Source organism: Pipra filicauda, unplaced genomic scaffold (genome assembly GCF_003945595.2).
Source record: "Pipra filicauda isolate LSUMZ 115617 unplaced genomic scaffold, ASM394559v2 scaffold193_size2426894_pilon, whole genome shotgun sequence".
Taxonomy (NCBI): Eukaryota; Metazoa; Chordata; class Aves; order Passeriformes; family Pipridae; genus Pipra; species Pipra filicauda.
The window spans coordinates 1,016,927-1,544,925 of record NW_024104302.1 but is presented as its reverse complement, the minus strand read 5'-3'; the positions used below and the strand labels follow the sequence as shown (position 1 = coordinate 1,544,925).

General features: G+C 49.9%; 9 protein-coding genes across 15 annotated transcripts; 3 read left to right on the top strand and 6 right to left on the bottom strand.

The window, feature by feature from the left end:
• Positions 1–16,414: 16,414 nt before the first annotated feature.
• SOST (sclerostin) lies at positions 16,415–20,166 on the bottom strand. Its single transcript, XM_027745934.2, has 2 exons — positions 19,919–20,166; positions 16,415–17,376 (listed from the first exon to the last, which is right to left on the bottom strand). The coding sequence occupies exons 1-2, from the start codon at positions 20,139–20,141 to the stop codon at positions 16,955–16,957; spliced, it is 645 nt and encodes a 214-aa protein (XP_027601735.1). The 5' UTR covers positions 20,142–20,166; the 3' UTR covers positions 16,415–16,954.
• A 3,285-nt stretch (positions 20,167–23,451) lies between these two features.
• Positions 23,452–31,472, bottom strand: DUSP3 (dual specificity phosphatase 3). The gene is made up of 3 exons (XM_027747893.2): positions 31,242–31,472; positions 27,828–28,054; positions 23,452–25,143 (listed from the first exon to the last, which is right to left on the bottom strand). The coding sequence occupies exons 1-3, from the start codon at positions 31,457–31,459 to the stop codon at positions 24,938–24,940; spliced, it is 651 nt and encodes a 216-aa protein (XP_027603694.2). The 5' UTR covers positions 31,460–31,472; the 3' UTR covers positions 23,452–24,937.
• On the top strand, positions 31,057–36,928 carry LOC120323084 (ras-related protein Rab-18-B-like). The gene is made up of 7 exons (XM_039380402.1): positions 31,057–31,654; positions 32,116–32,171; positions 32,502–32,563; positions 34,329–34,401; positions 35,348–35,466; positions 36,222–36,288; positions 36,748–36,928. The coding sequence occupies exons 1-7, from the start codon at positions 31,590–31,592 to the stop codon at positions 36,921–36,923; spliced, it is 618 nt and encodes a 205-aa protein (XP_039236336.1). The 5' UTR covers positions 31,057–31,589; the 3' UTR covers positions 36,924–36,928.
• A 1,298-nt stretch (positions 36,929–38,226) lies between these two features.
• MPP3 (membrane palmitoylated protein 3) lies at positions 38,227–55,051 on the bottom strand. Of its 5 annotated transcripts, none has more exons than XM_027745619.2 (19): positions 54,957–55,051; positions 52,488–52,598; positions 51,979–52,097; positions 51,399–51,476; positions 51,187–51,267; positions 50,531–50,668; positions 49,507–49,600; positions 48,658–48,743; positions 47,708–47,782; positions 46,513–46,709; positions 45,532–45,596; positions 45,102–45,122; positions 44,508–44,549; positions 43,482–43,646; positions 42,701–42,781; positions 42,206–42,299; positions 41,354–41,462; positions 40,398–40,520; positions 38,227–39,525 (listed from the first exon to the last, which is right to left on the bottom strand). In XM_027745619.2, the coding sequence occupies exons 2-19, from the start codon at positions 52,510–52,512 to the stop codon at positions 39,343–39,345; spliced, it is 1,776 nt and encodes a 591-aa protein (XP_027601420.1). In that variant the 5' UTR covers positions 52,513–52,598; positions 54,957–55,051; the 3' UTR covers positions 38,227–39,342. The 5 variants fall into 5 exon arrangements, with proteins under 5 accessions (XP_027601420.1, XP_027601394.1, XP_027601430.1 ...); XM_027745593.2 differs by lacking the exon at positions 54,957–55,051 and adding an exon at positions 54,653–54,758; XM_027745629.2 differs by lacking the exon at positions 54,957–55,051 and adding an exon at positions 54,653–54,758 and having other exon boundaries at positions 38,227–39,522.
• LOC114000946 (G protein-activated inward rectifier potassium channel 1-like) lies at positions 54,633–64,966 on the top strand. 2 transcript variants are annotated; one of them, XM_027745766.2, is made up of 3 exons: positions 54,633–55,855; positions 59,302–59,382; positions 61,160–61,242. In XM_027745766.2, the coding sequence occupies exons 1-2, from the start codon at positions 55,205–55,207 to the stop codon at positions 59,314–59,316; spliced, it is 666 nt and encodes a 221-aa protein (XP_027601567.1). In that variant the 5' UTR covers positions 54,633–55,204; the 3' UTR covers positions 59,317–59,382; positions 61,160–61,242. The 2 variants fall into 2 exon arrangements, with proteins under 2 accessions (XP_027601567.1, XP_027601558.1); XM_027745757.2 differs by lacking the exon at positions 59,302–59,382 and adding an exon at positions 62,883–64,966 and having other exon boundaries at positions 54,806–55,855; positions 61,160–61,376.
• On the bottom strand, positions 64,818–71,835 carry FTSJ3 (FtsJ RNA 2'-O-methyltransferase 3). Its single transcript, XM_027745526.2, has 21 exons — positions 71,635–71,835; positions 71,452–71,557; positions 71,235–71,281; positions 70,985–71,064; positions 70,772–70,871; positions 70,295–70,489; positions 69,918–70,033; positions 69,220–69,324; positions 68,998–69,098; positions 68,838–68,918; positions 68,607–68,765; positions 68,183–68,318; positions 67,879–68,084; positions 67,640–67,763; positions 67,453–67,546; positions 66,997–67,147; positions 66,821–66,897; positions 66,639–66,741; positions 66,360–66,543; positions 66,177–66,271; positions 64,818–65,901 (listed from the first exon to the last, which is right to left on the bottom strand). Exons 1-21 carry the CDS (start codon positions 71,699–71,701, stop codon positions 65,712–65,714), a joined length of 2,517 nt encoding a protein of 838 aa, XP_027601327.1. The 5' UTR covers positions 71,702–71,835; the 3' UTR covers positions 64,818–65,711.
• A 345-nt stretch (positions 71,836–72,180) lies between these two features.
• On the top strand, positions 72,181–76,460 carry PSMC5 (proteasome 26S subunit, ATPase 5). Its single transcript, XM_027745814.2, has 12 exons — positions 72,181–72,258; positions 72,799–72,870; positions 73,474–73,543; positions 73,699–73,796; positions 74,113–74,169; positions 74,253–74,483; positions 74,562–74,688; positions 74,777–74,967; positions 75,048–75,146; positions 75,230–75,340; positions 75,411–75,497; positions 75,779–76,460. The coding sequence occupies exons 1-12, from the start codon at positions 72,220–72,222 to the stop codon at positions 75,830–75,832; spliced, it is 1,236 nt and encodes a 411-aa protein (XP_027601615.1). The 5' UTR covers positions 72,181–72,219; the 3' UTR covers positions 75,833–76,460.
• SMARCD2 (SWI/SNF related, matrix associated, actin dependent regulator of chromatin, subfamily d, member 2) lies at positions 75,984–91,706 on the bottom strand. Its single transcript, XM_027745713.2, has 13 exons — positions 91,669–91,706; positions 84,183–84,367; positions 81,952–81,994; positions 81,320–81,442; positions 80,801–80,920; positions 80,417–80,512; positions 79,393–79,494; positions 78,770–78,931; positions 78,456–78,553; positions 77,764–77,899; positions 77,540–77,662; positions 77,108–77,209; positions 75,984–77,032 (listed from the first exon to the last, which is right to left on the bottom strand). Exons 1-13 carry the CDS (start codon positions 91,693–91,695, stop codon positions 76,979–76,981), a joined length of 1,371 nt encoding a protein of 456 aa, XP_027601514.2. The 5' UTR covers positions 91,696–91,706; the 3' UTR covers positions 75,984–76,978.
• Positions 91,707–128,184: 36,478 nt separating this feature from the next.
• Positions 128,185–499,173, bottom strand: LOC114000920 (acid-sensing ion channel 2). Of its 2 annotated transcripts, none has more exons than XM_027745691.2 (11): positions 498,401–499,173; positions 165,812–165,962; positions 148,286–148,413; positions 136,128–136,278; positions 135,198–135,254; positions 134,554–134,707; positions 133,551–133,642; positions 131,556–131,635; positions 129,056–129,124; positions 128,698–128,869; positions 128,185–128,305 (listed from the first exon to the last, which is right to left on the bottom strand). In XM_027745691.2, the coding sequence occupies exons 1-10, from the start codon at positions 498,962–498,964 to the stop codon at positions 128,768–128,770; spliced, it is 1,548 nt and encodes a 515-aa protein (XP_027601492.1). In that variant the 5' UTR covers positions 498,965–499,173; the 3' UTR covers positions 128,185–128,305; positions 128,698–128,767. The 2 variants fall into 2 exon arrangements, with proteins under 2 accessions (XP_027601492.1, XP_027601500.2); XM_027745699.2 differs by lacking the exon at positions 498,401–499,173 and adding an exon at positions 205,347–205,901.
• Positions 499,174–527,999: the final 28,826 nt, after the last annotated feature.

Here is a 527,999-nt window from a genome sequence, read left to right as displayed (position 1 = left end):
ATTAGCAGGGAATCTCTTCTCAGTATCTGATGCCTAAATCATTCTCTAGAAAGAACTCTCCTAAATATTTAAATCTGTTGTTCTGTTGCATTAGATAACAAACATTAGAAAGTATTTCATCCTCACTGGCAGGAGGAAACCCCCCAGACTGCTTTTTTTCTGAAAGGTCAGGTTATAACGAAATTACAAATGCTGTAAATGTTCCAGGCACTGGCAGAATCTAAATCAGAGTCCAGAACTTTTTGGCAATGCAGAATATTTAATTTATATTCTCTCTGTGTGTGTTGTCATATGTACAGCACTTCACTCACACAGATTATTAGGGCTTTGTGTGAATTCAGCCTGAGTCTGTTGGTTGTCAGTCCTACCTTCAGTCTACAAAAAGGTCTAGTTAATTATTCAAACATTTATGTTCTTGCACATGTGCTTGCAGGGATGGAAGAGGAAGGAGGATTGTCCCTTAGTCTCTTGGCCACTTCAGTCAGGATCAGCTTTAGGCTCCCACTCAGACCAAAGTCTGTCTGCAGGGCCTGACTCAGCTTCCCAACGGAGCTCTCACTGTTATTCCTCCAGCCACAGATGTGGGAAAAGGAGAAGTTGTGCCCTTCTGAGACGTGGGAACCCTCAGATCCCGCAGAGCTCCAGCACCCTCAGCAGCTGCTGCTGTCACTTGGTGCCTCAGCAGGGGCCAGGGCACCTCTGCATCTTCCTGACACTTTATTCCTGAAAGAACAACAATCATCCCTTCTTGCTAAATCCCATTTGTCTCTTGAGGAGGCCACCTTTAACCTCTGTAAAGTCAACAACATCCCTTCAGTCAAGGACTGAAAAATTGGTAGGAAAAAAATGGCAGGGATGGGGATGAGCTTTTGTGGGGAACGCTCCTGGAACAACCTGAAGGCTGGGAAGTGGGGATTTGTCTCGGAGCTTTCTGCCAGTCCGTCCTGTGACTTCCCCAGGTCACCAGGAGACCCAGAGGAGGGCAGAGAGCTGGAGAAGGGCTGCCAAGGTCAGACCCAGCAAACACCTGTGAGGGAGAGGAGAAGGGGCTCCGACAGCAACGGGAGTTGGGAAGGAAATGCCGAGCCCAAAGATGGGCTCGGTGGGTCTATCAGTCATTTTAATAGTTTCCTCAGCCATTCTGAAGGTATAAAAGAACAGAAGTGTAAAGCTTAGGCTAATAGAGGCAGCCTACCTAGAAGGGAAAAATGATCTCCCACCAATGGAAGTTAAAGAGCCATGTGGTTAAAGAGCTCTATTAAAAGGCATTAGATATTGGACAAAATGTCAGGAAACGTCGACTTGCATTTTGCTCTAATGCCATATGACAAATTAGTCAAGCTTAAAAGGCCTGTATTTGCAGGAAATCAGTATTAGATTTTTGATAATTCGAGGGAGGGGATCTAGAGAGTGAGAAAGTCTTAATTTCTTCTCAAAAAAAAAAAAAAAAAAGAAAAAAGCAGCTATTTTGTAACAGTGATATCATGGTTGTATGGTATCTTTATCTCTCTCCTCCCTGAACTTCTAGGAAAAGGTTTTCAGCCAATTTTTAGGGAGCTTTAAAGCACATAAATTATATGTGATGCCAGGGAAATAATGTTAAGGAGAAGATGCCAAAGAACCAGCTTCTCAGTCTGAAATAGTATAATCTGAAGTTCTGTGAGTAAATAATGCTTTTAGCTCTGAAGAGTTTTACCTAAAGCATGGTACACCTACTGAGATTCAGTGTCTGACTTGCTCTGTAGATGGGGAGCTGGCATCACCACCACAAGAATTTCTAATTTAATGATAATATTACTCTTAGCACTAAGTCAATATTTCCGGTATTAATTAAATTTGATGGCTTCACAGGATTGAAAAAAAAAAAATAAATCCTGCTTCAAGTACAGGAAATCTCAAGAAGTGTTCAGAGATGCTTACATGATGATTTTTCTTAGGAAAGAGAGCAGTAGAAGCAAAAAGCAGAAGAAAGACAGGGCCAGGTTTAAGTTTGCAGTAATTAAAAATAAAATAGAAAAGGTGGTGCTGCTGTCACTGGAAATGGGAAATTTGACACAGTAAATTCTAGCATGGGTAGATGTGTACATGTATTTCTTGTACCTTGAATCTGTCCCCACCTAATTGGGATTTTCTCGTGCAAATTGTTTCAAACACTGTCTTCTAGTTTCTCTCTGCTATTAAGAAGGGAATATGAGAAAATAGGTAAATATATATATATGACAATTAATTGAGATTTAGCAATTACAGGAAGCAAAGTGTGTTCTGTTTTTCCAGTAGCTCTGTGCTAAGAGAGCAAAGATCTCCTTGCTTGTTTCTGCTCTTTCAGTTCTTTTTCTGGATTTCAGGCCCAGTGTCACGTAAAGATGAGGAATATCCTTTCCTTGAAAGGCTTTAAAAGCGAGCAGTGCCTCAGCTACAACATTAATCCTTAAGACAGGAAAGACCATCAGCCCAAAAATTTGATCAATCATCTTTTTTTACCCACTCTTGTCTTTATGTTGTGCTTGTGGTTGGGGCTGTTTCATGTCCTGAACAAGGCCCAAGGCAGCTGAAGCTTTCTACTAAATTGAGAATATTTCGTAAGATCAACAAAAGAACAGTTAAAGAGTTTGATGGTCGAATGGTTCGAAAAATACAAAATTAGCTCAGTTTTTGGCAGATTACAGAACTCATCTGTTGTTTTCATCAGATAACATGAAAGAAAGGGGAATCGTGGCATCCCCAAGGAACAGAGAGGAACAGAACATCCAGCCTTTTAAAGCCATTTTTTATGGATATCTACACTTAGACTTCAGTGCACGGTTCGTATATTTTGAGGCAGGGCAGAAGGCAACATTTTCATTTTGAGTCTTTGTTGTATTAAGAATCCCATGTGTTTCCAAATAAATATGTTTGTAGGATTATCTGACAGTTGATAAACTTTTAAATTTCTTCAGTGCTAAGACATCTGCAGTACTTTTCTTGAGACCACCCTTTGCTGCTGCACTTGTTATTGTCTCTACAAACTCTTTCACTGGAGCCAGTTGAACTAAAGACAATTACATGAAAGTTTTGGAAAAGCTTTTTACAAGAGTCAGATTTCATTCCTATGCTGAATAACCCTTATGGAAAATTATTTGCCCCCCTCCTTAAATTAAAAAAAAGTTTTCTCTGAGTTCTTATTATCTGGAATATAGTCACAGAATGTTTATTGTTTTGAAGAGATCAGTGTAAAATCTGGTTTTAAAGATGTCCTATGGAATCCTACCTAGTCATTAAAGTTTATCAGTTAACATTTCATTAGGGAATTCTGCTGAAACTGTAGAACACATTACAGCTGTTGTGTTCTGTTGTTCTACATCTTAGAACTGGAGCAACGATGACTTATTTCTGTTCAGTTTAAATCCCCTTTTCCCGTAAGTTCTGCTGCGAGGAAATTAATTGTTAGTGGTGGAACGTCTCCCTCTGTCGGTTCCTTTTAAAAAGCAATGCTAACTGCAGTTCGGAATTTTTGTGAGGACGCTTTGTTTTCACACCACGAGGGGGAGATCTCTACCTGCGATTCTGGATAAAGAAACCAGCGTAAAGTCGTAGGTTGAGTCGATGCCTCCGCTTAAAAATAAATAAATAAAATAGCGCAGCTAAAAGTATGCAGATACTTCATAGAAAGGCTCCATAATTCTTTCGGTTAACATTAAAAAATTGAAATAATTGAAAATAATAATAAATAATTAAAATTAATAATAAATAATTAAAAATAATAATATATAATTAAAAATAATAATAAATAATTAAAAATAATAATAAATAATTAAAACCAATAATAAATAATTAAAAATAATAATAAGTTTATGAACTGTAGCACCTGTGAGTGTGTGAATTTCCATGGAATTGTGCAGTCTGTTCCACGGCCCCACGGGCAGGGTTTGCTTGCACAACCTCCAGGCTGCAGTCGGGAGCTGAGAGCACGGTCCCAGCTCAGGGGCAAGGAAAATCCGAGAGGAATTCCTTCCCAGGAAAGAGCCCCACACCTGGGCACATAAAAGACTCAATAAATTCACAGCTGGAGCAGTTCTTTTAGGAAAGGTCAATGCTTTAGTGCACAGCCAACAAACCCAAACAAGTTCAGAAGCCCTGCATTACAGCTGGTGGTAAAGGAGGAGGGAAATCAGGGCTTCAACAGGACCCTTTGGGAGCACGAAAAATGAACTGTGAAGACTTGTTTTTGCAATAGGACAAGCACTGGAGCAGGGGCACGTTCTGACTCCTTGGCCTTTGGGTCCAGGGACAAGGTTCTCCACGGATTTGCTGAATTCCTCCTCCTCCTCTCCCTAGTTGTGAGCCCTTGCCTTGGGGGTGTTAGCACATTTGGGTTTATTTTATGTTTATAACTTAAACAATCCAGGCCCCTGCAGCAAATTATGAGTGTGTTTGCCAGATTGTTGTCTAGGACTAAGGGGAGAAGCCAGTTTTTTTTCTTGTCTTTGGGCTGTTGCTATTTTGGGAGAAATGTGTGTGAGGAACAGAATCCTGTGCTAGAAGGTGACTGTGACAGCCACTCCTGTGGTTTGTTGCTTGAAGACAGTGAGGCACCGTGGTTCCTGCTGTGACTCAGGATGTAACAGTTATGGTTTTAGGGAGAAGAAACTTGATTTTCACGTTTTCTTGAGTACTACATGTCTTGCTCGTTTTAGTTCCGTGCACGAAAATGAAAAAAAAAAAGGTGAAATGTTTCTAGTGGATGCCTTGTTTTTGTTTTTTTTAAGTGTCAAGCAACTGGATGCCCCAAAAGAGTGTAGATTTTAAGATCAGGGAGTAACTGCAGGAGATGGAGCAGAACAAGGGATGACCAAGGAGGGTTCATTGCAAACAGCCATTAAGGAGATGAATCAATATTAAACTTGACAAAGGATGGAAGATCCACCCCAGACTGGATAAACATTTAGTTCAAGGCAAATCATGATTTTCCAGGTTTCTAAGGCATCCTTTCCTGAAGTCTTACTCCAAGCAGGGACTCCCAGCCCAGGGCTCCCTCCACATCTCCCTGGCAGTTTTCTCAGCTGGAATAGCCTCTGTTGTTGCCATGACAGTGACTGCCAGGATCATAACACAAAGGTGAGGAGCCTCTAAGTTGAAGGAGGCCTCATGTAGGGTTTGATTGATAGAAAAAGTGGTTTTTAGCTTGGTAAGAAAGAGTGTGAGCAGCTCCTCCACTTGCCCCTTGCTGGGTTCCCAGGGCCTTAAGCCCTCTAGTAAATAAGGAAGTATTTGCCCAGAAGTTATGAGAACAGAAGCTGATCTAAAAAAAAAAAATAAAAACCAAACCCAAGAAATTCTTCTATTTATTTCTGAAGGACTCCAAATTAAAAAAAAAAAAAAAAAACCAAAACACAAAACCAAAAACCAACACAAACAAAAAAAAACCCCAATCAATCCATCAAAGTAAAAAAGCTAAAACTGTGGCAGAGAGAAGCTACTGATTCTTCCCCTAGGAAGTGTGTCCCATATTGTGAATAGCTGCAGCTGGGAGCAGATTTAAACACCCTGACACTTGGGTTTTGGAAGGGATATTTGTCTTTTGGCCAGCCACTCTGACTAGTCAACATCACTCTCACCAGAGAGAGCTGCAAGACTTCAGGTTGATGTCACAAAGTTGCTTCTTACCTGTGTTTTTAGGGGACTTTTTAAGATATAAAGTTATTGCACCCCTGCTCCCTGTAATTAAGAAATCTTCAGTTCCCTGTTGGTAGTAAAGAGACAAAATCTTTGACTGAATTTTTCATTACTATGATGTTCTAATTCTCGGATCTGCTGAACACGTGTATCAATCACAAATCAGAATGTGTTTGTGGGTCTAACATAATATTCCAATTGCCAGCTGGTGGAGTTCTTAGAGAGACCAAAAACAGGAGGCAAAATCACAGAATAAATACTTTTGTAATGATTTCTTTATGCTTGCTGGTGTTGTTTCAGGCCTGCAGGAATTTCTCAGTTAATTAGGTCAGTAAACTGTGGGGAAGAAGTGTGGAAAATACACCTGTGTTATCACAGACCCAGTTAGATTAGAAAAGGCCTCTGAGATCATCAAGTCCAACCTGTGACTGATCCCCACCTCTTCACCCAGCCCTGAGCACTGAGTGCCACATCCAGTCATCCCTTGAACACCTCCAGGGATGGGGACTCCAGCACCTCCAGGCAGTCCATTCCCATGTCTGATCACCCTTTCCATGAAGAAATTCTGCCTGATGTCCAAAGTAGACTTTCCCTGGTGCAGATTAAGACCATGTCCTCTTGTCCTGTCTCTGGTTGCCTGGGAGAAGATGCCAACCCCCACCTGGCTACAACCTCCTTTCAGGTAGAATGTGATTTATGCCCGTGATCAAACACATATTGAACAAACAGCTGGAGTTAAGTTATCAATATATTGTAATAATAGTTCCTCTTTTTATTTGATGCCAATCAGCCACCACGGTTTCTAGCCATGAATGACCCAAATAATACCATATAACATTTTGGGCTTGGGAACAAGTGTTGTTTCATTAGAAAATGTGAGGAATGGGGACTGACAGTGAAAAGTATTTTTCCACACTGGTTGAGTTACCACACAGCTGTAGGTGTCTGTGTGTTGCATCTATGGCTGGAACTGGATCTTCAAGAGCTCAACATGCAGTGATATTTTGCATTATCAAGTTGTCTGTTTTGCCAGAGGTCTGTGTCACTAGAAACTAAAAGCCATAGGAGACTTGGAGGCCTTAGATGTCTACTCTGTTCATTTCTGTGCTAACTGCAAGTAGGAAATGGCCAAAATTAAAACCAAACTGCCATTAAATTCACACCTTCAAGTTGTTCCCTTTAGAGAACAATGTAGGCTAGATCCAATTAGTAATTACCACTTATTTATTATGAACAAGTAGAATTCTAATTAGGCTTATTTGAGCCTCAGCTATTCCCTCAGATTGGATTAGCAGATAAGGTACTTCTTGTACTAGTAATTATGGTTTACCATGAAATTACTCTCCCCTCTCCCCCCAAAAAAGCATCCAATTAGCCACGACTGGAATTATATTTATCACAGGACCCTGTGGAGCAGAGACTTTGCAAATAAATACAAACAATTAGAAAACCACTCAGAGTGCTGTGCCAGCACAGTAATTAGTGTTTGAAAACAGGAATTTTTGCTGAAGCCAAGCTGGTGGGGTTGTCATGGAAGAGAAGCTGAAGTGTGTTCAGCAAGCACCTCTCCTGGTCCCCTCACCAGAGCTGGCCCAGCAGAAGGAGCAGTGCACAGACTGGAGTGTTCCACCAACATGATCCTGCAGCAAGGAGCAGACTTGGTGAATTCACCACTTTTCTGAGATGTCTCAGTGACCCCAGGGGAGGACAGGCAGGTGACCAAGTCAGACCAATACCAGGCTGGTGCAGTGTGTTTCAGACAACAAAAGGATAGGAAGCACAAACTGACTTTTTTCCCTTACCCAGACAATTTTTTGTTTATGGCATACCATGTCCTAAATTCCAATCACGAGCCTAAGGCAACTCTTTCTTTCCATTTCACTTAGATGTGATTTTTGATCTTGAAAGGACTTAACAATACAGCAATAAATGCAATTCAAAATAGACAGTAAAAGCTAGTAGATTCTGAATGGCTTCATAAATAATTAAGTTACAATTATTAATAAATATGCTTGCCATTAAAGGGAGAAAGACTGAGGAAGACAATAAATTCCCTTCACTAGACTTATAGAATGTATAATTCAAAATATGTTGACAAAGGCAAGCTGTCAGCATAATAATTTGCCTGCCTGCCTCTAAAATATGACATGATAATTCTTCCTATTTCAGTAAGAACAACCTACGATGCAGACAGCACAGAATAGAACATTTGTATCATAGTAACTCAAACTACCTGTTTAAGTTACACAAATGAAAAAAATAGACTTCAGCCCACACATTGTGGCCTGGCACAGAGTGGCATCCAAAGATGAATGTAGATGATGAGATTAATTTGTTGGGCCCTTACTTATCACCTAGAGGCTGAGGCTTCATATATTCTGAGGTCATTTCCTGATGCATGCCCAACGTGCTATTTCAGCTTGGCTCCAGCCAAACAGGGCAATTTACTGCAGCCAGAAGGGGCCAGAATTACCACATATCACATTATTAAAATGCTCTCATGGTTCAGCTATTTGACACCCGAGGGTTAGCTCTGCCATGGCTTTCTGCTTAGGGTGGCACGGGGAAGGTCTCTGCTGCTTTTTGCCCCTCTGACATTCTAAAGAAGAGACATTCACAAGCTCTGGTTGCAGGATTTTCTTGTTTGCACTTCCCTGTGTGCTGGTGTCTGTTTGACCATGTACAGTTTGTAAGAAGCAGATATTACCCAGTGCTCCAGCAGCTCTCCTGCCTGTAGGGTCACCCTCACATGGCAGCAGTGCAGGAGGCAGAGCTGGGACACTCCATATGGTCACACTGCCCTATTCCATGATTTATTTAATGTTTTCCTGATGAAACTCTGACCTGCATCATCTTAGTGGCTTTCACAGGTGCTTTAGTGAGCTGCAGCTTAACGTGCTGCTTTAAAGGTGGCCACCTCCTGTCAGGCAGGTTCTGGCAGTCCCTGCAGGAGTCCAGCACCTCCTGCTGCTCTTCAACAGCCAAAAGTGAGGCAGCTCCATCAGCCAACCAGACACACCTGCCAAACCAACCCAGAGATGCTCCATCGTTTGCCTTTAGCAGACACAGGAAGCTCTGTAGGCAGCCACAAATTAGCATGACAATTTGTCACAATGCAGTTTATTGTAAACAGAGTTCAGGGTTTTTTTGTTTGTTTGTTCTAATTTAAATAATAGTATCTGCAGGGCTCTTGTTCCCTGTGTACAGTGCCTGACATGTTGTGCCCCTGAAGATGGAGCACATCTAATGAACTGTTTATTTTTAGTTACCAAAAATGGATTGTGTTTGAAAGTCTGCTACTCATGCTACTACTCTAGCTGTGTCCACCTTCTCATTTCAGTTGGAATTGATTTTTTTTCCCGTTAAATGCTGCTAAGAATCAAAGCATTCACAGAGGAAGTTTTTTAGGCTTGAAACAAAATCACAAACAGTACCCAGAGGCATTCTGAGTATTCACATGATGAATGGTGCATCAAAGAAAGATGGACAATTTACATACACTGAGCTACTTAGTATCTAGCTTCGTGATATGAAAATAAGATATTGCTCTAATGACATTTGAAGTCAGTGAAAAAGCTTATATTGATGTCATTATCTGACTGTGGTGTTTCCACACTACCTCAAGGACCCGTTTCCATGCATGTCTTTGCTCCTGAAACACCCTTACTCGATATATATTTGAAATCTAGTAGTAAATATCTTATGGTGAACTCAACAGTCGAATTCTCTGCAACAATATCAACTGAGGCTGATTATCCCCCGGGCCTGCATGTGCCTGTGTTTTTGTTTTAGGTGATATAAATAGCTGCCCAGTCCTGAGAGCAAGATGCAAGTCTTTGAACTGCAGGAAGGACAACACGAGTGAGTGACAGCAGCAAAGCCGTGAGACTGGGTGAGCCAACTTTAATTTATTTGTACTCCATGCATATGGAAGGGTCCTCACCTCCTGTTTCAGTAATGATAAATGACAAGACGTCGACAGTTATTAATTAAACTGCCTGGCATAGCAATGTACATGATGATAAGAGCTAAGAAATGTGCAGCATTCCTTCTGCCCCATCATGAGAATGAGGCCCCTCCACTGTTCTCTGGCACAGCAGAGATTAGACTAAAGCATCAATATTCCACTGCAAGCTGGCTACCTAGTAACTGCCTGAACACAGGGCCCTAAAAATTGAAATCCTCTCTCATGCCATGTGTAGTAATTAAACTTCAGCATTCTTTCTGCAGGAAATGTTTCTCCTGTGTTGTTCCCACAGATTGTGCTACAACAACTGTTTTGGTCCCATGAACTATTAACCAATTATAAAGGGATTTTCTCAGTCTGCTTTTGCTGAAGATCAAAGACAAAATACTTACTCTTTTTCTTGCCATGTATTTTAATTTAGGATACCAAACATCAAACATACACAGAACTCAAGGCGTTGGGCAGTCAAACAGAATGGACTTAGTAACTCACACCCCATTTCAGCTTTTCTAATTTGACTTGCCAGTATTTCAGCTGCTTTTCTTCCTTAACAAATACATTGCCCCACAATTGCAATGATTTATCCTATTCTACCTTCATTTTTTTCAGACCTATGTCCTTTATGTGTGTGCTCCTTGGAGCTAATTCTGCCTGTATGCCACTCACTTACTCTGAGTTTTATATATACCAAATTTCTCAAATGTCAGTTTTCTAATGGAGCCTTGTTTTTATTTTTTAGAGTCCCTTTTGAATTTTATGTTGCATAAGAACAACCTGCTGAGCGAATTCAGTTAACTAATACAGATTTTTATTTGCATTTGCTGCATAAAATAGTAAATAAACTCTCTGCCTTGTAACCAACAGTACCTGCTGACTATATTTTACCATGTTTTGCTTTTAGTATAATTTATTTGTAACAGTTGCACGACGTCCATGACTGGAATGACTTTAAATGTTCCAGTTGGTTTTAGACCTTTCAAACTTGCCTATCTGACTGGAATTGTATTTAACTTATAACAGTGAGTTATAACTAACTTATAACAGTGAGTTATAACTATAACAGTAGAATCATAGATCATCATATAAGAATCATCCATAAAATAGATGTTTTGGGTTTGTTTTTTTTTTTTTTTTAAGTTTTCTGGACCAACCTCTCACCAGACTTGTGTGTAAGGTCTCCCTGGACAGCCAGTTTTCCCACTAAGAATATCCTATTCACTATTTCCTATCAGTGAACTGTGCTCCACTGAGCATTTGCTTTTATTAACGCTTTTCATTCCACAAAGTACATTTGTTCCACTGCAAATTCAACCCTCGTGACTGATTGTGAATTCTTGATGCCATATTAGAGATATTTACTCACAAAACTAGTCCTAGAAAAATGTATCTTTTAAAATGGGCCTATTTTTGACTCCTGGGAGGACTCCAGACACCTCTGAAAATTAACTTATTTGGAAGCCCATATTAATTGATGGTCAGGCTAAAATTCACATGCATTTTGTCAATTCATTGGAAGTCTATGCCATTTGTTTATCCTCTCCCTCCCCTCAATAATGACAACCTGATAGCACCACTTTTGTTTCTAGACATGCAGAAATTCAACAGGAGTGAGAAGTTTCTGGTTCTGAGAGCCACCCTTAATCTGAAGAACAATTTTAGAAGAAAACTATCACTTTTAAAACTAACTTCTCCTGCTAATTCGACTAGGAAAAAAAATAAGGCCCTGCAAATAGCAAAACCCTTCAAATGGGAGAGTAATTACCTTAAATTAAGCCTTATTTCTGGTTATAAAAAAACCCCAACAAAACAACAAACCAACAACCACTCAATTCTAAAAGCATGTTGGGCAGACTGGAAGCATTAGAGTTAAATACTGGCCAGTTTATAGTGAAAGGGGAAGGAAATAGCCAGGAGGAGGGAAGGAAGAAGAGATTAGAGAAATTGAGAGATGTAAATAGTCTCAGAGGAGCCACCATGTCCCAAGACCTCTCCTGAGGGAAGTTTTTACACCAAAGAATCTGGTAGCCTGAATGAAGAATGACATAACTTATTTATTTAGCCAGAGCTGAACTGTTTTCTTAATTGAAATAACCTCATGCCACAAACATTAAATTGTTGGCGAAGTGATAAGAATGTCTGTTTAATTTAGGGGCTTGATAACCATGGAATAAATACCCTTTTATTTCTTGGTTTGAGGCTATATTTAAATTGGCTGGAAAGCCACGAACAAGAAATCTTAAGGTTAATACTACAAACAGTCTGATGTGGGAGTCTTCAGTAGGGAGATGTGTGACTTTGGATTTGTAATTCAGTCAAGGAGTTAGTGCTACTTCCTCTTGAGATGAAAATTATGATTATTAGCCTTGTGGACACCAAGAATAGAACGACATTTTCACATCCTGGGTGCTGTACAAATTCACAATTTCAATCTAAAGTGCAAGTTCTGAAGTGTTGTGACAGCCCCACCTGTATCAGTTGGAATCTGAGCAGCCAATATGGGGCAAAAAAAGGGATTCACATCACACACTGCCCCACCTGAGATGGCTAAAGTGGCTGTGCTGTGAACTTCATCCCTGTGAACCAGTCAGCCCCTGGGAGAGGCAGGGTTGGGGTGGATTAAAGGCTTAGACACGAGTATTTAAGTACCCAAAATGCCCCCAAGCTGAGCAGTGTGGTTGATGCTCTGGAAGGGATGCCATCCAGAGGGACCTGGACAGGCCAGAGGGAAAAGCCTGTGTGAACATCATGAAGTTCAACAAGGCAAAGTGCAAGGTCCTGCCCCTGGGCCAGGGCAATCCCACACCTGGCAACGGGCTGGGCAGTGAGTGGGGTGTGAGCAGCCCTGCAGAGAAGGACTTGGGGATATCAGTGGATGGAAAATCTGAACATGACCCAGCTGGGAAGTCAATCCCATCCTGGGCTGCAGGAAAAGCAGCGTGAGCAGCAGGTCAAAGGAAGTGATTCTCCCCCTCTACTCCACTCTGTGAGACCCCCCCAGCAGGAGTGTTGTGTCCTGTTCTGGGGGCTCCTGGGAAAAGCCCAGACCTCCTTGAGGGGGTCCAGTGGAGCACCACAAAGATGATCAGGGGGCTGGAGCACCTCCCATGCAAGGACAGGCTGAAAGGGTTGGGGGCTGCTCAGCCTGGAGAAGAGAAGGCTCCAGAATTCCTCAGAGCAGTCTTCCAATACCTACCTGGGGCTGACAGGAAACAGGGGGAAGGCAGGAAACAGGGGGAAGGTCTTTGTGTCAGGGGTCTAGTGATAGGATGAGGGGCAATGGTCTTAAATGGGATGGGAAGAGGGTGGGCTTAGGTTAGATTTTAGGAAGAAATCTTTCCCTGTGAGGGTGGGGAGGTCCTGGCACAGGTTGCCCAGAGAAGCTGTGGCTGCCCCACCCCTGGAAGTGTCCAGTTTAGCCATATATTGTGATGTGGTAGAGATGGGATGTTTTGAAGATTCTCTTTGTGTCTGCTGTACTTTTATTTCAGAATTAGCAGGGTGTGTGCTGATGAGTTTTACCTCTACTCAGGTTTTACTGATTACTTTTATTACCCCGTTTTCAGAGCAAGGACTTGTCCTCTTAAAAAGAAAAGTGAAAGCTTTCAGGATTCAAAGAAATAGCTGGTTCATGAAACAGCATCAGAAATGGTTAATAAAGATAGAAGAATCATCATTGCATCCTTCCCTTTGGTCTTCAGGCACAGTATGTTTATTGTACTCTATAACATTCATTTGGGTATAAAAAAAATACAGCAAAGCATCATATTCCTAATTCAATGACGTGGCTACAAGGCATCATGAGGTTTGTCCATGAAACTCTGCAGCTTGATGTTACAGCTCTCCAACATTCGGTGTCAAAACTGTTCCCACAGTTCCGGGAACAGGAAAGAAATGTCAATCCCTGTGTATAGAACTGGGAAAAACTTGGTGCTGAGCTGTCCTTTGATGGCTCTAAGACTGAAAGGGGAGCAGCTGCACTGTTTTTTGTACACCTAAACAACATCAGCTGTGTTGCAAGTGCTGCAACTTGTACTGGCTTTATTTTAAATGTTATTTTAGAAATGGACTTTCTCTCCTTGCCTGTCAAGAGTAGTTCCAGATTATTCAAATTTCAGGTTACATCTGCACAGTATGTTCAATCCAAACTCAAGCTACATATAAATATGATAATTTAAGACTTTTGAGCCTGTTTATTATAGAGAAGATCTTCTGTGTGCCCATACGCTGCACTAATTTTGAGTGAAACAAGCTAATTATAAGTTGATGTCATATGGCTAAAAAAATAGGTGTTTATTCCCTCCATATTTCACAATGCTGACTTTCTCAACCACACTTGCAGAACACAACATAACGTATTTTCTTGGCTTAAGACCTCACAGTGTAAAGTTTTGTCCTTTGTTGTGCAATTTGTAATTAAGGAGTTGAACCTCACGCAAAATCTTTGGGATCTTGTGGACACCAGCAGGCTGTTTCTGCTGTCTGTAGGTTTATTTTTTTTTTTATTGAACGATAGTAGAATTGTATTTTCGCCAGAAAAAAACCAAATAAAGTAGGCACACTGACAATTTTAAGTCTCCTGATAACAAAAATTGCAGAAGTGGTGGTTGGAGGCGGCTGCTTCAGGAGCCTAATCATACATGCTGACTGCACTTCTCCTCCACTTTTATCCTGTGGTAAGAAACCAGTGAGAAGTCACTACAATCAGGATGGGGGTTGAGAGGAAATACAGCAGTAAAAGTGCCTCAGGACTCCCCGTCCCTTGGGATTCTTGTAAAAGCTTTTATAGCTTGGAAAGAACCAATCCTTGTGTTGGAAAGTCAGAAAAACTGCAAGATTCTGAGTGGCAGCTTAAGAGCAGGAAATGTTTGCACTTTTGGTAGACAAGAATGAGCGGGAGAACGTGTTTTTTGGGGGGGAAGAGGACACCTTTCAGGTGAAATATTTGGGAGAAAGACATTGCTGATTCACCTGAACTGCCTGAGAGCCAGGAGGAAGACTGAGATGGAGTAAGTCTCTGTCACTGGCTTATCACAGTCAACATTTTAAAACCAGTATTCCAGTATCTTTAGCTGCAGAACAGAGGAACTGAACTGCTTTTCTCACTTCAGCACTGCTTGCAGGTGTTCGTGCTGAATTCTGAAAATGAAGCCCCAAGTGTCAAATTCATGAAGTCAAAGACAAGTCTGGAAAATGATGTTGCAGGTATGACAAAGGTTTATATTAGGCTTTTATATGATGTAAACTATAGCAGTGAAAGGAAACCTTATATACTGCTTGTCTTGAAAAAGCTGTTCAGCTTTGCAGCTGTGTTGAAAGGTCTGCACACTATGTACAGTCCAAGCTGTTTCCCCTGACTTCACTGGAAAATGTTTCTTAAAGGATAAAGGAAAATGAGCACAGGTCTACAACATCAAATTGTAAAAATTTTCAACTCTTGCTTGGCAGCACTTGCAAAGGGATTCCACACTTGATTTTTCATTTTTTTTTTCCAATGAGAGGTATCTGAAGCAATCAGATTTCAATCAAGAAATCTTGATTGATAGTTCACAGATTTCTTGGGGGTTTTTTGTGGCTTTATCAGGTTGTGAACATATGAATCTGGAAATGTCACTGGGAGCAGGAGGGAAACTGAAATCAGGTAAGTTTTTCTTCCCCAGGGGAAGCAGAATACTCATCTGCCCAGGAAAACTTTTCCCATGAGAAACATCATCCACTGGAGCAAGAAGTTCCAGGATGGAGTTTCTTTAGAGATGTGTAGGTTATTAGAATTAAAGACCTTGACACTATCACAGAAATTGGAGTTGACACCCTGCCTGTTCTGTAAAATCACTGGCTTTGCAGCAAATCAGCTTTATAATGTAGCTGAAAATCAATGAGTCTTCCTACAATTAATCGTTGTTTCTACTTTATTAACAATGTATTTAAAATTAAAAATAACAGACTAATATTTTTAAAGCAGTGTTACTTCTCATTTTCTACAAGGAAAAACATTGCATAAATAACTTCTGGGAAAAAAAATAAATATGTAATTCACTCTCTTAAACAATACCTTGTCTCTCTAGGTTCTGGTCCCACATAAAATAATTGAAAAATCTATCAACACTGTAAATTGCCACAGTTTATATGATTTCAGCATATTCTACCAGATGTATACAGTATGTGACAACTCACTTTCTAATAGTATTCTTTAATGTAAAAACACAAACATTAGTCTGAGTGTTGAGAAGCTAAGTAAAGGAAAGTTGCTGCCAAACTAAAGACTTACCAAAGCTGCATATGCTAAAGACTTTTTCTAGAGGAATTCATGACTTCAAAATTAGCAGAGGCTCACTTTTAATGCAGAGCCACCACCGTGTGCCCAGAACTTGGCTTGCACAGTCTTAATGCTACAAAATATGTGGCCAGATAGTCCAAACTCTACAGAATAGAAAATGTAAATAGAGGTATCTAAGCTGATACTGAAGTCAAATGTGTTCTAGGAAATCAGGAATAATCAGTACCTTTTATGTTAAACTCTGCACATCTCTAGCTGTTTGCAGGACAAACATCAGTGAGGTTATCTGGTTTGAGAGGACCATGCATTTCATGAATCTGCTTCACCTAGTAGGATTTGTTGAATTGTTCCTAAACCAAGCCACTGTTTCTAAATCAAATATGGTTTTAGTTGCCAAATCTCAGCTTTGAATCTGCTGATCCTACAGTCTTTTGGGTAAAGGTATGAGACAGATTTGTCACGCTTTTACTTCTGTTTTGATTTTTGTGTTTTGGAGGAAACTCCTGCTATGTGAGGACATCTGACAGAATGTTCATTTCCCAACAATTTGACTTCAGTCACCATAACTACTGAAATTCCTGCTATACCTAACTTTCTACAGCTTATTCAGAGAGTGTGAACTCTCCTGATGCTTCCCTAATTGGATGCTTGTCCTGCATCACGGCACTTGTGTGGGAAAGGGATCTCAATGCTCTTTTCACTTGAAGTGAGTGGAATGATTTCTAGCAAAGCCTGATTGTCACCACAGCTGCTTCCCTTTCCTCTGCCTGCCTGCTCGGACAAGCCACACAACCTCTCGTGAATCTCCAACCTGCACCTCTCCTTTCACACTGAATTTAGAGGTTGCTACCTCCAGCTTGGTTTGCCTCATTTTCTTATCAGACCATAAGTGCTATAATCTGAAAGATTTTTTTTTTTGCCTATGTGAGCATTTGACCCAGCTTAGCAGAAGGAATTGGAACCTGCTGCAGTCAGAACGTCATGCTGTGGCCTCTGAGTGCCTTTGGACGGATTTTGCAAAGTATCCAGAGCTGCTAGTCTGTGTCACCCAGAGCCACCTCCTAATAAGCATTTTCTAACTCGTGCTGGTTAGATTTGCTGCTCCTGGCTCTGGACAGATGGGGCTTCTTGTTCTTCTGAGGCCTGGCATTGTCCTTCCCGAAGTCCTTCAGCTCCGACTGGTTGTGGTAGCGGGTGTAGCGCTTGCACTTGCAGGAGGTGACGGCTCGGAATTTGTAAGTCCGAGTCTCTTCCTCGGGGCAGGACATCTGGATGCGGTGGGTGCGGGTGTGGGCGGGGATGCAGCGATAATCCAGGGCGTTCTGCCGCCACCACTTCCCCCTGCCGATGGAGTTGGGGAGGAGGTGAGAGGGGACGCACTGGCCGGAGCAGACGAGCTCCTTGACGGGCTTGACACTGCGGCAGGACCCCTCCGTCACATAGCGGGTGGTTCTCATCTCCCTGCAGCTGAAGTCAGAAGCATCTGCAAGCAAGAAACACGTTAATTACTTCTCCATCTTTCGCGTTTCCACGGGAGATATCCCTCTCTGAGGTAGACGCGAGCTAAATGTCTTGAACAGAAAGGTTTTTGGGAGAAATGTTTCAGAACGCTCCCTTGTGCAGCTTCTGCTCTAATTGTGAGACCCTTGAACGACGCGGTACAAATTTATGAATGAAATCCTTCTCTTGCCACGAGGTGCATGCCCTGGCAGGGTTGTGCAGGGGGGGCAGTGGAGCTCCTGAAGTGCAGCCCCAGCAGCAGCCAACACTTCATGGGAAAATTTGATAGTTTTCTCCTGGTTTCATTTACCTGTGGGCAACCCCTTCCCCCACTGCTCTGGTTTAACTCGATTGACTTCAGATGCTGACTCCAGATTTAAACTCTTTTGCGACAAAGAAAGTGTTCCTTAAGTGAATTTTAGCTACCATAATCTGTTCCAGGTTAGAGAAATAGCAGGTAACAACAGCTTTAAGGAATCCCACTATTCAGACATCAGCTTTTCCAGGTTTACTGCTCTCTGGGATAATTCCACCTGTCCCACATGATTTCCTTCAGGCAGCTAGAGGCACCTTCTGGCTGATTAGGAACTATACAGTTTCCCTCCCCCCTTTTTCTCAATGGACAGCTACAGGCAAATGAAACATTAGTAAATACATGATTTTTTCAGCTTTAAGGACTTAGACAAACTTTCCAATTGTAGGAATGTAACTTTTTCCAAAAGTGCCTCTTTTTCCAAATGACATGCTTGGCTAATTGACCTGTTTGGAAGACACAGAATTTGATTTTTGAAAGCGTTTGTCAAATAACTTCATCTAGATGCACACATGTTAATGTTCTTCTCTTAGTCAAAAGGCCAGTTTTAACTCAGGAATGTTACTTGTGGTGAAAGCCTTCAAAGGTCAGCTCCCAGAGAGAAGGCTGTGTTTGTTAGGCCCATTCTCCTCACTGTACACAAGGTGCTTCCCTCCTTAGTTCAGCAAAAAAGAAGTCTGACCCTGAGTCATTAATGCTAGAACAGTATTTGGAGGAACATCTTAATTTTTGGTTTTCTTCTGAAGTACAGAAACAGGATTTTTGGTGCTCAGATTTATGTTTGTCAAAGAACAACTAGCAAGATTTTATTATTTAAAAGTTTGAGGGACTGCATTAATGAAATTAAACAATCCTTGCCAGCTTTGACAAAAATAGTGACAACTGAACTGCATGTCCATGTAGCCTAATAATCCCAAATTTACTAAGCATTGAAGAAAATTATGTCTGTCTGCAAAAAATAATGCTTTGAATCAGGTGTATTGCACCACCATAACACATAGACAGGAACAATTAAATATACAATTAAATATACAGGCATTTGCCTCAGCTATATAGGCTTATTTTCTGTGCATATATGTCCTGTCCTGTAAGTGTGCAGGTTCAACACAGTGCAAAATTATTCATGGGCTGATGCAACATCATCTGTTCCAGAAAGGTCAGGCCACTTTGGACCACAATTTTGATTCCTTGTGTTAAAGATGTTAAAATAAGTATGCAAGACCATTGTATATCTTGAATAACTGTCCAGTCTCCTTTACCCTTGATTTCTTTAGTATTTTTCTTTGAAAAATATACACATATAAGTGGGGCAGACTCCCATCAGTTGATGTCAGAGTAGTAAAAGGCTAAAAAATGAAGGTATTCAGATGTAACAACAAAACCAACCTGTGACCAGGTGGTTGGTGGGGCTGACTGTGAGAAACAAGGTGCTCCCCCTCTTAGGAATGTAAGAATCCTCTAAAGTCACACTCTCAAAAACATTACTCTCTCTTCTAAAATATTGTTAATACTATGGTTTTAAACACCTTCACTGACAGCTACAGTAGAAAATCACAATTGCCTTTCAGTTGCCCCCAGAAAAAGAAGGATAATTCAGATCTGCAGTGGAAAACTTTTTAAAACTACCTTTCTCAGCTTGGTGTTAGCTTCTCATCCTCTGTCTCTCCTCACAAAACATGTGTTTTGCATCACTGCCAAAGCTGGATGTTTGGTCAAATGTGACAACATATTATGAAGCATTTTTGGCTGCTGGAATCTTTTGGAAGATCTGGTTGTTAGCAAAAGACAGTGAACAGCACACTTCTCTCCTGGAGCTGAACACAACCTCCATGTGCCATTTTTGATGTGTGATCTCAGTCACAACTAGTGTGGGTCTTCCTAAATATTAAGAACTTGCATCTCCACTGTCAACCCACTCCCCCATCCTGACATTAAAGAGAGAAATTGTGATATTTCCTCACGATGCTTGAGAGCACAAATCACAGAGAAATGTTAAGTAACATCTACTACAGATAGACCATGTTGTCACCACTAAACTCCAAACTATTCCTTCTGACCTTTATATTCATACTTCTTCAACAGTAGATGTAAATCTTTATCACTTAAAGCATTTGGGCCACACCTAAAAGTTTTAATAAACAAACACATAAAAAGTACTCTTTCACGAATTTTCTCTTAGGGTCCAAAACAGTAATAATGATATTTTTCTTACCGTTAGGGTCTGGAGCTTGCTGTATGTGTCTTCCTCCATGTTTTGCCTGATTCATTGTGTTGTTGTTGTTGCTGAAAGTCTGCTCCATCGGTGTTTCTGTGTTCTCAGTGATTTCAGGAATGATTTCTGTAGCATCATTTTTAAACACCTGCCACCCTTCCACAGACCGAAATGCGATTTGTGCCAAGACCCAGACAGCGCACACAGCCCAAGAGATCTGCATGGTGGCAGCTCACAGATCAGCTTTTCAGCACCCTGACAGCTTCAGATCCAAGGCAAAGGCACATTATTCCCCTTTTTAAAATCCTTTTTAGAAGCAAGCCAGCCAATGACTATACGAAGTGGGAAGGGCCAGACCACAACTCATTCATCTCAGCTTTTGTCAGTGTGAAATAAAATGGGTGTGTGGGGGTGGGTTAGTGACAATATTCGACAACTCTTATGCAAAAACTTCTCATATTCACTTCATTTCTGTGCCTGGCAACAAATGGTGATTGACAAGACTTGGATGAATTGAAACCCAACAAGTCTTTTCTGCAGCTTTTTTTTCTAACAGTGTTATGATTAAAAACTGCTTGTTCCTCCATCCATGTCTGAATTTTTGGCTATTGTCTTTTCCAAAGGTTTTTCAGGCTTTTTACTTTTGCTCTTGCTATTCCTCCTCCCCTTGCTCGCTGTGTAAAGTAAGTAAATCTAGAAACTGTAGCTCAGTAGTTCTGCTTGTCAGTCTCTGCAGGGAAATGATTGGACTTGGGGTACCTTTTTTTCTCCCTTCCAAAACAAGGAGCTCTGCATTTTGTTTCACAAATATAGTGTAAGAAACAGGGAAGAGCTTCATTTCAATGTGAGAAGCTGTTTTGTTTAGTTTTTCCTAAAAATAGCTATTTGGAATACGTTTTTCAGAGTAAACAGCCAGGATGTTGTAAATCATACTTTTTGATGTGCTCTCTCTTACATTTTTAACACTTGGAAAAAATACCCAAAACAAACAGTGCATACTACTACTTCTGCTGATGTTCTATGCAAATGTTGAATACAGGACATTTGCTTATTTTAAACACAAGAACACGACCAGACTGATTTCCAGTCATGATACAACCAACAGAAAGAAAGAATTGATGACCTTATGTCTGGGGCATCTATGCCCAAGATGTATTCAGGTGTCATGTTTTAAAATCTCATCTGTGGCAGTCTTCCTTGTCTAAAAGAAATCATGCATTGTGTTACACACAACAATGTACCCTTACTGTTAGTTCCCCTTCCTTCTTTCCCATCTCAGAAATTACTCTGTTTTCATGGAGGAATACAACATACTGTTTTCTTTTTATAAGATTTTTTTCCTCCTCAGCCAGTTGGGATATCATTCTTTAATACAGACTGTTGTCAAGTAACTTGCCTCTGATATGCTGACAACAAAAACACCTCTGTATTATTATCACTGTGTTTAGCACAAATCCAGAACAGAGCCCCACAGCAGCAACTAGGACTAAAATTAACTGTACCCCAGCCCAAACCAGCCCACTCTGCTAAGAAGGAATCAGACACATTAGGGGAGCAGGTCCAAGGGGTGAACTGGCATCATGTCCTTTGCCTGAATCTGCTGCTGCTGCTTCCTGACTCAGGCATCTGTCCCAAAGTGCTTGCACTGCCAGGCTACAATGTAGGCAGGCACATCCAAATCAGCTTCTGAAATTGGTTCTGTCACTTCTAACTTCAGGTGCTCACTCTGTCCACACCTGGGCCAAAGGGGTTCTGTTCTGTATCCAGGCCCTAAGATGTTCAATTTAAGCTCATCTGTGGTCAGTGGCTCATATTTTACACACTGCCCAGGAATTTTGTACTTAAGAGTTAATGAAGTTAGAAAGGGGGAGTGAACATTTCTTGAAGTTATTTCAAACTTAGAATTATAGCATCCAAATGCAGGACTAGCAGCCACAATATGTTTTATTGTAATTCCATTTTGGGATGCTAAGCCTGTATTAGAACTGGACACTCTTTTCTCCTGCAACATGATTATGCTTGGTGCTGTGAGTGATGTGAGAATTAATTAATCTGCATAAAAGGCCTTGGAGATGAAAAGCACTGCGTGTAAGAACGCTGCAAGCTCTCTGAGTTGAAAAACAAATTTGTGTCAATATATCTTCCTCCTTCTCAGCAAAGAACAACAGCAGAAAGGATAGTAGCCCAGTTTTTACCATGATAAAGAACTTATTTGCTACTCAAACAGGTTTTTTTCTAAAATGCTGCTAAGACAGTCTTGCTCATGGAACTTTTATGTGTCTCATAAGAATTTTGCTGTGTCACATATCACAGTGTGAATACAACAGCCTGAATGCTGTTGTGTGATCTCATGCAAGCAGCCAAGAGTAAATGGAATCTTAGTATTCTCCCACCAGAGTCTGATAAATCATCCTGGTGGCTTGCCTTTTTCAGTGATAAGCACACACTGGATTCATACAATAGTATTGTTCAGGGACTCAGTGATGACTAGGGAAGAATAACAAGCCTATAGCTCCATCTGGTGAGTCAGCCAGCCAGCAACATGATCCATTAATGGAGCACTGCTCTGACATTCTAACTATTTTTAGCCTACTCTAAAAGCAGAGATAGAAATGGTTTCATTTCTGAGTTGCCTAGTTTAAAATAGGACATATTGTCTCAATTTGTAAAATCAATTTATAACATGGTCTTACTTATCCTTCTCCATCCTCATATTACAAAACATTTGTTCAATCAGTTTTATTATACTGAGACAAATGGGCCAGAGTCCCACTGAAGTTACCACTAAAGTGAGAGTGTTCTGTGAAGTAAAAGAGTATCTTGAATATAAAAACATTCCCCAATGTCTTGATTTGTTCTTGATACTGACAAGTACAAAAACATTGCCGTAAGGTGAACAGACTCAACATTAATAAACCATTCTGGCTTTAATCTGACAACTCCTATCTTCTTACAATTTATGGAAACTTCTAATGCCTAATGCCTAATGGTTTCTAATGCCTAATGGTTTCTTAGCTCTTTAATGGATTGGAACTTTGACTTCCAAGTAACAGGTAAAAGACAAAGTGACTGCACATGAATCTCCATTTTTTTCCCTTGCAGTGCAGACAGGTATTAAGAATACATGGTGTGAGACAAGACCAAAAAAAAATAAAAATCTATGCTCATAGTAAAAATTTTAAAAGGATAATTTATAAATAAGACTGCAGTAGGAAAAAGTCAGTATTGTAGAAAAGATAAGGTCAGTATTCTATTTCCCAAGCCACCCAGCATGAAATCAATAACTAGGAATTTTGAAGAAGCAATTAATTTAATCCTGATAAAAGGGGAGAAAGCAAACAGGTATGTAATTAGCCCATGGAACTGATTACTGTTTGTTATTACTGAACCATCCTGATTCAAAGCAAGCACTGAATACTGACTGACTGTAGAGGGGTGACAGGAAACATTATGTAGAGTTTTCCCCACAAAAGAGCAAAGGTTACTTGATTTGGCAGTTCCATCCTGTTCAAGGAAACAGAATAAGGCTGGTCTTCAAGCAGAACAATCACCTCTGGAGTTTAATTTCAATAAAGCTACACAGAACTTTCCCTTGCCACTCCCCCCTCCCCAGACCACACAACCCCAATAACCAGAAGTAAAACAACGTATGATCTTTGTGATTTTTGATTACTGAACTGAGTAGACAAAACTAGCTCTGGGGTTACATGTGGTACTAACACGAAGAGTGTTTCTGTTTCAAGTAGGGTTAAGATTTTTCAGTCTAGAACTACATTAAAGCACAGGTTAAAAGGGGAACACCCTGGTTTCTGTTAGTTTAACCAACAATTCCAAGTTTGCAGTGGGAGATCCTTTGCATTAATACAGTCCTGCAACTCACAGGTACATATTTAAACACTAAGTCAGGCACACTGTAAACAAAGCTCCCTCTCCCAACATTGCAATGACTCAGCTCCTCTGGATGCCAAACAGAATCCAGACGTCATTTATTTTAATAGAAAGTAAATATTTCCTATACAGTGTGGTACGTTACAATTCTCATTTCTGTTTAATGACGCCATGCAAGCAAGAAGTCAAGAGTATCCTTCTGTAAACTGCTTTGAAAGCACACCTGTGCTGCCCTGCTGGAAGTATGTGTGCTCATTCTATTCTATGTTGATAAACAGTGATAGTAAATAAGGAATAAAGACACTTTGAAAGCCATCACATTCTGATACTTAGGACTTTATCATACATCCAGTACAAGCACTTCTAAATACAAACATTTTTTCTTCCTTGCTCAAGTCTTTTCCTCAGCATTTGCTGTTGACATTTTTTCTAGTATGACTTCAAAACAAAAATAAAAGGGCATTTAATAACACACTATTTCGTGTCAATCACAACAGCAAGAGGTACAACTATTCTTGGAAAGCCCATCAAGAATGGGCTCTGAATGGCTTTACTATCACACACTGTGTATTGCATAAATCCACACTAAACACTGCATACACTTCATTTTACAAACCAGTGCATCTGTGCATAAATATATACACTTCTCCATTCCTTTCAGCTCCTACATTCAAACATCAGGCACCTCTGTGCACGAAAAAGAAGCTTTAGAAATTACAGTGCTTGTTTTAAGAGTGAGTGAAGAGACGTGTCGGGGCTTTCAGAAACTCGTGCCCTGGTGAGACACAAGACAAAGCTTAAATGAATCACACTCAGTGTCAATGCAAACCACATATGCTATGGAGTCTTCAGGGGCTCTGACATACATGTGAAGACAGCTGTTATCACTGGAGTTACCCCTCTAAAAACACCTCTTTATTGCAACACCTCCGAACGGTGACACAATTTCGTGCCACCTCCAAAGGCAGTCCCAGAGTTCCAGAACGACACTTCCACCGGCCGAGCAGGAATCCTGTCTCTCTTTAGCTTGGTGGCTGGGGTTTGGGGGGGCTCTCTAAAGCACCTAAGATGTCCTCTAAAGGTTTGAGAAACTTAAAAAAAAAAAAAGTGCTACGGCGCTCTCTCCCCGTCCTAGGGCTTCAGCTTGCCCTCCTTCAGCAGCCGCTCGTTGAGCTGGCAGAGCTGCCTCAGGAAGCCGTCGTTGGGGCCGATCTCCCGCTTCTGCCGGACGGTGCAGAGGGCAGTCTTGACGTCCATGTTCTGCCGGAGCATGAGGTAGGCGATGACCAGCGTGGGGGAGCGGCTGTAACCCTCCCGGCAGTGCACGAACACCTGTCCTGCAGGAACACGCGTTGGGATGGGGGTTATACCGCTGATAGGGTTTGAAGCTGGCTCCCTGCCAAGCCTCCAAACCTTACCACAAGAAGTCGTGTGTGTGTGTGTGTGTGTGTGTGTCCCCAAACCTCAGGGAGAAGAGGGAAAAAACAACCGAACGAGAGAGAGACAGCTAAAGCAATATATATAAATATATTTACACTTATGTTACAGTTATATACAATTGATATATGATGCCTTAAGCCCCTAATGTTTTTTATTTTTCTAGTATTTGTAAGCCTTTTAAGTTTTATAAGTAGATTTTAAAAGCAGTAACCCTTCCTCCCTTGTCCCTTTCCCTCTAGCACCCTTAGTCTACACATTTCTTAACCCTCTTACCCCATTCTATGCTCCCTATATCAATCCTACCCCCGAATACAGCAGAAATGTTTAGTCTTTTGTCAAGGCAAGGCCTAGATTGTTTGGAGAATGCTTGTATCTTGGTCTAAACCACAGAACATGGTCAAGAATTAGGTGACTATGTACCCTCTGTGCCCCGAAGAAGATGAAGACAGGATGAAGAGAGAGTCCTGAAATACACCCCAGACCCATTTTCAGGGGGTGGACCCGGGGCGGTCCAGAGTAAAGGCCACAGGGTGGACACATCTGGGATTGGATGGATGGTATTATAAAATGTAACATCTCAGGCACAGCGGGCGCGTCTTGTAACATCTTTTGCCTTGGCATAATAAACCCTTTCTTATCTCACCCCTAATTAACTGCTCTGAAGATTTTTTCTTAGTACCAGCCGAGCAGGCACCAATATATACACAATTTCACAAGGGAAAGGGAAGGGAAAAGGAACAAAACCAAAATAAAAAATATATATATATCCCAATCAGTAGCCCGAGATCTAGCAACTAAAAGAATTAGCAAAAGACTGTCTTACTACTCTCCTTGGGACAACAGAGAGTCGCTCTGGAACAGCCGCCGGCAACCTCCGTCTCCCAGGGTCGACAAGGCCTCACCAGGCCTCGCTCCCCAACACAACAGACTCAAAAGCAGGGAACCTGCACCTCCAAGCAGCCAGAAGGAAAAAGAGGGTGAAGGCCTCTCCTCCTTTCTTCTTATAGCCTGGCTTACGTAAAAATCTGGGCACTTCCTTGGCTACAAACTGGTCACCAAAGGAAGGCCTAGACCAAACTACCACAACCGGAACGGGTGCTCGAAAAGCAACGTGAAATAGCTGGGGTATAAAGCAAAATATGGAAATATATATAAGGAGTCCTTCTGCTGTGCCTTTTGCAACTGGATTTGTCTATCTCGTTCCACTGGTCAGATGATGTGACCAATCCATCTGTTCTAGAACAAGCAGCAGTCACAGGTATTGAGGTCATGTTGCTGAGAACAGGGCAGGGCACATCTCCAGGATGAAGGACCAACCACTGCCTCCCCAATATCTTGCTTTATGCTGAACCTGCCACCGGCTGCCGCGAGAGAGGAGCCCCAAAGAGGAGATACAAGGACTCCCTGAAACAACATCTCAGCCTTGGCCATATTGATCACCAGAACTGGTCTACTCTGGCCTCCAACTGGGAGGTCTGGAGACACACCACCTATAACGCTGCTGATGCCTTTGAGAACGCACACAGGGTCACCCTGGAGGAGAAAAGACAAGGCAGAAAGAATCGTGCCCTGCAGAATTTACCACCTAAGGAGTCTTTCTGCTGTGCCTTTTGCAACCAGACTTGTCTATCTCGTATCGGCCTTTTCAGCCACCAGCGTGCCCTCCCCAAATCTTCGTTCGTGGAGCCCGGTCATGAAAGCAAAATAATTTTAGTCCTTTTGCAGCTGGTGAGTTCCACCAAGCTGCATGTAAAATTTACTTCCACATCACAGCTCCAGTAACCCTTTGCCCATTTTAGAGAAAGAACTTCTAGAATTGTTGGGACTACTCATCCCTCCTTTTTCATGCTCAATCATGAAGCAAGTGTAGAAATAACTGGTATGTTGAAATAGTCAGATGATGACAAACACCATCTGTCCCACTGCACTATGTCCCAGGATTTCTGCTCTGGGGAAATACACTGTAGAGAAATGTGGCAATCAACAACATTGCAAATATAATCTTCAGGTTTCCTGCAATCCTATGAAATAAAGAGGCAATCAACACATAAAATAATATAATGACTTAATGTAATAAAACCTGCAAGGTGACAGTCCCTATCCTTACTGTACATTTAGAAAAAACCCACACAACAGGTTACGTGAATATTCTTCAGCAGTGCATTACTTGTATCACTTCTGCCCTTGAATTTTAAGATCTAGTGTCCTAAACCAACTTTTAGACACTGAACTTACTTTTTAAAATTATTTTTCACGTAATTTAACACTTCTAAGGAAAAATAAAAACATATTTTCCCAGATAGGCATTATTATAAGCTGCAGCAGCTGTTCACCTTTTCAAAGTCACCCCTACAGAGACAGACTTCCCTTTGCCACATACTGGAGACCTACATGTATGAACAGAAGACTAAGTTGTCTTTTTCTGTATCCTTGTGTCTTTGATCCAGGGCCTTGATCTGAACTCTTGCCAATGGCTGTTCTGCTGATAATCTGAGCAAAGAACCATTTTAAACAGCGAATTGCTAAGAAACACATGCAGTGCACAGAAAACAGGGCAGAAAGATATTTCAGTTTGCCTTACCATCCTTCTGGGCAAGTGCTTTCTCAATAAAATCAGCTGCCTCCTCAAAATAGCGACTGAGGTTAAATTCCTGTGTGTCGTTAGCTTTAATGCCATGGTATCTGATGCCTGTGCCTTCATAGAACTCTGCATTAGTGTTCACATGCATGAATGATTTCCCCTCTGCTGCATTCAGAACGTGGGTTATCCCCAGACGCTGCAGCCTCATGATGTTCTTGGCTATGAACCTGTGTGACAAAAAGCGTCAAGGAAAACCATTAGAATTTGGCAAATCATCTCAGTATTTATGATGCTTTTTCCGTTAACAGATATCAAATACATTGTGCCCAGAAGTGAATGAGCTGCAGATTAAAAATTACCAAAAATATTTAGAGCCACGGTCGCTACTCGTGCACGAGAGAACACTGCTTTCTTGGCTGACAACTGAGGAGAGCACACACGAAACTTAATCTGCTAGATCCTACTGCAGCATAAAATTGTAACTTTCTGAACATAAAATTCTCACCAAAGCGAGAAAATACTGGAGATGATAACACGAAGCCCAGGATACTAACTTCTAGGATTAAGCGTTACCCACGTAAGATAATTTAAAACCCACTCACATAAGATAATTTAAAACTCACTCACATAAGATAATTTAAAACCCAGTTATAAAAGGCCTCTATTCTCAGCTACCAGCGTTGCAGAACTTGGTAAGCAGTACTTGCTACACTGGCAGACAGTCCAGACAAAATGACATTTTAGGGGGCAGTTTTAAGCACAGTGAAATAGCACTAGATCCTCTCAGGCCACAGGAAGATAGAAGGTAACTGTGAGTAAATGTTACTGCACCTTCAAAGGTCAGGGTAGTCCTGTGCCCCTGTGCTATTCAACACCTTTGAAGTCATGCAAAGATCTAGCAAGGCTATCCAAAGGCCAGTAACATGGTGATATAATTCAGTCTTTGACACTCAATGTTTTCATCACAAATATTACAATGTTTAGTGTCTTAGCTGAAATCAGTATCTGAATGTACAAGAATCTAGATGAGTGATGTTTAAGATGCTTACTTTTAGGTCAGCTAAGCCCTTTCTAACTCCTCAGGTTTTCCAAATAATTGTAGCAAACCCACCAGCTTCCATTTAAAGGTGGCTAAAAGAGTGACCTACCCTATTAGTGAACAATTGAGCAGAATGCTACATAATAATCATGCCTTTCAGGGTTGATGATGACAATTAATTAGGTCCAATTAATGCCATAAGCTCTGATAAAAGCTCCAGGTTGTACAATGGCAAACAAATCCATCTGCTCAGTAACACAACTGACCATGCACAAATCTCTACTCGTGCCCTGGAATGCAATCTACAGTAAGAGGAGATAACCATTAAAATAATATGAGGAGACCACTGACTCCTTTTTGTCACAAAACCTACTACTTTTCATTTTGAATTTGGTTATTTCCATATGTCAGTCACAATATTTGCCTCCCATTCCTGGGAAGAAAAAAACCCAACACATATTTTTTATCACATTGTGTAGTCTCCCAGTAAAATCTAAGCCCACTGGTCGACATTAGCAGAATGTGACAGAAGGCTTTGGCTGAAAGATAACTCAGTTCTTACACACTTTGTGAGAGAGGTAGGCTAGAAAGACATAAATACCTTTACTGTTTATAAAAGCAGCTTTCAATATGTGTCTACTGGATGCAGAAACAGAAGTATTCTGGAAAATCTTCCTACAGCTCAAGTCATAAACTGCAAATACGAGTCTTAATATTAAGCTGAACTCCAGACAAGCCTTTATGCAGTATTATTTTGGACAAGTTTCTGTGAGATGGCAATGCACCTAAGGCTTTTGGCTGGACACGTAGGTATTCTGAAATTTTAAAATAAATACCCAAATTAGTTGGTTTATAGCTACACGAATCTCTGAGTGCATTCACTCATAATTTTCATGTAATTCAAGGCTATGAGAACATCTTGAGTGTTCCTTTGCTCCTGATGACTCTTCACCCCTTAAATTTCAGTGTAAGCAGATGAATCCTGATGCATGAGTGAAGCTTCTACATTTTCTGCTGTCTGTGCCAAGCAACTATGGCAATGAGCCAAATATTTGTAAGACTTCATTACCCAAACAAATGTTGACAGATTTTCCATCTGGCAGGACATCATCTGTGCCATGGTACAAGTATCAGTGTCTGGGGAATTCTGCTTGCAACACAAAAATCCTACAGTGCAAGGCCGAACCAAAAAGTGTTAATTCAACTGGGAGTTTCTACACTTACTAGGGTGAGTACATGGTTTAATTAATATTATATAGATCAGCATGTTTCTGATAGTCGTCAGGATCAATAGGAACTTCAATCCTGGAATCATGGAAGAATCTGGCAACACAGACTGCCCCCCCTGGAGGCAAACTCATTCCCAGTGAATGATTTTTGCAGATTTTATAGATTATTTTCTTACACAGCTAGAGGTGAAAAAGACTGTATTTGTATGCCATTTGTTTCTCCCTTTCCAAACAGTCCTTGGATCTCTCTCATCCTTAACATTTCATTCCAGCTGCATCATGTTCAATGTTGAAATGCTAGCTTCTCCAAATAGCTGAGAGATGCTAACATCAGCTTCATCTGGTTCCTGAAAAAAAATCACAGAATCTTGTCCATTCTCAACATGGAAGATTTAGAGTTCCTCATCCCACGAGTAACACTAGTAAGAGGTGTTTCTTTTGAACAGAGATGAATTATTTTACCAGGCACGAAACACAAGTCTTGGAGAACTATTCATCAGCAATTAAGGGAACATGAAGCTATAAACCAATGCCATATGGGATTATAACCAAACAGACCAAGTCTTTAATGGCAAAAATGCCAGCATATTAACATATTTTGTTTTACACTGTTATGTTCATGCAAAATTGTTTCCTCAGCAACACTTCCCTTACAGTCACTAAATTTAATATTAATTTCGGGAGAAGGCCTTCCATACTCCTTACAACACAGCTGCAGTTCTAGCACATTAAGAACAAAGAACAAGTTACCCACACACATTAAAGCAGACAGGAAAACTAAGGTTGGGCATTCATAACCAGGACGTTTTTACCAAACGGGATTTGGGAATTCAACAGGGTGCCGAACACTGTAGGAGATGCCATTTATGAGCAGTCCTAACGTTTGCTGTGTCAGTCACCAGGAGGAGCCCCAGACAGCGGACAGGCTGGGCTGGACAGGAGGACTGAGGCTGCCTGGGCTGGCGACCCGCGGCCGCACGGCCCGGGGCAGGCCGCGGAAGGCCCCGCAGAGATCCAGCAGATCCCACCCCGCAGCCTGGAACCGGCCCCGGCTCAAAGCGCCCTTCCCGGCCCGGCCCCGCCCGACACGGGCCCGGCCTCGCCCCTGCCGAGCCGCCCGCCCGGGCCCCGGCCCGGCGCACTCACGCGTTCCCCACGTGGATGCGCGGCACCACCTCGTTGCTGTGCGCGCTGGGCAGGCTGTAGCAGCCGCTGCCGTTGGCCAGGAGGTCGTTCAGCTCCTCCACCGAGATCTGGTACTCGGCCATGGCCGAGCCTCCTCCGCCGCCAGCCAGAGGCCCCCTTGGCGCAGAGGCTCCAGCCGGGCCCGCTCCCGCCCCGCCCGGCACCAGCCACCGCCTCATGGGCGGGGCCGCGGCAGCTGCTGCCGGGGCCGGGACGGGGCCCTGAGGGCGCCCGACGGCGGCGGCTCCGACCCCGACCTGAACCCGGCCTCGGCCCCGGCCCCGGCCCCGGCCCCGTGCGGTGCTGGGGATGGACCCCGCAGGCCTCACCCTGAAGCTGCTGCTGGTCGGAGACAGCGCCGTGGGCAAGTCCAGGTGCTGCCCCCGCGGTTGCCCCCGAGCTGAGCTGAGCTGAGCGCGGCTGAGCTGGGCTGAGCTGAGCTGGGCTGAGCTGAGCTGGTCTGAGCTGGGCTGAGCTGGGCTGAGCTGAGCTGGGCTGAGCTGGGCTGAGCTGAGCTGGGCTGAGCTGAGCTGAGCTGGGCTGAGCTGAGCTGAGCTGGGCTGAGCTGAGCTGAGCTGGTCTGAGCTGGGCTGAGCTGAGCTGGTCTGAGCTGGGCTGAGCTGAGCTGGGCTGAGCTGGGCTGAGCTGAGCTGGGCTGAGCTGAGCTGAGCTGAGCTGGGCTGAGCTGAGCTGGGCTGAGCTGAGCTGAGCTGGTCTGAGCTGGGCTGAGCTGAGCTGGTCTGAGCTGGGCTGAGCTGAGCTGAGCTGAGCTGAGCTGGGCTGAGCTGGGCTGGGCTGAGCTGGGCTGAACTCGCGGTTTCTTTCTCCCCCGCAGCCTCCTGCGGAGATTCACGGACGGCGCGTTTGAGCCGAGCCTGAAACCCACCATCGGTGAGTGCGGAGTCCGCCCGGCCGCGAGCCGGGGACGTTCGTGTTGGGATGCCGGGGACGTTCGTGTTGGGATGCCGGGGACGTTCCTGTTGGGATGCCGGGGACGTTCCTGTTGGGGTGCCGGGGACGTTCCTGTTGGGGTGCCGGGGACGTTCCTGTTGGGGTGCCGGGGACGTTCCTGTTGGGGTGCCGGGGATGTTCTTGTTGGGGTGCCGGGGACGTTCCTGTTGGGGTGCCACTGGCGAGAGGAAGGGTTGGGGAGCCGGGGTCGTGTGAACGCGGGAGGCGGCTGAGACAGCTCCTTCTAAGCCTTCCCTTCTTACGTCTCAGGTGTTGATTTTAGAGTGAAGAAGATGGTGGTGGACGGCCGTGCAGTACAGCTTGCCATATGGGTAGGTCTTCTTCCAGACAGGTAGGGATAGGTTTGTTCTCGACAGACTTGCAAAGCTGCTTTCTGTGTTTTTCTTTTCCCCCTGCCCCCTTTCTTCCTCCTCCTCCCTTGCTCAAGTCTTCTGCATGTCGAGATTTTATATTTATGATGCAATGCATGAAGAATGTCTCTCATGATCTTACAGCAGTAGTTGCGGACAATGTCCTTTCAAAACTTTTCTAAAAGTTTCATTGGTCAAGGTTCGGGACTTCTTTCAACTCTAGTAGAGACTTTGGCTGCTCTTTCCTGCAGTTACAGAACTGGGTCTCTCAAAGGCTCTGTGCAGCCTTTGAGATGGGATGGGAGGGTTCTATGACCCAGAAGCACACCTAGGATGCAAGTTGAGTAAACTGCAGAAAAGTGATGTTCTGGGGGATGAGTTGGGTGATCTCCTGTAGGGGTTGTGCAGCTATTCTGTGTATGCTACACCAGAAACGGTCCAGAGGCTTTATTTTGGTTAAAATCATGCACAAAAGTATACTTGGTCTTGAACTATTTAAAAGTTGGTTCAGATTTACTGCAAGACTTGAGTGTTTGTTCTTAACTTCCTGATGCTGTATTTCCAGCATCTGCAAACTGTGAAATCAAACTGCAGCTGTGGGGTCCGGATTATTTATAATATAAAGCACCACATTTATTCTTCTAAGTGGAATGAAAGAGCTCCAGAAAGGAGAGATTTTATGTGTCTGGCCACAGGTATTTGAGAAAGAAAACACCATTATTAATTAAGAAATTGAGACTGTTGGAAGCAGAGCACAAACGTGCTTTGGGCTGGGAGGGGGACAATGACACACCAGTCCGGTTGTACAGTGTTAAATAAAAACTTTAATGCATAAACAGTGTGTTGAAGTCAAAAAGAGGCTTCTGCTTTAGTGTCCATGTGTGTGTAGAAGCCTAAGATTATAATCTCTTTAGCAGCAATAATTTGAATGAAGTAAATATATTGCCAACTTTAGTTGTTTTTTTTTTTTTTTTAACAAAAAATAAATAAATTCCAATATAGGTGTTAGTCTATCAATTGTAAACTGTACCTAAAAGTAAATAAAATTTTTTTAAAAAAATCATATTTGTGTGATTTTTTTCCCCCTCCTTATTGTTTGTTCTGAGGGTTTTTTTGAGTTTCATATTGCACTTAGTAGCTCACTTATTCGAGAGAGTAAGTGTGACATAGTGCAGTAACGATTAAGTGAAACTACTGATTTTAAATTTCTTATCTGCTTAGATTCATAGCAGTCTTGAAGTAGTTCTTTCTAGCTGGATTCTTCTTCCCTGTGGTGTGGAGGAGCAAAGGGAGATATTTGGAATTACTGTGTCTCCTTTCCTGCAGTGTTTCTCACTAGAAAACCTGTTACTCCTCCCCTCATTCACTTCAGCTGGTTTTTAACTGATCAAGCCTAACTGCATGGCTGCTTGCCTTTTATGAATTTCTCTAGAGTCCCTTTGACTTTCTTATTGTCTCACTCATGTTTCAGGTGTCTGCTTATTGCTTTAACCTTCAATCAAATCCTCTCCATGCTTTTCTACCCCTCCTTAACCATTTTCTGTTGCTGCTGCCAATGTTTCCTGACAGCTTTGCTCATTCTCACCTCTTACAGTTCCATGTATCCTTAGTGGTCAGGAAAATTTTAAATTTGCTCATCTTGTGTAGTTTAAAATGCTTTTTTTTTTTGTTCTGAATGTATTTGATTTTGTGTGTTTGGTTTCTTCCCCCCCCATCCCCACTGTAGGACACGGCAGGACAGGAGCGCTTTAGGACACTGACTCCCAGTTATTACCGAGGAGCTCAAGGGGTTGTTTTAGGTACGAAGCATATGGAAGAAAAAAAAACATGATTACAAAAATTGTGGTCTTTGTTTACTCCTAAATGTGCATGCCCTTACAAAAGGAGGTTATCTGAGAGAATCGGAGGAATGCTTATATGTTTTTTGCAACATTTTTACTGCTCGTTACTGCTCAAACACAAAACCACTGGCAGGAAGTAGCACTGCTTAAAAATATTTTAAATTAAAAAACCAGAGATGTCACACTGTAAGGTGTTGAGTGGATGAATTATTAGCTTTGTAGTTATTACTTCAGTGATCTTCTGGTAATAAGGCAAACTGGGGGTTGTGTTGTGTTCTCTTCCCCATGACGTTTTTACTTTTTTTCCCCCCCAGAAACTATTGATTTGATTATGCTGACTTGAGGTTTGTACACAGGTAATGGATGGCCAGGCCCTTTCTGTGTGACAACAGCAATTAGAAAACAAAAGGACTCCTGATTTCAGGGTTTGTGAAGGCTGAACACCTTGCTGTACAAAATATTCTGACTGTGATTCAGCTTTTTAACCCTCAGTCGTTTACATGAATGCAGTTAAGAAGTTACCAGTGCCCAAAAGTTGTTTTTTACTCAGTCCATGTTTTTAGCAGCAGCACATGCATGTAGTTACACATGAAATGAGGTGACAAAACACCTATTTTAAAATATTCTGCATGGCCCAATGCAGAACTACCAATAGGCAGAAGATTTCATGGGTAAGTCTGATTTTCACTCACTGAGGTGCTTGTGTTCTGGAACCCATAGTGACTTTGGGTGAGCACAGCAGGGGTGTTCCAGCTCTGGGAAGAGGATATGGTTTATGTTTCTTTCTGTAATTCCCTAATACTGGTTTTTTTTTCAGGGCAGTAGTTAGGTAGTGTGGACTAAGTTCTAAGTGAACATTGTTCAAGACTTTACAGCTGTTAAGCATCTTTTCCTCTGTCATCAGTGTACGATGTTACAAGAAAAGACACTTTCACAGGACTAGAAAGCTGGCTGAAGGAGCTGGAAATCTATACCTCCAAAAGCAACACTGTGAAGATGTTGGTTGGCAATAAAACTGATAAGGTCAGTTTAGGAATGAATCCTTTTACATTATTCCCCAGATTGCTTACTCCTGATAGAGTATAAATGTGAGATAAAATGCAGTGACACATCTGTTGTGTGAGGAGGTGATATGCTCTGTAACTGAGATGGGCAGGCTCCACTTATGACATCATTATAAAAGCAGGTATTGTTAAAGATTTTAATGTGGCTGTGAGGTGCACTGGTTGCTGTTTGTTTCTGGGGTGTTCTGACATATTTAGGTGCCTGTTGCATGGTGAGATGCTTCACTCTTGCTTTACAAGAGGTTTTCAGTGTGACTATCCTGAATTAGGTTCTCTTCTGCCCCCTTCCAAATCTGCCCAGTTTCAGAACCTTTTTGGCTACTTGCCTACTGAGATCTCCTTTCTGGAGGTGTCCCTTGCTCCTGGTTGATTCAGAACACGGCAACACGGTCATTTCCTACTGATGTGGCACATGGTGTGATTCCTGGAGCTGTCCTGTGCAGGGCCAGGAGTTGGACATGGATGATCCTAGTGGGTCCCTTCCAACTCAAAGAGATCCTGATTTGATGTTGCTACTGTTCAATTTGACCCTGTAAGAGCTGGCCTAGCAGTAAGCTGCCTGTAGTGTGGGAAAATCTGCTTGATTACTACACATTGCAGACATTCTTTTTTCTTTTCAACAAAACCTCGCTTCTGCAGTGGTGCTTTTCCAGGTACTTCCTAAAAGGGGCAAGTGTAGCTTCTTTTAGCCATGTTCTTCATTTGTCTCTGCAGCCTGATCGTGAAGTAGAGAGGAAAGAAGGACTCCAGTTTGCTAGGAAACGTTCACTGCTTTTTATAGGTATGCACCTCTGTGACAAAACCTCCTCTATTTCTGTGTTTATCTTGGGATTGCTAAGCATGAACGAAGTGTACAATTGTATTTCAGGTTGATGGGTTGATCTGCCTTTTTTTTTAGCACCTGTTTATGGGGGTTCCTTTTGCTGCATTAGTTCATATGGATGGATGTAGGCTCCAACTTTTTGGGTGCTCTGCCTTGACTGCAACTAGAAGCACTTTTCTCTGAAACAATTTACTGCATATACTATATAGGCATGAATTTTATATTCTCTGGAAACTAGGAGAATGCATTTCTGTTTACCCTATTCAGCTTAAGTGTACCTTTAAGAGATAATGGAGAGGAAATTGGCTCATTAAAAAAAAAAATCACATCAGCTCGCTGGTCCCAAAATAACTTTTTTACAGAGTGGAAATATACTCCCTGCACATAAGGTAAAATATTTTTTCCCCCCTCCACCAGAGACCAGTGCCAAGACACAGGATGGAGTGCAACATGCCTTTGAGGAACTAGTCAGAAAGATCCTGCAGACCCCAAGTCTTTGGGATAAAAGCACAGAGAAACGGGGAGTCCAGCTAATGGAATCTTCAGCACAGCAGCATAAAAGTTCATGTGGTACATACTGTCCACTTTCTTAAATCTACAGGTGGCTGTTCTGCCTGAATGGAGGGGACCTGGAAAAAAAAAAGGGGGGGGGGGGGGGTTTCCAAGCACTAATCTGTGCCATGTTTGACCTGCCACCAGCTGTGCAGCTCCAAAACACAAACTGGGTAGCAAAATACATTTGTGTTCATTAACAAAATCCAATTTCTCCTTCCCTGATGCACAACTGCTATCTGCAGATATTTTTCTGGTAACTCTGAGATTTTTTCAGTATTCAATGAGAGTGCTGCTTAGAGTGTTGTGCTCTTGCTGTATGGCAGTCAACGTGGACTTTTTCTGGAATTCCTGCCTTAGCAGAAATAAGGGAGTATTCCAGTTTGGAATGCTGAAAAACTTCTCTTCCCTGGCATGGCATGGGAGTTTTAGGCACCCAAGTTCCCTTAAATGTAGTTAACAGTCAGGAGTTACCCTGAGCAGTGGACATAGTTTGCTGATTTAAAAAAGTCAGAATTGCTACCTGTCCCCAGACAGTGAGCTGACTTACTCCTTAATTTTAGGGTTGTCATGAAGATGTGTATCTATTAACATTTGGCAGGAAAATCCCCCACTTCCTGTGCAGTGCATTATTCCTACAGTACCTAATAGGTTACCCTATGCTGCTCTTAAATACTTTGTACCTGGGATCAGGGGTGAAATGGAGCCATCCTTTTGGACTGGGGGTCCTTTTTGCAGCCAGTGTGGTTCTCTGCAAACTCACATTCCTGTCCTCACTCAGCAACTGCAGGGCTCCAACTAAATTTAATAGAAAATGTGCTGGCTATGGAAGAAGTTCTGTTGCCAATCCCATTATGAATTTATCTTCTTACCTTTTACACCTATCTTGGTATTTTAAGTTTTTAGTTATTGTAACTTAAGGTGGACCTTGTATGTAACTTGCCTTGCTTCTCTTAATGCAAATAGTTTCTACTATTAGGCTATGTTTGACCATAAAACAAACATACAGCTTTATTTACTGCTAGTCATTCAAAATATTTTAAGATGTTAAGATGGCAACCTTGCTTTAAATAAATTCTGACCCTTAGTTTTCTTTAAATTAAATCTGTATCTTCTGAACATGTTTGTGTCTTGCAAACTATAAAAACCTGCTTGTAACCTGCAATATAGATCTAGGGTAAGATTAATCTGCTCACTTCATAATTTGAAATGCTGTTACTGAAACAGTTTTTAAAATATTACACTTATTTAAACATTACATGGTATACATTTGGAGAAGGTGGATATGTGTAGCTGTTCCATACAACTTCTTGAGCTAGAGGTGATGTAGATTCAGTGACACTGGTATGTAAATGTGCTTTTAATATGCATTGTTTAGTTCTGCTAAATGTCATGGAACAAGAATAACATCAGACTGTCAAGATGCAAGGAACAAGAGTGGTGCACCAAAAGGTCTTGTTTAAAGAGCACAGTACACAGGAAATATTAGAGCACAGCAGGCAAGCAAAACCAGGAACTAGTTACAGCTAACATGCACCTGTACAATACTGTCCCTCCACCCCCCAAATAATTACAGAGCACAGGTACTTCCAGAATCATCTCTGCATTTTCTCATTAAGACCTATCTAATAATATTGTATATTCAAGTCTCCTGAAATATATATACAAGGTCTTCTAACAGTTAAGATTTCTTCAGGCCAACTAGATGCTCTGGAAGCCTTTGCCAGATTTGGAGCAAAGGCAGCCATAAATGCTGCAGGGATGATGATTTCCACCTGTAGCTCAGCTACTTTGTCCTTCAGCCTCCTCCTTTTAGGAGTTGCTACATTGGTGTCAAGAGTGTATCCCATCAGGTAGCACTTCCAAAGGTGTCTTGTAGAAAACAGGCTGCTTAAATGTTGTATTTTAGAACCACGTGCAGTTACTTTCACATAGACTAAAAAAAGTGTCTGTTTTATCAGCTGGCTCATCATACAGGTGCACTCATGGGTTGTTTAAAATTTGTCCTGTGTCAGTAGGAAGAGACTGGGAAAGAGGGCAGAAGAAGTAGCTTGTTCCCAAAGACTACCTTATTCTAATTTTGTGGCTAGAGTTGTGGCCAAAGGACAAAAATTCCACCTGGTCAGTCAGTGTCTCAGCACTAAAATGCTTTAGAAGTGTGGGACCCTCTGTGAAACCTCACTGTACAAAATACACTATTTACAGCCTAAAGATCAGTAAAAGATTGGACTGACTGGTTTAGTCTGAGTATTCACTTTTAAATGACAGCTGCTATTCAAAATTTTGATTCAGGGAGGCAGTGTCAGCTTTTAACTTTGTTAGTTCTTCCTCATACAGTCTTTATATATTGCCTTTTAGACAGACCAGCAGTTTTGAAGTGAATTTGACATATTTCCCTTTTCTAATTCACTCATTTACAAGACATTTTTATACAATCTTTCCCTAAAACATGGTAACAAGCTATGACCTCACCCAGTTGACTGGCACCCAAAATGAATCCTTGTTTAGCTTCTCTAACACGGTTTTCAGCTGATTACATGCACTCTGGAGATCTTCTTTCACCAGTACAGTGTCAATTAAATGGCCATACTGCTCTTCAATGAATGCTGCTGAATTAAGAATTTCCTGCTGTTCTTCATCCTGCTGGTCAACACAAGATGATGGTATGAAATTACAGCATGTCTTTTTAATTACTAGCATTTTAAAGTATATTAGCACACACAGGTCATTACTTTGAAAGACAGTGAAACAAAAGCCATTAGGAAAAGGTGTGTAAGGTACTGCAACTGAGATTAAGGGGCTGTTTCAAAAAAATGCAAGAGGTCTTATGGAGTGGGGAAAAAAAAACATGTCACAGGAGGGGCATAAGATGGTGACACTGCATTTAGAGTTGCTGCCTAACCCTAAGATCTGGAAATCACACTCCTCAAAAGCTGAAAGGGAGTGCTGGATCCACTGGCCCCAAGTTCAGTAATTTTGAGGGCTTACACAAGAACTTACCAAGTGAACTAAAGTTCTGTAGTGTATAAATTCAAGTTCAGGTTACCCAAAGTAATACTGTAAAATCTGTTCAGATTTACCCATCACCAGTTTGCAGCTGATCCTTGTAAGACATGCACATACTGCATTTTGTGTGTACCCAATTAACACCAGAGTGGGTGTCACTTTGGAGTGACTACTGTTACCATTTGATGGGACTGCTCATCAGGAATGTAAAATGATTATCAGTTTATCTGAGCTCAGTAGCAACTTCCCCTCCTGCAGCCTCGATGATTACACAGGTCCACATGGAAGAGCAGCACGTGGCTTCATGTTACTTTAAAACTTGAGTATATAAAGAGTCAAAAATCACATTCTGAAGTTCCAGCTGAAAGGCAATATGTGCACAAGACCTTCTTAGAGCCCCACTCTGACATTCTTGCTGTCATGGAAGAGGAGCTCTTTCATGTCATAGAAGTGCTAGCCCAAATACTTCTTTCATGTGTAAAAAGAAGATTAAAAGTTAGAATACTTACCAGGGGGGCTGAGATTTCTTCTGACATGGGAGATTTTAGGACGTGTTTTTTCTTTTCTGAAATAAGAGGCTTCACAAAGATGACATAAGGCTTAAACTCAGGAGTCCTCAAATGCTTTACTGCCTGTGAACAGATGTTTTTTTTGTTATCATACTTCTTTTGTGGTATGTCAATGATCTACTCAAATTCCTTTCAACAGTTTCACCAGTACACACTGACACCCTGTGGTGTGAAGTCCTGTGTGCTATACATTTGACCTCAGTAATCTTTTGGTCTTCAAAAGAAAGGTTCATGTCAGTGTCCTGGCTGGAGTACAAGAGTATTTGGAGCATGGCCTTAACTACACACCTGCCTTACTATGCACTGTGATACCAAGGAGAAAGGACCTGGCAAAAAATACTGGGGAAAGTAGAAAAAAAAAATTGACTTCATGGGCAAGTTATGGTTTGCTTTGCTCAAGTGGTCAAACACCAGAAATTTTAAACCTGGAATTCACCTGAGGTAGTATTACAAGTCTTCTCCTAGCCCAGTTACAAGATCTGAATCAAAATTTCAAAGATTAACTCACAGCATGGAGGAATTAAGACCAGGTCTACTGGCACTGCTTAGGATGATTAGTAATGTGCTTCAGAGGCAAGAGAAACTAGAGTGGAAAAAACAACAATGCTCCAAATATTCTGTGTAGGACTTGAGCAGGTGAGGCCAGTGATGCACATGACCCCTCCAGCAAGGGAAAAGTCCCACAGTGAGAGCCACTAAAGTGACATCCAGGCTGTATTAACAGGACATCCAGGAACTGTCACCACTGCACTGCTTAGCTGGAGGCCAGGCCAGGAGACACAAGTTCATTGTTCTCTGGAGGGTAAGCAGCCACAACTGGTGAACAACACCAGTGACTTAGGCTGGCAGCATAATAAGCAATATTTGCATTCTTTAAAATAAGATGCAGAACTTACTTCAGGTACCACATCCACCAAACAAACCTTCTTCTTGGCCATCACAGACCGGATTGCCTCCAGGCTTGTACCATATAAATTTTCTTTGTATTCTCCATGTTCCACAAATCTAAAAAGTCAATACATTTTTAAATACCATCTCCAAAGAATATTTAACTTAGAACATTTGACAGCTGTTTGCTGAAGTCACAGTAGTCAAATGAGGAGGAGAAAGGCAGAAAATCAGGGACAGGTAGGAAAGGATTTCTTTTTCTCTCTCTTTTTTTTTTTCTTTCTGGTTGCTTTGTAGCAATAGTCTTCTTCCCATGTCACTAACAGCTAATCAGCACTACTGACAAAATGGGGAAGAAGAAAAGATGTTTTTCACAGAAAATAGAATAAAGCTAGTCAGGAAATGGGACTGCAATCCTTCCATCTTTTGGAAGACTCGTCAAAACTCTGAGGAAACACAATCTCCCAAGAAGTCCTTTGTAGCCACAGATTCACTCTATCATACACTTTAAAGCAGGCTTGTGAATAAAACTTGCTACCCATCACACTAAATGCAGAATCAGTATCTGTTACTCTCACTAGATTCAGTTCTGACCAATCACAACACTTATGATATGCAGGTTTAAATTCAAACTTAGGACCCTCCTCCTAGTCTTGTGTTATTCCTGATTTGCTTCTTACTAAATCTTTGAGTTTGCTCTGACAGTCCAGATGGAATCAAGAGCTTTTGACTTGGAAAGCAGAACCCTTCTAACACAGCTACTCCAACCTGACATCCCATTTTGGTGTCCACATCATGCAAGACTGAAGGAGGTATATTTTTAAATAGTCAATTGTACCAGTGTTTTAAAATTAACTCACTTGTTTTGCTGCACGTCTGTCTCGAATGATTGCTTAGACACAAAATTGTATTCTACTCCCTCCTTCTCATGACTTTTCTTTGACCTGGTTGTATCTAGAAGAGAATGGAAGCAAGACATGGGAGACATATCAGCCTTTGCAAACAATGTTTTCTTAACATACTAGTTTTTCACACCAGCTCTTTCTGCGAGCCACAGTCTGTTTTTTACAGACACTGAGAAAATGCAATCTGTTCACTTGGGAAAACACAATTCAAAAAAACACCCCACTGATCTGGCAGAATTCCAAAATGCACACGTGTAAAGTTACATAATGATTTATTCATCTATTAAGGGCAAATATAATATATTACAATGAGAAAAATAATTTTAACTCCTCCTAAAACATGCAACAGTCAGAACACAAATTATCATTCATCAGTGCAGCTGGCACTATATTTATTAGACAGCATTTAAGGAATAAATAAACACACACAAGTTAGTAAATTTTACTCACGTGGAACTGCAACCCCATACTCCTGTGGGTTCTCTGACACAACCTTCTGCTTGAGCTCACTTAATTTGGCCCCCAAGCAACCTAATAAAATAAAACTGATTGATTGATTTCTGTGTGGCATGGAATACTGCAGGGAATAAATGTATCAGCTTCACACAAAAAAGATGATTTGGGAATGTGCCTGAAGAAACCTGTCCATGAGAGGCCTCATGACCTGCTCCATCAGATTCTACTTTGGAGAACATCACCAGGAACAAACTGAATTCCTTGAGCAGCTGTTGGGACAAACATTTGGCAGACACCAAGTCAGAAAATCTGTAATCTTAGCACTCAAGTTCTATGGGATACCCTTGATTTCTAGGCCATCCTGGGAAACTTGCTTCTCACAAAGCTGATAAACCTACTGAATTAAAGTTGCATGCAAGATCTTGTTAGATAATTTTGACATTTACCTCTTCATCAATTGTTCCAATAGCTTAAGTGTACATGTTTGAGTGAGAATCAATGGAAGGTGAATCAGAGAAATGAGAAATAGTCCTGCATCATTATTTTTAGGAGGATTTGGTGAGTTTGATTGCTTTTTTTCAGTTGGTTGGTTTGTTTTTTAATGTAATTTGAAATAAAAGAGCAACCTCTGACCAAAACCAGAAAAAACCTTTTAAAAAACCCACCAGGACCCACCAAAAACCCAAACAAAACACTGAAAGAAAGCCTTTTGCAGTGCAGGTGATAAGGGAAGAAGGAGAAAGATGAAGAATTTTGCACCAGTTGTGCATCTTACCAATCAAAACCACCAGCCTCTGCTGTTCCCCAGGCTGCTGCTGATACTTTGTGACTTCTTCATATGTGAGGAACTCTGCTGCATCAGCCTGCTCTGCTTGCTTGCCTTCATTCACACTGTTCTCCTTCTCTTTTCGACTTAATCGAAAGCTCCTGCGTAAACCAGCTGGGCAGGAAAGCAAAAGAGATTTTCACACGTGTCTCCACTTATCCACATTTTCCAGCTCGTTCAGCTACAAGTTACTGGCTTGGAATGCAAGTTATTCCCACCAATTTTTTTTTTAATAATCAAATCAGTGCATATTTGCTAATATTATAGATGAGAATTTGCATATGATGTAGAAAACCAAGCACCCAAACTATATTAAAAACCTTCTCATATCACCTTCAGTTGGTTATGCCAAAGTCCAACTATGCCTCTTCACAGAGATAATCTAGTTTATGAATGTATGGGAAATTCACATTTTAATGTCAAACCATTAATATATAACATATAATACATAATAGATAATATTATTATATTTTATTTATATATTTATTTTTATTTGTATTTATGTACTACATTTATATATAAATATATATATAATTAACATTAAAATATATTATATTGTTAATATGTAATATATTATATATTATATATGTATAATACATATATTATGTAACTATATATTATATAGCATATATTTATTAATAATTAATTAATATACATTAATATATATTATATTTCATATATAATACATTATATATATAATATATTATATATATTATATATTGTATATGTTAGATATATAATATATTATATATATTATATATTGTATATGTTATATATATTATATATTAATATAATATATTATAAATTAATTAGATGTTACTTTGTGGTAATTTTGGGGGTTAAAAGTCAACATAGGCAAATTTTCACTTTTTAATGGGGAGGTGGGTTTTTTGGGTGGGTTTTTGTTCTTTTGTTTGTTTTGTTTTTATGCTGGGGGGGGTGAGGGGGAAGGGGAAAGGGATTTTGGTTTCTCACCTATGTACTGTCCATTGAAATATCCTTCACAGTCACAGTCCTCTGTAAATTAAAAAGCAAGGAGGTTGGGGGTAGGGCACAGAGAGGGATACCAGGAATATGAATCTCAAGAAGCATGTGCAATGTGGAAAAATACTACAGCATGCAGAGCTGAACACCAAATACCTGATATTTGGAAAGGCACAGTGACATATAAACTGCATGAGCCCACCACAGTTGCTTATAATGAAAATAATGCAGAAAACAGTCCAAATGAGCAATGAAGACAAATCACTTTGGACTGACAGAGGTGCCCTAGAATGCTGAACCCCAATATTTCTTTATTTTTTAAACATGCCAGATACAAAGACTGTATTTAACTCTTTCAAGCTCACTCAGAAACCTACAGAACGTGTATCAGAAGACACAAATCTTTTCTCTTGAATCAAGAGCAAATTTGGAAGTTATCATTACTTGAGTCATCAATCTGAATTAAATTAGTTTAAATAATAATTCATAAAGAAACTGTCCTAGGAACAATACATCTACTTTTCCCTTTGTTTAAGGGTGTAGCAAGTGTTTTAGAAAACACTTTGGATGTAGGAGAGGACCTACCTTTGTCAGAGGACTGATCATCTGTAGTTAGCATGAAAGGCAGAGTTGGAATGATATTAAAAGACAGACAAATAATTGAGCAAAATTAGAGAGAATGGAAAGGAAGGTTCTTCTGGTCTGATTGCTTAAAAGGCTTTTCTATCTTAAAAAAAAAACACAACTGAAGTAATAAACCCTTATCAACTGATTAAAGGATTTCTGGGCTGCAATTTAGTATTCTAAGCAGTTATCAGTTTAACTGTCTTGGGAACATCTGAGAAAAGGCTTAAGTAGCAATCCTCATTACAGTGAGTGTAATGGAAACTAATTTGAAAAAGCTTCATTTAAATCAGCAATGTTATTTTATAATTGGGTTGAGCATCTTCCCTCCTCTTTGTAGCAAAAGAAAACTAAGTACCAAAACATTACTGAAAGACCAGAACAGACTTACATAATGGTTTCTTCAGAGTTCTGGCATTCTGCAGAGTGCCTATTGTTCTTCTGTAAGTCAGTCGTCTGAATAGAAAATAACTGTATTTTAGATGTGTCAGCTCAGAATTACAGAGGGTTTATAGCATGTTATACACCTAGCATTGAAAATAAAGAACAAAACAGAGCTTTTCCTTTAAAATTTAAAATGTCTCTGATTCAACAATTTAAAGGGCTTTCTTTAAAACTGTGAGCTTTCATATAGCAGAGCCAAGTCCTCCACTAGAAACCTCATGGAAATTGTGGAGGCCAGAATAGAATCAGACCTGTTTTAATTCTCAGACCCCCCACCTCTGTAACACCTACAATTCAAAGAAAACACATCCAGTGATTTGCAGTAAGAATCACACAGTGAGACCACTGGCTTAAATCAGATTCCTTCTTAAATATAAGACTTAAATATCAGACTTCTGTACTGTAAAGACAAGAACTGAGGGGTATTTTTGCTTGAGAAGATACACATATCTTGCTGTGAAAGCAGAGAAGCTTCAAGCTCTAGAAGGTATCCCAGTCCAAGCTAAATACTCCCTGAGGAGCCAGAAGAGAGATCAGATACATTTTTTACTATTACTACATGCATAAATTCAAAATAGTTACAATAAATCAACATTTTCCCTCATACTGTGGATGTACAAGGCTGTGAAATACAGTCTCTCCATAAGGCAAGAGGGTTAAGAGACTGATATTCCACATCTCATTTCATAGGTTCATTTAGCAAGTGTTTCTGTTCTCATGCTACAAAGTGTTAAGTCAATAGCAAACTATCCAAAGCAAACTAGGAAGTTTATTCTATAAGAGAATAGAGCATTTTAGTGCTTTTCTCTAAGCATCTGTACTCATCCTGGCATGACCCTGCCCTTCATTTTCTGTCAAAAAAAAAAAAAAAAAAGGCATAAAAATCAATGTGTGAAAAAAAATAAATCTATCAGCTCTGCTGACAAACCTTTCTTGGAACTGCTTGGAGGGGATCAAGCCTGCCCTGAGGTTGGTATCTCCAACACGCTTGGCTTGCCACCATGTGGGATCATCTTGGCTCACAACTTCTAGGACGTGTCGCCTCTTAAATGGCAGCCCAGCCTCCTGGCAAGGGATGGCTTTGTCTTCTTTGGGGTTATAGCAGAAAAGTGCCCTCATAAATACCTTTAAAAGAAAGTAAAACATCATTTCTTCCTGTCCTATTTGGAATTTCAAGCTGCCTTCAAAAGGCTTTCCCCAGTGCTAACACTATACATACACTTCATCTCTCCTTCGAGCACAGCTGTATTATGACTTAACCACTCATGCAGTAAAATAAGCTTAACTTTCAAGCACATACACAGTCATTATATATTGGCATTGTGGAACATGAGACTCAAAAGATCAAAGCCCCAAGAAACACAGACCACAGCCTACATCAAGTAGAAAATGCAACAGAGAAATGGAGGAAAAAAAAGGGGAGAAAACAATAAAAATGGATTTACTGTCAAGTTGCCCAATTATGAAGACTGTCCCTAAAATGTTCCTTTAATACATCAAAATCTACTATTCACCTTTGGATTTGTATCTTAACACTACTCAACACATCACTTTAAAAAGTGACCTGTGGGCTTCAAAGAAAAATCTGGCAACCAAGAGCAGGGAAGCAGAAAGAGGCTGACAGAGGAATCTTGTAAGGGACCAGCTGAACAGGGATTCCCTCTCAAGGAGATGATCAAGTGGATCAAGTGCTTCAGATAAAGCACTTTGAGATGTGTGTTGAAGTTTGCTAATGGGGGGGTCACATGATGAATGCAGCTCTGGCAGTAGATAGGGCTAATCTGACTCAAGGGAATGGCAAAATGCCCAGAGATCATGGACAGACTGCAGCTGGGATGGTAAGAGAAGACTAGCAGGAACACCAATTTTAACTACATGAACAAAAAAAGAAGACACTAGATTTCAGAAATGCTATGACAGAACACGTGCCAAGATGATGAAGAGGAGAAAACTCATCCAAGTAGTTCTGTTCAATAAAAGAGCACTGCACAAGAAACCACTCCACTGGCTTTGTAGTTCAATTCTGTGTCTGTGACACTTCTCAGTGACACAGCAGGAATGTTGCATTTACAGAGATGCCAGAATGTATCAACAGGAAAATGTGTGCTTCAGCATTTCAGTACCTTGCTGTCTTTTAGACGATCTTCTTCTTTGATGGCTGGAATTATTTTTAACGTTATCGACCCCTGAGACTGAGCCTGAGAAACAGAGAAATGATTTTTACTTTTGAAAGCAGGACAAGGATACAGTGCAGACTATTCAAGCTCCAGTTAAGGAGCTAGCAGCTGTCTCTTCTTCTCAGAACAGTAACAGGCCAAGCTAATCCACTATTTTAACTTCATTACAGAGACAATCACGGTGTTCCATGAATCTTCCACAACAGTGTCTTACCCATGGAGACATCCACAGTAACTACTTGGCTAGAACATATTAAGATCTGCCTTAAAATTCCTTCATTTGCTTTTAGCAACTGCATTAATTTCTGGACTAGAGTTCACAGGGTGTTAAATACTTCTGTGGCTTTTAGTATGAGACTAACTTAAGTTTTTGCAGACTAAACATCAACAAAACAAACATCTACTTTTATTCTAGAAATCTTTGCTAGTAAATGTCAACTATTAGTTATAGTAAATTAAAAAGCACTTCTGGATGCATCAGAAATCTAGAATAGGTTTATCTGATCTATTTTAGATGCCTTATTTTGGATAAGATGAACTGTGTCCCAGAGAAGCCTGCTATTCTGCACAGACTAAAAAGGAAACACAGACAAACAGGAATGTACTTATAATTTGCAATTTGCTTGTCATAAACAAAGCACTAAAGGGACGTTCTTGACAGAGCAACATGTTAACTTTATATTTGTATCTTACTTGGTACCGATCCAGTTCGCAGAAGTTTCTGAAGTCAAAAGGAGAAGACTAATCCACTGGGAGAAGAAAAACTCTTAATGCAAAGACAAGCAGGGATTGCATCTTTTAGCTCTATATTTAAAACTCATGGTTAAATTTTATCATCTATTGTAATTACTAGATCACCCAACAGAAAAGATCTTGAAATGAAAATCAGTGCAGACCAAAATCTGACTTATTTCTTCCGGTCGTTTGTGAAGCACAGTAATACCATTGACTTCTCTTAGTTCATCTCCAACATGGACAAGACCTGAAAAGATGGCAAATAAATTAAAATAGGTCTACCACTCCTCTGATGTCCAGCCTAAGTCATTAGCATGTACCTGCTCTCCTCCCTCATCCAGCTTGATAGATTTAATACTATTGCCTTTGTTGGCAATGTGCCTCCAAGTCTCCTGCCCTTATTCCACATGGCATTTTTTTTCATGCAGCACAGTCTTAAAGGAGACCAGCATGCAGATAAACAACATGTGGCAAGATGCTCTGGAAAACCACTGCCTCTATTTCCATCAGCATTAAGAATATAAAATTGGAATAGCTGCATGAGGGTGATCAAAATCTTGTAAAGTCAGGAAACACACTGCTGACTGTAAAGGCAGGAATGACACGACAGATCAACACTAGAAAGAATGCTAGACTCATTTTTTTTAACAAGCCATGAAGAGACTCTACAAGTTTTAGGTTTGCTTATCCAGTTCAGTAAGAAATGTTGTACTTATTATAGCTACTGTTACCCAACATAAAAGAATTTCTCAGTAAAGCACACAGAAAACAACACATAACAACCGGAATAAACCAAAATTAAAAGTAAAAAACATTCTTTTCTTTCTTCTAGAGCTCGAGCCTACTCCTTCTATCTTTGTTTGCATTTTTTCCTAGCGGCCATTTCAGAAAAAAACCCCATGTAAGTAGATTAATAGATTACTGATGAAATACAGAAACGCCAAGTGCACGCTTAGGAAACCAGAAGTTTACAAATGCAATTTAAAATCCCCTTTCCTTCAGAAATTTACCACTGCTCATACCACTGCGATCAGCTGCACCACCTCTCATGATCCTTGCCACAACCACAGCTCCTGTGTGCTCATCTCTTCTGATGGTGGCTCCCTGAAATAAAACAACCCCCCCAACAAGAAACTGTAAGAAATTTGCTTAGAATACAGCAAGCAGTGAAATAACATGTGCACTACCTCATCTTTTAAACTGGAATTAATTTTTCAGTTGATTTTCTCTTTCTCCTTGACAGTTTTCACTGTTATTTAACTTTTGCCTGCCCATTAGGGGAAGGTACACACCCCTTCCTTTCTGTGGACTTTGCTGAGTGCTTACACTGCCTACATTATTGTGGTCATCAAGTCACTCAAGTGTGCAAAACAGGATTTGTTACAACAAACTTTCTCTTTGTCTTCTAATCTTTATACAATACAGGCAGCACTTTTACATATAAAAGCAACAAAAGCCAAATAATTAGATCTTTTTTTCCCCTTCCCCAAGCTCTGCTGGCAATATAAAGCTTTAATCAGCTTTAGCATGAATTAAGTCACTGCTCTCTTCTGCTACTGTCATATACAAAAAGTGTATTTATTCCCCAACACAACTGTTTTTTCTTAGGAAATCAATTCATCCACTTCCATTTGTACCTTGACAATATAATGTTTACACACACAGGTATCAAAACATACTCTTACCACATGTCACTGACTTTAATGCAACTGAATATATTAAGTCACTGAATGTTAGAATGAAAAGAATTAATACATATAATAAGCATAATCACTTCAACACATACAATTTCCTCAGAGACAGTGTTCCCTGGGTTAACTGGTGTTATAAACCCATGTCCATAAAGCATCCCAATGCAAAATTGTGAAGGTGAATTTACCAAAGTTTTCTTTTTATGTTACTTTACTGGCTTCAGAACACTCTCCTAGTTTTTGCTGGTTATTTGACAGCATCTTCAAGTGTCTCCTCTGTACTCACAATAACACTTTTGAACTACAGAGTTCTATGACTAGGAATGGGTTATCTAATATGTACCAAGGGTTCTTTATTTTTCACTAGCCGAACAATTTTCACTGATTCCTCATCAAAATCATCATCAAAGTTATCAGGCAGAGGTGGAAGGACTGGATCAAAGTTCTTCTGTGCTACAGTGTCATGTACTACAAGCATTGCCTGCATAAAGGAAATAAAAAATAGTAATGTAATGCAGCAATATTACAGCTCCCAGTTCTCATGTTTCCAATATTACAGCAAACTTAAATCTCCCCCTTTCCACCCTCACCACAAAACCTCCAAAAAAGATTCAACAACTACATCAGCCAGCAGGTAAACTATATACTGGTATATGTTCATACTTATAATAAATCCAGGCAACAACAAAGCTCAGCCTAAAAAAACCTGAGTGGACTATGAGAAGCAAAAAGGTTTCCTTTTCTATTCTGCTCCCTCAGAAAATATTAAGGAGGGGACAGAGGGAAGACAGCCTGATGCATTATGCAGGAAAGGCTGTGTCTTCTCAATTCCCTTTGCATCCCACAACCTGGGCAGGAAATCACAGTGGAACAGAACTACAGTTTGCAAGAGGTTTTTCCTTTCTCTTTGGGACACTTCAATAAAATTTTTCTGCTACAAAATGTTCCATTGCAATTGTGCAAAGGGATTTTGTTAAAGTCCCCAGTGTGGTTTTTTACCCTGAGATGAGGTGTTGACAGCAGCTGAAGTAGCTCTTTTTCTTCATTATTCACTGGTGCAGTCTGCAACTCTTCTATTACCTTCAAAATAAAAATTTGCAGGCCCAAAATTAAAGGAGTCCACCAAACAAGATCCAATTGCAAAGCTCTGATGTATTAGAAAAGCAGGCTTAAATAACAGGAAAAGCAGGAGACAGGAATTTTTGACTTACATCTTCAACTAATCCTGCTGCACTGTGTAAAACAGGAGTTGGACTCTGCCTTTCATAATGACGGAGTTTTTCATGAATCTGAAAAAGATTACTCAGAGACATTTCTACAGAAAGATTCAAAACTTCCTAAATATACCTACACCAGAATATTTTTCTATTTAAGGAATATAATTTTTCTGAGATGTGTCAGGAAAATAATCTCTCTTGGGGTTACTTTTTTTGTTTAGGAGTCTTCTAGTTTTCTTTTTACTCGTGATAGTTTCAGACAGCCAGAAAATCTGTAAGGACTTTAGCAGTGTAAGTAAAAAAAATGCAGCCACCTCAGACTACTTTTTAGTTACAGGGCACTGTATCTTCATTTTAGCAATCAGAGCAGAGATGTTTCTTCCTGAACAAAATATGTTAATTGTCAAATGTTCTTAATGTTTGTGCTTAAACACACATACTTTGGTTGGTACGGAATTCTTAAAAAAAAAGCAGTTTTGGCAAAGTAAATGGTTGATAAATCAAGAGAATAAGTTGATAAATACAGAGAATAAGTAAACTGTAAGGAAATGTACATACTTAAATAAACTTTTACCTTCATGAGGTAGCTGAGACTCCTTTCACTGAAGACATCCCTAAGGAATCCCATTTCCTCTTTATGATTTGAGTCAGGTCTTAGCTGAGATGTCAAAAGGGCCAAAGTTTCATGCAATCCTAAATTCAGATTCAGGACAGAACAAAAACATTGTACACAGCATTTCTCATGGGACCTTCTCCTGCAGACTCAACAGCTACTACACTTACTTGGGTACCACATTGGTGATTATCAAGTTTGCAGAGACTTGTGTTTATCTACCACTCATTTTGCAATGCTCCCTTCATAAGTGGCAAACACAGCTTAAGATATAACAATTATCATGTTAAGGCAAAAGCTACCAAAGCAATATATATTTTTTAAAAAAACATTACCTTACATTAACATGAAGTTTCCCCTTCATGTTAATTATTCTGTGTTCTAGAACAACTTGCCAATTTGAACTGATTTCCTGTGTGAAACACTAAGATTTCAGTCACTGTTCTGTTGAAAACATGCAGCTTAGTTACCTGAGTCTTCAGAAAGCACTGGCATGGCTTTGTTCTTAATCTTAGAGGCAAATGTTCAGCTTCAATCAACACAATTGTTTCTTCTTTCTGGACTGTGATTCAGAGGCAGTCCTGAAACGAGCAAACACAGCACCTAAGCTCAAGCATGTGAGAAAAATGGCAAGTAGGTAAAAATAGTGAATTCCTAGTACATCTTTCCCTCAAGTGTTCAGTTTAACCTAAATAGAGCAGAGTTCTGCAGTTATTCTTCTACACAAGTAAAACAATGAAAAATACCAGGTTATACAATAACCATATGGTATCTCAGACAAGGCTGATGCTAAAGAGAGCATCCCTCTAGAGAGGTAGTTTTCACAGGTCTAAGTAACTGTCTGGAAAGACAGAAGAGAATGGATGTTTAAAAGCCTTGATAAACATCAGATGCAGAAACAGAGAGAGCAGGCAGGAAGATGCCACATCACAAGATGTTCTGTGGCTTCCTAAAAGCACATCTCAAAGGAATGTATGTCCCCCTGGAATTCTGATGAACACCATACTACAATTCCATTAAAGCTAATAATAAGACTGTCACTCTATCAACCCTGGTCACAGCTACTAAGGATGTTTCAACAAGCAAGGCTACTTCTCCATTGCTCAGAAATTGCTTTAGATGCTTTTAGTGCAGATTTCTCTTGTCACTGAGAGCAAATGACTCCAGAGCAATTGTTTTTAAAAAAGGCAAAACTGAATTTATGCTTATAATTATCAGTCCAAGATGAAACACTGTATTCCAAGGCACTTAAAATCTTTTTCATGCTTACAAAAATTCATCAGACAAATATTTGCATTAAAAAAAACTGCCATAGCAGCACACATAAAGTATTACAAAGGAACGTGTGATACTCCAACTCTTTGCTAAATGCAATAAAGGATGTTCCTTGTGTTTCTACTCGCAGATAAATCTCTGATATTTTGATTGCAAGTTTGATGGTTTTCCAATTCAACATTTTTTAAAATAGCTTCCTTTTAAAATACCACAGTATTGCATGGCAAATTAGCATATACCTAGTCAGAATTTTCCAGATTCCTGAGTTACTCTACAACATACTGAAATGTTAAGCTCAACAGTCACCTCTGTTTTGCACCCTGTATTTTCTACCATACAATTAATTAGTCCAACTGGGTATCAAAACCTAAGTGAGTTTTCAAATGAACTGAGTGTTGAAATCTCACTCTGACGCTCTACATGGGGTCAAAGTAGGGGATTAAACAGAAGCATAATGTGATTTGGCATATCCCCATTACCTTGGAAAATAAACCTATTGTGGTTCACAGCTTAATACAACACAAAGCTTCTGTAATCCAGATTAATATCATCCAAAGCAGCAGATCCCATTTCAGAAAGCAGTTTAACATCTTGCCGGGAGAAGATCACCCCAGCGATAAGGTCAGACAATACACCTGTAGGAAACAGGGCCCGAGTACCGATGGCCATTACACAGGATTTCTCCTCGCGTCCAACTCTGAGTGAGACAAGTCTTTCGCTGGGTACTGCACCTACCGCAGCACTAAAAGAGCGGCTTCTCCCACGGCTGAGCGAGGCACGGAGAGGAGGGCACAGCGTTCCCGCTGGGCCCCGCGGGGCCGGGCTCTCCCTCCGCCGCCCCACCTCGGGGGCACGGCCCGTGCTGGGCGCTGCGGGGGCCCGGCGGACACCGGCGGGGCGGAGCGGGGCGAGGCCGGACCGGCACCCCGGGCAGGGCTCTGCCAGCCCGGAGAGAGCGTTCTTCGTGCGCTCCACCGAGCCCGGGCACCGAGGCTTGTGCGGCCGGACCCCTTCACGGCTCAACCGAGCGCGGGGCGAAGTTACGTCCCGGGCTTCCCGCACATCAGCAGCCACACGTTCCGTTCCCGACCTGCTTCCCAGCCCTGAGGCCGCGCTTGGCGAGCACCGCCCCAGCCGCACCTCCGCGGGGCCCCCGCCGGGTACGGCCCCGAGTCCCCGCGCTCGGCCCGAGCCCGCCGGGCAGACCCGGCGGTGCCGCGGGCTCCGGTCACGCCGGGCCCCGCACCTCGGAGGCGGCGCCGGGAGCCCGGCCCGACCCCGCCCGGCCGAACAATGGGGCCGCCTCTGCCGGCGCTGCCACCGCGCCCCGGGACCGGCGCTGCCGCCGGGCCGCCCTTACCTGCGGGTGCGGGCCTGTGCGGGGCCGGAGGCCGCTCCGGAGGCCTCAGAGCGGCTCCCGACACTCGCGTCCCCGCATCCCGGTGCGCACCCCGCTCATGCGCCCTCGGAGCCGCTCTACGCGCCGCCTCCCTCCCGCCCCCAACCTGCCCGCGGCCGGGAGGGCGGCCGGGCTGCGGTCGGAGGTGTGCGCAGCCCGCAGCGGCTCCCTCCGGGCCCCGCCGCCCTGACCGCCGGAGCTCTCGGGGCTGCGCCGGCCGCCCTCGCCGTTGTCCCCTCCCCGGGGCTTGGCGCGCCCGGCTCACCCCTCCGGCCGCTCGGCGTGTGCCCCGTCAGGCCGCGGCCGCTCCGCATCTTCCCCCGGTGCTGCCGGCGAGCGGGCAGCGCTGGCGGCTCCCGAGCCCCGCTCCGCCGGCATCCGGGTGCGCCCCGTGCCCCGGGCACCGGCGCCGCGCTCGGCGGCGGCTGCTGCGCGCAGGCGGCGGGGTCCGGCCGCCCCTCCCGCCCCGCCGCGTTCTCGCCGCGCCCGCGGAGCATCGCGGCGGCCCGCAGCATGTCGGCCGTGCGCAGGAAGTTCGGGGACGAGTACCAGGCCGTGGGCCCCGCTCGCTGCAGCGCCCGCAGGGAGCGGCAGCGCTTCGTGGACAAGAACGGGCGCTGCAACGTGCAGCACGGGAACCTGGGCGGCGAGAGCAGCCGCTACCTCTCCGACCTCTTCACCACGCTGGTGGACCTCAAGTGGCGCTGGAACCTGCTCATTTTCCTGCTGACCTACACGGTGGCGTGGCTGGTGATGGCCTCGATGTGGTGGGGCATCGCCTACCTGCGAGGTGACCTGCACCAGGCGCACGATGACACCTACAGCCCCTGCGTGGCCAACGTGTACAACTTCCCCTCCGCCTTCCTCTTCTTCATAGAGACCGAGGCCACCATCGGTTACGGGCACCGCTACATCACCGAGCGCTGCCCCGAGGGCATCGTGCTTTTCCTCTTCCAGTCGCTGCTGGGCTCCGTGGTCGATGCGTTCCTCATCGGCTGCATGTTCATCAAGATGTCCCAGCCCAAGAAGCGAGCCGAGACGCTCATGTTCAGCCGCGCCGCGGTCATCTCGCAGCGGGATGGGAGGCTCTGCCTCATGTTTCGTGTCGGCAACCTCCGCAACAGCCACATGGTGTCTGCCCAGATCCGCTGCAAGCTGATCAAGGTAAGGGCTGGCACGACAGCGGGTGGCACGGGGCACCCGGGTTCAAGTGGGCAGCGTGAGCCAAGTGCAGCGTTGTGTCCCTAGTGCAGCTGTCATGGGGCTTCCCCTGTGCAGCCCCTGCTGCTGCTGCTGGTGGGCTCTGCCCTGGCCCGGGGAGAGCTGCCCTGGCCCTCGGTGTGTGAGTGAGAGGGGCAGTGCGAAGGACTGTGAAGAAGTCGCAGTGGCTGGCCATAGGAGGAGCCATGGAAGAGCCAAGCTGGCACAGGGAAAAACAGCCTCATCAGAGACCTCCCAGGGGCATTCCGGTGGATTGTGAGGCTGGCAGAAGGATGGATGTGTCAGGATGCAGGATAGCTGCAGGAAGGGTACTGAGGCATGCTCCTTAGCAGGTGATGGCTGGAAAGAAAGAATTGATAAAGGACAAATATCAGCCTTGACCTCCTCTTCCCCTTGGGGAAACTTGGTGATCTTGAACTTGCAGAGCTTTATCCCAGTGTTCCAGCTAGTGACCTCCTAGCATTTCAGAGGGGTTGTACAGGTGCTTTAGTGGGAAGACCCTTTGATTGTCACCAGTACCTATTTAATAATCACTGACGATGGTTAACATAATTCAGAATGCAAGAAAACTGAAACTCAAAGATCATAACAAAACAAATAAATTATAAGGAGACAGTGGAATTTGGCAGGCACGAAGGTCTGGAAGATAAATCAGGTGGAGCTGAATGGAAGAAAAACACTGTATAGAATTGCTGAGGTGGAGCAACACAGCAGCTCTCAGCAGCTGTGTCTTGTCATGGGAGCACACCTGGGGAGGACTGTCAGAAATGGGATCCCAATGATAACATTAATTTCAGAATGTCGTCTCTGAGTGTTATAAATGTTCATACTCTATCTGGTAACCCACTCTTTGGAGCAACTGTCCTTTTTAATAATCTGCAGAAATAACCATGAAGCAGTAGGTGATTGGGCAATGGTAAATATGGAAGGCTGTTTTCCTTCTGTTCTGGGCAGAACACTTGACTGAGGTGTTAATTTTTCTTGGTGCAGAATACCATTTAAAATGGAGAATCCACTAAGATTCAAAAAAATGTTGGATATATATGGGAACAAGCTGTCAGGAGTTACACTAGAGCAATATTTGTAGGAATTGGAATGCCAGCTAAACCATGTTTTTTATTGCTCTCTAACTATTCAAAATTAGCAGAAAGCCTCCTCTCAAGCTGGAATGCAAGTCAAAGTGGAATAAAAGCAGTGTCATAGTTTTGTTTTTACAGTGATGGTAGCTCATTATAAATTCTTTTTGAAATAAGACACTGAATATACAAGGTGTGCTTTCTGCTGACAATCTGTTGCTACACAATGCTGATATGCAAATGATTGGGACAGAAAACTCAGGGACATTGATGGATCTGCTTGACCAATTTCTCTTAGGATAGCCAGCTTAGGATAGGCTAGGCAATGAATCAGTGAGCAGTTCTTGATTTTTTTTTTTTGTACAGTTGTCATGCCCATGACTTGTCTTAAAGCTGCTTTGCAACCTTTGGCAAATATAAGCTATGAACAGTGGAAAAATTAAAAGTGAATGTGCACCAGCTGCCCCCTCAGTCCTCACTGCAAGGTGTGGTATTAGTTCCTGTGACTTTCTGTAAATCCTCCTCGTTTTGTGAAAGTGCCTGTTGAACTGGACACATCATTCTAGCAGTCAACAGTGGCTGTTCAAGTGTCTTATCACACTTTTGTCCTTGACATAGGAGATCTTTTTAGTAGTGAGTGTAGTGTTTTGGTTGGACCAATGGAGCTCTTTACCCTTTGTAAAGAAAGTACACCAACCTGAGTCTGTCTGAATGGCATTTACTGGCAGTGTGATGTATGCCCTAAGATATTTAGGAGATTGCAGTGGTGCCACCACTGTCACCACACTGTGCTGGCTCTTCTTTGTGTCCAGGGACTGTGCAGCAGCACAGTGTAGTGATGTCGTGCAAAAGGCTGGAGCTCTTTTTAGGCTGGGTCGTGGTGAGTTTGGAGAACAGCTACAAAACTAACTGTGTGTGTCTCAGCAAAAACTTTTCCAGAAACCTGAGTCTTTCTAATTTACATTGAGTAGTGTAGAAGCAGGAAAAAGCAAAATCCTGGGGCGAGAAACAGTAAAAAGCTGTTTGAACTAGCTGCTGAAAACGCTGCAGTTTCAGATCCTGGTCTTTTCAGTGTCACAGTGAGCTTTATTTTTCTGCCTGTTGGTTTCTGGACCTTCCTCATGTGCCTCAGGCAGTATGGTGATCAGTATTGATTTTTTAAAACTTAATTACGCCAGCTATTCTTATCTTCTCTTGATGGGATTACAGGTGTGATTGATAAACATGATGGTGTTGGAGTGTAAAGTGCTCTGTGCAGTGTTTCAGATGGTGTAGGACGTTTTGATTCAGAAAGCTGAGGACTGTAAAATCATCGTAGCCTGTTTTCAACATGTGCTAACAACAGTATTAAAAATACTTCTTGCAAGCTGATAGTCCAAGTGTGGAGCTGAAGCCCAGATAGGTGAGATGATTCCTCTCAAATACCAGTACTGAAAATACCCTAGTACTGTTTGGCAAACGACCACATTCCATTTTAGCATTTTCCAGATTCCTGAGTTTCTCTACAACGTACTACAATATTAAGCTCGATGGTGCTGCATCTTTTGCATCCCAATTTTTTTATACTCCAATGCTTAATGAGTCCACCTGGGTATCAAAACATAATTATGCGAGTTCTCTAAGGAGTGATGTGACAGAGGGTTAATAAAAATAAAATTGCATCATGTCCAGTTAAAGGAGAATGTGCATAAACAACAGGGTTTAGAAAAGCAATAAGAATGAATACAGGATAGGAGTGAAGATTTGAAGGACATAAGGTGTTTGTTCACTAAAACAAAGTGATGATGCAGTGGAAGTGTGCCTGGTAATAAAAAACAAAACAAAGATCCAGTGGCAGAAAGTTAAAGACACGGGAGTCTTTTTTTTTTTTTTTTTTTTAGGTATGAAGCACTTAACCTTTGGAGAAATTCATCTAAACCTTTAGATTCTCTACCTCTGACCACATTTAAAATGCAAGCTGGGCCATTTCTAAGTAATTGTGCCCCTGTTCAAGCATTGTATTGATCTGTGAAATTTGCTTGGCTTTGTGTTATATGAGTCAAAATTAAGAATCACAAGTGTTCCTTCCAGACTTCTTGCTGACAGTTTATAGTCCTCTGCCTTGTTTTGTGATCCTTTGAGTAAAGCTGTGTATGTGCAACAAAGGTCACTGGCTGGGAGCCTGACATATTGGGGCTATTAAGCTCTCTTCATTCAGGTTAATTGCTTTTTTATTTAACAAAGTTTCTTTTAAAAATTCCCCATGGCCTGCATAAATCAATCCTGTGTGTAAGATACTGAATACCTCAAACACAACCTTTTGCTTTCTCCCAGATCTGTTACCTCTAATCATCCTCGCTGGATTTGTTTGCTTTTGAATGGATTTGATCGAAGACTCTTCCACAGAGAAAAATGGTTTGTAGATCAAACAAAGTTCTTAAGTCAGTCAGGCAGCAGTTTTTGTGCAAATACGCACATTTTTGTCTGGGTAGATGTATTTGATAAAACTTTGGGACAGTTTGAGGTTTCGGATGTTGGTTCTTGCAGCTCATGTCGAGCCTTGTTACCGTGGAGCAAAGATCATGCACAGCCAAGGAATTTGGGCACCCACGGAAGGAGCAGCAGCCAGGCAACAAAGCAGGGGTGTAGTTCTGCAGCTTGGTTCTGCAGATTGTCTCAGGAAAAGAGAAAAGACGTTTTAGCCATAGTTTGATTACACCTCTGCCCATAACAGGGACCGTCACCACCGGTATGTGTAGTGGTTTTGATCATTTTTATTTCATAGCATTGCCCTTTTTGTTTCCAATCACAACTAATTTGTGAGAATGCTTTTACGAGAAACCAGCTGATGTTTTCTCTGTCTTCATCAGTAGTGGAGAAACTGGCTCTTGTCCTCTTGTGTAAGGGAGAACTTGGTTATTTAGATAGGAATTTTTTATTTTCCTTAGCAGAAAAACAAACACACAGCACATAGATGAAATCGTGCATTGTATTTAATATTCTGGCAGCTTCCTAACTGGTTATGTAATCACCAGTAAATACCAGGCAGTTATAACATCAGCATTTTTAAGATACATGTGAAGTGGAAGGACAATATGAAGATACACTAGTTGCTTAGGGAGTGTTTTTAAAGACTAGTAAAATAATACTAATTGGATTTAAGTTGATGGCAGAACTGCTACCTTTGACTTGACCTCAAGGAATGGTGTTTCCAAGCAGTGGAACCCCAATACATTTGTCAATATGAATGCAACACCATTATTAAAATTATTTAGTAAATACAGAATAGTCTACCATTTATAATCAGTACTCGTCTTCTTAAAGAGTTAAGTGCTTTTTAATCAAATAATAAGCAGAAAGGATTTTAAAGAGGTTTTGTGTTGGCTGTGCAAAGCTTCTAATTTTAATGGGCAGTTTCCACCAGAGACCTTCAGAGACTGAGCTGAGGAGCTGCCTGGCCAACTGATGTCATTTTTAGTTATACCTTGAACACCAGGAAAATTTGGAGGGAACACTAAGGGGTGGAGGGAAGTTATCATATCAGTATTTTTATTGGACCCATGAAATGATGGGAAGACAAATGGGGCACTTAAGTTAATAATATTATAAGTTCCTTATTAAGGTCAGTTTAGAGTAGGTGGTACATGCAAATTGGCAAGGGATGACTGCATCATCAGCATCAATTCAGGTGGTTTTGTGGAAACATCACTTACCAGACATACTGTACCATTGCCATGTTTACCTTTGAGTTAATACATCATATACCATCTGCCAAACAAAAGTCAGTAAGATACAAAAATAATGAAACATGAATTCAAGCAACAGATTCAAATGTGCTCAGCTTGCAGATTTTCTTGATAACAGGACCTTTTGCTGCAGGATATTCCTGTTGAACATCCATTGCAAGGCATGTAGTGTGGCACATGACATTTTTGTTGAAGTATATACACATATATATAACTCATGGTAGAGTTTGTAGGTGGTGATGAATCCTAGGGCACAATAAGAAGAGTCAAAATGGTTCTTACACAGCAGCCTCGTAGTATTTAGCATTACTTGTATTCCATTATTAAGGCCCCAGAGCTAATATATGTAGATGATAATGTCATGGAAGAGGCAGGTTTAAACTTTATTGCACTGATGTCATGTTTTGCCTCACGTGGTGATTACTAAATCATCTTTTTATCTTTAGTCCAGACAGACACCGGAGGGAGAGTTTCTGCCACTAGACCAGTGTGAACTGGATGTTGGATTTGGAACTGGAGCCGACCAGCTGTTTTTAGTTTCCCCTTTAACCATCTGTCATGAAATTACCTCAGAGAGCCCCTTTTTCTGTCTCTCACAAAGATCACTGAGAAGTGAGCAATTTGAAATAGTTGTCATCCTCGAAGGAATCGTTGAGACTACGGGTAAGATTTAGAATAATACGCGTACTCTAGTTTTTAGTCTTTTCTTTTTTGTCCTGATATTTTTAGCAAGGCAGCTGTTAGTCCTGGATGCTTCAGAATATCCTGCCATATGCTGCAGAACTTCAGTGGCCTGTACCAGTGAATAGGAGACCTCTCTCCCCCACAGGGCTCTGCATTCCCGATTCCCAAAGTGGCCAGTACATCCAAGAAGAGACACAGGCTCCTGATTTAAGGACCACCACTCTGAAAGAACGTTGGACTTTAAAAGTTGCCAGTGCTGCAAAATCTCTTTTCTGTGTAGCTTGCATTAAATTGAATGCAGAATAAGGAGTCCAGTTTTACAGCACAAATACAGGCCTTGTCAGCCACAAAGATTGTGGGCACATATGGTTATCAACAAATATGGGCAGGGCTTTTTTTTTTTTTTCCCATTTGGGTGTGGTGTTGTCCAGGTGACAGCTGACTTTGTGGCCTTGTCTTTTGAGAACTTAATTGTTTTATGAATGCTGTGAAAACGTGTTCTAGTTATATAAGAAGCTCTGCATCAAGGATCTGTGCACGTTGTTGAAGTCCAAATCATCAGTATTCTGATCTTCCTCTGCCGCCTTCTGAGGATTTGTTAAGCTTTGGTTAATCAAAGTGCATTTTCATCCTTTCTGCATTTACAGTTGCATGGAAGACAGCTTCAGTGGCTCTGCACAGCTTTTGTCTTGACATACTATTTGGAGAAAAAGTAGCCTAGCCTATAGAAGGAATGGAATGTTACATTTTTCATTTAGCTTTAGCTCCCCACACACCTGATCCTCGCCAGAGAACTCTGGAAGCCTCTGCCAAGCAATAGTTCTTTCTCCCAAGGTGACTTCCAAGGAACAGTATTACAAACTCTCTCAAGACTGAGAGAATTGGGATTGTTCAGCCTGGAAAAGAGAAGCTCTGGGGTGACCTAATTGTGGCCTTCCAGTACCTGAAGAGAACTTACAGGAAAGATGGGGCAAGAGCATTTAAAGGACAAGGGAGAATGGGTTAAAATTGAAAGAGAGTAGGTTTAGATTAGATATTAGGGAAAAAGTCTTTACTTTGAGGGTGGCACAGGTTGCCCAGAGAAGCTGTGGCTGCCCCATCCCTGCAAGTGTTCAAGGCCAGGTTTGGATGGGGCTCTGAGCAACCTGGTCTAGTGGAAGGTGTCCCTGCCCATTCTAAGATTTTACAATACAAGCTGTAAGATTGTTGTTGCTGTCAAGCTAATTCTGTTTTAATTTTACATTCTGCTTTTGCTTGGTCTCTAGTCTGCAATATTTAATGCAATATTTGTGTAAAACTCTAGTCAGTGAACTAGAGGCACTCCACTGATGTCAGAAGATTGTCCAGGAAAAATCACCCTATTTTATAATCTATAACATTATTAGCTTACAGGCTACAATTGATTTTTAGCCTTGTATTTTTTGTTGTAGATGCCAGTCTGCTTGCTGACATTAGAATGCCATGCTTTTGTCTCTGTTCCCATAGGAATGACGTGTCAAGCTAGGACCTCGTATACAGAAGATGAAGTCCTTTGGGGTCACAGGTTCCTCCCTGTAATGTCTCTGGAAAATGGGTTTTTCCGTGTTGATTATTCTCAGTTTCATGCTACATTTGAAGTGCCCACTCCTCCTTACAGCGTTAAAGAGCAAGAAGAAAAGCTGTCCCTGTCATCTCCTTTCAGTAGTCCCGTTGATAATAACAAAACCAGAGGAGAACAGGTTTGTCTGCTTGACTGTGTTGATATTGCAGGAGAGAAGGACAAACTCCCTTTTAAACTTCAGAAGATTAGCTCGAGAAAGGAAAGCCTTCCACAAAGAGCCCTGAGAATGAGTTCCAGTAACACAGAGAAGACTTTCAGTACTGGAGATCTCTTGAAAATTCAAGAAATAAGTCCCAGCTCTGAGGGTGAAGACAGTGATGACAGGATGCAGCTGAAAGCCTCAAAAATAAGTGCTGAGGCTTTGACTCAGTCTACCAGTGATCTCGAGTTACACAAGATCTCTCCAAGTACAGGTGCTCTGGAGGTGAAATTGGAAGATAATTTACCTGCCAAACTTTGAAAAATGAACTCTGATTGCCTCTCTTAAGAGCTGAGGAAACAGGAGTTGCTGCTGATAAACTGCGTTTAACTGAGACTGCTGACCTGAGAAAGTTGTTTTACAGTAAAGTCATAATTTGGTTTTGCCACTTTCAGGAAGAATGATCCTTTTTGCATAATTGTTCTGTACAGATCCAATTTAGGTAGCATAATAGGACTTTGAGGGGGCAGTAAGATTAAACTGTCATGCCAAAGAGATCCCTGCCCTAGTGATGTTGATCAGCATGCTCACTGCAAATCTACATTGTCTTCCATGTATGCAGATGCTTTTTCATGAAGCAAGGATCAGATCTTTAAGTCACAGAGGGTGTAACACCAGCTGAAACGTGGTTTTGTGCAGCTCAGATCTCAGACTGTTCCTGAAGTATAAAACAACAGAACACAGGAAATATCTGTGATGCTGCTTGGTCACAGTCCAGTTCTCTCTGAGTGACCCCTTTGGAAAGTGGCCTTCCTGTGACACCTGGAGACTGCATCCCTCATCAGTGATCTCCTTCTGTGCTCCCAGTGTCTCATTCATTGCCAGTCAGGTAAAGGAAGCAGTTTGCAATAACCATTTGGGTCATTTGACTCACATGAACTCTCATAAACGTGTTCAGAACTAGACCTCGGCATTTGATTAGGTGGATCACATGTTGAATTTTAACAACCATATCACCAGTCACTGTGAAGGGAACCTGAGGTCAGTAGCTCAACTTAATGGTGTGTCTCATACTGCAACTAAATGAAATTTTAGTTTGAAGACATTGTAATCAAATAAAACCAAAATGCTCTATAATGGTCAGTCATTACACGTTCTCAGAGTTTTACTAATGAATGGTAGTGTCATGTTGATAATGTTTGTTACATTTGCCTTCTCCATTTGTGTGTGATTCTCAATAATTTTGTAGATTTGACATTTATTACTATTCAGCTCAGTCCACCTCAGCCTGTGAAAAAAGTTGGTTTTTTTTCCTGGTTGCTAGTGAGTAAGCATAATCCAAACTTGCTGTTTTGTAAACTGCAGTGTTCAGTAGCTCAGCATATAGGGTGTTTATCACCAAAGCACTAGCACAGCCCTCTCCAACAGAAGGATCAAATTCTACTCTTGTTACATGGACAGAATTCAATCAAATTTAAAAGGGGTGGCAGTGGCCACTTTGATTGGCAAGGCATTCCTTGATGGCAAAGTGATGTATCCAAGCTGGGAATGACTTGGTTTGCATAACTTGCTATTTCTTGCTTTGATCTGTCTACAGTGTGAAACTGGAAAATGGTATTTTATGCAGGGGTCAGATTTGCTCGTTGTTGTTTGTTTTCAACGTGAATTTCAATGTTATATATGTGCTGAAATCTGTATTTTCATTTATTAACTGTATTTGTATGGAGTACTTAGATGACAACGTGAAGTCTTAACTGATGATGAATCTCCCTACTCATCAGAACAGCCAGAGCTGGTGTGAAATAAAATTACATCCACCTTGGGTCTCAAGCAGTCTTTACTCCAACGTGCATGTTGACAACAGAGTCACCCCATCCTTGGGCACACCTCCCTCTGTTTTGAGGGGAGGAATGTCCAGATGCATTAGAGCAATGAGCTGCTGACCAGGGCAGTTTTCACTCATTTTGTGCCACCTTTGGGGGTGAGTAAAAACAGGGGGGTGGGGCAGTCCAGGGGGTGATGATGTCACTGGGACCACCCCAGTGTCACTGGGGAGAGCAATGACCTGGTGAAGGAGCAGGTGAGTGAGGAGTCAGGGGGGTTATGAGGGGTCCTTCCAAAAAAGGGAGGTTATAACCCAAAAATGCTTGAAAATACATGGGGATGTGTGTGTAGAAAACAGCCCTGCCCACACTGCTGTCACGCACTGGTCCCTGCTCCTTGCCCCACCCATTCCCTGCACCCACTGTCCTGCCCCCTCGGTGACAAATATGGCCCAGGGATGTCCCCCAGAGCCACAGCGTGTCTGGGGACAGCCAGGGCTGGTGTGGATGCTCCCGTGACCTCCACAGGGTGAATCTCAGCAGAGCCAGCAGGTGAGACTGGAGATGTGGCCAAATAAACCCTCCCTGCCCCAGGGGAGGGCAGGAGGCACTGTCACATCAAGGCACGGGCTAAGAGACTAAGAGCAGTGTGTGACCAAGTGCCAGCCCTGTCCCCAGGGCAGGGGACAGCGGTGGAGGACAGGAGCCAGCCCTGAGCAGAGTCCCTTGCCGGGGACAGAGCTGGTCCCACATCACTTGTGGCGCTTTTTCTTCTGTTCTTTGCGTTTCTGAGCCCTCACATCCTTCTTGAGGCGGCTGTCGACGACCTTGAACTGGCCCTTGACGCCGGGGGGGCGGCGCACACGGGGTCCTACCCCCTTCTTAGCCACCAGGTAGGTGACCTGTCGCTTCTCCTTGGCCAGCCCCGCCTTCTTGTAGATGCTGTGGGAGAAGGGTGAAAGGTCAGAGCAAGTCCCAGTGTCCAGCCCAACTCAGCTCCAGCAGTTTGGCTTTTGGCCCTAAAACCAGTATTAGGCCCCACCCGTCTCCTCTAGGCCCTGTGCCCAGGCTGGGCTGCCCCTCTTTGTTCTGCCACCCCAGATGCAGCCTGGCTGGGTGACACACAGAGCTGTCCCCACGCCATGGCTGCAGGGACACAGCATCACCAGCCAGCCCAGCACCACAGGAAGGAGCTGGATCTCAGCTTGGCCACTCACCGCCGCAGCTGGGCCACCTTCTCCCGCTCCGAGATGTCCACCGTGTCCACCACGGCCTCCGCCTTCTTCTTCATCTGCTCCATCTTCTTCAGCATCTGTGGGGACAGCGAGGGTGAGGGACAGGGCGGTCGGAGGAGGGAGGGAGCACCCGGGAGAGAGATTTGGCCCCACAGCCCCACTCACCCGCCGCTTCTTGCGGGCCTTGGCCTCCGCCACCTTCTTGATGGGGCGGGCATTGATCTCACGCCAGCGCTGCCGATAGGCCTCCACCGTCTGCCGGTCCACGGGCACCTGCTTGCGCCGGTGCTGCTTCTCCTCCTCCGTGAACCACTCGGGCAGCTCCCCCTCCTCCTCGTTGTAGGAGTACCTGGGGAGGCACTCGGGTGACAAGGGGTCCCCACCTCAGTTCACCTACCCCCTCCTGCTGCAGAACGACCCCCGCAGCCCCCACAGCTCCGGCACCTGTTGAAGGAGTCGTCGATGAGGTCCCGCCGGGCCTTTCTGGAGGTGGCGATGACGGAGCCGAGGGCCAGGCCCTCTGCGTCCAGGACACGGGCTCTTTTCACTGCAGGAGGGACACGTTAAAGCTTGGCCTGGCCCCGCCTCCTGTCCCTAAAGAGGGACCCACAGGGCCTCCCCCTCACCTGGGTTCTCAATGGGCACCACCTCAAAGCCACACGGCTCGACACGGCCCCGCTTCCCCCTCACTGCTGTTGGTGGCCTGTGGAGAGGAGCGTGGTCAGGGCTGGGGTCTTCCTCTCCCAGCTCACCAGGACTCTGGAGCAGGGGAGAACATCCTGACCCCCCTCCCAGCCCTCACCTCTCCTCGTCACTGCTGCTGTCATCGTCACTGCTCTGCTCATCCTGTGCTTCACCAGTGCCAGGTGCTGCATCTGTGGCTGGTGGGGGCTCGGCTGGAGCCTCCTCCTGCAGCACCTGCTTCTTCTTCTGCCCTTTCTTTGTTGCTTTGTCTGGGAATAGGAACCACTGGGTGAGAAAGGGCCAAGGGAGACCCCACTGCAGACCATTCCTCTAGAGATCCTGCTCATTAACACTGCACTAATGACAGGTCCTTAACAACACAGGCTGGGAACAGCCTCTGGCCTAGTGGAAGGTGTCCTTACCCATGGCAGGGGTTGGAACTGGATGACCTTTAAGGTTCTTCCAACCCAAACCATTCCATGAAACTGCTCAGGGCAGCATCCCCATCGTGGTTGGATCCAGAGCCCCAGACTGGGCTGTGGGACTGTCCCTCTGTGCCCCCCCAGTGATTCACCTCTCTGGGACTCGCGCTGTCTCTCAGCCAACATCTGGGCCTGCCCCAGCTCCAGGTCCTCATCTGCGTCATCCTCGATGCCAGCAAAGGCGTCCTGGGATGGGGAGCAGAGGGTCAGACACAGGGCAGCCCTGGGGAGCTGCTGGGGCCGAGGCTGCCCCACCATTTCTGTCCCAGTGGGACTCACCTTCCCAAACCACAGGCTGGTCTGTCGCTCCTCCAGCACTGACTTCTCCTCCAGGGGCACCAGCAGGGGATTCTCCTCTTCCTCCCCTTCTTCCTCTTCTTCTTCCTTCTGCTTAAACTTCGCCCTGTGACAAGGAGCAGCAGGATCAGTGCCCCCAGCCAGGACAGGGTGCCCACTGCCGGATCCTGGAGGTGCTCCAATGGCAGCTCCTGCTCCAGGGAGGCCTCTCCCATTCTCACCTCTTCCCACCCTGCTCCCGCCTCTCCCGCTCCAGCTTGCGCTGACGGGCCTCGATCTCCAGCAGCTCCTCTGGGTCCAGGTCACTGTCCAGGGACACATCATCCTCTTCTTCATGATCTGAGACATAAATGTCATCGTCCCCAGGGCCCATCTCCAGGAGGGTGTCTGCTGAGGCCATGTCCCCCCGGGACAACTCATCCAGCAGCTGCAACACAAGTCAGACAAGGCACAAGTCAGGCACTGTCCCAGCCCTGATGGCCCTGGGGAGCTCCCAGGGGAGGCCAGGCCTCCCCCACCACACACCGGGGTCCTGTGGATGCTCCGCAGGGAGAACATGCTGGTGTCACCATCGTCAGCGATGGACACACCAGGCAGGTCCATCTTCAGCTCCACACGCTCACGCTGCTTCCGCTGCTCCTTCAGGATCTTCTTCTTCTTTCTGAGAGAGGGGAAGGAATGAGGCCACACTGCCACACACACCCGAGAGGCTCATCCACTGCCACAGTGGTGCCACATGTCCCTCGGCAGCACTGGCACCCCCTGTGGAGGGTCCCCAACCCTGGGACAAAGGGGGCCCCCAGCTTCATCTGCTTGGAGGAGAAGAGCCCAAGGCCCCCAGACCCACAAACCACCCACTGTGAGAGGAACAGGCTCTGACAGTCCCACCTCTGTCTCCATGGCTGGAACCCCCCGTGCTCCCCATCTCTCCTCCCCGAGATCTTTTTACCTCTTCAACTCTGCCAGCTCCTTGGCCTTCATCTCTGCCAACGCCAGCTCCACCTCCTCCTCCTCCTTCTCCACCTCGTCAGCTGCAGCTTCTGGCACCATCTTCTTCACCTTCTTCTCCTCCTCCTCTCTGCCTTCCTCCTCCTCACCAGAGCTCAGGCTGCCAAAAGGAAGGAGCTCAGAGCAGCTGTGCTGGGCACAGACCCATCCCACCCCTGCTGTTTGCTCCTACTTGATATCCAGCTCCTTTGCCTGCTCCTTCAGCTTTTTGGCCAAAAACCGACGCAGCTTTGTCCTCCAGTTCAGCAGGGCTCTGTTGGGAGGGGGTAAACTGTTAGAGACCCCCCCTAGGCCCAGTTGGTGTGTCTGCCTGTCCCAGTCCCTCCCAGTACCTGAGCTCCTTGCGCCCCAGGACGCGGATGTCCTTGCAGCACTGGCGCAGCTCCTCCGTGGTGGAGCTGTGGTTCTCCAGCTCCCCGTCCCCCAGCGTGATCTGGGCAGGGCACAGAGACAGGGGTGTTAAACCCCAGCCTCCCCTCCATGAGCACAGGGGCACCTGGCTCCATCTTTTCATCCCTCTGTGCTCCAAGGTGCCCCTCGCTTCAGGCACGCACCTCATTGGCCTTGGAGAGGAAGTCCACGGGGTTGGGAGCCTTGAGGAAGTCCATGAGAGTGAAGCGGTGGTAGAGGGTTGTGTCCCCATCAGCATAACCTTCTGCCTGTGGGGGAAAAGGGGCTGTGGGGGGCCAGGGCAGGGCAGAACCGAGCAGGTGCCACCAGCCCTGAAGGATGGATGGTGTCACCTAACTCGTGTCTGGCTGCAGTGTCCACCTGAACGTGTCTAATGGGTGGATTTGATGACCTCAGAGGTGTTTTCCAACCACAGGGATTCTGTGAGTCCACATGAGTCCACCAGCCCCAACCCAGCAGCTCCACAGCATCTCCCAGTCCCACCCCAGACATGGAGAGCTGGCAGTCACAGAGGTTTGTGTCAGCTCCATGCCCAGCTGAGATCACCTGACACGGCCTTTACTGTCCTAAAGACATCTCATAGTCACAGAAACCCAGTGGCCAACTCTTGTAGGGAGTTTAACTGATGGGTTTAACTGTAGGATTTAATTGGCTCCTATCCAGCCTCACAACTTGTATCTCCATTTCCCCATTGCTGCACCAACTTCTAGGGCTGAAAACCTCCCCAAAACTGGTTCTCCCACCACTTTGCATCCCCAGATCTTTAATTTTCCTGATCAATTTTGCTCATTACAATCTCTTCAGCCCCAGCCCCATTTGTGTGTTTGGCCCTTGCTCATACCTTTGGTTTCTTCTTGCTGACCAGTTCACTGACAGACTTGGTCTGAACCTCCACCTCCTTGAAAGCATATTTTGGGTCAAAAAACTTGCTGTCGATTTTATCTGGAGCCTGATAACCTGGGATGGAGAAATCAGAGTCATCAGAGCCCTTCGTCCTGGGATGGAGGGATCAGAGCCCTTCCTCCTGAGATGGAGGAATCAGAGCCCTTCCTCCTGAGATGGAGGGATCAGAGCCCTTCCTCCTGAGATGGAGGAATCAGAGCCCTTCGTCCTGGGATGGAGGGAGCAGAGCCCTTCCTCCTGGGATGGAGGGATCAGAGCCATCAGCAGGTTCCCTCAGCCCCATCCCAGCAGCTGCAGGTCCCCCCAGGTGCTCACCCTGGCACACCACAAAGATCTCAGCAGACTCGTTGCGGGAGGCCTGGGGCTTGGTGGCCTGGACCTTCTGGAAGAACTGCTGGAAGATCCACAGGAGGGGTTGGTAGTCCCGGGAACGGAAAACCTTGGTGATGAACCAGCCGCCCTTGCAGAGGAACTCACAGGCCAGTTTCAGGGCCATGAGGGTCAGGTTGGCTGGAGCAGGAGAGAAGAGGGAGTGAGGGTGTGACCTTCTCTGTGAGGGTGGGGAGGCCCTGGCACAGGTTGCCCAGAGAAGCTGTGGCTGCCCCTGGATCCCTGGAAGTGTCCAAGGCCAGGTTGGATGGGGCTTGGAGCAACCTGGGCTAGTGGAAGGTGTTCCTGCCCGTGGCAGGGGGTGGGAAGTGGATGGTCTTTAATGTCCCTTCCAACCCAAACCATCCTGTGACCCTAAAAGCAGTCACTGTCCCCACACTAGTGCCCCCAGAGCAGCCCCACCTTGGGAGTAGGCGTCGTGCACCCAGCTGGCCCCCACGTTGGGTGCCCCATCGTTCAGCACCACGTCCACCTTCCACGTCTGCAGCTCCTTGCGCAGAGCCTGGGGGACAGGGACACTCAGAACCCCTCCTGGGACCTCCACCTGAGCAGGTGGGGGGGTCATGACCCCCCTGAGCCCCAGGGCAGCAGGGGACACTGGGGGCAGGGACACACCTGGCGGCACTTCTCGGTGGTGATGTCCTCCTGCAGTGTCACCACATTGGGGATGGGCTTGATGGGGACCAAATCCACTCCTGGGGTGATGAAAGACATCCCGGCCCCTCAAAACCAGGCTCCAGCCCATCCCACGTGGCTGCCCCACCCACCCTCTCCTCCTCCCAGGATCCCCAGTCCTTTCCCCGTCAGTTCCAGGGGTGGTGGTGGATGTCCCTGCCCCTCGTTCCTGCCAGATCCCACCACTCACCAATGATCAGGCTGGACACTGGCATGAATTTGGAAGCCACCTGAAGCCTGGGAAGAGAAGAGAGGAATGAAACCACCCAGGAGAGCCCCCAACCTTAGACTGTGCTGCTGGGGTTTGGGATTGAGGACAGAGACACAGTGACAGGGCACACACAGGACACTGTGACAGTGTCCCAGGGCAGCTGGTGGCACCAGGACACAGCCCCGACCCCACTCACCACCCGCCGGGGGCCGCACACAGATCCAGCAGAGCCCGGGCCTTCTGCAGGAACTGGAACTTCCGATTGAGCTGGAGTAGCTTGAAGGAGGAGCGGGAGCGGAACCCTGGGGGGTACCCGGGGGTTACTGGGGTGATAGGGGGCCGCACCCCCCCCACCCCCAGCGCCGGGCAGGCCCCTCACCCGTCTCCTTGGCCAGGTGGTAGAACTTGTCCCGCCGGCTCTTGCCCAGTTTGCTTTTCTTGCCCATGGCGGCGACGGAGGGGCCGCGCTGTCAGCGCCGGGCTTGGACCTGCGGGGAGAACGGGCTGCTGCCCCAGGACACCGACACGACCCTGATCCCGCTCCTGATCCCGCTCCTGATCCCTGTCCCGGTGCCGCCGCGTGCCCACAGCACCTTCCCGGCGTGCTCCGCGCCAACCGACAACTTCCGGTTGGTCCCTTTCTAGCCGCCATCTTGGGAGTGGCGCGCCCCCGCCGCCGCGGCCAGGCGGGCTGCCGAGGGTGAGAGAAGGGGAACGACAACGGGAGGCTCGTGGAACCATAATGTATCTCCTCGGAGGCGCGTCCACAACCCTTTCCGTTCCCTCCGGCGCCTTACAACACAGAGGAATCACCCCGGCCACGCCAAGATGGCGGCGCCCCGCATCCCGGAGGTGCGGGAGTGTGTGGATCCTGCGGCGCATCGGGAACAGGAAGTGACGCCATCGCGCCAAGCGCGCAGGGGTCGGGCGCGGAAGGCGGCGGGCTCCATCTTTGTTGGGGTCGATGCCGGCGGAGAAGATGGCGCTGGACGGGCCCGAGCAGGTGGGGTCGGGCCGGGCTGGGCCAGGGTTGTGGACGGGAAGGGGGCTCGGGGCGCTCCGTGCGGCCCCACGGCTCTGCTGCGGCCCGCTCTGCCTCAGGCCTGGCCGCGCCGTGACTCGGCGGGTCTCACCTCGGCCCCCCCGGGAGGGGTGCGGGACTGGGGTCGGGCGGGAATGGCAGGATTCTGAGAGTGGGGGAGAGAGAAGGGGGGGATCTGGGAGGGACCAGGGTGGGAATTGGGGACCAGGGGGCAGAGGATGGAGGGAAAGGGAAAAGGGGGACCCAGGATCCAGGTGGGGGGGAATTGGGGATCGGGGGTCAGAGAGGCGGAGGGAAAGGTATCCAGGGCCCAGGTCGACGGGGTCGGGAGGGGAATTGGGGACCGCGGGGATAGAGGATGGAGAAGAGGGAAAAGGGGACCCAGGATCCGACCTGGGAAGGTTGGGGGGGGGGAATTGAGGACTGAGGGGGCGGCACGGAGGCTGGCAGGGATACAGGTGGGTTTGGGAGTCAGTGTCACTGAGCTCTGCTCTCTCCCAGATGGAGATGGACGATGGGAAAGGTGGCTCGGGGCTGCGGCAGTACTACCTATCCAAGATCGAGGAGCTGCAGGTGAGCCCTGTCCTGCCTGGGGACGCCAGGGCTGTGTGGCCATGTCCCCACAGCTGCCCTGCCCTGGAGGGCACCCACGGCCTTCCCTGTGCTGCAGGAGCAGAAGGAAGCTCTTCCCCAGGGGGTGTCAGCAAGTAGGACCCACCCTGGGGGCTCTGGGGGGCACAGGATGAGTTTGTGCTCTGAGCTGAGAACTCTGAGTGAGGGGCTGCCCACCCTGCAGGGGGGCTTGGCTGTGTCCTGCTGGGAATGACTGTCCCTATCCAGGTCCCTGTCCCAAGTGACACAGGGCAGGGTGGGATTGGATATTAGGAAGAAATTGTCCCCTGTGAGGGTGGGGAAGCCCTGGCACAGGTTGCCCAGAGAAGCTGTGGCTGTCCCTGGATCTCTGGAAGTGTCCAAGACCAGGTTGGACGGGTCTTGGAGCAACCTGGGCTAGTGGGAGATGTTCCGGCCTATGGCAGGGACTGGAATGAGATGGTCTTTAAAATCCTTTCCAACCCAAACCATTCCATGATAATGGTGCCAGTGCTGGTGCCCACACTGGGTTTAGCTGAGCCCTGCCCAGCACCCCAAGGACTCAGCCAGGCTCTGCCCCCACAGCTCATCGTGAACGAGAAGAGCCAGAACCTGCGGCGGCTGCAGGCGCAGAGGAACGAGCTGAACGCCAAGGGTACGGCCTGCACCCTCCTCCTCCTCACCTGGGCTCTGGGCTGGGGGCTCTGGGCTGGGCTGGGGGTTGCTGTGCCCTCTGTGCTGCCCCTCTGCCCCAGGCAGGGGCTCAGGGGGGAAGCTGTGGCTGGTGCTGAGCTCTGTCCTTCCCCACAGTGCGGCTGCTGCGGGAGGAGCTGCAGCTGCTGCAGGAGCAGGGATCCTACGTGGGAGAGGTGGTGAGAGCCATGGACAAGAAGAAAGTGCTTGTCAAGGTATGAGGCTGAGGTGTCCTGAGGGTGGTCAGAGCTGGGGTGAGGGCTGAGAAACCCTGTGACGTCGTGAGGGTCACAGCGAGTGTGACATCTCAGAGATGTGGAGTGGGAGCTTTTTGTCTGGAGGAGCATGTTGGGGTGGCTCTGCTGGGCCCAGACCTTCCCCAGGCTGGTGAGAGGCAGGAGAGGCCGTAAGGTGTTTGGTGGTGGTTGAGCTCCTGGCTCCTTCTTCCTGTTCTGAGCAAGTGATGGATATTGGGCACAAGCCAGGGAACTTCCCAGAGAAATAACTCAAGGCGACATCTCTGCCTTCCAGGTGCACCCCGAGGGGAAGTTTGTGGTGGATGTGGACAAGAACATCGACATCAACGACGTGAGTGTTCTGGGGCCCTGGGAGAGGTCCTGACTGGTCCCCCAGGACTGGCAGGGACACTGATCCCCCCGGTGTCCCCACAGGTGACCCCCAACTGCCGCGTGGCCCTGCGGAACGACAGCTACACCCTGCACAAGATCTTGCCCAACAAGGTAGACCCGCTGGTGTCCCTGATGATGGTGGAGAAGGTCCCGGACTCCACGTATGAGATGATCGGGGGCCTGGACAAGCAGATCAAGGAGATCAAGGAAGTGATCGAGCTGCCCGTGAAGCACCCGGAGCTCTTTGAGGCGCTGGGCATCGCCCAGCCCAAGGCATGTGCTGCTGGGGGGTCCTGAAGGGGTGTCCCCATGTTCCCTTCGGGGTCTGATGTGTCTGTGTGGTCCTTTCAGGGGGTGCTGCTCTATGGCCCACCTGGCACAGGCAAGACCTTGCTGGCCAGGGCAGTGGCCCATCACACCGACTGCACCTTCATCCGCGTGTCGGGCTCTGAGCTGGTGCAGAAGTTCATTGGGGAAGGTAAGAGGTGGCCCTGGGGGGGACAGGTGACATCAGGGCCGTTCCCCTGGGTGGTCACAGTGCCAGGCTCAGCCCTGTGCCCCTGCAGGTGCCCGCATGGTGCGGGAGCTGTTCGTGATGGCCCGGGAACACGCGCCCTCCATCATCTTCATGGATGAGATCGACTCCATCGGCTCATCCCGCCTGGAGGGCGGCTCGGGCGGGGACAGCGAGGTGCAGCGCACCATGCTGGAGCTCCTCAACCAGCTCGATGGCTTCGAGGCCACCAAGAACATCAAGGTAGGAGGGTGCCACCCTGCCTGGGGACAGGGACGTGTCCTGCTGGCCCCACAGTGGTGACAGCTGCTGTCCCCGGGCAGGTGATCATGGCCACGAACCGCATCGACATCCTGGACTCGGCTCTGCTGCGCCCCGGCCGCATCGACAGGAAGATCGAGTTCCCCCCTCCCAACGAGGAGGTACGTGGAGGGTGAGGCTCCTCCCCAGCTCTCCCGGGTCCCTGCTGTCCCCATTCCCATGGCTCTAACCCCCACTGCTCCAGGCCCGCCTGGACATCCTCAAGATCCACTCCCGCAAAATGAACCTGACGCGGGGCATCAACCTGCGCAAGATCGCGGAGCTGATGCCAGGGGCGTCGGGCGCGGAGGTGAAGGTGAGCTGGGGGCACTGGGGGGCACCGGGGGTGGCACTGGGGAGCAGTGGGTGACATCCTGTCCCCCCAGGGCGTGTGCACGGAAGCAGGAATGTACGCGCTGAGGGAAAGGCGGGTGCACGTCACGCAGGAGGACTTTGAAATGGCCGTGGCCAAGGTAAGTGTGTGTGTGGGGGAGGCAAAACAGGGGGTGATGGTGGTTTTTGGTGGCACAGAGTGTCCTGTGCACTGTCTGCCGGGACTTGAGAGCTGCAGGGCTTGGAGGGGGTGGGCACTGGGGACACATAACAGTGTTGAGGGGGTTGTTTGATGTCAGTGATGTGGAAGAGGCTCCTGTGCCTTCCTGGTGCAGGGCTGAAGTTAAGTGTTTTGGGGGGCTGTTAGCACCCAGTTTGGGGGCTGTACACTGGAACCAACCCTTCTCCCATCCCCACCCAGGTGATGCAGAAGGACAGTGAGAAGAACATGTCCATCAAGAAGCTGTGGAAGTAACGGTGAGGCCAGAGCTGCTCCGTGTGTGGTGTCACTTGAATAAAGCGCAGCTGAGGCCAGGCCTGGGCACTGATTTGGGAACAGGGTGGGGGTCAGGACTCAACACAGACCCCCCCCCAGAGCTGCAGGACTCAACACACCCCCACAGAGCTGCTGCTAACTGGTTTTATTAGAAAATATCCAAAATAGAAAAAAAAAGGGTTACACAAGAGGCAGAGCAGGCACCCCTGAGCCTGGGAACACCCTGGGAATATGTAAACGCCCCCCTCCCCTCGGGAGCCTGCAGGTGGGGGGCCAAGGCACTTCAGGGGAACTGGCAGGGGGTGGCACCGTTCCTGTGGTCCCCTCCCTCCATCCCCAGTTATCTCCAGTTCTTGGTGCCCCTGTGACCCCACTGCCACCAGGCTCCTGTGGGCAGAGCTACCCCCTCTGCCCCCCAAGATGCATCACTAATTATGTAAAACAGGGAGGAGGAGTGGAGGAATGAACTGATTGTCAAACACTTCACCTAAACCCTTGGTTTGTGCCCTCTGAGCACACCCTGAGCCCCCTGCAGAGCCCAGGCCACGAGTGCAGGGAAGAGGAACTCAATATATTAATCAAATACAAACCCACTGTACAAAACGTTTCCTTTTTTTTTTTTTTTGTGTATGTGTTTTTTTTTTTTTATATAAAACCTGTTCACAAAAATAGTGCAAAACGTCGGGCACCGGCGGGGCCGGGGGGTGGGGCTGGCGTTTGGAATGACAAACTTTGGTTGAAGAGGGGCAGGGCTGGGCCTGCTGGGCTCAGGGAGGGGCTTGGCAGCACCTCCCCCTCGGCACAGGCAGCTCTTCCCAGCTCCCGGAGGTTTTTGGGCTCGGGAGGGGAGCGGGAGGGGCCGCGGGGGCTCTAAAGGAGGGGCGAGGGGCGCGATGCAAAGCAGGAGGAGGGGGCGTAACTGCGGGGCTTGGGGGGGACAGGGGATCCCCCTCTGCGCTCTGCCCGGGGCCAGAACTTCCCGGCCCAGTGGAGCCCAGGGGTGTGAGCGGATCCCAGTCCCTCCAGGCACGTCGGGTTTGTGCAAGTGCTGTTTGATTCCAGTAAGTACCGTCAGGCTCAGGCAGCAGCGAGAGAGGAGGAGCCCCCGAGCCCCCGCCCGCCCCTTTAGGTGAGGCGGATCCCGAGCACTTGTTCCAGTTCCTGCCGGCGCTGCTGGACCTGGAGGAGAGCAGGGCAGTCAGAGGGATCCCCCTCAGTGCCATCCCAACTCCCTCTGCACCCCCAGGAGCCCACCTTGGCAAAGATGTGTCTGCCCACAGCCTCCTGCGCCCAGGGCTGCTGGTAGAACTCCGCCCGCCGCTCCTCCTCGGGGTTCCCGATCACATCCGTGATGATCTGAGTGACACACGGGGTGGGAGGCACATGGAATGAGCACCAGGGATGGACCCAAACCTCCTCCCAGCCCCTCGCTCTGCCCAGCACCAGGGTTTGAGAATTATGGAATTGCTGAGGTTAGAAAAGACCTTTAAGATCATCAAGTTCAACCATCAACTCATAACTAAACCATGTTCCCAAGAGCCACATCCACACGTTGTTGAACACTTCCAGGGATGGTGACTCCATCACTGCCCTGGGCAGCCTGGGCCAGAGCTGGATAACCCTTTCCATGAAGAAATTTTTCCTAATATCCAACTTAACCCTCCCCTGGCAATACCTCCCCTTTACCTTTAGGTCCCTCCTCTGGGATTTGATCCATTCCTGGATGAAATCCTGTGGGTTGTTGCTGAAGCTCAGCATGAAATCCCTCTGTGTCTTCAGCTGGTTGATGGATTCGATGGTCTCATGAATCTGGGGAGAGAAGAGGGGTGAGAGGGAGCTGTGTCCCCCCAAACAAGACATCACCACGCTGCCCCCGGCTCTGCAGGGCTGTGCCCTGGCAGTGTCCCCACCTTGGCATCCAGGGAGGCGATTTCCTGCTGGTTGGTGGTGGAAGCCAGGAAGTTGCTCATCTGAGCCTTCAGGGGATCGTCCACCTCCACATCGATGTCGTAGCAGGCCGTCTTCTTCTGGTCATTGGGGTCCACACTGGGAGGACATGGGGTGTTGGGGGAGGGCCCTCCTCAGCCTCCACCCTGCTGTGGGGGTGCACTGACCCCCTGACTGCCCCAAGGAACCCCCACATTTGTTTGGCTGATTCTTCCCCTCGCAGGTGACTTGTGCTCACTGTTCCTTTGGGCTGGAGACCTCAGAAGCCTCCTGGCCCTCCCCTCCACAGAGCCTGGGGACGCTGCCCATCCCACTGCCCACGCCACAGAGCCCCCCATTCCCAAAGACATGCCCATCCCACTGCCCACCCCACAGAGTCCCCCTTTCCCAAAGACACGCCCATCCCACAGAGACCCCTATTCCTGGGGACACTCCCCACCTCATGGAGCTCCCCAGCCCCATGGACACCATCCAGCCCACTCCCCATCCCACAGAGGCCCCTATTCCCAGGAATACTGCCCATCCCACAGAACCCCCCAGGGATGCTGCCTGTCCCACTCCCCACCCCACGGAGCCCCCCCATTCCCAGAAACACTGCCCATCCCACCGCCCACCCCACAGAGCCCCCCAGCCCCGGGAATGCTGCCCATCCCACCTGATGGTGTGGTTGATGATGATGGGATCCGGGTGCTGCAGGAGCCCTGCCAGCTTCATGGGGATCTCGGAGAAGCGCATGCGGATGCAGTTGAAGATCTGGAGGGGCAAAGCAGAGCGTTTGCTGCCCATGGCAGGGCCTCCTGCCACCTGTCCGGGCAGGTGGGTGGGTCCCTAGCCCTGGTTTGAGTGTGGCAAGGTGATGGATGCAAACCAGAGCCTGGGCAGATTGGAGAGTCTGTGACAGCTGGAGAAGAGGCTTTTCCTGGCTGGAGGGGGTGGGAGGGGTGTTTTCCCCCATCCCAGGTGTGGTACCTGGCGGAAGTAGCGGTTGCAGTTGATGTACTCCTTCTCATGGCTGTCCTGCAGCTTGTTGTGCTTGATGTAGAGCCAGAGGGCCTGCATGATGCTGGCCCGGGTCTGGGTGTGCACCCCCAGCAGCCGGGCCAGGCGGGGGTCCAGCTTGTACTGGGGGGGCTGCAGGGACACACAGGGGCAGTCACAGAGTCACTGAGGTTGGAAAAGCCCTCCAAGATCACCCAGTCCAGCCCGTGAGCCACCCCCACCTTGTCACCCAGCCCAGAGCACCGAGTGCCACGTCCAGTCCTTCCTTGGACACCTCCAGGGATGGGGACTCCAAACCTCCCTGGGCAGCTCATCCCAATGTTTAACAACCCTTTGCATGAAGAAATTCCTTCTGATGCACAAAGAAGTGGGGGGTCTGTCTGGCACTTGGGAGGCCCCTCTGAGCAGGGAGTCCCACACAGCCCCTGTGTCACCACAAGCTGTGGGTCCGTCCCCAGAGCTCCCCGTGCTCCCAACCCTCATCCAAGCCCTGCCCCAGCCCATTCCCCGCCCTGGGCTGCCCCTCCCAGGTGAGCTGTGTTGGAGGGAGGGCAGCAGGTACTCCCAGCCCCTGTGAGGCCCCAGGACCATACCTGGTGATCCAACATGAGCAGCAGAGTGCACTTCACATTGACATCCCCGGGACGCTTCACCTGGAAGCCGTCGGTCTCCTGGGTCGTGGGCATCCGGTGCCACTGCGAGACCAAGGGGACACTGGTCAATCCAGGACCAGGACAGGCTTTGTGCCTGTAGAGCCAGTGCTCAGGCTCTGGGCAGGGGTCTAGCACAGGCAGACAGCCTGGAGCCCACCTCTGGCAGCTCCTGGGAGTCTCATCCCAGGGGGTGACACCCAGTCCAGCTGGATGTGCTCCAGCCCAGTGATGGATCAGCATTTTGGATGGGCTGGGGCAGTTCCAGCCCTGAGTGCTTGATGTCAAGGGCTCCAACAGCTCCTGGAGCCAGTGCAGGATCAATCCTGCCTCAGCCACTGCAGGGGATGCACATCAGAGCTGCTCACAACCCCACATGTGGAGGGGATTCCCATCACACCGAGCACCACCACAGAAATAAGTGTTTCCCACAGGAAAAACCACGAGCTGGGTGCAGGGCAAGCCTGCTCAGGAGCTCCAGGCAGGAGCAACCAAGGAAGGCCTGATCCCACTCACAGTGCTTCACCTCCCTGAGGACCTTCCAGCAAGGCTGACAGGTAAGAGGGCAGCCCCTTCTTCCCATGTGGCACCAGATGTGTGGATGAGCCTCCTGTGGCATTATCACCCTTGTAGGGCCTCCCTGTGCCAACCTGGGGGGCCCAGGGCTGCCTGAGCAGCCTCTGGAGCCATGTCCTCACTGCAGCCCCACAGCTCCTGGCTCTGGCCGCAGACTTTGCAGGGTGGGGGCCAGGAACCAGTACCAGGGAAGAAAATGCAGCCCTAAACTTGAGCCTGGAAAGCAGCGTGGGCCCCTGAAGAGGGTCTGGCACCCCCTGGCACACAGAAACACCCCTTGCACACCCCTCTCTTGCAGCAGGACATGCCCTGGGGTGGGGAGCTGAGCACCCAGAGGGGAAGCAGCAGGACCACCTCGTGTCTTCTGCTGGGATCACCCCTCGTGCCTCACCTCCACCAGATGGTTGTCTGGGCCATACAGCTCCTTGTCCAGCTCGATGACAAGGCTCTTGAAGAAGGAGGAGAATTTCCTCTTCTGCTTGCTGGGCTGCAAACAGAGCAGCAGAGACTCGTCTGACCCTCCCTAGCCAGGGAGGGCCCCAGCCCAAACCCACCTCCAGCCCCTGGAGCAGGGCTGTGTCCATCCCAGACGAGCTCTTGGCTCACAGCACCAGCCCTTCATCCTCCTGGATCCTTACAGACCAGCCCTCCTCCCACCACTTCATCCTCCTGGACACTTATGGATCAGCACTCCTCCCACCACTTCATCCCTCCTGGATCCTTATGGACCATCACTTCTCCTCCCTCTACCACTTCATCCCTCCTGGATCCTTACATCCTCCAGCAGTTTGCCCTCCACACGCAGCTCCCAGGAGGCCACACGCTCCCCCCCCTCTCCCTCTTCCTTGGCTGGGGTGAAAGTGTTGGAGATGTAAATCCTCAGCTTCCGCTTTTGCTGTGGAATGGGAAAACAGAGGGTGAGGGTGATTGGAGTGAGAGGGTGACTGCAGCACCCACTTCTACCTCTGCATGAGAGGAAATGGTCTCAAGTTGCACCAGGGGAGGTTTAGATTAAATTAGATTAATTATTACATTAAATATTAGGGAAATTTTATTCACAGAAAGGCTTGTAAAGCACTGGAACAGGCTGCCCAGGGCATTGGTAGAGTCACCACCCCTGGAACTGTCCAAAAACTCTGTGGACGTGGCACCTGGGGACATGGTTTAGTGGTGGTGCTGGGCTGATGGTTGGACTCGATGGTCTTAGAGGTTTTTTTCCATCTTTGATTCATGCTGTGATTCCATGATCCTGTGGTTTGCAGCCCCCACCCCCCCAGGCAGGGCTGCCACGCACCGTCAGGGGTTTCTTTATGGCCTCCTGGATCTCCATCCTCTTCCGAGCGATGGTTTGGTCCAGCTTGCGCTCGAAGGCCAGGAGGTCCATGTAGGCCTGGGACTCTGGGACCAGCTCCCGGATCTGTCACACAGAAATGGTCACTCTGGAGTGCTGGGCTGGGGCTGGATCCCCCCCACAGCCCCAGCAGCACAGCCAGTGCTGGGCTGACACGTCGAGGAGCCTTCAAGCAACAGGTCCAGCACAACAGCACCAAGTTCTTATTTTAAGCAAAGACTGCAGCTCTGCAAAGCTCTCCCCAGATCAGATCAGATCAGAGCCTGTCACAGGCACGAAATGAATTCCTGGATTGTCAAGAGGGACCTCCAGGAAAGGCTTAGGGTCCTCCTGAGGTCTCCACCCCAAGCCACTGCTGTTCCCTGCTTGCTCTAAGTCTTGCTTGTCCAACTTAACACACCCCAAACCCCTCCTGCCATCCCAGAGGAAGAGACAGAAATATTCCAGGTCAGTTTGGGACTGAACAGAAATGCCCAGTGGGCAGGAGGCAGCTCAGTAGATCCTCCTCTTGTGGGGACCCCATCACCCCCTTGCAGCAGCTCAGCTCCACGCCCCCATGCCAAGGCATCACTCACCCTCTGTGGCAGCACCTTGTCAGCCATCTTCCTCCTTTTCACCCTGCAAAAGCACAGAGACAGGCAAAACCCACAACCCTGCAGCACCCACAGGACATCCTGCTGCCTGCCCAGTGTGGGGATGGATATGGGGAAAAGGTTCTTCCCCCAGAGGGTGGTTGGCACTGAACAGGCTCCCCAGGGCAGTGGGCACGGCCCCAAGGCTGCCAGAGCTCCAGGAGGGTCTGGACAACGCTCTGAGGGACAGGGTGGGATTGTTGGGGTGTCTGTGCAGTCCTTGTGAGTCCCTTCCCACTCAGGATACTCCTGATGACTGTGGGAGAACGGTGTGGGATGTCAGAGCCTGTCACCAGGGAAGGAAATTCAGGCTTCAGTTTGCTTTGCTGCTGCAGGGCAGGAGCAAGGGGAGGTGGTAAAGGCAAAGCCATGGTTTCAGGACAGCCTTCCCGAGTTTTCTTTCTGGGAACAGCCATCACAATCTCCCAGGGCTACAAACCAAAGCCCACTGCCAGGAACTCACTTAATACCAGCTTAAAACAAACCAGCCTTACCACAGTGGGACCAAAATCCTGGCGGACAGAGGGAGCAAGGTGGGCTCCAGAGCCACAGCAGCTGCTCAGAGCCAGCTCAGCTCAGCCCAGCCTGCACACCCCAGGCTCCCACCAGCCTGAGCCCACCCTGATGCCCCCCTGAGCTCCTGCTCAGTGCCTGGACACAGCAGGGAACACTCTCCTCCTGCTGTGCTGCACAGGAGACAGGGCAGAGTCCAGCAGCACAGGGAAGTCCCGTTTCTCTGGCAGCAGGATAACCCACGTGGGAGTCGGTGCTGCCACCCCGAGGGGCCCAAGGTACAAGAGGCTGCCCCAGGAGGACATCTGGGAGGGTGGCCCCAACCAAGAGCGGGGTCAGAGCCCCTGCTGGAGCTCTGCCTGCCACACAAACACCTCCTGGCCACCCCCATTAGCAGCTGGCAGCTCCTAATCCCTGGATCTGCAGCCAGCCGGGAGCAAGGACACCCGGTCAGCCGGGCATGGCTGATCCCAGATCCCAGACCCCAGCCCTGGGGAATGGGGACACAGTATCTGGCTGCTGACGTCCCTGCTGGGGACAAGCTGCTCCCTGCCCTTAATCCCCAGCTCGCCCTGGAGCACCTTTGGGACGCACCAGCTGCTGTGGGTGCCCTGAGAGGGATCACGGAGCAGGGAATGGGACCTGAGCATCCATGAGCACCCAGGGATCCTGCCCTGAGGAACAGCTCCCAGTAATCAAGAAGCCCTCATGGAAAACGGGAACAGCAGAGGGATTAGTGGTGTTGTAAACAAGCAAGGAGCTGCTGGCACAATGCCCACAAAGAGTCCTGCCCAGACTGCAGCTCCTGGGAGCTTCCCTACAACCTCCAACCCCCCTGCTGTGCTTCCAGCCATGTCTGTGCCTGCCAGAGCCTGGACAGACCTCTGTGAGGAGGAGACAGACCCTGACAGGCACAAACACACACCATGAGGCTCTTTGGTTACTGGTGTGAGTCATCCTGGTCCCATCACCACCCCGTCCCCACAAAATATCCCATTGCCGAGCTCTGGCAGGTTCCCTGCTGCCTGTGGTGCCAGTCTGGGGGAAATCTCTGCAGCAGGGCAGGGAGCTGGGGGTCTGTGCATGACATGACAGTTGTCAGACACTTCAGTAGGGACCTAGAGAGGTTTGGGGATCCTAAAGACATCAAACTGAACACAGCCCTGGGCACTCTGTCTTAAATTAAATTCATCTTTTTATACCTCGGTATCTGCAGGGATATCTCACTAAATAAATACATGTTTCTGAAATAGGGCTCTCCTGTGCTCTGGAGAAAGTTTCACAGCAGATCTTCTTGTGACAGTGATTGGGGCTGGTTTTAACAACACAGCTCGTGGCTGCAGTTTGGATGTAAAGTAGCAAAACATGAGGGAAGACACAAACTGGATTCATTTGGAAGCAGTGATGCAGCATCCTTTCAGTATAGATTAGTTAGTCCTGGGAACATGCAAGGACAGATTGGATGGGGCTTGGAGCAGCCTGGGACAGTGGAAGGTGTCCCTGCCCGTGGCAGGGCGTGGAACTGGATGGGCTTTAAGGTCCCTCCCAACCCAAACCATTCCATGATTCCACAAAGTGCAACCAGGACCCAGCAGGACAACCCACCCTCCTCCTGCCTCCCGAGGGTGTCCTCCCTGGAGCAGAGTGTTCCAGCCCCTTACCCTCTCCTCTGGGTGGCCATGGGTGGCTGTGCCTGGGGGGTCAGCAGGCGCTTCCTGAAGGGATCCATCATGGATTGGGGCAGGCCAGGCCTCATCGGGGAGGCTGCTCCGTACGGGGGGGCTCCAGGGGGTCCCACCTGCAGCCCTGCCATGGGCATCCTGCCCCCGGGGGGCATCCCAGGGCGCTGTGGGAAGAGAGGAGGGTGTGAGTTAAACACTGCCCTGCACAGGCCTGACCTCGGCTGGGTCCTGCCAACCACCCACCCTCCACCCCCTTCCCCGGGAGAGATCCCCGAGGGTGTATCCTGCAAGGACAGGGCAGCGAGGAGGGAATGACAGCAGGAGCTGCAGCCTTTCCTTGCCGCAGGAAGAGCAGTGGGAAAGCAGAGGCAGGAGGAGCAGAAGCCACAGGGGAAGCGTGCCCTGCCAGCTGGCACAGGGCTGAAGCCACTCGTGGCCCGGAGCCACCAGACCTGCCCCACGAGGGCACTGACTGCAAAGCCTACTCAAAACACTTAAATGGGGGCCTAGAGAGGTTTGGGGATCCTAAAGACAGTCAAATACTTACTGAACACAGCCCTGGGCACCCTGTCCTAAATTAAATTAATCTTTTTATACCTCGGTATCTGCAGGGATATCTCACTAAATAAATACATGTTTCTGAAACAGGGCTCTCCTGTGCTCTGGAGAAAGTTTCACAGCAGATCTTCTTGTGACTAAGTGATTGGGGCTGGTTTTAACAACACAGCTCATGGCTGCAGTTTGGATGTAAAGTGGCAAAACATGAGGGAAGACACAAACTGGATTCATTTGGAAGCAGTGATGCAGCCCGGGGATGTTGTGGGTTGTGCCGTGGGTTCCTCTCCGGAAAGCAGCACGGGGAGGGGGGGGAAGCAGGGCAATCCCACTTCCTAACAGCAGGCAGGAAGAAAGCTGAGGGCTGGAGGAAGCAGCCAGCTCCATCTTTCCCCTTCCAGACAGGGAATTCAGGAGACACGACAATACCCAACCACTGCAAGGGTTCCCAGCCCTGGAGCACCCCCAGAGCAGTGGCTGGGCCTCACAGGTGCCACCAGGTTAACACCCACCACCCCACTGGGACCCTCAACAGTCGGTCACAGCACCCCATGACCCACCAGCTGCCCCTACGTGCTCCAGCCTGCTCCACCTGAGGGCTGAGCCAGCAGCTTCCCAGGATCCTTTGATCCTTGAGGCTGGGAGAGCCACCAAGCCAGCAGAGCAACATTTCTCCCCTGCCTAAGGCTCTTCGACGTGCCAGGACATCCCCTCAGCTTCTCTCCCCGTCCTGCCAGGGCACAGGACTGTGCTGTGAAGGGAGTTCGGGAAGCCACCTCCTTACCTGCACACGGGGATCAATTTTGGAGCACACCCTGGATGCAGGAGGGGGAGCGCGGGGGCACCGCCCTCACCGAGAGCTGCAGCCAAAACACACCCCCAGAAAACACACCCCAACCTCCCTGAAAAGCTGCTAAGCACAAAGCCAGGAGCCTGAGCTGCGCCACGGGCGCCTCTGCAAGCGGGGGATGCCGAAAAGAGCAGCGTGTTCCAGGCGGGAGCCGGGGCAGCAGCGGGGCCCCAGGATTAGTGCCGCACGTGGGAGCTCGAAAACACACGCACGGCACAGGCTGAGCCCGTTACACAACCAGACACGGCTCCACCGCCGCCCAGCCGCCTTTGAAGAGGCACCTCCAGAGCCGGGGCTGGCTGACCTGCCCTTGCTACAGGGCAGGAGCCTCCTCCTTCCTCCTCTCGGCTCCCAGATGTTCCCCTCTCCCCTCCGGATCAGCCACATTTGCGCAACTCCTCGTGACTGTGTCAGCATCACCCCGAGCCGGCCCCGGCCAGCAGCACCTTTTTTTTGCCAAAAACCACAAGGCAAGAACACAGTTTCGGCGGGTTTATCAAGAAATCCGTTGTGGCAGGGCTGGGAGGAGGGGCAGCCCCGAGCCCCACGCCCTTTGCAAGATGAAAAACCACAGTAAATATTGTTGTGCCACTTCAGCACGGAGGACTGTGTAACCCATAACAGTGCTGACTCACCTGCAAAGGCTTCTGGGGACTAGATAAACCGAGAGAAGCAGCTGGGAAACTTTTAATTTGAAATCTCTGGGCCCCAAGAGGAGCTCAGTGTAGTGCTGAGGCTGCAAACAGAACCTGCAGTTCCCCAGAGGAGGCAGATGGCTGGTAGGGAAACCCTTGCCCTGGGTGTTTTTCAAGCCCACACGTGATCAGTGCTAAAGGAAAACTGCTTGGAAGGCCAGAGAGGTTCCTGACATGACTACACAGACCCTTCCCTGCACATGGAATGCTGTTGGCAGCTTGCTTGGAGGTGGCATGGCCACAACCAGCTCCTGTTCTTCAGCCAGGGCAGCTCTTGTCATGCCTTGAGGTCTCTCCTATCTCCCTCTGCCACTCCATGGGTCACATTCTGATCTATCCCTCAACTGAGAGATTTGGAGGCTTGGCTGAAGTCAGCTGAGGGAGTCTTCGACAGCTCCATATCAGTGACAACACCTTCTGCAAGGTCTCCTGCATGTCCATCTGCTCTTTGGAGGGCCAGACTGCTCAGGTAAAACAATTCTGTTGGCAGGGAGAGGTTCACCACAAAGATGAACAGATCTGTCACACTTCAACTTTAACATCAACTCCAAAAGCACCTGAGAGCCATCAGCCACAGTTCAGCTGGCAGGAGAGCGAGTTCCAGCCCACCAGGGACCTGCATTTGATCGCTTGGACGAGCAATAAAATGGAGGGCAGAACCCTCCACGGGGATGTTTTTTTCTCTCAGTTTACCCTTAAGCTTTTCACATTTCTAACAGAGAAGCCTCTTGGCTCAATCAGTGACTGCACTTCTGTCCTGGGCAGTCTCAGCCTCTCACCTCCTGCCCAAAGGCTGCCAAGACCCATCTCACGCAAGCGCAGCCTTAAATCTCCAGCTAAGCCAGGAAGCAGCACCACAGCCCTGGGGGTGAAGCCTGTTTCCAGCCCCTTTTGGAAGCCCTGGAAATGAGCAGGATGCAGGAGGGCTTAAACTCAGGAAATGTCATTAAACCAGCTCAAACCAAGGAGTCCTCCCTCAGCTCATTTCTGCCGAACACCCCCCCGGGTCCCGCCTCGTCCCCTCCCCGCCAGCGGGGCGGACAAAGGGCAAACCGTGCAAGCTCAGCGCCGAGGAACAAGCTGGATCCCATCCAGCCTTCCCTGCGGAGCCTTTGGAAATGGACAGAAAACAGCTTGTTTCTGTTCCCTGCCAAAGCCCAAGGAACGGATGGGGCCGGCTGCGGTTTCGCGGTTCATCCCAGGTCAGTGCACGGGCCGCTCGCCTTTGGGGAGCTCTGCTCAGACTCAGCTTCAGCCCAATCCAACGGGAGGCTGGGAGGCTTCCTGATGGATGTTCGTTGGCATGATGGGAGCCTCTGTGCCTACCAGAGGCCCCTCCTTGAGGAAGGGCAGCTCAGAAATTAGGGGCTGGTAGCAGAGAAGCAATAAATCACAGGATGGGTCTGCAGGAGGAAGAATGAGCTCGAAGCAAAGCAGCAATTCTAAAAACAGCTCGAGAGCCTCTTCATCTTCCCTCCAAGGTCACGGCTCTTCCTGGCATCTCCACAGCGAGGGGGAAAGGCTCTTCCCAACACACGTCCTGTTCTGCTCCATCCAGAGACGTGTGATCCAACTTTGGACACACTAACAAGTCAGGGAATGGGAGCCCACATCCATCCTTGCCTGGGGCTCTGGGGGCAGAGCCCTGGCCAAGCAAGAGAGCTCTTCTTGCACATTCCTTCCCTCATGCCCAGGCAGCAGCACTTCCCATCAGGATTCAGAAACAAACCCTGTTCAAACAGGATTTGAGCTCCACATCAGGCTGGGCTCAAGGAGAGCTCGGCTGCCTAAAGCCACCACTCAACCTGGGGCTTTGCATGGATCGGGACAACTCAGCCCCCCAGCACACCCCAAAAGATGTTTCCCCTTCTTTGTTTGTCCTTATCTGTGAGCAAATGCCTCTGGGAAAGTGCCAGGAAGAGCCTGGGTTGGTGCTGGCAGGGATCTTGATCTGGGAGGTGGTGGTGCTATCAAGATGTCATTGCAGGCTGCAATCACTCCCTCAGCTCCCTGCTCCCAGCAAGCCCCAAAACTGCTCCCAAACTTCCCCATGTATCTTATCATGCTTGGAAAAGCTGTCAGGTTTGAATATAGGAGAAGCTTCAGGAGCCAGATCACTTATCAGCTAAAAACCATAGACAAGGAAGTAGTAAATCAGAGAGAAGGGCACAGCACCAGGAACAACCTCCCAGCAGATTGAGGACACGTGCTGGGAATGTCTCCAGCACCAGCAGAGCTCTCTGGGTCCAGACAAACCTGCTCATCCAAGGTCTCACACCTGGAGCTGTGGATGTCATGGGAATCCAGATCATAACACGGGCAGTAACAGCAGCAGGAACAAGGAACAAAGGTGTTGGGTTCCTCCCCAGAGCTGCTAACACAGCGTGAGGCACAGGGGAGGAGCAGGGATGGGTGCCTGGCACAAACCCCAGCAGTGCCAAACTGCCCAGGGAGCGGCTCCTGGGAAGGTCCTATGGAGGCAGAGGGGGTGAGGGCCTCCAGTTCTGAAGATGTTGTTGTTCCCCCAGAATTTCACTGTCAGGCAGTCTCTGCTCTGCCTTCCTCCCCCTTGCTCCACGAGGACACTGTTCATCTGCTTTGTATCATCGCTGAAACCAGCTCCAGGCTCGGGTTGTGATGAAACCTGCCTTGGAAACCCTCTCCCTTGGGAAGGGTGGGGTCATCCAGCACAAGCAGCATCCCAGCTTTCTGGATCAGCTCCAGCCCTGGCTGTTGTCTCCAGGCCCCCTTCAAGCCAATCCAAATGAGCAGGAACACTGTTCTTCTCTGCTCCCAAACAGGGTGGATTTCTCCCGTTCCACACTTCATCCTCTCCAATGTGTCCAGGCCTCCCCAGCTCTCACCTGGCTCCACACCAACAACCTACACTTCTCAGCTCCTCCATCCCACTGTCTCCATGTATTTCTCCACGAAGCACGACTCTGCTTTCCTTCCCGCTGCCACCTGCCCAGGGATGGGATCACTGAGCTGCTTCCAGGCTTAGGAGCTTCCTGGACTGCAGCAGCCTCCTGTCCCATGGAAACCAGGCTCTGCAAATATCAATGAAACCCCTTTACAGAGACACCTAATTTTGCCACCTCTGTGCACCAGTGAAGCATCAGCTTGGGGTCACTGTGAGGCCAGAGCACTGCCTTCCAAGGTCCCATCTCCACACAGACCCACACCGATCCCTGCCACAGTGTCAATCCCATAACTCGGGGAAAAACTCTCCTAACTCCAAAACTAGCACCTGAACAAACAGGATGGCTCCTTTCTCACTGAACTTAGTGGGACAGCACAACATGGATGCTGGGGCTCAGGCTCGGCATCTCTGCTGCCCCAGGGACAGGGATCAGGATGGGGGATCTGCCCACAGACCCACCACCACACAGCCTGACAGCTCAAGCTGATCACCCTCCTCTCCTTCCTGCTCCAGGCATGGCACCAGCACCTGGCTGCTCTGACACATCAGCTCCCAAAAGGAACTCCCAAAGGGAGTCATCCTCTAGGATTCCCCATTTGAGTCTCCAGTAAATCCCCAGCAGGCCCACAAGGATGTCAAAAGGACGAGCATATGTTTCATAATCCAGTGATTAGAGCCCCTAAGCCCTTGCTGGAGTGGATGGGGCCCGTTGTGTCTCCTGGTGCCCCAATAACGAAGCTCTTCATTAAGCCGGGACTAACAAAGCCCAGAAGTCCTCTGGGCACAGCAGGGATGGCCACGGGGAGGGGAGGGGTTGTTTTTCCCAGCCTAGGAGTTGCAAAACAAAGGACAGACCCTCCCAGATCATCTCCCTTCCCAGGCACAAGGATGCAGCTTGTGGCTGGACATGAGGCCACTCATCCCCAGCCCCGGGGCTGATGCCACGGGGAGGGATGCACGGGATGCATCACCCCGTGCTCCCAACACCTCCTGTGATCCCAGCCAGCAGCAGGGAGGGGGGAAAGCCAGCATATGCCAGCCTGTTTACCCGGCTGCTCCAGCCTGGCTCCAGCTTCCCAGCTGGATTTTGCAACCTGCCCCACGGAAGGTCAGGGCAGACCCAGCGCCCGCTCGCCTCTGCCTCGAGTTGCGGCCGTGGCTGAGCCAGCTCCATTCCCAACACCATTTTTTGGCGTTTTTTCAGGCTGCAGGAGGAAGTCGTTTCCTCATCCTGCATTAGCGAGCTGGAATTTCCCTCAGCTTGGGCTATTTATGAAGTTTTAATTAATGCAAATAAGGCGCAGCTCTGGAGGAGGCATCGGCGCCCATGAGAACGTGTTGTTGCACAACCACAACCGGGCTCCTCCATTTCCAGCCTGCCCGGAAAACTCAGCCTTACACCAGAAAACTAAGGACCAAAATAATCAGCACGAGCCTCAGAGTGAACCAACAAGCTGGGTGTGCAAGGGGGAGCAGGAGGGTATGTCAGGATATACTTCTTACTGTTGGAATATCACAGAAACATGGAATGGTTTGAGCGGGAAAGGACTTTAAAGATCATTCAGTCCCACCCCCTGCCACGGGCAGGGACACCTTCCACCAGCCCAGGTTGCTCCAAGCCCCGTCCAACCTGGCCTTGGACACTTCCAGAGATCCAGGGGCAACTACAGCTTCTCTGGGCAACCTGTGCCAGGGCCTCCCCACCCTCCCAGGGAAGGATTTCTTCCCAATATCCCATCTAACCCTGCCCTCTGCAGTGTGAAGCCATTCCCCCTTGTCCTGTCGCTCCAGGCCCTTGTAAACATTCCTCTTACTGCCTGAAAATACTTATAAGAGATGCTCAGGCTGGAAAACGAGCGATTTGTTTGCTTTTTGAGGGCTGCTCCCTGTTTTGCTTTCCCCCAACATTACCAAGCACCCGGTCTCCTCATCCACCGCTTCACCATCTCTTTTTCCTTCCCGAAGACCCACAGAGGATCCACAGAGGATGCCCACCTGCACCGCACACACCTCGTGGTTACCTGCACCTCTGCCAAGGACGCAGACAAAGTGTTCCAGGCGGTTCCCGGCCGTGGGATGGGGTGGGATGGGGTGGGGTGGCTGCGGACCCGGGCCGGGGCTCACGGTCCCAGCACCCCCGCCCCGGGGGGGTCCCCCCCGCTGCGTGTTGGGCACGGGCCCGGACAAACTTTTACCGGGGTTTGAGACTAAAAAGTGGGAGGGAATGACGAAGGAAGTGTCCCGAGTAAAACGCGCAGGAAAAGGGTCCCACCGGGGCTCCGGGCGGGGGTCCCGGGCCCTGCTCGGGGCGATGCCGCCCAGGCCCGGCCACGCTGCCCCGCCAAGGCCCCGCGGGCCGGCCCAGCACCGCCACCCTCCCCAGAGCCCCTCGGAGCCCCGTGGCCCCCCTCGCCCCGCCGCGGTGCCCCCCGGGCTCCTCACCTGGTACTGCGCGGCGGCCGGGCCCATGGCGCGGTACCCCGGGGCGGCGGCGGCGGCGGGCGCGGGGCTGGGGCCGCGCAGCAGGGCGGTGGCGGGCCCCGGGGCCGGCGGGGCGGCGGCGGGGGGCAGCGGGCTGAGCGGGAAGGCGCCGCGGCCGGACATGGCGGGGCCGGGCGGAGGGACCGGCGGGCACGGACGGGGAGGCCCCGGCGGCGGCTCCGCTGCGGCGGCGCCCCCGGAGCGAGTCAGCGCCAGGCGCCGCTGGCCCCGCCCCCGCACACCGGGACACGCCCACGGGGATCGCCCCGCCCCCGGAACCCCGCCCACTGCGAGCTCAGGCTCCGCCCACTGGGCGTGTGTGTGTGACGTGTATGTGTGTGTGTGACACATGTATGTGTGTGTGTGTGACATGTATGTGTGTGTGTGTGTGTGACGTGTGTGTGTGTGTGAGAGAGAGAGATATGTGTGTGTTTGTGTGTGTGTGTGACATGTATGTGTGTGTCTATGTGTGTGTGTGACATGCATTTGTGTGTGACATGCATGTGTGTGTGTGCGTGTGTGACATGTATGTGTGTGTGTGTGACACGTGTGTGTGTGTGAGACATGTATGTGTGTGTGTGTGAGACATGTATGTGTGTGTGAGACATGTATGTGTGTGTGTGTGACATATGTGTGTGTGTGTGAGAGAGACGTGTGTGTGTGTCTGTGTGTGTGTCTGTGTGTGTCTGTCTGTGTCTATGTGTGTGTAATGTCCATGTGTGTAATGTATGTGTGTGATGTGCATGTGTGTGTGATGTGCATGTGTGTAATGTACATGTATGTGAAATGTATGTGTGTGTGTGTAATGTATGTGTGTGTAATGTACATGTGTGTGTGATGTACATGTGTGTGATGTACATGTGTGTGTAATGTACACGTGTGTGATGTACATGTGTGTGTAATGTACGTGTGTGTAATGTACACGTGTGTGCAATGCATGTGTGTGTCTATAACGTGTGTGTAATATAACATACACGTGTATGTGTGTAATGTACATTTGTGTGATGTACATGTGTGTGTAATGTACATGTGTGTGTGTGGAATGTACAGCTCATCAGTGCAGGGCAGGCTCAGCCTCACTGGAGAGGTGCTTGTTCTCGGCTGTCTGCAAAACACAGGGAAACTTCGCCTCTGGATGAATAAACAGGAGCATCCTTTTCATATTTTTCAATTAAATCTCCCTTTTGAAGGTCACTGCAGTCCCTGGAGACAAATAAAATTGACAAGGAAAATGCAAATCCGTGCCTGTGGCTACTTTGTGCTTTGGGGATGGAAGAGGGGATTTTTAGTTTGTCACAGTAGCATTCCCAGGGAGGCAAAACTCTCCCAGATGGACAGGCTGGTGGAAGAGGAAAGCAGCAGGGACCAGTGTTGTTTGATGATGGCCTTGACCACGCCAAGGAAAGGCACAGAGCCCTGGGCTGGGGTGGTGCAGAGATCTCCAAACAAAGCTGTGCTCCAGAGGGAGGATCAAGGGAACAATGGGAGAGCAACCAGACACAGCCTGGACTTTGCAGATTCCACCAGTGTTAGGTTTTATTGGAGTGGTTGGTTTGGTGCCTTAGGTGTTCTCTCCATGACTTAAACCCCTCCCCAGGCACCAGGGGCTATTTTAAAGGGCCTGGAATCTCAGGACAAGGGGAATGGCTTCCCACTGCCAAAGGGTAGGGTTAGATGGGATATTGGGAAGGAATTGTTCCCTGTGAGGGTGGGGAGGCCCTGGCACAGGTTGCCCAGAGAAGTTGTGGCTGCCCCTGGATCCCTGGAAGTGTCCAAGGCCAAGTTGGATGGGGCTTGGAGCAACCTGGGCTAGTGGGAGGTGTCCCTGCCCATGCCAGGAGGTGGAATCGGATGAGCTTTAAGCTCTCTCCCAACCCAGAGCACTCCGTGACTCTGTGATTGCTGGTGGAGGTCTCTCAGCAGAGTGGAGGGTGAGCAGATGCCAAGCTCCCCCCAGGAAAGAAAGCCATAGCTTTGGGATCTCAGATGCAGGTGATGGGTTACCCTGGTACACCATGGGCAGCAAGACCTTTCTGTCCTGGCCCCTTTTGTCTGGGAGGAATCTTCATCCACATATAATTTTCAGAGGTGAACTCGCAATTTCGGGAGCTTGGCTCCTGCAAGGGAAGGACAGCTCTTTCCCCCAGGAAAGAAAACCTGCAGCCTCAGTGTGTCAGCTGCAGGTGAGGGACCTCCCCCTGTACTCCACGGGCACCAAGTCACCCCAAGTCACCCCTTATTTCCCAACCGTGGGTGATCTCCCTTGAGATCCATAGCACTGGGCAGTTAAAGCATTCAGCCTAATTTTTAAGAGGTTTTACCTCTTCAGAGATAAGGATCAAACTGGGGGTTGATACTATTGGAAAACTTTCTCCCCTCTTTCCAAAACCACTCAGGAGACCTTGGCACAAGCATCTCCCCGGGTTTAGCTCCTCTGTCAACCCTCGATGCTTGGGCACAAGAAAGGCATTGAAACACCGTCGCTGCTTTGGCACAAGAGGGCACTGAAACACCACCGTGATCCCGAGTTTCTGCAGGCAGAAAGTCCCTTGTACCCCTTCCTCCTGGCTCGGAGGGGCGAGCAGACACATCCAGAGGCTGCTGCCGCCCTGCACCCCGGCACACGTGTCCATCCTTTGCCCCTCTGTGACACTGCATGTCCTTAAACGAAGGGATGAGCAGAGCCAGCACCTCCTCCTGCAGGAGTAAACCTGTCATTTCTGCGGCTCAGGCCAGAAAGAACAACCAAATCCCTCAAGATCTGTCAGGTTTTTGGGGTCAAACACCAGCTCACTGCCTGCAAAGCAAAATCCCCTTAACCTACCGGGGTGGGAGCCGGTAGGAATCAGGAGTCAGCTGTGCTCTGCAAACCTGGAAGCTTTAAATTGATATTAATCTCATCAATGCAAATCATATTAGCTCTCTGGGCCTTTACCGATAGCAGTGCTGATTATTCCATATAAATCAAATTTACCGGCCTATAAACATTAGTACATCCCACAGACATATTCACCCTCATAAAAAAACATCAATTGCTGCCTCGCTGTATTAGTGGAAATAAATTACAGAACTTTATCTCCCTGCCATAATTATGGGCAAAGTCACATAAAAGAGACACTTAGAAGATGCTTCTGTGTCGAATGTTACAGAAGTTGCTGATGCTCTTCGGCTTCCTCAAACTGCTGTGAATTGTGTCTAATTGAGGGATTTGAAAACCTTCAATGACTAAGTGATAAAACTGTCGCTTTTGGAAGCCCTGAAACACTTGTGGGAGCAATTTCTGTGCAAATGGGGAGAAAAAAACACTGCTAATTAAGCACTGGGAGGCAGGATAGATCCCTTCACATTTTATTTTTTGTGATGGGTGAAGAGGAAAAAAGTGTCTGGTTGAGGGGAAAAAGAATTTGTGTTGTTCAGCTCCTCAAAAAGAAGACTGTGAGGTGGCTTTTTTTCAAATGGAATATCTCTGGAAGAGCTAAACATGCAGGGGAATAAAAGTACAAGAGGGAAATGGTGGCTGAGAGGGAATTGGGCTGAGAGAGAAATGAAGCTGGTGCTTTGAGCAGGGAGGTTCAACATGTGAGGAAGCATCTTAAGGAAAAGGCAGGTTTTCCTGTGGAGTCAGAATGGTTTGAGGTGCTTCATTCCCACATGACTTTTTTGGGAAAGGGGGGGATGGAGTGGCCTGTGGTGCTGAGAAGGTCTCAATGATTGAACACTGGATGTGCCTGTGAATCTGTGGCAGGAGGAATGAAGGGTAAGGTGGGGACTTGTTGGCTTCCCGGCTGGTTTCTCACCCAGTGAAGTCACACAGAGGGAGCTGCAGGTGGTCCTGACTCCATCTGTCCCTCCTGAGCAGGGAGGAGCCTCCCGACAGAGCCGACCTGCCTCACCTCTCTCTGCTTTCTCTCTTCTTGGATGTTCTCACTCCTCAGCCTGGGGGACATGTGGTGCCTGCACCCAGCTGGAAAGGGTTAGAGCAACTCTCCTGTTCTTCTGCATCTCTCAGTTCTGTTTGGCTTCTCCTCCAGGTCTGTCTCAAGTGCGTGGTGCTCCTGTTTCCATAGCAATGTGTCTCACCAGCTCACAGACTCCAGCACTCCTATCTCTCTGTCGTCCCTGCACAGGAGAGGAGCACTTATTGTCCCCTGCTCCTCGTGGCGGAGGGAGGCACTGGGATGGAAACCTCAAGTGGGGATCAAAAACCCCACTCAAAGCCTCAAAGGCTTGGTGTAATCACCCCGGGTGGTGGTCAAATGTCCAGGGCAGAGGTAGACATTGCTCAGCCCCTTGCTCAGCCCCACAGTGTGGTTTCTGGTGTGGCTCCACCACGGATGGTGCTCATGGCCTCATCTCTTTGTGCTCGGTGACAAGGAGTGATTAAGATGTTTAATAATTTGGATTTATTCTTTGTCTCTGTCTGAGGCTGTTCAAGGAGCAATAAAGTGACTCTGGTGTGATTATGGTTTGGTACAATCATCCAGGGCTGCTTCCCTTGGCAGTGCATCCGTGGGTGTGATAATATCTGCGAGGGCAGGATATGGCCCTGGGGTTACATTTTTGGTACCCAGGATGGGCTTATCTTGGGCATCTGGAAAACCCTCGTGGTGGCTCGCAGTGAATTTTGGATTTTCCTGTGATGTCTTAATGCTGGGTCTGCCCTTTGGCAGGGAAGTCTTGAAGAAAAAAGTGTGGAATCCTGCACTGCCACAGGGCATGTGGAGGCTGGTGGGGCTGGAGGGCAGCAGCTTCCCCTCCGAGGAGATGGGGAGCTCGGCTTTCCAGGAAAAATCAGAACCCAGTACTTGTAACCACGGAAAAACCCTCTGTGGATTGGAACTGTGTGAACGTGCAGAGGGGCTGAGCAGCAGCTCAGGGCAGGGGCTGAGCACCGAGGTACGGTGGATCCTTGATCCCTGTGCCAACGCTCCCCGGAGCACTCAGGGCCCCACCTCCAGCACGGACTAATCCCACGGTAGCTGGACGATACCTCAATCCTTCTGTTTAATCCGAGTTTTATGGGCAGGATGGGAAAAGCAGGAGCGGCCCCGTGGAGGGCTCTGTCAGGTCCCCTCTGCGGGTGGGCGCTGGTTTTAATGTCACGTCAACTCGGATTGATTTATTGCTGGTCTTTGTAAGTCGCCCTCTTAATGATCGTTCCAAGCTGAGCGAGTGTTAATTGCCCTGCTAATGACTCCTACAGATGTACGGGCTGCCTTCCCTTATCCCTGCAGCCAGGCAGGGAATCGCTTAAAGCCCAAAGGTCGGGAGTCAGAGAATCCTCTCCTCGGCTGGAACATCCCCGAGGGGCTGTTCCCACATCCCACCAGCTGCTGCTCCGTCCTGCTGCTGGGCTCGGATGCGGGGAGGGCTCTTCCCACGGGGTTGGAGCAGAGGGTGCACTTTCCTCCTAGAAAGTCCTGGCACAGGGATGCTCCTTGGAGCAACACGTGGAGGGGATGAGCCTGTTCCCTGCAATGTGAAAACTGCAAAGCTGAAAGAGGAACCAACGAGGGGGAGTCGGATCCCTGTGGATTTTATATATTTCAGGAAGGGCAGTGGTACAGGAGGAGGCTTTCCCAGGCATAGAATGGTTTGGGTTGGAAGGGATATTAAAGCCCAGCCAGTCCCACCCCCTGCAGGGACACCTTCCACTATCCCAGGCTGCTCCAAGCCCTTTCCAACCTGGCCTTGGACACTTCCAGGAACAGACCATGTAAATGTGCCTCACAGAAGGCTGATGGCTGTTTAATTGGACACCTTCACGTTACCTACATGTTGGATTCCAGTTTGGTTCATGACCAGAAGCGAGGCCAACCTGGGCTCACCAAAGCTGCAATTTCCATGCCAGGGCTGAGTCAAAACACTTTTCTGGCTGACCCTGGTGCTGTGGTGACTTGGGTTTCTCACCTACCAAAGTGAAAATCACCTTGGTGTGATAAGCAAGTGATAACTTGGCCATGGCAGCTCAAAAAAGCACCGTCTTTGCTGGCAGTTTGGCCACCCCTGAGATGAGGAGAACAAGCACAGCAGTGTCTTGTCTCCATCCCCAGATGGAGATACTGCAGCTTTGTGGAGAATGTTGGTTGGACAAAGAAGAGAGACCCAAATTATTGCCTTGTCCAAGAGGGAAGTGGGCAGTACTTGACCATTAGATGGTGAGTTTGGAAGTCGTGGGGGTTTCCTCTTCCTCTGGAGAACACGAAGAGGAGCTGGAATTACTGTGGGATGCACATTTAAGGGGCTGAGCACATAAATGCATGAGAAATCAGGCTCTTCTTTCCACTCTTCACAGAATATCTTGGTTTCTCTCTCTTTTTTCCACCCTCTTTGCTATAACTCTTGATTTTCTTATTATCTGCATAAAATGGTGATCCCCTTTTTAAACGCTGTCAGGTGATAGATGATGGCAATGTGTTCCCCAGGCCAAGTGTGTTGTGCTGTTATGAGTTTCCCTAATGAATTTTATTTAGCTGTTTCAATCCCTCTCTCCTGCTTGGGATCTCCTACAGCTGGGCAGAAATGCAGAGCTGGAGCTGCCCATCAGGCAGTGACACTCAAGGTGGTCCTGGGCACTTCTTCATCCCTTGACACAGCTCCAGCTCCACCAGCCTCAGCTTTAAAACATCCATAATTAACGCCTCTCTTAAAGACAAACAGTGTTCGGGAAGATTTATCATTTCTTCTCCTGTAATTACCTGTCAGAATTAAAATAATGGCCTTTTAGAAGGAATGGAGGGTTTTTTTCTCTAATTAATTAAGTATGTGGCTTGTCATGCAAAATCAAGGTCATCAAGATTGAGAAGAATACGACTGTCCCACCACTGCTGCTCTTCTCCCAGCCTTGCAGGAACCCTCAGGGGGAGATATTGGAGGAGAGTGCACAGGGTTTATTGAAGAATCTTGCTCCTAGTGGGCCCTAATGAGCCAAAATTGTATTTTTTATACATATTGTGTTTATACCTCAAATCGAGGGAAGGAATGTTAGATTGGATATTAGGAAGAAATTCTTCCCTGTGTGGGTGGTGAGGGACTGAAATAAATTTCTCAGAGAATCTGTGGCTTCCCCCTTCCCTGGAAGTGTCCAAGGCCAGTTTGGACGGGGTTGGAGCAACCTGGGGTAGTGGAAAGTGTCCCTGCCCATGGCAGGGGGGGAACTGGTTGGTCTTTAATGCCCTTTCCAGCCCAAACCATTCTGTTATTCACTGTTAGAGGCTTTTCAGCAAGGAAGGGGCAGCCAGGTGGGCCCTCAGTTTTGGGTGTCCTGTGTGTCACCTACACTGTGTCCTTAGTCCAAGTGGGCTGAACACCTCTTGTCCCTGCTGTGGGAGGTCAAGTTCCTCTTGGAGAAACAGATGGAAAGGGCTGGATTAAACTGAGGTGTCACAAAGGTGTGAACCGACCTCCAAATATCCCAATACTCCACGGGACACAAGGGAAGAGAAGGGATGTTTTTGGTATGGGAAGGATGAAGATCTTGTCCCATTCTCCTCCACCTACCGGAGGGAAGTGAAAATCCCTCCTCCTCCTCCTCCCAGTCTAGTAATTTACCTTCTTCGTGCATCCCAGAATTTTTAGCAGCCTGTTGCTTCCTGATCCAGACCTCTGGATCGCTGTGCTTTTGGATGCTGGTCTCCAGGGAGCTGGTGAGGTGGCTGTGCAGGCTTATTTCCCTCTGATAACAGACTCTATTAGCATGAAGTATTGCTTTCGGTGCCCAGGTGAAAAATGGGAGCTTTCTTCCTGAGAGGTGTCTACTGGGTTGGGATTACTCTGCCCATAAATAACCGAGACAGGCTCAATTCCAGCCGCTTTCCCAGCCCGTAATTGGAACACCATTAGAAATTATAAACATCTACTTTGTGCTATAAATGCACCTTTAAATGCATCTGAGTGTGGAATGGCACAGAATGGTTTCCAGGAGGAGAGCAGGGAGTCCTCTGACAGCTCCAGAGGAGCTGTGGAACGTCTCTTTGGGGGTTTTGGGGCAGAATATGAAAATGAGGGAATTGTGCTCTGTTTGTGGAGAAGCTCACAGCATCACAGGATCTCTGAGGTTGGAAAAGACCTCAAGTCCGACCTTTGACTGCTTGTCATAGGTTTACTTGTTCTAAAAAAAAAAAAACAAGCAGGGAATTTTTCTTTCCCCTGCCTCGCTGTGAAAGAGAGATGTTGAACGAGGGAGGGGAATTGAGTACCTGCAAGCACCTTGATGGAGGTGGGGATTTTCTGCAGAAAATGTGGGCTCTGAACTCAAAAGAACTATAAAATAACTTCTGAAAAGCCAGGACTTTCCTCCTGTCATTTGTTATTGGATTTTTATTCTTTTTGCCTGTTTTCATCCTGCTGAAATGTCAACTTGCCGTCAAAAAAATATTAATTTGATTTAAATTTTCAGTCATCCCTGCCTTGATTCATATTTTCAGCCATCCCTGCCTTTCTTTTAAGCTCTTCTCTGGAGATTTTCAAAAGGTGTGATAAGACTCAGGCAGAGGTGATGGGGGCAAATGGCTTGTGTCATCTCCTCTCCCTGTACGCAGTGACCTGAGGCTGACATTTATTTTAATGTATTATTGAGCTAATGATTTGCATAGGCAAGAGCCTTTCAGCCATCAATGGGTTTGATTTCTCTGGAAGCAGATCTCTGAAGGAGCTGGTGAACTTCTCCTGGCTGCTGCAGCTCTGCAGGTGCTCAAGGGCAATTTTTTGTGTGGTAACAGAGGGAGGGACCTGAATGTTCTGGGTGTGCGATGGCACAGGAGAAGACAAGAGAATCCAGGCTGGGATCATGGCCCCATGTGGGATATGGGACAGAAAACACACACATCTATAGGAAATGAAACCCCACACATCTGTAGGAAATTAAACCCCACACATCTATAGGAAATTAAACCCCACACATCTATAGGAAATGAAACCCCACACATCTATAGGAAATTAAACCCCACACATCTATAGGAAATTAGGTTCCATGCTGCTCTTCCGAATAGTGCTCGGGGCAAAGGCGGTTTGTGTCACAAAAAGAGGGGAATTTTAACAATTAATTGTAGTGCTTAATTATCTCCACAGGGGAAATAAGACTATTAAAGAGTGTTTGAATCCAGCAGAGAGAAGAGCAGGGCAAGCAATACTCGTGGTCCCAACAGGAGGTGTCACCTTGGAGCAGGAGATGGGCAGGACGAGGCTGCCAGAGGTGATGGTGGCTCGGGTGAGTCCCCAAGAGCCTCAGGGTGAGAGACAGAGCCATCAGGGGCTTTGCTGGGGACATCCTCCCTCTTCTTTTCCTCCAGCAACATCTGCTTGGGATGTTCCCATGGCCCACAGGAACTTTGGTCTGGGACACCAAGGCAGCTCTTATGGGAGGCCAGTGGGCACAGCCCCAAGGAGTGTTTGGACAACGCTCTCAGGGACAGGGCGGGATTATTGGGGTAGGGCAGGGCCAGGGGTTGGACTGGATGATTTTTGTGGGTCCTTTCCAACTCAGGATATTCCATGTTTCTATGAATTTCCAGCCCTTCTTGGCTTGAGGACCAAGCTGGAGCCTCCCTGCTGACATCCCCACTGTGGAGCTGATGCTCCCACCGAAGGGGCTGGTGGCAGAATTAATTATCTGAGAACTGCAAACACTGGGCACTGCTCATTTGCTTCTACTTGTGTATTAGTACTGTTTATTAATTAGATAATATATACAGGTTTATGTGAATCTCCCTTCAAATCCCAGAGAATTTGCTGGGCAAATATTAATAGCTATAAACACCAGGAGGATAACAGATCCACCAGCAGCTCAGGTTTATTAAGAATACATCATGCTAGACAAACTTAATTACATTTTTGATAGAATTGCTAAATTAGGCGTTGAAGCACAGGCAGTAGACGTTCATATATCTTGATTTTTAGTAAATTGTTCAACTCAAACAAGTGCAAACTACAAGAAAATGTCATGTGAACTGCAGGGACTCGGCTGTGGCCGTGGGAAGAGTGGGATCATCGCAGGAGCACAGGGATGAAAGGGGGTGGAGCACTGGAGCTGTTTGTCCTGGTGCTGAGATGCCTCGGTGAGCTGGGCTGTTCTGGGGGGGTTGGCTTCTCCTTCCACCCCCAAGCACACAAATGGGGGTGTCAGTGTTGCAGGGAGGGTTGGAAACGGGGAGGGGATGCCGGGCATGGTGGTCCAGGAGCGGGGCAGAGCTGGAGGAAAGCAGAGCCACAGCCTCAGCTCCTTCATCACACCCCAATCTCTGCTCTGTGTGAGCAGTGACAGGACCCAGGGAACGGCCCAGGGCTGTGGCAGGGGAGGTCTGAGAAAGTATCCAAGGAAATCTTTAACTCTGATTTGTAGCTCAGCCGTGATTTCCCACCCGCACAGGGGCCAGCAGTCGTCACTGTGGTCTCCTAAAGCAATTCCTCGAGGGCTGGAGGAGGGATTCTGGACACGGATCCAGGTGTGTTTGCAGTGTCCTGCTGTTTTATTTGCAGACTCAGAGCTCTGAGCTCTTAACCCACAGGTTGCCATCAACACCAGATGGGAGATCGATACTGAGTGAATAAAAAATGTGTGTTTGTCAGAAAGCAGATGAGGATTAATCCAGACAGGGCTGGCTCTGGATCACAGTCCCCGTGTAGCTGCAAATAAGATAAGAGGCTTTATTTGTGTTGCTATAAAGCAAAGAAACACCACAGATAAGAGGAACAAGAGGGAAAGCACTGCTGCCTCAGGGGCTTGCAATGTGGGATTAAAGTTTGGGCTGGAGCTTGCAAGAAGGGGGGAAAAACGCCATAAATTCAGGTGAGGCTGGAAAGAAAGGAGGGGTTAAGGAAAGATGGTTAAGTAGGGAGGGAGTGATGGGTGGGTGGCCATCACTGCTGGGGTGGGGGCTGGAGGGGGCCTGAATGAATGGACCAGGTTCTAAAATAGATTTATTTGTATATAATCTTATAATGATAATAATAATAATATAAGTGGTAGTAACAATAACCACCTGGGGTTGGAAACAAGGTGCTCCATGAGCAATATCAGCACAGAGAAGACCTCTGGGGTGTTTCTGCAGCATCCCCCCCTCTTCTCCAGCCCACGATCTGCCACGATTCGCTGATCCTTGTTCATTCCCTGACTCCCCGGGCACGGTGGGAATGTCAGGGCTCCGATTTAAGCTCTTTCATCTTCCCAAACCTGGGAAGGGACTGTACATCCAGCATTTAGTCACTAGAGGGAGGGATGCCCGCACGCACCGCTGGGTTCCCAGGCAGAGCCGGCGGCGTTTTAGGCGCCGTTATTTCCTCACCAATAATACACTTCACGCCCTTTTTGTAACAAAGATTAAAACTTTATTTCCCCCCCCAGTTAACTGTCGGTGTCTTGGGCAGCAGCAGCGACGCTGAAAATGCACAAATAGATGGTTAATTTGCGGGTTGACAAGGTTTTGCCAAATGGGAAGGCGAAGTGCCAGTATTTCTTGTGCAATTAAAACCCAAAGGATTGTGGCACTGCCCATTCCAAACTCCCCAGAAACCTTCTCCATCCCCAAACCACACTTGAGGTTCGTGGGGGAGCAGATCTTGGCAATATTTAGGGGTTAAACAGCTGAATTGGGTGTGCTGGGTTCCTGAATATTAGTGCTGATCTCTAACATCTCTTCAGGATTTTATTCTGGGGTGTTTACAGGTTTTATTCTCCCTCTCTGCCCAGTTTAACCAGTAAGACAGAGCATAAAGCTTTGTTTGGTGCCTTGCAAGAACAAGATGGCAGAGAAACAGCCAATTCCTATTTGGGTGAAGTCTTATTGAATTGGAAAACTTTTTGGCATCCTCTTGATCCTCCTCTGCTGCCTTTGCTTTAACCAACCACCTCCTCCCATCCCAGGACAGCTGACCCCATCCAGTGAGGAAAAGGAGAGGACTGGAAGTGAAAAGTAATAAGGTCCCAGGCACCAAAAAAGCCTAAAAATCGTCAAACCCCCTGATCTTGCAAATTTAACAAGAGCACATAAATTCACCCAACTCTCTCTGCTTTTGTTCCCACACAAATTGAAGACAGCAAGAGGAAGGGAAAAGCTTTGCTGCCCGCAGGACTTTGCTGCTCTTAAGCTTGGCTGTGTCAGCAGGATGGAGAGGGAGAAAAGGAATAAGTGAAGATGAGAAGCAGGAGAGTGTTTCAAGTGAGTTCTTCAGGTAAGTCTTGGGAGCAGTGAAACAGCCTCAGCACAATCCTGGCCATTGTGGACAAACGGGGGGGGAATTTTCCCTCAATTTTCCTCTACAAAAGAGCACAATTTCTTTGCAATTTGACCAAGCTTCCTGCACTTTCCCGTTGATCTGTGCCACTGCCCCAGAGCAGTGTGTGTATCTGCAGTGAATGATGGCAAATTACCGGGTGTGAGGCCGCTGCCTTCCCTTTCCTCAGCTCCAAACCCTCCCCAAAGCCACGTCCAAACAGCTCGCGGGGCTTCTGACAGGTAAATCACTCAGGATTACTCCAAATGTCATCCCTAACAGCTCCATGGCCTGGAGTATTTATTTTCTAATCAAAGTGAGAGGAGAAAATGCACTCTGGCCGCTTTTAAAAGCAAGCCAAATTTTAAATGAAGCTTTAATGGTGTAATTGCTAATTGATGGTGAGCAGGGAGGGCTGGAAAAGGCACTTGTAAAATGTGCTGCTCCACACTGGAGAAAATGTTTTGTGGTTTTTTGTGTGTGTGTTTTGGTGGGGGTTTTTTGTTTGTTTCTCTTTTTTTTCTCTTCCTCAAGGTTTTATTTGTTTTAGACTTTTGTGGTAAAGGAGAGAAATAACATGGGGATGTGGAGCTTGTTGGTATCCTTGGGGTGAAATCTCACCCCTGGGCAGGGGTGACCAGTCCCTGCTCACTCAGTTGGGGCTGTCTCTTCATGCTTCATCCTTATAACAATGAAAAATCACTGGAAGAGGATTTTGGATCCCTCTTTTCCTGCTGTGGGCCATAACCCCAGACAGTTTTGGGGACCTTTCTCTCTCTCTGACTTGCAGCTACTCATCAGCTCCCAGCTCTCCTGAACTGAGATTTCTACACAAAAAAGCCTTGATTTGAAGGAAATGCCCTTTTCTATAAAATTTTCAGACAAAACCACACTTTCCCTTGAAATCCCTGGACATCCTGAATCCAGGGGGCTGCAGGGCTGTGCTTTGTCCAGATTAAACCCTGGATTAAATGGAGGCACATAATGAGGGTATTTAACTGAGGAACTGGGCTGCAACAGGAGCCCTTGGGTGGGGAGTGGGATGGATGGAGGGATGGATGGGTGGGTGGATGGAGGGATGGATGGATGGGTGGATGGAGGAATTCAGGCACTTCCCAAGGGCAAGATGGTGCTTTCAGGAGTTGCTGCTGCACTGACTGAGAACTGAAGGAGCAAGAGTGTTGTCTGCTGATGGCTCCAAGCATTTCCAGGCTCTGGGAGAGCTGCAGATTGGGGCAACGTGGTAATGGAAGTGGAGACCTTCTTGATGCTACCAGTGCCTTGCATGGCTGAAGGGAAAGTTGTGATACTCCCTTTTCTTTAGGGCAGCAAAGCCTAAACACGGGGAGCTGGACCTGCAAAGTGTGGTGGGAAAGGGGAAAAAAATCCTCCTCCTCTCCACCATGAGGAGCTGGGCAGTGGGTCAGTTTGCTTGGAAGTCGTGCTGGGAGGAGAGGCAAAAGGCAGAGCTGGGCTGTCCTTGCAAGAAGGCTTCTCTCCCTGGTGCTGTTGGGTGCTCAGGAAGCATTCCAAGGATTTAATTAATTTTCTCTCATCAGCAACCTCAGTGCCAGCAAACACAGTCTGGAGCAGCGAGGAGAGTGTTGCCATTTCACAGCAGCAGCTCCCCCCAAGTTATGGTGGGAGTTACTTTGTCTTAGCAAAAATGAAATGTCAGGTGGCAACAGGGAAAAATATTCTTTTAATGCTGAGCAGTAACTTGGTTTGCAGAGTGCTGGGCTCTGGAGGGGATGGGGAAAGCTGGGACAGGGGCTACTGGGGCAGCACAAGATTAATTCAGGCTCCACATGAGGATTCATCCAGGATGTGTTGCCCCATCCATCACTGTCACACAGACAGCAGTGGATTGGGCTCAGAGGTCCCTGCTTTGCTCCTGGCCCTGCTCCATCCCAGCACGTGGTGACAGTGCTGGGGGGTCACAGGGGGCTGGTTCCCACCTGGCTGAGCTTTGGGTGGGAAACTCAGGAAGCAAAGGATGCCAAGTGCAGACCTGGGACAAATTCTGCCCAAACAGACCGAGGACAGTCTGACTTCATGGGAGACAACCCCGAGGGGCACCACAGACACCCTGAGTTGCCCCATGGCCTTAAGCTGAAGGAGGACAGGGTTAGATGGGATATTGGGAAGGAATTCCTCCCTGTGAGGGTTTGAGGGCTTGGCACAGGTTGCCCAGTGAAGCTGTGGCTGCCCCTGGATCCCTGGAAATGTCCAAGGCCAGGGTGGATAAATTTGGAGCAACCTGGGCTGGTGGAAGACATCCCTGCCCATGGAAGAGGGGTGGAATGAGATGATCTTTAAGCTCCCTTCCAACCCAAATCATTCCATGATTCTCTGTTGTCCCATCTGAGGCCATCCCACCATCCCCAGCACAGCAAACACTCAGCAAATACTCACACATAACTTGCCTCTTCCCAGACACTGTGTCTGAGCTTGGGAGCAATTTTTGGATGAGTAAGGACACTGCTGCCTGGATGTCTTATTTGCTAGGAATAATTCAGACAGCCATGGCCTTGCTGCTTTTTTTCCCTTTTGAATCATCAGGCTGGCATTGTAAGTAGCACACTTTCATTAAAGTTTAATTTCCCTGAAGAGTGCAATATTAATGAGAATAGGCTTAATACTGTCAATAGGAAACAGACCCAAACAGATAATTTGCTAATATAATGACTTGGGATTTTATCTGCTTCAAGCTCCATGGTTGCTCTTCTGCTGGGATCCAGTGCAGGTAATAACCATTGTCATCTCTGTTCAGTGAGAAGACTTAATGAATTTAGAGCTAAATCACCTCTTTGTACGTCCCCATCCTGAGAATTCCACAGACCCTGCTGCCCTGCCTTCTGTTTGCTTCATCCTGCACCCTTAGGTGGAGGGGGGACACCAGCCCTGCTTCTATTATTCTTTTTTATAGGCCCTCTTTAGGCACTGAAAGGGGCTCTCAGGTCTCTCCAGAGCATTTTCTTCTGCAGGTGAACACCCCCAGCTCTCCCAGCCTGGCTCCAGCCCTTGGAGGATCTCCATGTCCATGTTCCCTGAGATGGGAGGCCCAAGGCACACTCAGTGTTCACATGGATTTATGCAGTGATTGGAGCTGGTTTGGAGATGTATTTTCTTCCCTTGCAGGTAAATCCCTTCATTTCTCAGTGCAATCCTGCAGGGAGGGCATCATGGATGGATCAGCAGGACTCACAGAGGATGCTCTCCTGCCCTGCAGTCTGGGGTGTCTCCATCTGTCCATGCCCTGTTTCTCTTAGAGGTAAAATGATAAGAAGGAAGACTCTCTGGAGCACTGGCTTTCATTCCTGATGTGTTTGCCAGCACCTGGAGCATCCAACCTCTCCAATAATAACACTGATAACAGCAGCAACAGAGTCATTTCCAGACCACTTTTCCCTCAAAAGCCAGGACCAGTATTTACACCCAGCTCCAACAGGTCTGTGCAGTCAAAGCGTTGAAATTTCCCTGTCATGAAGCATTTCTGAGTAGCTTCCCCAGCTGTCCCTAGTAAATAAAAGCCTGTTTTTGTGTTGGAAGGGAATGCAGCTCTGGCTGAGCATATGGGCTGTGTTTGAGAGCTGGGAATGTGTTTGCTTGTGATTTAATAATACTGCGAGACATGACTGTACTTTCCTCCCAGTTACTGCCCTGCATGGCTTTGTTGTCAAGTGGATGATCTGGAAACACTGTTTTCCATGTAAAACCCAAAACATTCCACCTTTTATTCTCTCCCAGGTCTCCTACCATCCCTGCTTGCCAAGAAAACCTCCAGGACAGCTCGGCTGTGAACCGTGGGTCAGGTCCTGGGGCCAGGCTTGGGCTGGGAGCTCCAGGGTCATTGCCTACTCCTGCTCAGCTGGAGCAATGCCTGGAGCAAAGGATGCTCCATTTCTACTCACCCCTCTGACCCAGAGGGCTGACAAACCCTGTTTGCACATAAACCATATCAACCACACATTTCTTACCACGACGTGATCCTTTCCCAGGTGGAGTCGGATCCTCCAAGACTTCAATAAACCCTTAAAAGCATTTAATTAAAAAAGCATAAAGCCTGGGAGGATCAATCCAGCACTAATGACCTGCAGTGGTGCTTTGTGGAGCTTGTTCTCATTGACCTGTGAGGCAGCAAGGGACAACTGTGGGGCTTGAGGTCTCTAAATCAGCCTCGCTGGGGCTATTCCAGCCTGCAGGAGAAACAGGAGCTGTCTGGCTTTATTTGCACCCAGACATCTGATTAAAATTAACATTGCACTTAACTAACGCCGGGTTTGGAGGCCAAAAGAGGTGTGGGGCTACCAGCAAGTTGCCAGCTGGATTCTTCCCCCCAGCAGTGGGGCCACAGTGGAGTGTCGGGGTGGAGAACTTGGAAAACTGGAGGCTGTGTGTGAGAAAGGGCTCCCCTGGCTTTGGAGGAAAGCACAAACCCAGAGTTTTAAGACAGGGAAGTTTTTTTTTTTTCCTTTCTCAATCAAAAGTTTGATGGAAGAAAAACAAAGTGAAGGAGTTCAAAAACTTGCTGCTGAGGGCTGGAGGAGGGCTGGAGGAGGAGATAGTGGCTGTCACCAAACGTCTCCACAAAGAGCTGTGACGCCGTTCCCTGAGGAATCTTTTGAAAGACAGGAAAGCAGAGAAGAAACTGCTCCTTTTATTCCACTCCAAGCCCATCCCTTTGGTCTTGAGTTAGGGGAAAGCATATTTTTGTGTCCAGAGAGATGTGAGGAATGTTTGTGGATGTGTGTTGGAAGCAAAAGTCCTTCGTCCATCAGCAGGCAGGAAAAGGGAATTGGTGTAAACTGGACCTTGAAGGGACAGAGGGAGACGTGGGTGAGGGCACAGCTGCCATTTTAGACTGAATCCTTGGACAAAATGGAAGGCAAGGACATTTTCCAGAGGTGGAAATGGGAATGCTTTCCTTGGAGTGAGTGATCAAAGGTGGCAGAGGAAAGCAGCTGTTTTGGGCAGACATTCACATGTAATCAAATGTTTTGATTGCAAACTTGGCTGTGGCAGATTTCCAGCCACCACCCTGCAATCACAGAGGAAAACAGCTCCTCAGGGAGGAGAGAGGACAGAAGGGAGCGTGGGAGAGACCTGGACATGTCTCCCCACCATGACACGCCACAGACTCCTTGAGCTGGACCTTCCCAATCTGGGCTTCTGGGGGCATTTGCACCCTGGGCACATCCCTTCCTCAGGGCACCCAGTGTCTGTGGTCATGGTCCCTCAAGAGTTGGTGACACCATTCCCTGTCCTCCAGCAGCTTGGTTTTGGCTGAGTTATGCTCTGTTTCCTTGGATGTGCAGCAGCCTCGGAGCCGGAGATAAAACGCGTCCTTCCCGTCTCTGAGAGGGTAAATTATTGACACACTTAATCAGCATAACTCATCCCCAGCCACAATTCACGCTGGGGACAGAGACACAGCTGTTCCTGGAAAGCAGAGTGGCTCTGAATCCCGGATTTCCACGGACCAGGTCCCGCTGCAGCTCCGGAGCCACGACAGGGATGTCCCCACACGCTGCCCCATGTCCAGGTGGTTGCTGTCCCAGGGCTCTGCTCAACACTCAGCTGTGTCTGTGCTGGAGAAGGGGAGTTTGGACACCCCAGTGCAGGGGCTGGCAGTGCAATTAAAGAGGGGGCTCTGGAGAACGGGCAGGGAATGGGATTTGCCTGGAATCACCCAGCCTGCAGCCATGTGGGGCCGAAAGTCCTGGCTGGGAACGTGGTCTCCTGTTTCTCCAGCAGCCCAGGCTGCTCCTGCTGGCAGTGCCCAAATCCTGGCAGGATAGTTGCCATCATTGTAAACATTTCCTCTTTTAACTCTCCTCCCATCTTCACCTTGGTCCCTTAATATGATAGGAGTGGGGAGGGGACGATCCCACAATCCACACTGTTTGCAAACGAAGGAAAACGAGTCATTTTTAAGGATGGAGAAAACCCGTGGCCTCTTGTCTGGAGTGGTCAGGACACTCGGGGAGGAAAAGGAGGGACTGTGAAGCCTCTCACACTGGGGACAGGGCCCGGGGTTCTTACAAACAGGGAAGTTTGATCACCAGGGGTGGGAAACCAAGAGAGGTGCTGCACCATCAACAGGCCAGGCAGGAAGGAGGGCTCTGGGGCTCTGGTGGGCACTGCTCTCTGCTGGGTAAGTCCAAGAGGATCTCCCCTTCCCTGGCCAGACAGGGTGTTCCCAGCATCCTTCCTGCCCCTGGCAGAAGCAGAGGAGATTTCTGGTCCTCCTGTCCCAGGTGCAGCCCAAGGAGGCTGCTTGAGGCGGGTGCAGAGCAGGGGGGATCTGAGGGGTCATTCCTCACACTCATTCAACCCCTCCTCTAAGCTGCTGGCAAAAATTTGGGCTTCAGTTTGTCCCCAGAGAGCAACAACCCAGGTGGGAGCTCAGCCTGCACAGAGAAGGGGGTGGAGGTGTGCAAGGATGGGCAGGACAGACCACGTGTGACCCCGGGTGCACCACGAAGTGACAGCACACCCTCTGGATAACCAGCACATTCCCAAACCTTCCAGGTGCCTTTCAGTGAAAGCATCCTCTGCTCTCTGCAGCCAGGAGCTCAGCCCTGGGTGTCAACCTGGCTTAGGGAAACCACCCCCACAGAATTTAGCACGTTGGACACCTGCAGAGAAGGGCTTGTGAACCCCTGAGCACCAGCACCGGCTGATTCCAAAGAAGGGATCACTTGGGGAAAACATCACTTTCTTTTTTTTTTTTTTTTCTTTTCCAGGCAATTTGCAAGGAGGGAAGGCAGTGGGAATCCATCACACCACGGCTGCCACACTGTACATCCCATTTGCTCCCAGGCTTGAAGTCATCAGCATGTTTTACAGTGACACTGATTTTCAAACCATCCCTGGGGTTTGGTGGCTGCAGGAGCAGGTAAGGCAGGGACAGGGCTGGTTGAGCATCCTGAGTGTGTCTTGTAGCATCTATTTCCTCCCTGCTCCAGGGACACACAGGAATTGCACTCTCCCGTGGCCAAGAATTCTTGCTGAAGGCCTGTAACAGGCAGCAGCCCAGGCAGGATGTTTCTCCATCTCCTCTCATCTTCTCATCTCGCTCGTCCAAGCGGTTGTTGCTGTGGGCTCTCTCATCAAGAGGATTTCACTGGGTCTCAGATGATGTTGGATGTTTTAAAGCAGTTTATAAATCGAGCTTTTCCCAGAGGGGTGAGTCCTGCAGGAGCTGGAGGAGGCAGGTACCCGTGGGTGCACCTTACAGAGAGACAGGGAGATGAGAGAAGGGGCTTGGGCAGCCCATGCTCTGCCCATTTCTCTGGCACCCCCTTGGCCATGCCAAGGGGACCCACGTGCATGAGCCATGTCCTGATGGACAGGCAGGTTTTTGGGTGTCTTTCTGCCTTTCTGAACAGCTCACCTGAGCAGAGGACAGGCAGGCAGCCCCAGACACCCTGATCTCCACCATCCCACGGTCCCACCGTGCCAAAACCTGCGTGAAGGGAGCTGCAAGAAGACTGACACATCTCTAGAGGGACTACACCAGCCCCAGGAGCTCCTCCTGAGGCTCTGTGAGGATTGTCTTGCAGCAAATCCATGTGTGTGTTCTGCACCAACCTTCTCTCCAGCAGCCTCGTGCTTCCAGAGGGAAATGGAGATAGGACAGCACAAGCTGGAAAGCTCTGGAAGTGCTGAGCTGCTTGCAGGGGTTTGGGGGAGCAGGAAGGAGGAGGAGGAAGGTCTGTCTTAGTCTGTGTCTTGGGCTGTGAATCCCCCTCACCAGCAACGTGAGGCTGGGGGTGTCTCTGCTCCAAGTGCAAGAAACATCCCCTTCTTTGGGGAGGAAAGGAATTAGAGAGCATCTCCTGTGTGCAGGGCTGGGGAAGTGCCGTTCCTTGAGCTCAGTGAGGGGGCATTAGTCATGCCTTATTGCCTCTAAATCCTACAGCAGCACAAGTGTCTTCCTTTGGTATTTTAAATAAGGCTCAGCCTGATGGAGTGTTCCCAGCACAGTCTATCGACTCCCCCATTACCCAGCCAGCCTTCAAAGGATTAAGCTTTCATGTTGCTTCCTTCCCTGTGGTTGGTAAAGAGCAGCTCTGCCTCCCGTGGCCCCTGTTTGCAAAGTGCTGTTTTCGTGAAGGGCCCCCTGCAGAAAGGTCAGTGGGGAGAGCAAGGCCAGGCTTCCTCCCTCCCCGTGCTCCCTCTTCCTCCAGAGCCTGGGGAAGGCTCTGAGGATGGTGCAGCCTTGGTGCCCTGCCCAGAGATCTCACATCAGGGTTTGCTCTCCGGTCCCTGCTGTGTCATCTGGGCTGTGTGTGGGTGGATGATGCCCAGGCAAGGGATGGAGCTGCTGGAAGGGCTCTGATCCCCGGCTCTGGAAGGAAATAAAAAAAAAAGGAAAGGATGGTGGAGGAGGAGGATCACAGAATCACAGAATATGCTGAGTTGGAAGGGATCCACAAGGATCATCAGCTCTTAGACCTGCACAGGACTATCCCTAAGAGTCACAGCAGGATGGTTTCAACATCTGAAGCTCCAGTGCAGGAAAAGCCTTTGGCCTCTGGACCTGCCCCATCCTCTTAACTGGGACTGGGATGCCTTGGCAGCCAATGCTGGGACCCCCAAAATTCTTCCCAGCTTGTAGGTTCCCCAAGACCTTAATTTTGCCCCTCCTGTATTTTTCAGCCTTGAGGCTGGTGGGCCTTTTCCCTGCTCAAACACAGCTCTTTCATTCCCACTTAAATTATTGATGGAGATTCAGATCTACAACCTCCGTTCCAGCTTAACAACTCCATTTTGCTGGGGTTTATTACCAGGATCAATCAAATCAAACCCTGATGGCTTAAAAATGTGCTTCCTTCTCCCTCTCGTTGTTATTTGCTTGTTTATTATTAGGAAAGACAAGTTTGGGCTCCGGGAGATTTTGCTGGCAGTAAACAATGTCATTAAAAACAAATCAGGAGCCCTGGTTTTGCAGGGAGCCAACGTCCCCAGGACACCCTGAGCTCAGGTCCACCCATGTGGTGGCCAAGGGGTGGGGGACAGGTTTGTGGGTGGCACACCCAGGTGTTGTCCTACACCTGCTCCCTCCTGGTTTGTGGGTTTTTTTCCCAGATTTTTATATTTGATTCCCATCATCGCTGCCATAACGAGGCTCCTCCATCCTGGGGGTTGCAAGGTGAGGAGGTGGCTCGTGATTTGGGGTGGTCACTGTTGCCCAGGAGGCTTTGGGCCCCCTACTTTTTCCTGCTCCTAGACAGGCTGAGCTTCCCACATTTTGGACATCCAGGCTCTTCCCTTGGGGTTCATTCCTCCCTTCCCACAAGGGGCAATAGCAGGGCTGACCTCAGGGGGAGGGTGGGTGGGACATCCCCCCTTCATGTTTATAGGGGGGATCATGGTGACTTCAGGACTAAAGGGGTTGAGGGTGAAGTGTTGGAAGTTTGGAAAAAAACACTTCTTCTCCTGCAAGCTCCTTCCCAAAATCTGGTCCACCCAGGTCCTCATCCTGCTGTCACCACCCTGCTCCCACCCCCTTCCCAGGTCCAGCCTTTTGGGGGAGCAGAGGGGCCATTTCCTCTTCTGAGCATCATCTGGGGGGGCTTCACCCCTCTCTAAATCGGGCTTGGGCTTTGCAGCACTTGTGTTGTACAAATACAACCCTCTCCAAAATGAAGCCTGGGCAGAGCAGGGAGGAGAAACTCTGAGACCAGGGGTGGGGCTGCGTGTTCCCAAACCTGGGCCACCACACAGGAAGGGTTTCTCCAGGGCCAAAGTGATGGGACAATCCTGGTGCTCTCCACAACTGCCAGCCCCCAGTAAACAGATTGATGAGTGATGGGGAAGATAAATTGCTTGTTGTTGTTTTTTTTTTTTTAACTTATGCAGTGGAGGAGTTTATTTTTAAACCTGTCTGTGAGTGACGCCTGGTTTGATGTTCTAAATGAAAAGGATTTATTCTATTTGCACTGGGGCTTGGGAGAAGAGGGACTGAGCTGGGTTTAATTTATACATTTACATTTGCCTTGTCAGGACTGTGACAAGAGCAGGCAATGCAGAGCTGAGAAGTTCCCTCTGGTGATCCCAACAATGCAAATTATTTCCCTGGTTTTATCGAATGGTCTCCAGTTGCTGATCCCAGGTTGCCATTTGGGGCAAGTATGAATCATGTGGCCCTGGGAGAAGGTGGTAGAACCAGGGTTGGGCCACTCACAGGGGGCTCAGGGACTCCTGCAGCACTTTTCCACACCTGACCTAGAAGTCTGGGTTGCTCGTCTTCATGGATCCCATTCCCCACCTGGCTGGTCTTGCTTCCATCAGTTCTGCTTTGTAGTGTATCCCTCTGGATGGGCCAGGATAGGACCCAAGGACTGGGTCTACTATTCCATTGGGAATTTGCTGCACAGAGGGATTCACAGCCTTAGGAGCCTTTATGGTGTTCCTTAGGAAGGGTTTCTGGGGTTGGCCCTGGGGTAAACGAGAGGTGACAAATGACTTTGGCCACAGGTGGGTGACCTTCACTTCTCCTTGTGGGATCATTAGGGAACCCCTGCCCAGCAGATCCCAGCAGTGGGGTGGAGCCCTGCTGTGGTCTGGGCTGAGTGGAGGCCATAAAAGTCTGAATTACTCTGCCCAAAGCCTCTCTTAACAAGGATGGGAGCAGAAAAACGAGTCTTAGCCCAGGTAGAATGATGGAGGCCCTGGCGTGGAGGGAAACCATCCCTCAGCCCCACTGAGCTGTAAATCACTTGGGGTAATTATCAATTATTATAAGCAGAGCAACTCCCCTCTGGAAACGAATGGCTCGCCCTGGACAAGATTCATCTTCCCTAATGTGCTGCTTATTCCTGTTTCTGCAGCTTAAAGCTCCCTGGGCAAAGCCCCTTCCTGCTGGGAGGGGTGAGGAATGAAGGATGCTCTTCCCTGACTGCAGCACTTGGTGTCTGCTGCATCTGACCCCGGGTGGGGGGGACTTGTAGCTCTGGGGAAGGATCCCTTGTCCTTTCCATCTTTCTGTGCCTTGCCTTTCATGACTCTCTGCCTCTCCAGCCTTTGAGGATCTGTCTGACAGAGCTGGTGCTGGGCTCTGGCCCACCTTCCATGGTGCTTGATCCTTCTCCCCTTTCCCCTCTGGGTCCTTGCAAACACGTCCCTCTCCCAAGCACCAGCTGCCCTCACAAGCATTTCCCACTCCCACGTGGGAGTGGTTTACCACAAGCCAGCAGACACAAATGGGAAATAGTATTTTACATTTGGTTTAGCTACAAACTGGGAGCCCCTTTTGGGTTTTAAATGTTTTTCCTTGGCCCTGGAGCAGCATTTGCAAGGCTGTGTGTGAGGGGAGGGCCAGGAACCCTATCCAGGCAAAAAGGCACTTACTCTGCTTCTAAATATTTCATCTGTGACCCATGTGACAAACTGCTGCTTGTAAATACACCGATTATGCCTTATTTTGTCATACATAATTGAAACGCTGGATCCTGTATTCAGCAAACAAACATGTTCTTTACAAGGAGGTTTTTCCCTGAATCCTTTCAGCGCCTGTAGCAGCTCCTGTCCTCCTCAGGGTTGCTGGTGGATGGTTGCAGGGCCCCCTTTGGGGATGATTTTTCCATCTCCACAGCTGGAGAAGTCCCTGTTGGAGGTGGCTTAAGGGGTTCTCAAGGGTGTGTCCTTCTCCTAAGGTTCTTCTCCCACCTCTCCTGGTTTCTGCCTCCAAAACCAGGGCCTGGGGCTTCTCTTGTAGTTTTATTTTGGCAGATCAGCCCAACTGCACCAAGAACAGACCCGGCTCAGCTCTGACTCTGGATTTGCAACCGAGGCACCCCCACTGCCTGTGGCTGCTGCCTCATCCTGTGTCCACAGCTTTGCCATGGAAATCACAGAATCCCAGAGTCACTGAGTTGGAAAAGACCTCCCAGACCATCGAGTCCAACCTGTGACCAATCCCCACCTTGTCCCCCAGCCCAGAGCACTGAGTGCTATGTCCAGTTCTTCCTTGGACGTCTCCAGAGGTGGGGACTCCACCACTCCCCTGGGCAGCCCCTTCCAATGTTTAACAACCCTTTCCATTAAGGCAACTTCCCTGGCACAGCTAAAAACCATTTCCTATCATCCTGTCACTCGTTACCAAGAAGAAGAGCCCCGTCTCCACCTTGCTTAAACCTCCTGTCACGGGGTTGTAGAAGCTGACAAGGTCCCCTCTGAGCCTTGAAAATGGTCTGGAGAGTATCCAAGAAGAGCCAAATGGGCTCTCCCCACCTTGGTGTTCACCCAAACCTCTCTCACGTCCAGCTCAGCATCTCTGCTCACAGCCCCTGTCTCATCCTGCAGCCTGGACCTGCCTCCTGCCATCTCTTGGCCGTGGCTGATTTGTTTGGTCAGCTCAGCTCTCTCAGGGGCTCTGTCCCTGCCACAATATGCTCCCTGTCCCTCCCTGTCACTGGGTTGGTGCCTCTCCGGGCTCTGCGCCGCCCCCTCGACAGGAGCCTGTCAGGTCCGAGCTCATCAAACCTCCCTCCTGACAGACACACTGACACCTCCCAGCCAGGGAAGCTGCTCCAACAGGCTCTGTTGGGAGCTGGGCTGGGAGCTGCTCCCACCCTGGGGGCAGCTGAGTGTGGGGGTGGTGGGTGCCAGCTGGGGCTGGGAGACACCGACGTGCCTTTGCTCGCTGGCTGTGTTCCACTTTGCTCTTCTCCTGTCACATTTTCCTTTGGGACCTGGGGAGAAAAAAAGGGATTTTTGCTCTGCAAAGCTTTCTCTACTTTGCCTGTGGTTTTCCTGCTCTTTGCTGAGTCCCTGGGGTGGCTGTAGCTGCCAGCACTGGGAGTCTCCAAGGAAGGACATGGATGCTGGAGGGGACCCAGTGGGGGTTGCAACCAGACTGAGGCAAAGAGAAGATAAAGCACACAGTGGAAAAGACTTGAGCTGCTGCACATCCATCTCAGACATCTACCAAACATCTTATCCCTCCAGGCAGCCATCCCTGCCTTTCCCTTTGGGACACCTCCACAATCACACAGCACAAGCTGTTGGTGTCTGCAGTGGGGAAATGGAGGAGCAGCCTGGCTGGCACAGAAATGGGGGGGACAGCCAGGATGGCACAGAAATGGGGAGCAGCCAGGATGGTAGAGAAATAGGGAGCAGCCTGGATAGTATAGAAATGTGAGAGTAGCCTGGATAGTACAGAAATGAAGGAGCAGCCTGGATAGTATGGAAACTGGGAGCAACCTGGCTGGCACAGGAATGGGGGAGCAGCCTGGATTGTACAGAAATGAGGGAGCAGCCTGGATGGCAGAGAAATGGGGGAACAGCCTGGACAGTATAGAAACTGGGAGCAGCCTGGCTGGCACAGGAATGGGGGAGCAGCCTGGATGGCAGAGAAATGTGGGAGCAGCCTGGATAGTACAGAAATGGGGGAGCAGCCTGGCTGGCACAGGAATGGGGGAGCAGCCTGGATAGCAGAGAAATGGGGGAGCAGCCTGGATAGCACAGGAATGGGGGAGCAACCTGGCTGGCACAGAAATGGGGGAGCAGCCTGGATAGTGTAGAAATGGGGGAGCAGCCTGGATAGCACAGGAATGGGGGAGCAGCCTGGCTGGCACAGGAATGGGGGAGCAGCCTGTGCCCTGCAAGGACTGTGCTGGGTGGGGGTCATGGCACCATCGGAGCCCAGGAAAGCCCCTGGCCCAGCTGCCCTGGATGTATCACAGAGAGCCCAGCAGCCAAAAACCTCTTCAGCACATCCAGGCAAAGTGGTGTCAAGGCACAGCTGCCGAGGTCTGGGCAAGGCCAGAGGGAGAGATGGGGAACATTATTTAAAGTGACTGAAGGAGCAGCGAGGTTTTGCAGCAGGCAGAGGGTGAACCCGGGGACCTGCTGCCCTGGGGAAGCCAAAGTCAGGGACAGGCTACGTAAAATTAAGGAAACAAAAATGCTTGGAGGGCTAAGGAGGATTAGAGAGGGCAAAAATGAGAGTTGTGATTTGAGGAATCCCTCAAACCGGCGTCCTGAGAGAGGTCCCACCACACACAGGACCCACCAGCAGCTCTCACCCCAGAGCTCCGGGGCAAACCGAGGCTGAGGGTTCCAAGACATTGGTTCTTTCAGGATGCAGGTGGGATCAGCTGGATCCCCCCTATGCCAAACCTCCTCCCCAGAATTTCCCAGATGAAACACAGAGCTGCTGGCTCGTTCTGCTCCACGGCCAATGCACTGTGTGTGCTCCGGGCGTGCCGGTGGCACCTCGCTGCTTCTTGGCTTGGGGAAGAGCAGGAACCCTGCAGCGTGTCAATATTAGTCTTTTAAGGAGGCTGAGGAATGTTTCTGTATCTGGAATAACAATGCAGAGGCAGGGAAACACCCATAGAGGAGGAGGGGGGAAAACAGCAGCTTCTGAGAGTGTAAAACTTGAGTTGAATGTGAAACACGTTTAATATTCATGTGCTCAGACACAGCCAAAAAACCAGTGGCTGAAGCTCTCCAGAAATTTTCTGAGCCCTTGGACCATCAACAACTGTGGGATGGAGAAGGCAGCAAAACCTTCAGAAACCACCAGGCTGTGAGAAAAGCATCGTCACAAGCAGTTCCCGTAGGGCTGGGATTGGGCTTTGGCTCTTTCTGTCCAAAACGACACAGAACAAGGACAATCCTTCTGCCAAAAGCTCCAGCCTAATTGCCTCTAATTGCTGTCCTTGCTGGCAGGCTCTGAAGGGAGGGGTATGTTGAATGGACCATGGAAATGTTCTTTACAGTTTGTGATTACCCAGAGCGATAAAATGTTGGTTGTCTGAGCGTCCCATGGGATGGAGGAGCTTTGTTTATGCTGGAAAAGAAGGTGGAATGGAGGAGAGGTGGGTTTCTTTCCACCCTGGTCTGTGTGGTTGGTACAAGTCAATAATATCATTTTCTGCTCAGGTCTTACAGGTCTTCCATCCACCTGGCTTATGAAGAGAAAGGAGCGGGGAATGTAGCCCTTCCAATGCAGTTGGTCCCACAGCTAATTAAACACTTTATTAGAAAAATGTTAGAGAATATTCTCACTCTGACTTTATCTGGATACAGCTTGATCTTCTTTGATCTTTACTGGCTGCAAACTCTGGCTTGCAAACTCTGCTGGTGTCTAACATCTCTGTCTTCCCTGGACTACCTCTGCAAAGTTCACTTCTGTCCCTTGGTTTCCTGCTTGTTGATAACAAACCAGACCAATTTCAGCCCAACAAGGACTTAAATTTCCTACAGTCATAGACTGGTTTGGGTTGGAAGGGACCTTAAAGCTCATCCAGTTCCCACCCCCTGCCAAGGGCAGGGACACCTTTCACTATCCCAGGTTGCTCCAAGCCCTGTCCAACCTGGCCTTGGGCACTTAATTTTCACAGAGATTTTCCAAGATGTTTCTAGAACTTTGAATAAGAAAACTGCCATAGTGAAGCCCTTCCCATTGCAGTCAGGGCAGAGGATGAACTTTCTTTTACAAGTTTCTTTGCCCTTCCTGCCACTGGTAGGAAATGCCTCAGTGACTCTCAGGATGGAGGCTGCACTGCCAGACACCAGGAATTAGGCACAATGAAGGTCCCATCTCCCCTCAGAGTGAAAAACACCTTCAGTCAACTGCAACCACCACCAGTGTCCCCTCAAACTGGAACAGCCTGGGAACGGCTTCCCTGGGATACCAGGATGTCTGAACACAAGCTAAATCAATCTGAGTGAACACAGGGATGCACTTTTCACCTCAGTAATTAATTGCCTGGGAGGCAAAGCAGTGAAGAGGAGAACTGGGATCATTCAGGAAGCAATTAGAGACCGTCCTCAGGGAAGAATGATAGGGAAATTGATACGCCTTGATGGGACAAGTGGCCATTTCTAATTCCCAGTATCCCTCTATTTCTTTAAAGTGTGAGTAAACACCTTGGTTATGGGGCTCAGCATGTGCTGGAGCTGCTGCCTGTGACATTATCACACCAAAGCCAGCACTTTATGGCAGTGCAGCATCAGAAAACTGAGCCTGGAGGAGTGTGGTGCTTCACATGGCTCATGAGCAGCAGCATCTTGTGCCAGCAAAACGTCAGGACCCGGCAGAGCTTTGTCTGAACGTGGGTGAGACGACCTGGACAGATTTGGGCACGTGCCACCCCCCTGCCTGTGCCCTGCCATCTGTGCAAGCACCAGCTCTGAGCCCGAGCGCTGCCTGCCCACGAGTGCTGCCCACCCACGCCTCGCTGTCACCACTGCCCCTCCAAATGTCACCTGCAGGGTCCCCCCTGCCACCACTGCCCCTCCAAATGTCACCTGTCCAGGGTCCCCCCTGCCACCACTGCACCTCCAGATGTCACCTGCCCGGGGCAGTCCCTGCTGGACCTGCAAGATCTGCACCAGGAAGGGTTTATTCCCTGAGCAGGATGGGGGCCATGGGCTGGAGCTGAGTGTGCAGGCCCTGCTCACAGCTGGGGTGTGCAGAGAACCAGGGAATCACACACTGGTTTGGGTTGGAAGGGACATTAAAGATCATCCAGTTCCAATCCCACCCCCTGCCATGGCCAGGGACACCTTCCACTAGCCCAGGTTGCTCCAAGCCCCATCCAACCCAGAGCCCCTTCCAGGGCCTAAAGGGGCTCCAGGAGAGCTGGAGAGGGACTGGGGACAAGGGATGGAGGGACAGGACACAGGGAATGGCTTCCCACTGGAGGAGGGCAGGGATAGATGGGATATTGGGAAGGAATTCTTGGCTGGGAGGGTGGGGAGGCCCTGGCACAGGTTGCCCAGAGAAGCTGTGGCTGCCCCTGGATCCCTGGAAGTGTCCAAGGCCAGGTTGGACAGGGCTTGGAGCAATGTGAGATAGTGGAAGGTGTCCCTACCTGTGGCAGGGGGTGGAGATGGATGATCTTCAAAGTCCTTTCCAACCCAAACCATCCACAATTCTACGATTTTATGACAAAAACTCTCTCCAGGGAATCCTGGGATGCACACGGAGCATCGTGGGCTCCCAAGGAGATGCCAATCCCTGTCAGCCCCCATGAGGAGCTGCTTGCTCGTGAAGTTTGAAGTTGATTCTTTCTGACACAGAGTCGAGGAGGACTCTGAGAGCACAAATTAATAAAAGCAACATGCCAAGAGGAACCGTGAGCGTGGCAGTGACAGGAAGAGGCTCTTTGATGTTACCAGAGCAGGAGAGAAGGGAACAGAGGAGGACATTAAATAGATGAGAGAAGAGCTGAATTGGACTGGATGGGTACAATCAGGATCAAAACAAATTGAGATTTTTTTACAAGCAAAACCATACAGAAAATGAATTTCAGCAGTAAAGAATTAACAGGAGGAAACTTCAGCTTTCTGCAGACAAGCTGTGTATGATGTGCAGAGAGAATTTATGTCTCCTGAAAGATCTCCAGCAGTTTTGGAGGTGTTTAATAGGTGTTGCTGAGAGAGGGAAGGAATTGGAGCATCCAGAAAGGTGGCTGTTGGTTAGAGCTGGATAAAACCATCTCCAAAGTGGAAAGGAAAGAAAATGCTCAGTTTGAAGAGGTTCCTCTTGATAAAGGCTGGCTTAGAAATGGCAAAGAAATTAAAAAAGGGGCAGGTGGTAGGGCTGGTCCTACCAACTGCAAGGGAAGTGTTTCATTTCAACAAGGCATTTTATCTGGAGCTCAGGTTTGTATCATTTGTGCATGAAACAATTTAAAATCAAACAGGATGGGTTGGTTTGAAATTTTTTGAGTGGCCCCAATGGCAGAAAGCAGGAGGGCAAAGCTGGGATTGCTGCTCCTTCTGAAAGCACAAACACCACAAATTTTATGGTTTTGGAAAGGAGGCTCCAAAACTGGATTCACCCAGAAAACCCTGCAGAGACTCTGTTCCCTACCAACTCCCACGTTTCTCATCTCATAACCACAAAATCACAGAACTGAGGTTGCAAAAGACCTCTGACATCACCGAGCCCACCCTGTACCTGATCCCCACCTTGTCCCCCAGCCCAGAGCACTGAGTGCCACAGCCAGTCCTTCCTTGGACACCTCCAGGGATGGGGACTCCAAACCTCCCTGGGCAGCCCCTTCCAGTGCCTGACCACCCTTTCCAGGAAGAAATTCCTCCTGATGTCCAACCTGACCCTCCCCTGGCACAGCTGGAGGCCGTTCCCTCTCCTCCTGTCCCTTGTTCCCTGGGAGCAGAGCCCGACCCCCCCCCGGCTCCCCCCTCCTGTCAGGGGGTTGCAGAGCCAGAAGGTCCCCCCTGAGCCTCCTTTTCTCCAGGCTGAGCCCCCCCAGCTCCCTCAGCCCCTCCTGCTGCTCCAGCCCCTTCCCCAGCTCCCTTCCCTGGACACGCTCCAGCCCCTCCGTGTCTCGCTGTGCCGTGAGTCAGAGGAGGGAGGATGAGCAGGGAGCGCTGAGCCTGAGCTCGCTGCCAGCCTTGTCCGTCGTTCCCGTGCGTGTTCGGAGTCAGACGTGACGTGAGAGCGGCGCTGGCACTCGGAGCTGGCGCTTGGGCATCCTGCGAAGCGCTGCAGGGCTGGGTGTCATCGCCGCGCTATTCTGGGCTCTCCCTGGCACACGAACCCCGGCGGGAGGGATGTGACAGACACACATGTGCGCGGGGGGGGCTCTGGCGTTTTTCAAGGCTTGTCAGCTTGGGAGGGAATGTCGGGGATGCAACGGCTTTGTCACGGTCCTTATCAAACCCACCGCGGGGACTGGAGCAGGAGTGATGTGAGGAGAGGCTGAGGGAGCTGGGGGGGCTCAGCCTGGAGAAGAGGAGGCTCAGGGGAGACCTCCTCACTCTCTGCAACTCCCTGGCAGGAGGGGGGAGCCAGGTGGGGGTCGAGCTCTGCTGCCAGGAACCAGCAGTAGGACAAGAGGGCACAGTTTAAAGCCGTGCCAGGGGAGGTTCAGGTTGGATATCAGGAAGAAATTCTTTCCAGAGAGAGGGATCTGACATTGGAATGGGCTGCCCAGGGAGGGGGTGGAGTCCCCGTCCCTGGAGGTGTTTAAACCCAGACTGGATGTGGCATCAGTGCCATGTCTGGGTGACAAGGTGGTGTGTTGGACTCGATGATCTCAGAGGTCTTTTCCAATCCAGTTGATTCAGTGATTCTGTGATTCTGTGACCCTCTCCTCTGCTGTATCCATCAGCCAAACAGCACAACTCTGCATCCCAGGAGGGGCTGGTTTTGTCTTCCTGCTCATGGTGGAGGTTGGAATTAGCAGGTGAACTGTCTGGAGAGGGATGGTGATAAGAACAGCAGTGAGTGTGCCCAGGAGATGGTGCAGGGAGTGGCAGGAAGAGAGAAAAGCTACAACTTGCAGCTGAGACCCCTCAGAGAAGCTGCACACCAGTTCTTGATCTTTGATCACCACCTTTATTTTATTTTTTTTTTCCAATAAAAGGAACTCTTATTTCCAATAGGAAATGGGGTTTGGCACTGGCAGTGCAGTCTCCTTCCATCCCACCTTCTCTGCTGGTGCTATAGGTTTCTTTTCCAGGGCCAACCTCAAACACAGGACTGGTTTGGTTTCCTGAAAATTTTAAGGTCTCTCCCACTGCTGAAGAAGTGGCAGAGCTGCCACTTGGTCTCTGGATCCAGGAATGAAGCCACTGCCAACACTCTTGTTAAAGGGCTGTGGATGCACTTGAACATCACTTTATTGTCCTGTTACTCTTTTGAGCCAGTTAAAGAAATAAAGATGCAATCACAGAAACCCAGACTGGTTTGGGTTGGAAGGGACCTTGAGAATCATCCAGTTCCACCCCCTGCCATGGGCAGGGACACCTTCCACCAGCCCAGGTTGCTCCAAGCCCCGTCCAACCTGGCCTTGGACACTTGCAGGGATCCAGGGGCAGCCACAGCTTCTCTGGGCACCCTGTGCTAGAGGAGAACTTCTTCCCAATATCCCATCTAACCCTGCCCTCTGACAGTGGGAAGCCATTCCCCCTTGTCCTGTCCCTCCATCCCTTGTCCCCAGTCCCTCTCCAGCTCTCCTGGAGTCCCTTTAGGCCCTGGAAGGGGCTCTCAGCTCTCCCAGAGCCTTCTCTTCTCCAGGTGAACCCCCCCCAACTCTCCCAACCTGGCTCCAGAGCTGAGGGGCTCCAGCTCCTTGGCTTCCTTTGGACTCATCCCAGCAGGTTCACATCCTTCTTATGCTTGGGCTGTGCCTGTTTTCATCCCAGCAGAGCTGCCAACTTGGTTTCCCCTCTCCTGCCCGACGGGTGAGACTCACAGAACAGGCAGGAACTGAGTTATTTCTGAGAACCCACTGCCAAATTTTCTTGGAACTGGCTCGCAGATTTGAAAGCTGCCAGGGGTGATGAATGAGCAGACAAATGTGCTGACAACAAGCTCTCATGAGGCATTTCCTCTGGAGATGGGGTCAAAGCCATGCTTTGCAGCTTATAAAAAAACAAAGCACAGCTCCAACTCCTGCCTTCTTCCATGCATCCACCCAGGAGAGCACATCTCCTGGGAGATCTTGGTGGGGATGAGGTGCAGGAGAGGCAGGAGGCTGCTTATAGGGTTGAGGAACGTCCTCCAACATGTGGGTTTTGGGGACTGTGCTGCCAAGCCTGGGGAGCATCCCCTGATCTCAGCAGCTCCTCTCCAGGAGGGTGGGTGGGAGCAGAGGATTTGTGTGAGAATCGCAGTTTTCTTTGCACGTTTCCAGGCTTCCTCCTGAACATCTGAAGCTGTGAAACAAATGTCACCTTTCTCAGTCGGGAGGTGGGAGGATCAGGAAGAGAAAACAACACCCACTTCGGATTATTTCTTCTTTTAGAGAAAATTCTCCTGATTGTTTAAGGTAATCTCAGGAGCTGGGGGAGGTTTGCTGCTGGGTGTTGCTCTGGGAATACAGAGCAGGACTGAACATGGAATAATTTGAGGCGTGGAAGAGCTTCTGTCTGGTGACCACAGCACCAAAGTGTCTAAGCCCTCATGGGGTGATGAACCTTCTCATGAAGTTTCTCCTCACTTGATTCAGAGCTCCAAGATCTGAATATTTGATCTCTGGGATGTCAGGAAACGGGATGTGAGAGCATCAGGAGGTGGAGAAGAGCATCAGGAGGCACATTCCACAAGCCCAGGTTACTCCAAGCCCCGTCCAACCTGGCCTTGGACACTTCCAGGGATCCAGGGGCAGCCACAGCTTCTCTGGGCAACCTGTGCCAGGGCCCCACCACCCTCATCTCCAGGAAGAGAATGTCCCATCTGGATTTAAGGACTTCAGAGCTGAGGCACCGTCCACACCCCAGGCAGGCTCCTTCATTTGAATGCTTTTAGCTTCTCTTTGTCATGACCCCCTCCCTCCCTGTTCTGGCTCTGTCTGCCAGATTAAAGAACCCTTTATTAGAAACCTCTCCACGGAGAAATTTATAGACTGATGGAGCCACCTCTTCACCTTCCCTTTGTTTGACTAAATGACTTGAACTCTCGTGGCACTGGCAGGCAGCTCGCCAAGCCTCGTGTCCTTCCTTCAGCCCTTGGCTGAACCCTCTGAGATGTTCCAGAAACCTCCCAAGAGCTGCCTCCCGAAGGCAGCTCTGTGTTGCACGGCACTGGGATGTCCCCCAGGGACGTGTCCTGCCCTAGCACAGCTTGTGGCTGTCAGATTTGGGCTGTGTTACACTGACCACTGCAACGAGATGCCGTGTTTTGACTCCTCCGGCCCCTCTCCCTCCTCCCACCCCACCCCCTCTCCCCCCTGCTCCCCAAATAGAGGCTCTTCAGGCAGGAGAGGGCAGGAAGGCAGAGGGAAGAGGCTCTTCAATCAGCAGCTGTGTGAGAGTCTGTCTGAGAGCCGAGGTGACTCCAATCACCGCTCCCTCTCCCGGCTCCATGGATGCACCAGGAGATTCCATATCCTTTGGATTCTTGCTGTTATCATGGGATCAAAGAATCCCAGATTGGTTTGGGTTGGAAGAGACTTTAAAGCCCATCCAGTGCCAGCCCCTGCCATGGGCAGGGACACCTTCCACTAGCCCAGGTTGCTCCAAGCCATGTCCAGCCTGGCCTTGGACATTCCAGGGATCCAGGGGCAGCCACAGCTTCTCTGGGCAACCTGTGCCAGGGCCTCCCCACCCTCCCAGCCAACAATTCCTTCCCAATATCCCATCTATCCCTGCCCTCCTCCAGTGGGAAGGCATTCCCCCTTGTCCTATCAGTCCATGCCCTTGTAAGTAGTCTCTCTCCCTGTTTCTTGTTGGTTCCCTTCAGGCACTGGAAGGCCACAGTTAGGTCACCCTGAAGCCTCGTCTTCTCCAGCCTGAACAATCCCAGTTCTCTCAGCCTTTCCTCACAGGAGACGTTTATAAGATCTCTTTTCACTAAAGGGCTACCCCATGAACTTTGCAAAGCAGCCCAGGAACAGACATTTCTGGATTTTCCCAGTTTGGTGGCATCTCCTCCAGACTCAGCTGTCCAGTGGTACCAGTCACCTGCCAGGGATGGGCACTGTGGGCAGTGTCTCCCTGCTCACCCCCATCCATACCCTCACTCTGTCAGGGAGCTCCTCCTGCATTTGGGAGGCTGGATCCTGTAAAGTCCCTTGGACTCCAACCTGAACAAAGGTGGAGACACTCCTGCTCCTCAAGCACAATAAATGCAGCACAGAGGTCCCCCATGGATATCGGCCAAGTCCCTTTCCAGCCATTAAAAAGGGACAGACAGACCAGTCTGTACTGGGAACCCAGACCAGGCTGTCAACCAGCTGTCATGGACATGGCAAAGAGCCTGGAGATGTCTCAATGTGTCCCCTCAAGCCAGGCCTGGCACGAATTCCCTCCACTGGTCCAGAAGGCACTGCAGGGACCAGGCTGGCACAGGGGTTTGCCAACAGGAGACAGAGCTTGGCAGCTCCACAGCTTTGTGGCCAGGCTGTGGGTGAGCACTTGTTTCCAGCAGATGGGTGGCTGTGGGACATCCCGTGGATAATGAACACATGGCCAGCGTCCAGGTCTTGGGAGATACTGAAAACTGGTAACACAAAACGAGCTCTTCAGCAAGTCCTTTGGAGGATGTGCTCCTCAGGAGCAACCAGAGATGCCACCCACCCTCATGCCAACCCCTCTGTCCAAGTGATTTTCCTCTATAGCTGGAATTAGCAAAACTCTTCCCAGCACCCCTGAGCATCCTGTGGTGTCCCACCTCATCGAGCTCCAGCAGACTTCCAATGACTCAACCAAAATCTTTTAATGGAGATTTAATAAACTGCACAGTGGAAAATTTTCTATGCACGGAAATGACTCTTGGAGTAAACCCTTTGGAGGCCACACATCTCAGCACACATCCCTCAAGCCCTTCTCTGCCAGCTTGGAGAGGACTGGATTGAAACCTCTCTGCTGCTCCTTGATGTCTGAGAGGCCTCTTCTTGCTCGGGGAAGGTTTCTGGGTGTGTTCAATCCCACAAACCAGGTATTGTTTTTTTTTGACATTTTTGCCTAAGGGAGAAAACCACTTTTGCCTAAGGGAGGGAAATGCTGAGGGGCTGCAGAGTCCCTGGTGCTGCAGAGGGAGGCAGGGAGGAGGGGACTGCAGGCAAACAGCCCGTGGGATGTGTCCCTGTGGCTCTTTGCTGCCTCAGCTCATGTTTAATTGAAGGAGGACCCTGCTGAGTAGGGAAAAGCTTTGCAGCAGCCAGAGAGGATCTCCAGCCTGGCTGCTGGAGGAAAAGCCAAGAGCCATGTTCTTGGGAAAGCTGGGAGCACTGCTGGGGAGCCTGAGCTTGGGATGGACTCCAGGCTTTGGTGATGGAGCAGATTTGGGTGACTTGTGCTGGCCATGGCCATGGCATCACACCCACCCCATCGAGAGCTGTGTGAGGATGTGCTGGAAGGGGAAAAGGGCTGAGGAATGAGATGAGCTCCCACAATGGGCTTGTCCTGGTGCTGAGACTGCGCCAGGGGCTTCAGCTTTGAGGGTGGGGGGGGAGGGCAAGGCAGACATGACACAGCCTGGCCATTTCCACAAGACCAGCTTTAATATCAGTCATGAGAACGAGGAGAAAGCACAGAATCCATTAACGGGAAAAGTAATGAAAAAAAAAATATTTAAAAAATAATATAAAAAAAAATAATTAAAATAAACTAAAATAAAGCCCCCCCCCGCCCCGCCCTGTGCCCACCCACCACACACGGACTATCCAGGCACTGCAGACGGAGGAGCAGGACACAGCAGATCCACCGGGAGCCCCCGCTCCGGCCCCTCTCCAGGGATGCTCACCTTGGGGTGACGGTGGTGGCCCGGCCTCGGGAGGCCTGGCTTAGCTTAAGATTCATCACAGACTGACACGAAGGACAAGAACGTAAGAAGAATCCGAGAGCTGCGACTTTTTGTTTCTTTATTCTAATTTTCAGCCTACGACGTTAGTAATGGTGATTTCAGGGGATGGCTGGGCCATTTCCTTCTGGTAGTGAAAATCAGAGACTGCAAAGAGGAACAGAGCTTATAAAGACAGATAGGAATATGCTGCCATAAAAAGACCTGGCATGCAAGTGCTTTGTACATTTGGCAGTTTGTGGGGATGGCGGGGCTTCACTTTTGGGTTTGGTGGTGGTGGTGGTCTCTGCTTTGTACAGTTCAAAAATGAGCTGCTGCCTTCACATCTTGAAGACAAACCCCCCCACACAGGAAAGGACAACACGAGTCAAGTCCAAGGCGCCTCTCGCTTGGTTTTGGCAGAGTATATATATAATATATATATTTATATTATTTTAATGCATAGCGGTTTCTTCCTTTTTTTTTTTTTTAAATTTTTTATTTATTTATTTTTTATTTTTTTATTATTATCATTTTTTTTTTTTTCCCCCGTTGCAAACCTGAGCTGGGTCCCTGCTTTCCTGTGCAGTTTTCCTTCCTTGGGTGTTGGCCCTGTGGAGCAGTCAAGTGTCAGCAGGCGATCTCCTCCAGCGTTCCCAGCGTGGCCTGGAGCGGCACGTTCACAGTGTGGCTGATGGTTTCCGAATGGTTTGGCATGGGATCACAAGTGCTCTGCGGATGGGACAGCAGGGGACAGGGTTATCCCAGGGCTGCTGGATGCTCCCTGGCCCTCCCCGACCGCCGGCTCCTTCCTCAGGCCGAGCCACGGCAGCGTCAATCCTCTGGGAAACAACCGGAGCGTCCGCACGGAGCCGAGCGCGGGGGGGTCTCCTCTTGCCTCCCAGGGGGGCTCCTTACCACGTTTTCATCATGGCTCCCCTCCTCTTCCTCCTTCCCAAGTAGGTCTAATAATTTCTCCTTGATCAGCTGCGAAAGGAAGGAGGTTGGGTTACGGTGGGAAGGACGGGCAGGAGATCTGCGCTGCCCTCATCCAACGGCTCCGAGGGCACGGGGAATGGGATGGGTTTGGGGGATACTCTGCAAAGGATATGCAGAAGGAGACAGGGAGATGCTCCAAGGGCTGGAGCCTCTCAGCTCTGGAGCCAGGCTGGGAGAGCTGGGGGTGCTCACCTGGAGAAGAGAAGGATCCAGGGAGACCCCAGAGCCCCTTCCAGGGTCTAAAGAAGCTCCAGGAGAGCTGGAGAGGGACTGGGGACAAGGGATGGAGGGACAGGACACAGGGAATGGCTTCTCACTGCCAGAGGGCAGGGATAGATGGGATACTGAGAAGAAACTCCTTCCCTGTGAGGGTGGGGAGGCCCTGGCACAGGTTGCCCAGAGAAGCTGTGGCTGCCCCTGGATCCCTGGAATGTCCAAGGCCAGGTTGGACAGGGCTTGGAACAACCTGGGCTGGTGGAAGGTGTCCCTGCCCATGGCAGGGGGTGGCACTGGATGATCCTTAATGTCCCTTCCAACCCAAACCATTTGTGATTCCATGTTAAAGCCACCCCACGTGTCAAAACTGAATTCTTCACGTGGGAAAAAAAAAACAAAACAACCAACCCAAACTCCATTTTTGAAACCCATCTGGGGCTTTGTTGAAAGCTCCCAGCTCCCTGAGCTCCTTTTCCCTTCACAGCCACTTTATTTCCCTGGCAGCTGCTGCTGAGAATGAAATTTCAGGGGAGATCCCAGAAAGGTTGAAAAGTGAGTGTTTTTCTGGAAAACTTCCACTGGGGGAAAAGAGAAAAAAACCCAAGAAGCAAGCTAAAAACATGAAAAACTGGGTCAGTTCCTAAGGAAGGGAGGTGGATGCTGGCTGGTATTCAGGGCTGCTGGGGGGAATTCAGGACCTCCAGGAGCCCAGGAACATGACTCTGCCCCGGGGCAGGACCACGAGGAGGGTTTTGCCAAGTGAATGATACAAAAAAAGCACCTTTAGGGTCAATATTTCACCCACCTTTGGCTAATCCACCAGAAAAATAAGCTGTAGCTGTTTGCTGGAAATCTCAAGAGTTTCCAAATGCTTTGGCTGAAAATGGTTTTCAGTGTGCTTTTGAAACCCCCTCTTTGGGAAGCCCTGAGCAGATCAACTGTGTAAAATAGGCATTTTTAAGACATTTTTATTCTTTTTCTCCCTGTCTGGTGTGGGTGAAACGCCTGTGCCAGGTGACCATGAAGATGCCCCACGTAGGGAACAGCCAGGTGAACCTCCTGGTGCATCCCCAGGTGGGCAGAGGGAGCCTCTCCAAGGGGCCAGGGTGAGTCTTGGGCCATGTTTGCCCAAAAAGAAGAACAAAAGAAAAAAAAAACAGCAAAAGGAAACTATTTGACAAGTTTATAAGCAGATGTCAAATAAAGCAGTAAATCAGAGAAGAAAAATCCAAACTTTGCGAGGATTCTTATTAACTTCTTATGAAAAAAAAACAACAAGAAAGCTGGGAGTAGGGGATTTTAATGAAATATTTGTGCATTCAGCTGAGCTACAAACTGAGGCACAGAGTTTTTTTGCCATTATGAGCTTTATGCTTGTAATTTTCAATATATTTCAGTGCTGAATAATGCTGCCAAGTGCTGAGAGCTGCCCACAAGGGGCTGAGAGGGGGAGGGACTGTCTTAAGAAATAAAGTCAGCATCCCAACTTTAATAACATTAAGGGGTTTTTCAAGATGTCCCAGGGAGCTCACAGCTGCAATATCCCCTGGGATTAAAAATCCCTGGTCCCATCATGGTACAGGACAAGGACAGGGCTGTGGGAGAGCTGGACTGGGCAGGTGTGAGATATTGGATATGTGGGGGCAAGGCCCCAAATCCCTTGCTCTGAAACTCCCAGAGAACAAGAATATGAGCTGAATTAGGAGGAAAAACTTTCCCAGGGACAAGGACAAAGGTTCTTGAGCTGGGATGTACCAAATTTGCTGGGAACTCCTTTTCTCCATAAGTGTTTGCATCCTCCTTGTATGGCTTTAAACTGAAAGAGAGTAGGTTTAGATGGGATATGGGGAGCAAATCCTTTCCTGGGAGGCCCTGGCACAGGTTGCCCAGAGAAGCTGTGGCTGCCCCTGGATCCCTGGAAGTGTCCAAGGCCAGGTTGGACGGGGCTTGGAGCAACCTGGGCTGGTGGAAGGTGGCCCTGCCCGTGGCAGGGGGTGGCACTGGATGGGCCCAACCCAACCCAGGAACCTCCTCACCACACTTCACACTCACAACCCACTACTGTAGAGCCTTAATTACATGGTATTATTAATTAAAACTGATAATCCACGTGGGCAAACGGGGCATGGAGGCTCCAGCCTGGCACCAAGGCTGGCAAACCCAGAGCCTTCCAAGGACTCAGGTGACAGGACAAGGGCCTTACCTCGTATATATAATCGAAGAGCTCTAGGATGGTGAGGATGCTAGCACCGATAAACAGCCCCATCTGGCCTCCAATGTCACCTAGGAGAGACAACAACATTCCCAGAGCCTGTGACCACGGACCACAAGGAACCTCCCTTTAGCCAAGGGAACCCCAGCTGGTCCCCACCTTCCCCTGCCATGGGGGCCTTTCCTTGCAAAACGGGGAGGGGGCTCCTGGAAGCACCACCCAGGGAAACATCACCCAGGGAAACACCACCCAGGGGTGTCAGCTGGGGCTAAACAAGGTTGGGCTGGATGATCTTGGAAGTCTTTCAATGATTCCACAAGGGGAAACCACGCCCGTGTCTCTCTTCCAGGTCTTGCCCCGATTCAGAAAGGCTATCAGCATCCTTCTTGCCTTAGGGAAAGGTATTCCCACCTCCTTTAATCCCGAAGCCGTGGTGCTGCCACCCCTAAAAGAGTGGGGAGATGCACCCCCAGAAAGCCCAGCAGCTCCAAGGCCATGAACAGCATCCCAGGAAGGACCTCGTTGGCCACCAAAGCACTTTTCCTGCTAACGAGGCCATCAGCTGGGAGCCTAATGAGGATGCAGTGCCACACACTGGCATCCAAGGAAGCCATCTGCCAGTCAGACAGCAGGCTTCATCCCAGGAATCCCAACACCCAATTCCCAAACTGGGCGGGGGAAGGAGGAAGATGCTGGAGCAGAATTAGGTAATGTCCCCAGAGCCACCCAAAAAACCCAAACCTGCCAAAGGGAGGAAAGGGAGGCGGCCTGGGTTTTTTTTAGGGAAGCATCTCAAGGCTTGTGCTTGAGTCCCCCAGGGCTGAGGAGGAGGAACCACTGGGAAAGGAGGCTTCCAGGAATGTGCTGGGAAGACAAGTGCTGACATGAGCTGTGCTGCTCTGCCAAACCGTGGCTTCAGGGAGGACAAATCACATGGATTTTGCTCCAAAACACCCCTGGATCAGCTGCAGCCCAGAGCAAAGGCACCTGTGGGTGGAGGGGTGAAGGGATCTCTGCTGTGGGGGGTCCATGAGACAGAGAGGAAAGAGGGAGAGAAGAGTTTGGGGGCAAAGTGCTGGTTCCACAGGGGCTGAGGGCTGTGGGAAGAGGAGGCTCTGCCCAAAGCCCCGGTGTCCTGGCAAGGAGGGTCATGTGAGGTCCTACAAGTTAAGAGGTTTGTGTCAAAGAGGCTTCATCACCAGCCTCCTCATCCTCACTGGAACCCACAGCAGGGGCAGGAGGGCTCACACCACGTGCATTTGGCAGGGCCATGTGTGCAGGGGGGGCACCCCATGGGGCACTGCTTCCCTCAGTGTCCCCATCCTGGGGTGTCCAGAACCCAGGATGACCTTTCTAAGGTGCTGATCACTCCCTGCACTCCAGGGATCCAGGGATTTGGGATGGCACACAGGGAGGCTGCAAGGCTGAGTGTGGGCACAGACCATACTTGCTTCTCCTGACTGAACACCCCCAAACCCAGCGGGTCCCAAGCACCCAAACCTGTAGCTGGCACCCACAAAGCCTCAGTTTGAGGCTGAGCAACCCAACATCTCCTCCACCTCCTCCATCAGGCAAAGGCAAAGAGGGGTCTGGCTGGCCTGGCTGGGAAGGAGGATGGATTTGGAGCAGGGAAGAGGTGATGGGTAGATGGTTTTGAGCTGCCCTTCTCCACACACTGCCCTTCCAGCATATGGGGGGCACCACAGAGAGCACCCAGCGCCTGCTCAGCCCGGGATTCCCAAATAATGGGGTGCTGGGAGCAAGCAGGGATGAAGATGGAGCAGCTCTTCATGGACACAGACTGGATGTGGTCCCGGGGACATTCCTGGGATGGCTTGGTGGTGTAAGGGAAGTAAGAGATGGCCAGGAAGGTGTCGGGACCGTGCTGGGATTTTCCATGAGCTGTGCACCCACTTGGAGCATCCGTCTGTCCCACACACACACGGACTCCCACAGGCTCCTAACTGCCCCCTGACCCCCCCTTACCAAGTAAGGCTGCCACTTCATAGGCTTTCTTCTGCTCAATTGTCTCGTAGTTGAGTGCTTCAAAAAATATGTCCAGCACAAGAATATTCTCTCTGTGCAAAGAAGAAAACAGCATCAGCCCAGCAGCCACCAGTGCTTTGGGATAAGGGAAAAAAAAAACGGGACTTTGGGGCTTTATTCCTCTCCCTGTCCTGATTGTTTCTCTCTCTGGGATCCTCAGCAACCCACAGCACCTGGACCTCATGCAGACCAAGACCACAGGGCACCACCAGGGCTCTGGAAGCCTTAGGAGAGCTGGAAAATTTTTCCCCGAGATATCTCAGGATCTGAGCTCTGGATCTCACTTTGCTGATAACTCTTTACTTTAATGACAATTCCTCCCTGGGAGGGTGGGGAGGCCCTGGCACAGGTTGCCCAGAGAAGCTGTGGCTGCCCCTGGATCCCTGCAAGTGTCCAAGGCCAGGTTGGATGGGTTGGAGCAACCTGGGCTAGTGGAAGGTGTCCCTGCCCATGGCAGGGGCTGGCACTGGATGGGCTTTAAAGTCTCTTCCAACCCAAACCAATCTGGGATTCTTTGATTCCATGATAACAGTAAGAATCCAAAGGATATGGAATAACATGGAATAACTCTCACTGCCTACACAAGGCAATAAAATGCCCAGGACTGGAAGAAGCCCAAGTTCTCAGCCCAGAGTTAGGCAGAGAGCAGCCATACCTCCAACAGGGCCAGCAAGTCTGGGCTTCCCTGTCAAAGGAAGAGGAGTTTTTGCACTTTTTTTGGTGGGAATGGGCTTTGCTCACGAGGACAAGCCCAGGGAAGGAACACAGGTCATCTGGAGACACTTCTACTAAGAAGAAAGCAACCTACACCTCATTTCTTTCAGGGTTTGTCCCTTGTCCTCCCTGTGTTAGGGATGGATCAGCCAGGGCTGGTTTGAGCTAATGGGGCTTTACAGACACTTCCCCCATAAAGCAAAGGAGATCAGTTTTGGGCAACACTCACGAGATGTATTTTTCTGACTTATTGAACTTCTTCTCCAGGTACTTGGCCGAGGTCTTGCTGGGGATCTTGACCATGGAGAGCTCTTTGTTGTACCTGGTCAGGTTGCAGGGTGTCCTGCAGATGCAGTAGTTGCTGTCCTTCTCAGCAAGCAAACCTGCAGAAGGTCACAGGGTTACATCTCAAGGAGTCAGGGGCAGGGAGCAGATGTGGGAGCAGAGGTTGTTATGCTCTGCTCCAGAGGTCACTCCTGGGCATTTCTCTCCCAGTTCATCCCACTTCTCACCATCTTGGAGAGAGGCCTTTTGCTGGAGGCTACACCAGCATCTGCTTGGGGAACTAAATCCAGACTTTAAATGGGTCCCTTGATCTCAACCCCAAACCTAGAGGTGCTCCTGGGGTGCCCATGATCCCAAGGGTTTTGTGCTGATGGAACCCCACGCCCCAGGTAGAACCAGGAGTAAGTTTATCCCAGGGTGCACCCAGACCTTCCCAAAAAGTTGGGTCTCATCAAAACCCCTCTCTGGGTTGCAGCTGCTCCAGATCCCCCCGGTGCTGCCAGCCAGGAGGATCCAGGAGGATCCAGGATGCTGGAAGTGCCTCCAGCTGGGGCACCTGTGGCACCAGGGGTCCCTCGTGGTACTCACCGAGCGCGGGCTCCGCGCACTCCTTGTACTGCTCCGGGGTACAGAAGGGAGCATCCCCTGCAGGGAAAGGACATGTCCATCACATGGGGACCACCAGGCTCTCCCTGGGGACACAACGACCTCTCCCTTTAGCAAAGTGACCCTGGCTGGTCCCCACCTCTGCCTGCCACTGCGAAACGAGGAGGGGGCTGCTGGAAACATCACCCGGGGGTGTCAACTGGGGCTCAATAATTAATAAATTAATTAATAAAAACTTGGTGCTAATAACACCAAGGTCATGGGTTCAATCCCCTCCATGGGCCATTCACTCAAGAGTTGGACTCGATGATCCTTGTGAGTCCCTTCTGACTCAGAATATTCCACGACTCTGTAAATAAGGTTGGACTTGATGATCTTGGAGGTCTCTTCCAACCTTAATGATTCTATAAGAGGAAATCAAACCCAAGTCCCTCTGCCACTCCTTGTCCCCCTTTCAGGACATTCCAACAAGGCTACTGGCATCCATCTTTCCTTAGGGAAAGGTATTCCCACCTCCTTTAACCCGAGCTCCTACTGAATCACAGAATCACAGAATCAGCTGGGTTGGAAGGGACCTCTGAGATCATCAAGTTCCAACCCTTGCTCCAACCCCGCTGTGGTTCCCAGCCCATGGCACTGATCCCACATCCAGTCTGTCCTTAAACACCTCCAGGGATGGAGAATCCACCACTTCCCTGGGCAGCCCATTCCAATGGCTGAGCACCCTCTCTGCAAAGAAATTCTTCCTAATATCCAACCTAAACCTCCCTTGGCACAGCATATTCTGAGCTGGAAGGGACCTACGAGGATCATCGAGGGAATGGTCCCTACAGGGACCAAACCCACAACCTGGGCATTATTTGCACCATGTTCTACCCAATCTCTGGGGGTGTCCCAGCCCCCAGCACTGACCTGGCATGTGGACCATTTTGCAGTTGCAGTTCTCCACGATGTAGCGGGTCTCGCAGTCGATCCTGCAGGCCGTGATGCTGTAAACGGGAAAGAAGTCTAAGCCCATTTCCGACGAGCGACATTCACCCCACGGCGGAGGCAGGTACGTCAGCTGCAAGACAGGGAGGAGGAGGGGTGTCAGGGGGCACCGGGGACCCGGGCTGGGCTTGTGTGGCCAGGTTTTGGTGGCATAGAGGGAGCTACAGGGGGGGGCTGCTGTGAGAAGCTGCAGGAAGCTTCCCCCGTGTCCGACTGACCCGAGGCCAGCCGGCTGCAGGACGGACACGCCTCTGGCCAAGGCTGAGCCAATCTGGAATTGAGGGATAACACACTTAAGAAGGAAAAAAGAAATGTTATTGCACAGATGTGGTTGCAGCCAGAGTAGAGTGAGAATCTGTGAGGGGAACAGCTCTGCAGACCCCAAGGTCAGAGGAGAAGCAGGGGCAGGAGGTGCTCCGGGCTCTGGAGCTGAGATTCCCCTGCAGCCCCTAGTGAAGACCCTGCTGAGGCAGCTGTGCCCCTGCAGCCCAGGGAGGACCATGGGGGTGCAGAGATCCACCTGCAGCCTGTGGAGGAGCCCACGCTGCAGCAGGTGGATGCCTGAAGGAGGCTGTGAACTGTGGGAAGCCTGTACTGGAGCAGGGAAAGGACTCTGGCTCCTGTCCCTGAGCAGTGGCCGAACAAGGTGGGATGAACTGACCGTGTCCCCCATTCCCGTCTCTCTGCGCCCGGGAGGGAGGGAGGGGTGGGGGAAGGTGTTTTTAGGATTTATTTTACTCCTCATTATGCCCCTCTGATTGTGTTGCCGATAAATGGAATTACTATCCCCCAGCTGAGTGTTTTGCCCATGATGGCAATTGCTGAGTGATCTCTCCCTGTCCTTATCTCAGCTCAGGAACCTTTCCCTGTATTTTCTCTCCCCTGTCCAGCTGGGAAGGGCAGTGACAGAGTAGTTTTGGTGGGTGCCTGACATCCAACCAAAGCCAACCCACCACAGGACCAGCAGCGAGCACTGGGCACAGCAACTCCCTCCTCTTGCTCAGGGGAGCCCCCAGAGCACAGTTTTATGGTGTTTTTAAGGAGGGGACCGAGCAAGGGAAAGCCACAGCAGGACTTTGGCCAAGTGAGGATCTTTAGCAAGCTCTGCTGCAGAAGAAGCCTCCAAAGCTCCCTGCTCCCCACGGAGGGATGGTTGTGCCCAGTGTGGTGCTGCCATGGGAGGTGGTGCAGGGCAGCACTTTGCTGCCTCCTCAGAGAAGGCAGAGAAGTCAATCATGGCCCTTTCCAAACACCCACTCTCCCTGTGGACCCATATCCACAGTATCCACTCTCCTGGCACCCCATGAAGATGGGGAACATGTCCTCCTCTCCCTCATTTGCCCACACCTCAGAAGTTGCTGTGCTCTGGGCCAGAGCAATGCAAACCCTCTGCTGCTACTGCTTTATTTAAAACCACAAAGATACCACAAAACCTCCACAAAATCCCCCCCCAGAAACCTTCACTAGGAGTCCAGAACGTGCAGGAGGAAAAACAGTCTCTCTCTGGCCAATCTACCTTGTTCCTCTCCCGTCTGCAGCCTGGTAGCAGTCTCTGTTTCTCTTTATCTTTGCTCAATTCTCTGCACTCCTCTTGCTGGAGAGCAGAAAATAGCATCCCCCAGCCCTCCCTTGTGTTTGAAAGCAGAGGCCAATTTGCTGTGCTCTGCTCCAAACACGGAACGTTTTGTGCTGGCAAGGCACGTTGGCAGAACAAAAACATTCCTCCAGCAAATGTAGTAACATTAATCACGTCCTAAAATAAATAAGTAAACATATGTTGATGGACTGTGAGCCCGGGACCTGTGGCAAGGACTGGGTTGGTTTCTCCTGGAGACGTGTGGGAAAGGGAGGATAAAAGAGATGGTCCATGAAGTGGGGGCAGATCCTGCTGGATAAATAACAACCCCAGGAATCCTTCAGGCATGGACCTGGGATAACTGTGACAAATCCATCATGGGGGGAGCTGTTGGAGTCCTCCTTGAGACCTCCAGTGGGAGCAGAGCTCCAGGTCTCCAAAGCACCTGGGAGAAGATGTTCACCAGCTTGTGGTGCTGGTAAAGCTTCTCCTTTGACTTAGGAACCACCCAGGTGTTAAAAAAACAGAATGGGCTTAAACTGCAGCCAGGAAGAGGAAGATGAGATGTTGGGATGGACACATCCCATGGTGAGGACAGCAGGGGATGGGAACAGTCTGCCTTGGAGCAGCACAACACCTGGAAGCTACAAGAGAGTCAGGGGAAGATCCCAGGCTGGACAAGCTCCCAGCTCAGTCAAGCCAAAGTAATTCCTTCTCTAGGGGCAATTCTGCCCTGAACAGTTCCCATCCAGGAATCCAGAGTGGTTTGCTAATTCCAGCACTTTTGTTGCTGTGCCCATGGGCACTGTTCTGGTTCCCAGTTCCTAACAGAGCACAGAACCACGGAATGGTTTGGGTTGGAAGGGACATTAAGGACCATCCAGCCCCACCCCCTGCCATGGGCAGGGACACCTTCCACTAGCCCAGGTTGCTCCAAGCCCCCTCCAACCTGGCCTTGGACACTTCCAGGGATGGGGCCTCATTCCTCAAGTGCCAATGAGACAGAAAACTCTGCAGTTGATGTTCAGCCCCAGCAGATCTGCAAGGGCTGCTCAGCACCTCTAGCCCCTGGTCAGGATGCTGGGCAGGCCAGGGCTGGCATTGCCCCGTGGGCTGCTGGATGAGGGACATGAGAGTCTGGAGAAAAGGAGGCTCAGGGGGGACCTTATTTCCCTCTTCAACTCCCTGACAGGAGGGTGAGGCCAGGGGGGAGTCTGGCTCTGCTCCCAGGGAACAAGGGACAGGAGGAGAGGAAACAGCCTCAGGCTGTGTCAGGGAAGGTTCAGGTTGGATATCAGGGAAAATTTCTTGACTGAAAGAGTGGCCTGGCACTGACCAGGCTGCCCAAGGAGAGGGGGGGTCACCAGCCTTGAAGTGTTCAAAAAACAAGCGTCAGTTTGTGATATGTGGTTTAGTGGGCATGGCTGGGATTCTGTCAGAGGCTGATGATCTTGGAGGTCTTATTCCCATGATTCTGTTCTATGATTCTATGATTCTGTGATTCTGTTCTATGTTTCTATGAGCTCTGGCACTCCCAAAATCTGCTGCTCAAGCTGCTTTGAGAAGCAACAGCAACCAAGAGCTACTCAGCTGTCGGGAGCGACACGCGCCCGTCTCTGCTCGGCAGGTCCCGTCTGAGGAGCAGCCAACAGCCCTGTCAGGTGTGAGGATGCAGCAGGTGACGTGGGATCCCATCTGCAGGGACCAGCTGGGGCATTAAAGCAAAAAAAAGAAACCAATCCCCAGCAATTCCCCCTCTGAGAGACACGCCTGGCTCCGAACGAGGCGGTTCCGAGAGCCGGCAAAGCAGCACCTTGGAACGAAACCACCCCGAGCGTGTTTGTGACAATAGCAGAGGGTTGGCTGAAGGGATCTCTTCTCATTTGCTTTACACTTGTGATATAAAGGAGCACCAGATGCCATCGTTTAGTCATCGGCGGCGCAGAAAGGGGCCCATATGTTGCACGTTGTGTGATAAAGGAGAATAAATAACCGTGGGCTCAGATGGTATCAGCTCCTTTCCAAGCACAGCCACACACACAAATCTTTTAAGCCCTTTAAATTCCGTTCTGAGTGTCGGTGACGGGCTCAGCATGGGATGGAGGGGGGGCAGAGATTGAGCTTCCACATGTCCTCCCTCAGCCAGTGAACAAGGGACCTCACTGGAGGGAAAAAACACCTCAGTAGGGATGGGGATCTGCAGGGAATAGGGGAGCCCCATCTCCTACATCCTGCCTCAACATCTAGAGGTAGTTTCTTCTCAGGAAAGCTCCCTTTGCCTTCTCTAGGTGGTTTTGATGAACAGACATCAATGTACCAAGTCCTTGATGTGGCAACTCCTGTCCTGACCTTTTATTTCCAGCTGTCTTTGAAGGCAGCTGCTCAGTTCCTCTCTGGAGCCACAGCAGCAGGACCCTCAGGTAGCACTGACTGCCAGGAACCCTCTGAAATGCTGTTACCCTTCAAAAATCACAAAGTGGTTTGGGTTGAGAGGGACCTCAAAGCCCATCCAGTGCCACCCCCTGCCATGGGCAGGGACACCTTCCACCAGCCCAGGTTGCTCCAAATTTATCCAACCTGGCCTTGGACACTTGCAGGGATCCAGGGGCAGCCACAGCTTCTCCAGGCAACCTGTGCCAGGGCCTCCCCACCCTCCCAGCCACCAAAAGGTAAAAAAACCACATAAAAGCAGCAGGCAAGGCAGGGGTAAAGGCAGCGGGGACAGTTCCTGCCCTCAGCTCCTGCAGGATCTAATTCTGCTCGGCTGCCGTGGCAGCTTTCCAAGGGCACCTGCCCCTCCCCAGCACTGTGCTGGCTCATGCTCACAGAAACCCAGGCTCAGCCTCTAATTGAGGCTGACAGACCCACGTCCTCGCACTTTTGCAATCGTTAAGTCATTAATTAATGAATTAAATGCTTTTTAAACCCCCTTGATCCCGGCTCTCAGGGATTCCGAAAATCGGTTCCGAACCTGCCGAGAGGAAAAGGAACAAATTGGCTCGTCTCCTCGAAAGCAGGATGGATCCTGCTCGCCTGAAACGCAAGGAAAAGAGGAGATGCTCTTGGCAAAAGTGGAGGGGAAGCAGGTCAGGGTGAGGGGGGGTGATCAGCACAGCTCTGCCCTTTCCCTGGCCACGCTGCTGCCCTTGGCACGCTGCTCCTGGCACGGGGGCTCCTGGGAGCTGCCAGCATCTGTCTGCAGCCACAGAGCTCTGTCTGCAGCCACAGAGCTCTTCTCTTCAATTAATTTTAAGTGCTATCTCTGTGTTTTTTTTCTGCATGTTTAGTTTTATCTAATAGGGAAACGTGTGGAAATGAAGCGGAGATTTCCCAGCACAAGGCTGGGGCAGTTTTATGGAATTCCAGAATATCCCGAACTGGGAGGGACCTACAAGGACCATCCAGTCCAACTCCTGGCCCGGCACAGACACCCCAACAATCCCACCCTGTCTCTGAGAGTGCTGTCCAAACACTCCTGGAGCTCTGGCAGCCTCGGGGAGCCTTGGGGAGCCTTTTCAGTGCCCGACCACCCTCTGGGGGAAGAACCTTTCCCTGCCCCATTTGCAGCTGGGCTGTGCCATGAATCCAGCCTTGGGGACGTAGCCAGCATCAACTCTGCTCCACTCAGCCCTTCTCCTGCCTCCTCCACATGTGGGTCCCCACCTGACCCTAAGGAGGGATTCCAACCCCTCCCTGAACATCCCAAACCGCCGATGGGGAGCGTTCGCTCCAAATGAAATAATAACCAGGAAGCTCTGTTCTTTAATGAGACATCAAACATCATCAACTTAATAGAATTCCAATCCCAGGCAGCTTTAGCACTTGTAAAATGAGAAACCCAGTGCACACACGGCTCGCTGGCACCGGCTCCCAGTTAATGATGCTGGAAGTTCTCTATTTGCCATCTCCCTTTGCCAGTGTTCCTTCCCATTTGCTCTCTTCACACAAGCACTACAGAATTGACTTTTAAGGACAAGAGCTTAACCCTTCCAGGACCTGGAAGCTCCCCCTGAGCAGAGCTTGGGGATGTTACACAGCCCACGGGTTCCTGGGTGTTGGAGGTGAGTGGACACCAGAAGGAAAATGAGACTTTGGAGCTCCAGGATGCTCTGGGTCCCTGTTTCTTTGGAAATCATTTTGCAAATCAAACAGCAATACTGAAACCTCCTGCAGAGCCACAGAAAAGGCAAGGGCAGCCCCTTCTGAGCCTCGTCCTGGGTTTGCTCCCAGGACCTGCTGGGTGGCTGCTCCCAGCATTTACTGCACTGACCACCTACAACTCACTTCTGCTCCCCCCTAAACGAGCTGGACCTGTGGCTCATGTGCAAACTCAGTCTTAAATTCATTAGATAACAGGATTTGTAAGATAGGATTGTTGAGGATGGAAAATACCTCTGGGATCATCGAGTCCAACCATCCCCCAGCCCTGCCAAGGCCACCACTGACCCACGTCCCCAGGTGCCACATGGCTATTAAATCCCTCCAGGGGAGGTGACTCCACCACTGCCCTGTTCCAATAAATTCTGCCCTCTCCCTCCTGGTCACTCCCTTAGCAAATCCACAGGCAGCAAAGCTGTTTCCCCCCATTCTCCTGGACACCCTTGGCTGTATCTGTTGGACCACAGTGGCCAAACTCTTGCAGAGGTGCCCAATTTGGAGGCTGAAGTTCTCCTGTTCCTCAGTTTTCCATCTTCTTAAAAAGCCCTGTTACCCACATCCCACAGTGAAGGGTGACCAGGAGCATCCAAACCATTCCTTCACTCCCATCTCTGATGTCCCTTCTGACCTCCTCCCTCAGGGAGCCCTTCCCAATCTCTGCCCATTCAGATGCCCCATTCCCGGCCTCCCATCACTTCCCCCCCAAACCCATTTTCTTTTGTATCATTTCACAAACACCCTGATTCACTCCTGATGCCAATTTTCCAACCAAAACTCCACCACTGCCCTACAAACCCAACGTTTTCTTCCACCTGCTTCAAACTGCTCTCGTGCAATGAAGGTGTCTCTGGGGTTGGCCACTGCTGCTGGCCTGTCTGGCTTCTCATTGTTGAATTAATTCAGAATTTAATGATATGCTCAAGGGATTCAACTGGGACAGAGTGTGGGATTGAGGGAAACAGAAAGAAATCAGAGTGAATGTTTTTCCAGCAGGAGGTTTAAGACATCCTAGGAGGGCCTAGGAGGAGGTAGGAGAAGATGCTCTGAGCAAGGGCCAGGAAACAAAGAATCACAGAACCATGGAATCCTGGAATGGTCTGGGTTGGGAGGAACCTTGAGGATCATCCAGTGCCACCCCCTGCCATGGGCAGGGACACCTTCCACTAGCCCAGGTTATCCAACGTGGCCTTGGACACTTCCAGGGACCCAGGGGCAGCCACAGCTTCTCTGGGCAACCTGTGCCGGGGCCTCCCCACCCTGGTACCCCCTTATAACACAGAAATTGAGTTATTTAATTGCTCCTCATTTTCCAATCCCACTGCCTACGCCCTGAGTGGAAACAGGGGCTTCTGAGCCATCACTGCCAGACCCGAGTCCCATTTTCCTGCCTCTGTAATTACACTTTGGATGCTGCAGTTCCTGGTAGCTGCTGCTCTCTGTCCCGTGCAAGCGTTACGAGGGGATGAGTCTCCAAGGCCCACTAGAGCCCTATTAAACGATATTGCTCCATCTTTCCAACCTGTTGCTTAATTGAAGCCTCTTAAATTTTTACTGCCAAGTTGGCAGAAATTGCCATTTTCAGTGTGCTTTTCATCTCCTCTTAATGTGCTGTGCCCGTGGCGTGGTCGGGAGCAGCTGCTTGGGGAAGAACCATTATCTGATCCCAGCCCTTCTGGGAGAGGTTTGGGAGATGCCCCCCAAGATGCAGCTGCAAAAACCAGCCAGGAAAAGGGGAGCCAAAGGCAGCAGGAGTTTATTTTCCTCCGTGGGATCAGCCCTTAAAAATGTAATTTCCAGTTTGTCCATCCAGGCCTCGGTGCCGTGGTCTGGTGCAGGGGATGGGGGGATGTTGCAGCCTCCCCAAGCACAACAGAAGGTCTGGAGAGGGTTGTTACAACACCAGGTTGGCCCAAAAGAGCCAGGAAAGCAGGGAAAACTGAGGGGGATCCCTCCAAAGTGAGGAGCAGAGGGAACTGAAGGGCACTGCCCTGCTCTGGGGGATCCTGCCCTCCCTTGGGACCCGACTGGAGGGTGAGGGCACAGCATGTCCTGTGCCAGCTTCTGCACAGCTCCCATTCATGAGCAAACAACCCTCATTCATTAGTCTCAGCAATTGCCATGGAAACACGCCCCTGCATCCCGGAGCATCCCTGGCTCTGAGGCACAACAGGGACCATGGCTGAGACAGGGACTGTGGCCAGCTCACCCCAGGAGAAAGGGTGTGAACCCCCCAGACCAGCAGCTCTGGGCTCACACAGCCATGGAAACCACTCCAGCTCCTTTCCCTTGGCAGTCAGACACAGCCACAACCTGGAGGCTAATCCAGGGAGGAGGTTTTCCACCCTCCTCCCTCCAAACACTCTTGTTTTAATTGTGATCATCCATCATGTGCTGCCTCCTGAGTCATTTAGGGAGCTCAGTCCTGGCTCCCCCCAGACTTTAGTGTCAGATTTCAGAGAATCCCAGAATTATTTGGGTTTGAAGGGACCTTAAAGTCCATCCAGTGCCACCCCCTGCCATGGGGAGGGACACCTTCCACTAGCCCAGGTCGCTCCAAGCCCCATCCAACCTGGCCTTGGACACTTGCAGGGATCCAGGGGCAGCCACAGCTTCTTTGGGCAACCTGTGCCAGGGCCTCACTTTCCCCAGTGAATAATTTCTTTCTAATATCCAATCTAAACCTACTTCCTTGTCCTGTCACTACATACCCTTGTAAACAGTCTTTTTCCATGTTTCTCTAGGTTTCCTTCAGGTCCTGGAAAGCCACAATCAGGTCACTCCAAATCTTTTTCTTCTCCAGGCTGAACGATCCCAGTTCTCTCACAGCCAGAAAACATCTCCCCTCGGCCACGAGCCCACAGCAAACGAACAGCTTGGCCTAAATAACCCAACCACCACACTTTGTGGAGAAAACCTCCTGCTGGCATTGCCTTTTTGCAGGATTGCTTTGGCTGACTCAGCACTCCCAAGCCCAGACACGTGGGCAGCCCCTCTCAGGATGCTCTTAGAGCAGCTCAGCATTCCTGCATTAACCACCCGGCTCCCAAAAACTGGGAAATGTGTCTTAAAAAGCCTCTCTCCGCAGGAATCAAGAGGGCTCAGCCACTGCAGGAGGAGGAGAAAAGCTGATTTGGTTCCTTTTTTTTTTTTTTTCCAGACTGGCAGCTAATTTGAAAGGGAGATTTAATGGGATCACGCACCAGCCCAGCCCCAGAGCTGGCTCTGACAAGGGGCTTTGGGAAAGCTCTGGGTATAAAGAGCCAGGATTTATCACCCTGGGACCAAGATGCAAAGCCCTCGCTTGGTGCTAAGCAGCTGCACACCTGGAAAGGCAGGAAATCAGGAAGCAAAGCCCAGAAAATACTCTTATTTCCAGCCTGGGATGGGGATCCAAAGGGTAGATTTGAGGAATAGTCAGAAATAAAGCCATGAACCTCTAACCCAGCCATGAACAACCCCCTGCACCTTAAAGTCTGTCTGACACAGCTCCCACATCACACCAAGGCGAGTCTGCCCCAATCCACACCTATATTTTATTGCTGGAAATAGTGCTTATAACTAACAGAGGCTCCTCTGAGCTGGGAGATGGGAAACGACCTTCTCTTTGTCTTTATTTCTGTTCTTTTCCAGCTGGAGGATCATTTCTTTTATGTTTCACGGCGTAAAAGACACGTTTTAGGACCCCAATAACTGGCTGGACTTGGTCCCCAGGGTGAGGTTCCTGGGCTTTTCCATCTTTTGCTCTGGCTTATTGAAGGAGCAGCCTGTCCCAGGTGTTGAGATTTAGAGGGGAAAAACAGACTAAATCAGGGGTTTGAATAAAAGATGTGCACTGAGAGCCTCAGAAGGTGGGTGATTGCCCTGAGGGGTAATTAGAGGAGATAGTTTACATTGTAATGGTTGTAATTAGGCTAAAAAATGACTTTATGGAGAGGAGGGATTAGGGTAGGCAGCAATGCCTGGGGAGCTGAATATGAAGATCCCTCCAGCTCTCCTGGGGAAAGGCTTTGGAGCCCTCAGTACAATTAAATCAGTTCCAGAACCCCTGACTCCAAGCAGGAATGTGCCCTTCCCTCTCCCAGCATCAAAACTCTGGCAGAACCTGCAGAGGAAGGGACACACTCGAGCTAAAAGTCCCTCTAAATTGTTTTTCTTGTTATCTTCTACATCCCCCCTGCCTGGAAGAGGGGATTTGGGGAGGGATGGTTTTTTTTTCCCCTCTCAGGTTCTGTCCTCCTGATAAGAATTCTAATTTTTTAGCAGAAATAACAGAATAGTTCCATGCTGGCAATGGGGTGGGGAAGATTTACAGCAGCTGTCTTAAAGCCTCCAGCATTTACCTTATTTCTCTCTCAACACAAAGTCCTTGAGATCCTTCCTGCAGGCTCCAGCTCCCAGCCACGCTCCCAAATCCTGCTGGAACCGGGATGTTTAAGGAAGACAAATCTTTCCAATTACTGCTGGAACTGCCAGGTGGGTTTGACTCGAGGAGCTGCTGCCAAAACTCTTTGAGCACCAGGAGATTGCCCAGCACCACAAACCCCCTGCCCAGCCCTGTGTGCTGATGGGCAGTGCCCTCATCCATCACCAGCCTTGGCATCTCCCCTGCTGGCCTCTCTCCAGAGCTAAAGGGTCTCACTGAGGGGCTGCTGCTTCTGCTGGAGCTGGTTTTTTACAGCTGAAAAACACTCTCATGCTGAGGAAGGAAATGCAAGATCCCAGTGGAATTCTCTGCTCCGACAGTGACTTCCTCCCTCACCTTTGTTGACCCATTTGTCACCCCTGGGGTAACCCAGTGCCTGCCAGGTTCTGGTGTGGGAAGAGCTACACCTGGCAGTTTTAGGGAATTTAGGGAATTTTATCTGGCCCCTAATCCCAGGGCTGTATCCAGAACCCCCCACTCTGCACTGAGTACACCCACAGCACCTCCAGGCACAGGGATGACCCAGCACACTCATTCCCTGGCTGCTCTGGGAGGTGACCAAGATGCCAGAGGAGATGGATAAGGCATTCCATGCCTGGTAATTCCTGTCAGCAGTTCTGCTGCTAATTAATCATTATTCCACCCCTCCAGGTCCTTTGCCTCACAGTTTGCCCCACGGAAGCAATGCCAAAGGCTGCTGGGTCCCCCGGGGCAGCTCCCCCTCTGGAGCCAGGTGAGGACCCTGGGGATGCATGGAAGGGCTTGTGCCAAGGGAATGGCTGAGAAAAATGCCCACAATGGGTTTTCCAACCCATTTCTGCTTTGGCCTCCAGCAGCTGCTGCCTCAGCCCCCAAAGAACCCTTTGCCTTGCTGTTACTCAGGTGTTACACTCCCAAACAGAGCCCTGAGTGGTAATAAAGCTGCTCCTTTCCTCCAGACTTCCCACCAGATCAACAAATCCACAGCTCTCAGCTTTAATTGAGAAGTTTCCACCTGGCACTCGCCCACCTGGAGCCCAAACCACCCCGATCTCCTGGATGATGACACACAAGTGAGTCGTAAGGAAGGGGAGCAGAGCTGCATCCAGGAACCGCGGCATCTCCAGCTGTGTCCTGGTACCTGGTGGCCATGGAGAGAGGCCTGAATGATAAATCTGGTGGTTCACCTGCACCTTGCCTTGCTCTGAGCTGGAGTGAACAACTGCAGCCCTGATCCCCACGGAGGTTTAATCAGAGCAAACCCCCCAACAGCTCGTGTTCGCTCCCCTGCGCTTGATTTACGTCTCATTTGAGGGCGGATGCAGGAGGAGCAGGGAGGAAAACGAGAAAGGCAATGAGGCAGGGGGGCTGGAATGAAAGCACTAGGGGGGAAAACCTATTCCACTGGCCAGCTTCCCATATGCCTAATGAGGATTTGGGTTTAATGCTGCCACGTCACATCACATCCATCGCCACCACGCTGATGTGTCACCGCCGGGGCTCGGGGAGGGTGAAGCATCCTGAGCATCCCAGCACAGCTGATCATAAATAACGGGGCTATTTCCGTGTCACCTGAAAGGGTTTCACGCTGCTCCACGTCAGGAAACACTCTCCTCTTTTCTCTTTTGACATCCCTGTGGTGTGAGAGCTTTTTGGCAAAGAGCTCGGCGGGTTGGACGGGACCCAACGCACGGAGCGGCTGCCACGGCTGAGGGAAATTACAGGGGATGAGGTCCCTTCTGGGGCTCAAATGACAGGGATTGTGGGCAGTGCACTGCAAGTAATGCTGGAAAAGCTGCTCTCCTCCCAACCAGTTTTGGAAGCAAAGCACAAAACCAGCTGTTGGTGCTGAAGACGCCTCTCAAAGGGCATCGGTGCACAGAACAACCTCTCGTGTGGAACCACTGCAAGGATCTTGGTGTGGAAATGAAATTCAGGACTTACCCTTTGCTCCTGGGTGGCCACAAAGGTCTGGAATCCAGGGGCCACCCCAAAGCCCAGCTCCTGGACAAAGGGTGGCTCAGACTGGCTGTGGATCTGGACTTTGACTCCAGCCTCGAACGTTGTCTCCTCTGGAAAAAGAAGAAGAAGGAGAAGAAGAAGGGGGAGGTTAATGGGCTGTGGTGGGTGGGACAGTGTCCACCTGCATGGAAAATGGTATCTGGTAAATCCAGGATGCTCCAGAGCAGCAGATGAGCAGCTGGGAATGCTTCACCTGGATCATCAGACTTCTGGGCATGGAGGAAGGAAAGCCAGCAGCAGGGTTTGCTGTGAGCAGAGCACACCTGGGCCTGAGCCCAAATCACCTCTGCTGCCAGCTGGGACCAAGAACATCTCCAGGCTCCTGGTCCTTACATGCTGCTTATCCCAAGGGCTCATGTTCCCTGAACACTCAGGGTTTCTCCAGCTTGGTCTGAATTTGCAAACTAGAGGAAACAGGAGGTGACATCTCATTTCGAGCTGGTATTTGGTTATGGAACATATTCCAGCATCACTAAACCAAATAAACTCCTCCTCCCCCCAAACAGAGACATTCCTGCTCTCCAGAAGGTCTCCAATGCTGAGAGCACGGGTGCAACCTGTCTCTGCTGCCTCAGCCCTGACACAGCCTGATAATGTAGGTCATTAAATAACCTCCAAAATGTGCTAAATCCAAAGGAGCTGAAGTTGCTCCAAGCTGGACAAAGCCTTTGGCAGCACTTGGGCTCAGACACATCAGAGTTCCAGGTGAGGGGAGGTTTCCACATCCCAAATCTACACTGACCAGTGACTCCAGTCAGTCCCCCTCTTCCACTAGAGCTAAAACCAGCTCAAAAGAGACTTTCTGAAGCAGAATTAATGGGATGCAAATCAGCACTTTGGGCTCCTCTGACCACACAGGCAGAGCTGGGACATGTAACCCTTCTCCTTTTAGTGCTGCTGCTACGGACTCACATCCCAACAAACCTGAGGGAACACATGGGACTAAGGGGGGGGACACACTGATCTGCAAAGGAAGTTGTTAACAATGCATAATTTGACCTAAAATCCGAGTTACCCACTCTGTGAATCCATGCTGGTGGCCAGCAATGCCACCTCCACATCTAAAGAGCTTCTGTTTAAAGATGAATCATTCTTTACTTTCTTACTATTCCTTAGTGTTTTGCTACTATTTTCATTTCAATTTTTAACAGCACTGTATGAAATCCTAAATAGGCCTGGTACAAACTGGCACCAAGGAATCACAGCCACGGAGCTGCTGCAAAGACATGCAGGACACAAGAGCAGAAGACACCAGGCCATGGGATGATAGAGGGTAGAATAAGGTGGTACTGGATGACATGAGGTTTCCAGATCTCAGGAACTCCTCACTTGAGAGGATGTCACTCTGCTGCCTCAGTCAGGCAGCAAAGGGATCTGCTGCCTTCTCCCAAGAGAATCTTCCTCATAGGATCACAGAAGCACAGGAAAGGACCTCAAAGATCATCTCATTCCCAACCCCTGCCATGGGCAGGGACACCTCCCACCAGCCCAGGTGGCTCCAAGCCCTGTCCAACCTGGTCTTGGACACTTGCAGGGATCCAGGGGCAGCCACAGTTTCTCTGGGCAACCTGTGCCAGGGCCTCCCCACCCTCCCAGCCCAAAATTCCTTCCCAATATCCCACCCAAGCTCCCTCACCCTCCAACCCTGCGTTTGTCCCCCCAGGAAGGTCCCTTTTGGGGGTTTCCTCCCTGCCAACCCCTCCCAGTGCTGCCCCTCCAAAACACCCCTGCCCTGAGGGTCCAGGCCAGCTTCCCCCAAAATCTTTGGGGATGCAGAACATCCCCATCCAACCTCATCTTTGCTCAACATCTCCCTGGGCTCTGCAGCTGCCCAAGCCCCAGGTGAGCACAGACCACAGAGGGCTCAAACCCTCTCCCAAGCACCCCCAGCTCGCCCAATTTCAATTCCAATCCTGTTATTCCTCACTCCTACCCATCCTATCCTGGTGTTGATCCAATTCCAGCACTCGGGAGCAGATTCCATATGGTCCCCTCAGTAATTACCTGGCAAGTGGGACGAGAAAGCTCCAATTTAGTCTCATTTGTTGGGCAACGGGAATTGTTTTGGGAGAAACGTTTTCCATCCAAGCCTGTTCTGCCCATTTCTGCACCTGCCCTGGGTCTGTTCATCTCTGACTTCATTCCATGAATTCCCCACATTCCCCACGACCTGGACTGTGTGTCAGGTCCATCCATGGGTAAATCCCTGTAAATCCATCTCAACCAAACAAAATTACAACCTGCAGGGATCCAGAAGAGACTTAAAAGCCACAGGGTTTGTGATTTTAAACAGGAAATCCTGGCATGGAGCCAGTTGTACCCGTGGAAAGGGAGGGGAAGGTGTTTTCTACACCACAGAGGAAACTCTGGGTTTAAAACACACACAGTTATTAGTTTTCATCAGTGATCATAACAAGGAGAACAAAACAAACAGCTTTTTTTTTCAGAAGAGCTGCCAAAACCCAGGCAGAATTCATTGTTTTTCCTGCATGACACGCAGGAGAGGATGAAACCATAAACATGAAACCGGCTTTGAAAAACTGTTACTTCCCCTAAAAAATTCATTTTCTACAAAATAGCTGTTTTCCACTAAGAGAGAAAAATTAAAAGCCCAACTCTGACCCCCTCTGATGAAATCTGCCCAGATCAGGACTCAGGAGATGCACCAGAAATGTTTCCAAGCTCTGACCTGAGGCTGAGGAGCATTAGTGGGGGTGAAATATTTGCTGCAAGTGTAAGAAAAGGAAGGTCTCACGGGACCCAGAAGCACAAGAAAATCTGATTTGGGTGTCTTTAGCTCCTAAATAAATATCCCTGTGCAGAGCAAACCCCAAAAAGGCTCAGGGGCAAACCCTGCCTGTCATCCTGAGCCTGGAGAGGTGCAACCAGGGGTGAGAATGTCCCTGGGGACACGTGCCAGGCACGGTTTTGCTAATTTTGACAGTTTTAGCATCGTTTTGAATGGCTCCTCCTGGAGCCCTGGGGCTGAGCACCAGCCCACGCCGCCACTGCTCTTTCCTTCAGCCCATTTCTTGTAATCACCCATCAACGTGGCGAAAAATAACCCTGAGAACCCTTTGATTGGCTCAGATGGCAGAGAAACTAAAAATAAATTCCAATCACTCGGGGGCTGGTTTGTACCTTCAGAGTTTTTAACCTGATTTTGTCACGGTGGGAAGCCCCAACCACAGACCTTCACTCACGTCCAGTCCCACTCCTCAGAGCCTGTAAATTCAGTTTTCAGTCCGTCCCAGGTTGGGAACAGAGCAAAAGCTCCTCGATGGCTGCATTTTTCAATACATTAACCCCCATTACTGTGCACAGGGCAGCATTTCCCAACAAATCCCGAGCTGCTCTTTTCAACTGAAGGATTAGAGCAGCGTTAATTAAATTGGGGATTAATCCAGCATCTGCTTCAAACTGGCTGCAGAGTATTATACGGTGCAGAAAGCTCAGCCTTCTATTCCTGGTGGCTTTTCCATGACTTTTGTCAGGGTTTTCTGCTTGGAGCATCCCTTGAAAAGTCTTAACAAAGCTCCAGCTGACTGTGCACTCGGGTGCAGGGGACAAAGTTCATCTGTGAACATGCAAGAAGCTGCAATTAAAATCACAAGTGCTGCCAAGGGCACAGAGCTTCCCTCTCCCCCTGCCTTGTTATGTCCAAAAGGATCCACTTCTCCCTGGCAATTAACAATCTGAAGCTGTTCTTGGCACTCATTTATCGGGAAATGGAAGATCCAACCCGAGTCATGGGTTGTTTCTGGCTGGAGTTGTCTCCCCCCAGCTCTGCTGGCAGCACTGGCAGCTCCATGGAAGATGGTCCTGCTTGGAGAAAGCCAAAGCAGGTGCCACATGGCTCCATCTGAGTAAGGGAGATGGTATTTTCTCTGCTGATTCACATTGTGACTGGGTCAGAAGGTGGCCTGAAGGTTTATTATGGGTAATGAACCTTCTCCTGCAAAAAGCTGGGAAGTTTGGGTTCTGCCCACTCTTGTTGTCCTTGGCCTCAGTTTCCCCACCTGTAAAATGGGAGCAAAGTCCTACTTGACTCACTGGGCTGGAAGAGTCATTGAGGCCTCTGGTACACCCTGCAAAGGGCACCCAACCCCTCCGAGGTGCCCAGCCAGGGGACAGACAGTGCCCTCCAGGGGCTCAGGCAGCACCAAGTGCCACATCTGGAGGGAAACACAGATGTTCATCCCTGTGCCAGCTCCGTCACACCCATGAAGGGTCTGTTGAGGCCGCTGTTCCTTGTCTCCCCTGGGAAGGAAGGCCCTGGGAATGGGGGGTTGCCGTGGCAGCACAGACACGCCGGGAGATGTGGAGGTTCATCTCTGGTTTTACAGCATCCTTGGCTCAGGATTGTCATGGAAACAACAGCAGCAGAGCCAGAGCTCCCCCACCAGCCCCCCAGGGAGGGCTGGAATTCCTGGGACAGGGTCGAGCACCCCGAGCTGAGTTGTGCAAACCTCCCTGTTCCCACCGACCCAGGGAATCCCAAAATCCCTCCCATCCAGCTCAGCACGTGGGATCCTGACTGTGTGTCCTCAGACAACCCCCCAGGGCCTGTGCCTGGAGCTCAGCACCCCCTGAGCACGCTGGGCTCATCACACCAGTGATGAGGACCTGCAGGGAGCAGAGGATGTGCCTCGTGGTCCCAGGCCTGGGGGGAGGACTCACCTGCTCCTTCAATCCCACTGTATCCATGCAGAAATCTTAAAACAAACCCCTAACAGTCACATTTTTCCGAGATGAAGATTTACAGATGGGGGAAAAAAAGAAAAAATCAAATTGCCATGGAAACGTAGCTGGGAGAAAGCAGGACCTGCAAGGCTAAACGGGGAGTTAGGAAGAAACCAGTTTAACACTCCAGCAAAACCAGCTTCACTCCCCTGTGTGTGCTCTCATTCCCATGGGAAGGGTGTGTTTTACTTCACTTAAAGTGGTCTGGTAACAGGGGGAAGGGAAGCTGAAATGAGACTGTTCCCAAGGGGCTTTGGGAGGTCGGATCCCAGCTGAGGATCCCTGCAGCTTTCCCAGTTGGAAACCAGTCGCTCCAGATTTGTCCTGTGGGTGCTGCTGTTCCCAGGCTGTGCTCTGGGAGCAGCCAGAGACAAGGAATTCCCCCGTGGATGAAAATGAGGTGTCTAATACCAGAATTTCCCCAGGGATGGCAATGAGGTGTCTGCCACCGGAGTTTCCCCAGGGATGGAAAGGAGATGTCCACCCCTGGCTCTGGCAGCTGCCAGGGAAAAGGTGCTGTGTCCCACTTGGATACAGCAGGAATGGGAGTCCCAGTGGGGCTGTGCAGGGGGTGTGTGAGCCCAGCCCAGCTGCTCACTTGTATTTTAGGGAACAAATTTAGCCTGGAAAAAGGTGGCTCAGGGGGAATCTTCTCGCTCTCCCCCTGACAGGAGGGGGGAGCCGGGGGGGGTCGGGCTCTGCTCCCAGGGAACAAGGGACAGGAGGAGAGGGAACGACCTCAGGCTGTGCCACGGGAGGGTCAGGTTGGATATCAGGGAAAATTTCTCCACTGAAAGGGTTGTCAAACCCTGGAACAGGACACCCAGGGCAGTGGAGTCACCGTTCCTGGAAGTGCTGAGAACACTTCTGAGAACACAGTGCAGAGGTGGGAGCTGAGGACAGGGTTTAGTGGTGAACAGGGTGGTGCTGAATTAGAAGTCAGACCTGATGATCTTAGAGGGCTTTTCCAGCCTTAATGATCCCACGACAATAAATCCCCAAAGGCAGGACAGCACCTCCAAGCTGTTCCCCTTTCCAACCTCTGAGTGCACCAAGGAATGTTGTCTCCTCTCCTTGCCAGGCTCTCGTGGGTGCTGTGGGGACAGCCCTGGGGTCTCTGCTGCCCCTCGAGGGCTCCCTGCTGCTGACAGCACCAACACAGGCTCCAGGCAAGGCCTGTGCCCAGCTCTGGACACTTAAATTTCCTTCCAGGCTTCTCCTGAGAGATTCACCCCATCCCAGGGAGATGCTACAGCGAGAGGAGTCACGTCCGAGGTGTTGTGATTTCCCTCCACTGAGTCAAAGCAACTCCTTCATCTCCTCAAACAGCTCCAACAGGACCAGATAAACACACCTGAGACCCAGTGGGAAATTCAGGCAAGGAAACAATCCAGGTAGCCAGCCTCTCTCTCCCCAAACCCCTCCCCATGGCTGGGAATTCAAACCTTGCTGCTTTAAGGCACAACCAGCAACAGGGGCTTCATGTTCCACTGGTCCTTGGAATAATCAGAGTGGGCAAAATGAGGGCAGGGAACAGGTTCCTGCTGGACCAGCTCCTCTCTCTTGGAGGTGGGAAATGATGGGAGATGTCCCAAACATCACCCAAGGACAAGGTCACCTGGACAAGGTTGCCCAAGGCTGGACAAGCACAGGGATGTGGCTCCAGCACATCAGGGACTCCTCGAGGCTGCAGGAGGCTTTGATGGGGATGAAGAGCAGCACAAAAGCCCTGTGGGACAAACTCCACTGCAGCAAGTCATGTTGGTGTGAGAGGTTAAAGATTTATTTTGGGAAAACAAACTCAAAAGCCCCAGACCTCAAAGAGCTGTCAGCAGGAAAGGCCACCAGCTTGTGCTGAAGACAAGCGAGGCAGTGGAGAATCAATCCTTCCCCTTTATCTCCTGGGATACAGTCAGACTGTTTCAGAGGGTTCCTTTTTCCCTTTTTCTCTTTTTTTTTTTAATGAAAGGATACTTTGGAAACCTCGAGTCCTCTTATCTGAAAAGCACAGACAGACAGCCCAGCTCTGGGGGCTGCAGCAGGAGCAGGGAGAGCTCCTTCCCCACCTCAGCTCCCTCCCCAAGGGGAGGGGAGCACTGATGTCACCCAACTGGCACCACAAAATGACACCTCATTTGTTATTTCTTTGCTTCAGCGAGAAGGGAACGGCACGAAGAGAAAGGAGAAGGAAAAATGCCTTTTGCCAGCACAGCCTGCAAGAGGGAGACTGAAAGAGGGATTTGGGAAGGGCAGGAGATGGACCTGGTGTCCTTCTCTCTCTTCCCGTGGCCCAGAGGCTGGAAAACCCACAATAACATCTCTGCTGTCTAATCCCATGGGATGAGGGCACGGAGCTGATGGTTCATTTGGCACCACTGGAATTCAACCACTGAGTGTCCAAGGCCAGGTTGGATGGGGCTTGGAGCAACCTGGGCTGGTGGAAGGTGTCCCTGCCCAGGGCAGGGGGTGGAATGAGATGGGCTTTAAGGTCCCTTCCAACCCAACCCATTCCACGATTCTATGATTCCTCCAGTGTAAAAACTGGGATAATACAGACAGGATACAAACCCCAAACCACAAACTAACACTCCTGGATGTAAAGCAACACCTACACCAGGCTGGGCCCCGAAGCTTCCCTGCAGCAACTCAACACTTAAATCTCCCACCAAGCATTTATTTGGGTCTCTTCCACTTAATCCCCAGGTCTTGGGGATGGAAGAGGCAGGAGATGGGACATGACCAAGCTCCTGGACCACAAAGACAAGTCTGGAGTGGAGATTTCTCCTGCTCCCTCCCTCCCCAGCTCTGATCCATTACTCACCGAGGAACAGAAGGTGTTATAACAAACTACATTAAGCATATCTGCTATTTTTAGTTAAGCATATTGCATTTGCATACTAAATCTGAGGGGCCATATGTCTGAATGTATATTATTAAAAAGCTTCTTACATAATACACGGGGCAGGAGAAAGCAGCAGGACTCCAGGGCTGGAAAAGAGGTTTTTTCTGGCCGGCCAGAAGCCAGCAAATAAATATTTCAGCTCCTTGCTTCTCTCCTATTAAGCTTTAGCTTTAATCATTAAAGTGAGGGAACAAGTGTCTCGTAACCTGCTCTGCTGGAGGGGTCACAGCAGGGCAGGGCTGCTCCTGCTGCTTATGGAGCACAGAGGAGATAAACTCCCTTCCCACCTCAGCATCCTCTGGGAATCACGTGGGAGGACAGCCAAAAAATCAGGAGCCACCCCGGGATCTCCTCCATCCCTGGGAGCTGCTGCCAGAAACACAGAGTGGGGAAGGAGGAGATATTCCCTCCAGAGGGGAGGAATGTTCCCGGAATCCAGAGCCGGGGGTGCCAACTCCCCCCTCCCCGGGCACCCATCTGCCAGCTTTCTCCTCAGAGAGCTGCTGCCACCACAGGGACAGGAAGGATTCAAAATAAATAAAAATAAGGGAGGACAGGTTTTTAAAGGCACAGAAGCAGCTCCTGCCCGGCCCTCCCCCTCCAGGAGCCGCCGCTTCTCCTGGAACATCCTGAAATATTTAACGGTGGAAGAGCTGCTGCTAATTTTGGTTGGTAGAGGAGTCAGCTGGGAGCAGGTTTCCCAGGGCCAAGGATGGGTCATGGCACTGCTGCTGCCCCTTTTGGGTGGGTGGATGGAGGGATGGAAGGATGGGTGGACACACAGAGGGTACCAGGATGCCTCGGAGGCTGAGCCCAAATGTCCAGCCAGCTTTTGGTATTGATGAAAGGGAGATCATGGATTCACAGCTCTGGGAAAACCTGGATTAACGTGGAACAACCAGCCGGGAAAGGAAAGGGGTTGAGCAGCCACGTTTGAGGGGAAGTTGGAACCTGGAGATAAAAAGGTCAAGTATCTCAACCACACTGAAATCACCATCTAAGAGGCAGCTCAAAGAGCAGCTGCTTGGAACTGGGAAAATGGAGCAGCAAAACCTGTCAAATGTCCAAAGGGTTAAAGAATAAATGTCTGCTCTGAAGGGCAGATGAGACACTGGAGATGAATCGTCCCTGGCTCCTGGGATGGAGTACAACAAACTGCTGGGGAATGGTAAAAATGTGTCAATCTTCCCCTTGGGAACACGCTGGGATGAGAGCTGGGAGAGGGAGAAATGCATCTCAGTCAGGACATCATGGAAACAAACAGGGGGTTTTGCCATTTCCCCCCCCAGGAGCAGCTCTGACATCCCTTGGGATGTGGCTCCAGCCCAGAGCTGCTCCAGCCCCAGCCTGGAATTAGAGGGAGTCACATCCCTGTGACCTGCAGGTCGTGGAGGGAGAGGTGGGGGAAGTGATGGAGAGAGGCCACCAGTGGAACACTCTGGGAGAGGGAAGAGCAAACTGGGACTGTCAGCCTGGACTGGGGTCAGGCTTTGTGGTGGGTGCTGGAGTGTCACAGATAAATGAGTGTGGATATGGAAAAGGCCATCACTGGATGCACAACACCATGGAGAAAATGGGATCCTTCCCTGAAAGTGAGACTTCCAAGTGAACTGAAGGTCTCCTGGCCTGGATCAAAGGTGACCAGATCACAGGGAAAAGCAGAGCATGAATTCTATGCGTGAGAAAACGGCCTCTAATTGTGCCAGGGAAGGGTCAGGTTGGATATTAGGGAAAATTTCTTCCTGGAAAGGGTTGTCCAGCCCTGGCACAGCTGCCCAGGGCAGGGGTGGAGTCCCCATCCCTGGAGGGATTTAAAAGCCCTGTGCATGTGGCACTTGGGGACAGGGGGCAGTGGTGGCCTTGGCAGTGCTGGGGATGGTTGGACTGGATGATCTCAGAGGACTTCTCCAACCTGAACAATTCCATGATCCTGTGATTCTGTGCTACCTTTGGCCTCTCCCCATAAAGACAAGGACAGGTCCCTCCCAGCACGTTTTGGGATGAACACAGGGCTGTCCAACAGCAGAAACCTCTTCCACATCCCCACTTCCAAGCACACCTGCTTTGCTTCCCTCACACTGACCTTCCACTGGCAGAAAAGACACCTTTCTGTGCAAAAACACTTGAAAGAAGGCAATGGCAACCACTTCCCTTCCCTTCTCTGCTGCTCACTCTCCAAAATATCCGAGGAACTCCAACGTGGAGCATCATTTGTCACTGGGCCAAACGCTGCAGATGGCACTTCCTTCTCCTCAGCTTTCAAAGCCTCTCCTTAAATAGTAGTAGTGGAAGTAATAACCACAACAGAAATATTAAAACCCATCAACAAAACACAGGCACAGCCCTTTTGCTGCAGCTCCCGGGGGGGTTTGGTGGCCTCGGTGGTGGCACCAAGAGCAACTTGAGATAGCCCTGAAACGCTTGGGTTTCTGCCCAGGGAGTGGTGGCTCTGCTCTAAAATAGCTCAGTTTTTATTGCTCCATGGTTTTGTCTTATCCATCATTCCATAATAAAAGACCAGCTGAAGCTAATCAGGAGGGAGGCTGTTGATGCAGGATCCTGGGATGATGCTTCTGGAATACCAGAGGACACCGACCCAGGTGCCCCCCGTCTCCCTCCAGCTCCCCAGATCCCAGCTGCAGTTTGCAGATGGATTCAGGATCCTTCCCTCCATCTCAAACCATTCTTGTGGTGAATAATAAAAGCCTTTTTGCTGTTCCCTCCTCCCAGAGGGAGCAGCTTTTCCAGGGACACCCAGGGTTTGTTAATCAGCCGGGAAATGCTCCGGGCTCAGAAGAGCTGGAGAAAGTGAGTTACTCCCTCACAGACACCTTGCCTTGCTTTCCTTCTGGGTTGGTTTTCTTTTCCTGTTCCCTTTTATATCTTAATTGATCATGAAATTAAGAACCAGCCTTTCCAAGGCAAACAAGAGTTTCATCTGCAAAAAAAGCTGCCCCCAGGCAGCAGTAGGAGGGCCCTGCTCCTACCACCCCTGGGATGGGAATTGCAAAAGCTCTGAGAAGCCCTGGAGTCAGCACAGAGCACATGGACTTTTTGGGAGCATGTTCCTGCTTGGAAACGTGCTCAGGGCTCTGCAGGAATGTGTGGATGGGGTATCCATTGCCACAGCCCTCCATTCCTGCTGCTCTCCCTCATTCTCCCATTCCCAGGCCATGTCCTACTTATTTTATATTTACAGGTGAGTTTTATATTCATTATAATTATTCCACAAGCTGGGAAAGAAGCAGAGGCACAAACCTGTGTCTTTTTTTTCCCTTTTTCCCAAACTCTGGTGACTTCCTAGGGTGTAAATCCAAAACACCCCCTGGGATCCCACCAGGAGCTCGGGGGGTTCTCAGCCATGACCTGGGGGAGCTCAGGCTGCTTCTCCACTTCAGTTCAGACCTTTTGTAAGCAAAAAGAGGCCTGGAATCATGAAGAGCCACCACCAATCATCTTAAAATGCAGAAGTAGCTGACAGTGAGTGCTTGTGCCTCTCCACAGCTGGAAAACCAACTGCTCCAGGGGTTGGGTTCATTAATGCACCGAGCACAGAGGCTGCACAGCTGGAGAGCAACTGGGGGGGCTTTGGGGAAAGGGGGGACATGGGACCCTGGAGCTAAATCAGCTGTGTCTCCTCGCTGGCAGATCCTTGCAGGGAGATGCTGGATGGAGAAGGAACAGCCCCATCCTGGCAGCACAAGATGCTGCTCAGGTCTGTTTTGCCTGGCACGGAATCCCGGAGGGCAGGGGAAAAAAACCATAAATCAAAGAAACCATGGAAACGCTCCCAGTTTGTGCCTGAAGCAGTCAACTTCTACAGGATGAGTCTTCAGGGCTGGCAGCTTTGGCCTCCAGGCACCTGAGGTCATCCAGGCCTTCTCCAAACCCTCTGCAGGATCCCAGAAATTATCAGGGCTTTTGGGAGTAAGGAGGAGGAACAGCCCATTCCCAAGCCAAAAGCACCGTGGTGGTGCTGGTTGTGATGAGGGAATGTGGCTGATTTGTGCTGCAAATCCCTCTGAACCTGTGTTTTTGTTGAGGTAAATAACAGCAGTCCATAATACTCTGGGATTGTCTTCTAAGTGGATTGAAGCTCCAGCTTTATGGATTTCCTGCTCCTCCTTATGGCCATTTCACAGCATGTTTCTCCTCCCCCTCGTTTTTATTCCTTGTGTTATTTGATTAATTGCTATAAAATGTTCACCTTTATCCAACAATTCCTGAAACAAACACAGAACCCTTCACTTTATTTCTTATTTCCAGCCCTGTAGCCCAGTGATTTCCAGTTTTTACTGGGCTCCTGTCCCAGGTCACTGGATAATTCCTTGGGCCGCTCCAGAAAGATTACCCAGAAGTGTCTTCCCTTTCCAATCCCTGCTATAAATTACAGGGGGATTTTGCTGGATTTGATTGCATTTCTGCCTCTTTCCCTCCCAAGTGCAATAAAACCCCCTCAGCAGCCCCACAGCTCCCTGGGGCCTCATCCTGTGAGACAAAGATGGGAAACTGGAAAATTTGGGAGACTCTGGGCCATATGTGCAGGTTCCACCTACACTCCTCCTGAGTCTGTGGTTTGTTGTTTCCTCCTCTGTTCCCAGAAGGAGTTTTCCCTGGTATCATTTTTTTCCCCTCTTGTAAGATTTCTAGGGGGTTTTTTGTTTGTTTGCATCGTGATTCCCACCTGGAATATCACAGAATCCCAGGATGGTTTGGGTTGGAAGGGACCTCAAAGCCCATCCAGTGCCACCCCCTGCCATGGGCAGGGACACCTTCCACCAGCCCAGGTTGCTCCAAGCCCTGTCCAACCTGGCCTTGGACACTTCCAGATTTATACCTGGAACAGATCAGGTTTATTCCAGGAATATCTAAAGGTTTTCTTCAAAGCACAGAAGTGATGTGAAGATTTCAGCCACGATTATTTCCCCACCTCTCCCCACGTCTGGGAAGCTCAGGGGTTAAAATAAAACGCCGGAAAATTTCGGTTCTAGAAGCGCAAAAAAATTCCAAAGCTGCAGATTTCCTTCTCTTTTCCTTTGCATCATCACTTTTTTTTTTTTTCCCACTCCCCTCACGATTTTGACAGCCCTGACACAATATTTCTGCACGCCCGAGGACGGCAGGGCCGCCTGATGCCCCGACATCCACACACAGCCAAATTCCCCCTTTTCCTTTGCACTTGGAAATCCAGACTGGAGCCGTCTGTGTGCCCTGGCCCTTCCAAAATCAGGCTGCACAGACGTTTCACATGTTCAAACCACGGCTTTGCACGTGAAGATGAGCAAAAGGAATATTTTCCTCTCACAAGTCATTTGTCAGACGAGATATTTCAGCTTCCCAAGATATCAATGGATCCTTGGTTAAAGACTTCCTAGGATGACAATCCACTTCATTCTGTTTGCCCAGTCAGTGATAATTAAACCTCTTCTTGCATTACAAACCATATGCCAACGTGACATGGTGGCAGCAGCTCCAGCAGCAGCCCCATCCCAAGCTCCAAACCAATGTTTTCCTTCTTTGCTCCTTATTTGCATTGCAAAGAACCATTTAAAAAAGCAAGCTGAGATCCTGAGGCAGCAGTAAAAGGAGGATTTGGGGAGTCCATGCTCTGATTGTTTCCATGAAGGAAAAGGTGGTTTTGTGGCATCTCCAAATCCAGAGGAAAACCAAAGCAGCCTTGGGGTTAAATACAGGATCAGGTGCTGCTGTTTGAACTCAGTGTTGGTAAAAATCACCCCTGGAGCCAAAGGATTCACAGCTGCCCTGTGCCCACAGGGTCTGAGGGGCCTGGGTGAGGGAGGAAAGGTCCTATGGGGTGTCCTGGCCATGGGTGGGATGGAGAGGCAGGGCCTGGAGGGTTCTTTGGGTCGGTGTTTCCTCTGGGATAGAGCCTTGCAGGAAGCACAAGCCAAGGGCACCACCATGGACCAGAGAAATGAATGCTATTCCACGTGAAGACCCCCCTGTGGTGATGGAGGTTGGTCCACCTTTAGCATTTCTGGAGCCCTAATGGGGTGCAACACCAGGGCTGAGACAGCAGCTGGGTGGGGACAGCCCCAGAAAGCACTGGGAAAACTTGGACTAACATGGGACAGCCAGCTGGGAAAGGAAAGGGGTTGAGCAGCCACATTTGAGGGAAAGTTGGGAACTGCAGGAAAAAAAGGTCAGATGACTCAACCACACAAAAATCATTGTCTAAGAGGCAGCCAAAAGAGCAGCTGCTGGGCCCAGGATGGGCCCATCTACCGGGAAAATGGAGCAGCAAAACCAGTCTGGAAAACACCTGAGGAGTTAAAGATAAGGAGGGAATGGAGCAGGTCAGGTTTTAATCATGGAATGCTTTGGGGTGGAAGGAACCTTGAAGACCATCCAGTGCCACCCTCTGCCATGGGCAGGGACACCTTCCACCAGCCCAGGTTGCTCCAAGCCCTGTCCAACCTGGCCTTGGACACTTCCAGGGAATTAAAAACTCAACTCCTTCCACCCTGGAGGTTCCCCAGGGCTGGAGCTCCCCATGCCCACCTGCCTTTGGCACTGCAACGCCAACATCCCACCCCACATCCACCTTCATCCCCCTCCACAGCCAGGGTTGGGGTTCCCTGCTGAGAGCTCCGTGCCCTTGGCAAAGCCTTTCCTTAGAAAGCCAAGTTTGGGAAGTCCCAGTGGCAGCAGCTGAGGAGATTTAATTCCAAACACATTTACATTATTATGCAAATATTTGGAAATAATCAACTCCTTCACTTACCTACTAAGAGCTAAGTGTTTCCATGGGAACAGCAACTATTAACCACTATAGTTAATATTTTGGATTCTGGTGGTGTCCAGAGAGCTCCATGAAGATTGAAGACATCTTGTACAAGGCGCTGTACAAACGTGGGAGATGAAAAGTCTTTTGTTGAAAGGCAAAGATTAATGTTTTACAGGCTTCAAAGTCAAGTACCAGCTCTACCTGAGCCTGTAAGAACATGGCCAAGTTTCCTTGTAACGAGTCCAAGAGCTTCTCCTCCACCATCTGACCAATCCAGGCTCTGTTTTTATAGTTTTGCCTTGAATCTTGGAAAATTTCAACCCAGGTGAGAATCTCTCCCTGTGCCTCTAATCCTCAGTTTAGCACAAATTTCAGTGTAATATGTGTGAGATTAGCAGTGGGGAGGTCATGGGGGGCAGGACAATCAACAGAGGACATTGTTCCATTGTTCCCTTCCACGTGGGCTCAGATGCCAAGTCTGCACTCAAAAAGACCCTGAAAGCCACAAGACTTTTGACAGAACTGAAGGCACTTGGGGTTGGGTTTTTCCCCACCTCAGGTTTGAAGTCCAGGGCCATGGACAGGCCTCCTTTGCCACAGGCAGGGCTTGAAGGTTGTCCAAAGGGAGCAAGCAGAGCAGCAGCTGCCATCTCCCCTGGCCTCCAGGTGAGAGTGATGCTCACAGATGTGGAGGTACCAGACTGGAAGCCTCCGCCCACAAGACTTGGTTGATCCTCCTCCCTCATTGTTTTCTCTCCTAATTAATTTCTTCACTTGTTTGTTGCTTCTTTTTTGCCTCCTGTGTCATGAGGGGCTGATTTCCCCACCCGAGACTGAGCCACCTTTCCCAAAATCACAGTGGCAGGGAAGCACAGCTCTGAAGGCAGCACATTTCTGGGTGGGTTTCTCCTAAAGATTCTCCACAAGGCAGATCCTGGGGCTGTGGAGAACCTTCCTGTCCATGGAGAACCTCAGAGGGGTCCAATAAAAACCTCAGCTCTCGAGCCAGGCTGGGAGAGCTTGGGGGGTTCATCTGGAGAACAGAAGGATCCAGGGACATCTGATCCAGAGCCTAAAGGGGCTCCAGGAGAGCTGGAGAGGGACTTGGGACAAGGGATGGAGGGACAGGACACAGGGAATGGCTTCCCACTGGCAGAGGGCAGGGTTAGATGGGACATTGGGAAGGAATTCTTCCCTGTGTGGGTGGGGAGGCCCTGGCACAGGTTGCCCAGAGAAGCTGTGGCTGCCCCTGGATCCCTGCAAGTGTCCAAGGCCAGGTTGGATGGGTTGGAGCAACCTGGGCTGGTGGAAGGTGTCCCTGCCCATGGCAGGGGGTGGGATGGATGGTCTGTAAATTCCCTTCCAACCCAAACCAGTTTGTGATTCCATGATACAAAAACCCAACAAGGTTGAACACACAGAGCTCCAGGGCTGTCTGTCCACCCCTGGGACACCCCTGAGCCATCAGTGAGGTGCTTTCCTGCCCCCACGAGCTCCCCCAGGAAAACATCAGAGGTAGATGCTCTTCATCTTCCCCCTATGCACCGTGAACCTGTTTTACCTGTAAAGGGACAAGACTCCCAACCAGGGCACCAGAAATGATTATTCCAAAGGAGGGTTTCCTCCCCCTCCCCTGGGCCAGGTCAGGCTGACTTGGATCTCCAAACTGGAAGGCAAAGCTCCTGCTCTGAAAGCCTGAGCCAACCTGACCTGAGTGCCAGGACCACGGGAAGCTGCTGGAATCGGGAGAGTCAAACCCCACACAGATAAACTTTAAGTTTGGAATGACTCCAACCCCCTTCTCTGCTGCTGAGCTGGACTTTGAAAGGTGCTCGAGGGGCCTCATCTGTACAGGGTGACAGAGCAACGGTGACACGAGACCTGAAGTGATATTTACTCCTTTTCCTGATACCAAAAATAAACACAACCTCCTCCTCCTCCTCCTCCTGAACAACTCTCCCCACAAAGCTCTGCCTTGAGCTGCCAGACAAAATAGAGGCTGGCAATTTTTCCAGTGTTTTTTTATTTTTTTGGATGCTTTGTTTCAAATGTCAACAGTGGCTTCATGAGAACTGCAGCTGCCACTGCTGAGGAGCTGATAAGGTTTGCCCTGAACGGGTGGGTGGCTTTGGTGGCATGTGTCACACTCCAGGTTCATTGAAGGAACTGGCACCAGTTGTGCCAGCAAATTCCCACTGTGGCACCTGGGTTGGGATGGTGGGAACTGGGAACTAGGGAATTGGGACTTGGTTTTGTTTCTTCTGGAAGTTTTTATTGCACATTTTGTTGTTTATTCAGATTTTGTCAATAAAAAGCTCTTGTTTTTTTTTCTCCTTTTCCACATTTCTACCTGAAGTTTCTTAATTTCTAAGTTGTAATCTTGTTAAACTAAGACACCATCCCGACCCATGAGACCTGTGGGACAGTCCAAAGTTCCAACCTTCCTGTGCCAGGACCAGAGGGCTGCAGTGCAGCTCTCACAAGATGCTCAACCCAGTTTATTCCATCCATCCCAAATGCTCCCAGTCCAAAGAACCCAGTCCTTGACCCACCCAAGCAGCACTAACCCAGCAGAGACAACTATCAGGGCAACAAATGTTCCCAAATTCCAAGGAAGAGGAAAACACAGAGAGCAGCTGAAGGTCCACCTTGAACCTGGCCTCCAAAAAATGCTTTTCCAAGGAAGAGGGACGTGCTGGAGCCTCTGAAGGAGACACCACACCTCCTGCCACCCAAAAATGCCCATCCTTGTCCCAGGACAGGTGGTGACACTCCTGTTTGGCCTCCCAAACTTTGGTGCCAAGACACCCAAGCCCAGCACTCTCAGATGAGCTGAAATACAGAAATGCTGGTTCCAACTGGCAGCCACAGACACCAAGAAGAAAAGCAACTCCTTTCTGCACAGATTGAGCTCCTCTTGCTTTCAAGAGCTGGTTTAGACGCTGGGTGGGATGGGATGGGATGGGATGGGATGGGATGGGATGGGATGGGATGGGATGGGATGGGATGGGAAGGTCTTTCCAAAAAAACCACCGGAGGAAAAAGAAGGTCTTACCTGTTTCTCCCCAGATTGGCAAATATTCATCCTGCTGGATGTCCAGCATGATTTCCAGTCCATTGCCTGTCCCACCCTTCACTGTGGTGAGGAGAGGCCGCCCTTCTTCTCCTGAGTTGAACATGTAGCATTTCCCATACCTTGTAAACACCTGTGGGAAGAGAAAAACGATATAATACTTCCCCAATTTTCTAAATGCCTGCAAGGAGAGAAGAGAGAAATGACATAATATTCCCTGTATAATCAACCCCTGTTTCCACACCAGAGGGATGGGAAACAGCCATGGCTTGGAGGGAAATATCCCCAGAAAAATCCATCCTGGTTTAATCACTCAGTGCATCGTGTTCTCCTTCCAGATAAGAAAAGATGGAAGACAGGAAGGGAAAACTGTTTTAGAGCAAAGAACAAATGTCTTCAGCAGCTCGCTGGAGTCAGATCGTGTTAAATCTCTGAGAAACAAGCTGTGTTTGGGCAAAAAATAACCCAATTCCCTGGGTTTGTGTGAGGCCACCACTGCTGCACGTTCCTGCCTGCAGACACAGAGAGGGGATCACCCCAACAGGAGGAAACTTGAGCCCACGCTCACTCCATGCTCATCCAGCTGCTGAAAATCGACCCCTGCAGGCACAGCTCCCAGCCATGGGAATGATCCCTGTGCTCTCCTGACACAAACGACACAAGAATCCCTTAATTCCTCACTCCCACTCCTTGGCAAATTAAATTAGAGTTTAAAACAGTTGGGCAAATGAGGGAAGATCTCCTCCACTGGGACAGAGGGGGGTCCTGGGAGTCCCCAACACCTGGCACCAGGTGTTTTGTGTCCCTTGGGGTGTCCTGAGGGTCCCCAAACTTGGCACCATCACTTTTCCTCCTCTTTAGTCTCATTTTGGCCTGTTCCTTGAAAGAAACTCTGGGTAAAGCCCAGGTGGGGGCTCCCAGGCCACCACTGGTGACATCACCTTCCAAGTGGGGTGGATGTGGGTTTCCAAGGGATGGACACACAGGTTTCCAAGTGGGGTGGACATGAATTTCCAAGAGGGGGACACACAGGTTTCCAAGTGGGGTGGACACAAGGGTTTCCAAGTGGGAGGGACACCAGTTTCTGTGTGGGGTGGACATGGGTTTCCAAGTGGGGTGGACGTGAATTTCCAAGAGGGGGACACAGAAGTTTCCAAGTGGGGTGGACACAGGTTTCCAAGTGGGTTGGATATGGATTTTCAAGTGGGGGGACCTGGGTTCTCAAATGTGGTGGCTTTTGGTGGGGTAGCAGAGATGTGACATCTTTGATCACAGTGACACCAACCAGCTCATGCTCAGCCTTCCCCCAGCTGGGAGAACACACAGAAACCAAAGATTAAACCCCAAAAGGTCCCTCCTGACACCTGGCACTGCCAGAGCAGGGCACATCTAGACAGGCAGAACTTCTTCCTATAACACACAGGAGGACAAAATGTCCCAGAGCCATTTGGAAACCCCCCAGTCATCCCCCGTGGTGGCTTCTGCCAAAGGGAATGGGGAGTGTGAGTCACCTTCAAGTCCCAGCTCCACAAAGCCCAGTTTGTGAAACCAGTCAGCAACCAGCAAACACCAGTACTGGCTACTCTGAGCCCAGCACCAAGAGGACCCGGGCTCCAGGCTGTCATAAATCCCAACTAATGGGGTTGCTGAGCTCATGTGACCCCAAGATGAGTCATAAAACCAACCAGAAGCTGGAGTCATCAGCAATTTATTTCCCTCAAATATTGACACGGGTCTTATAACCACAGCGTTGAGAAGCAGGTGAAATGAAGAGAGACATTAAATGATAGTCAAGTCTAAATATGAAATGTTCGCGGGGGGGGGGGAAATGATGCCCTTTAAAAAAGATTTTATATCCAAATGAAAAAATCCCATTTTAATACTTGGCTGACCTATTAAACCATCCGAGCTGGAAAGATAAGCTGAACAGTGAGCCTGTGTTTGCAGCCAGGGCCCCCCTAAATGGGTTTTCCCAGATAAGCTTTGAAGGCAGGAGTCAAAAATTTCTAATTGGGGGGAGTTTCAAACACAGGAAGAATCAAAACTGGCTTAGTGGAAATCACGGGGAAACAGGGAAGCCTGGAATGAGAACAGGAAATGCTGGATAAGGATTTAAGAGCTGCTGTACCCGGTGTAGTCTTTTAGCCAAATAAATTCAGGCAATTTTATGGGCCCTTTTTTTATATGGCCCTTTGCAGCTGTAAAAATTCCTTTGTGTTTATCCAAGGAACACGATGGAACAGGACAGGGGCTGCAGGGTGTTCCTCACCCTCTCACCTTTGCTGGGAGTGATTATTTGGGAAGAGACAACATCTTTTTTTTTTCATGGGATCCTCTTGGTTTCAGGCTCCCTGATAACAGGGAAGGATTCGGAGCATTATCTGATCATCAGGATAAAACAGGGAGCTGTTTGAAAAGGGCAACATCAGTCTCTCCACTGTGATACACCTGAGACAGTAAACACGAGGCAAAGCAGGATGATTTAACCTCAGTTTATGTGTCTTCAGGGAAAACAGCACTTCCTTGCTGTTAGTGATGTTTAATCTTGCAATAAAAAGGTCCAGCACAAGCCAGAAACAAAAATACAGACAAGTACCCTGAGAATAGTCTATAAAAATACCTATTTTTTCTCTTTGATGGATCACAGCTCCTTTTGACAGCTCCTCTGAAAATCCCTGTTGGAGCACAAAGGTAAATAAGCTCTGAATCTATGAAATAGGATTTGATGGAATCATTGAGGTTGGAAAAGACCTTTAAGATCACCGAGTCCAACCTGTTAACTGACCACCACAGAGCCCTTCCCTAGCAAAGGGAAAGCCCTTCCTTAGATGATAAAGGGAAAAATGTGTATTCTGTGAGATGAAAACACAAACCACGGGTATCCCAAACACATTCCACGCCCAAAACAGACCATCAAAAGCTCTGGGACATCAGTGTACAAACACATCCTGCTGCATGTCAAACCATCAGGTCACACAAGAGCGATATTCCAAAGGCAAGGAAGCCTGACCAGGGTAATAGAGAAACAGGTATTTCACAGTTTATAACCAGGATCCACAGGACAAGCGTGTCTGCTGATAAATTACCCTTTCAGCACAGAGAAAAATGATGGCAAAAGCAAGTAATTTGAAGTCTGTAAATTACTTTTCTAAATGCAGACAAAGAGGCAGGTGAGAGCTCGCCGGCGAGGAGAGCTGTGATTGTCACATCAAGGCACAAGCAGGGAAAAGAGAGGGAATTAGCAGCCTGGGCAATCATTTCCTCCACATTTGTGGTGCACAAAGGTTCAAAGAGACACACATCCCAGCAAGCCACCATCCAGCAGTAACAGAGAAGAGAGGAAAACAAGGATTTTCTAGGCGGGTCCGGGAGAAGGGGAACGCGAAGCTGGAAGTGGAGGAGGGAGATGGGTTTGGGCAAAACCCCCCCCTGGGATGGTGGGGAAAAGATCCTGTTTAGGAGGGAAGCAGACTTCATCTCTGAGGTTTTGGCAGGGCTGTACATTCCCCTGGCTCCCAGCTCTCCTGTGGCACCTGCTGAGCCTGTGGAGGCACCGAGCCATGCCATTATTCCACTGGAGGTGTGAGGAACAGCACGGTCCTGTTGGCTCCAGCCAAGTGCATCCCCGTGGTCCATTTGTTCACACCCCGGCAGGAGGGACATTATTGAAAATGAAATGATGGCTGTGAAAAGAAAATTGCAAGGGACGCCCACAATAAGGGGTTTCTGAAGCGTCAGATCCCAAGAGGATCCTTTTCCAAGAAGGATGAGCCTGCAAGTGCAGCCTGGTAAGGAGGAACTCATGTTAATGGGCAAAAAGGACTTGATATCCCTTCCAAATAAAGGACAAAAGGGAAGCAATCAAGCCCCTATCTCATGCAGAGGGGGATGCAAACCAAAGCAGCCTTTAGGGCATCCTCTTCATCAGTTTATATGTATCCCAGTCCTACATCGTGTATCCTTCCAACCACTGACACAAACCAGCAGGGGAAACAACAAGAGATGAGACACTTTGGTATCTTCTCCCTCTCAAGGGGCAGCCACAGATTTCTCCTTCCATCTCCTACATCCTGTATCCTGGGGGATACAAAAATCCCAGACCCACGGATTCCAAAGGTGACTTAGTGGGTCACCGTAAGGCAAGACACGGCTCTTCCAACCACTGACACAAACCAGCAGGGGAGACAACAGGAGATGAGTCACTTTGGTATCTTCTCCCTCTCAAGGGGCAGCCAGGGATTTCTCCTTCCATCCCTGTTTGTTTTGGACTGTCAGGAAGCTGGCAGAGCAGCGTGGCAGACGAGTGGAATCTCACCCATCCCTCACGGTGTCAGGTTTAATCTCGGAGCGGGGAAGAGTAACGGGGCTGGAGCTCGGGGAGGCAGCGCCACAAAAGTTGTCAGAGCCGTGTTTACAAGGAGAGGGTTTTCCTTTCGGCCTCCAAGGCTGAGATGTCCCCGTGGGACCTGCCAGGCAGCGCTGCCAGGCACGGCACCGAGATGTTTCCTCACAAGCAGCTCCATGTCTGCCCGGGCCCCTCCGGGCTCTGCTGTCACGGGCCTGTCTGGGAACAGCCAGGATGTCAGCTCTGCTTTTATCCAAGGCTGCTGCTTCGAAATCAGAGCTCACCGAGGTCCCAGGCACCACCTGAGGGGAGGTTAGGCTTGTTGCTGGCATTAATGTGGTTTCTTTTCCGACCCAGCAGCAGCCAGCATCCCAAATCTAATAACAAGCTGCTCCATAACACATAGCACTCCTGAAACATCCATCTCTGCCTCCAAAAACCAGTTTTTGCCACTGGACATGATGAACTCTGGTTTTAATCCGAGTTTATTTTACAGGATGGCATTAAACATCACCCTGTGGCTCACAACTCATCCTCCTGCATTCTACCCTTCAAGAGCAGTTCAACTCTGGCAGCACTAAGCAGAGGTACATCAGGCTGCACGTTTAATTGAGTAAGAGATATTGCAATTTTCTTCTTATTTGTGCCATCAGCCCCTCCCTGGAATGGCCTGTTGGTGCAAGAATTTGTGTGGATGGTGAGTACTCGTGGACAGCCCTTACACTGCCATCAATCACCCCCACAGCCATCGCTGCAATTTAGCAGGGGTTGAGTGGGCATTTAAAAAAGAAATATAGCACCAATATTCTGGCAGCAAATGAATAAACTCTAATGGTGAAGCGCCAGATATCTGAGAATTATGCTGGTCTATAAACTAAGAAAACTGCTGCCCTCTCTCTGATTCCGTCAGACCCTGATTGCTTCCACACATAACAAAGTGCTGCAGAACAACCAGACTCTGTCCCACCAGACTGGAATTTATTAGTTGCAGGAAAGAGTATCTGCATGATCCCACCAAGGTTCACCTCCCAGGAGGGCACAAATTAACCCAGGAACAGCTCTTCAGTTCCCAAGGCTCTGTTTGCAGAACACAGAATCGCTGAGGTTGGAAGAGACCTTGAGGAGCATTGAGTCCCACCTTGGAGCAGGTGGCACCTTCAGCAATGGGTGCAGAACAGCATCCTCTGCTTTTTACTGGGTTTGGGGTTTATTTGGGAGGAAAGAGTGTTTGTTTGTTTGTTTGTTTAACAAAAAGTTTCTCCTCTTAGGACAGTCAATGCCCCGGCACAAACGTGGGGCCACTTGGTGGGTCCAAACAGGTGAAATGAGGTCACTGGTCCAAGACTGGTCAGGCTGGAACAACATCACCAGCCTTGGGTTGGATGAGGTCAGACAAGGCAGCCACAACCTGGGGGATGCCCTGGGGAAGCAGCAGATGGTGTGGGAAGAGGAGAAAGGTGGGTGATGGTGGATTGCATCCCTCCTCCGTGCCCACCAAGGCTGTCCCTCAGCAGCACAGCCCAAGGATGAGCTCTGTGTCCCAGCCCAAGAGCCCTGGAGCCCTTTAACAGGTGCCAGCAAACGGCTCCAAGGCCAGGATTCATTTGGATAATAATTACAATCTGTCTTCCCAACCTCTCCCCACTGACTCATTTAATGAACTGCTCTTCCTCACCCTTGCTGAACTCCCTACCCAGCAGCAGCTCTGGGACTGACAACAGCAATATTCTGTAGGGCCCTGCCAAAAATACTCTGGTACCCACACAATGGTTTGGGTTGGAAGGGACCTCAAAGCCCATCCAGTGCCACCCCCTGCCATGGCCAGGGACACCTTCCACCAGCCCAGGTTGCTCCAAGCCCCGTCCAACCTGGCCTTGGACACTTGCAGGGATCCAGGGGCAGCCACAGCTCCTCTGGGCAAACTGTGCCAGGGCCTCCCCACCCTCTCAGCCAACAATTCCTTCCCAACATCCCACCTAACCCTGCCCTGTGTCAGTGGGAAGCCATTCCCTGTGTCCTGTCCCTCCATGCCTTGTCCAAAGACAGACACCTCCCATCCACAGTGTCCTTCTTTCTTCACCCTTGGCCACACAGAGACCTCCCAGCAACTCCCCACTGCTCTCCAGTGCAAAAAATTCCAGCCACCCCAGCTGTTCTGCACTGCCTGTGCCCACAGAGCCTTTCCCCACCGCTCGTGCAGGTGCCACCAGCGCAGCCGTAAAACCCCTCTCTGGGGTAAAACCCACACTCTTGGGTGTGTGGAGCAGGAGAACAGGCAGCTGCCGTGTTTTCCACCTCCTGTGGGGAGAAGCCAGGCTGTGAGTAGGTAAAGCAGGGATCCCAGCAGGGCCTGACTCCACGGGAGCACGGGAGGACACCGGGAGTCACCCGAGACATCCCAGACGGATCGACACCCCCCGCGCCCGGCGCAGACAGTGGGAGTTCCCACAGATGGGAGGGAGCTGAGTCACCCTGGAATTAGGGAAAATGCTGCCACTTCCAACATTCCATCTGTGCCACCACTGCCTCGGAGGGCAGGGTGATCTCCAAGCGTCGGCTCACGCTTCCATTCCTGGATGGAAGGAAGCCTAAAGGGGCTCCAGGAGAGCTGGAGAGGGACTGGGGACAAGGGATGGAGGGACAGGACACAGGGAATGGCTTCCCACTGCCAGAGGGCAGGGAGAAGTGGGATATTGGGAAGGAATTCCTGGCTGGGAGGGTGGGGAGGCCCTGGCACAGGTTGCCCAGAGAAGCTGTGGCTGCCCCTGGATCCCTGGAAGTGTCCAAGGCCGGGTTGGAGCCATCTGGGCTAGGGGAAGGTGTCCCTGCCCATGCCAAGGGGTGGCACTGGATGGGCTTTAAGGTCCCTCCAAGCCAAACCATTGTGTGACTCTAAGATCCCACGTGGCACAGGGTGGGTGACACTTCCAGGGATCAGAATCCCACAGGGGCTGCAGTGGGGACATGCTGGGGACACAGAGCCCACAGCAAAGGGACCTGCAGCACAAATGGGCTGCAAAAAAACTTCTTCACTGCAAGAATGGTCAGGCATTGGAAGGAGCTGCCCAGGGCAGTGGTGGAGCCCCCAGCCCTGGAATTGTTCAAAAAACAAGCAGGTGTGGCACTTTGTGATAGGGTTTAGTGGAAATGGGGGGATTCCAACCTAAATAATTCCATGGTTCTCTGACTCACTGGTGGTCCATGACTGTCGAGTTGATCCCAGGATGTCCCTGGCTGAGATGCACCACCCAGGACTGACCCATCCCTGCCCAATCTCCCAGTGGCACCAGGGACAGATAAGTCATGAAAATCCCCTTTGCCCACAAACATGAGCAGCCACAGCCAACCCCCCGCCCCCAAATCCACTCCACCCTCAGGGATTTTAAAAAAGCTCATTACTTTGAAGACTTTCTGTCCCCAAAGTTTTATTTAAGGTTCCATTTTAATACCCTGAGCTCCCAATGCCAGGCAGAGCTCACTGCCAGAGGTGCCACTGTCACCTCCCTGAGCAGGACACCTTCACTCTCCTGCTCTCTTTTATGTCCCTATTACATTACCCATCATCTCAGGACATTTATGGGCTCTCATGATCCCGTTAGCTCATCAGCATTAACAGCCACCTGGGCTACCTCATTCCACATCATTCCAAGGAAAGCAGATTGATGTTTAAGGACCTTCAGGTTTAATAAGTCTTTTAACAATCCTCATACCCACACAGTGGATCCAACAGTTCGTTTTGTCCTGACCAAGGACCACAACGAGCTCAGCTCCCTGAGCTGTGGGGCCCCACAGCCTGTAGGTCCTCTGTGGCCACTGGTGTCCCCTAGGTAAGGTGGCCATATGAAACAACTCTTTTATCCAGAAATAAGGACTAGAAGCAAGAAAAACACGTGAAGTCCCCCTGGAGAAGGTTTTATACATCTCAAACAGCGACGGGGGTTAGACAGCAAGAACACCATTAATCTCATTTAATGCTCCCCATCAGCAATGTGCCAGGTACAGCAGATGCTGCAAGGACACACAGAACCCCTTCCCTTCCCCCCTGCACCTCAGGATAAGCTGATTTCCACCCACAGGGGTCTAAGTCTCTTGGCTAAATCCAAGGGAAACCCGTGGTTCAGATGTTCCCTCTCCGCTGGCTGCAGCGCCCCAGGAGCATTGCTTGGCTTTTATCAGGCCCTGCAGATTTTATTTGAAAAAAAACCTAACAACAAACCCAACAAAAATCCCTGGCAGATGCTAAAATCTTCCCTGAGGGAGCAGCAGGAATTTGGGGGTCCTGTTGTGAGGATGCCCTTGGTGCACAGTGATGTTCCACACCCCCTTCCCACTGCCCTGAGCCCAAACCCCCTCCCTGGTGCTGTGCTGGGACGATGGAGCCAAATCTCCTGCCCATCTTTTCCATGCCAACTCCCTGGGTCACCTGCTTTGTAACTTGGGGAATGGGTCACCTGCTTTGTAACTTGTTACTGACCCCAATCCCCTGAACACAACCAAGTTCATTCCAAATTGGACCTAATTCCAACCACAACACCCCCGGCTGCCCAGCCCTCCCCAGATCAGCCACTGCTTTTACATGGAAACTTTACTCTGGAAGGGATTTTTGAAAATCAGGACCATGAAAACACCTCAGCAGCAACACTTTGAGGCATGGGAAAACTGGGCAGGTTGCTTTTGCTTCAGAGCCCAGGGAATTCGTTTCTCCTGCCACGGCTGGGCTGTAACTGTGCTCTGCGATGCAGAAAAGCCTCGCTCGTACCCAGCAAACCACATATTAGAGCTCTATTATATTATTGCTGCTGCCAGAGCTCATAAAAAAGATATATGAAGCAATACCTTAAATAGCACAACTTCTTGTGCTGTCTCCATCCAGCTCCTGGTGGGGCTGCTCCGGGTCCTGTCCCGCATTGCTGCTCTTCTGGGAGCCACAAGTCCGGGATATTAGGAAATTAGTCTTCCCTGGGAGGGTGGGGAGGCCCTGGCACAGGTTGCCCAGAGAAGCTGTGGCTGCCCCAGCCCTGGAAGTGCCCTGGGGAGCCTGTTCAGTGCCAAGCACCCTCTGGGGGAAGAACCTTCCCTGAGATCCAACCTAAAGCTCCCTGGCACAGCTCCAGCCCTTCCCTGGGTCCTGTCCCTGCTCACCCAGAGCAGAGCTCAGTCCCTGCCCCTCCTGAGGAAGCTGCAGACCCTGGTGAGTGTTCCCTCAGTCTCCTCTGAGGAGTAGAATCCAACTGACACAAAGACCCTCTGATACATCTGAGCACGAGCCTAAAAGCCACAAAACTGCCATTTATCTCCACCTCTGCCACAGACTCCCCACAGGACCTCGCCCATGTCACTTGGTTACGTGGTCCTACCAGACCAGCATCCCTGAGAGCACCCACCCTGCTGCAGCTCAGCCCATCCTATTCCCATCTGCTATTGCCTGGACACTGCAGAACAAAGCTCTAATCCCAAATCCCTTCTCAAGGCATGCTAAAAATAAACCAACTCCAAAGCACTGACCAAATCTGTTCCCACACATCCGGGATGTTTGTGGTGATGCTCTCGGGGGTACAGCTGCTCCTCATCCCTCTGCATCCCACCCTACTCCAGAAACTGGGGAGGTATCACCCCACAACAGCCAAGCAAGCTTTGCAGAGAATAAATCCATCCCTATCCTCCTGGAAGGAAAAGGACAGCAGGTGGAAAAACTTGGATGGGACCAAAGGCACCTTGTGAGGTCACAGGGCTCGTGGCTGCACTCCAGCAAGGTCCTGCTGCAGGGCTTTGAAAGGAAACTGGTTCCTGGCTCAAAACTGGGATTGGTGGAAGCTCCAACACCCCAAAAGCCAAAACTGAGCTGGAAATAACTGGAAAATTGGAAGTGACAGAGACCATGAGACTCCCCTGGCACGGGGGGAGTGAGGCTTTAAAGAGATGGCAGGACGGACTCAGGTACAGGTGGCTGAGCTTCACCCAACCAATTTTAATCCTGCCCCAGGATTAATGGCCCAGATTTTCTGGAAAAAAACCCCCACTTTTTATGCCTTGCCAAAACCTACCAAAATGTGCATTAACCTCCCACAGTGGCTTTGAAAATGAGCTCCTTTGCCTTTCCCTGAGCCCCAGCACAGACCTGCCTGGATGGACACGGGGCCTCAGCCAGGGAAAAAGCACGGGGAATTTAAAGTGGGTGGATGAAGTGCATTAACCTCGGAGTGAACCATCCCTTCCAGGGCTGCCACGGCCACACTTGGCTTCGAATTTTCACTAAACAAGGTTAAAGCCTCTAATTCCGGGGAAGCGTCTCACAAAGAGCTTTAATGTGCTCTAATGAGCTTCTCTGAATCCGAACATAATTTTCCACTTGTGGCAGAAACTAAAACATTGAAATCATAATAAAGCATGAAATTGGCCTGTGGATGGGGAGAGAATATGGTGTAAAAAATGAAGCTTATTATTATTAGCTTGAGTTGTCAACAGCCCCTGCAAAATAGCCACGATGAGCAGTGGATGCTCGAGCCCAGCTCCGGGCGTGTGGCCCTGCTCTCCTCCTCCTCTAGCCAGGTCAGTGCTGCCATCCCTGCATTTAATCTCCACTTTAAAAACAGGGAAAGCACAGAGAAATGTAGCTCCTGAGCCAAGAGTTGGGAATCCATGGGGGCAGCAAGGAGAAACATCCCACTCCAGAATTCCCAGCCTCGCTGGAGAGCTGCTCAGGGAAACCACTGCTGGGGCACATGGATGCTCTAACGGCTTTTCCAGCAGGAAAACCAGCTGGCCAAGCATCCAGGGCTATACAGGCAGAGATAATGTTTAATCAAGCCCATGGTTTCAGTGTGAGGGTTTCTGTTCACCCCTCCTCACACATATGGACGGAGCCGCGGCGCAGCCCCAAGGTAAATCCGGCCAAACATGATCCCAATTAAACCCAGCTCAAAACGAGCTCATCCAGACTAATTGCAGGCAGAGGGCTGGTTACTGGGGAGCAAGAGGCTTCTCATTACCTGTTTGTGGCAGGAAACCTGTGACCAGAGCTGGAGGGAGATGTATTAACAAGGAGGACGACGGTGTGACACGTTTGCTCTCAGTCACCCCAAATCAAGGGCACGGGAGACAAATTGGGGAACAAACTGGCTCCTGGGAGGGAGGTGGGAGGTCACCCCAAGCAGACAGGGCCCTGTTTGCTGTTGGTTTGGCTTATTAATGGCCAAGCTGAGCCTGTGGAATGGAAATATTAACACTGCTGGAGTCAGGGACTGTCTCTGGGATGATGGGAAGCCACACGATGAGCAGGCGGGGGGGAAAAAAAAGGTGACAGATTTTTGCATGAGTGAGCCAAGAAAAATGTCTTTAAGGGGGAGGGGGAAATAAAAACATCACCAAAACACAGCAAGTGAGGAAGAGCCTCCCCCACGAGCGGGTAGCGAGTGGAGGAGAGGGCTGGGAGCACCTGGGGTAAGGATTTATCTCCTGGGAATTGCAGCCATCCAGGCAAGCTGGAGGAGAAAACCACGGGACATGGGTCAGATAAGCTCTGGCTGAAGGAAAGGACTAGTTTTCCTCCTGTTTTCTTACTCTATAAAAGATCCTCCAGCCCTTCCAGGACAGGGAGGTCGCCCAGGTCCCCATTTCAGAGCTGTCTCCAGCACCAAAGCTGAGAAGCAGCACTGAAATCAGGGATTTTCCATGGTGCTTCGAGGAGAGGGACAGGGAGGGACCTCCAGGGCACCACCAGAACACATCCATCACCCCCAGGAAGAAAAACCAAACGAAGGTGAACTTCTCCCTTGCTCAGCCTGGAGTTGTGTTTATTGGATCCAAGATCCATCTCCAACCCTGTGCAAGCCCTGGGAGAGCAATCCTGCCTGGAAATGCACCCCAGCAACGTGAAAGCAGAAGGAAAACCATTTCTCACACCCAGAAGTCCTTCCTGGTCTTCCCCTACAGAACATCATCTCCAGCTCCGCAGCAAAGACATCGTTCTGCAACCTGGGGGAGCATCCTACGAATCCTTAATTTGGAAGTAAAGTGTCCAAATAAGTTTTCTTTCAATTCCACGCTTTTTCCTAATTGTTTGGCCAAACTACAAAGAGGTGGTGACTCAAGAAGAAAGGGGTGGGTGTTTTTTTTGGTGGTACCATTCCATGCAAGCAAGAACTCTCAATAAAAACTTGTGTAAGGAAGAAATTCCTCCCTGGGAGGGTGGGGAGGCCCTGGCACAGGTTGCCCAGGGAAGCTGTGGCTGCTCCTGGATCCCTGGAAGTGTCCAAGGCCGGGTTGGATGGGGCTTGGAGCAACCTGGGCTAGTGGAAGGTGTCCCAGGGAGAGAAACTTGATGCTGAAGGCGGGTTTTATCCTTGATCAGAGCGTCACATCCCAGGTGTGGACATGTGGGATTCTTGCAGGACGAAGCACAAATCCAAATATCCCCTGGACTGATGCTCTCCAGAGGCAGCATCAAACTCCCTGGAGGTGGTTTAGGGCTGCTGGAAGGTCTAAGGCAGCTGGAGTACAAAATTTGAGGCCAAAGAATGAGGAAATCTGTCACATACCATTGGAAATTACGACTAAACCCAACAGGGTTTGGCACTGCAGCCCCCAGACATCCACCTCCCCGAGGCTTCCTCAGGGAACCCCCACCTACCCAGCAGCTCAAATTATGAGGCTTATATATGAAAATCTTGGTCATTCCCATGTCAAAGGAGCTGCTGGGACCCACAGCTACACAAAGCCAGGCTGGCAGGACACATCTCCCCTCTGGAGCTTCCTGGCTCTGGAATTTGCCATCTGGAACAGCTTTTCCAGTGTCTCCCTGAATGCCTTGATGCTGGTGCTGGGCTGGAGGGTGTTCCCGTGGCTCTGCAAGGGTCTCTCTCATTCCAGTGTCTGCCTTGGACATTTTGCACTTTATTCAGAGTCCAGCTCTCCTGCCAGAGACATTCATGGCTAAACTACACCTTCCACAACACCAGAGCCCAGGAAAATCCTGGAGACCGACTAAGTCACTTCCCTTCTCCTTCCGAGCTGAGCTGGGAATGCTGGTGCAGCTCGAGGTAAATAACACACTTTGACGGGTTTTGTGGGCAAACAAACAAATCATCTGATGAGGCATCACTTCTATTTCTGGGCTGCAGGCCTGGGGAAGCGTTTTGCTCCTCGTGTGCCCCGGGGAGAACGTCCCCAGCGCTCTCATTAATCAACTTCTAATTGAAGGCAGCCAACAACACCTCGCCCATAATGAGGAGGTGAGGGAGCCTGGCAGAGCTGCACTGACTGTCCCCTGGGAACAGGAAGGGTGGAATTCATTTGGAGAAGGAGCCTGAGTGCCCTATCAGCTCGATATTATGGATATCCTTCCCTGCTGGAATTAGTGCAGTGATGAGTGGATGCCCTCGGGGTTGGCAGCACAAAGGATTTGCCTTTATAGCATTAACACTTTGGGATTTGTTGGCCAGCCCTGCTCCCAGGAAGGCACCAGGAGCATCACAGAGCGGCCAAAGGCAGCAAGCCAGGGAAATCACAGAATTACAGAACCATTAAGGTTGGAAAAGACCTCCAGCATCACCAAATCCAACCTTCGACCGATGCCCACTAAGCAATAACAATATCATGAAGTGCCACCACCACTTGGTTTCTGGGTTGGGTTGGGTTTTTTTTTTTAACCACACACTCCTGCAATGCTTTCAGGCCACAGACAAAAGGTCTATAGAGGAAGAGTTTTCCTGCAGCTCCATAACACCTCATATTTATTGCCCTGGGCTGAGGATGTCGGTGCCAGCACAGAACCCCTCTCAGTCCCCGGTGCTGCCCACGCCCCAGGGAGTTTGTTTGACAGACTTTCCCCTGTTCCAAGCAGGCAGATGACTTTCCCTCTGCTGGCTTTAAATGCTGGAGGTGTTTTGGAGGGAGCCAGGGCTGCCCCTGTGCCATCCAGGGCAGCAGCTCCTGAGTGTGGAGCTTTATGGTAATTTCTGCAGCAAAACCTCCTATAACTCACACAAGCCCAAGCAACACCTCTGCCCAAACAGCTCAAATTCCTGCTTTTTCAGTATAATAATGTCTCTGGGTTTGACCAGGCTCCCGTGCTTTGAAGCACAGCCTCATTTTCTGCCACGAACCTCTTATTTTTTTTCTGAAAAATGGGGAAAAAATCAAAGTGAGCTGCAGAAGAAGGAGAAAAAACGATCAAGCATCACTCTCCTTCCCAAAACTTGCTGCTGCCTACATTTAAAAACGGTCCAGACACACAGTTAGCAAGGTTCATTAATTAAAAAGCACAAGGAAGTCTGGGTGAGAGCTCAAGCACTTGTGTTGTCTTTGGGGGGCACCAGAGCCTGCATTTGCCAGGAAAGTGGGTGTTTCTTTTTTAGAAAAACAAGGGAGAAAGTGCAGATTTGCACATCATTTGTCTCAAATGGCAGCACCTTTAATTAAAACATCCTCAGAGCTGGCAACACTTACTGGAGCTCTCAAGGTTTTCAATGTGTTCCAGCACAAAGCCCTCTCAGATGCTGATGGCTTTGGGCAAAGTGCTTAATATTCCCAATTTTCCCTCTGGTCCATGCAGTCCATGGGGATTCTGGGTATTTAACCTGCTTGGTCTCACCACCAACTAAAAAAAAAAATACAATAATAAAACCTGGCAGTGAAGGGCAGCTCCTTCTCCTCAGCTTGGAGAATAAAAGCAGGAGGTTTCGGCACCACGAGGGTGTTTCTGGGGGGGGGAAAGGCTGGGATTTTATTTGCTCTCTTCTCTTGCTCCTCGCAGAATTTTAAAAGACATAATCACCATAATAATTCCCTGAGTCTCTGCTCCTGAAATCATCAGGCTCAAGTGCCAAGAGCTGCAGGGAGGAGGGAGGGGAGGCACAGAACTCAGCACTCAGGAGGAGGGTTTCAGGTTGGAGATTTGAGCAGGAAAGAAACAAATTGCAGCTTCCCAAAGGACACAAAATCATCCCTGAAGTTTCAGCATTCAACAAGTGTAAAACATCAAGCCCTTGCATTCAAGACCAGCCACTGGAATCAGTTTGAATTAAAGCTGTGAAGGGAGAGGAGACACATCCTGGGGCACAGGAACACGGTGGGAGATCACCAGAGACATCCCCACGCTGCTCAAAATAGAACTTGGGGATAAAAACCTGGAATTGGTCATAAAAACAGCGACTCTTTATTAAAAAAAAGTGTTTATTTTAACTTCTGGCTGTCCACGCACAGCATCTGCCCTAGGCTGGGATCAGGGCTGGCTGTGAGAAAACACTTCTGGGTTAATCCCAAACCACTTCATGCACCACTTGGTTAATCCCAAATCACTCAGAGAGACCCCAAAATGCCACCCTGAACTTTGCCACGGAGGTTTCCACGCTGAAGAAGGTTAAACAAAAACAAGAAGCAAAACTAAATGCCGAGGATAAACAACCCTGGGAGGGCTCTTGCAAGGCAAACCCCAACTCTCTGTGCCTGCAGCTCCAAATATCCATCCCAGGGAGCTGAGTTTGACCTCACAACAGGCACCTTCAACAAACTGCTCGGAAAGATTTGATAAATGAGTTTTTTAGCCCCAAGCTGGGAAGAAAATCCCTCTCTCAGGAGCTCTGGGGGTTCCCCAGGGAGGTGCTGGGTGAGGGACAAGCCTTGTGTAGTTTGTTCCTGTGGTGAAACCTCTGTTGATCTCCATCACCAAAACAACTGCTAATTTTATGTAGGGATAGATTTAAACAGCACAGAGCAGCCTGAAGTGGAACTTCACTATCCCCACTAGTACTACCACGCTGGTATTATGCAGACTAACGAGCCCTATTAGCACAGCTATTATGCAATCCAGCCCAACCACCTCATTCTGAAAGCCTCCACCTGAAAATTTCCTCTAAATATATGTATTACTGAACGTGGGAAGGTGAAGAAAGCCTTGTTGGTAAACCACAGCTGGAGAGGCTGGCCAGGAACCCTGTGATTAATTGACTCACTTAGCGGTGGCCCTGCTTTCGTCTCTCTCCTAAGTGCTCATGATTATATGATACAGCAGAAAATGAAAATTAATAAGTATATCCTAACCCACACAAACGCTCAGGCAGCACAGCCTGTCTGCTGGGACAAAGTGCCTGAAATATAAAATGTGAAGATGGGTTTTTTTTGATGTTGTTCAACAAGATTAGTTGGAAATTACCCTCTCAAAGGCAAAGGCAGCTCAACACTGGCACGTGGTGCTCACTGTCCCCAGCCCAGCACCTGCCTGCTCTGAGAGGGCTCCTGCTCCCATCATTCTGCCCCAAAAAGCAAACTGATTCATTCCAGAGGTTCTTCCTTTCTCAAATATTTCTCTCTGCGATATTTATTTACTTTGAACCATAATAAATAGTAAAGTTTGGATATTATCTGGTGTGGTGGTTTGAGACCCATAAAAATCCAATTTCCGAGTCCAAGCTCCCCTCCCACAGCTCACCCCGGTGTGAGAGGGGTTTTCCAGACTCAACACAAGACTCAATATGGGGGGAAGGGAATTATATTACAATTATTATACAAATAAATATTATAATACATTATATACACAATTCTAACTCTCTCTCCTATGTAAAGCAATATTTACATTGGATCAAGTCTCCTCTCCCTCCAGTAAAAGTCCAGAAGGGAAGAAGGTTGGTCCTCCCAACCCACCTCCTCACCCCTTTACTCCTGCTCTGAGTGTGAAAGTGCTCAGCCCTGTGACACAGCCATCAGGAGCTTAAAAATTAAAGAATCCCCAAACTCAGCTGCATCCAAAAAGCTGCTTTAGGTGACCAAATTCTATTAGTTGAGCTGGGCTTAACCACGGCTCTGCCAGAGAAGGGTCCTGCTGGCCCCGGGGCTGCAGCATAGCTCCTGTGGACCAGGGCATCCTACTGATAGGAAGTGAGATCAGTAATTACAGCCCCAGGGCTCACACAGAGTCACTCTTGGCAAAACAACCCGCTCTAAACTCGGTGCCAGCTGCTCCAGAGGGGCAGCAGCCAGCTCTGATCTCAGACCCACAGATGCCAACCGGGCATCTGCAGCCCCGCGGGGTCGGTGGCATCGCACAGGGAGGATTCACAGAGCTCTGTCCAGCTGGGAGACATCCAGGTGAGCTCCAAGGGTGGATGTTTCCCGCCGTGACAGCGAGGAAGGAATGATCTCAGCCTTCCTGTCAGCCCACCAGCTCCTTGCCACCACGCTCCACTTCCCCGCCGACCTCGCCGGGGCTCCAAGCGGCAGCAGGGCCGAGGTGCCCGGGCAGAGCTGGCACTGGAGCCTGGTACAGAGCAGCTGGTCCACTCAGGGCTCCTATGACTCAGCCCTGCACTCGTCGTTGTGCTTTTTAATCAGCCCAATAAACTGCAGCCAGACCTGCAGGCACGTGGCAGTGGGGAGTGACAGTCGGGTGGCAGGAGAGGGCGGTGGGGACGCTTTATTTGTCCCTTCCCTGCAGCCTCAACCGGCCCCCTCCTGCCTGTCAGCCCTGAGCTGCCTCCTCCTCCTGCCAGGGAAATCCAGGAGAGCAGCTTCTCACTGCCAGGAATGCAGGTGGAGGTGCAGGAAAACAAGGCACCTCCATCCCCTCAGCAAGGGCAAGGGGAGGCTTTTGGGAAGGGACTCCAAGCAGAGTTTCCAGTCGTGTCACATTAAACAGCAGCGACTCCCCAACCTCCCTCCTTCCTCCTCCTCCTCCTCCCCGAACCCACCAAGGCAGAAAAGAGCTGCCCAGGTTGAGCTATTAGCAAACGCCTCCAAAACCTTCCTGCCAAACCTATTACTCTGGGAACTCATAAAAAAGCAGTCCCATTACATCTGGGGCTTAGCACAAACACATCACCAAAAAAAAAAAAAAAAAAAAAAAAAAAAAAAAAATAGATCAAGAGAAAACGTGCCTGCACAGCCTAAACAGGGCTGGGAGAGCTGGAAGGGCTGCAGCAAAGTTCGGCCTGGTGGAGCTCAGTGCTGGCCCCCTCCCCTTGCAAAAGGGCTAAAATAATGCCCCTATTTATAAATCATCTGTTAAAAATAGAAATGGCACTTGTCCTTGCAAGGAAATTGCCTGGTGGGTTTTGGTTTGTTTTTTTTTGTTTCTCGAATCCAGGTGGTGGAGGGGGGAAGTTCTGCATTAGGCATGGCCAGGCTCAGGTTTGACTGAGACTTTTTGCAGCTCCATCCTCGCTGCACCACTGCAGAGTCAGGCAGTGACGGGGGGAGCAGCTCCTGCACACCCACAGCTTGGGGTCCCTCCTGCACACCCACAGCTTGGGGTCCCTCCTGCACACCCACAGCTTGGGGTCCCTCCTGCAGACCCACAGCTTGGGGTCCCTCCTGCAGATCCTGTGGCCTGGGGTCCCTCTTGCAGACCCCACAGCTTGGGGTCCCTCCTGCAGATCCCACGGCCTGGGGTCACTCCTGAAGACCCCACAGCAGCTCAGGGTCCCCTCTGCAGACCCCACAGTTTGGAGCCCCCCATGCAACGCTGCAGCTGAGGGGCCCTCCTGCACACCCCATGGTCTGGGGTCACTCTTGAAGATCCCACAGCAGCTCAGAGTCCCCTCTGAAAACCCCATAGTTTGGGGTTCCTCCTGCAGAACCCATGGCCTAGGGTCCCTTCTGCCCACCACCCCACAGCTTGGGGTCCCTCCTGCAGATCATGTGGCTTCACTCCTGAAGACCCCACAGCAGCTCAGGGTCCCCTCTACAGAACCCACAGTTTGGGGTCCCTCTTGCAGACCCCATAGTTTGGGGTCCCTCCTGCAGATCCCATGGCCTGGGGTCCCTCCTGCAGACCCCACAGCAGCTCAGGGTCCCTCCTGTAGACCCCACAGTGGAAGGGCTGCTGGAAGGTGTCCCTGCCCACGGCAAGGGGTGGAACTGGATGCTCTTTAAGGTCCCTTCCAAGCCAAACCATTCCGGGGTTCTCTGGGATTGCAGGAAGGGAACGGGTGAAGAAGATGAATGGGCAAATAAAACAACCCACTGAACTGGAAGAACCTGGAGCAGCTTTCCCAGGGATGGGATTTTCTGTCCCCATCAGTCAGTGGGTACAAAAGGAGACACAGCCAACAAAAAAGGCTTTGCTTTGATCAGCCCACAGAAATCACAGGGGTTTTTTTTGGGATAAGGACACCCATTCCTACACCAGAACATCTCTGGGGCCGCAGACAGAGCAGTCAGTGATCCTCCCTTTCCTCAACAAACAGTCTTGGGCTGAAAGATCAGAAGTTTTCATCAGCACCCACAGTGCAGGTGAGCACCCCCCAGCCAGCACCCCGTGTTAACCCTCCCTGAGCCACAGCCCCAGCTCTGCAGGAGCAGAACTCCTGGGAAAACACTTCCCTGCTCCAAAGCCACAGTTCCAGTGACGTGTGGCTGTTATTTCTCACTAAACACACGGGTGAGTGCTCAGCCCTGGTTTGCAACACGAGCCTCCAGCTTCACTCAATGCTCATTAACTTCTGGGTCCCACGGAAGGAACAGGGAAGGAACAGCAACTCCTTGCTGAAAACAGGGATGATGGAAAAAGGGCTGGACACACACGTGTGGAGCATCTGGGTGACCCCTGGGGTCCCCTCCCAGGCCACATCTGCAGAGTGGAAGGATCATTAAGGATAAATCAAAGCAGCTTGCAAAAATAAGCTTCATTTATTTCTTGATTTATTCTTTCCTCGGGACATTCCCACGAGACAAATTTTTCAACTTATTTTGAATTTTTTTCCTCTTTTTTTTTCTCCCCCCCCCCCCCCCTTCCCAAGGATTAATTTGTTCGGAGTTATTTGAGTCCTCATGGTTTGGTGATTTTTGGAAAGGAAGACAAATGAAGCACAAGAGGAGCAGGGAGCAACAGAAATTCTGCACAAAAGCCACAGTCCCCTCTCCAGCTTCATTTTCCTTTTCTTTTTTTTAATAAAAAGGGCTTCTTTTTAGAACAGCTCAGCCTTGAAACACGATGCACAAACTCCAAGGTCCTGGGTGAGCCCTTTGCCACGGCTGCAATTCAGGGGCTCCAAACTTATCCCGGATTTATTTCGGCCTGGCGAGACTGGGAAAAATCCAGGCTCTGAATCAACAACCAGGACAAGCAGGATGGTGTGAAAACCTTCCTGTTCCCCTAGAAAGCATCCTCATCTCTGCCAGCTCCAGCAGATGCTTGAAATCCCTGCATATCCCATCTCTCCCCAGGATATGCTGTGCCATCCATGGATCCTTGCAGGTGTGTGGGAAGGGCTGGGTTGGAAAAAGTCTTTAGGGAGACTGAAAGGTCTTCAACGAATTCCCCAACCTGCCTATTAGGAGTGAAGGGAAAATTTCCAGGCTAGAAGTGTTTAAAATAAAAAAAAAGCCCCCAAATGACTCTCTGTAAATCCCCAAATTATACCTGTGTGTCATAATCCCAAACTCAGCCAAACCAGCACAAAGCGACAAGGAACTGCCATCAAACAGAGCACTGATGCATCCTGCCCATCAGTCTCGAAACCACTTATATTCCAACCCCTTTTCCACCCAATTCCCACTAAAAAAATCAACTTTTTGGGCACAGAGCTCGTTGTGTTGCTGCTCCACACCACGGCAGCCTGTTCCAATGGCAACTAATTGCTAACAAGCTCATTACAAGATGAAAGCAGCAGGAGAGCAACGCCGGAATTTTTTTCTGCCTGTCTGCAAAGTGAACAGCTGGCCAGGAAACCTACAGCACTAATCTAATTAAACTGTAACAAAAATACCTACAGCAATGGCAACACCCCCCCCCTTTCACTCGGATATTTAATGTTCCCTCCCCAAAGTTCATCAGAACTTTGCCAGTTTTCAGCCCCTTCCCCACCCATCGAGATCCAGGAGAGATCCAGGATTCCTGAGCCGAGCCCAGCTGGGCTGGGAGGGAAAAATAACAATATGAGGAGGCAAAGCAGATGTGGGGAAGGTCACCTTGATGCAGGAACAGGAGTCACTGCTGAAAGGCTGCTGCTTTGGAGCAGTGTTGTCCCAGCAAGGCCACTCCAGGGCTACAGCAGCTTTGCCAGAATGTTGAAAAATTGCATGAATCAGAGAATCATGGAATCATGGAATCACAGAATCACAGAATCATGGAATCATGGAATCATAGAATCATGGAATCATAGAATCACAGAATCATGGAATCAACCAGGCTGGAAAGACCTCTGAGATCATCAAGTCCAACCCTTGCTCCAACCCCGCTGTGGTTCCCAGCCCATGGCACTGATGCCACATCCAGTCTCACCTTCAACACCTCCAGGGATGGTGATTCCACCCCCTCCCTGGGCAGCCCATTCCAATGGCTGAGCACTCTCTCTGTGAAAAATTTCTTCCTAATATCCAACCTAAACCTCCCCTGGCACAGGTCCTCTTGTCCTGCTGCTGGTTCCTGGGAGAAGAGACTGACCCCCACCTGGCTACAACAGTGAAAGTCAGACTGGTGCTGGAGGTCTTTTCTAACCTTCCTAAATCTATGATCTGATCTGATGTTTGACACCAAGATCTTCCTTTTTGAGAACTCTCTGAGTCCTTGCTGGTTGTTTTGCTCTGTGTCATGGACATGGGGGGTCCTGCCCACCCCAAACACCCTCTGTCGTGACCAACAACAGAAAAGCAGGAGGGACACGAGACAACACCTATCCAAGCACAGCCTGGTCTCTCCACGTTTGGGAAAGGACCTTGGAAAAGTTTTCCAGCCACCTTCCTGGCAGTTTGTCATTGCAGCAACACCTGGGGAGCTTGACTTTGAGCTCAGGCTCACACACACGACACATGCAGAGTGAGGTGGAGGGATGGAATTGTTCCCTGGGAGGGTGGGGAGGCCCTGGCACAGGTTGCCCAGAGAAGCTGTGGCTGCCCCTGGATCCCTGCAAGTGTCCAAGGCCAGGTTGGACGGGGCTTGGAGCAACCTGGGTTAGTGGAAGGTGTCCCTGCCCATGGCAGGGGTGGCACTGGATGGGCTTTAAGGTCCCTTCCAGCCCAAACCATTCCATGACTCTATGAATTCCTGCATCATGGACACCCAGAGTTTCCAGACAAATTTATTCCAGAGGCAGAGCATAAACCACCCCATGGCACATCCCAGCCTGGTGCTGATCCTCTCCCCAAGCAGCAGCACATCTTCATCACGACGAGCTTCACCCTCATTATTCCCCAGCTCTTCCTTCATCCACCATTTAACCACCGCTGCCTTTTGCATCTAAACACAGGGATCTAAGAATTAGCAAAGGAGCTCTGTGCATTAAGCCACTGGTTTTGCTGCAGGAGGGCTGTATCCCCTGCTCCTCTGGAATCCCCACCTGGCACACAGGAGCCTGCTTTCTTCATGTCTGACATCAAAAGGGCATTGCCTTTCCCAGCCCGGAGAGAGCAAGATGAAAACCAAGCAAGTGTCAGCCTAATGCTAACAAGCCCTCATGCCTCAGGAACCACTTCTAAAACAAACAGGTTGCCAGAGAGCCAGTTATTTTCTCTGCTTTTTTTCCCCTGCTCCTGTTTAGTTGCTGGGAAACGATGTTTTTGAGGCATCTCAGACCCTTTTGCACTTATTCCTCTCTCGCTGACAGAAGTCAAAACTCTCGGCGTGAGTCCACCCAGTGCCTGCAGGGAGGTGAGAGGAGACTGTGATCCTTCAGATGGGAAAATTAGAGGTGAAGACCCAACCACAGCCCTGCCACCCCTCTTGGCCCTGGGCTTTTGAAGACCAAAAATCAACAGTCCCACTAATAACCCACGTGAACCCAGCAGAGCTCACACAGTTGGCACTGATGGCTTGGGCTTCCCTTCATCTCCACTGGAGCTCACCTTTCATGAGACAGGCAGGAAAGGGAGGCCAAAGAAGCAAAACCACTTCAAAAAAGTGGAGAGGAACCCAAACAAAATGCAGTATTTTTCATGGGAAGTCGCTCAGGCTGAGCTGTGTGGGAGGAGATCACAGCACCCCTCAGCTCTGGGGACAGGCTGGGAGAGCTGGGGGGGTTCATCTGGAAAAGGGAAGGCTCCAGGGAGACCCCAGAGCCCCTTCCAGCACCTAAAGGGGCTCCAGGAGAGCTGGAGAGGGACTGGGGACAAGGGATGGAGGGACAGGACAAGGGGGAATGGCTTCCCACTGCCAGAGGGCAGGGATAGATGGGATACTGGGAGGGTGGGGAGGCCCTGGCACAGGTTGCCCAGAGAAGCTGTGGCTGCCCCTGGATCCCTGCAAGTGTCCAAGGCCAGGTTGGAGGGGCTTGGAGCAACCTGGGCTAGTGGAAGGTGTCCCTGCCCATGGCAGGGGGTGGCACTGGATGAGATTTAAGGTCCCTTCCAACCCAAACCATTTTGGGATTCTGTGATCTTGGTGCTGCTCGAGAAGGTTGGTTGGTTTCTCCAGAGTCACTGATGTCTATTCATTATGTTTTTCCCTTTATTCATTTAACCCATTTGGTGGCTCCAGCAAAGCTCCTGGAGAACATCCCCACTCACCCCTCAGCATGGACCACTCTCCCAGCAGCACCATAGCCAGTAAGAACATATTTAAAAGAAAGAAAAGCTGTTCTAGTGCTTCTACTCGACCTTCTTCAAGTTCTCCCCTTAGAAACGGGGTGTTTTGGGTCAGTAGCCACGAAAATCTCTGAGCATTACAACCACCACAGAGATGGAAACCCCCTTCAGCCCCTTCCCTCCCCCCTGCACACACTGCCCAGAGCCACCTGCACGTTTCAGAGTTGATCCAACGTTTCACTTTTCCCTTTCTTCCTCCTTTTCCCCAAATCCATCCTCTCCTCCCATCACCCTCAGCTCAGGGCTGGGATCTCCCCCAGCTGCAGGAGGGGAACGTGGGCTGGATGGTGGTTGTGGGGCCTTTCCAGCTGATCTGTTCTATTCCAGCCAATGCTGCCCTCAGTTCTGACCTTCTCCCTGCCAAGGAGGACAATCAGTGGATCAAACCTTTCCATTAACCCTCCACATCTGGTTGCAGGAGCCCAAAGGAACACCCACCTCCTGCAGTGGAGACCACCGACGTCCATCTGAGCTGCAACAGGGAGGGGAAGGGGAAAAGAGACAAAGGGAGACAGAGGGAAGGGATGAGGCCCATGAGAGCTCAGCCAAAATGGAATTCCCATCACAGAGGTGCAGGCAATGAGGAGCCCCAGGCCCCTCCTGGAGGCTGGAGAGGACCCCCAGCTCCCCTCCTCCCTCATTTTGGGATAGGATGAAAGCCTTTCTGTAGGAACCCCTCTCTAGTTTCACCCTCATGCCACGGAGTGTGGTTTTCCCTCTGGAGCTGAGGGTTGTTTTCCACTTCCCTCAAAGCCACAGGAACGGTTACAATCGTGGAGGTGCCACTCAGGGAAATCCTCCCCCTCTCCTGAGTCTCCTCTCCATCAGTGTGGGGACTCAGGCACATCCCACCACATCCTCCCTGGGAGGCAATCACCACCCAAGGCAGGCTGGGGACGGGCCAACAAGGAAGATCCCAAAAACAGCGGCGCCCACAACGTTAATGAAAAGGTAGAGGGATGACTCAGCCGGGCTGGGAAACGCAGAGGAGCATCAGGAGCTATTTCTGATGTTTGGATAGCACAGATCCCACCACCCACCCACCACAAACTCACAGCTCTTCCCCAGCACTCGGCATCTCCCTGCCTGCCTCGTCTGACCATCTGCAAACCCCTCCAGGTGTTGCCAGAGCTGCTGGGACAGAGCAGAGCAGCTCCTCAAACCCACGGCACTTGTCTTCCCAACCAACCCCCACGTTCCTCACCTCAGAATCCCGGGATCGCTGAGGTTGGAAAAGACCTCCAAGGACATCGAGCCCACCCTGTGCCCGATGCCCACCTTGTCCCCCAGCCCAGAGCACTGAGTGACACAGCCAGGCCTTCCTTGGACACCTCCAGGGGTGGGGACTCCAAACCTCCCTGGGCAGCCCCTTCCAGTGCCTGACCACTCTTTCCAGGAAGAAATTCCTCCTGATGTCCAACCTGACCCTCCCCTGGCACAGCTGGAGGCCGTTCCCTCTCCCCCTGTCCCTTGTTCCCTGGGAGCAGAGCCCGACCCCCCCCGGCTCTCCCCTCCTGTCAGGGGGTTGCAGAGCCAGAAGGTCCCCCCTGAGCCTCCTTTTCTCCAGGCTGAGCCCCCCCAGCTCCCTCAGCTGCTCCTGCTGCTCCAGCCCCTTCCCCAGCTCCCTTCCCTTCCCTGGACACGCTCCAGCCCCTCCATGTCCTTCTTGTCCTGAGATTCCCAGACCTGGACACAGCCCTGGAGGTGTGACCTGAGCAGTGCCAGCACAGGGGACAATCCCTGCCCTGCTCCTGTGCCCACACCATTGCTGACACAGCCCAGGTGCCCTTGGCCTCTTGCCCCCCGGGCACAGCTGGGCTCATGTCCAGCTGCTGCCACCAGCACCCCCAGGTCCCTTCCCAGCTTTCCAGCCACTCCTTCCCCCAGCCTGGAGCGTTCCATGGGACTGTTACGACCCCAGAACAGGACCTGGCACTGGGCCTTGCTGACCCTCTCCCTGCTGGCCACAGCCCCAGCCTGGCCAGGTCCCCCTGCAGAACCTTCCTCCCCTCCAGCCCTAAAACCTGCAACTTTTTTTAGGTGAGCACAGCACTGACTTGCTCAGACATCACAAGATTACCCCGAGCTTTCGTTCCACCCAGCCAAGCCCTGGGCTGTGTGATCACACAGGGCTGGATGTTCAAAGGCCAGCACTGAGGACGCCCAGAAACTCTGATTTTTTTTTTATCTTAATCCTTAAGACCATCAAGGAAAGCTCGGAAATTTCACCTCGAGCGACGCCCAAGCCAGAAAGCAAAACACAAACACCTCAGAAAACCTTTAACCACCTTAAAATGGTATTTTTATGAACCCTCATCCAAGGACCTTCACATCCTTCTCCCATGGTGGGGCCCAGGACTGCACACATTGCACCAGGTGAGGCAACACCCTGGGCACTTCTGGGCCCCACCATCTTAAGAAGGATGTTTAAAACATAAAAAGCTGTATTTTCAATATTTGATGGAAAACACTGCTCAACCAACAGGGAAATGTGGGATGGACTTGAACAACCAAGCAGCAGCACGGCCTGGAGACAGAGTGGAAAACGTGACAAAAGCTGCAGGAACGTGATGGAAAGGAGAAATAAGGCCAGGAAAAGTCACCAGGAGTGATGCAGAGCACCAGGAGCCTTCTGCAAAGGCTGTGCCAACCTGGGAGCTTGAAGCAGGAGGAAAAAAAACCCATCCAAGACAGGAGCATCCATCTGTCCCATCCCTCTCCTCACTCTTCCTGCCTGGCACAAAAGCCACAACGAAGCCTCTGCCCTCCAGGGTTAGGAAAACCTGATCTTAGGGTCAGGGAGATCAACCTTTTAATGCTTGGAAATTGCTTTTTAATATTTAATTATAGAGCAGGGAGCACAAAGCATGACCCTGAAACAGCTCCTACAACCACAACCTCGCCCCTGCACACGAGGGGTCACCACCTCAGCACAGGATTGGGGACTCTCGTGTCCCCAACCCCAGCAGGGAGGGGGGAAAAGGGGGTGTGAGAGCACTGGGAGACTGAGAAAGCTGGAGGGAGGGAAAGGATGAGGGAAATCAAAGACGTGTCCAACACAGGGACAGAGAAGAGGAGGCCAAGTTGGGAAGGATAAGAAGAAAATGCACTTTTCCCAAAGCAAAGAGCCAGTTTAGCAGGAATCCTTGGCTGGCTCCCCTGCTGAAATATGTTGGTGGATGCACAAGAACCACCAATAAACCAGGATCCAGCCCCAGCCCCGGGTGCCATAAGTCATCCAAGACTTGGAGGAGGCTTCCAGGGGGAGAATCTATGGCTGCAGACATTATTAAAACCAGAGTGATTGATGGGTTTGATATTCCAAAGCTGGTGGTGGAGGGAGCTGGGATTCTGAGCACACAACACACCTCACCCAGGAAATATTTGCAGTATTGTTTCACAGGGAATAACTCAGGCAGGGCGAGACCTTCTGGTGGAAATGCACCCTCTGAAGGGATAAATTGTTGCATTCAGCTGAGTTTAGAGAGCAGGAGATGCTTAATTAGCACCCAGTGCAGGGAATTAGCTGGAGATCTCAACTGGAGGTGATCCCAACCTCCCCATCCCACCATCCATTATGCCAGGAGGGGAAGGAAATTGAGGGTAAAGGCTTTTTACCCCTTAGAGAATCCACTGCTATTGCAAAATATTTGTTATAAAGTCCTGTGCACCTGGAGGGACATGTTGGTGTGTTCCAGAGGGCCCTTTCCAGCCGTTTTCCCACTGCACAGCAAAAATCTGGCCTGTTTTCCAGCGTTTTGGACTAAATATAGGAAAGATAAAAGGTCTGAGAGAGAGGAAACAGCCCAAGAGAAGCCCCAGGGGAGCAGGTCGGTGACAGGGCAGTGGTTGTCCCTGAGCTGGGCAGAATTCCCGTTCTCCAGGGAGCCCCAGAGGGGTGGGAGCACAGCTGGAGTTTGCCTGGAATCTCTGTCCCACCCCATCTCCCCGCCTGCAAAAAGGGGGAAAACCTCTCCCTGGCTCCTGGAGGTGATGGAGGGGCAATTCCCAAGCCAGGCACAGGGCAGGAGAGCAGGCAGGGAGGAGAAAGTTGGAATGTTTGCAGCAAGGAGGGACAGACATTCCTTTTAACCCTCGACAAGGCTTTGAAAAAATAATATAAAGCAGTGGAAACACTCACAAGCCACATTCCCTTCTAGACTAGGATGGGAAAGGACCCTCAGACCTTCTTCCCACCATTCCTGTAACACAGCCTGGGAAATAAATCCCTGTGGAAGTGGGTACTTCTCTCCAGCACCTTGAGAAAGGGCTGAGAAGAAAACTCAAATTTCCCTCCCAGTTTTGCAAGTGATTCCAGGCACGTTCTCCTGGGTATTTTGGTCAGTGTTTGCCCTCAGGCAGAGTGGGAGAAATCCAGGTCTCTTCCCATGGGCTGGTTAAGGACAGAGAGGACAGGGGGCTTTTCCTCTCTCTCACAAGCACAGGCAAAAGGGAATTTTCAATGTCCCATTCAAAAAAACCCGAGAGGGACAAAACCCTTGGGATCTGCACAGAGTGTCTCCCACTGGGATTGCACCTGCAGGGAGAAAAGGCAACAACTGCTTGGGATTATGAGGCTTTAAGGAGCACAAGCCCAAGTCAGAGCCTAAAGGACCTCAAGCCCCAACTCCATGGGAATGAGATGACCCTGAAGCCTCCTTTCCACCAGAAACACAGCTCAGGGTCACAGTCCCAAGCAGCAAGTCCTCCAAGAGACCCCAAATGCTCCCTGAGCAGCCTGAGAGCACATGGAGCTGTTTCTATGGAAGGTGTCCCTGCCCATGGCAGGGGTGAGATGGGATGGGATGGGATGAGCTTTAAGGTCCCTTCAAACCCAAACCATTCTGAGATTCCACGTTTCCTCAAGCCAGGGCAGATGCCACTCAGCTTCCACCTCTCCTTTCTTTTCCTACAAGGAAAGGGTGAGAGAATTCTGATCGTTCAGCCTGGAGAAGAGAAGGCTCCAGGGAGATCTGAGAGCCCCTTCCAGCACCTAAAGGGGCTCCAGAAGAGCTGGAGAGGGACTGGGGACAAGGGATGGAGGGACAGGACACAGGGAATGGCTTCCCACTGGAGGAAGGCAGGGAGAGATGGGATATTGGGAAGGAATTGTTGGCTGGGAGGGTGGGGAGGCCCTGGCACAGGTTGCCCAGAGAAGCTGTGGCTGCCCCTGGATCCCTGCAAGTGTCCAAGGCCAGGTTGGACGGGGCTTGGAGCAACCTGGGCTGGTGGAAGGTGTCCCTGCCCATGGCAGGGGGTGGCACTGGATGAGATTTAAGGTCCCTCCCAACCCAAACCACTCTGGGATTCTGTGATAATAACTAAAGCAGATTTTACCCCACCCAAATTCAGAGCTCTACAGTAAAACCTGGCCCCAAACCCTGCCACAACCCTGCTGTGGTCAGTGGAGAAAGGCAAAGCAGGGAGGGAGGTACCTATGGATGCAGGATACAGGTACAGACAGCCCTGAGCTGGAATAAAGCTCATTTCCACCCTAAGGCTCAGGATGGGCAGCATTCCTTGCACCCCAGCACCAGTGGAAGGTGGTGATGATCTCAAGGACCCTTCCAACCCAAACCACTCCATGATTCCCTGATTCCATTTCTCCAGCAAATCTCTCACAGCTCTGCCTGGTTTGGTTTGGAGCTGGAACAGCTCCAAGGCCAAGTTGTTGCCACTTTTCCTGCTGCCCACTGTGCCAGCAGACTGAGGTCCTTCCACCAGAGCAGACTGGGGGCACTGAGGCATTAAATCTAACAAAGCTAAGAGGATGAGACTGTTGATGTGAGTAACATATGCTGGGAGCCCAGAATTATTTACATGCCCACCATGAGACATTTTGGATCATAACACAAATTTATTACAAAATACAGAGTGAGTTCCCCCCCCCCCCCTCCCATGGCTCTTCCTTGGCTGCAGCTGAAGGGGTTTTAAAAGGCAAAAAGGAAAGAAACAAAACAAAACAAAAACCCCAAACCACAAAGGTTTCAAGCCTTTTCCAACCATATTAATGCAACTTTTTTCCCCCCACACTGGCTCCAGCGATTCCTGCCTGTGAATCACAGCTAATTGTATTATAATAGGCCATTCTTCTTGATTTAATACACCATAGGAAAATCAGGATGGGAGTGAGTGTGGTCATAAGATTAGTAACAGCTCTAGTTCTTAATTTATGTTCCCACTTTATTATTGGAAAATTTAAAGCTCAAGGGTGTTGAGGAGGATGTTTTGCTGGAGTTTGTTTTATTCCAGAAGTAAATTATAAAACTGGGGGAACAGGGGAGAGGAGCAATCACTGAAAAAAATTACAAATATCTGCTCCCACTGCATGAAATTACGGGGGGGGGGGAGGAAAAATAAAAAAGAGGAAGAACTCCCACAAGTGGGAAATGAATCAGCTGCATCATCTCAGGTTTGCAGCCTCAGGGATCCCTGTTTTCAGAAGGAGAGAAGAGTGAAGAGCCCTGATCTCAAAGCACACCAAGACTGATGGGTGACTTTTGGCTCAGAGAGGGACTGGAAATTAGGGAAGGGTGGAAGAAGTGGTGAAAACAGCCAGGAAACGCAGGAAAACAGGGAACTGCAATGTAAAGCAGCCCTGGCCACACCTGCCCACGTGCTGTGAAGCCTTTTGGGGACAACACCCACCTCTGGAGCCTGATTTCTGGTTTTCAAAGCCTGGGAAACCCACTGGAGGCAGGATTTCCCCTGCCAGCCCTGAAATCAGATACCAGGACATCCCAGCATTCCTGCATCCATGCCAGGACCAGGCTGGACTCTGCCTGCACGGGAAAATGGGACCTTGGATGGCATCCAGTGCAAAAGGTATGGACAGACAGACAGGCTCAGCCCATCCCAGGGATAAATGAGTTGGAATAACCCCCTGCAGCAGTTGTTCCATCCTGGAGGATGGAGAACTGCCCCTCCAAGGGGAGGAGAACGTGGGAATAATCCAAGAGTTTTCCTCCATCCCAGCTCGGGAGGTGGCAAATCCACAGCCAGGATGGGAAAAGAAGTCCAAAAAGGAAAAGCTCATCCCAGCTGCAATTCCACCCATCCTGCTGGGAAAAGCAGCTGTTTCTGGAGCCAGCCCAGGATGCTGCAAAGCCCTGATGGCACCAGGCAATGATCCCACTGGGAACGAGCTCTGGCATCCCAGGGATTTCAGGATAAATGATGGGAAAAGCAAGCCCCAAAAGGAAAAGCTCATCTCAGATCCAACCTCACCTGTCCCACTGGGAAAAATGACTGCTCCTGGATCCAGCCCTTAGGGCACCTTGTAGCACCATGGAACACCCCCCTGGGAACAAGATCCAGGGATTTCAGGATAAATGACAGGGTGGGAAAAGCAAGCCCCAAAAGGAAAAGCTCATCCCAGCTCCCATTTCATCCATCCCACTGGGAAAAGCAGCTGTTCCTGGAGCCAGCCCAGGATGCTGCAAAGCCCTGATGGCACCATGGAAGGATCCCACTGGGCACAAGCTCCAGCAGCCCTGGAATTTCAGGATAAATGACATTACTCTGAACCAGACCAGAGGGAAGGGCAATCCCAGCAGTCTCAGGCTCCCAGAGCCCCTTTCACTGGGCAAACCCTCAGCAGCATCTCCCAAATATCTGGGGCCAGTGGGGAGCCCAAATCCAAAGGGTTCCCATCCTGCAGAACACCTGGATTGACTCCACCTCCCCACACCAGTGTCCTTTGGCACCCACAGACCAAGAATTCCTATTCTTTGTCCCCCAGAATGCAGGAGATGGTCACAGATCCAATTTGCAAATATTAATTAAGCCTTCACCAAATCCCTGAGTGGTTGGTAACTGTAATTATGCCCCTAATTATGTTAATTCTGCTGTAGGGAGGTGAGTAATTATTTGGAGTCTCTTCTATAACTAAAACAAACCCGTGTTGATGGTTGCACATTTAGCATGTGGGTAACCCTTATGCTGTTTCCTGATGGATGGCTCCAGAATAAATGGAAAAGGGGAAAAAAGCAGCACATAGAAAAAAAAACCACACAGGAAAGTCCTGCTAAAAATCCCTCCCCATGTTTCTGCCATCGGATTCCCCTCTCCCAAACACACCCTTCCCTCCTCCCAACAAACAGCATCTGCACATCCCTGCACAAGCCAAGGGATTTGGGCCGTGCTCCAACCCAAAAGAATCCAAAAAGAAACTGGGAGAAGCTCAGAGGTTTCGTGGGGAAAGTGGGAAAAACCTCAGCAAAAGCATTTCCCCAGCGAACAGTTATTTTTTCCTTTCCTGCCTCAAAAAAACGGTTCCCAAAGTCAGGGTTGGCCTGGGCAGCACCAGGGAGTTGGGACTCCAAGATCCCTGTGGGTCCCTTCCAACTCAGGATATTCTGTGCTAGTTTTCACCCCAAATACTTGCCCAGGTTTTGTTAAAACCATCAACTGTGCAGAGTTTAAACAGCTGCTGCATCTGGATCCAGGGGAATCGGGCTGCAAAGTTTGGGATGCAAAGGAAAGTGGAGCAGCACAACCCAGCCCAGGCCTGTTCTTCCCAAATTCAGTGGGACAAGAAGCTGCAATCCCGACTCCCTGCACAGCCACACGACCCAGAGCACGTCTGTCCTCCCCAAATCCAGCAAGGAGCCCAAACTCCAAGGTCTTCTCCTGCTGCTGAGCAGTTTCTGGCCAAATCCGGAGGGAAAAAGACCCAAGTGCAGCTTCCCAGGAAGACACTGAGTCTCCAAAGGACTCGGACCTGCTGGTGCAGGTCCAGAGGAGGCCATGGAGATGCTCCAAGGGCTGGAGCCCCTCAGCTCTGGAGCCAGGCTGGGAGAGCTGGGGGGGTTCCCCTGGAGAAGAGAAGGGTCCAGGGAGACCTGAGAGCCCCTTGCAGGGCCTAAAGGGGCTCCAGGAGAGCTGGAGAGGGACTGGGGACAAGGGATGGAGGGACAGGACACAGGGAATGGCTTCCCACTGCCAGAGGGCAGGGTTAGATGGGATATTGGGAAGGAATTCCTGGCTGGGAGGGTGGGGAGGCCCTGGCACAGGGTGCCCAGAGAAGCTGTGGCTGCCCCTGGATCCCTGCAAGTGTCCAAGATCAGGCTGGATGGGGCTTGGAGTAACCTGGGCTGGTGGGAGGTGTCCCTGCCCATGGCAGGGGGTGGCACTGGATGGGCTTTAAGGTCCCTTCCAACCCAAACCATTCCATGACTCCCTGATCCTCCTCCCCACACACTCGCAGCGCTACCCAGAAACAAAGACCTGTAAAACCATAAAATAGAAAGAACCTCTTTTTTTTTTACATTCCAAAATGAGCAGGACAAAGCAAATCCCCCTGAACACCCTCATCCTCCAGAGCCTGGGGAGTTCCCAGCCAGACCCTGGGCAGCACATTTTCCCCATCAGCTTGAAAAATTCCCCCCTGGCTTTCCCAGAGCGGTGGATTGATGGAGCTGGGAGCTGTTAGTGCTGACCCAGCAGGGAGGCACATTCCTCACATCACTTTTGTGCCAGCCTTTAAAACCCAATGTCATTTTTCAAATTAAAAACAACACAAAAAAAAGAAAATAGAGGTAAAAGTCTGAGAAGCTTTGCTGGAACCAAACTGATCCTCCCCAAAGCAGGAAAGGGCTGTTCCCCACAGCCTGCTCCCAACTGGAGACCAACTGGGCAGGTTCCTCTCCATCCTCACCCTTCAAACCTGTCTCTGCTCCATCCCAAACACATCCTCATTGAAAACCACCTCCTCAAAGAGCCTCATCCAGCTTGGACACTCCCCTTTGGTCCTGCTTCCCAAATCCATCCCAGATGTAACCTCTCTGCCTGCCATAATCCTCCACGTTCTCCTCAACATGGCAATATATTTTCAATATATATATTTTTTTGCCTTTCAAGAAGATGCTGCACAGATTAGAGGGTGGAAAAATACAGTTTTGTGACAACTGCATAGTGACCAATGGAAATGGTTTTCCTCCTGGCAGGATCCTGGTTTGCACTGTGTGGAAAGGTACCAGTAAAGTCTTTGCATAAAACCTGTTTGAACAAGAATTGGCCCAAAATGTTCCAGCAGAAGAGTTTTCAAAGCATCTCCATTTTTGTTTTCCAGTGGAAAATAACATTATTAGAGGGGTCTGCTTTGCCTGGTGAAGGTGAAAAGTCAAGGTGACAGCAAAGCAAAGCTTTCTCAGAGATTTTTACATTAAAAGTTCTCACACCTATTAAAAAAATCAAGTCACACCAAGTCCCCCAGGAGATGGGAGCTCTGAATCCCAACCAGACCTAACCCACCTCCTGAAGGCCAGGAGTGAGGAGAACCAGCCCCTGCCCAAATCCAGCATTCACCTTCTCCACACCAGATGCCAAGAGGAGTGATGTGCTTTGGCAAACGGCCACACAGCAATTCCAGGGGCTAATTCCAACCCCAGGAACCAGAAATAGTGATATATCAACCCTTCTCAACAACCTGGGTCGCTGCCAAGCCTATCTGAATTCCCTCCCAGCTCCACACCCACCTCCCCTCTCAGCTGATCCCGTCCCATCCCTCCGCTCCAAGCTCATGGCAAACATTCCTCCCATCCAGCTGCAGCCCTGAGCTGACATTCTTCCTCTGGTGCTCTGCTGATGTGGTCCATCAGGCCCCTCAGACAGCATAAATTAGGCTGTCTGCAGCTAAAAAATATAATAATAAAGAGAATTTGGGGACCACATTCCAGCCACATCCCATTTCGGGCTCCCAAATCCAGCCCTGAAGGAGCTGCTTCTCCACAAGCACCAAGTTCCCAAATTAAACGAGGTGAGAGAAGAATCCCACGGCCCCAGACCGTGGCTGCTGCCCAGCTTTTCTTGCTCCATGATTTCTTTGGGATCTCCAACACCCTCCAGAGCCAACCTGCCTTGGCAGGGCAAGGGCAGCGCCCACCTCCTCGTGCCCAGTCAGGGTCCAGCAACTCGGTGCCAATCTCATCCCAATTTGTATTCCCCGGCCCAACTGCTCCCCAAATCACCTCAACAACAACCCCTGCAGGGAAACAAGAATATCCACCCTCAGTTGACCCCAAAATACATTAAATCACCCCAAAAGCTCCTCTGGACCGGCCCATTTTTCACAGCGAGCGTCGTTTTGGCAGCACTTGGCACAGCTCAGCCCTAATTCCTGCTCAGATTCTTTGCCATGAACAGAAAATTAGCAATATTGCTGCGTGTTGCTGCAGGCTGGTGGGGAGAGCACGGAATTGGCACCAGGATGAATCCAACTGGCTCCGCTCACAGTTCCCTTAGGTGGCAGCTGGACAATTTTGGGTTTTTTTTATTTATATTTAAAGCTTCAGCCCCACATCAGCATCATTAAACACAACCCACTTCCCTTCCAAAAGCGCCACCGAGCCAGAGTTAAGTTATGTTTGGAACTGGTGCTAAAAATAAGTGGTTAAAATAAAAAATATTAGGGAATAAGAGTGTAAAAAGGAATTGGGGAAAACAGTCGAGCGAGGAAAATCCCCAAATAACCAAACCCACACATACACACACTGAAATTACTGTGCAATTCCTTCTGGTGGTGGTAAATAAGGTGCCTGCAGCCATTCCAAGCTTTGGTCTGTCCAAGCTGGAGGCAAGAGTTTCCATCTGCTGTCACAGCAAACCCGGTGCTGAAATGCCTCATTAATTCAGTGTGATGGGGGTCAGCTTCACCCTGGACACTGCTGGACATAAGGTGGGGAAACAGCAAAATTACAGCCCCCACCTGGGGAATATTTGAGGAATATTCCTAATATTTTTAGGCAGACATTCAGCAATATTTTTAAAAAGCAGCAAAGCAGCACCCGGGTCTCTGTGGAACTGCTACCCCTGAAGTCCGGGGTATAAACACAATATTTATAAACATGATATTTATAAATACAATATTTATAAATACAGTTGTTTAAGAAAACAATAACTGGTGAGCAAATAAAAGCACTACCAGGTACTGACTGCAGAGCCTTCAGCAGGGCTTGTTTCACTGAGGAGGGAGACCAAAAACCTGCCACCCCTGCCAGCAAAGCTCCTCTCTCCCCTCCCAGCTTCCCAGGCAGAGCCACAGGTGACAAGTTTGATTTGGGGAGTTCTTAAATCAGGATGAGATAATTAGCCCAACATCCCACCCCATTAACAGAGCCCGAGATGCTGGATGCATTAATGGCTTTCTCAGAATGAAAAATAATAAAGAGAAAGAAATCAATAAGCAAAGGACAGGGCGACCAAGATAAATATTTTGGAGACAACGAGTTCAGCGGAATAAATCAACACCCAAATCCAAGTGATGCAGAGCAAAGCAACTGTCCACTTAATCCTGATGCTCAGATACAGACAGATGGGGCCATTCCTGCAAGGGAAAGCAAATTCCATCCTTAATCATTAAACTGCCCAGTTCTGACAGTTTTATATCGGAAATTGGAAGAAGTTTCTCAAGGACACAAACTGCTGAGTGGTTCCTGCCCTTGGAACCAGGGAATAACGTGCTCAGGGGCCTGGAACAACCTGGGCTGGGGGAAGGTGTCCCTGCCCATGGTAGGGGGTGGCACTGGATGGGCTTTAAGGTCCCTTCCAACCCGAACCATTCCATGATTCTGGGATAACCACTGTCTCAGGCCAAGCTTTAGTTCCAGCCTATGGAAATAAGGAAAGCCACACTGTACAGAGCCAACAAACCCCTCCTTGACCAAGGCAAGAAAATAATTCAATCCTGAGCCATAAATCAGCTAAAAGCCACTGAATCATTGCAGCCCTGCAGCCCTGAGCCCACGGGTCAGTGCTCCCCCTGGATTTACACACATTAAGGAATAAAAAAGTGACACCACCTACACGTGGTGGGTTTGCTGGGCTTGTTCTCAAGTGACCCTTTGCTTCTTCATGTCACCCAAGGGCAAATCCCACCATACCCTAAAGGTCTAAACAGGGGCTGGAAGGAGAGGGAATCTCTTGTATGAGATGCACTAACAGAGTTGGAAGGGATAAAAGGAGAGCAGCTCCCTCCTCCAGAGCCTTTTCTTCTGCTTCAGATCTAAGCAAGGACTTGTTTGCTCAGAACCACGTCTGGTTTGGGTTTTTGGTGTGCTGAAAGCTCACCTCACTCTCGTCTCTTCAGACAGAAAATGCTCTTTGAGCATCTGAGCAGATATAAAAGCTGCAAAATACTCTTTACACCATCACTTATTCCCTTTGCACTTGATCCTTCTCCCACGTTTCGCTTCACGTCTGTGCCCAGTTCAAACTGCACAATTTTCTCGCCTCTCCTTGGTGTTATTTCCTCCCAGCTCAGGGAGGAAAAGCAGAAGCTTCAAGGAACCCAGACCCAAGGGGATTCATGGGGCTGCCCAAGGCTCAGCCCTCACAGCAAACCCCAAACCCTGGGTCTGGTACCTCCATCCCCCAGGACACGTCCCAGGGAGTGAGATCCCACCACCACGAGCTCTCTGGACACGCACCAGACCCCGGAGAAGTTGTTCCCAGCATCTCCCCAGGAAACACCTCTCTTTGCTAGGGCTTCACAGGTGGAAAAGCTCCTCAGCCTCTACTCAAGGACAACACAGAGGTCACTCTCTTCTGCTCTAAAGCAGAGAGGAGGAAGGACGTGCAGTGACGGAGGGAGTTGTCACCAACCCCCCCTCACCCTTCATGCAGCAACCTGGGGCAGGGAGGGCACATCCAGCTGTTTCCTGGCACAGGGGTTCCCATCTCCCTCCAGCCTGGTGTGTCCCTGGGGCCACAAAACCCTGGGGACGGGAGGAAGAGGGAGAAAATTCCCCTGTATTTTTCCCCTTTCCTCAGCTGAGTGACTCCCTGTGCCAGGGGTGCCAGGAGGGATGGGGAGGTCCCCGAGCGCTGTGAGCTCCCAAAAAGCTCTCAGGGCTCACACAGCCCCATTCCCACCCTCCAGAGGCAGCTTCTCGGACCTCTGCAGGGTGGCTGGAGAAGACCCCCTTCATCAGCCCACCTTGGGGTCACAAAACAGCTGCTGCAGAGCAGGGGGTGACCAGTTACACCACCCCTGAACTCCTGCATCGCTCCCCTCGCCCACGTCACGCCAGAACAGCACTCCAGGATTTACGTTTCTTGGGACAACGTGGAGCACACTGCCGTGTCTGCCACAACTCGGAGCAGGGAAGAGCTCAATAAAACCTGCAGGCAGGCCCTGCTGATGACTGGCAAACATCGTCACACTTGTACCTGGGAACTGGGAGAGGGAGGCAGCTTTTCACTCACCACCCACTGCCTGTTTCTGCCTATTATTCCCAAATTGCCTTATGCCACCAGTTTGCAGCCTTGTCCTGCTAGAGAGGATCTGTCTTGATATGCCATTTTACTTGTCTTTTTTTTTGTTGTTGTTGAAATTGTGCCGTTTCTGCTCCTCTTTGCAGCAGCATATGCTCACTCCACACTCCCGGGCAGCTCACTTCATCCCGCAGGGATTCTCTCTCTCTCCTCCCCTTTACAATTTAGCAGCCAGCTGGGCTGATGTGACAAGTCCAAAGAGACAATTCCGTTTGATTTTCAGGCTGCATCTCCGGCAGCACTTACAGACCAGGGAATTCAGCTCCTCTCCCGCGTGTGGAGCAGCACCGGCTCACACTGGTTATCTCTCCCCACAGACAGCAGCACCACTAACAGCAGCAGGAGTATTTAATCACAGCCTACACCTTTCTCTCCCGGATATCTGCAGAGATTAGAGGAGCAGAATATTCCAGCACAATAAACACCCGGCTGCTATCAATGAAAAGGTCCTTCAAGTGAGTCTGGTTTCAGGTCTCATCTAGAGCGATTCGGTGTCTCCTCTTATCACACCACAGCTCGCCAACAGCCCTACGGGAATTTTTCCAAGCTGAGAGACTCCCTGTGGTTTGTAAAACACCGCCCTGAGTTACGGGAGTCGATCCCACGGGCAAGTCCCTGCCGGGCGCCCCGGGGCTCACACACCTTGCGGGAGGTGAAGGGCAGCTCCAATTAGCAAAACTCATCATTTCAAACCACATCGCGCTGCACAACCCGCACGGCCGCGCAGGGGGCAGCTCAGCCGACTCCCGGGAATGCACCGGGAGCAAAAGGAGCAGGAACCATCAAACCCCAGCGGGACGGAGCAGGGCTGGGTCTGACCCGCTCCTACAGCCAGAGCGCACTTGGGGCAACTTGGCTTCCCAGCCGGAGGTGGGAAAAGTCCAGAGGCAACTATGCTGGGAGCAACAGGGAAAATGGGACAGAACTAGCTGGGATGGCAACGGAATTTTAAATTTTTTAATTAAAAACTAAGGGAGCAGCCAGCCCCTCACACCCACCGCTGAGGCCAGGGAGAGTCACCCTTAGACCAGGGAGAGTCACTCCTGGACCAGAGAGCATCAGCTTCGGTCCGGAGGAGAAGTGAGCGTTCAGGGGCACAGCTCCGCGGGCAGAGCTTCCGAGGGGGGTCCGAGGAGCTCGGAGGGCAGTGGGTGCCCTGCCCGACCGCGCGGGGACCTGCCGGGACCCCCCCGGGACCCGCCACGACCCCGCAACGCCCCGAGCGGCGGCACCGTGGGAAAACACGCGGCCAGCGAGCCGGGAGCGACGCGGGGATGGGGGGGGACACGGACCCGGACCGAGAGGAACCAGGGTCACCAGACGGAGAGGAATGAATGGGGGGGTCCCCGGACCGAGAGGAACCGGGGGCTCCCCGTGCGCACTCACCGCGGAGAAGTTGTGCGGCCCGCAGAGCTCGCCGCGGTACTTGCAGGAGAGCAGCATGTCCTCCAGCTGGTGGCCCAGGCGGTCCATGAACTCGGCGCTGATGCCCTCGTAGTGCCGGGGCGGCAGAAAGAGGCGGAAATCGGCGAGCTTGGCGAACCAGCGGAGCCGCGCCTCGTCGCCGCGCAGCAGCTCGGTGAGCAGCGGGCGGGCGGTGCGGTTGGGCAGCAGCAGCCCCAGCCAGTGCCCCGCGTAGTACAAATCCCCCTTGGAGAGGCGGGGGAAGCGCAGCGGGGTGTTGTTGCAGAGGGTGACGGCGGGGAAGGGCAGCTGGCGGCTCCACTCGGTGCGCACGCGGGTGTGCGAGGGGAAGGCGAGCCAGTGCAGCAGGCGGTCGGAGGACCAGGCCAGCAGCAAGCCGAGCGCCGTGCAGAAGGCGAGCACCCAGAGAGCCCGGCGCGCCGGCGCCGCCCGCCCCGAGCACATGTGCCGCAGCCCGTGCAGCCGAGTGCGCAGCGCCGGCGCCCCGCGCCCCCGCGCCATGGGCGCTCCCCGCCGCCGGGGGCTCAGCGCCGCCGCGCCATCCCCGCGCCCCCCCCGCCCGCGGCCCCGAGCGGCGGGGGCAGCAGCGCCCGCGGCACCGCCACCGAGCAGCAGTTCCGGCAGCGCGGCATGCCGGGCCCCGCCGCCTCCCGCACCCCCGCGGGGGGCAGCGGGGCGGCCCCCGCCGCGATCCGCCCGCGCCGCCCGAGCCTGCCCGCCCGCCTCGCCCGCCTCGCCCGCCCGCCTGCCTGCCTTCCCCCCCCCCGGGCCGTGCCCGCCCGCGCCGCTCACATGCTGCGGCGCCGCGCCCCGCCCGCACCGGGATGCTCCGCGCCCGCCGGGTTCCCCCCCGCGGGTTTCCCCGCCGCTCGCCCGCTTCCCCCGGTTCTGGCTTCCCGGCGCCCGCTCGCTGCGGGACAAACCCCCCCCCCCCTTCCCTCTTCGCGCCCGGTGCCGCCCGATGCGGGACCTACCCCCGGCCCGCGCCCGCCCGCCCCGCGCTCCGCCGGCCCCGCGCTCCCATCCCGCGCTCCGCCGGCGACGAGGAGGAGGAGGAGGAGGAGGAGGTGGAAGAAGAAGAGCGGGGCGAAGCTTTGCGAGGTGCCAGTCCCGGCCGCGGTGGCAGCCCCGCCGCTCGGCACAAGCCGCGCTCGGGAGGCGGAGGGAAGGAGGGAGGGATGCTCGGCCCCGATCGCGCCGCTGCTTCACCGGAGTAGCCCCCCCTACTCCTCCTCCTCCTCCTCCACCCCCGCGTTATCCCCCGGCGGAGCCGCCGCCGCCCCCTCCTCTCCCCGCTCCCTCCTCCCTCCTCCAGCAGGAGTTTGTTTTTCTGCTTTTCAGCATCCCCGGGGGAAAACATGATATCACGGAGCCAGGCAAAGCCTCGGGAAACGCAGGCGAGCTTTGCAGCCTGCTCTGTGTAGCCGCTGTTTTCTGGGCGAAGGGGGTGATTGCTTGGGGCGGAGGGTCTTTTGGCTTTTTGGTCTCCGTGGCGAAGCTGCTCCGAGCTCCTCCACTCCCGTGAAACGAGTGGGAACAGCGAGAAACGCATTCAGCGAAGTATCACCCCCTGACCCCGGCTCTCGCTGCCCTTTGCCCACCTCACGCCGAGCCTGGAGAGCCCTTTGGGGTCAGATGCTCCTTTTGCCCTGCATCGGACACCCAAAAAAAGCCCCTTTCCCCCAACACCTTGCGAGACGGGAATAACTTGGGATATAGGCTGGCATCTCCCCGGGTTTGCTCAGCTCGGCTCTCTGGAAGCCGCTGCCTTTACCTTCATTTTGCTTTCAAACAGTAGCAAGAAACATTCCTCTAATTGTGTCCAATTAAGCTGTAAGTGCCGGTAACTGCTTTGAATCCCCTCTGATTTTTTTTCCTTTCCCTCTGAATTCGTTTTCCATGCGCATTTCGAGCCGTATATTTTTACCCAATAGATGGAGTTGTTCCAGCCTGGTTATCTCCAGCCTCTCCCGGAGAGTTGCTTTTTTTTTATTGTGGCAAAGCTGCAAAACGTGCAGCAAACCCCGACTTGGTGGCAAGTCCCCGGCCCCAAAATCCCGCTCCTGGCTCTGGGATCATGGGGAAAAACGGGATTGAGGGGCCTGAGCTTGTGCCCTGCAGATATAGGGGTGGTGGCAGCAGGGATTTGCACAAACTCGATGCGGGCTTAGCTTTACGCCCTCAGATAACTTCGCTGGTTTGCAGTGCTCGTATCCACACCCGGCGGGGGTTTTCCCATTTTTTAGCGCCGCTAATAAACATCAAAACCTTTCCAACCCCCCAGGCACGGCCGTGACCTTTTGTAAAGCGAACGGGGAAAGGGCAGAAGTTCCAATATCCATTCCAACGCGATCTCTGGTAGCTCCCATTCACTCTCTCCGCCTCCTTTCCGAGCCACCTCAGCTTTTTTTTTTTTTTTTTTTTCCCCTTTTCCTGCCGCCTGTTGAAACCAGTGGGAGTTTTTCCCCTTGGCTCGCTCTCAGGATAACAAACATCCCAACCGCTTCGCCACGAGGCGGTCTGAGACTGTCACACCCGTGATATATCGCCACAAACCAAGGAAATAAAAGGTGCCTGGCTAGAAACGTCCTCAAATATTCCCTCCTCCACAAACTCGTTACCTCGCGGCACAGACGGTCCCGGGCGGTGCCAGGACTATGGATTGTGCCTGGCTAGAGAAACCCAGCTCAGCCCTGGACTGTGTCCACTTGCTTGTTTTCGACTCTTCCCCTTCTTTAAAGGTTTTTTCGCTCATTTTTCTGGGGTGGGAGTAGCCTGGCAAAAGGGGATTGTAAAGGAAAGGACATCAGGTTTGTACAAAAACCTGCTTTTTCCCCTTAAATGCTCCCACTCCAAATTATCTGCTCCAATCTCCCCACCTGATTTATTCTAATAAATCTTAATTAAAGAAAACCAGCTGATGGGAAATAGGAGTGGGATGGCCAAGACCATCTTCACCTTGAGCTAAAATCCAAAAGCTTCACCACGAAGACAAAGCAGACCAAACCTGACCATGAAATTCCAAGCTGGCATCGGCTGGTGGGAAATCTCTCCCTTCCCAGCCACCCACCCTTTGGAAATTGTCTCCATTTTTTAAGTTATTTGAGAAAGCAGCTCATTACCTGTGCACCCTGTGCTGCAACAGAGTCCTGCTTAATTCTTTACACAGCCTGAGCAGCTGAAAAGCTTATTGGGCTTAATACTTGGAAGAAATAACAGAGCTGCTGTCAATAAATATTGCTAATTAATCAACAAGTCACTTATAAAATTATCCCTTGGGCTGTGTGAGTTTGCTCCTTCTGTTGGAGAATGGATTCTGGATGGAAATCAAACGATAGGTGAGAAATCCAGTGAATTATTTTGGGTGAGCTCTGTCATTTCCCCTCCCCCCAAAACATAACCTGTGTGCCCCTGAAAGGTGAAGGAAAGAGAAATACTGGAAAGGTTTCCTCACCAAAAGTATTGCCTTCTTTTGAAACTTCATTTTCACTTCAAACATCAACTCAGGTAAAGACAAAAAGCATTAAATGAAAGCTTTAACCCCCCTGGAAAGTAAATCATAATACTTTGTTCTGCTGGACCCTTTTGTTATTATTATTTAATTCATCCTGTAAGGGGCTAAAATCAGGAGGTGGAATTACAGGGATGGCTCAAAGAGTGCAGGATCCCTGGAGCAACCTGGGCTGGGGGAAGGTGTCCCTGCCCATGGCAGGGGGTGGCACTGGATGAGCTTTAGGTCCCTTCCAACCCAAACCATTCCAGCATCCTGGGATCACATTTCTACCTTCCGGTGGTCTGGGTTTTTCTCGTGCTTTCAAAGCCCCTTGAAAACAAAGTTATTGATTTCCAGCTCTCAGGAACTCAAAGCAAGGAGAACAGGGGACAGATGCTAAAAGGCCACTTGTCCCCAGATGAGAGGTTCAAGTCCCCAGAGGTTCAAATCCCCCAATGATTCCTGCCCGGAATCATCCCTGCTGCCACTGGGAATACTGGTGCAGAAAGCAGAGGCTGGGCACAGCTGGGCACAGCTGGCAGACAGGGCAGCCTGTGCCCTGGGCACCAGTACCCAATGACCCCCCCAGGGGGGCCAGATGTGATGAAATGAGCCAAAAACACGTTCTGCAAACCCCAATCCTTCCAGAATAATTCCCTGCTTTGCCCAACAAATTCCCACTGGAGCTCCCAAGGGATGAGAAAGCCACAAACCACTTGGAAGTAGGGGTTTCCATGGAAGCCACCACTCTGTCACTGCTGCCTCAAATCCCAGAGTATGTGACAACCCACCCTCTGTGTGACCCCAGAGCAGCTTTGGGGAACCCACAGGCTGCTGCCCCCCCCCAAACATCACCCTCATTCCAACACCCTTTATCCCAAAGGGGATTTTCCATGTATTGAGCTTCCAGCTGTGAAATTCCTCAAATTATTTGAGGATTCTCGGAGCAGAACCCTCCCAGGTACAGCCCTGCACTGCAGCTGTTAGAGGGATTTTTGGGTGGTCTGAAGTCTTTTGGGGCCGTGAGTTCTCAGTGTGGGGAGGTGAAACACTTGATCCATAACAAAATCCTGAAGGCACATATGTGGGTATTCCTTAATCTGCCCCCTTTATCCAAACAGCAGCAGAGTAGTAAAAACCTTTGCATTTTACAACTCTGCTTCCAGCTCCAAAAATAGGGAAGCTTTTGACATCTCGTTTCCTGTGCCTCGTGTGTGTGCAACAGAAACAAACCTGGGAGAGACCAAACAAATGGCCAAGTGAGTAAAGATGTGGCTGCTCTTTTGGGGATTAGGCTGAGATTCACAGCGTGGGGAAAGCAAATAAACGTGGGATTTTGTGGGATTATGCAGGAGGATGCTGAGGATTAATTAGGAGGATTTTAGGAGAAGCCAGATCTCAGCTGGGGTTGGGACCCCACAGAGGGGTCACCTTTGCCACACTTGTGGGAGTCCCCCATCCCCTCCCATCTGAAAGGATTTAATCCTCCCTCATCCCAGATTTTGGTGGGTCCTGTGCAAGGCCACACATGGCAGGGCTGTCCTGTGTCCCTTAATTAGCAGAGTCCTGTTAAACTTGCATTTCCTGACAGCACCATTATTCACTGCCTTTCCTTAAAGGAACAAAATGGTAATACATAAATATATATATAGATAGATGTATGCATGTATGTGTGTTTATATATATATATTTCTCCTGCAGGTAGAGGAGAGGAAGGATTTAAATCTATTTTAAACTTCTCAATTGGCATCTTCCCAATTATCTCCTTTTTTTTTTTTCTTTTTCCTGTTTTCCATTTCAGGGCTGAAGAAAAGAGGAGAGGCAATGAAACCAATGAAAGCACCTCTGGGTTTGGCAAGAAGTGATTTTAACGTGAATTCTTTGGAGCAAATGAAAAAGCAAAGTTCTCCCAGGCTTTTCCTAGCGGGAAAAGTTGCTGTCATTCAACACTGGGGCATCTTGTCCCTCTGATACCCTGGACACAAGGGGGACTTGGGGACAACCTGCCTCCTGCTCCAGGGCTCTCCATGGATTTTGGTGGCCCTGTGGCCACCATCCTGCTGGCAGGGCTGAGCAGGAGCCTCCCCTCCATCCCTTGGTGGCCCCAGTGCTTGGCCAGATGCAAAGTTTGAGCTCAGCCAGGGTGAAATATCGCTCAGGAGCCGGGCAGGGGAGAGGGAGGGAAATCCCTGCTGCTCTGGCAGGGGGTATAAGAAAATCATGGAATGGGTTGGGTTGGAAGGGACCTTAAAGCCCATCCAGTGCCACCCCCTCTGTGAATCCAAGCTGCAGACTCGCCCGGAGTCACATTCCTGGAAATCTCAGGATGGGGTGACAGAGATGAACGGGCTGTGCCTGCTTTTTCCATGTTTCAGAACCCTGGGAAGAGCAGGGTGGTCTCACTCCCAGACCCCAAGGGCTTTGCTAACCAAAGGTTGGTGGGTTTGTCCCAGATCCAGGCTGCCTTCTTTCCAGATCCTTGAAGCAGCAGCACCAGCTGCTTCCCTGTGCCTGGAATCACAGAATCCCTGAATGGTTTGGGTTGGAAGGGACCTTAAAGCCCATCCAGTGCCACCCCCTGCCATGGGCAGGGACACCTCCCACCAGCCCAGGTTGCTCCAAGCCCCGTCCAACCTGGCCTTGGACACTTGCAGGGATCCAGGGGCAGCCACAGCTTCTCTGGGCAACCTGGGCCAGGGCCTCCCCACCCTCCCAGGGAACAATTCCTTCCCAATATCCCATCTCTCCCTGCCCTCTGGCAGTGGGAAGCCATTCCCCCTTGTCCTGCCCCTCCAGGCCCTTGTCCAAAGTCCCTCCAGCTCTCCTGGAGCCCCTTTAGGCACTGGAAGGCTCTAAACCCAGCCTAGAGCATCCTCCAACTCCGTGGAATCACAGGATCCCAGAATGGTTTGGAATGGAAGGGAATTAAGGATTATCCCACTCCACCCCCTGCCCTGGGCAGGGACACCTTCCACCAGCCCAGGTTGCTCCAAGCCCCGTCCAACCTGGCCTGGGACACTTGCAGGGATGGAAGAGCAGGTTTTGGAGGTGACAGCACAAAGGGTCACCTGGAGATGGGTGTTGTGAGGCCAGGACAGAGGCACAGGCAGGTTTGGGAAGGTCCAAGTCTCACGTCCCCAGCCCTGCCTCGTGCTGCTCTGGCTCCGTGTGCTCCCGCCGAGCTCAGGGGTCACATTGCAGGGAATCAATAAATGCAATTATTATAAAAACCACTGGAGTACCTGAGGGATGTGGCTGGAAGCATAAAGAGGGCTGTTCTCTGACAAACAGCTTTGACCTAACTCTGCTCCTGGCACGTTCCTGGGGCTCGTGGAGACTCCAGGGCTGTGCAGATCCTGGGGGGGTTGCAGTGACATTTCCTGAGGGAAACAGCCCCTTTCTGCACAAGAGAAAAAAAACTCCCCCTCTCCATCAAAAGAAACTTGAATTCCTGTCAAAAACTATTTCGAAGGATCAAATCTGACAGCCCCAAAGCTGCTGCAGTTCCTTGCAGATCCAGTGGGATTATTGCCAGATATTTCAGCCCAGGTTCACTGAGGCAATTCCCAGCTGAGGGAATCCCAGGTGACCATGCAGGAGAATTTGGGGGGGGGGGGGGGGTGGTGGTTTACCTTCTTTCTGTGGTTTGGCCAGGACTAGAGGCCACTGGGTTGGTGCTAAAGGTCTGTCCTCACCAATCTTCCCGTTGTCCTTGGCCCAGGGAATGAGTATCCAGAGGGATGGAGCTGAGCAGGACAGGCTGGCAGGGCAGGTAAGTGCCACCTGCTGAGCTGCCAAGCAGAGAGGATCCAGCTCCCATTCCTTTGGCAGGCTAATGGGTGACAGCAGTTGTGTGGGAAGATTAATGGAGAAAAGGTTTGATAAAATAGAAGCACCATCCTTAAGTTTTTCAGATGCTTTTTTGCAGTTATGTAATTTTAAATGACATTGATTTAAAGGAAAAGGGAAAAAAAAAACCCCACAAAAAACCCCAAACCAAACCCAACCAACACTGGGAAACTTGGAATGTTTAGGGCTGGATTCTGCTCCTGCTCAGCAGAGGAAGTTTGGGTCCCTCCTCTGAACATCAAGGGAGTTTCAGCACCTTTTTCCAGGACTGAGAAACGGGATGGCTGACAACTAATTTTTTCTATTATTGTTATTAAAAATACCTTCTTTCTTCTTTAATATAATCCCATGGGAAGGCAAAAGCAAGGAAGCTCTTAGATGGAAAAACCCCTGAAGGAATGAAACTGCAGCAGAAAGAAGGTTCCTCCAGGAGGGACATCTGGACTGACTCTGCCTTGACACAAAGACAGATGTTGTCAGAATGAGTTTTCCTGAAGAGACATTCCCTGAAGGAATATCCTCGGTGGTTTTAGGAATGTTTGAATTGATTCCCTTCCCCCTCCAAGGGAATTGGGTTTGCTCCGGGTATAAAAAGCAAAAAGTTGAAATTTCCCCTTTTCCTTTATATTTTTTCCCCACAAATATTGCAGAAATTTATATTCCTGATGCCTCCCTCCCAGTCTCTCCCACTTTTCCAGTGCTTGGATGTGGCTGGGTGGTGCTTTAGTGCTTCCCTGAGCAGTGGGTAATGCACTGGGTGATTCCCTCCGATGGCACATCGAGGGTTTGTTTTTTTTCCTTCTCAAAACTATTTTGTCTCTGAGTTGATATTTTAAAACAACAGGTGGAAAACCTCCGGGGAGAGCTGGGAAAGCTTGATTGGAAATGCACCTCCCAAGCACTTTCTGCTGTCTGCAGCCCCGTTTTGGGCCGTCCCCTCCTCTTTCTCCTTTATATCTGCAAGAATTTGAGTTGTTTTAACAACTTCTCCGTTGGTTTTTTTTGTTTTTTTTTTTTTTAATTTTCTCACTAATCTTGTAAACAAGATGCTTTGAGGAAGGATTTGCTCCCGTGCCAATGTCCCAGGCTCGAAAATCTGGGCATTGGACACCTCCCAAGGTTCTCTCTTTGCTTTGCCACAATCAATTCCTCGGTGCCATGAGAAGTGAGGGCAGTCAGGAGCCTCCAGATAAGGGGGAAATCAGCAGCTGGGAATCTGCCAGTTCGTGTATCACACTCCACAAACCCTCCCCAAACCTTCCACAAAACAGAGGAAAAGCAGGACTGTTTATTTTCCTTATGGCTACTCCTAAATATTTGGTGCAGTGTCCTCCACCATTCCCTGTTTAGCCCCTGGAAATAGTGACCCAACAGGTTTATCACGTGTCTGAGAGGGGTGAGAAGGGACTCAGAGGAGACATTTCCACATGGACACTAAAAACCCTTGAGTATCTTCCTCGTGGTGGGTGTTTTTCATGACAATAGAATTTCTTTTCTCACGTTCATTGACATCACATCATGCAGCGAGTCCCCAGGGAACAGTTCTCAGGGTAATTGCACAAGACAAATAATCAGTATTTCCAATTTATTTGCTTCTGCTTTTTCCGGATGAAGTAATGTGGTGCTTCTCTGTGATAATTGCAAACACCTGATGCTGACCTCAGAAATAGAAGGAAGAATTCAAAATATTGATCTCAGAGCCAACTTAAGGGGAAAAGTGGTGTTTTTCTGGTGCGGGGAAAGCTCAGCCTGGGACAGCTGGAGTTGGGCTCCACAAGGTCTTTGTGCAGACCCCCAGCTTTTGGGCTGCAAATCAGTGCTGGGGGACCATCCACCTCCTGGGCACCTTCCAGCACCTCAGCAAGTCTGGGGGTTACAAATCCTGGAATCACTGGGTGGGAAGGGACCTTGGAGACCATCCAGTGCCACCCCCTGCCACGGGCAGGGCCACCAGGAAGAACCTTTCCCTGAGATCCAACCTGACCCTCCCTGGCACAGCTCCAGCCCTTCCTTTGGCTGTGGGTTGGTTCTCTCCTTGCTGGTGCAAACCTAAAGCACCCCCATGAACTCGGGGGTGGAACTCAGGTGAGCACTCACCTGACCACTCAGGTGGCCCAGAGCTACTCCAGGGAGTGGTAAAGGGGCTGAATCAGCGACCAGAAGAACTCTGGGCTCCTGTATCCAGATATCCTGACACATCCACCCCAGATTCCTCCTCGGAGGTAGGTCTGTGTACACACCTTGGGCTTGTTTGTGTAATTATAATCTCCTGGTTGTCTTACAAACACCAGTTGCCTTAAGGGTGACAGTCTGAGCAAATCCCCCTGTTTGTTAGGAAAACAATCCAGGCCTGATTACGAGGTTTATCCGTTGCTAAAGTGTGTTAGACTGGGCTCGACTGGGGGGAGAAAGGTTGGCCAGCGAACATTCAGCTTTAAGCATTTTCTGGGGAGGAACCTTTCAGAAATGAGGTGGGATTGCTGGAAAAATGCTCCTGTACCGTGCTGGAGGGCTGGGGAAATCCATGGAACGCTGGAGGCTGTGTTGGCAGATGCAAAAGCCTCGGGGAATGCAGCTGAGCTGAGCCAAGCAGGGGTTTCCCCCCCTGAAGTGGCTCCAACCTGGGACTGGATGGTTTTTAAAGTCCCTCCCAACCCAAAGCATCTGTGATTCCGTGGTTCTCTGAAAGCCTGGCCCTGCCACTGACACCTCTGGATGGAACAGGCTCTCCATCACTGATTTCTTGATTCCCCAGCTCTAATTCCTCCTTCCTTGCCCTGCCCAAGCATCCACACCCAGCCCTTGGGGCAATCCCGTCGCTTTTTTCCAGCAGGGGAGAACCAGCAGCTCTGGGGAGGGGGGTGGTCTGTGGGGCTGGCATTTGGGATGAGCAGGTTCCTGGACAAAGGGCATCTCCCTGAGCCCCTCCTGGTGCTGGTGATGCCCTCGGTGTGCCAGAGGGTGCCCTCAGTGCCGTGGCTTCCAGGAGCAGTTTGTTGCTTCCCCCCAGGAGGCTGGAGCTGGAAACAGGACGGATCAAAATCAAAGATCCTCTTTACTTTCAGGCTCTTTATCATTTCCTTGTTTGCCTGATGTTTTCCCTGTGTTTGGATAGAGCCCCTCAGTACTTGAAGAAGGTGTGACACCTGGTCATAAATAATCATTATCTCTGCGAGTACTTTCTAGTTTAAACATCTTAAATAAATAGATGTAAGTCTCCCAAAACGCTGACTTTTATGTAACTGCATTACATTTCCATGCAAGCTGCTTTCAGAGAGAAACCCCTGCTGAGAAACAGGACTGGCATGGGCTGGATTAGGATTTCCCAATCCACAAAGGGAAGAGGGGCTGCTCTGTCACCGGGAAATGAAAGAGTGAGATCAAATAAATACCCAAATGTTTCATCTCGTTTGAAAGTGAGTCATTTCACACCCTGCACTGGGTTCTGAGCTCTGATGAAACAGGCTGCAGGCTCACAGAGTGGCATCACGTTAGACGTGGTGGTGCTGCTGTCACAGAGCTGGGAACTGGTTTGGGCAGCGGGGTTGAGTGGGGAGGGGATGCAGAAACGGGACCCAAAATTGCTCAGTGGGATCCCTTCCCTGCCTGGGAGCAGACAGAGCTCCCTGGGAAAGGGGGATGAGCCATGCAGGGGGAAATCAGGAGTTAATTTTAAGCTGGTTGTGGTGTTAACAGCCAGCTCCAGGTCCAGACTGGGACCCCCAGCAGTGCCCTGGGGTCAGAAGAAGGAGTTTTCAGAGGATTTGGCTTCCTGAGTCACTTCCATGGGCAGCAACATTTCCCTCCTCTTGTGAGGAGCAGTTTTAACCTTCCTCCTTCCCACAGAATAGTTTGGGTTGGGAGGAACATTTAAAGCCCATCCAGTTCCATCCCCTGCCATGGGCAGGGACACCTTCCACCAGCCCAGGTTGCTCCAAGCCCCGTCCAACCTGGCCTTGGACACTTCCAGGGATCCAGGGGCAGCCACAGCTTCTCTGGGTAACCTGTGTCAGTGTTTTATCATTTTACCACCCTCACTGTAAAAAACTTCTTCCTTATATTGATCCACATTGACCCTCCTTCGGTTTAAAACCATCCCCCCTTGCCCTGTGGCTACAGGCCCTGCCTGTCACAGTCTGTGTGCCATTGGTGGCACCAGCCCTGGCACTCACTAATTCAGGTTTGTCCCTGCCCAGGACACCCCAACAATCCCACCCTGTCCCTCAGAGCATTGTCCAAACCCTCCTGGAGCTCTGGCAGCCTTGGGGCCGTGCCCACTGCCCTGGGGAGCCTGGGCAGTGCCAACCACCCTCTGGAGGAAGGACCTTTTCCCCATATCCATCCCAACCCTCCAGCCCTTCCCTCAGGTCATAAGTTAAGTAGATCTGTTGGCACTTGGAAAAGCACAACTAGCAAGGACAAAGCACCCCTAGGACTTGGGACAATATTCTCTGGCAAGCAACAAAAGCAGTGGCAATAAATCCAAAGTGCTGCCCTGCCATGGTGTGCCCAGGGGTGGCCTCTGCCCCCTGTGGCAAAACCCAGTTGGGCTCAAAAGTGAGCGACAGGGAGGCTCAGAAATTGGGATTTCTCTACAAATCAGAGTTTTATCAGCAGGATAAAACTGCAGCTCAGAGAAACAGCCCTTTGTTTCAGCCACTGCCGGTGCAGGACGTGCAGGACCCCAGAGCAAAGCAGAGGAGATGGAGATGGCACCAGCAAGGTCCACGTGGGCACAATAAAAGCATCAGTGGCCTGAAGAAAGGTGGTGACAAAGCAATCCCTGCAGGGGAGCAGCTCCCTCTCACAGGTGCTTTGGAAGAGATTTGTTTAATTTAGTGCACAGTGGTTGAATTAAGTGTTTCTTGGCCTTATTAAAATAAGGATTTACTCCCCCTTCCATTATTCATGGGGCTGCACAATAAGCACCAGCTGGTTGGGAGCATAATTAACAAGGAATTATTTACAGAGATGAGAAACTGTTACTAAACCCAGGGAAATGGTGTCTCTGTGCTCTCCTGGAGTGGGATAACTGCAAGACATGACCCGTGGAGCAGCACCTCTGTGAGCAAGAGTGATGATGCCTTCAGAGCCAGGCCTGGGAGTAACTCACTGGAACAGCCAACATGGAAAGTGTCAGTGTGATTCACTGAGTAATTATGGAATAATGCAGTGTAAACTATTAGGAGATAATAACAATAAGTCAAGATGGACTTGTCTCCTTTAAAACTTCAGCTTCAGGTTGTTCTCTTTATTTGCTTTATTTACAAAGTGACATTCCCAGGGTGTTGGTGTTTGCTGAGCTTCCCCCAAGCTTTATTTGTAATAAAACTGACTCCTCCAAGCAGCTGAGGAGGCAACTGAACCCAGCCCCCAGCAAGCCCAAGACCACATTTTGACAGTGTTGATGTCTTTGGTTGCAATTTTGATAATCAACCTTCTTTCCTTCCCAAATAGTCATTGCAATAAAATAATAATAATAATAATAGAAAAGCACTTCAGACTGCAACCTTCTGCTCTGAAAATGGGAAATGGGGCATTGGAACAACTGTGAGTTCTGCTGCTGCCTGCATCAGCTGCTTTGGGGTGGGCTTGCTGTCAGCTCCAGCCCTTCACTACCAGCCACTTTAGTTGGATAAATGACATTTTGAGTGAAAAAGCTGAATCCAAACATCCTCAGTTGGCAGGGCTTGGAATTTCATTGCCAAATCCCGCTTACTGTGGAAAATCCTGTGTTCCAGAAGCACTTCTACAACGTCCAGGCCTGTTGCCTTTAAGGTTTGGGGGCCTGGTGGGGCTTCTGGGGAAGGTCCCTCCTGTCAGAAGTCGGGCTGAGGAGCAGAAGGGGCTGTGGGGTGGAGATTCACACGTGTGTGGGGTGCAGATTTACACGTGTGTGCAGATTTACACGTGTGTGCAGACACAGGGGTGTGCAGAGCCATGGGTGCTTCTGCAGGGGGTGAGATCAGGCAGTGTGGGGGCCCTCAGGGTCCAGCAGCTCATCCTGCCTGCCCAGCACCAGCAGGAGAACTCCTGGCTGGGATGTGGTGACACCTGGAATGGGATGGCATAAGAGGAACGACCAAAATCTTCCATTGGTTGGTAAATCAGGCCACAAAAAGCCTCTTGTTTGAGTCTGCTGAGCTCAAATACAGCAGATGGTTCAAGGGGACATCCCCAAACGTGTCCCCAGCACTGCAAGGGGGGTGACTGAGACCAAGATTTGTTGGCTGACAGTCCCAGGTGATGCTTGGTGGGTGGGGTGTGGACATTTTGGGTGCCACACACCCCCTGGGGCAGCTCAGCTGGCAAAGGTTGGAGGTGAGGAGACTCCTCCCTGCTGGCAGTGACAGCAGAGCCTGTCCTGACCCTCTGTCCATCACTGCTGGCTCTGTGCCAGGGCAGGAGAGCACCTGGTGGGTCTGATCAGAAGGTGGCACAGCAGGAACAGCTGCCCATCAGCCTGGAAGCCAATCATCCCACCTGCAGCTCTCCTGGGATGGGTGGGATCAGCTCCTGGCACCTTCCAGCACACAGGGCAACCTCAGGGCATCGTCCTCTGCCTGGCACCTCCCAGAGCTCATCACCTGTCAGACACTCAGCAGCCATCCTGCCTCCTGCTGGGGCCTGTGCTGCTCCTCAGGGATCCCAAATCCTTTTCCCATGTTGGAACAGGTTGCCCAGAGAAGCTGTGGCTGCCCCTGGATCCCTGCAAGTGTCCAAGGCCAGGTTGGACGGGGCTTGGAGCAACCTGGGCTGGTGGAAGGTGTCCCTGCCCAGGGCAGGGGGTGGAGTGGGATAATCCTTAATTCCCTTCCATTCCAAACCATTCTGGGATCCTGTGATTCCACGGAGTTGGAGGATGCTCTAGGCTGGGTTTAGAGCCTTCCAGTGCCTAAAGGGGCTCCAGGAGAGCTGGAGGGACTTTGGACAAGGGCCTGGAGGGGCAGGACAAGGGGGAATGGCTTCCCACTGCCAGAGGGCAGGGAGAGATGGGATATTGGGAAGGAATTGTTGGCTGGGAGGGTGGGGAGGCCCTGGCACAGGTTGCCCAGAGAAGCTGTGGCTGCCCCTGGATCCCTGGAAGTGTCCAAGGCCAGGTTGGAGGGGCTTGGAGCAACCTGGGCTGGTGGAAGGTGTCCCTGCCCATGGCAGGGGGTGGCACTGGATGGGCTTTGAGGTCCCTTCCAACCCAAACCATTCAGGGATTCTGTGATTCCAGGCACAGGGAAGCAGCTGGTGCTGCTGCTTCAAGGATCTGGAAAGAAGGCAGCCTGGATCTGGGACAAACCCACCAACCTTTGGTTAGCAAAGCCCTTGGGGTCTGGGAGTGAGACCACCCTGCTCTTTCCAGGGTTCTGAAACATGGAAAAAGCAGGCACAGCCCGTTCATCTCTGTCACCCCATCCCGAGATTTCCAGGAATGTGACTCCGGGCGAGTCTGCAGCTTGGATTCACAGACGAATTCTTTGGTGGCAGGAGCAATGAGCAATGATTTTTGTTCTCTGGGCTTCAATACTCATAACATTTCCATTTTTATGGCGTTTGATTATGTATTAGACATTTAAGATGCATTTACAATATTAACCTCGGGAGAGAGGCCACTCCTCACCCAGCTCTGTTCCCTCGTTAAAATGCAGCTCTCGCTGTTGTCTGTACCTCGAGTGGTCTGAGCCGATGAATCAGAGCCCTGGAATGCTGAAACAAAAAATGAATGTATAAAAAAAACCCCGGGGGGGTGTGTGGGGGGAAGGATTCTGTCCTAACAAATGACCTGTGCTGGAACATCAGCCACTTCCTCATTTGTCAGCGCTCTGGTTCTGCTCAGCTGCACCCAAAGGTGTCGTTTGCAAATCCAAATTTGATGCTTTGGCACCGTGTGAGGGTGACAGGGGAGGAGGTGACACAGCCCCGCTCCCCCCCCGGGCCAGGGGAGTTGGGTGTCCCTTCCCTGCTGTCCCACATCCCAGGGATGCCCCCTGGTTTAGGGGGTGCTGGGGAGATCTGGGAAGAAGAAGAAAGCCCCAGGCAGGGTGTTCCCAACTGGAAAGAGCCAGAAGAGGTGAAGGGGTTTTGTTCGAGACCCTTGTGTGAGTCCAACTTGATGTCTTAAAATCTATGTAATATATAATATATAAAATATATTATATATAACAATATGAATTATACAGAATATATTATATGATATATATTATTATATAGAATATATTATATATTACATAATCATATATATTATATTATATATTATATAATATATAATATTATATAAATAATATAATATATAATATATGATATATATAATATATAATATTATATATATAATATATAATAAATTATATATTATATATTATATGTTATATATCATATATATATAATTATATATTATATATATCATATATATAATTATATGTTATAATATTATATATATCATTATATATAATATATTATGCATAATATGTAATGTATATAATATGCAATACATAGTATATATATTCTATATAATATATAATATATATAATAATATGTATTGTAGAGAATATATCATATTATATATTATATATTATATATACTCTATATAATATATATTATATATAATATTATATTATAATATTATATGTATTATTAGATATAATATATATGATGTATGTAATATGTAATGTATAATAATAGGTATTGTATAGGATATATTATATTATATATATTATATTTTATATATTATACTTTATATTTTTTATTCTATATAATATTATATTTTATAAAATATATTATATTATATATTATATATGTTTCATATGTATATGTACTATAAGTTTTAGTGTAGCTTGTAAGTGCCTTTGGCCTTTCAGTACCTTTGTACCACATTTCTAAAAATGCTGTTTAACGTTCTTTGTCAGGAATTTCGAGGGACGAGGCGTTTTCAGGAGTGAAGAGTTCTGTCTGTCCAGGTGCACTGAGGAAGAGCCGTAACACTCGACAGAAGTAGTCAGGGTTGCTCAGGAGCCTTGGAACCATTGCAGGAGGTGTGATGGGGGGTCAGGGGGGTGAGGAAGAGGAAGACAAGACCAAGGTAAAGGGGCCGGGTTGGAGCAACCTGGGCTAGTGGGGGGTGTCCCTGCCCATGGCAGGGGTGGCACTGGCTGATCCTTGAGGTCTCTACCAACCCAAAGCTTTCCATGATTCCATGGCTCTCTGATTCTCTCATCTCCCACTATCCATTAAAAGAACTCACCTCCTTGCACAAAATCTCCTCACATTTGTGAGCTGCTCAGCACGAGCAGTGTCAGAACTGGACAGAGCACTCAGGAGACAACAAGAACCATCTTTGTTTTGTTTTGTTTTCTCCAGCAAACACACAAGGCCCGAGAACCAACCCGGAGCAAAAAGGCAGAGCCAAGGCAGTAAATGCACTGCCTCTCTCCGAGCTGTGGCTGTCCCCACCTGGAACAGGCAGGATTCCTCCTGGAAGCAGCGGGAAATCACGCCAGCAAAGCCAACATCATAACTCACCCTGGGAGTGGAGGTGATGAATGAAGAGTGCAAAGCCAATCTTCTACTCCTCGTCCCCTAAACAATTCACTTGGCAGCTTTAACGAAGTTCCCTTTTTGGTTGGTTCAGCTCTGCTCCCCTGCTCAGGTTCAGATTTAACAGCACAAACAGGAGCCCAGAGGAGCCCCACAACCCCCTCCAGGCTGGGGGGGCCCTGCTGTGCTGTCCCACTGCTCCAAGCAGTGCAGTTATCTCAAAGCACACCTATTTTCTAGGCAGTGCAGGATCTTAATGTATGTACACTATAATTACTTTTAGTTGCTGCCTTCTCCTTTGTTGTAATTTGCTTGCTAATTATCGTTACAGAATTTTAACTCCGTTGTTCCCCGTTAATCTTAAATTAATTATAAGGTGGTCCATGCTCATTTAACACCAGGGTTGTTTTTCTTTTAATCACATGTTTTTAGGCTTGTTGCTGATGTCCCAAAAACAGTCATAGAAAGTCTCTGGAGAGGAAATTTTATAAGAGCATGGAGTATCAGGACGAGGGGGAATGGCTTCCCACTGACACAAGGCAGGGATAGATGGGATATTGGGAAGGAATTGTTGGCTGGGAGGGTGGGGAGGCCCTGGCACAGGGTGCCCAGAGAAGCTGTGGCTGCCCCTGGATCCCTGGAAGTGTCCAAGGCCAGGTTGGATGGGTTGGAGCAACCTGGGCTGGTGGAAGGTGTCCCTGCCCATGGCAGGGGGTGGAACTGGATGGGCTTTAAGGTCCCTCCCAACCCAAACCATCCTGGGGTTCTGTGATGGTGTTGGAAGAGCAACTCTTCAGGTGCTAAAGTGATGAAACCCCTTCCTTTAATGGATCTAAAGCCCAGGAGACAGAATCTTTCCCAAGCCTCCAGTGAGAAGCATTTCTATTCCTGGTTAGCTGTTATTTCTGGATGAAGGATTTCTAGGAAAGCCTGTTTGCAATAAAACAGAAGGTTTAAAGCTGTAATATTGCACTTATTGCATCTCAGCTGGTAACGAGCTTTGGCTGAGCCTTCCTTTGGTAACGATGGTGACTCTGTGGCACCAAGGTTTTTAGCAAATTCATGGCAGTCAATAATCCTTTCCCCCCCCAAAAAAAAATAGCCTCAGACCCTTCCCTGAGATCAGAGAAAGTGGCTCCACGTGCCCCCGGTGTGTCCAATGGAGCAGCTTTGGGGTAGGACACGGATCAATCCCACTCCAGCCCCTGCTCCAGGGGATATCAGGAAGCCACAGTGACTCACCCACATGAAATTCTATTCCCCAAATGAAACCTCTACAGTCCTGAGATGAAATATTTTGGCCTTTTAAAAATGTCACATAAAAGACACGCTCAGAACTGGAGGGAGCCAGTTCCTTTTGGACCCAACAGGATGGTGCAGCCACCACAAAATCACTTCACCTAAGGTGGTTTTTTTCCAAGCTGTCTGTGAATTGGACAAAATACTGTGTTTTCCCAGAGTTACAGCCCTGTTTTGTGTCACCCCCGGATGTTTCAGAGCACTTGGAATAAAGCATGGCCTGAAGTTTGCTGGAAATGGGGCTGGAGTCAGGGAGGTCCTGCAAAACCCTTATGTTCCAGAGAACACACATTTCTCTTTGCAGCGTGTCTGTGTCAGCTAAATGTGGATAAATTCTGCTGTCCCTCACATCATGGCTGCTTTTTATGTGCCTGGACTCTGCCCCAAGCATTTGCTGGAGACTTTAAATGCCAAAATGTGGAGCTTAAACCCCACGAGTCCCCCAAGGACAGGGGAGCTGCAGTGCCAGGTCAGGAGGTGCTCTGAGGACACCTGGAAATGGGAGAGTTTTCTGTTCTGGATGTGCAGGGACCATCAGACACAAAACAACAGCCACCCAGAGCCAGCTAAAGACAGAGGCTCTGGAGAAACAGTGAGGCAGCTCTGATATATATAATATATATAAACCCACAGGGTGCTATGGCTTAAATAATATTGCCTTGTTTACAGCCTAAGCAGGAGCATGAAAGGATTGAGGGGAGGATGAGGCTTTGGCAAAGGGATTAAAAGAGATGTTTTCTATTGCCTTTATCAATTTTATTTTGGGGGTTATTTTCCTCCTGATTTTGAAGAGCTGCTGCTCTCCCACGACCTCTGCTTGGGGTAAACAGAGGATCAGGATGAGTTTAGAGCCCCAGGAGCTCCTCTTATCCAAAATCCAGCACTTCCATCACAACCACAGGTTTGTGCCTCGTGGAAGAAAAGCATTTTGTTTGGGGGAGGGAATGTCCCTGTCCCCAAAGCCTGGGGGAGCAGCCCAGGGGAGCCACTCGACTGCAGCACATTAAGGAGTCTTGAGTATTCCCCTCCTTAAATCTCCTCCTGCTCCAGTGAAATGTTTTATTGGGAGGATGCCTCAGTATTGAGAGGGCAATTGTGTTTCCTCCAGAGTTTTTCTGAGGGATATAAATAAATCAGAGGTAACACCACATATATCATCCACAAGGATGCTTGTCCCTGAAGTCCTCGCTGTGCCTCTGTACCTTGGAGGACTTGGTGGTGCCAACAATTTCTCAGCATCTTCCCTTGAAGGTACAGCAGGATGGGAAAGAGTTGGGCACAAAGCTCAGCTTTTTAAAATCCTCATATTTTAAAAAAAAAAATCCATTAAAAATCCTCCTATTTAAATCCTCATATTTAAAAATCCTCTGCTGAAGAATGGCCTTGCTCTGAGTAATTGTTTGGTTCTAAGGGCAGGGATACTCCAGGTTTTCCTCAGCTGGGATCTGCCAAGCACTGCATTGGAAAGAAGTCAGGGAATAATGAAAGTTGGAAAAGACTTTCAGGATCATCAAACCCAACCTTCCACTGAATGCCACTGATCCCACTAAACCAGATCTCCAAGTGCCACAGGTTTTTACCACTTCAGGGCAGTGCTGGGGCTGGAGGGTTAACAAACAGCCCAGAAAATCCCTTTGCTTCCCCTGACTGGGATGCACAGAATGCAAATCAACCCACCTGTTAAGGCAGAAACAGAGGCTGAAGGATATTCCTGCTGCTTCCCATCAGCTCAAACATCCTTCAGGGAGCTCCCAATGAGCCTCCTGTCCCCCAGCCTGCCCTGGATGCAGTCCTTGCTGAAGGATTCTGCCAGAGCTTTGTGCTTTGGGCACTTAGAAAGAAATAAAGGGTCAATAAAAACCAGATCTGCTCCTTCGACGGCGCTGAGGGGGCAAGGGAAGGGCTGAGCAGGTGGGGAGAGGGCTGGGCTCCTGTTTGGGGCTGGGCTCCTGTTTGGGGCTGGGCTCCTGTTTGACACGTGCTCCTCACTCCAGCAGCCTTTGTGTTTCTTCCCAGAAATTTTCCTCTGGGCTGAAAATTCCTTTTTTTAATCTGTTTTTCCCCACGTGCAGCAGGTGACCTGTCCCCAGGGGGCTGTGGCCAAGGGGTTCATCTCCTGCCTGGCACAGGGCAGGGTGGCACAGCTGTGCCTGCTGGGCAGGGGCATTGCCTGGGCCAAGCCAGGGCTGGAGAGATGATCCACGAGTGGCTCCAGGTGAGGCACTTCCAGTGCACACACGAAAAACCAGATTGTGCCCCCCTTCTGTCCTCTGAATCCCTTTTCCAAGGGTGTTCCTCTCCTCAGGATCCACATCAGGCACCGGTGGAGGTCCCACAACCTTTGCATTAAAACCCAGGGGGAGCACAACTTTCAGGGTCAGGATTCTGAGCTCAGCTTTTTCCCACCCCCCAAACCCCCACCTGAACACCCACTGCAGTGTTTCCCTCCATCCCCACCCTCAGGGTTTCCCTCCATCCCCTGGGTTTATTTTGCAGCCCCTCCAAGCCCTGTGGTTGTGCCCAGCCCTGGGTTGAGCTGTGGGGGTGTGTTTGAGTCAGGAGGTGTCTCTGGGTACAATCCCAAAGCCAGCAATAATAAATACAATTCCCAGGCTGTGCTAATTAGGGAGCAGGGCTGACAGCATGCTGGATGTCCTCATTTCAAGGCAGCCTGAGATGAGGGCCCTCCACAGCTCCTGTCTATGATGGGAATCCACCGGGCCATGAGTCTGGGCTAAAAATAGCCCTCATAATTAAAAACAGAACTCAAGGCACGAGCAGAGGTATCACAGGCAGATGTGTCTCCTTGTAAATACAGTATTTAAACACCTCATAGGCATTCAGCAGATCACCAAGAAAGAATGAGCTGGGAGAAGGTCAGTCTTCCTCATCTTAGTCCTGCAGGGAAGCAGAATGGGCTTGATTTGTTCCACAGATGTCAGACCTTTAATGGAACTTTCATTTAGTAGTATTTATCAAAAACTGGTTTGCAAGAGAAAGGCTGGAGGGCTCTGCTGAGATATCTGCAGCAAAAAATGTCTTTGTGCCCTCTTTGCTCGGAGTTTTTCTTGGAGCTGTTCCTTGGGGGAGCTCTCTGGGAGGGGGGAGATGAGGTTTGAGGCTGATCACACCCAGACCAAGAGCAGGGACTAAGGGTGGTCACACATGTGGATGGTCACACATCAGCAGGGGCCAGTGTCATTATTTGTAGCTTTGGGGTGAAGAAGCTCCTCGTGGTCTCAGCCCCACCCAGGCTGTGCCAAACCAGAACTCACTTTTCCTGAACGTTTCCCTGAGGCTGAAATTCCAGCTGCTGCACAGAGCCCTTCCCCCAAGGCTTCTGGGGACACAAATCACCTTTTTCTCCTCTTGACCTCTTGCCTTTGAGGAACCTGAGCTGCCTGGATCTCTGCCAGTGCTGTTCTCACCCCTGGGCACACAGACATCCCAGAATTTGCCCTTGTGTGCAGTTGGCAATTCCAGCTCCACTGTCACTGTCGGGGCAGTGCCAAGGACCAGCTCCAGCCCAGGCTGACAGTTTTGCCCCTACACACCTGGACTTTGCTTTGCTCCACGTTGGACTCTCCAGTCAGTAAATTCACCTTGACAAATGACAAATGTGCTCTATTTAGTGGCTTCTCCCTGTCCCAGCATTGCCTGAGCCTGGGCTGGTGGCAGCAAAAGCCTTTTTAGCCATGACCCCAAGAGCAAGAGGAGCATTTTGATGTTCTCCCATAAGACTGAGGTATTCTGAGCATTCTGAGGTTCACCTGTGAGCTCACCTGGGCCAGGACAATCTGCTAAAAAGCCAAGGGTTTGGGTTCCTTTGAACAAAATCACTGTGGTGTCAAGGTCACTCCTTTAATTAGGGACGAGGGAAAAGTGAAGACTCCACATCCAGAAGGTTCATCCTTCTCACTCCCTGCCTGGAGCTCTGCAGCCATGAAACCACCTTGTTCAGCCTGGCACACAGTGATTAGATCCCAGCACAAACGAGCCTGGAAGTGATGAACATGGACTTGGGAGAAATCCAGGAGCAGAGAGACTTCTAGTAAATATTCTAGATTCTAGTAAACCCTGAACCTCAGGAATTGGTTCCATATCCATGTCCTGTCCTTGGTGTCCTGGTGGATGCACTGGATCAGTGGTATTCCCAGGCTGTAGCTGTTTCATTCCTTGCAGGAACAGCTGGATGCAGAGCTGGGTGCAGTGGATGAAAGCAGGAAAAGATGCTTTGCTTCCCAGCTCACCCCATTACTGCTGCTCTCGTTTTGGGGGTCCCAGCTCTCCTACCACTCATTAACCACTCGCTCTGAGTGAATTTAGGACTGATTTAAAGGCAGTGAGAAGGGGGAGATCTGCTGAAGCTGAAGCATGAAGAGCACAGCAGAGGTGCTGGTCCTGGCCCACTGTGCCCATGGTTACACGTCTTCATCAAAGTGACACCTCTGGCTGCTCGTGGAGGGAACAGCCATTATCTGCTGTCTGCCGCTAATGAACTTCTCTGCAGGGAGCAGAGTCCTTTGGTGGGCATGGCTGGAGCTGCTCATTCCAATTAAAAACGCACGATTAGTGTCTCACACCACCCTCTTCTGCAGAACTGTCAGAAAACGTCCCGAACCTTCCTGTCCTTGCGCTGCCACTGGGGCAGCACCCCCTGGCTGAGCTGCCCCCCCTTCACAGGCTGGGGGACACATTCCTCACTTGCCACGAATCCCAGGGGAATCAGAGCCAGGGCTGGCTCAGCTGGGAGCAGGGAAGCAGCTTCCCAAAGCCCTCGGGAGGAATCAGCAGGTCAGAGGACACCGCGGCACGTCTTGTAATCGGCACCGCCCGGAGATGCTCCGGCCTCGGGGGATTTGTCCTTTCCTCACTTTTTTGTTCCCCTCTGAAAAGAAGAATTGATATTCTGTCATTTCTCCCGGAGGTTTTCGCCGCCTGACACGGGCTGGGGAGGCTCAGGGAAGAAATGACAGGGAAGAAGGAAATGAAGGGGTTGGTTTTTCGTGGCTGGGCTGAGCTCCGTCCTTGCTTGAGTCTGGGTGAATGTCCATGTGGGATGCAGGGATGGGGATGGGGGTGGGGATGGACAGGGTGGGCCTCAGCTGCCCAAATGTGGTATCTAATGATGTCCAGCACACCCTGATTGCACACAGGACCTACCGATGCTGGAGGCCAGAGTGGGTCTGGAACGGCCCCTGGCTGACACCCCACCCCAAAGTCAGGGCTCCTGGCTGACTGAGGAGCACCAAAACCTGCCCAGGATGCTACAGGAGAAGGAAATCTCCACCAGACCCACAGGAAGAATTGCTGCTTTCCCTCAAATCTGATCCATGAAGGAATGTAACTACCAGAGCACCCCCAAAAAGAAAAGCCTGCAGAGAGGGTGGTGGCACAGCCCCAGGAGGGGGACAGGGGGAAGAGGAGGAGAAGGAGGAAAGGAATTCTCATGGATCCTGTTGGCCTGTTGCTGCCAACTCTGAGAATTAAAAAACCTGCAAAGAACCAGACCTAGAAAGGCAAATAAATTAATAATATAGAGAGACTCAGAGGGAGTGGGGACTCTGATGCACAGGGAACACACATCCATAACCCAGATACACAAGGAAGAGTGAACAAAGAGCTCAGAGTCCTTGAGAAATGTGTTTTCTCTATAAAACCAGGCATGGAAGTCAGCTACTGCTGTTTCACTCTCTATATAACCCAAAATAAAATGTCTCCTTAAATAAAAATCAACCATAAAAGTGTGTGTGCTCCTGTGTGTCCTGAGAGGCAGAACAAGACCATTATCCACACCAGGATGGGGAGAAGAAGGCACTGAATTTCCCTGCAGAGTTCATTCATCATATCAAATGAATTTGCTTTCTCTGGACAAGGGTCCATTTTGGATGTGCATTCACTGGCTCTTCTGACAGGGGAATTTTAACAGCCCAAAAGCTGCTGCCACTGCCTTTACCCAGCAGGCAGGATCCCCACGGCTCAGGTTTGAGTGCTTCCAGCCTGAAGCTGAGGGTAGATTTTGTCAGATGAGAAGCCAATTTGTTGAACCTGAAATCCTTAATTTAGGATCACAGAATCCCCAAATGGGATCCTCCATTGATTCCCCCCTCTCTCTCCCAGGTACACAATCCCACACCCACATGCACACTCAACTCTTTTTCCCCTCTCTCATCCCTGATCCATGATTTATTCATTCCTAATTCAACCTGTTTATGGGAAGGGTTCAGTGCAGGCCTTTGGCAGCTTTAGCAGAGATGGGGATTTATTCAGGCAATGCAACATTCCCCCCCTGCCCCAGGGCCCTCAGCACAGTTTATGTCTTTAGGCAGATGGGGCTGAGGAAGCCCAGAAGGGGGGGTTGCTCCTCCTGAGGGAACTTACCTGGCTCAGCACCACAGAGTCACAGAATCCCAGAATCCCTGAGGTTGGAAAAGACCTCCAAGGACATCGAGTCCAACCTGGGACTGGTCCCCACCAGAGCACTGAGTGCCACATCCAACCCTTCCTTGGACACCTCCAGGGGTGGGGACTCCAAACCTCCCTGGGCAGCCCCTTCCAGGGCCTGACAGGCCTTTCCAGGAAGAAATTCCTCCTGCTGTCCAACCTGACCCTCTCATCCTGTCATTCCAGATCTCACTGTACCTCCAGGGAAGCGTTGCACGAGCACATGGAGAACCTGCTGCCCACCCCCTGGGGGGACAGCTGAGCTCCTGATAACGATGGAACAGCCTCCAACCAGCTCCAGAGGTGCAGGAATGGGGGGTTTGGGGGTGCAGTGGAACACCAGCACTGCAGAGAATCGTTGAATCATTTAGGTTGGAAAAGACCTGTGAGATCATTGAGTCCAACATGGATTCAATGATCCAAGATGCACACTGTGGAGACCTTCAGACACCAATGGCATGGACCTTTCTGCACCCAGGGACATCAGTGCCTCCAAATGTGCTGCTGGATCCCATTGCTGTGGTGCTGCCATCCCCAGGGCTGGAGGGAGACAAGGAATAACATCCATGGGATGTCAACAGATCCCACCCTTCTCTTTCCCCAGGGGACAGGATTCCCTTGCCTTTCTTTGCTCCTGCCAAGGGGTGGCAACAGGCAATTCTGGACTGGCCTCAGCAAGCCAGAAACCCTGAACTCTCCTTTCCACCAGTCCTTGACACGTGTGGTGTCTCCTCTGGGTGAGCAAAGTCCCTGGGCTGGAAGGGGGAAAGGGAGAGGTGCTGCAAGAGAGGCAAAAAAGGATCCTTGGAAAGCACAGCTGCCATTGATTTTAGAGAGCAAGAGCGAAGCTGCCACTTGCAAAGGGCAGAGGACCTCCAGGGAGAACTGGAGAACATCTCTGGTAGAGGGGGAGTTTGGGAGGAGCACGGAAGGAGAAGATTGTTTAAGGATGGAAAGTTCAATCAGCACAGGCTAAAACAACCTCCCATAAACAACTGCAGGTGATCCAGACATGGTCAAGCCAAACACAAGACTGAGAAGACCCCAAATCATCTCCCTTTCCCCTGGGCAGCGACCAAACCACCATCAGGTGGGGAGATAACGTGAGCAAACATTCATTTCTTTTCCATTTGGCCTCTGGAGCCTGGAGGAGGTTTGCAGGTCGCCTTTGCACAATCCAGAGGGGTAGAAATTCAATACAGAAATGAAAAAAAACCCACAAAAGCAAGAAGTCCTCTCCCACCACATGGCTCCAGCAGGCAGGGATGGATAAAACTAACAAGCTTCCAGGGATGAAGGGATGGATAAAACTAATGAGCTTTCAGGGATGCAGGGACATGGAGAGGGGGGAACAGGGAGCACTGGAGGTTTTGGGGGATGCCTCCACTGCTTGCTCTCTGCTCAACTGCTGCTCTTTGCAGCCAGCTGGGGCTGTTTCTGCTTTCTGTCAGGGACATTCTCAAAGCTGATAAATCCTGTCTGTGTTGCTGCAATTCCTGGAGCAGCAGCACCTCAGCCCCTCCCTGCAGGCGGGCAGGGGGTGACCCCTCCTCGGGCACGTGGGTGCTGAGTGAGGACACTGTGATCCTGCCTCTGGCCCTGTTTCCATGCTCTCCATCAGCCCAGAGCTGTCTCAGAGGAGGGGGCTCCACCACTGACCCCTCACTCTGCAGCCTCGTGCTGTGAGAGTGACCCCAGTTGTCCCAGCAACGCCTGTGACGTGCCAGGCGGCCTCGGGAGCCCGATAATGAATTCTCCATCCCCTCACAGAAACAGCTCTGGCATTGTGGGCTCTACTCAGCAATTACACTCCTGTGCTGACCTTTAAATCACATCTGCTTTCCCTGGAGAGCTCTGAGCAGAGAGGTCACAGCCACACCATGTGCATGAGCCGAGGTTCCTGACATTTGGGGAGGAAGCACGGAGGCAGCTTCAATCTCCTCGTAGCTCCGAGGTGCTGTTGAAATAATAGGACATGAAATAACATCCTCTCCAGGCCCAGATGCAGCTGCTTGGTAATGGAAGGATGGAAAAGAGATTGTTCCAAGGGACAGCCCAAGACCTTAAGTGAAAGGCTTGTTAAGTCCAATCTTAACTAGGTTGTCCCCTTGGGCAGAGCCTGCAGACAGCGGGGACGTGGCATGGGTGCAGGATGCTGCAGCTGGTGGAACAGGGCCAAAATGTGACCCCAGCACTGGAGGAGACAATCCAGGAGAGCCCTAGCCCCTGGCAAGGTCAGGACAGGGCAGATCTGTCCTCAGAAACCTCCACCCAAGGTGACTCTGTGCAAAGCACTGCATCTATTTTGGGTGGGTTTGGGGACAGCCAGAGCCTGTGGCTGGGGCTCAGAAAGACCAGCACAGCCCCTCTGCACAGCCCAGCACCTCCAAAGGGTCACTCAGCCCATCCAAAGGGAAGCAGGAGCCCAAACTTCCTTGGGAGAGCTAATTCCTCATCTTAGCTGCTGAGCTGCTCTCACACACTCACATCTCAGGTGATAAAAGCTCTGCAGAGGGACCCCCTTCCCCAGGCAACATCCCAGCTGCAGATGTGTCTGCCTGTGGAGAATCCTGTGATCCCCAGCACCGGGGAAATCACAGGAATGAACTGTGTCTGAAGTGAGCACTAAGTCAAAACCACCTCGGGGACACGGTGTCATAAAGCAGAGCAAAGCTTTGAGGTGGAGCCAGCAGAGATCTTGGGCTCTCTGCTTTAACAAAAGGTGTTTTTTCTGCCTGGAATCCTGAATTTCTTCCTTTCCTAGTCGAATTCACCACGCTGAAATCCCTAAAGCATTCACAGGGAAGGAACTAACCAAACACAAATGCAGATTAGGGAAAGCAAAGAGGATTTATTGGCTTTGAGCAGCCCGGTGTCCTCTGGGTGTGTTCTCATGGCTGGTGGCTGGAGGTCATCGGAGAGAAACAGCTTTGGCTGCTCCTTCCAGCACATGAAATCTGGCTGTGGACTCGCTTTGGGATCAGGGGAGGTCTGCTCCAGACCAGCAAGCCCCTGGAGGTGTGATTGCCCTGAGGGAATTGCTGGGATGGATCCCTGGGATGGGTCCCTGCACCCGCCCACGCTGCCCTTCCCCAGGGGGATTGGTTTGGTGTGCCAGCGCCTTAAGCATCTGTGTAGACATCTAAGAGAATATAAGGGCATACATATTTGTGTTCTGAACTGAAAGGATATAAAAAATTACTGCCCTGGGTTGCTTTTTACTGCTCTGAGTTATGGGAAATCACAAGCTCTGCAGAACAAGGCGTGTGCGTTTTCCTGATGTGTTTTGGTGCAGAATCAAGGAGATTAATTAAACCCCTGCTGAAGGTGATCAAAACCACTCTGCCTTGTTTCTTGCACTGACCTCCCCAGCCTCCATAACCTTTGGCTCAGAAAGCCTTTGAGCTGCCCAGGGAGGGAGATATCCATGTTTTTCTAGCCCTGGCTGCACGTACAGGCTGCCCTGAGCTTCCTCTGCGAGCCCTTATCAGAGGGGGCATCGAGAGGGTTGGTACATGAAGCTTATTACAGTTCTGACTGGATGTGAATTATTATCCTGGTTTGTGTTTCAGTGGAAAACTGAGGGCAGTTACAGCACCTGGACAAACCAGAGGGCTGGGCAGTCACCATCTGGGCGAAGTTTAACAAAGCCAAGTGTGGGATTCTGCACCCAGGATGGGGCAAACCTGGATGCTGGGACAGACTGGGGAGTGAGAGGCTGGAGAGCAGCCCCAGGGAAAGGGATCTGGGGGTCCTGGTTCATGGCAACTTGAATATGAGCCAGCAGTGCCCTGGCAGCCAAAGGGCCACTCATGTCCTGGGGACAAAAGCAGGCAAAGCTGGGCAAGGGAGGGGATTGTCCTGCTCTGCTCAGACCTGGGGGGGCCTCACCTCGAGTCCTGGGGGCAGTTTTGGGGGCCACAATATAAAAAAGATCTCAAACTGTTGGAGAGTGTCCAAAGGAGGGATGTGAAGATGGGGAAGGGTCTGAAGGGGCCACCCCAGGAGCAGCTGAGGGCACTTGGTGTGTTCAGCTGGAGAGGAGCAGACTGAGGTCAAACTTCATTGGGATCTTCAACATCCTCCCCAGGGGCAGCTCCAGCTCTGGGTGAGCAGGGACAGGACCAGGGAAGGGCTGGAGCTGTGTCAGGGCAGGCTCAGGTTGGATCTCAGGGAAAGGTTCTTCCCCCAGAGGGTGGTTGGCACTGCCCAGGCTCCCCAGGGCAGTGGGCACGGCCCCAGAGGTCCAGGAGGGTTTGAAGGAGTGGGATTGTTGGGATATCTGGGCAGGGCCAGGAGTTGGACTGGATGATCCCTGTGTCTCCCTTCCAGCTCAGGATATTCCATGATTCTATTATTCTGTTCATTCCATCCTATTCATTCCACTCTATTAATTCCATTTGGGGGATGGTGACTTCCAGGTGAGGTCTCATCCCTGAACAGCTCCAGCTTGGAGCTCCTCCAGGACTCCCACCCTTTGCAGCAGGTTTTGCATTCCCTGCCAGTAACCAGTCAAGCAAATTGTTTATCACATCCTTTAGGCAGGTACATCCTAGGTAGAACAGTGTAAATAATTGACTTTTTTTGCTTCACTGGCGATTTCAAACAAACAAGCAGGCAAACAAAAAATTGCTTCAGGTCAACTCGAAATTCAAATCCTGGTGATTTTTTTTGCTCAATCACAGAGTTGGCAAAAAACCAACTTTGGGTCAAGTGGAACACTTTATTTGCCCTAATATGAAATATTTTGATGCTTTCTTTAGTCACCATGTAACTATAACTTTAAGGAGGTTTCTACTCAAAAAGTGGTTTATTTGTTACTATATTTTTTTTCCCCCTGATGTTTTGTTTGTGTCATGGGCATTTCTGCAAGGCTGAAATGCAGCCAGGGAGCAGTTTGCTGCTTCTTTTTGACACCAAAAGAACTGAGACAAAGAGATTTGGCAAAATCCTTGGCCAGGTGAAGCTGTAGCTCTGTAAGAACCTTTTCTCTCGTGTTCTCAAACCACCTTTTACCCAGGAGACTCGGGGTGTTGTTGCAGTGTCTGCTCTACCTGGGAGCAAAGCAGGGGAGCCCCACCCTGGGCAGAAAGCCAGGCCAGGAGCTATTTGTGGATAAACCAGGACAGAAGTAATGGGAAGCCTCATTTTCCTCTTGCAGGAAAAGCCTTGGAGTGCAATACTGAGATTTTGTGCCGCTTCAGCTTCGCCAAAAGGACTCCTGAAGGACCTGGATTGGATGATTTACCTCAGCCACGCTGTAAAAGTGAAGATAACACCCAGACCCTCATGATCCTCCTGGTCCCTGTAACCTCTGTAACTCAGTTTTTGGGGTAGAAAGTGTGTCTCATGTGGAGCTCGTGCTGATCTTTCCACTCATTCCCCAAATTATGATGCTGAGATGACACACCTGGGCCTGTTGAAGGTCATGCAAAGAGCCACAGGTGGGTTTAACCAAACCCAAGAGACCTGCCTGCTTTAGGAATAATATTTCCAGTGCTCTCTGAGTGCTGTTCCATCAGCCTTTGTTTCTAAGCTCTGGATAAGGATCTTCCCCAGGGGGGACAAACAGCAGAGATTAGAAGGGACAGAAAATTCAGATGTAAGAGAGCAGCTGACAGTTGAAAATGAACTAAAGCCTCGTTCTTTTCGTGGTTCCTTCATTGAAAATGAATTAAACCCTAGTTCTTTTCGTGGTTGCTCCATTGCAGCCCCAGCCCCTGTGAGCCTGAAATGAGAAGATCCTCTCAAAGCACTCGCAGAGATCTCACCCAGCAGCTCCCTGAGCAGCCAAGTCACCACCCAGCCAAGTCCCTTTGGAACTCTGGGAGGCAGCAGCCCCACTAATTGCATTTCAGACTAATGAGTCTTTAAGCAGAGTCCTGATTGCACAGTGAGGAGCTGAGAGCTGTTCCCTCCTGAGCTGGCTCTGGGTGAGGTGGGTGCTGCTCACACCCCCCTGCAACCCGGAGCTGGGCTGGTTTGCACACCACGATTACAGGTCCAGCCCTGTGCAAGGGGCTCTTTGCCTTCTCCTGCTCCTGTTTCTGCTCCAGCAGCTCGTGTTCCTGGACATTTGTGTCGTGGCTGAGTGGTGAGGGGGGGAAAAGTGCTGCTCCTGGGGCTCCTCCTGCTTTAAAACAGGCCCTGTGTTTGTAGGAAGAGGCTGTTCTGCACTTGGGGTCAAACTACTCAGCCCCCGTGAGAGTTTGGCACTCAGGGATCCCAACCCAGCTCTGTGAGTGGTTTTTGTTACTTCTCCCACTGTCTGACTCTTCCTCTGTCCCACAAGGGGATTTCTGCTCCTCCCAGGCAAGCTCCAGCAAGATTACAAAGAATAAACCCTCTCATTTATCCTTTACAGACACAGCTTGGCACTGATATCCCATGGGAAGCGTTTTTGCCTTTGTACACCTCGAGACAAAACTCAAACACCTTCGGATTTCACTCGGCTGAAAATGTGTATTTTGCTTGCTTTGTGAGAATAACTCTCTGGATTAAATCCATCTCCGTTCAGGAAGGACTTTATAGCACTGAAGAACAACAAAGTCACCCTGCAGAGAGCATTTTTAATCCTAGAAACCCCAGAGCCATCGCTCACCAATTTGCAGCTTGGTCTAAAAGCAGGTTGGGGACACTGAGTCAGGGCTCCACGGGGGGATGTGGATGAGCAGAAAGGATTCCTGAGCCAGGGGAGAAGCAGCAACCAAGGGACACCAGTGGGATGAGACTTCAGCCCTCACAGCCAGCACAGCACCTTTTTGAAGGAATTATTGACCCATCTGCCACGTTTCAGGTTTGGCTGTTATGCCCCAAGTCCATGAAATCACATTTGTGCAACGGTTTTTGAGAGAAAAAACCGGGTTTTCCTGGTTTTAATGTCATGTTTTGCCTTTCAAGCCTGAGCAGCCTTTGCTGCAGTTGAAGGCAAGCAGCTGCCAGGGGGAGGAATAAAACACTGATTTCTGCAGGCACAGAGTTCCTGAGGTGCTGAGGTGACTCCTGCTCCTGGACACACGACAGCTCTGGGAACGTAACACAAGAGTGATCCCAAAACCTGAGGAAAGGTTCAGAGCTGGCTGAATTAGGGAGCCTTGGATGGGTTCTGGGGGGACTTTGCTTTATTTCATTGATAATTCTGCCCTTCAAAGCTGCTCCTTCTCTGGGCATGATCATAAAACCATGGAGTCATGGAATGGTCTGGGTTGAAAGGGACCTTGAAGATCATCAAATTCCAGCCCCTGCCATGGGCAGGGACACCTTCCACCAGCCCAGGTTGCTCCAAGCCCGTGGCAGGGGGTGGGACTGGATGGGCTTTAATATCCCTTCCCACTCCAATCATTCCATGATTCCAGGGCTTTGTGACCATGCACAAACCACAGCCCCTGTGGGACATTGACCCTCACTTGGGGGTGCCCCCCCCAGAGCCCAAGACAAGGAATTCAGAGCCAAGATTTCGGGAAAAAACTCTGTCTGTGCGTAGCCAATAATCTCATATTTTTAATAAGCACATCAAGGAAGAAAACAAACACTTTCATCATCAGCATCATCATAATAATAATAATAATTTTGCAGTCAGAGTGTCAGCCTGTGTCTAATGGTCTGTGCCCCTTAAACTGAGATGAACTGGGGGCCTGTGATTTAAGCAGGGTTTAATCTTTGCTCTGTAGCTGCAGAACTGTCAGAGAGCAGCTTGGAGGAGCACAGGACCAGCCTGTGGGGTTGCTCAGGGCTGAAAATGGATGAAAAGTTGTTGTGGACTTTGTGGAACTGAAAAAAAAATCCCTGTGTTCTCAGCCTGCCTGGCAGGAAACGTGATGGAAGGGTTTCCTTGCAGGAGGAGGATGTTTTATCAGCAGAAGTGTTGCTTCCAACACAATTAGTGTCATTTTTAATAAGCACAGGTGATGGCATTTTTACAGCTGATTGGAGGCCAGTCATGGACTAAGATCTCACTGTAAAAGTTAATATGCAAGTGCCAAGCCAAAGACAAGCTGGGCTGCAAGGAAGATGAAGGCCTGCAGTTAATCCCTGCTCAAATCAAGCCATTACTCAGGGCTAAGGATCAAGAAATGGCTCTGGGGGCTTGGGGTTCTTTGCTGAATTTCCCAAGTCCTCAGACCAGAGGAGACACCCCAGGGGGATCTCCCTGCTCCATGCACTGATCAGCCACTCTGGGAAGTCTGGAAGCCAAAGGCAGCTCAAAGGGGCCTCGTCCCCGTGGCAGCTCAGGGGGTGGGATCCTTTGGGATGGATCCCAGGGAGAGGGATCCCAGCTGCCCAGGGGTTCTCCTCTTCAGCTTCACTCCACCAGGAGACTCGCTCTGGGGGTTGGAAAACCAGGGGAAATCGAAGCTGGCTGCAAAAGCCCTGGAGAGATAATGCTTGGATTGGGATCTCTGGGTCCAGCACAACCTGAGGCCAGGTTGGACGGGGCTTGGAGCAACCTGGGCTGGTGGGAGGTGTCCCTGCCCATGGCAGGGGGTGGCACTGGGTGATCTTCAAGGTGCCTCCCAACCCAAACCATTCAGGGGTTCTATGGAAAGCCTGAGGTGTCCCTGGGGCAGCAGGTGACCTCCAACTGAGTCAGCAAAGGACATTTATCCTGAACATCAGGTTTTGGGACAGTAAAACCCCTCACCTGGTTAATTAAAACCCTCCCCATATCCAGCTTGGGGTGGTTAATTAAAACCCTCCCCATGTCCAGCCTGGGGTGGTTAATTAAAACCCTCCCCATGTCCAGCTTGGGGTGGGGCTGCTCTGAAACACTGACATTTGCATTTCCCTCTCACAAAACAGGTCCCTAAAAGAGAAATGTCCCCTTTGCAAAGCCATCCCTTCCTCCAGGAATAGGAAATGGGATGATTTGGCTGCTGGGAGGCGGCTTCTTGAGAAGCTTTCTTTCCAGACATCCCAAAGCTCAACACGCTGAGGTTCTATAAAACAACAATTCCTGGCCAGAAAACAATTAACTGGAAATTTCCCAGCTCTCCAGTAAGTAAAGGACATGCTAAAAGTGGAGCAGGTCACTGACAACTTGCTGAATTTACACGGCCTGACATGTCCAAACATCCCCACGATCCCAGGAAAGAGGGATTTATTTGAAGGGGAAGGAAACGTCCTGTGCCAAGAACCAAGGAACCCCTGGGTAATGCAGAGTGTTTTACAGCTTCTGGACAGCTAAAAGGAACAGAAAACAATGTCACTCTTCTTCCCTGCTCACCCACTTCTCCCATATGGTGCTTTCCCTCCTCCACGTTTCCTCCTCTCGCCTTGGCACCATCTGTCCTGGCCGTGCCTTCCCAGAGAACAACCCCCTGTCCCCCTTTGCCTGGCACGGCCTTGCCATCCTCTGCCACCAGGTTTCCTCTGGCAATCAATCCTTCCCTGGCATCTGCTCTGCTTTTGCCCCTTCTCTGCTGGACTGGAGCTGGGGTTGCTGTGGGACATCCCCTCCCTGCACATCTGACCTGCTTTGGGAAACGTCAGGAGGGAAATGGGATGCAAGAATAGCTGGATGGATTTATTTTTTTATCCTGTGGGGCTTGATTTGGGGCTCAAACCATACCCACCCTCAGCAGGTGTGCTGAACAACCTGCAAGAATTAGGATTTAAACTGACAGGGAGGAAGTTTAGGTGGGATATTGGGAAGGAATCCTTCCCTGGGAGGGTGGGGAGGGGCTGGAATGGATTTCCCGGAGAAGCTGTGGCTGCCCCTGGATCCCTGGAAGTGTCCAAGGCCAGGTTGGAGCAACCTGGGCTGGTGGAAGGTGTCCCTGCCCGTGGCAGGGGGTGGGACTGGGTGAGATTTAAATGTTCCTCCTAACCCAAACCATTCTGTGGGAAGGAGGAAGGTTAAAAATGCTCCTTTACAAGAGGAGGGAAACGTTGCTGCCCCAAATCCCCCCTGGGCAAGTCCTGCCAGGGCCCAGCCCCCATTCCTGTGCTCACCCAGCACAGCTCCCTTGGAATTGGCTCCTCAGCACCTCAGGAACGGAATTTCCACAGTTTCCTGGGAGAAAATTAATTTATGGAAACACAGTTGACCGAGAAGCAATCCTCCCTGGGCTCGGTGTCGTCACTCCCTCTCAGATTATTGCATTATCCCTGGATGGAGCCCCTGGAATCAGCTTTCCTCCCCCTCCTCGCAGGGTGCAGACTTTGCATACTTATTAAAAAATTAGTATTGTAATTTAGTCGTAACTGAAGGTGTCCCTGAAGCACCAGCCTCCTTTTCTCTGTTGGGTTTTATTTTTATTTTTTTTTCAATTACTCACCACTCACTGTGGTTTCTCGAGCTGCCAAACACCAGGTTAGTGGAGCCTCAGTGATATTGCAAACAGGATTTCCACAGGGAGCTCCTGGAGGTTAATTCCAGTGATTTCTGCTGCCCTGGCTTGATACCACGTGAGGCTGAAGGAGCAGGGATTGCCTGGGTGGTTTGGTTTTAAGCAGAGATGAAGTTCCTGCCACCCATCAGAGCCCCAGCATCACTTCTTCTCTAACCACCTTTAAACCTCCTCTCCTCCAAAAATAAACAGCTGAGGCTGTCATTGTGTCTGCTGTCATTTGGAAATAATATACAATATAATAGGATGCCAATATATTCCTGCTTAAAGAAAAGAGTCAGTAATTACTACGACTCTGAGTTTTTTAGGGCTGAAAATATGTCACATTTCAGAGCTGTTACCCATTGGAACCCTCAGCAATGTTGGAAAGGCCCTGAGGGGAACCCAGTCTGTTGTGCACACACTATTCAAATGTATTTTTGTAAGAGCAGATTGTGGTTTTGTTTATTTTGAGCTTTTTCTCCCTGCATATGCTTGACTATTTTGGGTTGGTTGATGAGATGCTGCAGCCTCTAGACTTTGGCTACTGAATGTACATGTTCCATGGAGTCATGGAATGGTTCAGGTTGGAAAAGCCCCCCAAGATCAGAGTCCAACTGCCAAGGCCACCACTGCCCCCTGTCCCCAGGTGCCACATCCACAGGGGCTTTTAAATCCCTCCAGGGGTGGGGACTCCACCCCTGCCCTGGGCAGCTGTGCCAGGGCTGGACAACCCTTTCCAGGAAGAAATTTTCCTAAAATCCAATTTAAACCTCCCTTGGTGCAACTTTGAGCCGTTCCCTCTCCTCCTGTCCCTTGTTCCCTGGGAGCAGAGCCCGACCCCCCCCCGGCTCCCCCCTCCTGTCAGGGGCTTGCAGAGCCAGAAGGTCCCCCCTGAGCCTCCTTTTCTCCAGGCTGAGCCCCCCCAGCTCCCTCAGCTGCTCCTGCTGCTCCAGACCATCTCAGGAGATCATTTTCCAGGATCATTTCTGATTTATTGGGAGAAGGAGTCACGTTTTTCAGGGTTGGACCCACCCAGGGACTGACAGCACCTCCTGGTCTGATTCCTTCTCTTATTTCAGGCCTGAGTAGAACAGAGGTTTAACCTGGGAAGTGCATCAGCCACAAACACTGCTCAGTGTTTTATAACACATTTCAAACCTTTAGTGGAAGAACAAAAGGCAGAGATACAAAATCCCACCATACAAAGGAGATGAGTTCATAGAATCCCAGAATGGTTTGGGTTGGAAGGGACATTAAAGCCCATCCAGTCTCACCCCTGCCATGGGCAGGGACACCTTCCACCAGCCCAGGTTGCTCCAAGCCCCGTCCAACCTGGCCTTGGACACTTGCAGGGATCCAGGGGCAGCCACAGCTTCTCTGGGCAACCTGGGCCAGGGCCTCCCCACCCTCCCAGGGAAGGATTTCTTCCCAATATCCCATCTCTCCCTGCCCTCTGGCAGTGGGAAGCCATTCCCTGTGTCCTGTCCCTCCATCCCTTGTCCCCAGTCCCTCTCCAGCTCTCCTGGAGCCCCTTTAGGTCCTGGAAGGGGCTCTCAGATCTCCCTGGAGCCTTCCCTTCTCCAGGCTGGACAATCCCAGCTCCCCCAGCCTTGGGTTCTATTGCATTTGAGGGAAGTCATTTCCTAGTGAACGAGGTGCTAATTAGGAGGGTTTTCCCAGCCAGTCGAGGGCATTAATGAAGGGATGTCTCCTCTCTCAGTGGGTCACTCTCCATTCAGGAGCCACATTCTGTGGCTGGAGAAATCCCGTGGCTGAACAGTCCATCCTGAGCCCTCGGGGACACCATCAGGGATATTTCCTAGGAAAAGGTTTGGAAATCTCCCCCATCGGGGTCACTGAGGAGCAGTGGTGGGGCAGGTCAGGATGGGAAGGTTTGGAAAACCTGGGCAGCACTTGGGATTTGTGTCCTTGGCTCAGGACACGAGTCCTTGTGGAAGGAACTGCTCTGCTCCCGAGGCTCCTCCTCTCCGGAGTCATTTGGGAATCTGAGGAATCTCTGTCCCCTGCAAGCAGCTTTTCACTGCAGAGGAGTCTAATTCTGGTCTGGATTACCGGGATTGAGGATAACCCCATGGAAGAGAAGGCAATGAAATGAAACCACTCAGGGACTAAACTGGTGATAAAACGGTGGTCAGGCTCCAGGGAATCTCTGGAAGTGATATTCCCCATAAGAAAAAGGATTGTTTTATAGAAGGATGGAAGACAGTCAAATAAAGGAAGAAAACAAGTTTAAAGCCAAACCCAGGATGTTCCTTGTCTCCAGGACTTCGCCAAAGAAAATCCTAATTAAATCCTAATTAAATCACTGTTGTGGCTGTGGCTGAAGCCAAACCCAAACTCTCTTTGTTTGCTGCTATCTCTGCAATGATTAATGTTATAAAAGCCTTTGCTCCCACAACACTTGAAAGGGCTCTTTTGGAAGCCGAGAAGTGATTTAAAGCAAACAACAAAACCTGCCAAGCTCGGCCCGTCCCCGGCACACGACAATGATCGTTCCCACCCCGTAACAAAGCACTTGTCTGGGAATGATCAACACGAGGAGCTGCTGCAACGGCTCTAATTACCACTTTCAAAAATGATATATTATTTTTAATGAGGATGCACTTCTCTCCTCTCTCGGAAAGGTCGGGGAGGCACTTTGATGTTCAGGCTGCTCCAGCCCAGGGAAGCTGGTGCTGCCTTAAAATAAAAAATAAATAAAATGCCAAACCAGCCTCCTCAGAAATGGCTTCAGAGAGATTCGTGGGGGCTTAAAAAGAGCGTTCCCAGAGTTATTCCTGAAGGTTTCTCAGATGTTGCTGTCATTGAGCTTCACGGAGAGGAATTATTAAATCAACTTTTTTTTTTTTTTTAATTTAAAAGCAAATTCGGATTTGGAGACTAATCCTCCTTTCCTTGGTCCTGCAGTGCAGGGGGTGTCAGGCAGCCCTGGCACAGCCCTGGCACAGCTTCTGCTCTGGGAGAGGGGCTCAAACCCTTCCCTGAGAGTTTTGCAGCTCTTATTACAAACCTGGGGACTCTTAGCTGCAGATCTGTGGCTCCCCCAGGTTTTAATCTCATCTTCAGGGTGAGTTATAAAAGGTCTGTTCAGTCATTTCTTTGAATGAAGCGTTATTTTCTTTTTTCCCCAGGGAAATATTAATTTGAAAGGGAAACATCCCCAAACAGGTTCCTGCTTTTCTCCGTTTCTCTTCATTTTTATGACATATTTTTCCATCACAGATGGAAATCCACGGCCAAGAAGCATCTTCCTACCTGTCTGTCCTAAGCCTGTCTGGCAAAATGATCATGGAATCATGGAATGGTTTGGGATGGAAGGGACATTAAAGCCCATCCTCTGGACTCTCCCCAGCAGCTCCACGTCCTCCTGGACAACATGAAGGGTCTTCTCAAGAGCTTGAAGTGATTCCCTCATGACACTGATCCCATTCCTGACCTTTTTCCCTCCCAAAAAATACTCAAATAAGGAATCAGAGCTCTGCCTTGCAGCTCTGAGTTCCCCAGGGATGGGATTATGAGAAATAAAAATACAGTTTTTTACAGGCCTATGGTAAAGTTGTGAGATATCCAAGTTCAAAAATACTGCACTTGAGGATCAGGGTCTTTTTCAGCTGGATCAGGGAAATGCAAGAGTTCTTAAAATCTTTTGGGGCCATTTTTGTACAAAAGGGGTTCTTCTCTCTGTTTGGGCTAAAAACAAAGGAAGATCCATCATCTTTGACAGGGGACACCTTGCAGCCCATCAGAATAAAAGGAAAGCCCCTTTTTAGAGAAAAGAAACCTTTTTAGGTAAAAATGAATATATTAAACTTATCTGATAAAGGGTGGGATTTTGTAAAACTATAAAATGAATGAGATGTGAAGCCAAAGGGTCTTTTCTCCCCAAAAACTCGGTGGGGGAAAGACCCTTTGGCCGAATAAATTCTACTTTGTTTCTTTGTTCTTTCTGAGTTTGTGCCATCTTTCTACAATTAAAAGAGGGATTTTTTTTTCCCACAGGATCTACTCCCATGGACATAGGTCACAAAAATGAAAAGCAAGGACCTGTTTGTGGATGTTTTCCCTGGCTTTGGGTGGGCTCTGGGACACAGGGCTTGGCTGAATTCCGTGTCTGCTGGAGGAACACCTGCCACTGAGGCAGGAACAGCAGCAAAAGCACCTCACATTAAAGCTTGGAAGGGGAAAGGGATTTGCTGCCTAGAAAGGATTAATTTTATGAGTCATCAAAATCTCAATTGAGATGCAGGGAGAAGGATGGAGGAGAGAACATTGCAGGGAACGAGATTAGGGAGCGAGGGAATCCATCACCAACTCCCTCAAAGGTAGGGAGCACGTTCTTAATTCTTATTTAATGACCCCATTCCTCGTGTCAATAGCTCAGCTCAAGATTAAGCAGAGGCCTCGTCCATCTGCATCCCGAAAAAGGAGCTGGGAATGCTCTTTGGGGGGAAGTCACAGAGGCAGAAATCAACAATCCCTCCTTTCGCTTCACCCGCAGCCATTTCCCAAAAAGAAATCGTGTCCTACTTTTTTTGGCAAACTCGGCAGGTAACTAATCACTTCATCTGCTAAACAATCCAGCCAGACTTCTGGGAACAGGGAAAACCTTCTGCAGCACAAGTTTTTTCTTCCTCTAAAGCACGAAAAGCCTCAGCAAGGCGGAAAAAAAAAACCCCACCACCGAGTCACACACGGGGCTTGAATCACAATAAGTGCTCCCATTTTTCAAGTCAAGTGCCCTTGGAAGTGTTAAATTTCCTGAGGAATGAAGCTCGGGGTCTCCCAGCATGAACTTCAGAACTGCTTGATTTAAGCCTTGATTTAAGCCTTGATTTAAGCAGGTTCCTTGGGAGAGACACTCCATCACCGTGCCCTGAGCTCGGCTCTCCCTATGCCTGCACTGGAGTCTCCTGGGCTGTTTGTGCCCGTGTTTTCCCACTTCCCTCCTCCCTGTGCCCATCCCACTTCACTCAGAGCCCTCCACGACCAAATTTGACCCTCAGCCTGTCTGTAAGGTCAGGGATGTGGAAAGAAACCCGAGTGAGAACATTTATTCTGCACCTCAAGGTCCTTCCCGTGCCACCTTCTGAAGCCTTGATGCCAATTCTCAGCTGACACCACACCAGGAAAGGACCCTGGAATAACCCAGCACGTGGAAGCAGAAGAGATTTGTGGACACATCTCCAAATCCCACCCAAGGTGGACAAACACAGGTGTAAAGTTTTGCCAGGTGATAAAAAGTTTAGAGGCAGAAAAGACCTAAAGGACAGGTCTGCCCTCCCCTAATGGTAACAAGTTCTACTTCCCCACTGATTTTAAGCCCCCAGGCTCCTGTGCATCCTCCTGGGAGATGCCTCCACACTCTGGGAATGTTTTCCTGTTGGATGGAGCTCTCCCAGCTTGGTGCAGCCCCGAGATCCCACCTGGCACTTTACAGCCTGATTATTGCAAGTCCAGAACAGGCTGAAATCCCTCAAAAGCTCTTTTTTTCCCCTGAAAAAAATTGAGTGATCTGTTGTGTGACTTTCACACCCCCTGGACTCCCATCCTTCCAGGCACCAGCAGGTTGGATGCAGTTATTCCCTGGAATGTGAGTTTGTGTGGCTGATATTGGGGTGGAGGTGCCACCCCAGCAGTGTTTGTGATAAACCCAGAACTAGGAAATCCTGGGGCTGGGGAAGGAACACTGAGTGGTTTTACATGGTTCAAACTGTATTTGGTGGAAATGCCTCTGGAAAAAAGCATCACTCAGTAGTAAGTGTTGGGGTTTTTTTAGGAGGGGAGGCAAAGCACTTTGATGATGGGAAACATTCTGACAATTCCATAATGGGATGTTTCAGTGTCTCATTTTGGAGCACTCTCATTTTCCCCATCCCATTTCACAAATAGACACCAGGAAAAGAATGGGATTAACAGGAAAATTTTAGATTTTATATAAATGGACAGTTCAGACCAACCTGCTAAGAAACAATCTTCCAAACAGCTATTTCCTTAAAATCACCTTTGTTTTCCAATTTCTCCCAATTCACTTTGATGATGTGAAACATTCTGACAATTCCATAATGGGATGTTTCACTGTCTCATTTTGGAACACTCTCATTTTCCCCATCCCATTTTCCAATAGCAAGAGAATGGGATTAACAGGAAATACTGGAAATATTGGTGGCAGCAGGAAAATTTTAGATTTTATATAAGCGGACAGTTCAGATCAACCTGCTAAGGAACAATCTTCCAAACAGGTATTTCCTTAAAATCACCTTTGTTTTCCAATTTCCCTGAATTAGGATATGTTTCCTGGTGGTTTTTCTGCAGGTTTTTGCATTAAATGGAACTGTCTTGGCCTTGTGCTGCTCCGAGGGCTTCCAAACACTCCATCCCCCCCTTTCCCGACTGTTGACGTTCCAATCCCTCATCCCACAGGTCCATCCTGAGCTCTTTGGCTCTCTGAGTCTCTCCAGGACTCATCAGCCTCTTCATTTGGCACCAGTGCCCACCCAGCCCCTGGCAGTGCCCTCTCCCAGCAGAGCTGGTGCTCAGCAGCTGGAAATTAGCTGCAATTTTCTTTAATCTTGGCTGGGCAGAAGACACTGAGAATGAACATTTCCACTGATTGCTGTGAGTGCACAGATCATCTGCCCACCATCCTGGCCTTGCCCTTCCCCAGCCCTTTGCCTCCTACAAAATGGCCTTAAACTGAAGGAGAGTGGGTTTAGATGGGATGTTGGGAAGGAATTCCTGGCTGGGAGGGTGGGGAGGGCCTGGCACGGGTTGCCCAGAGGAGCTGTGGCTGCCCCTGGATCCCTGGAAGTGTCCAAGGCCAGGATAAAACCATCCCAGCACTGGCAGTGCCCTGTCCTTGGGAGCACATTCCCCACTGGGGAGCTGGACACTTGAGAGGCAAAGGAGAGAATTCCCAGCCTGGATTTTCAGGCTCTTCTGGTTCTCTGATAAAATATCTCTGGCTGGCACAGGGGTTTCTAAGCAGCAGGACTGAACAGGGGGCTGAGAACACTCCCTTTTATTCAGGAGCATCTGAATCTCACTCGTGTCATCTCAAAGGGAATAAGAATGACAACAACTGTGTCCAGCTGAGACCAGGCAAACACAAAATGCTCTTCCAGCACTGCCAGGAGCAGGACACTTAGGGGAAAATGTCAGTAATTTTGCTTCCCCTTTCTAATGTGTTTTTCTCTCACAGCTTTTTTGATCATTAGCTAAGCAAATCTCACAGCCCTCCTGCAAGAAAGGCTTTAAACTGCTTTTCTTTGGGGTGCTGGGAAAGGACAGGGATTGGCAACCTTGGGCTTAACCACAGGGTCTCTGTGAAAAGGCCATGGGGGGAAATGTGGTCCTGCTGTTCCCCTCCAGGAGCACAGGCAGAGATTTTCCCATGTCTCAGCCATATCTTTAATCATGGCTTGACTGGAGTTCAACCTTTTTTATGCCAAAATTATCCCTGTGGAGGAACCTGTTACCTGTCAGAGCCTTGTGGGGGCTGTCTGGGCAGAGACTTACAGGTAATCCATATTTTAACCTGCCAGAAGTGTGCCATGGGGACAGTGGCAGCAACCAGAACATCACAGCCACCTCCTGAGTGCCACATCCAGCTGGGATGTTCATAGAATCATAGAATCATAGAATCACAGAATCAGCTGGGTTGGAAGGGACCTCTGAGATCATCAAGTCCAACCCTTGATCCAACCCCGCTGTGGTTCCCAGCCCATGGCACTGATGCCACATCCAGTCTGTCCTTAAACACCTCCAGGGATGAAGAATCCACCCCTTCCCTGGGCAGCCCATTCCAATGGCTGAGCACCCTCTCTGCAAAGAAATTCTTCCTAATCTCCAACCTAACCCTCCCCTGGCAGAGCTGCAGACCCAGCCCTCCTGTCTTGCTGATGGTTGCCTGGGAAAAGAGACCAACCCCCCCCGGCTCCCCCCTCCTGTCAGGGAGTTGCAGAGAGTGAGGAGGTCTCCCCTGAGCCTCCTCTTCTCCAGGCTGAGCCCCCCCAGCTCCCTCAGCCTCTCCTCACAGCACTTGTGCTCCAGTCCCTTCCCCAGCCTCGTTGCTCTCCTCTGGCCCTGCTCCAGCCCCTCCATGTCCTTCCTGAGCTGAGGGCCCAGAACTGGACACAGCACTCCAGGGGTGGCCTCCCCAGCGCTGAGTCCAGGGGCAGAATCACTTCCCTGGCCCTGTTGGCCACCCTGTTCCTGAGCCAGGCCAGGATCCATTGGCCCTCTTGTCCCCCTGGGCACACTCTGGCTCCTGTTCAGCTCCCTGTCCATCCCCACTCCCAGCTCCCTTCCTGCCTGGCTGCTCTCCAGCCCCTCTGGCCCAGCCTGGAGCTGCCGGGGGTTGTTGTGGCCAAAGGGCAGGACCCGGCCCTTGGCCTGGTTGAACCTCATCCCCTTGGAATCAGCCCAACTCTCCAACCTCTCCAGGTCCCTCTGCAGAACCCTCCTACCCTCCAGCTGATCCCCACTCCCCCCCAGCTTAGTGTCATCTGCACATTTGCCGATAATATTCTCCAGATGCTCCTGGCTTGGGGTGGTTACAGCAGACAGAGGAGTCCTGGAGCATCTGGCTCTGTCTGTCTCCTCTCAGCTCACCCTGGGCACCTTCCAGCCTGTTCTTGGCTGCTGAAAGGTCCCCAGAGAGGAGAAGGAAGACAAAAAGAGAGGTCAGGTGAGTGCAAAAGGCAGAAAGGGAGATGCTGATAGGGAAGAACAGCCCTGCTGTCTCTTAATTAATTCCATTTTCCATGGCTTTAGCCCTTCCTCAGCCTGTTCCCAGCATGTCCTGGTTGAGGCTGTTCCAACAAAGCTAAAATCTGTTTGTAGAAACCACCAACCCTCCTCTCAGGTGCTGAGGGTCCCCACACACATTCCAGCTCCCACAGGTGACTGGTAACTCCGACCCCAACCCTGGTGCATTTGCACAAAAAAAACTGTGTGAAGGCAAACCCAAACTCCACAGAAACCTCCAACTTTGCAATTTTCTCCCTGCCTTATTAAGCTTAATGATTTATGCCTTGTAATCACCACAAATGGGCAACAATCCCTGAATCTTAATAATCCCGAGCGTGCCAGAAGTAAATTCTAAAATCCTAAGCAAAAAAATTAAATGACCATAAAATGAGTGTTCACCTCCCAAGGGACAGCTCCGTTTCAACGTGACAGCTTAATTAAAAGCTCAGTAAATCGGTCACAGCGTTTTTTAATAAACATTCCACCTCATCAGCATGTGGGATGGGGCTGCAGCAGAAGTAATTGAAGTGTTCACAGGTCCCCACTCCTCAGGTGACCTCTGCAGCAGCTAAAATCAGCTGGAAACGCTGCTGGGGGGGAAGCTGAGGCAGGTGAAGTGCTGGAAACCACATTTGTATTCCACAATATCCACTCAATTCAAATTAATCACTCAGATTTAATGACGTGGAAACGCATTTAGAAGCTTTAAGTTGTGGCTGGACCTTTGGAGTGTCAGTGCTGGGTCTGTGGCCTGTTCCAGATGTTCTTGGGAGGCTCTGATTTGTCCTGCTGGGAAATTTTTCGCTATGTCCCAATGATAAAAGACCTGGAAACCATCATTCCTCGCTCCCAGGGCAGCTCCCTCATCTCTGCTGAGTCTGTAACCAGCAGGTTGTGGGGGAGTTTGGACAGTCAGGACCTGGGGTCAGGAACACCCCCTGTAAGGGATTGTCACACTCCTGGTCACTCTCACTAACCTCAAATCCCTTTTTAACTTCAGGATGTTAGAAAAAATCCCCCCTGGCTTCCAAATCACTTTGTGTTTTATTTATTTGGAACCACAAAACCCCCCTCGGCCGCTCACCCGAAATGTTTCATTTCGGGGCAAACACAGCCCTTCATTCAGCCTGAAATGACTTTTTTCTTTCCCATCCACAGGAGCCAGCCAAGCAAAAAATTGGTTATTCCTTCACCTCTCCTTGTTCCCCTTCTCCTAAGCCAGATGGTCCTTTTATAATTCCTGCTGCAAACACACATCCCAGGTCCCCCCTCCTGCTTTTCCTCTGCACCGTTGTGTGCGCAGCCGACTCCCAGGAGCCACTTCCATCCCGTCTCTGCCACAGGATTGAACCTTCTGACAGTCAATTCTCTGCCTGATGTTTCCTCTCCACCAGTTTAGGGTTGTCAGGTGGTTCAGAGCCACGAAGGGAACGAGTGAGAGCTGCCCTGGGATGCTCCTTCCCCTCGGAATCGCTGCCACCCTGGAGGCTGAGCCCTTTGCCCAAGTGCTTTGCTCATCTCCAAGGCCAAAATGACGTGATCCCAAGGGTTGGGACAGTGCCCTGGGAAGCAGGAATGTCCCCTCTGCCCTGGGGGAGATGTGATGGGGAACCCCACGGAGATATTTGACTTTGCCCTTGGTGCAGTCCCTCACCTCTGACATGTCTCTCTCCTCCAGTTCTCTGCTTTTCCTCTCAGATCACAAAAATCCTCAAAAACCACATCCCAAGTCCTCAAAAACTGAAAGGCAAAACTTTTTTCAAGTCTTCTGCATGAATGGTGTCTCTCTGACACTTTGGCAAGAACTTAAACTGAGGAGCTGGTGGTTTCCAAACCTACTAAATTTTTTTTTGCTGAACTTATGGAAGTAAACTTTTCCATCCAGGCCAGTTCCATTCAGACTGAGAGTTGTGCAGTTTTTATATGTCCCAACTATTTTCACCCCAGTCTCATGAAAACCTGTGTTAGTGGTCACACTGGATGTCAACCAACCCACCACACTGGTCCACATGTGATGTCTTCACCCATCTGATGTCCCCATGCACGTCCCCATCCATCTTTATGACTAATTCCCAAAAACATCCAACAATCATTGATGAGAAACATTAAAATAGAATTCCAGAATCCCAGAATGGTTTGGGTTGGAAGGGACCTTAAAGCCCATCCAGTTCCACCCTCTGCCATGGGCAGGGACACCTTCCACTGTCCCAGGTTGCTCCAAGCCCCGTCCAACCTGTCCATCCCTAAAGACACCTCAGGGTGGGATTTTGGAAAACAACACCCAATTAATCAGGACATCTTGGTGACCACCCTCCAAAACGCTCCAGAGCCACTTTGAAGGCACTTTGCTACTTCCACCTCCACCTTTTCTTACACTTGAACTGCTGTTGTAAAAATGAATTCACTCAGAACAATCTGTTTAACTAGAAGTGAAAGAATATTTTCTTAATATCCTACTGAGGCCCAAAGCTGTGGCCCAGCCTGTTTGTGGATTCACACATGGAAAAGCCAACACTGTTATCCCGGGGGCCTCAGTGCAGCCTCCCCTGTAATGGAAGTCAGAGAATTTTTCCCTCTACTGAGCCAACCAATCTCTGAATATGAAGATGGAGTTTCCTGCAAAAGCTGAGGATCTGGAAAGAAGCTATTCAGGCAGGATTTATGGATCATCCCCAACGCCGTCAGGATTGGCTTGCAAATGATTTACTAAACAAAAATGGGGCTGAGTTCATAATGGATGTTACTCAAAGCTGGAAATTTGACTGGCTCTATATATTTCATCTGCAGGACATAAAATGCATTTGCTGTAATAAAGAGAAGATATAAATGTTAAATATATTCTGGGGTTTTTTTTTCCCTTTTTCCCCACACGAGGGTTTGTGGTTAAGGATTCTGCTGGGCTGTGATTGATGGCAGCCTGGCTGACAGCTCTGCTCACACCACTTCAGCGCTGGGCAAATTTGCTTTAGAGGATCCTCGCCTCGAACAAATACACTTTGGAGTCCATTAAAACTGTTTGTGAACTTGGCTTTGAAGCCCTCAGCAAGCTCAGCGGCCCCAGAGCTTTTGGGAAGATGGATCGTGGCATCTGCTGGTTCAGAGCTCCAAAAGCAAGCCCTGATGGCTTGGAGTTGGGAAGGGATAATTGGGAAAAGGGTTTTATGCTGCTCGTGGTCTGCTGGACAGGGGTGCTGAGTTTGGAGAGCTGGTCCTGCAGGCTGTTGTTGGGACTGAAGGGAGTGGGCTTTGCACGTGCAGAATTATAATTTATATTATCCTAAAAAATGCTGACAGCCCCTGGTGTGCCTCCCCCCTCAGGGCACTGCCCAGATCCGCCAACCCACAGAATCCCACAATCCCTGAGGCTGGAAAAGGCCTCCAAGACCATCAAATCCAACCTGTGACTGACCACCCTGTGACTTGTCCCCCAGCCCAGAGCCCTGAGTGCCACATCCAGCCCTTCCTTGGACACCTCCAGGGGTGGGGACTCCAAACCTCCCTGGGCAGCCCATCCCAATGTTCAACAAACCTTTCCAGGAAGAAATTCCTCCTGCTGTCCAACCTGACCCTCCCCTGGCACAGCTGGAGGCCATTTCCTCTCCTCCTGTCCCTTGTTCCCTGGGAGCAGAGCCCTGGAAGAGCTTCTCTTCCCTCTTTGTCTCACTCACACCCCCTTTTGCACATATCACAATCATCCTGTTGTTGTTGTTGTTGTTTTAACTGCTTTTCTAGAGATGGTTGATTTATTTTGCAGTTCTCTCCACACTTCTGAGGTCTCAGGCTCTCAGGGGAGGATGTGAAAAGGAATCCCAAGCCTTTGATGCTTTGGACAGGGCTGCATTATTGATCACCTGGCACACACAGGACTGTGCCAGGAATGCTGCCTGCTGCAGGAATGGCACCTGAAATGGTCCCACATCCAGAGGGACCCACTCCAGCTGCCTCAGGGTCTGTCTGGGCAGTCTGAGAGCCACCTCACTGCAATACTTTGACTTACACATCCTGGAACTGGAGCAGGTCCAGGGGTAGGATTTCTGTCCCCTGAGGTGCAGCCTGTGCCCCACAACCCCTCCAGAGGAACAGGACCCACACACAGCCCTCCTCTCTCCAGCACAGGAGCTCACATGGAACCTCTTTAACCTCCCCAAGTGTTATTCCATGTGGGTTTTCAGGGTGGGCTCCAAGCAGCCACGGGGCTGGAAGTGATGGGAGCTGAACTGAGTTCAGGGGCTCAACACACCCTACATTTATTTTCATCACAACAGGACACCTGAATCCAAGGGAATGGCTGGAGCTGTGTCAGGGGACAGGGGGGGATTGTTGGGGTGTCCTGGGCAGGGCCAGGAGTTGAACTGGATGATCCTTGGGGGTCCCTTCCCACTCAGGATATTCCATGACTATGTGATCTTCATCTTCAAAGAAAATTCTTTAGTGCTTCCCTTTCGTTGGATTCAGAAGGCTCCTCCTAATATTTCTGTATCTCCAACAGGACAGAAATTAGGAATTTTTGTCCAGATTGTGGGAGAAAATCACTTCTACAACCCCACACCTGGAGTCACCCCCCCCAGCAGCACCTGCCATGGGAGATGCAGGATTGCCCTGGATCCCTGATCCCACTTCCTGGAGCCCTCATGCCAAAGGAAACAACGTTTTCCAAAGATCATACACGACATCACATCTCCAGGTTTGATCCCGGACATCTGGACTCCAAAAAAGGAGGCCGCGCTGTGTGAGGATGAGAGGCTAATTAGCTAATGATCTCTAATGGCCAAAGGAAACGGAACACGACCAGCTGTCACTGCTGCTGCTTTGAAAGCCTTTCATCAGTGTCTGAGTCCCATTAACGATGATTTCCCGATCCATCATCCCTATGGTTCCGACGGCAGAAAAAGGGGAATTATTTGCGGTCGTAAAGCCGGCAATGAGCATCATTTACCCCTCGTTAACTGCGGCCCGAGCGACTCTCCCGGGGCTGCAAAGGCACAACAACCGCCTTTGATTTGCAGTCCTTGCTTTGCTTTGTCACCTCTTTTCATGGATTACAGATCCTTCTCTGCCTCAAGGGTTCCTTTCCAGGCCTTCAGGGACCGCTGGGGAGCAGCTTTGTCCCGGTTGGAATCCGTGTCCATCCTTACAAGAGACATTAAGGCTGGCAAAGACCTTTAGGATCATCAAACCCAGCTGTCAACCAGCACCACCACTGACCCCTGTCCCCAGGTGCCACATCCACGTGGCTTTTAAATCTTTTCAGGGATGGGGATTCCGCCATCACAACCCTTTTTGTGATGAAATTTTCCCAGATATCCAACCTAAACCTCCCCTGGCACAACTTGAGGCCGTTTCTTGTCCTGATCAATCCTTAATCCGGCGCAGGGCCGGGGGTTGGACTCGATGATCCTGATGAGTCCCTTCCAGCTCAGATAAAAAATACACTCAGGTCTCAACATCAGCACAGACCCAGTGACCCTGGGAAGGAATTCCACTGGAATTTTAGCGGCACAGCTTCGAGGAGAGGCTCCAAAAGGAGCCTGACATCCCCCCTGCCATGCTCACGAGCCCCTCCTGCCAAGTGACAGCCCTTGCAAGGGGAGGAATTGGTGTCCCTGGGTTTGGCCTCATTCTGTCTCCAGCCTCTCCCAGCTCTGTTCCTGCCAGACAGGTCACCCCATTCCAGCTCTCATCCAAGTTCCCAGAGGGATTGGAAACGTGCCAAGCTTTGGAGCCTCCCCTCTTTGATAACTCGGGGCCAGGAACCATCAATGAAAGAGTCTCATTTCAGCCTGTGGGTACCAAAAATATGCCTCGATGGGCAAGAGGCAATGGAAAAAAAATAAGACAGGAGAAACACCTCAGTGGGCAAGAGAAAAAGGAAAAACAGGAAAGAAGAACGAAAGGTCGACGTTTCCTGCAAAAAATCCTTCGGGTGCCACCGGCCATGAACTGACACTCAGGAGGCTGCAAACAGCAGGGAAAAATCCCTGTGCAAAGAGTGGTCACCTGGAAGAAATCCTGGCTTTCCCTCTTTCCCTCGGCAGGTGGGAAGGGGCTCTGAGAGCCACAGACCCAGCAGGAGGGATGTGGGGGCTCCTGCAGCTGGAACCAGTCAGGAACACAGCCTGTTAAGCCCTGGTGCTGCTCTGAGGAGGCTCCTTATCCTTCCCGCAGTGCACAGACAGGGATTGCAGCAATTACTGTGGAGCTGTTGGCTTTTTGAGGCTGATGATCGATGATAATGATGTTTGGAGAAGGATGGTGGTGGGATTTTTGGGGCTGGTCCTGCGCAGGGGTTGGACTCGATGATCCCGACGAGTCCCTTCCAGCTCAGATAAAAAATACACTCAGGTCTCAACATCAGCACAGACCCAGTGACCCTGGGAAGGAATTCCACTGGAATTTTAGCAGCACAGCTTCGAGGAGAGGCTCCAAAAGGAGCCTGACATCCCCCCTGCCATGCCCCCCTCTGGCAGTGGTGGCTATAAATCACCTTTCCAGCCCCAGCCCTGGGTCAGGAGGGGCAGGTGAGGGCAGATCTCCCACCTGCTGCTCCCAGATTGTGCTGGGAAGGGGAATTGCTGGTTCCCACAGCAATACTGGCTGCACTCACAAACCTATTCTGGTTATCCAGGGGTTTCCCTGCTTTAGAGCCTCCCCAGAGTGCAGCTGGGCTGGGGGACAGATGGGCTCAGTAAGTCACTGCTCCAAGTGTCACCTTCCAGAGTCTGATTTAGGGCTAAATCTTGAAGTGAGAGATAAATCCTCATCATCCTGGAAAAACTGGCCCAGCCAAGCCCTGACTAAGCCCACACAGCTGTCAGACCTAAGAGGAGCTCTGCAAATATCTCAAGGTCAGAAATACTTTTCTACAGGCTTATTTTCTTTTATTAGGTCTTTTAGCCCTATTAGAGTGTAGTAGAGAGGCTTTTATGTGGGAGGGGAACCCAACAAAATTTTAAGTCCAGCCTTTTTCTATTACTGCAGCTCTAATGACTTCTTTGGAGTTATCACCAAGCAGAAAGCAGGTTCTGCTGCTCCCTGACAAACAAAATAACCCCCAAAGCCATCATTAGGCAAATGAGAGAGGAAAGGAGCAATTTAGCTGGTGAAAGAGGGGACAGTCTTGCAAGATGAGCCTTGGAAGAAGAGTCAGGAGCTTGGGAAGGAGCATCTTGCCTTGCAAACAGTCACCTCTGCAGTGCTGGGGGGGCAAAGAGGGAGGGACTGAGGGTGGAGGATCACAGGGAAGGGGGTGCAGGGGGCTCAGGGGGTTCAGGGGCTGGTTGTGGCTTGCAGAGGAGGCAGATACAGCACCTGAGTTCCAGCTCCAAGGTGGCACTGGGGCACCTGGACTGGCAGGGCTTCATATCTGCCAGGAATGAAACCTGGGGGGGGGTTGAGTCTTGCAGTTGCAAGATTAAACCAATTCCACAGGTCAGTTCAAAACTCTGTGTAAATGTTCCTCTCTCTTCTCTCCAGGCCCTCAAACACAAAGGGATCCCCCAGCCCAGCTTAAACCCCCTTTCTCTGCACTTTGGCTAATCCTGTTTTCAGTGCAGGGCACGACGTGGCTCCATGTGGGGCTGCCCAGGGGGAATTTGGAGCCTGTGGGAAGGTTGGGAATGAAACCTCTGCTGAGGCACAGCAGTTGGGGTGTTCCTGGGAGCATATTTGTCTCCTGGCAGAAGACAACAGCAGCTAAACCAAGGCCTGTGGGCAGAAGGGGCCACGTCCCAGGATGCCAAGGTGAGGATAAACAGAAGGCAGAGGCTGGAAAGGGGAGTTGCTTCCATACCTGTGCCCAAAGAGGATGGCACAGGAGCATTTCAGCTGCAGTGAAGATGAAAGGAGTGACATTGCACCTGCTCTGCTGGCTGGGGGCTTTTCATGCCTTTGAATTCCTCCTGCGGGGCACATTTCCTTCCCCAACCTTCAAGCCCAGACTCTCAAAGACATTCTGAGCCTGCACAGCTTTGAAGATCTGGCCCAAAACCTCCAGCCAGGGGCTACTGGAGGCAAGTGAGGAAAAGATGTTATTTCTGCAGGGGATGGAAACAAAACCATCTCGTGTTTGCTGCGCCCTTCTGAGCAAATAAATCCTTGTGACTCGGAGCAGAAGCGTGGAGAGAGGCAGGGCAGGGCTGGGAGGGGAGGAGGGGGGTGCCAGGGGGGGTGTCAGGGGAAGGTTACAGATCTGATGGTGCTGGCAGGAGCCCCCAGCCCGCCTCTGACACGGGAAAGAGGATTTTCTCCAGCTCGCACACGTCGCCTGCGGCCCCAGTGCAGCTCACGCAGATTAATGGCTTGGAATGAAACCTCTGCTCGTGCACAGGGGCAGGGGGAACCTCCAGCAGAACCTTCCTCTGCTGGCAAGAGGGAGAAGCTGCCCTGTGGCGTTTGCACAGGGGCTGCTGGTGGGCAGGAGCTCTGAGCAGCAGCTGAACCAGCCCTGACCCCACTGCAGCGGCCGAGGCTCAGGGAGGGGGAACAAATCCAGCCCTGCCCAAACCAAGATGAATCTTCCAAGTCTGGTTCTCCACACCAAGGTGCTTGAGAACTTCCCCTCATTCTGCTCTGTGGTGCCAAAGGCTCCTGGGGCAGGGAAGAGTCCTTGTAGGAGAGGAGAGGGAGACGTTGCTCTGTGCGGCACAGACCGGGCTGGGGTTGGAGAAAGCTGGTTGGGATTTTGTGGCAGCTCCTTTCCCCCAGTATTTGCACCAAAAAAAGGCTGGGAGGGCTGGGGGTGTTCAGGCTGGAGAAGAGAAGGCTCCAGAGAGACCTGAGAGCTCCTTCTAGTGCCTAAAGGGGCTCCAAGAGAGCTGGAGAGAGACTTGGTACAAGGGATGGAGGGACAGGACAAGGGGGAATGGCTTCCCACTGCCAGAGGGTATTAGATGGGATATTGGGAAGGAATTCCTGGCTGTGAGGGTGGGGAGGGACTGGCACAGGTTGCCCAGAGAAGCTGTGGCTGCCCCTGGATCCCTGCAAGTGTCCAAGGCCAGGTTGGACGGGGCTTGGAGCAACCTGGGCTGGTGGAAGGTGTCCCTGCCCATGGCAGGGGGTGGAACGAGAAGATCTTTAATGTCCCTCCCAACCCAAACCATGCTGGGATTCTGGGATTTAAAAACACCTGCAGAGTATTTATAAACATCTGGGAGCTGCTGGAGTGAGGTGGAAGCTCCTGTGCCCAGGACTCCCCCCAGAACCAACCAGCAGCTCCTGAATCCCCAAGGCCTGGAGCCACTGCAGGCTCAGCTCAGCACAGGAATGTCTAACAGGGAGGAACAGGCAGGATCCTTTGGATGCAGTTAAAAGTGGGTTGAGCAGCTTTCCCCAAAAACATGATTCTGCCCAAGGCTGACAGATTTTCTTCTCTTGTCAGACATGGGAATAACAAGGAAACCCAAGAGAGAGGAGACTCCAGCCCCTGAACCTGCAGCCATGGCTCTGCTCTGCCTGGTGCCAGCAAAACCCAAGGGAAACTCTGTTTTTCCAGCCTTGGTGATTATGTTTCTGTGTTACAGCAACACGCTGAAAATACGGTTTTGTGCTCTTTTTTTCCCCCATTAAAAAAAGAGAATATCTGTGTTCATGCCCAATATCCCCTATTTTCTGTAGCACAAACCCTCCTGGGTGCCTTTCAAGGAGAAAACCATGTCCAGCACAGCCCTGAGAGCACCAGCACAGGGCTCATCTCCCTCCCTCCTCCTCTCCCCTGGCTGGGACACAGCCAGCTCCATTTCTGTTATGATTCCTTTAATTCTGCTTTCATCAAAACCAGATGAAAACCCTTCCCCAGAGGCCATTGGCAAGGGTAGAAATGGGAAATGCAGAGTGGTAGCTACTAATAATTACACTGCAGTTCCCAGTTTGTGGTTCCCAGTTGCACCAGGGAGTGAGATTATTCCTTGGGATGAGGCCTGGGCTGGGCAGTTGTGTTTAATGCCCAGTGTCTCCTCCTGCTTGGCTTGTTTTTTGATTATTCATTGGTTTCAAACTCCAGGGATAAGCTGGGGGTTGGTTTGTTTGTTTGCTTGTTATTGGGAGGTTGGTTTTGGTGGTTTTTTTTACAATTTTCGTCTCTGGGATTTTGTGTTTTCCCCAATGACAGGGCCTCTTTTACATAAAAAGAGATTTTTGCACCACTCTGAATTTATACACTCTGAACCTATTGAGCCAACACAGCTGGACCAAGGAGGTCATCCTGAATTTTCCTCATGCAGAGGGAGAATGAACAGCAATCAAATATTTATTTTAGATCCCAGCAATCCCACACAGATGCCTCAGGTTTACCAGGGGCATTCAAAGCCTTTCTAAATAAACTCCCAGATATTTTGTCAGGGTTTTTTTTCCCCTCCTATTTGGAAAAACACAGGCATGTGCAGTCCTTTCAGTGTGGCACTTCCCAAGCTCTTTCTGCCTGTTCACTCTCCCTGAAAAACCTCGGAGCAACGAGGGCAGGATAAAAACCTCCCTCCACCACCTCCCCCTCTCTCATCCCACCTTCCCAGCCCTCTTCCCTTCACTGCAGATCCCTCAGAACCAGCTATAAATCACGTGCTGAGGGGCTCTGGGCCATTAAACCCCAGATCCCGTGTTAGTGCCGTGGAAATGCAGCTTTTCCACCACCAAAAGCCTGGGATTTTCTGGGGAATTGCTGGGAAGCCACAGATGTCTGTTGACAGTGGGGAGAGAGATTAAGCAGGGAAAAGCCTGGCCACTGCATCCACCCTCCTTCCCTGGGAAAGGATTAAATGATGCTCATAAACACATCATTTGCCTCCAAATCCTCGTGCCCTGCCTCGCCAGGGTTTGCAGGCAGGGCCTGATCCAACACCCACCCAGGGCCTGGGGGCGGCTCCTGCCCAGCTGGCACAGATGGACAAACCAGTTGGAGCCAGGATTGCTGAGTGCAGGCACCAAGGGGAGCAGCTCAGGGAAATTCAGCCCCTGAAATGCAAAATTGCAGCTGGAAAGTGCTGGTTAATCCTCAGTGTCCTGGGCTGGGATGTTCCCTGAGTTGGATCTCACGGAATCACAGAATATCCTGAGCTGGATCCCGCAAGGATCATTGAATCCAACTCCTGGACACCCCAAGAATCATCCCTCTGCTCCCCAGTCCTAGTTTTGAGCTCCCTTCAGCCCCTTTTTGGTAGAGACAGGAAAACCAAGTGGGAGATATTTGTTCCTCCTGCTCCGAACACTTGTGGCACCAAATCCAGGATCATCTCCCGCTCAGGGAAATTCATCCTGAGCTTCCTCCTGAAACACAGAAGATGTTTTCCCACCTCCCTCTTGGCTGCAGTCCTGGCATTGAGCAAAAAAGCTTTTGACAAGATCAGGTTGGAGGGAGATGGAGCAGAAGAAGCAGCAGGACCCCCCGTGCTGGATAATTGGGACAAGCAGGAAAACAGCCCCCTTTCCCTCAGTTCTGATTTATTGGCTTCACTGCTCACTCAAAGTCATGTTAGAAACCAAAATAATAATAAGAAAAACAACAACAACAACAACAACAATAATAATAATAATAATAATTTAAAAATATCAGTTTTCAGATGAAAATTTCCAGGTGCCAGAGCAGATTCGATGGGAAGCTGGATCATAACAGCCCCTGGTGCCTGATTTCCCTGTGCAGGATGGGAATCACTGGGGACTCGTAGAAGTTGGGACTTGGGAGAGTTTTAATGAACCACGAGAAAAAATCAGTCTCTACAATGCTTTTTTTTTTCCTTTTCTTGTCCTCTGATAAATATTGCCCTTGAATTTCATGCTCTGCACTCAGCCGGGGAAGAGCTAATGATCCAAGATGTAAACATTTTATTTCCCGTCTCCAGAGCTCTCAACACGACTTTAACCCTTGCCCAGCAAACAGCAGCAGCTGTCAGGAAAGCTTTTAGGGGACTGAAAGGGTGACAGCCTGGCCCTGCTGAAGTCAGGGGCACTTTTGGCATTGCACTGGGGCATTTTGGGGCAAAAGGACGAGGAAAGCACCAAGGACAGGAAGATAATTGTTATCGGGTGCTGCCCCCAGACATTCCACCAGTGATGTCCCAGCTGGAATGATGAATTTAGGAGGCATTTTGTCCTCCAAAAGTGGGCAGAAGTGGCTGCTTTAAGGGGCTGGGAGGGTGTTTAGAGGAGAGAGGCCCTGCCTGAGTGAGGCTTCTTTGAAGGGCAGTGGGAACCAGTTCCAAGCCAGTGCTGCCATTGGGGTCGGGTGGGATTCAGCTCAGCCTAAAGCAGATCCAGACAATTCCCATCCCAATTTCCACTGCTTATAAATCTGAGTCTTATATGTCTGTAATGGAGGGACTTTGATATGACATCAATCTGACCCTTAGGAGGGGTGGGATTAACCCAAATGTTCAATAAAGATCTCATGGCTCCTTCATCTGTCACTGCCTCTCCCTCTGGAACCCCCCGGGGGTGAAGGGGCTGTGCCAGCAGTCACAGAACCAACCACTTGGAAAAACATTCCCTGGGTTTGGCCAGAAGCCACCAGTTTAACCCTGGATACAAGGTGGTGCCGTTGCTTTCCCCCTTTGACAGGTTTTTGAGGGTTTCCAGCACATCCTGTGGATATATCTTGGAATCTTCCCTCCTGCTGTTCTGTTCTCAGAGAATCTGAGAGCACAGAGGATGACAAATGAGCAGCCACACCATTTAATTCACTCCCAATCATCATTAATAGAAGAAAGGGGGAAAAAATGCCCTTGTATAAATTAAGCAACTGTTTGCTTAATATTTCTGGTCATGACAGGAAAGCTCGTGGTCGATTATTCTTAGAAGGTGCAGGATTATTTCTGACCTGATGGATTTCTTGCTTCTTGTGCAACCTCTGTCTCAAACCCTGAGTTCTCTCCACGTCCTACTCAGATTCCTTTAAGAGATTCAGCCCAAGTCAAGACTGAGCAACAATTTGTTTTTGTTTACTTGGCCAATTAGGGTCAAGTTAATGAAGCATCGGGTGGGAAACAGCTTCTCTTGTTATGTCGCCACAGCAGCAATTACAGTTCTCTTGAAAGAAGGTTAAGGAATTAATTGCAGATATAAAAAATCGGCAGAGGGTCTGTCTGAGCTGCTCTGAGGAACTCCCTGACCTGCCTGCTTCTGTGGGCAGCATTTACTGACAGCACAGTGGGATGAGTTCATTCTTCATTCAGCTTGAGGGAGGGTTTGTGCTGGAAAAGCAGGGAGCATCCCTTGGAAACATCAGTCCTGGGGAAGTGATGGATGTGCTTTCAGGAGCTGCTGGCCCTTGGCTGCCCAAACCTCAAGCAGACTGATGGCCTTGTCCCTCAGGAGCACCTGGAGGACAGGTGAGCAATTGGGAGAGCAAGCCCAGGGTGATCCCATCCTGGATAAATGACCAAGGGGGGGAAACAGCTGGAGCAACTTGAAGGGCTTTGCTCCATCCCCTCTCCAAGCTCCTCTAACCCCTGGGCTGCTTCTGCCCCACCACTGACAGCAATTCTGCCCCTCTGCCTCCCCTGCAGAGCTGCTCCAGCCCTGGGAACAGCACAGGGAGGACATGGAGCTGCTGGAGAGAGTCCAGAGGAGGCACCAAGATGGTCAGAGGGCTGGAGCAGCTCTGCTGGGAGGAAAGGCTGGGACAGGTGGGATTGTGCAGCCTGGGGAAGAGAAGCTTTGGGGTGACCTGATTGTGGCCTTCCAGGACCTGAAGGGGCTGCAAGAAACATGGAGAGAGACTGTTTCCAAGGGATGGAGGGACAGGACACAGGGAATGGCTTCCCACTGACACAGGGCAGGGTTAGGTGGGATATTGGGAAGGAATTCTTCCCTGGGAGGGTGGGGAGGCCCTGGCACAGGTTGCCCAGAGAAGCTGTGGCTGCCCCTGGATCCCTGGAAGTGTCCAAGTCCAGGTTGGAGCAACCTGGGCTGGTGGAAGGTGTTCCTGCCCATGGCAGGGGGTGGGACTGGATGAGCTTTAAGATCCCTTCCAACCCAAATCATTCTGGGATTCCATGAAACCCTCGGGGTGCATTTGGACCCTGCTGTGGGTGGCTGGTGGAGGACACGAACCCCTGGGTGACCCTCAGCTCCTGGGGACGAGAGCAAACTGCCCTTGTTTTGCTGCTGAAACAAAATGCTCCACTGAAGTGGAAGATGATCTCAAAGTTCACATCAGGGGCTTCCAGGTGGGATCATTTTAATTAGGGGGGAAAAAATGAGATATCCTGGAAAACCAAGAATTTAACATAGAAAGTAAAAGGCATCACCTGCAGAGGTGCCAGGCCAAGGCACCAGGGCAAATGTCTTGAGCAAAGAGATCATCTGTGACACAGGAGATTCCCTAAAAGTTGTTCCAAACATCAGGATTAAGCAGTGCAACTTCCTCCTGTACCCACAGAATTTATCCTGCTGATTTGGCTCTCGGTGCCAGATTTAAAGAAGAGAACACAGGAGTGTTTTTACAAAGTTTTTACAGCCAGCAACGAAAAGCCATCAAGAGAATCCCCCAAAATGCTGAGTGAGACAGTGAGAGGATCAAAGTGTCTCATTTTAAACCCCATAAGTGCCTTGCCTGACGTGGAACGAGGGCAGGGCTCTTTGCAAGATTGGCACCAGAAAATTTTCCCCTGCAGGAAGCTTTAGAAGAGATGAAAAAGCTTCACTGTCAGCCCTCCATGGCTTTTTTTTTCCCCTCCATCAGCGAGGTCACAGCACAGCAGCCTCCCAGGGTCACTTGGAGCACACTGGACATTTGATTTATGGGGAAAACTTAACACAGCTTTGATTGGGATGCTCTGGATGATTCTGGTTCAAGAATGATGGAGAGGGCTTTTCTATTTAGAAAGCACTAAGGATTCACCACTGTAAAATCAGCTCTTTAAGGGTATTTTTTCAGTAGATGCATCAAATTGTTAATTGGAAGGCACTTGGTGAAAAATAGAATTGCTGCTAATGCTGAGCTTCAGTCCAAGCCCTTGAACTTTCTGTCTGAGCCATCACAGCTGCAAAGAGGATATTCATGGAACTGTAAAAGTGTTTAGATTGGAAAAACCCCCTGAGATCATCCAGTCCAACCATCCCCCACCACTGCCCCATGTCCCCAAGTGCCACATTCTCATGGCTTTTAAATCCCTCCAGGGGTGGGGACTCCACCCCTGCCCTGGGCAGCCCCTTCCAATGTTTAACAACCCTTTCCAGGGAGAAATTCCACCTGATGTCCAGCCTGAGCCTCCCCTGGAGCAGTTTGAGATGATTCCCTCTCCTCCTGTCCCTTGTTCCCTGGGAGCAGAGCCCGACCCCCCCCCGGCTCCCCCCTCCTGTCAGGGGGTTGCAGAGCCAGAAGGTCCCCCCTGAGCCTCCTTTTCTCCAGGCTGAGCCCCCCCAGCTCCCTCAGCCTCTCCCCATCCCACTGCTGCTCCAATCCTTTCTTTTCCTTCCTGGATTATTCCTTTGCTCCACGCAGGAGCCTTTTTAATATTTCAGGACAGCTCCAAAGTCCCTCCTCGACGTTCCCTTCTTGCAACTCAACAGCCCAACTTTGGGGAGAGTGAGGAAGGCAGCAGAGACATCCTGTGTTTCCACCCATCCCAAAACACTGCATTAAACCAAAATACTGCAGCAAACAAAACAGAAGCAGATGAACAAGTGAGGAGCCATCAGGCCCAGTGACTTCATCCATGGCCCTTTTGTACCTATTCCTGAAAATAGGCATTAATTACATCATCAAGGCTATTTTTTCCTCCTGGTCTCTGACTCAGTGCACAGGATGAACCTGCCCTGGGCAGGAGGAGGCTGTTGCCTGCAGGATTCTCTTGCATTAGGAAAAAAAAATAATAAAAAGGAAAGAAACAAGAAGAAAAGAAATAATAAAGTCGTGTCTGAAATGGAGGAGATAATTCTGAGCAGACAATGCTCTCCCCTGCTTCCTGCATTATAAATGTCCTTTCTCTGCCCAATGGATGGGGGAAATAATGGCCTGAGTGGTTCATTTTAGCTGGCAGGTTTTGGTTTTTTCGGAGATGGGCAGAAAGCAATTCATTTTTAAGCTAAAGAGATAAAAAAGAGACTTCTGAGTTGGGATCAAAAGCTGTGAAAAAGAAGATTTGCTCGGCACGGCCCCAGAAATGACCTTCATCATTTCTTATGTCCACTCCATTTGTTGCTTATCTGCCTTTGGAGTGTGTTAAACATCTGTGGGTATTTTGGCAGTGACCTTCATGGCCTGAGCTGTGTCTGTCATCTGCCACAGGGACTGACAGGGATCCACAGAGGTGAATCCTTGTTTTCAGCTCTCTCCTCGTCCCCCAGGATTAAACCTTCCGGGTAATTTTCATAATCATTATATTCTGCTGGAAAATGGGATGTAAATAAATCCTCCACCCGCTTCCCAAAGCATTTATTGATGCTGATGAATTTTTGGGGGGAGTGTAGGACTTTCTGAACCAAATATTCCTTTTTTGTTTCTGTTCCTTTGTGTTCTGATACTGCAGGAAAACCTTGCTCAGGATGAGAACTGACCAGTTCCACGTGCACAACCTGCTCCCTGCTCTGCATCTTTCCTCAATAACCATCCTCCTCCTCTCCCTGGGGTCTGACACCACTGGCTCCACCTGAATCCCTCCCAGGCCACGGCTGATCCCACAACTCCTGCTCTCCATCCTCGTTTTTCCCCAGGCACTCCCACTGTTCCCAGCTGCCTCTGCTCACCTGGCTCACCCAGCACCCCTGGGAGCATCCTAATATTTCAGGACAGTTCCAAAGTCCCTCCTCAACCTTCCCTTCCTGCAACTCAACACCCCAACTTTGGGGAGGGTGAGGAAGGCAGCAGAGACATCTTGTATTTCTACCCATCCCAAAACACTGCATTAAACCAAAATACTGCATCAAACAAAACAGAAGCAAATGCACCAGTGAGGAGCCTTTTTTAACCCCTCCTTCCAGAGCTCTCTGATTAACTGAGAAATGAGATGTGTCTCCTGCTGGATTTTATTTCTTTGTCAGAAATGGAGCCTCTCTTTCCTTTCCCTCCCAGTTCCTGACAGCTTGAAATCAAAGCCCCTTCTCTGCCATCCATGGGCTCCCTCCTCTCGTGCCGTGCCAGGGTGTGGGTGCAGAGGGATCAAACCCCCTCCTGGTTCCTCAGAGCACCCAGCACAGAGCTCCCCAAGCTCTCTGGTTGCCTCATCTCCCTGGGAACATCTCACCCTGCCCCCAAGGATGGAAGATCCCACGACTTGGACCTTCCAAACCAGCAGATCTGTGTCCTGTGGATCATTTCTCTGCCCTAAAATCACCTGAGGGCAACAAGGTGCTCCCAGCAAACAGCACAGCCCTGGGCTCTGTTATGGCCTCAGGGTGCTCCTTCTAGCCAGGGGGAGAAATGGCTTTGGATTCTCCCAGAGTCATCCCCGACAGCTCCCACGTGTGAGCCAGGGAAGGGACAGGGACTGGGATGCCCTCTGTGTGTGCCCAGGAGAACACACCAGCCCCGAGGTTTCAGTGGGAACACAGCTGGGCAGGGATCTGAGCTGCACAAACTGAACACAGGAGAGCAAAGGTTGGTGATAGAAGGAAAGTATTTCACAGAATCCCGGGATCACTGAGGTTGGAAAAGACCTCCAAGGACATCGAGCCCACCCTGTGCCCGATGCCCACCTTGTCCCCCAGCCCAGAGCACTGAGTGACACAGCCAGGCCTTCCTTGGACACCTCCAGGGATGGGGACTCCAAACGTCCCTGGGCAGCCCCTGCCAGCGCCTGACAGCCCTTTCCATGAGGAAATTCCTCCTGCTGTCCAACCTGACCCTCCCCTGGCACAGCCTGAGGCCGTTCCCTCTCCTCCTGTCCCTTGTTCCCTGGGAGCAGAGCCCGACCCCCCCCCGGCTCCCCCCTCCTGTCAGGGGGTTGCAGAGCCAGAAGGTCCCCCCTGAGCCTCCTTTTCTCCAGGCTGAGCCCCCCCAGCTCCCTCAGCCCCTCCTGCTGCTCCAGCCCCTTCCCCAGCTCCCTTCCCTTCCCTGGACATGCTCCAGCCCCTCCGTGTCCCCTCCTCCTGGAGGACATTCAGCTTCCTTGCCACACTCCCAGTGCCTCTCCCTGTCCCAGGCCTGTGATGGACAAGCTCCTTCCCACCTCTCCCCCTTCCCTTTTCCCCTTCACACTCCATTTTCCTTGACTTGGCTGCAGCCAAGGCTTCAGCTCTCTGGCATTTTCCTGTTTGTTGGAGTTCACTCTTCCAAGCTGTTCCCACTCCCCACTGAACACAAAGGCCTGAGAGATTTTAGGAGAGGAGTTGATCAGACCCAGGGCCCCCCAAAAACACCTCCTGCAACGCTTGAGTGAGCTCCTGGAGTTTGAAATATGGATTTAAAGGACCGAGCTGTTTGCTGGGGACGTGTTTGTGATGCTGAGTTGGCTTCAAAGGGCTGCAGCTGCTGGATGCTCGTGTGGGATCAGGGGGGAACTGGTGGGAACAGCAGGTCTGGAGGCTGGTCCTGACATCCACAGAGCAGATTTAAGGGTGTAAAAGTGTCAGTTGGGATCTGGGGAAAGCAGAGAGGGCACAAATGAACAGCATCGTGTTGCCCAGGATGTGTCACACTGTTCATTGGAAAGATGAATTGAAAAGCAACAAAATCCCTTAAAATTCCTCCCCTAAACCCCTCAGATGAGTCCATACCTGAAAAACTTTCCCATCTATTCTAATCAAAGCAGCTTCTACCAGGGGACAAGCCCACATTTGGATATTTCCATCAAGCCATGCGAGTGTGCCTGTCCTCTTTGATTTATCTAAAAAAGATTGATTGCTTTGGATACTTTTTTTATTCAGAATTTTCTTGGCTTCAAGTGTGTGCTCCAGCAGCAATTTGAAAAGCAACCACTCAGAAACCCATCACGTCCCTGGGGAGCTGGAATGGCCAAAAAGCAAATTTGTAAGAAATTCCTCTTTTTTTTTTTTTTTCTTTTGCTCGTTGATTTTGGTCCAAGTTGAACTGAAACCAAGAGCACTTTTTTAAATTCATCAGAGAGTGGAAACTCCCACGGTTTTGCAGTTGCTCCCCTGAAACTGTGAATCCTTCAGCTTCCCTGAGGATGGGAATGGGAAAGGCTGGGAATGGCACTGAAAGGCTGATGGGGAATCATAGAATCATGGGATATCCTGGGCTGGAAGGGAGCCACAAGGATCATCCAGTCCAACCCTTCAGCCTGCACAGACACCCCAACAATCCCCCCCTGTCCCTCAGAGCGTTGTCCAAACCCTCCTGGAGCTCTGGCAGCCTTGGGGCCGTGCCCACTGCCCTGGGGAGCCTGGGCAGTGCCAGCCACCCTCTGGGGGCAGAACCTCTTCCTAAAATCCAACCTGACCCTGCCCTGACACAACCTCAGGCCATGCCCTGGGTCCTGTCCCTGGTCCCCACGTTAAAGGTTTCAGGAGAGGTTCATTATCCGCTCTGGTTTGAGCTGCACTCACACTCCCCTGTGTTGCAGGGATTTTGGAACACCAGCTGCACTTTTCCTGCAGGAACCTGCTCCCCATCCTTCTTCTCCAGACCCACCTTGAGGCTCCACCACCTCCCACTAGCCCACAGGAATTCCCTGATATTTCCTGGTAACTGCCAAGCTTGATTTCAGCTTGACAGTGTGTTTTCTTCAGGTAATTTGGACCTTGATGGGGTCACCCCTGGCCAGCAGAAGCCCCTCTTTTTGGGGAAATGTTCTGGTGATGTCCCCTTATCCTCCCAGCAGGGCCACAACACCCTCACTCATTAAACTGCTGTAGATCCAACCCCAAAGTGTGTGTGAGGATCATTAGAGCTAAATATGTTTCCCTCAGTGGTTTTATTTTCTGAAGGAGATGTTGGAGGACTTGGCTAATGAGGAGCTCGTTGGCAGGGTGGTTAATGAGCTGAAGGCAAGGAGGGAAGAGATGTACAAAGAGAGTGGATCAGGAAGAGCCATCCTGGCTGTGCAGGAGGGTGGGATGGCCCCTCAGCTTCTTAGTTTCTTTTTCTTAACCTAAAGAAACTAAAATTTATGACCAGTAAACCCCCAGTTTATTGCCCAGAGAACCCTTATTTAAAGACCTCAACATTTGGACAATGGCAATGTTTTTCTTGAAAATAATTTCAAGTCAAGCAGAGCTTCAGATCTGCCTCTTAGGGGTGTCACAGGCTGGACTATTTTAGTGGGAGGGAAAGCCACTGAAAAATTCCTGGTGGCCACACAGAGGTTGTGTTGCAGTGCAAGGGTGAAATCCCTGGGGTTTCAATGATTAAAGAGATGCTAAATACAGATTTAAAAAGTTCTAAGCGTTATCCTGTCCCCCCCTTTTCTCCTGATCTCCTGCTTCGTGCCAAGGTGCTGCTGGACACTTTTGGTCACTGCTCAGATTTAGGAAGCTGGAGCTGGTCTGGGCCAAACTGGAGCAATGCAGCATTTCCAGTTCATCCCACGCGGAGCCGGAATTCCGCAGAACACGCAGGGGCAACAAAAAAATTGGATTGAGGCATCACACTGTAAAACTTAATCTCCCATACAGAGAGACTTAGTCTACCATAAAAGAAACAGTGCTGGAGGATGTAGGAAAACACGGGGCCCTAGGGATGATTTAATGTCCTAAAGACATAAAGACACGAGGCACAGCGACGCAGGAACGAGCTGGGGAACACACAGGCTATTACATTTCAATTGCTGGTGTGTACTCCACATAAAACACAATCAAAACACTTGTTTTTAAAGGATGTAAATGCCTTTCTCGGGCTGTGCAGGAGCAGTGATACCAATCTAGAATGTTAAACATCATTTGAGGCTTTAAATTTGAGTGATGCTCCCTCTGTTCGAGCCGAGCTGCCTGGAGAGGTCGGGAAGGGACCAGGGAAACTTTGTTAATGTGAGGCCTGGCAGCTAAATCAGGGAAAACAGGTGCATTTGCCCTTTTAGATTTTGTGTATGGATTGGAAGAAGATATTTAATCCCTGGCTGCACGTTTATGGGCGTTGCTGGGCTCTGATTAAGTCCCAGCTGCCCTGCCTGGAGGTGGGTCCTGCTGGATTATCCCACCCAGGCATTCGGATGTCCGGCCCCAGGAATGCCTTTCACAGAATTCCAGACTGGTTTGGGTTGGAAGGGACATTAAAACCCATCCAGTGCCACCCCCTGCCATGGCCAGGGACACCTTCCACTGGCCCAGGTTGCTCCAAGCCCACCCAACCTGACCTTTCTAAACTGAGCAAGTTGTTCATTCAGCAGCCTGAGCCCCTCAGCCTGGCACCTTTTGCAGGGCAGGGGTTGCCAAATTTGCCCCTTTGCTGTGGCTTTGTGCAAATTTGCCCCTATTGGGGCTTTTTTTAACAGCAGCCCTTGGTCTTCTGGGTTTGGGGGGGAAAGTTCTGCTCAAGAGAGGTGATGGAGTCCATGCAGGGTCTCCAGGTAAGGAAGTCTAAAAGGTAGTTATTGAATTTAGGAAAGAGTGAAGCCTCTCTCCTCTTCTCCTCCTTTCTTTCATCACTCCATATCTGTAATTACCAAACCCTGGTGAACATCTCTGAGGCCTCTTTTGGGAGCACTGAGAGGAACTGGGCCTATTGCTCCAACCTGGGAGGGCTGTGGGATGAAACATTATTTCAGGGAAAAAAACATCTTCATTTTCCAAAATGGGAAGATCTAATGAGAGTGAGTCACCCTTGGAACTGGAAATCATCTGCAGTCAAAACAGGGCCCTTAATTTCCAGTTTCTTGTTTGATTTAACTCTGGTTTAGTGCTATTGTTTTAATGTAACACGGTGAGGTGTAATAAGAATTTCGGTAATATAGAATGTGATCCATACTTTAGAGCTATTTTAATATTTATATATCACATTTCCTGTTTCAAATCACCCTGCTTTAGCTTTGGAGAATGAAGCATTTCCAAAAGGGGGTTCTGACGTTTCCAAAATGAAATTTCCGCTCGGGGAAGTATTTCTAAATTTCCCTTTTCGTTCTGCCGTGAAGGGAAAATGAGTTTCCAAACACTGAACCTCCCCAAAGACAGGAGATGGATTATTTTGTGCCAGGGTTTTGTGACCCTGGGCTCTGGGGGAGGCTGTTCTCTGCCCAGGCAAGGCTTTGAGGAGAGCTTTGCAGGGCTAAGTTGGTGCCACGGGAGATGTCTGTTGTTTAAATGCCGTGGATTTCTGTGGCTCCAGCAGGATGGAAGTGCCAATCCCTCCATTTCCACCTCCCAGTGAGGGTCTAAGTGTTCATCTGAGCTCCTCCTGCCTGTCCAAGGCCGTGATTCCAGCAGCATTTTGGGCAATAAGGTGAGCACTGACCCTCTGAGCCCTCGGGCTGCAGGACTGGGGCCTCCCCTTGAATATTGGGGCAGTTTGGTCACCACAATACAGGGAAGATATGAAACCATCAGAGAGTGTCCAAAGGAGGGACATGAAGACATGAAGGCTTTGATTTGAAGGCGTGTGAGGGCACTGAGGGCACTTGGTGTGTTCAACTGGAACAGAGGAGACTGAGGGGAGACCTCAGTGCAGTTCCAGTTCCTGGGGAAGGGCAGAGGAGGGGCAGGGACTGAGCTCTGCTCTGGGGGGACCAGGGACAGCACCCAGGGAAGGGCTGGAGCTGTGCCAGGGCAGGGTTAGGTTGGATTTTAGGAAGAGGTTCTTCCCCCAGAGGGTGGTTGGCACTGCCCAGGCTCCCCAGGGCAGTGGGCACAGCCCCAAGGCTGCCAGAGCTCCAGGAGGGTTTGGCTGATCCTCTGGGGCACAGGGGGTGACTCCTGGGGCTGAGCCTGTGCAGGGTTGGACTGGATGATCCATGTGGGTCCCTTCCAGCTCGGCACATCCCGGGATTCTGTGACTCTGTGACTCCTGCTGGAAGCAGGATGGGTTTGCAACCTCTGGCAGCTCATCACGGAGCTCTGCCACCCTCTGCCGGGCACCAGGGCAGGGCTGGGGCTCTGGGAGCAGGGCAGAGCATCCTCCTCTCCCAAACCCCGGGGGGGGGGGAAGCCAGGACCAGCCCCGTGCCAGGCTGAGCCCTGCCCATGCCCTGCCTTCTGCTCACCCACATGGCCTGGCCTGGACTTGCAGAATTTGGGGGTTTGGAAGCTGGTCCGTGCCCCATTTGCACCGAGAAAGGAGCCCATGGGATGTGACACCAGAATCATTGCAAAGGGGAACAACAAAACAAGAACTTGGGACGTGGCAACTTGCACTGCCAGTGGGAAACCCCAGCATTTTTATTGCACTTTGAGTCATTAGTACTGACCACACGAGGGTTTTTATTGCCTGTATCAACAGACATGGAATGATGGAATTACAGCTGGTGGAAGGAATGAGTTTCTTTTATGCCTTATAAAAAAAAAAAAAAAAAAGAAAGAAAGAAATGTTGGTGCTGACATAAAGGGAAACCCTGCACCCCAAAGGCAGCAGAACTGCCATGGCTTTGGGACTTGTCAGTCCTGCTCACTTGAGCACTTGGGGAATGAGGATGGGACACCACAGCAAATACTCAACAGCCTTAACCCCGTCCCACAGGAAGCCCAAATCCTTTACATCCCTTTTTCTTCACTGCACCTTCCAAACAACCCTCCCACCTTCTTTCCCCTGTGCTTGAAAAACGTGAATTTTCCACTCCATCTTTCATTGTCTCCTGCCCAAATAATAAATATTGGATTTGCAGGAAGTCAGAATCCTGCTCCAAATGGACATCCTAAAGTCCAAGGTTTGTCCTGCGGGGTCCAGGAACAGAGAATCCAGTGAGCTGCTCCTGATGGGAACATCTGCAGCTCTCAGAAAGCCTTGCAAAGAAGCTGCTGAGATGCTGCAGCTGAATCCATGAGAGGGGGTGAATTTACTGCTCCTCAGTAAAGGGAAACACTTGGATTTCTGCTTCTGGTTATGAAAATCCTTGGAAGAAGCAGATTCTGCTGTTTTGATAGTCTGGGATGTGGGATGAAGCTGTGGAAGTGTCCAGGGCCAGGTCCCTCCCCACCAGCCAAACTGGGTCTATTTATGCTCAAAATTAACAGGGATTAGCTGAGAGGTGGCTGGGCTGGAACTCAGGATGCTCTGAGCTGCTTTACAATCCCCCTGGAATAGATGTGTTATCTGAATTACAGGTATTCCCATGACTGGAATCACACGTGTTTGCAGGGGTTGCCTGTTGTGTTCCACAACTTCCAGAATAACACATTTTTGTTCGTGAATGGCTCCTTTGTATCCTGATTTTTGTCAGGCAAATATTTGATTCCTTCCTTTTCACCAGCAACAAACTGCATTAGTGCACGTGGGAGAAGCTGCAGGAGGATCACAATGGAGCAGGAAATGGATGTTCAGGCTCAGAGAATGGGAACACACATCCAGGAGCTGATGGAGATCCCAGTTTTGCTGGGAGAGGGAGCTCGTTTGTGTTTATCTATTTTCTGGGTGTTTTGTGGGATTTTGGAGAGTTTTATAGCCCTGGATTTCCCTTTGTATTCCAAAATTTGGCAAGCAAAAGAGAAGCATGAAGAGAGGGGGGTAAGTTAACCACAAATTTGGGATTTCAGCTCTTCGTGCTCCCAAGAAAAGTGCAGAGAGGAGAAAACAATCCTTCTCTTTTCAAGCCTGAGGGCAGGCGCCGCCTGAGGGTATTTCTAATGTTTTTTCTTGACAGAAAAAAGGGACATTTCATCATTTCTGAGCCCAAAAATCTGCTGCTGCATCTTGTCAGCCTGTGGCTGCCTCCAAGTAACCTGAGTGTGACCCCTGATCCTCTCAGGGCCGGGAGATCTTTTCATTCCTGTGCTCTGACTGATTCTCACCGGAGAAAAGCAACCAAAGGAGTGTGTTATCTACTCATCCTGGTTTTTACAGGAATGCCCAAGGATCAGCCAGGATTAAATCCCTGTTGTTTCAGCTCTGAGCTGCAGGAAAAGGTGCTGCCCGAAGAGCTCCTGTTCCTGATCAGTGTGTTATCCCCCGGCCCATCCCGGACAGAGGAGTTCTGAGGGAGGATGAGGAGCAGTTGGATTGTCATTTATCCCATAAAGAGGGATGCTTTTTCCCATCCCTGGAAGTGCCCAAGGCCAGGTGGGATGAGGATCAGAGCAACCTGGTCTAGTAGAAGGTGTCCCTGCACATGGGACACCAAGGGTGGCACTGGCTGGGCTTTAAGGCCCCTTCCAGCTGATGGCACAGACTGAGACTTGACTCCTGCATTGTGATTCCAACGATCTAAACAACTTCCAGCCACAGAAAAAGCAGTTAATTGTCGTTATTGTCTCTTAATTCCCCCCTGCCTCGTCCCTGTGCTGACACATCACCCCACTGAGACGCTGTTTCTGTTCTAAACCTTTGTTGTCACTCGCTTAAAACAGTCACACCAGAAATACCTTTATTGCTTTGACATTTCTCAGATGTTTTCTGCGTTTCTCGAGAACTTAATCAGCTCCTCTTGAGTTGTGTGATCACAAAAAAATAGCTGAAGCCCTTAATTCTTTTTTTTTTTTCCCCCACACATCCTTCTTGTGATCAAGTAGCTAAAAAACCTCTTTGTTTTGAAAAGAGCTGCTGGTAAAATGTTCCCTCCTACCTTTTCTTTCACTGTAGAATTTTGCCTCTTTGTTCAGAGTTATTTGGGTTTTGACTTGAGGGCTTTTTGACGAGTGTTGAAGAGCAGAAGAGGAGCTGGTGCCCTTCTGGAAATACACCGGGAAAATCCAAATCTGATTTTCTATTTCAAAAGTTTCGGGTTCACTCGGGGGTTTTTTTTTGGTCTGTCCTGGCTTTGAACTCAAACTCACTTTCGAGATAAGTATAATTTTAGACTCTTAAAGCTATAAATTGTTTCTGAATGCCTGTTTCTTCTCCAGAAGAAAGATTCCAACTGAGTCAAAGCCTCCTTTCTTAGGGAGCCCGTTTGGTCGTGGAGATACTTGGAATTAGACCTTTGCATGTGGTATGTTGTACAAATGGATTAAACCCCCCCAAAATCAAGTAGACTTTTACAGAATCATGGAATCACAGCATGGGTTGGTTGGAAGGGCCCTCAAAGACCATCCAGTTCCATGGGCAGGGATGGAACCCACCAGACCAGGTCGCCTGGAGCCTCATCCCAGATCCATAAGGAACCATCTGGGAAGAGCAGATGTTCCTGTCCCAGTAATGATGGTGCCAAACAGCCCGAGATTGCCACGTTGTGACAATTCCTGGGATGTCACCTTGGGGCACCCTCAGCTCCAGCTGGGAACACACCCACTCTCCAAAGAGCTCATCACCAATTCCCGTGGGAACTGCCCATTCCCAGCAGAGCTCGACCCCCCAGCAGTGCCCAGGTCTCAGGGGTGGTGCTGTGCCAGGGTAATGACATCACTGGGAGGACGAGCACGTTTTGGAAGCCAAAGCTGTTCCCTGGCACGCTGCTGGTTTCCCATATAGATCCAGCCAAAGGCACCGTGTGGTGCCTATAAATTCCCCCCGTTTCTATGGCTACGGGATAAGCACATCAGAGAGGCAGAGACTGCATTGCCCCGAGAGAAAACCTACAAGATAATCACTGGGATTGTTCCTGGCTTGGGAATCAATTAATGTGTTGGAGCAGGAGGGCTGGAGGGCAACCCTGAACACGCTGCCTGGAGGCCACAGCAAAGGGCTCCACGTGCAGCCCTGGCACACGAGGGGAGGGGAACCCACAGGTCAGACCCTCCCACAGCAGCTCTGGCTCCACAGGTCTCCTCAGAGGAAGGAAAACGTGAGTGGAAATCCAGGAGCTCGGATTTGGCTGCGGGAAGTGGGGAGGAGAGGGAAGGGGAGCGAGCAGAGCCGGCTCGTGGCTGCTCAGGCAGAAGCTCAGCTTCACCCCCAGCCTGTCACTGACCACCAGCACAGGGGACATGCAAAATGCTTCTTTTTCCAGAAGGAAAAAAAGGAAAACAAAAAGCCAAGCTGGTGCTGGGGATCCCCTGCCAGGAGGTGCAGAGCAGGCAGAGCTGCTCCCAGACTTTCATGATCAAAGAGTCCTTCCCAGGTTCTTTCTTCTGCCATCACAAAGTCAAGCCCTTTTACAAGACTAACAATATGCAGACATTTAAAGTGTGATACAAAGGAAACAGTGAGGATCATGCATTTGATTAATCTTTACATTAGAAACCTTAAAGGGGAGGATTTGCTGCCTCTCCCTGCCTGGCTGCTGCAGGCTCTGAAAACTATGGATTTTTTTTTCCCACTCCATTAATAGGAAAGTACAATAGACTGTGCAAACATTGCTGCTTTTTCGTGCTCTCAATCCCCATGTGATTGCTCTGAAATCCCCTGAGCTTGGTTGGGCACTCCCTGGCTTTGTCTGCACCAAATGCAGGACCCAGCTCAGACCAAGAAAGAGAACACTGGCTCTCTGATGACCTTTGATTATCTTCCATACAAACATGCTGGTCATGTAAAACCAGCTTTCTAGCAAACAGGAGCTGCATATCAAACAACCCTGGCTCCAATTTCCCCTTCCAAGCCTCCTCAGCACAGAAGTCTCCCTGTGTGACAGCTCCAGATGATGAATGGACTGACTGAGATGAGCTGGGCTCACACAGGCTGAGCTCAGCCAGTCCTCTCCTCCTAGGACGAGTTCAATTCCAGCTTAAAACTCAACTGCAGAACTGATCTTACCAATCTGCACATGACCCTCAGACCTCTCAGGCCTCAGAGTCAGCAGAAACAGGTTCAGCTTTTTTGTTGAGTTAGCAAGAAAGTCCAGTTTTATTTTCAGGGCTCTTTCCTGGGAGGGTTTGAAAAATGAGGCCGTGCCTGCCTTGCCAGCGCCCTGGGAAAGCTGTGCTGCCACTTTCTGTGAGAAGCAGAGTTTTATTTCCCCTGCTCTGTCCAAACTCCCATTTGATCTCCCTCCAGCACCACTCCCAAGTGCAGCAATCCCAGCCCAGGAGCAGCTGCAGCTCAGGTTCAGCATCTGAGCTTTGCAAGAGCTTCGTGGGCAGGAGCCTCAGCCCTGAGCCCATCAAAATTCATATAATGGGCTTGAATTTTTCAAGCAACCATCCTGAGCCTTCACCAGAAGTGCCAGAGATTGCTCTGGAGGAAATTTTCACAAGCACTTGGAAGCACTGCTGGTGATTTGAGCATTAAACCAAGGCTCCACTCCAAAATTAAGCCAGATCTCCAAATAAGACAGAACCGTTCCCACCTCCCCTTTCCTGGAAGTTGGAACTGGTTTATCTCTAAGGTCCCTTCCAAGCCAAACCAGTCTGTGATTTTATGACTCTGTTATATTCCAATTGTTTTTCTTCATTTCTGGGTTACTCTTCTGCCCATTCAATGAGCTGAGTCGAGGAACACCCCTGGAATAAGAACTTTTGGGGTGGGACCATCCCATGCAGCAACAGATTTTTTAGCCCAGCTCAGGGAATCTCACTTTTTTTTTTTTTCTCTCAGCTGAAAACAGTCAAATAATTCTCAATGCCCAACCTGTGCTTTCCCTATTATGAGTTTAACTCTATTGATCTATGGAAACAATCTGGGGGGAGCACAGAAAAAAATATAAATCACAGGATGTTCAATAAAACCTTTGCCAGCGATGGTTCCTGTCTCTGTCCCATCCATCATCTGCCCCTCCCCTGGTCCATTCACGAGCTCTTAAACATTCTAAGGAGGCAAGAAATAAAAAAGAAAAAGGCATTTTTCCAATCCTGCTCCAAATGCACAACAACAAAAAAAAAAAAAAACCAAACCCAACACACAACAAAACCTCAGCTGCATTTATTATATCGACCGAGAAGGTATTTACCTGAAGCACTGAACAAATGTCTCTGCAAACATCAATATTGGTATTAGACTCATAAATGTCGTCTGTATTTCATAATGCAAAGAAGAAATGACTTTTGGGAACGCTCAGGCCCTTCATTCATTCCAGCCCCTTTCTTTTCTCCCTCCCTTTTCTGGAGGCTGCAGGGCTGGGATATATTTAGTGCCACAGTTCTCAGTTTGCTGCCAGGGAATACAGATTTAGCCAGTTGGCTCAGCCCTGAGCAGGGGAATGGATGGGGGTTTTAAAGGTTTCAGGGCACTTCCACTTGGCATTAGGTGCATATTTTCCATGGAGGAAACGATCTTGAGACTGGGCCCTTCCAAACTTTCTGCTCTGGGAGCCTTTGCTCCAGGGGAAACAAGAGTTCATGTTTTACTTCCAGTCAACAGAGGAAATCGAGGCTCTAAAATTTCAGCTGCTCTGTTTGTGGTCAAGAAATTAAAGAGGCACTTCAGGAGCTGCACCAGCTCCAGCAGCTTCTCTCTTTACAGCAGTTTCTCCCCAAGATCCCTTTGTTTTTTCCCCAGTTCCCTCCTAATTTACTAAAGCACTTTTTGTCTCACAGCATCAGATCTGAGGAATCACTGACACAGCCGAGGGGAGGTTTAAACAGAAGGGACAAACCCTGGGATCTTCAAAGCTGTCCTGGGTTCCTCTGGCTGCAGGGGGGGGGTGGTGTCCCAAATTTCCCTGGTTGAGATGGACACTTTTATGGAATCATCCCAGGATGGTTTGGGTTGGAAGGGACCTTAAAGTCCATCCAGTCCCACCCCCTGCCATGGGCAGGGACACCTTCCACCAGCCCAGGTTGCTCCAAGCCCTGTCCAACCTGGCCTTGGACACTTGCAGGGATCCAGGGGCAGCCACAGCTTCTCTGGGCAAACTGTGCCAGGGCCTCCCCACCCTCCCAGCCAACAATTCCTTCCCCATATCCCATCTATCCCTGCCCTCTGGCAGTGGGAAGCCATTCCCTGTGTCCTGTCCCTCCATCCCTTGTCCCCAGTCCCTCTCCAGCTCTCCTGGAGCCCCTTTAGGTCCTGGAAGGGGCTCTGGGGCCTCCCTGGATCCTTCTCTTCCCCAGGTATCCCCCTCAGCTCTCCCAGCCTGGCTCCAGAGCAGAGGGGTTCCAGCCCTTGAAGCATCTCCATGACCCTCCCCCAGAGTCCCTCCAGCAGATCCATGTCCTTGTCCCCCCCTCTCCTCTCCAGACACCTGAGAACCTCAGAGAGCACCAGCCCTTGTTTTAGAAAGAGCTCCCATGATGTTGTTTCAAGCACTGGATAAATCTAATCCTCCTCAATACTCACCACTAAAGTTGCCACTGCTTTTCTCCCAGCCTTATTTTGGAGTTAAACTGCCAGAAGCAGCTCCATGAAATGCTTGGGAGCTCGGTGCAGGAGCCAGTCAGGCATCCCTTTGGAAGTGCTGGAGCAGAAAGGAAAAGCTCCCTGCACACTTCAGGGGCTGTCAGCCAGAAATGAAGGACTGTGTTATCCTTTTTTGGGGCACAAAACCATCTTCTAGGCCAAGAAAGGAAACAAATATGTTAATTCATAAAAAAAAAAGGGGGGTAGGGAAGGAGGAGGGAGGGCTCTGCTTTATTTCTTGCGTTGCCTCGAGAGAGAAATGCCATCTCTCATCTTCTTCCTCTCCTTCTTTCCTTGGTGTTCCTTTGCCCTCCTTTCCTCTGAGTTTCTGAGGAATTGGGAGCAGCCCTGCAAGTCTCAGCTGTGCTGTGTCCCAGGGGACAGAGGGGACACGTGGCCACCCAGGCCTGAGCTGCCAAGGCCACATCAGGCCACGAGCTGAGCGAGTCCAGCCCGTGTCCCTCTCAGGAGACACCCGAGGTGACAAACCCTGCCTGTCCTTCTGCCCCACCAGGCACTGAGAGGCTTCTCCAGGCTCAGGAGGGGCTCAAATTATTGCCAAGAGACAAAAAAACCACGGGCAAGACCCACTTTCAACCCTGAGAGGCAACAGAGGGAGCCAAGAGAGGGTTTTTCCCCACCAGAAGGTCCTGCAGAGCTCAAGATGCCACGGGGTGTCCAGGTCACCTCCTCCCATCCCTTCAGGTGTCCATCTGAGCACAGCAGGACACTGATTTTATTACATATTCCCCATATTCCAAAAAAATAACAGCTTTCCAAAACTGTATTACCCTCCTTGTACACTTTACCCTCCTTATAAAAAGACTGGATTAAATGACCAACAAACAAACCCGAAACCTCAATATTAAAACGTTATCTCTGGTAGCCAGAGACACTTAAAGCTGGCAGTAAAAAAAAAATAACATTGAAGAATTTAGGAGAAAAAAAAATAACATTTAAGAATTTAGGAGGAAAAAATAACATTTAAGAATTTAGGAGGAAAAAATAACATTTAAGAATTTAGGAGAAATCTTTCTGAGAAGATTCATGTAGTCAGAGATCGCCTCTCCAAGTTTCCCTGGGAGTTGAGGAGTAGCTGTATTTTTATTAAAGTTTCAAGACTCCAAGGCATGTGGTGAAGATTCAGCTTTCAGCTCAGTAACTTCCAGCACTGCTGATAAAAAGCAGTGACTTAAAAATAACACCTCCCCTCCAGCTTCAGATCTCACAGAACCGGTTCAAAAAGAAAAGAAAAAAAAAGAGAATCTGACAAATTTTCCATTTGAAAAGTCACATGCTTAGGCAACTTTATTTAGAAAGTGGCTCTGGAGTTTTGGATGTTGCAGCACTTCCCAGGTGACTCTTGGAGAGGTGATTTGGCTGAGCTGAGACCAGCACAGGGCAAAGGGTTTCCAGGAATCCAGGGGGATGCTCTGGGGGAACAGCTGTGGGATGGAGGCAGAGTTGAACGAGGAGTTTGGGATGTTTGGACTTGAGAACCCTGAGGAAAAAGCAATATTGTCATATCACTGCTTCCTTAGCTTGGGCACAGTTTTCTCCACTTTCTGGTGCTTTAACAGCTCTTCTGCTCCCCACCAGTGGAGAATGGAGACAGGAGAACTCCTGGGGAGAACACTGGAAGGGAACCTGGGAGATTTCAGGGCCAATTCTGGAATTTGGATATATCAGAAAGCAGGGGGGAGGTCCTAGATAAAGTAGAATCCCAGAATCCCAGAATGACTTGAGTTGGAAGGGACCTTAAAGCCCATCCAGTGCCACCCCCTGCCATGGGCAGGGACACCTTCCACCAGCCCAGGTTGCTCCAAGCCCCGTCCAACCTGGCCTTGGACACTTCCAGGGATCCAGAGGCAGCCACAGCTTCTCTGGGCAACCTGTGTCAGTCCCTCACCACCTTCACAGCCAAGAATTCCTTCCCAATCTCCCATCTAACCCTGCCCTCTGGCAGTGGGAAGCCATTCCCTGTGTCCTGTCCCTCCATCCCTTGTCCCCAGTCGCTCTCCAGCTTTCCTGGAGCTTCTTTAGACCCTGGAAGGGGCTCTGAGGTCTCCCTGGACCCTTCTCTTCTCCAGGTGACCCCCCCCAGCTCTCCCAGCCTGGCTCCAGAGCTGAGGGGCTCCAGGCCTGGAAGGACAGGACAAGGGGGAATGGCCTCCCACTGCCAGAGGACAGGGTTAGATGGGATATGGGGAAGGAATTCTTTCTGAGATGGATAAACCCTTTAGGGGTTTCCAAGCTCTGCCTTTGGATGCAGATACAGCCCTGGCAGGTTTGGAATGTGACTGGGACAGCTCAGCATCCACACAGGAGAACCTCAGCTGGCCTCTGGGTCTGCTGGAAAAGCCCTTTGTCCTGACTGGAAAGGGAAAATATGGCAATCAGTGGGATTGGATGTAACTGGACAGGTTTAGCAAAACTTTTATTATTAAAATAAAGCCCTCCTGGAGTGATGGCAGGAGCAAGAGAGGCTGGGAAATGCCAGTGGGGAGGGAAGCACGTCCAGGGCTGCAGGAGGGCAGGGCAGAGGGCACGGCTGGGGCACGTTTCTCCAGCATTATTCCCAAGGGAATGGCCTGAACCAGCTGCTCCATGAGCTCCCACCCAGAGCAGCCCTCGGGTCCTGCAGCTGCTGGGTGTGAGGATGAGGCTGAGCTCTGCTTCCTCCTCGAGGCACTGAAGAACACAGCACCCAAAACTCCACTCATGGCTGCGCTCAGAGCCTGGTGACCCTTTCCAGAGGAAGGATCTGCAAGCTCCAAGGAACTGGGCTGCTCTCCTTTCACTGCCATGTCCTTTCACCACCTGACCATGTCCTTTCATTACCTGACCATATCCTTTCACCACCTGACCATGCCCTTCAACCAGAAGATCTCCTGGTGTGATTGTCACTGGAGACAAAAGGATGTGGTGCCTCCTCTGAACGATTCCCCCCACTGAATTTGGGATAGATGGGGTCTGTTTCTGACCATTTAACTTGTTCTTTCCACCCCACTGGGGAAAAAAAAAAAAAAAGAGCTGATTATTCCCAGTCTATTTGTGCAAACACCAACTGGAGCACATCACCGAGGCACGAAGGAAAAAGGAATTCCTGAGCCCGGGAATGCTTTCAGGGAGTGCAAGGGAGGAGGTGGAGGAGGAAGCTGAGATATAAATTGTCAACGGCAAGTGGTTGGTGCAACTCTGCTCCTCTATGCAGTGAGTTCCTCTCCGGTTCCACTCACACTTGCAGCTTAAAAATAGCAGAGTCTCTGCCCCTGGCAAAGAGGTGCCACCCTTGGGGGTTGGATTCACTCAGCTCCACAGCCTCTCCCTGTGGGAACTTCCTCTTGGTGTGGTTGGGAGTGATGAGCTCTCCCAAGGACTTTGGCTCAACTGGAGGATCCAGAGGTGCCTCTGGAGTCTGAGCCTTTCCATCCCCACCCAAATCCACGGCTCTGCTCTCTGCTCCCATCCCTGCTTGCTTAGAGACACCACCAACGGGTGGGGAAGATCCCAAATCTGTTCCTCACAAAGGGGAAGATCCAGCTGCGGATCCAGTGCTGGAGCCTCTCCTTCCATCAGGAGCTGAAACGCCCCTGTCCTGGGGGTTTGAGGGGTTTCTCCCTTCCTGGGGCTCTGTGTGCTCCTCCCTGTCCCCATCCCACGTGGCACTGCCCTGTGGACAAGGGGCAGCAGCAGGCTGGGAGGCAGAGAGCTCCTGCCAGCTGCCATCACACCGCGGTGAAAATGGAGCGTGAAGCTGCTCCATGGGAGGGGTGTTGGCTCCTGGCACTCCTGGCCGGTGCCAGACCTGCCAGCAGGGCATGAGGGAGGTAGGAAAGCACCTGGAGATGTCACACAACCAGCAGTTCATCACCCAGGCCAAGGCAGAGCTCGGCTGGACGTGAGGAAAAAAAATCAGATGGGGAGAATGAAAGGAATCCCTCGGGTTTTGCTGCGGGTTAATTAACCTGGGGGATCACCAGCCCCTTGGCTGAGCTGTCCCCAGCAGCTCATTAAGAGGGGTTTGATAAACTGATTCCTCTTTGTCCTCTTTTTCTCCTCAGAATGTGAGAAACAGGCTCCTGTCCAGAGTGCCAGGAGGTCTGTGCAGCCCCCAGAGGGGCCATCAGGGGAGGGGGACAGCGGGGCTGGGCAGCAGGACGGGGAGAAATCAGAGTTCATTAATGACTCTAATTCCTGATGAAGAGCTGAGGGGGGATTCCTGTGTCTCTCTCACCCTCTTCTTCCCATTTTTTCCCCTCTCCAGCCCTCAGGTAGCTGCAGCAGGAGGAGCTGGGTGCTGTGACTGCCCTGAGCTCGGCTCAGCACTCCCCTCTCCACAGGGCTGACCGTCCTCTCTCTTGGCTTTCTTTCAGCTGCTGAAACTCGAGTTGACACCATGGTCTTCCTCCTCAGAGATCCTGATTTTGGCATTCCCGTTCCTGCTTGCTGGTCCAGCCCTGCTCAGATGGTTCCCCAGGCACGATGCCAGTTTGCTTGTTTTATGTATCATTTGATGAGGGCTTTTTTTCCCTTTAATCTCTGTAATTAAGGTCCCCCAGCTGCCACAGCTCCAGAAGCACCACGAGTAACAGCAATCTGATAACACCCCATAATTCCCACACCACTTTCCCCTCCCTCCCTGCCTCCCTTTGTTGGTGCTCTCAGGTGTGACACCCCAGCTGGGTGGTGGGACTTGTGAGGGAAACAACAGACCTTGTGCTGGTCTCACCCACTTCCAGGGAAGGCAGTGGCACAGCAGAAATCTCCCCCCCCCAAGCCCAGAGTGAAGGTCTGAAGGCAGAGAGACATTTCATTCCTGTGTCTGATGAGCTCATTTGTGCCAGGATGTGTCATTCTCTCAACAGCACAAACCCTGTCTTTCCCAAACCTCATCAACAGCCCCAGATCAACAGCACAGCACAGAAAAGAAGTGATGAAGAACCAGAGCTGGAATTAGACTGACACAGGAGACAGCAATTTAGTGGAATTGGTTCATCTGGCTTTGGAGCCCTGCAAATGCTGCTGGTCCAGCTGAGATCACTCACTCTCCTGTCCTTTTACTTCTTAATGAACTCAGCGTTAATCAATGGAACTGGGGGAGGGCAGGATTATTTCTCCATGGTTCAAGTACCTGCAGCAGGTTCACTCTGGTCACAAGTGATGGCCAAGTCTGGCTCAGAAAATATGGAGAAGCCTGAACTCTTCCCAGGAATGCAGGGGGGCCATGGGCACAGAGCAATTTAGCTCTCATTGGGGGATGGAGCTGTTCCTTTGCACTCTGTCCATGTAAAGGAACATGGTGTTCACCTCCCAGGGGCAGGAAGGCCCAGCAGAGATGGAATCCAGGGCCCCCCAGGCCAGATAATGTGGGAATGGAGATGGACACAGGGAGCAGGGGGTGTGATGCTGCTGAGCATCTCCAGGGCCACAAAGATGGTCAGAGGCTGGAGCCCCTCTGCCATGGGGAAAGGCTGGGAGAGCTGGGGGGGGTCACCTGGAGAAGAGAAGGATCCAGGGAGGCCCCAGAGCCCCTTCCAGGGCCTAAAGGGGCTCCAGGAGAACTGGAGAGGGAGTTGGGACAAGGGATGGAGGGACAGGACAAGGGGGAATGGCTTCCCACTGCCAGAGGGCAGGGAGAGATGGGATATTGGGAAGGAATTCCTGGCTGTGAGGGTGGGGAGGCCCTGGCCCAGGTTGCCCAGAGAAGCTGTGGCTGCCCCTGGATCCCTGCAAGTGTCCAAGGCCAGGCTGGACAGGGCTTGGAGCAACCTGGGCTGGTGGAAGGTGTCCCTGGCCATGGCAGGGGGTGGCACTGGATGGTCTTTAAGGTCCCTTCCAACCCAAACCACGCTGGGATTTCTCCTCTAACCCTCTGGGTGACGAGCTGTGCAATGCTGGTGAGGAAACAGCTTTTCCAAGTGTTCCCACACAAACAGCTCACAGGTAGTTTCTGCCCCTCAGGATCCTCTCACAGAGTTTGGAGGGTGTTCTGTCCCAGAGGTCTGGCTGGATGAATTTGGGCATCTCTTTTTGAAATGTCCTGCTGACGTGGCCTGGGAGTTGTGGCCCCGTGTCCCCCTCAGCTGAGAGGAGGGGACAAGGATGAGCACGAGTGTGTGTGACAGGGAAATATGTCTGCACATTGATAGGGTTCCATTGCACTGTTAAAATGCCTGAACATCACCTCTATTATAACCTTTCTTTCACCTCACAAATTTAGATTTCTCTAGAACTGAATTATGAGGGTTAAATTTTGCTCAAGCAGGTTTTTATGTCACTGAGGAAATGAGTTCCAGGGAGAATGTGCCTCTCCCAGGAAAGCCCTTTGTGGGCAGGGGAGATCCCTGAATATCAGTGCATGCCCAGGACCCCCCAAACCCACCAAGGAGCCCAAAGGCATCAACATTTTGTGTGCTAAAAACAACCAAACCAAATCACCACCATTTTCAGACCGTTTCTATTTTATATATTTTTAAGAAGAGCACAGATTTTAAAGGAGAAAGCAGTTCTGGTAAAGACTCAATTCAATCCCCCCCCAATCAGGGTTTAAAGAGCCTTAAAACTCTTTAAAATTCTGGACATTTCTTCCTCCCAGCCAGACCTTGCTGATCCTGCCTACTTTGCTCTGAACATGCCACCGTCTAGAGAAGTTTGTCCTGCTGTGTCATTTATCATCCTGTTGATTGTTTCTGCTGTCTCTCCATCCTTTTATTACACATCTGGCTCTGGAGATTACACAGGAACATGCCAGGGGATGTGTCACAAGAGAGACAAATGGTTTTGTCTCATCCTAGAGCAGCTCAGAGAGCAGAAAGTGGCTGATAAGATCAGCTGCTGGAAGAAAGTTCCCTGCTTTTCCTTCCTGGAGAGACACGTCACTGCCATTATCACCGGGATGATGCAAATCCCTGGTGTCACACGTGGGACTGGCTCAAGTCCTACAGCTTTATTTGCAGGAATGAGCTTATTTCAAACTCAGGGATTCCTTCAGGGCAGGGGAAAAAAAATAAAAAAATAAAATAAAAAAAAATTTAAAAAAAGAGTGTTTGAAAAAAAAAGAGAAAAAAAGTAGTGTTTGTATTTTTTAGCAAAAACAGCTGACAAGGAAATAAAAAAAAATCAGGAAATCAGGGAGTTTTCATCCCAACCTTCAAAAAATCCAGAGTGTTGGAATGTTCTGCTTTGAACTTCTTAAGGTGTTTTTTGGCCTCTCTGCTGGTTCAAACTTCTATTTCCTTTTTGGCACAGAAATTTTGGATTTTTTAATGTGATCATTGTGAGGGCAGCCCCATCCTGCTCTCCCTGGTGGGGCCTTTTCATTTATAGAATCACAGGGTCGTGGAATGGTTTGGGTTGGAAGGGACATTAAAGCCCACCCAGTTCCACCCCCTGCCATGGGCAGGGACACCTTCCACCAGCCCAGGTTGCTCCAACCTGGCTTTGGACACTTCCAGGGATCCAGGGGCAGCCACAGCTCCTCTGGGCAACCTGTGCCAGGGCCTCCCCACCCTCCCAGCCAACAATTCCTTCCCAATATCCAACCTAAATGTCCCCTCTGTCAGTTTGAACCCATTTCCCCTCGTTTTATCACCCCAATTCCTGAGGAGCAGCCTCTCCTCAGCTTCCCTGTATCCCCTGCAGGTCCTGGGAGGTGCTCTGAGGTCTCCACACGACCTTCTCTCCTCCAGGCTGAGCAGCCCCGACTTTCCCAGCCTGAATTTCGTTATTTAAGCCCCGTCGCTTCAAACCGATTTAATCGAATGTGTAACGAGCAAAAATAATTGTGCCAAATTAGGCATGCGAGTGATGAGCTCTCCGTGTGTCAGATGCTGCTCCCAAATATTCCTGGAGTTCTTTAAAGGCATCAGCAGCCACCACCAGCATGGCAGGGGCAGGTTTGCTCTGCTCAGCTGGGACCAAAGCTCCTGACCTCGGAGCTCAGGGGCAGAGACAGGACGAGGGGGAACGGCCTCAGGTGGTGCCAGGAGAAATTCAGGTTGGATATCAGGGAAAATTTCTTCACTGAAACAGGGGTTGAGCACTGGAACAGGGACGTGTGGAGTCACATCCCTGGCAGTGTTCAAAAAAGGGGGGGATGTGGCACTTGGCAACGGGGTTTATTGGGCACGGTGGGACGTGGCCAAAGGTTGGACTCGATGCTCTTGGAGGTCTTTTCCGACCTTGGTGATTCCATGGTTCTCCTCAGCCTGAACATCCGTGACCTTCCAGCCACTGCCAGCTGGAAATCTGGCTCCACTTCCACACTGTTTTCCCTCTTCTCCCCAGTCCTGGATGCTCCTTCCAGCCCAAACTCCTGCTCTCCTACAGGGACCTGCACCTGCCCCAACGACAGAGGAGGAATAACAGCAGTGATCCACGCCCCATGCAGAGAGTTTCACCCCCCCTGCAGAGAGCTTTGGGGCAGAGAATCTCCCTGAAAAGAGCTGGGATATGTGCAAAGAGCACCCAAGGAACCCAGTGCTCTCCCTCAGTGCATCCAGGCTTTCAATTATTTTCCAATAAAAGTTTCTACGAGCTGCAAAGACGTGCAGGAATGTCTTTACAACATCAAAAACTAGTTAAAGGCTGCGAAGGAAAAATAAAATCTCACCCAGACCCAGCCTTCTATAACTTTATGCCCATTATCCTCACATATATATATATATCTTAATTTACTGCCACTAAAAGCCTTTTAGGAAAAAGAAAAGTCATTCCAGGCTCTTTGTCTCTTTTTGATAAGTGCATGAGTTTATACATTAACAAAATCACCAAAAAAAAAAAAAGGGAGAGAGAGAAACGTTTTAAAATTATTTTAATTAAAATGCGATGGTACAATTGTTTAAGGAGATAAAAATAATTCTCATTCATTTTAATTAGTCTTCATTTTTGCAGGCCTGGAGCATCTTCTGTGCTGGGGCCCTTGAACACTCCTCTGCCTCCTCCTGCCTCTCCCATATCCACAGCTCTGCACAAGAGTCAAGGGTGGGAATTTGGGGCATAAAAAAAAAAGAGAGGAGAATTTGAGGGTCAAAACACTTGGTTTATTTGCCCCTCTTAGACCTGCAGGGAGGTGGGGGCAGATGCTGCAGCACCTGAGAACACCTGAGGCTGGCCAGAGGAGCTGTGGCTGCCCCTGGATCCCTGGAAGTGTCCAGGGACAAGTGGGACGGGGCTTGGAGCAACCTGGGCTGGTGGAAGGTGTCCCTGATAATGCTGCATGTGCTGGGTCTGCCTCATCCTGAGCCCAGTGCCAGGGGGATGCTGCTCCTGCTGGGATTGGGGCAGGAGAGTGGATCCACTGGGGGGGGATAAAAAAGTGATTCCCAAAGAGCTCAGTCCCCTCCAGGTGCTGCTGGGGAGCCCAGGCTGGACTCCAGCCTAAAAAATCCTTGGAGTCTTTGTAACTGGGAATGAAGTGCTTGATGAAATGCTTGATTTCAGGGGAGGGTGGAGCAGTGAAGAGTTTCAAGTCCCACTCTGGTCTCAGTCCCTGCTTCTTCGAGGACCCCCAGACTTCAAGGTACAAACAGCACAAAGGCTGCAGCAATCCAGCTGTCCTGCCCCAAATCCCTGTGCCCGAGCAAAGCCTCTCCAGGCTGGGAGGATCCCAGAGACACCCCCACCTGCAGCAGCCACAGCACCACTGGGGTGCCACGGATGAGCCAAGAGCCCATGGATCCTGGCCTGGCTCAGGAACAGGGTGGCCAACAGGGCCAGGGAAGTGATTCTGCCCCTGGACTCAGCGCTGGTGAGGCCACCCCTGGAGTGCTGTGTCCAGTTCTGGGCCCTCAGCTCAGGAAGGACATGGAGGGGCTGGAGCAGGGCCAGAGGAGAGCAACGAGGCTGGGGAAGGGACTGGAGCACAAGTGCTGTGAGGAGAGGCTGAGGGCGCTGGGGGGGCTCAGCCTGGAGAAGAGGAGGCTCAGGGGAGACCTCCTCACTCTCTGCAACTCCCTGACAGGAGGGGGGAGCCGGGGGGGGTTGGTCTCTTTTCCCAGGCAACCATCAGCAAGACAAGAGGGCTGGGTCTTCAGCTGTGCCAGGGGAGGGTTAGGTTGGATATCAGGAAGAATTTCTTTGCAGAGAGGGTGCTCAGCCATTGGAATGGGCTGCCCAGGGAAGGGGTGGATTCTCCATCCCTGGAAGTTTTTAAGAACAGACTGGATGTGGCATCAGTGCCATGGGCTGGGAACCACAGCGGGGTTGGATCAAGGGTTGGACTTGATGATCTCAGAGGTCCCTTCCAACCCAGCTGATTCTGTGATTCTATGATCCTATGATCTGTGCCCACAAATCACTGCAAGGTTTAACTCCCGTTGGACAGGGAGGCAACAATTCCCCCCCATTCCCGGGGCTGGTGGTTGGGATTGCAGCTCCCATTCCCAGAGGGTGCTTCAGAGGCGTCGGAGGGGACAATGAAGCAATCATTTTTCCTCCAGGTGCTGTCCTCCTGTGACATTCTCATTTCCTCCCGCTCAGAGCATCGCTCCCCACGACCGAGACAGAAATCCTGATGGGCTTTGCTGCCACCAGGAGAAGAGCAGAGCTGGCAGAGCCCTCCTCCCACTTTGCTTTAATTCCTCCAATCATTCTCCCCATTGCAAATATTTTCTGCTTTGGAAGGGCTGAGGTTTGAAAACAATGCTGTGTGCACAGAGACAGAGCCTTTCTGTTGTTTGCTTTGATTCCTCTGGAGAAAACAGAACTGATTTATTTATTCATTGAATATAAATTCACCGACTGTTTGACTCTTCTTTTTTTAATCATTGTGCCACAAAACAACCCACAGTTTAATTTTTACAGGTTTACTCATTACTCACACTTGCTAACCAGCACATGTGTACACTGAGGTGCTCTTCATTTATTTACTAATCATTCATTTTCTCTACAATTCCTCCTCCATTTCTTTTCTAATCATTCATTTTCTCTACAATTCTTCCTTTATTCTTTGTGCTGTTATTTCTGCTTCTCAGGTTGATGTTTCAAGCATTTCTTGAGATGGGAAGAACATTAGTGGTGAATAATAACAATTACACATAATTGTGCTTGTTTTCCAGAGTTACTTTGTTCTGTAGGCAGAGCCTTTCCAGAGCTTCTCTTTCCATGAGGAGCAGCTGCTCCTCTGATATAGAGAATTACTTCATTTTATTCTCTGCTCAGGGTGTGGGGTGACCACCTTAAAGCCCTCAGTAACTACCCCCTCATCCCATACCAACATCTTCATGGAATCATGGACGGGTTTGGGTGGGAAGGGACATTAAAGCTCATCCAGTGCCACACCTGCCATAGGCAGGGACACCTTCCACCAGCCCAGGTTGCTCCAACCTGGCCTTGGACACTTGCAGGGATCCAGGGGCAGCCACAGCTTCTCTGGGCAACCTGTGCCAGGGCCTCTCCACCCTCACAGCCAACAATTCCTTCCCCATATCCCATCTATCCCTGCCCTCTGGCAGTGGGAAGCCATTCCCTGTGTCCTGTCCCTCCATCCCTTGTCTCCAGTCCCTCTCCAGCTCTCCTGGAGCCCCTTTAGGCCCTGCAAGGGGCTCTGGGGTCTCCCTGGAGCCTTCTCTTCTCCAGATGAACCCCCCCAGCTCTCCCAGCCTTTCCCCATGGCAGAGGGGCTCCAGCCTCTGACCATCTTTGTGGCCCTGGAGATGCTCAGCAGCATCACACCCCCTGCTCCCTGTGTCCCCCCATGTTTCATGAGCTGACAGTTCTCTCTTGCTCACAACCCCCCCAGGGCTGTCATTCCCCAGCTGCCCCCGTGCTGAAGTGTCCCCAGTGCTCACTGTTCTGCAGCTCAATTATCCATCCCCCCCTCCACCCACAGGCACCCCGGGCACTCCTGCCTGGGGGGTTTTTCATCCCTGCTTTGGAAGCAGAGAGATCAGCACTGCTGTCCCCCTCCCTGTGGGAGTGATGAGAAGGGAGAGACATCCCTGGGAGCCTCCCTGCTGTGCTGGGATCATTAGTGGGACCAGCACATTCTCCTTCCTAAGCACAAATGCAGGGCTGGGGCATCCTCAGGAAATCAGTGACTCGCTGAGGGTTATTACGGAGATTAATCCAGAGGGGGTTGAAGCTCCCGTTTGTATGGGAACAATGGGTCACCTCCCACAGCACCCAGGAAAGCCTGACAATCTCCCAGAGCATTAAGGACAAGGAAAAGGCCCATTAGGATTTTTCCTGCTGTGGTTTGCAGTTGTTGGGAGTAAGAAGTTCTGGCTTTTATCACCGAGGAACTCTGGGATCGGGGTTGGATTGCACGGGATGAGCTTCTCGTGCACAGGGGGTTTGCTGCCTGATTCCCACTGAGACAGGGCCTCTGGTGGGAGGCAGGAGCTGGTTTGGGAATGGCAGCCAGGTCTGGGAGCCTTTGTATGGCAGGACCTTGCTCTCCACCCTTCAGCACCCACAAAGACAACCTTGCCATCCATGTCTCCATTGCACACACAGAATCATGGAATTGTGGAATATCCTGGGCTGGAAGGGATCATCCAGTCCAACCCTGCCCAGAACACCTCAACAATCCCACCCTGTCCCTCAGAGCGTTGTCCAAACCCTCCTGGAGCTCTGGCAGCCTTGGGGCCGTGCCCACTGCCCTGGGGAGCCTGGGCAGTGCCAACCACCCTCTGGGGGAAGGACCTCATCCTGTAGGAAAGGGGTGAACTGAGGCAGCAGAGGGGGAGCCAGAGCTGTGTCCTGGCCCCCAGGGACTCCCACCAGTCCCTCCTGACAAACCCTGCAGGGACTGTGGGCACATGGCCTGCTGTTAGTAACCCTGGGGGGGTTTAGCCCCATCCACACCCCGGGCACCCCCAGTGTGGGGGTGCCCATCAGTGTTCAGGGCCCCCAGATCCCCCCAGGCTCATCAGCACACACTCTTCAATCTCTTTGGGAAGCACCACCAAAATGCCAATCACCCCTGCTGCTGGAACAGGTATTGAAATGTTCTCCCAGGCTGTCAAATCCTAATTATCCAGCTCAGGAGCTGCTCTCCAGCCCAGGCTCAGGTCACTGAGCTGAGCACACCAGCCCTGCCACTGCCTGGGCTAATGAAGCCTTAAACCCCCCTGCCTGCCCACATCTTTTGTCAGGAAATAATTCACCTTCAGATTTTGACTAATTGCAGGAGTTCAGAGTGGCTGGGCTGGCTCTGAGCCAAGGCCTGTCTGCAAGGAAAACCCTCTCTCCAGCTCCAGGCAGTGACTGAGACTCCAGAGAAGGGACTCGAGCCCTCTGGACATCAAGATGGATTGGGGTGAGGAGGGAAAACACCTTTGGGGTTGATGGCCTGACCCTGGCTCTGGGCAGACAGGGCATCTTCGAGGCTCAGGGTTCAACTACAAATCAATTAATTGTGTAAAACTCCAGGGGATGGGCTCGCCCTCACTCCCAAGCTTTCCCTATTCATGTTTACCTGACCTGGAGTGACTTGGAATCTCTCATTTCTCCCACACTCCCATAGCTGGGAGGGGTGAACTGAAACCAGAGAAAGGTTTTGCAGAATTTATGAGTCCGAGTGATGTGAGCAGCACTTTGGATGTGAAATATTTGCATGTGGGCAGCCAGGGGCTGAGCAGGGAGAGGCACCTGTTTTATAGCTGCCTTCCCAATGCTTGCACAGTAGTAATTTTCAGCTAAAAAAGGGAATATAAAAAGCAGGCAACTTGTGAAGAAATATGTACCTTCAATGTAGATGTTACTTAAATAGAGAAAAATCATGACCCAAATCAAAATCACTGTTTTCCCTTGCCTTTCATCTTCCCAGTCTGTTTGTTGGCTATATGGAGGATGGATGGGGATTGGAGCAACCTGGTATAGTGGGAGATGTCCCTGCCCTTGGCAGGGGTTGGAACTGGATGATTTTAAAGTCCCTTCCAACCCAAATCATTCTGTGACATAATCCTGTGATTCCCTAGCCTGTTGTACAGGAGAACACCAGTCATCCAGGAGAAACAATATAATATCCACTCAGGAGATCAATCACACTCTGTGGAGAGATGAAGAGGGAGAACTGGAAGCCCTGGCAAAGAAATTGTGAGCAAATCCACAGCCTGAAGTACCTTCTCAGCAGCCACCCTTCAAAATCCCAGCAGCTTGTGACAAGGAGAAGTCATTTCCCACGCTCAGGGCAAGTGGCAGCGAGGATTCAGTGTTCTGCTTCAGAGCTCACCTCACTCCAGTGGAGAGAAAACAATTTATACATCACTCTCGATCCTCAGCCTCCTGTTTCAGCAGGGAGAGGCTCCTGGCTGGTCACAGCAACCCGGATTTCTGTTCTCCAAACCCTCGTGTGGGACCCAGCACGGCCCCACCAGCCCTGGTTGGGCCTCGGGCTCTGCCTCTGCCACCCCCAAACACCTCTGGCTGCTGCAAAGGGTCCCCAGGGGCTGGAGGCAAATCCAAACCCACCCTCCCAACCCAGGGCTTCTGCTGCAGCACCTACAGAGAAACCTGGGAGCAGTTCTTGGGTGTTAATGAGCTCCCAGCTCCGGGAGTGACTGGGCTGGTGTGGAATGGTTTCACTGGGGATGCCAGCTGCTGGCTTCCACACTGTCCTGAATCCCAGCCCAGGAGTCTGACTCTTCTGCAGCATCTGAGATTTAGGCATCCAAGTGAGCCACGAGCAGTTGGATCAGTTAAATCAGGCAGAAGGTTCTGGGAATGAGCACCAGCCTCCCAAACCCCACTGCAGCTCCTGCCTCCGGGCTGGCCTCATTAGCTGCCACTTCCAATCGAATGTGTTCCCATTTTAAGCCTAAATGGACCAGAAGGATGAGGTGCCCAGCTCCCAAAGGCATGTGGTGGCTGCTGTGAGCCTGGCTCAGCATCCAGGAGAGGCAAAGAGCAACAAGTGCCTTTCCACTGCCTGGTGCTGCTGTTTCCCTGGCAAAGGTGCTGCAGGCCCAGGAACTCTTCCCATCTCTGCATCCCTGCATAATTTAGGCATTGATTGGCAGCACTGGGGACACAGGGACCTGTGCTGGGTTGTGCCCAGGCAGCACAGCCCCCTTAGCCAGGCAAGGGCCAGGCTTTGGTTCAGCAAAGAGCCGTGAAAAGTGACCCTGTGTCTGCAGCTGGATTGGCCAAGGGACAGGGATTTGTCACTGCTGGATCCAGGGTGGAACCTCTGTGCTGCCAAATGGAAGTTTTCAGTGCTCTGACAGAGTGGTGGGGGCAGATGTCACCTCTCCCCTCCCTCTGCCATCACCTGAGGGTGCAGATCCTGTCGGGGACGAGGAGACAACGCCCTTCATGAAAAGCTGATCTTACAAGGTGGGGGGGGGGGGGAAAAGCCTTCCCAAAGCCTTGTCTGGTGGTTGCTCTGGTGGTTTAAAGCAGAGGAAATGCCTTCAGGGTCTCAGTTTCTCAGTTGGAAAGGCAGGGAAGAGAGAGCTGGCAGCTCCCAGGGATGCCCGGGGGGAACCCAGTGAGGAGCGGGGCAGCCCCTGGGTGATGTCAGTGATTCCAGTGACCCAGTTCTCCCCAAATCTGCTGGATTCCCAGCACATAGAATCACAGAATCACAGAATCAGCTGGGTTGGAAGGGACCTCTGAGATCATCAAGTCCAACCCTTGATCCAACCCCGCTGTGGTTCCCAGCCCATGGCACTGATGCCACATCCAGTCTGTCCTTCAACACCTCCAGGGGTGGAGAATCCACCCCTTCCCTGGGCAGCCCATTCCAATGGCTGAGCATCCTCTCTGCAAAGAAATTCTTCCTAATATCCAACCTAAACCTCCCCTGGCAGAGCTGCAGACCCAGCCCTCTTGTCTTGCTGATGGTTGCCTGGGAAAAGAGACCAACCCCCCCTGGCTCCCCCCTCCTGTCAGGGAGTTGCAGAGAGTGAGGAGGTCTCCCCTGAGCCTCCTCTTCTCCAGGCTGAGCCCCCCCAGCTCCCTCAGCCTCTCCTCCCAGCACTTGTGCTCCAGTCCCTTCCCCAGCCTCGTTGCTCTCCTCTGGCCCTGCTCCAGCCCCTCCATGTCCTTCCTGAGCTGAGGGCCCAGAACTGGACACAGCACTCCAGGGGTGGCCTCCCCAGCGCTGAGTCCAGGGGCAGAATCACTTCCCTGGCCCTGTTGGCCACCCTGTTCCTGAGCCAGGCCAGGATCCATTGGCCTTCTTGTCCCCCTGGGCACACTCTGGCTCCTGCTCAGCTCCCTGTCCATCCCCACTCCCAACTCCCTTCCTGCCTGGCTGCTCTCCAGCCCTTCTGTTCCATCCTGGAGCTGCTGGGGGTTGCTGTAGCCATCACCCCGAGCCTCAGCTTCCCCGTCTGTAAAGCAAAACCCGGTGACATTTTATTCCTCCCGTCCCACCCTGTGCCTCCCGAGGGCACCTCAGCTCCTTCCCGGGGAGGAACGATTGGAAAGCACATCCCAGAGAGGTTTGCCCCGGGGTGAAGCTGCTCTTGCTTTGCTTGGGAGCCGGAATTTGCACCTGCAGGAGCCGGCTCTGCTTTGGTTGGGAGCTGGAATCTGTGCCCGGAGGAGCCAGTTCTGCTGGAAATCAGCGGGTGTGAAGGATGCATTGCAAATCTCCACCGTGGAAGTGGATAATATGCAGCGCCAGCCCCGGATCAGAAATGATCCCTCGGGCTCATCAGAGCAATCACAGCGCTCAGGGCGTCAGTTCTGCGGCTCCAAACACGATTCAGACCCAGGGAAGGAATGAGCTGGAAGAAATTGCAGTCCAGAGCAAATTTCTCAGAGAATTATTGCTGTGAGTGATGTGACTTCCCCAGGGCTGAGGGATCACAGAGCCCTGAGAGCTCTGTGCTGCCTGGGGGCACAGGAGCCAGCCAGGCTTTCTGCTCTGCAGTTGGAATATTTGCATTTCCCTCGCTGGTTTTGTCACTTCCCGGTTGAATTATTGCAGAAAAGGGGGGTTTAGTGTTTTAAAGGAGGGTCTCAAACCCCTGGGAATTGGTGGAGCAGCAATGCAGAGGCAAACATCTGTATCAGAGCCCTGAAGCACACCCAGCTGTGTTCCCACACATGGATTCCCTCCTTGGCAAATCCTCCCCCACCTCACCCCCCAAACCTGCCCAGAGCTCGCTTCCCACTTCAAGAAAAAACGTGTTTTAGCAGGAGACAGGGAGAGCTTTTCTGTGGTTTTGTGGGGAAGGGGGCCTTGGACACTTCCAGGGATGGGGCAAACCATTTAAAATTTAAATTTAAAAAAATCAACATTTTCTATGGACACTCTATGGAGTTTTCAAGGAGATGTGACTCCAGGGAAAGTTTCTGGAAAAGAGGAGGAAATTGTTTCCAAGCTGGAAGGAGAAAAAACAGACAAAAATCCAGCTTTTCAAAGAGGCTTAATTTTTAATGATCTCCTTCCTCAAGGACACTTTAATGAATTTTCTTTGTGTGTTACCAAAACACGCTGAGCAAACCTCCCATCCCAGCTCAGCTTCCAAGGCAAAACCAGAGGAGACACAAAGGGTTGGACTGGAAAGAAAAGTCCAAATTTAGCTGTACCTGATGATCCCAACTGGGAGATTGCAAAGAAAGGAAGAAAAGAGTCCCAAGCCAGGTGAGATGCACTCCCTGTGTGTGGAGCTTTGGGAGAAGCCCATCCCTGTGGACCCTGGGAATCTCCAGGACATGGATCAGCCCCTTCAGAGAAAAATTTGTCCTTCCCAGGGCAAATTCCAGCCTGGGAATCAGGTTTTAATTCCTGCACAGGGGATACAACACTGATAATCCTTGCTGTATAAATGCCTTTTGTCTTGTTCTGCTGCAGATTTCCCTTTGTTCCTTGTCCCTGTAAACTCCCCCCCCCCAAAAAAAAGCCATTCCAACCAGGAGATTCTCCTGCTTTTCTATGCACGGGGAAATTCAGCATCAGCCACAAACACACACAAAAAACCCCTCCAAACCACCAAACTGACACCAGGTACATGGATTTTTTTTTCTTGCAAACTCAGAAATGTGCTGATGGCATTTCTGGGCTGCAAATGGACCTCAGCTGATGGGGTATTTTTAACACCACTGCTGTGACTCGGAATCCACAAGTTGGAGCAGGGATTAAATTGGAATCTTGCTTTGGAAGCAGCATATTGCACTTCTAGCACATGCCAGCTGTAGGCTTGTTAAGTGAAGAGTCAGGGCCTGTGAGAACAGACCTCCCAGAACCTCAAGAAGGAGAAGTTAAGGAACATATTTTTGCCCATTTAAAAAAAAAAAAAAAAAAAAAGAAATAATTTTGAAACCGTCTTCGAAACTGAACTAAAAAAGGAGACAAATCTCTGCTCATTAGAAGTTTGAAAGTTGTGAAACCCAGAAATAAAGGGTCCTTTAGTGCACTGGTGGAGAACTGACTTTTCCCATATTTAAATTATCATGTGGCTCTTTGGGTGCCAAACAAAAAGAGAATATTTGTGAGTCCCAGGAAAAGTGGGATTTTGGGTGATGGCTGAGAAATCTTCCTGATTCTGGCTCTACTTTTTGGGACAATTTTTGGGTTACACTCTTGGGATATTTTGTTACTTTACTGGGACAAGCATGTGGGCTGTAAGTCATGAGAGGAGTGGCTGAGCTCCTGAGTAGGACAATGCCCTGTTTGCCAATGGATCAGTGGTGGGCTGAGAGGGGCAACAGTTCAAACTAGTCTGGCTTTAACCCCAAATTAACACCCTGGTGATGAGGGAAACACTTCAACCCCAAATTAACACCCTGATGGTGAGAGAATCACCTGTAACCCCAAATTAATACCCTGATGGTGAGAGAATCATCTGTAACCCAAAATTAATACCCTGATGGTGAGGGAATCACCTGTAACCCAAAATTAATACCCTGATGGTGAGGGAAACACTGAATTAACACCCTGATGGTGAGGGAACCTCTTCAACCCCAAATTAACATCCTGATGGTGGGGGAACCTCCTTCAACTCCAAATTAACACCCTGATGGTGAGGGAAACACTGAATTAGAACCCTGATGGTGAGGGAAACACTTCGACCCCAAATTAACATCCTGATGGTGGGGGAACCTCCTTCAACTCCAAATTAACACCCCGGTGGTGATGGAATCACCTTCAACCCCAAATTAACACCCTGATGGTGAGGGGAACACTGAATTAACACCCTGATGGTGAGGGAAACACTTCAACCCCAAATTAACACCCTGATGGTGAGGGAATCACCTGTAACCCAAAATTAACACCTTGATGGTGAGGGAAACACTGAATTAGAACCCTGATGGTGAGGGAAACACTGAATTAGAACCCTGATGGTGAGGGAAACACTTCAACCCCAAATTAACACCCTGATGGTGGGGGAACCACCTTCAACCCCAAATTAACACCCTGGTGGTGAGGGAACCTCCTTCAACCCCAAATTAACACCCTGATGGTGAGGGAACCACCTTCAACCCCAAATTAACACCCTGATGGTGAGGGAACCACCTTCAACCCCAAATTCCCCCCGAAGGTGAAGGAACCTCCTTCAAACCCAAATTAACACCCTGATGGTGATGGAACCTCCTTCAACCCCAAATTCCCCCCCGAAGGTGAAGGCTGTGGAACCAGTGCTGCTGCTTTCCCACCATAAATGTCCCAGCTGGATTTTCTACAGCCCTGCTCTGGGCAGCACAACCAGGAGCAGTTTCCCTGATAAACAGCCAGGCCACCCAGTGACCATCTCAAACCCAGAAATTCTAATTAATGTTGGTTCTGGGGGGGCGTCAGCCCAAATCTGGAGGTTACCTCATGCAAGGGGCACTTTCAGCCTAATTTGGAGACTTAACTGGGGCTCCACTGGAATTTATTTGCATTCCCACACTGTGGAGAGATCTTTAAGCAGGGAGTCAATCTGCTCTACAGTATTTTAACAAATGTAATTAAAAGGGACTGTTGTAGCAGAAGACAATCTCTGCAAGGCTAATTAAAATATTGCTGGCCCCTGCTAAACTTGCTCAGCTTTCCTTTAAGAGCTAATGAAATGCAAAGTATTGCCTCCTGTTTTCATCTGTAAGAGAGTTCATTAAGAGACCTTTCTGCACTGGATTAAGCCAAGTGCTCAGAAAGAGAATAAATTGAATCTCAGTAATTGAAGACCAATATTTTCTGGCTGAAATCCAAGATTGGAAATTAAATCTTTTTAAAAAAAAAAAAAAAAAAAAAAAAAAAAAAAAAAAAAAAAAAAGGAGAAATGGGAAGTTCATGTGTAAAAGAAACGTTTGTGGCTTTGCTTCCATGAAGAAAAACTGAGTATTTTGGGGGCAAGCAGACATTTCCCTCAAATGTTAGCTAAAAAACTCAGTTTCGTGCAAGAAACATTTGGCCAGTCCTTCAACCAGAATTTTTGGGTGGAGAAAAGCTTTTCTTTGTATCTTATTCTCCAGCTTTAGTCCTGAAGACACATAACATCCCTCTCTGCAGGAGTGGCTGCTGCTGAGCAGAACACTTAATTCTTAGGCTAAAAATACAACCTATTAATACAAGCAGGTAATTTTTTTTTTTTTTTTTTTGCTGCAGCACTGGTTTCTAGGAAGTTGTTAAAACCCTTCAAGCCTTGCTCTGAGATTCAGCTTCCAAAGTGGATTTGAGGGATTAGAAGAACAGGACAGTGCCTGCTTTCCAAAGCTCTCCCTGGGCTGGGCTTGGTGGTGTCTGTGGGATGAGCTGAGGAATTTTTTCTTCCAAGACTGGACAAACTGATCCATCTCCTCAAGTGGTTTCTTTCCACTAAAACTATGGTAGGATCACTTAAAAAAAAAGGATCTTTTGGACTTGGCTTTGCTGTTCCCTATTCCTGCAGTCCCAGCTCAGCTGGGGAAAGGCAGCTCTGCCCTTTCCTTCAGCCCCGGGCAGGGATGCCCAGGGTTTGTCCCCAGGGAATCAGGGCACTGGGATGGGCACTGGGAGGCCCCTGGGCAGCATCACTCCCCTCTCAGCAGAGCCCCAGCTGGGTTGGACACGGAATAAAGGCTCCCAGAGCAGCTGGAATTAGGGCAGGGCAGGAAGCAGAGCAGAATTGCCTCTTTCTCCCCATCCCTCAGCCCAGCAAATCCCACCTTGAGGGGCAGTCGGGAACTCAGGGGACTTCTGGGAATGGTTTAGGTTGGGAAAGACCTTTTAGATCCTCGGGTCCAAGTGTTGGGTTGGATCCAACAGTCAGCTTAAGGTCAGTCAGAGGAGAGCAGGGGCTGTCCCAGCACAAACCACCCCAACGGGGGCTGATGGGCCTGGGAGCTGCTGGGATTTGCCAGCGGGGTCTGTCTGTCCTCAGCCCCTGCCTGGGCACTGTCATGGAATCTTGGGATACCCTGAGCTGGGAGGGACCCACAGGGATCATCCATCCAACCCCTGGCCCTGCACAGACACCCCAACAATCCCACCCTGTCCCTCAGAGCGTTGTCCAAACCCTCCTGGAGCTCTGGCAGCCTTGGGGCCGTGCCCACTGCCCTGGGGAGCCTGGGCAGTGCCAACCACCCTCTGGGGGAAGAACCTTTTCCCCATATCCATCCCAACCCCGCCCTGGCACAGCTCCAGCCCTTCCCTGGTGCTGTCCCTGCTCACCAGAGAGAAGCTTTGAACCCTTAAGCACCGGATCAAACTTCCAGGAGTGAAGGAGGAGAACCAAACCCCCCCTTCCCCACCCAAACCCCAGCCCTTCCCCAGCCGGGAGCAACACGACCCCTCCCCAAAATCCAGCTCCATTCCCACAGCTCCCAAACTTCCTGAAACCGGTGAAACAGTCCAAAAAAGCTCTTGCTGTTGGAGCTGCCATCTGTAAGAGCCTGGGGCTCTCATGTTTGGTGCAAGTTGTATGTGCTAATGTATGCACAGGCAGCTCTGCCTGTCCACGCCTCTGCTGTGCCACTTCTTGGCACAAACAAAGAGACTTTGCTCTTATTAACAGCATCTTATATCACATTCCGAGCTTCTGGTGCAGTTTTGCTGGGATTTTATTCTCTCTACGAGGCCCCAATCTGCAAGTGATAGCACAGATTTCTTGCAATGATTCCAATTAATGACAAATAAACCCAGTGGAACAGATTACAGCCAGCTCTGGAGGCTGCATATTAAGCTTTTTTTTTTCACTTGGAAATAAGCATTCAGGAAAAAGAAAAAAAAGATAATAAAAATGTCTTAATTTGCTGCTCAAAACCAGTGTTGCTCAACAAATATTTTTATTTAAGTGTTACTCTTGAACTGGGCACCCTGAGCTCTCTGGATTCATGAGGCAGTTTGTGTCTGCAGTCATCTGCTGTTATTTTTCTCTCCTATTGTGTGGTCCCACCAGATTTCAAACCCCATGGGAATATGAATGTGATTGTACTAAAGGGACAAATAGGGAAAGTCTGGAGACTCTCAGGTTTGCAGGGGTAGAAATAAGGTCAGAGGAGATCTTAAATTTTATTCCTGTCCTCTCAGGTTGGGGCTTTCCTGTAAATCCAACCAAACTCTGGGTTTCCTGGGGTGTTACCTGTTAACTCAAATTATTCTCCCCAAACATTTTTGATCTCTGATTGCATTTTGCATTCAGCTTGACCTCCCCTAAAAGAACTTGAGTCTCATTTTGGGTGGGGATTTCGAAAGACTGACAATTTTTATTTCCAGCTCCAATAAATCTCATCTCCTGATTCAATAAAGCTGCTCCCACAGGGCACTGGTCACATCCTGCAAAAAACCACCAGGCAGACAAAAACATCCCCTGCTCCAGTGGCCCTGGAGAAGTGGAGGAAAACGTCCTGCAAAGGTGCTGAGCAGGAGGGAGTCACCGTTTTGCTCATTGTGCTGGAAACTTGGATAAATAATTCATGGGGTGAGTTTGGTGTTCAGATCACTCCTGTAAGCTTAACTAATTACCCCCAGAGCACTGCCTGCACTCAGCTTTCCTTTCCCACTTAATTAAGCAGGAAACTGAGGCCCAGCTCAGGAAGTGCTGCAGGTTGGAGCCGAGGAGCTTCTGGGTCTGTAGAGACCCTTTTAGAAAATAACCCCTAGTTAATGGTACTTATTTGTTTATTAGAATGATCAAATCATATCCTGAGTTGGGAGGGACCCACAGGGATTATCCATCCAACCCCTGGCCCTGCACAGACACCCCAACAATCCCCCCCTGTCCCTCAGAGCGTTGTCCAAACCCTCCTGGAGCTCTGGCAGCCTTGGGGCCGTGCCCACTGCCCTGGGGAACCTGGGCAGTGCCAACCACCCTCTGGGGGAAGAACCTTTTCCCCATATCCATCCCAACCCTGCCCTGACTCAGCTCCAGCCCTTCCCTGGTCCTGTCCCTCCTCACCCAGAGCTGGAGCTGCCCCTGGGGAGGATGTTGAAGATCCCAATGAGGTCTGACCTCAGTCTGCTCCTCTCCAGCTGAACACACCAAGTGCCCTCAGCTGCTCCTCATGTGGCCCCTCCAGACCCTTCCCCATTTCCATGTCCCTCCTCTGGACACTCTCTGACAGCTTTAGATCCTTCTCACCCTGTGGCACCACAACACAAGAACTGCAGCAGGGCCAGTGACCCCTCGTGCTCTCCGGTGCACTCACAACCCTTCCTGGCCCTTCTCCCCTCCCTGTGCACTGAGAACAACCTCTGAACACAAAAAGCAGTGGCAGCCACTGGCATCTTCTGCCTTAAAAAGATGAATTAAAAAATTTTGGCGCCAGGACGTGTCCTGGAGTGAAGGATCCCGTTGGCTCTTCCCTCTGGACCTGACGTTGCTGGATATTCCCAGGCTGGAGGAGCAGGATTGGGTTTGCTGAGAAATCATATGTGACACTCCTGATTTCCCCTGGCATCCTTCAGTTTGTGCACGTCTCCGCTTCAGAGGCTGGGGAAATTCTGAAGGCAGAGCATTTACATGCCCCAAAATACCAGTGGAATTGGAAATGGGCTGGAAGCAGCTGCATATTTGTGCTGACTCCAGGAAAACTTCACAGAAAGCCAGGAAAAGGCAAGAAAGAGGAAAGTTTTGGGGCTGGAAGGTGGGATTGAACTGGGAGACACTTGGTGGGCTGCCTTGCTCCTCTGGTGTGAAGGCAAAAACACCATCCAAGGGGGTGGGGCTGGGGACCATCACTTTGCCCCCAGGATGAGGAGAACAGGAGGAATGACACAAGTGAAACCTTGGAATTGGGGGGGCCCTACAGGGAAAAGGCTCCATGGCACTTTCTCTGTGTTCCTAAGCTGAAACCCTGTCCTGCAAGATGCCCCATCACCTCCTCAGAGCCAGAAGAAGCCCCTGTGAGCTGTAAACCCCCCCCTTGTCCTTCAGGAACAGCCCAACTGAGCTTTAGGCTGAGCTGTGCTCTCAGCTCGTGACTTATGTCTCCCCAGCCAGGGCTGAAGATCCATAATGGGATCAAGACCAATTATCTCATCCTTCAGCTCTCTGTGGAGGGTTCAGTTGCCAGGAGAAGGGAGAGAACAATCATATCCAAGGACTAAAGGTCCCTGGGAGGTGCCAAACCCTCTGCAACGTCTGAGCAAAGCTCCCACCAAACCCCCTGCGAGGCCTTGGCCGGTGATGCCCCTCAACTGGTTTAACAAAGACCTTGAAAAAGGCCTCAGGTGGGTGGGAGTGAGTCTGGTTTGCGCTTTGGGGCACTGTCAGGGATGGAAAACAGGTTTCACCAGCTGAGCTACAAACCTGCCCTGTGCAGCTGGGCTGGCTCTGCTGGGCTGGCTCAGCAGCCCCTGTGTGGCCCCAGCTCATTCCCAGCTCATTCCCAGCTTGTTCCCAGCTTGTTCCCATCTCCCAGTGAGCTGGCACAAGCCAGAGGATGACAAACAAGGGCAATTAGTCATTCAGGCTGCACTGGCTCTGCCTCCCTGTCCCCTGTACTTGTGTCTCCCTGCCAAGCACATCCAGGCTCCTGAAAGCAAATGGGAAGGGATGTGAGACACAGTTCCTCTGATGGATCCTTCTCCCTTCCTCTAAATGCCACCCAGGATATTTTTCAGCCATAGCAGGGACTGTGATGACAACACTTCCTTTAAATCAGCAGCACTAATTTCCAGCTTGAGTGGGAAACTCATCATTGTTGGCAAGGACAGACAGACAGCAAGGGACAAACTCCCTGAGAGTCATCCCAGAGCAGGGCCCTGCAATGTCTTGCTGTTGGAAGAGGGCAGGAGTCATCAAAGCCTTCCAGTGGAACTTTGGAGCTCAGCTTTCCTTGCCTGGCTGAGCAGGGACTGGAGCATGTGAAGAGCTCCAGAGCCGGAATCCAGGCTCCTGCCTGCCTGTGTGTCGGCAGCCAGCACTCCCAGGGAGGGAGAGAGAAGCTGTTCCAACGTCTGCCTGGGGTCTTCCACGCTCCTGGGGAGCTCCAATGCTGGCAGAGATGTGCTGTTCTCCTCGGGGTGCTTTCTGAGGTCCAATTTATTCCTTCAGCCATATGGTGCTCGAGTCCCTCTCAGCACCTGCGGCGCTTTCAAGAGCTTGGCTTTGTTCTGGGACTGCTCCTGGCCAGCTTTGCCTCAGAAGTTCCCCGTGGCTGCTCAGCTGGATGCCTGCAGATGGTGTGACACTGCCTGGCTAATGAAGATGTGTCATGTCCCAGCTCCTCTGCCCAGGACAGCTCCGTGCCCCCAGCACCAGCCTCTCAGAGCCCCTCCTGCCACCACCTCCCAGAACATCCCTCCTCCCTGAAGGCTTCCTGCCACAGTGCTGTGTCTGCACAGAAAGACACCACTTTGTTCCACTTTGCTTCATCTTTCCTTGCCTCTAAGGTATTCCCAAGCTTTTCTCCTGTCTCTCTCCAGCAGTTCCCATTTCCAAAGCTGTTTGCTGTCACCGCTGCTCCTCAGCTCAGCTGTCAGTGCTGTCAGCCCCTCTCCAAGCTCCTTGCTTTTGCTTGTGGCAGAAACAACACTCTGGAATCACAGAGCAAACAAGAGCCCTTTTCCCCTGGGAATCCCATCCTGGCTGGCAGGAGCTGCAGAGCATCAGTCACACCCCACCGAGCTGGGAGGGGCAGAGGGGAGGCTCTGCCTGGTACCACTGGCCAAATTCCTCTGTGTAGTTTAGGAAAGGGCTCTGCCCACCAAGGGACAGTGTGGGACAGTGCCCTGATGGGCAGAGAGCAGGATCCTGGGGTGTATTTCCCGAGGAAAAGCAGCACAGCATCCTCTGCTGAGGAGCAGGGTCCTTCCCCCAGGCTCATCTCCTGCGTGTCAGAGGCTCCTCTCCCGACCATTCCCCCTCCCAGCTTCCCTGCTGTGGGACCTGCCACGCCCTGCACCTCTGGCCCACCCCACAACTCTGCTCCACCACCGGGTTTGTTGTCAGAACACCAGAGAGTGAAACAGGGAGGGAGGAAAAACCCATCTGAGCCCTGGGAAGAGGCAGAGAGAGAACAGCCAACAGGTCAGGGGGGATGTTCTGCTGATCCAGGGGTGGTTTTAAGGTGCAGGTTGAGCACCTTTGCCCCAAATTATCTGTTGGTGCCCACTCTTGGAGGCACCATCCTAAATCTGCTCTGAGCTGGGCTTTCCTCTGATCCCCAGCTGGGACAACATCAGAATAAATCTCTTCCCCTCAGCCCTTGCACCACATGGACCTGCCAAATTCCTCAGCAAAATATGGTTGAAATAAAGGGCTGTGAGACACCACTGGGTCCTGCTGGCTCTCAGCCTGCTCCCAAAATCCTGCTGGAAGCCCATTTATCCCTATGTATTTATGCACTAAAGTGTGTTCAGGGGTGCAAATTCGTGTGCACGGGCTGGGAACCGAAGGAGTGCCTTGAATAATGCAGGAGAGGGGGGGCAGATTAGGATGCTTTCTCTGCAATAACTAATGGCAGCAATAAAGCAAACTCCTCAAAGGGCTGCCAGCCCATTTGTCAGGGCTGCAGGCAGAATTTTCAGGCCTGTACCCGAAGCTCCCTCGTTGCAGCCCATAAATAAACGACTGCCTCGCCTTGTCCCACTCCTAAATCCTTCCCCACTCTGCCTGGCTTTGCTGTCCTGCACCCCTGAGGTGCCTCTCTGGCTACAACCAGCTGGGTCCTGTGTTTAGGAGCAGGATTTCTGCCCATATCCCTACTGGGAAAGGGGAGGTTGGATTTGGTGCTGTTTTTCCCAGGCAATGAGCTCCGTGCACCAAAACCCCCCACTCTGCTCCCAGACCTGCTCAAAAACACAGAGCAGCAGCTCAGCCTCCTGCAAATGGTTTGGGAGTGGTCCCAAAACTGAGGTGGTGAGTTAAATACAGGAGAACTGAAGGAATTTATAGTGCCAGAATCCAGACAGACACACAGACACACAGGGATTCTGGAACCAGCCAGTGAAGGCAGGAGAAATGGGAAGGTGAGGGCTCAGCAGAGAGGGCTAAAAGGTGTGTTCAGCAAGAGATGGTTCAGACAGAACAGAAATCACTCCAAAATTCAGCAAATTGAGCAGCCTGGGCTGGTGGAAGGTGTCCCTGCCCGTGGCAGGGGGTGGAACGAGGTGGTTTTTAAGGTCCCTCCCAACCCAAACCATTCTGGGATAATTTGATGAAACCTCAAGCTAAGAAGTGGGAATGGAATCTCTTGTGCTGGTTTGATGTGTTACCCCCCCTAACCTGGGGCTGGACCCCCCTCCAGCAAGGCTGGGAGACCCCCAGAGGCCCCCAAAGCAGAAGAGGGAGAGCCAGGAGTAAAGTTAATGTGGAGAATGAGCAGACAGAGGGGTTGGAATCAGTCCAGGGCAGAAATGAGGATTCTACTCGTGCACATTCCATAAAAAATTAATTAGTGATTAATGGCTGAAGCTGCAGCCACGGAAATTTGGGAGGAAATGTGCCAGCAATGCCTTGGTGTCACCAGCTGGGGAAGGGCCTGTGCAGGGGGGGTGGTGGCACTTGGGGACACTTCAGTGTCCCCACACAGGAGATGGATGGGCAGCTCTGGGCACTGAGGAGGGTTCAGCGACCTCTTGGTAAGAGGTAACAATTTAAGTGGCATTAACCCAGTGCTTCCTGCCCAGATTGATGGAGGATTCACAGCAGAGGCCACATTCCCAAACTCCTCCATCACCTTGTTCTTCTGCCCAGCAAATCACCCACGTGGGGATTGTTCCTCAAACTCCTGGCCCAGCTTCCTCCCTGACAAAAATCTCTCTTTTTTTTTATTTTTCAGGCAACGTCAATTTGTTGAAGACAAAAATATCTGAGAGAAGGAAAACGTTGAAAAATTGCTGAAAGCCCCTTTTGTCGTTTCCAACAAAATATTTTTTTGTTTGGAGTAACTTCGAGCTTGGGAATGTGACTTGGTTTAGGCTACAAATGTTTTTTTAAAGGTCAAATGGAAATAAACAGCTCAAAGACCCAACGTTAGGACTGGTTCAAGTTTTTCTTCCTCGGTGACAAGAGAATTGAGATTTTTTTTTGATTCTTCCTTCCGATTCAAAACGGGAAAATTATTTAAAGATTGATTTTTTTTTTCCCCAAGGTGATAAAAACCATTGCTGGTTTGATGTGTTACCCCCCTAACCTGGGGCTGGACCCTCCTCCAGCAAGGCTGGGAGACCTCCAAAGGCCCCCTGGGAGACCCCCAAAGGCCCCCAGAGCAGAAAAGGGAGACCCAGGAGTAAAGTTAACGTGGAGAAAGAGCAGACAGAGGGGTTGGAATCAGCACAAATTCATCCAAATTTTGGTTTAGGGGCAAAAGAAAGCACAAATAACAAAGGGAGAGGATTGTGCAGAGGGAATCCACTGAGGAACAGGAGACCTGTTTAAGCAGAAGGACTAAATCCTTAATTTCAAGCTGTCTGTGTCTCTCCCTGGGAATAATGTTCTGTGGGAAGCAGAATTTGCCTCTTTGGTGGAAGAAGAGGTGGGAATGTTGACAGGGTGGACAAGTAAAATGATGTGGAATTAGAGAATCATAGAACCCTGGAATGGTTTGGGTTGGAAGGGACCTTAAAGGGCAGCTCATTCCAACCCCCTGCCAGGGCCAGGGACACCTTCCCCTTTGGGGAAAGGCCATCCCTGCCCATCTTCTGCTCCCTCTGCCTCCTCATCTCCACCTGTCACACGTGTGGTCTGTGTTTCAGAGAGTCACAGAATCAGCTGGGTTGGAAGGGACCTCTGAGATCATCAAGTCCAACCCTTGATCCAACCCCGCCGTGGTTCCCAGCCCATGGCACTGATGCCACATCCAGTCTGTCCTTCAACACCTCCAGGGATGGAGAATCCACCCCTTCCCTGGGCAGCCCAGCAAAGAAATTCTTCCTGATATCCAACCTAACCCTCCCCTGGCACAGCTGCAGACCCAGCCCTCTTGTCTTGCTGATGGTTGCCTGGGAAAAGAGACCAACCCCCCCTGGCTCCCCCCTCCTGTCAGGGAGTTGCAGAGAGTGAGGAGGTCTCCCCTGAGCCTCCTCTTCTCCAGGCTGAGCCCCCCCAGCTCCCTCAGCCTCTCCTCACAGCACTTGTGCTCCAGTCCCTTCCCCAGCCTCGTTGCTCTCCTCTGGACCTGCTCCAGCCCCTCCATGTCCTTCCTGAGCTGAGGGCCCAGAACTGGACACAGCACTCCAGGGGTGGCCTCCCCAGCGCTGAGTCCAGGGGCAGAATCACTTCCCTGGCCCTGTTGGCCACCCTGTTCCTGAGCCAGGCCAGGATCCATTGGCCCTCTTGTCCCCCTGGGCACACTCTGGCTCCTGTTCATGTTTCACCCAGCTCTGAGGTTCATTTGGGATCTTCAGCTCCCACTTTTCCTCTCCAGTGTTTCCCAGCAGCCCCGGGAGGAGCAGGGCTGGGGGTTGGCTCAGGGTGCCAATGTTCTCCCCGTGCCCAGGGTGAGCACTGACAGCCCTTTCTCCTGCTCTGAACTTCTTTTGTTCCAAGCAAGGCACGAGTTTCTCCCCTCCAAAGGGCATTGCCAGGGAGACATCACCTCTGCAAGGCATTTTGCACTTTCCAAAGAGCATTGCCAGGGAGACACAGCCTTTCCACAGGAACATGTCAAGCAGTTTGCTTGGAAAACAAGAGTCTCTCCTGTCTGGGGGTGACATGGGGCAGGTGGGACCTTTCCCAAGCCCTCTTACAAATTAGAGCTTCCTCTCTGCACCTTCAGACACCTCCACAGGGATCCTGGGCAGGCAGCCCAAAAACTGGGAAAAGCCACCAACCACAATGTTTTCGGTGATTCCAAGTTTCTGCCCCATGTGCTGTGGAAGCAGGAACAGGACACACAGCCACGACCTGACAGGCTGGGAGAGCTGGGGGGGGGCACCTGGAGAAGAGAAGGATCCAGGGAGACCCCAGAGCCCCTTCCAGGGCCTAAAGGGGCTCCAGGAGAGCTGGAGAGGGACTGGGGACAAAGGGATGGAGGAACAGGACACAGGGAATGGCTTCCCACTGCCAGAGGGCAGGGATAGATGGGATATTGGGAAGGAATTGTTGGCTGTGAGGGTGGGGAGGCCCTGGCCCAGGTTGGGCAGAGAAGCTGTGGCTGCCCCTGGATCCCTGGAAGTGTCCAAGGCCAGGCTGGACGGGGCTTGGAGCAATGTAGGATAGTGGGAGGTGTCCCTGCCCATGGCAGGGGGTGGCACTGGATGGTAAAAAATGGATGTTCTTTGGTAGTGGTTAAATTGGCAATAAAATCATAGAATCAAACAATGGTTTGGGTTGGAAGGGACCCTAAAGCCCATCCAGTGCCACCCCCTGCCATGGGCAGGGACACCTTCCCCTGGAGGGGATCATCTGCTCCCAGGCCCTGAGGGTCCCAGATCTGTTGGTCATTTCCCACTTCTCTGTTCTGGAGCAAAACTGGCCCAGACTCCTCCATTCTGTGCCAAAACCCTGTGGGATGTGGGATGAGGTGGAGGAAACATCTCCCTCCACCTGCTCGTGCCTCGGTTTCCCAACTTGGGAAACTTCCAGGCTCCGCTCTGAGAGTGACCCCACGGTGTGAAACCAGTTTGGAACTGGGAACTGTGGGTTTGAACACAACCCCAACCCTTGGGGGTGGCAAAGCAGCCATCCCAGGAGTGGAACATTCCTTCATAAACCCTGTGTCACCCCTGTGACTAAGGAACACACTTTTTCCTCTGTGGAAAGAATGCAGGTACAGGATGAAAACAATTCCACCATTTCCCAACCAAACCAGGCACTTTTGTTTTAGAATAAGCACAAAAGATTCACAGTTTTGTTTGCTTGCTGCACAACAACAGAGAGAGATCTTTGCCCAGATATTCTCAATTTGCTGCTGGGCTCTGCTGTTTCTTGATAGAGAATCTAATTCATTTGTGTGCCTGGAGAGAAATCCAATAGGGAAGAGGCTCAGGATCGATACCTGGACCAGCACAGTGCAGTGTGTGCTCAAAGAGTGGGACTTGGAACTTCCAGAGAGCCAGGAAAAACAGCTCCTGGTTTGGAGCTGGAGTTCTTACAGCTCCTAATTATTTATGTGATCATGGTCTGAGAATCTCTGACCCAGCTGTGCTAAAAACACAGAGGGAGGAGGAAAAGACGGAGAGACTTTGCACCAACAGCTGGATGTGGAGAGGGGAGAACCCACTGAGCTCTCTCTGCTGGGCAGTAAGTGCTGAAAAGTGATTTCACAGGTGCCAGGAAGAGGATGCCAGGGAAGGAGGGAAGGCTCTGGGTTTGTCTGCACAGAGGTGCCATCGTTGGGAGGAGCAGTGGGGGAGGCACATGAAAATCCTCGGCTGGAAAGCTCGTGGGTGGGTGATGGGGTGGTGTGGACAGGCCTCCTGAGGGCACTGGAGCTGGCTAAAGGGAGCTACAGGAAAGATGGAGAGGGCCTGGAGGGGCAGGACAAGGGGGAATGGCTTCAAACTGAGAGGAGGTTTTGATGGGATAGTAGGAAAAAAAGCTTTATTGTGAGATGCTGAGGCCCTGGCACAGGGTGCCCAGAGAAGCTGTGGCTGCCCCATCCCTGGAAGTGTCCAAGGCCAGGTTGGATAAATTTGGAGCAACCTGGGCTAGAGGAAGGTGTCCCTGCCCGTGGCAGGGGGTGGCACTGAATGGCCCTTAAGGTCCTTTCCCACCCAAAACATTCCATGGGGGTGGCACTGAATGGCCCTTAAGGTCCTTTCCCACCCAAAGCATTCCATGGTTCTGTGCTTCTACTACCTTTCTATCGCTGCTCTCCCACTTTCTCCTGCTGCCTTTGTAGATGATTTTATTCATCTAGAGGTGAAAACCTACGGGGATGTCTGTCTTTCAGTCCAAATTTATTAATACATAAATACCTCCAGCTACTTCTCCTTAAAAATTGAAGAAAATGCTCACTCTCCCTCCCTTCCCAGAGCCTGCAAGTTCAGTGCACACATAAAACAGAGCACGAAGGAGATCCAGACAGCCCTCAAAGAAATCACTGTGCTGAGGCACAGAACAAAGGTGATGAATAAATAAACAAATAAATAAATTCTGGGAGTACATAAGGGTTGGAAGTGGACGGTCTCTGAGGTCCCTTCCAACCCAAACCATGTGATTCCCTGATTCAGGTGGTAACTGGAGCAGCAGTGACTGGAGGAGGCTGCACTCTGTCTCCAAAGCTCTTCATCTTTAGCATTCCTTTAGCATTCCTTTACTTTCTCTTGCTTCCGGGAGAATTCCCTCACACTCTTCAGAAAGAGAAGGAGGGGGATGACTTTTTGTCCTGTGGAAATTCTCTCTGTGCTGCCTTTAATATTTATCTGCTGCCTGAGAACTGCTGGATCTATAAATTGCTTCCTGCAGCCGTTTGCAAGACATTGGAAGAATTTTCCTGAGATGAGGAACTTTTCCTGAGATGAGGAGAGCAGGTGGAGCTTGTAGGTGAGGAGAAGAGGTGGTTCCACACCCAGTAGTATCCCCCAAGTATTCCCCTTGTATCTGCCCATTTTACTTGGGCTGCATTTGGTGTCTGTTCCATGAGCTGCAGAAGCCCAGCTGAGTTGCCATCTCAACTCTCCTGTCACCTTTGAACTTCCCTCTGGGAAATTTAACTCTAATTCCATTTGAAACACTTCCAAAACCAAATCTTGAGATTTTTTTTACAGCACACTAAAATTTGCTCTCAAGGTTTCCTAAAGGAATCCTTACAACAAACCCAGTAAACACACTTAAAACCAGTCTTAGCAAACGCCCTTCTCTTACTCCAGACCCACCTCTGTCCTCAGCAAACCTGATGTGAAATGTTAACCCCGTTTTTACAGCTCTGTGTTTCCACTCCTGCATTTGTGGAGCTGGGAGTAGAAGCACAGGCACATCCACGTTCTGTCTTTCATTTCTTGCTCTCCCTAACACTAAATACCAATCAGGATCCTGCAGAGAGCTCGGGGCAATATTGCACTGCTGAGTGTTCACCTATTCCTTCTATTTTTCTTCCCCATTATTGCTGTTCTTCTTGCTCCCCATATTTGCATGAAAATAAGGGCTTTATTGCTCCTGTCCCCAGCGTGCTGCTGCACTTAGAAGTTTCAGAGATTATAAAAACTGCAGGTGATGAATAAGCCACTGGACAGATGTGCTTAGTGATTAAAAATAGGGGAATATTTTCATCTGTTAAATACAGTCCCTGGCAATGGACAGTGGTGCTTCTGGGCAGAACCTCCCCGACATCTCATCCCCATCCTCCTTTCCTTGCAGAGCAGCCAGCCAGTGCTCCCAGTGCATCATTCCCTGCTGGGATCCCAACAAGCAGCTCAGCCCCAGCCCTGCAGCAGAGGTGCCTCCAACACACAGAATTCCTTCTCTCCTCCCCCACGAGGGGACAACCCCTGAGCCAGCACAGAGGGGAACGGCTGGGAAACAGGAATTGCTTTTTGCAAAGTGCTGGGAGCTTCCCCACTTCCATTTGCCCTCCCTGCTGATGTGAAAACAGGACCCTCCAAAGCTCTGCTGAGAAGAGCTGCAAAGAAAGGAGCTGTCCAGCTGCCTGAGGAGAGCCCAGAGCTTGGATCCTTCCACAGGACTCATGAGAGTCTCAATCCGAGCCCATTTTCTTCTTATATCCAATCCAAACCAACCCTCCTTCAGTTTAAAGCCACCCCCCCCCTTGTCCTGCCATTCCATGCCCTTGGAGGAGGCTGGGATTTCCCAGGGCAGTGATTCCTGGCTGGCAGAGGTGGCTCCTCTCCTTTCAGCTCCCACATCCCCATCCCAGGAGATCCACGTCCATTCCTGAGCCAGCACCTTCTGCCCAGCCCGTGCTGTGAGAAAAATCCCTCTTTTAATTTTAGAAAGACAGCAGAAAGTCAAGGAACAAAGAATCAAAGCAGAATTTATTCGGCCAAAGGGTCTTTCCCCCACGGAGTTTTCGGGGAGAAAAGACCCTTTGGCTTCACATCTCATTCATTTTATGCTTTTACAAAATCCCACCCTTTATCAGATAAATTTAATATATTCATTTTTACCTAAAAAGGTTTATTTTCTCTAAAAAGGGGCTTTCCTTTTATTCTGATTGGCTGCAAGGTGTCCCCTGTCAAAGATGATGGATCTTCCTTTGTTTTTAGCCCAAACAGAGAGAAGAACCCCTTTTGTACAAAAAGGGCCCCAAAAGATTTTAAGAACTCTTGCATTCCCCTGATCCTGCCCAAAAAAAGACCCTGACACTCAAGTGCAGGTTTTTTTTGAACTTGGATATCTCACAACTTCACCCTAGGCCTGTAAAAAATTGTATTTTTATTTCTCATAATGCTCTACCTGAGACTCTTCTTTGGAGCCCCAGGAACCTGGTCCAGCTCCAGCCTCCCCATCCCCATCCCTTCTCCTCCCCATGGCCAGAGCCTCCCTTGCAGCTCCATCCTTGTTCTCCCACTGAGCCCTTTTCCCAAGCTTCTGGCTGGGGAGGCCTCAGCTGTTGATCCTGCCTGGAAAACACATCCTTGGGCCATAAATTGTGTGTCTCCCTCCCAGGAACGCCGTGCCTGGGAAGCTGCAGAGTGTGAGTGGCAGAGCCCTCAGGCACAGCCCTTGTCTGCCTAATGACACTCCTCTCCTCTCCCTCCTCTCCCGGTGATGAACAGATTGGAAATGCCTTGATCAATACAGATTATGGGGATCAAATCTTCATCTCCTGGTTAAATCTGCTCTGTAATGTGTTTCCTCTACTTTTGTCCAGCCTTTAAATGCCTGTCTTTTCCCCTTCTGCTTTAATTATTTATCTCCCCGACATCATTAACTCCCAAGCCTGTTTTGGATGGGCTTTGTTTGTGTTTCAAGCCTCAGACTAAACCAGCATTGATTTTTGAGTGCTGCTCCTTCACTGTGAAGTCACTGTGGACAAGTTATAGCCTAAAAGCTGCAGATTTTGGCTCTGATCTTCTCCACACAGACACAGCTCTTCTGTCCTTCATTATCAGCCAGTTTAGTGGGAAGGGAATTACCCTCTGGAATTGCTGCCCCACTTGAGGCCTTTTATATGCTCTATTTTGGAGAGAAATCAGAGGCAGACAGTGAGTACGGGACTTATTAGCACTAATTGCCTCCCAGAGTGAGATCAAACATCCAGATCACCGAAATGTCCTGCTCTGTTTTCATAATGGCCGTTTAATTCAACGGACACGAGTGCAGGGAACTTTTCCAGGGAAAGGTAATACATGTAAATTGAAAGTGTAATGGGATATTGGGACACATTATACCCAGCAGGTCTGCCAGATGTGATTAAACTCACTTCCTTCACAAAGGGATAATAGAGCTCGTGTAGAGCAGCAAAATAAAACCCTTGTTCTTGTGTCAGCACCAAACCGACCCTATAGGTACTGAATGAATCCAAATTAACTTGGGCTGTCCAGTTTGGGAAAATCCAAGGGTTTTTATTGCTCCAGGCATCAGGAGAGTGTGATACAGGTTTCCAGTGATCCAGCCTGATTGAAAATCTTATTTTTGTTTGGTTTTATTTCATTCCTGACATCTGGTAACCACCACCCGAAATCAGTCCCACTCAGAAACATCTGGGCAGCTGCTGGTTCTGGAGCATCACAGAGCTGGAAAATGGAAGGAATGGAAGGAATAGCCAGGAATTCAGGCTGAGCAGAGGCAAAATGTTCACGAGGAAGCTGTGGAGGGTGTGGGGGGGAAAAGTTTGGTAAAGGAGGAATTCAAGTCCCAGCAACAGCCCAGAACTCACCACCAGAGAGCTGCAGTGCCTTGGGAGAGACACTCACAGCTCCCCGAGGGAGTGGAGAAGGAACTGAACAGCTTTTCCTTCCATCCTCCCCCATTCCCTGTTATCCCAATTTATGGACACGTGGATTCGCTGCTGGCTCCGGTCCTTCTCCCACCTGGCTGCTTTTAAACCTTCCACCGAGCACAACGCACAAATAATAAACCCGGGAACATCACCAGCTCAATCCCAGCGCCCCCGAGGGCCAATTTGCTCCTGCTTTGTTTCCTTTGCACAGCCTGGTTGGGGTAATCAAACAATTAGGGACTTGCTAATGACCCAGCCGAGTGGCTCCCATTAATGCTGAAGGCATAAAACATCGTGTTCTCCTGATTTAAGCTAAATCTCCTTAGTTTTTGGCTTTATCCTTCATCTTCCAGGTTGGATTCAAAGCCAGAATATGAGTTTGAGATTCTGAACACCCAGACAAAGAGCACAGAGGCTTTGGGAGAGATCTACTTGCCCTGTGACAGGTGAAGGGAAACAGAAGAGGAAGGAACTATGTTGGCAGGAGGAGAAAAACCAGCAGAAAACTCAGCCTTGCTTCTCAGGCTCTCCCTATTTCATAAGGAATGCAGCAACATTAAAGCCTCAGTTCTTCAGCTCAGCCCTGGTGGCATTAAACAAACAAGAACTTGAAATCTCTCAGCTCGGGAGCAAAGCTCTGCCAAAGCTGGGAGCAAAAGAGGAAAGAAACTCCGTGTTAGTCAGACCACTTTGGTCCCCTCCCAAAAGCAGCATCCTCTGGTTTATAACCTATTAATTTGACGTGGCTCTGACCAAAAATCAGGTGTAACAGCAGAGCTGGCAGGTTACAAGAGGGGGACAGTGTCATGTTCACAGAAATCCTAGAAAAGCTTGGTTTGGAAGGGACTTAAAGATCAAGTTCCAACCTCTCTAAGGAAGGTGTGAGGTCCAGGCAGGACCTGGGGCTGGAGGTGACTCACAGCCACCATTTAGTTTAATTTCCCAGTTTCTTTGTGCATAAAATGGGAATAATGCTCCTTTTCACTCTGGGAGGTACAAGTGGAGAAAGGCAGGGAGGAATTAACAGCTTTTCCGAGGTGATGTTGCTAAAAGCTTTGGGAGAGACATGGAAGATTTACATTTTGGCGTCTGACAAGCAGAGGAGAGGCTGAGCCTGCTCCAGCTGTGCTTCCATCAGGCTCCCACTTCAGCTGGAAGGAAATGGTGCTTCCCAAAGATCCTAAATTTAAAAAAAAGTAGCCAAAGGAGGAGGTACAGCAAACTTGATGTTCCCAGTGAGACTGGACAAATATTATCCACTAAAAGGATTTTTTTCTTTTGCATAAAAGTGGGTTTTTCATGATTCAAAAATAAAAGAGTTCAGAGATTGTAAGTTGTACCCAAACACAGGTTTTTTTTCCTGAAACTGAACAGCCATTTCTTAGCTGAAAAGTGGATTTTTAGGGCCAAAAAGCTGATGAATTTTTGATGATGAATCAATATTTCCAGTGAATAAACCATAACGCACGTTAAAAAAAAGCCTCAAAAAACCCCAACAACAAAAAGGGTTTGATCCTTTCCATCTCTCTGTCTGAATTCCCAATATGTTCCATCTTCTTTGGTACTGCTCAAATTGTCCATAAAATCATAGAATCAAGGAATGGTTTTGGTTGGAAGGGACCTTAAAGCCCAGCCAGTTCCACCCCTGCCATGGGGGCTGAGCCTGTTTGTTCTGTCCCAACATGTTTCTAAATGGAAATACAAGAGCAGGGACGTGAAAGTTCCTTTCTTCTCCTCCAGATTTGGGCAGGGGGATCATCAGAGTGCATGGCCAAGAGAGAGTATTTCACATCTTCCTGATTGTTCATCTCTTCCTAAAATTTACACCCCTTTTCACACAGATTGATCGGGTTCTGTTGTCCATTGTCCAAATTCAGGGACCAGCAGGGAACTCAGGACAACTCCCTCATTTGGAGGCACACTGGGGGTATATCCAGTCCCTGAGACCAATCCCAGCCCTTGGGAATTCAGACAGAGAGATGGAAAGCATCAAACCCACAATGGAATCAATTCTCAGCTCAGCAGAAGCAGCCTCAGCCTCCCACATTTCTCCTCGTTCTGATGTTTTAATTGCCTTGGGGAGGACAAGTCGTTTCAGAAAGCAACCAGACAAATAAATCAACCCCAAAGATCTGGATTGATCCCTTAAAACAGAAAGAAAAAGAGTCAGTTCAGTTAAAGAAGACAAAGAAACTTGAAATGTTAAGAATTAGCCCAGTCATGATGTTGGGAGATGCCATTAATTGTATCCCATTAATTGTATCCAGAGCTGGGGAGCAGCCAAGGCACTGAGGGACTTGAAGACAAAGGAGCTGCTCTTTTGGGGGAGTGATGCTGGTGATGCAAATTGTCCTGCTGGGCCAGTGCTCAGCCAGGATGCCCCAGGCCCCAAGGAGTGATTTTCCCCTCCCAGGCACTTCTGGCATTCAAGGAGTTGTTTCCAAGGCAGCAGCACCGGAGAGGAGGAGCTTTGAAAGGGCAGCAGCAAAGCAAAGGTGATGAAGGGAGAAGGACGTGAATATTAAGACAAAGAGGCAAAGGTGGCTCCAAGCACACAGGGAATTGTTTGGATAGAGCTCTTCCAGCTCTCCAGGTTTCCCATTCAGGAAAAGAAGCAGCAGAACCATCTCCCATGGCCAGGCTGCTCCTGGTGTGGCAGAGAGGGCAGGGGAGCACTGGAAGTGCTGACTCCTCCCCAGGCCTCAGCTGGGGCAGGACTGGAGGCATTGCATGGAGGGATGTGCCTTCAGCTTTGGATCCAGGTGTCCAAGGCTGGGAGAGGCCAAAAAACCCCCTGAGGGTTGAACACAGGGGGTGGATTGGAGGGATTGCACCAAGGGATGTGCCTTCAGCCCCATCTCCAGGTGTCCAAAGCTGAGAGAGGCCAAAAAAACCCCTGAGAGTTGGATATTGAGTGGATTGGAGGATGGAGGGATGTGTCTTCAGCCCCATCTCCAGGGTTCTAAGGCTGGGAGAGGTCAAAGAACACCCTGAAAATTGTGCACAGTGGGTGGATTGGAGTCAATGCACAAAGGGCTGTGCCTTCAGCCCCATCTCCAGGTGGGAAGGGGTCAAAGAACCCCCTGAGAGTTGAGCACAGTGAGCTGTGGCAGCCCTGGGGAAGACAAAGCTGCAGCCTTGGGGGTGGAGAAAGCCCTGATCCTGCTCCACTCAGCTGAAAACACATTTGCAAGCGGGTGAGACGAAGAAATTGCTTCAGAGCAACCATTTTTCCATTCTCAGGGAAGCAAAAAGCCCTTAAAGGGAACCGATGGAACAAACTGTGCCCCAAGGGCAAGTAAGACTAAATGGGAGGCAGATTAGAATTCTCTGCCCATGCCTGGGAAACATCCAGCTTTAGCTAATGAGCTGTTTGTGAGACACCACAAACAAAGGCAAACAAATATAAATAATGGCCCCAAGCTGCAGCTCGTAGTGAGACTTTTGTGTCTGCCCTCCCAGGCTAAGAAAGAAAGATCTAAGGATATCAAACTTCAGCAATAGTCCAAAAGTGAAGTTTTCTCTTCTCTTCGTGCAGCCTGCCAGTGTAAAGCTTTTTTTTTACAGCTTCTGCTTGATCTGTGTTCAGCTGTGCTCTCTCTCTCTCAGGCTTTTCATTACTTGGGATTACTTATTAAATTCTTTGTGTGAGTAAAATTCTGAGTGGAAGTGAGTCCTGACTGCAGGGTATTGTGCTGCAAAAGGAGGCACGTTGAATAAAGGGCTGTGATGCCCAAATTCTGAGAATGGGAAGGAGGAACTCTGGGCAGAGCAGACCTGTGGGATGTGATGATTTTGTCCTCAAGGATTTCTCAGCAGCTCCATGAACAGAGCACAGGATTAGGACATGAAAGCCCTAAAGCAAATCACTGCTCTGTCCTGGGTAGAACAAAGACTTGAACAAAACTGTTATTGCAGGGAAAGAGAAAACATTCAAATGTTGTCTCACTGCTCTGGATCGTGAGACAGGTGCTTCTCCAAGCAAAAATCCACCTGGATCCATGAAATCAGAGACTCCAAGGCCACTGGTCTCAAATCTGGCATCAATTTACCCCCTTTATGACTCTGACTTAAAATCTCTCCCCAGATTTCCTACAAGTGCATCCAGGTCTGGGCTCCCAGCACAGCAAGGACGTGGAGCTGCTGGAGCAGGTCCAGAGGAGGCCACGGAGATGCTCCAAGGGCTGGAGCCCCTCAGCTCTGGAGCCAGGCTGGGAGAGCTGGGGGGTCACCTGGAGAAGAGAAGGATCCAGGGAGACCCCAGAGCCCCTTCCAGGGCCTAAAGGGGCTCCAGGAGAGCTGGAGAGGGACTGGAGACAAGGGATGGAGGGACAGGACACAGGGGATGGCTTCCCACTGCCAGAGGGCAGGGATAGATGGGAGATTGGGAAGGAATTGTTGGCTGTGAGGGTGGGGAGGCCCTGGTACAGGTTGCCCAGAGAAGCTGTGGCTGCCCCTGGATCCCTGGAAGTGTCCAAGGCCAGGTTGGACGGGGCTTGGAGCAACCTGGGCTGGTGGGAGGTGTCCCTGGCCATGGTGAAAAATGTCTGTTCTTTGGTACTGTTCGAATTGGCAATAAAATCATAGAATCAAACAATGGTTTGGGTTAGAAAGGAACCTTAAAAGTGATCCAGTGCCACCCCTGCCATGGGCAGGGACACCTTCCACTGTCCCAGGTGGCTCCAGCCTGGCCTTGGACACTTGCAGGGATTCAGGGGCAGCCACAGCTTCTCTGGGCAACCTGTGCCAGGGCCTCCCCACCCTCCCAGCCAACAATTCCTTCCCAGCATCTCATCTTCCCAATACCTGCGACATTACCAGCTATAAATACCAAACAAAGCCTTCAGAAAGAGAAATTCCTGAGTCATGGAGCAGCAAGGAACACACGTGTCACACAAACAGTTGCAATTTTTCTGCCTTCTATTTTCTTTAATTTGATGATCTCTGCTGATTAGTGGGAGCTGGGGAGTGATGGGGCTGAAGGCTGAACTCCTGCTCATCCCAGCAGCAGCTCTGCCCGGGAAGAGGCAGGAAATCAGCCCTGCCCTCCCCTGACCTGCTCTGTGGGCAGAGACATCAACCTGCAGATCAGTTCTGGGTGTTCTTAATTACCCTGAAAGATTCCACCTTAGAAGGAGAGGGGTTTGTTTATTTGGCCCTGCTGAGAACTCCTCCTCCCTGGAGTATTTTCCAACCACTTTAATTCCAGAAGTGCCTCAGCCCGGAGTGAGGGGCAGAAGACACGAGGTGAAGGAAGGAGCTGCAGGTTTGGTGGTGGCCAAAGGTGAAATGTGAAACCCTTCCTCAGCTTTTATGTGTGTAATCTCAAATTACGCTGCTGCAGACAGTCTGATTTATGTGTCCAGAACAGAACAGGATTATTATTTTCAGTGCCTTTCGGCAGCACCTGAGACAAAGCAAGGACCAAACAATGCTGCTACATCACAGGAATGAAATTGTCTCTTTATTTTAAAGCATCACAGTAAAATTAGCAGGCTTTGAAATTTTACTGCTGCGAAGAGATTGCTTTCTTTCTTTAATTCTCCCCAAAGATAACTGAGATAATGCAGGTTTTTTTTTTTTTTAAGGACACAAAGTTGTCTAGTTACATTTCCTACTCACTGCAGGGAAAAATATGTTTTCAAATGGAAAATTATTCATTTTTAATGGAATCTGGATATAAAGGCCAGTTAAGCTCCTTTAGAAATAATCAAATCCATATTATTGTAAACTCCCCCTAAAGAGCCACATTTCCACGATAATTTCAGAGGGATGTTCTTTCTCCTTCTCTTGCTGCAAAGCCTTTCTTTCTGTTGCCAGTTTTGTGAGTTATGGTGGTTCTTTGCTGGGTGTTTTATGAGATAAATGCACTGTCCTGCTCATGCTGCAACATTTTAGTTGAGTCATTTCTGCCCAGGCAGCACATTGAGCACCGTGGAATGTCTCTCAAACCAAGCTCCCACTGATGGAGTTGTCATAAATCCTGGGCTGGGCTATTACCCAGGTTCTGTTTATGGGATATTTCAACCCTGGACACGACACAGAGCCCACAAAACATCCTCAGCTCTTCCTCTCCACCTTCCAAGGCATTCCCTTCCCACAGCAGCAGAGCTGGAGACACCTTGGCTTCTTGTGGGCCAGGGATGCTGGAACCACAAAATCATCAAAGTTGGAATAGATCTCCAAGTCTGATCTTGTTCCTTGAGGAACAAGGCTTAGGGAAAACAAGGCCAATTTTCCTGCCAGGAGAGAATTAAAGGTGTGAAGGTCCCTTTCAACAAGGTCTGTGGCAGGAGGGAACAGCTCCCAAAAATCTCCTCACCCCTCAAAGCTCCCTCCCCCTCCTCTCATGTGCAAGGCTCAGAGCTGAGGAGTGTGGAGAAGTCCCAGTCACTGACACCTGAGCCCTGACTGAGCAGGAGAGAAAAAACCGAGTCTCCAGGTGACAAAAGGATTGATTCCAAGTACCCTTAACACCCCTCCAAGGTCTGAAAGAACAGCTGTCCATCAGCATCACCCTGACACCGACTGGCACCACACCCGGGCTGTCAGTGACTGTCCCCCGTCCCCGAGGTGTGATGGGCTGGCACAGCAGCACTGGCATTGCCAGGCACAGCTAAACCCTCTAATCCTGGCCAGGCTGTGCCCTGGGAGTGAATCTGGTCGAGGCATCATTGTGAGGAACGAGCTGGTTCACTCTGGTCTCCTCTCCCACCTCAGCAGGGTGGCACTGAGGGTTCCCCGCTCCTGTCTCACCTCGTTGGAACAGCTTGTCTTGCAAAACCCCTGCTCTCTGCAGCTCTCCCTCCCACCCAAGGGATTCCCAGCTGTGCTTTTCTCAAGCACAGGGTAACTCTCAGCCCCCAAAATCCTCCTGTCACGCCCTTGTCCCCTCAGCTGCCTCCTGGCACGTCTCAGAGCTCTGCCCTCAGCTCACAGGGACTCTCAGGGGGGATCTTCTGCTGAGGGGCAGCTCCAATCTCTGCTCTGGGTGAGCAGGGACAGGACCAGGGAATGGCTGGAGCTGTGCCAGGGCAGGGTCAGGTTGGATCTCAGGAAAAGGTTCTTCCCCCAGAGGGTGGTTGGCACTGCCCAGGCTCCCCAGGGCAGTGGGCACGGCCCCAAGGCTGCCAGAGCTCCAGGACAATGGACAATGTTCTGAGGGACAGGGTGGGATTGTTGGGGTGTCTGGGCAGGGTCAGGGGTTGGATGGATGATCCTTGGGGGTCCCTTCCAGCTCAGGATATTCCAGATGTCTGGAATTCTCTAATTAGAGCTCCTAAATAACTGCTGTTTCAGTTCACTGACCAAAACACCCCAACTGGGGGGAAAAAAAGAGAAAAAAGTTCTTTTTTATTTCTTTTTTTGTTTGTTTTTCTTCCTGGTGTGATAAGCTCTTCAACAAAATTTTTTTTCAGGTCAAATGAAATATTCTCTATTGTCTGCAGTGAATTACTGCATTTAACTTTCAAACTGCAGCTTCCTTGCTTGCTTTTTTGTTTTCTCACGGATGAATGGGAGGACACCCACTCAAAATATTGTTTAGAAAAGGCTGAAATGGGAAGTTCCAACTTTCCTTTCCACTGAAATGAATTTAACATGATTGTGCAAATGCAATAAATCATCCCAATTCCTTAATTGTTACCAAACAAAACATTTGAGTTACGACTTTCTCTTTGGGTTTTGCCTTCATTTTTGTCTGCTCTCTGTTAGATTTCCTAATTATTTGGATTTCCAGATGAAATGTGTCACCTCAGGACACGCTGCCATGATGAACAGGATAAACAGCAGGTCCCCAGCACAGGATTCCTGAAAATTGGACCTCTTTGCTCCATCTTACTGGAACTGCCCCAGTATTAACACCCTCCAACACCAACCCCACTACTCCTGAGGGAATAATTCCACTCCCAACTCTTAAAGCATTTCCTCAAGCCCAGATCTGATTAAAGCCTCTTCCCTGCAGAGACATGATGGCACAAAAAAAGCAGCATTTTGAGGCCTGATCTCGGCGAGGTGACTTTGGCTTTGTGACATCTGTGGTTATAAAAACCCTCTGGGTATTTGCTTGAAACCCAAGTTGCAGCCAAGACAAAATGAAATTTAAAACACCAAGCAAGTTGGACCAACAGTTCGGGTTTTTTAAATTTTTGGAATTTTATTTTTTTCTTTTTGGCTGTTATTTGGTTGTTATTTCCTCTTTAACTCTTCAGGAATCTCAGTTCCTGCTCAGAAATTTTTTTATATTCGGACCATCTGTGTTTGGCTGAACTAATTGATGAGCTGACAGGAGCTGCACCGTGCTCCTCATCTCAATGATTTATTCTGATATCTCTGGCACCCCGAGAACCTGTCACCAAAACAACCCAGCCCTTCCTTCTAGTGGAAGGTGTCCATGGAATTGGATGGTCTTGAAGGTCCCTGCCAAGCCAAACCATTCTGGGATTCCTTTACCAAAACTAGAGGAGGTGCAAACCAGCCCTGGCACTGTTTTTTTTTTAGCCCAGTGGACCCAGCAGGGTGGGAGGGTCTCTCAGCTTTGTTGGCCTGGATGTCTGGGTTGTCTCCAGGGATCAGGAGCTGCCCAGGGCAGTGGTGGAGTCACATCCCTGGGGGGATTTAAAGGCCTTGTGGATGTGGCACTTGGGGCCGTGGGGCAGCGTGGCCTTGGCAGTGCTGGGGGATGGTTGGACAGGATGATCTCAGGGGGCTTTTCCAACCTGAAGGATTCTGTGATTAAATGACCATGGAATGAGGTGAGGGTGGGCAGGCCCTGGCACAGGTTGCCCAGAGAAGCTGTGGCTGCCCCTGGATCCCTGGAAGTGTCCAAGGCCAGGTTGGACAGGGCTTGGAGCAACCTGGGCTGGTGGAAGGTGTCCCTGCCCGTGGCAGGGGGTGGGACTGGATGACCTTCAAGGTCCCTTTCGACCCAGACCATTCCATGATTCCATGGATTTATGATCATGCCCAAAGAAGAAGCAGCTTTGAAGGGCACAATTGTCAGTGAAATAAAGCAAAGTCCCCACAGAACCCATCCAAGGCTCCCTTTTTATAATCTGTTCTGGAAGTTCTGGGACATCTGGAACATGGGCCTGGAGAAGAGAAGGATCCAGGGAGACCTGAGAGCCCTTTCCAGTGTCTAAAGATGCTCCAAGAGAGCTGGAGAGGGAGTTGGGACAAGGGATGGAGGGACAGGACACAGGGAATGGCTTCCCACTGCCAGAGGGCAGGGATAGATGGGAGATTGGGAAGGAATTCCTGGCTGGGAGGGTGGGGAGGCCCTGGCACAGGTTGCCCAGAGAAGCTGTGGCTGCCCCTGGATCCCTGGAAGTGTCCAAGGCCAGGTTGGACGGGGCTTGGAGCAACCTGGGCTGGTGGAAGGTGTCCCTGCCCATGGCAGGGGTGGCACTGGGTGGGCTTTAAGGTCCCTTCCAATCCAAGCCATTCCATGATCCTCTGATCCTGTCAGCCTGGAATATACAACATGAGTGTAAACATAAGATGTCAGATATTCCCAAACTTCTCCTGCCTTGGAGAGACATTGGGATAACGTGGGATCACATTCACATCTTTAGCATTTGATTCCACAGCAAAACAAGAGACAACACAGGGACAGGCAACGAGATTTCCTGGGACCAGGCAGGACCCAGGACCACAGAAGGGTGGGTAAAACCCATGGGATAGCAGGGAAATGCCAAAGAGCTGGAATTTAGCCCAGTACTGGAGCTCTGGCATCGCCTCTCAACTCCTCCAGTGGTGCCTCTGCTACTGGTGTGGGGGGTCTGACCCAGGAGATTCACAAGTTACAGCTCAGAGCAAGTCTGGGAGGAAAAAACTAATGAGATGTAGGAGAAGGAAAAAAAAAATAAAAATATCAAAAAATAGTCTGAAGTCAAGCTGGGAAAGTGCTCTTAAGGTAATGAAAGAATGAGAACAAAATGCAAACTAAAACCGAGACGTTTTCCCCAGAACTCCCCCTGATGAAGAGCTGGTGGGGTTGTGCTTTGTCTTCCTTAAATCCAGAAGCAGATTTTGGGTTCAGGGCAGAGCAAGAAGGAACAGAAGAGAGGAATTCATCAGGGAGCTCAGCTCCCAGGGAGGCAGATTAGCTGCTGAAGAGGTGGTGGAAGAGAAATCAGGGAACAAAAGGTGAGGCAGCTTCCTAAAAATCAGAGACTAAACTCTGAAGAAGAAAACATTAGCAAAATACTCACTATTCTTACAATGTGCCAGGCAGGAGGGAAGGCAGCGACCTCAGAGTCACTTTTAATTTAGCACAAGATTCTAAATTGTGCTAAAAAATGCATCAGAACCCTTTGATTTCTCACAGCAGACCCAGAAGCTCTGTGGAAAAATAAGAAAGGAGAACCTGAGGGAAATAGCTAATGGCCAGTAAATGCTGGGCCTTATCCCAACAAAAATTCCTTCAGAAGTGAGAGTTTTGCTTCAAGGGCCTGTGGGGCTCTTCCCTCATTATTACTCATGGGGGTCAATGGATTTGAGCTGAATATTTGAAGGAAAGGGGTTTGAAATGTGGCCAAAGCAGGGGGAGAGTCCAGGGAAACACATCTCCCAACCACCACGAGGGCAGTGGAACACGGGGACACTCACTGGGCAGGTCTTGCTGAAAGTTCAGGCTGAATTTAAGGCTTTTAAATTGAAAACTGGATTCTTCTGGTGGCTCGTGTGCCAAATACCTCCTCCCCCTCTTCCTTTCTGCCTCAGTGATGGGATGGCACACCCAGACAAACGTGGGGCTTCTCTGTGGAATATTAACAACAGGCACCGGGTGCCGCTCGGAACGGAACATTTGGGAATTCTTATGAAACATTTTGGAGGATTTGAGGAAATGTCACTCTTTCTTCAGGCAGTCCATCATTTCCTGCTCAGTTCTGTGGTGCAGAGTCCCAAAATAAGCACTGCTGAAACACAGGCAGTGGGAAGGTTATTGTCTTCCCTGGCAAGCCGATAAACGAAGAGGCGAGGTTGTGAAACTGTGCAGGGATAAAACAGGAGAAAACTGATAAAACAGCATTTAAGGCAGCCTGGAGACAGTGGTGGAAGCGTTTCCTGCAGGGCAGCCACGTGAAATCAAAGAGGACACCAGCATGTGAGTGGCCCAGGGCACAAACTGGGTTTCCCCCTTTCTCCAAAGCGTTTGAAGAACGAAAATCGAGTCTCTTGAAGAGTGAAAATCGAGTCTCCTGCCCTGACCAGCAGCAGGAATTTGACTGAACGTGGCTCAAATGGAAACACTGGTTTCAGCTGTAACTCCTCTGTGCTCTCTGAGCCAACCAGCTCCGTTTTTCTCCCAGGAGATCCACGTGATCACATCTCTCCCCACAGCCAACATCTGCTCTGCTGAGGCCGTCCCACCTCCGTTTTCTCCCAGAGCTGAACTGATACGTCTCTAATTAAACTCTGAGCAATCATCCTCAACTCCTGTTTAGCTTCCAAATCTGAGGCTTCTATTCCAGGCCTGAATAATGGCAAGTGTGCCTGGAAGCTTCTCTGGTTTTTTCCAGCTCTGCTTGATCTAACACAAGGTAATAATGGCACCTAAAAGCCTGGTCTAGCTGGAGAAAATCAAACTCTTTGGAAAAGTAATTAAGGTTGTCCCTGTGGGTTCAGTTATTGTCCTTTTGCCTGTTAAAATCCACATGATGGGATTTACCTGTGTGGCCACTGAAGACATGAACAAGGAGACCAAGGTTTTGTGGGGTGAGGAGTTCACAGGCTTTGTGCCTCCAGGGGTTTTCATCAGAGCCCTCAGACCTCAAAGCTCAGCTCGGGGTAGACAAAGCTGATCCACTCTGAGGTGCTGCCACTCCCCACTGCCCCAAGATGCCCAAATTCTGCTGCGTTTGGCCCAATAAATCCCAAAGTAGAAACCAAAGAGCTGCTTGGTTCTCTTGCCCAGGGTGAAGAAATGCAGGAACTCCAGCTCAGGAGTGTTCCAGGGTGTCAGAGGGCTGGTTTGGAGGGTTCTGTGCAGCAGCACATCCCCTCTGCTCAGAGCCAGAGCAGCAGGTCCTGCCCAGCCCTGCAGCCAAAGGGGGACAGAGCTGAAAGGGACAACTGAGCACAGGAACAGCAATGGGGGAAATGAGAAAGTCAGGAAAGTCCTGGGGGAAAGGTCTCAGCAAAGGGAGACAGGAGACAGGGCACTTCAACCTGCCCCATTGTCCCTGGGCCTTTGCTTCCCACTGTGGGGAAATGTCCCTGGGACAGAGGCAAACCCCAACCTCGGGGCTGTGGGAGGTGCAGAGGAGGAGAAAGAGGCTGGGAAGAGCAGATTTAGGAACTTTGTGCCCCTATCCTGTCCCTCTGAAAGCTCTCAGTGCACTGTTCCCCCTTTGGGTCCAGAATCCTTCTGCTGCTCCAAAGACCAGGAGCCCCCAAGGACGAGAGCTCTGCTTGCCCTGAGGATTGTTGGTGTTGGATCTGCTCCCCCTGAGCTGCCCCCAGCCCTGACCCCCTGTCACCATTACCATGATGGACTCCAGGCCTGGGCAGCACAACAATGTTCTGTAAATTAACTCAATTAATGAGCTCCTGCTCAGAGCTGCACTTCACCAGGCTGGTGGCCAAGAGGGCTTTCTCTGCTGCTGCAGGAGGGACATTCCTTGTCCCAGCTGCTGCAGGGTGGTTTCCCAAGGCTTGTTGTGCAGAGCTGCACGTGGAGCAGCACAGCTCCTGCACTGTCCCTGCCAGCAGAACACGCTGATTCCTTTTCTAGGGAAGTTCTTTTCCTTGCAGTTATGCTCTGCAAAGTTTCTCCTCTTCATCTTTCTGGCCTCCCTTCAGTCAGTGGCTCCTCCACCCCCCTGCACTCCCTCCATCACCCTGGGAACACGAGGGATGCCCAGGGAAGCATAATGAGCCCGTTATTCCCACACACTCCATCAGCACCATTCAAACTCCATCAGTCACTAACGACTGCTCTCCGAGAATCCTCCTGATGAATTCACCCACCCATGGATTCAGATCCTGCAGAACTCCATTGCCTTCCTTCTGCCTTTCTGCCAGCCTGGGAATTCCAATCCCTGCCCCTTCCTGCTCTTTCCTTCCCTCAGGAGGGTGATTGGGAACCCTGCAGCCAACGTGGATTAAAGGATTTCTGGCCATTCCTGGGGCTTGGGAAGGATTCCCACTGGCTCCCTGGATTTCTGGTGCTGAACCCCTGCTCAGGCAGCTCTGAGGAGATCCCAGATCCCAGCACAGCACCAGGGGACAGTGATTCCCACAGGAACCCATCCAAAGGCTGCAGGAGCTGGCAGAGGAGTTTGCTCCAGGGTTAATCATTCCTTGTTTTCTCTGCTGTGCCCCTTAACTCATCCCAGTGTGGGGCTGCTCCTGGGATCTACAGCAGGGCCACTGCTCCCGAGACCAGGCATCAAATAAACAACTTAAAGCCATTTATTGCAGGGAGTCACCTTCAAAGCAGGAGCTGGGGGAAGCTCTCCCCTCCTCACACCCTTGCCTCGAGCCTTCCAGCCTCTGCTGATTGCATTAATTTCCTCTGGAAAAGCAGTAATGTCACCTGACATCTCTCAGGGCAAACTGTGGGAAACCATTTCAAGTTTCACCCCTAATGAGAAGCAAATTGCTGTTGCCAGCCTGTGTTCTGGCCTGATGACACAAGTGCATCGGGCACTGCTGTAAATCAGGGAGGAACAGACAGGCAGAGGAGTCCCTGAGGACTCACACGTGGGGAACACACAGCACTGCTCCCATTCCAGGGGGAAACGGGAGCTGGCAAGTGGAAACCTCAGTGGCAGCTCTCCCTGACAGGTGCAAACCACAATTATCCCTTCCCCAAACCGGTACAATTTATTCACTGTGGGTTTATCTCCCTTTTTTTTTTTTCCAATTTAAAACCGATTTGCCTGCATGGGTTTGATCAGAGACACAAAGATTAGGGCAGAGCCCTGGAGGAGAAGCTGCTCCAGGTGAATTCCTCCTTCCACACACAGGGGGTTTGGATCTCACAGTGCCAGGCCCCTCCACTGCTCCAAGGTCCATCAGCAAGCAAATCCTAAACCCTTTTAAGCCCTTCCTAATGAGGGTCCTCACCAATCCTCATCTCCTGGTGCTTTTCCAGGACAACTGTGTTGCTCTGTCTCCTTTCCTAAGGTTGAGAAATTCAGGCATAGAGCAGGAAAAGGCCCTGCCTGTGGCCAGACAGGAGCAGTGATGGACCAGGAACCAAAGCCAAGTCTGCTGAGTTTAATTATCAGAAACAGTTAGTAGTTACTAATAGTTTTCCTAACTCTTCTGATTAATTGTATGGTGCCACAGGAGAGGGAGGGGGTTCATTCCAGCTGCCTGCAGCTGCCTATGAATCCAAGCATGAGATTTGATTGTCTTTAGCTCAGCTCCCAATTCTAATAATGAGAAAATCCAGGGGCTATATTTAACTCACTGCTTCTGGGGAGACTTGTCACAGCTTCTTCCCTTCAGCTCTGGTTTCTTTGTTCTCTGTTCTTATGCTCAACAAAATATTCCCTGGATTTCTGTGTCTCTCCCTTTGCATGATGCCTCTGTTCCCTTGGTCGAAGCAGAGGTACTTCAGGTGTGTCTTTGTTTGAAGGGCTCACCTGGATCATATTCCGTGGCCATGGAGCTGCTCTGCTGCAGGATCTCAGGATTCCATGAACTCCACCACAATCACCCCGTGGAAAATGCTGGGCTTGGAGTGAGAGGATGCCCAGTTACTTAACAAACATCCCAGTTTAGTTCATAGATTGTGAGGAAAATTCAGATTCAACCCGAACTTTCCAACCCAGCAAAGGTTTCGTGAGAAATTTTGTATATTGGGGGGTGTTTGAAAGAGTAAAAGCTGTTCTCTGGGAGGCTGGGATCAGCCTTGTTTGACACAGCCATGTCCTCACAGAGCAGCAACCTGTTCCCTTGGAAGATGAGATCTTAGGACTGAAAAGCATTTTGAGCCCATCCAGTACTTTTTTAGGAAGACGATTATTTTTTATGTTGCTTCCAGATGTTTCCTGCTGTGTCACTACTGAGAGCAATAAAGCTTTGGAAGGACCCTGTGGCTAAACATCCCATTCCTCTGCTGTCCCCTTGTTGTTCCCAGAGGCACATCCATCCTGACTCCAGACCTGCCCCGTGGTTTGAGGGCAGGGGCTGCAGGAGGGCAGAGAGGGGGGAAGGAAAGGGAGACAATCTGCACTGCTAACATCTCCTGAGAACCACAGCCAAGGAATGGTTTTGGTTGGAAGAGACCCCAAACCCATCCAGTCCCACCCCTGCCATGGGCAGGGACACCTTCCACCAGCCCAGGTTGCTCCAAGCCCCGTCCAACCTGGCCTTGGACACTTCCAGGGATCCAGGGGCAGCCACAGCTTCTCTGGGCACCCTGTGCCAGGGCCTCCCCACCCTCCCAGCCAACAATTCCTTCCCAATATCCCATCTAAACCTGCTTTCTTTCATTTTTAAGCCATTCCCCCTTGTCCTGACACTCCAGGCCCTTGTAAATGGTCTCTCATTTCCTTGGAGTGCAGCTGCTGGGAGTTTGTCCAGTGTGTCCCACTGAGAGGTGGCCCCTTGGCTTTTTGGCCTCACCAAAGAGATAAAACAGGAAGAAAATACCCCTGAACTCGTCCAAATGTTGAACTGGAGAAGTCACCTTCTTGTGACACCTTCTGTGTGCTGAGGGCACCCTACTTTAGATGGGTCCCCATCAGGTGCCACCAAATGAGGGGGGGTGACACCCCCAGAAGGTGAACTGGGGACATTGGTCACAACAACACTCATTAAACAGAGAGAAAACAAGTGTTTCCTTCCAGGAACGACCCCACCTGCCCCCCCAGCTCCTTTTCCTTCACAAGAGAGCCCCCAAATCCTCCTCCCAGCTCAGGGCTGCACCAGCTGCTGGGGGAAGTTCTGCTTTTCCGGCTGGTTTGCTGTGAAGGGTTTGAAATCTGGGAGGTTGTTTTCCACGAGCTGTACATGATGAAGCGACAGCAGAGAGGGTGGGGTGGAGGGGGGGTAAACAAACAAGTGATTGAAAAGCTGCTGGTGGCCCAAAGCTGCCGTTTCTGATTGTTTGTTCAGCTCTGGTTGGTTCGGGGTTCACTCAGGGACTGGGGCTGAAGCAACAGGAGGAAGTTGGGGTGGAGAAAACAGGGAGCTGTTGGAAGGGAACTCAGAACTGAAGGCCCGAGTGAAGTGTGGGGATGTCACAGCAGAGACCCCCCAAATTATGGCAGCTCCTCAGAAAGGCCACCAGAGCCGGGCCCTCGGGGGTCAGAGGGAGGGGATGGGTTTGATGGGTCAGAGGGAGGGGATGTATTTGATGTGTCACCTCCCACCCCTGCAGCTGCTCCAGGGCAGTCTGGGGGGCTGTGCTGTCCCCTGAGGCTGCAGATGGACCCCATTTCGAGATACAAGTGGGGATCTGGTGCACTAAAAACCAGGGAGGGATAAACGAGCAGGGGAGGAAAGAGCAGAAATCCCAGAACTGTTAAGGCTGGAAAAGCCCTGTGAGATCCCCCACTAACCCAGCACTGCCAGGGCCACCCAACCCCTGCCCCAAGTGCAACATCCACGTGCTGTTGGATGTTGGGATGGTGCAACCACACGGGAAGCCCAGGAAAGCCAGAGCTCTGCTCCAATTCCCAGCCCAGTGAGATCAGTCCCGCAGGGAATTAGAGGAGGAAGCTGCCTGAAAGCACAATTCCAATTACTCTCAGCTCAAATGCTCCCTGTTGAGGGCTCACTGGCAGCAGCCTGGGGCGGTGCATTGTGGGCACTGTGATGGATTGGCCAATACTCCCATTTTTAAATCATTCCTCCTGTTAAGCTCATTTTTGGAGCCAAGGTTTTCATGGAGCAGTGGTTGGCAGGGAAGGGGAAGCTCTTCTCAGAGCAGAGCTGGGACTCCAACACAGCTCTGTGACAGTTCACGTGCCACAAACCTGCTTTTCTTTTCCTTTTTACTGCACGTGGGAGACTTGATGTGTGTTCAAATCAAAGTCTGCACCGATGCTGCCTGAAGGGATTGGAAATCCATAGACTTTATCTCCTTTTCATAATATATCAAGATACTTCCACTGGTTTGGAGTCGTAACAAGCTAATTACTGCCAGGGACTTTGGCAGGAATGTCCAGTTCAGGTTTCAGCAGCTTCTGTGATTCCATTAGTGCCTTTCTTTTATGGGACATTAACTCATTTGGAACACGGGACCGAAAAAAAGCAGCAGCATCATTTCAACTTCTGCCTCATAAGCTGATTTGATCTTTATTTCTTTTTAAAGTGATGGCCCAAGCACTTGGGAAATTACTCACAAAACACCATTTCTCACTCCTATTTCGATTTCTCTGCTGATGTAACACCTTTGTCTTCAAAGCATTTTACACTTACACTGAATTTGGCCACCAGTGAGCTGAAGGAACCCCCCCCACCTTCATATGGACATTTTAGTCTATTATTTGACCCAGGGATCACAACATGGCTTTGTGCTGCAAACCCCTGGATGAGAACAACTTCCCAGAAGTAATTCCTTGCAGTGCTTTCCTGGATGGCCTCAGGGAGCTGCAGGAATGGTGCAGAGCAAAGTAAGGCAGAGGGGGAAAGGACCCTTAGACTCAAGTCAGAGGTTTCAGTGACTGAGCAGGGACATCCAAGGACTCCCTGACTGTTCCCACATGCTCTGTGCTGGGAATCACATTTAGGATTTGTCACCTACCAGGGGCAAAGAAAAGGCTGGTGGGGCTGAGGGCAAGTGGAAGAACCAAAGGAGATGGTTCTTCATGGCTGGGCAGCAGCTGAGGGGGGATTCTGCCCCTCTGCCCCCTCAGGTGAGACCCCACCAGCACAGGGAGGACATGGAGCTGCTGGAGAGAGCCCAGAGGAAGCACCAAGATGGTCAGAGGGATGGAGCAGCTCTGCTGGGAGAGCTGGGATTGTTCAGCCTGGGGAAGAGAAGCTTTGGGGTGACCTGATTGTGGCCTTCCAGGACCTGAAGGATCTACAAGAAACATGGAGAGAGGCTGTTTCCAAGGGTCTGGAGTGCCAGGACAAGGGGAATGGCTTCAAACTGCCAGAGGGCAGGGTTAGGTGGGAGATTGGGAAGAGAAAGGCAGAGAGAACAGTCTGTGAATATCTAGGGAGCTGCTGCAGAGGGGACAGGAACAGGGTGTGCTGTGTGACCAGAGAACAGCACAGGGACAACTGGAAATAACGGGTGGGGGTTTTTTCCTGCTTGGTCTTTCTCTAAGCTGCAGTTAATTAATTGCCAATTAACTTGTACACCTGGTCACTCCCTGCACATCAGAGCAGATTATGAGCACATGCACTCTGCCCTGGAGAAACATGGATATTCCTGGCCTGGAACTGCATTTGGGGGAGGATTGTGCTCAATTTAACCTTTACAAATCTCCTATTAACGATCTGGAGTTAATTGGTTATGAATGAACTCAAGGCCAAACTCCTGCACCTGAATGCCTTAAAATACACATTTTGAGCTTTATTCCCAACTGAAGAAAGATAAAATGCAATGTCCCCAGTGTGGTGAGGGACAGTGGGACCACTGGGATGAGCAAAGAATGGCACCTGCAGGATCCTGCTCCTGGATGGTCCCTTTGTACCCAAACTCCTGTACCCTCTTTGTGTCCATCAATCATGTGGGAGGTTCACACACAGGGCAAAATCAAGGAAACAAAGAAATTCCATGGGTTTATCCCCTTGCAGAGCTGCCAGAGAGAAGGAGCAGCTTCTTCAGGTGGGTGAGGGGGAGTGCTGAGAGTTTTCTCCTCTCCCCATGAAAACAGTGTGGAGAAATGCTGGGGGCAAAGGGAGGATGGAAATAATTATAGAGCCTACCTGGTTTGCAGCCACGTGGGCACACACACACACACAGGGCAGGTTTGGCTCATTCCTGCATCCTGGAGTTCAGGGAAGCCACTGGAGAGCTCAGAAACACTTTAAGAAGCTGTGTGTGACCAAACATGGAGTGTATTTATTCCCACAGGCAAATAAAACCTGAATTAGGAGCCTCCCTAGAAGATCCCTGGCAATGCTTCTGGTCATGACCTTGAGGACACTGGGCATCCCCTTGAGAGACCCCTCTGGTTGTGAGGTGGGGCTGCAAAACATGGCTCAAACTGCTCCTCAGGGGTTTAGGAACCAGCACTTTGGAGACACCTCCAGCCCTCCCCAAGGCAGGGTCCCAGCACTGCTGAGCAGGGCTGCAGGAAGCACAAGAACTGATGTCTTGCCACCTTCCCCCCAGAGCCTGAGCCAGAACTCCTCCTGGTGCTTCCTGTTCCCATTAGATCTGTTCCAAGTGAGGATTTGAAGGTAAATAGTTTATAAAAGTGAATTTTCGGAGGTTTTTTTTGGGGCAAAACTTTCTTCAGACCAGCCTCAAAATTCTGTTTTGTATTTTACCTTTCTCCACTCTCGGGCAGTTGGGAATAAAGCTCAAAACATTGATTTTATGCTGTTCAGGTAGAACACCAAGGAGCTGTTCCCAAGCACGTGTGAGCCTGGCTTGGTGCCTGGTTTGCTCAGGTCATCCCAGGCCTTGTGCTCCATGAGCAGGGGAACCAGCAGGAATTTCAGCAGCCAAAATGGACCATTTGTGCTTCACATTCTGTGGAACTATTTATACTTTCCTGAGAGGGATTTGCCTGCAGTGAGACATGAGAGTTTAAAAACTTTCCTCCCATCCCCGGCAGCAGCACAGGTGGAGGAGGGAGAGGAGAACAGCTTGGTGAGGAACACATTTGGCAGGCACTGACTGGATACGAGCCTTGGCTGAGCTCAGCAGTGGCTGTTGTTTGACCACTGGTTGGGCTGCAAACAACGTGAACGTCCCTGTGTTTGAACCAAAATGTCCAAATAGTTCCAGTAATTCATCTCAGAGAGAAGAGAAACGGGGCCAAGTCTTCTCAGGAGAGACAGACAGAGCTCTGCAGAAAACTCAATCAGATAAAATTAGCTGGGAACATGATGGTAAATAGACTCCAGCTCAGCCTGTTGCCTAATCCTGCTACAATTCCTGCCTTGGAGCAGCTGGAGCAGGATCTCTGTGCACCAGGGATCCCTGGCCAGAGCTTTGAGGTGAAAACAACCCAGACCCCCCAAAAAGCACTAAGCACACTGTAACCAGGTGCCCTGGGTTAACCTGCACTCCTGGAACTCCACACCTTTCATCCCATGACATTCCATGGCATCAGAGGGGCAGCAGCCACTCCTTGAGGTGTTCATTGCCTTGGGAATGAGCAGATTCCCCCCACTCTGTACCCAAGGGCTCCCCAGACCCCAAAAAGCACAAAGCACATTTTAACCAGGTGCCCTGGGTTAACTTTCCTCCCTGGAACTCCACATCTTTAATTCCATGCCATTCCATGGCATCAGAGGGGCAGCAGCCACTCCTTGAGGCGTTCATTGCCTTGGGAATGGGCAGGTCCCCCCACCCTGTATCCAAAGGCTCCTCAGACCCCAAAAAGCACAAAGCACACTGTAAACAGGTGCTCTGGGTTAACCTTCCCTGGAACTCCACACAGGGCTCATCCCTCCATTTCTGGGGTTTTGGGGACCCACCTTCCCTGAGGCAGTGGTGGAACCAGTCACTGCTCATTGAGGGTTGCCCGAGCAGGGGCCTTGCTGTCCCTGCCAGGGGACAGAGCCAGGCCAATGTTCATCCCCAGGTGTCTCAGGTGTCTGTCTGGGACGGGCTGTTCCCCCCCTGGCACAGCCTTGTCTCTCTTCACTAGACAGCAGATGAAATTATTGCCTCAGACACCTGCTCAGCTCTCGTTCTAAGGTGACCCCAGCTCAGAACAACTCGCTCCTGGGCCTGTCCCAGGCCAAGGAAACCCCCAAGTTTGGATCTGCTCCTCCAGCACGTCCTGAATTAACGCCCAGCAGCCCCTGAGCACAGAGAGAGGGACCCCTTCGCTGTCACTCAGCACAGGGGACGTGCCAAAGGTCTTTAAAGGTCTGTAAGTGCCTCTGCCAAGGCTGGGAACAGCAGCTTGGCCCTTTCATGTGTCAGCTCTGGTTTGTGTCCCCCTTCAGTTCCTGCCATCCCAGCCTAAAATAACTGCCTTGGTCTCTGTTTGCAGCCTCACGGCCCATCAGGCTCCTCCTGCCCTGTCACCCCCTGTTCCCCCCTGTCACATCATGGCCTTGGCATGACATGACAGGCTGAGGCTCCCTGAGCCAGGGGAGCTGGAACTGTGGGGCAGGGGAGAGGAAGGGAGAGGACAGGGAGGGTCAGGGGGGCAAACTCCAAACCCACAGGGATGTTTGTGCTCCCTTTGAGCCCAAGGCAAAGTGTTTCAGGACACCCCAGCTCTGGACGTGTTTGGATCTTGTTCTGCCCTGGGATTGATCCTCAGGACTCAAAGAGAACACACCCCCTGGGTTGGTCAGTGAGGGCAGGGCTGGCAGGAGCAGGAGCCCTCTGAGCCCTCCACAGTGATTTTGTCACCAGAGGCTCCACTAAGGAACTTTACCCTGTAAGGACCTGTCACAGTTTGAGCCCCTCTTTGTGCCCAGGAGAGGGACAGAGCAAAGTGCTCAGGTGCTTCAGCCTCCCATGACAGCACTTGTGACACTGAAAAAGCATCTTCAGGAACTGCCTGAACCCCTTCCATGAAAAGGGTGGGAGTGCAAAGAAGTGGTGACACTCCTGAAGGCCCTTGAAGGAAGGTGGATTTGGGATGAGATATTGGCAAGGAATCTTTCCCTGGGAGGGTGGGGAGACCCTGGCCCAGGTTGCACAGAGAAGCTGTGGCTGCCCCTGGATCCCTGGAAGTGTCCAAGGCCAGGCTGGATAAATTTGGAGCAATCTGGGCCAGTGGAAGGTGTCTCTGGCCTTTGTGGCCATGGCAGGGGGTGGCACTGGATGGGCTTTAAGGTCCCTTCCTACCCACAGGCACTCCCTGGTGCCATCCCTGCATGGACTGTGACAGCCCCACAGAGCCCTGGGCTGCCCAGGGCCAGCACTGCCCCTCAGCTCGGGGTGTGCCCTCCATCCCCTCCCTCAACATGCTCCTCTTGCTGGAGCTCCCCATCACAAGGTGACACTTCAGGGGCTTCCCCACCCCTCCCATTCCAGGTTCTGCTGTGACAAAGTACATCCCTCCTTCTGGGAGTACCTCCAGCACGGCGGGAAGAAGGTGTTTGAAGGCAGCAGGGCCCTCGTTCCCCTGCTGTGCTGTGGGACTGACAGCACTGCTCTGCTTCCCAGAGCACCAGGATCAAAGGGATCAAACTGCCAGAGCCTTCCAGGCACTGCAGGGGGGCAGAGATGTTCTCCAGGCCTGTTGCTGCTGCAATAACCAGCCTGGGGCTGTGCCACGACGTGTCCCTTGTGTGAGATCAGAGATTGCAGCCAGGAGATGTCTGTGTCTCCTGTCAGCTGCTCTGAGAGGCTTCAGCAGCAAGTGAACATCCATCTGTTTGTGCAGGTTAATGGCTTTGGCTGTTCTACCTTATCAGGTGTCTCCTACACCTTCTCCTGGAATGGTTGATGGATTCCCAGCCTGTGCTCAGGAGTTAACGAGCCCAGAGATTGAGGGAAAGCGTTCCCAGCCCCACAGACACCCCCTGCCCCTTCAGCCCCGTGCCCTGTCACCCCACAGTTATTGCTGGTTCATGGCCAAACACACTCACTCTGGGCCAAAAGCCCCCCCTGCAGTCGAGCAGAGACACTCAGAGCCGTTTTTGGAAGGACAGAAGAGCTGTGGCTGAACCCAAACCCCGGCAGCCCCACCCCAACCTCGCTGGGGCAGGTTTTGTGCTGAGGGTGCTGGAGCTGTGCTGTCCCCACCCAGAGGGGGATGGACACACACTCAGCAGCCAGGTGAGCTCAGGACATGGACAATCAGGGCACAATCCCACAGGTGAGCCTCGAGTTCAGTCACAACTCAGCCTCCCAAATTTTGCATGGGGCAAACACACTGAGAGCCCCCTGGAGTTATCCCAGTGCAAATCCAGGGCAGTTTGCTGGTGCCACTGGACTTACACCAGCCCATAAACACTGTGAGATACCTCCAAATTCCTCCTTTAGCATCCCTGGAGCCCTGTTTGATGCCCCTTACAAACATGGACCCTTGTCCAGAGCTGCTGCTGGTCACTCTGGACATTAATAACTGTCACAAATTAAAGGCTGGCACGAGAAGGGCCTGAAGGGGAATCAGGTCCCACAGAGGTGGGGACATCAGGGACAGAGTCTGTCCCCAAGCTGGCAGTGGGAAAGCTGAATTAATTAAGCTGTTGGTGAGATAAATCAGGGTGACAGGAGGGGAAGTGCCCAGAGGAATGGAAAGAGCTGGGATGCAGAACTGGGATGGAACACCTTTTAACTCCATCCCAGCCCTTCCATTTTGGGCTTTGGAGCAATCACTGTTATTAGCTCAGTATTGCTTCTAATTCTGGACTCTGCTTCCTCTCCTCAAAAGGTTTTAAAAAAGCCTCCTGAGTGAAACAATTACCTGAAGTAAAATGCCATTAAATAATCGAGCAGCATTTAGAAAAGAGAGTTTGATGTTCATAATGTCCCCACTGGCAGGAGCCAGGGCAGAATTCCTGCTGGGAGCAGGACCTCCATGGAGCAGAGATGCAAATGGGGAGGCAGGCTGGGAAAATGGATGGGCTTTAAGGGCTCTTCCCAGCCAAAGCATTCCACGATTCCATGCTGGTTCATGCCCGTCCTGTTGTTCACTTTTCCCACTGAGCCCTTGGCCGAAACTGCTCCAAACTGACGGCTCAGAAACCCAACTTCGAGTTAAAGTTCCACATTTACACTTCAAAAACCAGCAGCTCAGCACGGCACAAAAGGGTGTAATTACCATTTCAGGAACAAATAAACGTTAATTTGACGGGTTGTGTTGGGCTCTGACAGCTCCAGGCTCCCCTGAAAGGAGTGTCAGGGAGGCACCACCAGCAAACCCCCGAGTGTTTGTTTTTCTCTTCCCATTCTGGAGGGGAGAGAGGCCAAGCTGGAACAAGGAGTGGAAAAATCAGCGGTGAGAGGAGGAGGCAAAGCCATTTCAAAGCAGTTGAATGTGATTTTCAGAGCAGGCAAGTGTGGGAATGGCTCTGGTTTTCCAGGCAAATGGGAGCTAAAATCTTTATGGGACAGCAGTGATCACACAGGCACAGGGAGGAGTCCCTTGGGCAGGAGGACTTTTCCCTTCAGACCCTCTCCTGTCCAAAGTGTTCCCTGAGGAACAACCTCCCCTCCTTCTCCCATCGTTTTGATGGGAATGACGTGCTTGGTATGTGCAGAACAGAACTAGGAGAGAAATGTAGGAATGATTTTTGGAGTGCCCTGTTCAAAGGGAGTGTTCTGTGGCTGCCAATGCTGGGTTAAATTGGAACAGTTCCCCTCCATCAGAAAATTCTTTTCAGGAAAAAATTAGAGTTTCCTTCTTTCCTTCCTTCCTTGCTCCCTCCTCCCTCCCTGTTTTCTCCTTAAGCCACAATCCAAGGGCCCCTCTGACCCATTATTTTTGTTAAATTCACCTTTCCTGGTCACAAAAAACTCCTTAAACTTTTATTTTGTTATCACTTCAGTTCCCCTGTCCTGGTTTTAGCTCAAACTTTAGTCCTTCTGAGCTTAACCCCATGACACAATCTCTAAGAAATCAATTAGAAATTAATTTAGAATTCAGGATTTTCAGTAAAACGATAAAAAATGTCCATAAGGGGAATCCTTGGGTTTTCCCAACCTGATTTTCTCCCTAGGGAAGAAAGCACACGGCTCAAAAAGCAAATACATTTGTTTTGCTGCTGAGAGCACATTAAGTTGAGCCTCAACATTTCAGGCTGAACTAGTTCAAGTAGGTCCAGCACTGGACAGGACGGAAAACCAGCCCTGCAACACAGAACAAGCAGAAAAAGTCAATAAATAGTTCAGCTGTATGGCTGGAAATAATTTGGATGATGTATTCATATCCTACAAGGATAATGAAATACTTCACTTTCCAATGGCCCTGAGCAATGTTTGATTGCAGAGAAAGAATTCAATATAATTAAAGAGGTTGTTAAACATCAGCTACTCAAGTCAAACATTTTAAGACCTGCAGCTCCACATCATTTACAAGCAGGAGTATTAAGAGCAGCGATTGGGGAACATTCCAGAACTTGGGGCAGTTTTTGGGAATGTCTGATTCATGCATTAAATAGATTTAAACCTGGATTTTTAGGCTCCTGAGGGGATGCTCCAGTCAGCAGATGCTGGTGATGCTGACTCGGTGTTTCTGCCTGATCTCCCTTTTTCTGTCTCTCACCTCCTTCTCTCCATCAGCCCAAGGGATTTAGAAAAGGTTGGATTATGGCTCAGGCACAAAAGTCCCCACAGCGACCTTTTAGGGGAGCTGTGGATGCCCCAGATTTCTCCTGAGGCAGACACTGAAAGCAGGAGGTTTTGCTACCAGAATAATCCTCACTGAGAGTCTGAAATCTCACAGTTCTTGGTTCCTGAAGGGGAGTTTTCCCTGTTCATCCATTTGGCACTGGATGGAGGAGAACCAAAAGCTCCAAAGAACCAAAGGAACGTTTCTACATGGAGGGTTGTTAAACAAGACTGAAGGGGAAGTCAGAGCCCCACCAGAGAATCCCAGAATGGTTTGGGTTGGAAGGGACCTTAAAATCACCCAGTGCCACCCCCTGCCATGGGCAGGGACACCTTCCACCAGCCCAGGTGGCTCCAAGCCCTGTCCAGCCTGGCCTTGGACACTTCCAGGGATCCAGGGATCCAGGGATCCAGGATCCAGCCCTCTCATCACCCAAATCAAGGTCAGGGCATGGTGTTCAGGGAGTTTAGTCTTGAGTTTGATTTAAACATGCAACCAACATGCAAAGCTTTCCATAAAGCAGGATTATCCCAGGCTGCCTCCAGGGAATGAGCCCCTGGAGCACCTGGAAGCCTGATTAGGGAGGCAGAGAAATATTATTAATTTTGTTGGGAGCTCCTGCCTCGCTCCTGGAGGGAAGAGCTGGGGGCAGATTGTCCTGACAAAGCAGTGCCAGCTGAGATTCCAGGAACAAGGGACAAGGAGAGCCCATTCCCTGCTGGATCTTGTCACCTGTGGTGACAGAGGGACATTGATGCTCCAAGGCACCAGCAGCCCAATCAATAAGTAATTAGAACAACTCGGTGAATACACAAAGGAATTGATAAATGAGTTATCAAATGAAGATATAAAATCCACAGGCCCAGTGAACTCTTGCTTGGTCCCCTGTTCCAGCTCCAAGTGCTGGATTTTTAACTCACTCAGAGAATTTTAAGGTCCTGCATCTGGCAGGAGGTTCTGCTGCACCCACTTACTCCAAAGCCAAAGGTTAAAATATTTCTTCCAGTTCAAAAAAATTAGAGGAGGTGAGGAAGGTGCCAAAGAAAATTAAGTTTTGGGGGTTTATTTTTTACTTCAGGGGGAAAAAAAATATGTCAAGGCTAAAAAGAAAATAAAAAATCCTTCTTCCAAGTAGAAAAAGGGAAAGTGAAGAACTCCTGGATTAATAAGGGAAACTGAAGTATCTCTCCTAAATATCCTGATATTACTGAGGCATAAATTACATGATTTTGTAGAGCTTCATTTCACTTTTGAGTGTTCTGAAAAGCTTCTGCCTGTTTATGTAACATCCATGTCCAAGCAAAAAGCCCTTTTGAATGGCAAAGCTTCCCTTTGTTTGGAGGACACTGGAGATTTTCTTCTTCTTTTTTCCCTCACAAAAGAGACAAATGACCTTCACCTCTGAAAGGCACTAATTGTGATGCATTTTCATTTTCTCTAATTGCGAAACTTGAGGGCACCCCGACTGCATGTCCCTTTGTTAGCTGGGGAGGTTAATCAGCCCTGACTTCTGGAAATGTGGGATTTAATTCCACCAGGACTTTGCTAATGAGAACATGCCACCAGGAGCAGGGAGAGGTTGTCTTCTCTGCCACATCAAACCCAGCAGGTGCAATAACTCAGCCTTTATTTCACTGACCTGAAGGTTCAGCACTGCAAAAGCCTGGAAAAAAAAAATCATAATAGGAATAAATAATAATAACAACAAAAAACAGCGATAATTAATTAATAGGTAATAAGTAATAAATAATAAAAATAAATTTTTAATAGTAAATAACATACATAAAATAATGTAATAATAGATATGAAATAATAAATAAATGAATAAATAAAAATAATAGAGCAGAAGGAGAAGAAGGAGAAGAAGAAGAAGGAGGAGAAGAAGAAGAAGAAGAAGAAGAAGAAGAGGAAAAAGAAGAAGAAGAGGAAGAAGAACAAGGAGAAGAAGAAGAAGAGGAAAAAGAAGAAGGAGAAGAAGAAGAAGAAAAAGAAGAATAGGAAAAGGAGAAGAGGAAGAAGAAGAAGGAGCAGGCAGTGGGAAAAGCATGGTCTGGGTAGAGCTGGGGGGAACAAAAGGTGTTTTTAACAATCAACCTCCTCTCTGATCTGGAATGGCAATAAATGACTTCAAAAGCCACATCTGAGCCCTGTCAGGTCCAGGTTTCCCTTCCAGCCTGACCAGTTTGTCCCTTTTCCAAGCAGCCACGGGCTCAGCCTGACTTTTTGGGAAGCAGCAGTTTTGGTTTCTTTGTTCCCCCAGAGGCAAAACTTCCTGGGCAACCCAAAGGGAGGAGATTGGACCATTCCCTTCACAGCCTGTTCCCTTCCCTTGGCCAGCAAACTCCCTGATTTCATTCCCTCTGCCCAGAGGTTCTGCCTGTGCTGCTCGTGGAGTTCCCATCCCTGGAGTGTCCCAAAAAACCTGGGGATGTGGCACTTGAGGACATGGATCAGTGGTGACCATGGTGGTGGTGCTGGTGATGGTTGGACCTGATGATCTCAAAGTCTTTTCCAAGTCTATTCTGTGATTCCCTGTTAATTACTAAGTGCTGTAGCTCTCAGAATTCCTGAAGTCTCATTGCTACACTTATAAAATCCTTCCTTTTAGAGAAGTCACTACGGGAAAAACTGCATTTTCTGCAGGCTTCTTTTTCTAGGAGAATGTTTCTCGAGCGCTCCACAGGTTTAGTGGTTAAAATTTAAAAGAGAAAAAGCCCTGAACAGACCATAAAAAAGTTCAGTTTGTTCCCACTGAACTGGCCCTGTCAGGTGGGTGTTTATCTGTTCTTAAATTCTCCTGATCCTTTGGGGTTTAGAGAAAGGGGGTTACAGCCTGAAATTTAGGCTCAGACCCCCCAGAAAAGTGAAGGGGTCTTCCCTTTTTTGCAGGATTCTGGCTCAGGTGCAGAAGCTCCTCATTGTCTCTGACTGGGAGCAAAAATCAGGTGTCTCATAAATGAATTCATGAATTCCCCCCAAGATCTCCTTTCTCAGGAAGGCTGGAATATCATCAGAAATATGTTAATGTGCCATTTGCTAATTCCACTCTTATTCCATCTGGGGACAGTCAGATCTTCTCCTCTGATATGTTTCCAATGTACTTGTCAGAATTATTAGATCTTGAACAAGAAATAAAGTTCCCTGCCTCTTGCAAGTATTTCTCCAGCTTTATCCCTGAGTCCTCGTGGAAGACAAATCAAGATAAACTGGTTTTTTTTTTTCCCCCAATTAATCCAAGAGTGTTTCAGCTGCTGCTCACGCTCTATCTCGTCGAGATATCTGGAGAGAATTTTTACCGTTATTTTTCTTTCAAGATCTTTTCTTGATCATAATTGGATTCTAAAATTAGCCAGGAGAGAGGGACTAATTCAAATTTATGACTGAAAATCGATCTTTCTAAACCATGGGGTGCATTGCTGCTGCTCAGAGAAGCATTGTCTGGTGGGGAAGAAAGGAAGGGGTGAAAGATGTTGCTCTGGGGCTGCTCAGTTCCTTCAACTGGTACAGTGAGAGGTTGTCAAAGTGCCCGAATTTGGGCTCTCTGTGTGTCACAGAGTTTGCAGAGATGTCCCTGTGCCTCTGGCTGCTGTCCCCCAGGCAGCCAGAGCCCTGGGATGTCTTAATTCACCTGCCTGTGGAGCACAAGATGGAACAGCTTATTAACTGCTCCTTGAATCCCTGGGGATCTCCCAGGCTCTGGAGGAGGCAATGGAGAGATCATGGAATCCAGGAATGGTCTGGGTGGAAGGGACCTTAAAGCCCATCCAGTGCCACCCCCTGCCATGGGCAGGGACACCTTCCACCAGCCCAGGTTGCTCCAAGCCCCTGGGAGAGCTGGGGGGGTCACCTGGAGAAGAGAAGGATCCAGGGAGACCCCAGAGCCCCTTCCAGGGCCTAAAGGGGCTCCAGGAGAGCTGGAGAGGGACTGGGGACAAAGGGATGGAGGGACAGGACAAGGGAATGGCTTCCCACTGCCAGAGGGCAGGGTTAGATGGGATATTGGGAAGGAATTCTTCCCTGGGAGGGTGGGAGGCCCTGGCACAGGGTGCCCAGAGAAGCTGTGGCTGCCCCTGGATCCCTGGAAGTGTCCAAGGCCAGGTTGGACGGGGCTTGGAGCAACCTGGGCTGGTGGAAGGTGTCCCTGCCCATGGCAGGGGGTGGCACTGGATGGGCTTCAAGGTCCCTTCCAACCCAACCCATCCTGAAATTCTATGAAATGAAGACTTTAGTGTTCCTCCTATATCAATACTTCAGCATTTATTTACCTTGCTATTTTTGTCCTGTCCATAATACATTTTCCAGCTCTGCTGTCAGCAAAGACCCACGATACAGACTTTAATATTAATATTAATATTAACTGATGCTGATGGCAGCCCTGTTCCAAATTGTTCAGGGGTTTTATGTTGCATGTAAATAAAATTGATGCACTCAGAATAGGGGAAAAGTTCTTTTCCAAGGGTTCAGTTGGAGCTGGAATTATGCTTTGGCCTTGTTCTTCTCAGGGGTGGATCTCACCCGGGGTGAGGCAGCACGGCCTGGTTAGTGAGGATATAGATTTCAAACAGCAACTCCCACTGCTTAATGAGCACTTAAACCTGTGTTATCAGGATACAAAACAGCTCCTTCCCTTGAAGGCTTCCAGCATGGAATTCAGGTTTGCTGTTACAGAACTGGGAGGGGGAATTACAGGATTGCAGCAGAGCTGGAAGGGCTTCAAGGGAAAAGGAAATAAAAGCTCTTATTGCACCTTCCAGTTGTGACCAAGCCTCCCCCACCCCCACATCCCACTGGGACACGAGTGGCCTCTTTGGCTGAGGGATGTGGGGGGCACATCCAGCTGGGAGAGGCTTTTGTGGGGATTTTTGCCTTGGCAGAAGCATTAATTAGAGCCCTGGGCTTTGCTTTGTCCCACATCACTCTTCTGCAGAGGCAGAAGAGATTTCCCCCCTCCATTTACAGTCACAATCAGCTGGGAGGAAAAGACCAATTTTTTTCTCCAACAAGTGGAATTTTGCAGAAGAGATTTCCCCCCATCTGTTTACAGAGCCAGGATCAACTGGGAGGGAAACACTGATTTTTTTTTTTTCAGCAACACGCTTTAAATGAAGTGAAATTTTGCCTCCTTTTCCCTCCAAATCACAGGAACTTCCATTTCAATCCTCTTCATCAACTCAAAATCCACCATCCATTACATTCCCCGTTTTTTCCCACCCTTCTGGGATCCACTGTGTTTCTTAAGAGCAGGGAAGGAGGGGCGTAAATAGATGAAGCCAAACTAAGGAGAAGCCTTTTGTTTGGACAGAAATCAAACCCCAATTTTTCACTTGGCTGACCCAATCAATCATCATGAGCAACATCAAACCTCCTGAAAGACACTTTGCTGCCAGACAGCCCTGGCCCACCTCCCTTCCCACTGCTGGGAGGGAAGGCAGCTTTGCTGGGAGTGGGGAGGGGAGTTTGGCAGATTTGGGTTTGTCTTTCCTTTCTGTTGCTTCCTTTGTCTCCGTCAGATTTCCTGGAATTAACTCATCCACGAGATTGAATCTCCTGGAGGGAGCAGGGAGGGTCTCACCTGGGCTGCAGCTTCCCAGGAGGGAGTGGAATCCTCAGCCCAGAGGCAATTTTGGGTTGAACTCAGCCCGTAGGAGCCCAGGAAGGGGTTGGTGACCCCAGCCAGGCTCCTCTGCAGGAGCTTTTGGTCAAGAAAAAGGGCAAATTCCCTTTGGAGAAGTGGAGGAGGCTGGAAAACAGTGGTACAGAACCTGGGGGGTTGTACATGGAGTCACAGAATTGTTCAGGTGTTGGAAAAGCCCTCCAAGGTCATCAAGTCCAACCATCAACCAGCACCACGTTCACCACGACCCCCTGTCCCCAAAGGCCACATCCATGTGGTTTTTGGACACTTCCAGGGATGGTGATTCCACCACTGCCTGATGGAATGTTTTTCAACCCTTTCCATGAAGAAATTTTCCTCAATATCCAGTTTAAACCTCCCCTGGCACAGCTGGAGGCCGTTCCCTCTCCTCCTGTCCCTTGTTCCCTGGCAGCAGAGCCCAAACCCCCCCGGCTCCCCCCTCCTGTCAGGGGGTTGCAGAGCCAGAAGGTCCCCCCTGAGCCTCCTTTTCTCCAGGCTGAGCCCCCCCAGCTCCCTCAGCCTCTCCTGCTGCTCCAGCCCCTTCCCCAGCTCCGTTCCCTTCCCTGGACATGCTCCAGCTCCTCCTTGTCCTTCTTATCCCGAGATTCCCAGCCCTGGACACAGGATCTGAGGAGCCCCAGCAGTGCCAGCACGGGAATCACTTCCCTGCTCTTCCCATGGAGGAGGGTGGAGAAAACCAACAGAGAATTTGTGCAAAACTGTATAAAATGCACAAAATGAGCAGCCCCAGAGCTGCTCAGCGATTTCTGGTTGCTTGGGATCCAAAATAACCAAGGACTTGTGTTTGGGGAACTTTGGGAAATTCTCTCTTTTGTTTTTAAAGCACTTCTATTTTTTCCCCGACTCCTTTTTGGAGCGTGCCTGGAAATCTTTGCTTGGAAGTGTTCAAAGCCAATCCTCCCCACCAGTGTCTGCTTCCCACGGACAGCTTTTTGAGAGTTTTCTTCCTCCTGTCCTTCGCTGTCAAAAGCCCAATCCTCAACCCAGATATACATCCTCTATAAAAAAGGGAAACAATTCAAGGTTAAAATGGAATATTTCTGGTGACAGCGCCAGGTGGTGCCACAAGGAAGGTGTTCTTGGGGTGGGAGATGCCTTTTTTTCCCCTTGATTGACGACTCTGCCCAATTATCTGTCCTGTGCCACCAGACCTGGGCACCTTTCTCCTCTCTCTCCACCTTCCCACTCGGAGGGGAGGCAGCTGCTCCTCACAGGCAGTGTTGGCCCAAGGCCCAGCTCATTTTGCCTTTCAGGTTTTCCTGGAAAAGCAGCTCCTGCTGTTCAAGGAGCTCCACCTGTTTGAGGGGTGTCACCCACCCCACAGCTCGGGTGACACCTCTGACAGGACACCAGGGACTTATCCTGTGGGGAATTACGGGATCACAAAGGTTGGAAAAGACCTCCAAGATCACCCAGTCCAACCAAATGCCCTCTGAGCCACGTCACCAAGTGCCCCATCTGCCTGTAGTTTGAGCTGTGGCACTTGAGGACGTGGTTTGGTGGTTGATGGTTGGATGTGATGATCTCCAAGGTGTTTTCCATCCTTAAAGCTCCAGTGATTAAGGAATTGCAGAGGAGAAGCCCGAGGTGACAAGATAAAAGGCTCATTTGGAGTAAATGGCTGCTGCTCCCACACCTCCAAACAAAGTGCTCCACTTCTCTTACTCTTCTCCCTCGGAGCAAGGAAACCTTTAATGAAGCCACGTCCATAAAATCATCATTTCCTCTGAATTTCAGCCTCCAAAATGTCAGAGCCCAGGGAGGGCTGGGTTTGAGTGATTTACAGCAACACCCCCAGGAAAGGACTCCTGCCTGCCCAAAATTCTGAGCATAATCAGCTGCTTTTATTAATATTTGTATTTTCTTGATTATCATTTCTTTTAAAAGAATTAACATTTCCTGAGCCTTCTTTTTCCTGCTCAGTCTCCCCCTTCCTCATTCTTCCCAATGCTTGAATTCAATTAAACAACTAGTTTTCAACTATTTAAGACCTTTCAAAATCCCTGTGAACAGCTAAATTTCCAGACAGAACCGTGTCAATGAGAGAACTCGAAATGACTCACGGCAGAAACATCAAAATAAAACAATCCAAGAAATCCCACTCCCACTCCTGGATGTGTTTACAGTGACCAGAAATATTTACCAAACACTGAGATTAATTCTTTGCTGAGGCAAAACAAACACGGGACAGATTTGTTTGCTTCTAAATGAGGGAGATCTGGCAAATCACAGGGTTTGAAGGCAACAGTTTGTGAAAGAAGAAGTAAAAAGCCACTGCCCAAATTTCCCACAGTTCCTCTCAGCCCTCGGCCCTTCAGACTGAATTTGTCACATCCTGAAATAAAAGGGATTCCAGCATTCCTGGCTCCCAGCGCTCCCACCTGGAAATGCTGGGAAGGGAAGGTTTGGGAAGGGAAGGGAAAAAGGAAGGGAAGGGAAGGTTTGAGAAGGGAAGGTTTGGGAAGGGAAAAAGGAAGGTTTGGGAAGGTTTGGGAAGGTTTGGGAAGGTTTGGGAAGGGAAGGCAAGGCAAGGCAAGGCAAGGCAAGGCAAGGCAAGGGAGAAAATAAATAATAATAGGTGCTGAGTGATAAAATAAAAGCTGTAGGGTCACATTCAACACAGATTAAGAGCTAAAAGCACATTCTTGCAAAGCCAGTGAGGGTGAGCCCCTGGCAGAGCTGGGAGGTCAAACCCAGTGCTCAGGGAGCAGAGGAGGAAGGTGAGGTTACAGGAACAAGGCTTTTCCATCTCAAGCCCTCTGAAAGGCTGCAGGTGACCAAACCTGTCCCCTGCCAGCCCTGGGTGACAGTGCAGGCCCCTGTCCCACTGCTTGAGTCCCCTGGTGCTTGCAGGAGGTTTCTCTGCTGTCCCAGCACTCAGGAGGTGGAGGAAGGCACTGGGGGCTCTGACTTTGTGCTCTGCTTAAATATATATATTTCCCTATTAAAAATCCTCCTGAGGATTTCTGGGGCCTATTAGGCCCCAGAAAGGGGGAAAATGTCCCATTAATGAGCAACCAATAGAGACTTTTCAAAGCACCTGACAGGGCTAAAGCCATAAATTCCCTGAATTAGCTGGAGTGGAGTTAGGGATGCAAGCAGGAATTCAGCCAGGAATGAATTAAAGGAATTCAGCCTCGAATTCATCAATGTCCTGGTTAATATTTTAGCCTCTCCATGGTCCAGAAATGATGAGGGAGAGAACAGAACTGACAGTAATAACAAGGCTGTTGAACACTCTTTGTGAGCCTTATTGGCACGGAGAGGGGGGAGAGGTGGAATCGCTCCCAGTGCTCCCATCCTGCTCCTGGAGCTGGGATCCCTCTGGGACCAGAGCCTGGGATCCCTCTGGGACCAGAGCCTGGGATCCCTCCTCTGTCCAAAGCCTGGATCCCTCTGGGACCACAGTCTGGGATCCCTCTGGGACCAAAGCCTGGGATCCCTCTGGGACCACAGTTTGGGATCCCTCTGGGACCACAGTCTGGGATCCCTCTGGGACAAGAGCCTGGATCCCTCTGGGACCACAGTCTGGGATCTCTCTGGGACCTGAGCCTGGAATCCCTCTGGGACCACAGTTTGGGATCCCTCTGGGACCACAGTCTGGGATCCCTCTGGGACAAGAGCCTGGATCCCTCCTCTGTCCAGAGCCTGGATCCCTCTGGGACCACAGCCTGGCCTCCAGCAAGGGCTGCTCCCTATCACACCTTGGAATTTGCTGGAACAGAAGAGTCCTGGGACCATTTTGCCCTGCCATGCCTTGGAATTTGCTGGAACAGAAGAGTCCTGGGACCATTTTGCCCTGCCATGCCTTGGAATTTGCTGGCAGAGAAGAGTCCTGGGGCTGTTTTTCTCAGAGCCTGTGGGAGAAATCCAAGAGCCAAGGCAAGTGTGATGGGTCAGAGTGGCCAAAGGATCTTCAGGAAACCTTTCTTTGGATCCATGGGGAGAATGGGGGGACACAGATGGAAGACAGTGATAAATAGAATCACAGAATCATGGAATGGTTTGGGTGGGAAGGGACATTAAAGATATCCACTCTCACCCCCTGCCCTGGGCAGGGACACCTTCCACTAGCCCAGGTGGCTCCAACCTGGCCTTGGACACTTGCAGGGATCCAGGGGCAGCCACAGCTTCTCTGGGCAACCTGGGCCAGGGCCTCCCCACCCTCCCAGGGAACAATTCCTTCCCAATATCCCATCTATCCCTACCCTCTGGCAGTGGGAAGCCATCCCCTGTGTCCTGTCCCTCCCTCCCTTGTCCCCAGTCCCTCTCCAGCTCCCCTGGAGCCCCTTTAGGCCCTGGAAGGGGCTCTGGGGTCTCCCTGAATCCTTCTCTTCTCCAGGTGAACCCCCCCAGCTCTCCCAGCCTGGCTCCAGAGCTGAGGGGCTCCAGCCCTCAGATCCACCAAGTGATCTCCTGTTAAAGATACTCAGGATGTGTTTCCTGTGACTCCAGTTCCACATGCTGGATGAAATGCAGAACTGGCATGAAAACTGGACTTTTTAATGGCTATTTGACCTCTTGAAAAGTGAGTTGATCTGCCAAAAGCTGGTGTTTGTAGTGCAGGTGCTCCAAGCCTGGGCTGTAAAGCCTCGTGGGAGCACAGGGAGTCCTCCAGGCTCTGATATCTGGGATGGGAGGGGAGGGATGGAGGGATGAATGGATGGAGGGATGGACAATAAAAATCAGAGTGGATTTTAAACCCAAACTACAGTTCAAACATATCAAAGTCAAGAAAGAAATAGTCACAGTTTTTTTCCTTCTCCTGGGATCAGCACTGAAATGAGTGAAGTCAATCACATTTTAGAGCTGCCTGAACCTTCAAAAGGCTGCAGATAATTAGTTCAGAAGGGAACATTTATGGTCTTGGCCCCCCACACTAATGAGTGAAGGATCCCACCCGAGCTGGCTGGGAGGACACTCCTGCAGCTGGAGTTTTTCATTAGTGATTGGACATTTTTTCCTAAGGATGTAAAATATATCCCACATTTTTAACAGAGATCTTCGGATCAGAGAACCCCAAATCTGTTTGGGTTGGAAGGGACCTTAAAGACCTTTAAAGACCATCCAGTTCCAAACCCCACCATGGGCAGGGACACCTTCCACTGGTCCAGGTGGGTTAAGATGTTGTTGAAACCTGGCTGTGTGACCACAGGCCTGCAATCAAATTAACTGTGAGGAACAATGATGGAAGGCCATTTATCAGGAGGAAAAATTGAAATGAAGCATTTCAGTCCACCAGGGCCAAAGCACCATTTCACAAATGAAGTCAAAAACTCCTGCACTGGAATGATTGATCTGCTTGGGCTGCAAACAAAAAAGCTTCCAACTTGGATGGCAAAGTGATTTCTTTGCTTTTTATAGACTGTTCTGGAACTTTTGGGATATCTGGAACGTGGGCCTGGAGAAGAGAAGGTCCCAAGGAGAACTGAAAGCCCCTTCCAGCGTCTAAAGGGGCCAGGAATTTAAAGGTGGAGGAGGACAAAGGTTTGTCAGTGTGTTCTCCACTGGCATTTAGGGCTGTGTGGAAGGGGAGGGTCTCCCTGACTCCTGGAATTAAAAGATATGGCCTGGAAAACCATTCCATGCTGTGAGATTGATAACAGCAATAAAACTGCAACTGTAAAGAACTGATCTCAACCCCTGCCAGGAATTTTAAGCCCGGGGAAGTCTAATAAAAATGTAGAGTAAATAACAGCCTTTATCTGGAGAAAATAAGCCTTAAAAAATGTGTCTATTGATTTCTTCCCTGCATGAATCAAGGGCACTTAAAAAAAGTTTAAGCTGGGCCTTGCAAGTCTTGGGAGCTGGTTTGTCTGTCCTGAGGTGAGTCCTGCTGCCCCCACAAACCCTGAGATAAGGCACAATAACAGCAAAAATTAACACTAATTTTCCATTCATTCTGTGGGAAAGGAGGAGGGAAAAGGGAGGAAATCAGGGAGAAAAAGCCAAATTTAAGTAGGTGTGTTATTAATTGTCCAGATACAGTTTGGACTATTTGATCAATCATCCAATCAATCATCCAATGCTGAAAACACGGTCCTGTATCATTTTATTTACTATTTAATAACCTAATTGGAGTTAATTTTCACACATACACAGAGTGGGTGTCTCAGGCAGAGCTGGAATTTTTCATTCCTTTCTTTTTCTTTTCTTTTTAAAAAACTCCACCAGTGCCTGAAAGCTCCAGGCATGTCAAGGGTCATAAAAAACCCCAGAGATAAGGCACAATAACAACAAAAATTAACACAAATTTTCCATGAATTCTGTGTAGAAAGAGGAGGGAGAAGGGAGGAAATCAGGGAGAAAAAGCCAAATTTAAATTCTGTGTATTATTAATTGTCCAGATAGAGTTCGGATTATTTGATCAATCATCCAATCAATCATCCAATGCTGAAAACATGGTCCTGTATCATTTTATTTCCTATTTAAATTGATTTAATTGGAGTTAATTTTCACACACACACAGAGTGGGTGTCTCAGGCAGAGCTGGAATTTTTCATTCCTTTCTCTTTTTTTCCCTTTTATTTTTAAGAAAACTCCTCAAAGCTCAAGGGCCACGAAAAGAACTTTATTCCACCTCCTCCTGCTCCTCCAGGGAGCGTCTCCAATCCTGGCCCTGTGACCTCCCTGTGCTCAGGACTGAGGGAAACAGGACCAGCTCCCTCTTCCAAGTTTTCATTTCATAACAAGCTCGTGCAAAGGATCAAAGAGAAACAACCCCAGACAGGCAGCAAAGCCAACAGACAGAGAAAATTCATACAGTGCAGGCCAGAGAATCACGGGGGAAAATCCTTTTTATTAGATTTTTTGCCTTTTTTTTCCACCCTGGGATTGATGTTCTGACAGAGATCCCTCTCCTCCTGCAGCAACAGCAACAAGGAGCTGCTTTTCCCTGGTTTTTTTTAGCTGGAAGGCTTTGCTGTGAGCAGATCAAACAAGCATTCCCTCTGGGAAAACAGGAGCTGCCAGGCCACCTTTCTGTGGCCAAAAATCCTGGATTCTCCATCTGTGGAGGGCTTTGATCCCAAAGGAACAGGAGGTGCCGCTTCACTGTCTGACCCCACAGGCCAGAGAGACTTTTGGGATGAGCTCTGGGGGCAGAAATTCCCTGGAGGTGTTTGGAAAATGTCCTTGGAGCAAAGGAATTCCTTCATCTGGATGGGAACCTTGAAGAACTCCCTGGCAGGAGGGTGGAACCAGGACTCTGCTCCCAGGGAATGAGGGCCAGGATAAGAAGCTGGGAAAGGTTCAGGTTGGATCTCTTGGAGCTCCTTTAGGCTCTGGAAAGGGCTCCAAGTCTCCCTGGAGCTTCTCTTCTCCAGGCTGGACACCCCCAGCTCTCCCAGCCTGAGTTTGGAGGAGAAGGTACAAGAGTTGTTTGAATTTCCAAGAGACTTAAAACTGAGGGAAAACCTTGTTTTTTACACTGAGCCCACCCTCTGGAATTCCTGGAGTCCATCCAACACCCCCCAAGGTCCAACTCTGGTGAAGGATTTTGACTTTTATCCCAACACAACCTTTTATTTCTGCCCTCTTTAGCTCCTTATCTCTTATTCAGATATTTCAGGGGTTTGGGGGTTGGTGTTTTGGGTTTTTTTTTTTGTTTTCCAAGTGAATTTTCATTCAATTTTTTGGAGATGAATTTTCTTTCCAGTCCCTTCATACCATCTAGTGGGAGATTTGGGTAGGACACAGCAGCAAAAGATTAATGCTTGGAAAATATCAGGAAATCAGGAATTAACACTTGGAAAATAATTAAATACAGAGGTGGGGAAGGTGAGAAGAAAAAAGCCCTCAGGTCATAAAAAAACACAGGAGCTGGGGATGGAAACTGGGGGGGGGGAACACAAAAAATCTGGGGTTTATTCCTGGTTTGCAGGAAGAAAAGCAGAAATGGGTGACAAGTAATAAAAATAAAGACTGGAAACAAAAAACATGAGGGTGAAAAGATTTTTGGGAGTGAGTGGATGTGTCTGGGGGCCTAAAGATGGATGAGGAGGGACTTCTGACAGGGGTCTGGAGGGACAGGACACAGGGAATGGCTTCCCACTGCCAGAGGGCAGGGAGAGATGGGATATTGGGAAGCAATTCCTGGCTGGGAGGGTGGGGAGGGGCTGGGATGGAATTCCCAGAGAAGCTGTGGCTGCCCCTGGATCCCTGGAAGTGTCCAAGGCCAGGTTGGACGGGGCTTGGAGCAACCTGGGCTGGTGGAAGGTGTCCCTGCCCATGGCAGGGGGTGGCACTGGAAAGTCTCTTCCATCCCAAACTGTTCCATGATTCTATGACTTGGAAATTATGTGGAAAACCCCAGTCCCCAAGGAGTTTTTAACCCCAAGATTGAGCCTGATTTTCGCTCCCTGAGCTTGTCTGGAGTCTCGTTGCTCTGAACTCTGGGAACACCCCAGGAGAGAGGATCTGGATCTTCACAAACCTTCCCCACAGAATCCCCGAATCCCAGACTGGTTTGGCTGGGAAGGGACCTTAAAGATCACCCAGTTCCAACCCCCACGAGGGCAGGGACACCTTCCACTGGACCGGGGGGGTGGAGCAGAACAAAAGATCCCTTTCCAAAGGCTTTTGGGAGCTCGTGCTTTGATGCTTTCCACGGAGAGCCGGGCAAACAGGAGAGCTGACAGGAATCTTCTGACACGTTTACCCGACAAACCCCAGAATATTGTCAAAATGGGGATTTCCTCGAACGAGGCTCCAAACTGAAGCCTCTGAATCAACATTTTGAAATTCCAGTCTGTCAAAAAAAAATGACATTTCTTTCAAAGGAGGTATTTGTCGTGCTCGAAGCAGACGAGGATTTTTCAGGTTGCTGTTTCCAAACCGACAGCTTTCCTGAATGTTTAATGCCACCAACATGTCGTTGTTCTGGGGGGTTGAGCCAGTCAGCACACAAAAAAAAAAGTGAAAGCCAAAATAAAGGAATTCCTAGTTAGAGAAAAAGTCTATTTTTGGTTCTTTTTTTTTTTTTCTTACTGGTTTTAGGGAGTGAAGAAGCTGCAAGTCTGAGGACAAACATTCCCGTCGGGGAGGTCAGAGCTCTGAGCACTTTTTGGGGTGTTTTATTCCAGCCCTCAAAGCTTTCAGCTTGGCCCAATTTATAAATATAAATATAAATATAAATATCAATATCAATATCAATATCAATATCAATATCAATATCAATATCAATATCAATATCAATATAAATATAAATGTACAAATTGGCCACAATTTATTCAGGAATGAGCAGGATGCCCTGGGGCCACTTTCCATCAGATATTATGGGACTGATCCAACCCTGTGGAAAACATCAGTAAATGTGGAAATAAGGACAAACTGAGCCATTTTGTGGCTGGTTTGGGACCACGAGTTGAGCTTTAGTGACTGAGAAAAGTGACTGAAAATCCACTGTAGCTGTTGTTGGCCCTTTCTAAGGCAGCCCAAAAATGCAGAGCGATCCCAGTTGTGTAATTCAGCTTCTACCAACGTCTCTAAAAATCCCTTTTGAAATCTCGGCTGCCCACGTGGGCCTGGCAGAGGCCTTGCCAGGCAAAATGCTCTTTTTTAAAGGGAAAACCTTTCACTAAAACATTCTCAGGGACCTTTCTATGCAGGACCAGAGATACTCCAGACAAAATCCTCCCAAATGCTGCCATGGCAGGAGGATTTCAGCAGAATCAAAGCTGATTTTGCTCTTTATGCCCAATTACCCCTCAGACACTCGGGACAATCAGTTTAGATCAGACCAACCCAAGTGAAACCACTGGATTTTGGGTTGTTTGAACACCACTTTGCCCAGAACCCCACAACAAATAATTGTCCAGAACAAAGGCAGGGCACAAGCCAAATAGTTTTAACTTCTATTTGCCTTTTAACTTCAGGCCTGACCTGCTCACCTTCAGACCAGGCCAGACCTCGGAATTCCTGAGCCTAAAATGCCAAAATCCCCAAATGTCAGGACCTGACACTCCAAAAAAATATAAGTTCTTCTGAGAGAACCTTCACTTTAAAAATCAAAACCTATCACAGCTCACTGTCATTTTTTAACCTGTTATTTCCCCTCTGTGTCCAAAGGCTCTGCTCTGACCTGAAGGATGTGTTTTTAGAGTTTCACAGAGTTCTCCAGGTTGGAAAAGACCTTTAAGATCATCGAGTGCAAGCACTAAAATGTGTCCTCAACTGCCACATCCATGAGTTTTTTGAGCATTTCCAGGCATGGGGACTCCACCACAGCCTGGTCAGTGCCTGAGCACCTTTTCCATGGAGAAATTTTCCCTAATATCCAACCTAAACCTCCCCTGGCACAACTTGAGGCCGTTTCCTCTGGTCCTGCCCCTTGTTCTGTGGGGGCAGAGCCTGATCCCTCCCTGTGACTTTATTCCTACTCTGCCCTGTTTCCTTCATGTGGTTCAAAAATCAGTTTTCAGGAGAATTTCCAACCTTCCCGTGCACACCTCTAAGTTTTGCTTTTAATTTCCTGATTTGAATGACAATTAAATGACTAATTGCTTATTTGGGCAGCAGCTCAGGAGCCTGAATCTCCAGCTGCATCAGGATTATTGTTCACTGATCCAGTATCTGACAGAGTTAATGGAAGTCTTTCCACTGGAGACTCAGTGACATATCCAAAGGTCTTGTTATCATCTCTATTTCTCTCTGTAGCATTAAAAATACAGCTGAGCTTTGCTGGGAGGGAGCAGGAGATTAATCAGCTTTGACTCCTCCACCTGCACTTTTCCTGGTGCCCTTCACGATGTGCTGGAGGTTTTTCTGGGCTGGGGTGGGTTTTTTTTGTTATATTTCTTCGCTAGAAAAATTCAATTTATTGAAAGCAAAGTTCTTCAGTGAGGCTTCTTGGATCCTCAAAGGAATTTCTCCTCAAAAGTAGGAAACAGGGGGTGAATGAATCATCCCTTCTGGTCAGACCATTCCCCCCCTGTGCTCCTGGTGTTGTCCTTGGCCTCGGGGTGTGGTGGAAAATCAGGAGTCAGAAATGCAGGATAATTGCACAGACAACAGGTTACATAAACTCAGGGAGTGAGCCACGGATCCTTTGGAGTCGTGCAGTGTTCCAATGAAAAATAGAGACTTTTTAAACTCTGTGGCAAATGGACGCTCAGAAACGTAACCATTTACCCCAAAGTCCATTTTCCATCAAAAAGCAGTCGAGGAGGGAGAATATTCAGCCAGGTTTGGTATAAAACAGGTGAGAGAACCATGAGTGGTGCTTGGCATAGGCACTGCTCCCAGCTGGTAAGGTTTGGGCAGATAAACCTCTGGATCTTCCCCGGCACAGGTTGCCCAGAGAAGCTGTGGCTGCCCCTGGATCCCTGGAAGTGCCCAAGGCCAGGCTGGAGCCACCTGGGACAGTGGAAGGTGTCCCTGCCCATGGCAGGGGGTGGCACTGGGTGATTAAAGGTCCCTTCCAGCCCAAACCATTCCGTGATTCTGTGACTGAGCAAACACAGGGAACCACTTCTGCCTCCTGGCAAAACACCTGCGAAGGGTTTTGCAGGGATTGTTTCCCGAAGGCACAAGCCCAGGAGGGCAGAGAGGCTGAATTCCCCGTTTTCAGCCCGAGGAAAGGCCGGGTGGGAAGGTGGGAAGGTGGGAAGGTGGGAAGGTGGGAAGGGGGAAATGCAGCCCCTTAGTGAGCAGTGCAGGCAGAGCTGAGCCCTGCCGGTCCCTGGATGGTGCTGTTGTCTCACAGCTGGGTCGGAGCAGCTCAGACTCCGTCGGGAAGAAAGGAAAAGAGCTGGAAAAGCAGCGGAGGAGGAGAGGCTGGGACAAGGCAAGGGAACATCTGTCTCGGTGCTGAGATGAGGAGCCAGCTCAGCACCTGAACACTGCATCCTGCTGGAACAGCCCTTCCTGGGTCTCCAGGGGTTAACACCTGAGAGTCACAGACTTAAAGTGCCGTATTTTAAGGACTTTTGTCTGTCAAATAGTGATTAACTAAACAAGAGGCTCAGGGGGGCTGCAGGGAGGTATTTTCTGTCTTGATAACAAGGGGGAAAGGCTGAAGGAGGGCAGGGTTGGGTTGGGTGTTAGAGAGAAATCCTAAAGATGGTGAGGCCCAGACAGAGCTTGCTCAGAAGTTGGGCAAGACATTTTCCCATCCCTGGAAGTGTCCGAGGCCAGGTTGGAGCAACCTGGGCTAGTGGAAGGTGTCCCTGCCCATGGAAAGGGATTGGAACCAGAGGATCTTTAAGGTCCCTTCCCACCCAACCCATTCTATGGTTCTCTAAAAATCTCTTCAGATGCACCAGGCCCTGATATACACCAAGAATTCCCTTTTCCCAGCTGCTTCACAGGTTTGGGGATTATTTTACTGCCCTCACTCAGTTCCCATTTGCACAGATTTGCCTGGAAAATTCACAGGGCAGAAGTTGCAGGAATTTGGGTCCACCCAATCCTGCTCCTTTCCTGATTATGCTGGTTACCTACCAATGCCTTCTGTTAGTTTTAATAAAAGAATCTGCCACACTGACATGCTACAAACCATGGGAAAGTGAGAAGATAATGGGCTGGATTTATCTGACTTGATCTGAGAGAGTCACTGGAGGGAGACAGGCAGAGAAATTCTTTAATCCAGACATTTGAGTGTGAAGTAAATCTTGCCATAAAAGTGCCCATTCCTCTCTGCTGCCCATGAAAAGGCTGAAAGGTTTCAGTGCTCCCTTTCCTCTGCCACTGAAGAAACTTCTCATTTGTGGTTTAAACACTGAGCAGGAAGAGCTGAGTTCAGCCAGGATGGGGAACACGGGAGAACATCCTCTCACCCCGGAATCTCCATCACCTCAGGGATGGTCAGTGTTTCCTCAGCTGGAAATCCAACCTGCCTGCACAACAAGGAGGTGCAGATTTAAATCCTTGCTTTAGGAGGTGTTTAATCTGCTCCATGTGTGAGTGGGAAAGCAGGGATTGATCCCAGTGCCCAGGAACCAGCGGGAGATGATCATGGACCCCTTCTCCAAGGACTTGGTGCAGCTCTGGCTGACACAGCACCAGGGGTGAGGAGATGGAGCTGCTTATTTCCTGCCAACAGAGTGGCACAAAGGCCTTGGCAAAGAGGAAGAAAGGAAATGTGCAGGGGGAAGCCTGGAGAGGACACTGAGAGCAGAGCCCAGTGGGGGCTGCAGCTCCTCCTGAGGGGCAGCTCCAGCTCTGGGTGAGCAGGGACAGGACCAGGGAAGGGCTGGAGCTGTGCCAGGGCAGGGTCAGGTTGGATCTCAGGGAAAGGTTCTTCCCCCAGAGGGTGGTTGGCACTGCCCAGGCTCCCCAGGGCAGTGGGCACGGCCCCAAGGCTGCCAGAGCTCCAGGAGGGTTTGGACAATGCTCTGAGGGACAGGGGGGGATTGTTGGGGTGTCTGGACAGGGCCAGGAGCTGGACTGGGTAGCTGATGTTACTCCCTACCCAAATCTCTTGCCAGTAGCAACTCTCTGGGGCCAACGGGTTAAAGTTTTTTTCAACATTTAAAATGAGGCACATAAAAGTACCTCTCCTTCAGGAGCTTCACTGGTTTCTTAAAAAAAAAAAACAAACAACAAACCAAAACAAACCCCAACATTTTAATCATAAAAGACCAGAATGCTTTGGGATGTAAAGGATCCTAAAGACCACCCAGTGCCACCCCCTGCCATGGCCAGGGACACCTTCCACCAGCCCAGGTTGCTCCAAGCCCCGTCCAACCTGGCCTTGGACACTTCCAGGGATCCAGGGGCAGCCACAGCTTCTCTGGGCAACCTGTGCCAGGGCCTCCCCACCCTCCCAGGGAAAAATTCCTTCCCAATATCCCACCTAACCCTGCCCTCTGGCAGTTTGAATCTGAGGGACAGGGTGGGATTGTTGGGGTGTCCTGGGCAGGGCCAGGAGTTGGACTGGATGGTCCTTGGGGGTCCCTCCCAGCTCAGGATATTCCCTGACTCTATGACATGTCTCTCTTTGTGTCTGAACCCTCTCCCAGGGAGTTCAACCCCATAACTTGGTGCCTTTGGCTCCCTCTGGCTCAGGCTGGGGATGGGGCTCAGTGGGAGCTGGTCCTGCCAGCTCTGTTTAGATCCATTCCCATCACCCTTCCCTGCAGGTCCCAGCACAGAATTCCAACAGGAATTCTGCTGATTAAACACAGACCCTCATCCATTAACACAGACCCTCATTCCAACAGGAAGGACAAGCATTCCCACCAAGCACCTGCAGCTCCACGCCCTGCTCTGGCTGCAGAGGGAGCAGGGGAAAGAGGAATAAGGGATTGAGGCCCAAACCCACTCTGCTCTCAGCAGGAGATGCTCAGTTTGGAATCACACAGCTGGCAGTGCCTGTGGGACTGGAAAGGTGCTGCTGTGGGATGGGAAACCTAAAGGAGAAGCTGCAGAGGCAGGTAAAGAAAAGCTTTACACGTGAACTGAACGGGTTTAGGTACTGCAGGGATCAGGCACAGCCCTGGGATCAGTTAACCCTGACACTGGTTCCCAGTTTGCCCCAGCATCCGTAGCTACTTGGTCCTCAAACTCCAAATAAACTGCCCTAAACTCCAGCTCTTTAATTCCCAGCCTTTTTTTTTTCCCTAGGCAGGTTTCTTGCATCTCCTTTCCTTTTGTGTCCTCCCGAATGAGCTGCAGAGGGCTCCAGCTCTGCAGTTCTCTCACCAACCCTAGATGGTGCAGTTTAGCCAGAGAAAGCCTCCAAAGAAGGAACGATTGGAATTCGAAGGTTTCTTGGCAGGTCAGGTTGGACACGAGAGAACATATCGGGTTCAAAAAGTCACGACATGGTGAGGAGATGGGGCAGTGTCTGCCTCACACATCATCCCTGCTGCAGTCCCCTGGGATGTGGGATCACAGAGCAGGGAGCAATTGTTGTTGGAACAGCAGCTGAGGATCTGCCCTCAATGCCAGGGAAGAATCTGTGCAGAATCTCAGCCCTTTCCCTCTGTTTGTCACGGGATGGAATTCCCCACCCCAGCCAAGGTCTGAACTCCAGGACTGACTGGACTCCCGAGCTCCAGAAGACATTTCTCATTAGGAGTTTATGCAGCAGCAGGAATTCTGAAATAAATAAATAAATAAGTGGAACTTGCCAGAGTGGATCCACACTCTGAGCATAATAAAGAGCTGTAACAATGGGAGCTTTGGAATTACAGAGCAGGGAGCAATTGTTGGAACAGCAGCTGAGGATTTGCTCCTGATGCCAGGGAAGAATCTGTGCAGCTCAGCCCTTTCCCTCTGTTTGCCACGGGATGGAATTCCCCATCCCAGCCAAGGTCTGAACCCAAAGACTGACTGGACTCCCGAGCTCCAGAAAGTATTTCTCATTAGGAGTTTATGCAGCAGCAGGAATTCTGAAATAAATAAATAAATAAGTGGGACTTGCCAGAGTGGATCCACACTCTGAGCATAATAAAGAGCTGTAACAATGGGAGCTTTGTCAGCAGCCAAAATTACCTGTCCAAGAAGCTTTTCATCCTGCCCCGTGGGTGTCTCTAAAGGCCCAGCTCTGAGACCTCTCCCGTCTTTGTTGTGCTTATTTTGTGACTACAAAACACAAAGAGATGGCAACGAAACAAATCCATTCTCCTTCCCAGTGGAAAAACAGAGCTGGGAAGTGGAACCCCTGCCCTGGCTCATCTTGTTTGGATTCCTCAGGGATGTGTTCCCAGCATGTCCTCAGGGATGTGGTGCTGATGCCATTGCCTGCCTGGGAATGCAGGCAACCATCAAGTCTCGATTTTAAGATCTTTTAAAGGACTAAATATCAATTAATATCTTTAACTGCTGATATAAATCTGAATTTGAAGCAAACCAGATTGGATTAAATGGCCTCTAGAGACCTGTTCCAGACCTCTCTCTTAAATTAATGGCAATATCTGAATTTAATCCATAGGGCTGAACCTGCTTGAAGGTCTTTTCCAACCTTAATGACTTTGTGATTCCAAGAAAGGATGAATATGAACTAAATGCACAGTCCTTCTCCATCAGATCCTGCCCTGGCACTCCAGCCAACCCCAGGAGCACTGGGCAGGCTCTCCCTTCCAAACCCCGAGAGACCACTGTAAATAATTGAATAATAATAAATAAATAGTTAATTACAAGAGCCGTTTGAAAGCACTTTTCCTAAGATGAGATACGACAACTCACATAGATGGGAATACATCATTTTAAATGCTTATTAAAAACCCATTTCAAGCTCCTTGTAAAATGGAGTGCATAAAATTAGGTTTATGCGTGTCTATAAACATTTTGCCTTTTTTTAGTCGCTCACCCATTCAAATTCCTGTCGGATCCAAGTCACTAAAATCAATAGTAAAATACAGCCCAGCTCTGCATTATTATTATTAACATAATTGCTCCACTAGACGAACAATAGACCCTCTTAACTGGAATGGCTTTTGCAAAAAAGAGATGGCAAAAAGCCACAGGAGCAGTTTGCAGAGCTCTGGGTGTCTCCAGAGCAAGGGGTGTGTACAGCTCCTGACCCCCTGTGATAAGAAAATCCATCAAATGACCCATTTCAGTGCCCACAGCTCGTGGCACTGGGAGGGTTTCACTGGGGTCCAAACTGAATCTTGTTGCAATCTCAGTTTGCTGCTCACTGTCCTGTAGAAAGGACGTGCAGAAGAGATTTTTTTTTTTCCATCCAGGACACAAAAAGACTAAAGAAGTGTCCAAGGAAGCATCCAGGGCCAGGTTGGAGGGGGCTTGGAGCAACCTGGGTTAGTGGAAGGTGTCCCTGCCCATGGAAAGGGATTGGAACCAGAGGATCTTTAAGGTCCCTTCCCACCCAACCCATTCCATGGTTCTATAAAAATCTCCCAGATGCACCAGGCCCTGACCCACAGCAAGAATTCCATTTGGGAAAAGCAGAGTAAGGAAAGTGATTTATGGAAGAAAGTGTCAGGAACTGAATTTGTGCCACAGAACACTGACAACAGGACCCATGGGCAGGATCCACAGTTCCTGGGAGGCTGTGACAGGGAAGCTGGGCCCGCTGTGGTGCTGGGGTTGATGTTCTGCTGGCTAATCCAGCACTTCTGGAGCTCTAATAGCAGGGACTTTATATCAGTCCCTGCCCAGAAGTGCTGCTCCTGTGCCACAGGTTCTCCTGGGTCTGGGATTCTCTGTCCTGAGGTGCAGGGAAGTCTCTTCCATCCCTGTGACTCAATCCATGATGTTTGGTTAAGGGATGACCCCAGCAGGTGTTTGAACTGGTGACATTGCCTTGTGTCCCCAGACCTGTTTTCACTGCCTGATGTCCCCAGTCCTGCTGTCCTTGCCATTGTCCTCCCTCCCCACGAGACTCCCAGCCCTGCCCCGTGTCCATGCACAACATTCCCATTCCACAGGCAGCCTTTGCTGGATTCTTGGACAAGGTTTTTTGCAAGGTCTTGTCAGCCTGTAGCTCTGAGAAGGTCGATTTGGGTTCCCTGAACTCCTCTCTCTGTTGAAATGAACCTCTAAAATGGTTTTCTAACCCCTTTAAAGCAGTTTTTTTATGGCTCAGGGACTGTCCTACATCCCTCCTGAGCTTTCCTCAACACTAATATCACTTGTAAACTCAGCTGCTCCCACTCCTCTCCCAAATCTGCAATCCCAAACACCCCTTTGCACACCTGAGGGGTTCTGGCTGCTGTTTCTTTGAATTCCAATGAAACCATTCCCCAGCACACCATTTGTCAAACTCACCCACAGAGTGTTCCTCCCAACCTCCTGCAAATGCAATAAATGCCCCCATTATCCCATGGCTCGGATATTTGAGGGGGAAACTGAGCAGAACTGGGCACAGGACAATTCCTAACTAAACCTGACTCAGTTAATTCTCCCCCCTCCCTTGGCCCACCCTGCTGCAGTTTGATCCAAACCTGATTTCTCTCACATGCTTGTGAAAAATATCATCTTTCTTGCACTTAAGTGCATTGCCTCTCGTGACATCTGCTTTTCCACTCTCCAAAAGGCCTGTCCCTGCTTTGGGAGCAAATTCAATTTCTCTGACATGATTTATGCTTTTCCAATCCAGGTTGGCTGCTCCTCATCTTCTTTCTATCCTTCATCTGCCCAACAAACAGTTAAGGTTGTTTGTTCAAGGTTTTGCAGATCCTGAGGGGCAGGTGAACCCCCTGTCTCCTCTTTCAGACAGAAAGTGTCTTAAGAAGGCCTCAGGTTGGGGCAAATTCTACTAATTACCCATTTCAGCCCCTCTTTCCCCCTGGAATGTTGTTCTCCAGCCCTTTGCACCCCACCCAGCTTGTCCTGGTGAACTGGGGAAAGGAAAAAGGGTCGGTTTTAATAAAAACCTGGCAGAATTTCAGGGCCAGCAGTGGAACAAAGACTCTCAGCGTGGAACTAAGGCTGCCAGGCCAGGGTGGGAGCTCTTAAACTGGCTTTGCCCCTGCAGGAAAACTGGTGCCAGGTGTATGGATCCCTCAGACTCTCCAGGATGTTTTCATCCTGCAGGAATTAATTCTCTGCTCCCCCTCCCTGGCTGAATTTCCTTGGGAGCAGCTGGTTTGACCTAAAGGGCTTCTCCTCTGATCTCTCCTTGCCTTGGGCTGGGCTGGTGTGTGACTTGCACCAAGCCCTTCCTCCCAGACATCATCTTGGGGCTCATCTCTGGAAGGTTTGTCCATGGCCTCTCATAGAGCTCATCCTGTGATTCCACCCAAGCTGGGGTTTCTCTCACCTCCTGTGTCACGTTTAATGCTCTTTTGGTTGGGTCCCTGCACACACTGACTGTTCCTGAAGTCCAGCTTTTCTCCTCTAACCTGTTTTCCATTTTCTGCAATCACAGAAGAGAAGCAAGAAATCAATAGAAAGGTTGTATTTTGTCGAGCTGCCCGTTATTGACCCTTCCATCCTTCCTCTAAATGGAGATGATTTGTGTTCAGAGCCACTATCAAAGGAAAAATGCCAAACCCTCCCCTTAGTTTCTTCCTCCCTGGATCTGCTTTCCTTTAGATCTCCTCTCCTGCTTCTGAGTTCACTGGAAGTGACCATAATTCCATTATTCTTCCTTCTCCCCTGTATAAGAATCATGCTCAGTGTCACCCCAGCTGTCCTCCAGCTCCTTCTTCCACGGGCAAGAATCCAGCTTTCTCTCAGGTTCCCAAAGCACTTCTGGGAATTCCTTTTCTTCCAGCAGATTTCTCCTCTTTTCCTTTCCCGTTTATGCAGCTGAAAAATCTCATTTCCCTCCTCCTCTGGGTGAAGGAAGGTGGGGAGGGAAATGAGGAGGAATGAGGGCAGGGATGGCCTCTGCAGCCTCAGGGAAGGTTTCTCCACACCAGATTGAGGAGTGGAAGTCGCTGCCACTCTCCATAAACCACTTCCAACCCTCCTGCAGCTCCTGCTCCGACGTTCCGGGTCAGGGAGAGGTGAGTGCACATTCATTTCTCCAGCTAACCCAAATATTTCAAAGAAATGCTGCTTCCATTTCCTACTCGGGGCTTCCCTTCGGTGCTCTGAGTAAATATGTTTAAAGAAGGGAAGAAAAGCGTGGCCAGAAACGAGAGCGTCAGCAACCAAGTGAGCTGAGACAGGATGGGATCAGACACATGGGGCTGGAATTCAGGGAGGGGGGGGAACAGTGAGGGATGCCCAGGGTAGGAGGTGCAGTGACCTGGGGGAGATGCCAGAGAGGTCCTGAGGGTTGTTTTCCAGGGGAACAGCAACACTCAGCTGTCCCAGCCTGCAGGTTGAAGCCCTCCCTTGCATGGGGGGTTCAGGGGCAGCCAGGAGGGACATCCCTGTCCTGGGGGGCATCAGGCCCAGAGGGAGGGGATTGTCCTGTTCTGCCCTGCCCTGGGGTGGCCTCACCTCAATATTGGGGCAGTTTGGGGGGGCACAACCTAGGAAAGATCTGAAGCCTTTAGAGAGTGTCCAAAGGAGGGCAACAAGGATGGGGAAGGGCCTTGATTTGAAGCCGTGTGAGGACACTGAGGGCACTTGGTGTGTTCAGCTGGAGCAGAGGAGACTGAGGGGAGACCTCACTGCAGTTCCAATTCCTGGGCAGGGGCAGAGGAGGGGCAGGGACTGAGCTCTGCTCTGGGGGGACCAGGGACAGCACCCAGGGAATGGCTGGAGCTGTGCCAGGGCAGGGTCAGGTTGGATCTCAGGACAAGGTTCTTCCCCCAGAGGGTGGTTGGGCACTGCCCAGGCTCCCCAGGGCAGTGGGCACAGCCCCAAGGCTGCCAGAGCTCCAGGAGGGTTTGGTTGATCCTCTGGGGCACAGGGGGGGACTCCTGGGGATGGACCTGTGCAGGACCAGGAGTTGGACTGGATGATCCTTGTGGGTCCCTTCCAACTCAGCACAGTCTGTGACCCTGTGACTCTGGGAATTCCAGGTGTCCCAATCCACAGATGGAATTCCACCCTTGCAGAGGTGTCTCAGCCTCCAAAGGAACCCCTCCCTTGCACAGCCTTTACCTTTTCCTTCCTGAGTCTCTCCCAGGGCCAGCAGGTACCTCTGGGGGGTTGGGGAGACTCTCCCCCCTGTCCCACGGCAGCTGTTCCCAAACTGCCTTTGGATTTTCCTCTGGAATGTCTGTTCTCTTCCAGCCACGAGTTAAATACGTTCATAAAATCACAGAATCACGGGATGGTTTGGGTTTGAAGGGATCTTAAAGATCATCTGGTTCCAATCCCTTCCCATGGCCAGGGACACCTTCCTCTATCCCAGGTTGCTCCAAACCCCCTCCAACCTGGCCTTGGACACTTCCAGGGATCCAGGGGCAGCCACAGCTTCCCTGAGCAACCTGCTCTTTAATATATCAATGCAATCCAGAACCTAATTTTGTAATTAAATTCCTGAGGAAGAAGCTCCTCACGGGCCCGTTTCATCCCAGGCAGCAGATTTATTCCCATTTTCAACTCCCACATCAGGATTACTTAAAAAATTACCCAGCTCCCAGCTCTGTTCTGAAGCTTAAAACAAGCTCAAAGTCAGAAGTGAAATATGGGCTTCTTGTTCTCTTAGCTGGTGGAAAATTAAGATTTCATGGGCGAGAAAGGCATCAGAATATTTACATGTAAGGAAATGGCACTTTTTCAGCACCGAGGTGTTGAAGAAAACAATGATTTATGTCAACTTTTGAACTGGAAATTGAACTTTTTTTTCAGGTTATCGAGGCGACCTTTTCAATAATTTGGGTCAAATATTTCCTATCAGCTTTCTATTATTTTCAGAGGAAGCAAAAAAGATTGGAGTTGGCTGCGTGATTTCATTTATATTCCTTGGGAAATTCTGACCTTTCAAATAAATTAATTTCCAGCGGAAAAAAAAAAAAACAACCAACAAATCAGATTTAGACATTTCACAGCGAGAACTTCCCCAGACAGGCAAATATCAGTCGATTCCACGATAAACTCAAGAGTTTTCATTCTGGGGAAAAGAGCAAATTAGTAAAACTAATTGCTTGAGTTCCCCAACTGAAAATTTATGATCACAACATGCAAAGTCAGGCATATCTGTCTTCCCAGGCTCTAAAAAAACCCACCAGGACACGGCTTGTTGTGCCATGAAATGTGTTCTGTGGGGGATTTGCGAGGTCTCCTAAAGCCAATAAAATTTTCCATGCCCTGGGATGGAGCCATAAAACTATTTCAATTTGCTCCTGAAGCAGAAGGATAAATTTAGGGAGGGAAATCCCCACCCTGAAGGATGATTTTGGATTGATGTGAGTAATTTCCAGGCACCATTTACACTTCTAATGTAACTTTACAACTTATTAATGAAGGACAGAACCCGGAATTTTGCCAGAAGGGGCTTTTTCCTATTTTTTTTCTTTTCAAATAGACTCCAAAAATCTGATGTACTCAGAGATCTGCAGAAGTAACAAATATCCATATTTCAATTTTTAGCAAGCCCTTGGGTTGGGATGTCTGTGCCACCAAGTTCCAAATCCTAAGTTTTGGGAGGGAATATCCCAAGGAATACCCAGCAGCAAGACAAACTGATGTGCATTTTGCCAGAGAAACGTTTGTTTCAAATATTAAAGCAAATATATAGGAAGGAATTCATGGAGTAGAGTGTAAAAAATATTAAAAACCACGACAGCTTCTCACAGCAAGTCAAAACTTGGGGTACAGAAACATTACAAATTTTATGTCCTGATCAAAAACTTTTTATAAATTAAGTTATAAATATTTTATAGAATAATTTATAAATATTTTATAAATTAATTTATAAATAAGCTGGGTGCAAGAAGGCAAAAAAAATCCTAGTTAAGGCAGGTGCAGTGCTCCAGCAAACCAGGAAAATCCCATTTTTGGGACAGGCTGAGGCTGTCCCAGCTCAAGCATGGACACATCCCAAAGGAATACACACCCCAACATCCCAAAAGGCACTTGGCATTGGGAATTCTACATTTGGGGAGTATGGAATGGTTTGGGGTAGGAAATGGGAATGCTTTGGGGTGGATAATGGGAATGCTCTGGGGTGGATAATGGGAATGCTGCCAGAGCTCCAGGAGGGTTTGGACAATGCCCTCAGGGACAGGGGGGGATTGTTGGGGTGTCCTGGGCAGGGCCGGGGGTGGGACTGGATGATCCTTGTGGATCCTTCTCAACTCAGGGTATTCCATGATTCTGTGATCCCAGGAACAATCTGATGTCCAGTCTGGTGGGAAAGTGTCAAGTTCTGATGAGCTTAAATCTAAATAAAATCAAATGCAATCAAATAAAATCAAATGCAATCAAATAAAGTCAAATGAAATCAGATAAATCATCAGAATTGTGATCCTGGACCAGTCCTGGGTCCAGCTGGCAATTCCCAGGCTGTGGCTGAGCAGCTGCCAGTAAATATGCAGGGATAGCAATCAGCTGGTGTTTAATTAAACCACAATTACTGTCTCATTAGCTCTAAACACAATTCTTGTTATGGGGCTTTGTTTTGATCACTGGCACGTTCTTCCCCGGGAGATATCCCAAATAAAAAGCTTTGTTTTTTTGGATTGGGTGGAGAGGGGAGGGATGAACTGGAGATTGTGAGCCCTGGCACTGCCCAGACCCCACCACTCTGTGCCATCCACAAGGGGGATGCTTTGAATCCTTCCCCAGCTCAGGTTTTGGGGTGAAATCAGTAGAAAAATCTAAAATACGCTGGGAGTCACCAGCCCTTTGTTTCTTGAGCAGGTGGGGAGTATTTTGGTTTTTTTATTGGCGTGATTGTTTTAAATCCTCCAGCCCTGGAAAGGCAAAGACAAGAGGATTTGTGTTAAATCAATGCACTGATAAGGTTGTTTCTCTTACACGAGATATCTAATTGGTGTCAGACAAATGACAATTCCTCAGCCACCAGCTCTTCTCTTGTTTGTTCTTTACAGCTCTATCAGATAAATTACTTTGTGTTTGCTATTTACTTTTTTTTTTTCCTCCTTTCTTATCCCTCTACAGCAAAAAAAATGACTTTTGAAGGCCTTAAATCCCCATCTTTTCATGAAAGGAAGATTTGAGCACGGAGAGTTGGGCTGTTTGAACCTTAGCAAGGTGCTCCTGGTTTGAGCCCCCAGTGTGTCAGAGCAACACTGAACGGCTTCGTTGCAACACAATCTGCTTTTGGTGCAAAAAATAAACACAGCAGCCCGAGCTTGTGAATAATTTGTGGCTCCTAGGTGGGTTTTCTCCACCAAGATGGTTCAGGGAGAAAGGAAACTCTAACCCCAACCTCCTGCTGTGGAGGAGAGGCCGAGGCTTCAATTATTGATGTGGGTTTTAAATATTCACTTTGGCATCTGTGCCCGTAAGGAAACTCCAGTTACCACTTCCCCCATCATTTATTCATGGGATCAATAGGAACATGGAGCAGGAATGCTGGGGCTCAGGGGTCCAGGGATGCAGGGGCTGTGTCCTTTGGGAAAAAACCTGATTTTTGAGGTCACTCCCCCCCTTAGACGAGTCCATTGCTTTGGAGGGGTCTGGGGTTGAGAGGGAATTCCGAGAAACAGGGAGGGATCCAAGCAGGAATCTGAGCACCACAGGGTGTGCTGGGGGGGGGTGGGATTGTAGGATGGGGAAAAATCCACATCCCTGCAATGAATGAAGCCACTGGAGGTTTTTGGGGAGCTCCTGGGACCAGATTTCCAGCAGCAGGAGCCGCACCTGGGATCTTTTAACATGAAATAAGGAATATTTATGGCTTCCCAAAGAACCCTTTCCCTATCTAGGGATATAGATCAGGATATTAAAGTGATTTGCTGAGCCCTGGGCAACCTCATTTCATGGCAGGGTAGGAGAGTTGGGTTCCATTGGCATCTGGGAACAGCCAGAGTGGGGAGGATCCTTCCAAAGCATGGCAGCACAACACAGCCTTAACCTGCTTTTATTATCCTTAAAGTCCTTTATCTGTATTAAATACTCTTTATATCGCTCAGATATTCTTTATAAACAATAGGAACACTTGGCATGGGATGAATTTGGTGCAAAAAAAACTCAGGTCAGGTTTAGTTGGTGGGAGAACAGCCAAGCAAAGGTGTGGACTCAGTTTTTTATTCTTGATTGTCCCCTTTCCCTTAAAAAACCCGGCTTGGAGCAACCTGGGCTAGTGGAAGGTGTTCCTGTCCATGGCAGGGGGTGGGACTGGATGGGCTTTAAGGCCCCTTCCAACCCAAACCATTCTGGGATTCTGGGATGATAAACAGTCCTGTCATCAGACACCTCAAAATCTCAAATAATTGCTGCTTTATCAACAAATTCAGCAGTCTATGAAGTGATAATATTGATGAGGTCAAGGTTCCAATGCAAGTGCAGCACTGAACGTGTGGCAAATGAGGTCTAATTGATCTTCAATAATTTTAAAGGCCAAAGACAGTTCATCTATCAGTGAATGAAGGCAGAAAAAATATCCCTAATCCACATTGAGGTGATCAGAGACTGCTCTTCCTGAACTGGATTTTACAGCCTGAGACAGAATTCTCAGTAAAGGCAAAAGCAATTAAAGTCCCAAAGCACTTCAGCTTTGATTCTCTGGGCAGATTCTGGAGATACAAGGTGGGCAGTCAGTGGCATGGGGAATGATTCCCACTTTTCTTCTTTGCTTGCTACTCTATTATCCCATGTGTGGCAGAAAACAAGAAAATTTGACTTTCAGGCTTGAGTGTAAATGGAGAAACAGTTTCTGTGAATATTTTCAAACAGTCAAAAAAGCCTTTGTTCCATTTTTTATCAGAGAAGCTCCTTATTCTCACATTTATAAAGGATTTTATCTATAAAGAGGCTCTAGAAAGATAAGGACCAGTGACTAGAGTGAAGATAAGGTTGAAGATTAGGTTGCCCAGAGAAGTTGTGGCTGCTCCTGGATCCTTGGAAATGTCCAAGGCCAGGTTGGACAGGGCTTGGAGCAACCTTGGATAGTGGAAGGTGTCCCTGCCCAGGTTGCTCCAAGCTGGGTTTTTTAAGGGAAAGGGGACATTCAAGGATAAAAAACTGAGTCCACACCTTTGCTTGGCTGTTCTCCAGCCAACTAAAGCTGACCCGAGGTTGTTTGCACTGAAATCATCCCCTGCCAAGTGTTCCTATTGTTTATAAGGAATATCTGAGAGACATAAAGATTTCTCCAAGCTTTGTCCAACCTGGCCTTGGACAATTCCAACTGCCTGAGCAGTCCATCCCAATTTTTAATGACTTTTTCCATGAAGAAATTCCTCCTGATGTCCAAGACTGGCCATCTCACAGAGCTGGTTCCACCTCTCTTTGTCTCAAGGCAGTGAGTGCTCGTTGCTTTACAGCCCCGTGTTCTTCCAAGGGGATAATTACACCAATATTCCTGGGGAAGACAAGCTTGCTGTCACTGCAAATTTGACACAGATTAATATTAAACTGGATTTAAGATGCTGTTTTAACCTGATGGGTTTGTAATTACCTGGCTGATAGCAGTGCCTGTGATAGAGCAGCCACTCAAGGAAAATTAAAATTAAAATTAAATCCCAATTCCTCACTCACTGAGAGCTTGTTTAGGGGATTCAGTTGAGTTCACACCAAGGATTTGCTTTCTGGTGCCACCAAAGGCACAAATGGTTCTTGTCCTCAGCTACCAACCTGCAACCCCAGTGGGATGAGGCTGAGGAACACCCACAGAACCTCTCAGTGCTGCCTCCTGACCCCAGTTTGGACTGGGACTTCTCCAGAGCAGGAATGGTGAGGCTTTGTCAGGAACAATGACCCATAATGGGCAGAATGGGACAGAAGAATGGGACAGGAGAACTGTCTCCGTGGGACTCTGGGTCTTTTCCAAAAGGGGAACGGAGGTAACACCAGAAACAGGACAAGTTCTTCCCTGGGAGGGTGGGGAGGCCCTGGCACAGGTTGCCCAGAGAAGCTGTGGCTGCCCCTGGATCCCTGCAAGTGTCCAAGGCCAGGTTGGACAGGGCTTGGAGCCACCTGGGCTGGTGGAAGGTGTCCCTGCCCGTGGGAAGGGATTGGAACCAGATGATCTTTAAAGTCCCTTCCAATCCAAACCATTCCATGATTCTTGGAGGAAAAGAGTCTAAATCTGACCTGTAACAATTATGTTGTTCCTGGCTACAACCAGAAATAACAAATGGGGCTTAGATTGTTTCCAGAAGTCACTGGTAGCCTTTTACACTTATGGGATCACACAATCACCAAGGTTGGAAAAGACCTCCAAGCTCACCAAGTCCAACCTTTGACCAACTCCCCCCGTTCCCACTGAACCACAGCAAAGTGCCACAGCCACACTTTTGGAGCCCCTCCAGGGATGGGGCCTCCACCCTGCCCTGGGCAGCCTGTTCAGGGCTTGAGAACCCTTTGAGTGAAGGAATTCCTCCTGCTGTCCAACCTGACCCTCCCTGGTGCAACTTGAGGCCATTCCCTCTCCTCCTGTCCCTTGTTCCCTGGGAGCAGAGCCCGATCCCCCTCAGCTCCCCCCTCCTGTCAGAGAGCAAGAAGGTCTCTCCTGAGTCTCCTTTTCTCCAGGCTGAGCCCCCTCAGCTCCCTCAGCTGCTCCTCATAGGACTTATAAAAAAAAATAAATATATATTCAAAGACACACACACAACCTCTATTTTCCCTGTCTTGAAGCACAGCACCATCAGCTCCTGCAAAATTAACTTGCAACACCCTCACCAGGGCTGTTTACCTCCTTAACATGTCACTTGTGACTTGCTATCCTCAACCATCAAATTATCCCTTCACAGAGAGGGAAGAAAAGAGAATTACAGTCGTCAGCAGAGAACACAAATAGAAAGGGAGGTTGAGAGTGAAATAAAGCTTCCAAAAGTTGAAAGCCATTTGTTCTCCTTTCTAGAAACCTCCAGGAGGAGTTCAGCAGCCTCCTGGGAGGGTGACAGGGTCAGCTGGGGTTGTTGGGGTGTCCTTGACTCGTGTGAGGTGTCTGAGGAGTGAATCCTCTCAGGCTCTTCCCTCTCAGCCTTCCCTTCATGGCACTGCAGGCTGGGGTTGGTTTATTGGTCCAGTTAAACAGTGGCCACCAAGAAAAGAGGAGTTTGGTCCCCTGGCTCATCTGGTTTTGTTAAAAATGTCTCTCTTACGCCAGTGCACATGTGAGAACTGCGTAGCCAACAATCAGCAGCAGGATCCTGCTGCCTGTTGAGCACAGAAAATTGGGATTCTTCCCCACCCTGGGCCCAGGCTGTGGTGTGTGAACCTGAAACAGTTCCATTTCCAGTTCAAAAGTTGATATTTGTGTCCAGGGACACAAGTCCCACCTCAGTGTGGGCAACCTGTCCTCCTGCCTTCTCCACAAACACCTTCCCACACCCCTGGGGAGGGAGATGGCTCTGGAATCCTCATCAGGGGATGATGATTCAGTTGGCTTTTGGAACTGGGAGCATCCCTTGCCTTCCCCACCCCTTCCAAGGGCTACAGCAGGACTGGACAAGCCCACAATTGTTTTCAGAGCCAAAGGAAGCACAGAATATTTGATCCATGATTATTCCTGCTTGATTCAGGATTTGACATTAGTCAGGGAGGAGTTTTTCTCTCTCAGTTAAACAAATCTCTGCCACCTTCACAGGTTACATCTCAAGCTTTAAATGGTAAAGAAAGAATTTGTATTTGTTTCCTTTATTTGGTGCATTGTAGACATTCCTGCTCTTGTTGAGCCTTTGAAGGTACTTTTCCCATCCAACCTGCCCTTAGGGACCTTAAAGATCATCTGGTTCCAATCCCTTTCCATGGCCAGGGACATCTTCCACCAGCCCAGGTTGCTCCAAACCCCCTCCAACCTGGCCTTGGACACTTCCAGGGATCCAGGGGCAGCCACAGCTTCTCTGGGCAACCTGCTCTCTAATGTATCACTGCAATCCAGAACCTAATTTTGTAATTAAATTCCTGAGGAAGAAGCTCCTCACGGGCCCGTTTCATCCCAGGCAGCAGATTTATTCCCATTTTCAACTCCCACATCAGGATTACTTAAAAAATTACCCAGCTCCCAGCTCTGTTCTGAAGCTTAAAACAAGCTCAAAGTCAGAACTGCAATATTGTTGAATTCTCCTCGCTGGTGGAAAATTAAGATTTCATGGGTGAGAAAGGCATTGAAGTGTTTACATGTAAGGAAATAACTCTTTCAGCACTGAGGTGTTGAAGAAAAGCACGATTCATGTCAACTTTTGAACTGGAAATGGAACTTTTTTCAGGTTCACACACCAGTGTGGTTAAGAACCCTAATTTTCTGTACTCAACAAGCAGCAGGATCCTGCTACTGATTCTTGGCTACACGTGCACTGGGGTAAGAGAGACATTTTTAACAAAATCAGATGAGCCAGAGGGCCAAACTCCTCTTTTTTTGGTGGCCACTGTTTAACTGGACCAATAAACCAACCCCAGCCTGCAGTGCCATGAAGGGAAGGACAGAATTCCCTCTCCAGTGTCCAATCCCACAAGGATTGAAAAGCAAGTCCCTGCCTGGGGCCAGCCAGGAGCACTGCAGTTCTTTTTTTCTTTTTTCCCCAGGAATGATATTCATAATCATCCGGATATTCAAACAAATCTTAATTGTGATTTAATGGCTCACGCTCTAATTAGTCCCCGGGGGGAAAAGTACTTTCAATTAACCAGTGTAAACATGCCATTTGTTACACCCTTACATGTTCTGCTAAATTCCCTGATTAAGAGCTGAAAAGTCACCCAGCAAGGGGGCCAGAATTCCTGGCACAGGAGGGAAAATATGGCTGGGATTTGGGATTATCCCTTTTCTCCTCTGCATGGGACAATGGGCCTCGTGTCCCCTGCTGCTGTGGCTGGGAGGGAAGTGAGGAGTTCAGGAGTTTATTGGTTCAGCCAGCAAACTGATCCATCTCAGGGTGGATAATCTTGCTCCCATCCCTGGATCCCAGCAAGATTCCAGCACAAAATAGATCCGGATAAAAGGGCAGGGCCATGATGCACAGGAAGAGCTCAATGCCTCGTGGTCTTACTTTATTTGCTATATTATTTCTATAATAAATATAAATATATATACATATAGTATATAAATATATATAAATATTATATCTAAATATATAATTATATTGTATAAAAAATATATAAATATAATATATAAGTATATATAAATATTATATCTAAAGATACATTATATTGTATAAATATATATAAATATAATATATAAATATATAAAAATATTATATCTAATATATATAATTATATTATATCTAAATATATATAATTATATATAAATATAAATATATTTATATAATAAATATAAATAATATATTACTTTATTTATTATATCTAACGGCCTCAAGTTGCACCAGGGGAGGTTTTAATTGGATATTGGGGAAAATTCCTGCGTGGGAAAGGTTGTAAAGCGTTGGGACAGTGGTGGAGTCACCACTCCTGGCAGTGTTCAAAAAAGCTGGGAATGTGGCACTCTGGAATGTGGTTCAGTGGTGACCATGGTGGTGGTGCTGAGTTGATGGTTGGTTGATGATCTCAATTGATGATCTCAATCAAATCTTGATTTCCAGCCTTAATGATTCTGTGATTCTGCCAGGGGGACGTCCAGGGAATCGTTCTTAGGAGCAATAAAACCCAACAAAGCACCAGAGTGACCATCCCCAGGTATAAACTGCTCCTAAACACGAACCAGAGGCCAGCAGAGATTGGCTCAGTCACAGAATCAGGGAATCCCAGCATGGTTTGGGTTGAGAGGGACATTAAACCCAGCCAGTGCCACCCCCTGCCATGGGCAGGGACACCTTCCACCAGCCCAGGTGGCTCCAAATTTATCCAGCCTGGCCTTGGACACTTGCAGGGATCCAGGGGCAGCCACAGCTTCTCTGGGCAACCTGTGCCAGGGCCTGCCCACCCTCCCAGGGAGGAATTCCTTCCCAATCTCTAATCAGAGGGACTGTCAGGACAGAGTTCGTGTGCCAGGGGGAGCCACATCCCCCCAAATTCCTGGGAATGCTCTTTCCCGGGAGAGGGGAGGGAGGATTTGCCCTCGAAACGATGGGCAAGGCTTATTATGGGCTGTCACTTCATCCCAGAATGGGTCAGGTTGGAAGGAGGGTCCCCTGGTCCCAGCTCCAGCAGGGCCATCCCAGAGCACACAGGGTTGTGCCAGATGGTTCTGGAATATCTCCAGGGAGGGGAGGGAGACTCCACACCTCATCTGGGCAAAGTGAGCCCTTTGTTGGTTCCAAGCTCTTTATAAAGAACCTTCCCTGCCTCTCTCTGGAGCTGAGTCCAGGAGCCAAGGCAGGGGAGCAGAATTCCAGCAGATATTCCTTGCCCTGGCTTCACTCCTGGCCTCACTTCTGCCCAGGACAACCAGGATTCCAGAGGGGAAAGGCCAATTCTGGGACATTTCCCTTCTGGTTCTTCACAAAAGCTGGGAAGCCAGACTAGAGATTTTCCTGGAGCTCCAGGGAAGTGCAAGACATCCCCCTTGGGATTCTGCTGTCCCTCCCTGCAGGAAATGCAGCAATAAGGGACAATTTCCACACAGCAACAACAGCCCAAAGCCAGGGAATAAATGGCTCATTTTGAGCAGTGAAGGACACGTTGCCAACAATGCACACTGAATAAAAGAATAGGTTGCACAGTCCTTTTTATCCTCTCATCATGGATATTTGTGTGGGAATTCTTGCTGCCAGAGAGTTTGCATGTCTAAAAGCATCTCCAAGAGTCCCTGACAAGCAGTGGCAGTTTATAAATAGAAGGTTTTGATGGCTTTTTTTTTTTCCCTTTTACCAGTTCCACAATATATGGAATTTACATTTTGTACATTCTTGTACTTTTACTTTTGCTTGAGGAAATCAGAGATGGGTAGAAAATAAAGTCTGAAAAAAAAAAAAAGTAGATGTAAAAGACCAGGACTAAAACACAGCAGATGTTTAGGATCTTATCCAGGAAGTAATTTTTCTGGATTTGTTTTTACAGAAGGAACCTGAAGTTGTTAAAAAAAACCCCACAAACACACACACAGGGCAAAAATAAAAACAAAGCAACAACAGCAAAACCCCCCCAAACCCACACACTGGCTGGGGAAAAGCTGCAAACAGAAACAAATGAAGGTTCACCTTGTTGATCCCCTCTGGAAAACCCTCGCTGCCCATCAAAACATTTGAGTCCTCCTTTCATGAGGTTTTGGGGGGAATTTTAACTACCAAGAAACTCAAATATAGGTTTTTATTATTTTTTTTAAAGTGAATTAGTGCAATAATTCTCCCAAAGAGAGGAATCCTACAGCAATCAGTCAGCTCATATATATCCATTTGCTGTGCAGCTGCATCCTACTGCTGCAAGGGTTTAATTCACCTGGAATACGGACTAATTAACAAAAATATTAATGGTAGGTTTCCTTCCAGGAGACTCCAGGTAGTGCCTCTTTCCAGACTGTTTTCCTGTGTGAACTAGAAATTAAAGAAAAAAAAATTACAAAATAAAAAATTACAAAATAAAAAAATTACAAAATAAAAAAATTACAAAATCAGATGAGAGCGTGGAATTGATGTTTGGTCCAAGAGAAATCAAGAAAAAATTGAGGCCTTAAAAAACTTGCCAAAAGCCACTTCCCACCACTGCCTTGGCATCCCCTGCCCCCACTTTTCACCTGTTCCCTCTGTCATCCCAACTCCAGGAATTAGGGAATGCACTTGTAAAATGGATTGAGATTTATCTTCAGACTTTAGAAACTTCCCTAAATAAAAAATTCCCAAAGCCAACTCTTTGTTTTCTCCCTTTATCCTTTAACCTCCCCTTCTATTGTTTTCTCTTCAGCGAGTTACTTTCCTATAATTCAAAGATTTTTAACTAGAAAACAAACCTTTTCAACTCCAGCATTCGCTCATCTTCTGACCTTCAGGATTAATTTTCAGTGCTGGAAATCAGAATGAAGCATTTGTTGCTCTTGCTCCATTGAACTGAAGAAAACAACTGCAATTTCTGCCCTTTTTTTTTTTGTCGTTTTTGCTCTTAAAAGCAATAATTAAGATGCCAACATCTCATTCAGAGCTGCACCATCCCCCCAGCACTCTCAATATGCCAAGGCCAATTTAGGATGAGGCATAAACTATTAGCACCAGGAGCTTGAAGGTTTTAATTTGTCACTCTGCACAACAGAGCAGGAGAGGATATTCACAATAAGAACTCAGTGACTCACTCACACTTGAGCTGAAAAATTCACTCCTGCCTCTCCGAGTGGCTTTGTAGCTTAAAATAGTCTGAACTGCTGAGAACTACCCCCAGATACTACAATCACTTCAAATCTCAGGTAACAAAGGCAGAGTGCAGGCAGTTAATGTGAAGATTCAGTCACAGGCACTGCTTGACATGACAAAGATAAAGAGGAAGGAACAGGGACACCAGTGGAAAAGTGGGAAGTTCAGATTTCATTCAGAAATCAATCTCATCACAGGGGGCTTTCAAAAGGCTTCATTTTGCACCATTTTTTTTTTGTGCTTCTGAAGCTCCTCAGCTACAACACACACAGCACAGAGCCCTGCCAGGGAGCCCCTGCCCAAACTGCAGGGCCCCCAGAGCCCAACTAAACCAATGCCCAGTGATCTGACCAGCTAAACCTGATCTCCAACTAAACCAATGTCCAGTGATCTGACCAGCTAAACCTGATCTCCAACTAAACCAATGTCCAGTGATCTGACCAGCTAAACCTGATCTCCAACTAAACCAATGTCCAGTGATCTGACCAGCTAAACCTGATCTCCAACTAAACCAATGTCCAGTGATCTGACCAGCTAAACCTGATCTCCAACTAAACCTGATCTCCAACTAAACCAGTGCCCAGTGATCTGATCTTCAACTAAACCTGATCTCCAACTAAACCAATGTCCACTGATCTGATCTTCAACTAAACCTGATCTCCAACTAAACCAATGTCCACTGATCTGATCTCCAACTAAATCAGTGCCCACTCCTCTGATCTCCAACTAAACCAGTGCCCAGTGATCTGGTCTCCAATTAAATCTGATCACCTAAACCAATGTCCAGTGATCTGATCTCCAACTAAATCAGTGCCCATTGATCTGATCTCCAACTTAACCAGTGCCCATTGATCTGATCTCCAACTAAACCTGATCTCCAACTAAACCAGTGCTCACTGCTCTCATCTCCTGCCATCTCCATCCCTTCTGTGTGACTTTGCTGCAAGGCAGTCTCCTCCCAGCAGGTCCCAGTGCACGTTCCCAGAAGCTTTGGTTTGCTGGGAACACTCTGTAAGAACACCCAAAGCAGCAATCCCAACATCTTCCTTTCAAAGGAAGCAAATGGCCCTGTTGGAGAAATCCAGCCAGCCACCCCTTTCATTCCTTTGAACCCACTCACCTGACAGGCTGTTTCAGTATCAGAGGAGCTCCCCAGACCTGTTTTATCCCAGTCACAATGGGAAATGCTCTTTGTCTCCCATTCCTGCCTGCTCCTGTTGACTTGCTCCTTAAATCTGTGTCCCTTCGGAGAGGGATGGAAAACTCATTCCCCAGATTTGGGCTGCATTTCAAGTGTGTGCAGTGGCAGATCCGACTGTGCCACTAATGGGCCACCTGGGAAGTGCCATTGTCAGAGGAGTTCATTTCCCAGGCATGCTCTGCTCTTGCTTGAATACAGAGACATGAAAGAGAAACCTTTTCCTGTCCTTCCAGCGTAATTATGGAGCTAAACAACTTCCATGGATCATCACATCTCCTCCACTCCTGGGATCACAGCATACCCTGAGCTGGGAGGGACCCACAAGGACCATCCAGTCCAACCCCTGGCCCTGCACAGACACCCCAACAATCCCCCCCTGTCCCTCAGAGCATTGTCCAAACCCTCCTGGAGCTCTGGCAGCCTTGGGGCCGTGCCCACTGCCCTGGGGAGCCTGGGCAGTGCCAACCACCCTCTGGGGGAAGAACCTTTGCCTGAGATCCATGCTAACCCTTCCCTGACACAACTCCAGCTGTTCCCTGGGTCCTGAACTCCTTGTCTGAATTCCTAAAACGTTCTCTCTTCCCTTCCATTTATTACCCACTGCCCTGTTCTGCTCAGGCTCTGCCTTCCTTTCGTTTCTCCTGGAGCGAAGGACATTTTTGGTGGTTAGTAAGTAAGTAAGTAAGTAAATAAATAAATAAATAAATAAATAAATAAATAAATAAATATTTTCTGCTCATTTTGACATTTTCACAGCACACAAAAATCAATTGTTTGGCATCCACCAGCAGCAAAAATGCAAGGATGTCCATCTTAGGAGGAAGCTGCTCATGCAGGTGGTGTGGAAACAAGGAGCTACAAAGACCCAGACATACACATGCAGCTTGTGCTCCCTCGTTAGGCAAGAGAAGATGTCAAATTAATAATCCATAACCCTGCACACCGAGCTCCTGGAGCTGGATCACACCTCTTTCCGTGGGGAATGGGAGAGACACTTCCCGGGGTGAGGCTTCCAGATGGTTTCCTCTCCTGCTGGAGACAAATGAGGCAGTTTATGAGCAGCCCCTCTCTGGGCTGCACAGCATTGCTGGGGCCTCACAACAGATGGGCCTTGAGGGGACTTGCTTAAGCTTTAAGAGTCTTCAAGTGAAGCTGGGAATGTCAGATTTACAACCAAGGGTCAGGATTTTCTTTGCCTTTTCTGCCTGCACACGATTCAGCACAAAGAGGAGTCTCACCTCTGCAAAAAGAGTCTTGGGCTGCACAGAGAGAGGCAGAACAGGCTCCAGATCGTGGTTTGGAAGCTCATCTTTCAGCACTTCCCTGCTAACTCGGCCCTCACATGCACTCCAAACATCATTCTTGGTAACTCCAGCTCCCTGGTGCTGCAGACAGGCAGGGCTGGGGAAGACAGATGACAAACTGGAGCATGAAATGAAAACAAACCTCGCTGTCCAAGAACCAGGAAGAATTATGGAGCAAACTGCCAGTCCCTTCAGTGTGCCCAGAGGGCCCTGGGAGTCCATTTACAAGACAGAACTTGCAGTGCTCATAAATGTTTGTATTCTGCCTCCCCCTGCACGTTTTAACACAATCCCTCACTCAGTCACCCAGGGCACCTCACAGGCCTGTTTAAGCCATCCCTGTTTTGGCACTATTTGTTAGCTCAGAGACAACATTTATCCCGTTTTCCCTGGGCAGACAACGCTTGCTGGGGTGGGATGGCAGGAAGGAAACACCACAGAGATGAGGGGAGAGAGGATTATCTGCTCTCCCAGTTCTTCCCTTCTCTGTGGAGGTGCAGAAACGCAGAGCTCTGCCTTTTGTGAGCTCTCATTCATGACTGTTCTATTGAACTGTTCCTGTGATCACCTTCATTTCTATACACAGAACACACCCCTGGCAAGATTCTGGGCTTTAATAACTGCATTGTTATGCTGATATCCGCATCTATTACTCTCTATTTCCATTGTTTGCCTCTCTTCAAAAGCAGGAGGAGCCTTCAGAGAATTTTTCACACCTCGTTTCTAACACCGCTGGAGACAATTAGCAGCGAGCAGGATTAGAAATCGCTCCTGGGGATGGGAGAACGTGGAAAATGCCGGGTGATGATTGTTTGCCACCCTCAGGGCAGGGGGGGTTCCCAATTTTATACCTCCACAACTTTTTATGCCTCCACAACGATCCCGAGCCAGTGAAAGGGAACTGCCCAGGGTGGAGCCCAGGGGAGCTGCAGAGTAACCTGTTCCCTCCCTCCCATGGCAATCCCAAAATCCTCAAGTGGTACCAAACGATCTGACCTTGTCAACGTGAGGGAATTTCTCTCCTCTTTGTGGCCAGTGAAGATGAAGAGTTTGTGCCGAGCTGCCAGTTCTCAGCCAGCAGCTCCAGCACGTGGGGAAGCAAAGCACAAAAATACACCCAGATTTGGGTTCCTGATCTTAACCTGGGTGAGTCTTGGAGATTCCAAATGTCAGGGAACTGTCACCAACCCCAGCCTCTTGCACCACATTCACCTGAGCCCTTCCTCTCCCACACATTCACCTGAGCCCTTCCTCTCCCACTGTTATAATCTGCTGCTTCCCAATTCCTGCCCCACCCAAATGAAACTCTGGCACTTTAATTAAGGCCAACATTCACCCAGGGAATCCCCTCTCTCAGTCTGGACAGTTTTGCAGTTATTCTGCCTGAGAAGTGCACTGAGGGCTGGAATTAAGAGGATGTAAAAATAATCCACACAGAACGGCCCAGCACAGGGAGAAGCACTCTGAGAATCCCTCAGCCTGAACTTCATCTGGATCCCCTCAGCCTGGATGGCAAAGGGAGGTGGGATTTAACAGTCACACTTAAAATTCACTTTTCATCCACAGAGCAAAGCACTTAACAAATTAATTGAGCTTAGCACCCACGTTGGGAGCTCAGCACAGTTCTAATCAGCACAGGGGAAAGTCTGGTTGGCTCAAAGAAGTGCAGCAGGACCTGAGCAGACTGATCACTGCCCCTGAGAGGGCCCTAAGACACACAGATGGCACTTTTGGGCCAGCAGAACTGTGGCCTCTTGCTTTTTGCCCTCACACTGCCCAAGTTCTGTCCCCAAGAAGCAGCACATCCCACCCAGGCAGGTGGGGGACAATCTCTGCCAGGGCCTTATTTGTCCTGGCTGCTTCTCAAAATACAACCCCCAGGGCACCACAGACCTCTTAAAAGGGTTTTTTTTTTCTTTCTGTTTGTGCCTCGAGCTGTGAAGAGCTCAGGATTTCTCCTCCCTCACAATTCTCCCTCTCTCCTCTCTTTTCCCCTCCCCTGCCTGATGCTGGTGGGGGTGGATGGAAATCCCTCCTTCCCCCCACCCTGGAACACCAGTGAGATGGAACAGTTGGCTCCTGTTCCAATAAGATTTCTCCCTCCTTGAAGGAGATCCTGACTTTGCCTGTGCCCACTCAATAATTGGTTGCAGCCACCCAAAACTCCCCTTAAAACCTGTAATCCCCCACTTGCATCCCACCCCCAGCTCCCACAGGACCTGAGCTGTTAATCATTTTTTTTCTGGATCACAGATAGAGTAAAACATCCTTCCTCCAAAGCAAAATCATCACAGAAGGGATAAGAGCACAAGGTTGTGAAAAACCCTCAAGTCTGTGACCACTTAGTGATCCTTGGGTAAGTTTTCCCACTCCAGAAATAACTATTACACTGTATAAATCTCCCCATGGAATATTTATGATGTGTTCTGCAAAGCATTCAGTATAAATAGATAATTCCACACTAAACAGTGCATTAAAGAGACATTAATATTCCAGAACAGCCTGTTGGAAGTTGATAAATGCCAGCAGTGAGGTCACTGGGGCCGCCCTTCCCTCCCCAGCTCCTGAATGATATATTTTCTCCATGTCTCACCCTCAGGAGTGACTGAAGCTGCTCAAAGGAGCTCAGATGGGAGCAGGAACACACAGAGAGTTCTAACCCAGGAGTGTTTGGCAGGGTGATAAATGAAAAGCCCAATAAGTGCAAATCAAGTGTCATCGTGTGGTACAAATTGTCTCCAACCCCCACCAGTTCCACCCACAGCAGGAACAGCAACAGGGGACTCCTTCAGTGGCAGCTCAAGCACTGAACACGTCAGGGATTTTTCCATTATCCCACAGAGGGCAGAAGAGAAGCACAGTAATCCCAGTTCTCAGTCACAGAATCTCAGAATGCTTTGGGTTGGAAGGGACCTTAAGGATCATTTAATTCCAACACCTTCCACCAGCCCAGGTTGCTCCAACCTGGCCTTGGACACTTGCAGGGATCCAGGGGCAGCCACAGCTTCTCTGGGCAACCTGAGCCAGGGCCTCCCCACCCTCCCAGGGAAGGATTTCATCCCGATATCCCACCTAACCTGCCCCCTGACAGTCCTCCACGAGCAACTGAACCTGCCTTCCTTCTGCACAGGTCTTGGAAAGGACAGTTCCTCAAGTATGAAAGGGATTCTGTGGAGCAACCAGAACAAGAGAGGGTAGAAATCCCTGCTGTTGGGAGGGAAATTCCCCAGCAATAGGCTCCACTTCCCAGGGGGAGAGGAAGAGTTCAGGTTTCACAGCAGAGCAGAAAATCAGGAGAGCAAACAAAGGGTTCCCAGGGGAGTTCACTGGCACAGGGTGCCCAGAGGAGCTGTGGCTGCCCCTGGATCCCTGCAAGTGTCCAAGGCCAGGTTGGAGCAACCTGGGCTGGTGGAAGGTGTCCCTGCCCATGGCAGGGGGTGGCACTGGATGGGCTTTGAGGTCCCTTCCAACCCAAACCATTCCATGATTCACATCACACCAAACCTCCAAGCCCAAAGTACTTTTCTGTTTGTTTTTTTTTTTCTTTCCTCAAACTCCTGAAACCAGTTGGGCCAGGACACATTTTCTGTGTTTCCCCTTCTGGGCAGGACCTGGAGCTGGTTTTTTTTCCACATCACTGCTGAGAACACCAACTGCACACCAGTGATAACAAGCTGAGTTTTTGGGATGTGTGGAGATGTTTATCACCAAGTTGGTCCTGCTCTGATAAAAGAATCAGCTGCAGAAGGCTCAGTTATTCAGCAAACATGTAATCTCCCCTGATAAGAAATCCTGAGTGACTGGAGCAGGATTTCTCTCTGTAAATCCTGAAATCTGGGCTCTGTAAAGCTGAATTAAACCTTTGTCATGGAGCTGCAGACCTTCAGTCATATCCTTCCAGGTTAAGCTGGAAGCATCCACTGAGAACAGCCTTGGAACAGTGCTTTGGCTGCAGGAGTTGCTTTTAGAGGAACAGCAACAACAAGATGAGCTGTTCTTCAAAATCCTTAAACAATATTGATTCACAGCACAAAAAACCCAACTGCTCCACACTCTGCTTAGATAATTCTTCCACAGTCAATACTGATTTTCTACAATAAAGCTGCTTTATTTTCATAATTGCCCCTCTTGAGAAATTTTGTTAATTGTTCCTCTCTTTCCCCCCACCTTTAATTCTGGTTTTCCCCTCTCCAGCCTCAGGGAATAAAACCAAACTGGTTTTCACCTCGAGTTTGGGAAGCTGGTCAGCTTTCATTACACCCTCAGTCACTTTTAATCAGCTGTCCCAAGAAAACCAATTGGAAATAATTAACTGAGCTTCTCCTGGGCTTTGGGGTTCAATGGAAAGATGGTCAGCTGAAGACAGGCTAAAGGACACAGCTCCTGTCAAAGTCTGGACACTTTCCGAGGTCTGAGCCAAGGATACAACACCAAATTTCAAACTTTCCCTGTCAAGAACCTTCACAAAAAACTCTTGCAAGGTTTGGATGTGATTTGCAAGTGTCCTTCATGCTGCTGGGTCCTCTGGCTTCGTCCTGGGCGTTGCTTAACGTCAGAGAATCATGGAATTGTTGAGGCTGGAAAAGACCTCCAAGATCATCAAGCCCAGCCCAGCAGCACCACGTTCACCCCTAACCCACGTCCTCAAGTGCCACAGCAACGTGGCATTTGAACACCTCCAGGGGTGGGGACTCCAAACCTCCCCGGGCAGCCCAAACCACCCTTTCCATGAGGAAATTCCTCCTGCTGTCCAACCTGACCCTCCCCTGGAGCAGTTTGAGATGATTCCCTCTCCTCCTGTCCCTTGTTCCCTGGGAGCAGAGCCCGACCTGACCCCCTCAGCTGCACAAATCCCCTGTCAGGACCCTCCTGAAGAGCTGCCCAGCCCCTGGGGATCAGCCTCTCCTCCAGCTCTTTGTCAGTGAACTTGCTGAGGAGGCACCAACCAATAATAATAATAATATTATTATTATTAAATAATAACCCAGGGCCCAGCCTGGCCCTCGGGGGACACCCCCTGCCCTCAGAGCACGGACAGAAAAACCTCTGAGCAAGATCTGTGTCAGACTCACCAGCAATTAAACTCCAGATCAAAAGCACCATAAACGTGGACACTGCTTTTGCTTATTAGTGTCAGCTCCTGCCTTTCATTGCCTGAAGGTCTTTCCAACAACGTTGGCTTTAATTACTTTAATGAGAGAGAAAATGATCTGACGAGTGTCAGCTCAAGGGGGGCAGGTCCTGCTGAAAACGCCAGGTCTGGGATCGTTAGTTCAGCACTTAAGAGGACATTATGTTAAGTTATTGGAGCTAAATGTAAACAGCTACTGAAGCCCAGCTGATGGCCGGGCAAACAAATTAAAAGCAGCTTTGAGATCAGGTTGGTTGGTTCTGCTCCCACCTTCTGCTCTTGGCTGCTCCTTTGTGGGAGAAAAGGTTCGTGGAGAGAACAGCAAAGGGAAGTGAATCCCCCGTGGGCTTGTCTTCAACGAGACACTCCAGACAATTATTTACAATGGACTTTTTGAAGTGACTGAGTTTATCTAAAGCAAATTAAGATGAAGCAAATCAAGGCCACTTCAGTTCTTAAGGGAAGCCCGAGATGTTAATCAGCTCAGTCCTGGGTGGCTCCTCTCTCGAGCCACGGGAAGGCAGGATGGAGCAATTTAGCTTCATTTGCAATGAAAAGGGATTTAAATTGTATGGTCTGACCTCATATCTGCTGCAGGTGAAATCTGCTCCCAGCCACCACAGCTCCTCTGACACACAATTAATTTGGAGCAGAGGTAATGTGATTATGAGCCCGAGCCAGGAGTGGGTGATACAAGGATGTAATAATATGGTCAAATTAATCCCATTTAATTTTTTGACAGCCTTGGAGGTGCCCGTGCTTGTAAGAGCAGCCATTCCTTGTGTTCCCTTTGTGAGGATTGGAATTGCTGGTTGTTTCAGCTCGGAATTAGGAAGAGAATTGCATGAACACAGATGAAACTCAGGGAGTTTCTACTTCCCAAAGAAAAACCCTTCCCTGAACTTTCCCCTGCTGCCGTAGCTCTGTGCAGAAGGCAGGCTCAGCAGGATCAAAGGCAACCAAAGCCATCCTTGGACATTCCAGCTCATCAGACGTGCACATTCCCACTTCAGGCTTCGTTTTTTTCCTCTGCCTTCGGAAAGATTTGGGGGTTTTGCTCACAACAGTGCTCACAACAGCTGGGCTGGTTTGGGGCTTGTGGAAGCAAATTGGATCTTTTCAATAACCCTGGAGCCCTCAGTTATTGTGAGAGGCCCGAGAGAGCTGCCCTCAAACCCATAAGTGATGCCCAAGGAGCGCGGCCAAGAGGGGCAGTGTGGAGAATAAAGGCTCCCCTGCAGGCAGGGAAGTGCATTCAGCACTTCAGGGGCCAGGGATCTCCTGCTTTATCCCAAAGTGAGGGAGTTGGGTCTTGAAGGACTGAGGTGAGAAGCTGTGGGTGCCCCTGGATCCCTGGAAGTGTCCAAGGCCAGGTTGGACGGGGCTTGGAGCAACCTGGGCCAGTGGAAGGTGTCCCTGCCCATGGTGTGGACAAGGAGTTCCTGGAATCAAAGGGTCATAGAATTATAGAATCAGGGAATGGTTTGGGTTGGAAGGAACCTTAAATCATCCAGTGCCACCCCCTGCCCTGGGCAGGGACACCTTCCACCAGCCCAGGTTGCTCCAAGCCCCGTCCAACCTGGCCTTGGACACTTCCAGGGATCCAGGGGCAGCCACAGCTTCTCTGGGAAATCCATTCCAGCCCCTCCCCACCCTCCCAGGGAAGAATTCCTTCCTCACATGCCATCTGACCCTGCCCTCTGGCAGTTGGAACCCATTCCCCTCATCTTGTCACTACTCTTAGTGATGCTTTAAGTTGCTCATTGCAACCCCAGGGTGCTTTGTGCCCCAAACACCCTCCTCAGCCAGGGGAGAGGAAGGAAACACAGACATGGCACTTCCCCAATACCTTTCCCACACCTCCCACTGCCAGAGGGAGGAGGGACAGTGGGGACAGGCCTGGCATGGCCTGGAGCTTTCCATCCCAAACCAATTTTACTTATTGCAGGAGCTCAGAGACTTCCCAGCCTGTCCCTTCAAGGCCACATTTGCCTGGGGAAAGACAAACCAGAAACAACAGAACTGAAACCCCGTGATCTGAAACACGACCCTGATTCAAGAGCCAGGAAATCCTGGGAAACCTCCAGAGGCAGCAGAAAGTTCTTTGCCTTGGGGTGAAGGAGGAGGAAACAAACCCAGCACGTTTCTGCAGGCTCAGAAAGGCTCAGGCACTTCCAGCCCACGAGCAGAGCGTGTGCAGTGACAGGAGTGAGGGCTGGAATTACCAGGGCACCCGATTTTTTCTGCTTCAAGGCACGAGCTGATCAGCAGATGGCACGAAAAGAGCTCCCTGTTGGTTCTGGTGGCACACACGGAGTAATTAGCCGGGGCTGGAAACTCTGTGACAGGAGTGTCACAGTCCCAGCAGCCCCAGAGACAAGCAGGGATGATGTTTTCTGAGGCTGAAAACCTGCCTGCAAGAGAAAATCCTGCTCAGGTGTGGAGCAGCAGCACAGGGTTGGTGACCCAGTTGTTCATTCCTGCCTGGGTGGACCACAAAAAACAATCCAGTGAGGAATTTGTGGGACTGAGCCACTTAAAAGTGGAAAAAAAAAAAACCAACAAAGCATCATCTGGAGCAAGATGGGAGTTTGTGGCTGACAGAGCTGTGCTGGGAATGTCACACTTGGGAAGTCAGGGGGCTTAGTGGTGGAAGCAGGACTAGAGAGAAGGAAGGAAGGAATTCCCTGTGAGGATGGTGAGGCTGGAACGGACTTCCCAGAGAAACTGTGGGTGCCCCTGGATCCCTGGAAGTGTCCAAGGCCAGGTTGGACGGGGCTTGGAGCAACCTGGGCTGGTGGAAGGTGTCCCTGCCCATGGCAGGGGGTGGCACTGGATGGGCTTTGAGGTCCCTTCCCACCCAAACCATTCCGGGATTCCCTGATTCTGTGAAAAGTTAATTTTTGAGAGACTGGAAGTGGGCACTGCTGTCACTTCAGTGCTAGTTGATTTATTATTTTTGGTAATCTCAGACAATAAAATTGAACAGAATAAGAAATTTGCGTGGTTTTTTTCTTCTTTTATTTCAAGTCCTTCCCCAGCTCTGAATGCAAACAGTGCTGCACTTTACACTGGAATTGCTGTATATTCCAGGAACATTCTGTGCAGGGCAGCACAATATTCCAGATGTGTTTTTTGTTGGATGTGTCACTGCCTCTTCCCTCTCAGGTCAGGGACAGGTACCAACCTTTCCTGAAGTGCCCAGAGCTCTGAACTGGTTCCTGCCCAAGCACTGCTGAGCAGCCTCAGTTTGTCTTTTATGTTCACAAACACACCCAGCCTTGCCCCTCTCAAGCCACATCTTCAAGCTTTTATTCTGCAGGGAATGCCAGTCCTTTAAACCCCACTTTCACCTCAAACCCAGGGGAAAACCCAGCCTTTTCTGGGGAAGGAGAGCAATGCCTCCTTCCCTTCCTTGTGGGCTCCTCCAGGCCTTTGCTCTGGGTGGTGCTGGCACTCCTGGCACATGTTGCAGCACCACAGATCCTACCACATCCATTTTCCTGGGATCAAACAAAGCCCAGGATTACTCAACCACAGCTCTATTGACTTGTTCTCCTGAGCAGCTTTTATTGCAGCTTCCAATGGAAAAACCCCACCATTATTGACAGATTTGCTCCTGGTTCCTCTGTCCCCACCTGTAGCTGGGCCAGCTCTGAGTTTGGATGAGGATTTGAGCTGATTTGAGGGGAAGAGCTGTAGCAGTTCCAGGACTGTGGGGCACTCCTGTCCACTCGTGGTTCCCCCACCCATCAATTAACTCCATTAGCAGAGCCCTGACTGGGATGCTGAGGTTGTAGGTCTGGAGCACTTTGGGGCCAGCAGAGCATCCTTCACGAGTTATTCCATGGATTTGTGCCTCAGGCATCGTGTGGTCTCAGCAATAAGTTCAGGTTATACCATTTTATGACTTAAGAACTTGTGCTTTGCTGTAATCAGGACATGAACCGTGGGGATTCCTCATCTCAGGACTTTAATTACCTCTTTGATTGAAGCAAATGTTGTATCAAGTGGATAGAGGGAGGTCAGAGCTGGAATGATCTCCTCATATCCAGATGAGAAGCACAGCCTCCCATATCTGCCACGGGCTTCTAATGAGGAATTTCAGATTCAGCAGCTTCAAAGTAATCTCAGAACTGCAGCTGAGCAGAGCCAGAGAGGAGATTCTGCTTTGTTGCTCTGCATTTCACCACCATGCCCCTTTTTTCTCTCCTTTTTGAGCTGTTTGAAATTCTCTGTGTTCCTTGTGCTCTGCAGAGATTTTGGGAGCTGCACAGCTGGACAATGAATGTGATTAAATGAGCCAAAAGAGTTGGTTTTTTTTTCCCTGCTCAGGTTTGGAGGAGGCAAACAAACAAACCTGGCAGAGCTTGGCAGGGGAAGGGTTATTTACAGCCCCAGGGGGGAAGAGAAACAGCTTGTTGACATTATTTATTTATTGTCCCACCTTCCCAGCCCTGCCACGTTCCTCAAAACACCAGAGCCAAGGGGGAGAGGGGAGAAAATTCACCATGAAATGTCCCAACAAGAAGCTTCACAGGTTCACTGAATGTGAAAAGTTCCAATGCAAATCCCTGGTAGCTCTGATGGACCAAGGAAAGGGAAGCCAGGCCTCAGTCCACTCCTCAGTGTGTCCAAAGCTGAAGTGTTGGAAGATGCAGCTGCTCAGCTCCAGGGACAGAAATCCTGATTATCCTGAGCTCCAACTCCAGTGCAAATCCACGCTGAGCTCTGCACCTGCAGCCAGAGCTCCCTCCAAGAACCTACACCTCAAAAATCAGGGTGGAAAGTGGTTCAGCAACAAAATTTGCCCCTTGGTTCTCACCTTGAACTGGGTCCTTCAGAGCTATAAACTTTACTGCTGAAAATTCAAGCCCTGAGTGCCCAAGGCTGGGAATTTAATAACTGAAGGCTCTTAAATAAAAGTGCCTAAAAGTAGGAATTTAATAACTGGAGTCTGGTTTGGATCATAACTCCGGGCTGTGAGTGCCTTGAAGATCAGATTGTTCAATAAGAGACGTGCTGGAGGATGGGGGATTTCTTTGTCAGAACTTTCCTGCAGTGTTTAATGAAGCAGAATTCCCCTCCACAAACACCCAAAACTCCTCCTGTTCCCACTCTGACACCTTGCAGCAGGTTTTTCACCTCCATGGACAATGCAGAGGCTCCTTCCATCTCTAAAGCCCCTGCACATCTCTATAGGACTGTGTGGAATCATGGAATAGGATCCCAGAATGGTTTGGGTTGGGAGGGACATTAAAGATCACCCAGTTCCACCCCCTGCCACGGGCAGGGACACCTTCCACTAGCTCAGGTTGCTCCAACCTGGCCTTGGACACTTGCAGGGATCCAGGGGCAGCCACAGCTTCTCTGGGCAACCTGGGCCAGGGCCTCCCCACCCTCCCAGCCAACAATTCCTTCCCAATATCCCACCTAACCCTGCCCTCTGGCAGTGGGAAGCCATTCCCTGTGTCCTGTCCCTCCATCCCTTGTCCCCAGTCCCTCTCCAGCTCTCCTGGAGCCCCTTTAGGCCCTGGAAGGGGCTCTGGGGTCTCCCTGAATCCTTCTCTTCCCCAGGTGACCCCCCCCAGCTCTCCCAGCCTGGCTCCAGAGCTGAGGGGCTCCAGCCCTTGGAGCATCTCCGTGGCCTCCTCTGGGCTTGATCCAACAGATCCACATCTTTCCTGTGCTGGGGGCCCAGAGCTGGAGGCTCTGCAGGGGGGTCTCACAGGGGCAGAGCAGAGGGGGACAATCCCCTCCCTGCCCTGCTGCCCTCCCTGCAGGGGATCAGCCCAGGAGGGGGGGTGGCCACGCTGTTGGCCCATGTCCCTGTGTGCCCTTTTCCCTTCTCCACATCACCCTGCCTGTGTGGGCAGGGACAGGGACAGGGACATCCTGACAGGGACAGGACACACCCCCTGCATGAACACGAGTCATCCCAAAGCAGGTTGTGCCAGAGCTCCAAGCCCAGCACAAACCTGGCCTGAGTTCCCCCACACTGCTCCTTCTCCCACATCAACCTGCTCTTCCTCCAGACTGCCCAGCAGGACAGTGCCAGCCAGGGTGGCACAGCAGCTCACATCCAGCCACACTGGCTTGGGACAGGCCCCAGTTGCCCCCAGAGATGCAGACAGGGAGCAGACTGTCTGTAGCTGCTGCTCTGGGTTCAGCTGAGGTAGGGGGAGAGCTGGCAGAAGCCATCAGAGAGCTGCTGCCTAACCTGGTTCTGTCAGAAAGGGTTTAAAAAATTCAACAAACAAAACCCTACTATTAGCAATGTTTTAAGCTAATCCAGATCATTTTGATAGAACTGGGCTAGTGAACAGTTGCAGATGTGGCAGCAGGAGCAGTGCCAGCCCCTGGCAGGGCACAAGGCAGGGCACAGGTGGGGCAGGACACGGATGGACCTTCTCCCTCAGCAGCTCTGAGAGGGCACAGAGGGACTGAGCTGCTCACACAGCCTGAGCCCAGCCCTGGGCTGCCCACTTGGCTCCTGGGCACATTCCACAGGCAGGTTCCAACCAAGATCGTGTCTGAGTCAGTGTGGAACAGGACATGGAATCACTGCAGGTGATTTGTCCCCTCAAGCCATGCCCAAGTGTCCTTGGCCAGCCAGGAGTCCTGGCTCTTCCAGACGTGCCCTGGTGGGTCCAGGAACAGGGGATGGGTGTGACAAGGCAGTGAACTGTGCCACAAACACTCCTGGAAGGCTGGCTTTGTGTGACATTCTCAGGGTGACAGCAGCACTCTGGTTGTGATGCACCCCTGGCTCACGGGGCTGAATAAATAATTCAGTATTTCAGTGATACCTCCCAAGGGTTCAGGCAGATCAGCACAGGCTGCCTGGCACTGAACTCACAGCCCCAGCCCTGCTGTGGGATCGAGGTGATCATGGACTCATGGAACCACAACAGCTGGAAAAGACCTTTAAGATCATCCAGTCCCACTATCAACCTGATGTGATGCTCCCTGAGCAGCCCAGCCATTCCCAGCACAGTGACTGAGGAACAGTTTGCCTGCAATGAGAGGAATCCTTGGCCCAGTTACCAACCAAGGCAGGAATAAATGTGTGGGGAATGTTTCCCAGTTTACAGGTGGGGCACTGAAGCCCAGAGGAACAGACTTCTGGCCGTGCATTAATCAGAAGTGGGGACAGAGTTATTTTTTAAGTTATTTTTTAAGTGCCAATCTGACACCAGCTGTGGGCAGATTCCCAGTGAGATGCCAACTGGAATGTCAGTGCAGGACTATCCATGCATCCTGCAGGGACTTCTCACAGCACCCTCCATTCCCACCAGCTGTTGGACAATCTCTGACACAGTGACCTGGCTGTGGGATTGCTGGCCTTGGATAAAGTGCTTTTGGCTCTGCCTGGAGAGTGGTTGTGCCAGTGCAGAGCCCAGCCCACAGTCCCAGCACGAGGACTGTCTGTGCTCCACTACAGGAGTCCTTCAGCATCTCCAGTTCAGCCCAGTGCCAGTCTCACTGGGAGCTTGGAAGAGGATGGATGGTGCTGCAGCTGAGCTCTATGGAGAGCAGAAGATCAGCAGAGTGTTCCCAAAGCTCTCCTGAACAGCTACTCCAGCATTTTCAGAGAGAGTGGGCTGGGGGGCTTTCCTCAAGCTCCTTCCCACGTTTCCATGCAGACAGGCCTCCCCTGCTTTGTTTATACCTCGCCAACACAGACATATCCAGCAAAAATTGGCCTTCTTGACTTGAGGAACTAATTTGCTGTCGCAGGCAATTGTCAGACACGGTGGCACCATCTGCCTCCCTCACATGACTGCAATTTGCACGACACTGCATCACCTCCCTGGTTAAAATTATCCTTTCCTCTGAACAAAGGCTGTCTTTAACATAATGCACATCTGAAGGAAAGGGGGAATGCATAATAACTGTTTACCATTACCCACGGAGATACATTATTCATTCTTCCCTCCACCAGCAAAACCTTCCCTTCCCAACTCCTCAAGTGGTACAAGTTGAAGGAGAATGGCAGAGCCCCTGGGACTCCAGATGACTTTGCACTGGGCTCATTAGCATAGGCTCTCAAATTAATCAGGATGTTCATTAGACAGCAATTTCACTGCAAGGGCTTTATTTGGGAGCAGGTGCCAGGCTGGCTCACCTGGAGTGAGGATCAGCTCTTCTGGCACAGGATGAGCTGGCACCACCTGGGTCCACATAACAGAGCTGGTGGCCCAGCAGGTTCCAGGTGGGCTGGTGAGGGGCTTGGCAAGTTACAGTGTGGGTGGGCAGTTGCTCAAACCAGGAGCAGTTCTGGGAGTTCTGGAAATAAAAGACCTGTTGGATAAAGATGAAAGTCGAAAAAAATAGTAGGGGTGAAAGAAGACTCGTGTGTTAATAAAAACTGAAAAGAAGTGTCTTGCCCAGAAGAAGCTGTGGCTGCCCCTGGATCCCTGCAAGTGTCCAAGGCCAGGTTGGACAGGGCTTGGAGCAACCTGGGCTGGTGGAAGGTGTCCCTGCCCAGGGCAGGGGGTGGCAGTGGATGGGCTTTAAAGTCCCTTCCACCCAAACCATTCCGTGATTCCGTCATTCTAAGCAGTGAGGAAGGGTAGTGGTGCATCCCAGTTTTTGTGGTGCATCCCAGTTTTTGTGGTGCATCCCAGTTTTTGTGATGCCTCCAGCTAAGGAGGAGCAGGATGCCCAGCTGAGATGTCTCAGCCCAGTTCCCTGAGGAGCCAGAAGGGTTTCTGTGGTTTCCATTTCCCGGGAACAGCGTGGGAAGGGTGGTGGAGGACACAGTGCTCTGTCATGGCCTTCACACCTCTCTGCCCACCACACTCCAGTGACTCCTCTAGAAACCTTGAATGGCTTCTTCATGAAACAGAAGGTCAAGAACTCAGAGTAAAACAACTGTATGAGAAATAAATAATCTGGGTTTATTTTAAGCAAGATTAATTTAGTGGAAAAACAGAGGGTGGTGGGATTTTTCTTTCCTTTCATTTAATTTCACAGCCAAAGAAACTCCTCAGCCAAAGGAAAACTTCCAGCACCTCCTCAATCCCAGCAGCTCTGCAGCTTTCCAGCCTCAGAGCAAGAACTGAGTCACAGGGCAGGTTTTTCTGCTGTTCCTGCAAACAGCAAAGGCTGTGTGACAAAACCTACCATCTTCAACCAATTTCCAGCGAAGATGTTTTAGCAGATGTGTTCAGACAGAGTGACCAGCCCCCTGGGACACCTCCAGCTGCTCTGACACTCAGATCACAAATCCAAATGCAGGAAAAATTGGGAACTAAAGGAAGTGCAAATTGGTCTCATCCCTCCTGCCAAGCCCTGCTCAGCTGCCTCTGGGGTTGGATCGTGTTGGGTTTCAGAGCAACCTCCACATGCAAAAGGATCTTCTTCAGGTGGGAGTGGTGGAGGTGGAAATGGTGCCCGAACCCCTCCTGGTCCAATTCTGCCTCCATTTTGTCACCAGCAAATTTCTGATCTCGTAATGAAACCGAGAAAACCCTTGAAAAGCTCCTCTAAATTCAAAAGCAAAGCTGGAACTTTTATGCTAAAATGATTCACTTGGGAGTTTCTGCCAAAAAATAATATAATACAAGGAGAGAGAGAGAAAGAGAGAGAGAGAGAGAGAGAGAGGGAGAGAGAGAGAAGGCACCAGGCTTTAAACATTCAGTTTGTTCTAATCTACATCCCCCTGGACTGCTCTGAAAACCTCAATCTACGCTGTTTCAAATTCCACCTTGTAAACACACCATTTATTGAAGCTTTATTAAATACAATCTTCTATTCCAGCTCGGATTTGCAAACCTTTTACGAGTTGCAAACGATCTTTTATTGATTTTTCTCTTGGCACAGTTGTTATTATTTACTTTATTTACCTGGGAGCTAAAGCCCTGCAGGAGAGAAGGTTCATTTCCCTGCAATTTGGATGAAAATAACTCCGGCAGTAGCTGCTTAATTGTTTTGAATTATTACTGTTAATTGGGATTGTGTCTTTGATTCGCTGAATCAATGATTTCACTTGCACTGCACCTCATTAGTTGTAATTTTGATTACTGGGAGCTTCAAGTGGCACTAACCCTCAGCAAACAGATCCTTGAGGGGTTATTTTGCCAAATATCACAGGAGGAGACAGTGGCAAAGGTGCTGTCAAGGGAAAGCAGAAGGACAAAGAAGAGATGGAGAATAAAACCAGAGAGTGACAGAAAACTCATCCCAGCCAGGGGAACCTGAGCTGTGTCTGCACAGAGGAGGAGGATCATGAGCTCTAGTGCAGGTGTGGGGGTGAAGTTTGGTCCTTTATATCCCAGAATCACCAAGGCTGGAAGAGACCTTCAAGTCCCATCATCGACCCAGCACCACCATCATCCCCCCTGACCCACATCCAGATGCCTTTGGAGCACCTCCAGAGCTGGCCACTCCACCACCTTCCTGGGCAACTCATTCCAAGGCCTGGGCACTCTTTTAGTGAGCAAAGTTCTCATCTGAGCCTCCCCTGGCACACTTATTTCCTCTCATCCTTTCCCTTGAGGCATGGAATAATAGACCCACAACCTCCTTTGCTGCCCTGTGGGAGTGCAGATATTTTTCCTCACGGCAACATTCACCTTTAAATTTCTGGGCCTTTTAATTTTTTTTGTGCTGGAACAATCCCATCATCCCAGTGAAAGGGTTTGGCTCCGATTTGAGGAGCTGGAAGTGGAGCTGGAGCGTGTGGGAGGTTTGAAATCCAGACAGAAACAGGATGGGACAACGTCAGCTCTGCCCTGAGAGGAAATCAGCTCAGGAACCACCACCAGGAAGAAAAAAAAAAAAGACATCTCTCCTTTTTTTTAAGGACCTGTGTTTCCTCTGCACTGAGAGCAGCTGCTGCCTCCAGGTGTGCTGGTAAAAATACCTGCCCAGGGATTCTCAGCCCCAGCTGGGCCCTGAGAGCTCAGCACTGGAGAACTTCTACAGCTCAGGAGTGGTGCCAGGGTGCTTCCATCAGTGCTCCAGCTCCTGGGGTGCCACCAAGTGAGGGCTGAGCTTTGAAAAATAGATGTAGAAATAACTGGCAGTGAAGTGTTTTGGCTCCTTGGTGCCAATTTGAAGGTGCTTCAGACACCTCAGAGCTGCTGCTTTGGGCTCTCTGCTGATGCAGGAGGAGAGTTCTGCAGTTGTCAGGGCAGAAATGGGGGCGGGAGAAGGGACCAAATGTCTGAACTGAAGATTTATTGTCCTTCACAAATGCTTAATTAAGTTTTTGGAATTGAGACAGAGGATGATAAATCCTCCTTGTGCTGAGTCAGCTGAGAAGGGAGGGGGCATCTTTTGAGAGGCAGAGACATCTTGGAGAGGGACTTTTCTGCAGGGCATGAAGTGACAGGACAAGGGGGAATGGCCTTAAGCTGCAGGAGGGCAGGGTTAGATGGGAGATTGGGAAGGAATCCTTCCCTGGGAGGGTGGGAGGCCCTGGCACAGGTTGCCCAGAGAAGCTGTGGCTGCCCCTGGATCCCTGCAAGTGTCCAAGGCCAGGTTGGACGGGGCTTGGAGCAACCTGGGCTGGTGGAAGGTGGCCCTGCCCATGGCAGGGGGTGGCACTGGATGAGCTTTAATGTCCCTTCCCACCCAAAGCATTTCACGATTCCCTGATGGTTTTCCATGATTCCCTGCCAGTCAGTCAGGGCAGGCAGAGAAGGAAGGAGCAGCCAAAGCCCTGGTGTGACGTGACCACAGCCACACAACCCCCAGCTGGCCCTGGGTGTGCCATAGGGGGGGATCTGGGGTTTCTTTATCTGCCCCTACCCTGCAGCCCCACAGCCCTTCCCACGGGCTGCACCCAATTCCAGAGCCAGAGAGCTGCAAACCTGCCTGAAACCCGGGACAGAGGGAGGAGGAGCAGCCCCAGATGCATCTTCAGAGCACGAGCTCAACTCCAGCTCTGCAGAGACTCCCCTGGGGCGATGGCAGGGAGTGAAACCCCCCAAAATCCCTTTTTCCAGCTGCAAAATCCCCACTTCCCTGGCGTTCCTCTGCTCGTGCAGCCCCAGCCCAGGCCCTCCCAGAAGACAAGCAGCCTGAACTGCCCTGCTTTGAAAGCGGCAGAAAGTCATTTTCTCTGCGGCAGAAGTTGGTTTATAATTCAGCAGTTACCAGAGCTGGGTTCAAACTGCCTCTCAGAGGATTGGAAAGGAAGGAAGCTGCTGAGAAAAAGGCCAAATGTGTCACAAGGAATGTCCTCGGGGTCACATTATTTGGAAGAGAGGCTGCCTGGCTCCCATCACTGAGCAATCTCTTTTGGGAAGGAAAACATAATTACTGCAGGATGGGATTTCACGGCAGGATTTATGATCTCATTTGAAGGTATAGGGATTTATTTGTTAATTGTAACAAACAGCAAGTTCATTACACTCCAGCTTCCAAAGGAGCAGCATATTGTAGACAGGGAATAAAACACTTGTTTCATTCATTTGCTGGGCAGAATTTAACCAGGGAGGTGCCAAGAACTGAGAGCAAAACCTGTGCCAGAACATTGTCTTTCAATGGAACAAAACACACATGGAAAGAGGCTCTTTTCCCTTTGGAAGAACCACCTGGTTCCTTGAAGCACCACAGGACTTGGCCACTTTGGTGTTGCAGCACCTGCTGCTTTCTCAGCTCTCAAACCATTATATTTATATTTATATTTATATTTATATTTATATTTATATTTATATTTATATTTATATTTATATTTATATTTATATTTATATTTATATTTAGTTTTAGTTTTAGTTTTAGTTTTAGGTTTTTATTTTTATTTTATTTTTATTTATTTATATTTATACTTATACTTACATTTAATTTACATTTATACTTATATTTGTATTTATATTTGTGTTTCTATTTAATTTACATTTATCTTTATATTTCTACCTATATATTTATATATTTTATTTACATTTTATTTATAGTATTTATATTTATATCTATATATTTTATTTACATTTATATTTCTAACTATATATTTATATATATTATTTATGTTTTATTTATATTATTTATATCTATATTTATATTTAATTTGCATTTATACTTGTATTTATATTTGCATTTGTATTTGTGTTTATATTTAATTTACATTTATATTTATATTTCTACCTATATATTTTTATATTTTATTTATATTTTATTTATAGTATTTATATTGATATCTCTATATTTTATTTACATTTATATTTCTAACTATATATTTATATATTATTTAGATTTTATTTATATTATTTATATCTATATTTATATTTATATTTTATTTACATTTATACTTACATTTGTATTTGTGTTTGAGCTTATATTTAATTTACATTTATATTTATATTTCTATCTATATATTTATATATTTTATTTATAGTATTTATATTTCTGCCTATATATTTTATTTACATTTATATTTCTAACTACATATTTATATTTTATTTATATTTTATTTACATTATTTATGCCTATATTTATATTTCTACAGGTGAACTTCAGCTCTTCCTTCCAACGCAGACTTAACTTTAAAGCCTCAATACTTTTCTTCACCTGCTTTTATTCCCACCCCTTTGGATGCTGCCAAAACCAGCAGGTTTTTCCCTGGCCATGAATATTCATTGGAAAATTGGCCTCCAAATTCAATCTGAATGCAAAGAGGTGAGAGCTGGTTCATTCCAGAGCTCCTCTGCTCCAGCATCTGGATGCTTGGCAAGGATTCATTAGGAAGGAACAGGATTTTTCAGGGGGTTTTTGACTGAATTCGCTGATTTTATCAGCAAATCCCAACCTCAAGTCCCATCTGATCCATTGACGAGCTCTGCTGGAACCCAAGGAAAGATTTGGAAGCAGTTCAGGGGGGCAAAAAATAAAGAAAAATTCAAATATCCCAATCAAATGCTGGGAAAAAAAAGATGAAAGCTCTCCCAAAAGCTGCGAGGCTGCCTGGCAGCAGGAATTCAGGAATTCAGCTCCCCCAGAAATTCAGGAATTCAGCTCCCCCAGAAATTCAGGAATTCTGCTCCCCCAGGAAACAGCAGGGAAATTATCATTTGATTTTTCCCCTCTGGGAAACAACATCCCACTGGAAATGTGGAATAGGAACACACCCTCCCCCTGGATTTTTGGGGCTTCTGTGCAGGTTTTTGGCCACCTGGAACACTGAATGGGAACAAGGGGGTGCTTGACTTGCTTTCAGGCCACCACTGTTCCCTGGTTTTCCACTGGGAAAACCTGGAGGAGCATCAGGAAGAGGGATGCTTGGCAAGGATTCATTAGTAGTGGGGACATGATTTTTCAGGGGGTTTTTGACTGAATTCGCTGATTTTATCAGCAAATCCCAACTTCAAGTCCCATCTGATCCATTGACGAGCTCTGCTGGAACCCAAGGAAAGATTTGGAAGCAGTTCAGGGGGGAAAAAAAATAAAGAAAAATTCAAATATCCCAATCAAATACTGAAAAAAAAAAGATGAAAGCTCTTCCAAAAGCTGCGAGGCTGCCTGGCAGCAGGAATTCTGCTCCCCCAGGAGACAGCAGGGAAATTATCATTTGAATTTTCCCTCTGGGAAACAACAATCATGGAATGGGGTGGGTTGGAAGGGAACTCAAAGCCCATCCAGTGCCACCCCCTGCCATGGGCAGGGACACCTCCCAGCAGCCCAGTTTGCTCCAACCTGGCCCTGGACACTTGCAGGGATGAGGAGTCCACAATTTTTCTGTCAGATTCTGCGGTTCAGAAAGTGAAAATATTGTTCCCAAAAAGGAAAGCCACAGCCTACGTCTCCTCCAGAAAGTTTCCCCCAACTTTCTGAAGAAATTAAGGCCAAAAAAAAGACTTGTTTTCTTTGGGAGACAGAACTGCTGTCCTTCTTCCCAGGGTTTTTATTTGCTCCTGAAATTTTTTTAAAACTTCCCAGTATTTTTAGTCTATTTTCAGTAAAATTCTATTTTTTAGTTAGCACAAATTCACTGTAAGAGAAAGAGGCTCTCACTGCAGAATAGGGAGGGTGGATCCACCATCTGGACAACAGACTCGGTACCCACAGAAAACAGAAGCAAAATAATCTGGTGTCTTTGTTCTTATAATTTTGATTTTGCAATACACTGCAGAAGGATTTCTTCCCAGTTTCCCATCTAACCCTGCCATCTGTCCATTCAAAACCATTGCCCATAGGAAAAATCTCTCCCTCCTTCTCATAACCCCCTTCAGGTACTGAAAGGCTACAGTGAGGTCTCCCCAAAACCTTCTCTTCTCCATGCCAGAATATATTATATATATATTTATATATATATATAAAAAATATATTTATATAAATATATTAAATATATTTATGTAAAAATCTATTTAATAGCTATTTTTTTATCTGAGGCAGAGGTGGCTCAATGCTGGGAGATGGAGCTGGGATATCACCCCTGGAAAAGCAGGATCTGCTCCCTTTCCATCTGTCAGGGCCCATGGCAGCACCTGGGTGAACTCTGGCATTAAACCTGCCCAAACTCCCCTTCTGCCAGGGAACAGGGGGGAAATTAGGACATTTATCATATTTTTTTTATGAATTTCCACCTGATTAAAACCAGCCCAGAGAACTGCAGAACCAAAATCCTGCTCCAAGTGGCCAAGACCCCTCTGCCTTGGACACCCAGGGGTCTGTCTGAACCACAGAGCAGAACCAAACCTTCATTTGGGGAACTATTTCTTCCCTCTCCAGTGCAATAAAGCCAACCATTCTCCAGCTCCATCCTGCCAGGTCACTCAGATCTCTTTGGGGAGCAGCAGAGGGACAGAGCTGTTTGCTCTTTCCTCCCCTCTCTTCCCAGTCTAGGAGAAAACCTCGGAGCAAGTGCGGTTTTTATTCCATTTTTTTTTCAAGTCTGATCACTGTCAGACTCCAGGTCAGAGCTGATGGATGGATACTTTTAAGACTAGCCTGGGAAACCAGGTGGAAAATGTCAGTGCAGATAAAATCATCTGTGCTGCAGCCCCAGCAGAGGAGAAAGGTGCTTCACTGAGACCTTCCTGGGGGCAGAAGGAAGCTCAGATCTTCCAGGGTCAGCAATCCCTCACCCCAGAACTTCATTAGCACATGAAAGCCCTCTGCTGTGATCACCAACTGCTGGGAAAGGCTGAATATCTGAATTCAGGATAAAAGAGTCTCCAGACCGAGTTTGCCGAGTCCCAGGGCAAACAGGGCACTTCCCTGGGTTAATTCCGGGCAGGGAGAGGGGCCGTGCTCTGCTCGCTTTGGAGCTGCTCACCCCAGCTCTTTGCTGCTTTAATTTGCCTCATTTCCAGCCTTTTCCATCCTCTCATCCCATGCTTTGAGCTCCTGGAGGATTCCAGCTGGTAGAAACAGAGGGCAAAAGTCAAACCTGTCCTGAAAATCCACCAAAGCCAAGTTAATGCATAAGGAAACAATAAACCCTTCTTTTCTATCCCACAAATAAAAGACTTCTCGAAGGCAGGGTCATTCAGCAAAACACCAAAAAAAAAATATCTGTGAGAAATCCCTGCCTTGGGACCATCCACTTTTTCTGTCACAAAACACACCAGGTAATATTTGAGGACATCCACAAAGCATTCAGCTTTAGGAGGTTGGCAGAGCAAGTGGAGAGAGAATTTTTGGAAGGGGCTCTGAGCAACCTGGGCTGCTGGAAGGTGTCCCTGCCCACAGCAGGGGGTGGGACTGGGTGATTTTAAGGTCCTTTCCAACCCAAACCATTCGGGGATTCCATGAAAATTTCCTTATTGCTGGGGGGGAATATTTAATGATAAATAAAATTCACTTTTTAAACCCGTCAGCATTCAAACAGAGGCACCATCTGGGTGGAATCAACAGGTCTCATTATCTGGAGGTTCCTGATCCTCCAGATGAGAATTTTTATTTTGTTTGTTTTTTTTTTTTTCTGTTTTCCAAGCTAAAGCATCAAACCCCAAATTTGCATCTCTTCCCCTCCTTCCTCCCCTGCACACAGAATTTTATTAGACTTGTAGATTTTGTGGCCTTTGCTCTGCACGACTGGAAAACAAGAGATCTCTGGGATCCCTGTGGAAGGATGACTAAATCCATGTATTTCAAAAAGAGGTGCTTTGATCTGAGCACAGATTTCTTGCTGGTCCCTCTGGGCTTTTGGGAAAGCTGGATTGCAGTTCTCGGGGTAATTGCACCAAATTAGTCCGTGTGTTTAATTGCACAGTCCAAATTAACGTGTTCAGGTGCTTATGAGCACCTCAATCTTCTCCACCTGGGCTGCTGGAGGGAACTCTCATCTCTTTTTTCTTGCCCCCTGACTCTGCCCCCACTTTACTGCACTTGAGGCAGGAAATTCCTGCCAGGAAATTCCTGCTGCCGAGGCTCTGGAGTGGACAGGGCAGTTCTGCTGCTCCCAGAGCTGGTGCCCAGGAGCTGCTGGGACACAGATTGGCAGCAAAAGTCCCCTCCAGCCCCTCCCCACAGCCTTGGCACCAACCTCAGGGCTGTCCTGCTGCAGCAAAACTGCAAAGATGATCTGAAAATAAGCAAATGATGGTGTAGCTTCCCCAGCTGATGTTACTCCCTCCCCAGACCTGCAACAGCAACTCTCCGTGGTCAACGGGTTAAAATTTAACTTTATTCAAAATTTAACTCCCCTGGTTGCATCTGGTGTTTCAACCACCTCAGAGTTTAAAGCAGACACATCATTTTTCATCCCCCTGTTCAGTCTGGCTCCCCACAGCACCCCCACTTCCTCAACTGCTTTGAGTTTTTTACTGTTGGGTTTTTTTTTACAGGAGCAAATGAGCCTTTCCATATTTTCCGTGTGTTATCCCTGGGAATCAGGTGACGACTAAATTTCCAAGTGTTAAATCTTTGATCAGCAAAACTGAACAAACACCACATAGACAGGCATCAACCCTTGCAGTGTTTACTTTTTGATTTTGCCTTGACTTCTCTTTTTTTTTTTTTTTTTTTTTTAAATTTTCAGCAAAACAAACCCGTCACGAAAACGAACCCGACGCTCCCGTGGAAGTGTAAATTAACTGGCAGGACTCCTTTCAACACTCTCCAGCTCCTCCTGTGGCTCTCAGCTGGTAATATGTGCTCGACATGCTTTCCTCTGAAAATCTCAAAGGGCTCAGCAAAGGGCTAATTAATAAGCTCTCTGTGGGACAGGTAAACTTGGCGAGGAAAAGTGTTAATATTCCTGCAAGAATTAATGCAGAGAAATCCCCCAGGCACCTCGTTACACCCAGGGCAGTTTTCCTGCTCCCTGGTTCGAGGTGGATGTTTGACCTTGCTCTTGGAAAAGGTGCTGTGGGGTCACTTTGCCTCAGCAAACAGGAGGTTTGCAGCTATTTTAGGCCCTGCTGGAAACGTCTGCACTAAACAAGCTATCGAGTGATTCCCAAGGAGCCCAGAGCTCACTGAACAAGCAACAAAAGAGATGATTCTCTCAAGCCCAAACAAAAAATTTCCAGCTCTCTGGAAAAGGTGCAAATTGATCCCAGCAGATTTCCCTGAGCTCCCAGCCAAGGGTTTCACACGCTCTGCTGTTTTATTCATGGGGGTTTTGGTTTTACCTCAGGTAACACCGGCTGGGGGGGACTCAAAATACCCACAGAAAAAGGTTCAAGGTGCTGCCTGCAAATATTATTGGCATAAGACTTGGGACAGAAAGGTGGGATTCATCCACCAGGGCAGAGTCTGTGAGATCTCAGCTCTTCTCTGAGCTGCACTGGCCACACAAGCCTTGGCTCCTCACTCCAAATCCCCCCCAGCACGTGAGAAATGAGAGTAAAGCTATTTATTGTTCAAAATCTCAGCACAAACACCGTATTTTCGAGTGCCAGGAAGGAGATGAACTGGTAGCAAGGAAAAAACTCTGTGTTAAAACTCCAGGAGACTTCTCTCCCTCCTCATTATCCTGCTGAGCAGCTCTTTGGACATTTGTCTAACCCTGTAATTAGCATCCCAGCTCTGGGGGGGTTTTCCATGGGGTTTTTTCCAAGTTTTTTTTCAGGTTCACATCCCTGTGTGATTTCCCAGAGGATGATCTGAGCTCAGGGGAATAAACAGGAAGAAAATTCCCTCTATGCCAGCTGAAAGCAGGACAGGACTCTCCCCAGCAAGACTCCCAGTCACCATCCCAACACCAAAACCACCATCCTTGGCTCCAGGTGACTCGATCCACAATTCCACCCTGATTTGGGCTTACAAACCTCCCTCAGCCCCTTCACACCTCGAGTCTCCCCAGAACCAACCCTGTGCTCTGGTAGCAGCTCCTCTGTTCTCCCTGCACTTTTTTATTTCCCCATTTTTTTTTCAGGTTCACATCCCTGTGTGGTCTCCCAGAGGATGATCTGAGCTCGAGGGGAATAAACAGGAAGAAAATTCCCAATATCCCAGCTGAAAGCAGGACAGGACTCTCCCCAGCAATCACCATCCCAACACCAAACCCACCATCCTTGGCTCCAGGTGACTCGATCCACAATTCCACCCTGATTTGGGCTTACAAACCTCCCTCATCCCCTTCACACCTCGAGTCTGCCCAGAACCAACCCTGTGCTCTGGTAGCAGCTCCTGTGTTCTCCCTGCAATCAGTTCCTGAGGGCTGGAGGCAGATGGGCAGTGACAGCCCTGGCTCTGCTCAGGGACCTGGCTTGTCATCTCCGAGCTCTCGGCCCCGCTGACGACGCCCCGGGCGAGAAGACGCTCCTGTCGCCCGGAATTACCGTCACCCCACTGCACAGAGGCTGGAGATACTCCCAGGAGACGACCCCTGGAGCCCTGCTGGGGCAGGAGGAGCTTCTCCTCCAGTTGTTGAACGCCCAAAAGTCGCTCCTGAGAAGCCACGAGGCAAAGGGCAAAGCGGCTCCATCCCCTCTCGCTGAGGGACCACCTGCCCCCCTGCAGGGATGCAGATCCTTCCCTGGAGGCTTGGTAAACCCACATGGATGTCTCCATCCCGGGGGGATTGCAAATGAGGAGCCCAAGCCACGCTATCCCTGGGACTGCAGCTGCCCCAGTGCTCCTGCACTGCCATTGGCACTCCAGGAGGAGGGAGAGCTGCAGCATCTGATCCGTTCCTGCCTCATGGAGCCTCCTGCCTTTATCTGCCTTCTGATTCCCTCCAAATTCACAGACTTGTATTATCTTTATCTTCTGATTTCCACAAAATTCATGGGACCTCTATTATCTTTATCTAACTTCTGATTTTCACAATATTCACATGATCTGCATTATCTGTATCTTCTGATTTCCACAAAATTCACAGGACTTGTATTATCTTTATCTTCTGATTCTACAAAATTCACAGGACCTGCATTATCTTTATCTATTTCCTGGTTTTCCCAGTATTCACAGAACCTGCATTATCTTTATTTTCTGATTTCCCCCCCATTCACAGCACTTGCATTATCCTTATTTACCTTCTGATTTCCACAATATTCACAGCACTTGCATTATCTTTATCCGTCTTCTGATTTCCACAAAATTCAGGGGCCCTGCCTTGCCTTGAGCCCTGGAATTCCTGGCCAAATTCCCTGGCACTTGGCTGCTGGGATCAAACCCCCTGATGGACAGACAGACACAGGCCCCCAACCCAAACCCCTCAGCCTCATTTCCTTGGAAAAACTGGGCTAGAGAATCTGCAAAGAGTCCCAGGAAGGTCAGAATTCCTCTCTCAGCAGAAGTTAACATCTGACAATCCATTTTGGTGATCTAATACTTCATTAAACAGAAATTCTGCAAGATACCAGCTTTCTAAAAATATTCCCTACTTTCAGAGAAGGAATTATGTTCCAGTTTATATTAGTGATATTATTTCCCCATTATTCCATGAACCACTCTGCTCCCTCTAGCACAGATAATAAGATATCACACAAGAGTTAATGTAGTCTGCTTTTCAGGGCTTTATTCACATCATTAAGTGCCTCTGCTATTCAGCACTGATTGAAATGTCTCAGCTCTTTCTAGATGAAAATATCTGCAGCTTGGTGTAATCAAACAGTTTGACACTTTACAGTATAAACAGGAGATATTTGGATGGGGAAAAGATGAGATTTTCAATCAGTGCTCACTAACTGCTGCACTTTCTGGAGCATTACACACTTTTTAAAGAGTTTTCTGGCATATTCATTAAAAGCATCATCTGCTAAGGTCTGCTTTTGACAGCTAATGAAATATAGAATAATAGGGAACCCCACAATCACTGGGGTTGGGAAAGAGTTCCAAGATTATGGAATCCAACCTGTGACCAACCACCACCTTGTCACCTGTCCCATGACACGCTGGTGACTCCACCACCTCCCTGGGCAGCCCTTCCCAATGTCTGACCACCCTTCCAGGGAAGAAATTCCTCCTGATGTCCACCATGAGCAGGAAAAAATGCACAACATAAATGTTAAAAAAATTAACCAACGTCAGAAGGAGCTTGGAGAAACATTAATGTGTTTCTATAGAAACATGTACATTAATAAAATATTTTCTCTCAGGAATTTCTCAGTCGAGGAAAACAGGCTTTTACTTTGGGAAAAAATGGTTTTCAGGCAGCTCCAGCTGGATGAGATTTGCTCTGAATTGGGCAACTGGTTCAGAGAAAGCAGTCAAATGCTTGACCTTGTTCCTTCTTAAACCTCCAGACACATCTTGAGCTTGGGCTCTGCTGGCTCTGCAGGAATCTGACACGAGCAAAAGCTCCAGTAAATAAAGGAGAAAAATCACTGTGGCAGTTTTTGCAACAGAAAAGCACTGCTCCTGTATGAAGCAGGAACAAAACTTTTCAATACTCTAAAAAACAAATAAAAATTTCCAATTAGGCCAAATGAAAAGTTTAGATTTTTTAACGGCTTGTTCTTTGACAAACTTGCACATTTTCCCTCTGGTTTAGCACGTCAGTGGGGGTTTGGAAAGACTCAGCTCCCAAGTTTTGGAACAAAAATGCAAAGTTAAAGAGTCGAAACATCTGGATTGGAGCTCTGACTGTTCAGCCCCTCTGTTCACAAGGCACAGCCACTCCTCCCCTCCCAGCACTTTTCAAGTAAAAAGCAAAAGCTGTCCCACACAAGAGCGAGTTTTCCCATTAATGAGCAGAAATTGCCATTTATCCCTGGGAGCAAAATCAGCAGCTTTGCCTCGAGTGATCCCCACTCCTGACTCGGCACTTTCTGCCCGAAGTTTCCAACCCACTTTGGGCACTTTGTGGTGGAGCTTTGCTGAGCTCAGAACTCCCAGGCCGGGACCTGCTGAATCTCTCCCCGAATTGCTTTTTTAAAAGGCTGCAGAGCAACACATGCTCTGCCTGTGGAGCCTGGATTAGTTTGTTTAAATGTCCCTCCCGGGCAGAGAGCACATTATCCGTGATGAATATGGAGGAGCAGCTTCTTTGGGGATGCAAATTCCCCCTCAGTTTGCTCTGCCAACAACACCCCCACCGGGCAGGTAATTGGAGCGAGGGGGGATGGATTTCCTGGCAGGTGGAGGAGGCAGGTCATAAAAGCAAGTGCAAACTCTACTCTGCCAGAGATGGCACAGAGTGTTCAGCAAAAACCTGCTGTTGATGTGTTGGAACAGAGCAAAACCCCCCCTGGTGACGTTGGAATACACAGGGAGTTGCTCCCTGGCTCCCAGAACAAGGCAAAGACTGATGGATTCTCCCTGTTGAGTTCGTGGGAATGCATTTGTTTGAGTTCTGAAGAAACTTTTCGGGGTGGTTGGACGGGGTTTGGAGCGGCCTGGCCTTGTGGAAGGTGTTCCACGGGAAAGAAACGCCGGGGAGTCAGGAGGAGAGGGAATGGCCTCAGGTTGCACCAGGGAGGGTCAGGTTGGACAGCAGGAGGAATTCCTTCACTCAAAGGGTTCTCAAGCCCTGAACAGGCTGCCCAGGGCAGGGTGGAGGCCCCATCCCTGGAGGGGCTCCAAAAGTGTGGCTGTGGCACTTTGCTGTGGTTCAGTGGGAATGGGGGGAGCTGGTCAAAGGTTGGACTTGGTGAGCTTGGAGGTCTTTTCCAACCTTGGTGATTGTGTGATCTCATAAGTATAAAAAGCCACCAGTGACTTCTGGAAACAATCTAAGCCCCATTTGTTATTTCTGGTTGTAGCCAGGAACAACATAATTGCTACGAGTGGTTTACAGGTCAGATTTAAAGACTCTTTTCCTCCAAGAGCCACAGAATGGTTTGGGTTGGAAGGGACCTTAAGGATCATCTCATTCCACCCCCTGCCATGGGCAGGGACACCTTCCACCAGCCCAGGTTGCTCCAAGCCCTGTCCAACCTGGCCTTGGACACTTGCAGGGATCCAGGGGCAGCCACAGCTTCTCTGGGCACCCTGTGCCAGGGCCTCCCCACCCTCAGGGGGCCCATCCCCAGGCTCCTCCAGGTGGCATTTCGGGAGAGGTGAGAGAGATTTAATCTTCACCTAAAACATTTCTCCTCCTGTTAGTGAAGAATTACCCCCATTTTCACTCTGGGTTCACGGCAAAACTTACTCAGGAGGGAATCTCTTCAAGACACAAGTTTTTTTCCAATTCAATTCCTCTGTGCTCCCTGCAGCTCTCCCCTTTTTCCATGAAAAAGACTTTGGAAGGATTAGTTCCACCACTAGCTCATAGTTCAGAGAGAGATGGTTCTGAAAGGTGTGTGAGAGGGAGATTAACCTGCTCTGGGCCCAGCTCAGCACCAGGGGATTGGAGCAGCTGCCCCCAGCCCCATGGGAGGCACAGGAGCCAGGGAGAGATGCCAGCAAGAGGATTTGGGGTTTGTTCCAGTGTTATCCAAATGTCAAACACAGCCTGGTAAACCCAACAGCTCTGAAAGGTGAGATGGGAAAGCAGGAGCTGGTGGTCAGTGAGGTGAGCAGGGTTTGTTGGGGCCAAGTGACTGCACACAGGGAACTTCTCCACAGCCAGAGCATGACTTTAGGGAGAAAGATTTACCCAAAGTTGAGAATTATGCTCATAATGCAGCTAATTCCCAAAGTAGGCACCAAACCTGTGTGCAAGATGGTGCTGTTTTCATGGAAGTCCTAAAGATTCCCAGTTGAATATCAGATAAACTCCCTCCCCTCACTCAGCTGGTTAAAGCCATACCCCTCTATTTCAGTTCATTTGCCCCTTTTCTGCAAATTTAAAGGAAAAAAGGCACTTTGCAGAGACCTGGCTGAGTTTTTACTCTACCAGTAGCAGCAGGAATTTGGAGTTTCTGACAATAACCTGTTGCTGTTGGCCACACCAGGAGAGTTTAGAACCCTTCCCTGAATATGCACAGTCCAGATCCCATTCTGGGAACTGCTGACTCTCCCCACTGATGACACAGAAAGAGGGAATTCGGTGTTTCAGCACTTTGTCAGTAGTTTGGTAGAGCCCTCAGGCACTTGGGATCCCAAACCATTTATCAGAGGTCACCCAGAAACACTTCACAGGCTGCAAACAAATCACCAAGCCCAGCAGTGCTTCAGTCTCCAGACAGAAGTTCTTCCAACAAACCTTCCCAGCCCTCGGTTTTCCAGCTGCTCCTTTCCCTGCTGCTCGTGTTTACGGAGGAAAATGAAGTTGTCAGACTTCAAAATGTTCTTTCATCCTCTGAGTGGATCTGCCAAGGCAGCTGCACAGCTGCTTTTGGAAAACACTCCTGAAGGTTTGACATAATTGCCTCTTTGAATAACAACTTGTGGAGCCTCTCCGGTGGGATAGGCTGGATCTGGATGTGGGCAATAAATCGGGAAAGCACAGTCCCACAGCACCAGCAGCTGGAATCTACACACAGGGGACGGGTTTACACCAGAAAAGCTCCATCCCAGGATTGTTCCCTCACTCCCCCTCCACTTTTTCACTCCCCACACCATCCAGAAATCCAACCATCCTGCTCTGGCAGCTCCAAGCCAGTGCCTGGATGACTGTGTATTCCAGCCTGCAGATTTGCTGCTCCTGAGGCATTTTCTGCAGCTGCTGGCCTTCAAAATTAAGTTTCCTGCTCTTTATGTGAAATTGTGCACTCTGCATCAGCCTTAAACCCAGCATATTGTGCCATTTAGCCTTGGGAAAGACGTGCAGAGTAATTGCTGCCCTCTTAAATCACTGCTGAGCACTTTAAATATACAGCAGATTAGCTCGTGCATTTGAGACAGGAGGGGTGGAAAATGTGGTGGAAAATGTGCCCAGTGCAATTTGCCTCGTTAAACAGGCACAGTTCTCCAGGCAAGAGGAGGCAAAGCCCCCAAATCTTGGAGGAGACAGCGTGGAGGATGTGGCCCCAATGCTTCCCATGAGCTTCTCCAGTCCTGAGCCTGCAAACAGCTCCATGTTTTCCTGCAGAGCTCTGAGCATCCAGGGCACATCTCCAAAGCAGACTGCAGAGGGGATACCCAGGCTAGTTTTGATTTGTTTGCTGGACTTTTGCACCAGTTGTGGTGTGTAATGGCTTTTTCTGGGCTTTTCTATGTGGTCACATCCCATCTGGAAGCTCACCAGAGCTCCAGCCTGGGCTCTGCTCCTGCCTGCTCCAGCCAGCCTGCTGCCAATCCTTCCCATTTTACCTTCAAAGTGTCCCACACACATTTCTGCAACAGCAAGTCTCCAGCACAGCTCACTAGAAACAGAGAAACCACCACGTTTAGAGAGCCAAACACTCCCTGATCCAAGCCCAGCTGATCTCACCTTCCCTGCTTGGTGGCTTGCCACCATTCCATGACTGATAAATTAAGGATATTAGGATGCAAGCCTGACCAAATTTCATTACAGCTTCTCACCAGCTCTGTGGGAGAGCTGCAGTGAAAGACACGATGCCAGTGGACTTCAAATATTGGCACCTCCTTCCCACGTGGCCCCTGAGCCAGCACCTTCTCCCCAGAGCTCAGCTTTGCTGCTGCTCAGAGGTCCCAGACACTTGCTGGAGGTTTCCAGATTTAAGCAGATCAAACCCTCGCAGTGAGAATTGGGAGCTGTCCATGGTGAAGCTGGAAGGCAACAAGAACCAAATTTTTCATGAGAGTGGTGCAAAAGACCTGAAAAATCCTCTTTTAAGGATGACAGAGACACCTCGCAGGAGTCAGGCGAGGCTGAGGGTCCCTTTCTGCCCACAGGGGTTTGACAGTGGCTGCAAAAGCATTTTTAGTCTTTGAGAGGCATCTCACAGCTCTAAGGCCAGACTCAGCCTGGAGCTGCACCTTCACAGAGCTTTAATTTACTTCCCAGGGAAGAGCAAACACCAGCACAGAGGGATCTGATGCCTGGAGAAGAGAAGGCTCTGGGAGACTTTAGAGCCCCTTCCAGTTCCTAAAGAGGCTCCAGGAGAGCTGGAGAGGGATTTTGGACAAGGGCCTGGCATGACAGAACAAGAGGGAACTGCAAGTCTCTCCTCAAAGAGAACAGACTCATTTTTCACTCTGCCCCCTGCAGCTGGGATGGGAAGGGCTGAAGGTGGTGGCAGGAGTTCTGATATTCCCAGGGAACACAAGAGACCTTTCCAAGCCCCTGCAAGCAGTGCTGGGAATGCTGGGAATGCTGCCTCCATGAATTCCCCAGCACTGAGGTCAGCCAGGAGCCAAACACAGCCCTGGCCCTTTGCATTTAACCTGGAGTGGTTCCAGCTCCAGTGGGTCCTTCCACAGCCCTCCAGTGCCAAGTTTTGGGGCAGCACTGGTCCCCTCTGACACGAGGGTGCTGCTTTGGGCAGGCACCACTTCTGGGGGGGGGATTTGTAGAGGGTGACATTCCTGATTTTCTGCCTTGGAAACCAGAGGCCAAATTCCCCCTGGCCTGGAGCAAGCTGTGCTCCAGGGGGATAATCCACTCCTGGGGAACGAGCTGCATGGCTGTGAAGAGTAGTAAATGCTTGAAGATCAGAGCAGCCCTGAAGCAGGTAGTGGCTAATTTACAACACAGATCCTCTCTGGCACAACTGCACCGTCACACTCGGTGTGTGGCACTTGCCAAATCCATTAGAAAATGCCCCCAAGTGCCCTGAGCTGAGCTGACAACAGTGGTGTGATGCCAGTAGAGCCCCATCCGTGCTGGGAGTTCTGCTGGTATCAGCAGGTTGATTTTTGAATTGTTTTAACATTCTTCAGCTAATGGAGTTACACCAGCCAAGTTCTGCAAGTCTCAGTTCCTTGAATTCAGAATCTGAAGTATCCAACCTTCTGCTCCCTGCACACACAGCTGTAGAGTCATGGAATATCCTGAGATGGAAGGGATCCCCAAGGATCATCACTCCAACCCTGCCCAGACACCCCAACAATCCCACCCTGTCCCTCAGAGCGTTGTCCAAACCCTCCTGGAGCTCTGGCAGCCTTGGGGCCGTGCCCACTGCCCTGGGGAGCCTGGGCAGTGCCAACCACCCTCTGGGGGAGAAACTTATCCTGAGATCCAACCTAAAGCCTTTCCCTTAGCACAGCTCCAGGTCATCCACACTTCCTGCTCTTCCAGTTATCAGCAACACCCCACCAGGCACAAGCAGCTCCCTGTGGAACTGGGCACTCCAGCAGCAGGGATGGGTGATGCTCATTCCTCCTCCATTCCTCAACTCAGATTAAGCCAAACCCTTTAGGCTCTGGAGGGTCAGTGCTATGAGGAGCAGCTGGGGGGGCTCAGCCTGGAGAAAAGGAGGCTCAGGGGGGACCTTCTGGCTCTGCAACCCCCTGACAGGAGGGGGGAGCCGGGGGGGGTCGGGCTCTGCTCCCAGGGAACAAGGGACAGGAGGAGAGGGAACGGCCTCAGGCTGTGCCAGGGGAGGGTCAGGTTGGACATGAGGAGGAATTTCCTCATGGAAAGGGTTGCTAAACATCGGGATGAGCTTCCCAGGGAGGTTTGGAGTCCCCATCCCTGGAGGTGCCCAAGGCAGGACTGGCTCTGGCACTCAGTACTCTGGGCTGGGGGACAAGGGGGGGCTTGATGGTCTTGGAGGTCTTTTCTGTGATTCCGTGATTCCAAGTGAACACAGAGGTGACAGTTATCCCAGCAGTGCCCAGCAACATCCAGAATTTTGGCCCAGACAGGCCTGTGGAGAAGAGCTGAACACCAAACCCAATGCTGCTCCCCTCCCTCCCACCTCCCAGAGCTGCTCAGAGTTGAAGTAAAGAGCTGCAAAGAGGGAATTTGTAGTAGAGGGGAAAAAAAATAAAAGGATGTTTTCAGTTCTTTTAAAGCCTTAAGAACAGTTTCATTGATTACATTTTGCAGCACTTGAACTATTCATATTTAAACAAAGAGAGACAGGAAATCTCTTGCAACCTGACCTGGCTCTGTCAGCTGGTTTGTGTTTCTTGGCAATTTGAAAATAAAGGCTGAACAATGCACCTTTTGAAGTTTCTCTTCTGTTTGCTGTATTTAAAAAAAAAAAGAAAATAAGAGATAGCACAGAGGAGCAAGAACCCAGGTGTTGTATTTTACTTCAGTGAGAAGGGAAAAGGGGAGGCAGCTTGTGAATGCAATTAAATCCTCCAGTTAAAAGCTGAAAATCAGCATGTGTGAAAAGAATGGGAAACGGGGAGTGTGGTTCTATATTTATGGAAAGTTTCCTTTTAATTTTGCAGCATTTGCATAAAGCCCAAGGCATTGAGGGAATAGATCTGTCTCTAGCAATCTGCAGCCCACGGTGCCAGAAATCTACAGTAAATATGTGAGGCTTTCAGAGGGGAATGTCCCCAAACCTCAGAATTCAAAGAAATTAAACCTTGGTGATGCACAAAACCACATCTGGACAGCTCAGGGTGAGGCTGCCCAAAGGAAATCTGTGTGTGGGACTCACTAACTCCTCCTTGGTTGCTCATCCATGTGCTGCAGGAGAGGATCAGCTATTCCAGGAGCACCCAGCATAAACTCAGATGTGAAAGCAGATATTTGCTTTAATCCTGGCTCATTTCATCTGCTGTTCGAGGGCACGGCTCTAATATCACTGTTACATTCTTAATCATGGTTATGGTAAGAATTTTCTTATCTACAGCTCTGTGTTAAATTGTTTTCTGAGGGAACTGCACGGCAGACAAGATTCTCTTGTCTGTTTGAGGCAATATCTCAAATTGGCTTATTATCTGCTCAAGAAATGATTGTCACACTGGTAATGATACATTTTGTAAACAGGAATTTATGAGAGAAACAGAAAATCAGATGACAGGAATGTTTCTGGCATGTAGTGACAGGACAAGGGGGAATGGCCTTAAGCTGAAGGAGAGGAGGTTTAGATGAGTGTTAGGAAGGAATCCTTCCTTCCCTGGGAGGGTGGGGAGGCCCTGGCACAGGTTGTCCAGAGAAGCTGTGGCTGCCCCTGGATCCCTGGAAGTGTCCAAGGCCAGGTTGGATGGGTTGGAGCAACCTGGGCTAGTGGGAGGTGTCCCTGCCCATGGCAGGGGGTGGCACTGGATGAACTTGAAGGTTCCTTCCCACTCAAACCACTCCAGGATTCTCTGCAAGGAACCTTTGCCAGGCCAACCAGAGCCACAGACCTTGTACAACTGCACAAAGCCAAAGGAGATTCCTCTTCCTGCCTCTTGCACCCCACAACAGACACCTCTTGGTGCCCCTCCCTGTCTCTGCTCCACACAATTCCTCCAGCAGTGCTCTCCTGGATTTCTGCTCCAAATGCACTTTGATTTTCTGGCCGGGCAGGGAGGAGTGTGGCCAAGCCCACAGCTCGTGCCCACGGGGTTCCAGCACTGAGGGACCTGGATCTGCTCTGTTCTCATCCTTTTCCCCTCAGAAATCCCAGCCCACAGAGCCAGAACCTTGATCTTCTTCTCCCACACCAAGGACCAGCCTGGGGAGGGAAGGAGAGCGACACTGGCGCTCAGAGCAGTTGTGACACAAATGTCTCCTCAGCCAGGGAAGGAAAGAGTTTCCCACACTCATTCCCAGAGCTCCTGGGTCCCCCGAGGTAGGGAAGGCTCACTGTGTTCAGTCCCACTGCTTCCTACCAGCTCTTCACTCACCATTTCCATTTCCACCAGGTCCAGATTGGGCTTAAAAAAAAACAGAACAATTCAAACTGGAAGAGACGTGGGGTTTGGGAACTTTAGAGCTGCTGGGGGAGTCCTCCCAAAGCTCTGGGGGGTTCATTGTTCCTACCAGGTGTTGTTTTGTGGAAGTGTTTCAGCCAAACTCTGTGGCTGAGGAAAGAAGGATGGCCCTGGATTGATGTGCAGCCCTTCTGGTGGGATCACAGCTCTGGATCTCTTTGGACCTGAGTGTCCCCACAGGGCTCAGGGGCCTGGATTTGCCGCTGGAAATTCTCATTTCATTGAGCTCCAGGAAGATCACAACCCCTCCTTTGGCTATTCCCTTTGTATCATCAGCACTGCAGGGAACTGGGCTGGCCTTAAACCCTCTGGGAATGTTCTGAAATATGGGATTGGGAGTGGCTCTTCCAGGGAATGTGGGGCTTTGTGGTGGGGAAGGGAGTGGGAATTCACATCCCTGCATAGACTGTGCCAGCCTTTTCACTGAATTTAAACACACCACACTCCTACATCTTTGCCTAGCCTTGACATCTGGATCCAGGAGGAATTTGCAATTCTAATTTCAACCAGCCACACTAATCGTGCTTTTTTTATTTTTTTTTTTCTAATTGGCTGCACTATTGATTTTACAAGATCCGTGGTGCTCTTCCACCTGTGTGCAAGGCTCCTGCTGGGAGCTGCTAATGGAAAAAAACACCCCAATTAGCAAGAATTCCCTCTGAAATCCTTGAAAATCCAATATTGCTGATTAGTTTGTTAAAAAATCTTATTAAGAAATGCTCGGTGGCTTCCCTAATAATATCAAGGAGCAGCTCCTCATGCTGGGCTCCCTGGAAGACTAATCTGTCCCTGTCCTTCCTCCTTCCCTGCCTCCAGCAAGGTTCAGAATTTGCAGCGTGCAGGAATTAATTTGCCAGCCCCTCCCTGGTGAACCATGGAGGAGGAGAGCTGTGATTCCCTTTTTAGCTGCGTGTGGAAAACGGAGCCGTGTAAAGAAATTAATGATGTTAATCCAGATCCGAGGAGAGAGGGGGAAAAGTAACAGGGAAAAAAAAGGTCCCTTTCATCCCTTTAGTGCTTCATCAGGCAAATTAGCTGCAGCCCTTGCTCATCCCTCTTCTACTTCAGCCTTGAGTTCTTATTAACTTAGTTGAAGATCTCCTCTGATGAATGGGAAAAAAGGGTGTTCTTCCTGCGTTTCTTTGCCCATCACTTTCCACGAGAGGTGGGAGAAGCCCAAACCAGCAGCTCAGGTGTGTGGGACACAGGTTAGTGTCACTCAAAGCCTGCTGATCTCTGTCCCAGGGCTGATCTGCCTTCCTGTGCTCGTGCCCGTGGCATCAGGTGACAAACAAATCGATGAAATGCAGAATGAAGGCAATTTATGCATCTGCACACGTTGGCCTGTCCCTTTATTTGCAGGTAATCACTGCAATTTCTGTGAGCCAGCCAGGCTTTAACTCACTTAGGAAAAGGGTTTTTGCTTCCTTTTGGGTTTCCTTTGGTTGCACCAGCGTTAAAATGACGCTCTGGGAGAAATGGAACCTTCCCCTTTGGCCGCCCAGAGTTGTCTGCAGGAGAGGTTTGGCTTCCTGGTGGTGCTCTGCAGCTCCCTGGGGGGGTTTGGACGACTCTGTGTTGGAGCAAACAGCTCTTGGAGAGCTCTGGTTGCACCAGGGGAGGTTCAGGGTGGATATTAGGAGAAAATTCCTCACTGAAAGAGTGCTCAAGCACTGGTACAGGTTGCCCAGAGCAGGGCTGGAGTCACCATGCCCAGAGGTCTTCACAAAAGGAATGGAGGTGGCACTTTGTGCCATGGTCTCATGGGTGGGATTTGGATAAAGGTTGGACTTGGTGATCTTGGAGGTCTTTTCCAACTTTAATGATCCTGTGATTCCAGGATTCCTCTTCCAGAGGCACTGCTGGGGGAAGGAGAACTTCCCCTCTTGCCCATCTCAGTTAACACACCAACACCTCACAAACATCCCTGCCCCGCTGGGGACACTCAAATCCAAAGAGATCCAGAGCTGTGATCCCATCAGAAGGGCTGCACATCAATCCAGGGCCATCCTTTCCTCAGCCACAGAGTTTGGCTGAAACATTCCTGCAAAACAACCCTTGGTAGGAACAATGAACCACCCAGAGCTTTGGGAGGACTCCCCCAGCAGCTCTAAAGTTCCAGAGTTAGGAGGTTCACAAAGAAAAGGTGGTTTTCCCCCAGCATTTTTGCACTTTTCTCCACTGAGGTGTCCTCCTTCCCCTGCAGGTCTGGGGAGTGCTCAGTGATATCCCTGAAGATCTCAGGGGAAGGAGCCTGTTCTACAGAGAAATAATTGTGCTTGTAATTGTCCTGCAGGATCCTGGAAAACATCTTATTTCCAGTTTCCCTTTGCTCCTGCTGAATTTTAATGCAGGGCTGTCCATTGCCATTCATTATTCATCCGTCCTTGAATTTTTAACCAACTTGTGCTGAGATTATTTGAGAACTTGTGTGTTTATGGAGAGCTGGGAGTGAGCAGAGACTCAGAGGGAGCTCCTGCCACTCCTCCTCACCTCCCTTCTCCAGCAAAAAGAGCTGGCTGACAGCCCTAATGGGAAAAAAGGGGGCCATTTGCCCAGCAAAGGGATGCCAGGAGGAATTCCTCCTGCTCAGGGGAATGAAATCCATCTCTCCTGGGGATCCATGTCCAGAGCTCTGTGACCTCCAACACCCCTGGTGTGACCCCTCTGTGCTGCACAGGCCTTGTGTTGGCTCTCAGCACTCCCTAAGAGCCAAGATACAGAGATTTTTTGACTTTTTTATCTCTTTAATCTTATTTCTTCGTTGTTTTCCACGTGCAAACAACACCTTCCTCTAAAAGCATTTGGAATTCAGCTGTATTTTCTCATTCCTTTTTTCCCCCCTCTATAAATACTTTGCAGCTCATATTCCCACCTCAGCCATGTTGATGTCTCCAGCACTCCTCACTTTTCAAATAAGAATCATGTTGTTTAGAGTGTTGAGAGGGATTACTTTATTTTTTTTTTTCAGCCACAGCTCTTGGAATCACAGAACTGTGTGAGAATCTCAGTTTGCACTTAGGAGTGTATTTGTAGCTTTGTATTGCAAAGGAAGTAGGAAAACATCACCCAAATGTGCCAAGAAGGACTGACAACTGGAAAGCAAACAACAGAACTTTACATTTATCCTCCAAACAAAATCTGCATGACTTCCCCTTTCCCCTTAAATTTTTGTCATTTATTTATAGTTTTTTTTGTGGGAGAAGGAAATAGAAAATACATTGAGGGCACTGAAGGTATGTTGGATTCATACAAAATTCTCCTGATTTTTGGCTGGTTTTTTTTTTTCCCTGAGCACCTGAGAAGTCTTGGGGAGTGTGAGAAGGCAGGAGAAGACCTTTGGAATGCATTATAAATCCTATTTTAACTCAAGTCATTAGAGCTACAGACTAGTTAAAGTACTGGGGAGGAAAAGCAAATAATCCTCCCAAAACTGCAAGGCTGGGGCATGAACAGGTTGCAGCTGCAGGGCCCTGAACCACTGCACCTTCACCAGGAACAAAATGCTCCACAGCCTCTTCTGCCAGGACCAGCGACCCTCTGGAGCAGGTCCTTTCCTTCCTCAGGAGGAGCAGCTCCAACCTCTGCTCTGGGTGAGCAGGGACAGCACCAGGGAAGGGCTGGAGCTGTGCCAGGGCAGGGTTGGGATGGATATGGGGAAAAGGTTCTTCCCCCAGAGGGTGGTTGGCACTGCCCAGGCTCCCCAGGGCAGTGGGCACAGCCCCAAGGCTGCCAGAGCTCCAGGAGGGTTTGGATGATCCTCTGAGGGACAGGGTGGGATTGTTGGGGTGTCTGTGCAGGGCCAGGAGCTGGACTGGGTAGCTGATGTTACTCCCTCCCCAAATCTCTTGCCAGCAGCAACTCTCTGGGGCCCATGGGTTAAAGTTTGACTTTTTTCAACATTTAAAATGAGGCACATAAAAGTACCTCTCCTTCAGGAGCTTCCCTGGTTTCTTAAAAAAAACCGAACAACAAAACCCAGCACTTTAATCATAGAACACCAGAATGGTTTGGGATGTAAAGGACCCTAAAGACCACCCAGTGCCACCCCCAGCCATGGGCAGGGACACCTTCCACCAGCCCAGGTGGCTCCAAGCCCCGTCCAGCCTGGCCTTGGACACTCCCAGGGATCCAGGGGCAGCCTCAGCTTACGTAAAAATCGTAGGGAACACGGGGTAAATCTGGGCACTTCCTTGGTTACAAACTGCTCACCAAGGATGGCCCAGACTAAACTCCCACACCCAGTTGGTTTTCCTGCTCTGCTGGACTTGCAGCCCCTGTTTGGCAGCAGCAGCAGTCCCAGGGCTCATGCCCTGACCTTCCCACGTGTTCCCGTTGACCTTCCACGTGCTCCTGGCTTTTTCACATATTGCTTCTCCCAGGGAACACCGGGATTCTGTCGTCATGAACTCAGAGGTGACCCTTTCTCCAGGCCCAAGCGCTCAGGCCTAGATCCAAAAGGAGAAATTATCCAAGTCATGCCAAAAAATCAATGACAATTAAGCCCTGAAATGCTTTGCAGAGTTGCTCTTTCTGAGGTGACAGCTACCAAGAAATATTTGGGTTTTAATGAAAACCTGAATTTGCCATAACTGTGGCAATAGAGAGATGGATTGCAGCAGAACTTTTTCAGGTTTCTTGTTTCATTATTATTATTTCCCTGAGGGCAGAAACAGCAACAAAGTTCTGAGCAAGGAGAGCCTTTTTCCAGAAAATGGTACAAATATTTCAGCTGTTTGGAGAAGGGAAGAGCCATTCACAGAGGAATGGGAATGTCTGGGAAGTGACTGACTCATTCCTGACTGGAATGAAACCAGTATCAAAAATGTGACTGGGAAGAATATTGATTATACACATTTCATATGTTTATTAGCATAATGTTATTTTTATATGTGATTTATTATACATGTCATTTATTAGCTGTATATATTTTAGATCATAAGCTGTGTATATTTTACATCAACATTTCATTCATATCATTCAGATAACTTGTTATTTTTATTGTTCTGTAGAACACAAGACACTTGGTTTGCACTGAACTTTAATCCCCAGATGCCTGAGTATCTCACAAGAGAAATATGATCCAGTAGAATTTCATTTTGTGTTGGCCTGTTCTATGTTTCTTGATGGAAAAATACTGCATGGATCGTGCTTTAAGGAAAGGAAAAAAGTGAGGTAGACATATAGCATGAAAAATCATTGCTGGAATGGAGACTCAGCCACGTTCCCAAGCAGCCAAAGCTGGAACTGTGATGAGGAGCATTAGGAATATCAATAACATCACCAGAAGAGCACACAAGAGATCAAGAGCTTCAGTTAACGGGGAACAAATTGGTTGCAGTCACTGTTACATGAGTTTAGTGACAATCAGTCTTATTCCTCTCAGTCTCTTGGATTTCCCAGTACAGACACAGCCTTATTTTCTTGGATTTTAGCTTTTATTGCCCCTTGCAACCTCATTCTGATGGTCCTTCTACTCTCTACAGATGACTGCAGTTTGGAAATTCATGGGAAAATCATGACTTTTCCCGTGTCCCTGAATGCCAGACTTGCATTTTAACCAGGCCAGGCTGTTTTCCCAGGCCTTAGGGAACATCCACGTGTCCCACAGCACCCTGGGATCTCAGGGATGCCGGAGAACAAAGGCAGGAGATGGAGTTTCCAACAGCTCTCAGCTACTTCAACACCAAGTGCTTTCCTCACACCGATTTTCTGGATGCCTGAATGATGTTGGAAGAGACAATTAAGCACCGAGATCCTTTTTCAAAGCTGTCTGAGATCTTCAAAGCCAGGCAGAAAAAAAATGGATACTGCAGAGATTGATATCTTGGGTTCCTGCTGATCTTTGAAGAGTTTTAACACCCCCACAGCTGCTAAGGAGCATTTAAAGCCAGGCTTAAGGAGGAGCCTAAGCCAAACCTGGGAAAAACCTGCCCCTCCTGCCTCTTGTGTGTACTCAGGTGGGAGAGCACTCTGTTCATAATCGTGTTGTGCTTTGGAACAGCCCAAACAACCATCAGCTCATCCTTAATACCTTATTTTCTGAGCCGGGCTAAATAAGCAAAAGATAAATCTACTGGCAACGCAATTAAGTCATAATTATAAAGAAATACATATGCAATTACTCCCCCATCCTCATTAAAGTTGAATGAATGCTTAGAGGTTTAACTACCTTTTAACTACGGAGCACAAGGAAGTTAATTAGGCAGTTGTGAAATTTTACATTTTAACTTTTGCTGGTGGAAGGGTGACAATGAGTGTCTCTGAAACGAGCTGCTCGGGCTCTCGGGGAGAAAAATGCAGCTCCAGGTTTTGTGCAGAGCAACTCAAGAGTGCAAGCAAAGTGTCCTAATAAAAAATTCAATTATCCGTCTCTGGCGTGTGCAATTCTCCACTAATTGCATTGCAGCAAGATTTCAGGCTGGGACAGGCACTGCATTTGCACCAGAAAAAAACAGCTTGAGAGGGTAGCTAATAAAGCTTTATTAAAAGAGTGCAACAGAGGAGATTGTCTTATTAAGGGCTGCCAAATGAGGAGTTCCTGAGTGTCACGTGAGGAAAATCCCTGAAGAGCAGCAGCTTTGCACGTGGAATTAAGTGTTTGTTGGGTTCTGTTCACCCACCAGACACCAAAAGAGCCACCAAAGTGGCTTTGATCAACTCATTTATCCAGAGGCATGGAAGGGGTCCTGCTGCCAAGCATGTGGGAATGGGGATAAATTCTAGGAACACCCCCAAAATGCCACCCTACAGTTTGGGTTTGCTCTTGGTGCACAGCAGGTTTGGGGTGCCCATCCCTCCACACGGGTGGTGGGTGATCAGGATGGTCCATTGTGCTCCCAGGAAAGGTTTTACAGGGATTAAATGAAATCCTCTTAAATCCCCCATGGGAGCAGCAGGAGCTGAAGGGCCCGGAGCAGGGATTTTGGGGTTCTCAGCTGTAGCAGTGCTGTGGCTTTCAGCAGCACAAGAGACATGAAATGAAAGAGGCATTTTACCCCCACCCATCAGAAGGTTTAGGCTGTGTCCATAACAAATGAAAAGCAGCAGCTCCTCAGTTTGGCTTCTCAACCCATTGTTGGTTTTTGGGTGCTCAACCTGCTGAGGGGAACCCAAGGAAAATTAGTGATCCCCTTTGGACTAAAGGCCCTTGATGAGCAGCCACTCCTGGAGTCCTGGGGGCAGTTTTGGGAGTCAGAATGTAAGAAAGATCTAAAGCTATTAGAGAGTGTCCAAAGGAGGAGCACGAAGATGAGGAAGGGTCTGGAGGGAAGGCCTGTGAGGAGTCACTGAGGGCACTTGGTGTGTTCAGCTGGAGAGGAGTAGACTGAGGTCAGACCTCACTGGGGTTTTCAACATCCTCCTGAGAGGCAGCTCCATCCCTGGGTGAGCAGGGACAGGACCAGGGAGTGGCTGGAGCTGTGCCAGGAGAGGGTTGGGATGGATATTGGGAAAAGGTTCTTCCCCCAGAGGGTGGTTGGCACTGCCCAGGCTCCCCAGGGCAGTGGGCACGGCCCCAAGGCTGCCAGAGCTCCAGGAGGGTTTGGACAACGCTCTGAGGGCCAGGGTGGGATTGTTGGGGTGTCTGTGCAGGGCCAGGAGTTGGATTTGGTGATCCTTGTAGGTCCCTCCCAGCTCAGGATGTTCTGTGATTCTGGGAGAGGAAATGCTGGACTCTGTGAGAAGCTCCTCTCCCGTGGCAGGAGAGTCAATTAAATACCTGGCAAAGCCTGGCCTGATGGACAGGCAGAGGAAGAAGAGACTAATTTGAAGCACCTGCCAAGGCTGGACATCAGAGGAGCCTTCCCCAGAGGGAGCACAGTAATTAACACCTCTCAGAGCCAGGGTTTCTCGGGGAATTGTCTTTCCCTCGGGCAGAGAAGCTCAGAACTTTATTATTCCTCCTCCCCTCCCCAGCTGGTTGACTGGCTGATGAAATTCCGTGATCAATAAATCACTCACAGACTAATCAAAAGCCTGGCAAGACCAAATCAGTTGGCCCTTGGTGTCTGAGGGATAACACGCTCCAGCAGTGCTTTAAAAAAGGTGAACAGTCCAGTGTCCCCTTTGCCTTCTGTCCTGTGTGGGGGGGAGGACCCAGCTCTCCCTGACCCCCTGAGATGCAAAGAGCAGCTACTTCTCCACTCCTTGGGTGGAGCAGCAGCTCTCAATCCCCCTGATTTGCTTCCTCAGACGTGGTGCACGTCCTCTGACCCCTCAGGAACAACGACAGGTTTGTACTGGTGCAACTGGGATACGAACCCAGCCCTCTGGTCCTGGTCTTTCCCTCCTCCACTGTCCAGTCCTCAGTCTCCTCTTCCCCTGCCTGTTCACCAGGCCAGGCTTTGCCAGGTATTTAATTGACTCTCCTGCCACGGGAGAGGAGCTTCTCACAGAGTCCAGCATTTCCTCTCCCAGAATCACAGAACATCCTGAGCTGGGAGGGACCCACAGAATCACCAAATCTCCAGTCCTCATCACCTCAGCCACCCACAGAGCAGTCTGTTCGTTCTGCCACGGGGAAAACAACTTCCAGCTGCATCCAGAGAGGCAAGGAAAATATCCCAGCCCTTTGGAGCTGCTCTGCTGCAAGAAGCAGCAAGAAAATTGGGAGCTCCCTGTGCTGAAGGTGTGCCATGCCCTGTGAGCCCGTGGAGTCCCTTGGACAGCTCCTGAACCTGGCAATGAACTGCACAATCCCAAATCCAGGCAGATTCTCCAGCACAGGCTTGAATCCCAAACTCTATTTTTTTTTTTAAATCTTAAAATGCTCCGATTTCAGCTTTAACTTCTGGCTCTGTTGCACAACGAAGAAGCCACTGAATCAGACAAAGGAAATTAATTCTGATATTATTTAGGGCCAGGATTTCACACATTTTTGTTCATCAGCATTCCAAAAGTGTCACTGCAAGTGTTAAATTCCCCCCAGTGTCCTGGGAGAGATGGGGATGTCTGACTGCCTGATTATAATTAGAATCACAGAGTTTTGGTGGGTTTTTTTTTAATCTCTTCATTATAAGAATATAATTGTCTCTGTTAATTGCCATGAAGTCGCAGATCTCTCTCTCAGCTCTGGCCTTGGTGCTTGTCTTTGATTTGAAACAGAGGTTTTGTGCTCCAGGAGCTCTGTGTAAAAGATGGGAGGTTTTGGGCAGCATTTTTAATGCTTTCCCAGTGTCTACACGTGAAAAAAAATACAGATGTCAAAGTTATCAAGCAGTCAAAATAATATCATTACTGAGAGTGCCTGTCCTGTGATGTTTTGTGTGATGAGAGGGGCAGTTTGGAGGCCAAATTCAGGTATTTTCCCTAACAGGAAAACTTGACTGCAGCCCAGGCTGTAGCACAAGAACCTCATCAGAACCCAAATATGCTCTTATCCATCCCTTAATGGCTTTGTGAGATGCTTCAAATGGGCCCCCAGGGATTCTAATCACCTAAATACTATTTATTTAGCTTAGCACTTCAGCATAAAACAGGACAAAAGACTCCTAGAAATAAATTCAACACAAATTAGGAAAAGCAGAAAATTCTGCACGTAGAAAGGAGACTAAACCTGCTGTGTCCTGACACTTCCATGCAGAAAACCTTCAATTTAAAGCAGCATTTAACACACAACTGTGCCGAAGGCAACCTGAAGATGTTCTGTCACATCTCATTTATGCTCCAATGGCACAAGAACAAGGCAGAATTCCCTGTCAGCACAGGAGCCCTTCTCTTTCAAAGGCTAAACAACAACCAGCAAAGAATCTGAGCCGTTGGTGAAGGCTAGACATGAAATATCCTTTTTTTTCTAACCTGGTGGAAAATGTCTCAGTTCAAACAGCAACAGGAATCATCAGCTTTGGCTACAGATGTTGGTGACTTGTGTGCCTGGGGGATTTACCAGCTTGATAATTTGCTTTCAGGGAGCAGGGAGGGGGATGCTGCCTCATCAAATACTGATGAAACAGGCTCAAAAATGTGTTTTCACCTCCCCACGAGGTGCTGGCCCCACACCCAGGCAGTGCTGGAGCAGCACTGGGAGCTGCTCCTGGACCTCCACTTGGAGCTCATAACATGAAACCCCTGGGACAAGGGGAGAGTGTGAACTCCTGGAATCCAGCAGCACTTTGAGAAGGAATCCCAGAGCTGTGCAATCCCACAGTGGGTTGGGTTGGAAGAGACCTTAAAGCTCGTCCAGTTCCACCCCCTGCCTCGGGCAGGGACACCCCCCACTAGCCCAGGCTGCTCAATAAATCACCATTTTGAGGAGAAATGAACCATTCTCCAAGGTCCTGCTGCCATCTGCCTCCCAAATTCCACATGGGAAGTGTCCAAGGCCAGGTTGGAGCCACCTGGTCCAGTGGAAGATGTCCCTGCCCATGGCAGGGGGCTGGACCTGGATGATCTTTGACGTCCCTTCCGCCCCAAACCGTTCTGGAATTCCATGACGTTGGCACAACTATCAGAGAACAGTTATGGTGGGAATAGGAGTGGTGGGAGTGTGGAGCAGTTCCTTTGGTCAGTCCAGGGGGAAAAGTCACCTGGATGAGCACAGGGCTCTGCTGGAGCTGCCAGTCATCCCAGCTGAGAGGGGCAGGGAGGGGGGGAGAGCTGGAAGGGTGGAACCCATCATTTCTCATGAAGAGTCTTCCCACCCAGGCAAGTCGTGGTGTCCTTGTCCCTCAGGATTCCAGCAGGAAAAGCTGCTCAGCTTTCGTCCTCCATCAACCCACCGGCCAGGATTCGGGCTAAAAACTTTCTCACGGTGAATATGGAACCAGAAAAACACTCAGCTCGGCCAAACTCTGCTGTGTTGGAAGAGCTGCAGCTCCTGCCACCTCTGCTGGGTGGAACAATTTTGTTTGTCTGCCGGAAAATAGCCTGTATTCCAAATTATCCCAACGCTGGGGCGTGATGTCCATCAGGAGCAAACCCAGGCCTGCACTGCTGGTTCCTCCTGGGTGCCCAGAGCTGCTGTTTGATGCATGGACAGAACAAGTGTTCCTGCTCTGAGCTGCCAAGAGCACTCGTTGTAAATGAGCAGCAGAGTCAGTGTTTCATCGGGGTTTTGTTGCCTGTCAGGGGAAAAGTCCTTTGAAAGCTTCGGCAACAAAGAATTGAAGAACCCGCTGACACTTTTAGGATGAGGAAGGAGAGATTATTGCAGACAAGGCCTGAATAAATAGGCTGGATTTATACTCAGATATATTTTTCTGTGAAAGCCAAGCCATATCTTTTTTTGTCCATGCACTGATTAATTAACCTGCCTTTTCGTGTCACAACTGAGCCTCTTTCAAACCACTTTTGCTGAGAATTTGGACCCTTCGTTGCTTTGCAACAGTTAAGAACTGATAATAAGGACTGTGAGGAATATCCCAAAGCAGCCTCTTCTCGGTTGGCTTTACAAGAGGAGACAGTCAGGAGATTTTAAGGCAACAAAGGGTGGTTTGACTCATTCTACATAAAACTATTACGATTTTCTGACGCTGAAAATGTCTCTTAGAATTTTGTGTTGGAGACTCTGACAGGGAAAACTCATTGTGGTCCTAAATGGGAATTTAGTAACTGAATTAGAGACTGGAAAATTGCCCCCTAAACTGTCTCCTCTGCCTGGGAGCAGGAATGGACCAGGGGGGTTGAGTGGTCTCCTCCAGGCTCAGTTGTACCCAAGGACTCCCAACATCCTCAGTTTCCTTCTCAGTTCCTCACTAATGGTGTCAAACTCAGATTTGCATGATGTCATGGCTAAAAAGGACATCCAGAAATCCCACTAGGCTGCAATCAAAACATCCTGATTACAGCCAGATTTGTTCTGCATTAATTATAATATAGTGCAAACGAACTTCCTACTCACTGCTTTAGCCTTTTTCAAAGAATAATCACCATAACACCCAGCAATAACAGCCCAACCACCAGGCAGCAGTTCAAGAGTCATTTCAGAGTGTGCCTGGCAGGCAGAATGACCAGGATTGGTTCAATATCTGCATCAGATATCTGTAGCACCACTCTGAAAATCCCCTGAAATTAAAGGGGGGGGAAAAAAATCTTTTTCAATGTGATTAAATGACCGAAATGCCAACGCCAGGATTGGAGCATTAACAGCATTAACAGGGCCTGGAAATCCCAGCCCAGGGTCTGCCTGGGAATAACCATCCTGCTGCCTCTGCTGAACGATGTGGGATGAGCACTTGGGAGGTTTTAAAGCAGCAGACTGAGGAAAACAAAATAATTTGGGTTTGCTCTGCTTTGTGTGTCTGCCAGGTTCCAGCTGTGCCCCCCGGGGCTCTCTCGGGCAGAGGGGGCACCTCATGGCAGGGTTTAGTGGAATAATGGTGGGATTTGGTCACAGGTGGGACTTGGTGATCTTGGAGGTCTTTTCCAACCTTAATGATCCTGTGATTCTGTGTAGAATTCTATGTGGAATCACTGAGGTTGGAAAAGACCTCCAAGGACATCGAGCCCACCCTGTGCCCGATGCCCACCTTGTCCCCCAGCCCAGAGCACTGAGTGACACAGCCAGGCCTTCCTTGGACACCTCCAGGGATGGGGACTCCAAACCTCCCTGGGCAGCCCCTGCCAATGTTTAACAACCCTTTCCATGAGGAAATTCCTCCTGCTGTCCAACCTGACCCTCCCCTGGCACAGCTGGAGGCCGTTCCCTCTCCTCCTGTCCCTTGTTCCCTGGGAGCAGAGCCCGACCCCCCCTGGCTCCCCCCTCCTGTCAGGGAGTTGCAGAGCCAGAAGGTCCCCCCTGAGCCTCCTTTTCTCCAGGCTGAGCCCCCCCAGCTCCCTCAGCTGCTCCTGCTGCTCCAGCCCCTTCCCAGCTCCGTTCCCTTCCCTGGACACGCTCCAGCCCCTCCGTGTCCTTCTTGTCCTGAGATTCCCAGACCTGGACACAGCCCTGGAGGTGTGACCTGAGCAGTGCCAGCACAGGGGACAATCCCTGCCCTGCTCCAAAGGCCAGTTATCACCTCACAAGGTGGGGACATGGTTGTGGTGGCTCATGTTGTCCCCTCCCCGCTGCTCCAGCCCTTGCTGCCCATATTTCCCTTCTCCCAGGGCCAGTGTCCCACAGAAAGGTTGGGAGGGGGAGTGTGGAGCAGTTCCTTTGGTCAGTCCAGGGGGAAAAGTCACCTGGATGAGCACAGGGCTCTGCTGGAGCTGCCAGTCATCCCAGCTGAGAGGGGCAGGGAGGGGGGGAGAGCTGGAAGGGTGGAATCCATCATTTCTCATGGAGAGGAGACCTCATTGGGAAAGCTGGAAAACAGACATTTACTTTCCAAAAACCTCAAACAAAGCCCCTCCTTTTTTTTTTCTTTATATTTTCCTTTTTTCCCCTCCTTTCTCCAAATTCAAAAGGTCCATTCTCCTCCTGGAAGCTTCTGAAAAGGTTCTTCCCTCAGAAGTGCTTGTTTGCTTTTCTCCTTGACAATAAATCCCCTCAAAGTGCTGCCCTCATGATTTTACATTCCTTGGAGTACTGATATAAAAACTGCTCCCTCCCACCTGACACGTTGAGAGCATCAGACTGTCCCTGCAGATTTATTCAGGTTCATGAAGCCCCCTCTCAGAGTCCCCTCATTTTTCATGAAGCCCCTTTGGTTCCCAGATCCTCAGTCACATCTCATGGCACAGCAAAGCCCATTCTGGGACACTTTTCTTGAACAATGTGACACAGACAATGTATGACTTTAAAAATTAAGACCAGTTAAGTGCTCTGAGAGAAGCAGAGAGACATCAAAGTGTGTTTGCAAAGACCCTGTTTATACCTGGCATAAATACAATCAAATATTCCATTAGCTGCTGAATTACTTGCTTTCCTTTCTCCTGCTCCAGCTCCTCCCAGCAGTAAACTTGGGTCTGTTGTCAAATTGCCATTTGACAACCCCTTTAACTCTCTGACTCCTGCAATCAGAGATATTCAGACAACTCCAGAACACAGGGGCACTGCCAGCCCAGCCCAGCCTGTGGCTGCAGCCTTGCAATTATAGAGCAAAACCCAGCAGTAAATCAGTATCTGATTAGCTCTGAGATTTGAGGAGGTTCTGATTTGAGAACTGATGAGAAAATTCCCCTCTGGAATGATAAATGGGCTAACTTGGAAGGACTTGGGTAGTTTTGGGAGAGCAGCTGTACTAAGTATCTTCCCAAATCCCAGATGTGGTGGGTAAGGACTGGAAGATCTTGTCCAGGGAAGGGAACGGAGCTGGGAAGGGGCTGGAGCAGCAGGAGCAGCTGAGGGAGCTGGGGGGGCTCAACCTGGAGAAAAGGAGGCTCAGGGGGGACCTTCTGGCTCTGCAACCCCCTGACAGGAGGGGGGAGCCAGGGGGGGGTCGGGCTCTGCTCCCAGGGAACAAGGGACAGGAGGAGAGGGAACGGCCTCCAGCTGTGCCAGGGGAAGGTCAGGTTGGACATCAGGAGGAATTTCCTCATGGAAAGGGTTGTTAAACATTGGAAGGGGCTGCCCAGGGCAGGGGTGGAGTCCCCACCCCTGGAGGGATTTAAAAGCCCTGTGGATGTGGCACTTGGGGACAGGGGGCAGTGGTGGCCTTGGCAGTGCTGGGGGTTGGTTGGACTGGATGATCTCAGAGGGCTTGTCCAACCTAAATTCTTCTGTAATTCTGTGTTTTAACTGCCCAAGGGACACCAGGGCTGTGTCACACTGCAGCAACCACTGTGAACACGGGCTGGGCAACCTTCCCCTGGCACTGCTGCCAGGGTCTGTGGGTGTGCCCGTGGCGACCCTGGGGGTGTCTGTTGGTGTGCCCATGACACCAGTGGGGATGTCTGTGGCTGTGCCCATGTCACCAGTGGGGATGTCTGTGGCTGTGCCCATGTCACCAGTGGGGATGTCTGTGGCTGTGCCCATGGCAGCCCTGGGGGTGTCTGTGGCTGTGCCCTTCCCTGAGCATCAGCTTTGGCACTGAGTGTCCTGGGCTCGGCATTCTCGTGCCCAGGGGCTCAGCTCAGGCTTCCTCAGCCCGGTGCTCAGCCCTGCCCCGGGTCCTGCCCGGTGTTTCTCCAGCCCCTGCACACGCAGGGGACACTGGAACCGTCAATAATCAGGGAAGATGCGATGCCCCCCGGTCTTCCCCGCAGCCAGAGATCCCCTCTCCTCCCCCAGCGCTGACTCACCGCTCTCCTCCACACATCACCCTCCGCTCCCTTCCCGGGCTCTGACATTTTACCCCGGCGATATTCCCCGATTAGTCCTCCCCGGCTCGGTGGCCATGGCGACAACTTTCCTGCTGCAGCAGCAGCGTGGGAGGATGAGGAGCCCCCCCCCCCGACCCCACCACCGCTCCCACTCCTGCCAGGGGCTGCTCTTCCCATCGCTCGGCTCCCGGAGAAGCCGCACGATCAAGGGGGATGTTTTTCCCATCGCTCGGCTCCTCCCGGAGAAGCCGCAGGATCAAGGGGGATGTTTTTCCCATCGCTCGGCTCCCGGAGAAGCCGCAGGATCAAGGGGGATGTTTTTCCCATCGCTCGGCTCCCGGAGAAGCCGCAGGATCAAGGGGGATGTTTTTCCCATCGCTCGGCTCCCGGAGAAGCCGCAGGATCAAGGGGGATGCTCGCTGGGCTCGGTCACACCGTGAGCCAAGTGCAGCTTTAACACTCGAGAGCACCCTCGAGAGCCTCCAGCACGGGCAGAACGAGCAGTGGCTGCTCACTTTTGCCTGCTGGGCTGTTAAATAGGCGGTGGGAAGGAAGAGGGAGGAAAAGGAAATCAAATCCGAGCGTTCTACAGCGCCTGTTTTGGTTAATTGGGCTGACAGAATTTCCATTTCCCCGAGACCCCAATTAATGAGTTAATATAACATCGCAGCTGTCTGTTCTGCGTTTTATTTAGTTATTTCAGTGCTCCTCAGGTGCAAAAAAAAAAAAAAAGCACAATTCGAAAGCACAAACGCCTCCTGCGAGGAGAAAAAAAAAAAAATCAGGAGTGTTGATTGGAGTCGATCCGATGGGATCCGCGGGATCTCGGGAGCCGGGAAGGCGCCAGAGGGAAACATCAGCACCGTTTCCAGCTGTGCGTGGAACAAAAGGTGTCATAAACCAAAGGATCTCGTTGCCTTGCCGGGAATACATCGATATTCATGATCTGAGGCACCAAGGAATGGATATTAATTATTAAGGGAAAGACAGGACCCCAAAGGTGCCATTCCATGGGAGTATTTCCCTGCCTATCCAGGCATTCCTAGAGGATTTCTGAGGCGTCAGGAACAGAGCAGCCCTCACATGTTATCAGTAAAGATCTGAAGTGATGATAAACTGCTTTTTGCCACGTGCTGTGTGAGCTGGAGATGTGACTCCAACAAACTATCATAACTGCCCTCTCTGACTGATCCACCTTCACTACTGTTCTAACCAGAATTGCAACTTCACTAACCCCATCCTGTACCCTGTACATGCTTCTCATAACCCAGCAAGAGACAACCCCAACTTCCATCACGTTTATCCAAAATTCAAATACACATCTACTCATAACACTTCACATTTTCCCCTCCCTCCTCCTCATCCCAAAGCCAGAACTAATCTCAGGAATCCCCACATCGTTTCAAACCAAACGTTGGATTGTGATCCTAAAAATAGAAGTGAAACCCTTTTTGCCTGCTGAGGGGAGGTTTAACCAACAACAACTAACTCTTGCATCTGAGCCTGAGATCTCAGCCCCCTTTTTTTAAAGGATAACAGCAATCCACTGGTCTTAGGAGCCACTTTTCTTGGTGCAAATCCAAGTAAAAGTCATGGACCTTCCATAAATGCTCAATTCCTCCATATTCCTAACCCTATCCACTCTCTCTACCCCATCCTACTTCCCCTTCTATCCAAAAACTACCAAAGCTCTCCAACCACTCTCATATACAACATTAAAACCTCCCTCATGGCCAGCTTCATCCCCATAATCCTTCCCATACGCTCAAATATGGAAAAACGTTACTTTTTCTTGGGAATGAAAATTCATTACAAATTTCAAGATCCCCCTCAGCTTCGAAATGGATCAATACCCCTTAATGTTCATTATTTGTGACACGGTCACAAACAATTCACATCAGGATATAACCTCAGAACCTAACCTGGTTTTAACGAACGTTCAACAACACCCCCGATGGCCACTAACGAGCCATTCCCGGCCATTCCTCGTGGATTCCCCTGCTGAAGGGGAAGGAAAACAGTTCCATTTGGGAGGCAAAAATCCTTGTCCTGCTCCCTGCAGCTGCTGGAAATCCTTGGAATGTCTGCAAAGTGTTTCTGCCGAGCGTTCGAGGAGAGGGAAAATGTCGAGAGATGTTTGGAAGGACAGAGGCAAAGGGAGCAAAAGGGGGTCTTTCTCTCTCTCTGTCTCTAACCTCCTCTTCAAATGAATTTGGGATTTGAGGAACACTGACTTGGGAGCAACGAGAACGGCCCAGAATCCAGGGAGAGGAAGGAATACCAAGAACAAGACCCATAAAACCATTCCAGCAAGTGAATTCCACTGAAATCTTGCATGAATCAGGGTCACTCATTCCTGTTCTTGCTTTGCCTTTATAACACATGAGGCAATTTTCAAGCTGGTTTTATTTCCCAGAGCGTGGCCAGCACTCCCAGCCCTGCTTTAATTCCAGAGCCACTACTGGGAGTGCCTTAATGGCTCTCCTGAAGAGGTAATTACACTTCCAGGAGACAAACCACCACTTTTTTATATTTACACGTCATGCCCAACACAAGCAAAGCCTTTCCTTGCTTTCCAAATGTTCCTCTGCTACCGAGCCAGGGATTTGGGGGATTGTTTCAGGCTTCAGAGAGGAAAAGGAGACAATTGATGAGCTCCTTTCTGCCAGCACAGGATCCTGGGGTTCCCTGCTGGGGTCAGCTGGGCTGGGATGGTGCTCCTGGGAATCTGGGACACCTGCAGGTCACCCAGTTTGGGGTTATTTAGCCAAGAATTCCTTCCCAGTATCCCATCTCTCCCTGTCTGTGTCCATCTGAAGCCATTGCCCCTTTTCCTGTCCCTCCAACCCTTGTTCCAAGTCCCTTTCCAGCTCTTTTGGAGCCCCTTCGTGTCCTGGAAGGCCACAATTAGGTCACCCCGGAGCCTCTTCTCCTCCAGGCTCCCCTTATTTAAGGTCAGATAACAAGAATGACCAGAAACAACAATATTTTCGGAGTTAATCGATCTTTGTTGCAACTTGGGACGAAAACAAACCTTCAGAAAGTCAATATTTCTCATTTCCCCTGCGAACAACGTAAATATTTTTGTTTCCTTTGAATCTGTGTTCCAATAGGAAAGTTTCACGGCAACATTTACACCTCACGCTGTTGTTTTATGTTATAAATGCTCAGGGTGACTGCAGCTTTCAGCATCAACAGCAACTGGAAGCAGAAGTCAGAATTAAAGCCTTTTAACTTCTGGCAGGGAACCAGCAGCAAGAGGAGACTGGAAGGTTAAAATGCAAGTTTCGGTGACAACGCAAATATCCCCACAAACTGTTAATTTATTTCTGATTTCAGTGGCAATCGCTTGGAGAGATTGGAAAGGGAAAAGCAAAAAAAAATAAAAAAAAAAAGCCACAGTTTTCCATTAAAAATCAGACTCCCAGGGAGCTGAAATTATCCCAGACCTCCTGTGAAGGAGAGCAGGAAGCAGCTGAGAGCTGTCACTCTCCAGGAGGAGCACAAGGAAATCTTATCTAGAATCTTTATTTATCATATCTATATGTCATTCTCATTCCCATAATTGCTTATGATATTATAATATACATATTATCCTTAACTATTTATCATGATATAACCATCCTAGCTGACATATTCCAGGAGAGTCAGACCCCACTCTCCTTCCTTGCAAACCTCTGCTCTCCTCCATGGGAGCCACTATTTAGGATTTTTAGAAATGGGGCATCTAAAAGTCCCCCCCAAAATCCACACTCTGTCCTCAACAGCAGAACAATAAATGACAAGCAATAAAAAACAAATAATATACAAATATACAAAAAAAAAAAAAAAAAAATAAAAAACCAAAGCAATAAATACCCTTGGGTTCCCTCACATGCTGCTTTTGCACCTCACTCAGCCCTTTGGTGTTTGTGCTGTTGCTGGAATTTGTGTTCCCTTCATCAGAGGGGGATCAAACCTGGAGAGCTGAGTGGGATGGAATTCCTGCCAGGGCTCAGCATGGAATAGCAGAGGGTCTGTCAGCAGGGATGGGATGAGCATGGATGGCTGGGAGAGCTGGAGACAGGAGGAGCCTGCAGGGCTGGCAGTGGGTTTGTGGTGGGAAAGCCTCACCCCTGGGAAGCTTTTGGCTGCTTAGCCTGGGGTGTTCCTTCCACAGGTTGCTTTGAGGCCATGGGGGTGTTCCCAAAGCATTTTTTCCTGGGATCCAGCCTGACCCTGCCCTGGCACAGCTCCAGGTCATCCACCCTTCCTGCAACACCCCACCAGGCACAAGCAGCTCCCCGTGGAACTGGGCACTCCAGCAGCAGCGATGGGTGATGCTAATTCCTCCTCCACTCCTGAGGGCAACAATTCAGAAACTCAGGTTAAGCCAAACCCTTTAGGCTCTGGAGGGTCAGTGCTATGAGGAGCTGCTGGGGGGGCTCAGCCTGGAGCAAAGGAGGCTCAGGGGGGACCTTCTGGCTCTGCAACCCCCTGACAGGAGGGGGGAGCCGGGGGGGTCGGGCTCTGCTCCCAGGGAACAAGGGACAGGAGGAGAGGGAATCATCTCAAACTGCTCCAGGGGAGGGTCAGGTTGGACAGCAGGAGGAATTCCTTCATGGAAAAGGTTGTTGAACATTGACAGGGGCTGCCCAGGGAGGTTTGGAGTCCCCATCCCTGGAGGTGTCCCAGGAAGGGCTGGATGTGACACTCAGTGCTCTGGGCTGGGGGACAAGGGGAGGATCAGCCCCAACTTGGTCTCAATGACCTTGGAGATCTTTTCCAACCTCCCTGATTCTGGGATTCTGTGGAAAAGTCCTCACCCCTTTTCAGCACAAACCTGTGTTTGCCAAACCTGCCCCTCACCTTTGCCTTTGTCTCTGCCTTGTCCTGCTGAGTTTCTGATGCTCAGCTGCAGAGTGGGAACTTTGGGTTCACCCAGCATGATTCTTTACCTCCTGAGGATAAAACATGACCTGCTGAAAGCCACGTGGTTTAATGCAAAAAAAATGTAAATCCTAATTAAGGACCCAAAGGTTCTCATCACCTTCTACTGGGAGTGCAGAGCAACCAACAGCATTTGCTGGCTGGGCACTTAAATAGGGGGCCTGGCCCTTGTATTCTAGAAATAGAACCATTCTAAAGAAATAAATTTATATTTCAGCCTGAGCATCCCTCTCTCATCTGGGAATGAAATAACTCCAGTGTAGCAGCATCCCTCTGTTTCTTAGTAACCACGGAGCCAGACTAATGCACTTCATTTCTGTTATGGCCACATATTTCTGCTCCCCTCAGACAAAGAGCTCAGCTCTCCCAGTAACTCAAACACACTCGGCACTTAATTGCCATGAGGGTGTTTTGTCTGGTCTTGCAGCACCAGCAGATGTGGAGGAATCTCTCTGCTCCTGCACCAGTTTGCCCACTGGTGCCTGTGGGAAGTGTCCAACTGGGAATGGAGAGCCTTCCTCAGTTAGGAAGCAGCATCCAGCAATCCTGGAGGAATGGGATTGTGAAAACACGAGGCTGGGGAAATTCAGGAAAGGGACAACTGACATCCTTCAACATCCCAAGGTGAAGGTTTATCCCCCAGGAGTGGGACAGGCAGGACTGAAAGGGCAGGAGCAGGAGCAGGGGCTTGGTCAGAGGCACAGACTTTGCACTGCTTATCCATGGAGAGTGTGGGAGAAGACACTCAGAGATCCAAGGAAAGCACAGAGCAAATCCCTGATGAGGTAGCCAGTGATCCCACTGAGAAGATTAATGACACACTCCAAGAATCCAGCACGGCTGGGAAAGATGGATTGCAGTTGGAAACCAAACCAGGAGGGGAAAGTGAGTTGGTAGAGACCTTCAGTATTTCCATCCACATTTGTTTGCACATCTGTTTTCATTTTGCAGCTGAGCAGTCAGAAGGGTTTGAAAAGTTTCCTTAAGAATGGGAAAAGATCAATCCATCCTGGAATGTTGAACAGCCTGAGCTCCTGAGAGGGCTCTCCTGGGATATGGGAGACTCCACCCCGAGCCCTTGTCTGGATGCACAAAGAACACACCCCTTGGAGTGTTTGGGATGTGGGGTTGTCCCCTCCCACCTTCAAGCCCCCCGTGGTTGGGTCAAAGGTTGGGTTTGATGATCTTGGAGGTCTTTTCCAACCTTTCTCTGCTGCCATATCAGCGCTCCAGGCATGGGAATATTTCATCACTTCCACCACAAACTCCTTCCAAGGAAAAGAAACGCTACAGAGAAGGTTTTCATTTCAATTAAAGAGCTTTCTCTGTAGACACACAAGATCCAGGCTTTTAGTTAATTTATCTCTCTTCAGCTCCGTTTGCTTTGTCTCCATCCCCACACACTCCTCTGTTTGCCTGCTGAAAAGAGATCTCAATTTCCTGATCCTTGGATAAATGTGAAGCCTGTTCTGAACTGAGTCTCTTCTTCAAAAACAAAACCCCAGGTTTTTGGTGTCACAAGGTATTCCAGTTATCTGGATTTTTATCTGATTGTTCTCTGTTCTACAAATACCAACAGAGAACTTGGAGATAACCTTAAACTGCAGCACAGAATCTAAATCACACCAGGGAATGAGGCTTGGGTGGGCGTTTTCCTACTGACCTGTGGTCAAAAATTGAACGTTTTTGAGAGGAATAATTCAGAACTGAGTGAGTCAGGCTGCCCCTGGATCCCTGGAAGTGTCCAAGGCCAGGTTGGATAGAACTTGGAGCAACCTGGGCTGGTGGAAGGTGTCCCTGCCCATGGCAGGGGTGGCACTGGATAAGCTCTGATGTCCCTTCCCACCCAAACCAATCTATGATTCTATGACATTATGACTGTGTTAATTATTTAGCAACACCAAACCACCCAATAAAATAATAATAATACAAATTTAAAATACATTATTCCCTGAAATACCAGTGGGATTGTACCCTCCCCTTCTGTGGCATTAATGGGTGCAGAACTCTGTGAATTAACAATGCTGTGTAGCAGCTTGATATTATTGATATTATATTGCCAATAACTGAAACCACCTCATCTCCTTTTAGAAAGAAATCCCTTATGGAATTAGAGTAACAGAAATTTGGTCTAAGTGGAAAATCAGGCCCATTTCCTTTCCAACAGTCTCTTGCCTGGCCTTTGGTGGCACTTTTTTGCCAAAATCTGAGCAGGTGGAAGGAGACCACGTTGCCTTCACCCTTTCTGGCTACAGGTGATGCCCAGCTGGGGCTCCAGGCTTCTCCCTTTCCTGAGAGCCGAGGATTACTCTGTTATTTAAGCCATTAAATCCCTTTTTGCCCAGGGTCAGACCTCCTGCCTCAGATTCCCACCAGACAGGAGCCGGTTGCCAAGGTAACACCTCGAACTCCGAGGGTTGTTCCTTCCTGCCCGAGCTTTGTCCCTGGTCAGAGCTCCTGCTGGGATGTCTTTGCTGCTAAACTGTTGTGACAGGACATCAGAGGCAGAACGGGGGTGGATTCCGGTCTGGCTGTTGCTGGAGTCTGGGGAATTGCAGTCCTCACATCCAGAGGGGCTGGGCTCAGCGGGATTGTTCCCTAAAACCAGGGCAGAGCTGCTGACAAGTGTGAGGTGTGAGCACAGAACTGGCCCCAGCCTTTGCCCTGTGACTGTGGGAGACACTTCAGCTCAATCCCACCCTGAGTCAGCTGCAAAACACATATTGACATATATATTTGGCTCTTTTCATAGCCAAGGGCTGGATTAGTCATCCTTTCCTTCAAACATCTGAGGCTGAGTTGTCTCTGCTCAGGCAGAAGAAGGTCTGGATTCCTTGGCTCGACCACACATCCACTCTCTGGACACCTAAAGAGGGATGAGATGGATCTCACTGCTCAGACCCCCTGCCCTGATTCTCCTCACCCAAATGTAGGTGTTTAGAGCACTGACATCTCCACCTGAATGAATTCTCTGGGTTTTCTTGGCAGCTGATGGAGAAAAACTGGCACCCCCAGGACACAGGGATGAGTGTGGGGCAGACAGAGCAGGCAGGAAAGGCCTTGTGTTGGACAGGAGAGGAGACAGGGGGATGAAAGAAGCCAAACCCAGCAGCTGTTGGTGTTTTTCTCCCATCACCCATTGCAGTTTGGAGGGGGAAAATTAGTAAATGGGAGGAAAGAGCGAAGAAATAGGGTTGGGTTTCCAGCAAAACAGGGGTACAAGTCTTGGAATGGAGGATATTGGTCAACAGACACATTCCTCAGCTTCCACAGATGTTCAAGGGCCCTCCCTACAGCTCTGGGTGACCAGTTATTGAAGGTCATCCATGGGAATATTAAAGGTCTTTACCAACTCACTTTCCCCTCTTGGTTTGGTTTCCATCTGCGGGAGGTGCTGGCTGAGAGCACCAAATAATCAGAGAATCACAGAAGGGTTTGGGTTGGAAGGGAGCTTGAAAATCATCTCATTCCAACCTCCTGCCTGGATTGGAACAGCCAAAGTCCTTGGGATTTGGTTGTATCTGTTATTTCAGTGAAGTTTCTGCCAGAACATGTTTTCTTGGGCAGCAAAAGGTCGAATTATTTTCACAAAGTTGTTTCGTTGTTTGTTTGGGGTTTTTTTTTGCATAAAGTTTTCTTGCCAAAGTTTTGAAACCTCGAATGGGAGGAAATCAGAGGGGCTGCTGCCAGCAAAGGCTGCTGGAGATGGAGATGGAAATGTCAGGGAGGTTTCTGTAGAGGCACTTGGCCAGGGGGGCCTGGATGAACTGGGCCAGGAGAACTCCAAACACTGTGTTCTGATGGGCTCAGAGAGAGGAAAGCAACTGTCCCCTGACCTCCTGCCCCACAACCCACCTGGGCCATTCCCAACAGCCCAATAATGTGCATTCTGCAGGGACTTTGTTGCTCCCTGGGCCAAACTATTTCGCTGTACCCAGAGCTCTTTATAAACTCCACGACACACAGGATTTCTCCTGATAAACCCTGGGTGAAGCTTCTCTCTGCTGGAGACATCACCCCCCCTGTGGGACATCTAAACATCACCCTGCTCATCCTCAGGCTTTCCTGATGGATTGGGCACCTCTGTCTGCCTGTCTGTCCCCTGCAGGTTGACAGCTGGACCCAGCCCAGAGGAGATGCAGCCAGAGGAGAGGGAAGTCGAGGGTTGGTTGTGTTTGTGCAGCTCCCAGAGCTGCCCTTCAGCACCTTCAGGGCCACGTTTCAGCCAGGCAAGATTTTACTGGCAGCTCCCAGCTCCAAGCTGTTCCTCCACTGCTCCTGAGGGAACTGCCAGTGATTTCCAGGTCTGCCCTGGGGATGAAGGTCCTCTGCAGAGTCACTCAGTGGGACGTGAGACAGAACCTCTCTGGCAGCAAACCCAACCTTCAGATCTGATGTTTTTCCCTCCTTCTGTGATGGTTGTTGCTTTGGCATGATGTGTTGGGGCATATTTACAGCTGGTGTTAACAGAGGGGGTCTGGGCTGCACTCCAGGTGTAATGGACAGGATAGATTTTTACAGGGAATGCTTTAAGAAACAATGTTTGGAGAAGATGTTCTGCTCATTTATCCTGACAGTGCAACAGCTGCCACACTCAGATCCACACTCGGATCCACACTCAGATCCACACTCAGATCCACACTCGGATCCACACTCAGATCCACACTCAGATCCACACTCGGATCCACACTCTGAGTTATTTGTAGGATCATGGAATGGTTTGGGTTGGGTGAGACCTTAAAAATCATCTCATCCCACCCCCTGCCATGGGCAGGGACACCTTCCACCAGCCCAGGTTGCTCCAAGCCCTGTCCAACCTGGCCTTGGACACTTCCAGGGATCCAGGGGCAGCCACAGCTTGTCTGGGCAACCTGGGCCAGGGCCTCCCCACCCTCACAGAGAAAAATTCCTTCCCAATATCCCATCTGTCCCTGCCCTCCGGCAGTGGGAAACCATTCTCCTTTGTCCTCTTCCTTCAGTTCCTGATGAAAAGTCCCTTTCCATCACTCCATCCTGAGGTGTCTCCCCACCCCGGGGAGGACTCAGTGTCACATGGATGTTGAGTGTGGCTTTAGCATCTCCTGGACACCCCAGAACCAGCTGGGACAGGAAGGTGCCCTGCTTTGGATATGCAGGAGATTCCTCCTGTGCTGGGTGGGCCTGGAGTGTTCTACAAGGATAAAATCCAAAGAAACCCTTCAGGGCACAGATCAGCCAACAGAGAAGTTTACAGACATTTGTTTTGCCAGGAGAGCTTTTCCTGGCTGTGCTTTCAGCTGGTTGGAATCCCGGGAGCAGGGAGCAAACAGGCTCCTGACCTAGAACAGCAGTTCCCACGTCACGTGGCTGCCTCTCCCAGAAAATTCTGGAGGAACATAACACTCCTCTGCCTCTCCCAGAAAATTCTGGAGGAACATAACACTCCTCTGCCTCTCCCAGAAAGTTCTGGAGGAACATAACACTCCTCTGCCTCTCCCAGAAAGTTCTGGAGGAACATAACACTCCTCTGCCTCTCCCAGAAAGTTCTGGAGGAACATAACACTCCTCTGCCTCTCCCAGATGGAGCAGTTGAGGCACCAGATTGGCACAGGGCACCTTTGGGAACAGGAGCTGCCTCGGTGTGTCCCTGCAGCAGCAGATGACAAACTGTCCCAGAGCAATCCCTGAGCCCAAGGGAAGCCCTGAGAGCAGGAATTCCGTGTGCAGAGCTGCAGGGGTACCCAGGCACAGGCTGGGAGCACGAGGCAGCACTTCATCACCCTGCCATGGCCTGTGGCTGCTCTGACAGCAGCCAAGTCCTGTCCCAGATTGTCCTTGGCACTGCTGGCAGGTGAGGAGGGGCTGCCCAGGTCACTCCAGTGTAACTCTTGTCCTCTACAAAGAGATGGGAAGTGTTCCTTGGCCTGCAGTGCAGTTTTCTGTAAGGAAAACCCTCTGGGATTGATCCAAAACCAAGCTGAGGACCAGGTCTAACACTACTGCCTGAGTCCTCATTCCCAGGATTATTCCTGGACATTGTAGCTGAGCAGGTCAGATGTTTGAAGTGCAGGGAAGCCCTCACATGGATAATCAGAGCAGGATTCCCTCCTGCCAGCTCAGCCTTCCTCCAGCACCAGGCAGAGGATGAAGATGTTGAGTCAGAGCGGTGGAGTCCCCATCCCTGGAGGGATTTAAAAGCCCTGTGCATGTGGCACTTGGGGACAGGGGGCAGTGGTGGCCTTGGCAGTGCTGGGGAACAGTTGGACTCCACGATCTCAGAGGGCTTTTCCACTCCAAGCAAATCTCTGATCCTCCAGTTCTGAGAAGGAGGAATTTAAAGCCCAGATTTATTTTGCATCCTCCTGGCCAGGAGGAGTTTATTATTTTCCTGGTTTGGCTTTTTCAGCCTCCTCCTCTCCCTGCCTCCTCTCTCCTGGGTGATGTCTCCCAGCACTGCTACTCTCAGTCTGGCTCTGCAGTTAATTAGTGGAGGGTTTGCTTGTTTGCTTTGGAGAGCACAGGGGAGGTGAGAGGCTGCAGGTCATGGGCTGTGCCCTCAGTGCTCTGCTCCCACCCTCGGGGCAGCTCCAGGCTGAGGCACCAATTAAATTCCACTTGAACCCTCTAATAACACCAACAAACAGAAGAAAAGCAGCTTCACCCCTGCCCCACTCCCCACGTGGAGGGGATTCCAGCCTGTCCTTCCCACTCCACCACCCAAAGCCTCCCACACTCCCAATCCCACCCAAACCCAGCTCCAGCTCTGGGGGGGTTTGGCTGGGTCAGATCCTGCTGGGTGCAGGACTGGCAGGGACACTGAGCCAACACAACACTGGCAGGAGCTGTTCACTCCCCCCAGGGCAGGGAGGCCCTGCAGAGAGACCTCCAGGAATTGTAGGGCTGGGAATCACCAACCGTGGGAATTCCAACAAGGGGAGGTGCTGGATTCTGCCCTTGGGATGGGGCAACCCAGGATGGATGGACAGACTGGGAATGAGAGGCTGGAAAAGCAGAGCTGGGAAAGGGCCCTGGGGGTCCTGGTGGTGCCAGCTGACCCTGAGTCAGCAGTGCCCTGGCAGCCAGGAGGGACATCCCTGTCCTGGGGCATCAGGGAGGGGAGACCTCACTGCAGTTCCAAATCCTGGGCAGGGGCAGAGGAGGGGCAGGGACTGAGCTCTGCTCTGGGGGGACCAGGGACAGCACCCAGGGAATGGCTGGAGCTGTGCCAGGGCAGGGTCAGGTTGGATCTCAGGAAAAGGTTCTTCCCCCAGAGGGTGGTTGGCACTGCCCAGGCTCCCCAGGGCAGTGGGCACAGCCCCAAGGCTGCCCCATTAATAAAATGTGAAGCTGCTTTCCTGGAAAGAAATTGAAGATTTCTATATTTGGAGCATGTTTATCCCGTATACACTGGAATTCCCATGAAATGGCCCATAAATGCCCTGAGTTGCACGTGGAAGGCTCTCAGCCCACCCCAGGGGAGAAGCTGCACCTTGACCTGCACAAAACTGCTGAAATATGGGAAAGCTTTGACCTTGCCAAGGAGTTCTGGCAAGTCAGGCCCTGGCACTGGGATCCCTTGGAAAAAACCAGCCCTCATTTTGTCAAAGTGCTGCCTTTGCCCTGCCGAGAGCAGTAATCATATTTCTCATCTGAATTTCCCCTAAACAGGAGTTATTGCCCATAGGTTTGATTTGTGAGGCCATTAAGCAGGTTGGGATTCTCTCCTCATCCTTTTCCCAGTTTCAGGCTCCATTGCTGACTCCTGAAGATGCAGCTTATTTGTTCTTTGCAGATAATGTCATTTATACTGCTAAAACCCCCTTCCTGAGCACATGGATTCAATGGCCCGTAAACTCTGCTTGTATTTTCACAGATGCATTTCTTTAAGGCCAGGAGGAATTATTCTCCCCCCCATCCTGCCTGACCTCCAGCAGAACACGGGATGTGGAAATTCCCCCTGTGATTTCTGTGCTGTGCTGTAATTCCTGCTTCAGGAGCAACATCCATCCTTGCCTTCCTTGTGGCAGTGAGAATATCCCAGAATATACCAGCAAAGTAATTCACCCACTTGGAGATTGAAAGCAGCTGATTGACCTGGGTAGGTCTATTTATTTCAGATGTATCACCTCCATTCTTTGACATATTTGCTGCTTTTCTGTGACTGATGAATATTCAGTGTAATATTATTTTTCCTCCAGCAAATTTATGGGTCTCGAAATTGCTGGTCAGAAAAGAGTTGCATTTGTTTTGCAGCCCCAATGGCTTGTTCTGCTGCTTGTAACTGCAAAAAAAAAAAAAAAAATAAAAAAAATTCCCTGTTCAGGAAATCAAGTTCCCCATTTTTCATTCCTCCCGCTGCAACTTTCCAGTCAATGGGAAATGAGAAATTTTATGTAAAGGGGATTTTTCTCCTGGTGTGACACTTTGTAGTTGCCAACATTTGAATGTGTTTATTCTTCTCACCTTTCAGAAAGGGAGCAGGGGGGAGTTCACAGGAGTAGATGTTTCCCTCCTGATGAGTGAGATCATGGAATCATGGAATATCCTGAGTTGGAAGGAGCCCCCTTGTCCTGTCCCTCCATCCCTTGTCCCCAGTCCCTCTCCAGCTCTCCTGGAGCCCCTTTAGGCCCTGCAAGGGGCTCTCAGTTCTCCCTGGAGCCTTCTCTTCTCCAGGTGAACTCCCCCAGCTCTCCCAGCCTGGATCCAGAGCAGAGCAGCTCCAAGGCCTCCTCTGGACCTGCTCCAACAGCTCCATGTCCTTCCTGACGCCACGTGGACACCTGAGCATGGCACAGTTGGGGAACTGAAGCCCAGAGGGGGATCTCTGAGAAGGTGATGGAGCCCATCAGTCCCTGGGAAACACAGGCAAATTCCAGTGGTCCATTCCTGGCTAAAAAGGTCTCGGGAGTTTGGATCCCAACCCCAGACTGGCTCGAGTCCATGGGAAAGGAAAGTTCTAAATGTCTCTTTTGTGACTGAGGCTCCCAAATCACCTTCTGAGGAACGTCACTGTCTCTTCAAACTTCACTTTCCCAGCTTCCAACAGGGACAACTCCCTTTCCTTGGCACCCTTGGGTGGCACAAAGAGCCCTAAACCTTGCAGTAAAACTCTTGTCTGGGTTGAAACCCAAAACCTTTCCAGGCAACCAGGCAACCTCTGGCTGATCTGGGGAGCTTTTTTTCACCAGTTTTTGGCCTTCATTGTTTTGGGGGAGCTTTTACTGCAGCTCTGACAATGAGGTGTCACTTTTAGATGTGCTGGCTCAAACCATGTTATCAGACACTGACAGGTTCTTGAGCGATAAATTCTAAAAAAGCAATGAAAACAAGCTTCTAATTCTGTACAGATCCTGCTTTGGTGTTGATTAGAATTCCCAGTCCTGCAGAGCAGGGTGTAATTATTATTTTCTCACACGCTGACAGGGGAATGAAATATTAGAAAATGTCGGGTACATCCCTGTTTATCAAAAAGGGAAAATTGTGCAACTCTTTGGTGCTGGGAATGCGAGTCCATGGTTGGGATTTGGGGCACTGAGACCCCAAATGATGGCCCTCATTTCAGGGGATGCCTCTAGAAGGCAACAGCTGAGGTAACAGTGGTCTGGGTGGCCACATGTGGGGAGAGCTGAGCCCCAGAAATCGGGTACAGGGGTTTGATTCCTCCCCTAAAAAAAAAGGAGGAACGAAACTGGTGCTTGGAGAAGGTGGAGTGGACCCTGCAGAACCCGATTTGCAGCCTGAAAATGGAAATGGCAGAGAAAAAAATGGAGGTGGCAAAAATGGGCAAACTCGGCTTGCCTTAAAAATTTTGAGTTTCTTGCCCAAATTTTTTCGGTGTCTCAATAAAAGTCATCCGTGGCCTTGAGGGGTTTTATTGGTCTGGATAAAACACAATGAGGGAAGACAAGCTCGTTCCATGAGCATCAAAACTCCTGGGTTTCTCTTGGGAAACATCATTGCTTTGAGTGATGTTGATTTGAAGCCTTTCTTAGAATCAGGTCTTCATCGAGTAAATCAACTTTGGGCACCAGCTTTGGTCACCAGACCATCCAGAGCCTGCCTCCAGAACTTCAGCTGCATTAGGAGCTCTAAATGATGTTTCTGACAAGGTTTCCTGGCTTCTCAATGAAATAATCTTCATTTTGCCCTGAATTCTTCAACTGCAAACCAGGTCAGAAGTGCCCAGCCCTGGCTCAGCCCCACTGGAACACTTTCCTCAGGAATTCATTATTACTTTTTCAGGGCCACATTTGGCACAAAAGCGTGGCTGGTCCTGGCTGAAAAGAAAGCTTTTATTATCTGGCTCTGAAAGAATCAAAGGATTTTTCTCCCCCAGCCAAATGAAATCACAAAATCCACAGATCTTTGCATTATTCAATGTTTTCCATCTCCAGACTGCAATCACTTATCTCTGCTATTTTAACAAGCTTTAAAGAGCCCTCGTGCACTGAAGTGGAAAGCTGAGATACCAAGCTATGCATGAAGATAATTTATTGACCTAAAATATCCAGCAAGGTTACCAGGTTTAGATTTCACCCCTTTATTCTTTTGCTTGCTACTTCAAAGGGAAAATTAAGACAAATTATTATTTGTAAAAAAAACCCAGTAAACTAGGTCATTGCAAATGTCAGAGAGGCAACATTACAGCAAAATATCCACCATTAAACTGCCAGGAGGAATTATTTAGGGTAACTTTGGACTTAAGTGGAGTGGAGTGTACTTTTAAACTGGCCCTGTGGGGATTCATTTGCACATTTTCAGCCCTTTTGCTCAATGTCATGTGGTGGGTTGGGGTGGGGTTTTTTGGTTAATTATACAGGTGGGGGCATTAATGTGCTCTGACTGAGCCAAACAAAAACCCCTCTGGGTCTGAGGGGCCACCTTCGTAATGAAGAGACAGGAGGAGGCAGCGCTGAAGGACAGGAGATGCCTCTCCTGGGAAGGGGATGGAGGGTAGGGAAGATGGATTTCCCTCCAGGAGCATCAAAGTCCTTGATAACTACATCTCACTGCTGAGTAACTACGTCCTACTCCTCAAAAACTGCATCTCATTCCTCAGTAACTACATCTCATTCCTCAAAAACTACATCCCACTCCTCAGAAACATCTTACTCCTCAAAATCAACATCTTACTCCTCAAAATCAACATCTTACTCCTCAAAAACTACATCTCACTGCTGAGTAACTACATCCTACTCCTTAATACCTACATCTTATTCCTCAATAACTACATCTCACTGCTCAATAACTACACCCTACTCCTCAAAAACTACATCTCACTCCTCAAAAACTACATCTCACTGCTCAGTAACTACATCTCACTCGTCAGTAACTACATCTCACTCCTCAAAAACATCTTACTCCTCAAAATCAACATCTTATTCCTCAAAATCAACATCTTACTCCTCAAAATCTACATCTTACTCCTCAATAACTACATCTTACTGCTGAGTAACTACGTCCTACTTCTCAAAAACTACATCTCACCCCTCAATAACTACGTCCTACTCCTCAAAAACATCTCACTCCTCAAAAACTACATCTCACTCCTCAGTAACTACATCCTACTCCTCAATAACTACATCTCACTGCTCAATAACTACATCTCACTGCTCAACAACTACATCTCACTCCTCAGCAACTACATCTTACTCCTCAATAACTACATCTCACTGCTCAACAACTACATCTCACTCCTCAAAAACTACATCCTACTCCTCAATAACTACATCTCACTGCTCAGTAACTATGTCCTACTCCTCAATACCTACATCTCACTCCTCAATAACATGTCACTCCTCAGAGCAAGCCCAGAGTGAGTCCTTCAGGCTCAGACACCTGCACTGAGCTGAATCTGGAACTGAGGAACAGAAAGTTGAGAGTGGAGCCAAGGTGGGATCAGAGCAGGAAGGCAGCAGCTCAAGGGCAAAGTCTGCTCCTAAATACCAGTGGCTGTGAGCTGGTGCAGGAGGAGAGCGTGGGAAAGGGGCTGGGACAGGGTGTTTTTGGGTAGTGCAGCCTGAGCTCATGTTTTAAAAGTGGGTTTGGGTTGGGAGAGAAGCGATGCTCTCACTCAGCAGTGGAGACAAAACATCACACTGACAGAATATCCTGAGCTGGGAGGGACTCCCAAGGATCATCCATCCAACCCTGGCCCTGCACAGACACCCCAACAATCCCACCCTGTCCCTCAGAGCGTTGTCCAAACCCTCCTGGAGCTCTGGCACCTGCCTGGCTGATCCTGGCTGGAGCAGGGAGGCTCAGGAACAAAGCTCCTCACTGGGCAAAGCACCCAAAGGTCGAGTTTGCTCCTCTCAGACCAAAGGTGACAAGGGCTGGAGCTCGACCACACCTTGGATGGAGAGGCAGAGTCGGGATGAAGTTGGTTTGGACACTGTGGAAATGGGAAGATCCATCTGCTTTTTGTGGCTGGGGGGGTGAGGGACAGTGAAGGGACAGAGTGGACTCCCAGGAGAGCCTGGGGACAGAACTTCAGCACTGGTGACACTTCTTACCAACAGCAGGACGGGTGCTGATGGCACTCATTGAAACCAGAGGCAGCCCTGGAGGGGTCAAATCTCCCCTGTCCCACCTGAGGGACTGTGGGACAGTCAGGGGAGTCTCAAAGCAAAGACCCCCCCCAGCACCTCCTGGGCAGCCACTGGGAGAGGTGTCAACCCTGGAGGAGAACTTCCTTCAAACAACAAACTGAGACCATCCTTTGATTTCATCCCACCCCCCCCCCCCCAGCCTTGCTGCCCTCACTTCCCTCGCAATAAACCCTCTTAATAAATCCTAAAAATAAATCTAATCAACCTTAAAAAGAAACCCTCTGCAAGAGCTGTTTTCCCCCTTTAATCTCCAGATGATTGAGGAATCTTTCCTGATAACCAGAAACCCCCCAGTTGTCACTTTTACTCATGGAAATAGAGACTTAACCTTCGGGTGCCTGCAGAGTTCCAGCCATAAAAATCCCTTTGCATCACTCGGGCACTGATGGATTGGGAGCCATAAATCTTGCTGTTGTTGGAGCCACAGTTCTCCACACTCGTGGCAACAAGTGCTCAGCAGCCATAAATCCTTGTCTCCTTTCCCAAAAGAGCCCGTTTGAAATGGGCTCAGCAAGATCTGGATTATTTTTTAGCTATTTGGGTGCTTAAAAAAAAAGACATTAGAGGCCATTTCAGGGAGGAAACAAGAGGCTTTCAAAGGAATCCCCACATTGACACAAACACTGGGGCTGAAGCCACGAGGGAGGCAGGTGAGGAATTTTATTCCTTAGAATATTGGGCATCAATTGGATCCTTGTTCTCTGGACATCAATTGATCAGAGCTGCAGAGCAGACACTCTAGTGTGATTTTTTCATGTTTTCAGATGGAGACACACAAATACCAAACAGAAAAACAATTTTGACCACGTGTAGAGTGATATTTGGATGTAGAGATGAAACCCTGAGGTCACCTTCAGATCAGGGTAAGAAAACATGCCCAAAGTGATTTTCAAACCCCAAAGCAATTCTGAAAAGCCCTTTAAAACCCCTTTTGTATCATTCTGTACCAGAATGATCTGTAAAGCAGATAGGGCCAGTTATTTTTTTCCAGTAGCAGTGCCTACAGAGAGTTAATTCACTTTATGAACTGAGAAAGGCATTGATCAGTTTTTAATTCTGGCTTGTGGCACTGAGTAAAAGAACATTTTTAAATGTGTCATTTTAAGCCTGAGTGACTCTTACTTCCAACTCTGTGTCCCTGAAGAGATATGGAACATCCCAGAGCATTTCCAAGGCCAGAGCTCTGAAAAAATAGGAATAAACCCTCCAGGACAGGCAGAAGGATGGAAGGAAGGAGCAGCAGCAGCACTGACATCGAGCCACGTGTTCAGGTGTCCTGCCCAAAATCTCAGTCAGCCCTTCAACAAACCCAGGACCTCACCAGGATGGATCTTCTCATTTGAAATGATTCACAGGGATAAAAACCCGGGAAAGAAAAGAGACTGAGTGTCATCTACTTCCCAAGGAAAGCATGGAGAGAAGGAATCCGGTCCCAAGTCAGGACGAGCCCTTGGACGACTCAGCTGCCAAAAACACAAAGATTTTTGTTGTGCTGTCAACACATTGCTTTGTTAAGTGGTAAATGAGAGCCTTTGACAATTCCTGGGTGTGTTTGAGCCTTTGCCAAGAAATTCTGGGATGTCACTATGGGGATCTCTCACACCCTCGGGAAGGGTCTCACTGGAGACCCCAAGAGCAAAGTCCTGCTGTGCCCCAGCAGGTCGGGGGTGCTGCAGGTTGGTGAGGGCAGGAGAAGGAACAGGAGGAGGACAACCAGGGAACCACCTTCCCCTCTGCCACAAGGGCACAACCAAAGGGGAGAAAACCAGCCACCCCAAAAATTCCGAGTGTCGTTTGTTTGGGAACGTCAATACCTCCATGCTCAAAGTTCTTCCAGCCAAACACACAAAAACAGCCCCCAAAACAACCATTACACAGCTTTTCCTCCTACTCAGCAAGAAAAGGCACTGGGGATGATTTAATGGCTCGAGCCATTAGTTCCATATTCATGACAGGGGTTGATGCCAAATCCCAAGGCCTGGCAGGGGCTGGAGATCCCATCAGAGCTCCTGTTCCACTTGCAAGGCCACGGTGTGAAACCTCCTCACCACAGCATTAAAAAGGGTTGGGTTTTCTTCCCCCCCCAGTGTAACATTTTCCTGCCCAAAATAACCCCATCAGCTACTGCATTCCTGGTTTTTTTTTAGGGAGGGGTGAGCTGTGCCTGTGCAATCTCCTGTTATGGGTCACAGCAAACTCAGTGCCCCCCCTGCTCTGTGCTCCAAGAGGGGTCAGAAAAGCTCTTTCTCCTCCCCAAAACTCTGGCCCACGGGGCAAAGAGACAACTCAGGGCATGGAAGAAGCAACAGAAGAGTTCCCAGAACTCAAGACTGGGGAATAAAGTATTGGCTTCTCTCTTCTCTTACTGGTTTTTTGGTGCTTAAACTTCTATGTCATTCCTGGGTCTCGGTTTCGAGCTTCCAAGGCAACCAAGGCAGTGGAAAAGTCAGTGCTGGAGCAAAAAGTAGCTTTTCTCACTGAGAAAATCACTAATTATCACAGGGCAATTAAACCCTGAGGGCCAGCACCCTTGGGTACGGCCTGGATCCTGCCACTTGGATTATTTTCCATTATCCCGATTTTCCCTGCAGGAAAAGCAAACCCCTCACCCAGAGCATGTCAGACTGGACTCAGATGAAGCCCTCCCTCACTGACAAACCCAGATTACCAAGCAGGTGGTGTCTGAGGAGGAAAACTGTCTGTTGGCAGCACGTGTGGAGCTGCCTCCACCCCGCCCATGGAGAGAAGGAAGCAGATTTTCTCTCCAGATGGCAAGTTTTCCTTATTCCCAGCACAGATCTGTCCCCAAACACCTGAACACTCTCCACACACACCATGAAAGCACCACTTTACAGGCTGGTGAGTGGAAGTAAAGTTTATTTAGCTGTTTAGCAGCTTTAAAACAGAAATTTCAGCTCTTTTTGCTGCCTGTTCCCCTCCTCCAAACAGCCCTTTGCAGCCAGGTCTCCTCGGCTGCACCACAGGGCACCCCTGGCATAAAAAACTTGCAGAAAGAAGGAAATACAAGCTTTAAAATTAATCCTGGGTTTACTGAGGAGGGAGATAGAAGAGTTCTAACCTGCCTGGCTCCTAATTAAGGCTGTTCCCTTCCCAGGCTGATCCCAGAGCAGGAGACAGGCAGGTCTTTACCAGCACAGGTCGATGGATCCCCATTGACTTTCCAGAGTCAATCCATTCCTCTCCCATCCAACTTGGCATCCTCAGGAATCAGTGCTGAGACTTGCAATGAATTCCGTGGCCTTTTGGGGTCAGGTCAATAAAAATGATCCATATTTATTAGTTCTCACAGTGTTTGGCTGGTCATTAGCAGATTTTCCCCTTTGCCTCCTCCCCCCCCCCGCTTCCACGTTCAAAGGGCACAGAGGCAAATCCTGCTTTTTCTCAGCACTGGGATGTTTAAAGGAACAGGTTTCCTTTTAATTCAGCCCACTCTTGGATAGGATGAGCTGATATAAAGCCTTATTTCTCTGTCAAATAACTGCTTGACTCGATTAGCAGGAAAAGTCGTAGAGTTACAGGATCCTGGAATGGTTTGGGTTGGAAGGGAGCTGAAAGATCCTCCAGTTCCAACCCCTGCCATGGGCAGGGACATCTTCCACTAGACCAGGTTGTCCTGGCCAAGGTTTGCTGAAAAACAGAGTTCCCATCTCAGGTACCTGCTGGAGGGGCCTTCTCTGTTCCACAGGGTGCTGGAGATGCCACAAAAGATCTTTTCCCCCTTTTACAAAGCGGCAATGAAACTTTGAAATTTGAAAAACTGCTGTGAATCCAATTGTCTGGAGTCACATCTTTGCTCTCTGAGCAGGGACAGGACCCAGGGAAGGGCTGGAGCTGTGCCAGGGGAGAGTTGGGATGGATATGGGGAAAAGGTTCTTCCCCCAGAGGGTGGTGGGCACTGCCCAGGCTCCCCAGGGCAGTGGTCACAGCCCCAAGGCTGCCAGAGCTCCAGGAGGGTTTGGACAATGCTCTGAGGGACAGGGGGGGATTGTTGGGGTGTCTGTGCAGGGACTGGATGATCCTTGTGGCTCCCTTCCAACTCAGAATATCCCATGATTCCATGATTAACTCAGCCTTCCCCAGGCTGTGATTTCAAACTGTGTGAAATGTGAGTTTGATGTAAATCAGTGCCTGGGAGTTTAAACTGAGGAGTTGGTGGGGTTTTTTTGTTTGTTTGGTTGGTTGGTTTTTTTGGTTGTTGGGGTTTTTTTGGTTTCTTTTTGGTCAGGAGGGTGATGATTTCACCAGAACTCTGACGTTTGTGTTGTTTTTTTCCAGAGGTGGAGACAAGTGGAATCCATCAGCCACAGTTCCCAACCCCTCTGACAGCTCTGAGACAGACACACAAAGCCAACACCAGACCTGGATCCAAATGAGATCCAAGAGAGGGGTTTTGTGCTGCCCCAGTGCCCACACCTCCCCCTGGGCAGGTCTGATGCCAGGCAGCCCTTTGTGGGCACTGGCAATCCAGGCACAGTTTTTATTGACTGAACATTCACCAGAAAATCATTTCACAAACGTCAACAGGCTCGAAAGAAAGAAATTCAACTCAGGGAAGAGACAAATGAGCTCAACTCATTTCTTCTCCCCGAGTTAACAAGTGTATAAAGGATTTTATTCACCAGTGCCAGTGTTAAACCTGTGCAATGGGCTGTAATTCAAACATCCCTTCCTTGTAAAGCCCTTTTTCACTCCCAGGGCCTGTCTGGGAGCTCAGTGAAATCCTTGGCCAGAAAGGGTCAAGTGCAGGCTCCACATCCCTTTCATGCCCGAAGCAGTTACAGGGAAAACAAAGTGGAAAGTGCCCAAATGGAACATTTTGCAACATCCCTTTAAAGTCAAAACGTTTCTTTTCGAGACTTGAAAGGACCTTTTCCGTGAAGCATTTTGGAAACTAAATGTGATTTCAAACCCCAGATCAAGGTGCTCTGGGTGTCAAGGCATGTGAACCAAATCCTCCTCACTTCAAGCTGAAAGGAAAAACCTCACAGGGATTTAGGCAGAAAGTGGATGAAGAGCAATTTAATTTCGTGAAGAATGTCAATTTTCATGTGTTCTTGTCTGCTCTGAATGGGAAAAATATTTGATCTCTCCAGCCAAAACTGCTTCTCCACCCAGCAAGGAGCTGAGGTACAAAGCATTTGTGGTCTATAATCAATGCACCTTTTTAGGGCAGTTTCATTTGGGGGATCCTGCACTCCACACCAAAGGTATCCTGACTATAATGATTCTTTCAAAATGTGGCTTCACTAAGGCAGAAAACTGAATTATTGGGGTCAAGTGCAGGGCAGTTCATTACCAGCCCTGCCCTGCCCGTGGCCTTGGTGATGCTGAAGAGTCACAGCAACAATGGATTGGCCTGGGGACAAATCTAAAGGGGTAATGGTGCTGCTGATTTTAGGGCTGCTGACATTTTCCACTTTAGCCTGGAAGGATTGTCTGGCCTGCCTGGGAAGCAGCACCATTGGCTGTGGCCCACAAGCAGCACGGGCTGGAGATCATCTGATTCCAGAAGGAAATATGATTTTTCCTGCTGTCACCAGCTTTGCTTGTCTACAGGCCACTTATTTCCTGTCTCTGAGCTTCAGCTGAAGCGTTTCTAGGAAGCTGGGAATTATCTGACTTTGGCAAATGATGCTGGTCCAACCCCTCATCCCTGATCCTGGCACAGCCCTGTTCCTCAGCACACTGAAAACACAGGGTTTTTACAGGTTTTTTAACCCTTATCCCTGATCCTGGCACAGATTTGTTCTTCAGCACACTGAAAACACAGGGGTTTTTAAAGTTTTTTTAACCCTCATCCCTGATCCTGGCACCCTGATCCTGGCACAGATCTGTCCTTCAGCACACTGAAAACACGGAGGTTTTACAGGTTTTTTTAACCCTCATCCCTGATCCTGGCACAGCCCTGTTCTTCAAAACACTGAAAACACGAGTTTACAGGTTTTTTAACCCTCATCCCTGATCCTGGCACAGATTTGTCCTTCAGCACACTGAAAACACAGGGGGTTTACAGAGCTTTGGGGGTTATTTGCTTTTGGGAAGGGAACTGGGCAATGGAAAACCTCTCAAACTGCCAAGGGACAATGCAGTGACTGGAATGCAACTGGAAAAGTGTTAATGAGGGGAAAAAAAGCAACTTGCCCTTCCAGCTCAGTTGTGGGACAGGGGTTTGGCATCACCTGCAGAGTTTCACATCTTGGCAGCCCTTTGGAGTGGGTGAAAACCACCCTTCCCCCAGAGGATTCCAGGACCCTTTCCTGGGGTTTCTATGGAAACACAGCTGCTTTTAAAAATATCTTCTCCTTCCTCCAGTGGGAGAGATTCCCTGGGTTCTTCCCTGCTGCCCAGTTCTCCCCTTGGGATGGGCTGTTTGCCCAGTGCCCCCCCAGCTCCAGGCTCTCCCTCCCTCTGGCCTGGGAGCTGCCAAAAATCCAGCATAGAACACAACCCGGACCATGAAGAGCCCCCAGCTCCCAGGAGGCAAAACCCAGGAGCTACTTCCAGAATCCTGGAGCACTTGGGGAGGCCACAGGCTGAGGATCCTCCAGCCTGGCCAGTCCTGAATCCGTGGGGCAGCTCAGTCTCCCTGGCACGGGGTCCAGGGCAGGGACTGAAGGACACAACAACCCCCGGCAGAGCTCAGGGTTGGACCAGAGGGGCTGGAGAGCAGCCAGGCAGGAAGGGAGCTGGGAGTGGGGATGGACAGGGAGCTGAACAGGAGCCAGAGTGTGCCCAGGGGGACAAGAGGGCCAATGGATCCTGGCCTGGCTCAGGAACAGGGTGGCCAACAGGGCCAGGGAAGTGATTCTGCCCCTGGACTCAGCACTGGGGAGGCCACCCCTGGAGTGCTGTGTCCAGTTCTGGGCCCTCAGCTCAGGAAGGACATGGAGGGGCTGGAGCAGGTCCAGAGGAGAGAAACGAGGCTGGGGAAGGGACTGGAGCACAAGTGCTGTGAGGAGAGGCTGAGGGAGCTGGGGGGGCTCAGCCTGGAGAGGAGGAGGCTCAGGGGAGACCTCCTCACTCTCTGCAACTCCCTGACAGGAGGGGGGAGCCAGGGGGGGTTGGTCTCTTTTCCCAGGAACCATCAGCAAGACAAGAGGGCTGGGTCTGCAGCTCTGCCAGGGGAGGGTTAGGTTGGAGATTAGGAAGAATTTCTTTGCAGAGAGGGTGCTCAGCCATTGGAATGGGCTGCCCAGGGAAGGGGTGGATTCTCCATCCCTGGAGGTGTTTAAGGACAGACTGGATGTGGCATCAGTGCCATGGGCTGGGAACCACGGCGGGGTTGGATCAAGGGTTGGACTTGATGATCTCAGAGGTCCCTTCCAACCCAGCTGATTCTGTGATTCTGTGATTCTGTGACTTTGGGCTCTGGTCCAAGTGCATCTCTGCACCTCTTTGGGATGAAATCCTGCCAGGAATCCCCTGTGTCCAATGCCTGGGGCACCAGCTTTGGTTTCAGACTGGACAGGCAGCACCTCTGCCCCTCCCAGGCCATGCAGGGCCCCTGACCCCACTGAATTCAGCCCCAGGAAGGAAACCACTGCATTCCCAAGGCTCATCCCCTCTGACAGGCACCTCTGCCTGCCCCTGTGTGCCATAACAACCGTTTCCAGGCAGTCCTGCATCCTGGAAGCACAAATCCCAGGGCTTTATATCAACCTGAACAGCTCCACAGACAAAACATCTCGTCGGCATCTTCCCAATCTCTGCTCATTGAGCCAGTGATGGATGTGCCACCTCCAAACCAGGGCTCAGACATTCTCTCTGCTCTCTGAAGGTCTCCCAGAGGGGCTGGGAAGCAGCACAGGGAAGAGCAGGGCAGGGGATTTTTGCTTTGCTGGCATAGGGAGCACCTTCAGAAGCCACCCCGTGATTACCAGCTGGAATTAAAGCACAGATTGTTACTTCTCCACCCATCTTCTGGCCCAGCCCTCACAGCTTCTCTAAACAGCAGCAGGATGACTTAGAGCTGCAGTGCTTGGCAGGGGTTGCAGGTGTTTGTGCTGTGTTTGCCCTGTCTGGCTCTCCAGATTTTTGGGATGGAGCGAACGACAACCCCAGGACACTGAGATCTCCAGGGATGGGGGTTTGGGCATCCTGGAAAGGATCAGACCCTGGGCAAGGATGATCCTGCTCAGAGAGGGCACCTGAGCACTGCAGAGCTGCCTGCAGGGGCTGGGGGGGCAGCTCCAGGGCCCAGCAGAGGATTTGGCAGCTTGGAGGGATTCGTGGGCAAGCACCACATGAGTCCTGCTCTGCCTGAAAATCTGCCTAATGCAGTTTTGCACTTTTTTGGATGTCTTTTAGTTGTTAAGAAAGACAATCTGACTGCATTACAAGTTTGAGGCTTTATTCTTCATCCTTGTCTCCAGATAAATGGTGGAAAAAGGCCTCCAATGTTTACATCAACACACTTTTATCACACTTAGCACATTGATTTCTAAGGTACAGGAAAGAAGACACACAGGGATCTACTTTTTGTACTGTTACACACATTTTTTTAAGTTTACACACTTCTTTCAAACCCTTTAATAACACACTACTATTGTTAAATATATACCAGTATATATTCCATAAGTGGTGTTAGCCTAAAACAATTTTCTCTGTCTTATTTTTAAGTGCAGATACCCAAACAGGTATTCCTCTGCAGGAATTAGCAGCTTCTTTTCTCTCCTTCCCAGACTGCCCAAGGTCTTTTAGGGGATTCCTGCTCAGAAGAATGCAATGCTTAGCCAGAGACAGAAAGCAGAGCTTAGGGATGAGATGGTACCACACACTAAAAGAATGCTCACACACCTACAGAAATAAGATAAGGGGCGAAATAGGGGCTGGAGTCCAAAAGTCTTGCAAAATTCACCATAAAATCACCAAAAAACAAGAAAGTTGAAAAGTTCAGCTGAGGAAGAAGAGTAAAAACACGACCCCCTGAGGCTGAAGAAACAGGAATGACCACCAAGCATCACCCCAAAAAGACAACTCCCTCCCAGACTCCGCCCAGTTATAATGAATATTATAACCAGATGTTGCAATTATATGAATATGTATTGAAAATGTTGTGATCACTCGTAGAAATTGTATATAATCCTGTCTCTTACTGAAAAGGCAGAGCAGTTTGTCCAGCACAAGCTAGCTGCTCTCCAACATTGCCTTCAATAAACACCTCGCTGCTTAAAGACTGAAAGGTTGTCTCTGAGCAGCTCCTTGAGCCTTTTGGGGCACAGAATTGGCATCAAAAGCAAGGAGATTTCAGGGAAGGAACAGGAGCCCTTTCATTCTCAGTCACACTTGTAACCTTCCCTTGCAGCTCAGGGCCCAGAGCTTTGTCCTCACCCCCGTGGGCAGGTTCCCATCTCAGCAGAGGGGCTGAGGCTTTGAGGGAAAAGGCTCAGTTTTGCCAGATCCATCCTGAAATCCCTGGAACTGGCAGCCAGGGAGTCTGGAGTGTGCATTTGCAGCCCCTTTCCCTGGCACGGGGAGCTGATCACTCGCTGCCAAAGCTGAAGTTTGTCCAGATTATTTAGCAAATACACACAAGCACTTCAGGAGAGAATCCACAAACAAGTCACTAATCCAAAAACAACAACAAAAAAGCTGAATTCAAAAGGATGAGTGCAAATTTGCTATTCCTGGCATGCTTAGGCCACAGAGATAGGAGTAATTCTGGTGGTAGGATTAAACCCAATTTGTGCTTTCAATCATGAGATAGAAAATGCATTTAGGGCTGGGAGAAAAGCAGGATGGCTGAGGGGTTTTTCCACTTAAATAGCCCAGGACTATCACCTCATGCTTTATCCTGACTGTTCCATTCCTCCTGCCAACCACAGCAAGGTTGCAAATCCCAAAATGGGGAGGAAAAGGCTGTTTGCATAACAGGAGGTGACCCTGCTGAATGCCAGGAGAGCCCAGGGAGTGGGGCTGGAGCAGCACCTGTTGCAGGGTCCCTTCTATATTGCTTTATTATGTCATTAATGTGCCCCTCCCCGAGGCATCCCTGTGTTTCCTCAGGAAACATTCAAGACAAGGTGGTTTCCACACATTTTTTTATGTTCTCTCCCATTTCACTGGAGGGTCCTGCCTGTTCCCTCTCCAAACACCCCAGGGATGGGGTTTGTCTCCCAGCACAAACATCCCCACAGCAAGGCACCCCTGTCATGCACAGTTAGAGAATCCTAAAATCAGAGTCATTAAGGTGGGAAAAGACCTCCAAGATGACCAAGTTCAGCCCGTGACTGATGCCCACCTTGTCCCCCAGCCCAGAGCACTGAGTGCCACATCCAGCCCTTCCTGGGACACCCCCAGGGATGGGGACTCCAAACCTGCCTGGGCAGCCCCTTCCAGTGTTGTTCCAATTTATTTCTTTACAATGGTTCTATTTCTAGAATACAAAGACTGTATTTAACTGCCTATTCAAGTGCCCAGCCAGCAAATGCTGTTGGTTGCTCTGCACTCCCTGTCCTTCCAGCAGAAGGTGATGAGAACCTTTGGGTCCTTAATTAATATTTCTATTTTTTTTGCATTAAACCACGTGGCTTTCAGCAGGTCATGTTTTATCCTCAGGAGGTAAAGAATCATGCTGGGTGAAACCAAAGTTCCCATTTTGCAGCTGAGCTTCAGAAACTCAGCAGGACAAGGCAGAGACAAAGGCAAAGGTGAGGGGCAGGTTTGGCAAACACAGCTTTGTGTTGGAAAGGGGTGAGGACTTTTCCACAGAATCCCAGAATCAGGGAGGTTGGAAAAGATCTCCGAGGTCATTGAGACCAAGTTGGGGCTGATCCTCCCCTTGTCCCCCAGCCCAGAGCACTGAGTGTCACATCCAGCCCTTCCTGGGACACCTCCAGGGATGGGGACTCCAAACCTCCCTGGGCAGCCCCTGCCAATGTTCAACAACCTTTTCCATGAAGGAATTCCTCCTGCTGTCCAACCTGACCCTCCCCTGGAGCAGTTTGAGATGATTCCCTCTCCTCCTGTCCCTTGTTCCCTGGGAGCAGAGCCCGACCCCCCCCGGCTCCCCCCTCCTGTCAGGGGGTTGCAGAGCCAGAAGGTCCCCCCTGAGCCTCCTTTGCTCCAGGCTGAGCCCCCCCAGCTCCCTCAGCTGCTCCTCCTAGGACTGACTCTGCAGACTCTTCCCCTCTGGGATGTGCTTCTCCTGCCAGCTTTCCTAAATCTTTCCCCCTCAGTGCCTCCCAGGCAGCATTTTTGGGGTGGAAAACCCTCCTTCAGCCTGTTAGCACAGCACTGAGCCTTCCCCTCCAGCTCCCAGCCCATGGGGAGGTGACTCAAGGCCTCTTATTGGGAGGAATAAAGGCAGTAAAACCAATTTTTTTTGCTATGAACCCATTAAAAGTTGGTTTGTGGGCTTCATAAAGTGATACCTGAGGAGAGGGACCCCAAAGCCTGTGGTGTGACCAGATCTGGGTGTGAGCAAGGGGGGGTTGACAGTGGTTTTTTGCTGATTCCTGTTGACTGTATTCCTGCACTGACCAGTGCCTTGATCTCCTTCTCCTGTCAAGTGTAAAACACACTCACCAGGAGTGACAAGGGCTCACTGAAGTGCAGCAAAACGAGTGCAATTCTTCTGACAACAAGTTTTTCCCCATTAGAAAAATGTCAAGTAATCAAAGCCAAGGCTTTTTTACATCAGCAGGACAGGGAGGATTTCTATGAAAGAGAAGCACACCCGTTTTTTCCAGCTCTGTGAATAAGAAACATGTCCTTTTTCTCCTCTTGAATCAGAGTAACTTTTATTTATGACAGGGATGGAATGATGGAACCTGCAAGGCCAGCTCAGGCTCCCCAAATCCCAGGACTGTCTGTCCTGCAACACCAGGCTCGGGGCAGGATCAGTCCTTCCTTCTGCACTGCTGGGAGGCACAAACTGCCCAGAAAAGGAGGGGGCTGCACATGATTCCTCTTTCTGCAGCAAATTCTGGGCAGGAGGAGCTTCTGCTTCAGCTGCAGCCCGAGGGGAAAGCCCTTATCTTCAGTGAGCACCATTCCCCGGGGATCCAGACAGAAAATCAATAGCAGTGCAGAGATCTGCTGGCTCTGAAGTGCTGAGGAGATGGGAGCCATCACACACGGGTAGATGGGCTGATTATCTGCTGATTTTCAGCACAGGGATTCCCTCAACAGCTGCCTCTGGCTCCTCTGTCCCTCATCTGTCCTTCCCTGCCTCTGCTGTCACTTTGCCTGGCTCAGCCCCACGTGGGCAGCCCTGTTTTCACACATCCCTGAGCTCTGGGGCCTTTGCAGGGGTTTGCTGGTGATTTTGGAGAGAGCACAGGGCACTGGTGGCTTCCCACTGCCAGAGGGCAGGGTTAGATGGGATACTGGGAAGGAATTCTTGGCTGGGAGGGTGGGGAGGCCCTGGCATAGGTTGCCCAGAGGAGCTGTGGCTGCTCCTGGATCCCTGGAAGTGTCCAAGGCCAGGCTGGACGGGGCTTGGAGCAACCTGGGCTGGTGGAAGGTGTCCCTGCCCATGGCAGGGGGTGGCACTGGATGGTGGCACTTTAACATCCCTTCCAACCCAAACCAGTCTGGGATTCTGTGATCAATAAATTCCTTCTCTTGGCATGCTGGGGACACTGGAAAGAACGTGGCATCAAGTGATCAGCCCGAGTGATCCATTTGCCTTCCAGCTGGGCTCCCCTCGTGGTGCAGCTTTGCAGCTTCCCTGAACTCTCCTTGTCTCCATTCCCCTCCTCCAGCACAAAGCTGGGACCAGTTTATCCATCCCCATCTTTGCCTTTCCTTCTCAAGCTGCAAGATGTGGGGCAAGAGGCTGCTGTGGTTCCTATTCCAGGGCTTCCAAAGGCTTTCCTGCAAATCCCAGGGGATCTGAGATTGGATCTGCAGCCCTCCCTGGGGGTGGCTCCTAAAGCCTGTCCCGTGTTTCCCTCACTTTGGTGGCAGTGCTGGATCAAAGCAGTGGGTGTGGCAGATGGTGAAGCCTTTCACTGCCAGTCAGAGGGGAGAAAGAAGAGGCAAACAGTGAAATCTGCTTTTATTTCCTCCACTCTTAACCATCATCACGAGCAGGTCCAGTCTGAGCACAGAACTGCAGCGCCTTTGTCTCGATGGTGTTTACAGCTGTAAACCAGCCAAGGATGACAAGCAATTCCCCTAAAGAGCTTAAACACTTTGCAAGCCCAGACACATCTACAGGAGCCTGAGAGCTCTGCAGAACCAGGCAATTCCACTGCAATGTTCCTGCTGACCCCCAAATGTCTCTGCTGAACCCCAAACCCGGGCAGGAGCCACCTCTGGGGGAAGGAGGAATAGAAAGTTCGTGGCTGTAAATCCTGCCTCTGATTTTTAGGCTAAAGGAAGTGATTCTGGTGTTGGTTTTCCCTCTGGAAAGGCAGGAATGCTCCGTGGCTCACGGGATTTAAGGGATTAGACAGCAGAGGTCCTGCTCTGTACCCATCTCTTTAGCCTTTGAGCAGAAACAGGCACTGCCCAGCAGTTCAGGGGAGAGGGAAGCTCAGAAGGAACAGTTACAGGTGCCCACAATGAGCATCTTAAACAGACACCAGAAGAAATTGAAGTTCACCCCAAGGAAGAGTTGGGACATCAGCAGCTATAGCTGGATTCATGGATATAAGAAAGAGCAGAGAAATCAGAGCCTGCAGCTGAAACCCTGAGCCTCAGGAGAGAAAGGTCCTGCCAGCACCCTCTTGTCAACCCTGAGCCCCCCAAACCCCACCAACTCCCAGGCAGGAGTGAAATCTGCCCCTGTTCATCTCATGTTCCCTGGGATCACGGATGGGCCTCACTGGGGAGGCACTGAAAGAAAAGTAGGAAGGACTAAGCAGCCTCATTAGCAGTTTAATTGCATTTTAAAAGTCCCTAAAAGAACTTTTACTGAGTAAATAGCTTTTCTTTTCAGTTCCAGGGGAAATACCTACCTGCTCAGGTAAGGTGTGGGCCACTGGGATGCTCATTAACCTGGATGTGTCTGCTCTGTTAGACTTGGCTGATAATTAGTCTTTCCTTTTCCTTCCCCCTGGAATGTCTGTCCCTGCCATGGATAACCCTGGAGGCAACAGGATGTGTCTGGAAGGGGCAAATTGTGTTTCTGTGGAGGAGCCAAAGCTGGGACTTGCCCTGGGCAGTGCTCCTGGAAGGCAGGCTTAGATTAGAGTTGAGAGTTTGGGAACAGGGTCTTCCCCAGCTTGTGTTTTTGGGGGTTTTAGGATCTCTGCCCTGGCTCTGGATGCTCTGCACAAAGTGGTGACAGTCCTGCTGCTCAGGGACACTGGGAAGGGGCAGGTTCAAGGCTCAGATCAGATAAGCCAGGTACAACACCCCAGGGTTGCTGTCAGCGTCCTGCTAGAGAAACCTGCTCTTCAGAAAGGAGAAAACACCCCTTATTCCTCCTGCCCTCTCTCAGAAGGGATGGAACTCTCTCCTTTCTTTCTGCCTCTTCCCTGGCTCAGGGTTCTGTGCTTATTTGTCCTGACAAATGAGCCAAAATCTCCAGCACAAACCACCCTCCCAGGCTGCCAAATAAAAAATGAGTTGGTGTCATACCCTGGGAGTGGGGGGGGCTCCCCCCAGGCACTGGGCAGGACATGGGAGTGTTCCCTGTGCCCTCCAAACCTCAGAGCACAGGAGAGGGATGATGGAACACGGACAGGGAGGCTCCTGCTCTTCCCTGCAAAGCAAAACCCCTTCAGCCGTGTTCAGCTGCTGCACCGACCCGGGGGTCAGTGATGAACAGCCCCAGAGAGCCCCCAGGGCAGTGCCTGTGCATTCACCAGCTCAGAAACCTCGGGATTAAAGACTTCCTGCTGCCCTCGGGCCCCACTGAGACACAATTCCCTGGGGATGGAGAGGCTGTTGTGATGGAGAGGCTGCTCTGATGGAGAGGCTGCTCTGATGGAGAGGCTGCTCTGCCTCTGACACAGCTCTGACAGCTGCAGTTGGGCTTTGCTGCAGCAGCTCAGCTGCACCAGGGGGGTTGGCATCCTTGGGATCCCCCCTCCTGCCACCCAAGGGGGGTTGGGATCGTTGGGATCCCCCCTCCTGCCACCCAAAGGGCGCTGGGATCCTTGAGATCTCCCCTCCTGCCACCCAAGAGGGACTGGCATCCTTGAGATCCCCCCTCCTGCCACCCAAGGGGGGCTGGCATCCTCATGCCATGATGAAATGAAGCTCAAGGTGTGAGGCCCAGGCTGTCCTGGTTCAGGGTCCCCCAGCTCTGCAGTGGGGTGTCAGTGCTCTGTTGCCACGGGGAGCAGCTGCTGATGGGATTGAATGTATTGATGGCATTAAATCTATTAAATAAATCTCTGTTAAACCTACTAAAGGCTGCAAAAGGCCCTGCTCAGCTGCTCCCACAGGTGAGTGTGAGGATGGGGCCAGAAGCACTTTCTCTGCATCCCTGTGCTGTTTTTTTGGGAGCATTTCAAAGCCTGTGTTCTCTGACTGCTGCTCTGGCAGACCCTTCCTACTGAGATGACTGAGCAAATTGATCAAAGCCCACAGTCCCAGCACTCTGAGACACGAGGTTTTGCAGTTCCTTGAACAGTCCTTCCCCTTTCAAGCTTTCCAGAGGCACCAGAGCGGGGAGTTCAGCGCTGCCTCTGCCTGTTCCTGCTGCAGGGAGGGAGAGGGATCAGACCCAGAGAGCTTTCCTGTGCCTGCTCAGAGCTGGCACTGCTGCCAGCTCCCTGCTCTCCAGCTCAAGGACTAGTGCTGAGAAAAGCACTTTGAGCCCAAGCTTGGCTGGGTGGCTCCCGTGCCAAACTTGTGACTTACACACCAGATTAATTCTTCCCTCCCGGATCTCAGCGTGTTAGGGAGGAAAAAAACGTTCTGTCAATACCCAAAAACGTGATTTCACAAACAGGCTTTGCACTGGAGGGGGGAACAGGAATGAAAGAGCAGCCCAGGGCTTTGGTATGAAACACTGAACTCCTTCAGAGCTGCTCAACACCCACCAGAGGCACTGATTGTACAGACAGCACAGACCCTCAGCAGGGCAGAGCAGCTCCTGTTCACCTCCAGAGCTGGGAATAGCTCTTGGAAGAGGCTTTCCACTGGGAATGAACCACAGGGTATGAAACATTGAACTCCTTCAGAGCTTGGCTGCTCAACCCCCATGGGAGGCATTGCCTGCTCCCACTCAGCACCTCCTGGTCACAAATGCCACCGTAGTGACAGCCCAGACCCTCAGCAGGGCAGAGCAGCTCCTGTTCACCTCCAGAGGTGGAAATGGCTGTTATTTGCCAACTAAACCAGCTGCCTCCAGCTGAGGATTCCCTCCAGCCACGTGCTGGAGCCTGGCCCAGCTCTGAGCTCTCCCACATCCAAGTTCATGGCAGGGATGTGTTATCCTGCCCAGCTCATGGCAGGGATGTGTTATCCTGCCCAGCTCGTGGCAGGGATGTGTTATCCTGCCCAGCTCATGGCAGGGATGTGTTATCCTGCCCAGCTCATGGATGTGTTATCCTGCCCAGTTCATGGCAGGGATGTGTTATCCTGCCCAGCTCGTGGAAGGGGTGTGTTATCCTGCCCAACTCATGGCAGGGATGTGTTATCCTGCCCAGCTCATGGCAGGGATGTGTTATCCTGCCCAGCTCATGGAAGGGGTGTGTTATCCTGCCCAGCTCATGGCAGGGGTGTGTTATCCTGCCCAGCTCATGGATGTGTTATCCTGCCCAGTTCATGGCAGGGATGTGTTATCCTGCCCAGCTCATGGCAGGGATGTGTTATCCTGCCCAGCTCGTGGCAGGGATGTGTTATCCTGCCCAACTCATGGCAGGGATGTGTTATCCTGCCCAGTTCATGGCAGGGATGTGTTATCCTGCCCAGCTCATGGCAGGGATGTGTTATCCTGCCCAGCTCATGGATGTGTTATCCTGCCCAGTTCATGGCAGGGATGTGTTATCCTGCCCAGCTCACATCAGGGATGTGTTATCCTGCAGATGTGCCCCAAATGATGAGTGGGGGGTGACTTGTGCAGGATCCCACGGGCTGGGTGCCGCTTGCTCTGCCTCAAACTTTGTTGCTTTAACTTAAATTCCTACAATTAAAGCCACTGATTCTCCTGCTGTCCCCCAAGGACAAGGAAAACTCGTCCCTCCCCCCCCCTTCACTCTTCCCTTGGAGGTTGGATTTATCTTCACCCCCTCTCTGGAAAATAAAGCATTGCCTTTATCTGCACAAAACCAGATGGGAGCAGAGGAGCTGAGGGTGGGGGGTCCTTCCTTAATTTGAGATATCCAGAAGTCTTGAAGTCTGAACCAGCCCTGTTGGATCTGGCACAGACTCCTCCAGTTGGGATCAGCCTGGAAGGGGCTTCCCTGTGCCCTACTCTCATCTTTGCCTTCCCCACCACAAAAATATGGGATGAGGGGCATGCAGGGTGCTGCTTCCCAAAACACCTCCCAGTTCCTGTAGCCTCAGAGCCCCCAAGGAGGTGGAGAAGGGGGTCTCTTGATGGGGTGCAAGCACCCCACTGTTATCTCAGTGCCACATCCTCGGGTGAAATATTCCTTTGGAGGCAAATCTCGGGGGGAAAAATGCTGTTTTCAAGTTTGTCACGCTGAGTTTCACGTGCAAAGCAACTGCCTCACTTCACCAGAGCAAACAGCAGATATTGGGTGCTCCTTCCTTTTGATTACTTTTTAACACTAAGCCTGGGCTGTGTTTGAATTTTGGCAGGAGAATAAGGCTTGACAAAGAGGAGGCAAAGCTCAGTTAGTCTGGAGAAAGGGAGACAGAATAATTTTTTCCAGTTTACTACTAATACATGTTGTAAATTCAAGCTGTTAACTGGAAAAAAAATCAGAACACAAACATTTTAGGGTTTGTGTTTTTTTCATGTTTGTGTCAATCTGGCACTTGGAGAACAAACAAGCTTTGATTATTTTTCATTTGAAGTGATGTTTCATTTCAAAACCTCCTCCAGTTGGACTTATTAGCTGAAAAATCACTCAAGAAATGCTGGGATTGTAAGATATTTGTCCAATTCATTGCTAAAGTGGTTTTCTTAATTATTGTTTCAATTCATTAATAATATGAAGATCATTTTTCCCCCTGTTTTCCTCTCGAGTCCAACCATCCAAAGGCTTCTTTGCTCAGCTCAGTGTGGGTTGAAAGGGAATTTCAGCCCCTGGAAAAAGGGGATCAGGTGAGCTGGGATAAGGTTACCTGAGCCTGCAGAGCTGCCACGTTTGAGCTTATAAATCCTCACCACCCCCTCTCTGAAATAACCCAGCTTTTTGCCAGTAAAGCTTGAATGAATCAAACTGAAATTAAAATAAAACCAGGAATAAAAAATGGGGGAGGCGGAGAGAGAATTCTCTGAGATGGAACATTTTGGGTTGAGACACTTTATTCTGAGCTTGAAATAAAAAAAGGAGGTTAAAAAATAAAACAAAAAGGCTCACTTGGCATCACATATTCAACAGCAAATAGGATATTCTTCCTTTTAACACTTATTTTCTGAAGACAACCTTTCCCAAACAACAAGACCCAAATCCCAAGAAACCAGAGAAAAACTAAATTGAGCTGGAAACCCCTGAGCCAGCCCTGCTGGTGGAGCTTTGCCAAGGGAAGCTGTGCAGGATGGCAGCCCCCCAGCCCAGACAGCTCCTGGGGCTGGCACAGCATAACCTGGGAATGCCAGGACCTCTGGCTTTCTCCAGGGAATGGCAAATCCCAGGACCTGTTGTAATGGAGAGAGAGATCCAGCTCCAACAACTCCAGCTGCCTTGAAGAGGAGAGACACTGCTGCCCTGAACGTGGAAAGGATCTTTCCTTCTTCCCTTCTGCACTTTTCTTGGAGGGAAAAGAGATTTGATCCCATGTAAATATTGCTTTACCATGGGAGAGATAGTTAGGATTGTGTATCTAATGTATTATAATGTTTATTTGTGTAATAATTGTAATATAATTCCCTTTCTCCCCATATTGAGTCTTGCGTTGTGTCTGGAAAACCCCTCTCACACCGGGGTGAGTTGTGGGAAGGGGGGTTTGGACTTGGAAATTGGATTTTTGGGGGTCCCAAACCACGACACCTGTGGCTTTATCTGGGGAATGTGGGGTGACCCTTCCCTGCAGCCTGGCCTGTCCCACGTTGTCCCCGCACAGCAAGGGGTGCTGTTCCCAAATTGGGAAGCAGGCCTTGGTAGCAGGAGTCTCTGGCTCTTTTTGGCTCATTTCCCAGCTAATCCACAGCCCCACTGCCACGGCAGGACATCCCTTTTGCTGTGAGTTCTGTGCAGTTCCTAAAATAATCCGGATGTAAAGCAGAGCAGGGTCTTGCTCTTCCCAAAGCTGGCACAGAATATTTGGATGAAGTCTCCCTCTCTCTGGGAACATGAAATCTCTGCAGCACCTTCCAGCAAAGTGGAGTCCTTGGCCTGGCTCCACGTGAAGGTTGGCCTGGCTGGTTGGATCCATAGGAAGCAACTCTGGAGGGAAAACAACCCCCTGAGATCTGTGTCTTCTGGGGTGGGTCGTGATGGGCTTCAGAGTCTGCACCAGCTCCTCTAACACCCCCCTGACAAACACCAGCTTGGGAAATGTCTGTTCTCTGCAGCAGAATTATTGGGTGTTAGGAAGGAATCCTTTCCCTGGGAGGGTGGGGAGGCCCTGGCACAGGTTGCCCAGAGAAGCTGTGGCTGCCCCTGGATCCCTGCAAGTGTCCAAGGCCAGTTTGGACGGGGCTTGGAGCAACCTGGGCTGGTGGAAGGTGTCCCTGCCCATGGCAGGGAGTGAAATGGGTGGTCTTTAATGTCCTTTCCAACCCCAACCATTCTGTTATCTTGGGGAAACACAACCACGCTCCTGATTTCCAAAGCTTCCTAAAACATTAGGTGATAATGGGAAATATCCTCATTTTTTTCCCCATCCTGGTGTCAAAGATCCTGCAGATCCTTAGGTTCTGCATCTGGCAGTTGGAGGGACATTCCCAAGACTCCTGAAGGAACAGCTTCTGGACCTGAAGAGGCACCTGCTCCCAGGAGAGAGAGTTTTCCATGAAGTCCTCTGCAGCTGCCATCAGTGCTCATTCACTGCCAGGATCATTTGCAAAAGACCTGGATAAATATTCCACATCTCAGGGGAAACCAAATAGCTCCCTTTCGGCCCATCCCAAGGTGTGAGCAGAAAGGGAAGCAGATGTACCCTGACAGCTCTCCAGAGGAGACCCAGCCACCTCTGGGAGCTCATTCTGCAGCTCAGACAGGACCAGGGGGAGGGGACAGCCCGACCTGGAGAACCTGGAGCAGAACCAGGCACCCCTGCAACCATCAGCCAGCCCTTGCAGCCACCAGCCAGATCCCACCACCTAGAGATGTCCCCTGGGGGAGCAGCTCCTCCCTGCACACGTCATCACCCCCGGGCACAACCACCAGGGATCCCCCCAGAGCCATGGGGATGAGGAGCCCGGGAGGATTGCAGGGGCTGCAACTCAAGGGCCACGTGGGCCAGAGAAGATCATAAAATCATAGAATCATAGAATCGATTGGGTTGGAAAAGACCTCCGAGATCATCGAGTCCAACCCTTGGTCCAAATCCAGTCCATTTACTAGATCATGGCACTCAGTGCCACGTCCAATCTGCGTTTAAAAATCTCCAGGGATGGTGAATCCACCACCTCTCTGGGCAGGTGGTGCTGAGGGAGTGTGTCTGAGGAGTTTTGAGGTGCTGATCTCAGCGTGTTGTGCAGCAGCCGGGTCTTCTGCGAGCTGGTGGAGGAGGCCTTGCTTTTGACATTGTGCTTTTTGAGGTGCCTCTTAACCTAGAGGTGAAAACTCTTTCAGGGAATAGGGAAAGATGCCATCCAAGTGCTGTCTGCCATCCAAAACTGGGTCTAAGGTTCTCTCCTCAAAGCACAGGCTGTGAACTGATTCTTCACAGGACCGTGAGGGATTCAGTGCTGGGGGTGCTCTCCTCCTCCTGCAGCCACTCCTGAACCACTGTCCTCTTCTCACAGGCACTGACTGAGTAGGTGGCACCTCCTGGGCAAGGCCTATGGTGGAGACACCCACAGGGAGTGACATCCCTCTTTGGGATGGCTGGTCCAAGCTTGGGGTGGTGCCAAGTACCGGGTTCAATGCTCCTCCTCCTCCTCCCTGCATGGCCACACCACTGAGCTGTGGGGTTTGGTGGTTCATGTTACTCCCATCCAGTGGCAGCTGTGGAGAAAGGAAACACATGACACTCACAGAATCCTTGCTCCTCCCATGCCAACATCCCCTTCTGCCTGGGTCGGGGGGTTATCCACAGTTAAAGGGTCATGATCTCCTTTCCCTTCACCACAAAGAGCTTTGCTTCCCTTCCGTCTCTCCTACCTCGCCTCCCCCTTTCCCTCCACGGAAAACAACATTCCAAAGGCTCAGGCTGAACTTGCCGGTGCTTTGACACCACCACAGAGCTCTGGGCTGGCAAATCAAGGACAGGCCTGTCCCTGGGACGTGTCAGGGGGAGGGAATGTCACACCCAGCACGACTTCCCTGCTCCTGGAGATCCCTTACCCACACTCTGCCCTTCACCTCCTCAGGCAGCACCTCCCTCAAGCTGCAGAGCAGCTGAACCCTCTGGAGGCAGTGGAGAGGTTGGTTGGCTGCCTACTGCCTCTAGCATGTGCTGAGGGGGTGTTTGGCTGTTCCTGCCAGGAGCAGAAGCTGCTCTGCCTGGACCTGTTAAAAAAGAGCAAGTCTGGCTGTAAATAGGCATTTCCCCACCATTGCACTGCTCACCAACGTCAGGGAGGAGAGGGGGCTGCTCACCAGCACACAGCAGAGAGGAGGGAACTATCCTGGTGGAAAACTAAAAGGGATCAGACTTACTCCCAATCATTTATTTGCCCCAAATGAACACGACAAGGTAGTGAAGCTCTAACTTCACACACACTTCTTGTGTGGGCTGCAACAAGAACAATCCTTCGAGGAGAAGGAGCAAAATCAATCCTAAGGAGTGTTCCTTCAAGGAGAAGACACAAGAACAATCCAAAGCAGTGTTTCATTCAGTGAGAAGGAATAAGAGCAATCCAAAGCAGTGTTCCTTCAAGGAGAAGGAATAAGAGCAATCCAAAGCAGTGTTCCTTCAAGGAGAAGGTCCTGCCAACCAAGCTCAGAGTCAAGTCCCCCCAGCACCTCTGAGGCAGCAGCTCACACCCTGCACTGGTGCAGTTACTTTAAAAAGGCTGGGAAGGACCAGTTGTGACACCCTTTGGAAGGTTCCCACTGCCTGTGCTTGTGCTCAGGGTGATGTCAGAGAGGAGGAGAGCAGCAGGAATTCTCTTGGATCATCAGTGTTGGAGGACAACTGAAACAAGTCTGAAAAGGTTTTTTTCTACAGCTCATTAACTCCAGAGGATGGGAAACTGCCTTCCTGTTCCTCCTGGCAGGTTGCTGCTGTCATCCAGTTGGTCCTTATGTGGCAGAGGTCCAAAGAGGGTGAAAGATTCCCAAAGGGGCCCAGAGCCCTGAGTCATCCTCCTGTGGTGGGGATCAGCAATCCGGGTGTTGCCATGGCAGTGGAGAGGTGGGAAGGCTGGCAGAACAGCAGGAGCTGCCATTGCTGGAGCAGAGTCTGGTCTCAGGATGGACAATGGCCCATCTGTCACCTGGAAAGTCAGATGGGTCCCAGGCTGGAGAGTGGGAAGGGGATGAATTGACCATGGTGAATGGATTGCTCATGGAATAAGGCACAGAAGTTGGCTTAAGTGTGGCATGTTTGCACCTTCTCTTCCCTTCAGCAATCATGGCAGGAATCCCCCTGCTATCCCGAGCCAAACTCTGTTTGGGAAGGCTTCTCAGGTACTTCCCTGCCCCAAAATCTGGTCCTGACTGGTGACAGAGGTGAGGGGCTTGAACACCTTCCCGTGCAGAGAGCAGCAGGTGAGAGGCCACCAGCACTGACACAAGAGGGCTATGGCATCATCTCTGTGGCCACCACGAAGCTCCCAAAGCTGTGACACTGCAGGGACCCCGCCCAGATCTTATCTGCAGTCAAACCCAGGTGGCACAGCTCTCTGGATGGGCACCTTGTGTCACTCAGGTGAGCCAGCAGGGAGGGAGGTGGCAGCTCCAATGCCTGGCATTCCCCTGCCACACTCTGGGCTTGAGTTTGTCCTCTCAGCTCTTCCAGGCAGGCCCTGTGGGCTCTGGGCCAGCTCTGCTCTCCGTGGTGCTCCAGAGTGGCTGGTGCTGCTCTGCCATCCATGGCTGGGCTTGTCCAACCCAAACCAGAGCCTTTCCCAGGAAACTTTGCAGTGGCCCCACTCCCGGGCTCGGGTCCTTCCTGCCCCCCAGCTGGGAAGGAAACGGTGCTGGTTTTAGCTCTGAGGGGTTGGCAAGGAATGCAGAGGATGGATCTGCATCCCCTCATCCCGGGCCTGCATTCATTCCTGCCTCTGCCAAGGATTGCCAACCTTGCTGCTTCATCTCCCTTCTCCCCCATCAGCCACGCTCCCAAACCCAGACGAGGTGGAGGAACAGAAAAGGTTTTCCTTAAGGAAGTGGTGAGGGATTGAGAAAGCTTTAGGTGGGCTGTGCTCAGTAATGTCTGCATTTAAAGCCTGCAGTGCTTTTTTCTACCCATTTCCTCCTTTCTTCCCTTCTGAATTTTATTTTCTAACAGGGGAAAAAATCATTTTCAAGGCCACAGGCAGGTTATGTTTGAAGGCTTTTGCAGTGGATAGCTCCAGGCTGGGTTAAAATTCCCTGTCTTGACTGGGATTCATTTCTCCTGCAATCTTTATCTCACACCTTCCTGAATCCTGTCAGAGGCTGCTGCCAACGTGGCACGACACCAAGGGCAGCAGACACTTTTCTCAGTCTTTTTTCTATTTTTTTTTTAACTACAGCAGTGGTTTGTTGTCTCTTTTTGTCTTCCTGCCTCTGTTTTCTCGTGGCTTCCTGTTGACAGAAATGAACTGCTTAGCTCTGCACTCAGGAGAGTGGTGAAAATGCAGCAATTCCTTATTCCAGAGGAAACTGGGGACGTTCTCTGTGTATTAGAAAGGCCCAGCCCTTTTTTCCCAGTCTGACAGATTCCTTTGCACTGGCTCATTATGTGTCATCTGTCTCATCTTCAAGTTATGACCCCAAAATTGGGGCAAGAGCATCACCCCACCCCTTTTGTGGGATGCAAACCCAAGGACTTGATTATATTCAGGAATTAAAGAGCTGTGGTGTTGTGCTGTGGGAAAATTAACTTTAAATAGCCTTCCTCCATGGTCCCTGCAGCTCCAACCCAACCAGCAGCTCCCATCCCAAACTGCTCTGATCCCAGAGCCACAGTCTCCAGCTGGGAAAATGCCTTTGGAGAGGAGAAAGATGCTGTACACCAATAAATAATGGGAAATTATGCTCCTGTCTGGGGGCTATCAGGGAGGTAGAACTACAAATTCAATGTACAGGTACAATTTACATCCCTGGAGCCAAGTACATGAAAGAACCAACAACTAAATTAATGTCTGCTGAAAGGTTGGGGCCTCTCAGGGGACAGCCAGGGACACACCTTGGCTTCTCTCTAGATTTAAGGCCTTGACTTAATACACTTTATCTCCACTCTCCTGCTTTTAACAGGGGCAGATGACCCTGTATTTGCAAGGACAGAATAAAGCACAGATAAATTGTTCTTATATTAACTAAGGCCTGGAAGCAAAGTCACTGGATAATAGGATGTGCTGGACATTCATTGCATGGGACAGCTGCCAGCCCTGCTCAAGGTCCCTCAAGCACTGTCACCTCTGGGGTGGCACCAGAGGTGTGTTCCATGTTCCATGTTCCCATGGAACAGCCCCAACCAAAAATCACTTGTGAGCACCACTGAGAGCTCCCCAAGCAGCAGCTCCAAACCCTGGGTCCATCTGCCCCCTCTGCCCACACTGAAGTTATTCCTCTGCTGGGATTTCTCTCTTCCTGAGCTTTGGGTCCCTCCCAAACTGTGGGAGCAGCAGGATCATCTGTCCAACCTGTCTCCTAGAGCGGGTCAGGTTGGAGGGGGCCACAGGGGCTCATCTGGTGCCACCTCCCTGCCCCACCAGGGTCATCCAGAGCTCAGGGCACAGAACTGCTGTTCTCCAGCCACTGTCCCACTTTTCACCCCACTGGCTTTGCTGGGGCACACTTGTGTGGTTACAAGTGATTTAGGTGCTTAAGGGCTCTCTAACTTTCCCATTTAAGATCATATTTCCCTCCCACCACCTTTGGCTTTGACCAGTTTGTCCCAGCAGCAACCAACTGCCTGGGTCAGTAATGATCCAGTCGTGGACAAACAGCCCCTACCAGGAGTTGTTCTCACAGCTCTGCTGTTGTCACTGCTGCAGATTTATGACAGTGTCACCTGGGTGTTGCCAGAGGAGCAGCAGCCTAAGGAAAGCTGAGATATCCATTTGTTATCCCCTGAGACCAGAATCTCTCCATGTACAAGCACAGTAACATTTTTCTGGCCCTGTTTGAAATGCTTTGCCTTGATCTGCCTCTGCCTTTATGCTCAGTCCCAGCTGATGTCCTACACGTGTCCCCAGGCCAGTGCCAACCCCTGGCCCTCCCTCCTCCCTTTTCCAACTGGAGTTCCCATCACACAGCAGAAATAACACAAACATAAGCACAGTCATAAAACACAAAGGGAGAGGATGAGGCTATTTCTGAATTCAGCACCAATCAGCCAGGCTGGGTGGGTAATATGCTGCTGTTCTCTATCTCACTTGTTAGGGAGCTGCTGCTGTTGAATATTATCCTGCTCCTGTAGTACAGGAGGGAATTTATACCCAGATCTGTGCCAGCACATCAATTTACAGCCTGTGCACAGCCTGCCCTTCACTCACTTGCACTCTGCATCCTCCAGTCAATTCAGGGAGTGAGTAAAAACCACAGGAGAATCCAGAGACCTGATTCCCCTCCATGATGCATCTCTGCTGTGCTCCCAAATAAAAGCAGAAAGCAACCTTGTTAATGTTCACTCCTCTGGAACTCAGTGCAGTGGCTTTGTCTTTAATGCTTTCTCTCCCATGAGCCAAAAAAACCCCAAACAACCCTTTTCATATAAATCACAGAATTTTCAAGGTTGGCAAACAGCTTTAAGATCATCAAGTCCAACCATCAGCCAGCACCACCACCCTGCTCACCACTAAACCACGTCCTCAAGTGCCACAGCCACAGGTTTTTGGAACATTTCCAGGCCTGGTGACTTCCCCACTGCCCTGGGCAGCTGTGCCAGGGCTGGACAACCCTTTCCTTGAAGAAATGTATTCCTAATACCCAACTGACCCCCCCATGGTGCTGTTTCCTCTCCTCCTGTCACTTGTTCCCTGGGGGCCCGACCCCCGCCTCGCCACGAGGATTTTTTAATATTTTCCTTGTTCTTTGACGTATTTACCCCTCTGTTCTCGTCCTTGTGCCTTGCTGAGACTCAAAGCCGAACCAAAACCAGCTCAGGCTGGGTCAGGGACACCAGTTCCAGCAGGAAGGGAGGGGGAGGATGAGGTGGAAAGCAGAGCAAACATTGCTGTCTTTTGGGATGGGCTGCTGAGCCATGGCTGCAGGAGCTGGCACCTGTGAGCTCCCAGGCTGGAGGACAGGCCTTTTGTGTTTGCACTGCAAAATAGCTGCCCTGTGACCTGTTAACCACAGGATAGCACTCCAATGATGTCAAGACAATGATGTTGGCTGCTTAAATGCCAGTTATCAGCAGCAGGGATTGCAGGAGGATGCTGAAAGAGCCAAACACGCCAATAAATCCTGTGCTGACAACTGCAGGGCCCTGGGGCTGCTGGGACCTGGGGCTGTTTGAAATAAAACACTGCAGTGTGGGAAGCACAGATCACTCAGAGGCTGATTAACCTCAATCCAAGGCTGAATATCCTCGGATTCTGGGGGGGTCTCAGATACTGGAGGCATCTACCCCATATCCTCCTCTCCTGGATAGTGTGGGTTTTGAAATGGCTTTAAAGAGTTACAGGTCACAGGAGAAATTGGCTTTATTCTCCAGGTTTCATGGAATCATAGGATGGCCTGGGTTGGAAGGGACCTTCATCATCATCCAGCTCTGAGAACACTGAACTTCACCAGGACTGAGAGACAAACAGAGCTTCTCCCTGAACCTTCCCCTTGGGACACGGTCAGGAAAGGCAGAAAGAAAATATAAACCTCTTGGGAGGCAGGAGAAACAGCCCCACTTGTGCAGAAATAAATTGGGCAACAATTACATGGCAGAGGGGGGAAATTACAGCAGCAAGGAAGGAGGACTTCCCTTAATCATCCTGTGCTAGGGCAGGGAATTGGAAAATAGTGGCGAGTCTGCCAGGGAATGCTCTGCCCAAAACCTGGGATCAACTGCAGAGCTGCACCCTGCTCGAGAGCTGGGACAGGAAAATGCATTGCTGCCCATAAAACACACCTCCCAGAGAATTACACCCTCTTATTTGTCATGCCAAGGTGCTTGTGTGGGGGGAGAGGGGGGGAAATAAATGCTACAAACACTCCGTGTTGGGAGTTTATCTCCTCAGCCCAGAACATAAAACTCAGAGCTGCTTGTGGGAACGAGGGTGATTTACAGCCCATCTTTTTGGATGAAAGCCTCCTGGAAGGGAGGGGGAAGGTGGTTTTTTCTCCATCACAGGTCTGGCCCTTGCCTTGTGTGGATCTGGGAGGAATAAAAGTGTAAGATCCTCGAAGAGAGAGAGGAAAAATGGTGTTTTCCTCTGAGGTGTCTTCCCCAAGGCCACGCTGATAAATCCACAGTGCTTTTCATTATGGAGCCCTTAATGAATGTGCCCAGGAAAATGAATTCCTCCAAAGGAAGGAAATTTTTTCCTGTGGTGGAAAACCCAGCAGCAGTTCAGGAGAGGAACCTTCTGGGTGCTTGGGCCAAGCTCTGACACCTCCCTGCACCCTCAGGTCCAGCTGTGCCAGGGGTTTGTCCCCACTCTGGAAGCCACAGGGATCTCTTTGGCAACCCATAATCTCTTTATAACCCATAACCAGGGGTTACAAGTGGTTGAACCTCCAGGTTGAGGCTCAGGGGACGATTTGTTCTGTCACAGGTGGGTTGCAGAGCCAAAAGAAATCTCTTCTCTCTTCCATACTTTCCCCACTGATAAAAAGATAAAAGATAAAAAGAGAAGAGAAATCACCCCTGGGGAAGAAGGGCAGTTTATGGGCCACTGATTAAGAACTCACATTCATATTAATCCTATTTTAATAATGATTCAAAGTTTCCCCTATTTTAATAATGATTCAGAGTTTCCCTTTTTCTTTGAGGAACTTCCAGTTCAGGGTGAGGAGCTCAGAAATCCAGCATTTCCTTGGAGCAGCCTCAGACCTGCTGGCCCAAAACTTGCTTCTTGTGTGGAATTCTCAGCTTTCACAAGTGCTTCAGGTGAGGAGCTGCATGTGCAGGACACCAGATGAACCCAGCTGGGAGAACTGGGTTGTGGGCAGGACAAACAGAGCTGGAAAAGGAAGTTTTACCAATTGACTTTGTGGATGATTTTGCCTGAACTCCCTGCCTGGGCACCTTCCAGAGCATTCCCAGCTGCTCCTTGCACCAGGTGTGTGATTCCAGGGAGAACCTCTGCCCAGGGATTGAAATAGGAGAGGTGCCAGGAGGTTTTGCCACCTCCTGGCAGTGCCTTCCATCCAGGAGCATCCCCCCCCAGCCTGTGCTGCCGGGATCAGGAGCTGTCCAGCTGGAAACTCTGCATTTAGGGGGGAAAAAAGGAACCCATTTCCTGCCCTGGGACATGGCCTGGAAGAGAACCAAGCTCAGACCCCCCTGTTTTATGGGAAAACAACTCCCTGTGTCTCTGCATCTGTGAGTGGGGAACACCACGCTGGGTTTCATGGCAAGTTACTCTTTAAAACTAAGTTGAAGCCACACTTGAAACAAGTTTTTTTTTCAGGTTTTTTAATATGTAAGATTGCAAGAGAGCAGCCAGTTGGTGTTTAGCTCCACAAGAGCTGAAAGAAATGTCTTTAGCAATGCTTAGCTGGCTTCTCTCCTGAGAGCATCCTAAAAAAAAAAAAAAGGGCTAAAATCCTCTGCTAGAAACACCTGCCTTTAAAGCACAACTTCAGAAATGCTATTCTGGAATGTAAAGAGCAAGATTTGTGGATGATAATGGACTTGTGAGATTCACAGAGCTGGAGGAAGAGGTGGGATTTGGGGAATATGCACAAAAGATGTCTTTGGATGGAGTTGGCAGCCTGGTAACGAGCAGCAATAACTTGTAGCAGGAGAACCTGGAGATCCCCAGGCATTTCAACACAAAAATCAAGTTTTTTTCCTGCTTCCAGGCCGTGGCAGGGAGCAGGGGAGGAGAAGAGGAGAGTGGAAGCAGCTCTGGGCTCATTTACCAGCTCAGGGAACAGTTTATGGAGTGGGTTTGATGTTAATGGGTGGTTCCATCCTGCTGCTCTCCAGGAAACTTCCCTGCTGCCCACTCTGGGTTTTCAGAGCTGTTTGAAATTAAAAAGGAGGGGAATGCAGGATGTGCCCCCTCCAGGGAGGGCTGAGAGGAGGTGCTGCTGACCCCCCCCACCTCCTGGGGCTTTGGCTGCTCCTCCAGCACAGGGGAGAGGCTGAGCCCCCAGAGCTCCTGCTCTGCTCTCCCCTCATCCTCCCACAGCCTTGGCCACTTCCCCTGGGAAACTTCAGCCCAGAGGGTGGATGCTGGAGGAGAAAAATCCCTGGCACTGCCTGATCCCCCCCCAGGAAACCTCGGGAGAGCAGGGATTTGTGGGCAGGTGAGTCCCTGTGCAGCCCACGCCCCTCTCTGATGAACCCAACACAGTTCCTGGGTCCAGGAGCAAACAAACTGTTTGTAGGGCTTTTTTACTGCCTCCCTTGAAGGACAAGTGTGGGGGATCTGCTGGGCTGGCTGAGCCCAAAGCTGGCAGGACCCAGGTGGGAAATTCCTCAAACAACCCTTCTCTTCCTCCTGCTGGGAGAGGTTCCTGCTGCCTCTCAGCACTTCCCACTCCTTTCTTGGTGCTGATTTTTTCCTCAGGCTCCCCCTGGGCTGTGCCTTGCCCGACAAACAGAGACAGCAGCAGCATCCCTGTGGATCCCAGAGCCAGGGCTTTCCTCACAGCTCCGACCTCCCCCTGGCACACACGACCCTCCCACTGCAGGGTTTGCAGCCTCAGCTCAGCCCAAATCGCCCCAGAGAGTTTTGCTGCATTTGGGGGGATAAAAAGGAACCCATTTCCTGCCCTGGGACATGACCTGGAAGAGAACCAAGCTCAGAGCCCCCTGTTTTATGGGAAAACAACTCCCTGTGTCTCTGCATCTGTGAGTGGGGAACACCACGCTGGGTTTCATGGCAAGTTACTCTTTAAAACTAAGTTGAAACCACACTTGAAACAAGTTTTTTTTTTCCAGGTTTTTTAATATGTAGGATTGCAAGAGAGCAGCCAGTTGGTGCTTGAGTTTTTGGCTCAATCAGGCTGCAGGAGCCTCCTGGATGCTTTTTCCAGGGAGGCAAAGCAGCTTCTTGCCTCGCTGAGTTTCTCTCTGCTCCACTTGCTCGGGTTCCCCAGGTTCAGCAAAATCCCTCAAACTCTCCTGAAATCCAAGAGAAAATAAATCCCTCCCGCCCCAGGCTGTCACTCACGGTGCTTTACACCACCAAGGAAGGTTTTAGTCACTGATTTCATGAGTTTGGAGGGGTGTTGGTGGATTTATGGCACGTTTTCCACCCTCTGTGCCCATGGGGGGGGCTCAGGGGGCTCCCACCTGCCCCATGTCCCCAAGTGTCACATCCACAGGGGCTCTTAAACCCCTCCAGGGATGTGACTCCAGGGCTGGACAGCCTTTTCCATGAAGTTCAGAAAACCCTCTCAAGAGGAAAATGTGGTCTTGTCTCATTTCTAACATTTCACAGCAAAGTGTCAATTTGATTTAGTGGAATCCACTTCAGATCAAAAAGCCCAAATGAATCATTTGGATTTTCTTGGTCTGCTTCAGAAACGAAGGGTTTTATTTTTAGGTGAATAAACTAGACAGTTCCAACTCCTGTCTTTAATGCTTTTTATTTTTAACAGGTTGATGTAGTGAAATATTGATGGCAATCTGTAATACTAAAACCACCAATTATATACTAAATATCCACTTAATATATGTGTGTGGAAACCTATTTAAAAGCATATTTAATACAATCCATGAAGGCCAGCGTAACACAATGTAAAACCCAATCATGTTATGATGTAGTTCCACATTTTATGGTAATAAAGAAGTAAAATGCAAACAAGCCCAGATCAGAGTTACCTTGGTGTTGCTCTGAGTTTAATTCTGCTGCATTTTACACGCACCACAGAGCAAGACAACAAGAATTGGTCCCTGAAAAGCTGCTTTGTCTGGGCTCTGCTCCAGCAGGACAGGAACCCATCCCAGAGCAGCAGCATTTCCCAGGGAAGCAACAAACCAACCCCGCTGGAAGCTGTGGGCTCAGAAGCACCATTCCAGAGCCTGTCTAGCCAGGGAGAACACAGGGATAATTAGTGCCAGAGTCACAGGGAGCTGTGAGGGCACTGCCAGCACTCCCTGCCCAGGGAAAATGTGCCCTCCAGAGTGGCAGGTCCCATCCCACACTCAGCTGCTCTGATGGATCCTGCTGGGTCTGGGTCTGATGGATCCTGCTGGGTCTGGGTCTGATGGATCTTCCTGGGTCTGATGGATCCTCCAGAGTCTGATGGATCCTGCTGGGTCTGATGGATCCTGCTGGGTCTGGGTCTGATGGATCCTGCTGGCTCTGATGGTTCAAATTCTCAAGCTGCTTCCAAACAAACGGTCTCGGAGAAGCACCAGGGTCCTGAGCACCTTCTTAGCAGGTCTGGGGTCCCAAAGTCCCAGTTGTCCACTCAGACTTCAGTGTCTTATTAAGTCATCCCAGATATTTTTTGGACAGTCTGTCAGGAATTCAGCCTGGACTGTTTTAGTGGCATGAAGACAACCTGGCTGTGCCATCTGGGCAGATGAACCAGCACAGCTCTGCCTTCGTGTCCTGCAGTCTCAGCTCGGTGGAGACAAGAGGGATGGGGTTTAAACTGGCTGTTGAGAGCTTCTCTGTGCCCAAGAACACTCCTCCTGCAGCGGGGGAGAGCCCCGAGCCATAAATAATGCACGGACCCCTCTCCCGGAGTTCCTCCAGCCTCGCATTCCTCGGGGAGTCAGTGAATATTCTTCCTCTCATCTCTTTTGTGTGGCTGCCGAGTGGTGGGCGGCTCTGGGAGAAGGGAGAGCCCCTCTGAGGTGCTGTGCTGACCTGCTTTCACATCTTCCTCCTCCTCCTCCTCCTCTGCGCTGCCTTCCCAAAAATCCCCGTGCCCGGGCAGTGTCGGAGCGGCAGCGCTGCCCAAAGCTCCCCTCCCGGAGGGTTGGATTTGCAGCTGGGTTTGGGAAGGAGTTTGGCTTCATATGTTCAGCTAAACGAGATTTTAGAGCACAGGCAAACGGGGCAAACTGTGCCTGGCACTGCTGCCTCCCGGGAAAACGAGGGGGGAGGATTTGGCTGCTGCAGAACGGCAGGAAACAAAAGGTGGGTTTCTCTCTCCAGGCTGATGGAAACGCTGCCCTGAAAAAAAGGTTTGGAACCTGCCCTGAAAAAAAGGTTTGGAACCTGCCGGGACTGCTGAGGGGAGGGAGCCAAACTTCCCAGCTGCTGAGCAGGTGCCTGAAAGCAGAATTCGTTGGTGTGGCCTTCCCAAAACACCAACAAGCTGTTCAGAACCTGAACCTGCTCGTGATGTGTCTGAGACTTAAAAGGAGTTATCCAGGTTGTCTTCATGCCACTAAAACAGTCCAGGCTGGATTGCTGACAGACTGTCCAAAAAAAATTTCTGGGATTCCTTAATAAGACACTGAAGTCTGAGTGGATAACTGGGATTTTGGGACCCCAAACCTGCTAAGAAGGTGCTCAGGATCTCGGTGCTTCTCCGAGGCCGTTTGTTTGGAAGCAGCTTGAGAATTTGAACCTCCACGCCCACGTTCACCTTGGGCTGTGCTCATCTCCACTTGAGCCCCCCCTTCAGGTGGGATTTGTGGTCCGTGGCTTGTCCCAGCTGGATTTCTGCTGGATTACAGCCACTGGCTGGCCCACACGGGGCACTCAGTGCAGAGCAGCTCTGTTGGAGGTGTCACACTGACACGCATTTCTCCTGCAGAGCAGCCCCAGGTGACTTCAGCTCTGACCTACTTCAAAGCCAGGCTGCTTTTGTCCAAGGAGCAGCTGCATTTGAAAGCAAAGAGGTAAAAGGAAGAGCTGCTGAAATCCTGTTTCCTGGTCAGAGGTTTGTGCCCCCAGAGAGCCTCAGAGCTGCTGCACTTTGCTGGCCGCTCTTTTGTGGGCTCCTTGGTTTTCCTGCCACGTCTCTCCCGAGCACAGGCTCGGCCCTGGCTCTCCCAGCCAAGCAGAGGTGAGCAGGCTCTGTTAGTCACTGCAGCATTTGCACAGTCCTCAAATGGGAGCAGCAATTAACTCCAACATGTTTATCTACAGGAATTATGAATTTGCTTTGCTCTCTCTACCAGCAAAGTGCACTGGGCTCCCACCACTCCCTCAAGTATCCACACAGCCCGTGAATTCCTGGTTTTTTGATGACTCCTGGATCTTTAGAAGAATCACATTTAGCTTTGTCTATGTTTTTTTCTGTCTCTCAATACCCTCCTGTAGATCTGGGGCTCCTGGGATGTTTCTCAAAGGTGCCTTGTTACCATCTATCCTGGTTCTCTTCCATTCCCCACCTGGATGGCAGGAAAAGCAAACAAGCCAACAGACCTTGCTGTGGGAACAGAAGACACTGAGGTGCTTCAGAGTGTCAGTGACACTATATTTGGATTTTAAGAGAATTCCATCAGGGCCCTGAATATCCCTGGGAATTCCTGCTGCCTTGGCAAGGAGGATTCAATCCATTTGGCTGCTGGGCCTTCCCTGCAAGACTCCCATTCACAGAGTCCCCTCCGTCTCACACCGCAGGCAGCCTGTGGCACAGAACACATTCCTGATTTGGTTCTGAGCTCGATGCCTCTCCTCAGCTGGTGTTGGAGGCTGCTGGGATGTGGGCTGGCTCTGCACACCACGCACACTCCCTGCAAAATGCTCCGCTGAACAAACATTCATTAAAAACCGGCGAATGTGAATTATAAGTGACTGTGTGAAGGTGCTGCTGAATTGACAACATATGCACAGAGCCAAGGTAAATGGTCTGGAACTCAGCAGTGAGGGATGGGAAGCTCTCACATCCCAGGCTCGCACGCAGCTCAGGGTGATGCTGAGCTGCTGGTTGGGGCAGATCCTGCACACTCGGTGTATTTTCACCAGCACGACCCTGTTGCTGCTGAGCAGAGGTGATTCCAGTGCCCAGGGGAGCTCTGGCAGAGCCACCTCCACCTGCTCAGCTTTACTGCCTTCATCCCACACAGCCAGCATGGATTTGCTCCTCAGTCTCTCTCCTGGCTGGCTGCAGTGGTTAAGCAGAGCATCCCTCCCTGTGCAGCAGGAGCACCCTGATCCACAGTTCTCCTCTCCATCGGGATCATCCCTCTGCAAAGGTGAAGCTGCAAAGCCCTGAAGGTTCCAGCAGCACCAGCTCCAACTGCAGCACAAAGGGAGGGCAGCAGGGTCGTTGCTGCCCTCCTACCAGTGCAGCTTTTGAACTCCCAATTTAGGATTCAAAAGGGGACTCAGAGCAAACTCCCAGTGCTGCCACTAAAATCAAGCATGTTCAGCACGAAGCCATCCCAGCCTCATTAGCCAACACCCCCTAAGTCAACTGAAGGGACTCAAAATTAGCCCCCATCTCCACTTTGGCTTGTCCTAAGAGCATCACTGATGCCAGTCCTCAGACTCACCCACTCCAGGGATCCCAGAGCACCTTCCAGGGGAGTTATTTGCAGTCCAAGCCCGCTCCACAACCCCTTGGATGCGGCTCCAGGTTTGCTGGGAACGTTTCCATTCCACACAGCCCTAATTAACAGCGGCAACAATCCCTTCCCATCCGCGGGAGGGAAACCCCGGCGGGCAGAGGGAACATCCCTCCAACTGCTCCCACGGCCTCGTCTCTCTGGGAAACCCCAGGGCAAACTTCCAAATCCTGCAGCACATTCCAGCCTGGTGGGGGAGCCGGGCTTTGCAAAGGAACCACGTTTGCTCTCCCTCGTTTAGGGGATAATAGCCCAGGTGCTCTGTTTCGTGAGACAATAATCAGAGCTCCCAGACCAACTCATTTCTGCAGAGGGGGTTTGTTCATGTGTTTTCCAATAAGGTCTTCTTTTCTCTCCCTGTTGTGTTGAGAGCTCTGGAAAGCTTTGGGTCAGAATCACTGGAGCCAAGGGCTGTCCCCCCTTTTTCTCCTGTGCTGCTCAGAGACCCCATAAATCAGAAAGAACATTATATTCTTTTTAAGCATTATACACATTATATTTATTTTAAGCATTATCCACATTATACAGCCATTATATGCATTATATAATGTATATTATATGTACATTATATAGCCATTTTTGCACGATGTCAAATCCAACACCATCCCAGGGGCTCACAGATGTGACACCAGCACAGGCAAACAAAAATCCCCCCACACCCAGGGCCTTGATTTCCATCAGACTGGCCATCAGCAAGATCCTCAGGGTGTTCTTACCACCCCTTGAAGGTGAAAATTGAATAACACCCAGATGTGTCCTCAACTTGGCACAACCATGTGAGTTTGAGGGATTCAGGGCAGTTCAGGTCTCACCCTCCTGTTTTGGGCAGCTGCTCACAGCAAGTTACAGGAACACCCTCAAGAGAAGCTGCTGAGCTTCCACGTGGGATCTTCCCCCAGCCCTTTTTCCAGGACTTGCACCCTGCTGGACAAAATATCACTGTGTCCAAGCAGAGCTGGCCAGGGGCTGAGTTAATGGAACTTCCAGGTCTGATGAGCTGGGTGTTAAAATCTCCCCGTGGCCAAGAAACACAGGACTCACACTCTGTGCCTCCAGGAACTCAGGGGAAAGAGCTTTCCAGGACATAACTGTTTTTCCAGCTTTTCCAGGCACCCCACCATCTTTGCTGAGCCCAGATCCAGGTGTACACCCAATCCATTCCTTCAGAACAGGAAAATGTTGGTGTGTATGGAACTGGAGAGGTCCTGGAGTGCAGCTCCTGGCACCCACATCACCTAATCCCACTGCCAGGGATGATCCTGCCTTAAACCCTGCTAGGCTCTTTATCCCCATTATTCCCACCGAGCAGTCACTTCAGGATTTCAGTCCTTCAAGGAATAACAATAAAAAAAATCCTTTCTAACTTCCAGCCTCGAGTTATCTGTGACCAGTTTACACCCTTTGCTCCCAAGGCAGCACATGGTTCAGCTGGAATGGCTCCATTTCCCCCTCAGGGTTTATCCCTCGGTGTGTTTTCCACAGAGCAATCCCAGCCCTTCACACACTTAAACCAGCTCAGTTCTCATCATCTCCCCTCCTAGAACAGGTGTATGAGAAATAAAAATATGAGTTTATAGGCGTATCACGAAGTTGTGAGATATCCAAGTCTCAGAGTGGACTTGGGTGTCAGGGTCTTATTTGGCCAGTTAAGGGAAATATAAAAATTCCTAAAAATTAAAATCTTTTGGGCCATGTGAGAGTTTGGTACACAGGGGTTTCTTTTCTCTCTTTGGGCTAAGAACAAAGGAAGATCATCACTTTTGACAGGGGATGGCCAGTGGCCAATTAAAAAGAAGGGAAAGCCCCTTTTCAGAGAAAAGAAACCTTTTTAGGTAAAAGTGAATATATTAAGCTTATCTGAAAAAGGTGGGATTTTTGTAAAACTATAAAATGCATGAAATTTAAACCCAAGGGGTCTTTTCTCCCCGAAGAACTCAGTGTGAGAGCGGACCCAGCATGAACTCTTTCTTTTGTTTCATGAGTTTTTGCCATCCTTCTAAATTTGAGAGAGAAGTTTTTCTCACAGGCACCTCTTTTCCTTAACCCCCCTCATCCTCTCACTCTGCTCCAGGCTGGTGGAATGAAAACACCACCTTCTCCAGTGGCATCAGCACCTCCTGAGCTCTGGAAGGAACAGCTTTGGAAAGAGCCTTGGCAAGGTTAAAGCAGCCACTTAATTAAAAAAAAAAACCAAAACACTAGTCAGGATCTCTGTGATATTATTGTGGTGATTTACATAACTGCACACAAATTCCCAGGTATGGACTGCTTGGAACACTGGGTGTGTCCCCTGGGATGGATGTGCCAAACAAGCAGGCAGGGCTGGAGCACTCACAGGTCTTTCTCGGTGATGTTTGAGGTCCGTGCTCTTCAAAATATTAATTTTAATGTTGCACCACCACAGAATCTCAGAATGGTTTGGGTTGGAAGGGGTTTTAAAGCTCATCCAGTCTCACCCCCTGCCATAGAAGGGACACTTCCACTGGCCCAGGTTGCTCCAACCTGGCCTTGGACACTTCCAGGGATCCAGGGACAGCCACAACCTCCCTGAGCAAACCCTTCCAGTGCCTCCACAACTCCCAGAGATGGGACAATCAATCCTTCCCTTTATTGCAGAGCCCATGGGAGGTTTATCCAGTTCTCAGCTCCAAAATTCCACCCTGGAGGGGAGTCCACACCCAAGGGAACATGTCTGGAGCTGAGCCTGAGCTGCCCCACGTGGCTCATGGAGGGGAATTTGGGTTCTGAAGAGAAAACCTTTTCCACTGCACCCTGAAGTCTTAAATATTATTGTTCCCTGTTGAGTGTGGGTTAAGGGAGGAAAACAGTGACACTTTTGGCTCTTTTGCAGCTCTTGTGAAGGCATATAAAAATAATAATGAGCCACTCAAGCACTTTAAGCAGTCAGGCAGTGATGAATGAGATCCACTAAAACCCTTCTGTCTTTGCCAAGGGCACTCTGGATTATACTTGAACCTGTTTTAACCTCAGCACTTAACCTTCTTTTCCACAAAGTTGTCATTGCACGACAACAACCAGGATGGAGCTCAAAATAACAAGTTGAAGGAATGGTTCCCTGAGAGGAAAGGACTATTTGCTTTACAGTTGGGGCTGGGGGTTTAAAGTGTAATTTATGAGCTTGCTAAACCTCAGATTTTAAAGAAATGGGAATATAATTCTGTGTTACCAGTAAAGGAAGGAGGAAAGGGAGGAAATTCAGCATGAAAGAGTTTTTTTATGACAGCTCGGTATGAAAAATGTGGGGAAAGAATAGAGACAAGCACTATGTGCAGAAATTATAGGACTTTTGCACAGAATCCCGAAATCAATGAGGTTGGAAAAGACCTCCAAGACACACAAGTCCAACCTGTGACTGATCCCCACCTTGTCCCCCAGCCCAGAGCACTGAGTGCCACATCCAGCCCTTCCTGGGACACCTCCAGGGGTGGGGACTTCAAACCTCCCTGGGCAGCCCCTGCCAATGTTTAGCAACCCTTTCCATGAGGAAATTCCTCCTGATGTCCAACCTGACCCTCCCCTGGCACAGCTGGAGGCCGTTCCCTCTCCTCCTGTCCCTTGTTCCCTGGGAGCAGAGCCCGGACCCCCCCGGCTCCCCCCTCCTGTCAGGGGGTTGCAGAGCCAGAAGGTCCCCCCTGAGCCTCCTTTTCTCCAGGCTGAGCCCCCCCAGCTCCCTCAGTCCCCCTCTGGGGACTTCAAAGGGAGACCCACACAGATGTCCTCCCTCCCTTGATCTCAAATCCTTTCTTGGAGACAGAATCCCACAGGCAGCAGGAACTCCTGGGAACTCGAGCAGAAGTTGGTGCTGCTCCTGCTGTGCTCTGGGTTGCTTTTGCTGCCTGGAGCAGAAGGACACTGATTTCCACTTCCTCCTGGGGCTCAGCCACAGCCCTGCACGTTGCTGCCACCAAACCAGAGCATCCTGAGTGGGAAAGGACCCCTGAGGTGCCACTGCAGTGGAAATGCTGCCCAGCTCACAGCCACCCACGTGCTGCCCACACCCAGGGCAAGCCCCTGGGTCCAAAGGCACAACTGGCAGCTCCTGGTGCCTGCAGGAAAAGAGCTGGACATGCCAGTGTTCCCTTGGGAATATCCTCTGCCATCCTTTGCCTACCCACACTCACCAGCCCAGGCACTGCTCCCAACTCCTCCCCTCTCCCAGTTTGCACTGGGCAGGCAGAAAAACCCAGCCCAGAGTTACTGGGCACAGTCTCCCAACTCAGGAGCAACACACAAAACCTGCCCAGATGGATCAGGGAATCGTGGGATTGTTCAGGTTGGAAAAGACCTTCGAGGTCATCAAGTCCCACCCAGCCCCACCACCACGTTCATCACTAACCCAAGTGCCACAGCCACTTGTTTTTTGGGCTCTGCCAGGGGTGGGGATCCACCCCTGCCCTGGGCAGCCTGTGCCAGTGCTTTATGGTACCTTCCATAGAGAAATTTTCCTTAATATCCAATCTAAGCCTCCCCTGGAACTACTTGAGGCTGTTTCTCTCACCTCAGGAACGTGGGATTCCCCACAAGCAGCGAGAATCCCAAGCCTAAAACTGGGATTTGGGTGACACCAAACCATCACCTGCACCTTGGAACCACCACCCTCCTCAACAACCTGCTGCCAACACCTTGTCTGACAACCCCCCAGGGCTGAGGGGACCCCAAACAGCTGGAATATCTCCAGCCTGGATGTGCTGCACAGGAGAGGAGAAACGATTCCAGGTGGGATCAGGAGATGGAGCTGCTGGGGCCCAGCTTGGAGGAGGGATGATGGGGGATCTGAAAGGTTTCTTAGCACAAAAGCCACATCCTGACTCCTGGTTTTGTCGTTTTTGATGCAAGTGTTTGTGTCTTTTTTGAAAGACAAGAGCAATGACAAGAACATACTTGAGTCAGACATTTATTTCTCCTCCTGATAGGAAAAAAAAAAACCAGCATGGAAGGACCAGAATACACAAAGGGCTCACAATGACTGTGTGAACAACTCACATTTCATCCCCCAGGCTTAGATATTACTGTAAACACCTCCCTGATTTACAACAAAATAAATGCCCAGCACATTTCCCTGCCCCTGGTGACCAAACTGGCCTTGCTTGATCTCCACAACTGGTTTGTCTCTAAACTGGGAATGTACAGTATTTATATATGAACATAATGATTTGTATTTTTGGCTTCTTTCTGGAAGAAAAAAAAATGCTTAAATGTGATATGCAGAGATCCAAGTCTTCTCTACTAACACTTGTTTATGCAGGACTCTTAGAGAAACATTTGATCTTGTGCAATAATAAATGGCTGGATTTTTTTGAATGTATTGAGCCTGATCCTTTTTACACTGAACACAATGGCTGGAAAATTGTTCTTCTCTATAATAAGATTGAAAATGCTCCATTATATTACTATAGTTAATAGTTTTGTACTACTGATGTTGAAGAGATTCTCAGAATAAAGGGTTAAATGTTGCATTAACAATAACTGTGGTGGCTGTGCTTTAACCCCCTGCATTGCACAGGTTTGAAACACGGGAGGAAAATGTGCTGCAATTAATTGTTCCAACCAACAGCACAGCAAGTGGAGGAGTAATTTGGGCTTAGAAACACCCTTCCATGTTTAACAGCATTCCAAAGGGGAAGGGAGGGGGACAGTTCACTCAGGGATGAGGCTGTTTAGCCTGCAGGCACTTGCAGAAGCTGCCTGGGGTTTGGGAATAGCCCTGGATGCTCAGGTACACTCTGATTTGAAAATACAGCTTTCAAAATGGTTTTTTGAGTGAAGGCATTCGTAGAAAAATCTGTTTGGTTTGAATTCCTCCTGCACAGGAATGATGGATGTCCCTGTGCCTGCACAAAATCCCAACCCATCCTCTGCAACAAGTTAAAGCAAATCCCCTCCCTTATTTAAAGTTCAATCGATTTTAATAATAAATATTTAACCATCAACATAAACCAGGCAAACAGCTCTTTGCCCTGAGGAGATGACAATTTATTGCCAATAGGAATGGCAGCAGGAATTGACAATTTATTGCCAACAGGAAGGCAGGGAGAGCCCTGTATTGACAGGAGGCTCAGAGAAACCATCCCCAGGAAGCTCAGAGGATGCTCTGTCAGGAGCATCTTGCTCTGGGAGCTGCCCTTGGCAAGCAGGGAATGAAAACCTCTTACTCAAGGAAAGCCAGATGTGGATGTATAACTCAGGGTTCACCCTCACCAACCTCAGATTATACCAAATTTTGCCTTAAAACCCCCAAAAAACAGAGCCTGGTGTGCACCTGCCCCACAAGTGCCAACGTGGACACTGCACATGCTGCAAAGTTCCCCAGCTCTGGGTCACTTTTCCCATTACTTAATCCAAAACAAGCCAAAAAATCAGACCATCCGTTATTCCTGAGACATCCCAGGGCTGCAGTGTTTTATTCTGCGCTGAGGTTTTTCATTTGGATTCATTTCATGGCAAACAGAAACGCTTCAAGACAAAAAGCTTTCATTTTTCACGTGGGAAATCCCCTCCCAGGAGACCCCTGCTCGTTTTTCTGGTGTCGTGCACAAGCACCAGAGGAAAAATCCTTTCCCTCTTGATCTGATTTTCCCTGGAGAGATGCAGATGTGCAGAGACATCTGAGGGGCTCTTTGTTCTTCCCAGGGATAATGAGGAGGGTTTTGCAGGGATGGGTGGAACTGTGGGGGCTGACAGCACCATCTCACCCCCATTAACGTCTTCAGGAGGGAAATTCCACTGGGGTTCAGTGGAAATAGGGTTGGTTTGTCAGCCTGGGATTTGGTTTGTCCCACAGCTCCTCCTCAACAGCCATTTCCACCGCGGAATCTTCTCTCTCACCACATCCCTGGAATTACACACACCCTGCAAAGAACTCCTGTTAATCCACTTGCAATCCCTGGACAGAACTGAATCCATTGGTTGTCCCTGTGGATGTCACCTGTGTTCCAGGAGATGCTCCAGCATAATTTATCATGAATTAATGACCACTTAGAGCATCTGGAGGAGGGGTGGTGGCTGCAGGATCCGTGGCCAGGGTGGAGTAGGGAAAATGCAGCTCAATCCACAGGGATCCAGCTCAACCCCTGACCCAGCAACTCCCTCCCTTCAGGGTGATATCCCAACCCTGCCTGCTCGTGCTGGGCATGGAAACTGTTCCATTTTTTACATAAAACTTGGTTGAGATGGGAATGTTGTTCAAGAAGCTTCCGCAGCTGCAGTTTTCACAAAGCCTTTGGGGAAAACACTTTGGTTCTTTTCAGTTAAAAAAAAAGAAAAGAAAAAAAAAAAATAAAAATCCACAAACATTAAATGCTTCAAAGAAATGATGATCAGAAGACTCTGTGGCTGCTGTAATCAGTCATCACCTCCAAGCAAAAGAGGAGAGAACATGTCATGTTCTGGGAGTTTCCTAACCCTAAACCTCATCCTAAACCTAACCCTAAACCTAACCCTAAACCTAACCCTAAACCTAACCCTAAACCTAACCCTAATCCCACCAGTATATCCAGAGAAAAATACCAGCCTGATGGACAGAAACTGCAGTTTCTGGTCTGTATTTTCACAGAGGAACCAAGAAACCTGGTGGCAAATGTCAGATCTCACCCCAGGTCCCTCTCAAACAAATCACCCCTTTCCAGATGGCTGGGAGTGCCTCCCACCTCCCAAAATGGGACACCACCACCCCTTTGAGGTCACACTGATGCCTCCCTGACGTCCTCGTTCCTCTTTCCCGGGTTTCTGCATCCCTGGAGAGCTGCTGTGAGTTCCCAGCCCTGCTCCCTGTGTGACAGGCAGTGAGGGATCCCACGTGCTCCTCCACAGCCTGGCAGGAGGAGAGGGAAGAAACAGAGGATTTCATGGATGTCTCTGTTCCAGCAGCCATTTCAGTGCCGGGGAGCAGTGGAAGTTTAGATGACTAAGGGTGAAGCTTTCATTAATTCCTCCCACTGGTCATTAACTCTCCTCTGCCATTAATTCACTGTCCTGCCCGTGGCACTGCAGTGATGCTGGATTTTGGACAAGGGGCTGGAGGGACAGGACAAGGGGGAATGGCTTTAAACTGAAACCCAGTAGGTTTATATTGGACATTGGGAAGGAATTGTTGGCTGGGAGGGTGGGGAGGCCCTGGCACAGGTTGCCCAGAGAAGCTGTGGCTGCCCCTGGATCCCTGGAAGTGTCCAAAGCCAGCTTGGACGGGGCTTGGAGCAACCTGGGCTGGTGGAAGGTGTCCCTGCCCATGGCAGGGGGTGGCACTGGATGATCTTTAAGGTCCCTTCCAACCCAAACCATGCTGGGATTCCAGGAAAAGACAGGGACACCAAAAAGATTTAAGACCCAGCAGGTCTTAAATTTTAAACAGCACCTGCTTTTTGTTGTAGAATCATAAAATAATTCAGCTTGGAAGGGACCTCAAGAGGCCACCCAGGCCCTCACCCAGGAGTTCTCACCAAAGTCAGACCTGTTTTCTTCTTTAATTCAGTGAGAACTTCTCCTGTTTCATGTTCAGGGTTTCACCCTTTCTGTCTGTGAGGACCATGGACGTGGTGGGCAGAACCTTTCAGGGAGTGTTTAAACCCACAGGGGGGTTTGCAGCACTCACATCTTGCTTTTCCACAGGGCACCCACTGCCCTTGGTCAGAGAAGCCCCAAGATTCCCCAGGAGGGAACATCTGGGAGGTTCCTCATTATTTGCCAAGAAGTCTCCAAGGGGCCCGAGGGGTGAGGAAGAAGGTCAGGACAAGGTGTGTTGTCCCACTTTCCCTCTCCAGATGGAAACCATGCTGGGTTTTTATATGTTCCTTGTCTCTCCTGGCCTTAACTTAGTTTGGGGCATGTTTAAATCAAGCCTTTTTCCCGTCTAGGAAGAGCACAAGTCCATTTGAGAGCTTCCCATGGTTTTACCCTCCATCCAGTGCAGGCAGCAAGGAGTCCTGACCCAGGAGCTGCTGTCAGGGAGAGCCTGTGACAGGAGCTGTGTTAGTCCCAGGGAGCCAGGGGCTGAGGAGACACCAGGACGTGGCTGCTGGAAGACATTTCTCCTCTTTGCTCTCAGTTGTTTACAGCTTTGCCTCTCCACTGCAGCTCCCAGGACCTGTCTGAGAGACTCAGAGGTGCTCCCAACGCAAGGAAAGGCTCATGGAATTCCCAGGACTGTTCTGGTAAAGCCTTGCAGCCCTCAGACATCCCCTCTATCCCTAAAACCCTTTTGTTCAACATTTCTTCCTCAGCTCTTGCATTTTGCTCCAGCTGCTGCTCTGAGTGCAAATCCCTGGGCAGGGGTGGCTTGGAGGGGACAGGGGAGCTCCCACTTGGCCTCCTGATGAATGACTGGGATGAATGGGAATCACCTGGAAGTCAGGAGTGGTTCTTGCTCTCCTCCAAACACAGTGCCAGGGAAGGCTGAGCCCTCAGCTGGCTCTGACACACAGAAATCCTTTGTCCTTCCCCATCCCTGAGCCTCCTCTCCCTCTGCTCTCCACCTGTCTCTGGCACCCTGGCAGTGCCCATTTCTGCCATGTCTCAGCTGTTTGCCTGGCCAAGAAGCAGCTCAAACCCAGAACCAAGCACAGAGCTTTTAAAAGAGCATTAAGGAGGATTTTATCCCTGGGCTGGCCAGGTCTTGAGTCTCAGCTTCTCAAATGTGCAGCACCAACGTCCCAAGTCAATGAGCTGCAGCCTCACTTCTGAAATTTCTGTCCCTGTTTCACCCTTTCAGTATTAAAGGATTTAAAATCAGGTTTGCCATGAAAAGACCTCACTGAAGCTCCACAGTTTTCTCTCTGGTAGATTTTTAAGTCCATTAACAATTCAAGCCCAGGAAGATCTTTTTTGTGAATGTTCAGCCCAACTGGCATCCCCTCAGGAAACTTCCTGAATTTAAAGCATTATCCTCCTCCCAGTTTGGGATAAATAAAGGGAATACAAAGGGGGAAGCACCACCACAGTCACGAATCCTCAGGGGACAGAGAAACTTAGCCCAGAAAAACATGGAGTAGGATGAGGGTCTGCGTTTCTCGAGGGCAGGGTTTGCACGTCAGCCAGATGTGTGACCCAGGAACAACCCACCTCAGTTCAGACACCACCTGAGACACCCCCAATACCCCTGCACTCCCCCTGTGCCCACACACTGAACCCCAACAGCACCTCCAGACTCCAGATATCACAACCCAGGCTGGGACCTGGTCTCTCAGGAGAAAAACTACCTGTTTGTGTAAAAGGCATCACAGAATCGCAGATCTCACTGTGGCAGCTCAGGTCCTGCTGCAAACTTTGGGAAAAGTCACAGTGCTCCAGAAAAATTGTTCAACAGGAAAGTAAAGTTTTCCCAAGTCTAGCAGCCACCATCATGATTGTTTATTTATTTTTTTATTGAGGGAAGTGGAAGTTGTGTGATAAGAGTGGAGAATGGACTAATTAAAAGCTATTCACTAATCACCGACCTCATGGATGCACTGGAAAGAATGGGGGAAAATATATGTATGGGAAAAGGCAGATAAATTGACAGAAACCTGTGTCTTAAAATAGCACTTTTCACATGAGATCCTGTCCATTATGTGGTCCCTGTCTGTCAGGAGAATGTGTATTGAAAATAAATGAGTTCTATCCTTCAATTGTCATGGCCACGAAAATAAATGGACACGGCAGAGCAGGCCTGGGGGAAGTCACTGTGTCACCTGGGATGAATTGGAGGTGTGAGGAAGCCCAGTCCACACACTGCATTTAGCAAATGACCTCATGGGAACATGTTCAGCCACCAGAACACCCAGAACACACCCCCAGTGCCCCAGCCTGGCAGAGCTGGGCTGCTGGGCATCGTTTCTCGCCAAGGTGGCACCGAGATTTCCCACTCCCCTGCTGCTCATATTCCCAGTATCCACTCCCACCCTTCAGGATGGGTTTGCCCCACGGGCTGAAAGGGTTTTCACAGGTTTTCTCCCACGCCTTTGCTGTGCCACACCCCAAATTGTCCCCCAGGGCTCCCCTGCCATCGCCCGGGGGATGGAACAGCAAAGGACCACGAGCCACCCTAAGGATCCCAGGGAAGAGGCACTCCCAGAAAATCCCAGCAGTGACCAGCCACAGCTCTCCCAGGCTCAGAGACCTTCAAGTCACAAGGAGCAGCACGAGCACAGCTCCTCCAGAAAATCCCATCTGCCAGGTCCTCTCCAACCAGGACCTCCCGGGAGGAGCAGGGCAGGAAAAAAGGGGGGGATTTCCTTGGCTGCTGCTGTTTTCCTCCCAACACTTCCCTCCTCCAAACACTCCAAGGCAATGGGGTTGCTAAAGCATGTCCTGCCTGTTTTCCCTTCTCCATTGCCCTGCCCACAGCAGGGCTCTGCATTATCTGATCTGCTGCTCTGTGGCAATGCCAGCACGGGGGCAGCACGGCCTCGCTGTCCCTTTGGGGGGGCTCGGGGGACTCACTCCCCTGGGCACACCTGAACGTGAGGAAATGCCTCACAGGCATCATCCTGGGGAGGAATCGGGGAGTGGAGGGAAAGCCCAGCTCAAATCCTGGTGATAAAAGCAGCGACAGAGAATTTCAACAGGGAAGGGGAGGAGGAAGGAAGGTAAAGTCGTGTTTTCAAAGTGCCACTCCCAGCTCCTGCTTCCCCACGAGGCAACAGCCCCGTGGGCTTTCTCCAGGGCCACCCTGCACCCCACACACCCCTCCCTGCACCAAAAGCACAGCCCTGACTCCTCCAGCAGCACCTGATTGCAGAGTTCCTGCCTTGGTGCAGCCTCCTGCTGCAAAGCTCCTGCCTCTTCTGCTCCCAGGGGCCTGAATTTGGGCAGTACAGACAAAAACCAACCCTTAGTTCTTCACCCTGCTGACGTATCACAGAAGTGCTCTGGGATTTACATCCTGTTTCCCTTCAGGAAACAAGGCAGGTGATGCTTCTCCTGTGGGTGCTGCAGCAGGATGGATGGGCTGTCACAGAGCCCCAGTGCAGCTGCAACAGGTTGGTGGTGATTAAATGCAAAATTCATCCAGGACATGAGGTTCTGATTCAGCCTGGAGGCAGCTCAAAGACCTTTCCAGCTTCTCCCTGTGGAAAAACTTACTCATCCTTCAAGCAGACACTTTTTGCTGCCTCTTATCTCCGAGAGGTAAAATCTGGAAGGCAAAGCAGGATCATTGTGTCCCTGTTGAGTGATGCTTTCCTGGATTTCCATAACCTGAGGGATTGCCTGGAGTCAGGGACACTGAACCCCTGCCCCTCTTAGAGGCACAACAAGCAGTGTTGTCTTCTGGATCATCCAGGACCTGCTTTGCAGAATGCCCTGAAGTATTTCCCTGAATCCCTCCAGCACTTTGACAATGATAAGCACTGTCAGTCCACATTCTAGCTGGCCCTGATCTGTTTTAACACATCATTTATTTGGCAGACAGGGAATGTTTGTCTTTCTGGAAACTACTGTGTCCCCCCGTGGAAAAAAGGCAATAAATCATTGTTTCAGGAGCAGCTGCCTCAAAAAACTAACTGGCCAGGGTTGACACCCCACTGTGTCCCAGGGGGGCTGCCAAGAGCTCCTGCCTTCTCTGAGAAAAGGATCTGCTTTTTTAAGGCCTGCAGATGTTTTGGAGGTGTTGTTTGCTCCCTGGCTTTGAGGCTTTTGCTTTTGGCTGGTGTTTATTGCCTTATTGGGAAGCAAAACAGCTCCTGCTCCCCACACCCTCACTACAGGTAAGGGAGGTCTGTCCATCCTGTCGGGATCTGTCCTCACTCCCCAACTCTTCTGTCCCCTGGACTTTGGCACCTGTGTCTCCTTTTCCATCCCATTCTCCAGGCTTGGTCACACATGGCTTGTCTTTAGCAAGCCCCTCTCCTTGGGGCTTTGTTGACACCTTCCCATGACCCACAGGACCCCCACGACCCCCCCCCTCTGCTCAGACCTGCCCAGGGAGCAGGAACAAGGGACTGGTTTGCCTGGGTATGCAGGGCAAGGCATCAGGGTTATGCACAGGCAAAAACTGAGGCATAAAATGATCTGCTCCTGCTCAGAGGTTTAAAGGCAGCCCAGCCCAGGTGCTGGCAGAGACTCTGGAGCAGGACTCAGTTGGACTCATTTGCTGCGAGATCCAGAAGCAGCAGAGACAGAAAATATTCCCTTCTCCTAAAACCACACCAAGATCCTGCTGACAAACCCAACAAAGATCCTGCTGACAAACCAGACCAGCACAAAACCTGCCCTGGCCCCTGCAGGACTCAGGGCAGTGACAGAATGAGCAACATCACCCCCGGAGAAACAACCACTGAGAGCTGGAGCATTCCTGACTCCAGGAACACCGACCCCCCCTCCCCGACAGCTCAGTCAGTGCCAAGGGACTGGCCAGCATGGTCTGAGGGCACAGTGTGACTTACCCAGTCCCCAGCACCCCCACATCTCAGCCAGGATGGGCTCAGACCCCCAGCCTGGGGGAGCTGCCCCCTCTGCAGCCCCCTCGCCTGCCCCAGCAGCACAGGGGGGCACCACTTCTTCCAGACAACCTCCTTATTCTTTTTATTTTACCCTGGCACTTTCTGCCAGCCCAGGCACCCAGGGCAGCCTGCACTGCCAGCAGGAGCTGGAACTGAGCAGTGTCTGCTTCCCTCAGGATGCTCAAGTACCCGGCTCGCTCCACCTCCCCCAGCCTCGGAGCAGACTGGGATCAGAGCTCAGCCTCATTTCTTTCCCTCTGCTTCTCTTCTTCCCCCCTTCTCTCCAGCACAGCACCAGGCATGGCACAGCACCAGGGAGGTACCCAGCTGCTGCCCACACTCCTCAGCAAACCGAGACTGATGAGCCACGAACAGCAGGAACAAGCAGAAAAATCTCCCCTTCCATAATTCCAGCACATCTCCAAACACCTGGAGCAGTACAGCTGGACACCACTCAGAACAGCCCCGAGCCCCTGCCCTTCTTGCTGGCCCCTTTCCAGCCCTCTCTGCTTCCTCCAGCTCCTGACATCCACTGCCCAAAGCAAGAGACCCCCAAGCCCCCCGTGGTGCTCAGCAGGACCCATCTCATGCCCTGCCCTGACACCAAAGAGCCACCTGAGTGCCACGGGCCTCGTGCAGGATGGAGGCTGGACCTGCTGCAGCCCCTTGCAGGTCTGGCCCCACAAAACCCCCCTGTTAAGACTCCAACAAACAAACTTCAGCTCAACAGGCTGCTCCTGCTCCTCCTCTGCCACGCCAGAGCCTGGCAGCCGCTCGCCCACCACGCCGTGCCCACGTGGCTTAGCCAGCGACCTCCAGCACCACCCTGGCCCTGCAACACCACCATCCACACGCCCAGAGAAGAGGAAAAGCAGAGTGTCTGCTCACACTCACAGTTTTGAAGTCCTCGTGGTTGCACTCCTGCCCTTTGAACTTGCAGTACAGCATCATATCCTTCAGGTCGTGGCCCACCCGCGCCAGGAACTCCTGCATGCTGAACACCTTGGGCTTGTAGTGCTTGAAGTTGGCCTTCTCCTGGAGGATGGCCAGGACGGCGGGGTCGGCCAGGTGGGGGTTGGGGATCTGCAGGTTGACGTCGAGCAGGGCCAGCAGCTCCCCGGCGTGGTACAGGTCGTTGGTGGTGAGGCGGGAGAAGCGGAACTCGTTGAGGTTGCAGATGGTGACGGCGGGGAACACCAGGCTGTTGGCCACCACCTCGTCCACTTTGGTCACGTGCTGGTAGGAGAAGTAGAAAGCCACCCTGTCCGAGCTCTCCACCAGGAGCAGCCCCAGCGAGCCCACAAAGGCCAAGGTCCAGAGCAGGCGCCGGACGGTCACCGGGCCGTAGACGAAGACGTGGCGGAGCCCGTGGAGCGTGGTGGTGTTGGCAAAGATCTGGATGCTGGAGGGCTGCAGGCTGCCCATGCTGTCCTCGCTGGTGCTGTCCTTCAGATCCATGGCTAAGTTAAACCCTGGCACTGCTTTTTGGGTCAGTCTGCAGCTAGAACTGGGATCTGGATCTCTCCTCTCTCCCAAGTAATCAAAGCCTTCAAGGGGCAGGCGAGAGGAGGGGAGTGAGAGCAGCTGCCGCCAGTTTATCCCACGATCGCGGCAGCGGCTTCGTCGGGGTAAATATTTATATAAAATCCATTCAAACTCTCGCTCTTGATTTCCTCGGTGCGATAAGGAGGGCTGGTTTTATTTAGGGAGACACCAAGGTGATGTGGAAGAGATGTGGGTGGGCAGCGAGAGCGGAGCCAATGGCAATAAAGTCCTCCCCCTGCACACACACACACACACACGCACACACACACGGCCGAGGGGAGAGGAGATTAAGCGAGCGAGCGAGTTTAAAACAAGGCGAGGCAGCTCTCGGGCTGTTAACTAGTGCGGAAAGCCGAGGATGCTGCTTCCCGGAGCTGATGGCTTCAGAGCCACCGGGTGATGCTCCCCGAGCTCCGGCAATGGGAGCTGCAGCATTCAGGCGTCTCTCCTCCTCCTCCTCCTCCCCACCCCTCCATTTTGGGCAGAAAATACCACCCCAGAAACCCACCCTGTGCCGCCGGTGTCATTTGTGTTTCTCCCGGGGAAAGGTGGGCAGATAATCCAAGGGGAGAGGGAAAGGGGAAGGCTAAAAAATAAAAGGAAAGAGGGAGAAATGCTGCTCAGCTCCCTGCACACACACACACGGGCGAGCAGGGGAGAAAGCAGCGGAATGAAGCCTCTTCTCCATCACTCGGCAGCTCAGAGCGAAAATCAGGCAGGGCAAGACTCGGTGGGGCTGCAGCATCTCTGATGTTCTCTCCGTGCCTCTGAGCTTCCCTGCCCTGCGGGGCTCGGCGGGAGAAGCGCTGGAGCCCTGACTCACACCCGGATCCCGAGCCCCGGGCAGGGCAGGGAGGGGGCTTCGATCACACACCCCCAGCTCCAGCCTCGGGGGGGATGAGTCTGGACGCGGCTGTGCCTCGGGGGCTCGGGGGGAGCTGTGCCGAGCGGCTCCTGCACCCCCCGGGCTCAACCCACCGCCCGGGCTCAGCCCGGCGAGGCTGGGCAGGCTCGGAGCCAGCAGGAGCTCCAGATGTTCCCTCTGCCGCTGGAAGGCAGCTGTGATGGATGTGTTTGGGGAAGACGCTCCCAGATGTGCGCTCAGCCCCGAGGTTGGGTAGGAGGAGGGGGGAGGAGGCGAACGGGGACGGTTTCCTGCCCAAGAGGTGCTGCAGATCCTGTGGCGATGCCTCCGAACGTGAGAGCATCCCTAGTGCCCGCTGCGGGAACGGGAATGAGGGGGCTCAGCCCAGGGATGAGAGGGGTCTAAGCAGGGTCTGGAGTAATAACCCCCTCCACACTGGCTCGGTGCACGGCAGGATTTTTTTGCCTGGTTTTGTTCAGATCCAGAATGAAACCCCGGGATTTCTGTCTCTGTACAGCCCCCAGCACCACAGCAGGGGAGGGGCCCGGGGCCACGGCAGCACCCCGGAGGTGGCTTTCCCAGCTGGGATGAGGTGGGAGCAGAGGCTCCAAGGGCAGGCAGAACCTGTCACGGTCTGCAGGGTGATGCCTTGTGACTCTCAGCCACCCATGGAATTACCTTAAGGCCAAACCCAAAGATTATATGGCACAAAATGATCTGAATTTATAACCCCGAGTGCTGTCACCAGGAGAGCAGCCCCTGGAACAGCCTTGGAACCATTTGGCCCCTTCACCTTTCAGCTGCTTCACCTTCACTGATGGACCCCTGAGTCTCTTGTCCCTGGGCCATGAGCCCCCCTGATGCTTTTCACCCTGAGATAAGATCATTCCAGCTTTTGCTACCTCCAAGGCCACCTTTGGCCCTGGTAAGCCCAGCTGGTGCATCCCCTGGTATGGATATTCCTACAGGAGCATCTCCCAGGCTGAGCTGCTCATCCCACGCTGCTACAACACTTCCCTCTCCATTTGACACCAGGGAAACTGAGGCAGAGAGGGGACAAGGCACTCAGAAACTATAAACTGTTAAATAATAAACTATCAGCTGAATTTCCCAGGAGGTCTTTCCAGCACCCCAGGCCACTGCCCCAAAGCTGAACCCTCCTTCCATAGCCAGAAGGCTCCAGGACTGTCCTCAAGGATGGCTGGGATGCAGAGGGAGCAGGAGCTGCCTCCAGAGGCTGGTTTCCTCTTTGTAGGAATCCACACCAGCCCTGAAATGCAAAACCTGGTCCCTCCTCCTGTGTCTCTGCTGGTGGCTGAGCCAGGCTCTCACTACCAGCCCATTTGGGGTATAAAAAGAACTGTGCCCCTTCTTTATTCTGCAGAAATTCGGCCAAGATGAGGTGTCCAAACCTGCTGCCCCTTGGCACACCCTTCCCGGGAGGGTAGAGAAGGCAGGACCAACCAACCTGAGAACCAGAATTAAAGCAGCTGAGGACAGAGGGGCCACAGCACCTTTGTCCCTGGGCTCCAGACCTCGCTGCCTGTCTCCCTCTGTGCTCACCATCCCTGCACAGCCAGGGACAAGACCATTCCCCCTCCTCAAAATTTCCTGTGGCAGGACTGGGCTCCCTTTCCTGCCCATTCCCAGCCCGGCTGCAAATGTCCAGTGTGCACCGGCTGACCGGGTGTGTTAATGTGTTAATGCTTCCCTTTGTCCTCGGTGAGCGCTGCCCTTCCAGCCCCCTCGCTGGAATTCACACCGGGAACCATCTGCTGCCTTTTAGCGTTTAACTGCGGAGAGGCTTTGGCTGCAGGCTGGAGGGCAAAGCCGTGCCCAGCGGTGCTGCTGGCACTGCCACCGGCTCCCCGGGCTCCGCTCCACCGCTCCTGGGGACGGGGACGAACCTGGGAGGTGAATCATGGAATGGTTTGGCTTGGAGGGATCTTAAAACTCACCCAGTTCCACCCCTGCCACAGGCAGGGACACCTTCCACTAGCCCAGGTTGCTCCAAGCCCCGTCCAACCCGGCCTTGGACTCTCCCAGGGATGGGCACCCTCACTCTCTGTGGCTCAGGGTGTGCCCAAGATGTGCCATCAGCCACTGCGGGGTGGCACCAGCTAAGGGTGAGAGCGATGGGTTGCAAGGGCTGGGAAGGGCTGTTGGCACCTCTGCCCACCCCTGGGGGCAACCTCTGTGCAGGGGGTGCTCGGGGTGGGGACAGAGCAGCCTGGCCGGTCCCAGAAACCCCCCGGAGATGGCAGAGCCACCTGCACTCACCGGCAGCGAGCTCCCTTCCTTGGGAACACCCCGGGAATGGCAGGAGCATCCCCGGAGGGGGAAGAGGCTGCTTTGGGAGCTCGCAGCCCAACCTCACCCCCCTCACAGACGTCGCTGTTTCAAATCTGCTTCAGGCAGAGGAGTCAGGCAGGGCAGAACACAAATCCCTGAGGAAAATCCCTTTTTTTTCCCCCCTTTGCAGAGATGGGGCGGTGGAGGGGCCAGCAGGGCCGGGCTGGCTGAGGGACAGGGGAGCGGAGCGCAACCCTCCCTCCTTTGCACAGCCCTCCCTGCTTTGCACAGCCCTCCCTGCTTTGCACAGCCCTCCCTGCTTTGCACAGCCCTCCCTGCTTTGCACAGCCCTCTCTGCTTTGCACAGCCCTCTCTGCTTTGCACAGCCTGTGCCTGCCCTCTTGTGTCTCCAGCCCTCGCTGCAACGCTCGGAGTGAGCGATCCATCCATCCCACCCGGGAACAGAGGGAAACGGCTTTATTCGGGGAGGGAAAAGCCGTGGAGAAGGATTTCCCCCCCCTGTGTGAGCCCCTCCGCTCCCACAGCCCCAGCCGAGCCCTGCCACGGCTCGGGGGAAGGTTCGCACCGGGGAAGTCAGGACTGGCCTTGCAGACAGAGCAGTGGGATGGTTTAAAGATGAAAGGAGATGCTTTGGTCCCCCCCGGGGCTCAGCACATGGTCCCCTCTGCCCTGAGCACTGCAGGTCGCTGTGTTTTCTGGCAGTTTGTTGTTTTTCCCTCTGGGCTCGGACGGGAAAAGGGAAAAAAACCCCAAAAACAAACGAAGCGACGATGGCTGCAGTCCAGGGAAGTGGTTTGTCTTAGAATCACAGAATCTTTTAGGCTGGAAAAGTCCTCTGAGGTGGAGTCCAACCATCCCCCAGCACTGCCAAGGCCACCACTGCCCCATGTCCCCAGGTGCCACATCCACAGGGGCTTTTAAGCCCCTACAGGAATGGGGACTCCAGCCCTGCCCTGGGCAGCTGTGCCAGGGCTGGACAAGGCAGGAATTCCTTTCCAGGAAGGAATTATCCCAAATATTCAATCTAAGCCTCTTTTGGTGCAACTTGAGGCCGTTCCCTCTCCTCCTGTCCCTTGTTCCCTGGGAGCAGAGCCCGACCCCCCCCGGCTCCCCCCTCCTGTCAGGGGGTTGCAGAGCCAGAAGGTCCCCCCTGAGCCTCCTTTTCTCCAGGCTGAGCCCCCCCAGCTCCCTCAGCTGCCCCTCAGGCCCTTCCCAGCTTCCCTGACCCAGCTGCAGACATGGAAGAAGACTTTGGTTAAGATGACCACGGTCCTAAAAATCTCCCTCCATTTCTCAGCCTTTCTCCAGTTGTTTTTGGACTCACTTGTCACTTAAATTCTCTCTGCCAGTGCCTTCAAACTGGGGACCCCCAGCTCCCCTCAGCTACTTAAAGGAGTCCACCTTTCCAAAAGGATATTGGATGCTGATGATTCCCCTGAAATGAAATCTGATCCCTTCCAAAGTAACTTTAGCTTAGTTAAATGGCTTTTTAATATATAGAGAAAATTGAAATTTTTATTAGATTTCAGTGGATTTAATATTGTGCTTGGATTTATAATGGGGTGTGAAATGAAAGCAATAAAAGCAATTAAAAAGAAAAAAAAAAGGTTCCTGGAAAGAAAACCGAAAATATTCAAATGGCTGCGTTTTGGGAAATGCTTCTAAAGGAAGGTCATAGAACCCCAGAATGGTTTGGGTTGGAAAGGGCCTTAAAAATCATCCAGTCCCACCAGGGACACCTTCCACTAGCCCAGGTTGCTCCAACCTGGCCTTGGACACTTCCAGGGATGGAGCAGCCGCAGCTTCTCTGGGCAACAAAGGTGTTGGAAGACAAGGAAATGTTCCATTTCCACACCCACGTCCCCCAGACAAAGGGGGGGACAAAAAATCCCATTGACACGGAGCTGAACCAGCATTTTGCAGTGACAGCACAATTTTGGGGGGGAGGTTTCTCCACCACATCCCCCAGCAGCAGTGAGGATGCTCCGGGTGCCTTCCTCTTCCTCCTCCTCCTCTTGCTGCAGAAATATTGCTGCACATGAAGAGTTCAGTGGTGCCACTGAGCCTCTAACCCCCAAATCTGGGTGGGGATGGAGGGGAGAAGCCTCCCTGGGGCCCAGGGATTACTCTGAGCCCAGACCAGTCTGCAGCCCGGGTTCCATCTCCCGGATTTATCACCCCCGGGGAATATTGGATTTGCAGAGGTGTTTGTCAGCACTCAGAGCCTGCCCTGCTCCCTCTGCCATCCCAACCTCTCTGCAAGAACTGACATTTATCAGCTGCACTGGGAGGTGTTCACAGCGCTGGGCACTCGGGTGGCACCTGCCCAGGGTGCCAAGTGAGCTGGGTGGGGGCTGGCAGAGCCTTCATCTCCCTCCCCCTGTGCCTGCCCTGCCCACCCAGCACAGTTTTGTTCACCTGGGCAAAACCAAAGCAGTGCTGCTGCTGTCCTGGGCCTCCACTTTAGAGGTTTGGGGATGAAAAAACGCACTAGAAAAATTACCTTTCCATTTTGGTGCCTCCCCATATAAGCAGCCCTTGAAACCTTCTTGTTCTCCATTAAGCTTTACACGGTTTTATTTTCAGTTGTGTGTGTTAGTTCTGCCTGATACTCACGTTCCTCAGAAAGTCTGTGAAAATACTTTGAGTTACTCATGAATAATTCAAGTTTAGGGCCCATTCCAGGCCCTCATTCCTGGATAACACCAGGCATTTGTTCTTGTCACATGAAACAAACCAGGAAAATTCACTGAAATATATATTTTTTTTCATTGTTTTTGACCAAAAAACATCTCCATCAGCTTTCCTTTCCTTTTAACTTCTCCTTCAGTGCCAGTGCAGCTCATAAGTGAATTTCTCCAAAGGAAGCAGTTTTTCCTGAGATTACAATTCTCAGAATAATTAGCCAAAGAATCCCACAAATTAAGACATCATCCTTCCATTGCCATGGCAACCCTGATTGTCCTCCCTCAGGTGGCTGAACTGGGAAAACAAGGGAAAAAAACAATCTCAGAGCTAATTGTTGTCCTGCTGCCAAGGGAGCAGAGCTGGAGGGGAGGTGGAAGGTGGGACAGAAGGGGGGAATCTCTCTGTGCCAAAGATCTGGAGCTGTTACAGAGGGTCCAGAGGAGGCACAAAGATGGGGAAGGGTCTGGAGGGGCCACAGGAGGAGCAGCTGAGGGCACTTGGTGTGTTCAGCTGGAGAGGAGCAGACTGAGGTCAAACTTCATTGGGATCTTCAACATCCTCCCCAGGGGCAGCTCCAGCTCTGGGTGAGCAGGGACAGGACCAGGGAAGGGCTGGAGCTGTGCCAGGGCAGGGTCAGGTTGGATCTCAGGGAAAGGTTCTTCCCCCAGAGGGTGGTTGGCACTGCCCAGGCTCCCCAGGGCAGTGGGCACAGCCCCAAGGCTGCCAGAGCTCCAGCAGGGTTTGGATGATCCTCTGAGGGACAGGGTGGGATTGTTGGGGTGTCTGTGCAGGGCCAGGGGTTGGATGGATGATCCTAATGGGTCTTTTTCAAACTCAGGATATTCTGTGATTCTATGACAGGGAGGGGAGAGGAGGGGAGAGGGGAGAGGGAAAGCCTTGTCCCCAGTCCCTCTCCAGCTCTCCTGGAGCCCCTTTAGGCTCTGGAAGGTGCTCTCAGGTCTCCCTGCAGCCTTTTCTTCTCCAGGTGAACCCCCCAGCTCTCCCAGCTTGTCCCCAGAGCTGAGGGGCTCCAGCCCTCGGAGCATCTTTGTGGCCTCTCCTGGACTCGCTCCAGCAGCTCCATGTCCTCGCTGTGGGACCCCAGAGCTGGAGGCTCTGCAGGGGGATCTCCTCAGATCAAAGATATGAAGTGAGTTGACTAAAAGGAGCCCTGTGAAGCCTCCCAGAAACACAGACAAAAGAGACCAACTCCCTCTTTCATTTGCAAAGGTAACAGAGGTGGCTCTGAAGGCAACCTGATTTAGAGTTTTAATAACAGCCAGCGAGGAGCAGAGTCCCAGCTTTGCCTTCTCACTTATTCACGTTTTAATACAGCACCAAATCAACTTTTAATGAAAGAAAAAAGCAGGTGCTGCTCAGTTTTCCCTGCCCTGGCTCTGGGCTGGTCACCTTTGTGGCCAGGCAGGATGTGATTGGAGCTTTGCTGCTCACCCAGAACGAGCCAGGACTCAGATCCCACGTGCTGGTCAGGAGCAGTGAGAAAACAGCTCTTTGGGGCAGATGGAAACTTCAGAAGCAGGTTCTCAACCAGCTGAAAATTGGTCTCCACTCATCTTCCCTTGGGAGCCAGATGTGACAGAGTTATGGCCAGAGCAGTTAAGGATGGAAGAGCATTTCCAGGCTCCTGTCTCCAACAGAGTGTCCAGGAAAGCTCTCACTTATCCAGTGCTTAGAGGATGATTAGGAAGAAATCCTTCCCTGGGAGGGTGGGGAGGCCCTGGCACAGGTTGCCCAGAGAAGCTGTGGCTGCCCCTGGATCCCTGGAAGTGTCCAAGGCCAGGTTGGAGCAACCTGGGCTAGTGGAAGGTGTCCCTGCCCATGGCAGGGGGTGGTACTGGGTGGGTTTAAAGTCCCTTCCAACCCAAACCATGCTGGGATTCTGTTTCTATGGAAAAAAATGAGACACCAAAAAGATTTAAGACCCAGCAGGTCTGAACCTGCTTTTTCTTATAGAATCATAAAATAATTCAGCTTGGAAGGGACCTCAAGAGGCCAGGATTCTGTGAGCAGAGCAGAGCCCAGCAAGTGAAGAGAGTCCCCCTGCAGCCCCTGTACCTGACCTGGAGAGAGCAGCAGAGATGGTGGAGCTGAAGCACCTCCTGAAGCATCTTCCTGAAAGCATCCACCCAAACATCTTCCTGAAACCAACTCCCAAGAGCATTTTTCTGAAACCACCCCCCAAAAGCATTTTCCTGAAAGCTTCTCCTGAAACCACCTCCCTGAAAGCAGCTCCTGAGGGCACCTCTCCAAAGCATCTTTCTGAAAGCCTCTCTGCCGAAAAACATCCTCCCGAAAACATCTCCCCGAAGCGTCTTCCTGAAAACATCCCCTTGAAATCATCATCTCCCAAAAGCATCTTCCTGAAAGCCTTTCCCCTGCTGGCATCAGTCCAACCCTCCAGCCTCCTGCCCTTGCCATTACCAGTTCTGCTGGGGGCCAGGAAGGAGCTGTAAACACGACAAAAAGCAAATTTGCAAGTGGTAAAAGCCCTTTAATCAGAAAATTGTGATTTGCTCGGGCGAATCTTGCCAAAAACCTGCTTTGCTTCCTCCTCTTGGAGGAATTGCTGATGGCTGCAGGACGGATGCAGGGCTGGCTCTCATCCAGCAGAGCACAGCAATGCAACCCTCCCTGGTGCAGAGCTCAGGGCAGAAACCACGAGTCAGCCAGCAAATGTTCTGGGCTGATGTTTTTCTTGGTTGATGGACGACAGTCAGGGCTGCAGATGGGGTGGCAGCACAGGATCCCTTTCTCCCAGGCTCTGGCAAGGGAAAAGCAAAGGAAAAGTCAAAGGCTTCACCCACAGGGGTTGTTCTGCCACGAGGACCGAGGGGAGATTTGCAGGTGTAGAGCCACAGGGTCATATCAGCTCTGAGCTCAAGAGCTTTCAAACCTTTTGTAGCGTGCAAACCTGGATGTTTTACACCAGCACTCAGGTGTGTCTGCAGCAGGCTCTGTTTGTGAGCCTGTAGTCACAAAAACTATCAAAAAATGGTCCATTAAATGCAGAGATAAGAGCTCTGAAATCAAGAGGTCTGAGGGTGGCTCCATGGTTTTGTCAGGGACATTCACTCCTCGTTCCATCCTCGTCCTTCACAGCACTCAGGGCCTGTGATCTGGGATCTGGGATGGCCCCAGGAGTGGGGGGAAGTCCCCTTCAGCCTGGCATCATGTTTTTGGCTGACTGTCCGCAGGAGGCTGCTCTGTGCTGGTGGAACTCAGGTATTGAGGAAGGTGAAGCATTTCCCTGTTCCATCCCGTGATCAAGTTTTACCAGTTCAAGCAGTGGGATCTGTTGCCTGGATGAATCTGTCTCAAAGGCACATTTCATATTTCCCTTCACCTTGTTTCATTGAATCATGAAATAGTTTGGCTTGGAAGGGACCTTAAAGATCATCTGGTTCCCCCCCAGGGGCACCTTCCACCAGCCCAGGTTGCTCCAAGCCCCCTCCAACCTGACCTTGGACAATTCCAGGGATCCAGGAGCAGCCACAGCTTCTCTGGGCAACAAAGGTGCTGGAAAGTTTGGGAAGACAATGAAATGCTGCATTTCCATCCCCAGGTGTCCCCAAAGAAAGGTGCTGATAAAAACCTCACATGGACAGAGAGCTGAACCTGCTTCCACCACCCCTCTGGTTCCAACCTCAAACTGGTTTCCAACCAGTTTAAGGGGCACTGACACAAAACCACTAGAAAGCTGGGGGGGAGTGTGGATCAGCTGGAGGGCAGGAGGGCTCTGCAGAGGGACCTGGAGAGGTTGGAGAGTTGGGCTGATTCCAAGGGGATGAGGTTCAACCAGGCCAAGGGCCGGGTCCTGCCCTTTGGCCACAACAACCCCCGGCAGCTCCAGGATGGGCCAGAGGGGCTGGAGAGCAGCCAGGCAGGAAGGGAGCTGGGAGTGGGGATGGACAGGGAGCTGAACAGGAGCCAGAGTGTGCCCAGGGGGACAAGAAGGCCAATGGATCCTGGCCTGGCTCAGGAACAGGGTGGCCAACAGGGCCAGGGAAGGGATTCTGCCCCTGGACTCAGCGCTGGGGAGGCCACCCCTGGAGTGCTGTGTCCAGTTCTGGGCCCTCAGCTCAGGAAGGACATGGAGGGGCTGGAGCAGGGCCAGAGGAAGAGCAACGAGGCTGGGGAAGGGACTGGAGCACAAGTGCTGTGAGGAGAGGCTGAGGGAGCTGGGGGGGCTCAGCCTGGAGAAGAGGAGGCTCAGGGGAGACCTCCTCACTCTCTGCAACTCCCTGACAGGAGGGGGGAGCCGGGGGGGGTTGGTCTCTTTTCCCAGGCAACCATCAGCAAGACAAGAGGGCTGGGTCTGCAGCTGTGCCAGGGGAGGGTTAGGTTGGAGATTAGGAAGAATTTCTTTGCAGAGAGGGTGCTCAGCCATTGGAATGGGCTGCCCAGGGAAGGGGTGGATTCTCCATCCCTGGAGGTGTTTAAGGACAGACTGGATGTGGCATCAGTGCCATGGGCTGGGAACCACGGCGGGGTTGGATCAAGGGTTGGACTTGATGATCTCGGAGGTCCCTTCCAACCCAGCTGATTCTGTGATTCTGTGATTCTATGATTCTATGATTCTATGAAAACCAAGAGCCCTTGCAAAGCAGTTTGATGCTGATTCACATCCCCTCTGTTGAATCACTGTCCTCCGGCAGAGAGCAGGGGGAAAAACCCTTGGGAGGGGTTTCACTGGGGTTCCTGAGGGGCAAATCTTTTGGGTGGGGCCATCATTTTGTCACTCCTTCGTTCAAGGATTGCTTTTGATGTGATGAAGAAGTTCAGAGAGCAGAGATGATGAGTCTGTGCCTGGCAGGGGCTGCTCCTCCTGTTCATCACTCAGCACACCCTGGGCCTTCCACACTTGCTCATGTTACAGGGAGACCAAGAATAAATTCATGGTAATTGCAGAATAACCCTGTGTGTGGATCCATTTATTGCAGAATATAAATGCCTTGCTCAGGGGAAGGTTAATTTGGTCTCAGAGGTTAAACCAGCTCTTTGCTGCAGTTCAAGAGCACCCAAACTGACGTGTTCCAAGCCCATTTATTTTGCAGGAAGGCATTTTTTGGGGGCTGTTTGGTAGCAAAGTCACTGCCAGCACAATGATAAAGGTCCCTCATCAACAGAACCACCTTTCAGCAAACAGGGTTTTAGACATCTTTTAAAAGATTAAAAAGCTTTAAAAAGAGAAATCGAGTCCTTTCCCACAGCCCTGAAGATTTATGGGGGTTTGCTGAGTTCAGCTCCTAAGAAAATGGGCAGAAGGACTTTGGAAAAGTGAAGATTCTTTGTCTTGACACTTGCAAAATGATTTCTCCTCGCAGAGCTTTCAGCTCAAAAGCTGCCACGATGTGATGTTGGGGAAAGCAGACAAACCCAGAATTTCAAGGCCTTTTAAAGTGAACAAAAACATTCCTTTTTTTTTTTTTTTATTGAATGCAACTTCCTGTTTCACCTCCCTTTACTCCTATTTTTAAGGTGGGTAATAGTAAAATAGTAAAACCATTGAGGTCCCTTCCAAGCTGAATTATTTTATGGTTCTTTTAGTTCACCTTTTAGACCAAGTTTATGCCTGTCAAGCAAAAGCAAAGCAAAACAGTAATTCCTGAGCCCACATTATAAATAAATGAATATTTTAGTGTTTTCATGTGATTTTTTTTCTAGTGCATGTTCAGGAGGAGGAAACACGACTTAGTTTCATTTGCAAAGAGTTACAGTCAGTTAATTCAGTCCCTGAATTAAGATTTGAAGTCTCTCATATTCACTCCCCTCTCGTGCCAGTTCTCTGCAAGTTCTGAGAATAGATGGCTCCTAATTAAATCTGGCAGAAAGCAATATATTTTCACTGCAGGCACGGAAAGGTGATGTATTTTTCATGAAATCAGCTCTGCCTGCAATAATGTCATTTTATTTGCACTGCTTCCAACTCCTGCTGGGGGGGAGGGAGCAGCAGGGCTGGGGGTGCCCGGGGGTGAGGGGCAGCACTGCAGGTTCTTGGAGCTCTGTGTCCCAAAATCATTCCCCCAAAATGTGGCAGAACTTTGGGCTTGATCATCTGAAAGGCCTTTTCCAACTGCAATGATTCTGGGATTCTGGGACTCCATGATTCTATTATTCTATGAATCTGGGATTCTGTGATCCTATAATTCTGTGATTCTGTGATCCAATAATTCTATGATTTTGTGATTCTGTGACTACAACTTTATAATTCTATGATTCTGTGACTCTGTGATTCCATAATTCTGTGAATCTGGGATTCTGGGATTCCATAATTCTGTGAATCTGGGATTCTGTGATCCTATAATTCTATGATTATGTGATCCAATAATTCTATGATTTTGTGATTCTGTGACTATGATTTTATAATTCTGTGATTCTGTAATTCTATGATTCTGTGATTCAGTGATTTTGATTCTGTAATTCTGATTCTATGATTTTGTGACTGTGATCCTGTGGGTCTATGATTCTATAATTCTATAATTCTGTGATTCTGTGACACTGTGATTCTGTGACTCCATAATTCCATAATTCTATAATTCTTTGATTCTGTGGCTCTATGATTTTGTGATTTTATGATTCTATAATTCTCTGATTCTGTTATTCTAAGATTTTGTGACTGATTCTGTGATTCTGTGACTCTGTGATTCTGTGACTCTGTGACTCTGTGACTCTGTGATTCTATGACTCTATAATTCTATGATTCCATAATTCTATGACTCTGTGGCTCTGTGATTCTGTGACTCTGTGACTCTACAATTCTATAATTCTAAAATTCTATTATTCTATAATTCTATGACTATCTAATTCCATAATTCTGTGACTCTATGATTCAATTCTATGATTCTATAATTCTGTGATTCTGGGATTCTATGACTCTGTGACCCAATTCTATGATTCTATAGTTCTAGGATTCTGGGATTCTATGCTCAGGATGCCATGGGATGGGGAGGAACAGGGAACATTCCACAGTTTTCCATCATGCTTTGCCAGGCAATTCCCCTCAAAGTCTGGAACTGGGGCACTCTGCTCATATTTAGGAAAATCAGCTTCCATTTGAAACCAGAGCTGGAGGAGCATCTCAGGGCAAACAAAACCACAAAGCTCCTTAACCTGTAGATGAGTAACAGTCACATTGTTCCCTCTTTATCTAATTTTGGGGGGAAATTCCAGCACTGTGGGAGGAAAAGCAGCTCCCCCAGCACAGTCTGTAGCCCCTGCACTTTATAAAAGTCCACTCAAACACTGAACCACTTCTCAGGAAAATAAACTTCTCCATTTGCACCTTCCAGCTTCATTTTCCACAGGGGATCCAGCCATGGGGCTCTGGGAGCAGGGTCAGAGACCTCGTGCCCCCCCAGGTCAGGGCTGCACCCTTTTGGAGCAGTGCATGTGGAAAATGAGGCTGTGGGAATGTGGAACACTGGAGAGTAAATAGGGAAGGAACCACGGGAGGAGAAGGATGTCCAGGTGAAGGTTCTGCTCCCTGCCCCTCTCACCAGCTCTCCTGAGGAATGTCCACACCCTCGGGCTCATTTGGTGTGAGGGTCACAAATTTCCCAAGAGGATTTTCCCTTCCCCTCCCTCTTGCTCGTGGCTATTCATGGTTCAGACTGGATAGTAGGAAGGAATTCTTGGCTGGGAGGGTGATGAGGGCCTGGCACAGGGTGCCCAGAGAAGCTGTGGCTGCCCCTGGATCCCTGGAAGTGTCCAAGGCCAGGTTGGATAAATTTGGAGCAACCTGGGTTGGTGGAAGGTGTCCCTGCCCATGGCAGGGGGTGGCACTGGGTGATCTTTAAGGTCCCTCCCAACCCAAATTCTGTGATTCTGTGATTCCATCCTACCTAGAGCGGGACTGAGTCAACCTCAAAAACCAAAAAAGTTCCCTCCTTCGAGAGGTCACTTTGCAAATTCCCTTTTGGAGACAACGAACCCATGGCATGGATATAAAAATCGTGCCCACTCCGAGACCTGTTTGCGGTGGTTGAGAGGAACAAACAGCTCCGTGCGGTGACTCATTTATCGAGCACCGATCGTTCCACGGGCTCCGACGATCGATCGCAACCGCGGGATAAAATCCGAGGGGAGAACGTGAAGTTCCCGAGAGCGGCACTAGATGGTGATGCCCGCAAAGAAAAACGCCCGGAGTGGGTCTCTCCGGGATGTTCAGCGCTGGGCAGCACATTTGGGCATCCCCGGGTCGCTGCCTCAGATTTAGGGTAAGATTGGGAAGAGAGACACGTTCACCCGACGTGCAAAGGGACAGAATTTGCCCCTTTTCTGGCGCTGTGTCACTACAGACAAATAAATCTGCCTCTTTCAGAAAGCAAACAGCAGCTGTGCATCCAAGCAGAGGGCAAAAGAAACCTTATAAGAATATAATCCCCACCCATGACTTCCCAAAGTAATGAACAACCAAAATAACCAAGCTAATGAACAACCAAAAAATAACCATCCCGGGGTGAAAGTGTGCACCTTCCAGCAGGAAAACTCTGAGAAATCCCAGCAGGATGAGCTTTAGGGTGTGACTGAGGAAGACACAGAGCGGGGTAGGAGGGAATCTTTCCCCAGATTCCCTCCCTGGCAATGAAAGGAGCATCTCCAGTGCAAATTATTGCTGTCTTTTAGGCTGAACCTGCCTCTGAGAGCAGTTATTTCAGTAATTCCCAGGGAATATCCCCTAATAATTCACTTGGAGAACAATGTTTTACTGACAGCTTTGCCACATTTCCCTGCAAAGGGATCCCAACCACCCCGTGTTACCCTTCCTTTGTCCCTGTGAAGGCCAAAGCTCAGCTAAAAGTTTCTATTTCTTGACTCTGTGTCATCAACTGAAGCCCTGGAAGGTCTGGTGAGGGCAGAAATGAAGGAAAAACACACAATTATATTGGATTTTCTTTGCAAGCTGCTCACTTACCTCTGCTTTGAGGTGCCCACAGAGACGGGGCAGAAGATGTTGGGGGGGATGGGAGGGTCCACACCTGATGGGCCTGACCCCCAGCAATGGATTTGGAGGGATATTCTCACCCTAAAGGTCAGGTTGGACAGGGCTTGGAGCAACCTGGGCTGGTGGGAGGTGTCCCTGCCCAGGGCAGGGGGTGGCACTGGGTGAGCTTTGAGGTCCCTTCCCACCCAAACTATTCTGGCATTTTATGATTTAACCAGTTTCTCTTTGCACAAAGGACCTCAAAGCAACTGCTGGGATGCAGCAATTCGGAAGAAATGGAGGAAAGGGCTCGTGTTTGCTTCTGGATCCAGCAGGGATGTTCCTATAGGAAATCATGGGCAATCCCCCTGGGCCAGCCCAGAGCAGAAGGGTCTGATGGGGTGGAAGCCTCAAATCCCTGCTCTGGCTTTTTTTCCCCCCCTCAACCAGAAATTACATTTGTGGAATTTTAAAATCCCTGGCATTTGCCTCAGAAATATCACCGGGTTTCGTTTCAATAATGTCGGAAGGTTTGGGTAAATAAAAAAAATAATATATAAGTGGAACGTTCAGTGCTCTCAAACACCCGAGTGGACTAAAAATCCCTCCTACAAAACGGCTCAAAAATACCAGCCTGGGTACAACAGTGGAAAGATGTAAATGGAACAAGGAGACCAAGGATTTTCATCCTGTGGGAGTGAGTCTGCACCGCTTTTTGAAGCCTTTTTTTTCCCCTGTGCTGTGTTATCCAAGCCTTGTGTTACTACAAACCACATTTCTAACAGGTTTGCACTTGCAAACGGGGGCAACTCCGGGGAATTTTACATCTGCTGAGGACACCAGGCAGGATTTGGCATTTGGAGATGATCAGCTGGGCGAAGCACGAGGAGCAAAGTCATGTCTTTTATTACACCTCCTGGCAGAGCTGGAATAAAAAAATAATCCTTGGGAACAGCAACACAACTGTCACTTGAGAAATGCCATTGCTCCCTTGCTCAGTTTTGTAGGATTGAGACGGTGAGTTCATTAAGTTCACATCTTTTCTTCCCCTGCAAGAGTCTGTTTTTCATATTCTACTCCTACTCAGGGCTACTTCGTCGTGACTCCTCATCTGCTGGAAGTTAAACGGGAGAATTGCTCAAAAAAGGAATTATTTTTCGCCCCGATAAAAAAAATAAAAAAAGTTCTACTGTGTGAAAATCGACCTGTTCAAGTTTCTTCAGACATGGTGAGGGTTTCTAGACCAACCCACAGCATTTGCTGGCTGGAGTTATTTAAAAAAAAAATAGAAGTGTCCTCACAGAAAATGCTTTGATGTTCCTCCTTGAGGACCACATGGGACCATCCCTGGAACACCCTCAGCCAGAACCCAGTGGCTTCATTCTTCTCAGTTCATTAATTCCTGGTGGGACCATCCTTGGAACACCCTCATCCAGAACCCAGTGGCTTCATTCTCCTCAGCTGATTAATTCCTGGTGGGACCATCCCTTGAACACCCTCAGCCAGAATCCAGTGGCTTCATTCTCCTCAGCTGATTAATTCCTGGTGGGACCATCCCTGGAACACCCTCAGCCAGAACCCAGTGGCTTCATTCTCCTCATCTGATTAATTCCTGGTGGGACCATCCTTGGAACACCCTCAGCCAGAACCCAGTGGCTTCATTCTCCTCATCTGATTAATTCCTGGTGGAACCATCCTTTAAACACCCTCAGCCAGAACCCTGGGAAATCTCCTCCTGGATTGTCCCAGCCTGACAAGCAGGAATAAATCTGTCTTGTTGTCAGCAGGAATCAGGGCTAGACATTAAATAAACCTCTGCCCGTGGAATCAGCTCTGGGATCAGGGATTTGCTGAGCCACGGGAAGTGACTCTCTGGGAAGAGCAGAGGGAACTGGGGTGGTCTGAACTGTCACCAAGACGCAGCTTTTCCCACCATCAGAAGATCTGCTGCTTTTCTCCTCTCCAGCTCACGTTTGCAAAGCCCTCGAGCCATTTTTCTCTGAATTTCCTCATTTTTTTTCCTGCTTCAGCTGAAGGTGAACAGTCAAAAGTCCAAAATTTTTCACAAATTAAGGACCTGCCTAAGGTGCAGAAATCTGAGTGCTAGGAGTGCTGTGTTCTCTCGTGACTTTTCAGTATTTTTAACTTCTGCTTCATACAAATTCCCGGATTGAAAGCGATTCTGAACCCAAATGGTAATTATTACATTGCTCCTACCAAAGCAAATAGTAGATAATCCCAGGATTTCTTTTCTCTCAGGTTTTACTATAAACATGACCTTTCCCCACAAGTAGCTGTAAATCCACAAAGGTGGCCTTTGGGGAGAAGATTTCATTACCAAGCTCCCAGCTCGCCGTTCCCCCAGATTTGGAAGCGACACCACATCGTGTCTCCAACTGCCCATTCAGCCCTGCTGAAAGAAAACCCAGAGCCCTGTCTGCCCCATTTCCTGCATTAATCCAGCAGCTTTTCCACTCTGCTGTGGTTCAGCAGGAGCTCCCCTGGCACTGCATTTAACACCAGCTGATCACGCCGCCCTCGATAAGGAGCAGCGTTGGCCGGGCCAAGGCATGAATCCCTTCCTTTATTTCTGCTCACAGCAATCTCCACCTTTCCCTCTCCCCACCTCCTCCTTTTCCAGTGGCGAGGCTGCAGTTTGAACAGCAAAGGGCACGGGGATTTATTACAGGCAGAACAAAAACCGAGTAGCAAAGGGAAGATTAACAGCAGCCCCTCGCTGAGTCCTGCTACCGGGGACCTTATAATTCACTGGCTTCCCTCAGCTTTATGCCTTTAGTGGGATACACTGGAGCAGCTCCAGGGAAAGCAGGCCTGGAATGAGTGTAATAGATGGGTCTGCTGCAAACAGCTGCTGCAGGAGTTGTGTAGTGGAGGTGGGAAGGTGCCAAAACTTCCCCCCTGTGCCCTCCGGGGCATCGCTGGCCGGGCACGGGGCAGCAACGCCCCAAAGGTCCCTTTTCAGGTGGTCCCTGGTGAGCCCTGGAGTTTTTTCCTTGAAGATCACCCCCTTCTTGCAGATCCCTTGGGATGGATTCTGGTGGTGGCCAAGGGGGTGCTTTGGCCATCAGACCTCTCCTCCCTGGCTCTGCAGCCCTGGGATAGGGAGTCGGGAGTGGGATGGATCAGCGGGGCAGATCCCAGTCGGGCAGGGTTGCCAGGCAAGGTTTGCCAAACGCAGGCTCCTGGGATTTTCCAAGAGTGAAATCAGCCTGAATTGGTTGTTCCCAGGCCTGGCCTTGTCTTCATCCTTATCTTTTATTCAGCAGTTAAACCCTTGCCAGTGGCACGTCCTTGCTGCAGCATTTGCTTGGCCCTCAGGATAAAATCAAGACTAAATAAAACCACCTTCTCCTCCCCCTCCAGGCACTTTGCTGCTCTGGTTCAGCACTTTGTTTGGGTTTAATTGCAGTTATATTCTTGTGTGTTTAATTAACCTGGTGCTTTTGTCCCCGCCGCCAGGCCAACGACAGGGCTGGGACACTGCAGATCCAAAAGTTTTCCCAGGAAAAAACCCTGGCAGGTAGGAAATGGGGTTGGCTGGGTCCTGCCAGCCACACAGAGGTACCAGCAGAGGAGTTCCTGCCTTAGGCACAGTCTCACCGTGCCCCCTTCCCACAGCTCCAACATCCCCTGTGCTGGACTCCACATCCATGGAAAAGCTACTCCACATCCATGGAAAAGCTACTCCACATCCATGGAAAAGCTACTCCACATCCATGGAAAAGCTGAACCTCCCTCCTGCCTTTCTCCAGAGCAGCAGAAGGACCAAAGCAGGCAGAACTGATGGGGGAGGAGAGGAGCAAAGGGCTCAAACCCCTCGGGCTCATTCCAGGATGGTTTCGTGGAGCTGTGCTCAGCAAATTCCCAACGGATCCACACGTGGGGTTTCCACCCTTTTCCAGATACAGGGATAAGAGAGAAAGCACTGTGGATGCAGAGGAAAGCAGGGACGTGGAAAGGGCAGTGTGCTGGTTTAAAGGTAAACTGGCAGGGGAAATGAACCCAACTCAAACCAGAGATTATAAATCAGAATAACAATTTAATAAAATAATACAATAAATACGATTAAACAGACAAACAATTGGTTTTAACCCACAAAACCCAAATGCATAACCCAGCACCTTGGGGCATGAACAGAGTGGTGTTCTTTGGGCCCCCTGAGTCCAAAGGAAAAGGAGAGGGGAAAAAACCTGTTGGTGAGAGTGCTGGTGCAGCCCAGTAGAGAGTGGTGGTCTCAGTCCTTCTCTGGATCCCAGGAGTGGTTTAAAAAGTCCCAAGACCCCAAGATTATATATCCTCAGGTCCAGGCAGGAATGCCCAGTGCCTCCCTCAGGGTGGGGAGTTCCACAAAGGGTATGAGGACAGGAACACCCTCCTATCTCACAGGCCTCTTTAGCACCTAGTTTACAGCCTGAGGAGTCAGGCTCTATGTGCAAACAGTGCAAATGGTTCATTGGTAACAGTTTCTGGGCAATGGCATGGAAGGCTCTAGAACACCCAGTTTTGGGTCACACCCATGCAGTGATGAACTGGTCCCAGCTGTTCTAACCAGGACAGGTAGACAGAGTCATCCTGGGAGGGACAGTCAGGTGTGGGCACGGGGACATGGGCCACGGGGCTCCCAGCACTCTGCTCACCCAAAAATCTCTAAAAAAAGCCGCATTTTGTGCTGTTCCCCAACTCACCCATCCCAGCACACACCTGGTGATCTTCCAGCACGGAGGACAAGCCGAAATCCCTCCCTAAATAAAGCCTGGGGAAGGTGTAACAAGTACAGACAGACCTTGAAGTGCTTCCCCCCAGCGGGATCAGCTGAGCCTGGCCCAGTTTTCCACCTGAATTTGACAAAAGCAGGAGGAAAAGCTTCAATTCCCACTTCAATCTTTTTCTTGGCAAAGTCAGTCCCGTTCAGGGCCACGTTCTACTCACTTGAAATCCTTGTTTTCAGCTGAGAAGCTGAGCCTGTAGGGCACTTATAACCAGTGGTGCAAATGGGAAGCAACGCCCTTGGAAAGCCGAGGAAAAATTGCCTTTTGTGCACCTGGAAAGCTCAGAAATGTCACACACGACAAAAATGTGCAGGTTTGCAGTTCCCTGCCTGGTTCACAGCAGTGCTCAGGTCTAACTTTTATGCTTTTTGCCCCATTTTTTTTCTCAAGGACATTGATTTTCAGTTGTCCCTAAAGGAGCTCTCGATCTGGTCAAGGGAGTGAAAAATTGCACATTCTTTATTTTTATTTTTATTTTTATTTTTATTTCTCCTTACCTTTTTTTTTTTTTCTGGTCTGTGACTTTTGGTCTCTAACACTTTTATTTCCAGTATTCATGCACGTGTTTAGCTTCTTTTCACTCATGTGAAGAGACAAGTTTTTAGAGACACCTTTCCCAAGAAATTCCCCGAGTTCCAACAGCGTGGTGGATCCATCCCTTTGTGCATCTTCCAACAGGAACAACAATCACCCAGAGATGAGCTTTAAATCCAATCAAAGAAATAAGTAACTAAAGGCTGTTAGCTTGGTGTAGTCAGAATTTTTCTGTTCTTACTTTGTGAAAATTCCAATCTTTCAAGCCTGAGCCTTCAGGGGATTTCCTTGGAGATTTCCATTCTTTTTCTCCGGTGCTGCTGCATTTTGGAACTCCCTTCAAATGGGAGCCCACCCCTCTTTCCAAAAATCTCAAAATGAAGGACACTAATACTACAGAAACTAATTGGAAGGAACTGTGACCTGAGGGGTGACAGAAGGACTTTTCTCTTTTCTTCTTGGACTCTTGGTGAAGAAAAAGAGAAATTTAATCTGATGTAAATATATTATTTCATCATAGAAGAGATAGTTAAGTTGTTACCTATATATGTATGTATGTAAATAAACCTCTGTAAGTATTTTCCCCTTCCCCCAGTGCTGGGTAACTGTGTTTTGTCTGAAAACCCTCTCACACTGAAGCAATTGTGGGAGGGGGGCTTGGACTTGGAAATTGGATTTTTGAGGGGTCTCAAACCACCACACCTGGTAATGATGCACAAAATCCCTGGAAATGAATCCCAGGGAACAAGAACTACCAGAGCTGGAGCCCCTTGGTGGGAGGGATGTTGGTTTTTTGGTCAAACACGAGGACATGAGAACCCACAGTGAACAAACACTGTCCTTAGAAAGCACCCAGTTTCTAATTCCTCTTCTCTCCAGCTATGTGAAAAAAAAAAAAAGGCAAAAAAAAAAAGCTTCATATTAATCACAGTCTGAGTTATTAATTTCTCCAATTTTTTTTCTGGCTCGTAGTTTAATAAATTAAAGCCTTTTAAAGGCCCATTTCTGCTTCAAGCTAATATCTCTTGGTTTAAAGAGTGTATTCAAGAGCAGAAATAATCAGCTGGCCAGAAGGGATTGGCCTTTCAGTTGAAGCTCAAAGCAAAAGTGTCTCAGGAAGTTTTTTTTTGAGTGGTTGTGTGGCCATGGCCTGCTGTGCCTGATTCCCCACTGCTTAAAAAAAGGCAAGGGGAAAAAAAAACACAAACTCTTTCCTACCTCCAAGACAAATTGTGACCATTAATACTCTGACATTTACGGGCAGGCAGATAAGAGAGCAATTCCCCACGTGGAAAAGCCTTTTAATTATGTTTAATATTCAAATTAGGACTTACCACAGCTTTTTCTAGGCATACTTAAGAATAATTGCTGGGAAAAAATAATGGATCTTGCTTTTCAGGGAGCAAATCAAAACGATGCAGGAAGAATAAATAACCTTGGGGGCAGGGCCCAGTGCCAAATCCTGGCACAAAACAAAACAAGGAAGGAAACTGTTTACTTTGGGTCGATTAAAGCGTTTTTTCTCGGGCTGATATGAAATGTTTTCAGGCTCACCTTTTGTTTTTAATTTATGTGCAGGGAGGAGAAATTGATTTCCGAGTCAACGTTTCGTTGCGGACAAATAACAAAAAAAATGAGGAGGCACAACTGCTCCAGCTGCTTCCCCAGGGGCGTGGTTTGAGAGCCCCAAAAATCCAATTTCCTCCCACAACTCACCCCGGTGTGAGAGGGGTTTTCCAGACACAACACAAGACTCAATACGGGGGGGGAAGGGAATTATATCACAATTATTACACAAATAAATATTATAATACATTAGATACACAATCCTAACTATCTCTCCCATGGTAAAGCAATATTTATATTGGATCAAATCTCTTTTCCCTCCAAGAAAAGTGCAGAAGGGAAGAAGGAAAGATCCTTTCCACACTCAGGGCAGCAGTGTCTCTCCTCTTCCAGGCAGCTGGAGTTGTTGGGGCTGGATCTCTCTCCATTACACCCAGGGAAGGCTGCAGATCCACAGGAGCACATCCCTCCTCCTCCTCCTCCTCCTCCTCCTCCTCCTCCTGATGAACACTCTCCTCTCACCCCCAGGCTCACAGCTCCAGCCCTGGGTGGGATCTTCTCATCCCTCTGTTTTCCTGCTGCATCTCCCTAATGAGCCAAATCATCTTTACTGCCACAGATCCTCTGCACGAGGCTCAGAAGGAGAAAATGAATCTTCAACCCCTCCTGCCCTTCCCTCCCCTGCCTCTCCCACACCTTTATTGCCTTATTTTTCTCTTCTCTCCTCTCTGGCTCGAGGAGGAGCGTTCAAATAGCTGGAAACACTTTTTATTTGGTGGGTTTTTATCTTCCCTCCTTAAGCCACTGAGCTTATTACACCCATAGATTGTGTGGGGAGGAAGATTCATCCTCCTCCGCCTCCTGCTTTTCCACAACCCCCGAGTTTGGGTCAAACAATGACTTTCCAGGAGATGCAATAATTTCAACAAACTGTTTTCTGTCAGGGGGAAGGAGTGGAAACCTTTAAAAGATGCCAGGGAACAAAATCTTTCCTCCCCAGCCCCAATTAAAAACCCATTTGCCAAGCAAGAATGACATTTTCTTTGGAACACTCCTCTTTTATCAGAAACCAGCGAGGAAAAGGAGGAGAACAAGTGCCAGGAGAATGGTCTGAGCCCAGATCCAAAACACACTCACTCCAGCCAAAGTAAAGTCTCATTAAACTCTGGAGCAACAAGTCAGTTTGAAGAAATCATTTAGGCAAAACACAAACAAAAATAAAGGTTGTCAGAGCTGCCACTCAAGTCAGGCCACTGGTTTTGGCCCAGCCCTGCTCCTGCCCCAATTCCTGTATCCTTGTGCTGTGTTTTCATCCATCTCCAGGATTTTCCTGCTCTGCAGCTCTTGGGGACCCTGGAACCCAGGGCAGGCTTTGAAAAGCCCAACAAGGGATGTGCCTGCTGTGGGTTCCCTTTGGGCTGAGGCCACCCCTGCCCTGCAGGAAGCTCTGGGCCCAAATCCTGCTATTCCCAGCTCCATCGTGTCCTTTAACAGAGTGACACCCTCGTCCCTGTCTCAGCTGGACCTGACACCTGACATTTTGATGACTAAATTTCCTTGGGTTTAATTCCCTCTCACTGCAAGGGAGTCATGTACCTTTTAATGCATGAATAATTCCATACAAAATACTTGAAAATTAGCCACTTTGCAAATCCCAGGCCCTCGATGATTAGGGATAGCAGCCTTCACTGGTCATTAAATATTAATCTGCCCTGCTCATGCATATCCATCCTCATACAGCTTCTCATTACACCAACACACCCCTCTTTTTCCAGAGTCCCTGCCTGGAATTGCTATTCCCAAGGAACAGCCCTGGAAGACATTAGGTCTGCCAAGAAACTGCCCCCGATATTTCATTTTCATACCAAATGTATTGTAATGTCCCTTCCTAACCCAGCCCTTCAGATTTGTCTTGACTATAACAGGGCTTGTTTTACAGAAAATAAATCATGTTGTGCCCTCAGTGAGGATGACAATAAAGGAAAATAATAATCCTGGGAGAGGGGAGAAAGAGCTGCAGCAGCAGTTTTGTCAGCTGAGTACGTAGGAAATGGTGGGGAATAAAAGAGATGAGGGTGGGAGTTACCTCCAAAGAAAGCTTTTCCAAGTGCATCTCCAGGATGGAGGAGCAGCCCCAGCTGTGCCTCCTGCCTTTCTCCTGTGGCACTCTCTGCTTTGGTGACAGGAATTGGGACAGGCTTCAAGGAGAAAGGAGTCCTTGGGAATTCCTTGGGAATATGTGCAACCCCAGGCTGTGTCTCAGCACAGGGCACTGCAGAAAGGCTTGGTGGGTGGATCCATTTGCAGTCTGAAAACAAAAAAGGGGTAAAAAAAGCATAATTGAGTTTTAACTTCAAGCACTGACGTTCTCTGAAGGCCTCTTGGACACCCAGGATTTGGGTTGTTTTCCTCAAGCTTCCCGAACAATCCCACGGCCCTGGTGCAGCAGCCTGTCCTGGTTTTAGAATCATGGAATTCCAGAATGGTTTGGCTTGGAAGGGACCTCAAAGCCCATCCAGTGCCACCCCCTGCCATGGGCAGGGACACCTTCCACCAGCCCAGGGTGCTCCAACCTGGCCTTGGACACTTGCAGGGATCCAGGGGCAGCCACAGCTTCTCTGGGCACCCTGTGCCAGGGCCTCCCCACCCCCACAGGGAACAATTCCTTCCCAATATCCAGGTCTAACATCCACTTCTCCACAACGCTGGAGCAGATGGCAAACATTCCCAAGGCAGAACCAAAGGCACCAGCCCCTTTCCTGGGCTCAGCAGGAGCTCAGCCCCAGCCCCTCCTGCAGCACCGAGGTCCTCAGCCTGGATCTGGTGATGCAGAATCAGAGCACAGAAAGCACTGTCGACATTTAGAGCCCCCAAAATGGTTCAGCAGCTGCTCATTGTGCACAGAAAGACCCACCTTCAGGTCTCCAGGACCCCCAGCAAGTGCCCTGTGGGCACATCCTGCCAGCCTGGCTCATTTAGGGGGGGGGTGAGCAGCACTTCACAGTCTCAAGCGCTGCCAGGGGAGGTTTAGGTTGGATATTAGGAAGAAATTTTTAACAGAGAGAGTGATCAGATCTTGGAATGGGCTGCCCAGGGAGGGGGTGGAGTCCCTGTCCCTGGAGGTGCTGAAGGTGAGACTGGATGTGGCATCAGTGCCATGGGCTGGGAACCACAGCGGGGTTGGAGCAAGGGTGGGACTGGATGATCTCGGGGGTCTTTTCCAACCCAGTTGATTCCATGATTCTGTGATTCTATGATTCTATGATTCCATGATTCTATTATTCTATGATTCTCTAATTCTATGATTCTATGATTCTATGATTCTATGATTCTTATTCTATGATTCTCTGATTTTGTGATTCTCTGATTCTCCACATCACTGCTCCGGGGCCACAGCCCTTTTCCAGGATGCTGCCTCCAGCTCTGGGGGCCCAGCACAGGGAGGACATGGAGCTGCTGGAGAGAGTCCAGGGGAGGCACCAAGATGGTCAGAGGGATGGAGCAGCTCTGCTGGGAGGAAAGGCTGGGACAGGTGGGATTGTTCAGCTTGGAGAAGAGAAGCTTTGGGGTGACCTGAGTGTGGCCTTCCAGGACCTGAAGGAGCTACAAGAAACATGGAAAGAGTGACAGGACAAGGGGGAATGTCTTCAAACTGCCAGAGGGCAGGGTAAGGTGGGATATTGGGAAGGAATTGTTGGCTGGGAGGGTGGGGAGGCCCTGGCACAGGTTGCCCAGAGAAGCTGTGGCTGCCCCTGGATCCCTGCAAGTGTCCAAGGCCAGGTTGGACAGGGCTTGGAGCAACCTGGGCTGGTGGGAGGTGTCCCTGCCCATGGCAGGGGGTGGAATGAGATGATCTCTAAGGTCCCTTCCAACCCAACCCATGTTATTATATGACTCTCTGATTCTATGATTCAAAGGAACAAACCAAGCTCCCCTGGCAGCCAGAAGGGAGCTGGTTAATTCAACATATTAGAAATGTCTCAGTCCTTTTCCAGGTAGGTGAGAAAGAGCCAATCTCCCACCACCACGAGGGCTGGGGGGAGTAAGAGACAAAACTCCCCCGAATCAGGCAAAGCAGCTCATTTCGAGGGGCTCTCGCTCCCAAAATTCAATTCACAGGTGCCAAACCGCTTCCTGGGCTAGAGATAATTAGAGAGCATTTAAAGCAGAGCCTCTGCCTTCCCTGAGCTCCCACCCAGGACAGCAATTCCACATTTTCCACAATTTCCAGAGGCGGGTTTCTGCTGGAAGACTTAACGAAGTGGCGGCAGCGTCAGTGGAACCGCAGGGCATTAGTTACAGGGCTGAGGAAACAAATCTCACAGCATAATCCTGAGGTGCCTTTAATGTTCTAATTAAACCTATATATAGAAGCTGCAGGCAGGAGAAATTGTGTGAAAAAGTTTCTCATCTGCTGGGTATTTTTCCATCCTTTCCCCCCCCCTCTCCCTTAACCCGGAGAGGGGCTGAAAAGGATCCTTTGCATCGATTTTTGGTGGGGAAAGGGAGAGAAATGCCAGGCAGATAGAGACCAGCAGCACTGCCATTCCCTGAGCCCTGTCAGGAAGACACAGCCCTGCCAGTGTTTGCTGATAAGCCTGACTTCTGCCCTGATAAGGCCAGGCCAGCCCGAGCCACTCGGAAGGAGCATCAGATTTTTCTCCTTCTCTAATTGCAAGGCAGGGCTGGAGATGGGACAATAAAGCTGAGGAGCTGGGGAAAATCACAGAGGCTGTCTGGGAGAATTAGTGTTCAGCAAGGAGCAGAGGGAGGCAGGACAAACCTCGCTGCCTTTCAATCTAGGAAGGGTCACAGGAGACAGATGAGGAAGGAGGACAAAATCCTGCGGTGTCTTTTGCCACTTAGCAGAGCCATCAGAGTGATGGATGATGAATCAGAGAATCATTTAGGTTGGAAAAGACCTCTAAGATCATCGAGTCCTGCAGTTAACCCAGCTCTGCCAAGCCCTCCACTAACCCAAGTGCCACATCCACAGGGGCTTTTCAATCCCTCCAGGGATGGGGACTCCACCCCTGCCCTGGGCAGCTGTGCCAGGGCTGGACAACCCTTTCTGGGAAGAAATGTTTCCTAATATCGAACCTAAACCTCTCCTGGTGTGATTTGAGGCCATTTCATGTCCTCCTAGTCAGGACATGAGTGTGGGAGATGGGACACACCTTGCACCAGCAGAGGCTGTGTCACTGGGGTCAGAGCTGCTGGCACAGCAAGGCCACCTCAGATGGCTGCAAGGACTTGGTGTTTCTCAAGTTTTTAAATGTCTAAGTCTTGCACAAATGGTCCTTTTCCCTGTAATCTGCCATCTGTGCTTTGAGCTCTTCCCCTGCAGGGCACACAGAGGATCCCATGGAAGGGGCACAGGAACGGGCAGTGGGGTTGCACTTCAGGGAGGCTGGAGTGGGTTTAAAGTGCAAATCCTGAAGAACAGAACCACAGTGCTGCCTTAAACCTCTTCCAATCACATCAAGCATTGCCCAGAACCAGATTTTTGTCTCTTGGAAGGAATGCATCTGCTTTGGCAGAGCTCTCACTATGAGTCACAACCCAGTTTTGGGGTCCAACCTGCCGTGGGAGCTCTCTGGGTCACCCACGCTGTGACAGACACTGCAGTGTGATCCTATCCCACCACACCAGGGCTGTCTGAGAGCTCTCTCTCCCTTCTTTAAATTCCCTTCACAAGGTCCAGTTTGGAGCTAACAGCCAGGGGTATCTTTCCCCCTGAGGCAGCAGAGGGAAGGGCCGAGCCCGCTGCTGCGGAGGCGAACTGAGATGTTCATTCCCACCCTCTCCATGCCAAAGGAGCCCCTCCCACAGCAGGAATTAGCCTATAATTAGCTTAGAGAATAAAGCACTTTTAATTAAGGATTGAAATTCAGCAGACCATCTGCCTGGTTGTATTTGCAAGCAAGAGGCATCTTCTGCTGGCAGCAAAGCTGCTCCTGGTTCCTCTCTAACCCTCCAAGGATTTTTCCTGAGCTGAGGCCAGGACTGAGCGTGGGGGTCAGAGCCAGGACATCACATCCACGTTGTCCAAGACAACCCACTGCAGTTTGTTGGCTGCCACACTGCAAAGCCACTCTCAGAGACAGGCAGGGAAGCAGGGAGGGCACCTTGCTCTCCTTCCAGGCTTCAGAGCTCTGGGACAGTGTCTGCTGCAAGAAACCCAGCCTGGAAATCTCAGCCCATGGTCTTGCCCCTTGCTCTGCTCTGCAAACATGCAGGGAGCTTCAGAAAAGCCACAGGGACAATTCCTGGCACTTTCCTGACTTGCACAGGTGTGGGAGGCACAGAAAGCATTTGGAGGCCACATTCCTCAATCTGCAATGAGATCATAGAACCATGGAATGGTTTGGGTTGGAAGGGACCTTAGAGATCATCTCATTCCACCCCCTGCCATGGGCAGGGACACCTTCCACCAGCCCAGGTTGCTCCAAGCCCCGTCCAACCTGGCCTTGGACACTTGCAGGGATCCAGGGGCAGCCACAGCTTCTCTGGGCAACCTGGGCCAGGGCCTCCCCACCCTCACAGCCAACAATTCCTTCCCAATATCCCACCTAACCCTGCCCTCTGGCAGTTTGAAGACATTCCCCCTTGTCCTGTCCCTCCATCCCTTGGAAACAGCCTCTCTCCATGTTTCTTGCAGCTCCTTCAGGTCCTGGAAGGCCACAGTCAGGTCACCCCAAAGCTTCTCTTCTCCAGGCTGCACAATCCCACCTGTCCCAGCCTTTCCTCCCAGCAGAGCTGCTCCAGCCCTCTGACCATCTTGGTGCCTCCTCTGGACTCTCTCCAGCAGCTCCATGTCCTCCCTGAGCTGTTCCCAGGGCTGGAGCAGCTCTGCAGGGGGGTCTCACCCGAGGGGGCAGAGGGAGCAGCAGAGATGCAGAAGCCAAAGGGCTCCTACAACTACACCACACTTATAACCCCACATCACATTTCCCATTTACTCCATGGGGGTATAAATCACATGGAATTAGCCATTTCTTTCTCTTAGTCCCCTTTCTCTAAGTGCCATCCTGTACTTTCCCCTCCCTTGAGCAGAGGTGAACCCTGGGCCCTGGTCTTGCAGCAAACACAAAAGCAACATTTCCATTTTGACAACACCGAGATCTTCGTGTCAATCAAAACCTGTTCCAATATTCTGACATTTCCAAAATCACTGTTTTTTTCTTCTGTCCCTCAGAATTTCCCCTTGTTGTGCTTGTAGAAAAAAAGATTGACTGGACTGTGAAA

Excerpts from the sequence above, each read along its gene's own strand:
- SOST (XM_027745934.2), bottom strand. The coding sequence starts at position 20,141 with ATGCAGATCTCTTGGGCTGTGTGCGCTGTCTGGGTCTTGGCACAAATC. Across the intron at positions 17,377-19,918 it reads GCAAGCTCCAGACCCTAACG|ATGCTTCTGACTTCAGCTGC; the intron begins GTAAGAAAAATA and ends TCTTGCTTGCAG.
- DUSP3 (XM_027747893.2), bottom strand. The coding sequence starts at position 31,459 with ATGAGGCGGTGGCTGGTGCCGGGCGGGGCGGGAGCGGGCCCGGCTGGA. Across the intron at positions 28,055-31,241 it reads CGCATCCACGTGGGGAACGC|GTTCATAGCCAAGAACATCA; the intron begins GTGAGTGCGCCG and ends TTTGTCACACAG. Across the intron at positions 25,144-27,827 it reads AGCACTTGCCCAGAAGGATG|GACAGGTGTTCGTGCACTGC; the intron begins GTAAGGCAAACT and ends GTGTTCCTGCAG.
- LOC120323084 (XM_039380402.1), top strand. The coding sequence starts at position 31,590 with ATGGACCCCGCAGGCCTCACCCTGAAGCTGCTGCTGGTCGGAGACAGC. Across the intron at positions 32,172-32,501 it reads GAGCCTGAAACCCACCATCG|GTGTTGATTTTAGAGTGAAG; the intron begins GTGAGTGCGGAG and ends CTTACGTCTCAG. Across the intron at positions 32,564-34,328 it reads CAGTACAGCTTGCCATATGG|GACACGGCAGGACAGGAGCG; the intron begins GTAGGTCTTCTT and ends TCCCCACTGTAG.
- MPP3 (XM_027745619.2), bottom strand. The coding sequence starts at position 52,512 with ATGCCAGTGCTTTCTGAAGACTCAG. Across the intron at positions 48,744-49,506 it reads TCGCAGTGGTATGAGCAGTG|GTCTTGTCCATGTTGGAGAT; the intron begins GTAAATTTCTGA and ends CCATCTTTTCAG. Across the intron at positions 44,550-45,101 it reads TGATCAGTCCTCTGACAAAG|AGGACTGTGACTGTGAAGGA; the intron begins GTAGGTCCTCTC and ends TTTAATTTACAG.
- LOC114000946 (XM_027745757.2), top strand. The coding sequence starts at position 55,205 with ATGTCGGCCGTGCGCAGGAAGTTCGGGGACGAGTACCAGGCCGTGGGC. Across the intron at positions 55,856-61,159 it reads TCCGCTGCAAGCTGATCAAG|TCCAGACAGACACCGGAGGG; the intron begins GTAAGGGCTGGC and ends TTTTATCTTTAG. Across the intron at positions 61,377-62,882 it reads AGGAATCGTTGAGACTACGG|GAATGACGTGTCAAGCTAGG; the intron begins GTAAGATTTAGA and ends CTGTTCCCATAG.
- FTSJ3 (XM_027745526.2), bottom strand. The coding sequence starts at position 71,701 with ATGGGCAAGAAAAGCAAACTGGGCAAGAGCCGGCGGGACAAGTTCTAC. Across the intron at positions 71,282-71,451 it reads TGTGCGGCCCCCGGCGGGTG|GCTTCAGGTGGCTTCCAAAT; the intron begins GTGAGTGGGGTC and ends TTCTCTTCCCAG. Across the intron at positions 66,898-66,996 it reads AGCAGCAGTGACGAGGAGAG|GCCACCAACAGCAGTGAGGG; the intron begins GTGAGGGCTGGG and ends TCCTCTCCACAG.
- PSMC5 (XM_027745814.2), top strand. The coding sequence starts at position 72,220 with ATGCCGGCGGAGAAGATGGCGCTGGACGGGCCCGAGCAG. Across the intron at positions 74,484-74,561 it reads TGGGCATCGCCCAGCCCAAG|GGGGTGCTGCTCTATGGCCC; the intron begins GCATGTGCTGCT and ends TGGTCCTTTCAG. Across the intron at positions 75,341-75,410 it reads CGTCGGGCGCGGAGGTGAAG|GGCGTGTGCACGGAAGCAGG; the intron begins GTGAGCTGGGGG and ends CTGTCCCCCCAG.
- SMARCD2 (XM_027745713.2), bottom strand. The coding sequence starts at position 91,695 with ATGGGCCCGGCCGCCGCGCAGTACCAG. Across the intron at positions 80,921-81,319 it reads CCATAAAGAAACCCCTGACG|CAAAAGCGGAAGCTGAGGAT; the intron begins GTGCGTGGCAGC and ends CCCATTCCACAG. Across the intron at positions 78,554-78,769 it reads GCAACCGCTACTTCCGCCAG|ATCTTCAACTGCATCCGCAT; the intron begins GTACCACACCTG and ends TTGCCCCTCCAG.
- LOC114000920 (XM_027745691.2), bottom strand. The coding sequence starts at position 498,964 with ATGGATCTGAAGGACAGCACCAGCGAGGACAGCATGGGCAGCCTGCAG. Across the intron at positions 134,708-135,197 it reads GTGCGCGGAGCCCGCGCTCG|GTTTGCTTGCTGAGAAGGAC; the intron begins GTGAGTACCACG and ends GACCTTCTGCAG. Across the intron at positions 129,125-131,555 it reads TCTTCGATTATATATACGAG|CTGATCAAGGAGAAATTATT; the intron begins GTAAGGCCCTTG and ends TTCCTTTCGCAG.